We start from the raw sequence: 548,319 nt of genomic DNA, 5'->3' as shown, positions 1-548,319 counted from the left end.
CAGTGCTATCTCTGAAATAAATGAACTGTCCCTATAGGTGTAGTGGGTTTGTTTGGTTGGTTGGTTTGGTTTTTGGCTGCTCCTGCACACGTTCCTGGGCCAAGGATTGAACCCCCTGCCACAGCAGGGACCCAAGCCACTGCAGTGACAAGGCCAGATCCTGAACCCACTATGCTCCAAGAGAACTCCTCAGTGTTTTTTGTTTGTTTTCTGCTTGTTGTTGTTTTAAATTCTGCCCAACCTTTTTTAAATTGTTTAGAATTGTAGTCAATTTACAATGTCGTGCCAATTTCCGCTGTACAACAAAGTGACCCAGTCATACATATATACATTCCCTTTCTTAAATTGTCTTCCATCATGGTCTCTCTCAAAAGATTAGATATAGTCCCCTGTGCTATAGAGTAGACCCTCATTGCTTATCCATTCTAAATGGAATAGTTTGCATCTTCATGTAGTGTTTTCTTCGTCTTTTTTTCTAAATGAAAGTATATTTGCTGTGCAATATTAAACGTATAGGTGTACAATATAGTGATTCACAACTGTTAAAGGTTGAAACCCATTTATAGTTGTTTTAAAATATTGACTGTATCCTCCATGATGTACAATGCATCCATGTAACCTATCTTACATGCAGTAGTTTGTACCTCTTACTCCCAACCTCTCTACTGCTCCTCCCCCCACTCCCCACTGGTAACTACTAGTTTCTTCTCTATATGTGTGAGTCTGCTTAGTTTTTGTTATATTCACCAGTTTATTGTATTTTTTAGATCCCACATATAGGTTATATTGTACAGTATGTGTCCTTCTCTGACTTATTTCACTTAACATAATGCCCTCCAAGTCCATCCATGTTGCTGCAAATAGCAATTTTTCATTTTTTACGGCTGAGTAGTATTCCATTTATACATGATGTAGATTTGTTTCTGGACTCTCCATGCTGTTCCATGATCTATTTATCTAAGAGTGAAAGGTAAAACAAACTTCTGAAAACTAGTAAAGAGTACGTCTTCATGACCTTGGGTTCGCTGAAGCCATAAAGGAGATGCATGCAGTGAACATGTAAAGGTATGTGCAAGAATGTCTTCGGCAGCATTTTTTATAATAGCCCCAAACTGGAAACAACCCAGTTGGACAAATGTCCATCAACGCTATAATAGATAGGCATTCCCATTGTGGCTCAGCAGGTTAAGAAACTGACTACTATCCATAAGGATGTGGGGTTCAATCCCTGTCCTTGCTCAGTGAGTTAAGGATCTGGTGTTGCCACAAGCTGTGGCATAGGTCACAGATGCAGCTTGGATCTGGCATTACTGTGACCTTGGCAGAGGCTGGAAGCTGCAGCTCTGATTCCACCTCTGGCCCTGGAACTTCCATATGCCACAGGTGTGACCATAAAAAGAAGAAAAGAAAAGAAGAAAAAACAATATCATGGATAACTACATCATAGCATATTCATGTATCAATATAAATTATGTATATTCATACAGCAGTGAAAATGAACTATTATACACATCATGGATGAGTTTCACAAACATTACACCGACTGAAAGAAGCCAGTCCTTTCTTCCTGTTGGGCCCCTACCCCCAAATCTTGGATCATTCCATGTGTATGAAATTCTAGAAAAGGTAAAAATATAGAGACAGAAAACATATCAGTGGTTTATAAGAACTGGAGGTGGGGAAAGGGGCTGACTACAAGGATCACAAGGGAATTTGGGGTTGATGGAATTGTTCTGTATCTTGGCTGTGGTTGTGATAAAACAATTCTACATGTTCATCAAAACTTATAGAACTGTACATGCTAAAGAGTAAATATTACTGTATGTAGGTTATATCTCACTTTTTTTTTTTTTTTAATGTCTTAATGAGGCAGAATAATAACTCAGGTAGTCCGTGTAGGAGCATGGGCTTTGATGCATTCTTTGATATGGCTATTTGTGGCTTAAGGGCTCCAGGGAGTAACATCCCCACAGGCCTTGTTTACTATATGCCACAGGTGTTTACTATAGGGAGTGTACCTATGCCCAGATGGACATTAATCTCTAACCACCTGCTACTCAGTTTAGAGGAAGAGAAAGGCAAAGAAACCATGAGATTTTTCCATCCCTAAGTCCCCTATTGGACCAGGACTAATACAGGTAATTGGGCAAGGCCAATAGGAGAAAACCATATCTTTCTGGACCCCACGTTGGTACCACCCCCATCTTTAAGGGGTAAAAATCCCTGTAAGGGAGTTCCCATTGTGGCTCAGTGGTTAATGAACCCGACTAGTATCCATGAGGTTGCAGGTTTGATCCCTGGCCTTGTTCAGTGGGTTGAGGATCCGGCGTTGCCGTGAGCTGTGGTGTAGGTCCAAGACATAGTTCGGATCCTGCATTGCTGTGGCTGTGGTGTGGGCTGGCAGCTGTAGCTCCGATTAGACCCCTAGCCTGGGAACCTCCATATGCTGCCAGTGAGGTCCAAAAAAGACAAAAAAAAAAAAAACAACAAAAAAAAAAAACCCAAAAACAAAAAATAAAACAAACGACTAAAACAAAACAACCTTATAAGACAATAGAGAGGCAGGGCTCTTCTCCCCCTCCCAGCTGCCCTTGGGAGCTGTTTGCTTTCCTGTAATAAAGACTTTGCTTGCTTGCTGCCTCTTTGTTCTCAGGCATTCTTCAGCTGCTTAAGCAAGAACCAGAATTCTGGTAACATCTTTCCAATATCATTAAGATTTGCAACTTAAAAGGGAAGGAAACTAATCTATGAACATAAGGAGAGTGGTTACTTTGGGAAGGAAGAGGGTGCCTTTGGGGATGCTGGAACTGTTCTATTTCCTGACCTGGGCAGTAGTTGCTCAGGTATGTTCATTTTGTAAGAATTCACTGGGATGCTCCTGTGATTGGTGCATTTTCTCTGTACTCTATTTTTCTTATTTATTTAATTGCCATTAAACAAAGAAAACAATATATATTCAGGTTCTGTGATAGCTGTTTAAGTGTAATAAAAGAGGCATATTAATCATATAATTACATTAGTTAATATGGAATTACAAACGGATGAGGCAGAACACTAACTCGGGTGGTCAGTGTAGGAGCCTGGGCTTGGATGCATTCTTTGATAAGGCCATTGACGAACATTTGTGGCTTAAGGGCTCCAGGGAGTAACATCCCCACAGGCCTTGTTTACTATAGGGAGTGTTCCTATACATTAATCCCTAATCCCCTGTGACTCAGTTAATGGGAATTAAAGGACAAAGAAACTATGAGACTTTGGGGACATTTCCACCCCTAAGACCCTATTGGACAAGGACTAATATGGGTAATTGAGCAAGGCCATCTTTCTGGACCCCATGAAGGTACCCTCCCTATCTTTAAGGAATAAACCCCCCTACAGGACTATAGAGAAAGGGGGGGGGTCTTCTCCCTCCGCCCCCAGTAACCCTGGGAGCTATCTGCTTTCGTTTTTTTTTTTTTTTTTTTGGTCCCGCAGCATATGGAGGTTCCCAGGCTAGGGGTCTAATCGGAGCTGTAGCCACCAGCCTACGCCAGAGCCACAGCAACACGGGATCCGAGCCGCGTCTGCGACCTACACCACAGCTCACGGCAACGCCGGATTGTTAACCCACTGAGCAAGGGCAGGGACCGAACCCTCAACCTCATGGTTCCTAGTCAGATTCGTTAACCACTGCGCCACGACGCAAACTGCTGCTTTCCTTTAATAAAGATATTACTTGCTTGCTGCCTGTGTGTTCACGGAGTTCATTCTTGGACTGCCATGAACTAGAACCCAGAGTCCAGTATCATCTTTCCACTATCAATAAGACTGTTGGGAGAAATGCAAGAATATTCCCCGAGGGCACATACCGGGGGCTGTCCTGGTCAGGGAAGCTTCCCTGGGCACTTGACGCTTGTGTGGCGACGTGGTCGATTTCGAGGGAGGCAGCCTGGAAAATTCTTTCCAGATCAAGAAACCCTCTAAGTGTGGCGCTTCCCCCAGCTGAAAGCCCAAAGCAACCGGAGCACAGGGAGGTAGAAGAGAAGAAGGATGGGGAGCTGTGAGTTACGTTTTATTTGGGGAATTTATTTGAGGAGGATGGCCCAGGAGACAGCCTTTCAGGTAGCTCTAAGGAACTGCTCCGAAGAGGTGGGGGGAGGGGACAGGATAAGTAGGAGGTTTTGGCTGGGGGCGGGGAGGGGACCCTAGAGTTGAACATCAAAAGATTCTGCTAATCACAGAAAACAGACTTCTCAAGTTACTGATTTTAGCACTTGTATGGGGAGATGCAAGAGTCTGAGCTCTCTGGTGTTATTCCTTGGATACGCATCTGAACTATCTCGGTCCATATTCAAAGGTCAGAAATTTTCCCGGGTTGTCCTGATTCTGAATCCCCCTCAGGGTGCACTATTGGGGGAGGGGCGGCCGTGGCTGTTGGCTCCTAGGCCAACAGGCAGTATTCCCTTTCTTTTCTTTTCTTTTTGTTTTTTTGTTTTGTTTTGTTTTATTAACCCAAGGCAGATGGAAGAGTTCCCAGGCTAGGGGTTGAATCAGACCTGCGGTTGCCGGCCTACACCACAGGCACAGCAACGCCAGATTCGAGCCACATCTGTGACCTACACTGCAACTCATGGCAACACAGGATCCTTAACCCACTGAGCAAGGCCAGGGATCGAACCTGAATCCTCAGGGATACTAGTCGGGTTCTCATTACCGCTGAGGCACCACAGGAACTCCAATATTCCCTTTCCATACAGGCCTCACTTGCCTGAGTCTCCTTTTCAAAAACCAGAGCTCTCCCAGGTAGGGCCAGATGGCTTCAGGCTTTGGCCAGGAGTGAGGTGGGGGAGGGAGGCTGGGGTATTCTGGGTCTCAGAGTTCCTACCATACCCTCCATCAGGGTCTCTGCTACAATTAAAAAAGATGTGGGGAGTAGCGTGGCCAGAGGATATTTCCACACTTTTCATTATATTCCTCAGCACAGAAACTATGGACCCAGGGCAACATCCCATCAGATGATTTTTTTTTTTTTTCTGCTGAGCCCAAGGCATGTGGAAGTTCCCAAGTGAGGAATCGAATCCCCACCACAGCAGTGACAGCGCTGGATCCTTAACCCACTGAGCCATCAGGGAGCTCCCCCATCAGAACTATTTTAACTTTCTTTCTTTTTTTTTGTCTTTTCTAGGGCCACTCCCACGGCATGTGGAGGTTCCCATGCTAGGGGTCCAATCGGAGCTGTAGCCACTGGCCTATGCCAGAGCCACAGCAACGCAGGATCTGAGCCGCATCTGCAACCTACACCACAGCTCACGGCAATGCCAGATCCTTAACCCACTGAGCAAGGCCAGGGATCGAACCCGCAACCTCATGGTTCCTAGTCAGATTCATTAACCACTGCGCCACGAGGGGAACTCCTATTTTAACTTTCATTTGAGACACCCAGGAGCGGGTTTCTCAGTGCTCAATATTCTAGAAAAGAAAGTCAGTAAGATTTCTCAAGCCTAGAGGAACTTTTCACAAGGAAGTTGCCACGTTGTAAATAAATTCTCCCTTAACTCGTAAAGGGCACCAAGATCTCAGGCACTGTGCTGCAAACAATGCAGTGGTCTTACTGTCACTCCCTTCCGCTTCCCATGAGAAGCAGAAAAATCCTCTGAGGCTTTTTCTCTGGAGAAGGGGGATGGGGAGAGGGATGGGGGGAGGTGGGGGGTCTCTATGTCCAGAAGTCTGTCCCAGGGTGTCTTGTAACTAAGATGCATGCACTGGAGTTCTGACAAAGATGTGATAGTGACTTGAAGCAGTCGATTCTCACGCATGACCCCAAAATTAACATTCACGTCTGTGGAAGCCCACGTAGCATAATCGAATGTTGGAGCAGAAAGAGTGCTTGGGGAACAACTTGGTCCTTATTTTATAGGTGAGAGAACAGAGACACAGAACATTTCCAAGTCCTTCTTTGAGACACACAGCTGGTCGTCCTGGTCTGTGCACACAGAGCAGAAGAAGAATTTTGGGCATGGTGAGGTGAAGAGAAAGATGAGATTATTGAGTTAAGAGAAGCTGTAAGTGCAGCAGGATAACTTCCTGATAATCAGGGAGAACCGGACCCGGGCACAGGGCAGGATACACCTGCTGACCTGCTGAATGGCTGGGAAAAAAGGCGTATAAGGCCTCTATAGGGGTGGAGTTAGGAGTGGGCCATGTACCTTTCCTAGTCAGGGGTAGGAAGGAGTAGGCCATGTTGCTCAAGGTGGAGGAAGGGGTGTTACCATGTTACAATGAGACCAGTGGGGGGATGATAAGAATTTCATAATTCGGGAGTTCCCATTATGGCTTGGCAGTAACACACCCAACTAGTACCCATGAGGATTCAGGTTTGATCCCTGGCCTCACTCAGTGGATTAAGGATCTGGTGTTGCTGTGGCTGTGGGTGTGGCCAGAAGCTGTAGCTCCAATTCAGCCCCTAGCCTGAGAAACTGCAAAGGCTGCAGGTGTGGTGCTAGGAAGCAAAAAAAAAAAAAAAAAACCAAAAACCAAAAAACAAAGACAGAAAGGAAGGAAGAGAAAGAGAAACTCATAATTCTTGTCTTGGCCTGAGGCTTTGAGTTCAATCCCCTTGAAGGGGCCTTGAAGCCCAGCACTGGTCACTGACAGAGCTGGGATTCTCCTGCCCAGTCTCCTGATTTTCTAATCCAATGTTCAAGCCCCAGTTCTGCTCAGCCCATTTCTACACATGTCCATAGAAGGAGTTCCATGAACTCTGGTAACCTGTTTCCATGTGATAGCAGCTGGCTCTTGATGAAAAACAAATATTAACCAGTTTTGGCGTCGATAATGTTAGGTGAAGCCCAAAATAATTTAATTTGTGCATGCTCTCCTGCTGCCTAAGAAGTGTTTCACACATGGATGTCCCATTTGCCTTGGAAACCTTCCCAGCTGCCCCAGACACCTTGTCAGCAATTCTACCAGATCTTTTGGATCCAGCCCAGGAACAGTTATTCTAAAACTTTTTATTTTAGGAAGGTTTTGTTTGTTTGTTTTTTGTCCTTTTTTGTCATTTTAGGGCCGAACCCGAGGCATATGGAGGTTCCCAGGCTAGGGGTTGAATTGGGGCTGTAGCCGCCAGCCTACACCACAGCTCACAGCAACGCCGGATCCTTAACCCACTGAGCAAGGCCAGGGATCAAACCCGTAACCTCATGGTTCCTAGTCAGATTCGTTAACCACTGCGCCACGGTGGGAACTCCCCCTCTTGTATATTTTGAAGAAGATTCATAAATAACCATAAAATCATTATCTCACCTAAAAATTTTAAGGTTAAATTTAATAATTCCTTAATATTATTAAATGTCTATTTAGTGTCCAAATTTTCACATATCTTGTAAGCGTCTTAATTTTTTTTTTTTTTTTGTCTTTTTAGGGTCGCACCCACAGCATATGGAGGTTCCCAGGCTAGCGGTTCAATCAGAGCTGTAGCCGCTGGCCTGTACCACAGCCACAGCAACATGAGATCCAAGCTGCATCTGTGACCTACACCACAGCTCACAGCAACGCCAGATACCTAACCCACTGAACCAGGCCAGGGATCGAATCCAGAAACCTCATGGTTCTTAGATTCGTTTCCATTGCACCATGACAGAAACTCCATAAGCATCTTAATTTTTCAAAATTGTTTGAATCAGGAGCCAAATCTTGCCATTGGTTAATAAGGCTATTTTAAACAAACTTGTTGGAATATAGTTATTTACAATATTGTGTTAGCTTCAGGGTGTTAGATAAGACATTTAAAAGATCTCCTTTATCTATTTGGGTTCTTACTAAATTTCCTTGCAATTTATTTATTTATTTATTTATTTATTTATTTATTTATCTTTGCTTTTTTAGGGCCGCCCCCACCGCATATGGAGGTTCCCAGGCTAGGGGTTGAATCAGAGCTATAGCCGCTGGCCTACACCACAGTTCACAGCAACTCCAGATCCTTAACCCAATGAGCAAAGCCAGAGATTGATCCCACAGCCTCATGGATATTAGTTGGGTTTATTAACCACTGAGCCACGATGGGAACTCCCAAAATTTATTCTTTTAATCATGGCTAGCAAAATTCCTAAAAATTTATTCATCGGCTCTGATGAACTAGTCTGAGCTGTCACCAACATACCATATACCTCTCCTAAAATGCGAGCTGCATCCTTCTCTTACCTCACTTGATTACTGTTCAAAATGTTTATCACTACCTGCCATGGTATTATAAATTTGATTTCAACAGTGTCTGTGAACCCTGCTACAATGTAAACTGTTCTTTTTCCAACTTAGTCCCCAGCACCTAGAACAGTGCTTGGTTCATAATAGATGGTCCATAAGAACCTGCTGAGGAATGAATCATTGAGTCTCTTACACTTATGAAGAAAAAGAAAGATGAGTATAATAATAGTGTGACTTATGGATATGGCACCGATACAAAATTTTTCTCTAAAACAAACTAGCATTTCTGAATTTAACAGAGAAAAGTGAACTGCTGGTCACCTTTCTCCGGGGTCCTGATTTCAGGTCTGACAGGAAAATGAGAAGATGCTTATTAATAGACTTTTTCAGTGTACTTGTTACTGGTCACAAACCCAAAGAATACCAACAGCAAACATTTCTGCAAGACCAGCTGGAGTTTAATGGTATATCTCAGTGGAATATGCAAATATCTCTTACTTATGCCTATTTTCATCAAAAAAATCCCTGAAATTGGCTAGTTTTCTCCCAAGACTCATTGTAATAATTCTTTGCACTTGAACTCCCACTAGAGCTCTGATGGTGAAACATTTGTGTTCTCTCAGCCCGGCCTCCTCCTGCCACTTCTCTTTTCCGTGTTCATGGTGCGCCATTGTCTTGCACATCTTCCGCCACCCTCGACCCGTCACAACCAGATCTCAGGGGATGAGTCATTATGTTCATCAGATGGTTGGTGACTAATGAAACGTTACTGCGTCCTTCTGCCTCAGGTGTTTGGGTATTTAAGCAGGCAGTATTGAACTGGTGAACTTAGGAAAGCGCTGTCGTTGAAATGCTCTGCGCCTTGGTTTCTGCCTGGGTCAGAGGAAGAGACACGTGACCGCATCCTCAGCGGGGTGAGAATAAAGCCCCCTCAGAGATTCGTGTTTGGAAACTTCAGCGCCCTCTAGTGTTAGTATGCTCATTCCGCTTAGGAGCAAGCCTTATACTAAAAGCTGCATCTCTACCGAGTGTTGAACATAAGAGACTCAGTAGAAAGAGAAGGATTTTTTTTTTCTCCTGAGCATCACATAATTCCTGATGTTTCTGAAAGACCACTGTTTTGGCAGATTAATATTAAACCTTTTAAAGTCAGAACTCGGAGAATCCCTAGTTTCTGCTTGAGGAGCAACTGGGTGTTATTTGTGCTCCAAATGAAGCTTGGTAATACATTTTTTTCCTTTCCTTTCCTTTCCTTTCCTTTCCTTTCCTTTCCTTTCCTTTCCTTTCCTTTCCTTTCCTTTCCTTTCCTTTCCTTTCCTTTCCTTTCCTTTTTCCTTCCTCTCTCTTTCCCCTTCCCTCTTTCTTTTTCTTTCTTTCTTTCTTTCTTTCTTTCTTTCTTTCTTTCTTTCTTTCTTTCTTTCTCTTTCCTTCCTTCCTTTCTAATGGCCACACCTGTGGAACATGAAGTTCCTAGTCCAGGGATTGAATCTGAGCTGCAGCTGCGACCCATGGGACAGCTGTGGCAACACGGGATCTTTAGCCAGAACCCTTGCCTCTGCAGTGACTCGAGTTGCTACAGAGGGACTCTTAATCCATTGTGCCATGGCAGGAGCTCTGTATTTTTCTTTTTCATCAAGATTACTTTGATCAGGGAGTTCTTATCCTGGCGCAGTGGTTAACGAATCTGACTAGGAACCATGAAGTTGCGGGTTCGATCCCTGGCCTCACTCAGTGGGTTAAGGATCCAGCATTGCCGTGAGCTGTGGTGTAGGTCGCAGACTCAGCTTGGATCTGGCGTTGCTGTGGCTGTGGCATAGGCCGGCAGCTACAGCTCTGATTGCTCCGATAAGACCCCTAGCCTGGGAACCTCCATATGCCATGGGTGTGGCCTTAGAAAAGGCCAAAAAAAAAAAAAAAAAAAAAAAAGATCTGCCACCTTTTCACCTCAGTCATCTCTAATTCTCCCTGTGTTAATAGGGAGTTTTGTTTGTACTTCTTGAAGGGAAGAGTATTAAAAAGGAGACCAAGAAGGCAGTGCTAAAAGAAGTACTTGCCCCCAATAAAATTATATTGCAAAGATAACACACAAATCATAATTTAAGACAGATGGTCCAGCCTTAAATTCCTTAAAGTACCTTGGTGTTTAAGTCTGGACAAAATTTTTTTTAAGTTTTAAACTTTTCCGTTCTAATCATTGTTCAGCTTTTCTCTAATCTTATTTTCTTCCAATGATTTAATCCCCCATTTTATGCGCAGAGATTAGATTGTCGATTGTGATGACTCATGCATCCTCTTCCTTATAGGAGGATCATACCTCCACCCTTTACTTGCAACAAGCATGGACTTCCTGCTGGAGGAGTAACTTCACCTCCCTATCAAGGTGGGGCTTGGCCATGTGTCTTGCTTTGCTCAGTGGAATGTGAACAGGTGAGACATGGGTTGCATTTGAACAAAAATTAGAACAGGTACCACATCCTTCAGACAGCTCTCTTTTTCTCCACCACTAAGCAGATGTTTCAGATGGTGCTGCTCCTTTGGTTTGCGTCTGGGGATGAGAAGCCACAAGCAGCGAGTCAGCACCTGATCCATCACCTGCCATGTAATGTGGCCAAGAAAGAAATATTTGCTATTTGCTATGGCAAACCACTGAGAGTTGTGGGGTCCTTTCCTACTGCAACAAAGCTGACTAACCCACCCGGGAGTGGCTTTGAGAATGGTTGGGATAAAGAACATTTAGCTTTCAAAAATTAGCCCTTCTAATTTTTCCCGTACCATATGAAGATAAAAGTATTCAGAGAAAGTTCCCTAATCATAATTGACATTAGCTTGATGAGGAACAGTCAGGGCTTTTAGGCTCCTCTTAATGGTAAACAAAAACAAATTAAAACCAAACCGCAAAATCTCAGGCACTAAGTACCTTAAATAATTGAGAAGCTTTGACTATTAAATTGTTCATGTTTTGCTTTTCAAAGTGTCCCTCAGACTAGCATACAGATAAATAGGCTTCTGCAAAAAGCACAAGGGAAAACATTGCCACAGTTCTTGAATACTGGCAATTATCACATTCTGAAAAATACTATGTCATACTCTTATGATGAAATCTTATTAATATGTGGTTTGACAACTGTAATTTGCTCGAGACAGGCTCCTTTTCAAATTAAAGCCTTAGGCAATCATACAGTTGGGCATCTAAATAATTAAAGGTTTTCAGTAAATTTTATCATTTCTGTCTGTCAAATGTCCGATTGTTCAGCTTTATGACTTAATGATCATTTGCATTTGTTTGTATTAATGGGGAAAAAAATCTCATGCTCAACCATACAATTAACTTTTAAGACTTTTTCACAAGAGTATGCTAAGACATTGAAATGGTTTAATATATGTAACATTGATAAAATATATCTAATACCTAAAAGGCTAGATCTGGGGATGTTATGATGAATGAGAAAAACAGAATAGGCATTCCCATTGTGGCTCAGTGGAAGTGAATCTGACTAGCATCCATGAGGACACAGGTTCGATCCCTGGCCTCGCTCAGTGGGTTAAGGATCCGGCGTTGCCATGAGCTGTGGTGTAGGTCGAAGACGAGGCTTGGATCTGGCATTGCTGTGGCTGAGGTGTAGGCCGATGGCTGCAGCTCTGATTCGACCCCTAGCCCGGGAACCTCCATATGCCCCAGGTGCAGCCCTAAAAAAAAAGAAGAAAAAGGTCTCGAAAGGTAAACAAAAAAACCTCAAATCATAGAATGTGACTGGTAAACATTAAAATATTAGTTTTATTAATGATAAGACCTAGATTGAGGCTTTGCACCAAGAATGGCATGTTGGCCACATGCTTCACTTTCACCCCTTCTAAAACCACACCAAGGTGGAAATAAAGGGACAGCTGAGGAAGATGTAAATCTACCAGGACAAAGAGAATTGAGAGAGATGGGAGACAGCAACACAGGTTGGAGGTTGGAAAGCAGGTAGAAGAGTGTGGCGGACGTTAGCAGCCTGGAGGGAGCTGAATCCTAAACTAGTAGAGAAAGTCAGGAATAACCCAGTGCAGACACAGAACACTAAAGACCCAGGAATTGATAGACCCAGGTAATTCTACTAGTAAAAACAAAAGTGGGCCTAAAAACAGAAAGACTGGGTGTTCCCTAATGGCCTAGCAGTTAAGGATCCAGTGTTGTCACTGCTGTGGCTCGGGTTGCTGCTATGGCACAGGTTTGATCCTTGGCCTGAGAACGTCCACACGCCACAGGCATGGCCAAAAGCAAACACCTCCCCCTCCAAAAAAACCCAGAAAGATGGGTTGAAAATCTGTTTAAGAAGCAGTTAGATCTCTGCCCTTCTTGTCCTCCATGCCAATGACAATTACCCTTTTGCCACATATATCAGCAGAGGGCTGGAGATTTAGTTTCTGCTTTTTTTGTTTGTTTGTTTGTTTTTGTTTTTGTCTTTTGTCCTTTTAGGGCCATACCCGTGGCATATGGAGGTTCCCAGGCTAGGGGTCTAATCTGAGCTACAGCTGCCAGCCCACGCCACAGCCACAGCAATGCAGGATCTGAGCCACATCTTCGACCTACACCACAGTTCACGGCAACGCTGGATCCTTAACCCACTGAGCGAGGCCAGGAATCAAACCCGAGACCTCGTGGTTCCTTGTCGGATTCGTTTCCACTGCACCACGATGGAACTCCTAGTTTCTGTTTTTTAAAGTACAGGTCTATTAACTAAAGAACCCAGATGTGAGTTAGGATCAAGATATCAAAGTGGGGTTTTCCCTTCATGGCTCAGTGGTTAACAAACTCGTCTAGCATCCAAGAGGATGTGGTTCGATCCCTGGCCTTGCTCAGTGGGTTAAAAATCCCTCATTGCTGTGAGCTGTGATTTAGGTCTCAGACACAGCTTGGATTCCCAGTGGTGTAGGCCAGAAGCCACAGCTCCAATTTGAGCCCTAGCCTGGAAACTTCCAAATGCTGTGGGTGTGGCCCTAAAAAGCAAAAAAAAAAAAAAAAAAAAAAGATATCAAAGTGAAGTAGGAGGAACAGTAAAAAATAATTTACTGGACAGCTTTATGTAAATAAATGACATTAGAACACTCCCTCACACCATATGCAAAAATATACTCAGAATGGTTTAAAGACCTAAATATAAGACATGACACCATAAAACTAGAAGAGAACACAGGCAAAACATTCTCTGACACAAATTGTAGCAATATTTTCTTACGTCAGTCTCTCAAGGCAAAAGAAATAAAAGCAAAGGAGTTCCTGTTATGGCACAGTGGAAAGGAATCTGACTAGGAACCATGAGGTTGTGGGTTCCATCCCTGGGCTCGCTCAGTGGGTTAAGGATCCGGCATTGCCTTGACCTGTGGTATGGGTCGCAGAGGCGGCTCAGATCTGGCGTTGCTGTGGCTCTGGCATAGGCCAGTGGCTACAGCTCCAATTAGACCCATAGCCAGGGAAACTCCACATGCCGTGGGTGCAGTCCTAAAAAGACAAAAGACAAAAAGAAAGAAAGAAAGAAGGAAGGAAGGAAGAAAGGAAAGAAAGAAAAGCAAAAATAAAGAAGTAGGACCTAATAAAACTTAAAAGCTTTTGTGTAGCAAAGGAAACCTTCAACAAAACGAAAAGACAACCTATAGACTGGGAGAAAATATTTGCAAACTATGAACAACAAAGAGTTAATAACCAAATAAACAGTTCATGCAACTCAAAAACAAACAAACAAACAAAAAACAAAAACCAACCCAATCAATAAGTAGGCAGAAGACCTGAATAGACAAATCTCCAAAAAAGACATATAGATGTTGAAAAGGCCCATGAAAAGATGCTCAACAGGAGTTCCCGTCGTGGCTCAGTGGTTAACGAATCCAACTGGGAACCATGAGATTGCGGGTTCGATCCCTGGCCTTGCTCAGTGGGTTAAGGATCCCGCATTGCTGTGGCTCTGGAGTAGGCCAGCAGCTACAGCTCCGATTAGACCCCTAGCCTGGAAACCTCCATATGCCATGGGAAGCAGCCCTAGAAAAGACAAAAAAAAAAAAAAAAAAAAAAAAAAAAAAAAAAGTGCTCAACATTACTAATCATTAGAGAAATGAAAATCAAAACTATAATGAGAAATCACCTCACAGCAGTCAGAATGACTATCATTACAATGTCTATAAATAATAGGAATTTCCTGCTTGGCTTGGGTCACTGCTGTGGTGAGGGTTTGGTCCTTGGCCCAGGAACTTCTGCATGCCACAGGTGCCTCCAAAAAGAAAAAAATAATAATACTGGAGAGGGTGTGGAGAAAAGGGAACCCTAGTACATGGTTGGTGGGAATGTAAATTGGTGCAGCTGCTATGGAGAACAGTATGGAGGTTCCTTAAAAACCTAAAAATAGAACTACCATGTGATCTAGCAATTCCACTCCTGGGCACATATCTGGAAAAGCTGAAAACTCTAACTAAAAAGATATGTACTCCCCAATGTTCATAGCAGCGCTACTTACAATAGCAGGACATCGAAGCAACCTAAGTGTTCATCAACAAGTGAGTAGATAAGATGGGACGTAGATAGAGACAGTGGAACACTGGCCATGGGAAATGACATATGGTCATTTGCAGTAACATGGGTGGACCCAGAGAATAGCATGCTAAGTGATATAAGTTAGAGAAAGTCAAATCTCATATGATATCACTTATATATAAAATCTAAAAAATAATACAAATGAATTTATTTACAAAACAGAAATAGATTTATAGACACAGAAAATAAACCCATGGTTACCAAAGGGGAAAGGGGATGGGGAGGAATCAATTCGGATGGGATTACTGGATGCACTCTACTATATAAAAAGTAGATAAATCACAAGGACCTACTGTATAGCACAGGGAACTATATCCAATATCATGTAATAACCTACAATGGAAAAGAATTAGAAAAAAAATATAGCTGAATCTCTTTGCTGCACACCAAAGCTAACATGATATTATAAATCAACTATATTGCAATAAAAAATTATTAACTGGATGGTTTTGGGGTGGGTTGTTTTGTTTTTTTGCTTTTAAGAGCCATACCCACGGCATATGGAAGTTCCCAGGCTAGGGGTCCAATTGGAGCTACAGCTGCCGGCCTACACCACCACAGCCACAGCAATGCAGGATCCGAGCAGAGTCTGCAACCTACACCACAGCTCACGGCAACGCCAGATCCCCAATCCACTGAGCGAGGCCAGGGATCCAACCCACAACCTCATGGTTCCTAGTTGGATTCATTACTGCTGTGCCCCAACAGGAACCCATCAAATGAATGTTGATACTGACCCAGGTGTCTTGACAAGCTGTCTTCCCCAAATGAGGTAGAGCCTTACTGGAGAATACAGCCAGCCCAAGAAGAAGGACTAAGCTTTGTTGATATTGAGAGTTCCCCCAATAAAATGGTAGCTAAGTCACCATGAAGAAGCTCATGGAGCACACAGAACCTCCAATCACTCTTTTGTGCCCTACTCTTTTTTTTTCTTTTTTTTTTTTTTTTTTTTGTCTTTTTGCTATTTCTTTGGGCCGCTCCCACGGCATATGGAGGTTCCCAGGCTAGGGGTCGAATCGGAGCTGTAGCCACTGGCCTATGCCAGAGCCACAGCAACGCGGGATCCGAGCTGCGTCTGCAACCTACACCACAGCTCATGGCAACGCCGGATCGTTAACCCACTGAGCATGGGCAGGGACCGAACCCGCAACCTCATGGTTCCTAGTCGGATTCGTTAACCACTGCGCCACGACGGGAACTCCTGTGCCCTACTCTTAAATACAAGAAATCAGCCAGGAATCATTAGATTTTGAGTAATCTTCCGATATGAAAGACAGAGACCAAAATAAACAAGAAAAGGTTAAAAAACTTACACAAAACAGAGATTACTATCTTGAGAAAAATAAGGGAAAATTGCATTTTTAAGTAATAACAGGGAGTTCCCGTTGTGGCACAGTGGTTAACAAATCTAAGGTTGCAGGTTCGATCCCTGGCCTTGCTCAGTGGGTTAAGGATCTGGCGTTGCTGTGAGCTGTGGTGTAGGTTGCAGATGCGGCTCGGATCCCGTGTTGCTGTGGCTCTGGTGTAGGCTGGTGGTTACAGCTCCAATTAGACCCCTAGCCTGGGAACCTCCATATGCTGAGGGAGTGGTTCTAGAAAAGGCAAAAAGATTAAAAAAAAAAAAAAGGTAATAACAGGATGATTACAAATAAGAGATTTACTGCAAGAAAATATGGAAATTAAAAGCACAGGAGAGGGGTTCCTGCTATGGCACAACAGGATCGGCAGCATCGCTGCAGTGCCAAGACACAGGTTCAATTCCTGGCCTGACACAGTGGGTTAAAAGAGCTGGCATTACTGCAACTGTGGCTTGGACCTGATCCCAGGAACTCCATATGCCACAGGGCAGCCAAAAAAGGAAAATAATGGCATGAAGAACTATTTTAGTTTTCCACAGCTGTCACACAGTTGATGACTTAAAAGTAACAACAAAAGCCACAATAGTAGAAATAAATCCTAAAGAGTAGTTGGAAGAAAAACTTAAGGAAATCTCCCAAAAAGTAGAACAAAAAACAAAAAGAAGGGAAAAACTGAGAAATTAGGGAAATATTTTAGAGATTCCAGAAAAGGAGGGAAGAGGGACAGAAACCGTTGAAGAAATTATTCAAGAAAATTTCCCAAATGTGAGTTTCTAGATTGAAAGGGCCCTGAGTTTCTAATAAAATCCATCTAAAAAGACTCCCATTTCACTTCGTAGTGTAATTTATCATGCTTTGCCTTATTAAGCATGGATTGGTGTTTCTGGCGTGGCTCAGTGGGATGGGTGGCATGTTGGGTGCGCAGGGACATAGGTTCAATCCCCAGCCTGGCACAGTGGGTTAAGGATCCAACGTTGCCGAAGCTGCAGCCTAGGTTGCAACTGCAGCTTGGATCTGATCCCCGGCCTGGGAACCCCATATGCCAAGGGGCAGCCAAAAAAAAATAAAGCATGGAACAATGAGAGAGTGAATTTATTTAGAGGAAGACATGGGATCTAAGAAACAGGCGATCCCTAAGAGAAAGATGAAAGGTGTCTTTGAGATGACACTGAGGGAGCTATCACCATGCCACCTGTGCCGCTGGCCCAGATATTAATCCATTCAGACTGGAGCAGGTCAGAAGGCACGTGGACAGATGGCTTAAAACGCCAAAAGTGATAAAAACCTGATACATTTGAATGTATTGAAAGGAGACATTCAACTGGAGGAAAAATTAGGAATAAATTAGTGCCAAATATTCAAAAATGTAAGCACAATTAAAGAAAGGTAATTATAAGCTCTCGGGAAATAAGTTGTGCCGGAAAGAAAAGTTATTAATACATGAACTGGCTGTCAACAGATTCTACATTCTACATGGCTGTAAATGGAAACTCTGACTATTGACTGAACCAAACATACAGCATATTGGGAGGATGGGATATTGAGATGTGTGTGTGTGTGTGTGTGTGTGTGTGTGTGTGTGTGTGTGCGCGTGTGTGTGTGCAGGCCTATGTGTTTAAAAAAATGTAAAACCATCATCTCTTATGGTGGTAAATCAATAACTTATGTTTAAAAGTAAAACCAAAACACCAAAAAAAAAAAACCCAAAAAACCCCCTAAAAATCCAAACCCAGATGTACCAGTATAAGCATGTTATCTGGAACTATTGAGGGAAAGACAAAAGAACCAGTTAAAAAGTGAAATGAAGTTGCATGATTGTGAAATGGTGGTGGTTACAGTGCCTGCTGTTTTTCATAACACGTCTTGTAGGTTGATGCAATTCTTTAAACTGTAGGCATGTATAACTTTGATAAAAATACAAAATATTTTAAACAAAAAAATTGGTCTTGAAGAAAAAGGATCTGAGGTGAAGCCCAACAGCTGAGCATAAATTCGGCTGACTTGGTTTCCTTTCAAGCACCGAGCTCGGGGGGCCCCCCAGTCTTCAGAGATACCCGAGAGGGCACAGCCAGAGCTGTTGGAGAAGAACCAGGAAGTGGGGGTCCTGGAGGCCAGGTGAGGCAAGAGTTTCAAGGAGAAATGGTCAGCTTTCCCAAATGCTGCTGAGAAGAAAGCAAGAAAGCTCAGAAATGGCCATTGGAAAAAAGACCCCATGTATCCCATGCATCCCACGCATGTGCTTGAGATCTCCAGCCTGCAGAAAGACGCCATTAGCCTCCTAGGGTTTACGGTCCCCAAATTACCTGGGGACCTTAAATCAAATCTCTCTCATTCACACACGTGAACACGCACACCTGCTCAAAACTGAACTAGAGTTAGATCCTGCGGTCTTATGGGGCGGGTCTTGGAATCTGCATTTCAAGGCATGCAGTTCTGATTCGGGTGGTCAGCAAGGCTTGGGGAATACTCTCCTGGCTGGACTTTATCCAGAACAGGAGCTGATAGCCAGGCGTTGGCCACACCTTCACTTCCTGCCCCTTTTCAAACTTCACACATTTTATCCTCAACAATAATTCACATATTGAAGCTTTCATTCATATCGGCTTCATACCTAGCCTATTCTTGAGTATCCAGTTTTAAAATAATCATTTTGCCTTAAAGAAAGCAAATGGACTGGGCTTCGTATGGGATTTTTCTTCTAGAGTTTCACACGTGTATAGATAATATCTATTCTTACCCATTATCCCATTTGTCATCCAGATATTGAAGTCATTTGTTTCTTCTTAATAATGGCATTAGATGGGCATTAAGACAAAAAGGCAAAATTTCTCTTTCAATGGCTTTTGTAAAGAACAACTTAAACAGAGAACAGGAGTTCCTGCTGTGGTGCTGTAGGTTAAGAATCTGAATGTAGTGGCTCAAGTCTCTGCTGAGGTAGGTTCTATCCCCAGCCTGGCACAGTGGGTAGAAGGATCTGATATTGCTACAGCCTGTGGTGTAGGTTGCAACTGTGGCTTGGATTTGATCCCTGATCCAGGAACTTCCATATGCAGTGGGTGCGGCCACAAAAAAAAATTAAAAAAAAAAATAAACAGCAAACAATACAGTTTCTTTTCTTTTTTTTCCTTTTCTAGGGCTGCTCCTGTGGCATATGGAGGTTCCCAGGCTAGGAGTCTAATCGGAGCTGTAGCCACTGGCCTGCCAGAGCCACAGCAACGCAGGATCCGAGTCACATCTTCGACCTACACCACAGCTCACGGCAACACCGGATCCCTAAACCACTGAGCAAGGCCAGGGATCGAACCCACAACCTCATGGTCCCTAGTTGTATTCGTTAACCACTGTGCCATGACGGGAACTCCAAACAATACAGTTTCTGATTTAGTTATTAATCCTACAGTCATCTTTTAAGCCGTAAGACTTCCTGTAACAGTAAAAAGAAGTAATTTTTCTTACATTAATGGTTATTTCTGTTGGGCTCCCTGATAGTACTATTCTCTTCTAAAATAACTGTTTAAAAAGAGCTCTTTTTTATTGTGATAAAATATACACAACAGCATTTACCACTTCAATCATTTTCAAGAGCACAGTGCTGTAGCGTTAAGTACAGCCATATTGTTGTATTACCAGTACAACCATCCACCCACAGTACAACCAACCAGTATCTGCTAAAAAATTGTGTGGTTGTTGGTGGGAATGTAAATTGGTACAGCCATTCTAGAAAACAGTTATGACATTTCCTCAGAAAATTAAATATAGAACTACTATATGATCTAGCAATTCTACTCCTAGGCACATATCTGGATAAAAGTTTCACTCAAAAATATGCATGCACCCCCTATGTTCATTGCAGCACTATTCAAAATAGCCAAGACAAGGAAACAACCTAAATGTCCATCGGCAGATGAATTGATTAAGAAGATGTGGTACATACACAATGGAATATTACTCAGTCATAAAAAGGAACAAAATAATGCCATTTGCAGCAACATGGATGCAACTAGAGATTCTCATACTAAATGAAGTAAGTCAGAAAGAGAGTCAAATACCATATCACTTATTTGTGGAATCTAAAATATGGCACAGATGTGCCTATCTACAGAATAGAAACAGACTCACAGACATTGAGAACACAGTTGTGGTTGCCAAGAGGGAGGGAGTGGGATGGACTGAGAGTTTGGGGTTAGCAGATGCAAACTATTACATTTAGCGTGGATAAACAATGAGGTCCTGCTGTATAGCACAGGAAACTATATCCAGCCACTTACGATTGAACATGATAAAAGATAATATGAGAAAAAGAAGTATATATATGTATAACTTGTTACTTTGCTGTGCAGCAGATATTGACAAAACATTGTAAATTAACTATAATAAAAAATTAAAAATATAAAACATAACAAACATTGTGTTGTCCAATCTAATAAAAATTAATGTAAAGGGAGTTCCCGTTGTGGCACAGTGGAAATGAATCTGACTAGGAGCCATGAGGTTGTGGGTTCCATCCCTGGCCTCACTCAGTGGGTTAAGTATCTGGCGTTACTGTGAACTAGGGTGTAGGTCGCAGATGTGGCTCAGAACTGGCGTTGCTGCGGCTGTGGCGTAGGCCAGCAGCTGTAGCTCTGATTCGACCCCTAGCCTGGGAAGCTCCATATGCTGCAGATGCGGCCCTTAAAAAGCCAAAAAAAAAAAAAAAAAAAAGTAAATATTAAGAGACTGTTAATAAAATAACTTATGAGTACCTTGAAATATATTTTTCTCTTTTTTTCTACTATATTAGTTTTCTATTGCTGGATAACAAATTACCTGAGTTTAGCAGCTAAAAACCAATATTTTATATTCTTTTTATCATATTACATCTTTGAAATCTGATGAGCCTATTACACTGACATTTCATCGCAATTCAGACTAGCTTCAGTGCAAGTGCTCACTGCACACCTCTTAACATCCTTTCTGTGTGAAGACACACCATTTATAACAAGGACTATGGGGTCTGGCAATTTAGAGCTTCTTCTAGATCTCAGAAGCAAAAGATCGCAGGATAAATGCACCAGTGCTTGGCACTTGTGCCAACTCCATGTAATTCACTTTGTACCATCTTGGTTTTATAGGAGGCCCATGAATGATCTTAGCCAGATGACCTACCTCAAGATGGGGGAGCTGGGAACTCCAGGGTATGGTCTTAGTCTAGATATCATGGGAGGATTCTGTCTAGAAAATATCAATGTTCCAAGACCTTGTTTCCTGATAGGCTTAAACTAAAGAAATTTATACAAGGTACTGGGAGTTCCCGTCGTGGCGCAGTGGTTAACAAATCCGACTAGGAACCATGAGGTTGCGGGTTCGGTCCCTGCCCGTGCTCAGTGGGTTAACGATCCGGCGTTGCCGTGAGCTGTGGTGTAGGTTGCAGATGCGGCTCGGATCCCGCGTTGCTGTGGCTCTGGCGTAGGCTGGTGGCTACAGCTCCGATTCGACCCCTAGCCTGGGAACCTCCATATGCCGCGGGAGCGGCCCAAGAAATAGCAACAACAACAACAAAAAAAAAGATCAAAAAAAAAGACAAAAAAAAAAAAAAAGAAGTTTATACAAGGTACAGACAAGATTATTATTAATAGCTTATCGCATTTGTAGCAAAAGTGTTGCAAAATACAACCACAACTCATGAGTACACAGAAAATAGCTTCTGTAGTTCTGTAGCACGTCTGTTTTTTCCGTCTCCACCTTGAAGACTGGTGATGGGAGTGTATATTGGAAAACAAGTGAACTAGAAAATGTACACACTCTAAGCTTCAGCATTTCCTCCTTAAGCATAAAAGACGGAGCTGGAGTCTGCAGACTTTTTCTATAAAATCCAGAGAGTCAATATTTGGGGCTTTGTGAGCCAGAAGATCTTTGGCCTCGCTACTCAGATCTGCTGCTGTGCTTGGAAAGCAGCCACAGACAACATGGAACTGAGTGAGTGTGTTTATTCCAATAACACTTTATTTGTACACATTGAAATATGAATTTCACATAATTTTCTCATGTCATAGATATTCTTGTTCTTTTTTTCAACCATTTCAAACATACAAATCATTCCCAGCTGTGGGCCATACAAAACCAAGCAGCACACTGTTCTCGAAGAACTACTGCACATATATAGTAAGGGGCTCTTGCAGGAAAGTTCCAGCAGTGCAGCTCGTAATCACAACAAAATAAGTTCACCCCTGAAGCACAGACCAGAAGCAGTAGTTCGTGATATACTCATAGGGTGGAACATGCAGAGCCCTGAAAATACATGAACTACAGTTACATGTGTCAGTGTGAATGGATCTCAAACACTTAATACTGATCAAAAAAGCAAGTCACAGAAGAATTCATATAGCTGTATTAAAAAAAATTCAACAGGAGTTCCCATCGTGGCGCAGTGGTTAGCAAATCCGACTAGGAACCATGAGGTTGCGGGTTCGGTCCCTGCCCTTGCTCAGTGGGTTAACGATCCGGAGTTGCCGTGAGCTGTGGTGTAGGTTGCAGACGCGGCTCGGATCCCGCGTTGCTGTGGCTCTGGCGTAGGCTGGTGGCTACAGCTCCGATTCAACCCCTAGCCTGGGAACCTCCATATGCCGCAGGAAGTGGCCCTAGAAAAGGCAAAAAAACAAAAGAAAAAAAAATTCGACAATACAAAGGTAATAAAACTACAAAGAAAGGCAAGGAAATTATAAACAATAATCCAAGAAAATGTTTCAGTTAGGAATGAGGAGAGATGGAGATACATGGGGAAGCACAAAGGAGCTTCCGAGGTACTGGACTTTTCCTATTTCCTAAATTTTCCTGCTGGGCATGTAGGAGTTCCTTTTATTCTCATGTTTTAAAGTGTATGTATAAAGAATATATGCTTATAAATGTATATTTTACTAAAATATAATCTAATATTTAAAAAAGCACCACTACTGAAAAATTGAAACTGGTAGAGTATTTATTACACAGATTTGCTTGCACGTTAGGGGTTTAGCAAATGAATCTTAGTTTTATAGGAAAGGGCGCCCTCTTCAGGCAATATGTCCAATGTTGTTAAAAATTTTGGATAAAAAATGCGGCCTTAAAAAATACCCCCTCCCTTCGTGGCTCAGTGGTTAACGAAACCGGCTAGGAACCATGGGGTTTCGGGTTAGATCCCTGGCCTTGCTCAGTGGGTTGGGGATCTGGCATTGCCATATGCTGCAGGAGCGGCCCTAGAAAAGGCAAAAAGACAAAAAAACTCAAAAAACCTCCTCCCCAATCATCTACATCCCCTCCCTGAAACTCATAGAATCACAGGACTAAGAGGCACTTTGTGAGGTGGTTTATGTCTAATCTTAAACAGTACAAAGTATTTTATTTTTGGAAATCTCCAGGGAAGTATTTTTTTTTCTATTTTCACTTAATACTATGAAAATTTAATTAAAAAATCCTTGTTGCCTTTATTTCCTAATTTTTGTTTCTTACCAATTTCACAAGTCCCTTCAACTCCTTTCTTGGAAGATTTAAAGTACACCTTTAGAAATGCTTATCATGGGATGGCTCCCTTGACCTGTGATGACTCCCATAGTTGAGAAAGACTGAGTTTCTTATCATTTGCTTTCTTCTTCTTTTTTTAATGACTGCACCCATGGCATATGGAAGTTCTTGGACCAGGTTGCAACTGTGGCAATGCTAGTCCTTCAACCCATCCACGGATGGAAACTGCCTCTGCTGCGACCCGAGCTCCTGCAATTGAATTCTTTTTTTTCTTTTTAGGGCGGCATATGGAAGTTCCTGGGCTAGGGTTGAATTGGAGCTGCAGGTGCACAGCAATGCCAGATCCTGAGCCACATCTGTGACCTATGCTGCATCTTTCGGAAGCTGTCCTTAAACCAGAGGGAGGCCAGGGATCCAACCCATATCCCATGCATACAAATTGAGTTCTTAACCCATTAAGCTACAATGGGAACTCCAAGCAGTCAGATTCTTAACCCACTGTGACACAACACAAACTCCAAGAGCAAGAATTTCAGAATTCTATTTATACTCAGAGAAAAACTCTATCCAGATCAAAGATCTTGTGGTTTGCCTGAATATTTAACATAAGCCTTCATTTAATGTGTATATTATATTATAGTCCATGAAAATGATCTATACAAAAATTGCCATTTAGTCAACAATTGCTAAAAATACAGTGGAATCAATAAATCTATTTTTTGGGGGGGAGCTCTCATCATGCATGGCTCAGAGGTTAATGAACCTGACTAGCATCCATGAAGATGTGGGTTCAATCCCTGGCCTCTTTCACTGGGTTAAGGATCTGACGTTGCGGTGAGCTGTGTGTGTAGGTCACAGACGCAGCTCTGATCCCGGGATGCTGTGGCTGTGACTGTGGTGTAGGCCAGCGGTTACAGCTCCGATTAGACCCCTAGCCTGGGAACTTCCATATGCCACAGGTTCAGCTCTAAAAAAGGCAAAAAATAAAATTAAAAGAAAAGAAAATTGTTTTAGAGAAAAACATCTTAATTAGACAATCCCTTTCTAAAAAAATTGTACCATTTTTGTTTAATATGGAAGGAAAAGTAGACAGCAGAAATTAGAATCCTAGAATTTTAAAACTGAAAGAGATTTTATTTTTTATTTTTTTATTTTATTTTTTTTGTCTTTTTTGCTATTTCTTGGGCTGCTCCTGCGGCATATGGAGGTTCCCAGGCTAGGGGTCCAATCGGAGCTGTAGCCACCGGCCTACACCAGAGCCACAGCAACTCGGGATCTGAGCCGCGTCTGCAACCTACACCACAGCTCACGGCAACGCCGGATCCTTAACCCACTGAGCAAGGGCAGGGACGAACCCGCAACCTCATGGTTCTTAGGCGGATTCGTTAACCACTGCGCCACAACGGGAACTCCTGAAAGAGATTTTAGAGACCGTCTTGTCTGTTGCAGTCTAGTGCAGGCAGTTGCCCTCAGGTGAGTAAACTGAGTTCTATAGTGGTCAACTGATTTTCCCCAAATCATAATTTTAGTAATTGAAGCAATTCTTTTAATCAGTTGCAAATGAATTTAAGCAGAAGGTTGGTTTTTATCTTTTTTTTTTTTTTTTTTTTTTTAATTTTCCCACTGTACAGCAAGGGGATCAAGTTATCCTTACATGTATACATTACAATTACATTTTTTTCCCCCACCCTTTGTTCTGTTGCAACAGGAGTATCTAGACAAAGTTCTCAATGCTACTGAGCAGGATCTCCTTGTAAATCTATTCTAAGTTGTGTCTGATAATTGGTTTTTATCTTAATACAATTGTTTCTTCAGTGGTCACTTGGCATGCCTGGTCTTTTATCTCTGGGTAGCTGGGAGGCAGTGTTGTGCAGTGGGAAATTTCTTTCAGGTCAGAGAGAGAGAGCTGGGAGCTGGCTCTCACCACTTGGTGGCAGACTTTGGGCAAATTACTAGGTATCTGAAGGGGAATAATAATACATATTCTTTTGGGTTTTCAATAGGGCTTAAGAGATGCACACTGCTTAGAACACAGTAGACTTTCAATGAATAGTCGCTATTACTATTATTAGCTGTATATTTATTATTATCATTAGCTGTATATTTTCACATATTATTAGCTGTATGTTTTCATTAGTGCTATTATTTCTGAGGTGCATTTTCATCTAAAAGTCATCTTTTAATTTTTAGTTATACGCCTTAATTCTCTTCATCTTTTCCCACAGTCCTTAGCAGAGTGACTTGTATCACATTTAACTCATTGGTGCCTCTGTTTCCTCATTTGCATTAGGAGGAAAGGGGTGGACAAAGTAATTTTAAAATCTCTCATAGCCCTAAGTTTCCATGTGCTCATCAGATTTTTTTTTTTTTTTTTAGGGCTGCACCTAGGGCATATGGAGGTTCCCAGACTAGGGGTCAAATAGGAGCTACAGCCGCAAGCCTACACCACAGCCACGGCAACTCGGGATTCGAGCTGCATATGCGACCTACACCATAGCTCACGGCAATGCAGATCCTTAACCCATTGACCCAGATCAGGGATAGAACACTCATCCTCAAGGATCCTAGTCGGGTTCGTTAACCATTGAGCCATGACAAGAACTCCATCAGATGGTTTTTTGAAGTAAAAAATCCCTGCTTCCCAAAGTGGAGTTTTCAGGTCTGAATTATCTACATTAGCTTTTTACAATAATTTGCTCCTCTACACAGTGAAAAATATTGGATTGAAAGTCATTGACAAGAGTTTTAAAAACTGCAGATGGTGGGAGCGGGGGATAAATCATTGTTTAATAAATGTCAGGCAAGCAGAATAGTAGGGAGAAAAATTACCTTGGATCTATACTTCATATTATATATTGAAGTAATCTTCAGTTAAGCAAAAAGTTAAATATTAAAACCAATCTTTTAAAGAAACAAAAATCCCAAGAAAAATGTAATCCTGAATTTAATCCAGCTGTGGAAGAGAAAAACGTTTTTTTGGGGGGGAGGGTGCGGTTCTTTTTAGGGCCACACTTGCAGCATCTGGAGTTTCCCAGGCTAGGGGCTGAATTGGAGCTGCAGCTGCCAACCTATACCCCAGCCACAGCAACTTGGGATCTGAGCTGCATGTGTGACCTACACTACGGCTGACGGCAATGCTGGGTCTTTAACCCACTGAGCAAGGCCAGGGATCGAGCCCACATCCTCGTGGATCCTAGTTGGGTTTGTTAACTGCTGAGCAACAAAGGGAACTCCGAGAAGTACATTTTTGAGTCTTGAGAAGCATAGGCTATGACCAACTAGGCAATGAGTATGACAAAATCTGTGAGATCAAACTAAAATTTGTATATACACAATGTATCAAAAGAAAAACTGAAAGAAACTGCTGGAATAGTGGAAACAAATCTAATGATGACATCTGTTAAAAGCTTTACTATTCTAATACAGCAAGCACATCAGTGTAACATTCAACAGATAGAATTCCTTTAGTAGCAATTAAAGCTGATCCAGAACAAGAGATAGTGGGTTGTTCATCATGGAAAGAGTCTACAGATTAATAGAAATAGGAATATAAGATAAGATAGAAAACATTTTTAAAAATTATAATGTCCCATGGAGTGAGGACTACATGGTCACCTTGGGAAAACAGAATGTACTTTCTCACCACAGAAGGAACCTCCTTCTGCAGAATTAGTTTCCAATATGTAACAGGCTTTTTAAAAATTAGTCATATGCTTTAACCCACTAATTCTATTTTGGAAGTATACCCTAAGGAAATAAATTTAAAGGAAACAATATCAGTTGTAGAAGCACAAATAGAGCTGCTCCATTTATACTATAAAATAAAAAGATAGAAAGGGAAAGAAAATTTATTCCAACAAAAGAAAAATATAAGCACATATACACACATATGTACATAAATGTGTGTATGTATGTATATATTTGTATGTGTATGTGCAGTGTATATGCACTTTGGCATATTCTCTAGGCAGAAAAATTTTATGTGGTCTTTATAAATACTTGCAACTTTTTGAAAATAATCTTAAAATGGAGTTCCTGTCGTGGTGCAGTGGTTAATGAATCCGACTAGGAACGATGAGTTTGCGGGTTCGATTCCTGGCCTTGCTCAGTGGGTTAAGGATCCGGCATTGCAGTGAGCTGTGGTGTAGGTTGCAGATGCGGCTCGGATCCTGCGTTGCTGTGGCTCTGGTGAAGGCCGGTGGCTACAGCTCCAATGAGACTCCTAGCCTGGGAACCTCCATGTGCTGTGTGTGTGGCCTTAGAAAAGGAAAAAAGACAAAAAAAAAAAAAAAGAAAATAATCTCAAAGTGAGAAAGAGAGGTACGAGATAGTAGTTATGTACTGATTGCAGCTGTAACCATTCATGAAATGACGGTTTTTCAGTTGAGTTTACTTTGTCCCTTGACCTCTTTTCTCTGTGAAGCTGATGACTAATTTGTTTGTCAAAAGCAATTGGGAATGAGGAGGGCAAGAGATGATGGAGGGGGAGCCCAAAAGGAGCTATAAGAACTGAAGTAGCTGCTTTGGGGAATGAGATAAGGAGTCAAGCGTACTTAGAAAAACCATGGCTGAGGTTACAGACCAGGAATTTTTTTCAGTCTAAATAGTGATTTTTTTTTTTCCTGGCACCAATCTAAAGTTACAATGTGAGAGCGAAAAAATGGGGATTGAGTCAGCAAACAGAAGAGTTTGCAGAGAGGGGAAAAGCATGACAAAGGAACAAGTAAGTTGAAGTATGGTAAATATATCAGCCATTTGGTGGAAAGTAACAGAAATGAAACATTCACTTCAGTAAATAATGAATAGCTCATAGCTCAAAGGGAAGGTTAGAGAATCAGCTTAAAACAACAGATGGGGAGTTCCCATTATGGTCAGCAGGTTAAGAACCTTACATAATACCCATGAGGATGTAGGTTCAATCCCTGGCCTCATCATTGGGTTAATGATCCAGTGTTCCCACAAGTTGCAGCGCAGGTTGCAGATGTGGTTTGGATCCAGTGTTGCTGTGGCTGTAGGCTGGCATCTGCAGCTCCGTTTGGACCCCTAGCCTGGGAACTTCCATATGCCACAGGTGCATCTGTAAAAAGAAAAACAAACAACAATGACAACAAAACCCACAACTGGGAACTGAGGGGGATCAGACAGTCAACACAGGAATGAATGTCCAGGATACTCTACTGGAATGGCTGCCACAGTTGCCAAGGGACGAGCCACCAGCAAGGCTCCTCCCCTGCCCCTACAACTGCCATTCCTGCACTCTGCAGCCATGAAAACAAACTACCCACTTGTCCCTAGTGGTCAAGAATTGAAGCCTCAGGCAGGAGCATCCAATTGGCAAACCTTTGGTCACATGTCCAAGCTCTCGGGAAGTAGGGAGAAGTATCTGGATACCCCAACTTCCATCCTGGGAATGGGTCTTTACCTCCCAGCAGACTCTCACCTTAGGGATTCCTCCCAACTAGGAAGGAGCTTTGGACATTGGATAGGAAAACAAACAACAAACAAACCCTATTATTCACTGTAGTAGGAGAGAGCGGTTGAGTTTGGGATAGTGAGCTCCAGGATTATAGAAGTAGTGGGCAAGGATGGTAGTTGAAAAATTGGGGGGAAAAAGAGGGATAATGGTACTGGAGGTTTTGATGCATCTTTAAATGCCAAAGAATGAGAATGCTAGAAAGATAGGTGAGTATCAGAGAGTACGATGCTAGAGTTTCAAATGGAAAAGGTGGGGCTCACAAGGTTTCTAGGTATGGATACAGTTGTAGGCATCAAAGACAATCAGGAGAAAATTGAAATGACGGTAATGAGAAAGAGGTAATATTCTGTGTCTTAGACCTGCCCCAGCTCATGGTAGAGAACCTGGCACTTTTTTCTTTCTTTTTTTTTTTTTTACTAGTAATTGAAGGAATGTTGTATAGGTTCTTTCCTTCTGTAAAGTTTTCTGCATTTCTTTCTTTTCTTTTTTTCCTTTGCTTTTTTGGGGTGGCACCTGCGGCATATGGAGGTTCCCAGGCTAGGGGTCGAATCGGAGCTACAGCTGCCGGCCTACATCACAGCCACAGCAACACGGGATCCTTATCCCACTGAATGAGGCCAGGGATCAAACCTGCGTCCTCATGGAGGCTAGTCAGATTTGGTTCCGCTGAGCCAGGACGGGAACTCCCTGTATTTCTGATTTTTAAAAATCCAGGGAGTTCCTGTCGTGGCGCAGTGGTTAACGAATCTGACTAGGAACCATGAGGTTGTGGGTTCGATCCCTGCCCTTGGTCAGTGGGTTAAGGATGCGGTGTTGCCGTGAGCTGTGGTGTAGGTTGCAGACGCGGCTTGGATCTGGCGTTGCTGTGGCTCTGGCATAGGCCAGCAGCAACAGCTCCAATTCGACCCCTAGCCTGGGAACCTCCATATGCCGCGGGAGCGGCCCAAGAAATAGAAAAAAGACAATAAATAAATAAATAAATAAATAAAAAATCCAAAGCTGTACTTCATATCCTGATATAATAACTTAATCTGATGTTCTGCATGACTTGGAGGTATGACACAACAGAGCCACCAGGACTGAAAAAACAACTCAACCTTACTGGCAGTTTGCTTTATTAACTAGGCACTCGTATTGTCTTATTTGTATAGATTCAGCTAACCAATTTGAGCACAGCTCTCTGCTATTAGGTTTAAAGGGGAAATTGGAGGAGATTAGGTATTACTGCTGATCCCTGACCTGTTTGCTGTTAGATTCGGTCTCTGCCCTCTCCCTGCCCTGCTCTGTAGCGTAGGGGCCTGCGTTTCTTAGGCTGCCTTGCTGACTGGTTTCTGGACAAGTTGCTAAGAGAGGAGAAGAAAGGGAGGCGTGGAGGAGGAGACAAGCGAGGAGGCGTTTCTCTCCGTGTGTATGCGCATCCTTCCTTCTTTTACTCCCCCACCCCCTGCTTCCTTCTGTGTGTGTGTGTGTGTGTGTGTGTGTGTGTGTGTGTGTGTGTGAGAATCTCTCTCTCCCGTCAGCCCCTCTCCCCTCCGAGCATCTCCCACTGGAAAGCCCCAACTTCAAGGCTTTGATAAAAACCCCACCTCTTCCTGCTGCCCTCCCGTCCTAGGCGTGGTGTTGCCTTCCTTTATCGCTCACATCCTGAGGGTAGGCTCACTGCCCCCTCTTTGACCTCTCAAGTCCTTTTATACCCTCGCTGTATTAAAATCTCCTTGTCTGAAAGCCCTAAGGTGTTTTCTGTTCTGACAGATGCTGTATTCACAGCAAGAACTAAATATTGTGGAATTCATTTGATCTTCCGCTGAATTCTAAGGTCATCAGACAAAGACAGAGCTTCCTGTTATCTGAGAACTTTTCTCTTCAGATGGGTAGTTATGATCCGAAGCCAAGTGTGCAGAGCCATCCATCAAATCCTTTCTCTTTCCTCCCAGGCACTCAGCGAGGCTCCATTTCTCAGCCATACAATGGATTCGCCAGCAGGCAAAGGGAATGTAGAGAGAATTTATGTCTGGCACTTCCAGACCTCATCTGTAAAACTCTTCCTTCTCTCTTTGTGCTGATTGCACTTGAACCTTCAAGGCAACCCTCAAAGTCAAGGTTGGAGATGTCACAGTTTCCACCTGCCCAGGTCCATGACTGTCTCTGGAGTGGACCCTTCTCACGTAAGCCACTGCTGACTGGACTTGAAATGAGCAGGACATGAGTGAGAGATAAAATCCCATTATGGATAATCACTGAGATTTGGGAATTTGTCTGTTACAGCATCTAATGTTACCTTAACTAATATGTACCCCGAGAAGAAATTTTATTGGGGAGCATGATGCCTACGAACTGAGGTAGATGGGCTTGGAATACCCGTGCTGCCACTAACTAGCTGTCTCACTTAGAGTGAGTCACTAACTCTAAGCCTCAGTTTCCTCCGCTGGAAAGTAGGAATAATAATACCACAGTTATGTGGTAAGGGATATCTATACATAATATCTATATTGTGATTCTATGTATAATTGCTATACCACACTATGCTATATTGTATGTCATTAGTGAGAATTCAATAACTGTTAGCCATTTTTGTTATTAGTCAATCAGAAATTAGATCTTAAAAACAGCTTCCCTTGCTCTACTTGTGTCTCACATAAACTGAAGATGCATAAATATAGGTTAAACTATTGCTGTTATTTATTTTTTGTTTTTATTTTTTATTGACGTATAGTTGATTTACAATATTTTGTTAATTTCTGCTGTACAGCAAAATAGCTCAGTTACACGCATATATACATTCTTTTTTTGTGTGTGTGTCTTTTTTTTCCTAAGGCCGCACCCACGGCGTATGGAGGTTCCCAGGCTAGGGGTTGAATTGGAGCTGTAGCCACTGGCCTACAACACAGCCACAGCAACTCGGAATCGGAGCTGCTTATGTGACCTACACCACAGCTCGTGGCATCACTGGATCCTTAACCCACTGGGCAAGGCCAGGGATTGAACCTGCAACCTCATGGTTCCTAGTCGGATTCATTAACCACTGAGCCACAGCAGGAACACCACATTCTTTTTTTTACATTCTTTTCTGTTATGTTTTCTCCAATATGGTTTATTCGGTATATGGATACTGAATATAGTTCCCTGTGCTATACAGTAGGAATGTGTTGTTATCCATTCTATATATAATCATTTTCATCTACTTACCCCAAACTCCCAATCCATCCCTCCCTGCCCCCCTTGGCAACCACAGCTCTGTTCTCTATGTCTGTGAGTCTGTTTCTGTTGCGTAGATATGTTCTTGTGTTTTGTAATTTAGAGTCTACATATAAGTGAAGGTATCATTTTTAGATAAATGGAATTTGACTATAGAGTCAGTCACATGACCATTGCATTTTTTTCCTAGTGTTGTCATTAGGTTTTTCCCCTGCAGTTGCTGGAAAATAATGTGGCTGATTCTATCTTACTAGAGAAGCTTCAAAGCGCAACTGACAGGGTAAATAGGAACAGGAATTCATAGACCACAGCCACCTCTGACCTCCCCGGGTAGGACTGAGGACTCCTTCCCATGAGTCTCCACTGCACCTTTGACTTTATGACAGGTGGCCTCTGGGACACAGGAAATAAAAGAACTTTTATTTTATTTTTGTCTTTTTGCCTTTTCTAGGGCCGCTCCTGTGGCACATGGAGGTTCCCAGGCTAGGAATCTAATCAGAGCTATAGCCTACACCACAGCCACAGCAATGTGGGATCTGAGCCACTGCAACCTACACCACAGGTCATGGCAACACTGGATCCTTAACCCACTGAGCAAGGCCAGGGATCAAACCTGAAACCTCATGGTTTCTAGTCGGATTCATTAACCACTGAGCCACGAGGGGAACTCCATAAATGAACATTTAATGAGGGGTCAAGGAGAAGAGGTGAAACACTCCCAGGCTATGAACATGGGAAGCCACTGCTGGCCCTGGGCGTGAGGGAGCAATGGGAAGGAATGGCTACTGGAAACTGGCTGGAACCTTGGCTCTGGGAGAAAGCTGCTCAGTGGCTGTGGGGGATGCAGCCAATGTGGAGCTGCAGCAGGACAGGGAGCGAGCCGAGAACATGATTTACCGCTCTTTCCTCCTGTCCTTCACCTCCACTGACTAAGCCCAATGTAAAGCCAGAGGGCAAAGCAGCCTAGTCATTGTTGTCTCTAAAAGTCAGCCTCGAGGGGTACTGAGTAGGGTGGAGTGTGGATGGAGAGGGCAAGGAGAATATCCAGCATCCCATCCCCATGGAACCTCGAGCCTTTTTCGGAACAGCAGATTCTTCATCTTGTTGCCTTTGTATCCTCCCTGCTTCACGAAGCACACTTAAGGGATATTAGATGAACAAATGAATATGGAAAACAAAGATACTTGCATTTGAATTTGCATACATTTAAATATTTAAATAATGTTCCCATATCCTTAATTTTCCCTGGGATGAAGAGTCTCCCTCCTGGGAATGAGAGCTCTAACTGAACCCAGGCCATCAGTGCTTCCTGAGCCCAAGCCATCGCAGTCCTTGACATCCATCCTTCATCATGCACTGGCAATTGCTCTTCTCCCCTGAGGTCACTTTTGGCCTGTGGCCCCGGAATCCTCCAGCGTAGGTCTGTCTTCCTAGTGTGGAAAGTAACATAATGTCTTTTCGATTAGAGGAAATCTTGGTTACTCCATTTTGCTCCCTTTCAGCTGAAACGCCCCCTCCTCTTTCCTTCTTCTCCCAATAACAATTCGTTTCAAATTAGCAAAGTGAGAAGAATATGTGCCCTGACCTAACCAATGGGAAGGGGACAGGTACATCACCTGCATTAGGGATAAATAGGGAGGGTGTTTTCTTTTTTGCAGGTGCTTTTTGAACACCCTCAACCTTCTGCAGAAGTAAAGAGACTTGTCAAGGTCTCCCCGTGTTCATGTGTCTCATTTTTTGACATTGACAATCTGAGCCATGTCCCCAAAGCTAGGCTGTAGTGTGGTTTCTGAAGCCCTTCACAAAGTCAAAGGGCTTCCAATAATGCCCAGTTGCTTGTTCCTCATCCTAGATGTCCTTGACCTTTTCCTTGCTAGCTCTTGTGGTCACTAAAATCTGCGTGTTAACATGTTGGTTGATAGTCTTCCTTTTGCTACAGGTCCAGCACTGTCAATTGCTCATTTTGTCAGCCAGTGGTTGAAAACTGTTAGCTAATAGTGGCAACAGAGAGGGCACAACAAGGGAATGATAGTTATTCCAGAACCTCTCAACTCAGGGCAGGACAGTGGCCCTCACTGGTTGCAGTAGAGAAAGACTGTAGGGTCTGTTGTATCTTCCTTAATGGGGTATTGTTCCAAATGTTAATTTTTTCATTTTTGGCTCACAAAAATATTTTAGAGACAAATAGCATACAATGAATTGGCACTAGTCCAGAGCTGCAGTAAATACCATATGCATTTACTGACAAATGAGAAACTTCTTCAGAAAGTTACAAAAACTTTCTAAAATAGTAGACAGTTTTATTATGAAGCTTCACAGAAATGAGGTTTCCATGTATTTTAAATCAATTTACTTTGGGGCAAGTCTTCTGTTCAAGGATCAAGGATATGTCTAAAAGGAAAGCACACAATATGTTTATGGAAAAATCTGTCTCCTGACATTTTTTCTGGCTAACGTCATTGCTTTACATGCTCTGAAGACCAATAGAAGCAAAATATGAGAAACAGAAATGTCGTCCAAAGGGTTTCTCCTATTACTTTCATGTGTGCGCAGCCTTAGTATTCACATAAATAGAGTCTTTAAAGCCTTGTTTTTTAACAACTATCACTAATCATTAAGCTCATTCACATTTTCTACATTAAGCATGGACTTGGAGAAAAGACTTGTGGCTGCCTGATGGGAGGGGGAGGGAGTGGGAGGGATCAGGAGCTTGGGCTTATCAGACACAACTTAGAATAGATTTACAAGGAGATCCTGCTGAGTAGCATTGAGAACTTTGTCTAGATACTCATGTTGCAACAGAACAAAGGGTGGGGGAAAAATGTAATTGTAATGTATACATGTAAGGATAACCTGACCCCCTTGCTGTACAGTGGGAAAATAAAAAAATTAAAACAAACAAACAAACAAACAATCAAACAAAAAAACAACAAAAAAAATGTAATTGGGATGGCTTTTTGTTTCGGCTGTATATCTGGTCCTCCAGGACTTTGAAAAGTGAGGCCTGGCCCCTGCCTCAAAAGAGCTTCTCCAGTTGGAGATAAAATAAATGCTTAATTTAATAACTATATAGACTGAAATACATCACAAGGTGTATTTGATTAAGCACTGTTTGAGTGGAGGAAAGAACACACATTTAGAGTTCTGAAGGGAGAGAGCTGATTGAAGACAGAGAAGCTTCTAAAAAGAAAAGGAGGAGTTCCCGTCATGGTGCAGTGGTTAACGAATCCGACTAGGAACCATGAGGTTGCGGGTTCTATCCCTGCCCTTACTCAGTGGGTTAAGGATCTGGCGTTGCCGTGAGCTGTGGTGTAGGTTGCAGACGTGGCTCGGATCCCACGTTGCTGTGGCTCTGGTGTAGGCTGGTGGCTACAGCTCCGATTCAACCCCTAGCCTGGGAACCTCCATATGCCGCGGGAGCGGCCCAAGAAATAGCAAAAAAGACAAAAAAAAAAAAAAGAAAAGAAAAGGTGAGTTTGGTAGAATTTGAAATACCCAGGGTCAGGGGAGGAAGTGACGTGAGCAAAGGTAAATAAATTTGTCATTTACCCCCTTGAACTTGATTTCTCCATCAAGCATGGAATCAGTAAATATTTAAGCCCTTAGGAAACAGCTTAATTGTAGCAGCACAGTGGTAAGCTCTCTGACTGTTGTGGGATGGACAATTATGTGCACCAATGAACACGTCTGTAATCTTTCCTGGTGAAATGCTCCAATTATGATAGAAAAAAAAAACAAAAAAACTGGATGAACGATTCCAGTTTAGAAAGGATGTTAAGCGATTGTTTTGCTTCAAGACTACAAAAAAAAATGTGATATAAAAGAAAGTAGGTGACGGAGTTCCCGTCATGGCTCAGCAGAAATGAATCTGACCAGCATCCATGAGGACACAGGTTCGATCCCTGGCCTCACTCAGCGTGTTAAGGATCCGGCATTGCTATGAATTGTGGTATAGGTCGCAGATGTGGCTCAGATGCTGCTTTGCTGTGGCTGTGGTGTTGGCCAGCAGCTACAGCTCCAATTTGACCCCTATCCTGGGAACCTCCATATGCCGTGGGAGCGGCCCTAAAGAAGATGAAAAAAAAGAAAGAAAGAAAGAAAAGAAAAGAAAGTAGGTGAGAAAATCAATACTGGCTCAGCAAGTGATTCTAGGTATTTAGTTACTGTCAGTGAGTTAAAAAATACATTTATAAAACAAAAGACAACTTACAGAATGGGAGAAAATTGTTTCAAATGATGCAACTACGAGGGCTTTTTTTCTTTTTTTTAGCACTAATTAAATACTTTATTGAATAAATGCAATACCAAACAAAATGCATTCAAATTCTTTCTAGAAAAAAAAAATCAATTTTAAAGGCCTTTCTAATTCAGGCTAATGACAAATACAATAAAGGCAGGTATGCTAGTTACAAGGGCTTAACCTCTAAAATATATAAACAACTTATACAACTTAACAGCAAAAAAGCCAACGACCCAATTGAAAAATGGGCAAAAGACCTGAGTAGACATTTTTTCAAAGATGTACAGATGGCCAACAAGCACATGAAAAAATGCTCAACATCACTGATTATTAGAGAAATGCAAATCAAAACTACTATGAGGTAGCACCTCACACCAGTCAGAATAGCCATGAGAGGGTGTGGAGAAAAGGGAACCCTCCTGCACTGTTGGTGGGAATGTAAACTGGTACAACCACTATGGAGAACAGTATGGAGGTACCTAAGAAAACTATACATAGAACTACCATATGGCCCAGCAATCCCACTCCTGGGCATATATTCAGACAAAACTTTCCTTGAAAAAGACACATGCACCCGTGTGTTCATTGCAGTACTACCCCGCATTATGGTCTCGGGGAGCTGCTGTCCACAATAGCCAAGACATGGAAACAACCTAAATGTCCATCAACAGAGGAATGGATTAAGAAGATGTGGTGTGTATACACAACAGAATACTACTCAGCCATAAAAAAGAACAAAATAATGCCATTTGCAGCAACATGGATGGAACTAGAAATGCTCATACTAAGTGAAGTAAGTCAGAAAGGGAAGACAAATACCATATGACTTCACTTATATCTGGAATCTAATATATGGCACAAATGAACCTTTCTACAGAAAAGAAACTCATGGACATGGAGAACAAACTTGTAGTTGTCGAGGCGGGGGGAGTGGGATGGACTGGGAATTTGGGGTAATAGGTGCAAGCTGTTGCCTTGGGAATGGATAAGCAACGAGAGCCTGCTGTGTAGCACTGGGAACTATGTCTAGTCACTTATGATGGAGCATGATAATGTGAGAAAAAGGGGTATATATGAGTATGTGTGACTGGGTCAGCTTGCTGTACCGTAGAAAATTTACAGAGACTGTAAACCAGCTATAACAGAAAAACATAAAAATCATTCAATAAAAAAAGGAAAAAATACATTTGTTATAATAGGATCCAATAGGTGTAACCAGAGGCACTGACAGCCTATGACAAAGCAAATAAATTAAAAAAAATACATCAGTACACCTCTGAATTAAACATGACTCTGCAGAGACTCAAAGGGCACACTGTCTCCCCTTTTATTTTATTTTATTTTTTTGTCTTTTTGCCATTTCTTGGGCCACTCCCACGGCATATGGAGGTCCCCAGGCTAGGGGTCAAATTGAAGCTATAGCCGCCAGCCTACACCACAGCCACAGCAACTTGGGATCCGAGCCGCGTCTGCAACCTACACCACAGCTCATGGCAACCCCAGATCCTTAACCCATTGAGTAAGGCCAAGGATCGAACCCACAACCTCATGGTTCCTAGTCGGATTCGTTAACCACTGAGCCAAGACGGGAACTCCTGTCTCTCCTTTTATTTTTCCTGGTCCTTGAGTGTGATTGGGGTCTCCAGCACTACTGACTTTTGGGACAGGGTAATTCTTTGATGTTCAGGGCTGTCCTGTGCAGGTTGATTGGCATCCCTATCCTTGTGCTACTAGATGCCAGTAGCATTCTTCCCCACTTGCCAGCTGTGACAACCATGAATGTCAGCAGACATTGCCAAATGTCCCCTAGCAGCCAAAGATCACTCCTGTTGAGGACCATTGGTTTAGACAAATGAATTTTTTTTTATAAGAAAGTCCTGAATAGGCTTAATAAAGGGTCACACATGTGGGAGTAGGGTGGGAGGGTTAGCACAGAGAAAGGGGAGAAAAGACATTTTAAGACATTTGTGTACAGAAGTACACTTTTATTTATTCCCCTTAGTCTCAATTATCTCTGGTGGAAAACATGCAAAATAATATTTCTGAAAACGCCACCAGCTGTCATGAACACTCTCAGCCAAATCTTGGATGTTCTTGGCAGCTGACCTCTGCTGGCTGAGTGCAGAAACTTTCTTTTTTTTTTTTTTTTTTTGTCTTTTTGCCATTTTCTTGGGCCGCTCCCGCGGCATATGGAGGTTCCCAGGCTAGGGGTCCAATCGGAGCTGTAGCCACCAGCCTACGCCAGAGCCACAGCAATGCTGGATCCAAGCCGCATCTGCAACCTACACCACAGCTCACGGCAACACCGAATCGTTAACCCACTGAGCAAGGCCAGGGACCGAACCCGAAACCTCATGGTTCCTAGTCGGGTTTGTTAACCACTGCGCCACGACGGGAACTCCAGAGTGCAGAAACTTTCTGAGCCCTGTCCAGGTGCAGACTCTCAGGTGTGCAAGATGTGAGAAGCATGCTCAGTTGATTAAGCCCCACAGAAGTGACCTTCCTGTCTAGAAAGAGCATGCCGATTACCCAGCCTTTGCAGGGCAGTGCTCTCCAGGCAGATGGAGCCAATGCTGGGATCGATTCTCACCCCATGCAGAGCTGCATCAATACTGGCCATGTTCTCTTCTCAATCTCTAGGGTTCTAAGCATTGGGATCCTTTTAAGAAATGCATTATCTTTTATGCATGAAAGCAGATGATATTTTTATCTGAACATCTGGCACTAGAAATTCTGTTAGGGAGAGAGCTGACTTTATCAGAAAAAAATATGTGGTGAACACTTGGAATGAAGAAAGAGATGCCTAAGTTACATTTCTATGAGAAAGGTTATTATGGTTACAAATGCTTTATGGCAAAGACAGGGATAATTCTGCTTTGCCTATTGGAGGAGTTGATGAAATGAAGGAGGAAAAGAGGAGAAAGAGAGGATGAGGGATAAGCAGGATGGCCAAGGTTTAATCTTCACACTCTTTGCGCCCCCAGAATATACAGCAAAATCTTTTTTATCTTTTAGGAACGTATTAGGCTGCAAGGAATAGAATAGCAGACTCTAGTGGCTAAAATAAATGGGAGTTTATTTAAAATCAGAGGTATGAATTGGGATGAATTCAGCTAATTAGTGATGCCATCAAGGACCTAGTTACTTTCTTTCTTTTTTTTTTTTTTTTGTCTTTTTGCTATTTTCTTGGGCCGCTCCCATGGCATATGGAGGTTCCCAGGCTAGGGGTTGAATCTGAGTCGTAGCTGCCAGCCTACGCCAGAGGCACAGAAACGTGGGATCCGAGCTGAGACTGCAACCTACACCACAGCTTACGGCAATGCCGGATCCTTAACCCATTGAGCAAGGCCAGGGATCGAACCTGCAACCTCATGGTTCCTAGTCAGATTCATTAACCATTGAGCCACGACAGGAACTCCCCCTGATTACTTTCTATATTTCCATATTGCCATCCTTACTCTGCTGGCTTTTGTGCTCCTGCTTTTGCCCCATTATGGTCTCAGGGAGCTGCTGTGAGCTCACATATTAAGTCCATATTGAAGGCAGGAAGAAGGGAAAAAAGGGAAAGACTACTCTTTTGTAGCTTTTTTTTTTTTTTTTTTTTTTTTGTCTTTTGTCTTTTGAGGGCCGCACCCGTGGCTTATGGAGGTTCCCAGGCTAGGGGTCACCTTGGAGCTACAGCTGCCAGCCTACACCCCAGCCACAGCCACACCAGATCTCAATTGCATCTGTGACCTACACCACAGCTCATGGCAACGCTGGATCCTTAACCCACTGAGCAAGGCCAGGGATCGAACCCACAACCTCAAGGTTCCTAGCTGGATTGTTTCTGCTGTGCCACGATGGGAACTCCTGTAGGGGTCTTTTTTTAGGAAAGTCAAGTCTTTCCCAGAAACATCCCCAGAAAGATTCCACTTATATCACATGCCGTCCTGTAACTCAAGGGGTGAAAGGAAATATTTAGCTTTTATATCCTCTTTCATAGAGGCAGGCAAGGGCAAAGTCCTGGTTCTGGGTCAGTAACCTACAGCGCCTGCTACATCTACTGTCCCCATAGCTGGTGGCTGTCTGCGAGCAGTTTGGGAAATGAAACTGGTGATGTGTATTGGGACATTGATCCGGTGTGAGCAGAAGCAGTTCATGGGAAAGTCAGAGAGCATGGAGCAGAGGAGGCCAGGAGAATGCTGCCATCCAGAAGGAGCAGAAATGCTGGTGAGAGCTTTGGGCCTTCAACTGGCCGTGATCTGAAGGGCAGGGCAGTCACATCAATGAGAGCTCATGGATGATGTCTGGGTTCTAGTAACCTCTGGTTCATCCCCAATTCCCACTGACTATTCTCTGTTCTTCAAATTTGCCACTTTCCTGCAGTCCCATCTTCTTTAACTTCACTGCTGCTGACTTCCAAGCCACTCCTGAAATTTCCATCACTGCCTTGTTTCTCTGCCTTTGCTTTTTCTCCATCTATCCAGCCTCATGTAGCTTGTTGGTGTCTAGATGTGGTCCTATGTATACCAAAAAGCTGCAAAATTGCTTTCAGGGGAAAATAGCATAGTGAATTAAGGACTAGAGAACGGAATGTGTTGGCTGGTGGTTAAGAAATTAGCAACAGAAGTGCTGGCCCTGATGCTGGGGTTGTCTCAACAGAGAGGTCCTGCAGCCTCAATGCTTCAGTCCTTGCCAGAGCAGCACAGAGTCCCTTTGGATTCCCAGGTACAAAGAGGGCCCCCATTAAAAATGTGCGGTGCAAATTATTTGCAAAGTTCAACTACTTAAGTTACATCCTTCCAAAACCAGCGACGGAAATAAACTTTGAAAAATAAACATAAATAGAGTGGATGTGTTTTAGAATAGCATTTGCTTATCTTAGGAAAAATGCTTAAAATATCTCCCTAAATGGAAGAATCCAGCTCCCAAACAGCATATATGATCTGAGTTTTGTTTTTTGTTTTTTTTCACATCCAGAGAACAAGAGAAAGAGGGAGGCGGGGCATGGCACCATATGGGCATTTCAGGCACTAAATTTAGAAGATAATCTGCAGTGAGGTGGGGCTCCACTATCATGTTTCATCCATACAATAAAGCAATCTGTTAGTATGTATCAAGGTTATCCTTGCAAGCAGAAGAAGGACTTTAGAATTTTCTACCCTCCTCCCAAGGTTACTTTAAGATACTGCCTTTTCTTTTCCTTTTAGTGTAACCTGGGTAGTTCTCAAACTTTACTATGCATAGGAAGTGCTTTATAGGGTTGTGAACATAAAACCATGTATACTGTAAACTTCTGTGTGATTGGAGGACAGTCCAAAGATTGTTTCCAAGTTTTCTTCCCTTATTAGCTGACTTTGGAATTAAACCTTGAAACACTTGCTCCTTTACCTTATTTACATTAAAAAAAAAAAAAGATTCAAATGGTTGTAATGTATGTGAGAAAGCTGATAATATTTATTTTTGAAAATCGGCGAATGAAGACAACTTTACTTCATTCTCATCTGTTGTCTAATTTTTCTATAAGGGAGCCATAGTACTTTCTTAATCAGAAAAAAATTTACTTAAATAATCAAAAAAATAAAAGTTCATTGAGGAGTTCCCGTTGTGGCTCAGAGGTAACGACTATTACCCACGAGGACTCGGGTTCAATCCCTGGCCTCGCATAGTGGGTTAAAGATCCAGCATTGGTGTGAGCTGTGGTGTAGGTCATGGACAACAGCTCCGATCTGGCATTGCTGTGGTTGCATAGGCAGGCGGTTACAGCTCCAATTTGACCCCTAACCTGGGAGCTTCCACATGCTGCAGGTGTGGCCTTAAAAAAAAAAAGTTCATTGATAGGTCTCATTTGACTCCCCCTCCCCCGAAGAGCTTCTTGACAGCTTGAAGGCCGAACCTGTTACAAAAGCTGTCAGGAAGATTCTAGAAGCTAATTCCACCCTGGGGTCAGCTCCAAGCCCCATGGATCTGTGATCTTTGACTTTAAGACACATTTGCAAGGGTCTTCCCACATGGTCATTGCCAATAGGGTGACGGGGATGGAGGAATCAACCAGTCCAGCCATATTTAGGGATGAATGAATCAAATCACTAATCAAAACAGGTTACAGTACAAGGTTACTCCCAGAGTACCTTTGCTCTGTGGCCCTCTTTGGATTATCAGCTTTGTGTTGTATTTATTTGTGTACAGTCCTTGTTTTGGCTAACCACATGGTATTGCTGCACTCACAGAGCTGAGAATTCTGAATTTTCCCGTGCTTAATTGATTCTTAAGAGAGACCACTTTGTGCAGTGGGAAAATTTAGTTTAGATTTATCATGCTGAGCATTTGATAAGACAAATTAGTAATGCCACTTTTTAAAAAGTATGGAGAAACTCAACCAGTTTAGCTACTGCGTGCTGTTCAGCTGGTATGCAAATGTATTCGTGGTCCCAGAATTTTTACCCAGACCTTTAGGGTGTGGAGCCAGAATGCCCTTTCTCTGTGCTGCCAAGGTCCTTTCATCTTGGCATATATACTCAGGAACCGCAGGTCATATTTTAAAAGAATAAAGACCTATATATAAATCACCCTCCCAAAGAAAGCTGTGTTGAGCTAAGTTTTGCTTGAGGCTGAGAAGTCTCTTCATCTGAGGATCAGTGGCCCCCCTTGGGGCACCCCCACCCCAGGAAATTGCTGGGCTTTCCAGTCCAGATCCTTTCTGCCTTTACCTGTGTCTCAGCCTAGACAGCTTTGAAGGTCCAGAAGCAGTCATGAAAGAACCTACAAAGGAAGTTTCTAGAAGCTGTGGAGAAAGAGGACAGAGTGAAAAGCAGGTCATTTAATTATATTTTCCTTTGCCTTTGTTTCTCCTCCTTACTTATTCTCTTCATGAGCTGCTGTTACCGTGGAAAGGCTCTTGTCTCATCACAGAAGGAATCAGAAACTAGAAGGAAATTGAGAAGGCAAAGTGAGGATTTATTTAAGTGAGAAACAAGCCTCCAGAGGGAAGGCAGGCAGACAGGTGAGCAGTTGCCCAGCGTTTCTTTAGCAAGTGGGTTAGGAGGGGCATACAAATGAAGGGGCGGAGTATTCACTGGGGATCCTATACCCTGATTTTCTTTTTTTTAATTTAAAATGATTTTTATTTTCTCCATTATGGCTAGTTTACAGTGTTCTGTCAATTTTGTACTGTACAGCAGGGTGACCCAGTCACACATACATCTATACAGTCTCTTTCTCACATTATGCTCCTTCATGCCCCATCATAAGTGACCAGATAAAGTTCCCAGTGCTATACAGCAGGATCTCATTGCTCATCCATTCCCAGGGCAACAGTTTGCATCTATTAACCCCAAATTCCCAGTCCATCCCACTCCCTCCCCTTCCCCCTTGTCATTTATCCAGATTTTCATTCCAGCTCCACCTTCCTGAAGGGGGGAGGGATTTTTGTCCTTATTTAACTTTGATTGGAAGTGTCCTGAGCCTTGGTCCTTAATGGAATTTTTTTATCTGTAAGGCTAATTTTATTGCAATGAGGAAGTAACGAGCAACAGGTTACATTTGAATGCTGGAGATTCCTGCCTTTTCCAACCTTTCTTTTTCTGCCTCCAGGACACTTACCACCTCAAATGTGTGGTTTCCAGTCAGTTCCTGCTTTTCTTTTTCTGCCATGAGACACCCCCCAATCCCTCACCCCTCCTTCTTTTTGCTGCCCTGGGACCCCCTGCTGTTTGCAAGATGCGTGGTTTCCTGCCAGTTGGCCTTTGGCCTCTGTTTCTCTGTTCACACCTACCTCTCTGCCTGCTGTAACACTGCCACAAAACTGTGGGAGGAGCAAAATCTCATCACCTTAAAATCCATCTAGATGGGACATGGTGGAGGGATTGAAATTACTATTTTTCTCTTTTGGCAGAAAGTAAAAGCACCCAGGATAATCCAGGTGTGGAGGGGCTGATGTACATATGGAAGAGATCATAAAGCTCTAGAGTTTGTTTATATGGACATCTAAGTGCGTGGGAATCAGTGCAGAGTTTTGTTTTCTTTTTCTTTAGTTCAACCTGACGAATGGTCTTCCGAAGTGACCTCACCACATTTGCATAGTGCAAACTCTTCCTCTGATCAAGGTGCACGTCTCCATGGATGGGGCTGTGGGGAGACCACGAAGGACAGAGCAGTCCTTGTGGACCCAGTCGATGGTGTGGATAACATCCTTTAGGAGGTTATAAAAGGTCATAACAAAACAATCATGCATTATGACAGGGATAAACTGTAGGAGAAACTGTCCCAATAAGAAGGAAGAAAGGAGAGATCCCGGCCACGGTGACTAAGCAAAGTCCAGCCAACTGCCCCTAACCACCCTCCCCCACACATCTGCTTCTGTGAACTTGTTTCCGCACCTACTCCCTCGCCTGACCTCACTCCGGTCCGACCAGCCAAGCACGGACCCGGAAGAGGTAGCCCATAAAAACCTTGTGAAACCCTTCTTCGGGGCTCAGACTCCGGAGAGCCATCTCCTCTGAGCCCGCCGGCCAAATAAACCTGAGGTCTCCAACTCTCCGAGTGCTCGCTGGGTTTCTCGCCCGGTAAAAGAGCTGATCCACTGCAGCCACAGAGCTGCTGGAGCTGGGACACGACAGCCACAGGGCTGTCGCCAGAGCTGATAACGCTGCAGCACAGGGCTGCTGGGCAGCTGCTGTAACAAAACAACCATCCTCCCAGCCTTGAATCCCCTAATAAGGTTTCTAGGAGGCTCTGGTTCATCATTACCCTTTGAGAAAGGGTAGAATGGCATGTCTCCTCAGGGCAGCTTTTTCTTCTGGCAGCAATAATTGTTTAGTTCATTATTTGTATTCATTCAGACTCATTGACCTTCACATTATTTATCTATTTTTTTAATTTTTTTGGGGGGGTCTTTTTAGGGTCGCACCCGAGGCATATGGAGGTTCCCAGGCTAGGGGTCCAATCGGAGCTGTAGCCGCCGGTCTATGCCTCAGTTACAGCAACAGGGGATCTGAGCCACATCTGTGACCTACACCACAGCTCATGGCAACGCGGGATCCTTAACCCACTGAGTGAGGCCAGGGATCAAACAGGCAACGTCTTGGTTACTAGTCCAAGACAATGGTTTGTTAACCATTGAGCCAACCTTCACATATTTTTAAACAAAAGAAACATTTTCAAATGGAGATCAGTCATGATTTTCTGTGTTTTTTTTTTTTTTTTTCAGGGCCACACCTGCAGCATACAGAAGTTCCCAGGCTAGGGATCAAATCAGAGCTGCAGCTGCCAGCCTACACCACAGCCACAGCATCTCAGGATCCGAGCCATGTCTTCAAACCTACACCATAGCTCACAGCAATGGCAGATCCCCAACTCACAGAGCAAGGCCAAGGATTGAACCCATGTCCTCATGGATGCTAGTAGGGTTCATTACCACTGAGCCGCAATGGGAACTCCATGATTTTCTTTATAAGCATTACGCATCACTGTAATTCTAGCTTTTTGCCACTGAGAAGAGTGAGTTATTTTCAAATGTTATTACAAGCCTGCACTTTCCTATCATTGCGGATCACCTTTCACCCAATCTGCAGAAAGGATGGTAACCAAGATTGTTGGAACCCTGTTGTATGGGTCAGTGACTCTCCATTCTGGGTTGAGGGCATGGCTGTGTGCAACTATTATACTCTAACCAACCAGTGCACATTTACCATTGAGCCAAGCACAAGGCTCAGTATCGTGGGAGAAGATAAAGGGACATTGGCATGGTGTATATTCTCAGGAGAAAGGGGGAGGAATAGTCAATAAGTGTTCATCATATACTTGGCACTGAGCTAGCCATTGCAGAAACTCACAAAGAGGTACAGGGCATGGCTGCTGCCTCCAGGGAGCAAGTTAATTGAAGAGTAAAATGAAACAAATAACAAATGCTGGGGAGGATGTGGGGAGAAGGGAACCCTCCTGTACTATTGTCGGGAAGTAAATTGGTACAACCACTATGGAAAACAGTATGGAGGTATCTGAGAAAACTATACATAGAACTACCATATGACCCAGGAATCCTGCTCTTGGGCATATGTCTGGACAAAACTTTCCTTGAAAAAGACACATGCACCTGCATGTTCATTGCAACACTATTCACAATAGCCAACACATGGAAACAACATAAATGTCCATCAACAGATGAATGGATTAAGAAGATGTGATATATATACAAAATGGAATACTACTTAGCCATAAAAAGAACAAAATAATGCCATTTGCAGTAACATGGATGGAACTAGAGACTCTCATACTAAGTGAAATAAGTCAGAAAGAGAAAGACAGGTACCATATGATTTCACTTATATCTGGAATCTAACATATGGCACAAATGAACCTTTCCACAGAGAAGAAAATCATGAACATGGAGACTTGTGGTTGCTGAGAGGGAGGGGGAGAGAGTGGGAGGGATTGGGAATTTGGGGTTAACAGATATAAACTATTGCCTTTGGAAAGGATTAGCAATGGGATCCTGCTGCATAGCACTGGGATCTGTGTCTAGTCTCTTATGACGGAGCATGATAATGTGAGAAAAAAGAATGTATACATGTATGTGTGACTGGGTCACCTTGCTGTGCAGTAGAAAATTGACAGAACACTGAAAATCAGCTATAATGGAAAAAATAAAAATCATTATAATTAAAAAAAAACTAAAATGCATATACATACTCCACCTTATATCCTTACATCCTTTTTGGAGCAAATAAAACTCATTTAATGCTCGAAACTTAATGAGACTGGTGCTATTACTATTCCCATTAAAAAGCTATAGAAAAGAAGAGAGAGAGTTAAGCTGATAAGCAGTAGAGCTGAGATATTAACTCTTGCGGGAGTTCTCATGCCATTAATCTTATAGACTACATAACATACAGCAAGTAAGTTACAAAACTGTAGTCCAGTAACCTTTACTTTCTGATACTATCTACCCCAAACCAGGAACTGATTATTATGTGTGTATTTATATATACTAGCATGCTGCTCAGACTGCTCAGAGCCCTTGCTAACCCTCCTTTTACTCTGTGCTATTTGAAATACAGGAACAAAATAGATGTAGAAGATAGGGTGACCCATGTTCCCCAAAGTAGCTAACTAAACACTCCCCATTCAATGTTAGAAACTGAATAACTTGGAGACGAAGTGATACTTGTATAAGAGTCAAATAACTGGAGTGACTAATGAATGCAATAGGAAAGGGCAGTCGAAATAAAATCCTCAAGGATAAATAAATATTAGCCCAAAGGTAAAGGAGAAAGCCAGACCGACTGAGGCACAAAGGCAAGGAATAACTTGCGTTCAGAACTAGAAGATTGGGAAGCTCGCATACAGAGAGGGGCCAGAGATGACTCTAGACAGGGACGCGTGGGGCTAGATTGTCAGGGCATTGATTAGACTTCAGCCTATAGGAAATGGTATATCACTGTAAGCAGGCAAATGACATGATCACATTTGTAAATTAAAAGACCATTATGGCTTTGGTATTTCAAAAGGCTTACTGTTTGAGAATACTTTGTATAAGGAATGGTATTTATGCTGGCAAGCTACAAAAGCCTCTCGGTGGAATTTTTTTGCTAGGTAGCATGCTGGTGTCAGAATGGTTAGAGAACCACAGGGAACAGTGGCCACGTGGACACATGCCCAAATATACACATAACATATGGTGACCTGTGCCGCATAAAATTAGTAGCTGATCCATCCATCTGGATAAAATAGTTAAATTAGAAAGCTGACTCTGTGAAAGGTATAGACATGATCTACATTTAAAAGGGCTCTGAGTTCTTCAAAGCGACACAGCAGTTTGCTTCTTCAAGGCCAAGAGAAGAGTGTCTTCTTCGGCTTTGGCTTTGAATCTCTCTGTCTTCTGTCTCTGGCTGCTAGACTTTTTTCCCCCAGGGTTTCTTCTGATTAGATCAGGCCCTGTCTAGATAATTTCCCTTTTGAATAATTTAAAGTTAACTCACTGCAGACCTTAATGACAGCTGCAAAATCCTTTCTCCTATTCCATATAAAAAAAAAATAACTTAATCATGGAAGTGAAAAATGGGAGTGGCAATCTTCTTTTTTTTTTTTTGTCTTTTTTTGTGCTATTTCTTTGGGCCGCTCCCGCGGCATATGGAGATTCCCAGGCTAGGGGTCGAATTGGAGCTGATCGGAGCTGTAGCCATCGGCCTAGGCCAGAGCCCCACTGAGCAAGGTGAGGGACCGAACCTGCAACCTCATGGTTCCTAGTCGGATTCGTTAACCACTGCGCCACGACGGGAACTCCGGGAGTGGCAGTCTTGAAGGTCGTCTTCAAAGTCTGCCCTTCCCCCCAGGAGGAATCCTTACAAAGGAAAGCTAACCTCTCAAAGGCTACCTCGGTTTACCTCTGCTCACCCGTTCGCCAGGAGTCATGGCTGCAAATATGGGACCCCAGTTTGAAACAGCTGGCTTTAATCTGGTGCTTCTTTTAACTCCAGATGTTAAATAATAAAATGGGCCATTAGTGAACACTCCAGTGTACCCCGTCATTGTTTGCATTTCCGGGGATTCTCCCCTATGAATGTGGGAATAAATGGAAACACTTTGAAAATCAGATGCTGTTTATTTTGGCTGGAGAGGCAGTTGTTGCTATGTTAACCTGCTTCTTTCTCCCTTTCCTCCAGGATATAGAGCCAGACTGCCCTTCTCCGTCTCCCCGTTGGGTATGTGATCTGGTAACTACCCTCCCACACGATCCGGCCCTCTTTTGGTTTCTTGTCTTCTGGGAAGTTGGAAATCAGAGGCCTCTAATGCCCTGGCAGATGGTGGAGACACAAGGCTGAAGGAGCCCGAGTCTTGAATAACTGCTTGAAAGAGAGTCACATGGGAGGGCTGTCTGACCAGAAACATCCTCACTGAACTATTTCATGAGTGATCATAAACTCTTTGTGACAAGCACTGGCATGCTGGAGGGCACTGTTAGCTCAGTGAACCTCCCCTGACTGGCACAAGTGGATTTCCCACTGCCGGTGGCCACAGAGCGTGTCCACATCTGCTTCCCAACTGAGGCTTAGCTGAGTTGCTATCTATGGGTTCTGCACCCAGAGATGGAACCAACTGTGGATCAACAAATATTCGAAAAAATTTCCAGAAAATTCCAAAAAATAAAACATAAATTTGCCACTCGGGAAACTATTTGCATAACATTCATATAGTACTTATAACTATTTACACAGCATTTATACTGTATTAGCTATTATAAGCCATCTAGAGATGATATAAATCATATGAGAGGAAGTGTGTAGGTTATGTACAAATACTGCCTCTTTAACACAGGGACTTGAGCACCCACAGATTTTTGATAGGAGTCCTAGACCCAATCTCCAGCTGATACCAAGGGGCAACTGTGGCGTTAATCTGTTATTATTACTTTTGTTATTTTATTTTTTAAACAAAAACATAATGTATATCCTTTGACTATAGAACTCCAAAAATATAAGAAAATATTTGTTGCATTGGGGGAATCAGTTTTTTATTTATTTTTTTACTACATAAACTTTTTAAATACATAAACTATTGAGGTTTCAGAACAATATCTGCATGTATCTACCTGTAACAGAAAAATAAATTTATTTTAACTTATTTAGTTAAAATGTTCTCTTGAAACTAGTAAGTTTTATTTAATTAGAAATTTAGTTTCTAATTTCAATTAGCAGTCCAATTGATTCCCTTTATCTTAATCTAATCAATTTATATCAACATTACATCTGACTAAATCCCAAGAATATTGAGCCTGTGTAGTGAAAAGCAGGAGATGAAGTTGCTGCTTATCCTGTTGGCACCTACATTTTCCTGTTCACCTTTCTTACCTTTCTTTCTTGTGAACAATGACGTCATTGCTAGAATTTATCTGTTTCCAGTACCTGCTATGTGATTCGAATGACCCTATAGTGTGATATTTTGTTTTGTGTCCTGAACTAGAAAAGAGTTGATACTATAACTCTTGTTTCTTTAATAAAGTGGCTTGATATTTAATACATTAAACATATTTTGGAAAACTTAGGTATCACTTTTATTATTCCATGGACTTTACTGATGGATTTCAATCAAGGTGGAAAATATCTTTGGTCTGAGTTAGCCTATTCCCAGAGAAATGAATTGTTAGAAAAAAGATAAGGTAAGAGAAAACAATAAAAACTAATAATATAAATAGTGAATAGAACGGAAAACCAATGTTTGAATTGTGATAATTTAAAATAAGAAAGATGACCAAATGCAAGCTTAATGGACAGAAGGGACATAAAATATTGAGCTGGAATATTTGAGCTGGAAAAAAAATCAGTATAGGTGAACATTTTGTTAATTATAGCCTTGAAAAAAGTGAGTATAAGAAAAACCACTCCAAACTGAAAGAGACAAGACATAGTAACTGAAGACTATTAGCGAGGAGAGAAAGGACTGCCAAGAGCACTAAATGTTGGGGTTCCCGTTGTGGCACAGTTGTTAACGAATCCGACTAGGAACCATAGGTTGCGGGTTCAATCCCTGGCCTTGCTCAGTGGGTTAAGGATCCGGCGTTGCCGTGAGCTGTGGTGTAGGTTGCCGACAAGGCTCCGATCCTGCGTTGCTGTGGCTCTGGCGTAGGCCGGCGGCTATAGCCCCGATTCAATTCCTAATCTGGGAACCTCCATAAGCCGTGGAAGCGGCCCAAGAAATGGCAAAAAGACAAAAAAAAAAAAAAAAAAAAAAAAAAAAGAGTACTAAATGTTTAAGAAAAAGGAAGAAATCCTATAATTTGTGACAACATGGATGAACCTGGAGGGAATTATGCTAAGTGAAATAAGCCAGTTGGAGAAAGGCAAATGCTGTATGATATCACTTATATGTGGAATCTGAAAAAAAAAAAAGTTGAACTCATGGAAATAGAAATAGAGAATAGAAAGACAGCAGGCTAGGGTTTGGGGGTGGAGGAAATAGGAAGAAGTTGGTAAAAGGATACAAACTTTCATTTATAAGATGAATAAGGTCTGAGGCGCTAATGTGCAACACGGTGATTATTAAAATTTGCTAGGAGAGTAGAACTTAAATGTCCTCAGCCCTCTCCCCCAGAAGGTAAATCCGTAAAGCGATGGATGTGTTACTTACTCACGGACAGAATCTTTTCACAGTGTATATTTATATCAAACCATCACATCACACACTTTAAATATGCTAGAATTTTTTCACCCTCAGTAAACCTGGGGAAAAAAAGAAGGAAATCAAGATTTAAAATCCTGTAGTCCTGGAGTTTCTGTCGTGGCTCAGTGGTTAACGATTCTGACTAGGATCTATGAGATTGCGGGTTCGATCCCTGGCCTTGCTCAGTGGGTTAAGGATCTGGCGTTGCCGTGAGCTGTGGTAGGTTGCAGATGCGGCTCGGATCCCGCGTTGCTGTGGCTCTGGTGTAGGCCAGTGGCTACAGCTCCGATTCGACCCCTAGCCTGGGAACCTCCATATGCCGTGGGTAGCGGCTCTAGAAAAGGCAAAAAAAAAAAAAAAAAAAAAGAAAAAGAAAAAGAAAATTCTGTAGTCCTGACTTCAAATTTCAGTTCCACATTCAACGAGGCTGTGACTTAATTTATTACTTTGCCAATCTCAGTTCAAATACCCACAACAGTTACTTGAAAATAACAATAGTGCATAAGGTGCCGGCAAGACTGTCTTTCTCTTTATGGTAGGGCAGTAGAGTCAGCCCCTCTCCCAGTACATCAGTTCTCTCTCCGTCTATGGTACCTAAGTGGTAGCTGGGCATGTGACTGCTCACTCATTATTCCCAGCCTACCTGTAGGTAGACGTGGCCCCATGACTATATTCTCACCAATAGAGTGTGAGTGAACACAAGACAGGTCACTGTGCTACCAACTGAGACGCTGGGTTTGCCTCCTCCAGGCCTCTTTCCCCCTAAAACCAGTGGAGGCCCTGCCTTGGCCATGGAGATGAAGCCAAAGCCGTAAAGTCCTGAATGACTATATGGAGCAGAGCTCCCAACAGCCTCCGACACTCACCACACAGTTCTGTGGGAGAGCAACATACACTTCTATCCTCTTTAAGCTTCTGGTTATTTATTGTTCTCCTTTGTTTCAACAGCCCAGTCCTAACCTAATCAATATAGTTCTCTTTAGACAAACAAAAATCTCTCTCCTCCCCTCTCCTATATTTCTTCCGCTGTTGATTCTGGTAGAAAATCATTGCAGATTATGGATATTTTTAGCCATCAAGAAAATAGAGTCAGATTTTACTTTATTGGATGTTCTTGAACAATTGGCTAATTTTACCAAAAATAAAATGACATTTAATTTTTTCCCATACCACTTCCACCTTTAAAAAAACCCAATACTTCCTTACTGCTTTAAAATAGTATATTAATAGAAAATTTGAGGTACAGCAAGACCAAGAGATTAGGATTTGATGGCCCTTTAAAAGATGAATTATTATGGTTCCCAAAAGGAGGGGACACACCCTGCCCTGGGAGGTGTGGCCACACGTGAAAGCACCAGGGCGAGATGGGGAAGGGGTTGAGGGGAGGGTGTGTGTGTGTTGGGCGGGAGGGCTGTGGACAAGGGTCTTTATTATTGTTTCTCCAGGAATTAGTGGGTGAGGAGGCATAAGCAGTCTTAGGAGTTGGCCAGTTGGAATAATTCAGCAGACTCTGGGGCAGGGGGGCTGCTGTAGGATCCAGGACCTGGCTGCGGGTGATTGGGGCAGGTGGATAGTAGTCCAGAGGGTTAGAGAAGGAGACAGTGGGTGTGGATTCTGGATGGATGGGTTTATATTTGAGGAGCACACTAACGAGTGAGTTGCTTATTACCTTAGGAGGTACCTGACCTACGCAGGGGGCAGCCCCTCCAGGTCAGTAAAGCCCTGGAGGGCAAAGCATCAGAATCCAGAAAATAAAAGACATGCTTAATACACTTACCCACGTGCACAGCACTGAAAATCTCTTTGACTGGAAAGTTGTAAGCACCCTTTAAATGATAAGTATCATTTTTGATGGCATGCCAATTGTGCTTCAGCACACAAAAGTATGAGAGTGCTTCTATCCTCAAACATGTAATAATCAAGCTGCATAGATAATACATAAACACAAACATAGCATAAGGCAGTGTAAATACCCAAAGAGTAAAAAAACATTGAAAGTGAGGGAGGGTCTGCAGAAACAGGTGACTCCAGGGTGGGATGGTTTGAGTAGAGTCAGGAAGAGCTCAGATGGAGTTCTTGAAAGGGTAGCATTTTGATAAGAAGAGATAAAGGCAGAGGAATACTGGGAATACTGATCCAGAATGTAGGCTCCAGGAGACATTTGGCTTGCCCATCCCTGCTACCACCAGCACCACGCCTGGCACAAGATGGGCAGTCTGTAAATACTGGTTGAACAAAAATGAATTCTGAGTCTGGAAGGGGGGTAGATGCATGACTGAGGGACTTTAAGGACACCCATTTGGATAATGAGGCAGTGTGTATGGAAGGGAGGTTGGAACTTTGTGTTAATTTGGGTTCTCCCTGAAGCAGACATAAAGTTAGGGTTAAATGCACAAGGATTCTCTTAAGGGAAGCCCCTGGGGTAAAACGAGGAGGGTCCACGGAGTTCCTGTTGTGGCTCAGCAGTAACAAACTTGATTGGTATCCATGGGGACTCGGGTTCTATCCTTGGCCTCCCTCAGTGGGTTAAGGATCCAGCATTGCTGTGAGCTGTAGTGTAGGTCATAGACACGGCTCGGATCCCGACTTGCTGAGGCTGTGGGTAGGCCAGCAGCTGAAGCTTTGATTTGACCCCTAGCCTGGGAACTTCCGTTTGCTGTGGGTGCAGCCCTAAAAAGGAAAAAAAAAAGGGGGGGGAAGAGGAGGGTCCAGGCATGGTAAAGAGCGTCATCGGGCTATGAGTCAAGGCGACAGAAAAGGAAGCCTGGGTAGAAGCAGCCTAAACTGCTGTGAAGTTTATGGTTTATGGAAGTCATCATGAGTCAATGCCATTTGTCAGACATTTGGGAAATTGCCTGAGACCAAGTATCAGAGTCAGGACTAGAACCCAAGTTGCCTTCTTGGTTCTCAGGTCTTTCTTTCCTTTTGTTGGAGCAGCAAATAAATAAAGCCCTTAGGAAGTCAAATGGTTTTCCCAGAACTGCAGGAGAATTTTGGTTCAATCTCTTCTGAGTTCAGTGATAGAGCAGAAAATTTCCAGGAAAATTATGTAAAAGATAACCTGGTTGCCATATAGCTGGCTGGGACCAAGTCCAGCTTGGCGCCTAGAAAAGCACCAGAAGAATGGGTCAGTGCCAAATTCCTGCTTTGTATTTGCAGCTGCCCTTCAGCAAGGAGAAACCCTGTTAATATCATGAAAAAGTACTGGGCAAATCATTGGCCAGAGGAGCAACCTCAGTGGGCTCAGTTTCCTAGTGCCCTGGACTAGATGTATGCAGAAGGCCACCCCACCCTGGGGCTGAGGATTCTAAGAGCCCAGATTGCTGTGGACATTGTGGCTTCAGTGAATGAGGATGAAGAAAAGGATTAGTCTTGTGGGTGAGGGTGAGATAGTGCCAGGGGTGACTTTTAGGATGGTGCTGAAGATGCCATGAGAGCATCCACTTTTTGTCCATAGACTCACCATGTACCCAGCTTGGTATTAAGCTCTGAGAATAAAATGATGAGTAAGACATGGTGGCTCTAACTAAACTTGAGGAACTCGGTTTAGTTAAAACACTGGGAGAGAGGTGGTGTGTGATGAGAACAAGGAGAGGGCAGTGGGGGGAGTCCTGTGAAGCCTTGGGGAACCAATAATCGCAGACGTGGTTTCTTCCAATGAAATACCTACTCCTCAGGGCTGTTGGCAAGACTGGAAATAGCACAGATAAGCTGAACTGAAGAGCTTCTGGAACAAAAGTGGTACCCACAAGATAGTTTGCAGTCATGACTAGAGTGGCAGCCTATTAGGCTGAGTGAAAATCTCTCTGGTTTGTCCCTTGCCCACGTCCACCCCGGCTTTAGATGAAGACACTGCTTTTTTGGGTGGCTCACCATTGGGCTTCTTGAGAAGGCAAAAGAGCGGGATGCAGAATTAGAAAGAGCTGGGACTCAGTGGAGAGGCTAATAAGGGAATTCCATTAGGGGAGAAGAGGAAGTGAAAAGAAAATGCCTCTTGGGCAGGGAGAGGAGAGAACCAGGAAGCCCGTGACGCCTCAGGCTCTGGGGTAAGAGGACTGGGGAGAACGTGGAGGGGATATAAAAGCATAACCGGAGACTTTGACTGGGACTCCCCCCCCCCCTTTATTTTTGAGAGATAAGTTAAAGAATTAAAAACTTCCTTTTGAATGTTTTTGGCTGCTGGTGCCTCTTTACGTCTGAGGTCATAGGAAGATTGAATCACAAGGGTCTGGCATTCTAAAAGCTCCCATTACAGACACACGGACTTGGAATGCTTTGTGGTGACAGAGGTATTTACAAAGTCCTGTGGGCCAAGGGAGGAGCAATTCTTTCTCCTGAGTGGGTCAGAGGGAACAAGGCGTTTGATCTGCTTGAGAGCCGGCTTTGACTCTTCTGGATGACTGATCCTGGTAAAACTCACTTAAACTCTAACCCTCTACTTCCTCATCTAAAAATGAAGGATCATTAAAAAAAATAGCCTCCTTAAGACTAGGCATAAAGGTCAAATGAGGTACTGCCTTTAAAACATAAAGTGAAGAGGCTTTGGGGAGTTCTAGTTGAGAGTGTGGGTTGTGAGGTGGGACACACGTGAGTTTGAATCTTGGCTCAGGCTGCTGTGGACTAGTAGTATTTGTGGGACCCAGTGGCCAACACATGGAGAGCCTGACCCATGCCTGGCACAGGATAAATGCTCAGGCGTTAATAAAGTCTCTGCAAATCTTGATGTGCTGTGCAAGTGACTATTACTCATTTTACGGTTCTGACTGAGGTCCAAGGGTACCAAGCTGTAGAGGCGAAAATGTACTGGGGGTGGGGGTGGGGGGTCCTGTGTTGGTTTCCTGTTTCTGCTGTAACGAATGATGGTGGACAACAGAAAGTTGGGCTCTTACGGTCCTGGAGGTCGGAAGTCTGATATTAATTTCAATGGGCTAAAGTCAAGGTGTCAGCAAGGCTGATTTTTTTTGGAAATTCTAGGGGAGAATCAGTTCCTTGCCTTTTCCTGCTTCGAGAGTCTGACTCTGTTCCTTGGGCAGTAGCCCCTCCACGCATCTTCAAAGACTGCATCAGAGCATCTTCTGTCCTCTCTGGCCTCTGCTTCCATCCTTGCAAAAAACTACTCTCTCAAATCCTGACTCTACTGCCTCCTTCTTAGAAGGACACTTGTGACTACATTGGGTCCTCCTGGATAATTCAGAAAACTCTCCCTGTCTCAAGATCCTCAACATAATTATCTCTGCAAATTGTTTTGGCCAAATAAGGTAACGGTGTTTACAGTTTCCGGGGATTAGCATGTAGTCATTTGGGGCAGCTGTTACCAGGCTGTGTCCGGTACCCAGGGAAGGAAAAAGGAATCTCCAAGAAGGAAAACTTGCGACTTGGGAAAGCTAATTTCAGACAGTGAGTAAATAACTACCAAAGAGTGAGTTGGAAACATAGTGAAGCGATGAGATGACAGGACACAGGCATGACCCCGTCCCCATCACCATGCACAGAGAAAGGGACAGGTTGCCGACTGACTCTGCCTCCTGCCTCCTTCACCTTCCTGGGGTCCCTTGGTCCCCATTCTCTCTACACCTGTGTCCCTCCTTTTCCCTCTCTCTCCCCTTCCTCTCCTTCGATTCTGTGTTAAGAAACAGCATGAGACTTGTGGTCATAATGACCTGACTTTAGAATTTGGTTTAATCACTCCCAAACATCATGACCTCTTCACCTCTCTGAATCTGAAACACCTCATTTACCAGGATAGGTGTAAGGACAGCGACCTTCGGCGGGGGGGCGGGGGGGGGATGTGTTGCAAAACATAACATGAAATAAATTTTTGAGAAAATACCTGACTCAAATCGATGCTCGTTTTCCTCTCTCTTTCCTACTCTCCCGGTCCTCTTTCCCATCTTTTGGGGGAACAGCAACCATCTCTGGAGCACCGCTTCTGTGCCCTCGATTGTCTCGGCACTTTCATGTATATTTTCTCATGTTTCTCACCACAGCCTTGTGAGACAGATTTATTTATATTTTCCCTTTTTGATGGTAAAGAAACATGTGTTTCTTACTCTCTTCACAATACTTTTGACACCATATCATGGGGATTTTTCCTACACCATCCAATTCTCCAGCTCTCTGGACACCAACTGGGCGTACCAGAATTCCATGCTGACCCTGTCTACTCAGAGTGAAGGAGACCCCACCAGTTAGAGCTCAGTCCCTGAAGACTGCCTCCTCTTCAGATGCCAGCGCATGTAGGGAATCTCCAGGTTACCCACAGCTCCGCTCTCTTGACGGCAAATGGGACATCCCCGTGGTCCCCTCCTCAGGTTTGATAATGTGCTATAATGGCTCACAGAATTCAAGGAAATCCTTGCTTTTGTTTATCAGTTTATTGTAAAGGACACAGATAAACAGATGAAGAGGTGCATAGGGCAAGGTCTGCAAGGGTCCTGAGTGCAGAAGCTTCATCCCCGGGGAGGTGGGCTGTGCACATGGATGCGTTCGCCCACCCAGAATCTCTCCACATCCCAGAGCTGAGGGATTTTTATGGGAGCTTCATCACGCAGGCATGATTGATTTTTTTTCTTTTTTCTTTTTTTTTTTTTTGGCTTTTTAGGGCTGCACATGTGGCACATGAAAGTTCCCAGGCTAGGGGTCGAATCGGAGCCACAGCTGCTGGCCTACACCACAGCCACAGCATCATGGGATCTGAGCTACCCCTGTGACTTGCGCCTCAGCTCACCAAACCCTGGATCCTTAACCCACTGAGTGAGGCCAGGGATCAGTCCTGAATTCTCATGGATACTAGTCGAGTTCATTTTCATGGATACTGAGCCACAACAGGAACTCCCTGATTCATTATTAACTCAATCTCCAGCCCCTCTCCCAACTCAGAGGATAGAGGCGGAGCTGAAAATTCCAAGCTTCTAAATCATGGCTTGGTCTTTCCAGTGACCACCCCGAAGCTAACCAGGAGCCACCCAGAGTCACCTCATCACAGCAAAGACACTCCTATCACCCAGGAAGTGCCAAAGGATTCAGGAGCCCTGTGTCAGGAACCGGGGTCAAAGACCACGTGTTGGAATAAAAGATGCTCCTAATGCCCCATCACTCAGCTGTCCATGCTCTCTGGCAGGACCTTCGGGTAAAGCCCAAACAGGTATATCTTATTTTGTCACAGATGGACATGGAGGATCCAGAGAGTTGAGGCAATTGACCAAATCCATGTATCAGGAGATGGCCAAATTGTGCCCATGACCCGAGTTTCCTGACCATATACTTTTTTTTTTTTTTGCTTTTTTTAGGGGCTCACCTGTGGCAAATGGAGGTTTCCAGGCTAGGGGTTGAATCAGAGCTACAGCTGCCAGCCACAGCCACAGCCACAGCCACAGCAATGCCAGATTTGAGTTGCATCTGTGGTCTGCACCACAGCTCAGGACAACACCGGATCCTTGACTCACTGAGCGAGGCCAGGGAACAAACCCGCATTCTCATGGATACTAGTCGGGTTTGTAACCTGCTGAGCCACATGGGAACTCCGACTTCATACTTTTAATTTCTTGCTACTTATCTTTAAGAGTGGAACAGTCAGAACGTTAGATTTTTTTCCTTATAAAACATCCACAACAAATGTCTTCTATGGTTGAGTTTTAGCTTTGGTTGTGGTCCTTGATCTTGTTCCGTATGTCATCGGCCATCCCCAGAGAGCTGCCTCGTTCCTGCTACACACACGCAGCAGGGCAGGTGGCACTAACTGCTGCTCTTTCCACCAGAGGTGCTGGCGGGCGGCCAGCCCACACACTGCGCTCCTGCTCACGGCAGTTCATTTCTGCTGGGCTGGTCACGGGAAGGGAAGTGGGTGACTGGCGCACACAAAACCATAATTAGTAGGAGTGGGAGTTAAATCATCGCGGTTGAAGCTGTATCCGCACGCACACCAGCAGATGCCCGGTATGCCCGCGGGCACCTTGTCTTAGCCTGTGCTAAGGAGAGGAGGTGCTGCCAGGCTACACCTCACTCATGTGGGAATAGAAAGAAGTGTCCTCTAGAGTTCCCTTATGGCTCAGTGTTTAACGAATGTGACTAGTAATCATGAGGTTGAGGGTTCTATTCCTGGCCTCACTCAGTGGGTTAAGGATCCGGCGTTGCCGTGGCTGTGGTGTAGGCTGGTGGCTGCAGCTCCAATTTGACCCCTAGCCTGAGAACCTTCATATGCTGTGGGTGCAGCCCTAAAAAAAAAAAAAAAGAAAGAAAGAAAGAGAAGTGTCCTCTCTGGACAGATGCAACCTTTGCCAGCAAATGTTTCTATGAGCCAATTAGGAAAAGGTCCCTCTTCCTCTGTGTAGGCAGAGTCCCATGCCAAGGCAGACACTGGTGGCATTTTAATCCCCACCTGCTCCCTGGGCCTTGGCAGTAGAACACAATGGTGAGAGCCTCCTTTCTGGGATTGGATCGGGTTTCTATCACTGCTGTGTGACCTTAGGCGACTGACTTAACCTCTCTGTGAGTTGGGTTCATTATCTATAAATTCAGGAGAATAACTACACTGCTTTCAAAACTGTTCGAGAGGCTACAAGGACTTAGCATACATATAATTAGAAGGGTTCCTGATCAGAGAAATCACCATGGGACTGTGAGACAGCATAATTATCACCAGATCTGCAAACCCAGTTATGGGCAGGAAACAGAGTTCCCCCTTCTCTCTCTCCTTCCAGTCCTTGGCCTCAGGCCTCCTTTTACCCTCCTTTTCCTCTGCTATTCTAGAATTGTCCTCTCTGATTCCTCCCCCTCCTTGACCCCTGATGACACCAGTGAATTGTCCAGGAGCTGAGCTTGCACGCATATGTGCTTCAACATGTATTTGGTTGGTTAAGAATTTAATCTGTCCTGGTGAGTGTGTTTTTTAATTTAAGAGCTAGGCTGTTGAAACAAAGAATGCTAAAATTGTAGTATTTTAAAGAATGTAGAAGTTTATCGTTTAGAATTACAACCACTTGCTGTTTGGAAGAGATGAGTAGAGTCTGACCTCAGACTGTCTTTCCAGTATGGTGGCCTGTGCCTTTTCTAGTTCAGCGGGTCACCAGCCAGCCACTTTGTCATGCAGAGGAAATGGGCTCATTTACATGATCTCTGAACCTAAGATAATATTTAGACCCGATCTGGGCTCTAATAGATCTAGAACCTATAAACAGTTCTCTTTGGTTTATCATATACCCAACATATCCTACTGGCCTCCAGCTCACTTCCCCCTTCAGCTTAGCAATCAGTGTTAACAAATCAGCTTTCAAGAAATCTACCATTCAGGAGTTCCTGTCGTGGCGCAGTGGAAACAAATCCAACTAGGAATCATGAGGTTGTGGGTTCAATCCTTGGCCTCACTCAGTAGATTAAGGATCTGGTGTTGCCATGAGCTGTGGTGTAGGTCGCAGACATGGCTCAGATCTGGCATGGCTGTGGCTGTGGCTGGCAGCTATAGCTCCAATTAGACCCCTAGCCTGGGATCCTCCATATGTTGCGGGTGTGGCCCTAAAAAAAAAAAATACAAGAAATCTACCATTCTAATATTTTTCTTGCATGGTTCCTTCAAAGTGTCAACAGTTAAGACTATTTTGGAGTTCCCTGGCGGCCCAGCAGGTTAAGGATCTGGCCTTGTCACTGATATGGCATGGGTTTGATCCCTGGCTTGGGAACTTGCGCATGCTGCAGATGTGGCCAAAAAATAAATTAATTTTAGAAAGAAAAAAAAAAAGAAAAGACTATTTTTACCCTGAGACCTGATTTGGTAGCTCTCTGCAACACTATCTGTGGACTAGAATTGACAATAAACATTCACGTGGTAGAAGGTGGCAGTGAAGAGAACATCAATCATTGTGATCTCTGATTATTGGCTATAAATGGGGCCGGCGAAGTGAACTCGTTAATCCATAAGTGGCGTAAATGTTGGCTGCACACAAAAAAAATGTAATGTGCATAGAGACAAAGCATAGGCTTCACATTTGTAAAGAGTCTTTATTTTGCCATCTGTTCTTTAATTTTTCACTCAAAAATCTCTGACACAGGAGCATTTGTGCTGGGGGGCAGGGTGGGGAGAAGGGGAGCATTGGGGAAGTAGGGGGAGGAGGTGGCCATGCTATTGGATTTATTCCCCAGAGCACCCGGAGGCCAGGGTTCCTAACCTAGTTTCCCAGCAGGGGATCTGCCTCCCCCTCTGCAACTGGCACTCCTGGGTCCAGCTCAGTGTGACTCTGTGACCCTCTTCAGCTTGGATCTGTCTTTAGCAACACACCGTCCCAAAAATGAAACTGACAACACCTCTAACTTGAACCTAGCCAGAAACCAAATTGGGACTGGAACTCAGATTTTTAATTAGAATCACTCACCTGGTGTCTGGCCTTGCTGAGTTTCAGGTTCTTTGCATCTCAGCGCAGAAGGAATTCAGCGAGAGACAAAGCGATAGGCAAGTAATAGATTTACTAAGACAAGATGCTTGTGAGAGATGCAAGTGGGCAGGCAAGGAGGCTCTGCCCTGAGAATTTGGTGGGCTACAGTTTTGTAATCCAAGGAAAGTGGGGAATGGGAAAAGACCTCTTTCTTCCTCACTCTTTGAGTAGACATCAGGCTCACATCATTCGTTCCTCCTTCATATCTGGTAAGAGAGTATTTGACCCTATGCGGTCAAACTAGAGCTGTCATGGTGCTTATTCAACTCAGCAGAAGGGTGGTAACATGTGCCAAAATATGTTGCATCTTCTCAGGTTTCTGTATAATGTGGGTGTCCTACTTTGGAATGTCATCTATGTCATCTTTTCCTTCAATTCTTGACCTGGGTCCTAAGGATCATTATCTGCTGAACTTGGATGCAAGGCCTCATTTTTTCTTTCAATGAATGACCTTTTAGTTATGGTTTTATAGTTAAACAAGCCTGCTTCGTTCTGATGGCTTTCTTCTTTCTTTTTCTTTTTCTTTTTTTTTTTTTTTTTTTTTTTGGTCTTTTTGCCTTTTCTAGGGCCGCTCACACGGCATATGGAGGTTCCCAGGCTAGGGGGTCGAATCTGGCTGATCCTGTGCCACAGCCACAGCAACTCGGGATCCGAGCCGAGTCTGCAACCTACACCACAGCTCACAGCAACACCGCATCCTTAACCCACTGAGCAAGGCCAGGGATCAAACCTGCAACCTCGTGGTTCCTAGTCGGATTCATTAACCACTGAGCCATGACAGGACCTCCCTGATGGCTTTCATGAGTGATTATTATAGTGGTCTCCCAAAGTTCCCTAGATTTCCCTATTTGTGGTCCCCTACTGGGACTTCTGCCACTCCCTGTATAACTATCCTACTCTATCCCTATCAGAAACAGATAAAACAAAACAATACAGGATGCTCCTTTGTTCTAAAAATGTGAGGAACTACGCACTCAATTGTACTTCACTCATGCCTTCATTCACGTACTCAGTAAATGTTGGTTGCCTCCTTACTCTGTTTTACTCAGTGTATTTGCCAGGGTAAAGGTTAAGCAGTTATAGCAAATAAATTAAAAAAAAAAATGCAGTGGTTTCAGAAAGAAGGAAGTTTCTGCTCTTTGCAGTCACAGTGTTGGCAGTTGGGGCCAGGGGGACAGCTCGGCTACACATGGTTGCTGGGCCATCTGTTGCTCCTCTATCCTGCAGACTCTGCCCCCATGGCATGTGTGGCTTGTACCAGTGTTTAGAGGATGCCTCACTCCCCCTTTCCACACGAGGGAAACTGTTTTGACAGAGTATTTACACCCTAGTTTGACAAACTGCAAACATGTTGAACTTAAGAGATGTCATAAAAACGTTTTCATGAAATTTGTTAGTGCATATGTTGTTTTTCAGTTATGTTTAAAAAACAACGGGAAACGTGTTTGTACATGAAAAGCCAGCCGTATAAACAAGTTGTTTGCGTTGGAGAGAAAGCAGTGGAAGTGATGGCAGTACCTACGCCAATGATCTTGTAACTCCGGCTGATCCAGTGCTGCTCTCTGGAGAACTGGGTTTTGCAGAATGTGGCGCACAGTTTGGAGGAGAGTCCAACCCCCTCTACAGACATGAGAAAGACGTCTTGGTAGCAGAGGTCACTGACATACGGCCTGGGGGTCAGCAGGAAGGAGGCAGGGAAAGATTGGCCAGATTAATATGGTTGTGCATGCCCATCCCCACCCCTCCCCCCACTCCTCTCCCTGTTTGCCTATTGAAGGAAATAAATGTAAATGTTGCATTAACCACAGGGGTGTGTGTGTGATCAGCAGCTTTTTTTTTTTTTTTTGTCTTTTTGCTATTTCTTGGCCCGCTCCCACAGCATATGGAGATTCCCAGGCTAGGGGTCGAATCGGAGCTGTAGCCACCGGCCTATGCCAGAGCCACAGTAACGCGGGATCCGAGCCGCGTCTGCAACCTACACCACAGCTCACGGCAACGCCGGATCGTTAACCCACTGAGCAAGGGCAGGGACCGAACCCTTAACCTTATGGTGCCTAGTTGGATTCGTTAACCACTGCGCCACGACGGGAACTCCCAGCACCTTTTTTATATTGGCTACTGCTTTGACAACCTGAACTTCTGAGTCTTATCTTAGGGAGGGGCACGCTTTTCTCAATTAACACGCAGAGTGAAAGAGCCCTCTTCTGTATAGTCAAAGCTGAGTCTAAAAGAAGATTCAGCTTCTAGGAAGGGAAAAAGAAATAATCCAAGACTGCGATTTCCTCTAAACAAAAGAGGTAGCTGTGGCCCACTCCCCCTGCACCGATGACAATGTGGTCACGGGACCATACCAAGCTGCAAGGGGTGCTGGGAAATGTAGCCTCCAGCTGGCAGTCCTGCTACAGAACTGAAACTTTGTTACACGGCAGGAAGTAAGAAAGGATTCTGGTGGAGCAACCCCTCATTGTGGCATGGATTTAGGGCTCCACCAAAATACTTTCTCATTTTCTCCCACCTTTTGCCAGCAATGTCGTTACGTTTTAACATTTTCATTAAGCACAGTGAGACTGCTCACACAGAGCAGAATCTCCATGCCTCTCCTCCTGGCCCCCAGAGGCCATTGCTCCATCACTTATGGAGCAAGTCCAGTCCTGCCCTTACCCTCCTTCTTCCTTGATGCACTACTCATTGTTGCCAGGAATCAAACATTGTTGCTATGGGTTTCCAACTTGCTAGTTGGCCCCAAGTGCTGCACATGCTGAAAATGAGTACACATCATTGACTGATGAGACATTAGGAAACCATCAGTTCTAGCACACGTGTCACTCAGATCTCAATGGTAGGTAATAATGATAACTACCATACACCAGTGCCCACTATAATCAAGACTTTGCGTCTGGTGCTCTACATACATTTTCTTTAATCTCTTAAACTGTGTTTCTAGGCAGTTTCTGGGATTATTTCCCGAAATCCTTGTTCCTCACTCTGGAAGGAACAGGAACTATACTAGTCATCTTAGATTAATCATTATTTACCCCTGGAGCTAAAGAGAGACGCACATAACGTATGAGTGTTCAGCATTACAGAACATCAGGGCTCAGATAGCTAGGTAAAATTTTTTGGGGACCCAACTTCGACGTGTGTGGCAAGGTTCTTTTTTCTCTACACCATCAAGCAATTCTCAGACACCAGCTGGGGGTCCTAAAATTCAACTCACTTCTGAACTATTGACCCAGAGATGGTGTCTACAGGTTAAGGGTTCAGTCCTACAAGACCACCCCTTCCACCTCTACCTCAGATGCCAGTTGCAAGCTCAGGTTGTCACCTGTGCTTTTGACCTAGTAGTTACAGATTGGAGGTTCTAAGGACCCCTTCCTTGGGTTTGATTAATTTGCGTAGTAGTTAGGCTGTCTTTGGGTCTGGGTCAAGTCCTCTGCCAACCCATGCACAGACTTTGCTCAATTTGTGATAAGCTTCCCCCTCTGGTTAGCTGCAGCCTCATGGATACACTTGGCTACTAGAAGGCAGGTCTGTGTGATGTAGCCAGGGTCAGGGCCTTGGTTTATGAGCAGAACTCTAGCTGAATCTCACCCTGCAACCCCCCGCTCCTGGATGTACCTTTGTGTGGTGCTCGAGCTGTGCAGCCACACACAGCAAGCAGCCCTGCCGGGGGCCATACATCCATCTCTGGTTCCCAGTTACCTAGTACAGGGCCTGGGCATGAACTTGAGAGTCACTTAACTTTTGTCAGACTTATTTCCTCATCTGTAATATAGTGGTTTTTAATAAGATATTGTCTCATAGGACTTTTCTGATAATTGAATGGACAGAACATGCAAAGCAAGGGCTCTGTGGTCAGGTTGACTTGAGTCCAAATCCTAACTCTGTTTTAATAAGGGGTGTGGCTCTGGGAAGGTTACTAAATCTTCTGAACCTCTTTCTCATCTGGGGATAACAACAGTGCTTACCTCATGGGGTTAATAAGACGATTCAATGAGAAAATATATCGGTAATACAAAACATTGCATCTGGTACATATCAAGCATTCAATCAATTTTAGTTATTATTACTACTAATAATTTTTATGTATAGCCCCAGTGTAGTTCCTGAATATACTAAATGGTAAAAAAACCCAAAACTATCAGCTGATAAATAAATGGAGGTGGAACTAGCTGAAGCTGGTTGGTCACGTCTGAGGGAACAGATTTAGTTTTATCCCCAAGGACTACCTTTGGTAACTATCCCACCCTACTCCCTGGGGGCCTGGAGTAACCAGGGGTGACTTGGGTACGTATACTAGCCAATCTTTGTGCTCCACCTAAGCACAGCGGTTCTCACAAAGGTGGGCAAGGATCAAGTACAGCCACTTGGGGGGTTACCTTTCAATGATGACTGTACCTGCTGCTGGAGGAGAAAGGGTCTCTCTCTGGGATTGTAAGCAAGAGGGCCTGAGCTGTGGGTCGGCATCTAGCTACCAGTGAGCAGTTTGCCCACCTCATGGAGAGAGGCTGCTACAACTCATCCACAAAAAAGCAGAGCTGAGTGGTGGAGCCGAGTAACAGAGCTGTAATGGCTTTGCTTTAATCCTGGATCTAGCCATACCTGATGCTACCATGACACTTTTTTCCCAACTAGATAATCCTATTCTTTCTTTTCCCTTTTTTTTTTTTTTAAACTGAAGTTATTTCAGTTGGATTTCTCTCATTTGCAACTGAAAGGACCGTATTAAAGGTCCTATTGATAAACATAACCAGAAAGTATTATGACTGAATATTTGAAATGTAGTAGTAACAATACTTGTAATAGGCAATATTCATTGAGATTTATTAGATGCTCAGCACTATTCTTAGTGCTTCGTTCATTGGTTCACATGTATCAACTCATTTAGGCCTTAGGACGGTTTGAGGTTGGCATTTGTATTCCCATTTCGCAGATGGGAAAACTGAGGTACAGAAAGTTTTCTTGGCCAGTGATTTCAGAGTCAGGATTAAACTTACACATTCAAAGGAATGCTGAATCATTCAAAACACTTAATTTGTAATGTTTTTCAAATGATGCTGACATTACTTAAAACGTTTTTGAAATGCTTTGAAAAAGAATTCTTATCAGAGCCAGTTTATTTCAGAAAATAAACATCACTGTGTGTAATCACACTTTGTGCTTGGCCAGAAGGGCATTCCTCCACTTGCTTAATTACTTTCTTTACTACTTGTGACCCTCGATGGTATTTAGCTGTTCATGCATATCCTCCCTTAAAGGACACATGTCCTTTACTGTTGAGAGGAATGTGACGTGGGCCCTGAAGGCGATACTAAAAGGCAGACCTCCAAACCTGTTTGTGCAAGGTATGCATTTTTTTTTCACGTGAAAAATTGAAGTATAGTTAACACATAATGTGTTAGTTTCAAATATACAGTAAAGTGATTCAGATATATGTATTCTTTTTCAGATTCTCTTCCATTATAAGTTATTATAAGATACTGAGTATAGTTCACTGCACTCTACAGCAGGGCCTGGTTTATCTGTTCTCTATATAGTAGTGTGCATATGTTAATCCCAGACTCCTAATTTATCTCCTGCCCCCACCCTCCACCCCAACTGCTGCAATCCCCTTTGCTAACCATAAGTTTGTTTTTCATGTCTTTAAGTCTATTTCTGTTTGTAAATAAGTTCATTTGTATCATTTTTAATTTTATTGTTAATAATTCAATGAATTTTATTGTATTTATAGGTACAACCATCATCACAACCTAATTTTAGAACATTTCCATGCCAAACCCCTAGTTCATCCCTCCCTCCCCAACTCCTGTCCCTTTTGGTAATTTTAAGTTTTTCAAAGTCTGTGAGTGTGAGTCTGTTTTTGTTCTGCAAATAAATTCATTTGTATCATTTTAAAAAATTCCACATATAAAAGATAGCATATATTTATCTTTGCCTGACTTAGTTCATTTAATAGGATAATCTTTGTTTTATTTTTTATTTTTTATTTTTTTTTTTTGTCTTTTTGCTATTTCTTGGGCCACTCCCGCGGCATATGGAGGTTCCCAAACTAGGGGTCGAATCGGAGCTGGAGCCACCGGCCTACTCCAGAGCCACAGCAACGCGGGATCCGAGCCGCGTCTGCAATAATAGGATAATCTTTAGATCCATCCATAAAGTATAATTTTGAAAAGGACATTTGAATACATAAATTACTGTATATGCTGTTTTAAAAACAAATCAATCACATTATGTTATGCCCACATATTATTTTTTCTTTTTAAATATGTATCCAATAGAGGCTTGGCATCATGGCATTGGCTTTAGGGACCCTGGTGACTCCATCTGGTGTCTCAGTTAAGCCTGAGGAAGCCTATCTTACTCCAGAAGCAGAAAGGTAAGGTTGAGAAAGGAACAGTCCATTGATGTGGCTGGCACGTGGGTGAACACTTCCAGGAGTCCAACAGAAGGAACTCTGAGAAAAAGTTGCAGAAATGACTTCCACCTCTAACCAAATCTTCAAGAGGCATTTTCTAGTGCGGAAAGATGAGAAATGGAGATATTTCCCCAGATATTATGGAAATCATTTAAAACATTCAAAAAAGTTGAAAGATGAGTATTTACCACCTTTGTTCAATATCTGTTGACATTTTTTGGTATAGATGTGTGTTCGTGTGTGTGTAAGCACGCTTGTGTGTATAAATAAATATATGTTTGTGTATAAGATTTTAAAATTTGGAGTTCCCATCGTGGCTCAGCGGAAATGAATCTGACTAGCATCCATGAGGACACAGGTTCAATTCCTGGCCTTGCTTAGTGGGTTAAGGATCCAGCGTTGCCATGAGCTGTGGTGTAGGTCGAAGACAGACCTCGTATCTGGCGTGGCTATGGCTGTGGTGTAGGCCAGAAGCTGCAGCTCTGATTTGACCCCTAGCCTGAGAACCTCCATATGCTGCAGCAGCAGCCCTAAACAAACAAACAAACAAACAGATTTTAAAATTTGTTAAACCACTTGAAAATAATTTTCAGACATTGGGACCCTTTACCACTAACTCACTGTGCTAAAGATGAGGACATTCTCCAACACCAGACCATCATCACACTGGAGACAATATTCCCGATATCATTTAAAATCTTGTCTATACCCAGTTTTCCCCCAGATGTCCATATACCATCTTTTATAGGAGTTTTTTGGTCCACCTCCTCTAAACCAGCATCTAATTACTTTGTTGCGTGGCTGTTACCTCTCTGTATTCTCTTTCATGCTAAAAGAATTGTGCTCATTTATTTATTTATTTAACAGTGCCCCTTTAACAAAAAAAAAAAAAAAAAAAAAAAAAAGAGAGAGAGAGAGAGAAAAACAAAAAATTGTTCCTTTGAAGAAACTAGGTAATGGCCTTGCAGAAGATTCCACAGTCTGGACTCATCGGCTTGCTTTCTCCGGGCGCCACTCACCGTGTCCCTTTCACGCAGGCATTTCCTGCGGGTGGAAGGTAGGTCCAGAGACTTGAGAAGATTCAGGTCACACATCTCCGGCATGAATACTCTTAGGTGACCCTAAGAGATGCACATGCATCTCTCCAGGAATTGCATAATGTCAGGGTGTCCTGCTATGACTGACACCATTGTGACCACTAGGCTGGGGGTGGTAACTGCTAGAATTTTCCATTGAAATGCTATTTGTTTTTCCCCTTTGCATCTGGAAACCAGTGGACAATACCTTGGCATTCTACACACCCTGGGGGGCAGCAGTCTTTCACTGAATAGTTTCATTCACCCTGAACACTATGATAGCTCTGCAGCACTATTTCTAGAAGAACACTTTTCACACACTTTTTTTGTATTTCTTATGAATCCTAGGTTACAAGTGTTCATTTGGCTGTTCTTCAAAAACAGCAATACCTTGCTCAATGCTGATAGAGAAGTTCTGCAAACGCATGTAAACATTTCCTGTTGGACAGCTGGAAATGTTTACCCTTACACATCCTCACTGGGTGGCAGAGGAATCAGCTTTGCTCTGAAACCTCCTTTACTCTGCACCAGCACCCAGAATTTCCGGAGTCACAAAATAGATAGGCTTCCAGCCAGTGAGGGACTCCACTGTGTTCTCCTGATACAAGCAAGGATTTTCAATCTTGGTTATGCATTTGAATCACCTGGGGAGCTTTGGATTGTGTTCTGATCCATTTGGATCAGAATCTACAAGGATGAGGCCAAGTATAAGTATATTCTAAAAGCTTTCCAGGTGATTCTATTGGGCAGCCCAGGCAGGAACCACTGAAGAAGTTAGAGTTGACCCTTGAACAATGGGGCATTTGGGGGTACTGACTCTCTGCATACTCAAAAATCAGCATATAATTTATAGTCGGCTCTCTCTGTCCATGGTTCCTCTGTATTGGCCATTCGGCATCCAAGGATTCAACAAGCCCTGGAGAGCATTGTACTGTGTAGTATTTACTACTGAAAAAAATCTGCATATGAGTGGACCCGCACTGTTCAAAACTTGTTGTTTAAGGGCCAATAGTTCTTCAAAAAGGAAAAGTAATTTAAAAAATTTTTTAATTTATTTTTTTGTTTAAGATGTTCAAACTTATTTATTTTTTAATGATTTTAATCTTTTCCATTATAGCTGGTTTACAGTGTTCTGGCAATTTTCTACTGCACAGCAAAGTGATCCAGTCACACATACATATATACATTCTATTTCTCGCATTCTCTTCCATCGTGTTCCATCACAAGTGACTAGATATAGTTCCCAGTGCTATACAGCAGGATCTCATTGCTTATCCACTCCAAATGCAACAGTTTGCATCTATTGACCCCAAGATCTCAGTCCATCCCACTCCCTCCACCTCCCCCAGGAAAAGTAATTATAATGTCACCCTGTAACATCAATTACCATATCCTTTCTCCAGAATGGTGGTTGTCAAACTTTGGCTACATATTAGAATCACCTGGGAAGATGTTATCACTTCTGGTGGCCAGGCTGCACCCTCTACCAATTAAACTGGAATGTCTGGGTGTGGGAAGCAAGCATCAGAATATTTTAAAGATGCAATGATTCCAATATACAGATAAGTTTTGGAACCACTGCTCCAGAAACTGTCTTCCAAAGAGGCAGCTGTGGTTTGCTCAGGAAGCCAAATCTATCAGAAATGTTTTTTGGCTAAAATTGGCAACAAAAAACCAGTTAATGGCAGCTAAACTTGACACAGATTTACTTAACAGGAAGTTTGGAGGTGACTCTAAGGTTTGTTCTGAAGCCCTACGATGTCATCAAGGCCTCCTGCTCTGCCCCAAGGACATTCTCAGCAATTGGCTTCGCATCCTTGTTTTGGTTACTTCGTGGTGACAAGATGTCTGCTGCAGCTTTAGGTATTTTGGTTTCATGTCACCTTTCCAAGGTAAAATGAAGGCGGGCTGATGCATAAAGCCTTTAGTCCTCTGAGCTTCTGTCATTTTATTGGAGAGAGAGATGCTTCTAACCAACTTTCTCCTACATCTCTTTGCCCAGAGCAGGCTCACATGTTCACCTCTAATCCAACTGTCTCAAAGGATCATGGGACAACAGGATTGTTCAGACCAAACTCAATTAATTACCTACGCCTGTAATAGATGCCTCCCTCCCTGAGATGGATGGATTTCCACTGGTTGATGTTCTGTTACCAGGGACCAAATGGAGTGACTGCTTGTTAGGCAGCCAATAAACTGTCAGCAACAAGCAAACAATGAAATGACTAAAAGGAGGAAGAAGAGGAGAAATAGGACTTAGGAAACCACAGACCTCATCGTTTTGCAAGCAAGGAGCTCCAGCTATGCCTATTACAGCAGCTCTGGCTGAAGCTGCTAGCACTACATCCGAAATGCATTTTTCCTGTGTTCTGTAGGAACCTTCCAGGTTCTAGTTTAAAGGCCCTGCCTGGGATGCCTCTTCAAAAGCCATTTGAGGAGTTCCTGTCATGGTGCAGTGGTTAACAAATCTGACTAGGAACCATGAGGTTGCGGGCTTGATTCCTAGCCTTGCTCAGTGGGTTAAGGATCCAGCGTTGCAGTGAACTGTGGTGTAGATCGAAGACTCGGCTCAGATCCCAAGTTGCTGTGTCTGTGGTGTAGGCCAGCAGCTATAGCTCCAATTGGACCCCTAGCCTGGGAACCTCCATATGCCATGGGAGCAGCCCCAGAAAAGGCAAAAAGACAAAAAAAAAAAAAAAGAAAAAAGACAAAAAAAAAAGCCATTTGAGAAATTCCTGTGGATGGGAAGGGCCAGTAAACACAAATTTTAAGCACTGAACTGATTTTTGGGACCCGTCTTTCTCCCTTCCTCCTTGCCCCCAAGAATTTAAACACAAAATTTAACCCATAACTACCAAAGTTTCCCTCATGACTAGGGAATTAAATCACTTTAATGATTTTATTTATTTTTAAAAATAACAGTAGCAACTTAGAAAAGTTCTTTTGGTAACTGCAACTTTCTTGGTGCCCTGAAGTATGTGCTAAGTCTCTATCTTGTGTGAAGAAGCATTGCCCGTGGAGTCTGCTAGTCTTGTATTCATCATTGGATCCCTAGTTAATATTAAAAAAAATAGTCTATCATCTCAGTGCTTTGTAGGTTAATTCAGACCATCAAAGGGCAACTCTCCCAAGGCACAGCTCCAGTCAACCTCAGTGACGAAGTCAGCACATGTAAAGTACACAAAATACTGCTTGACGTGGAGTGAGTGCCGTATAGTCTTTGCTGTTGTTATTGTAGCTCTCAAAACTCTTTTGAAATAAAAAGAGATCACACAGTTCATGCAAAGATAGTATGTTCTTGAGGAGCAGCGGAGAGAGGGAAGGGTAAAAGAATGAATACTTTTTGATCCTCTTCTAATTCAGGTTCAGGAAAGACAGTATATACACATGTGTTGTGTGTATATACATATATTTTTTATTACTCAAATGAATTTCTCACATCTGTAGTTGTATAATGATCATAACAATCCAATTTCACAGGATTTCCACCCCATAACCAAAGCACATCCCCCTACTCCTCAAACTGTCTCCTCTGGAGACCATAAGTTTTTCAATGTCTGTGAGTCAGCATCTGTTCTGCAAAGAAGTTCAGTCTATTCTTTTTTCAGATTCCATATGTCAGTGAAAGCATTTGATGTTGGTGTCTCATTGTATGGCTGACTTCACTTAGCATGATAATTTCTAGGTCCATCCATGTTGCTAAAAATGTCGGCATTTCATTCTTTTTAATGGCTGAGTAATATTCCATTGTGTATATGTACCACATCTTCTTGATCCACTCCTCTGTCAATGGACATTAAGGTTGTTTCCATGTCTTGGCTATTGCAAATAGTGCTGCAAGTGTTGTTATATTTAATTCTTACAACCAGCCCCATGAAGTAAGTATGATTACAGCCACTTGACTAGTGAGAAAAATGATGCTCAGGAAGTTGGAGTAACTTGTGCAAGACGACAATTAGTAAGCAGCAAATCTAACTTAGGTCTGTCTTGTCTGAGCCATGCTTTTTTCTAACCATTAAAAAAAATTGAAGTATCGTTAATTTACAATGTTGTGTTAGTTTAAGGTGTACAGTAAAGTGATGTGGTTATATATATACACACACATGTATATTTCTCAAATTCTTTTTCATTATCGGGTATTATAAGATATTAAATATAGTCCCTGTGCTATAAGGACATGCTTTTCTTAAGAATACATGCTTCTTTTTTTTTTTTTGATAGATTCAGAGGACAAAATATATGGTATATGGATTAAAGCTTTAGTTGTTCATAAAAAAAGGCACAAAATTCACTAAAAAATTGGGTTGTTATTGCTGTCCCTAGAGGCAAGTCTGGTGTAGCTTTTGGATAACTGTTGTTGAAAGTTACAGCTTTGGAGCTACGAAGGTAAAACACATGATTCCTGTCCTTAGGGACCTTACAGACCAGTACAGAAACAGAAGTGCCAACGAATGATGAATATTCCACATGATAACAGCTACGACGGTCACATAGTCAGAATAAAGGTAGATTTGGGAAAATAAATTCGGAGTCAGAAGAGGATTAGAGAAAGATTTATGAAGGATGTAATTTTGACACAAGCACTGGCTTCAGGACAAGGAGGAGTTATCCAAGCAGGCAGAGAGCCTGTGGGAGGGCCTTCTAGAGAGAGAGAACAGACTGTGAAAAGGCACGCAAGTTTAAGAGAGCTCTGGGAATTACAAGCAGTTCGGTATTGATGGCTCATGAAATTTAAAGATAAGAGTGGCAGAAAATGAGTCCCCGGGGGAAAGAAAGTGCCAGATCCTGCTGAAAGTGTTTAGTGTTTTTTGGGGGAAGGGGATAAAAATAATAATTATGCAGCAATGTGATAGCATCAAATAAGAGAGGATATGAAAACAAAGAGGTCAGGTGCAAAAGCAATTAATATTTTTTTTTGTTTTTGTTTGTTTGTTTGTTTGTTTTTTTGTCTTTTGTCTTTTTGTTGTTGTTGTTGCTATTTCTTGGGCCGCTCCCGCGGCATATGGAGGTTCCCAGGCTAGGGATTGAATCGGAGCTGTAGCCACCGACCTACGCCAGAGCCACAGCAACGCGGGATCCAAGCCGCGTCTGCAACCTACACCACAGCTCACGGCAACGCCGGATTGTTAACCCACTGAGCAAGGGCAGGGACCGAACCCGCAACCTCATGGTTCCTAGCCGGATTCGTTAACCACTGCGCCACGACGGGAACTCCGCAATTAATATTTTAAATATTCATGCCTGCAAAAGATTAGTGATGACCTAAATGTCCACCGATGGAGGACCAGTTAAATATATTTTGTATATACATAAGTGGAAAACCAAACAGCTATTTTAAAAGAAAGGCAAATCTATAGTGTCCTCGATCAGTTTCTCAGGAAAGCAAAGCTAACAACTGATTTGGGAGGGACAAGCCCAGGAGGGCGAGGGTGAAGCTAATGGGAAGTGAGACAGAGAAGGTGCGATGCTCCGTGTTATCAGGTTGACCAGACCAATGGATGGTAAGGGCCACAGGCTTCACTCAGCCGAGGGCCTATAAGTAGGAACCATCGCAGAGCTGTCCACAGAGGAGAGAAGGAGCAAGACGCCTGCTGCGTGGCTCCTCCCACTTCTTGTTTCCAATTGGTGGGGGTTTACACTCCCCAGTGACGTCATCTGGCCTGGGCAGCACTCAGGAAGCTGAGACCTATGCCTTGCAGTGGTGTGTCATCCAGGTCCCTAAGTGTGTGTGTGTGTGTGTGTGTGTGTGTGTGTGTGTGTGTGTGTGTGTGTTGCCGGGGGGGGGGGGGGGGAACCAGGTACAGGAGGCATGCCAACCAAGAGAGAAAAGAGGAGTCTATTCTATTGAGGAATTTAAAAAGGCATATAAAGATTTTTACCCCAATATATATACTGCTTGGTTATAAAGTCTGAAAACAGACGTTTTATTTTATTATATATGACATATCAATATGTTATCTTTTTAATTAATTATTTTAGAGCTGGACTTGCAGCATAGGGGAGTTCCCAGGTTAGGAATCAATTCGGAGCTGCAGCTGCCGGCCTACACCACAGCCACAGCAACCCCAGATCTGAGCCACGTTTGTGACCTACACCACAGCTCATGGCAACACCAGATCCTTGACCCACTGAGCAAGGTCAGGGATTGAACCGACATCCTCATGGATACTAGTTGGGTTCATTACCTCTGAGCCACAACAGGAACTCCTCAATATGCCATCTGTTAGAAAACAGATGTTATGTTTCTAGACTTGATGGCCACTCTATATTTTAGTATGAAACAGGGTCTAAAATTGCTCTAAAATATACTCTAAATAAAAAAAGCAAGGTACAGGAGTTCCCACCATGGCTCAGTGGGTTAAGAACCTGACATAGTCTCCATGAGGATGCAGGTTCGAAATCCCTGGCCTCTGCTCAGTGGGTTTTTCTGTAAAGGGCAGGGAGGAACTACTGTAGCCTTTGCAGGCCAGACAGTCTCTGTCACAACTGCTCCTCTCTGCTGTTGGAGCACAAAGCGGCCATGGCCAATACCTAAAAAGTGAGCATGTCTGTGGGCTAGTAAAATTATTGGAAGTTTTGCAAGTCTGCTGGAGGTTACAATAAAACTTTGAATGCCATATAATTTTTATGTGTCATGCAATATTATTAATTCTTTTGATTTTTCTCCAACCCTTTAAAAACATAAAATCCCTTCTTAGCAGGCAGGAGGTACAAAAATAGGCAATGGGCTCTCTATTGTGGGCTGTGGTTTACTCACTCCTAAGTTAAAATACTGCTCCTATATTAAAATTCCAATTCTGTTCCTGTAAAAATCTCAGCCCGCCTCCACACAGTTAGTTGGCTCTAGGAGCTGACTCTGCTGGCCTCATAAAGCTTTAGGGCTCTGTTGCTGATTGCTTGATTTGCATTTCATTTTGGTTTAACTTGGCCTATGTTTTCCTAAACTCTGCTGCTCTTATTCTCACTGCATTGTGTGCTGACTTGTCATGGAGTCCTGCACTGCCATAAAGGTCACCAAGAAAGATTTAATTCCACTGTGACTCCTGGTTAATTCATTTCTGGACATTAGAACCCCTTTCACGAGCCCCACACCATATGCCACGTGGAATATCATTATGTGCTCCCTAGAGCTTCTGTTATTGCCATCTGTCTGTGACTTCCTGTGTGGCTTCTCTGGCAGCAGGGAAACCATCTATCAAAACACGTCTAGAAAGTAAGTTTTCAAAGCCCAATTCTAAGCAACATCTGCCTCTGAAATTAGGTGTCTATTTTCAAGGCATACATGTTGGAGGTACATTAATCATGATCTCTATTGTGGAGCCACATTTGAAATTTATAAGAGTGCATTGTAGTCCGTCACCAGTGTAACATCCAGATACAAGCAGTGCCAACCCTTCTTGAAGTTTTTAGTAAATCTCTAAAATCTCCCATTCTGAGGACTCTCCCATGTTAGTCAGACCTTGGCATTCTGCCTCAGCCAGGCCTCTGTTCTTAAACACACTCAGAATTTTCCATCCTTAACAGTAGGAGCTGTTGTCGTGTCCCCAGTATTTAATACCACATGTAGTACTTAGTAGGAGTTCAATGAATTAGTGTTGCCTGGAACTAAAATGCTGAATTATGCCCTATGAGTTTCTAGGTTGTATCTCCGTCAATATCAATGACAAGGCTTTCACTAAGTGTGATACTGGTGATTGGTTGCCAAGAAAATGAGTTGTTGGTTATGTTGTCTTGGTGGCTGATTATCAAAGTATATAAAATGCATATTTATATTATGAAGATGAATGAGATACTTAGAATAAGACATTTTTAGATCTTCAGATGAATGCAAAGTATAGATTGCCCCAGGATCACCAAATGTGGATGAGAGTGCCCTGACCTGTGAGTGAGAAGATCTTGGTTTAAATACTAGCTCTTTACAGCTCTAAAATAGTAAAAGCAAAACAAAACAAAACAAAGCAAAAAACTCACTTACCGTGTTGGATCTATTTTGATCTCTGTGAAACAAGGATAGTAATCCTTGCCCTCCTACCAACCGAGAAAAAGTGATAGAAGGAGTTCCCGTCGTGGCTCAGTGGAAACAAATTTGACTAACATCCACGAGGACACAGGTTTGATCCCTGGCCTCACTCCTTGGGTTAAGGATCCAGCTTTGCTGTGACTGTGGTGTAGGCCAGCAGCTGTAGCTCTGATTCGACCCCTAGCCTGGGAACCTCCATATGACAAGGGTGTGGTCCTAAAAAGCAAAAACAAAACCAAAAAAACTTCAGAGACAAATTCACATGCATATTATTCTGAAAAAACCATCAAATGTATGCTAAGGATTCACGAAAGTGGTTTGAATTATTTAAATTGGGTTCATACACCTAAAACTTTAATTTAAAATTTCCTATTAGCAGTTTGATATGAATAATTAAAATTTTTAATTTAATCTGAAGGAAATTCCTCCTATCGAATTTTTAATAGAACATTCAAACTCTAGTTCAGCTGTTGCCTCCAGTTTTTCCTGCTTAATGTAGCTCATTAGCACGAGAAATCATCTTTAAATACCAATAGTTCTTCTTGAAAATTGTCTCATTTATTCTTTGTATCAAATTCAATACTTTATCTTTTATTATTTATTTATTTATTTTTGTCTTTTTGTCTTTTCTAGGGCCGCTTCCCATGGCATATGGAGGTTCCCAGGGTAGGGGTCGAATTGAAGCTGTAGACACCGGCCTATGCCAGAGCCACAGCAACGGGATCCGAGCCACGTCTGCAACCTACACCACAGCTCACAGCAACGCCGGATTCCTAACCCATTTTATCTTTTAAAAAACTTTATTGAGGTATAATTGATACACAAATAATCTCACATAGTTAACGTATACATTTTGATGAGTTTGGACATATGCAAACACTCATGATGCTATCACCAGAATCAAGGTACTAACCATATCTATTAGCTCCAAAAAATTCCTGTTTTCTTTTGTGGGTTTGAGTATGTGCATGTGTGTTAAGAAGGCTTTTTTTTTTCTTTCTTTTAATGGCCATACCTGTGGCATATGGAAGTTCCCAGGCCAGGGGTTGGATCAGAGCTGCAGCTGCAACCTATGCTGCACCTGTGACAGCGTCAGATTCTCAACCCACTGAGCAAGGCCAGGGATGGAACCTGCACCCTCACAGAGACAAGGTCAGGTCCTTGACCCCTGAACTATAATGGGAACTCCATGTTAAGAGCTCTTAACATGAGATCTAAACTCAACATATTTTAAAGTGCACAGTAGTATATTAACTATAGGTACTATGTTGTCCAGAAGATCTCTAGAATTTATTCATCTTGCATAACTGAAATTTACAATACTGCTCAGGAGTTCCCATCATGGTTCAGTGGAAACGAATCTGACCAGGAACCATGAGGTTGTGAGTTCCATCCTTGGCCTTGCTCAGTGGTTAAGGATCTGGCGTTGCCGTTAGCTGTGGTGTAGGTCACAGACGCGGCTCGGATCTGGCGTTGCTGTGGCTGTGGCCCAGGCCAGCGGCTGTGGCTCCGATTAGACCCCTAGCCTGGGAACCTCCATATGCCACTAGTGCGGCCCTAAAAAGACAAAAAGACCAAAAAAAAAAAAAAAGATTGCTCAGAAACTAGTTGAGCAACTATCCTCTCATCACTCATTTTAACATACTTCTGGTGGATATATACATAATGATAAAACAGTTTGAGACAAATTGAACCTCAACGTTCAGAGTGCTGCTTTATTCATACAGACCCTTAGGCCCTCAGGTTAGCACGTCCCAGGGCTTGGTTCCAAATGAGGACCTGGGTGTGTAAATTAAGGTTAGGGATTCACGGCATTCTTGCCTTGCCTGTAAGACTCTCCCCTCATCCAAATTTTGCTCATCTATCAAGGCTAATACTCAGACATCTTCTCTATGCAACCAAAAGTAATTTCTTTCCCCTCTGAGCCTGGAGACTAACTTACGGCTTTCTTGTGGCACCTCCTTTACTCTGATGTGACTTACAGTGGTTTGTGTATTAGTCTCATTTCTTCTGATTGACCATAAACAGTGAGTAGGGACCATACCAGACATCTCTGAAGCTCTTGCAGCCCTGAGCACAGAGCCCAACTCCTGCTTAAGGAACAGACCCTGGACTCCTGTTGTGGTTTTCACTCACCTTTCATTCATTTAACAAGTAATCACTAAGCCGGGACTATGGACCAGGACCCGTGATATGTACAGGTGATATAGCAATGGACAAGAAAGGCCACAGCGCTTGACTGGGGACTGTAGACAGACACCAAAACATAACTAGTGAGAAATGCTTTGCAGAGACACGAGAGAGATGTGAGAGGGACAGAGCTACCTTTGGACTGTGCTTTTTTTTTTTTTTTAACAGCTGCATCTACAGCATATGGAAGTTCCCAGGCTAGGAGTAGAATTAGAGCTGCAGCTGCCAGCCTATACCACAGCCACAGCAATGCAGGATCCAAGACTTGAGTCTGCAACCTACACCATAGCTCACAGCATCACCAAATACTTAACCCACTGAGCGAGACAAGGGATCGAACCTGAGTCCTCATGGATACAAGTTGGGTTCATTACCACTGAGCCACAATGGGAACTCCTGGACTGGGCGTTAATTAACATCCTCCCAGAGGAGGATATTTGAGTGGATTCTGAGGAAGAGAAGGAAGAAACATCATCAAGAACTGATGACGAGAGAGAGAGTTCCAGAAAAAGGACACAGCAGTGCCTAAAGCCTGGAGAGCACGAGATGTAGAAGGGGACCAATGTGGCTAAAACTGAGTGAACGCGGGAAAGCAAAGGAGGAGACTTCAACAATCATATGTCAGACCTTCATTTAAACAAATAACTGCTGATGCTTGGGAAACTAATTTATACTTTAAAATAAAAAAATAAAATAAATTAACTGGAGAATACAGCATCATTTGATAAGAAAGTTTCATTATTTTATTTTATTTTATTTTTTGTCTTTTTGTCCTTTTTTAGGGCCGAACCCGTGGCATCTGGAGGTTCCCAGGCTAGGGGTCAAATCTGAGCTGTAGCTGGCAGCCTATGCCACAGCCACAGCAACAACAGATCCGAGCTGTGTCTGTGACCTATACCACAGCTCACGGCAACACTGAGTAGTTATGTCGTGAGCCACACGGAAAGTCCAAAAAGTTTCATCATTTTAAAGACAGGTTCTTGAGAGTTTCCGTTGTGGCTCAGCAGATTAATAATTTGACTAGTATCCATGAGGATGCAAGTTCAATCCCTGGTCTCACTCAGTGGGTTAAAGGATCTGTCATTGCTGAAAGCTGTGGTGTAGGTCACAGACAAGGCTTGGATCTGGCATGTCTGTGGCAGAGGTTGGCAGCTGCAGCTCCAGTTTGACCCCAAGCCTGGGGACCTCCACATGCCACAGCTTTGGTCCTTAAAAAAAAAAAAAGACAGGTTCTTTCCTGCTGCATTATATTTTAGAACATAATATTATTTTAATTATATAATAATTAGATTATCTATCTCACAAGCCAAGACCCTATCAATTGTTAGAGCCTGATGAAACATTTCAGGACCCAACATATCTTCAGTGTATTTCCATGTGTCACACTACACCAGATGCTGTTTCATATTGATACTTGAGGTTTAATTAACTGTGGGGAGTGGTGGCAATAGTTAAAAATTAGCTTATTAATACAAACTTCCTTCTACGTGCCCCAAACCTCACTGGAGCAGATCATCTGAGTGTGATTAACTGCTCCAAGGAGTGTTGTCTGCAACAGTGTTGCTGATCTGTGAACTATTAATTACCCATCTGCAGTGAGGTAAGGACAGAAAGTGAGAGTAAGCAATTAGAAACATTTAGAGCAATTTTATACCTCCATGAAATCCAAGCAGGTAATCAAGGTTTGCCAATGAGGTTTAAGGTTTAGGTTTTGTATTAATCATTTGGAGTAGTTACCCTGGTTAAGAATTTGTGCCGCTTCCTTCATTGAGAAAGTCTTGCTATGAAAAAAAAAAAAATGTTGGAAGCTTCCTGGTAGCCTAAGGAGTTAAGGATCTGGTGTTGTCACTGCAGTGGCTTGAGTTGCTGCTGTGGCTTGGGTTTGAAGCCTGGCCCAAGAACTTCCACATGAAGTGGGTGAGGCCAAAAAAAAAAAAAAAAAAGAAAGAAAGAAAGAAAGAGAGGGAGGAGTTCCCGTTGTGGTGCAGCAGAAATGAATCTGACTAGGAACCATGAGGTTTTGGGTTCAATCCCTGGCCTTGCTCAGTGGGTTGAGGATCCGTCGTTGCTGTGAGCTGTGGTGTAGTTTGCAGACGTGGCTTGGATCTGGCGTTGCTGTGGCTGTGGTGTAGGCTGGTGGCTACAGCTCCGATTAGACCCCTAGCCTGGGAACCTCTGTATACCTCGGGTATGGCCCTAAAAATGCAAAAAAAAAAAAAGGGGTGAGAAAAAAGTTAGCTGAATTAAGAGTCGTGTAAGAACAATTGTGAATTACACAAAGGCTAGTGTGTTACATTCGAGGTCCTCCTCTTTATTATTTTATGACATGGACGCTGATCACGAACTGATACTTGGTTAGGGTATACTGAGATATGATGGTTTTCGAGGGGAAAATTCTGTTGAGAATGTTTAAACTGTAAACTTCCAGTGTTTCTGCAAGATAAGAAACCAGTTTCCTAAATTTTTAAAGATAACAGAAAAAGCCCTCTATACTTGCTTATTGTCTATTTTCATATTTTTAATAATCTTATTTCTCCACACAAGGAAAGAAAGCAACATTGTTTTTAATGACAGAAGCAAATGAAAGGGTGAAATTAGAATCTTGGCTTAACAGAATTTTTATAAATCGTTACGACATTTCTCTCAGCTCAACACTAATCACCACTCAAGTAGGCGATAAGCTAGATAGTTCACACCTGTAAAAACTTTTCACTGCATAATTTATGAATTTGATAGAACTTTTGAATTTTATTGTCTATCAATAGGAAATTCCTGGATCTAGAATCTATTTCTTTCATCCAAAGATAGTATACTTTTAGTTAAAATTTTACCGACTAACTTGCTGACACTAGGTTGCTATGAAAGGACTAAGATGAATTATTTTGAATAAGACTTAAACACCCCGAGCTTGCTCAAACTGCTTTGACATCTCTATTCCATTTCTGTCAACATACTTCTGAGATGATGTTGAAACACCACTTTTTTTTTTTTTTGGTCTTTTTTGTCTTCTTAGGGCTACACCTGAGGCATATGGAGGCTCCCAGGCTAGGGGTCGAATTGGAGCTGTAGCCACCAGCCTACAGCACAGCCACAGCCACAGCAACACCAGATCTGAGCCACGTCTGCAACCTATATCACAGCTCACGGCAACGCCAGACCCTTAACCCACTGAGTGAGGCCAGGGATTGAACCTGTGTCCTCAAGGATACTACTCGGGTTTGTTACCCATTGAGCCATGATGGGAACTCCTGAAACACCTGCCTTTTTGAAAGTTATGCTCATGGATTCTGTAGACTGGGAATTCAAAAAGGGAATAGCAGAAACAACTATTCTCTTCTGCATGATGTGTGGGGTCTCAGAGCAACTCAGATTGCCGGCAGTAAACTAAATAGGTGGGGGCTAGGATAGCTGGGGCTGGAAGACCCATTTCCCAGTGGCTTCTTCACTTAAGCATCAGTGCCTGGACTGAGAGGGCCAAAGATTGGACCCAGCTAGCACTGTTCACTGCAGCACTTACACGCAGCCTATCCACATGGCTTGGCTTCCATAGGGCGTGGCAACATCAGGGTAGTCAAACTTTTAACTGGCAGCTCAGAGCTATTAGTTCATATCAAACGTTACTGCGGCAGTTTTAAAACATGGGCCCTAGCTCTTGATACCCCATCCATCAAAATAGGTCTGGCGTGGAGTTCCCGTTGTAGCTCAGTGGGTTAAGAACCGGACATAGTATCTGTGAGGATGCGGGTTGCACCCCTGGCCTCGCTCAGTCGGTTAAGGATCCAGTGTTGCTGTGAGCTGTGGTGTAGGTTTCAGATGTGATTGCTGTGGCTCTAGCATAGGCTGGCAGCTGCAGCTCTGAATTGAACCCTAGCTCAGAAACTTCCATATGCCACGGGTGCAGCCCTAAAAAAAAAAAAAAAATCTCTGATGAGTCTTTTAAGAAAGGAATGCACGAATACTACAAAACCTCCCAAAGTCTGCTATTTACTACATGGGAGCACTAGCAGGAGGAGTGATAAATAATCAGAATTTCTTGAGGTGGGCAATGTATGGATTTGGGATTTGAAGGTTTGAGGTCTAGGCCCTCAATGATTATCAATGATTCATAGTGATTCTTGGGGAGGTCTGTTTCCAGCCTCTCCCTGCCTCCTCCCGCCATATATCTTCTGCCCCCGGGGCAGCTTCTGCCCTTGTTCTTGCCATGATGGCCATCGGTGAGCTCCCCCCGCCCTGATCTGCTGATCTGCAAGCTTCTTGGCTCCTGCTCTTCCCCTTCTCTGCCTTTAGTCCAGGCTGCCTGTTTTCTTCTGAGATCACAATAATGGGAGGCCGGGAAACACAGGTAAGCTGTAGAGATTTGCGCGCAAATGCAGAGGACCATAAGGAGGGTCCAGATTGCTCAGCCTTTAGTATTAGGTCAGCAGCAAGGAAAGCTGGGTATTTCTTCCTTAAAACAAAGGTATCTTGAAGACACAGAAGACTTTAAAGATAGGGTGATAGTGCACACTCATATATATTGATATTCAATGGTTCTTTTAAAGAATGTCATTCACTCTATTTTTTTCTTCTTTCTGGCAAGCATCACTGGCTCATACACTGGCTAGTTAACCATTAAAGGGCCTTCCTGCTGTGGTTATTCAGAGTTAAGGTGTCTCCCTCTCTGCCTACTGAATTTAGTGTGGGTAGGAGATAAGGGAATGCAACCAAGGTCATGGGCATTGACACTGCTCCCACCTGGTCATACTGGGGCACTCCTGACTCTTTTTCAGGTAACTATTTGTTGTTTAACCCAGAAGATTCAGGAGACTAAGTGGGTGAGTCTGCACAAACCATCACCACATCACTCGGCCCCCGTGTAAGCAACATCTAACCTCAGGAGATAACGGCAGTGGGGAGCCTAGGATTCAAGGGGAATCTTTTCCCTGAGCTTTGCTTTTCTGCATCCTCTTGGCAGGCATCGATTTTGCCTCTCAGCTTGTTAAGGGCCTGTACTACGAGCCCCTTCTTTTACTTTGTAATTTTTATGGCGATTATAATCGAGCTTTATAGAATCTCCTCCAATCCTACAAGATTTCAGATATTGTCTCTCTGAGGTTTAAGAGCTTCTTCCACATACATTTTTGGACGTTAGGAGTTGTTTTGGATTTTGCCTGGAAACCATACACTGAGTCAGAATGAAACCATTTAAGAACATCTCCCGAAATTGCATATGGTAGGACAGCTAATTCATTCAAGGAAGATGCTTAAAGTATGATTATAGTTCTGTAAATTTGTGAATTTATTCAGCTGAGTGGATGGTGCAAGCTGAGGACAAAAAGTGAGTTGCTTGGGGGTTTCTAGGGGCTGCTTGTGTTGGATGGGAAAAGAGGATTGAGGAGCAGAAAATATAGAGAAGAGGCACCTGGTTGGGAAGAGTCTGGAGAGAGAACAGATGGAGTTGGTGGAGGAGTCTGATTAAGCTTAGCTGGATGATGTGATGTCACCTCCCCCTTAGTCTCCCCGTAGCATCTACCACATTGATTTTGTAGTTAGATTAAAAAAAAAAAGGTTAATTTTAGTCAGTTTGAGATTTACATTTAGATGAGGATCACAACAGAAATGTGAGGACAGTACGGAGAGTTTACCTATACCCTCCCCCAAACCCGGTTCCCCCATCAGCAATGTCTTACGTTATTGTGGTGCATCTGTCACAGCCAATGAGCCAGTGTTGACGCGTTCTTAACTAAAGTCCATATTTATTTAGATTTCCTTCTTTTACCTGATGCCTTTTCTGTTCTAGGATCCCATCCAAGATCCTGCATTACATTCAGTTGTCATGTCTCCTTTGGCAGCTCTGGCCATGACAATTTTCTTTCCTCAGACTTTCCTTGTTTTTTATGACCTTGATGGATTTTTAAAAATTTTTATTCATTCTTTTTATTTAGAAGTAAAAAAAAATTGTTTTTATGGTCACACCAGAGGCACATGAGAGTTCTTGGACCAGAGACTGAATCTCAGCCACCATAGCAAAGTACACTGCAGCTGCAGCAATGCCAGGTCTGGGGATCAAATCTGTGCCTCCTCAGTGACCTGAGCCACTGCAGTTGGATTCTTAACCCACCTTGCTCTGACTGTCTTTTTTTTTTTTTTTTTTTTTTTTTTTTTAGGGCTGCACCTGTGGCACATGGAGGTTCCCAGGCTAGGGGTCAAATCGGAGCTGTAGATGCTGGCCTACGCCACAGCCACAGCAACGTTGATCTGAGCAGTGTCTACAAGCTAGACCACAGCCACAGCAACACCAGATCTTTAACCCACTGAGCAAGGCCAGGGATCAAACCCACAACCTCATGGTTGCTAGTCAGATTCATTAACCACTGAGCCATGACGGAAACTCCTGTTTGTTTTTTTTAATTGAGGTGGAGTTGACTTACAATATTCTATTAGTTTCAGGTGTACAACATAGTATTTTGATATTTTTATGGATTATTCTCCATAAAAAGTTGTTATAAAATATGAACTGTCTTTCCCTGTACTGTATGTTACATTCTCGTAACTTACTTATTTTATACCTAATCGTTTGTACTTCTTAATCCTCTCCACCTATTCTGGCCCTTCCCCGCCTCCCCGACCTTGACAGTTTTCCACACCCAGCATGTACTGCTTTTGTACTCAGGAAAGTGATGTTCTGCTGAACATTCAGCCTATATCTAGGCAGTTATACATTCTGTCTGGTTTGCAATACTTTTATAAGGATTTTCAATTACATCATAATAAGTGCCTTATATCTATTGACACAGCATATTTCTTCTCAGCATCATCTATTTAGACCTCATAAGAATCCGAAGAGATGGTATTTTTGCCTAGCACTGAGAGCTGTACAGAAGAGAAGATGAAAAGGCTGGCAGATTTTCATCCTTTCTGATAGACAGAAAAATGTGACTCTGGGGATCAATGATGACTCACCCAGGGCTAAGTGGAGAGTCCCAAGAGGCTGGGATGAGTCCCAAGAAGCCCCAAGTTCTAGTTGAATAGGCAGATGTCTAGACATGGTGTCCAGAGTATCCACTTCAGTATAAAGTGATTACTGAGAGATAGCCTGTCAACAAATACTGACACGTTTACAGTATAATGTGTGATCTTTCACAGGGAAATGGTTGAAACAAAAGCAAGTAGAAAGAATTGCTCATAGAGTTCCTGTTGGTGGCTCAGTAGTTAACGAATCTGACTAGGAACCATGAGGTTGTGGGTTTGATCCCTGGCTTCGCTCAGTGTGCTAAGGATCCGGCGTTGCTGTGAGCTGTGGTGTAGGTTGGTGGCTACAGCTCTGATTCAACCCCTAGCCTGGGAAATTCCATATGCTGCGGGTGTGACCCTAGAAAAGAAAAAACAATTTTTTTTTCTGGTTGCTATTATATGCTTACATTTATTTGTTGGAAAATCCACTAATTGCTTTGTGGGTTTGTGGTTGGGACAGTGCAATCAAAGTTCCCCTGATTGTATCCAGATTGAAATACATTATTAAATCAGTATCTCTAAAAAAGATATCCTGCATTGCAATTTTTAAGGTTACTTTATGATCCTATATTTAAAAAATCAATACAAGCTTGATTCCATTTATGAAAGGAGACTAGCAAGGAAACTAAGAAAATAATTCACTTGAATCCTTGATTATAGTAATTTTTTACTTGATGGTAATTATATTTGTTATGACTTTCCAAGTCCCTTTAGAAACCTTTGTTTTACTGAGTTAACGAGCTGCTAATAGATTTTATCATGGAAAATTGAAGTGTAAATAAAAATAATTTCCATATAGTGTTAATTTGAGAAGATAATATTCAAACATAGAGCCATCTGATTCTGAGCAGATGTCCAATAATGCCAAAAATTATTTAAAGCTTTTTTTCTTATGCTGTAAACCTTAGAGTGAGTCATGCCTTTCTAGTAATTGAAATATATGGTATGATCATAGTGTATATAGATTTTGGTAGGAGGCTGATCTTATGCCTACCCTCAAAGAATGCATTTTTTTTTTTTTTTTTTTTTTTTGGCTTTCTAGGGCCACACCTGTGGCATGTGGAAGTTTGCAGACTAGGGGTCGAATTGGAGTTACAGCTGCCGGCCTACGACGCAGCCACAGCAACTTGGGATCCGAGCACATCTGCAAACTACACCACAGCTCACAGCAACACTGGATCCTTAACCCACTGAGCGAGGCCAGGGATTGAACCTGCATCTTCATGGTTCCTAGTTGTGTTCATTAACCACTGAGCCATGAAGGGAACTCCAAAGAATGCATGCTTTTGAAGCACATAAAAATATTCTTATTAATAACGCTGAAAAGTGCCCACCATTGGGCATTGTGGAGACTTGCCAAGTGCAATTTTGAATCATGTCTATTTTTCTGATTCAAGCAGAGTGCATCCAGTAGGTCAGCATTTGCCCTTTATTACTGAGTGTATTCTATCATGATCTTGTTCTCAATAATTGGTAATAAAAAGTGTGGGATTGATCTGCGGTACCTGGATGACCCCAGTCTACAAATTTTATGATAAAATTACAAATACTGGAACCTGGAACTTGTACATCACCAGAGGCACCAGAAGTCCCCGTGGTACATTTTGAACACTGAATTTTTAAAGAGCATGCATTCTTTCACTGGAGGACGATAGAAACGAGTGTTGGCAGCTGGCAGGCATTACGACATACCGAGCCCGTCTACCCTGGAGTAACTTGCACAAATCCGTAGACAGCGACACGGCTACTAACCAGACCAGCTGGAAGCATCATGGGGCTGAGTCGTGATCCTAATTCTTCTCTGTATCAAAAGTGGGAGCAAACACATCTTGCATGTCCCCTTTTTTATTCCTGTCACTGACTCAGATGTCATGTTTTGCATTTCAATGTTGGCTGTGTCATTGCATGCATCCATACCGAACAGGGAGCATCCGTTATTTGAGTCCACATTCCACACGCTCAAGGTCTCTTATGACTGCAGTTTCTCAGATTGTAACCGAAAGCTTGTGAGTCTCACATGTGGATGTGACTACAATAAATATCTCTGACCTGGACGAGCATGTTTCATATGAGGCTTTCTCCAAGACATAAAGCTTATTTCCTATTGAAGTAAAATGACTTCCAACTTTTCAGTGTTGGCAGGGAGAAGTGACAAGGATGGTTTGTCTCAGAAGCTAGAGAGACCATCACTCTCAAAAGTCACTCAAGCAACCTTATCACCAATGCATCCTGGTGGTTTCAGATGTATTTCAAACACAGACTATCTCCAGGAGTTCCCACTGTGGCACAGTGGAAACGAACCCAACTAGTATCCATGAGGATTTGGGTTCCATCTGGCCTCGCTCAGTGGGTTAAGAATCCAGCATTGCCACAAGCTGTGGTGTAGGTTGCAGGTGTGGCTTGGATCTGGCATTGCTATGGCTGTGGCTGTGACTGGGTTTAATCCTAGCCAGGGAACTTCTATGTGCCTCGGGTGTGGCCCTAAAAAGCAAAAAAAAAAAAAAAAAAAAAAAAAAAGAAAGAAAAGAAAAGAAAAACAAACAAAACAAAGCATCTCCTGTCTCAGGATTAAGCAGAAACTTGCAGCAACAGTTAACCTTTTGACAGCAGAGTACCTGATGTGCTCTAATCTTAATCCTTTCAAGTAATTTTATTTTTATTTTTATTTATTTTATTTTTTTTTGGTTGTTGTTGTTGTTGTTGTTGTTGTTGTTGTTGCTATTTCTTGGGCCGCTGGCACGGCATATGGAGGTTCCCAGGCTAGGGGTCGAATCGGATCTGTAGCCACCGGCCTACGCCAGAGCCACAGCAACGCGGGATCCGAGCCGTGTCTGCAACCTACACCACAGCTCACAGCAACTCCGGATCGTTAACCCACTGAGCAAGGGCAGGGACCGAACCCGCAACCTCATGGTTCCTAGTCGGATTCGTTAACCACTGCGCCACGATGGGAACTCCCAGTAATTTTAACAGTTATAAACAACACTTCCCTACATCCCTTGGACCTTACTATGCTAAAGCTGAGGGCAAATACTCTTCCCTTATATAGTTTGCCCAGTTTTCTTCAACTTTACATCCAGACTTTTCCCCATTCTCTTTCCAGATGACATCACCTTGGAAATGGATTCTGGGTTTCATTTTCCCTCAGTCTACTCTCCTCTAGTTCAGACACTGGGAATTGCTCACTGGGTATATATATTAAGCATCCAGATTCTGCCAATGTTACAACAGCCAGATGCCAAGCTAGGAAAATGGCAGCTGGTCATATCTCCATTCAAGATGAATCCATCTCAACCAGGATGAGGTACAGTGCAGTCGGTCATTAGAGGTTATTTTTACTCTATGACACCTTTTGCATATTATAGCCTCCTTTCTCATAGGGTTACTCTTTTACTGGATGAATGGCTTCATCATTTTCAGTCAGTGCTTGTCAGAGTAGGGCCATAGTCTCAGGTTTTGGGTCATGAGTAGGGTGTCTGCCTCAATTCCTAGAGGCAGGGCATCATAGGAGCCCAAATTCTGGTTCAAGCTCACTACTGTCTGTTCTACCTTGAAAGGTCATTCAGTAATTCATTCATTTATTCCCTCAACAAAGATTTACCGAGCACCCTCCGGTGCCAGCACCAAGCCAGGCATTGGTGATACAATGATGAGCAAAAAAGGACATCATTTCTGTCCTCAAGGAGCTTGCCATCTATTCTGTTGGGTTGGTAATTATTCAATCAAACAAATAGGTGGAAACTTTTTAGCAGTGGCAAGTGCTAGGAGGTTAGGGAAGGCTATTCTGAGAAGTAATGATTGAGATGAAGCCAGAAGAAAAGATGAAATTTGACGAGGTGAAGAGAGAGGTAAAGAACTTCCCAGATAGTGGCAACTGTGGTAGGAGAAAGCAAGGTGTCACTGAGTGTGGTTGGCGACGAGGCAGGGGATGCTCCAAGACAAATGTGGAAAGTAGGCAGGGGCCAAATCATGCAGGGCCTTGTGGTCATGTTAAGGATTTTATATTTACCCTCCCAGTAGTGGAAAGCTACTGAAGTGCTTTGAAGGGGGAAAATGGCAAAGTCATCAGATTTATTTATTTATTTTTGTCTTTTTTTTCAGGGCGGCACCCACGGCATACGGAGGTTCCCAGGCCAGGGGTCTAATTGGAGCCGTAGCCGCTGGCCCACACCACAGCCACAGCCACACTTCTGCAGAGATTGGCAGTCGGCAAACATGACAACTGTCCTCATCTTAGGTGCACTTGAGGAACGAGTAAATTTCCTCTGGTCCCTGTCGTCATAAATTCCTGTCTGTTGCTTATGTCTGCTTTGGTAATCACAGCTTCCTTCTGAACGATGACAGAATCTCTTCATCAAACCAGTCCCTCTGTGTTTAAGACTTTCTTCAGTCAATTTTATTTGCAGATCATCTATCTAGGCAGTTAATTGGCCACGTTCCCTAAAGAATATTCCATTTCATGTCCTGTTGTTTGTTTTCTGAGGAAGGGTAACCCTGGAGAAAGGCATTGGATTAACAGATACTACCCATTGTGGCTCAGCGGAAATGAGTCTGACTAGCATCCATGAGGACACAGGTTCGATCCCTGGCCTCGCTCAGTGGGTTAAGGATCTGGCGTTGCCGTGAGCTGTGGTATAGGTCGCAGATGAGGTTTGGATCCCGCATTGTTGTGGCTGTGGTGCAGGCCGGCAGCTGTAGCTCCGATTTGACTCCATATAACTCGGGTGCGGCCCTAAAAAGCAAAAAACAAACAAACAAACAAAAAACAAAAAAACAAAAAAACACCAACAAAACCCCAAAACCAACCAAACAAAAAACTTTATGGATTCCTTATAAATCTATTTATCTATTTCTTTATTTTTTCTTTTTACGACTGCACCTGGCCTATGGAAATTCCTGGGCTTAAGGGTGGAATCAGAGTTGCAGTTGCAAGCCTATGCCACAGCCACGGCAATGAGGGATCCAAGCTGCATCTATGACCTACACTGCAGCTTGCAGTAGCCTGGATCTCTAAACCGCTGAACGAGGCCCATGATCCAGCCTGCATCCTCATGGACACTATGTCGGATTCTTAACCTGCTGAGCCACAACAGGAACTCCCTGTAAACCAATTTAGTATTCAAACATTAGGCAAAACCATACTTCCGAGTCATTTCAAAATATGCCCTCCTCTCTGACTGACTTTCTGCAAGTCTGCTGTAAGAACCAGCTACCTGTAAATCTGAGCTCCCTGCAAACAAACTGAGATTCTGAGAAGCCCTCTTGCTTAAGATCCTCTTTGTTCAGGGGTATTTGTCAGTTTGCAAGAGTCTATGACACATTCCCATAAAGTCTTCACAAAGGCACTTAGTGGTACATCGCACTAATCTTTGCCTGAAGCCATTTCTTTTTTTGTCTTTTCTAGGGCTGCACTTGCGGCATATGGAGGTTCCCAGGCTAGGGGTCTAATCAGAGCTGTAGCTGCTGGCCTATGCCAGAGCCATAACAATACAGGATCCCAGCCAAGTCTGCAACCAACACCACAGCTCATGGCAACACTAGATTCCTAACCCACTGAGTGAGGCCAGGGATCAAACCCACAACCTCATGGCTCCTAGATGGATTTGTTAATCACTGAGCCATGACAGGACCTCCTGAAGCCATTTCTTAATTTTAGTTTTTTTTTCCACCTGGAGAGTCTGAGAATGAGAAACAATTTCATATTTGAACCCAATAAGTTCCAAATCCTTTATAATTATCAGCTTATTTATCTCCTTATTTAGTTGATCTTTCTCCTCATCCATTTTACTATGGGCAGTAAGAAGGAGGCAGCAGCATCTACAGCAGTCAGCCTGTAGCTATATCACCTACTTCATTAGGTAAATCTTCTATTTTCCATGTAACCACAGGTTACATTGCTGTTAAACTTGCCATCACTATATCATAGGGTTCCTTTGCCCCCCAGCTTCCCAAAACATTTTCCTGATTTATTTTAAGCCCTCACCGACAGCATACTCAAGGCCATTACATTCCATAACGGCTTCAAGGCCATCCAGTTTCTGCCCAACTCCTCCTCCCAAAGGTACTGTTCAAATATTTGTTTTGTTATGGCAGCAGCGCACTTCCATCTACCAGACTTTCCCAGTTATCTCTTGTTGCATAAGAAACTACCCTAAAACTTGGTAGTGAAAAATGACAACTCTCATTTATTTCATTTATGCATCTGCAGTTTGGTCAAGACTCGACAGGAAAGGCTTCTCTGCCCCCCACCATCCCCACCAACCCAGCATTAGGTGGGCAGCTCAACAGCAGGCAGCAACATTTGCTCACAGGTGACTCACGCATATGGCCTGCAAGTAGATGCCAACTGGTAGCTGGGTTGAAGGAAGGAGGCTTTTGTTCCCATCCAAATGGGCTTCTTCATATGGCATATATAGTGGTGGGTTCCCAGGGTGAATGTCACAAAAGAGGAAGGAGCTATATGGTTTTTTAACGATCTAGCTTTGGAAGTCTCACGGCATTGCCTCTGCCATATTGCATTGGTCAAAATAGTCACAAAGATCCATCCAGATTCAAGGGAGGCACATAAACTGTACATTTTGATGGGACTATGACCAACTTCTGAATGAGCACATGAGATAGGAGATATTGTGACAGACATTCTGGAAAATATAATCGGCCATGCTCTCCATTTCACCCTGCTAATTATGTCTTACAGTTAGTACAAGTTTTTGATTTCAGAGTTCCCATCGTGGCACAGTGGTTAACGAATCTGACTAGGAACCATGAGGTTGTGGGTTCGATTCCTAGCCTCGCTGAGTGGGTTAAGGATCTGGCATTACCGTGCGCTGTGGTATAGGTCGCAGACATGGCTCGGATCCCGCGTTGCTGTGGCTCTGGTATAGGCCAGTGGCTACAGCTCCAATTGGACCCCAGCTCCAATTGGAACCTCCATATGCCGTGGGTGCGGCCTGCTTTAAAGTTGCATTATTGTACTTAATTCTATAAGGTTTGTTTGCATATCATGGGCCTTAGTTTCTATAGAAGAGAAAAGTGAGCACAGAGAAGTTAAACATTTGCTCAAGGCCTGACTCCGAAGTTCATGCTTTTGTGTCTCCTCCTGACTGAGCTGGCACCCTAAGTTTAGAGTGAACCCTCGTTCCTGCTGGACCTATTCTAATCAGGCCTGGTGTCCCTGGGACCATCTCCGAGCTGAGTCTTCCTTTGGAAGCCTGCTTGCCTATCCGTATTCTCCTTCCACTCCTCCAGAACAAACAACCCATGCAAAGTCAACTTCCCAAGGTCCTGGACGATCTCATAAGAAGGAAGGAAGCGTCTCAGATCTATCTGACTGAAGTCAGGTACAAACTCAAAGAGTTTTTGTTCTGTGGAATATTTTTACTATTACTCTTGTTGTTATTTGATTTGGTTTGGTTTAGTCTCCCAGGCAGAAAAATAAGCAGAAGGAAATGGGAATCACCTGCCTGTAGTCCAAATGGCCTTAAAAAGAGGCCCTATTTTTAGAATTGAATATGAATAGCTATGCAGTCTTAAGCTTCGCACTGAGTGGGTCTGGAAGATCTGACTATAAAACTACCTGTTCTATGTGCTTCACCAGAGTGCTGTGAGGGCAATGTGAGCTCATGGACAGGAGTCAACCCTAGAAGCAGCGACTGCAATGCTGTTTTTTACTAAAAGCAACAAATCCCTGCCAGGCCGAGACGGAGTGGAGAAAAGAGCCATTTGCCAGCCAGGGCATATCTTAGGAAAACTTTGTGATCCTCATAATGGCATCATAACATATTTTTATCTCAGTTGTGCCACCAGGCATTCTGGAGCCTGCCAGCTTTTTGCAGTTGCTGCTCCTCGCATGAACTACTAGGTAATTCAAGCCAAGTGACTCATTGGAGGAGGGAAAGGGCAGCTCAGGACTGCGCGAGTGCACTTTGCAGGTTTCCTGTTAATATAGGTAAGAGGTGTGAGGGAGGAAGGTGCTTTCCAAGATAATCGTCCTTTGCCAATTCAGAAAGATTTCAATCCTGAATTAGTTATGGCATAGGACAAAGTAAATAAGTTATTTCCTTTAACTTCTTGCTTTGCTTCAAGTGACAACATAATAGAGTTGTATTTATTGAGTTACTAAATGGTAGACTCAAAAGAATATCCTGACATCAGGGAGTTCCCACTGTGGCTTAGCGGTAACAAACCTGACTAGTATCTGTGAGAATGGAGGTTTGATCCCTGGCCTTGCTCAGGGGATTAAGGACCCAGCATTGCCCTGAGCTGCCGTGTAGGTTGCAGACGCAGCTCAGATCCCGTGTTGCTGTGGCTCTGGTATAGACCAGCTCTGATTCTCCTCCTAGCCTGGGAACCTCCATATGCTGCAGGCGTGCCCCAAAAAAGGAAAAAAATATCCTAACATCAAAAGAAAGTGAAAGCTCTTTGTGCAATATCTAATTTTGCTTTTAACTCCATCAATGACATCTTTTAAGTATAAAATTGTTAAAATAACTACTGATCAGGGACAAATGGAAAAATAGCTAATATTGATTGAGCTCTATGTGTCAGACAGTTTTCTAAGTGCTGTACAGTGTTAACCCATTCAACTCCCATGACAGATCTGTGAGTGAAATGTTATCATTTTCTTTCTCCTACAGACAAGAAAAATGAGGCATAGGAGGATTTGGAGATGTAGAGTTTAACCAGTGAAGTTGGATAGCTCAGTCTGCCCTTGTACTTTTAAGTTATACCACTTCTCCATAAAATATAGGGTTCAATGTTAAAACTGATATTCCTAGAGACAGCTTACTCCTAGCTGATACCCTGAAACCCCTCAACAGGGCAAAAACCCTCCTGTCCTGCAGCCAGGGAAAAGGGATGGTTTTTAGCGCCTAAATAGAAGGACCTGAGAGCCAATCAATTGCAAAGAGGGAGGAGCCAGTTCCAAATCTCATCCAATCCTAAAGCTGCTCCGTTTCCCCTAAATCAGAGGAGGTATCATAACTTTGCTTGGGCTGCCACTCCAAGAGTAACTACTGTGACATCACTGTGCAGACATTTCAGAGAGGGTTATTCATGTCCTTAGGAGGACAACAATCCTCCTAAGACTTAGTCAGTGAAAATGCTGAAAAACTGCAGATGGAGAAAAATTCTACACAATGACGTTACACGGTGATACAAGGTGTCACCTCTTCAAGGCACAGGAGCTGGCACCTGAGTAGCAACAGAACCCAAAAGGGGTCAGCAAATGATGTAGCACCACGGGAGGGGAAATAAAGACGAACTTTCAACCACATCTGGTGAAAGGTTCCTTCCATTCTTTAGTATGGGAACACTTGGAAGGAACATCAGAAGGAGACAGTACATTAGTTATGATGAATGTACATACAGCTCCACTCCTATTCCCTTGGAGCACTTATTTCTTACCAGATTGCAACTGCCAGAACTTGCAAGTCTTTGTCTTAGCCCTAAGGGCTTTCTTGAGTATCCAGAAGTGCTAGAGAATTAATCACCATCACTCCCACACCATCACTCCCAGCACCACTCCCACACGCATTGCCCAGCAGGCTCCAACCAGTAGCCAATAGGAGATGGCTGAGGTTTAACACAGTTCCCTCCTCTCTCAGCAGAAGACTCAGCTATGCCCTTCACTGTTTCCCAGAGTCTCCAGTAGACGTGCGTTCCACTTACACAGAAGAAACTTACTTGGGAAATATAACATTTATTGGCTTCCTGTCTCCCTCCCCTGTTGGCCTTTCAGTGTTTCCTCGGATGCGCTCCCAGTTGAGCCAGTTGTTTCAGAATCTGTGTCTAGGGAAATGCAAACCAAGATACTATGCTGATCTATACTTAAATTAGGGCTTAGGAAGCTGCATGTAATTCTTACTGCATAGTATGTGTCTAGTCCTAACTAAGCAGCTCAGGCATTGTTCTTGCTGGTCACTATCCGAAATGGATGGTCCTGACAAATGTTCCACAACTTCTCATGTCCAGGTTTGGGCGGGTCATTTAGTGAACTAGTGTCTTCTGAATATAGACTATTCTGTCTGAATGGTCTCAGCTTATGCAGCTGACCAAGTATTTCCTAGCTCTTAGTTAATTTTTCCCAATTTGCAAAGAATGTTGCTAGAATTATTTTAATAGTTCAACTGTCAGCTCCAAGATAGCAAGGACCATGTCCATTTTCCCCATAGTTTGATAGTCTATAATGCCCAGAAAAATGTCTAGTGCATAAAAGATATTAATGAATGAATTTCTTAGAAAGAGCAAATAATTCTAAAATGCTGTACAAGACCTCATTTGATATAACTTATTGAATTGAACTTATTAAAAATGTATGATCATCAAAGACAATGTGTATCATTAGACTAGATAATAGTTATGAAGCTATTACCAAGGTAGTTGGCAATTACCATTGGTGGAATGAAGAGTTAATGAGCATGTTCTAATTACCATACACTTTGGGAACTCTTGAAAGATGGCATGGGTTTTGTTGTAACACAGACTTGGGTTCACGCCATTTGCTATGTGTATACTTTGAGTAAATTACCTGACATTTTTTGAGGCTAAGGTTTCTCCTCTATAAATTGGTAAACACTGATTCCGTTGAATCAAAAGTGTCATTAGTTATAAGATGCCACTTTTTATGCACCATTAAGAAAGGAAAAAAGGAGTTCCCGTCGTGGCGCAGTGGTTAACGAATCCGACTAGGAACCATGAGGTTGCGGGTTCGGTCCCTGCCCTTGCTCAGTGAGTTAACGATCCGGCGTTGCCGTGAGCTGTGGTGTAGGTTGCAGACGCGGCTTGGATCCCGCGTTGCTGTGGCTCTGGCATAGGCCGGTGGCTACAGCTCCGATTCAACCCCTAGCCTGGGAACCTCCATATGCCGCAGGAACGGCCCAAGAAATAGCAAGAACAACAACAACAACAACAAAAGACAAAAGACAAAAAAAAAAAAAAAAAAAAAAAGAAAGGAAAAAAGCTGACTATTAAACTATATTAATATGCTTTCTTATCATGTGGGCTTTAAAATGCATCCTGAATTCAGAGATGTTAAAATAGGAACAAAGATACATTTTAGAGTCAATACATTATGGAACAATAAGTACCTTAAGAAGTTATTCTCGGAGTTCCCACTGTGGTTGGTTAAGGATCTGGCATTGCCATAGCTGTGGCATAGGTTGCAGCTGTGGGATCAGATTTGATCCCTGGCCTGGAAACTTCCATATTCCACTAGCGTGGCCAAAAAAAGTTATTCTTCTGCGGGTTAAAATGGATATTTTATAATATATACTATTATAATATATAGTTAAAATTGTAAAGCACATGTAGAAGGTACTAAGAAATATTTTACCTCCTCTCTTTGATTAACTCCTTGGTTAACAATTTAAAAGTTTGAAAACCACTAATTTCATACCTTTATATTCAAACAGAGAGAAAAGGAAGTGTACATATCCTGAGAAATTTTCTTGTTTGAAAAAAACAAGAGCTACAGAAAAATTGAACATTGATACATTAGATAACTGATGAGAAAAAATACAGGAAAAAGAGGATTAAACTCTGAAGCGAAGAGAGAATTATATCTAATAAATTTAGAAAACAATTAATGAAGCTTATAAAATCACTACGCTTTGTTGTTGTTTTCTTTAAATGGCCACACCCACGGCATATGGAAGTTCTCAGGCCAGGGACTGAATCCAAGCCACCCTACACTGCAGCTATGGCAGCAGCAGATCCTTTAACCCACTGTGTCTGGGCTGTTGTTCAATCTCAGACTTCTGTAGCTACCTGAGCCGCTGTAGTCGGATTCTTAACCCACTGTGCCACTCTGTAAATGTGCTTTGGGAGGTCCCTAAAATTATGAAGATACTAAAAAATCAGCAAACTGATTCTATTTTTATATAGAAGGAAATAGTTTATAGTTGAGGCCGCAGCAAATTTCTCAGCGTTCTCAGACAACCCATTGGAGCAATGATGTCATGAGGAAAAGAAGAAAGATATAGGAATAAAATATTAGAAGTATTCCCTTTAAAATCAAGATCAAAATAAAAATGTTAGTATCACCACCCTTAATCTATTCAACATTGTACTGGAGGCTGTAGCTAGGATAATACAATGAAATTGAAAAGCTATAAAGATTAGAAAGGAAAAATAAAACTGCAATAGAAACCATAATTGTAATATGACTATCTGCATACAAACAAAAAGCACCAAAAAATCACAAGGAACAATATAAAAATCAATTATATTTTTATACATTAGCAACAGTTAACAAAGCCCCACCTGTTAAAAAAAAAAAAAAAAAAAAGGAATTTGCAATAGCCATAGAAAGAACATTAGGGTAACTATGAAAAAAATCTAACAAAGTTGGGCAAATCTTTTAGAAAGAAAATGATAAAAATTTGTTGAAAAACAGAAAATAAGACCTAAATAAATGTGTAGATATATCATGTTGATTGTAAGGAAAACATAATATGGTAAATATGCCACATTTCCCTGAATTTGATCTCTAGGGAACTGCAGTTTTAATCCAAATTCCAATAGACTTTTCAGGAACCTTGACAACTTATCCTAAAACTTAAATGAAAAAAACAAATTGCCAAGTAGAGCAAAGGGTGGAGACTTGCTGTAAAAAATATGAAAACTCGTTAAAAAAACTGCAATTGTAAGAGAGTATAATGCTGGCATGCAGGCTGACAAAGGGATCAGTGGAACAGAATAGAAAACCCAGGTACAGATAAAAGACAGATGGAAACTTGATAAATGATTGTTGTTGTGAGTCAGATCAGTGGGCAAAAGAGAATGCATTCCATAAATGATGCCAGGACGTGGTGTTTTTCCATATAGGAAAAAGTGAAAGTTGGATCCTTATTTATTCTATTTCAAATGCAAAAATCAATTCCTCATATAGTAAGGACCAAAACGTGAAAAGCAAAACTTTAAAACCACAAGAAGAGAATACAAGAAAGTATGCTAGGAGTTCCTATCGTGGCAAAGCGGAAACGAATCCGACTAGGAACCATGAGGTTGTGGGTTCGATCCCTGGCCTTGCTCAGTGGGTTAAGGATCTGGCGTTGCCATGAGCTGTGGTGTAGGCTGCAGATGTGGCTCAGATCTGGCGTTGCTGTGGCTATGGTGCAGGCCAGCAGTAACAGCTCTGATTAGACCCCTAGCCTGGGAACCTCCATATGCCAAGGGTGTAGCCCTAAAAAGACAAAAAAAAAAAAAAAAAAAAAAAAAAAAGAAAGTATCCTAAAGATTTGGAATATAGAAAGATGTTGTAGATAAGATATAAAGAAGCATACATGTATACCAAAAACACAAGAAAAAAATGAATTGATTGTAGTAAAGAAAAAAAGTTAAAAGAAGGTAGGATCTAGAAGATTTGAAACACACATATACCTGACAAAGGATTAACATTTATATTATTAATAATACTAATCTCTTTTAAAAGAATCAAAAAGACAAAATCTTGGTATCAAAATAAACAAAAGACATAAAAAGGTGCTTCAGAAGAGGAAATGCAAATGAGCAATAAACATATGAAAAGCTATTTAACCTCCGTAGTAATCAGGACATACAGATTAAAACCACTCCAGAGGAGTGCACTTACCAATGGCCCCAAGTTTTCATGCCTCCTTGCAGCCACACTCTTTGGCACTGCCCTCCCTCGTTGAGTCTGGACTTGACCGTTTCCAACCTGGCAATAGCAAACCTACTGTATGTAAACAGAGCTTGTCCACGCACTGTGTGTTTGTGCTCTTTCTCCTGTTCTTTTGTCTTATCTGTGAGGACAGGCCTAGCCTTTCCTACTGGAGGATGTGAGACCCATAGAACACAGCTGGATCATGAGGCCATCCTAGTCCAGCCAACACACTGATGATCTGACAGCTGTCTGAAGGCTGTGAGCAAGCCCAGGTGAGATCAACAGAGCCTAGCCCAGATCATCAGAACCATCCAGCCTACTACTGACTAGTGAGAAATAATAAATGGGTATTATTTAAGACACTAAATTTGGGGAGAGTTAGTATGTGGCAACGATTAGCTGATACTGGTACTATTTTACAGTCATCAGATTGGCAAAATTAGGAAGCCTGACAATATCAAGAATTCCTGGAAATATAAAGCAATGGGAGCGCCTAACATACTAGTGGCACAAACTAGTACTGAGACTTTGGAAAATAATTTACCATTATTTTATAAGATGGAAATACCTCACAGCCTAGCAGTTACATTCCCGCTGCGTATTTGCATGTCCATCTTAGAAAAAAATGCATCTTCCAGAGATGTGAATGAGAATGTTCATAGCAAGATTGCAACAGCAAAAAATGCAAAGACTTCAAGTGTCTGACATTGTAAAGGACAAATAATGTGTAGTAATTATATAAAATGGTGTGGTGAAGGTGAGTAAGCTAAAACAAAATGTATTAATATAGGTTGATCTTACAAACATAATATTGAGTAAAAAAAAATATTGAGTAAAGAAAAGTGGCAGAAGAATGCAAGCAATAGGGTACGCCATAAAATTTAAAGAGGTACAAAACTAAATATATGTTTAGAGATATGTACAAATGTAGTAAAATTACAACAAAATTATTGCAGAATTTAGTATGGTGGATTCATTGGGGAAGATGGAGAGATTTCGACAGGTTTGATAATATTCTGTTTTTGTTTTTGTTTTCTTTTTATGGCCTCATCCATGGCATATGGAAGTTCCAGGATGGGGTATTGAATCTGAGCCACACCTATGACCTACACAACAACTGCAGCAATGCCAGATCCTTTAACCTACTGCTTGGGGCTGGGGATTGAACCCATGCCTCTGCAGTGACCAGAACTGCTGGAGTTGGATTCTTAACCCACTGTACCACAGCGGAAACGCCAATAATATTCTGCTTCTTTACCTGGGTTGGTAAGTACACATATATTCATTGTATTATTCTTCATGTCTTATATACTATATAACCATTCAAAAGAATTTATCTATCTATCTATCCATCTATCTACCTGTCCATGTAACTAAGGAACCACTCTTGAAAAATATAAAAAGTAAAGAGAGAGAGAGTAGTAATAAAAGCATGACTCTATTGCTATGTCCAAGTGGTTGTGGTCAGGTGCATGGAGCAGAACCCAGGAGATCTCGCTAAACACTGTACTTCTTTGATGTCCTCACCAGGGAAAAATGATGCATATATGCTTTGTTTCCTGCAGCTTTTCCGTCTAATCAACAGTTTCCAAAATATTTCCTTTTGTTATTTTAAGCACGTGCACTTTCAGTGTGACCCCAGATGACATTTTCTGAGCACCTGGGTGGAGGTCGGCTTCCTGTGCTGACACTGATGTGGGAAAGCAGATGACTACTAACTACCTGGGAGGATGAATGCAAAGAGATAGTGGGAAATCAAACACAAGAGAGCTACAAGCCTCTCAAGAGTCCACATTATTCCCTGACCTAAAAGAGCCTTTGCAGAGGCTAAGGTTGCGTTTAACTTAGAATCAATCAATTGATATATACCACAAGCCTTGAGCTGGGCTGGATGTGTAGGGTAACAAAAATGTATAAATGTATACCCAAGAGAATTGACAACATTTAGTGACACAAAACATATAAAAGAATGTTCACAGCAGCATTATTCATAATAGCTCAAAAATGGGAACAACCCAAGGTCTGTCAACTGAAGGATGGATAAACAAAACGTGATATATCCATACAATAGGATATTATTGTCATAACAAGAAATGAAGTGCTGACACATGCTACAACATGAATGGATCATGAAAACATACACAACATCAAAGAAGCCAGACACAGACTGCATGATTCGAAGAATATGAAATGAATGGCCAGAAGAAGTACATCAATAGAGACAGAAAATAGATTCATGATTATTAGGGGTTGGGGTAACCAGAGGATGATGGAAAGACTGCTCATGAGTCTGGGGCTTCTCTTAGAGGTGATGAAAATATTCTGGAATTATATAGGGGTGAAGTCTGCGCAACTCTTTTTTTACAACAAATTTTAACATTTAAAAGACAAATTTTACGATATGTGATGTACGACTACAAGAAAAAGCTAATCCATTTGGTTAGGGAGGAGGAGGGTGGTGAGTGGTGAAGGCGGAGGCAAGTGATGAGGGGTGTGAAAGGAGTTTGGGGGGCTGGTCATGTTCTGTGTCTGGATCTGGGTATGGGTTACATGGTGAACCATGCACTTCAGTAAAAATATTTTGATAGATATTCTTATGGGTTGAATTGTGTTCCTCAAGAAGATATGTTCAACTCCCGCTCCCTCAGACTGTGAACTTATTTGGTAATAGAGTCTTTGCAGATGTAATTCGTTAAGATGAGGTTATGCTGGAGTACAGTGTGACCTTCATGCAACATGATTGGTGTCCCCAGAAGAAGAGATGAGATAAGACACCCAGGGAACACAGCCATGCGAAGGTGGAGGTGGAGGCGGGGAGAACAGTGATTTGGTCACAAACCAAGGGAAGTCTGGGACCACCAGAAACGGGAAGAGGCAATGAAGGATCCTCTGCCAGAGGCTTCCAGAAAGTATGGCCATGCCAGCACCTTGATTTCAGACTTTCTAGCCTCCACAACAGTGAGAGAATAAATTTCTGTTACGGGAAGCCACCAAGCGTGAGGTACTTTGTTGCAGTAGCTCTAGCAAATGAAAACATGTATTACGAATAATGTCTTTTTCTTTTCTTTTTTTTTCTTTTTTTTTTCTTTTTAGGGCCACGCCCATGACATATGAAGGTTCCCAGGCTAGGGGTCTAATCGGAGTTATAGCTGCCAGCCTGAACCACAGCCATAGCAATGCAGGGTCCGAGTCACATCTGCAAACTGCACCAGAGCTCACGGCAATGTTGGATCCTTAACCCACTGAGCCAGACCAGGGATCGAACCTGCGTCCTCACGGATGCTCATTGAGTTTGTTAACCACTTAGCCATGATGGGAAATCCTGTCAATTTTCCACTGTACAACAAAATGACCTACTCTCTCTCTCTCTCTCTCTCACACACACACACACACACACACACGTATTCTTTTCCTCACATTATCCTCCATCATGCTCTATCACAAGTAACTAGATATAGTTCCCAGTGCTATACAGCAGGATCTCATTGCTTATCCAATGAATAAGGTCTTTAGAATTAAAAGAGAGAGTGAGAGAGAGAAGATCAGGCTCATTCATTCATCAAATAGCAGTTATCCTAGATGGAGCATGGAGGGAGTGCTTGCTCTGGCTGGTGAGATCAGGAAAGGCTTCCTGGAGGGGAAGACACTTGAGTCAAATTTCAAAGGATTGGTAATAGATTGTCAGGTGTGAAAGGAAGAACTGTCACCAGACCACCATGGTCCTCGCCATGGGAAGCTAATATTTAAGTGAGGGTGACAGGTAGAAAACAAACAAATGAGCAAATAATGAATTACAGATTGTGGTGATTGCTGTGGGCTGAGAGCATTCTCATGTCTCTGGATGGTTAGGACCCGCATCATTGGTGGGCACCCCTCTGGAGCCTAGTGTCTAAAGATCTCTGGCAGAGTGGACCGGCACCAGACAGAGACACATGATAGCTTTGTTCTCGACCTAGTGCTGAGTGTCTTGGGCACATCTTCTCACTTCTCTGAATCTCGCTTCCTACATTTGAAAAAAGAGACAACAGGAAAATTGTTTATCTAAAATCCATCCTCATTCCAATTTGGCGAAATATATGTATTTACAACCATCCCTCTGAGTCCTTGGGTTCTGCAAACACAGATTCAACTAGTCATGAGTTGAAATTTTTTTTTTTTTTTTTTTTTTTTTTTTTGCTATTTCTTGGGCCACTTCCACGGCATATGGAGGTTCCCAGGCTAGGGGTCGAATCGGAGCTGTAGCCGCCAACCTACACCAGAGCCACAGCAACATGGGATCCGAGCCGCGTCTGCAACCTACACCACAGCTCAGGGCAATGCTGGATCGTTAACCAACTGAGCAAAGGCAGGGACCAAACCCACAACCTCATGGTTCCTAGTCGGATTCGTTAACCACTGCGCCATGACGGGAACTCCAGGTTGAAAATATTTGAAAAAAAGTTTCCGAAAAATTCTAAAAGCAAAACCTGAATCTACCACATGCCTGGCAAATATATACATGACACTTACATTGTATTTATAACAATTTACACAGATATACATTGTTTTAGGTATTATGAGTAATCTAGAGATGATTTAAAGTATACAGGAGGATGTGTGTAAGGTTACATGCAAATATTATGCCATTTTACATAGAAGTCTTGGGCATCCTTGACTTTGGTATCCACAAGGCATCTGGGAATCAATCCTCAATGGACAATGAGGGGTGACTATATAAAGAGCCACGTAATTTGTTTCATTAAAGCAGAATCCACGGGTTAGTGGTAGGACAATATTAATTACTAAAGTTTCACAGTACTCCACATGGATTTTTTTAGGTGGTTAATTGAGCTGTGACATCTATTACAAAGAAAGGAAGCCACAGTGTGTGGCCTTATTTTTTCAGACCGGAGAGAGCGTGATAATTCACTGTGAGTGAGAAGAGTTTAGCCCTATTCTCCCATTTCTCTCTCCCATGGCAGCAGCTATTTTCACTGCAGCCCTGTCCCTCCTGGAGTTGCATCCATGGCTTGAGTATCTCTTTGGTGGGGGAACAGCAATGGATGTTCACTGCCAGTCTAGAGAAGGAGAATCAGAGGGCAGCTCTCAGGAGATGAAAAGAACTCCAGACTTGCAGTAAGAGACTTGGGTTCAAATCCCACTTCTCCTACCTCTTAGCTATAAGACCTGGAGCAAGTGTTGTACTGTCTGAGCCTCACTTTCCTTGTCCACAAGGGAAATGAAAAACCCATTCCTCACATGGTGATTTTGAAGATTAAATTCACTCACGCTTTTGTCAAAGATTTAGGTAAGGAGTTCCCATCATGGCGCAGTGGTTAACGAATCCGACTAGGAACCATGAGGTTGCGGGTTCGGTCCCTGCCCTTGCTCAGTGGGTTAACGATCTGGCGTTGCTGTGAGCTGTGGTGTAGGTTTCAGACGCGGCTCGGATCCCGCATTGCTGTGGCTGTGGTGTAGGCCAGTGGCTACAGCTCGGATTAGACCCCTAGCCTGGGAACCTCCATATGCCACGGTAGCGGCCCAAAGAAATAGCAAAAAGACCAAAAAAAAAAAAAAAAAAAAAAAAAAAAAGGTTTAGGTAATACCAACTATACCTATCTGTATCTACATATATATATATATGATGTCTGTCTATCTATCTATCTATCTGTCTGTCTGTCTGTCTATCTAGCACTGCAGATACAGCAACGAGAAGACACCATGATCCATGGTAACAAGTTTCTAGTATAGAGGAGAAGATAATTACTGAATGACAAGTAAGGACTGAAGTGAATGACAGCAACCGCTACCTTCGTAGGGATTAGGAAAATGAGTGGATGTCATCTTGTTGAAGACAAAAGCGGTAGGAGGCATTACGAGTATTCAAATTGGGAGCATGTAAGATGATGCTGAGCTTTTTGCTGATATTGGCTGAATCAACAACCAAGGAGCTGGTGATGGGACTGAAATAAGTGTGAATTAGGTAAGATTATAGCTCAGAGGCAATTTTTCCTGAAAAACGTGTAACTTGCTAAGTTTCCTCCCAAACATGAGCCAGAATTTCATTTAACTTTTTTCAGATATGAACTAAGAACCATAAAGTGAGCTGATTTTTATGCCTCCTCTTCCAGTGCACGAACCACTTAGCAACACTCTGGGGTAATTTGTCTTTCAAATCACCCTCGTGTTCTGAATCAGGTCACATTTTTATTACATCTCAAGCTACTTCTGCAAATCTGAATAACATAGTTGGTCTCTGTCAAACATAATTTCTTAAGCATCTGTAGCTCCTTTGTAGTAACTAAAATCACACAATCTCTGAAAAGACACAACTTGTCTAGCTTGTTGGGTATCATGTGTGTACCGCCATTTATCAAAGCCTATCAATAAACTAAAAAAGGGGCAAAGGAGAGGTGCTTTGGCTTAAACATTAGGGTTTCAAATGCCAGTAATCAGAGAAACTGTGGATTTTTCGCTTAAAGCAAAATTAAAAAAAAACAACTTCTTGGTAAATTCCAGAGAAAATATTGGTATATTCTGCTTTTCCCCATCGTTCTATCTAATATGGTCACCCCTAGCCACATGTAGCTTTTTTTTTTTTTTTTTTTTTTTGCCTTTTCTAGGGCTGCTCCTGCGGCATATGGAGGTTCCCAGGCTAGGGGTCTAATCCGAGCTGTAGCCACCAGCCTATGCCAGAGCCACAGCAACGCGGGATCCGAGCCGCATCTGCAACCTACACCACAGCTCACGGCAACGCCAGATCGTTAACCCACTGAGCAAGGGCAGGGATCGAACCCGCAACCTCATGGTTCCCAGTCGGATTCGTTAACCACTGCACCACGACGGGAACTCCTGAAATATTTTTGTTATCACCAAAAGTTCTTTTGGAAAGTGCTGCTTTAGATAGTCTATTCAGCAAAAAGAACCACAAAGCATCCTCATATGAGTCTGGATAAAATATATCTTCCTTTATTCCTAGAGGAACATTAAGGATCTTTACAGAATGGAGTTTCTACTGTGGCACAGCAGAAATGAATCTGACTAGTAACCATGAGGTTGCGGGTTCAATCCTTGGCCTCACTCAGTAGGTTAAGGATCTGGCATTGCTGTGAGATGTGGTGTAGTTCGCAGGCATAGCTCAGATCCTGCGTTGCTGTGGCTGTGGCTGTGGCTGGCAGCTGCAGCTCCGATTCGACCCCTAGCCTGGGGACCTCCAGCACCAAAAGCACAAAAAAAAAAAAAAAAATCTTTATAGTCACCCCTGGAAATGCTTTTTTTTAATTTTTTTTTTTTTTTTTTTTTTTTTGTCTTTTGTCTTGTTGTTGTTGTTGTTGTTGCTATTTCTTGGGCCGCTCCCGTGGCATATGGAGGTCCCCAGGCTAGGGGTTGAATCGGAGCTGTAGCCACCGGCCTACGCCAGAGCCACAGCAACTCGGGATCCGAGCCGCATCTGCAACCTACACCACAGCTCACGGCAACGCCAGATCCTTAACCCACTGAGCAAGGGCAGGGACCGAACCCGCAACCTCATGGTTCCTAGTCGGATTCGTTAACCACTGCGCCACGACGGGAACTCCGGAAATGCATTTTTTAAAAGGTAGATATACAGTTTATGGTTAACAAACGAAACTGCTTCTCACACTATTATTACAGAAATTAATGTAAGAGAAGTTAATGGCCTATAGTCACTAAAATTATGATTTTTATTTTTATTGGCTGCACTTTCCGGCATGTGGATATTCCCCGGCCAGGGATCAAACCTGTGCCGCAACAGTGGCCCTTGGCTGCTGCAGTGACAACACTGGATATTTAACCCACTGCACCATAAGGGAACTCCAAAATCATGGTTTTTTGTGTTTGTTTGTCTGTTTTGTTTTTTAGGGCCTCACCTGCAGTACATGGAGTTTCCCAGGCTAGGGATCAAATTGGAGCTACAGCAGGCGGTCTATGCCACAGCCACAGCAATGTGGGATCCAAGCCGCATCTTCGACATACACTACAGCTCACGTCAATGTTGGATCCTTAATCCACTGAGCGAGAACAGGGATCGAGCTCACATCCTCATGGATCCTAGTCATGTTCGTTAACTGCTGAGCCACAACGGGAACTCCCCAAATCATGTTTTTAGAGACAATTTAATGACATGAGAAAATTCTAATGATAATAACTGAAAAAAGACCCTCACCACTACAATATGACACCAAAATGTACTCAACGTGATTTCTTACTAACTAGCTTATGCTCATACGGTTTTTTGATTTTTCCAATTTTTTTTTCAATGAGCATGAACTATTTAGTTGCTAGAGAAAAAAATAATTTTTTAATTTTTTTTTAAATTTTCCCACTGTACAGCAAGAAAAAATATTTTTTAATGAACAAATATTTGAAGTTTGGGGCAGATAGAAGGATAGAATCCAGACAAAAAGCAAATCCTTAGTGGATACTTTTCTGTTTCAATGGTCAAGTGGAAGTTTAGTGGCGTTAGAAACATTTTGATGGCAATCTCCAAGTCTAGGATCTGGCTTCAGACTGTGTTCAGTCTTGTTATCCACCTGGAATCTAATAAATGCAATTTAGAGAAGTGTGTGGGCTGGTGGTGCTGAGGAAGGTGACAATGGAGTGAATTACAACACACCAGGCCATCGGCAGACCACAAGGAGGAAACGGGACCAAGCATGGAGAAATGTCACGGCATAAAAAAAGCAAGGTGGCTCAAAACCTCACCTTTCTAAAGTAAAAACCACCACGTCATTTAAAAAATCATTTTTAGGAGTTCCCGTCGTGGCGCAGTGGTTAACGAATCCGACTAGGAACCATGAGGTTGTGGGTTCGATCCTGCCCTTGGTCAGTGGGTTAAGGATCTGGCGTTGCCACGAGCTGTGGTGTAGATCGCAGATGCGGCTCGGATCCCGTGTTGCTGCGTCTCTGGCGTAGGCCGGCAGGTACAGGTCCAATTAGACCCCTAGCCTGGGAACCTCCACATGCCGTGGGAGCAGCCCAAGAAATGGCAAAAAGACAAAAAAAAAAAAAAATCATTTTTACTTAACTTTGATTATTTCAAAATGTACTCTCAACTCGTTACAAGCAATTTTGATACAATCGGCTTTTTCAAGCTCTTTCTCTATGCTCAGACAATTCTTAGCTATCATTTTATAGATGAAATCAGCCTCATTGAAATTTTCGCAATTCTGTAGATGAATCCTAATCTCACACTGTACATTTAGTTATGTTTGTAATATGCATACAGGTCTATAATGATTTATATAAGTACAAATGAAATATGTATAAGTATTTTAGCGTCAGCTATTATATTAAACTTCTACATAATTTTGCCCAACCTTTTCTTTTCAATGACTATATCATATACGTGGACATTTTGCAGTTATCTAGCGAATGTGAAAAAGCAGTTGACAATATTAGCAGGGCTAATTTAATGGTTAAATTCCTAGTGAAAAATAAAAATGCTTATTGGGAGGACTGAGAGTCAATCAGTGACTTACATGCCATCTGGCTGAGACCAGTACATTGGCTTTTGAGCTGGAGAACAGGAAAAACATAATTTTGGGCTGGGGTACACCTCTTGAGGGAGGTAGAAGAATTGGAAGAGAGTGAATTAGACAATATATGAAGGCACTAAAAGCAGAGGTCATCCATTTTGCACTATTGTCCAAAACCTCAGTGTATGACATGATCCTAAGAATCACCTTGCTGTGGCCCATCTGTGTTCAGCTCCTTGGAGTGTTTTGCAAACCAAAGGACCCTTCCATCAACTGAGAGCTTGCCAAGTCATCTTTGATTCATTTGATGATTAAATAATAAAAAATTTTTATTTAAATCCTTTTGTTTGCATTTCGGAGGACAGTCAACCATCTGTATCTATGGGTTCCACATCTGTGGATTCAACTAAGCTTGGGTGGAAAATATTGGAAAAAATTTCCAGAAAGTTCCAAAAAGCAAATTTAAATTTGCTGCACTGACAACTATTTACATAGCATTTACATTATATTAGGTATTATAAGTCACCAAGAGATGATTTAAAGTATAAGAGAGGATGTGTGTAGATTATATGCAAATACTACTCCATTTTATATAAGGGACTTGAGCATCCTTGCGTTTTAGTAATATTGGCTAGGGGTAAGGGACTGGAACCAATCCCCCACAAAGTACTGGGGACTATATTTTGAATTTGCATGTAAAACAACATTCCTATATTCCCTTCCTCCCCCAATCTGGCTGCCAGCTGCTTAAGAAGGGTCGAGGAATAGATTTCTCCAAGTGATATTTCAATCTACTGGTTTGCTCCTTCATGCCTATGACCAGACTGCTTATCACTTCTGACAGTCCTCAACTCCAAGAGAGGGAATAAAAAAAACTACACTGTTTCCAAATGTTAATTTTGAACATGAATCTTTAATCAGCAAAATGCAAGTGTTAGAAATATTGGAACTGATCTTTTCATTATGCTTTCAACTCAGAAATTATGATGGGGTTCATTAGAGGAAAAAAAAGCATCATTCATCTGTTCTTTATTTCCCTGGAACTCGGCATAATGATCTTGGCTTACATTGTCACTTAAACTCACATGACTTATCACAGAATTGCTGAATTCATTCACAGCACAAAGAAAGTCTAAGATACTATGTCAACACATTTACTGAGTGTGTAATGAGTACATGGCACTCTGCTCAATATCAGAGCAGCTTCAGCATTTGTAACCTTATGTCATTTTTCTAATAAATTGAATGACACAAGTAAGGGACCATCTTACTTCTAATTCCCTGGGCAAGAGAGAACCAGGGAGATAGAGTCTGGTCAGGACCCCTATACCTTTACTTTGGTCCCTGCACCCATACTGATGATGAGTGGACTCTGAAAGTTGTAGATGCTTTTCCAGGGCTCTGTGATTTCTTGCTGGTATAGATCCTCAGCACCACATTGGTATTGTTCAAAGATATGGCTCTTAATTCATGCTTACACACTTAGACATTATTTCCAAAGTAAAAACCATGGGGCTGAATTAAGAGGCTTACAGTCTTGCCTCTCTCCACTAACACTCCAAGAGCCACCGTATGAAGGTTGAGCTACTCAGCTGTATTAGTTTCCTGTTGCTGCTGTAACAAGTCATAACAAATTTAGCAACTTACACAACACATATTTATTACCTTACAGCTTTGTAGGGTAGCAGTTGGAAATGGGTCTTACTAAGCTTTGTTTTTTTTTCTGGAGACTCTAGGAGAGCCTCTGATTCCATGCCATTTCTAGTTGGTAGAGGCATCCCACATTCTTTGGCTCCTTCTCTCTTCAAAGCCAGCAACATTGCATCTTTCTGTGTCTTTCTTCCATAGTCCCACTGACTTTATTGTTCAGCATCTCCTTTCCATGTTTAAATCCCTTCTGACTACATTGAGCTCACCCAGGTAATCCAGGGTAATCTCCATATTTTAAAGCCAGCTGATTAGCAAACAATTTCATCTGCAACTTTAATTCCTCCTTGGGAGGCCATTATTCTGCCTTTAACATTAGCCAAGAATCCCTTCTCTTGGGGTCATCATCTCTCTTAAGGCTTTCCCAGTCTTTTTTCCTGTGGTAGGGAGATAAGTTGCAATGATTTCTGTTTCCTAGTATTCATGCCCTTGTGTTATTCCTTCCCCTTGAGTATGGATGGGACCTGTGACTTACTTCTAACCAATAGGATGACAATGGCAGTGGGATGTCATGTCCATGATTATGTTCCATAATATTATAACTTTCATCTTGATACAGACCCTCTCTGTTGCCTTCTTACTTTTCATGCTTTGCTAAAGCAAGTGGCCATGTTGAGGAGGCCCACACAGCAAGGAACTGAGGGAGGCCTCTGGCCAACATGCCACAAAGAACTGAATCCAACCAACAACCAAATGAGCTTGAAAGAGAATCTTTCCCCACTTGAGCCTACAGATAAGACCCCATCATCCTTCGTCAACTCTTTGCTTGCAGTCTCATGAGAGACCCTGAAGCAGAGGATCCAATTAAGTCATACCTGGATTCCAGACCCACAGAAACTATGAGATAATAAGTGTGTGCTGTTTTAAGGCACTAGCTTTATGACAACTTTGGTACAGAGCAATAGGTAACAATAGGTATATTAGATACTTGCCGAGGGCTGTCAGTGGGGATTGTCCTAATCCAAAAAATGGATAGACCCTCCAAAGTGTAGCTTGAAGCGCAGAAGCTTGTTACTCAAAGTGTGGCTCATGGCTCATGTTAATCTTTGAGATTGTTAGAACTGCAAAAGCCCAGGCTTCATCCTGGTCCTACTAAATCAGACTCTGCCTTTTGACAAGATCCTCAGGTGTCTTATATATTCAACCTAAAGTTTGAGAAATGTAGAGATCCCTTTCTCCCAAAGAGGCTCCCCTCTGAATCTGCATATCACCTCTATAGTTATTAGCCAAGCAACCCACAGGGGTTGGAGGGCAGCTTGGTTCAGGCCACAGAAGTCTAGTCGTACCCTTACCCTGGGTCAGTGGGGCATACCCAAGTTACCCCTTCCACACTAACAGGGAATATCTATTTCAAAAAGGCTTATTCCCTTAACATCTATTTTTTATTTTTATTTTTGCTTTTTAGGGCTGCATCTGGGGCATATGGAAGTGCCCAGGCTAGGGGTGGAATCAGAGCTACAGCTGCCGGCCTAAATCACAGCCATAGCAAAGCGGAATCCGAGGCATGTCTGTGAGCTACACCACAGCTCATGGTGATGTTGTATCCTTAACCCACTGAATGAGGCCAGGGATTGAACCTGCATCCTCATGGATACTAGTCGGATTCATTTCTGCTGTGCCACAATGGGAACTCCCTGATATCCTTTTAAAAATTCCACTTCTCTATGCTCTTGTTACATAAAACATGGCTGGTATCCTCAGCAATCTTTCAGTCTAGTTGGCAGGATGGGGCATTCCACAGATCAGCGAGTAGTAAAATACAACAAGACATGCAAGTTACTCAATTTGGGATATAGGGGCCACTGATAACAGGTGTGGTCAAGAATAGAGTTTATAGAAGAATCAGGACATGAAATGATCCCTAAAAGTGAAGAGCACACGGGACACGGAAGGGTGACAGATGTTGAGGAAGGAGCAGGTAGAAATATTCATGGGGCCTTGGTAGAACTTAAGAGGAGACCCACTTGGCTGGAGCATGACTTTAAGTAAAGGAGTCATGAGAGATCAAGGAAATAGAGGTCAACACACCACGGAGTGAGATAAAGAGAGGAAAAAAAGAGAAAGAAAGGAAGGAAGGAAGATAGATTACAGCAGGGGCCGATCAGCCTAGTCATCAAGCTAGAGTAGATACCACTTCTAAAGTGAGGGGTCGGTGGCTGATTTACCAGTGAGGTCGTCGAAAACCAGTAACGGGGACTCTTAACGGAGGTATAAGAATGCTGGGAATAGTTGAAGAGAGGAGTTTTACAAAGAGTTGCTTCCGTGCTTGGGCATTAATCACCCCCCATCCCCCGACCACCACCACCAAGGAGGAGAGGGAGGGCTGTGCTTTGTCCTTTACTTCAGGGCAAGGGGATCCTTTGGCACCACCACTCAGCTTAGCATGTGTCCCCTTCCTGCTGCCCGCCCTCCACCTAAAAAGTCTAAATGGTGAGGAACGCCCTGGTCAACTGCTTTGACAATGAAGCAAAGCAGCACTGGCTTCACTGGGGAAAGGGGTGACGGTGCTCTTCACAGTTTTGGGGGAGCAGAGACTGTATTCTTGTGGCGCAGGCTTGTGGGGGGGGGTAGGGCCCTGACTACCAAGGTGGTCTGGAGGGGCAAGCAGCCCTCAGGGAACAGAAGCAAGAGGTCCCACCAGATGCCTAGAGCCCAAGGAGGAGGTGAAGAGACGGGCAGAGTAGACATCTTCGGTCTTTGATGAAAATGGAGGAAGCTAGACTCCCAGGGGTGGGAGGGGGTGTGGCGGCTGCAGAGAGAACCAGTGAAAATTCCTTTGAGAGGAAAAGTCTGCTTTTAACCCCTTCATTACCAGTCAGCTCTGATGCAAGTACTAAAGGGACATTTTCTTGCCCTTTCTCCTCCTTCTCTCATTCACAGCCCAAACCCGTGAAGGCTTAAAATTAAAAAAAAAAAAAAAAAAAAAAAAAGTGGGGACTCTGAGCAAAAGGACACCCGACAGGGAAGATGAGGAAAAGGTTGGGTTTTCTAGGATGCAGACACTGAGATGGAGACGTGCTTGCAGAAGGGCCCCCCGCCCCGGCAGGGAGCGCCCCCGCCCCCCAACATTGACTCTGCGGGGGGCCGAGATGAGTGGGATGAGGCCCGAGGAAGACAAGAAATGGAACTGGGATGCAGTTGTTTGTTATGGAGGCTGCTGCCTTTCCGTTGGGGACTTCCAGATCTGGGTGGCCCTGCTGAAGTCATCCTTCTTGGAAGCTCTCCACTCTGCTGCTCCACCAGCCTGTCTTTGGAGAAGGGCTTCCTCTGGGGAGGAGGCAGCTCTCTCTTGCTGAGGCCGGGTTCCTCTTCTCTTGGCTGAGAACCCTCAGGACCAATCCTCTGCAGCTGGGGGACAACTGGGCATGCGTGTGGATCGCTGTACCCGCAACACTGCCCTCCCAGGGCAAGCGTCCTGTCTGCAGCCGCATGGGCGGGCAGCAGAGAGGGAGGAGGTTTTTGTCATCCCAGGGGACTGGACTTTTAATTAGGGTCCAGAGTAGCTCTCATTACCTTCGAGGTAGCAGGAAAATCTTGGAGCTGGCTCTAAATTTCATCTGTGTGCGAGGAAAGAAAGAGCCTCATGAAGAAATTTACAGCAGCTCTTTTAACCCTCTGCACCTGGCCAGGGACAGAGCCTGTACCTCCAAAATCACCTGAGCTGCTGTTGGGTTCTTAACCCACTCTGCCTCAATGGGAACTCCACAAGATTTTATTTAAAACTTGCTGACCTATTCTCCTGTCCCTCTTCCTCTCATGCACACTCATCACTGTGCAGCCTGCCCCAAGTGAATTCTGTCAGTGTTGTCCATGGGCTCACAGCCTTCCTCCACTCGCTGCTAATCCCTCTACTTCCTTCAACTTAGCCCGTTGCACGTTCTCCATGAAGCCTTGCCCAGAGGCTCCAGTTATAATCTTTTTGGTTTTGAAATCCCTATAGCCTAGTGGTTCTCAACCAGGGGCGACTTTGCCCCCAGGGGACATTTGGTAATATTTGAAGATATTTTTGGTTGTCTCAACCAGGGGAGGGAAGAGGGCTACTGGCATTTCATAGGTAGAGGCCAAAGAGGCTGCTAGACATCCTTCAATGCACAAACATTCCCCCAACAAAGAATTATCCAGCCCACAAATGTCAATAATGTTGAGAAACCCTATAGTCTGCTTGACTTTGGCACCGTGCACCCTATCATTGGGTCACTCATTATAGTGTCAAATAATAGGGCTGGATGAGAACCTTTAGAAATCATCCTATCACCTGCCTGAATTGTCTGGGTAAGAAGACTGAGTGAAGAGAAGCTGTTAAAATCAGAGTGAGTCATGGCATGGCTTTATCCTGATCCCTAGACCTTTGGCCATTTCCACTTCTTAATGCAGTTGTTTCCTTTCTCCCAGGTACACTTAAAAAGCTTTTATAAGCTAAGTTAGGACCTATTATTACATGTGCAGTGACTCTCCCCTCCAACCTCCTACCCTCAGCCCACTACTAGGAACAGAGTACATAACCTGTCTGATCAAAACAGCCTTAGATTTTATAAAATATCATTTGATACCCCTGCAAAAAATATTTTTGAAAGAACTGTAGGTTTCTCTCATGGATATAACCTCTCAGAAGGCAAGATGACTACATCTAAATCACAGAAAAAAGGAATTCTACAGAGACCTTCGGCAGAAGTATTTCTAACATTAATTAGAGTAAATACCAGCCAACTGGATCTTATGCATTTAAATGACGGTGATGAAAATTACCATCTTAGCAGGAAAACAGGAAAGGTTCCTGTGAAGGGGAATGATTAACTGAATTCTTATAGAGAAACTAGAAAACAAAACTCAAGAAAAACAAGTCAGGATAGAGAATTGTATGTCTGTAAATTTGATTCCTAGAAACTCTTTGTAACACATTCCAATAAATAAATAATTTCCCTTGAAAAAAATGTATGTAAGCAATTGTTGACACAGAGTTCAAAGAGGCCAGGTTAAGGAAAAAATGACAGAAGACTTTATATTGGAAAAGGAGAGCTAACCAGATAGCATTCTGCATTTCAGAGGCAGAGCAGTATAAACAGAAGTTCAAGTGCAGGCCTGGTACAAGCTGATCCTGGATTTAAGTCATGGCAGTACCCAGAGCAGCTGTGCGACTTGGGTGAATGCCTTGAGCTCTCAAATCCTAGTCTCCTCAGCTTTGAAGTGAGGATCAGTAACAACACTTCCCAAAATATAAAATTGTGAGGATTTGATGAAGGAACTCAGGAAAAGTGCTTGCCCATGAATCAGGCTAAATCCAAGAGGTTATTGTAAAGGAGAGCTAATGTTATAACTCTTTATACCTACGATCCTGTAATTTTATTTCTGGGAAAAAAAAATGAGATCCTTTAGTCTTGTGTTGTCAAATGTTTATATCCTCAGAAGAAATATGACATTCCCTTCTTAATTTGAATGAGAATCTTGATTACATTGAAGTCTTCACATTTAAAGTAAAACAATAAGCAGTGGCTTTTAGATATGCATAGGGGGAGCTTTTTTTTTTTTTTTTTTTTTTTTTTGTCTTTTTGCCATTTCTAGGGCCGCTCCCACGGCATATGGAAGTTCCCAGGCTAGGAGTCGAATCAGAGCTGTAGCCGCCAGCCTACGCCACAGCCACAGCAACACGGGATCCGAACCGCGTCTGTGACCTACAACCACAGCTCACGGCAACACCGGATCCTTAACCTAAAGTGAATATATATGAGGTTCTATGACAGTGAAATATCTACAGAGAGCAGTCAAGCAGCTAAGTGTTATGGAAAAGCTGGAGAAGGGAATTTTTAAAGCCTTGGGTTCCAACCCTGGCTCCTACTAACAACGAGATATCAGGCAAGTGATTTAACTATCTCTCATCTGTAAAGTAAGCGGCTTGGTAGATGATCACTAAGGTTTTCTCCAACTTTAACTACTGCATTGTACCTTTATTCCTGGAGAGCTGTAAGCAGACATCCAATTCAAATATGTTGTTAAAAATGGTCCTATCTTTTTAATAGTAAGTTCGATCTGTAAGAAAAGAGTGAAACATTCATTTTAAAAATGATAGACTTTTTTGTCTTTTTAGGGCCGCACTTGAGACCTATGGAAATTCCCAGGCTAGGCCTACGCCACAGTCAGAGCAACGCTGGGTCCAAGCCACGTCTGCAACCTATGCCACAGCTCATGGCAACACCAGATCCTTAACCCACTGAGCAAGGCCAGGGATTGAACTTGTGCCCCCATGGATACTTGTCGGGTTCATTACCACTGAGCCACAATGGGAACTCCAATACTTGACTTTTTGAATAGATCTTGTGGTCCAAGCTTTTCGCTACATTCCAAGTTCCCAAACCAAAGCTGGCTTTATGGGTGTGTGACAGGTTCCGGGGGCCCTGTGCTTAGATAGGGTCCACACCAGGCTATCGGCCACCCTGAAATTCATAATTTTTTAACAAAACCCCTTGCAATTTTATTTTACACAGGCTCTGCAAATTATGTACCTGGTTCTGGCTACAACTTATAATTTATAGTTTAATTTCTAGGGCAAGGACTCTTTTCTTCCCTTTTTCCTTCCTTCCACCTGCCTTCTCTCTCTCTCTTTTTCTTTCTCTCTCTCTCTCTCTTTTTTTTTTTTTTTGTTAGAAATGCACTTGGACCTCTTTCTCCTGCAGCCATTCTGTTTTTATGCTGGTATAAAACTGCTTCACCTGCCAGACTGCAGGATGTGTGGACATCTGTGCACAGGACACACAGTGTGTGCTTTTGGCTTATAAGGGCAGAAGCTGCATTCTTCAGCCCCAGCCTTCAGCCCCAGCCATCTGCGGTAGCCTGAGCTTCTGTCACTGGGAATTCCCAAATCAGTGCAAATGTTTATGAGCCTAATAGACTGTGCAGAGAACCCAATAAGGAGATTTTCCTTGGAAAACCCGAGGCTAACAGGCCAAGGAAGAGCCTAGTTCTGTGAGAGCCCCCGGTCCCCACCCTCTCCCCTTGCGGGTATTCTTGAGTATTTCTTTAAGTTCTGACTACCTTGTTTAGAGTCTCTAAAGGGCAATAAAGAGGGAACTACTCCGAGCAAGACTCTGCGTCCAATCGCTACTTGTGATGATGATTCAACTTTAAAACCCACTTCCGACCTTATTGAGTGAGCGCTGTCATGGAGCTAGGCGGGGAGGGCGCAGCAGTGAGAAAACACAATGAAGACAAGGTAATTCTAATTTATCGCGGGGGCCTGGCCCCCGTGGGTTTACTCCCTAGCTTATGGAATAAGGCCACTACTCACCTCACAAAGCTGACGAGACGATACAAGTAAGTGACCAGGCACTTGAGTTACTTCGTGGGAGTATTTGCAAGGTGCAATGTAGGCACATGGTTTTTTAAAAAAGGCATTTCCCCTTCCGCCGGAGGTATGTAGAGTTTTTTTCCCCAATAGGAGCAGCTTAAATGGAAGAGAAGATAGGAAATTTACGTGATTTGGCTTTTCTCATTTTCAAACATTGAAACGACATATTGCACAGCGCCCCTCCCCGGACAAGTCACGGAGGAGAATGCCACCTGAATAGAGATGCCAACAGAGAAAAGAGATTGTGCTCATTCCAAAGCTGGCCTTGTTTGCCCATCCAGAGCTTCCTGACATGTTCCTGACAGAGCCCGCGTGGCTGGGAGGGGCCGGACCGAGTTTGGCGGGTCTTGGCCCGATGGGCGGGGCGAGGGGCGGGGCCACGGCCTATCCAGGCGGCGGGAGCCGAGGATAGACTGGTCGAGGAAGCCGGCGCGAAGGAGAGGCCGAGCCAGGCTGAGGTGGGCGGATCCGGGGGCGGGGCGACTAGTTGCACCTCCCACCCTTGCAGGCGGATCCCTGGGCTTGGCAGGGAGAGGCCCGACCGGGCCGAGGTGGGTGGGGCCTGAGGGGAGGGTCCATTGGGGCGGGGTGTGCAGCGCGCGGGGGCTGGGCTCTGCCAGTCTGTCCGACCGCGGACTCGAGAGCTGCACACCCTATTGGAGCCCGGGACGCGGCACCCCGGGGGAGGAGGGCGAAGAGACGCGGGGATGGCTCTGCGGGGACTCCCGGGGTCCGCCGTCCTCGCCGCTGCTGTCTTCGTGGGAGGCGCCGTGAGTTCGCCACTCGTAGCCCCGGGTGAGTGCCTTGTCGCGGCCCGGGCGCGCCGGAGGAGGCCGGGGATCGGGACGGTAGTCCCGCTGTGCTCAGAGCTGGTCTTGTCCTGGCACAGCCTCGGGATCCCGGTGCTGAACCCCTGGCTGGGGACAGTGGCCCGGGCCGGGTGCGGCGCGTGGGGATGGCTCCCATCCCTCCCTTCCCGCCTGCCGGGCTCCCGCCTTCCCTCTTATCGCCGAGTCCCCCAAGGACCTGTAACCCCCCGCCCCCACTTCCGAGCTGTCTGGCGTGTAGGGACCCGAACCGCCCTTGCCTTTTTCCAGAGCCCTGCGCCTCGGAGCCCTGAGGACCCCTTTCCTGCCCTTGTCCTCTAAGGCCCTGCGAGCGGAAGATCGTGACACAGAGGACCCGGTGCTCTGTCGCCGCCTTCCTCACCTCTTCATTTTTTTTTTTTTTTTAATTTTGAAAGTTGAGGAGTTCCAATTGTTTTCCTTTCAAAGTTTTCATTTATTTTAGTGACTGATAGATTCTTGTAACAGGTTGGGGATTTCTGAGTTCTGACCACACATCCTGAATAAATCAGGCTTGGAAAGTGGGAAGGCGTGTTTGTAAACTTACCTTTATTTTTTCCCTTTGAGTCGATTCCTGTCACCACAAAAGGAACCTTCTGTGGTCAGAGCAGGAAGCCACCAGCAGAGATGATAAAATGCTCTGCCCAGTGATGAAGTGGGAGCAGGAGTTTTTCACTAAAATCTCCGAGAAGGTGTACTTTTACCGGAGTCCTTTCTTGCATTCTTGTTTTTATACCTGTAGACACCGGGGATTCCTTACCACTGGTCCCCCTCTTAATTGCAGCCTTATAGCAGAGGTTAAAAAAAAATAGTAAACGCAGAGCTTCTTGGCCAATTGGGGTTACTACACCCTGGAATCATACGTCAGCAAGCTCTTCCAAGCTTGAGCAGCTCCTCTTCAGGTCCAAATAATAAGCTAGTAACTGGAAGCTTTCCAATAACTACCTCCATCATAAAAACACGTATACTGCTTTCGCTCTTGAGAAAATCCATTTGCTTACAGCTTTTAAACTGGCTTATCACTTTGGCCTTCACTTTTTCATAGAAACTAGAACATGTCAGGAAAGGAATGGGCTGGATCATATGTCTCCTGAGTCTTTATTAGCAGATCTGTATTTCCTTCAGCATCCACCCTGAGGAAATGGCCACTAGTGACATGTATTATTGGATAGGAGATTTTGGTTTTCACCTGACATTTCGTTACTGAGACAGGTAGTTGTGTAATCAGGTTCAAATTGGACCCAAGGTTGTAGACAGTACTTAGAGGGACAGAGTTAGTTGCTCCAGAAGCATTTAATCTGGGAGGGAAATGGTTAAATTCAGCACATCACCCATGTACTCAGTCACTGCAGGAGAATTCCCCATGTAGAGTACTTTTGTGTTTTAGTGGATCTTTGAGCAACACCCTACTTTCAGGACTGGAATGTGATGCTAAAAGGAAGCTCTTAATATACAGTATTACACTTTAGAAGAAAGAGATATCAAAAAAAAGGAAAGGGTTCAAAGTACAGATGTGCCAGTGTGACTTGAGACCTGCTTCATGAAGAAGAGATGCCCTGACAACTGGTCCCCGTGAAATCTAAGACTGTAAGGAATGTTTTAGGGACGGCGGGGAGAGTAATGTTGAGTGGCTGCTACCTGTCAAGCTTTGTTTCGGGCACTTTATATCTATTTTACACTTATCTCTTTAATTTGATGAAGTTCTTATTTCCAGTGAGGCACCTGAGGCCCAGAGAGGTTAAACAACTGGCCCCACCTCACATTGCTAGTGTATCAGTCAGCATTCAATCCGAGAAGCAGAACTACTAGGAGGGATGTGTGTGTGTGTGTGTACACATTTATCTCTATCTTTAATAACCCAGCTGCTTGATTCCAAAGTTCATTCTCTTTTCACTCTACCTCACTGCTCCCCAGAGAGAAAACAGAACGGAAATCAGCATCAGCCGTCTTGGGCTTGTTGAGAGTCTAAGACTGGGAGTTTAGGACATCATGAGGTTGTAAGGAAGCATGGGGTTATCAGAAGTTGGGAAGTAGAGAAGGACAGTCAACCTCACCGTGGGCAGTGGGAGTATCTCTACCTGCTCACTTCCTTCTGGTGGAAGAATCTCATTAAGCTTCTGTCTTAGTAGCAGCCTTCGAAACTATATACCACCAGAGGGATGATTTTCCACATCTTGGCTTACTTTTTAACTTCTCTGGTTACTTAGGGCTTAGTTACTCCACAGACAATGCATGTTTGAGTAAGAAGCGTGAAAAGGGACCAGGGGCTAGTGAAATGCGAGTTGCCTTCTCGGGCTCAGTGGGCTTCCAGCCAGCCTTATTTAGATGCTAACGATAAGCTTTATTAAATTCTGGGTTCTCCTCTGGCCCAGTAGCTGCCTAGCTCTCTTTCTGCCTTGTACATGGTCAGCAGACAGACTTATTGAGGAAGCAGCTCTTGGAGCTTGGCCTTCCATGCCCAAATCTCATTTAAAGAGGAAATGAGAAATTGGGGGATTCGAGATGTGCCTGTCATTCCCCATCTTCCCCCCACCCCCCATAAGCAAACTATTTGGGAGTTTCAGTAGTTGAATTTGAATGCGAGAGATCAAAGCCCCAGGTGATAGAAAGAAAAAACTTTTGTTGTTACTTTTTAAAGGGTTGTGTGTCTCTGATGTCGAAGTTTAATACACTGGGACAAAAAGAGGAGTTATTATTATTTTTTTTCTTTGTCTTGCACCCGCAGCATATGGAGGTTCCCAGGCTAGGTAGGGGTCTAATCAGAGCTATAGCCCCTGGCCTACACCACAGCCACAGCAATGAGGAATCTGAGCCGAGTCTGCAACCTACACCACAGCTCACGGCAACACCAGATCCTTAACCCGCTGAACAAGGCCAGGGATTGAACCCACAACCTCATGGTTCCTAGTGGGATACGTTGACCACTGTGCCATGACGGGAACTCCTAGAGGAGTTATTTAGAACCGACAAAAGGTGATTGAAATTGTCATTGGTTAAAATGACTATGTTGAGAGGTTTCTAAGAATTTGAGGCAGTTACCTGGGTAACTGTGAAGATTTGGTGACCTGCTGGGAGTGGGGAGGGTAGTGAGGCTGGTATGGCTAACAGGACAACTGGAATTTTCAGTTAATACACTGTAGCACTTAACTCTTTTTGGAGGAAGGTTTATTATGCCTGTTTTGTGGCAGGCTCTGCTCTAAGTACTCAGATCATTTAATGCTTACAACATCCTGTCAGCTGTATAATTTTATTCCTCCATGCATAGATGAGGAAATTGAGTCCTGAGAAGTCAGCTTGAAAAAGTCACATAAGTATGTAAGTTGGATTTTGACCTTCTCTCACATCTGTTAGATTCTGAGGCCTATTATTGTTATTACTTAATCATTTTATTATTCTTTAGACTGAGGAATTTCATTTCTTTTCTTTCTCTCTCTCTCTCTTTTTTTTTTTTTTTTGTCTTTTTAGGGCTGAACCCGTGGTATATGGAGGTGCCCAGGCTAGGAGTTGAATAAGAGCCACAGCCACTGCAACGAGAGATCCAAGCCGCATCTGCAGCCTACACCACAGCTCACGGCAACGCTGGATCCTTAACCCACTGAGAAAGCCAGGGATCGAACCTGCGTCCTCATGGATGCTAGTCAGATTCGTTTCCGCTGAGCCACAGTGGGAGCTCCATAATTTCTTTTTATTCTAAGATATTTATAAAGAATCATTAGTAGGGTAATGCCATGATAGAGTGGAAAGAGCACCAAGCTAGCTCGAAGTCAGCACTGTGGACTTGAAGTGTGCCTGCCACTTTTGAGAGTGTGGCTCTCTCTGCCTCTGTTTCCTGCCTGTAAATTGGGTATGTGTCAACTCCTGTCTCCTATCTGCCTTACTGGTTGCTATCCTAGTGAGGATCAAATGGCCTGCTGTTTCTGAAAGGTCTTGGCAAACAGCAATGTCGGGTATATGTGTGTGTGTGTGTGTACACACATATATATGGGATGTGTATGGCAAAGTGGTATAAGTATACACATATATATAATATATATCTTTCCTGTGTATCTTTTCCCCCTCTATTTCTTACCCAAAGTGCCCATTAGACTAGACTTATAATGTCAACCAAACTGTCTAATAAATGTAAACCACACATGTTTTCATTCTGGAGGTGGTGCTGGCTTGGCAATCATAGGTTCATTGTAAATATGTAAAATTCCAGAGCGACACCTCAGATTCATGAGTTGGCTGCCACTGACTGGGAGTTAAGTAGCGAAGCCTTTTTTTCCCATTTCCCCTCAACTGAAATACCATGCTTTTGGTATTTCTGGAAAGTTCCCCAATGGATTTAAAGTTCTGACTGGAAAGGGAGGGAATCATCCTTGATTTCATTACTCCAAGTCACTTGCCATTGTCAGCCGGTTTCATTCTGGTCTTCTTTGCATGTATTTGCTGCTTGGAAAGGATCATAAGGTAAATTCCCTTTTGTGTCCTGCATTTTGGACCTGATATTATACTTAAAGCTTTCTCCATTTTCCTACCCCCCCAAAAAAGATTGCATAATATTCCATTGTATGGATTTTATCTCTGTCTCCATTCTATGCTAATTATTTTAAAATGAATTTTAAAACTCATTGTTTCAGTACACATCTATGCATAAAATCTTGTCTAGATATAGATGGCTTCCACAGAAAATGGGTTCCTCAAGAAGCAGTTTTGGGATCAAGGGTATTCATGTTTTGAGGCCATTGATAATGACTTGAAGATTGTTCCAGTTTGCATTCTCATAACAGTTGTCAAAGGACTCACTTTTCACACCGTTGACTTTTTCTCTGAAAAACGTATTTCCTCACTTACAAGTCAGAAGTTGGTACCTTGATTTAATTTGTGTGTTTTGGGTTACGCCTAGGTTGACTATTTTCTTCCAGTATATAAGCTGTTTGCACAGGTCTGTAATCCTTTATGGACAATTCTGAAATCTGAAAACCTCCAAAAACCGAAAGTTTTTTTTTGAGGCTTTCTGCATGCTCTGTTGGTAGGTAGAACCTAACCTGAACCCGTGTGGGATTCTATGGTGTTTATTTATCTCACCCAGTTTGAATATTGCTGAGTTTTGGTTGCGGTAATAGTAATGAGCTTGATTTCTGAGTGTTACATAATGTGCGCTAGATGCGTTGTTACCTCTCTGGAATTACAAAGTCTGCATTTCGGAGGCACAGCTGACCTCCAAAGCACATCTGACCTCCAGGTTTTCGGATAAGGGATTATGGTCCTGCATTTCCTCTTTGTGACTCATCTGTTCTTGATTGTGGGTAACCAAATGTAAAACTGCTCAAAACTGTAAAAGAGCCAGCGGAGAAAAAGAACTCCTCAAAGGAGTGGCACTTTGTGAAAAGAAGCACCACTTTGGTATCAGTGTGGAATCTAATGAAATAAAGATACCTGGGCAACGCGGAGGTTTCCTGTATTTTAGGTGGCTTGACGAATGGGTGCCTATGATAAGGGAAACTCTGCTTTCCTCTGCCAGGTATTGACACAGCTTTCTTTGTAAGGGAGAGAAGAAATGGGCTCTGTCCAAGGGACTTTTAAGGGAGGAAGAGAGGGTGGAGGGTGATGGATACCCCAGGTAAACTGAGTCCCCATGCCCAGTCATCTCACCTTGAGGAACCTTGTGCCAAACCTGTTGAGCGCAGGGGTTTTTCTGTTCCCTTTTTGCAGTTCCTGAAGGTGCCTGCCTTCTTGTCAGCTCATCCCAGGATCCCAAACAGCTGCCAGCTCTCCCTGACACTCCCCTTCACCCCATTTTGTTTGCACACCCCTGTGTATGACTGCGTTCCAGCCACCAAGAAAGTGCTTCTTGTACAGAGGGTGAAAAATCTTTGCACCACTTTCATCATCTGTGTCACATGTAGAAACTGTGGCAGGTTGGGATTGTTGTGATGTGAGATAAAACATGCGTGTGCACAGTGCAGTGTTTGGCACACAGTAAATGTTAAAAAAAAAAAAAAAGTGTGTCATTATTGCTTTGTCTTTAACCAAATACTGACCTGTCACAGCAGTCAGATAGGACAGAGCTGCTCTAGAATTTTCCTTTCAGGTCCTCTGCTGCTGCCTGAGGTGTGCCCTGTCTCGTCTTGCTCCCGAGCCCAGGCTGCTGAGGCTGGGCGGGAGGTCGAGGACGGCAGGGTTGGGCAGTGCCAGGGCCCCAGCAGGGGAGGAGCAGGGGCCGCTGGGCCTGGCAGGGATTTCTCTTGGGGTGCAGGGGAGATGGGGGACTGAGCCATTCGCTACCAAAATTAGGCAAGGAAGAAGAGAAAGGAAAAAGGAAACCATTACCTTTATAAGGGGAGAATGTGACAATTTCTTTTGAAAGGATTTTGAAAGATTCACCCGTTGGTTTTTTCCTTGCCAGTGGATCTATAGGTCCAGTCGTAGTTTGGACAGTTTCCTCTAGGATTTTTGTGATTATCCTACTGATATCCTTTTTGATTATCCAGGATTGGACTGGTCATGGTTCACTGGGGAATGGTGTGTTGAAGTAGAGTATAATAAGATATGTTTATATGCTTCACCTGCTATCAAACATATATGTTTAATGCAAAATATGTTTGTTCTCAGTTACTGGCACAAAGTTCCTCAAACCCTTGGAATTTCCCCATGATAGGAGTGTCTTTTTTCTTAAAGAGCCCTCTTTGAGCAAATGCTAATGAGCCGACTGAGGGTGGTGCCCCTAGAGAGTGGGAGTGGTTGCCCGAAAGAGAGTGGGAGTGAAGTTTGGAACTGTCAGCCTGGCCCACTCACCTCTGGGAAGGGGAAGAGGCTGCAGATGAAGTGCTTTAAACAGTTGAACAAGACTTGATGAGCTTCCTGATTGGAGATGCTGGAGAGTCTCCTGCCCAGAGGTCCTGGGAGCTCCACCCCCTGTCCCCCCACGTTGCCCTGGGTATCTCAGCAATAAGTAAGTAAGATGTTACCCTGAGTTCTGTGAGCTACTCTAGCAAATTAATCGAACTCAAGGATGGGATCGTGGGAACCTCCAGTTTGTAGCCAGTTGGTCAGAAGCGCGGGTAACAACCTGGACTTGGAGTTGGCATCTGATGGCTGGGAAGGGGTTGGGGTGGGAAGAGGGGGAGTCTTGTGGGTCTGAACCCTTAACTGCTGGGATCCGGGTAATTTCAGGATTGAGTGAGTTGCTTGATGGTGTGGGGAAAACACGTGCTGGAGCAGGGATGTAGAATCCCGGATTATTAGGGCCGACATCTCCTCAAAGCTTATTGAGCAGATGAGGACACCGAGTTGGCCTGGCCAGGTCATAAGGGGGTTCTTTGCTCTGTCTGGGACTCTTTCCATTGTGTTCAAGCTGTGTCTCCATGGAAGGGCAACCCCGCTTTGCTGCTCCTGGCAAGACTCTTAGGTCCACACTTGCCCTTGGTCCCCACACTCCAGGGGCTGGTTTCTCAGCTCTGGATTTGGGCTGAGCAGGCCTGAGAAGAATGACTTTGGCTACATGACTTCGGAGAATCATTGTGGTGTTCTTGCTCGTGTGATTTTAGAGTCAGCGGGGACTCAGTGGTCATCCTATAACTAAGCCCTCCCTTTGCAGAGGGGGAAGCTTCCGTTCAGTTGCTTGTGGGAATCAGGAGCAGCCAGGGCCCTCGGGAGGAGCAGAACATTCGGTTTGGTGAGGGAGGGTAATGTGTGTGTGTCTTGGTCACTATCCAAGGCTCAGATCCAAGCACAGGAGCCGGAACAGAGCAGATGCTTACAAACATTTGAGTGAATAAAGGAAGGAAGGAAACTGGAGCTGGAATCCAGGTGTTCTGACTCAGCCTGAGGCTTTTGCTTTATAATAAGGCAAAGACTTCTGCTTTCCAGAATCATCCACAAATCTTAGCTGCACGTCTCCTCTCCCCCTCCAGTCCCGACTTGGTAAGAGGCTGCTTTGTCTGCCAGCCTCTAGGGGCATCTTGCTCCAAAAGCCTGAGGTGGGGAATCTGCATGGAGAAAAACAGAATAACAATAAAAAAAGTTAAGCCAGTTCTCCCTTATCAGGTGAGTACGGTGTGTCATTGACACATTTGAAAAGTGCTAGTGAAAATTTTCAGTGCAAAGGTTTTCAAAACCCACATCCATTCATGGAGCTCTTTCTAAAGACAAACTAAATTCAGTTGTGTTTCTACAATCAGTACTTCAAATGCATGCATTAGTAATAATAAGCATATATGTAATATTCCTAATAATATGTATCTATTATGTAATATATACACATACTATTCCTAATTTTATAATACTTTATACCTTTCCTTTATACCTTTGTTACACAGCTTAATTCTATAAATTATGTATTCATTCAGCAAATATTAGCCCCTTTAAAGGCAAATATTAGCCTTACTGTGTGCAAGGCCCTGGGGCGAAGTGATGAGCACAAACTAGACACAGTCTGCGCCTTTATGGAGCCAGCACAGGTTATCATGGAGGATGATTAAACGAGCAATAATGATGAAGTGTCATTAGTACTTTGATAAAGAAACTATGGCCCAGGGCCAGAATACCCAGCCTGGGGCTGAGGGTGAAATGAGAGCTGAGTGCAGGTTGAACAAGACTTTCTGGAGGAAATGAAGTTTGAACTCCCAGTTGTAAAAATGTCAGCGTTACCAGGTGAAGAGCACAGGTGGTCATGGAAGAGAGGGGGTGAGAGCAAGCAAAGTCGCAACAGCGGTCCCCAGCCTCGAGCACGCATCAGAATTAACTAGAGGGCTTGTCACAATGCAGCTCCGTCACTGTGCACCCATCTTCTAGTGTCTGTAGGTCTGGGAAGGGACTGGACTTTGCATTTCTTTTTTTTTTTTCTTTTCTTTCTTTTCTTTCTTTTTTTTTTTTGTCTTTTATTTTTTTAAGGCCACATCCCTGGCATATGGAAGTTGAATTGGAGCTGCATCTGCAGGCCTAGGCCACAGCCACAGCAACTTGGGATCTGAGCCACGTTTGCAACCTTCACCACAGCCACAGCAAGGCCGGATCATTTAACCCACTTAGCGAGGCCAGGGATCAAACCTGCATCCTCATGGATACTAGTTGGGTTTGTTACTGCTGAGCCATGATGGGAATTCCTGCATTTGTAACTCATTCTAGATGGTATTGCCTAAGCATCTGAACCTGGAAATCCCTCCCCTTTTCATGGGCTGTTCATCCTGTTTCCCTGCCATTCTTCAAGCTGAGATCCAGGTAACCTTTCCTAGGAATTCCCTGATTTTATCTCCTGTGAATATACACCTGAGTCCATGAAAACTTGTTGCATCTCCTCTATGTTATTTAACAGAGAATTACAGTCAGCTGTTTCCACTGTGTTTTGTCTTAACTAGACAGCAGAACACGTAAGATGTTCAAATATTTGATGGCTTGATCAGATTTATTTCTTGCAACCACTGTGAGGAACAGGTTGCTCTATTCTCTGTTTTATAGAAATCAGGAAACAGATGAACAGAGAGGGTAACCAAGACAAAATCAGGTGTCTCTCTCAAGTCCTAGATGAGAGGAAGCCAAAGCAAGATGTATGCTTGCTCATTGTTCTCAAAATCCTTTATTTTTATGTGAAATTGCATGTACTCTGTGTTCAGCACTATTGGTAAAAGGAAGTTAGTTAGTTTGTTTATTTATTAATTATTTTTGACCTTTTTCATTGTAGGTCCATAGCCTTTTTTTTTTTTTTTTTTCCTTTTTACAGCTGCTCCTGCACCACAGCCACAGCAGCACAGGATCCAAGCCGTGTCTGTGACCTACACCACAGCTCATGGCAACGCTGGATCCCTAACCCACCAAATAAGGCCAGGGATCGAACCTGCATCATCCTGGATACCCGTCAGGTTCTTAACCCCATGAGCCACTGTGGAAACTCTGATCCATCTCTTTAAAGATAAAATCAAGGCAGCTCGTTAACTGAATGTAGTTTATTTTTTTTCCCTAAGTGGAAAATGGGTAATTATCCAAGGAATTCTTTAGGAATTGCTTATTTACTTTTAGAGTAAACATTTGAAGGGACCCATTCAATGTATAGGTCATAGATTTAGAAATCAGTTTTATGGAGTTCCCGTCTTGGCTCAGTGGTTAACCAGCCTGACTGGGATCCACGAGGACGTGGGTTCTATCCCTGGCCTCGCTCAGTGGATTAAGGATCTGGCATTGCCATGAGCTGTGGTGTAGGTCGCAGTCGTGGCTCGGATCCCAAGTTGCTGTGGCCGTGGCATAGTCCGGTGGCTATAGCTCCGATTCGACCCCTAGCCTGGGAACCTTCATGTGGCACCGGTGTGACCCTAAAAAGATCAAAACAAAACAAAACAAAAAAAAAACCCGAAACAAAAAACCCAAACAAACAAAAAGAGAAAAGAGTTTATAAAATTTTGGCATGAGGGAGATATTTTCAAAAATCAATTTCATTTTCCTGAAAAGACACAATTAGGCCATTATTCTTCTTAACTGGCCGGATAAGCCTAGCTGAGCGGTCAACGATTTATAAAGAACCTGTCCATAAAATGTCATGTAATAGGTAGGGTTACAAACAGAAATTTCCTTTCAATGTCAGTAGCATATGCCAAGCCTTCCTCCCCCATGCGTTTACAAACATAATGAGGTTCTCTGAGATTCCTGGAACGGGTGGAAGTTGGAAGAATTCGCTGGGCTTTCTGTCCCACAATATAGCTTGGGAACACTGATTTCCAAATATTCTAACAGCTCTTCATAGCTGGAAGTCTCCAACACAATCATGTGAATTATTCACATTATAAAAAACGGCAGCCCGGAATTTCCTGGCATTGGCGAAGTGGCAGATGGCTAATGAACAGGCATCCTTCATTTTTCTTTGCATGTTTGTGCTATATGCTTATATGGCCTGAATGCTTCCACAGCTTCCTCATTTCTTTCCAACCTCCTCCTTTATTAAAACAAAACTCAAAACAACCAATATCTGATATTGCTAAAAGCTACATGATAGAGGCAAGAAAGCTGGGTTTTGAGGGTAAAGCTCATTTTCCATGCACGATTGCAAACTCAGTGGCTCAGTAGTCTTTGCAGGCAACATATGTAGATATTTCATACAAACAGCATGCAACTCAATGGGGGTCTTCTTTGAGATACCGTTAGGCATTGTGTAGATGTCTCAGATGAACAACAGGAGTTCCCGTTGTGGCTCAGTGGAAACGAATCCGACTAGTATCCATGAGGACACAGGCTCGATTCCTGGTCTTGCTCGTGTGTTAAGGATCTGGCGTTGCCATGAGCTGTGGTGTAGGTTGCAGGTGCCACTTGGATTCTGCATGGCTGTGGCTGTTGCTGTGGCTGTGGCTGGCAGCTGCAGCTCCGATTTGATCCCTCGCCTGGGAACGGCCGTGGGTGCAGCCCTAAAAAGCAAAAAAAAATTTTTAAATAAAAAAATAAAACGAATGACAAATTTGGTTGCCATTCTCCACCAACTTGTGATTGAGAAGGGGGAGGGAACAAACTCTGAAGATAAATCTTATAGAATAAGGGAGGATGCGTTTGGTATCAGCAGAGACCTACAGACAAAGTGCCACGTGGGATCACAGCAGAGAGACGCTTGCTTCTGATAGGAGGGATGGAAGAGACTTGAAAGCCTAAAACTTGACATTTTAAGCAGACCTTAACGGGGAGTGTGGGGATGGCAGCCCAGCGGAAGGGGCTGTGCAGACCCAGTGTGCACAGAGAAAACTGTGTGAGGTGAGACTGCAGAGGGGATGTGGAGGTATGGCTGTGGACCTCCTGAAACTAGGCACTTGATTGTGTAGGCAGTGGGGGGCTGCGGATGGGATGGGATGGAGTGATGGTATTGCAGTGTGATGGAAGGGCCCTGGGTGCTGAGCTGATTAATACCTGGGTACCAGGAGTTCCCGTCGTGGCTCAGTGGTTAATGAATCCGACTAGGAACCATGAGGTTGTGGGTTCGGTCCCTGGCCTTGCTCAGTGGGTTAAGGATCTGGCGTTGACGTGAGCTGTGGTGTAGATCGCAGATGTGCCTCGGATCCTGTATTGCTGTGGCTGTGGCATAGGCTGGAGGCTATAGCTCCAATTAGACCCCTAGCCTGGGAACCTCCATATGCTGTGAATGTGGCCCTAAAAAGACAAAAGGCAAAAAAAAAAAAACCAAAAAAAGACCTAGGCACCAGACACCACCTAAGACTTCAGCAAGGCTGTTGCTGGTTCTGTTTCCTCATCTGGAGAAAGAGGGGAGGGCTGAGTGTGGGCAGGGAAAGGGGGAGGGAGGGAGGGGAGGGAGAATGAATATACCTGCTCTTTGTAGGTCTCAAAGTAGTTTGGGGGATCAAATGAATAATATATAGTCCTTTGTAAGTAATACATATATGACCTACATGGCATATAGGTTTAATGTAATACATCTAATATATAGATAGAAACAAGTTTTCAAAGTTTGCTGGGAAAGGTGATTCATGAAGTAAGTGCAGTGTATTGTCTGGGTGGTGTGAAGTCCAGAAAGGGTTCATTAAATAGTAAAAGCTAGGTAATTGTACCTGTCTTAGTTTAGAGTAAATCCTCCGAAATTGTACAAATCATCTTGACTCCTGAATTCCTCACTGCTGAACATTTATTTTTAGAAGACTCTTGTGCATTTCCAGTTTTTGCCCTATTGGTCAAGTTCTCATTGTTTTCTCTTCACTCTGGGTGGGTCCTGGTCAGGAGGACAGCGCAGGCACTCAGTGTTTAGGGCAGTGTCTTTAAATAAATAAATCGTGCAGATCAACATTGGGTCCGTTGATCAAAGCCTGCTTGGGTAAGGTCTCTCTCTCTCCGTCACTTCTGGCAAGTCCGTTTATTTAGTCCCTGGATTTCTTAGAATGTGACTAAGGAGATTTGGAGAAGGAAAATGAACCCGTTTTAAAGTAATTTAGTGTACGTTAGGTGCCTACATATTATGGAAATTGTGGTTACAGTGGCAGTAGACTTGGTGTGTCTTAGTGTCTGAGAAGGGAGAGGGATGGGAAAGGGGGAGTCTTTAAGGAGGAGAGGAGATTCTTTTCCTTGAACCATATGATAAAATAGTTGCTCTTTACCATGCTGTCAAGTGCTGCATCTTGATATATAAATGAGAAAAACCTCTTGACTTTGAGTTTATATAAAGACTCTCTCTCTCTCTCTCTCTATATATATATATATATATGTATGTATGTATGTATGTATGTATATTTGGTCTTTGTCCAGTGTTCCTGGCACAAAACTCCTAAAACCCTTGAAATTTCCCCATGGGAGTATCTTTTGTTACTCATAATGAGCCCTTTAGCCCATACCTGAGTTCACCCTAATGAATGACTCTTGGTGGGCCCCTAGAGAGCATCTGGATGGGGACCGGTTGCCAGAGAAACCAACTGTGGTCCTAGAGGGTTGGAACTTTCAACTGCATCCCCCGAATGCAAGGAAGCGTGAGGGTCTGGCCATAGAGTGAGTCATCAGTGACCAGTGACTTAATCAATCATGCCTGTGTAATGCAATGTCTTGAAGCTTTGATAAAACCTCTGGAACACGGAGGCTAAAGGAGCTTCTGAACTGGTGAACTGATGAACGTGGGATGGACCAGCTGGGAGCATGGTGTGTCTGGAGAGTGTGTCGAAACTCTGTGCCAGCCCCCCACCCCCCACCTTGCCCTGTGCTTCTCTTCCATTTGGCTGTTCCTGAGTTGCATCCTTTATAATAAGGTTGTAATTATAAGTATAGCACTTTCCTGAATTCTCTGAGGGGTCATAGCAAATTGTTGAACCTGACGGAGATCATGGGAAGGCCTGAGCTTTGCACTGGGTTAGCCAGGTTAAGTGGTTCAATGCCATTTGCAGCAGGTGTCTGAAGTGGGGGCAGTCTGGTGGGACCGAGCCCTTAAACCTGTGGGGTTAGCACAGACTCCAGGGAGTTGGTGTCAGAATTGAATTGAATTGTAGGAAATCCAGTGGGTGGTGGAGAACTGGTTGTTGGAAAATGAAACGTTCAGGTCTTTCCTATTGGGAAACATCAGTTCGTACTGTTAACAGATTGTGGTCGCAATCATCTCTTTGAAATTATGGTGGTTTATTATTTAAAGACTGAAAAGGCTTTTCAAAAAAAAGTATAGTGGGAAAGAAAGAAAATGATCAGGCCAGTGGCTTATTGTTTATGCGTTTACACTGTGTTTTAATAGTGTAATGAAGTAGAAGTTAATGCCACTCTGGTTTCCACTGATCCATCCCTCCTAAAGTGTGGACCAAAGATTTCATAGAATTTTCTTTGTCTTCGGTCAGTGAAAATATATAGAGTGTAGATATTGTGGATTGCAATTATAGGTAGTCGCCTTACTAAGGGATTTCCAGTATTTTGGTTTACCTCTACAACATTAATATTCCTATTAGGATGAACTATATGAAATTACCACTGTTCTACCATTTTTGACCTACAGTGACATCAGTTTCATGTGGTTCAACTTAATAAGAACGAAGGTTCCTTACTAACTTTTTTTTTTTTTTTTGTCTTTTTGCTATTTCTTTGGGCTGCTCCCGCTGCATATGGAGGTTCCCAGGCTAGGGGTCGAATCGGAGCTGTAGCCACCGGCCTATGCCAGAGCCACAGCAACGCGGGATCCGAGCCGCGTCTGCAACCTACACCACAGCTCACGGCAACGCCGGATCGTTAACCCACTGAGCAGGGGCAGGGACCGAACCCGCAACCTCATGGTTCCTAGTCGGATTCGTTAACCACTGCGCCACGACGGGAACTCCTTACTAACTTTGTTTGTTTGTTTGTTTGTTTGTTTTGGTCTTTTTAGGGCCACACCCACAGGATATGGAGGTTCCCAGGCGAGGGGTCCAATCGGAGCTGTAGCCTCCGGCCTATGCCACAGCCGCAGCAATGCAGCATCTGCAACCTATACCACAGCTCATGGCAATTCTGGATCCTCAACCCACTGAGCAAGGTCAGGGATTGAACCCACATCCTCATGGATGCTAGTCTGGTTCATTAACTGCTGAGCCGCAATGGGAACTCCCCTTACTGACTTATTATCTGCAGGCTTAAAAAACAAAACAAAACGGAGTTCCCGTCGTGGCGCAGTGGTTAACGAATCCGACTAGGAACCATGAGGTTGCGGGTTCCATCCCTGCCCCTGCTCAGTGGGTTAACGATCCGGCGTTGCCGTGAGCTGTGGTGTAGGTTGCAGACGCAGCTCAGATCCCGCGTTGCTGTGGCTCTGGCGTAGGCCGGTGGCTACAGCTCCGATTTGACCCCTAGTCTGGGAACCTCCATATGCCGCGGGAGCGGCCCAAAGAAATAGCAAAAAGACAAAAAAAAAAACCCAAAAAACAACAAAACAAAATGAAAGTATAATGACTGCCATCAAGACACTTTGGAAAACACTAAAAGTTGAAAAAGAAAAACAATACTCCCAAGTTCCACCAATAAAAGACAAAATACTAAAAGAAAATAAAAATAATTTATAATCTCACTTCTCAGAGATTACTAGTATAAACATTTGGTATTTTTTTCTTTTAATGAAACTGAGATCATGTTAGCTCAAAATACTGCTTAAACTTTCTTCACATAACATTTTTCATTAACAGCTGAGATCTTCTTGGACAAAGGGATATATATGGCAACTCTGATCCCTTCGTAAAGTAGTTTCTATTGTTTTAAAGGTCAAAGGGAAGTTTAGGATTCCCAAGAAGTGATCAGCAATTTCAGCAGTGTTAAATGTAGCTCAGGAGGCTTCTCGATTTTTTTTTTCTTATAAATGGTAGATTTTTTTAGAAATTAGTATTTAATAGCAAAAAGAGATAAATTGACTTGGAGAGAATATAACTTAAAAGCACGTTCTCTTCCCAGTAATTGGTTCACTGGAGGAAACCATTCTCTTATTCTAGGTTTATTATTGAATTAAATGATTTTTCTACTTAGTACTCTGACTCAACATAGAGATGAGCTGTGGATAATCCCATTCCGTGGAACTTTACTGAAAACCAAAACTGTTACTTCTCATGGGCAATAAATAGAGCCCAGAGTCAAGAGAGCCCAGAGTATGGATTAAACCCAGGCTGCCTGGATTAAAATCTCACCTCTGCTACTTGCTAGCTGTGTGACCTGGTATAAGTTGCTTGACCTCTCTGTGCTATAGTGTTCATATCTGTAAGATGGGGGTGAAAACATAGTGCCCACTTCCTAGAGTTATTGGAAGGGTTAAAACACCTTCATACCTGTCAAGTGCTTGGAAGAGTAATTCTACAAAGTATGCATGGCCACCTGACTATTATTAAGAGTATCTTTCTATGTGATTAACCCTTGTTCCCGGTTCTCAGTGTTCTTATTTGCACGTCATGCTGTTGACCTTCACATTTGTTTCTTTTCCTTAAGATCAAGTTCTCTAGGGTTTTCATCATGACTTCTGTGTAATCTTACGTTCGCTTGCCTTTTCCGAAATGGTCCTTATTTCCTGTCCTCGCCTCTCATCCCTTTGCCCTCGCAGCCCTGGGGAGACTTCCCGGCAGAGGATTTTGGGATTTCACTGGGACAGGATCTCTCCCTCCACACACCCCATCTCGCTTGCCAGTTCCCATATTCCCAGAAGGCAGGCCACGTGCCTGTCTAGCAGGAACACTGCCTGACTGAACCTGTGACTAATTGGAAAACCCTGCGTGTAGGATTTTTGTCGTTTTTCTGTTTAATCGTTACCCGCTTCCTGTTCCTGGAAGGAAGAAAAATGGGGCCAATGTCAGTGTTGTGGGAGCTGCAGGCTGATCCCTGGGGGTCCTGCCTGGGGCAGCTGCTCCCTCACCTCCAAGGCTCAAGCTATTTCCCTGTCCCCCCCAGTTAACCCTCATGTGCTTCATGGTCTTTTCCTGTCTGTTGGCTTTGTATTCAAAGCTGGAAACTTTGTGGGGATAGCAGTGTTTATACCTATGGCCACTGATAACAGCAATACGAGCTGACCTTTGCTGAGCACTTAACTCTGTGCTAGGACCTTGGTTAAACCTGAGTCCATCTCATTTCTTGCTCAGAAACCATTCTATTATTATCTGCATTTTGGAGATGAGGAAACTGAGGCACCAGGAAGTTAATGGACTTGCCCGGGGTCTCACAGCCAGGAAGCCTGTTGAATGAATACAGTGCATCAAAGAAAAAGCTGGTTTCCGCTTTGCCTCTTTTCTTTCTAGGGAGCAACTTTGGTTGAGAGCCTGGGCCCTGCTTGCAACAGACCTCAGTTCAAATCCTGGCCATTCATTCCCCAGATGGCTGACCTTGACTTTAATGTCTCCGTTTCAAAGATGGGTTTCTTTGTAACATCCAAGAGTCTTGAAGATTAAAAAAAAAAAAAAAAAGATAATGCAAGTAGAGATACCAGGCTCATAAATAAGCACTCGGTAAAGGTTCACTGCTGTTAGTGGCTGGTGGTTGTCACTTAAAATAAATGCACAACCGAAAAGTCGAGAGTTAAGTTTTATTTGAGGCAAAATTAGGACTTAAGCCTGGAAGACAACATCTCTGGTAGCCTGAGAAAGCCGCTATGACGAGGCGATAGGGGAGCCAGGATATATAGGCGCTTTTGCAACCCAGGGCAGGTAGTAGGAACAGAAGATTTCCAGAAAACCAGACATCTCAAGTTAAGGAATCCAGCACATTTCTAAGGGAAGAAGCAAAGGTCTAGGCTTTCTGGAATCATTCCTTTGATAGGCACCTAAGAGATCAGGTCCAGTCGTCTTTGTTTCTTTCCTGAGTTCCCTCAGGGCTCACCAGCTCACCCTTGGGAGTGGCTTCGCTCACAGATGACTTCGACATCTTTTTGTTTCTAGAAAGAATATTCAGTGAAATTCAGCCCCAAAGAGGGAAGGGAGACATCAGGGTGTCTGTGATAAAGGTGAAGGGGGAGGTACATGTGGCCACACACACATTTTACAGAAGTTTGCTGCTGGTGTCGTGAAGGTTCCTACTCGTCACAGACCTCAGTCATCATGAAGCATTTTAGTGTTTTTCTAGATATGAGGAGATGCAAGAATTGAGCTCATAAAGTCTTCTCCTAAAAATATCTGACTATCTGGAGACCTGTTCTTCCAGTTTTCCCAGAGCACAGCGTCTCCCTCCTGGTCTCCACCCTGAGCTCTGCTCAGGGGCTGCTGTGGGTCGGCAGCTGCCGTGGCTCCTGATTTAATCTATGTAGGGCAGATGGCAAGTGCCAAACCCCAGTTCACATGGTGAAGTGGGTGAATATCCCAGAGGCCTTGGATGTGGGGATGGTGAACCCATCCTCCTGGAAAAATCACTCAGTACCTCCCTCTCTCCCTCTATAGGGTTGGGCACCCAGCACTTTCCCTTTTGAAGCCCTTGCTTACCAGCTTCAGCCAGCCTGACAACACCTCTTGTTTTCCCACGTGGTTAGTTTGTGGTTGTCTTCTGCACACTGGAAATTGCTTGGCTGGACTCTGACCCTTGCAGAGGTGGGTTATACCCAGAAACCAGGAACCTAGCTCTTGGAGGCCAGGTGCTCTGCACCAGCACCCTCTCTGTGATGCTCCAGGGGAGTCACTGGTTGCTAAGGGCACCCCTCCTCTGTGGGCCCCCCTCTTGCTATTTCTGCCAGAAATAGGCCTGCTGAGCCTGTCTTCTTCCCATTTGGTGGTTTTGTTCTGGCACTTGCTGGTTAGCTTCTTCCCATCATTTAAATCATTTCTGACCTACTTCCTGCTTGCCTCTTGGGGCGAGGAATGTGCAGGAGCAGATCTGGTAGGGCTCACATCCCTGTAGGAAAGGGGCTGTGCCTTTGGTGAGGGTCCGTCAGCTCCATGCCTTTGGGGACACGGCCGTTTGGAATGTGACAGGGTCCTGTGAAAGTCCAGTGGAGGGCCAGTTCCTGACGCTGGGTTTGGGAGCATGCTGCTATTTGTGGCCTTCCTTTGAATCTTTGCTGACTGGAACCTTCTTTTGATCTCCATGACAAAGGGACTTGCTGGTCTATTTACATCTTTTGGAAAAGGCTGATCCAACAAGTGGGTAAAGCTCTGGGGTAGGTCAGTTTTCTGGCTCTGAAAGAGCCTATTTTTACATGTTTTTATTCTGTCAAGATTTGGCAAATGAGCACATGGGGACACTAGACATTCTCTTACACCAAAATAGCATCTTTACAAAACTTCTTATCCAATTGCAGTCAAAGTGGATGCTCCATCACTAATGGAGGAGCCCCTTTGGAAAGATGGAATCTGCTTCCACGGTTTGCAGGTTCCATGTGGCGAAGTGTTGAAGATACTCCCATCGTGTTCCAGGAACGGTGGGAGGGCTAGGCGTGCAAAGAAAGGCCACTTTCCCCTCTCCTTGGGGAGACAGGTTTGTTTGACTTAAATTGGCCTTTTCCTGTCAGTCTGTCACGCTGTGGGTTTCCTGACGTTGGCCACGGCATGTCCGAGTGACGTGTTTGTGGTGAAGTGGGTGGGGAGGCTGTCAGTGGCTCTGAGTGTTGGATCTTCTGCTTGGCTCATTTCTCTGCCTCTTTCCAGTGATGTCCTGTTAGACCATTGATTTATTTGCAAACATGAGGATCACATCCACCCTCTTGGCTGTCTCCTTGGGATTTCAGATACAAATTTCAGAGGTTTCAGATACAATAATGAATGAATAATGAATAAAGCATCAAGTGTGTCTGAGTGGCAACTTTTATATCTTGTGTGTCTCTAGCTAATAATGCGTATGATTGAAGATCTTCTTCCTCCTTTCCCCTTCTTTCTTTCCCTTCCTTCCTTCCTACCTTCTTTCTTTCTGAAAGAGATTTAGATGCCATGTATCTGACATGGTTTGTACTAGTTACATTTGTGACAACTATTGAATTGCTTCTGAGTGCAATAGTTTGGGAGTAATAATGTGAAAACATATACCTGGGGACAAGATGTTTTTCAATAGACAGAAAAAAGTCTTCCTTTTACTTTCATAATAGTTACAGAGGAGTGACGTGTACTTTTGAGGGATCTTCCCCTTTTTGCAATTAAAATTAACATTGGGAAATTTTATGCTGCTGAGAATTTTTTTAAAGAATGAAGTCAATACAACTTTCATCTTGCTGCGGCTGACTTGACTCCTTTTTCATGAAAATGATTTTTATATTTAACAGGATGCATGCAGATTCCAGTATTGATCACCCATAATAGGGTTATTTGGAGAGAGGCAGCTTTAAGGCATTCAAGGGGGTAGGGAGGTGGCCCTGGGCTGCAGCGTAGCTTTGTGGTCGGTTGGTGATGGTTTAACCCACCTGTTTACCCTGAAGTATGTGTCACTTACTAAGTAAAACTGAAAACCAATGTCTACCCTTACAAACACTATTAAATAATGTGGCTAAGAGTACGGGGGTCCTGGGATCACGTGACCTGGCTTGACTCCTGTCCCACCACACATGAGGACTTGTTATGGAGCTTCCAGGGGCCTCAATTTCCACATCCACACATGGGGGTAATGAAACAACCTCCTTATGGATACTGTGGAAATGAAATAAGCATGAAGTGTCTAGAACAGTGCCTGGTGTACTGCAAATACTTGGTAAGTGCTGCCCTGCAGTTACCTTAACGTCGCACCTCATTCTTTATAACACACCACTTTTAGGAAAGAATTTAAACATGAAGAACAGACTTGTGGTTGCCAGGGAGGGAGGGGGAAAGGGGTACGATGGACAGGGAGTTTGGGGTTGTGGATGCAAACTATGACATCCACAACCCAGCTGTAAGTTGCAGTTCGTTTGAATAAGTACCATAGGAGTAGAGAAGGGAAGTAATTAGTGTGAATCTGGGAAGAAAATAGACTTATACTAGGTTTTAGAATGGATAAGCAATGAGGTCCTGGTGTATACAGCACAGGGAACTATATCCAGTCTCTTGGGGCAGAACATGGTGGAAGATAATAGGAGAAAAAGAATGTATATATATCTATGTATGACTGGGTCACTTTTCTGTACAGCAGAAATTGGCACAACATTGTAAATCAACTGTAAAATTAAGTGAAAACTATAAAATAATCTAAAGTGAATATTAAATTTCCGAAGTCCCATTGCTTTGCAGTCATATCAAGCAAATAGTTTTTTAAAAATTCCACTTCTTGGGAGTTCCCGTTGTGGTGCAGCAGAACTGAATCTGACGAGGAACCATGAGGTTGCAGGTTCGATCCCTGGCCTTGATCAGTGGGATAAGGATCTGGCGTTGCTGTGAGCTGTAGGTCACAGAGGCAGCTCAGATCTGGCATTGCTGTGGCTGTGATGTAGGCTATTACAGCTCCAGCTCCAGTTAGACCCTTAGCCTGGGAACCTCCATATGCCGCAGGTGCAGCCCTAAAACACCAAAATAAATAAATAAATAATAACAAAATAAAAATTCCACTTCTTTCTCAAATAGAATAGAATCTTTACAATTTGAAAGATGCGGAAGGGTCTACAGTGGAAGTCGTGCTCCACCCCTGTCCTCCAGCCACCCAGCCCATGCCCAGGAGACTGACAGTGCTATGAGTAACTAGAGGCTTTAAAAAAAAAATCCCCAAATGGCCAGGTCTGAAAATAGCAAAAGAAGGAGGAGAGGCTGAGGAAGTGGTAGGAGAACAGAGAAATGATGGGAGAGATTTAACAGGGGTCCAAACTGCTGAGCCATCTCTGGCCCTGTAGCCCCTGGGCATTGCCCTTGCTTACACCCCCTCTCAGGACCCCTTGATGTGCCCCACCCTTGGGAGTCCACCCCAGGCCCCTCAGCTGCTTCTGTCTTGGGGTGTGGTTGGTGGTGTCCTGGCCTGTGCCCCAGTGCAGACCCTGACAGGCTGACCTTGCCTCCGTGTGGGCTGAGCCCATGTCAGATGAGCCTTCTTCTGTGTCATCTGAATGCAAACCATTGTTTGAGGTGCTCTGGAAGATTTTGGAAGAGTCTAGCAGTTGAGATTGTCTTATTTGTCAGAACACTGGTATCCTAACCTTAATCCCTCCCCCAGGAGTAGCTCTGGGGCTGTAGTTTTCTATGCTCCATCTTCTGGTGGCCTTGAAGAATTGTGTTTGGTTAGGAAGTTCTGTGGCTTTGAAACATTACTTCAAATGGGAAACCCAAGACAGTTGTAGAGAATGCTAGGGACTTTCTTTCACTCTGTGAAGTTAGTTTTTCCCTTCTAGTTTGAGTGGAAACCCGCGATGGTAAATATTTACAGTTTCCATCATTATTTTTAAATATCTTTGTTTCTGTATATTGACGTCACTCCAGTTTCGGTTCTTTGTTCTGGTAGCTACCTGGGGTTCAGGAGTGATACAGTTTTGTTCCCACCTCCTGCCCATCAAGATTGTTTGTTCCCTTTTTGTCCAAATTTAGTTTTTCTGAAATCTAGTATAACGTCCATTTTCTTCCCGGATTCACACTTATTACTTCCCTTCTCCAGTCCTGTGGTACGTATTCAAAGAAACTGCCGCTTACAGCTGGGTTGTGCTCCAGACATTCCTTTTTGAGTAATTGGGTTGGAAATTGAAATGCATTTTCCCATTAAAATAATAATTAGGCTCCCACAAGGGTATTTTATTATTATTATTTTTAATATTGCATCATTTAAAAAATATCTCTAATAAAAAATGTCAAATGAATACAAATATCCACATTGATAGGATGTGTAACAATCATTTTAAGAGTATATGATTATTTAAAATAGTTAATGAACATATACTATTTGATAAGCACTCCAGAAGTAAGAGATGCCATAAAAGGATATTTTAAAAAAAATGTAAAATGGAACTTAGTGAACTTTTATTACGGTAAAGTTGAAAGAATGGTACAGTGGATCACTGTGTACTAACCACTTGGATTCAACGTTCTGCCATATTTGCTTGTTTATCCATCCATCTATCCATCCATCCATCCATCCACCTGTTGGGGAGATGGTTCGGATCGTCAGTGTCGGAAAATGAGACACATGAACACGGGAAGATCTCGACCAGGCTCTTTACTTCTGTAGAAGGGCGCGGGTACTCAAAAAGCGCACGCACAGAAAAGACATTATCCCTAACGCAGGTGATGTACCTGTCCCCTTCCCATTGGTCAGGTCAGGGCACACATTCTTCCCCACTGGCTAATTTGAAACAAATTTTTACTGGGAGAAGAGGGAAAGAGGAGGGAGGTACCAGGAAGGCGTTTCAGCTGAAACCCAAGCAAAATGGAGTCACCAAGATTTCCTTTGATAGAAAAGACGTTATGTTACTTTCCACACACCCCATCCATCCATTCATCTATCCACCTACATTTTGCGGAAGTATTTGAAATCAAGTTGTAGACACTGTTACATTTCACTCTAAATTCCTCTGCCATCGTCTTGTAAGATTAAGGACTTCCTTCTACATAACCGCAATACCGCCATCCTAACTAAGAAAATAAACAATAAGTCTCTAATACTGTCTAACCCAGTTTCCTGTTGTCTTCAAGATATCCTCTATTGCTGTTCTAAAATTTTTATTACTGTTTAAATTTGGAATCTGGAGTTCCCATTGTGGATCAGTGGGTGAAGACCCTGACATAGTGTCTGTGAGGATATAGGTTCAATCCCTGGCCTCCCTCAGTGGGTTAAGGATCCAACGTTGCTGCAAGCTGCAGTGTAGGTCCCAGATGTGGCTCTGATCTGGTGTTGCTGTGGCAGTGGAGTAGGCTGGCAGTTGCAGCTGCGATTCAACCCCTAGCCTGTGAACTTCCATATGCCACAGGTGCACCCCTTAAAAAAAATTGCAACCAGGCTCCAATCAAGTTTTACTTGTTGCCTTTTGTCATTATTAGTTCCTAACAAAAACTGTCTACAGACACATTTCTCCAAGTACAGGGGCACAGGTGTGGAAATCTCTGCTTTCCTTTCCTGCTCTGAATGCCAGTCTCCAGATCCTGCGATGCTCCTGCAGCCCTGAGTTCTCCATTTGGGCACCTTCCAGGGTGCAGCTGGTCTCTTCCAGGTATTAGCAGAAACCTCAGGACAGCTGCGTTTTTCAAGGGCCCTCTTAGCCAAATGTATCTGTCAATGGGTGTTCGCAGCTGGACAGTGCTGACTTACACACCTTTTGCTGGAAAAGCTTATCTGTTCCCATAGTGGGTTTTTCTGTCTAGAGTCAAGGGTTCTTTTTTCCAGCATCGGGGGAGCATTTTGAGCATTTTGACAAAATAAAGGTAATCTACACATTGGGAGAAATTTGTATCATGGCTGGGTGGGCTCTAGGCAGGTTGGCCCCATCTGGATGTCCCCTTTCTGCCTAGTCACTGCTGCAGAGTGGGGGAGGGTGGGGCTGCAGCAGTGGTTTATCTGGAAGTCATTAGGAAGTTGGCAGCTGCCTGAAGTTTCACTACAAAGTTTAGCACTTATTTATATACTGACTTCTATTGTTTTCCAGTTTCCATATAAGCTCATTCTTTTCATACATTTTTAGCTTTGACAGTTTGGGCAGATGCTGTGTCTCAATCACTGGCCATGGGGGAATGTCTTAAGGCTTCGGTTATTTCCATAGCCAAAAATAGAAATAATTTGGGGATGATTTTGTTTTGTAGAATTTGCTTTGCATTCTACCCTTTCATTAGTGTACACAGTTGCTTTAAACTGTGTTTAAACAATTAACTTAATAAAGGAGGTGGTTTTTTTAGGAGCTGGTAGATCTTAGCTCTGCCAGAGGAAGATTGATTGAGAAGCAGTGTGTGTGGGCTGGTCAGCAGCAAGAGTCAGAAACAGGATCTGCCTGGGTTTACATCCAGGCTCTCACCAGCTTTTAACCATGTGACCTTAGGCAAGTGACATACTGTCCCCAGCTCCAGCTTCTCCTTCTAAAATAATAATAGTGCTCACGCATAGTGTTGTGACCATTGGAAACCCTTGTGGCCTTATTTAAGTCCCCCTTGAGAGGTCTAACCCAACAGATTAATGTTTTTTGGGGGGAGGGTTTTTGTTTTGTTTTGTTTTGTTTTTTGCTTTTTAGGGCCACACCTGCAGTGTATGGAAGTTCCCAGACTAGGGATGGATTCAGAGCTACAGCTGCCGGCCTACACCAGGGCCACAGCAATGCCAGATACGAGGTGTGTCTGCAACCTGCACCACAGCTCAAAGCCGGATCCTTAGCCCACTGATCGAGGCCAGGCATCGAACCTGCGACCTCATGGTTCCTAGTCAGATTTGTTTCCGATGGGCCACGACAGGAACTCCTAACAGATTAATGTTTATGCAGCAGACTCGGTGGAATAGGGGTTGTGATAACTCACACAGATCAGAGCAGGTTTTGTCATCAGTGAGTCTGTCAGATTTGGTTTTGCTGTGAAACAAGGTATAAACGCTTTTGTTTTCAGAGCTTTCTGGATTTCTGTCTTGTGGATGAGGGACAGTAGGCTTGTGTTTTCCACTCCAGTAGCATCATCCCAGATGAACTGTGGATGGGGCTAGAGAAGTGGGGGGGGGGAGGTATGGGAGTTTGAGAACCAGGAAGGACCTTGGCTTCAGTGCATGATTTTTCAGCTGAACAAAACCAAGGCCAAGAGAGGTGAAGTGACCTGTTCAAAATCACAGTGGTAGCGGGGGGCAAAGCCAGATGAAGAACAGCCCTTTTAGAGAAATGCACATCTCGCCATCCTACTCAGTCATCTAGACCAAAAATAGTTGCTCTTGGGTGCTGTGATTTGAATGTTTGCTAAAAAAAATAAAAATAAAATAGGTTTGTGTGTGTGTGTGTTTAAAAGAAGCATTCCCGTAAATCGACTATATTACAAATAAATAAATAAAAGGAAAAGGGCAAAAAAAGCAGTGTTCCAACCAAGCTTGATGGGTTATCTAGTTACCAGCCAAGTCCTTTCCCATCACAGAGTTGTTGGGTCACTGCTGGGAAACCCTAGCTTCTGAGAATGTACACCCTGTCCTGATAAAACGGGCAGAATCACTATCGGACCCATCAACATGCTCCTGGCCTTGGTTGGAACAAAGCTGCTTGGGAGAAGTCACGAGGGCCTGCTTATCTGGAGTTTCAGGCTCTTGCCGTCTTCCCCATTATTTCAGCAGCCCTCGAGCTTTGCCCACTGGAGGTGAGGAATGCCCTTTCTTCGCCATTTCTTCTTAGCTCCTCTGACCACTGGGGTCAGTTGGAAATTTAAGAATTCCTTGGAAACCAAGCTAGAAAACTGCTTTTGACTTTTTGGAAGGTTGACTTTGAGCCATTCCTCAGACCCCTTCCTCAGTTTCTTGCCATCTTCTTTTGTGACTTTGTCAGCTTAAGATCTTGGCTAAACAATACATAGTGGGTCCTCAGAATACAGTGAACTAACCAAACCTGGCCGGGGCTGGGAAAAAAAAACCAAGGGGTTTTGATAATCGCTGGCTTTTGTTGCACATTTGTAAGAGCCTAGAACTCCCTGTTTCAGTGGTTCTTGCTGTGTGCAGAGGATACTCACCACGAAGTGAAGGGCTTGTTCTTGACGGGGCAGAGGGAGCCCAGGTTGGGGTCTGCAGAAGGTGGGCTATGACTTGGGAGTTGGGCAGGAGGTCAGTGATGGGGGACAAATAGGATTTTGCAGTTGTTCACCCTGTAAACTGCTCTGAGGTCTGGTGGTGGGCATTTTCCAAACAAATCCTACTTCTTGCTGTGCTAATTGGAGCCCAGGGTTTTGAGATATGGAGAGCCTTTACTCAAGGTTGTGAAATGAGAGCCAGCCAGCATGGAGCATTTTAACAGAAGAGTTGGAAAATGATGACCTCAGGTCAGATGAGAGGGCGAAGCGTCCGAGCAGGCAGGATCCAGACTGCCTGGTTTGCATCTGGGCACAGCCACACAGCAGCAGGGTGACCTTGGGAGGGCTGCTTGACCTTTCTGGGCCGCCTTTCCCTGTCTGTACCATAGGGAGAATACCAGTAACTAAGTTTATTGTGAAGATCCAATGCTTAGCTTAGCTCTGGCTTGCTAGTGCTCCATAGATGTGGTGCTGATTGTTGTTAGTAGAGGAATAACAGACTAGTCTGAGCCATACTTCCATCATTTCTGGAAGCATCCCACCCCAAACCATCTCCATCCTTCCTCTGGTTTAATCAACTTTCCAGTTTGACCCTGATCCCTGGTCCCTGATTCTCTTGGGTCTCTCATTTTCTTTCCTCCCTGCATGGGTTATTAGCCCAGTTGCAGACTTGGGGTGCACCTCTTAGCTATGCCCTGAATGCCTTTGCAGTCCTCTCACTGACCTCTCCCATTTCTTCAAGTCTCTCCGCTAAGCCCCCCTCTTCTGCCCTGGCCCCATTAGTTCGCAGCAGACACCATCTCTTACAGGCTGTTGGGCATCTGTTTCCTTGCCTTCCCTCCACCCACCGCAAAGGACTAACCCACGACCCCCTGCCTCCGGAGAAAGTGCCTTTTTTCCTATTCAAGTGTTTAATGTCTCTTCTTTGGAAATCATCTCTTCCAGCTTCTTCAAGGTCATCACTCCACATACTGTCTCAAACTCTGCTTTTTACTCCTTTTCTTTGTATATAAATAAACGCTTTGGTCTCAGCCACTTCAACCAAAATTCCAGACAAAAAAGCTCTTCCCCACATGCTAAAGGTGAGCTCCCCATCCTTAATGCTCACAGTGGGCTTCTAGAAAGAGCCAACTCAGCTGTCTCCACTCCTGAACTCAAGGAATCTAGCCTCACCTTCCAGTCTATGAAAGACTTGTCCCTTGGACCCAAGGCCACAGAGATCTCTTGTGGAGTGTTTTTTCCTTCCTATTTAATTAATTTATGTTTTCGTTTTATATATGTATGTATGTATTTTAGGATTTTAAAGATTATTTGTTTTAGTGCGACCACTATGGAGAATAGTATGGAGGTTCCTTAAACAACTAAATCTAGAACTACCAGATGATCCAGCAATCCCACTCCTGGGCATATATCTGGACAAACCAGAATTCTAAAAGATACACGCACCCTAATTTTTATTGCAGCACTATTTACAATAGCCAAGACATGGAAGCAATCTAAATGTCCATTGATAGAGGAATAGATAAAGAAGATGTGGTACACATATACCATGGAATACTACTCAGCCATTAAGAAGAATGACATAATGCCATTTGCAGCAACATGGATAGAACTGGATTATTATACTCAGTGAAGTCAGACAAAGACAAATATCATTTGATACCACTTATATGTGGAATCTAATTGAAATGATACAAAAGAACTTATTTATAAAACAAGCAGACTCATAGATTTCAAAATCAAATTTATGGTTATCAAAGGGGAAAGGTGGGGGAGGGATAAATTAGGAGTTTGAGATTGACATATAAACACTACTATATATAAAATAGATAACTAATGAGGACCTACTGTATAGCACAGGGAAATCTACTCAATATTTTATAATAACCTATATGGGAAAAGAACCTGAAAAATAGTAATGTGTATATGTATAATTGACTCACTTTGCTGTGCACCTGAAACTGACACAATATTGTAAGTCAACTGTACTGCAATAACATTTTTTTAGAACGGTTATTTATTTTAGGATTTTAAGTTTAACTCAAGAAACTATAGAGAAACAGATAGGGAGCAAAGTACGACAGAGGGAAAGTTAAAAAAAAAATTCCGAGTTTCTTCCTAGGTCAGAAACTGATTTTCCATGTTTTCTAGGAACTTCTATGCGGCCCAGTTTCTCAATTCTCTTTTTTTTTTTTGTCTTTGCTATTTCTTTGGGCCACTCCCTCGGCATATGGAGGTTCCCAGGCTAAGGGTCGAATTGGAGCTGTAGCCACCGGCCTACGCCAGAGCCACAGCAACGAAGCATCCGAGCCGCGTCTGCAACCTACACCACAGCTCACTGCAACACCGGATCCTTAACCCACTGAGCAAGGGCAGGGACCGAAACCGAAACCTCATGGTTCCTAGTCGGATTCGTTAACCACTGTGCCATGACGGGAACTCCTCAATTCTCTTTTTAAAGATTCTTCCTAGGGTGTTACTTTCTTGCTTTTTTAGATCGTGTTAAGAACACTTAACATGAGAATTACCCTTTTAACCAATTTTAAACACACAATACAGTATTGTGCACCATGAGCACAATGCTGTGTAGCAAATATCTGGAGCTTATTCATCTTGCATAACTGAAACTTTATACCGTTGAATAGCCGCTGCCCATTTCTCTCTCCCCGCTGGCTCCTGGCAACCACCATTCTACTCTCTTTCTATGAATTTGACTGTTTTAGATACCTCGTATAAGTGGACTCATGCAGTATTTGTCCTTCTGTGACAGGCTTATTCACTTGGTGTAATGACTTGCAGGTCCGTCTATGCTGTCCTCTATCTTTTTTTTTTTTTTTGGCTCTTAAGGGCTGCACCCATGGCACATGGAGGTTTCCAGGCTAGGGGTCAAATCAGAGCTGTAGCTGCCATCCTACACCACAGCTCATGGCAACGCCGGATCCTTAACTCACTGAGTGAGGCCAGGGAATTGAACCTGCATCTTCATGGATGCCAGTCAGATTCTTTTCCGCTGAGCCACAACCGGAACTCCCTCCTCCTTTTTTAAAGCTGAGTGGGAATCGATTATATGTGTGTATCACATTTCTTTATCCATTCAGCCGTCAGGGCACGTTGAGAGCCTTCCCGTGTCTTTCTTGGCTGTTGTAAATAATGCTGCAGAGAACCCGGGAGTGCAGATACCTCTTCGAGATCCTGGTTTCAATTCTTTTTGGACAGATACCCAGCAACGGGATTGCTGGATCATGTAGCGATCCTATTTTCATTTTTTTTTTTTTTTTGTGTGTTTTTGCTGTTTCTTGGGCCGCTCCCGCGGCACTTGGAGGTTCCCAGGCTAGGGGTCGAATCGGAGCTGTAGCCACTGGCCTACACCAGAGCCACAGTAACACGGGATCCGAGCCGCGTCTGCGACCTACACCACAGCTCACGGCAACGCCGGACCCTTAACCCACTGAGCAAGGGCAGAGACCGAACCCGCAACCTCATGGTTCCTAGTCGGATTCGTTAACCACTGCGCCACGACGGGAACTCCCTATTTTCAGTTTTTTGAGGAACCGCTATTCTCTTTTCCACAGCAGCAGTGCCATTTTGCATTTCCTTCCTATTTTAGTTGCTCTCTTGAAGCATCTGACCTAGCTGACTGCACATTTTTTCTGGAAACTTCTTCTGTGTCTAGGTTAGAGCCTCAGCTTCTCTTCCTTGGCTTCCTCATGGAGCAGATCCAGTTGCTCAATGGGTATTTCCATCCAGATTTACTTGTTTCTGTCATGACATGTTCAAAACTGAATGTGTGATGTTATCCTCTCCATGCAAGTATATTGGTTTGCCAGGACCCCTGCTGCAAAATACCACAAACTGGGTAATTTTTAAAGGAGAAATTTATTCTCTTACTGTTTTGGAGGCTAGAAGTCCAAGATCAGGGTCAGCAGGGTTGCTTCCTCCTGAGAGCTGTGGGGAAGAATCTGTTCCATGCTTCTCTTCTAGCTTGTGGTGGTTTGCTGGCAATCTTCAGCATTCCTTGGCTTGCAGAAACATCACTTGATCTCTGCCTTCATCTTCACATGGCGTTCCTACTTTGTACATGCCTGCCTCCAAATTTCCCTTTTTAAAAAGGTTAACAGCCGTGTGGGATTAGGGCCCCCCAGTGACTTCACTTTAACTTGATTAACTTTGTGAAGACCCTGTGTCCTAATAAGGACACATTCCAAGGCACTTGGAGTTAGGACTTAAACATACGAGTTGGGAAGGAGGCAGAATTCAACCCATAGCACCATGGAAACTTGCTTTTTTTTTCAGATATTTCTCATCTTGGTGAATGGCACCAGTTGTCCACCATGTTACACAAGCAGAAACTTGGGCATCAGCCTTTGCAAGTCAGTTGCCCTTATATTAACTTAGGTTTCAGAGCATGCAGAACTTGGAGGCAAAATTTGAAATAGGAATCATAGATAGCATCCAGCAGGTTTACCAGGGAATCTGTGACTCCCAAATAACTGACAACCTCTGCTCTGTACTTTTTTCAGTGTCTACTACCTTGGTACACAAGTAATACATACATAAGGATTTTAGAAAATCATCAAAAAGCATAAAAATAGGAGCTCCTCCTGTGGCCCAGTGGGTCGAGAATCAAACTGCAGTGGCTCAGGCTGCTCTGAAGGTGCAGGTTTGATCCCTGGCCCAGCACAGTGGATTAAAGGATCTGGCATCACTGCAGCTGTGGTGTAGGTCACAGCTGTGGCTTGGATTCAGTCCCTGGCTCAGGAATTTCCATATGCTGCAGGTGCAGCCATAGTAAAAAACAAAAACCATAAAAATAAAATTAATAATTTTCTTATTATTCCGTTACTTGGAGTCACTTAATGTTTTGGTCATTTCTTTGTACATTGCATGTCTTCAGGCATTTTTTTTTAACTAGTTAGATCATGCTGTATGTAAGATTCTTGAATCAAGCTTTTTAAATTCAACATTGTATCATGTGTGTTCCCATATCTTCACAAAATCTTCATAAATAGTTTTAAATTGTGCATATTATTCTATCAAATGGATAGACAATGGTTGACAGATATTTTACGGTTATCCCATTGTCAAATAGCAACTACCTCTGCTAGTAATTTGGACTTCAATAAATTTTTCAGAATTTAGTTATGATTCGGAGTTCCCCTCATGGCTCATTTGTTAACGAATCCAACTAGGATCCATGAGGTTCAATTCCTGGCCTCGCTCAGTGGGTTGAGGATCCGGTGTTGCCATGAGCTGTGGTGTAGGTCGCAGACGTGGCTCGGATCCCATGTTGCTGTGGCTCTGATGTAGGCTGGCAGCTGTAGCTCTGATTAGACCAGTAGCCTGGGAACCTCCATATGCTGCAGGTGCGGCCCTAGAAAAGACAAAAAAAAAAAAAAAGCATTCAGATATGTTTCAAATGGGGGTGAAAAAAGAAGATGAATAGTGTTTCTAAGCAAATTATTAGTGTAAATTGAAGGAATGTTCAACCTACCTAAGTTAATGAATATCTTAGGCATTAATTGTGAGTAGTTACTTTGTGATTTAAAAGTTATTCTTGGGAGAGTTCCTGTTGTGGCTCAGCGGGTTAAGAATCCAACTAGTATCCATGGGGATTTGGATTTGATCCCTGGTCGGTCTCACTCAGTGGGTTAAGGATCCATCATTGCCACAAGTTGTGTTGTAGGTCACAACTGAGGCTCAGATCTGACATTGCTGTGGCTCTGGTGTAGGCCAGCAGCTGCAGCTCCAATTCAACCCCTAGCCTGGGAACCTCCATATGCTGCAAGTGCAGCCCTAAAAAAAAATAAATAAATAAAAGTTATTCTTGGAGTTCTTTTATGGCACAACAGGTTAAGTATCCGGTGGCTTGGGCTGCTGCTGTGGCTCGGGTTTGATCCTTGGCTGGGGAACTTCCACATGCCACAGGAGTGGCTAAAAAATAAGATATTCTTAATTGAATTGTTAAAGTAGATCACAGCAGAGTCTCCAGTCAGTGTTTTGCTCTTTAATGGTTCCTTATCGTGTGTAACATGTTGGTACAGTGTAACTTTTTGGAATGATAGAATGTTCTTTATCTGACCTGTTGTCCAATATAGAAGCAATTAGCCACATGTGACCATTGAGGACTTGAAATGTGGTTAGTCTGACTGAGAAACTGAGTTTTTAATTTTATCTATTTTTAATTGATTTAAATTTAAATAACTATTTAAATAGCTATTTGTGGTTAGTGGTTACTACAGTGGGTAGTTCGGCCAAGATGTTGACTGCACACTTAAGGTGCTTGCCTTTTCCTAAATATTCTTTTAAGTGCTTTACATATTAATGTATTTAATCCTCACAATGACTCTAGGAAGTGTTGGCCAGTTCCTATTGCTATACAAAAAAAATGACTGCAAAGCCTAGTGGCTCAAAACAATAACAGTCATTTATTTTGCATCTACGACTTGGGCAGGGTTCATGAGAAATGGCTCATCTCTATTCCATGCAGCATCAGCTGGGACTATGGAATCTCCTTCTAAGGTGTCTGCTATTTAGTTGGCAAGTTGATGACCATTATCAGTTTTTCTCCTTGGGGCAGCTTGGGTTTCCTCTCAGTGTGGTGGCTACGTTCCTACAGCAAGTGCCCCAAGAAACCGGAAGTAGAAGCTGCCCATTTCTTAAAGCCAAGGATTTAGAAACTGACCAGACATCACTTCCAGCAGGTTCCATTGGTCAGGCAAAGCACAGAAAATATATTCAAAGGAAGGAGATGTAGACCTCGCCTCTCCATGGGGGCAGTACCGAAGAATTTGGGGCTATGTTTCAACCTCATCATAGAAAGGAACAGTCATTTTGATTCCATTTTACAGATGAGGAAACTGAGCACAGAGCAGTTAAAAAAACATGCCCAAGGTAATAGGTCTAGTAAGTGGCCAAGCTGTTATTTATGCCAGCCAGTCTGACCTTTTAACTACAGTGCATCTCTCTGTAATTCGTTTCACTAATTTAGATTCATATCTTCTTCACTTTTTTTCCATGGTGCAGTAATTATAAGATTAAATGACTGATGGATGCTTGCAAATCACAAACTGTAAATATGTAGTATTGCAAGGGTTTGCAAGCTGTCAAATTAACGATGAACACACATTCTCAACCACCTGCTTCAGGAGGAGCTGCTTGGCTTCAGTTCTGAGTCCCTTTGCTTTCATCCTGTTTCCACTGCTCCCCAAAGAGAATTTATTATCACTTCCAGATTGAAACAGACCACAATTCTGAGTAAAGCCCTTTCAGTCTTAGCATGTCGCCTGTTGTATCTATTCCTGTTGTATGGAATATGTGTTTTTTTTTTTTTTTTTTTTTTTTTTTTTTTTGTCATTGCTAGGGGTTGAATCGGAGCTGCAGCTGCCAGCCTATGCCATAGCCACAGCAACTCAGGATCCGAGCTGCATCTGCAACCCACACCACAGCTCATGGCAACGTGGGATCCTTAACCTGCTGGTGGAATGTGTGTTTTTTAAAACGGAATTAATAAATAAAGCACTTAGAATTGTAAAAGGAGTTAAATATTTCTATTATTATAAAAGCTCTCAAGGAGTTCCTGTGTGGCACAGCGGAAATGAATCTGACTAGGAACCATGAGGTTTCGGGTTCGATCCCTGGCCTCACTCAGTGGGTTAAGGATCTGGCATTGCCGCAGGTAGGTACTCTTAAAGATGAAGAAGCAGAGACTGGCTTGGAGAGGATTTAAAAAAAAGAAAACATCCGTCTTGTTACGAAACGATCCAATTTAAGACCCATGGCAGAGACAGGCTGGGAATTCAAGACTGTTTAGCACAAGCCTGTGTGCCTATCCTGCCAGACCTGCCAGTCTCTGCATGGCCTGTCGTTTGGGGAGCAGACTCGGATTTAATGGCAACATTTCCTGAGGTTGTCAGATATTCTTTGTCCCCAGTTGACATCTGAAGCAGCTCTGCATGTTTTGTCCTCAGACAATGGTGGCAGCCGCATATTACATTCCGGAACCAAGACGACGCCCTCACCCACAAACAACACTGGGAATGGACACCCAGAATATATCGCGTATGCGCTCGTCCCCGTGTTCTTCATCATGGGTCTCTTTGGCGTCCTCATCTGCCACCTGCTTAAGAAGAAAGGTTATCGTTGTACAACAGAAGCCGAGCAAGACGTGGAAGAGGAAAAGGTTGAAAAGATAGGTACATAACTTGCATTCTTTGTATGGGACTGTGGGTGCAGATGATTTTTAAATCAAAAAGCAGCCGAGAGTTCCCTGTGGTGCAGCAGGTTAAGGATCTGCTATTGTCACTGCATCAGCTTGGGTCACTGCTGTGGCACAGGATCAATCCCTGACCGGGGAATTTTGTTATGCCGTAGGTGTGGCCAAAATAAGAGAAAGTAGTCATGTATATTTTCCATCTCTATAAGGCTAAATGATCTGTCTTTATTTTATCAAAATATATTTGATGTATAACATTGTGTAAATTTAAGGTGTATAACACATTAATCTGATAGATTTATATATCTTAGTATGATGGCCACTGTAGTGATAATTAGCACCCTATCACACAATTGTCATTTCTCTTTAGTGGTGGAAATCATTGCGTTCTAGTCTCTTAGCAGGTTTGATGGTTGTAATAGACTATTGTCTATCGTTACTACACTGTGCATTAGCTCTCTAGAGCTTATTACTGTTGGTTATAGGTTTGTACCCTTAAGCAACATCTGCCCTATCTTCCCATCCCTCATCCTCTAGTAGCCACCAGTTTACTCTCTGCTTTTAGAAGTCTGGCTTTTTTAGATTCCACACATAAGTGATAACACACAGACCCAGTCTTTCCCTGAATCATTTCGCTAAGCATCGAAGTCCATCCCTGTTGTTGAAAATGGCAGGACATCCTTTTTTCTCCTGACTAAATAATATTCCATTAAGTGTCTGTCTATAGCTCAGTGTGTGTGTGTGTGTGTGTGTGTGTGTGTGTGTGTGCGCATACATACATACCACATCTTTTTTATCCATTCATTCCTTGTTGGGCACTTAGGTTGTTTCCATATCTTGGCTCTTGTGAATAATTCTGCAGTAAACATGGAGGGACATAGATCTCTTCCAGATCCCATTTTCATTTCCTTGGGGTTTGTACCCAGAAATGAAATGCTAGATCATATGGCAGCTCTATTTTTAAGTTTTTGAGGAACCTCCATTCTGTTTTCCATGGTGACTGCAGTTTACATTTCTACCAACAGTGCACAAGGGTTCCCTTTTTTCCATATTCTCGGCCAACCTGTTACAAAACAGTCTATCTCCTAAAGTCAGATGGTGTGGTGTGGTGTATTGTCACTGCAGATTTCACAGGAACCACGCCTAGAGGTAGAAACCTTGCTTTCATTTTTTTTCAAATACCTGTCAGGTCATTTACCCTTATTTGCCTTGAGACTTTGGGCAAGTTATGTGGGCTCTAAATCTGCCATGTACACTTTAATTGCATTAACACTAATTGGATTAAAATTTTAATTTGTGAGGACAGTAATCTCCACCTTGCAGGATTATTGTGAAATTTAGAAGATGCGTTTATCGTTTGGCGCACACGGTCACTCAGTAAATATTAACCCTTCCCATTGTTATTGAATGAGATTCTAATAACGCTGGGAAACCCGAATAGATCTCACCATTGTTGTGGTGTCACGTTTGCTGGGGGCATTCTCTCTTACATCTATGAGGCTGGAGTTTGTGTTTATCAAGTCAGTGGTTGTGTGAGCAGTGCAGTAAAAGTATGTCAAGAATTGCTGCCTTTGGAGTGATTTCAGAGTGTGTCACTTTTTCCTCCCAGCATGAGTTGCTGGATTATGTTTGAGAGATGAAACCCTGTTTTCTCCACAGATGTGCTTTCCATCCGTCCTTGAGAGCCCTGGGGAATGCTCCTTATCCCTCTCAGCCTCGAAAAGGGCAGTGTGTGCAGAAAGGTGACATTTGGACTAGGCCACCCTTCGAGTCGGCGCTGAGGGCAGAGGGAGGGGGGCTTCCTCATTTCTTGCCAGCTTGCTGGCCTGTTGGTTTTTCCCACCCCCACTGACCTTTGAGGCAGAGACACAGCACGATGAGTCATGTGTAAGCTCATGAGCAAACCAAGGCTGGGTGTTTGTCAACAGAAAGCAGAACCTCCCCCTCCTCCAGGGATGCTCTGTAGATTGGCTTAGCGGTCAGCCTGTATGCTGTCCCACCAAACATGTATATCGGAGGATCTGGAAGCAGCTTGGATGGAGAAGACACTTTTCTGGATGCTGCACACCCTGATTAGTTCTCTGTGAACTGGGTCAATCTTCCCTCTTCCTTCTTGTGTTATGGGAACAAATTATACAGATCAAGAGTGGAGGTTTGATTTTTTTTCGGAGATGATCCCATGTACAGAGTCTCCTAAAGTAAACTGGATTTGTAGGCAATTCACCACCACCAGTGTTTAGATCATTTAGAAGTGCATTTAAAAGAAAAGGAGAGTCTTATAAACACAGCTGAATAATTACTCAATTTAAGGAATAAATTAATATTCTAAATTCATATAGTATACGTGCAATTAAAATAAAATCCAAGGACAAGTTTCTTCTTTTTTCTTTTTAGGGCTGCACCCGTGGCATATGGAAGTTCCCAGGCTAGGGGGTCAAATCAGATGAGCCACATATTCAACCTGCACCACAGCTTATGGCAGCACCAGATGCTTAACCTACTGAGCAAGGCCAGAGATGGAACCTGCATCCGCGGGGCAACAGCATCAGGCCCTTAACCGACTGAATCACAATGGAAATTCCAATTGTTAGCATTTTTCTCTCTCTCTCTCTCTCTTTTTTTTTTTTTTTTTTTCCCGTGGCGTATGGAGTTCCTGGGCCAGGGATCAGATAAGAGCCACAGTTGTATGAACTATGCCAGATCATTTCATACACTTTGCCCGGCTGGGGATTGCACCTGCATCCTGACATTGCAGAGATGCTGCAGATCCCTTTGCACCACTTCGGGAACTCAAGTTTTTTTCTTTTTCTTTTTTTCTTTTTAATTGAAGAATAGTTGATTTGCATTGTTGTGCCAATTTCAGCTGTACAGCAAAATGACCCAGTTATACATATACATATATTCTTTTTCTCATAGTATCTTCCATCATAATCTATCCCAAGTGATTGGATATAGTTCCCTGTGCTGTACAACAGGACCTCATTGCTTACCTGTTCTAAATGCAATAGTTTGCATCTGCAAACCCCAAACTCCCAGTCCATCCCATTCCTCCCCATCCTCCTTGGCAACCACAGGTCTGTTCTCTATGTCTGTGAGTCTGTTTCTGTTTTGTAGATAGGTTCATTTGTGCCATATTTTAGATTCCACGTAAAAATGATATCATACGGTGTTTGTCTTTCTCTTTCTGACTTACTTTCTTAATATGAGAAAAGTTTTTCTTTTAATTAGCTTTCTTCTTTGCATTTCTCTTAAGGGTTTAACAAAATGATGAGAGGGAAATATCAGTAGCAAGGACTGATAGAGCTGCATGGAACTGTCGTTTTGGAAACTGAGTGTGTGTTTGGACTTGAGAAGAGATGGATGGATGCCTCTGTTACTGACGCTGAAGAAGGCACTCTGAGCTCTGCATCAGGCAACTTGGGGTTGAAGGAAGAAGGCAGACCTCTTAGCACTGTGGGTGACTGGCTGAGCTTTCTGGAGACTGTTTAGTGGGCTCTTGAGCACTAAGACTGCATGTCTTGTTGACCTGATGCAGGTGATCAGTTGTCACTCATCCTCCCCTTCCCTTTCTCTTTCAGAGATGAACGACAGCGTGAATGAAAATAGTGACACCGTTGGACAGATTGTCCACTACATCATGAAAAATGAAGGTATGGCTCTTTCAGTGTCTGGAACAATTCAATATTCCTATGTTTTATTAAAAACCTGCTTTCTAGAGCCAGGATTTGTATGGACTCCCCTGTAGCTGTCTCTCAAGTTATTGGCCGCACCTTTTATCTGAGCTCACCATCAGCTCAGCTTCCAGCACTGTCTGATGGGGACGGTTCCACAGAAGTGAGTTATCTAAGAGTCAGTGAGTTTTTTTTTTCCTCTTCTGAAATGTATTGTAAATTCCCATCTTCCTTTTTTTTTTTTTTTTTAAGGGCCACACCCACAGCATATGGAAGTTCCCAGGCTAGGGGTCTAATCAGAGCCGTAGCTGCCAGCCTACACCACAGCCACAGCAACGTTGGATCCTTTAATCCACTGAATGGGACCAAGGATCCACCCCACGTCCTCATGGATACTAGTTGGGTTCATTACCACTGAGCCACAACAGGAACTCCTAAACCTCCATCTTCTTAAAGGGAGGATGAGTTTAATCTTTCTTTTTCAAATTACAGTTGATTTACAGTATTGTGTCAATTTCTGCTGTACAGCAAAGTGACCCAGTCATAATATATATACATTCTTTTTGTCATATTATCTTCCATCACAGGTGATTGCATATGGTTCCCTGCACTATCCAGCAGGACCTCATTGCCCATCCATTCCAAATGTAATAGTTTGCATCTACTAACCCCAAACTCCCCATTCATCCCACTCCCTCCCCCCTCCCCTTTGTGACCGAAAGTCTCTTTTCCACATCTATGAGTTCTAAGGGCTTGCCAGGAGCTAACAGCCCTATGACTCAGATACTTCATTCCTGTTTCATGGTTGAGGACCTGAGGCCCACGGCACTTAACTTGCTTGCCAGTGTCACACTGATGCACTCTAGCATCTGATTTGAGAGTCTGCATTTAACCAACTTGCTATCAGCTGCCTTTTTCCTGGTAGCAGGAAAGCAAGATGATAAACTTCCTCCTTTCCAGGGGATAAAGTGTACCGCTGGGACACTCTATAGAACTTTTATTTTTTATTTTTCTTATTTTTTTTTTGTCTTTTTGCCATTTCTTGGACCGCTCCCGTGGCATATGGAGGTTCCCAGGCTAGGAGTTGAATCGGAGCTGTAGCTGCCAGCCTACGCCACAGCCACAGCAACGCAGGGTCCGAGCTGCATCTGCGACCTATGCCATAGTTCACGGCAACGCCGGATCCTTAACCCACTGAGCAAGGCCGCGGATTGAACCCGCAACCTCATGGTTCCCAGTCGGATTCGTTAACCACTGAGCCACGACGGGAACTCCTCTATAGAACGTTTAAACGTGAACTCATTCAATTATCCAACTCCTCTGGGAGGTAGTCCCTGTTATCACCCTATTTTGCAGATGAGGAAACAGAAGCCCAGAGGGTAAGAAAGTTGCCCAGTGTCACACCGCTGGCACATTCAGGATGGCATCAGCAGAGGAGAAGCCTCTGGATCCCTGGAGCAAACAGACTATAATTTCCTCCCTCCCACACGCCTGGGCTATAGGGCTGTTCTTTTCCTTTTGAATGATATCCCTTTCCTTTCCGAAAGTAGCCTTTTGCTTTCCGCTGCCTTGATTACCAGAGGTGGTTAGAAAATGTCACCAAGGCGCTGATTTCATTCTTCTCCTCTGCTCCCCAGTTCTTTTCCGTCCGATTCTTTGCCATCAGGGCCACCGCCTGTCCACCTGTGATTCCTCCAGTGACCTGTGAAGAGGGCTGGTGGCTGTCATCCTTTGTGTGGCCTTGGTTCTCCTTGGCCACCAGGACACTTTCTGATCTCACCAGACACCCTTTTTCTCCATGGTCCTCTCCAGCTTCTGGCCTGTGCCAAAGCCACAGCTGGGGAACCAGGACACACTTGGGTCTCTTACCACTTGACAACCTAACTTTTTTAGTTTGTCTCTGAGACTTAAATCTGCTATAGCACAAAATGCATTTTTCTCTTCTTTATCTTTCTCATTAAGAGACTCTGAATTTAATATCAATTTAGACCTTCCCATTGAGGTTAATTAGCTTTCTTTCTTTCTTTTTTTTTTATTGTCAGTACACCATAATGTAACTGTTCTTCAAACAGTTAAAAAAAAAAAAAAAAAGGGATAAAAGGAGTTCCCTGGTGATCTTGTGGTTAGGATTTTGCACTTTCACTGCTGTGGCCTGAGTTCAGTCCCTGGTCTGGGAACTGAGATCCCATATCAAGCTGCAGCACACAGCAGCCAAAAAAAAAAAAATAGAGTAAAATTGCATACAAACCATCCATTACCATCTCCCCGTATTTATTTAGGTTTTCCTTGCCTGTATTTACATATTTTATAACACTTACGGTCATGATATATCACTAGCCTTCTGCTTTGCGTTTTTAATTTGGCTAATGGGTAGTATCTCATCTGTACTCAGGGCCACATTCTTGTTTAGGGTTTAAATCTTATCGTGTCTTAAATGTTGGGAATCAAGTTTAGATAAAAATCTCTTGAAGAATGAATTTGTCAGCTGTCCTGCACCCTGACGTGACAAGGGTTCGGGTAGTCCCAGGGGTTTTCTTGCATCGTATGGGCATTTGAAAAGTACCTGTGACTCCATAGCTGAGCTTCTCCACCAAGCCCTGAAACAGTCTGAAAATAGCATGAATTGAGAGTATTCGGGTTGCTCTCCAAGCACCCCTCATTATGGTTATTCCCATGAGGCTGTGGGGAGGGATCCCCTGGGGAAATTCTTACTTGGGGCTCAGTTTGTGTGATGGCAAAAAGGATTTCTTTTTGTTTGATTTTGACTGCTCTGTGCGTATTATCAGAAATTCAGGAAAGAAGAGAGACACATTTTCTGGAAATTACTGCCTATGAGAAAATTTCTCCCGCCCTATAGCTACTCCTCTCATTCTTTGGATGCCCATGAAGGGAAATATAGCTGGACAGAATGTTGACAAGTGTAGGGGAAAACATACGAGTAATTACAAGGAAGAGATATGTATTCAACACACGTTAATTGAGTGAACCAACAAGGACCTACTGAATAGTACAGAGAATTATACTCAATATTCTGTAATAACCTATATGGGATATATATAATTCTATATAATTCTACATATATTTATGTTTAATATAAATATAATTTATATGATATTTATATATATTTACATGTATATGTACATATTATACATACATACATACATACTTACATATTTAATATAAACATAATTTATATTATATTATATTTATATATATATTTACATATAGGTTATATTATATGTTTTGCCATAGACCTGAGACTAACAACATTGTAAATCAACTATGTTTCGATTTTTAAAAATCTTAATTGTATTATTTTTAAATTGTATTATTTAAAAAAAATCTTATTTGTATTATTGCTCTTTTACAGTAATTTTATAGCCAAATTAAAGCATGTGTTTATGTCCTAATGGGGGAGTTATGTTAGTGTTTTCTCATCACAGGAAACCACAAATGTTCCTAAGGGATATTTTGTTGAAATTTACTCCCTGGTCTAGATGGGAGGGTAGACTAGAGACAAGGATGTGTGTGTATGTGTGTGTGTGTGTGTGTGTGTGTGTGTTGCTCTCACGTACCTATCCTCCATTGCTATGAATGATATTTGCATAGAAACTTGAGTCTGCTCTTAAAGATATCACTCAGCAAACAGGGGTTGTTTACAATTATTTCTAAGAGATAAAGTGATCTCATGAAGACATGAGAAACAGCAAAAGCCTGTTAAAAACAAACAAAAAAACAAGTTTTAGTAATGATTTCAATTTTTATTTTTTTTATTTTTTATTTTTTTTGCTTTTTAGGGCCCACCCTTGGCACATGGAAGTTCCCAGGCTAGGGGTCAAATGCGAGCTGTAGCTGCCAGTCTATCCCACAACCACAGCAATGCTAGATCTGAGCCATGTCTGCAGCCTACACCACAGCTCATGGCAACACTGGATCCTTAACCCACTGAGCGAGGCCAGGGATTGAACCCACATCCTCATGGATTCCAGTCAGGTTCATTACGACTGAGCCATGATGGGAACGTTGATTTCAATATATTTTAATAAGTCTCTTGGGAACATTTTATATTTTGATGTTTCTAATGGAGGTCATCATTTTGCAGGTGATTAATTTTCTCAGGTGACTGTTTAAATTTTTGTTTTTGAAAAGCTCATTCTTGTACACGAGTGCTATCTTCATTGTTATTTTCCCTCTTTTCTGTTTATAGTTTTGAAGTTTAGTAACTGATAGCAGAGTCTTAAGTGTCAACTGGCAAATTATTGTGTATGCCCCAAACCCTTTATCTGAAAGAAAAGTATTCTTCTGAATTCTTAATATTCGTTAAAAGAGAAACTGATTGAAATATACTTAAATTTGTCTTAGGGAGGTTCATTTGCCTTTCGGTCATATAAGAGAAGGTATTACTGATCCATTTCAGTACTTTTTTGGTCCCGAGAAGAGCCTTACTTATATCAAAACTTTAATTTGGAAATGCAGTTGTGCATCTTCAGAGAGTCATGAAAGGCAAAGAAAGTATTTCTTTTTGAAAAGGATGGTATGTTCCATCAATATTTGTTCAAAAACCCCAGGCATCTGCAAGGGTTGGAAAGGGGAGAAAATTGAATTGTGGAGACCAGAAAAACCCCTTACTATATATATACATATATATATATATTTTTTTTAACAGCTGTACCTGTGGCCTGTGGAGGTTCCCAAGCTAGGGTTCAAATCAGAGCTGTAGCTGCCAGCCTACACCACAGCCATAGCAACACCAGATCCAAGCTGCATCTGCGACCTACACCACAGCTTGCGGCAGTGCCAGATCCTTAACCCCATGAGGGAGGCCAGGGATCAAACCTGCAACCTCAAGGAGACTAGTCAAGTTCTTAACCCGCTAAGCCGCAACAGGAACTCCACCCCCTACTATCTTATATGTAAAACACAGACATGCATATAGTGCATAAACAGATGTATATCTGCAATATTACAGTTTCATGGGAGGCTGACTAGGGAAAAGTGTCAAAAAAAGGCTTCCAGATGCGGGAATAATGAAAAATGTTGAGAAACATTGGATAAATCATTCAGTTAACGTTAAAAAGCATCAGTGTTGAAACGAGTTAATTTTCCTTCTCTTGGGATGTCATTTGAGATGTTAAATGTTAAATGTTGGTGTTAGCTCACATGGTGAATAGTGATTTTTTTATTATTTCATCTCCAGAGAATGTGTTGTGGTTTCCCTCAGAACAGTGCTTTAAAAATCAATGGAAAGGCAGTGTTCCTGCTGTGGTGCAAGACTGGAGCTCTGGGACGCATGTTCGACTCCCCAGCTCAGCACAGTGGATTAAAGGACCCGGTGTGGCTGCACCTGTGGCATAGTTTGTAACTGCAGCTCTCATTGGGAATTCTATATGCCATGGGGTGGCCAAAAAAGAAAAAAAAAGTTTGGAATTCCTGTTGTGTCTCAGTGGGTTAGGAACTAGACATAGTGTTTGTGAGGATGCAGGTTCAACCCCTGGCCTCACTCAGTGGGTTGAGGATCTGGCATTGTTGCAAGTTGTGGCTTAGGTTGCAGATGCGGCTTGGATCCAGTGTTGCCATGGCTGTGTGTAGGCCTCAGCTGCAGCTCCAGTTCCACCCCTAGCCTGGGAACTTGCAGGGTGAGGCTTTAAAAAAGAAAAAAAAAAAAAAGATCAATGAAAAGGGGTCAGGAGATGGTGATAGCATCTGGCCTTGCCGGGAAATAGCTGAGGAGCTTGACTATTCATTCACTTCAGTCTTTTATCCTTAAGATTTGACACTTTACAAAAGACCAAAAGAATGGGTGTGTCTGTGCTTGGGGGTGGGGTAGGCACCCAGGAAACCTAGGTTCTGTTTGCTTTCAACCCAGCCCCCACCTACCAATTTGGATTTTTTTTTTTTTTTTGAAAAAAATTAACATTAGAAGTCTAATGTAACTCAGTCCATATTAGATAACTGACGTGTGTGACCAACACTTGAAATTTAAAGGTATCTGGCTAGACTTAAGGTCTTGTGTGGTCCATCAGCAGAAATAAGCCATGTGCCCCCCACGCCTGGAAAATTAACCCCTTCTCATCCCTGATCCTATGTGAGATGGACTCCGTACTTACCTGGGTATCCAGGATTTAGGGCTAATTATTTGAACACATTTAAGTTATTAGAATACAGGTCTCTTGAGACATACATTTCACCGCATATTTAGCAAAGTGAGTTGAATGCAGTTTCTGGGCGGGAGATTGATGGGGGCGGGGAGGAGGAGAAACAGCTTCTGTGTTCCTTTGCTAATGATGTGTAGGAGACAAAGCTCTGCAGTAGAACTGCTTTCCTCTGCATAGATTCTGTCAGTCAGTTCCTTCTGGTGAGAGTTATAGCCGATGGTGCCACATCTAGGCTTTCCTTGGGAAAGACCCTCCTTTCTCCAGGGCGCCAGGGCCTCGTCTGTGAACGGAAGGAACTCAGGTGTTTTTCCAACAGCTTTTCTGATGTGCCAATTCTGTGATCACTCATCTGATTCATTCCACTTTAATTCTTTCCTTCTTTCCCCCCCCTTAGCAAATGCCGATGTTTTGAAGGCAATGGTGGCAGATAACAGCCTGTATGATCCTGAAAGGTGAGCGCTCCTCCCCTGATTTTATGGGGCTTCTCTTTTCACTTACCTGTTAGAGCAGCTTTCTGTCCTTTGGCACTCTCGACATTAGGGCCAGATGATTCTTTGCTGTGGGGAGCTGTCCTGTGCAGGGCAGGACATGGAACAACATTCCTGGTTTCCACTTACAAGATACCACTGTCCCCGGCTTCTGCTGTGTGACAACCCAAAACGGCTCCACACATTGTGTTCCCTGGGGGCGAAGTGGCCCCTGGTTGAGAACTGCTATTCCAGAGCAGTGATGGGAGGAAGAAGCAGCTTTGGAGTTGGGGCCCTGGGTTGAGTCTTACTTCCACTGCTTATGGGTCACCTCTTCTTGGGCAAGTTAACTGACCCTTCTGAGTTCAAGTTCCATCATCTATAAACTGGAGATTACCACCAGACCAACTTCACTGGGTTATTCTAAGGAATTCCAAATAGCGGGGGCATCAAAAGACCTCCATGGACAATGATGATGAAACATAAAACCAGCCTAGGGTGGGGGCACTGGCTGAGTTCTGGTGTGGGATTCCCAGCTTTAGGTTATGGTTATTGAGCATCCTCATAATTACAGGTAACTGTTTTCTGTATAATTGTTCATGCTTCAAGGGGCATTTATTGAGTACCTGCTGTGTGCTGGGCATGATGCTGGAGGTGCGCCTTCACAGGGCCTGACCATGGAGGACTCCGTCTAGTGGAAGTGGAGACAGGAGGTGGGGGCTGCAGAGAAAGGCCAGAGCAAAAGACCCTGGAGCGTGAAAGTGGGGGGTGACCCAGGAACGTTCAGTCTGTGGTGGCCGGAGGACGTGCTATGGACAGACGCTAGAAGGTCCAGCAAGGCCAGTTGGGACTGAGTGACACGGCAAGGAGTTTGGACCTTTGTCTGCTTACTCTGTGGGTGGTACAGCCAGCACATCTTAGGTATTTCATACATGTTTGTGAAACTGGCCATGTTGGATTTTAGCAAGGTGACTCAGGGCTGGAAGACCAGTGTAGGGAGCTCTGCTTGTGTAGTTCATAGAGACACAGGAGCTGTGACTTCTCCTATTTTCCAGTCCTGCCCATAGACACCTTGGGGTAGGACCGTGTCACCTCGGCGTATCTTTGCCTCAGGCATCTTAGGGCATCCTGTGGTCCCTGCCACTGGGTTTTGTGCACAGCAGGTCCCAGATAAACGTTCGTTGAATGGAGGTGGTTAAACTTTTTTCTTTTTTGGCTACACCCTCAGCAAAAGGAAGTTCCCAGGCCAGGGATCAAACCCTAGCCACAGCGGTGACAATGCCATATCCTCAACCTGCTGAGGCACCAGGGAACTCTGAATGTTGTTAAATTTTCAAATTTAGACTCCTGATATGTGGTGTGGACCTTGTTTTACCCCAGAAAGCTGCAACTGTGTTTTGTTTGTTTGTTTTTTGTGGGTTTTTTGGGGGGTTTCTTTCTTTTTTTCTTTTTAGGGCCAACCTGAGCCTATGGAGGTTCCCAGGCTAGGGGTCTAATTGGAGCTGCAGCTGCTGGCCTCTGCCACAGCCACAGCAACGCTAGATCCGAGCCACATTCGCAACACCACAGCTTGCAGCAACACCTGATCCTTAATCCACTGAGTGAAGCCAGTGATTGAACCTGCATCATTTTAGACACTATGTTGGGTTCTTAATCTGCTGAGCCACAACAGGAACTCCCTGCAATTTTGCGTTTTAAACAATCTAAAGAGCATTCCTAAAGAACACCAGGAAACTCTGGGCTGTAATGTTTGAGACTATCGTTTCCATCAGGCGTGCTGCTTTTGAGGTGGCCGGTTATCAGCAGTATAAAGGCTGGTTTATGCTGTCATGAGACTTCCATGCGCCTTTGGGGCTTTTGGCCCAGTCTCAAGAGTCAGGCTGTGCTGTGACCAGCTGCCCCACCCACCCGCTCCTCCATGGTCAGAGGGCTGATTCCTGGTCAGGCCAGCCCTGTGCTGTCTTGATTCCTCCTTTCCTCGTAGACCAGAGCCTTGACACAGCTTGATGAAAGCAGTTAGCATCTGACCTATATATACTTCTGCTTTTTACATTTTGGATGGTCTGGCTGGGTTTCTTCCAGGTTATCAAAGGGGTCTCCCCTGTTTCTGAAGCACTGCAGCGTGATGATTAAGATCATGGTTTCTAGATGTAGTCTTTCCAGATTTGGATCTCAACCATGACTTATTGGCTGTGTGACCTTGGGCAAGTTACTTAACTGCTCTGAGGCTCAGTGTCTTCTTTTTTAAAATGAGGAAATTGGAGTTCCTGTCATGGCTTGGTGGAAATGAATCTGACTGGCATCCATGAGGATACAGGTTCAATCCCTGGCCTTGCTCGGTGGGTTAAAGGATCTGGCATTGCTATGAGCTGTGGTGTAGGTCGCAGACATGGCTCAGATCCCACCTTGCTGTAGCTGTGAAGGCCAGTGGCTACAGCTCCGATTCAACCCCTAGCCTGGGAACCTCTGCATGCTGCAGGTACAGCCCTAAAGAGACAGAAAAATATAAACAAATAAATAAGGAAATTAATAATATCTACCTCAGAAAGTTTTGTAAAAGTGAACCGAATTAACGTATATCAAATGCTTAGAGTGCTAAGTGTTAGCTATTTTTATTATTCCTATTATCAACCTCTTTTGAACATCTCTCTTTTGACCTAAAAGCTTTCTTCCTTTGATACAATCGTCAGATTGGATCAAAAGCCACTCGATAATTTGACTGGAATTTAAGTTTTTCTCTCCTCCAAGGCACGTATGTCCAAGGCATCTATTTGCTTAGAGATCTGGGCAGGCGCTTGGGTATGTGTGAGAAATTAGTTTACCTGAAATTAGATTGGATGAGAAGGGAGGTTGGCCATTTAGAAAGAAACCTAATACTTTAAGACAAACAGTACACCATCATTAGAAGCAGGGGTTTATTTCTGGCTCTTTAATTCCATCCTAGAAGTGATAAATCACATTATTACTGTTTAAAACGAGCTGTCATTGTACAGTCGTAAAAGCTGAATGCCTGCTGTCTGAGATCAGTTCACAACGCCCATTTGTGTAATTGGAAGAGACATTTTTTCCTTTTGCTTTGAACCTGCTTCTTACATTCCGTGGGAGAGATTTGCCTTCGCTGGTATTTCTTTTAAGTAACCAGATCCACCTTTTCCTTTTTCTTCCCCCTGTAGCCCTGTGACCCCCAGCACTCCTGGGAGCCCGCCCGTGAGCCCCGGGCCCTTGTCACCGGGAGGCACCCCAGGAAAGCACATCTGCGGCCACCATCTGCACACAGTGGGCGGTGCTGTCGAGCGGGACGTGTGTCATCGATGTAGGCATAAGCGGTGGCACTTCATCAGACCTGCCAACAAGTCCAAAGAGGGCCGCCCGAGGCGCCAAGGGGAGGTCACCGTCCTCTCTGTGGGCAGGTGAGGCCCGGGGCGCTTTGGGTTCTGTGATCTAGTTGCCGTGCTGTGTGGATTTCTCACTCATTGTGTAGCGTGGGTTCTCCTGAGCCTGGCTCAGGTCCTGTCTCTGAGCGTCCTCTGTATTTTCTGAGTCTGGCATTTTTCCAACAGCAGAAGAATTCTAAGAGGCAGTTATTGCAAGATCAGATGTGACGAAGTTCCTGTCATGGCTCAGCCAGGGGTTAATGAACCTGACTAGTATCCATGAGGATGTGGGTTCGATCTCTGGCCTTGCTCAGTGGGTTAAGGATCCAGTGTTGCCATGAGCTGTGGTGCAGGTTGCAGACAAGGCTCAGATCTGCATTGCTGTGGCTGTGGTGTAGGCCGGTGACTATAGCTCCCATTCAACCCCTAGCCTGGGAACCTCCATATGCCAAGGGTGTGGCCCTAAAAAGACAAAAAAAATTGAAAAAAAAAGATCAGATGTTCAGTGTATTAATTACTTGCTGTGTTAGGGTTCACCAGAGAGGCAGAATCACATGTATGTATGTACATGCACACACAAATATAAGAGGAGATTTGTTATGAGAATTGATTCACATGATGATAGAGGCCAAGAAGCCCACGATCTGTCTGCAGGCTGGAGTATCAGACAAGCTGGTGCTGTAATTCAGTCCAAGTCCAAAGGCCTGAGAACCAGGGGAGCCGATGGTGTGAGCCAGAGTCCCAGTCTGAAGGCCCTAGAAGAGGGATGCTCATGTCCAATGGCAAAGAAGAGGGATGTGTCAGCTTGAGCCGAAAGAGCAGCTTCGGTCTTCCCTGCCTTTTTGTTCTCTTCAGGCCCTCCAGCGACTGAATCTGCCCATTCCCCTTGGTGAGAGGGATCTTCTCTACTCAATTTACCGATACAGATGATAATCTCCTGCAGACACCCTTACTGACAAACCTAGAAATAATGTTTTACCAACCCTCTGGGCAGCTCCTGGCCCAGTCACGTTGACACAAGAAATTAACCATCACACTTGCTCTAATAGATAAAGCCCAGATCTCAACTATTTACGGATGTTTGTTTTGCTTGTGGAATTGAAAGATTGGTGGTGGCTCTTCGAGATGTCATCCAGAGGCCCAGGTCCTTTCCACCTTGTGGCTCTGCCAGGTTGGCCAGCAGGAGAAAGTGTTCAGAGGACTGTTCACAGGAGATTTTTAATGAGATGGGCCTGCAGTGGCACATTTCATTCTTGCTCACATTCCTCTGCCTGGAAGTCAATCACTCGTCCACACCTATGGCCGGGGAGGTGGGAAATGTCACCCAGCCATGTGCCAGGAAGAAAGGAAGCGATGGAGTGGATCCACTGCCCTCCAGCCTCTGCCGTAAGATCCACGTGGATTCCTGGCCCTGCTTTCTTTTAGTTCACCTCCTGTGTCTGTTTCCCCGTCCTCGAGTTCCCTTTACTTATAACCCACTGTGATGTGGAGATCTTGCGGTTCAAGTGGTGAATGAATTTGATGATATGTAGAGCCTTTTTGCTAGATGCTGAGCCTCCTGCAGAAACTGCATGGCTAATGCATGTGGAAAGGCAGTAGACAGTCATGGTCAAGAGCATGTGTGCTAGAGCCAGACGGGGAAGCCTGAGCAAAAGTCGACAGCATTGCCTACATGATCCTTCCTTCTCTATTGACAAACTCTGGGAAGAAGAGCCAGGACTTGTTGAATCTCCCTCATTTGCGTCCTGGCACCACTCCTTACAAATTGTTCCTTCTCTCTGCCCATTTCCCCTTGTATAAAATGGAGAGGACAGCAGTATTCATCTGGTTGCTGTGAAGACTAAAGCAGGTGACTCACATAAAGATTTTAGACCCTTTTGGGGCACTTATTATGCATTCAAGAAGTGTTGGCTGCTATCATTATTATTATTCTTACTGTTTGAATTCCGTTGAGTTTCATCATGTGTTGCACAAGCAGCTAGGAGAAGACTACAGGGCTCTTTACCCCTTACAGCAAAACAGTACAACTCATGACCACACTGTTTATTCAAGAGTGGAGTCACGCGAACTTATGAATATGGAGTGAAATGAGAACCTGTTAACTCGCTTGGACAAAGTATATTTTGTTTGCTTTAAAAAAAAAAAATCTGCGGAAATTTTCAATGTGGATTCAACACGCTTTCTTAAATGCCCCCAGTCCAACTCTGTGTCTTGGAGGTTGATAAATTCTGCGAATGTTGAATGATTACAGGCTGCTTGTCAGCATGGGCTACTTAAAGGGACTCAGCGCTCTTCCAAATAGATTTGTGGTGACAACTTTCCCCCATTTCTCCTCTCACTCCCTCCTTCTGGTGGGTGATCTCATTTTGGACAAAGCAGGAGGATGTATTTTAGATGGTTTTAAGGGAAGTGAAGGCTAGAAGTAGAAAGTATTATGAAACACGTCAGCGAATTGATGGTGATGCCTAGAAGAACAGTCCAAGTGAGTAAATTTCTTTAATTTCTCTCTTAATTCTTATTTATTTATTTATTTTGCTTTTTAGGGCTGCACCTGTGGCATATGGAAGTTCCCAGGCTAGGGGCTTAATTGGAGCTACAGCTGCCAGCCTACACCACAGCCACAGCAACACCAGATCTGAGCCGCATCTGGGACCTACACCACAGCTCATGGCAATGCTGGATCCTTAACCTACTGAGTGAGGCCAGGAATGGAACCCACATCCTCGTGTATCCTAGTCGGGTTCGTTACCACTGAGCCACGACAGGAACTCTGTTTTTCTCTCTTAATTCTTGAGGAAAATCTCTTCCTTCAGTTCCTTAACTTTTTCCTTAATCCTTAATGAAATTGACCCACAAGTTCCCATTGTGGCTCAACGGTAATGAACGTGACTAGTATCCATGAGGACGAAGGTTCCATCCCTGGCCTCGCTCAATGGGTTAAGGACCGGACATTGCTGTGAGCTACGGTGTAGGTCACAGACACAGCTCGTATCTGGCGTTGCTATGGCTGTGGTGTAGGCCAGCAGCTACAGCTCCGATTCAACCCCTAGACTGGGAACTTGCATATGCTGTAGGCGCAGCCCTAAAAAAACAAAAGCAAGATAGAAAATTGACCCAAATTTGCATAAAAAATAACAGACGAAACCCAAACAGATACAGAAACGCTGCCACTAACTCATGCCGATAAACGTGTGGCTGGGGCTGTGTGTGTGTGTGTGTGTGTGTGTGTGTATGTAGAGATGGGTGAAATTGGAAGAAGGCAGTTCTCCATTGAACATCTGGTTTGCAAACTAGTTGGGCTTTTATCCAGCTTTCTGTGGTTAGAACTCCTGATGTTAAGGTCTAGGTCCTTGTTAGAACAGCTCTGAAGCTGTTTAATATTTGAGTACCCGTGTTTCTTAGTGCAATTTCCCGTGCTCTGTAAACTGTGCAACAAAGTCTGTGATGTGTGGAGTGAACATCAGCTTGGAGGTTTGGCAGAGGACAGGGCTTCCTGCTGCGTGGGAATGTTCCCCCTGTTCAATATGGTGATTTTTTTCTTCTTCTTCTTCTTTTTTTTTTTTTTTTTTTTGTCTTTTTGCCTTTTCTAGGGCCGCTCCTGCAGCATATGGAGGTTCCCAGGCTAGGGGTCTAATTGGAGCTGTAGCCACCGGCCTACACCACAACCACAGCAATGCGGGATCTGAGCTGCATCTACGACCTGCACCACAGCTCACAGCAATGCCGGATCCTTAACCCACTGAGCAAAGCCAGGGATCGAACCTGCAACCTCATGCTTCCTAGTTGGATTCATTAACCACTGCGCCACGACGGGAACTCCGTGATTTTCTTTCTTTAAAAAAAAAAAAAAGTTTTTTTTTGTTTTTTGTTTTCTTTTTGCTTTTTAGGGCCACACTTGTGGCATATGGAAGTTCCCAGGCTAGGGGTTGAATCAGACCTATAGCTGCGGGCCAACATCACAGCCACAGCACCGCAGGATTGCGACCTACACCGAAGCTCATGGCAACACAGGATCCCTGACCCACTCATCGAGGGATTGAACCCCCATCCTCATGGATACCAGTCAGATTCCTTTCCGCTGCGCCACAACAGGAACTCCCTTAAAAATTTTTTTTTGATGTATAGTCATGTTAGTTTCAGTTTCAATTATACACATCCATATATCTCTCTCTATATATTTTTTTCAGATTCTTTTTTCCTCATAGATTATTACAAAATATTGAGTATAGTTCCTTGGACTGTACAGTAGATCCCTGTTGGCTCCTTGTTTTATATGTTGTGTGTGTGTGTGTGTGTGTGTGAATATGGTGACTTTCATTGCTGTCCCGACTTTTGGCTGAGTTCATTTGGGATCCTCCAGGTGGGTGATTCGGGGTTCATCCATAACTCTTGTTCACCGAAAAAGAAAACCCATCACATCTCCCCTTTCCCCACATCAGGTTTAGAGTTACGAAAGTGGAACACAAGGCAAATCAGAAGGAGCGGAGAAGTTTGATGTCAACCGCTGGGACCGAGAGTGTCAACGGGGAGGTGCCTGCCACACCTGTGAAGAGGGAGCAGAGTGGCCCAGAGGAGCAGGTGAGTAGGACGTGTGGCAGCATCAGTGGTGGAGACGGTCCTGAGAGCCTCCCCAGGGTCAGTGGTGACATGGGAGTGACCTGGCAGGAACATGAGACGTGCTTTCCTGGAGCTGGTAGGGCTGTAGGGGACTGAATGCCATCGGTTGTCCACCCTGAGCTTTTTGTAAAGAGCTGCCCAGTGTAGGGGCCTCCAGGGGCTTGGTTTGCATGATCGTGAGGAGGGAGGGGTTACTTTTTGTTTGTTTGTTTGTCTTTTCAGGGCCACACCTGTGGCATATGGAGGTTCCCAGGCTAGGGGTTGAATCGGAGCTGCAGCCGCTGGCCACGACCACAGCCACTGCAACGCCAGATCCAAGCCATGCCTGCAACCTAGACCACAGCTCACAGCAATGCCGGATCCTTTACCCACTGAGTGAGGCCAGGGATTGAACCTGTGTCCTCATGGATCCTAGTCAGATTTGTTTCTGCTGTGCCACAATGGAAACTCCAGGAGAGTTACTTCTGAGGCAGTGTGGAGTGGCGGGGATTGTGGCAAACTAGAAATCACATAACCCATCTGTGGGGTTGGCAGTACCACAAGGCAGAGTGGTTAGTGTGGCATAATGGTTAGTATGGTTAGTTTTGCATAGATCTTATGTCCAAAAAGGTGGAAATTCAGACTTTTTTAAAATCTCAAAATCATATTGAATGTATTATTTATTTAAAAAATTTTTATTGAACTATAGTTGATTTACACTGTTCTGTTAGAAATCTAGACTTTTTACATGTGAAGTCACCACAGGTTTTCAAGTGTTGGCAGCTCGTTAAATTTCCTTTAAAAAACCGTGAAGGCCAAATGGAATATAATCTTGTCATCATTTCTAGGTAAACTGTGATTTGAAAAAGCTGGAGTGAGCAAAGCAATATTTTTTCCTTTAATTGAGTTGGGAACCAGTTTTCTTCGATGAGCCACAGTTCCAAAACACCCCCAGTCTTTCCACCAAATATTTTGAAGCAATTTAAAAGCAAAAGTGAATGCCTCTTGGTTTGCCAGTTTTAACATGGAAAGGTATTACTTAAAAAAAGAAGCCCGTGATAATTTGATACTGGCTTGGCTTTCATCTTCCTCTTTTCTTTCTGCTCTGGCTCGAGCCACATTCGTCCTTTTCATGTTTCTTATTATATGTAAAAGGATGAGTGTGAGGACTCAGGAGTGACTGGTTCCAGAGTCTCCTTGGAACCATCAAAGCCTGAACATGAAGGTAGAAGAGGTTACACTTACAAGGAGTGGGGGAGGTGGGTACAGGGGAGGGGAGTGGCCAGGTCCTAGAAGGTACAGGGAGATAGCAAGGTTGAACCTGAGCCCTGGATGAGGCTGCTGGGCTCAAGTCCCAGTTTGCTGCACTGGGACCTGGGCAGGGTGCTTGGGCTGTTTTGTTTTGTTTCTTTTTTGACCGCCCCATGGCATTTGGAGCTCCCGGGTCAGGGAACCAGCTGTGGTGTGGGTTGCAGACATGGCTCAGATCTGGCATTGCTGTGGCTGTGGTATAGGCCGGCAGCTACAGCTTTGATTTGACCCATAACCTGGGAACTTCCACATGCCACAGGCGCAGCCCTAAAAAGACCAATAGACCAATAAACAAATAAATAAAGCTAATACAACACTGTAAATCAACTATAACCAATAAGAAAATTAAAAAAAAAAAAGAGCAGAAAAGTCTGTCTTCGGCTTCGCAGCCAGTTACTGGTGCCTTGGGAAGGAAACCAAGAGGAGTTTAGGAAAAGGAAGAGACTGACAAAGATAATAATAAAAAGTAACCAATGTTAATTCAGTGTCCTAGTCTTCTGGGCTTTGTACGGAGATGTGTCTCACATGTCACCACTATAAACATCTCTGGGGGGGGGATACCGTTACCTTCGTTTTATAGATGAGGAAACCAAAGTCTGTAAAGCATATGTTCTAAGCTATGGGTCACACAGCTGGAAAGAGGAGCTGATTGGAACCGAGCTCTCTGATTACAAGACCTGCTGCAGTCTTCTGCCGTCCTGGGCTGCTCATGAAGGGGCAGCCCTCCACCCACGAGTTGGAAACGTGTCCACCAGTGATCTAGAACCCAGTGGTCCAGTAGGGTAGCCACGAGTCACCTGTGGCTACATAAGTTTAACTTCATTAAAATTGGAAGTTTCCTTCTGCCGTTGCACTAGTCACATTTCACGTGTTCAGTCTGCCACAAGCACGCTGGGTCTACCGTGGCGGCCAGTGCAGAAATAGAACATTGTCAATGGCACAGAAAGTGTCGTCAGACAGAGCATGTCAGTTCATTTTATGTGAATGAAGCCTGGAATGGATATCAGGTATCATGCTTATTTAATGAGATGGTAGAATTGGAATCCTGAGTGACTTTGGTAAATCTAAGAAACATTCTATTGGGGTTGTGAGGACTTGCCTCCTGGGAATAGACGTATCTGACTCTCAAAGTCCAAGGTGAGGGAGGCCCAGGCAGCTGAGGTTGTCATGACAAGAAAGCAGGGGTTGTCATGACAGGTCTGCATCTGAGTCACCAGCCTGGCAGGATGTCGAGAGGTGGAACAGACCAGGCGTTAAGAAGGTTAAGAAGACACTGCCCGGCCTCAGGCAGGAAGTGCAATTTGATCTTCCAGCAGCCCCAGCCTTGATTTCAGCCTTGCTAATGTGCGGTGGCTGGTTTTGGCCATTACTGCTCAGAGAGAGGCTCTCAAAACCTGGGAAGGTTTAAAGAATTAGGATTGCTCGGCTGGTTTTCTTGGTCCAGATTCTGTCTCTATCTGGAGTTAATCCAGTCATCTGAAATCCTAACCACATCTAACTGGTTTACAACTTGATATTCTCTGCAAAGCGCACAATTATCTTCCAGAATTTTGTGAAAGAGCGTTGGATTGGATTAGAATGCCTGGATTCTCATCCTAGCTTCATCACTTGGAAATTGTCCTTAACTGCCCCTGACCCTTGGTTTCCTTGAATGTGAAATAAGATATTAAACCTGTTGATTGAAGGAGAGTGCCAAGAGCGCGCCTGGCTTTCATTGGTGCTATTTGGTCCAAAGTAGCAGCGAGCACATGAGTGACCTTAGAAAGGGGGTGCATTTTCTGAGCCTTCAACTTGTGTAATTAATTTTGCAATTAATGATAAGAACTTTTATAATGGACCCTTTCAACCAACTCAAAAGTAGAAGGAATAAAATCACGAATGCCTGTGGGGAAGTTTAATTATAATACATGCTGCGTATTGAGTGTCTACTGTGTGGCTGGATGCTTTGGAAGGCATAGCCCGAGTACGGACAGATTTAATTCTCCGAACAGCAAGAGGTAGGTGCCAGTTTAAGCACAGAGCATGGAAGCAACTTGTTTCGAGTTACAGAGCATGGAAGCAACTTGTTTCGAGTTACCAGTGGTAGAGTTTAGAGTCCAACCCAGGCAGTCTGGCCCCTGGCGTCCCAGACTTCATCACCCTGCTGGGTCCTGGGACAGCAGGCAGTGTGGTTGGAGCCTGCTGGGGTTGGGACCGTTGAGTGACAATGTCTGATGACCCCAACAGAGAATGGACTCTGAGATAAGATCAAAGGGAATCTTCACTGACACTTAGAAAAATGTATGTAGTCATTCAAATTTTCCCCTCTTGATTTCTTAATACTTCTTATCCCCCAAAGAGTATGTTTGAGCTATTCAATATGACTTGATTTTCAAACTAGAGAAATGCTCAGATTTCTTCCTTCTGGGCCCAGATCTCTGGTTCTAGGCTAAACAGGAAGATCTGCCCTGGAATATAGCTAATATAGAAAGACAGGAGAGTTACGTATCTTTTATACTGTCTAATACAGTTTTCAGAGTTGTATATTTTTTTCCAGAAAAGTATTCCTGTTTAAATTGGATTTTTGGCCAACCTATTTTACTGGAATGCCTTATTTTAATGTACGACTGATTCAAACATTCAAAAGCAAATGCATACCTAGGTGGTAGATTGCACAAACTAGATTTAGGATTTCTCTCCCCGCCCCCCCCTTCACTTCTTGCTCTCTCTCTCCTCCCTTGTCTTTTTAAAAAACAAAATCTGCTGTTTGGCATTTCTTCCTCCCTTTAGTCTTCGCCCCCTGTCTCCTTGGCCTGAGTTCTTTTTCGTAGCTGGATCTAACTTGCCCTCTGCCTGATTTATTTTGGCAATGTAGTTAAAATGGTTTCTTTTTTCCACAGAAAATGTGTTTTGATTTCTTCTTAGAAGAATAAGCTTTTGTTCTTCAAAGTTAAATAAATCAAATTGCTTTCAGCCTCCGAATGCCACTGCTTTGTCTTCATTATCACTGGTCTCTCGCTTTTTAAAAAAAGATGCTGTCCTAAGCATTCTCTGGCACATGTTTCTGAAGTAGCCACTCCTTTTTCCAGTTTATGGTAGTATCTTATTGAAAACATGGATTTGGTAAGTTTACAGAACAATATTTGTTACCAAAACAGAAATTCATTATGTTAGATATCTCTTAAGTAATTTTATTATTGAAGCTCTTCTATTCATTCTTATTTCAGTCATTTAGTTTAGTGATTAAAAGCTGAGTTTTACATGGACTTGGAGAACAGGCTTCTTGTTGCCAAGGGGGAGGGGGAAGGAGTGGGACGGACTGGGAATCTGGGGTTAACAGATGCAAACTATTGCACTTGGAATGGATAAGCAAGGAGATCCTGCTGTATAGCACAGGGAACTATATCTAGTTACTTATGATGGAGCATGATAATGTGAGAAAAAGAATGTATGTATGTATGTGTGACTGGATCACTTGGCTGTACAGTAGAAAATTAACAATACTGTAAACCAGCTATAATGGAAAAAATAAAAATCATTAAAAAAAGAGCAGAGTTTTAAACTGCTTAGGTTTAATTTTAACTGTGCCACTACCTACCGGTGGCTTTTGGCAGTTACTTTACCCCTCCCAGCCTTGGGTTCTTCATCTTTCAAGTGTGGGCTGGGGTAGTATTGGATGTAAATGACCTAGAGTGCAGGTGTAGTTCTCAAAGCAGGCCTTAGCTTGGGGTTCGTATTAACTAAATAGTCACTGTTATCAGCAATTTCCCTCCCATTCTCGAGTCCTATTAACGTATTAGCCTATTTCTCAAGCATCCTCTTTAGATACTGTGACTCCCTTTTTACTTCCCAAGAACATTAGAGCTTTGGACTCTAAGGAGATCTTCAAAATAGATATTTGGCAAGTCCCTTGGGAATTTGGGTCATTTTCTTTGTGTTAAGAGGGCCTTAGAAATAACGGTGTGCCTCTTACTAGAAGTGGGGTCAGGAGTAGTAAGGCAATTGAAACGTTTTGCAGCTTAAGTTCTTTGTATTGTACAGATCAGGAGGGTGTGTACGCTAAGAGGTGATGCGAGGTGATGCGGATGGAATTTTCTACACTTGCCTCTGTTCCTGCTGTGCTGGGCTCTGCTCTGGGATTAAAGTCTCCTTTTGCCAAGACTGTTTCATGCATCATGCTCCCTCCCTCGTCAGGTTCATGGCCCATCATAAGGTCAGCTTTCCTGACCTTCCAGCCTCATTGCCGCCTCTAATGGTGGGAAGAGGCAAGCTTGTCTCCCTGTTTCTTTTGGACTCTGGTGACAGTGCAGCGCCGTGGCGGTCCCCCGGGGCCTCCACTGAGGACATGTTGCTTTATTTGCTGTCCTCTGCATGGCTCTTATTTCATTAACTCTTCAGGGAAGGAGAGGATGATGAGAAACTTTAGGCGCCATGAGTTAATGGTTTTCTCCATAGTTTATATATATTTTTCAGGGCAAAAAGGTAACAGGTCCTTTTTTTTTTTTAAGTAAAAGGATCTCAGATTTGATGGAAATCCCTTAATTTGATTCACTGGCCTTTATAAACAGAAACTGCACCTCGAATAGACATGGATAGGACCACCTGGCTTGATTTAGAAATGGCTGATGACATTTCTAAAGAGCAGTACCTTCTTTGATGCTTCTGTTGCTCTTCTGTGGAAGGCCAGTCCCATTGAGTGCCTCTTAAATAAGGAATTAGGGGGAGGTTAACACCAATCCTTGACCGTTGACCAGCTGTGCAAAGTATCAGCAGTAGAAATAGGCCGAAAAGGAGAGGAGCTGAACGAGGGACAGAAATTTAAACACAGTCCGATGAGTTATGGGTGATCGTCTCTGCGCTTGATAGCAGAAGACCCAGGCTCAGAGGTATGGATTTTTTCCCAGATCCCTGACCTAAGTAGGGAGAGGGCTTGGGTGGAATGAAATCCACACTTTGTAGCCAACGTATTCAGTGGCTTTGGAGCTTAAGGGAGCTTTCCTTTTTCCAACAAAGAAGAGAATTCTCATTCATGTCAGCCTGGAAACTCACAGCGGTGATCATGTCAGTCTTATCCACCTTCCAGTGGCTTGGTCTCCTATGGGGACCACCTGATGTCTTTTGGCTGCTAGAGCTGCGCCTGGATCAGTCCAGGTTTATGAGCTATTCTGTTTTCTTACAAGTAGACTATATCATTGACTTTGAGGTCTCAGAGGAGCTGTGATGGCTAGTGCAGGGTAATTCAAGTACAAGTTACATCTTTTGAAAGTATTTATTGAGCCCCTACTTTGTGCCAGGGCTTAGGGACAGAGCATTGTGAAACAGGGACACACAAGGGCCATGCTCTCACAGAGTTTCTATTGTAGTTTTTGCAGTCATTTTCTCCCCATGCCTCCTGGTCTCCTTGTTTTAGAGTAAGGAGACTCCAGGACATTATGTACATTGTCCAGAGTTATGTGAATGGTTCATTCCAGACCTGGACTTGGGCTTCCTGATAGTTCCGCCCCTTCACTGTCTCTGAGGTCCTGGTTGTTACAAGTGTTTAAAATCGGAGGGTTTTTTGTTTTGTTTTGTTTTTTCAATTGAAAACCAAGACATGCACCCAATGTAATAATCCAATAGCATAAAAGGCTGCAGGGTGAAAAATAAATCTTTTTAAAAGTATTTTTTTTATGAAAGTATAGTTGATTTACAATGTTTCTTCAGTTTCTGCTGTACAGCAAAGTGACCCAATCACACACACACACAGTTCCCTGTGCTGTGCAGCAGGACCCCAATGCCCATCCATTCCAAATGTAATATCCAGCCACCCCAAACTCCTTGTCCATCCCACCCCACCCCTCCTTCCTGGAAACCACAAGTCTGCTCTCCTGCGTGGTCTGTTTCTGTTTTGTAGATAGGATCATTTGTTCCATATGTTAGATTCCACAAGTAAGTGATATCATATGGTATTTGTCTTTCTGACTTACTTCACTTAGTATGAGAATTTCTAGTCACATCCATGTTGCTGCAAACGGCATTTTGTCCTTTTTATGGCTGCGTAGTATTCCATTGCATATATGTACCACATTTTAATCCATTCATCTAATGGACATTTAGGTTGTTTCCATGTCTTGGCTATTGTGAATCGTGCTGTGAGGAAAAAATAAGTTTTAAAAAAAAAGTCTTCACCCTAACTACTTTGCACCCCACCTTGTCCCCTTGTCCCCCACCACACCCATATCATCTCCCAGCCCTCCTTGGGAGGGGACCATGGTTATCTGTGTCCTCTATATCCTTTCAGGATTAGTGTATGCATATACCTGCTTACACAGTGTATGCATATGTCTACAGGCCCCTCCTTTGTCCTTCCACAGATGACAGCTTAGATACTTGTCTGCACCCTGCTTTTTATTGGAGTTGATGATTGTTCTATTCCGTGGACTGTTTTTACTCTCCCACATTGAGGGAGCCAAGAGGAGTGAAAATGCTGGACCTAATTTAAAATGTCATATGTCCTGTTTGTTCTTTGTTGCTGGGCATGGTCGCTGAATATTTACGGTTTGGGTGGACCTAAAAACATACTCTGGGAGTTCTTGGCGTGGCTCAGCGGTTAATGAACCTGACTGGCGTACATGAGGATGCAAGTTTGATCCCTGGCCTCCATCAGTGGGTTAAGGATCTGGCGTTGCCATGATGTAGGTCGCAGATGACGCCCTGCATAAAAGGCTGCAGGGTGAAAAATAAACCTTTTTAAAAATATTTTTTTTATGAAAGTATAGTTGATTTACAATGTTTCTTCAGTTTCTACTGTACAGCAAAGTGACCCAATCACACACACGCTGTGTCTGTGGTGTAGGCCTGAGACTACAGCTCCGATTAGACCCCTAGCCTGGGAACTTCCATATGCTGCAGGTGTGGCCCTAAAAAGACAGAATGACAATAAAATTAAATAAATAAATAAATAAAAACATACATACTCTGCTGTCATGCTGTGATGCTCTTAGTTATTCTTCCACAGCTTTGCTCTGTGTACAGAAGAGACTGAAATCTATTGGTCAGTATTCCCAGAATTTAGACAACATGTTTGGTTCTGTTCAGAACCGCCACCCAAGCTGGCTGTCTCCTCCCCCAGTTACCTCCCTCTGCATGGTCTGCTCCACGGCGCCTCCTCCGGGTTGACCAGAAAGTGACCTGCTGACCCCTCAGAGAGCTTATCTCTGCGCCCCGTGGCTCTCTGTCTGCCCTGTGGCTCTCTGTCTGCCCTGTGACCAGGCTGAGGAAAGAGGGTTATGACCTCTGCCCTTTTCACCACAGAAGCTGCAGTGTGGGTCGCTCTCAGAGGCTGTGGATGACCTAAAGGCACCCCTGAGGGGCTCCAGGGAGGCAGAAAACAAAATGCTTTTGGAAACATTTTGGCCTAGAATGAGAAAGAAGAGGGCATTAATAGCTACAATTAAGATTTTTTTAAAATTATTTTTTCCTTCTTTTAAAAAAATATTTTGTATTTATTTACTTATTTATTTATTTATTAGCCATGCCCATGGCATGTGAAAATTCCCGGGCCAGGGTTTGAACCCATGCCACAGCAGTGACAACTCCAGATCCTTAATCCACTGAGCCACCAGGGAACGCCCAGGATTTTTATTTTTCTTAACTTGAGGCTTTGAACCTACTAACATTAAATAGCTTAGGAACAGTCCCTGTTTTCCATTAGTTGCCTGCTTTCTACACAGGACAGGTTCTAGAATCAGACTCCTTATGCCCAAGTCCTGGCCTTTCACTTTTTAGCTGTGTGATCTTGGACAAGTGCTTTAGCTGCTGATGGCCTCAGCTTCTCCATCTGTAAAGTGGGCTTAGTAGTAGCAATACCACTGGCCTCGTGGGGATATTATTCCCTGGCACTTTAGCAAGTGCTAAATAGGCAAGTGCTTGAAGTTATTACAACATGATATCAGACGAGACGGACCTGTTTAAACACTTAGCAAATAAAAGTGTGAAAAAATCAATGGGTTTTGATATTTCTTAATTTTCCTGAGGCAGGTTAGACATAATTTATATGATGTCATAGTTTTATTTATTTGATATGCAGCTAGAGGCTTACCAACAGTAGTTAGCTGGACTCTTGCTCTCAAGGCAGTAGAGGCAGTTGCCAAGACCAGCTCAGCAGGATGGGGCTGAAGAATGGGTGCTGTGAAACTTAAGGAAAAAAGTTAACATAAAACAAGACACAGAGACATTTGTCTTAAGTAAAGGTGGGAACCGGGGGACTCAAGGTCTCAGGGACCAGGAGGGCAGCCTCAGGAAACCACACTGCTTTTATTGTGCTCTTTAGGATTACATCAAGTGAGAAGGGGGTTGCAGGTGCAGGATATAGGGTTTTTTTTTAAGTTATTTTAACAGTCACATAGCCGGTTGCTGATTAAGCTTTTACTCTGACCTTTAGGCACTTAACAATCATTAGCATTTGAGGAAGCTTGGCGTCAGCTATCTATGCATAGCATCTAGAGAATCACCATTGTGCTTCTGCAGTTGGCGGGCCTATCTGCAGCAACCCAAAGTGCCTAGGTTTGCACCTTGGTTCTCCTTGCTAATGCATATCCTGCTAACGACCCCTCATAAACCCCTTGGGGCCATGGGGCTCCTCTTTTATTCTTAAGAGGACGTATCATGCTGTGCAAACGGAGTGCCAATCTGCACAGGTCCACTGAGCCTAGACTAACGTATTATGTCCTCATTCAGCTGACCCTATGAATAACTTATGCCTTTAGGTCTTTGTTCTTAAGCTTAAGTCACTTACCAGCACTGTGACTATTTTCCAAGCAGGAAGATGGGGTAAAGTAAAGCAGGACAAGATGGAGTTTTCAGCAAAGAGGCCAAGAAAATATTGTAGAAACATGTCTCGCCACAGGCAATATTTAACTTGTTGCTTTTCCTTATTAGAAACAGGTGGGCCCATTCAGGGTTGTAAGGTATTTTACCTGTAGCTTGTGGACATGTTGCAACTCAGGTGTCTTGAGACTCAAAGGGAACTGCTGGATTGCATTTAAATCACTTCCAGGAGAACCCTTGTTCTTCCAGATACAGAATAACTTTTGACATCAATTATATTTTATTTGGAATAAAGTGCTCTGATCCTCAGCATCCCAAGAGCTGGTAAATCCCAAGCGTCCAGCTGTGGTCACTTGGGAGACCCAACCCATTGTTGCTAACATAGAGGAACACGTGGCGATCGCTGTGACGCTGTAACTGAGTAAAGAGCAAACTTCAGACTTCCCATTAAGATCCAAACCTACTGTGAGAAAATTCAAAGCTACAAGCAGTGCGGACTTTCCCACTGGCGTTATTCAGTAAAAGAGCAGAGAAGTGCTGGCGACAGTCCCGTGCATGTCTCCGTGGTGACTGGAGTGGTGGAGCTGAGTGGGGGTGTCTGAGGGTCTTCCAGATGGAACTGCCTGGGGTGGAATCTGCTTTCCCATATTAACTCTGTAGTCTTGGGCAGGCTATTGAACCTGCAAGCCTCAGTTTCCTGTCTTTGACTCAGGGGGTTATTGGAAAGATGAGTTACTGCATCTGGAGCGCTTGGCACGGCAGTGCCTGGTACGTGGAAGGCACTCTGCAAATGTCAGCCACTCTCGTGATGAATCAGATGGTCTTTTTCTTCCTTAACCCCCTGTTCTTTGAGGTCTTGGTGTGAACGGTCCATCATCTGTTTAGGCTTCTAGTTTCTTAAAACATGGCTCTAATTTTTAAAGGGACCAGATGCTTTTTAACAAGGCACGCGTATGTCCTAATCAAAGCTGTATTGTGGCTTCTGTGCAACCTTAACATAATAATGGAGTTAGAGCTTTGTCTTTATCATTAGAATGGCATTGTAAGCCATAAACTCTAGAGAGGAAGAGGATCTCTTCCTTCCAGACAATTTTTTTCCGAGGTTCTTCATTTCTCTCCATCAGTCTTGTTTTATGATGAAATGGTCACACTTGGGATTTCTTTTCTTCTTCTTCTTCTTTTATGTAATTAGAGTGCTTTTGAAAAATTGAAGGAGAGTTGATTTACAGAGTTGTATTTCTGGGGCACAGCAAAGAGATTCCATTCTTTTTAAAAATATTCTTTTCTATTATGATTTATCATAGGCTATTGAATCTAGTTTCTTGCACTAAACAGTAGAACCTTGTTGTTTATTCATCCTATAAGTAATAGCTTACATCTGCTAAACCCCAGCCTCCCACCCTATCCCTCCCCCAAGCCTCCGCACTTCCCCTGGGCAACCTCAAGTCTGTGTTCTCTATGTCTGTGAGTCTGTTTCATAAATAGGTTCATTTGTGTCATATTTTAGATTCCACATAAAACACTTGGGATTTCTGAGTTGTCTTTTCAATGTAAGGAAGTTTGGCTTCACTTCCCCCAGCCTGAGCACTCACTAGTGTAAGACAATAATCACCAAATTCTCCCCCTACCCTCACCCCCTAAAAAGATAGGTCAGCCTTATTAAATGTGGGGGGCCCTATGGCAATGGGAACTGGAGAATAATTCGTTTTCTCCCCCTCTGGTCCATTGCTGCTAGATTTCTCTAGCATCTATGCCAGCTCCCTCCTGTTTTCTGACTGCTGTTTGCCCATACAGAAGGCACCATTTAGCATTAAAAGCTGTGGTAAAGAAATACTATTTTACAGCATGTGTTTGGTTGTGACTATGGTCATACTCACAGCAATAGAATGGAAGGAGAAGAAATTTAACAATGTCGAATGTACCATGACACAGTTCCGGAAACAAGGCTACCACTGGAAATTTACAGGCGTACAGAATGTGGTATCTTCTTTCCTCTTGGTTGTCACCCCAGTAAGATAGGTATTTACCTGGAAATAGATAGTTGCTGTGCTGGTCAAGTGCTCCCTGTTGTTAAGGGTGTGTTTGTGAAGAGCAAGAGCCCAGAGCTGTGAATCAGAGCTGGGGAGCTTTCAACAGAGCCCGAGAAAGGTTAACTTTCCTTTTTCTGCCTCGTGTCTGGTGTGAGCGATCCAGACTTGAAGCAGCTGTTTGTATCTGTCCCTTCCGCTTTCAAAGACACTGTGCACAGTGCAGTTTTAATTAGCCAAGGAAGGCCGTACAAAGAAAGCCAGTGTGATTGGATGATGGTCATGAAAACAATAGCTAACTCGGAGAAGGGTCTGGTATTAAGCACTGCACATACATCATCTTATGCAAAACCCCCAACAACCTTAGGAGGGAACGCTGTAGGGAGGCCAAGGCTTCACAGCTAGTCAGAGGGTGTGGATGTGGGGACAGGCCAATAGCTCCGGATCCCTCCTTCGTAACCCAGCCCTCTGTCCTTCCTGCCCACTCCTGACCATTGGTCAAACTTGTGCAAAGAACTCTGGGAATTTCTACTGCGTTGGAATGAAGAGTCTGACTGTGATGAAAGACCACAGTCTGGGCCTGACATCCTTTGCTCTTGACCTTCTTGTTTTCCTTGATACAAAAAAAGTCCAGGTCTAAGAGAGCAGGTGATAAAAAGAGAGAGAGAGAAAGACATAAAAATAGTTGAATACCTATTTTCTAGATAATGGCCTAGTTTGAAGTATTACTGGGAAAAGTCTCTCATCTTTTTAAACTTTTTTTTTTCTTTTAGGACAATTTGTCTATTTTTCCAGCTCTGGCCTTTCTACTTTTTTCCCTGATAGTGTCTTCCACATTAATCAACCCAGTATTCAAATGAACTTATTCCCACATTTGAGTTTGTTTGGTTTTTATGGTCCAAATTCATGGTTTAGCCGTGTAAGGTTGTGGCAATGCAGTACAGGGACTTAGTTATTCATTTATAATTAAGAACTTGGTTCATGCTGTTTTTTATTTTATTTTATGCGGTTTTTTTTTTTGTTTGTTTGTTTTTTTTAGGGCTGCAGGTGCAGCATATGGAAGTTCTCAGGCTAGCAGTCCAATCGGAGCTGTTGCTGCCGGCCTACACCACACCCACAGCAACACCAGATCTGAGCCACGTCTGTGACCTACACCACAGCTCAATCCCGGATCCTTAACCCACTGAGCAAGGCCAGGGATCAAACCCACATCCTCATGGATCCTTGTCCGGTTTGTTGCCACTGAGCTCTGCAGTGGAGCCATGACTGGTTCATGCTATTTTAGAGGGCAGCTCCTTTTCAGCTAAAGGGGAAAGCATCCTTTACCCACACATTTAGTTTGGGAAATCTCTCTCCCTCCTTCACACACACACACACACACACACCCATTGTGAGTATTATAACTGTCAGCAGCAGTAAAGGATAACATGGATAATGTTAGACTACATATCCTGAAGGATGAGATATTTGTAAAGGATGTACTTGTCTGTAAAATAAGTACTTATTTGAATAATAAGTACAAAGTAATACTCCAATAAAGACATCCTATTGATTTTTTGCTATTTCTTCATATTTCTGCAAGTTGGTTTCATCTCTCTTTAGTGTTCATAGGCAAACACAGTCTGGGGAAACAAGAGATGGTTTTCTTCCTTAACGGGGGTAGGTCGGCCTGCGTGGTGTGTATGCTGCAGTCTACACAGGCTGATGTAGCATTTCGCTCCTGTCCCGGGTCTTCAGAAGAGGAAAGTTAAAGGACACGTAACTGACTGTCATCTAGATGAGACCATTGTGAACCACACCACAAACCTTTGAAAAGTAGAAAACTATTTGCCGGGTTTACGAGGGGCTTCCTTTGTGATGTAAATATGGACATGGACACAGACCTGTGAGTGGTTAGAAGAGCTTAAAAATACACTGCAGAGGAGTTCCTGCTGTGGCGCAGGCAGTTTGTTGGTTAATGAATCCGACTAGGAACCATGAGGTGGCGGGTTCAATCCCTGGCCTTGCTCAGTGGGTTAAGGATCCGGCATTGCCGTGAGCTGTGCTGTAGGTCGCAGACATGGCTCGGATCCCGCATTGCTGTGGCTCTGGTGTAGGCCGGCAGCAACAGCTCCGATTGGACCCCTAGCCTGGGAACCTCCATATGCCACAGGTACGTCCCTAGAAAAGGCAAAAAAAAAAAAAAAAAAAAAAAAAAAATTCACTGCAGAGCCTTCCAAGGTACAGTGAAGACCTAAGATTGCAGAGGCATCCTTCTTGCCCCGAGAAGTCCCAATCTCGCTGCCCCGTTCGCTCAGTGGAGATGCAGAGTTAGTGCAGTTTGGTGTGGCTTGGGAAAGACACCTTACCTGGCACCTACAAGGTGCCCTGTACTAAACACATTCATCCCATTGCTCCTTGCTTGACAGGATGTAGCTGAAGAGTTCAAGATCAGGTTCCCAAGCAGAAGTGGTACAGGTCTCTCAGGGAGGATCCCCTCCTGTCACCCCAGGAACTGCTGTTAACACAGACCGAACCCCTCTGTCTGCTGTGGTTCTCAAGTTCTGTTCTCTCTTGCTTTATAAAACCCTGATAAAAAGAGGTCCTTTGGAAATTGTGGCCGTTAGATTTCCTTAGACTGAATGCTAAGAAGAAATGTGTCATGGGGGAAGGAATGCAGGGGGCTGGTTATGTGCTGTGGTGAGGACGTGTTACCGTTCTTGTGGGTTTTTAAATATTCAGGCAGGTTAATATGTGATATGATGCTTATCTTTTATAAGCTCAACCTTTTTTTGTTTTCTCTTGCAGGAATGACTATATTTGAAGAGTTCTAAGAGACTGAAAACTTACGACATATGAAGTTGCCTAGGGAATTATTTTTTTATCTTTTATACAATTTCTATGGTGGAGTCTGCAGGCATGTGGATGAAAGCTAAAAGGGACTATTGTTGCTATGCTGGATACAGAACTCAGTTTGCTTTGAAACAAGTTTTGGTTTAAAAAAAAAAAACAAAACTGATGAAAAATGTATTGCATTTCCAAGGAGAAAAAGAGCTCATTTTTATTTTTAAACCTTCCGCCCCGCCTCCCATCCCCTCTTCATGGCCTTGGTATACACACTGCAGTTTTTCCAGTATGATCTCTGTGTACAGTGGAACTATATAGTCTGAGCTAATGCTTGGGGTGTGTGTGTGTGTGTGTGTGTGTGTGTGTACACGTATGTCTGTGCGTCTGCTTCTGTTCCGCCAGCCCTTGGATCTCATTTTGCTACTGGTTGTAAGATCGTGTTACAGTTTTACTGTTACAGAAGATAAAAGGCGAGTCTTCAGTGGTGAGGGCTCTTGGAAGGTAACCTGGTCCGGCCCTGGGCAGTTGATCACCCAAGAGAGCATGGAGTCAGAGGGAACTAGATGCTAGACTTTGGATTCAGAGACCAGACTTCAGCACTGACCTGTTGCCAGCATGCCACTCTTAGGTCACTTAGAAAATAGGAAGAGTTTTTCGGGGTGTTTTTTTTTTGTTTTGTTTTTGTTTGGCTGTGCCCTTGGCATGCAAAAGTTCCCAGGCCAGAGATTGAACCCAAGCCACAGCAGCCACCCGAACCATAGCAAGTGACATTGCCAGATCTTTAGCCTGCTGAGCCACCAAGGAACTCCCAGCTGGTTTGTTTTTTTAACTCGAGCTAAGTAAATCTTATTTTGCTATTGAATAAAGAGAGAAATGGCTTAAAGTCATTTAAAAAAAAAAAAAATCTTGTTTTGACAACCCAAGGCCAAAACAAAACAAGAGAACCTCAACTTCTGGGGCAAATGGGCTGATACCTCCTCTGGTGTGTTTTCCTTGGTGTGTTTCCTGGTCTCCATCCTGTAACTAGTGCCTGTTATTTAAAGGCTTCTTGAGGGTTACTTTCCCCTGGAGGCGTGGAGCACCTGACTTTTTTTTTTTAAGCTTTACAGTTTACAAAACACCTGAAAGGACCCAGAGGCAAAAGTCGTAGTACATTTATAGTGGATGCGGCCAAGGCGTAGAAGTCCGGTTTCAGAGTAAATCTCCAAGGCCTGCCTCATGTCAAGGTGGTTGTGCTGCCTTGGGCTCTTCCTTTATTTCAAAAAGAAAACACAATTCTCATTTGATTCCCCAAAATTGATCCCCATGAGAATGTACTTTAAAGTATTTACTGTAAATATTCTCCTTCTAGGAGTTCCCATTATTTCTCAGCCGTAACGAACCCGACTAGTACTCATGAGGTTTCGGGTTCGATCCCCAGCCTTGCTCAGTGGCTTTAGGATCCAGTGTTGCCGGGAGCTGTGGTGTAGGTCACAGATGTGGCTTGGATCTGGGGTTGTTGTGGCTGTGGCCTAGGCCAGCAGCTGCAGCTCCGATTCAAACCCTAGCCTGGGAACTTCCATATGTTGCGGGTGTGGCCCTGAAAAGAAAAAAATTCTCGTTCTTTTTCTGGTACCAGACTAAAAATTTCTCACCTTTTACATGAATGGTAGATTCAGTTTCATGTGACTTTTTGTTGACAGCTAATTAAAAGGTGTACATGTGTGTATCGTGTACACACAGTAGACTAGAGGAAGCCAAAACAGGAATAAATTTCACTGAGATCCAGAAAGTAGCAATATAGGGGTTTTAGGGGTGTGTATCAGTGTATTTAATGTATGTGTAGTTTACTAACAGTTTTAGTTTTAAAAAAGAAGAATCATTTTTTGTTTTAAAAACATTATTCCTGGAATTCCCATTGTGGCTCAGTGGATTAAGAACCCGACTGGCATCCCTGAGGGTTTGGGTTCTATCCCTGACCTCGCTCAGTGGGTTAAGGATCCAGCATTGCCTCAAGCTGTGGTGGAGATCACAGATGCGGCTTGGATCCGGCATTGCTGTGGCTCTCGTGTAGGCCGGCGGCTGCAGCTCCGATTCCACCCCTAGCCTGGGAACCTCCATATGCCGCACGTGTGGCCCTTTAAAAAAAAAAAAAAAGTATAAATAAATAAATAAATAAAAACATTATGCCCTCAAATGGTGAGGGAGAGTGTAAGATATTCTTCAGCTTTAATTAATTTTTAATTTTATTCAGGTCAGAGCACTTTCTTTTTATAGCAATACAACAGGCGAGAGAATACTCAGAAATATTTAAAATTGTATTTATACCAAGAGTACGTTTTAAGTATTTTCTAATACTTGAGCAGTTGTTGTCCGGCTGGCTTTCAAACATGCCAAAAGTTAAGCATTCTGTATTTTTCAGCACATATGCTTTTTACAGGTTTATATTCTCTAATAAGAATTCTCAAGTGTTCCCAAAGCAACTGATGTTTACAGGCCTTTTGTGGATTTCCTCTTTCTTCAGAGGTCTGGGGGACCTACGACAAAGTTACTCGATAAAACACTAACGGGGGACTAACTTCTGATGTAATAAGTGAGTTGGCCACCACCTTGATGTAAAAATTTGTAAAGGAACTTTTTCACCATTTTGAGTGTCAAACGTTATTTTTAACTGTCTGGTTTGTACTTCTATGACTTTTGTACTACCAAAGCTGCGTTCAAAATAAAAATGTTAAACACAGCGAGTTGTTCAATGATCCGATTGTTGATGCCCGGGGTACTGAGAGTACAGTTGTGGTTCGTAGAGTTGAGCAAGCTTAGTATCGCAGAGTCTGATGTCTTATGTCTGAATTGTCAAGTGATCCTTTGGCTGACTTTCCTCGCTGGATTCCAGCACCCCTCCCCCCCATAGAAATGCCACCCATATCTTCCGATGATTTTTTTTTTTAAGTTTGGAGCTGATTTTGGATGGATGGAACAGTTGCAGAAGCAGGACAAAGCGTTCTTGTATGCGCTTCACCCCACATCGCTTAATGGCAGCACCTTACATAACCGCAGAACAATGAGCACAAGGAATGAACGTCGGGAGAAGGCTGCAAATTAAGTCACATTATTCCCATCTCAACAATCACCCCGAGAACGTCCTTGTTCTCTTCCAGGATCCCCCACTGCGTTTCGTTGTTGGCCACAGTCTCCTCCGCTGTGTGATGGTCCTTCAGCCTTTTCTGGGTTTTCCTGATCTTCCCACGTTAGAGTGTTCTGTTCACTTATGTTGTAAGGCGCCCCCTGCAGCTCGTGGGCCAGCTGTTCCTCCTGCTCAGGTTGGGGGTTTGTATTATGAAAAGCATGTCCTTCCCCGTTGCTCCCTGGATGGGGGGGGGATGACGTCGGTGTGTGTTACGAATGATGTCATCCTCACCATTTGGTCAAGGTGGGGGCCACCATCTCTCATTCTGGTCAAGTCACTATTTTCCCCTGTAATGAAGACATATTTGAGGGGAGATAGTTTGAGATTAGGGACCTATCCTATTTCTGCCTAAATGTTCATCCTTTAATTTTACCATCTGTATACATGTCTTAGGGCTCCCTGGAAAAAAATTAGCAGAAATTGGGTGGCCTCAAACAACAGAAATGTCTTCTTCCACAGTTTTGGATGCCAGAAGCCTGAGGTTGAGGGCTCTGCAGGGTCAGTCCTTCCACTCCCCACGGGAGAATCTGGTCTGTGCCCCCTCCTCCTGCTGGTTGCTGGCAGCCCTTGGCCTCCTTGCTCTGTCACTGCTTCTCTCCAGCCTCTGTCTCTGTCCTCAACATGAGGTCCTTCCCTGGGTGTGAGCCTCTGTCCACCTGTCTTCTCATGGGGACACCAGTCATCGGGTTTAGGGCCCACTGCAATCCAGTATGACTTCATCTTAACTTGATTACATCTACAAAGACCCTGATTCCAGCTAAGATCATCTTCCCAGGAACCTGGAGTTCGGACTTCAAGCCATCTTTTTAGGGGACACAATTCAATCCACGACTCCATCCACCGAGATCCTGCCTGCAGCTGTTTTCACTGTAAGAGAAGCTCTTTCAGATTGATGCCTGAGTCTTTTCAAGGTGGTGCCTTCTTTATATTTCTTCCTTGTCCCTTCTCTTTCTTTTGCCCTTACTTTCTGGAACCATAAGATGTTTCAGGTTCATCTCCTCTTGTATTTTCCTTGTCTTGTCCTTGGAATCTACCACTAATCAAGGAGCTTTGGTTCCTTTTATTGGAGAATGCTGTTTAGGACTAAAGATCGGGGGCACTAGGTGTGCGCATGGATACTGGGGTCTTACTGCTTCTGGGTGTGTGCGTGCACACACACACAACTAACCCATGCATACACACATCTTTATGTGTCTATCTTTAGAACACAAGCATGCATCATAACTGATGCCTCTGACCCCAGTCTAGCTCCATCAGGGTTCATGAGAACCTTCCCATTTTACTTCTCTGTAACTTTTCTCCTACAGTAAACTGGCTTTTTTTTTTTTTTTTTAATGATTTTTATTTTTTCCATTATAGTTGGTTTACAGTGTTCTGCCAATTTTCTGCTGTATAGCAAAGTGACCTAGTCACACATAGATACATACATTCTTTTTCTCACATTATCCATCATGCTCCATCATAAGTGACTAGATAGGAGTTCCTGTTGTGGTGCAGTGGTTAACGAATCCGACTAGGAACCATGAGGTTGCGGGTTAGGTCCCTGCCCTTGCTCAGTGGGTTAACAATCCGGCGTTGCCGTGAGCTGTGGTGTAGGTTGCAGATGCGGCTCGGATACCGTGTAGGCCGGAGGCTACAGCTCCTATTTGACCCCTAGCCTGGGAACCTCCACATGCCGCGGGAGCGGCCCTAGAAATGGCAAAAAGACAAAAAAAAAAAAAAAAAAAAAAAAGATCAGATAAGTGACTAGATATAGTTCCCAAATGACTAGATATAGTTCCCACTGGCTCTTATTATCTACAATATTTTTACATGTGTCAACCCTAGCATACATATAAAGTATTTTGAATGTATGCCACTGGAGAAATTGATTTCTGATTGAGCACTGGCTTGTGTACTAGTTTTCCAGTTGTGAGCCGTAGAGAAACCAGCCAGAAGCCTGTTTGCCCGAGTTACTTTAAGTCAGTGCCTTTGCTCCCACCCCTTCGGCGTGGCTATGTGATTCAGTTTTAACACAGAGTCATTTGTCATCGTCTCCATTCCATCTTTCCTTCATATCCTGGTTAAATTTCTTAAAGTTTATATACAGCAAACTTCACTCTTTGCGGCGCCTCATTGAATTTTGATTTTGAATTTGTGTGTGTGTGTTTTCCTTGAAAACAAGATGATCAATACCATCTTAGGTTAAGGAAGTAGAAAAGCTGATTTTACAATTCTCAACTCATCAGCAACATGGATGAAACTCGAGATGGTCATGCTAAGAGAAGTAAGTCAGAAAGAGAAAGACAAACACCATACGATATCACTTATATGTGGAATCTAAATATAACACAAAAGTTCCTGCAGTGGCACAGTGGGATTGGCAGCATCTTGGGAGCGCTGGGACACTGGTTCCATTCCCAGCCTGGCACAGTGGGTTAAGGATCCGGTGTTGCTTAAGTCGAAACTGCACCTTGGATCTGGTCCCTGGCCCAAGAACTCCATGTGCCTTGGGGTGGCCAAAAAAAGGGGGGAAAAATAACACAAATTTATCTACAAAACAGAAACAGATGCACGGACATAGGGAACAGACTTGTGGTTGCCAAGGGGGAGGGGGATGAATGGATTGGGAATTTGAAATTAGCAGAGGCAAACTATGACTTATTGACTGGGTAAACAACAACGTCCTGTATCACACAGGGAGCTATATTCAATATCCTGTGATGATATAGTGGAAAAGAATATGAAAAAGAATGGATATATGCATATAAATCACTTTGCTGTACAGCAGACATTAACACAACCTTGTGAATCAGCCAAACATCATTAAAATAAAATTTAAAAGAAAAAGAAAAAAAGCAATGTTCAGTTCATGAAAGCCAGGAAACCCAGAATATAGGCACTGGCGATGATGTTATGAATTCCCCCAAATCTCATTTTATAGTAGGAAAGAGTCATTTGGGGTTACGGGTTTTATTCTTAATTAGCCTTTTGATATCCTACCTAGGATGCTCCCCAGGATTCAGCTCTCTCCTGGCACCAGCAGGTCCAGGATTTGTCAGGGGGACTGTCCACCACTTGCGGCTCCTGCACTTCCTTCCCAAAGCCAGAGACCGAGGCTTCCTCCACCCTAATCTAACACGCTGGAAAGCGGAGGAATACTCCTTTGCCTCCCACTGAAGACAGCAGGATGTTGGGGCGTTGGAAGTGGGATCCTGCGATTCAGGGCGTGGCTGTGGTCAAAGAAGACTCCGTTTTGCCAGGAGACCCAAGGTCCTTGCCAGTTCTTATATACTCTGACCTTTGGTCGGGGGGCAGGTCCGACCCAGGGCTTCCTTTGCTCCTCATCTTCCAGGGACCTTTCTTCAGGACGGTTCTCAGCTCTCCCTGGAGGCTCGTCATGGTAGCTCCAAACGCCTGAAGGGACACCTGGGACTTTGTCCCTGGCCTTGTGTGACCGCCCAGCCAGTGTCTCTGCCCACCTGTCTCAGCTGCCGTCGGCCTCTCAGAGAGCTGGCACTGGCTCCCTCTGCCGGCCGAATGGGAAAACTGCAGGCAGTATAGCTTGGCCATCTGTTGCTGGCGGGGTCTGTTCTGTCAGGGCCTGGTGCGCAGAAAGTACTGAGCGTGATTTCATGATTTTTGCTGAATAAATGAAAATAGACAAAAGTTTACCTTTGCAAATGAAAGAATAAGTTCCCGTTGTGGCTCAGCGGGTCAAGGACCTGACATATTATCCAAGAGGATGCAGTTTGATCCCTGGCCTTGCTCAGTGGGTTAAGAATCTGGCATTGCCATCAGCTGTGGTGTAGGTCACAGATGCGGCTCGGATCCCATGTTGCTGTGGAGTAGAGAGGAGTCCAGTGTGAGGAGGCACAAGCACAGGGTATTAAACAGAGCTGAGGGTGAAGCGTAGGGTGTGCAGGGGCAGCTCAGCGCCTCTCCCTTCTGGGAATGACGCCCCCTCCTCTGAAGAACCTTCTCTTCCCTCTTAGAACCCAAGCAGTGCCCACTGCCCTGGCCACAGCTGGATGTAACAAAGTGGACAAGTGACCGACTGTGACCTGGCCCGGTGGTGCTCCTCCCTGGGACGTTTGACAGCCGGAGCTGGAGAAAGGGGTTTCTTTCTCTGGTGGCTGAAGCGAGGGGCAGCCATGCTTCCTGCCGAGCAGAGGGAGCCAGTCTGAAGAAAGGAAGGAACGAGCAGAGGGGAGAGAGGCAGTCCTGGTTGCTGTCAAGGCCCAGACTCAGGTGGCCCCGAGGCCCAGCTGTCCTTCTGAGTTTTATGAACATTCCAAGAACATTTCATTTTCGTCTTACCTCGTTTAGGTTGAGGTTCTATCACATGCAACAATGACAGCAAAACCCCACGGCCAGTGCAGTTATTCTCCAAGAAGTAGATACCAGATACTTGAGGAGTGACAGGGCCACGTGGGTCTTGGAGCCCAGGCATCCAGCCCTAAGGCGAAGATTGTCCAGCACTGCCTGGGAACCACAGCCGGGGGCCCTGGCTCTGGTGTGGCTTCTGCTCTGAAGTGCCCTTGCAAACCCTGTGCCCATCGGCGCCTTAGGATAACCTCCCTCCATCTCGCCTTGTTGGGCCAGAGGGCTCTGAATTGCGGCGCCCATCAAGGCACAACTTTGGCATTCAGATGACTTTGGCCAGCCTTGACCTTAAGTTTTTCAGTTCTCAATCTTCTAACTGTAGAGTGAAGATAATACGTGCCTTTTAGGGTGGCTGTGAGGATGACACGAGCTTAGGCATGAAGTGTACTGAACAGGGGGCTGGGTGTAGCCAGCATCTTGGAGTTGGCAAAGTCAATCCCCGTTCAGTGAAATAAATAATACAGTGATGAGAGTTTGGCCATTTACTTGAGAGCTGGTTCTTTTTTTTTTCTTTTTTTTAGGCCACGTCCGCTGCATGCAGAAGATCCCCAGGCCAGGGATCGAACTTGCACCACAGCAAGACGCCAGATCCTTAAGTTGTTGAGCCACCAGGGAACTCTGCAAGTTGATTCTTTTTTTTTTTTTTTTTTTGTCTTTTGTCTTTTTTGTTGTTGTTGCTATTTCTTGGGCCGCTCCCGCGGCATATGGAGGTTCCCAGGCTAGGGGTCCAATCGGAGCTGTAGCCACTGGCCTAGGCCAGAGCCACAGCAACGCGGGATCCGAGCCGCGTCTGCAACCTACACCACAGCTCACGGCAACGCCGGATCATTAACCCACTGAGCAAGGGCAGGGACCGAACCAGCAACCTCATGGTTCCTAGTCGGATTCGTTAACCACTGCGCCACAACGGGAACTCCTGCAAGTTGATTCTTGATGTTTCTACCACAATCACATTTCTTAACATTTGAGGAGGGATCTGAGGTGGTGGTGGGAGGAAATGGAAGAGTCGGAGGAACCAGATAGAAGAGGGAACTTCCGAGATTCTTTCTGGGCCAGAGACTTTTCTGGAACCAGGTCAAATGCCTTAAGTAAGTGATCTCATGGCCCTGATGTTAAATGGACCCAGATCTACAAAATAAGGGTGTGTCTTTCTATTTGTTCAGGCTGTCGTTTTATCTTACTCTCAGGATAAGACATGAATGTGGTATAGTCTTAAAAAGAACATGTTTTTTTTTTTTGTTTTTTTTTTTTTTTTTTTTTTTTTTGAGGGGGCTACACCTGCAGCATATGGAAGTTCCCAGGCCAGGGATCAAACTTTTGCCTTAGTAATGACCTGAGCTGCTGCAGAGACAATGCTGGGTTCTTAACCCACTGCACCAAAGTGGGAACTCCTTGATTTCTTTTTTATTTGCCAGTTGATCTAGCTGAGAAAATACAGAGAAAATGCTCTTAGAATTATAACATTACACCCAAATTGCAAACTTTATGGGTTGTTATTATGGATGAATATCTTTATGTTGACCAAATGTAGAAGACAACAAAACAATCCCTTTGAAATAACTAACCAACCCTACCAAATACAAAATTTCTATCTCGCATTAAAAATGCATTTTCTTTTATAAAAACAAATTTTGGCAAGGGAGGAGAAAGGAAATAAGTTGGTCTTAATGCTGTAAATATTTATTTTTAAACAGAGAATGACTTAAAATTGTGACTAGGCATAAATTACTGTGTATCCTCCAATGGTTAAATAATGAAAGTAATGAGAATAGATAATAATAATAATAATACATATTAATTTTAAGGTGCCCCCAAGATGCATGTTTGACTTGAGATGTTTGCGAATAATGTAGGTAGAAAAGGACCTATCTCGTTCAGAAATTGTTAAGTATTATTAAAAGTGGTTCAGGGGAGTTCCCATTGTGGCTCAGCTGGTTAAGAACCAGACTGGTAGCCCTGAGGATGCAGGTTCAATCCCTGGCCTCATTCAGTGGGTTAAGGATCTGGTGGTGCTGTGGCTGTGGTGTAGTCTCCAGGTGCAACTCTGGTTCGACCTCTAGCCTGGGGGCGTGTGGCCGCAGGGCCAGTGTTGTCCTGAAAAGAAAAAGAAGTGGTTCAGAGAGCTTTGGTGGAGAGAGAAATCAAAATTTAGTTATTAAAAAAAATGTTAAGGAGTTTCCTTGTGGTGAAGCAGGGTTAAGGATCTGGTGTCACTGCAGTGGCTCAGTTTGCTGCTATGGCTCAGGTTTGGGAACTTCCACATGCTGCTAACTCAGCCAAAAAAGAAAGAAAGAAGAAAAAAAGGTGTTCAGTACTATACACAAAAAAAGTGGTCCAATGTGAGACGACCTTCACTGGGTAATGAAATCATATCTAACACTTACTATTTACCTGGTTCTTGGTGTGCGTTAACTACATTCCATGTTTCCTGTAAGTCACCTTATAGCCTAAGGGAGACATAGCCACTACTTCCATTGTAGAGGTGACAAAACTGAGGAAAAGAGTCTCAGGATACGTTGCCCTGGCCGTTCATATGGTGTAGAAGGCCTCATGCTTTGTAGGGATAAGAAATTCACCGTCTCCTGATCCTTGTAAAAATACAAATATCAGAGTTCCTGTCGTGGCGCAGTGGTTAACGAATCCGACTACGAACCGTGAGGCGGCGGGTTCGATCCCTGGCCTTGCTCAGTGGGTTAAGGACCTGGCATTGCCGTGAGCTGTGGTGTAGGTCGCAGATGCAGCTTGGATCCCGCGTTGTTGTGGCTCTGGTGTAGGCCAGTGGCTGCAGCTCCGATGAGATCTATAGCCTGGGACCCTCCATATGCTGCAGGAGCGACTCAAGAAAAGGCAAAAAGACAAAAAAAAAAAAAAAAAAAAAAAAAAACAAACATCATTGATAGTAGATAATCTCAGAGATTTTACAGAGAAGGCCTTGATTCACTTTTCAATTCTTCATTAAGATCTTCCTCAGAGCAAGAAAAAACAAAACAAAACAAAACAAAACTTCCTCAATTGACAATACCTGTAAGTTGACTTTTCCGAAATTGGATAGTCATCACCACCACCTTGCTGTAAAGTTCCCCCAACTTTCACATCTCAGATTTCCCTGGATTCTTGTGATTGCTGCATTCCCTGAAATAATGGAGACCAAGAGGTTGTGTTATGTGTTCCTTAGAAGGACCAGCTTGTCGTTCAATCTGAGCGCAGCTGAGATACTGCTGCGAACTGGTTGTGTGACCGTGGGTGAGTTAGATTTTGAGCCTTTATTTCCCCATCTGTGAAATGGGGATAATCATATCTAGAACTCATAGGGTCACGGTGGACTTAAGTAAGGTAATACATAGGCAGAACTTCAACTGTACTAAATGCTTAATGAATGGTAGTGTTTTTTTTTTTTTTTTTTAAACTAATGCCTTTATTTTTATTTATTTATTTATTTTTTGGTCTTTTTGCCATCTCTTGGGCCGCTCCTGCGGCATATGGAGGTTCCCAGGCTAGGGGTTGAATTGGAGCTGTAGCTGCCAGCCTACGCCAGAGCCACGGCAACGCGGGATCCGAGCCGCGTCTGCGACCTACACCACAGCTCACGGCAACACCGGATCGTTAACCCACTGAGCAGGGGCAGGTATCGAACCTGCAACCTCATGGTTCCTAGTCGGATTCGTTAACCACTGCGCCACGACGGGAACTCCTTTTTTTTTTTTAATGAAGCTCTATTTGCACTTCTTAAAAAAAAAAAAATCCCCAAACCATAACTTGATGGCTCTCAGAAGTTACTACTTGGAAGTTCCCATCGTGGCCCAGCAGAAACAAATCTGACTAGGAAACATGAGGTTGTGTGTTTGATCCCTGGCCTCGCTCAGTTTGTGGGCTGTGGTGTGGGTGGCAGATGCGGCTCAGATCTGATGTTGCTGAGGCTGTGGTGTGGGCTGGCAGCTGTAGCTCCAATTTGACCCCTAGCCTGGGAACCTCCGTATGTTGCAGGTGAGGCCCTAAAAAGCAGAAAAAAAAAAAAAGTTATTACTCAATAAAATTTCTACATCAATCATTGTATTATTTGTCAAATTACTTTGAAAAAACTTTGCAGATTTTCCTTATTATAAAATTTCCCCCATAAACTTTTAATTTAAATACTGTAAGAGTCCTTGGTTTACCTCATGGCCAGTGGCTGATGTCATGAAAATCTTAGAGCCTGTGATCATATGGCTTCATAAATGGGTAATTTCAAACTTTTGATTCTGTCCTGAGCATCAAATTTAAGACAGGGAGAACACATTGGTTAATAAGAGACCACCACCTCTCTTTGGCCTGTAAAATTTCCCTTGTTTATATAAGAATCGAGGTTTACACACAACATTATTGATAGGTTTAGGATTATTTTAGAAAATGAAAAAGGATGAGTCGGACCTGGAAATGAAATTGTTTTTGTGGCATTTTTTTTTTTTTTTTTTTTTTTAAGATTGGTAACTGATGTTAAGGGAGAATTCTGTGGTTTTGTTATCAAAACAGCAAGATCCCCACTGAACAAATATTCTAATCAGCCTGTCCTCCAGCTGTTTGACTCGTGGGAATTTGGAATGTGTAGTTTTGATAAGGGAGATGAGTAAAATTCTTTGTCTAGTTTTGGGTCTCTAGGTCATATTTTATCTTTGTTTTGAATCAACTATTCCAAAATGCTTAAAAGCAGAAGATACCTAAGTTTCTTAGAAAATCAGCCTCAAAGGATGAGATGAAGCTGAACAGTAACAACTTGAGTGGCACTGGGGTGTATTTTCTTTCTTTCTTTCTTTTTTTTTTTTTTTTGTCTTTTTGCTATTTCTTGGGCCGCTCCCACGGCATATGGAGGTTCCCAGGCTAGGGGTTGAATCGGTGCTGTAGCCACTGGCCTACGCCAGAGCCACAGCAATGCAGGATCCGAGCCGCGTCTGCAACCTACACCGAAGCTCACGGCAACGCCGGATCGTTAACCCACTGAGCAAGGGCAGGGACCGAACCGGCAACCTCATGGTTCCTAGTCGGATTCGTTAACCACTGCGCCATGACAGGAACTCCTGGGGTGTATTTTCATGCTTGTTTGTGTTCTAAGTGTACTGCTCACATACTTAAGCAGCCTGCGTCAAAAAATCTTATTACCGTTTTGTCTAAAATTTAGGAGTGCTTTTATAGATAGTGCATTTGAACTTCTAAATAGGTGATTTTCACAAAACCCAGGGGTGTAGGAAGAAAATATAAAAATCCTGGTTTATATTTGATATCTTCATACTGCTCTATAGGAGCTCCTGCTGTGATGCAGTGGGTTAGGAATCTGACTGCAGCAGCTCAGGCTGCTGCCAAGGTATGGGTTGGACCCCAGCCTAGTACAGTGGGTTAAAAGATCTGGTGTGGTTCAGATTCAATCCCTGGCCCAGGAACGTACATATGCCATGGGTGTGGTCATGAAATTAAAAAAAAAAAAATACTGCTCTACAAAGTATATGTCATACTATAAGATGCCAGTACAATTATATATATTTGTAAACATAGTTCTCTTAGGGGCAATACCGTGCCATTTTTATTGATAACTGGTGCAAGGTCAAAAAGATGTGGCAAGTTCCCATGGTGGCTCAGCAGGTTAGCCTGACCTACTGTTGTGAGGATGCTAGTTTGATCCCCTGGCCTTGCTCAGTGGGTTAAAGGATCCAGAGTTGCTGCAGGTTGTGGCGTAGCTTGCAAACGTGGCTGGCTTTGGCATTGCTGTGGCTGTGGCTGTGGCAGTGGCAGCAGCTGCAGCTCTGATTTGACCCCTAGCCTGGAAACTTTCATATGCTGCGGGTGCAGCGCTGAAAAAAAAAGACATGGCAAAGATATGGAAAGTCTTGCTATAGTCTTAGTGTTTCTCCAAGTGTGGCTGAAGAAATACCCACAACAGTTATGCAGATGTGGGGCCCCCACCCAAGACCTGCTGAGTCAGTCTCTGAGAGTTGAGACCCAGAAACCTGCTTTTATAAAACAAGCACACTGAAATTACAGGTCTTCTTTCCACAAGGACGTAGGAATGAACCCTGTTTACAGATGTGGAAACTGAGGCTCTGAAAAGTTTAGAAACTGGAGTTCCCATTGTGGCTTAGTGGTAATGAAACTTAACTACCATCCATGAGGATGCAGGTTTGATCCCTGGCCCCACTCAATGGGTTAAGGATCTGGAGATGCCACGAGCTGTGGTGTAGGTTGAAGACACGGCTCAGATCCTGTGTAGCTGTGCCTGTGGTGTAGGCTGGCAGCTACAGCTCAGATGTGACCCCTACCGTAGGAACTTCCATATGCTGCAGGTGCGGCCCTAAAAAGCAAAAAAAAAAAGTTAAGAAACTTAAACCCAAGGTCATACAATGGGTGAGAGGCACAGGCTGATTCCACCCCAGATTGATTAGAGTTGAATAGAGTCCAGCCCGTGTCTCCAGGTCAGAACTTCCAAAGACCTGAGGTCACCACACACGGTGGCAGACATCAACCACAGAGCCATCTCCTCTGTACTTTTTCTCCGCAGGAGCCAGGAGAAAAGTGACATCTGAGTCTCATGTCACTAATACACACCTTTCATCCTACTCCATTTTTGCAAGTTCGAGATGACTGAAAAACATGGTCAGCAAAGCTTCCCACTGCTTGGCCCTAAACACTGGTTCTTTCAAGGGTTTTGTCTCAGTTTGGAAGTTAAGGTCCTCAGGGTCACTTGGCCTCTTGATGGAGATCAAACCTTCACCGGCTACTCAATGCCATGCCCTGCCCACCTGTCCACAGGCCACCGAGCAGCCTCTGTATTCAAAGAGAGCAGGGCCATCGAGAGGGAAGAGCATGAGTACTAAATGTAATTTCTCTTCTCTCCAATTCATATAGACGTGCTCCCACAGCCCTGCATTTATACCTTTGTCACAACATATCCAGGTCTCATAACCAGCATTCAAATCTCAATTTGCAGCATGATGTCTTCTCAACCAAACGTGAAGAGTTTTGTCTTTCATTCAACAAATGATGTCTCCCCTTGCTCCACACACTACCCTAGATCTAGGCAAAAGGAACTTGTTTGTTACAGTCACTTTAATTGCAAAAAAATTGCTGATCGTCAACTCCAAGCAACTGACTTGAATGTGCTGGTAAGAACCAGCATATTTAACAAATTTGCCTAAAATGTTGTTTCTGAGAGTGGCTGAAGATGCTTCAAAAGTCAGCCTGTTTAGATATGTCTACCCTAACCTGATTCATTAGAGGAACTTACAGATGTAGTACATAAATAGATCAGCAACTTTTTTTCCAGAAATTGACAAAGTGTTAACCATAGAAAACAAATGCCAGTGGTCTCTGTTTAATTATCACCAGCTCTAAAATAGATTTTAAAATGAAGGAGGTTTAATCCAGAAGTAAACAAAACCAGAAGGCAATCATTTCCACATTTTCATTATAAAGAATTGTTGTACAAATAGGAGTCCTCTAGGTGAAGTATCAAGTTCAAGCCTGGAGGCCACATCCCTGTGTCTGCTCACAAATGACAAAACCCAGGAAGTCAGATCTGTACGCATGTACTTGCATCTGGTGCCTCTTCATTCTTCCTGAGGCCTCCTGATGGGAGATGTGGGGAATTCCCGTTGTGGCGCAGTGGTTAACGAATCCGACTAGGAACCACGAGGTTGCAGGTTTGATCCCTGGCCTTGCTCAGTGGGTTAAGGATCCGGCGTTGCCATGAGCTGTGGTGTAGGTTGCAGATGTGGCTCGGATCCAGCATTGCTGTGGCTCTGGCGTAGGCTGGCAGCTACAGCTCTGATTAGACCCCTAGCCTGAGAACCTTCATATGCCGAGAGGGTGGCCCAAGAAATAGCAAAAAGACAAAAAAAAAAAAAAAAAAAAAAGAATGAGAATATGTGGGGAGGTGGCGGTGAGCAAGATAGAGGTAGGGGGTTAAGAGATACAAACCGCTATGTATAAAATAAACAGGCTACAATGAATATTGCACGACACAGAGAATATAGCCAATATTTTATGATAACTATAAGTAGACTAGAACCTTTAAAAGTTGTATTATCACTATATTGTATATTTTTAACTTCTAATATTTTACATCAGCCATACCTCAGTTAGAAGGAGGAGGAGGATTCAAGGAGGAAAAGAGGAAGAAAGAGAAGAAGAAGCAAAGGAAGAGGAGGAGGAGGAAGAAAAGAGATAATCTGGTCCTCAGGATCTGGGGCAGAGTGAGACAGAAAGAGGAAAACAATGACGATACGACAGTCACTAAACGTGGTCAAATGGGCGTGTGCTAAGAACCTCAAATTTTCTTCATTCCCTTGGAGATCTGGTTGGACCGTTGTAACAATATGCTACCATCTGGCTTGGAAACCAGGGGACAACATCCCATTTCATAATTAGATGATAGTTCACGGTCCCCCAGTAAAAAGTGAAATGAACTTCTTAGCTCAGGAAAACTACAGGTAGGAGCTCCCTTGTGACGCAGTGTGTTAAGGATCCAGCGTTGTTACTGCAGGGCTTAGGTCACTGCAGTGGTGTGAGTTCAATCCCTGGCCCAAGAACTTCCACATGCAGTGGGTGTACCTCCACCCCCCAGAAACCTACATGTAATATAGGAATCATCTTATATCAAAATCAAGATTTAACCTGGTAATATCTAGGTGATGCTATTTGCTAAGGTCATGGAGACTGTGATGTCTACTGTAATCACAGCCACTTCCTCATACTCGGTGTGCAACTGCCCAGAATGTTTGAAAAGCATCACTATTGTCAGCATCACTGTTCTGATGAGGGGTGGCAGCAGGCAAAAGAAAAAAAAGACATTACACAGAGCAGGAATCTTAGCTGCTAGACAACTTGGGGGGTGCATAAAACTAAAATCTGGAGCTTCTTTTCAACCTCAGTTTTTCCTCTGATGTCCTTTGGTGGAGACTGGATACTGGGGTAGAGAGTAAAGGGCCCAGGTTGCTTTAAAAAAAAAAAAAAGACTTGAGGGAGTTCCCCTCGTGGCGCAGTGGTTAACAAATCCGACTAGGAACCATGAGGTTGCGGGTTCGGTCCCTGCCCTTGCTCAGTGGGTTAACGATCCAGCGTTGCCATGAGCTGTGGTGTGTAGGTTGCAGATGTGGCTCAGATCCTGAGTTGCTGTGGCTCTGGCGTAGGCCGGTGGCTACAGCTCCGATTCAACCCCTAGCCTGGGAACCTCCATATGCCGCGGGAGTGGCCCAAGAAATAGCAACAACAACAACAACAAAAAAGACTTGAAATTCTTGGTCCTCTGTTAACCTTTTTGAAGCAGTCACATAAAAAAAAATTTTTAAACTTAAGAGTTAATCATGGCGAACCCTCTGCAGCAGTCCTAAAATGTGACATTAGGTTCATATGCAAATGCAAAAGTGTGTTTCTATGCCAGGAAGAGAGACTTGCCTGAATGAATACCTCACCTTACCCTTTTCTGACTTTTCTTCTTGCATCCTTGTTTTGGAGATACCTTCTGTGGGGAGTTGGGATGGCTGTAACTTCCCAGTGCTCCTTTCTCCTTGAACCAAAGGTTTAGACCCCTTCTGTGTCAAACTAAACAAGATCAACCTCTTGCAACTCGGCTCTATCTCAGACTTTTGTGTGTTGAGGACCTGGTGTGGCAGAGATTGCAAGGAGACCATCTTTGAAATAGTAAGCATTTGGTGTACTAAATACAACAGCAAACACAGCCACAATGTAATCAGCAATGCTAACTGTTTTATCCTCTAAGGGGTCTGAGAGACCTTGTATGTAGAGATGGCTCATCACCAAACACAGGGATGTATATGCTCATTAGGCTCAGAAATCATGCTTTTTGTCAAACAACTACCAAAATGGAGCAATGACATTCTGACAATTTCTACAAGTACATATTATTATTATTCCCACTTAACTTATGGGCAAATATAGAAGGGATACATTACTTGGCCAAGGTCACATGGCAAAGGTGGAAATCCAACCAGTTGTTTTGTGTTTTTTTTTTTTTTTTTTTTTTTTTTTTTTTTTTTTTTCCGCTTTTTAGAGCTGCACCTGCAGCATGTGGAAGTTCCCATGCCAGGGGTCTAATCGGAGCTGTAGCCGCTGGCCCACACCATAGCCACAGCAACACAGGATCTGAGTTGTGTCTGCGACCTACACCACAGCTTACAGCAACACCGGATCCTTAACCCACTGAGCAAGGCCAGGGATGGAACCTTCATCTTCATGGATGCTAGTCAGATTCGTTAACCGCTGAGCCACAACGGGAACTCTCAACCAGCTAGTCTTGACCACCTTCTCAATTCTCCATCGAGCCATGTCAGAATGGCTGTCCTTGGTTTTATAAATTAGAAAGCTGAAACTCATTCTTCCTTAAGGTAAGATCTGCAGGTAGTCATGGCGTCAAGAGTCTGAACTAGAGATAAGAACCAAAGCCATTCTTGGCAAACTGACCCAGTCTCCTCTTCAGTTGTAACTTAATAGTCTAGTTTTTTAAATTGGAAGAAACACCAACGGTCACTAATGCTCGGTCTGGGAAAGTCAGAACCACCCTTAAGACACAGATGCAGGTGTTGTTATATTTTAATCACAATCAGACATTACATGGTGTAAAACATTTCATCTATCTCTTTGCTGCTCCAAATCTCATGAACTTAAAACCCAAACAAGACAGCAGCCTCTTAAGGAATTATTTTGACCAGAATCCCCAGTCCCAAAGGAAATTAAAAAGTAATAATGTAAAAAAGTTAAGGTCAAGGTGTCCTGATATCACTGCTAATGACTAACCATTTGCTTAGGGGAGGCGCCTGCTCCACCTAGAAAGCTGCTGCGCTTACCTCTGTCCAACAAGTGGTGAGTTATTAGTTTCCTGGGTGATTGTCCCTGAAGGTAAGCCATGCTCCATGGTTACATTAGGCACTTTAAGTTGGGGTAGGTACCTTTCCCACGTTGGATATAAGGTTTGGCTCTCAAAAGCAAGATAAAGAATTTACAGTGGAACAGAATGTGCTGTGAATCTATGCCCCTGGGAATAAGCACTAGGATTTCAGCGCATTCTCTAGAACATGTGCACCAGATGTTCTGTGGCGGGGCGGGGGCAAAGGCTATTGAATGTCTCTGCACATGCTGTGGACACCAGCAGGAGGGCCCATTCTGAGTTTTATTCTGGGGTCCTGAGTGATTGCCTGCCTAGACTGGGGGACTCTCCGAATTTAACAAGCTGCCTGGAACAGCATCTCATAGGCATCAGACAGATGCTGGGTGTCAACCACCTTGGGTAAAGCTGCACCCAGGGAGGCTGCCCTGGTCAGCTTTGCATCTAAGGAGTAAATGCATCCATCCCCACACGCTCGGCTCGACACTAGTTTGTTTGCTTGTGCAAATCCCCTCCCCTAATCCACCTCATCCACCTCTTCCCCTGCCGTAGCTGCTTCTAAGGCAGCAAGGGCTTCGGCCACCTCCGCGTCCTCTTCCGCTGGCTCCCCGCTCCTGTCTCCAGGCGAGCCAGGGGCCTCCTGCCACCCGTTTCTAGAATCGACCGCAGGCACGTCCTGAGTAGGATCTTCTTTAAAGTAGGCACTCAGAATTTCGGTTGCCACGGCCTCGTTTAAGGAATCCCAGCTTCTCTTCACCGAAAACGGCATATCCAAGCCCTGCTCTCTTGCCCTCGGGTACGTGCCCTCCTGGGGCTCCTCCTCACTGGGGCTCTCGAAAAGACAATCCTTTTCTTCGCCGTCAACACTGTCTTCCGCTGGGCCATCGAACTGCGGGTAATCCGGGGTGGGTATCCGGAGGCCGTGGTCCTGGACTTCCCGGGGGGGATGTCCTGCCGTGGAAGGCGCTCTGGAGTCCCCATCTCCCATGACCTGGGTCTCTTCCAAGGCCAGCAGCACGCAGTCCAGTGCCCTGGTGTTGTCTCCTTCAAGGAAGGGCTGGCTCTGGGGAACCCTGTTCGCCCTACTGGCCTGGGAGCCCCCGTCTCCCTGGGGGAGCTTGGGATCCCCAGGGAGCTGCAGGGCAGTAGCAGGGCCGAGGCCATTGACTGCACTGCCAGGCTTCTCTGCACAGGGTCCCCCCGCTGGGTCCCCGTGAGGGAGAGGTCCCTGGGGTGGGCGGCAGGGCTCCGGCGGAGCATCCTGCCCGCTTGTGCTCGCGGTCCTCACTGAGTCCTTGCTCTGAAGGTCACTTTTAGGCACTAGCACTTCGCCGCTCTGCCTGCCTTTTAATTTAACAGTGTCGTCTTCATCTAACTTGCAGCTGTTTACTTCGTTGACATAACCAGGGGAGGGCACTTGAACTGGGTCGAAGAGATAGCTGGGTGTGAAGATGGAAGATCAGTCAGGCTAAGTATTCATTAACTTTATTTATTGATAACTTTATTGACACTGAACTTCATGATCAGTACTTTCTACTACAGATGCTGCTGCTTTCTACTACTCCTGTAAATTTCTGTGATTCCATACTCAGTTAAACCCATATGTATGTCTAAATCCAATATAGTTGTTATGAAAATGTTCTACCAGTTGGAAACCTATCTTAAGAAGAAATCCAGGAGTTCCTGTCATGGCGCAGTGGTTAACGAATCCAACTAGGAACCATGAGGCTGCGGGTTCGATCCCTGGCCTCGATCAGTGGGTTAAGGACCCTGCGTAGCCGTGAGCCGTGGTGTAGGTTGCAGACGCAGCTCGGATCCTGCCTTGCTGTGGCTCTGGCGTAGGCTGGTGGCTACAGCTCCGATTAGACCCCCTAGCCTGGGAACCTCCTATGCCGCAGGTGCAGCCCTAGAAGGACCAAAAAAAAAGAAGCGATCCAAAGGAGAGTGGGACAAAGGCAAAGAACAAAGTGGTTCATGAAATTTGCAAACAACCAAAAAAAGGTTTATAAATAAAGCAAATTCCAATAACAGGAAAATAATTGGTTATGAACTGATGGTACAACCCCTCACTGGAATATTATGTAGTCCTTAAAATAAGAAATAAGAAGTCTGGACTTGCATGCAAGATACAGACATTAAATGTTTTTTGAATCAAGCCTACCATCAGATTATAATTATAGTGGAATAAAACATATGTATGGGTGTGTGTGTGTGTATCTCTATCAATACACACATAGATATGGAATAAAACTAACATAATCATGACAGTTTTATTTGTTAAGGAAACAAAACCATCAGTTAATTTTCCTCCTTTATTTTATGTAGAATTATATTCATGTTACCCATATTTTTTTGAGATAGAATCTGGACAAAATTTAAAGCCTGTATGTAACTGGGGTGATTTATTTTCAGTGATGCCATTTCAGGGGATCTTCTAAAACCCAAGTTTTTCTTTGCACTGAAGCTCTCTGGAGAAACATAAATTCAACCCAAACCAAATTCAGTCTCAGAGAAAGACAGTGTTCCCAACATACTCTGAGCATTGCTCAAAAAAAGTTTAAAAATCTAGGGTCCTATTTTTTTTTTAAGCCACGCCCACTGCATGCAGAAGCCCAGGACCAGGAATTGAACTGTTGCCACAGCTGCAGCTGGAGCCACATCAGTGACAATACCCATGCTTAACCTGCTTCGCCACCAAAGAAATGCCTGGTCCCATGTTCTTTTTTTGTTTGTTTGTTTTTTGTTTTGGTCTTTTTGCTATTTCTTGGGCCGCTCCCGCGGCATGTGGAGATTCCCAGGCTAGGGGTTGAATCGGAGCCGTAGCCACCGGCCTACACCAGAGCCACAGCAACGTGGGATCCGAGCAGCGTCTGCAACCTACACCACAGCTCACGGCAACGCCGGATCCTTAACCCACTGAGCAAGGGCAGGAACCGAACCTGCAACCTCATGGTTCCTAGTTGGATTCGTTAACTACTGCGCCACGATGGGAACGCCCCATGTTCTTTTACATAATGTTAAAACAGTTTCAAACTCTTAATTTCCTGGCAATGCTGGTTATGTATGCCCCGAGCTGCATAAATGTGCTGAATCCATGCAGGGTCTTTTTTTTTTTTTTTTTCTTTTTAGGGCCATACCCATAGCATGTGGAAGTTCCCAGGCTAGGGGTCAAATCGGAGCTACAGCTGCTAGCCTACGCCACAACCAGAGCAACTAGGGATCCCAGCTGCATCTGTGACTTACACCACAGCTCATGGCAACACCAGATCCTTAACCCAGTGAGTGAGGCCAGGGTTTGAACCTGCATCCTCATGGATCCTAGTTGGGTTCGTTAACTGCTAAGCCACGAAGGGAACTCCTCCATGCAGGGTCTTTAAAAGTGCTTCCACGGTAATCACAAATTTCTCTATTCAGATGAGATTATTTTTTTCCAGCTTTACCTTTGTATCATTTTGCAGCACCTGCACCCCATCTGGATTACTTTTTGTTACCATCTGGAAAAGAAAGCATACAAAGGAGAGAAGAGAGTGAATGACATTTTAATAGGCATGAAGTTTGCTTTGCCTTTCCTAGATGCTCAAAGTTAGTCAAGTTATAGTTTTTGGCAAGAGGCTAACATGTGCATCAGGAAGGACACCCGTTACCTGGACCACTTGGATGTATTTAAAAATCACTCAATCAGAGTTCTCAAACATTGACTGATGCTTGTCTCTGTGCTAGACCTTCTTCCCAACCCTGGGGCTGATATATGTTGTCTCCATTTTTCAAATGAGGAAAAACAGGTTGAAGAATGCCAGGGAGAAAAAGTGGGACTGAAGAGGATCTGAGCTTTTGCTCTTGCACTGCCTGCTACAGGGGACCCGGACTTGACCACGGTGTGGCCCCGTGCAGAGGCAGGCGGTCTGAGAGAGTGGAGAGGTTTCCTTGCCAGGGGATTAGCTACTCAGTATTAAAGGATGTCAGGATACGGCAGCTGGTCTGCGTGCTCCATGTTACAGACCTGAGGACGTTATAGCTGGAGTCATTATCACAAACTTTACTTGGAGTAAACTGCTCCGTTTTGCCTTTTCCACCATAAAGACGGTCCAGCTTCACCATCCGTGCTCTCCACTCTCATAGTTCAAGGACACGGCCCTTTGGGCTTCCTGGTGGTAGATGGACTCACCTTTGTGCTCCTTTCATTTCTTCCCTGCCCTCTCCCCCTGCCCTTTCCCAAGCTGCATTTCCCCCAATGATCGCCCTCTGAATAACCTTCTCTTCATGTAAAACTGACCCTGCTGTTCTAGTCTTTTTTTCTGAAAACTCTAAAAATTAGTGTGGAAGAATCTTGAGGTCATCCTCCAATTTTTTTTTTTTCCCTTTTTTAGGCCTGCACCTGCAGCATATGGAAGTTCCCACGCGAGGCGGCACATTGCAGCTGCAGCTCCCGGCCTACGCTACGGCCACAGCTCACAGCAACTTTGGATCCTTAACCCACTGAGCGAGGCCAGGGATCAAACCCCCATCCTCATGGATACTAGTCAGGTTCTTAACCTGCCACAACGGGAACTCCAATCATCCTCCACTTCCAGTAACTACAAGCTTTAAGAAGAGGAGCCAGTGACAGAATCTAAAGCCCAGCCCCGTTGTCTCCATTAGCTGCATGTGCTATATATAGGGAGGGGGAGTGACGCACTGTCAGCTGTGTCACTGCCTCCTTTTCTCTCTCGCCCTTCTTCCAATCATGAATTTTCCAGGATGCACTTCGTAAGACTATCATAGAGAATATGACCGGTGCCTTTTAGCAAGTATGGACTAGTTGGCTGGTTAGAGGAAACTACATTTACAATGATAAATAAAGCCACTAATAGCCCCCTCTGTAAGGCTGAAAAATCCCCCCCTCAAGATAGCCATCGCCCACATTCTAATCCCTAGAATTTGTGACTGCCACCTCATATGACACACACACCAAAAAAAAAAAAAAAAAAAAAAAAAAAAAGTATTTGCAGATGTGATTACAGATTTGAGACGGGAAGATTGCCTGGGTGATCTGGTTCCCATCCCAGCTGTGCCTGTAACTTCGGGCCTCAGCTCTTTCATCTGTAAATGGGATTAGCGATCTAGCTACTACGTAACGGCTGTTGGGGATTATATGAATTAATACTTATAATAAGCATATACTTATTACTCAGTTCTGTCTGGATATAGCATGTTTCACAAAAAAGGATAGCAGTTTGGCACCTAAGAGAGAAGTAATCTAGTTGCCATGACATGTGCACACAAACAAGAGCACGAACAATGCCGAGTAATAGTTGTTTCCAGAATAAAGGCCAAATTGTATATTTCAAGCAACAGGGGCACCGACTAAAAGACACAAACCCCAAGTGCAACACGAGTTTTGCAGAGAGAGAAATTACCAGGGGCTTGGCTAGCACCATGAATGCAACTTTTTCCTTCTTCAAAGCACTCTCCAAGAAATTACCCCATTTCCCAAACCCAGGATTTTGTTCCCAGTCTCTGCTCCCCACTGATGCCCATTTTCTGCATGAATCATAGATCAGCTGGATAAATAAGTTCAAGAGCCCCATGTGCGCCTCCTCCCCGCCACCGGCCCCTCCCCTCCCCCTTCACAACCTGCTCTAAAATCCGGGCCCTTTCCAAACCTGCAGTACCTTTGTTTATCTTGGAATCTGTTTTTAAGTAGTCAGGAGGATGGGAGGCAAGAAAAAGTCAAAGAAAAAGGCTTTGGTGTGTTGAGAGAGGCAGACTGCAGGTCGTAATAACGTAGTTGAAGCAATCGTGAGATATGAATCATTGAGAAATATCAGGTAGGTCAACTTTAGGATAATGCATTCGAGAGCTGTAGGTGGGGAAGGTTTTCTTCTGAAAGGAAGAAAGACAGAGCCTTATCCCGAGCGACACATTAACATCTCCAAGGCTGATGAAGGTCGGTTGGACCCTGGGGCACCCTCCCCAGGGTATCCCCACCCTCTCCTGCTGTGGCTGTGGCCACACAGCAACGTGCCTGGATTTCACAGCCCAACTCCAGAGCCTCTACTTCCCCGTTTCTTAGAGAACAGATACGTCATCTGTGGCTTTCACACCCCATCCCCCACCTGCCCTGAAAAACCACAGGACCTAGATTTTTCTTCAAAGCCATGTGATTGTGAAAGATGCTTTGATGGCTCTCCCCATTCAAATCAAGTTTCCAGTCCCCTCTTCCCCCACGGCCGCCTTTCAGGCTGCCCCATGTGGGTTTCCTGCAGACCTGGTCTCCTACCTGCAGCCCGGCTCTGAGCCTCTCCCCAGCCCGGCGGAGGCAGCCTCTTCCTGGTTAGAGGTCCGGCCTTCTCTCACTCGGCCCAGTGTTCTCCTTCCCCAGCGACATTCCTTCTCTCAATGAGACAAGCTCTAGCGTCCAAGGGTGAGTGACCGCTGACGAAAAGGGTGGGGACTCACGTATTCACACCCAACCCCTGCCTGCCCCCGTCTACAATTATTCTTCCTTATATGATCACTCCTGACATCGAATTCGATTTGTTTCTTTTTTCATGTGTCATTCCTGCACCCACGCCTTGCTTTTAGCAACCAGCTCGCCCAAGTCCAGGGGCAAAGAGGAAACACTCCAGGTCCAGCGTGAAACGGGGACATTGGAGAAAAAAAATATGCGCCCTTTTGAAGTAAAGGCGCGTTCCAAACAGGCAGCCAGTCCTCTTCCTCGCCCCCCTCGCTTTGCCAACAGCGAGCTTAAAGGTGAGAACGCAGTTGTCCAGTACCCTTTACTATTGGGCAGAAGCTGATCTGCCTTCTCTTTGGAGTATGAAAGAACAACAGAGAAGCAAAGGGCAAATCCTTTGCAACCATCATCTGGTTTACACAGGAGAAAAGCAAATACCATTAGGATGGTGTGTCCATCCGCCGCTGGCGCCCGCCTGCGCCCGGCGTCCTGTGTTGGGGGTTGACGCCTGTCCTGTGTTTTGTGTTGAAATTAAACATTCCTGTGTTTGAAGATGGGCATGTTAAGGTCCCATCAGTTCTAAGTCAAGTCTCCTTGCTGGAAAATCCTGTTTCACCAGAGGGTTAGTGAGGGAGGTGGGGAGAAAAGGGGAGACGGGTGGGGGGAGCCAGGAATTTTCCAGCCAGGCAGGGAAACTGTCTGATCATCCACCACGAAGTCTGGGAATACAGAAAAAGGTTCAACCCAGTCAGAAAGGGCTGCCTTTGATGGTGATGATCTTAAAGAATGACAGGGACTGGAGTTCCCATCGTGGCACAGTGGTTAACGAATCCGACTAGGAACCATGAGGTTGAGGGTTCCATCCCTGGCCTTGCTCAGTGGGTTAAGGATCCGGGGTTGCTGTGAGCTGTGGTGTAGGTTGCAGATGCAGCTTGGATCCCGTTGCTGTGGCTGTGGCTTAGGCCGGGTGGCTACAGCTCCGATTGGACCCCTAGCCTGGGAACCTCCATATGCTGCGGCAGCGGCCCTAGAAAAGGCAAAAAGACAAAAAAAAAAAAAAAAAAAAAGACAGGGATGGGCCAAACGGACACAGGAACCAACCTGTAGCGGTTCTACTGCCCAAACCTGAACAGCTGTCGCCTCAAAATAAATACTATTAAAAGGATGATAATCCACCGAATAAAACAAGGATCTATGTATGAATCCACAGGATATACATTTTAAAAAGGGGAGGCTCTGACTTACAAATAGAAAGCCAGCTGATCAACATACAAGGCATAATGGAACTAGGGAAATCACTAGTGAACCACCACCATCATAGTAATTACTGATTCAAGCAAAATTCATCAATGGATGCTGAGGCTAATTGGTGAAAATGTGAGGAGAATGGGATTTTTAATCTCAACATAGCTCCCCACCACAGGCTTAGGGGTAAAACAGTATCTTTACAGTGGAGAAACCTGGCTGGCAGCACCTAAATCAAATAATTAAAGTAACACGGTGAGTAACGAGGCTAGTTAGGCTTGGATGTGACATACTGAGAACTTGGTGTCAGTTCTGTGATTTTTCTGCCAAAAGAGCATAATCTGGATCGACACAGATTCATTCATCAAACCCAAGTTGAGGGATAGTCTACAAAACAACTGATCTGTACTCTTTTAAAGAAAAATGTAATGTTATGAAAAACAAAGACAGATTGAGCTACTTCTCCAGATTAAAGGAACTTCCAAAGAGACACGTCAACTGAATGCAGTACATGATCCTTTTGTAAGAGGTCATGATTGACAGAACTGGTGAAATCCAAATAAAGTCTATAATAGGTGAAAGTATTAAATCAGTGTTAACATCCCAGGTTTTTTTTTTTTTTGGTCTTTTTGCCATTTCCTGGGCCACTCCCATGGCATATGGAGGTTCCCAGGCTAAGGGTCAAATCAGAGCTGTAGCCACCAGCCTACGCCAGAGCCACAGAAACGTGGGATCCGAGCCGAGTCTGCGACCTCCACCACAGCTCACGGCCACGCCAGATCGTTAACCCACTGAGCAAGGGCAGGGATCGAACCTGCAACCTCATGGTTCCTAGTCGGATTCGTTAACCACTGCGCCATGACGGGAACTCCTCAGGTTTGATCATTGTACGGGGGTTATGTAACAGCACGCCCTTGTTCTCAGGAAATTCACAGTGAAGTATTCGGGAGGAGAGGAGCACAGTATCTGAACTCATTAAAATGATTCAGGAGTTCCCGTCGTGGCACAGCAGAAACTAATCCAACTAGGAACCATGAGGTTGTGGGTTCGATCCCTGGCCTTGATCAGTGGGTTAAGGATCTGGCGTTGCTATAAGCTGTGGTGTGGGTCGCAGATGCGGCTCGGATCGCACTTTGCTGTGGCTGTGGTGTAGGCCGGCAGCTACAGCTCCGATTAGACCCCGAGCCTGGGAACCTCCATATGCCGCCAGTGAGGCCCTAAAAAAAAGCAATAATCTGATGTCAATTTTTGTTCCGCTTGTCTCTGGCTAGGACCTAACCTATAGAAAACCGCTGCTATTAAGCTATTCTCTATAAGGAAGCACATGGGAAAAGATCTTAAAAAGGAGCTCATGAAAAGCCCATGGACCCTTCTAGATTTAGCTGTCATACTGAGTATGTACTAAAGACTTTCCGGAATAGCCAGTCCCGGGCCCTAGAACCTGGAGGCAAAGAAGAGGTTTCCTGTCCTGAGGCTGCCCCATCTCAGAGCGGGGCTTATGTCCAGTGTTTGGTGTCCTCAGCGGTCTGCCTCCTGTACTGAGCACAAGCCCCTCACAGGCAACGCCTCACTCAGGGCAGCATCCAGCTTGCATGCAGGGAGCCCGTCACACCTGTTATTCAAATGAAGGAATGGCTGGGGAGTGACAGGTGTGAAGGAACAAATGGGGAGGATGAGATTTTTAGGCATTATCCCGGTAGAAGTTCTTCCCCTTTCCACGATCAAATCTCACTCCACCCAGTGGTCCAAACCCAAGAGCCAAGACCGTGATGTGAGCCAAGAGAGATGGGAGGGACGGTGGCTCCCCTTCCCGGCTTGGGAAACAGCGGAGTCTCCGTTAAGGAATTCCAGGGGTAAGGGCCGTCTGCTTTGAGAGCTGTAGTCAACGAGCTTTCAGAGCAGCTGCTGGGAGGTGGTTTGAGTTGATGGAAGTTGGGGGTGCTTAAAGAGAGACACGATAAAATTAAAACACTTAAATTTCCACTCCATTTGGAAAAACCAACTTCTCAATGTTTGGAAAACAGTCCGGGATTTCACGTGAACCTGGCCAGGAGGTGAAGTTGAAAAATACCGAGTGAGTCACTTCTGGGTCTTGACCTCTGGGACTCAAGTGGTGTGGATAAAAATAACTAGCAGGCGCTGAAGAGTCCACCAGGTGGTTTGCAAAGGAAGTAAAGACTGCCTGCCCAACTTTATAGGCAGTATTGAATCTCCAGTGGAAAAAGGACAAGAAAATATATATATTTTTTCTTTTTCCTGCCACACCTATGGCATATGGAAGTTCCCAGGCCAGGAGTGGAACTGGAACTGCAGCTGCCAGCCTACACCACAGCCACACCAGATCCGAGGCGCATCTGTATCCTACACTGTAGTGCACAGCAATGCCAGATCCTTAAGCCGCTGAGCAAGGCCAAAGATCGAATCTGCACCCTCACGGACACTGTGCTGAGTTCTTAACCTGTTGAGTCACAACGGGAGCTCCAAGGAGATAATCTTGACGACCCAATCTATTTCCTCAGCAGAACCATTTCCTCTGTTCTGGGCAGGCTTTGAAAACTCTCTGGGACAGAATTTTCTAGGATGTTCCCTTTTCTCCTGAAGAGGCTAAACTTTCGGAATTTTGGAGAACCTGACAGACTATAAGAAAAATTTTTTTTTTCTTTTCTAGGGCCACACCCGCAGCACATGGAGGTTCCCAGGCTAGGGGTCCAATCGGAGCTGTAGCCGCCGGCCTACGCCAGAGCCACAGCAATGCAGAATCCGAGCTGCATCTGCAACCTACACCACAGCTCACGGCAACGCCGGATCCTTAACCCACTGAGCAAGGCCAGGAATGGAACCCGCAACCTCATGGTTCCTAGTCGGAACCATGCACCACGACGGGAACTGCATATAAGAAGACTTTTATTAGGAGCACCATCAGTGCATTTGATGCGTTCTCAATAGTCAATGTACTGCCATATACCAGCATCACCTAGAACTGGGTTTGATGGGACATTTATGCGCACGTGTGTTCAAATGTCCACCACCCCGCCCACCTGCCAAAGGGTTCTCTGATCAAACAGGTTTGGGAACAGCAGGGGTAAGAGATGAACCCATTCGTAGTTATGAAAAAGAAGGATTTCACCTTGTTGAATGCAGTTATTTCCCCAAATTATTTGACCACAGAGCTTTTAAAACCAGAAGTTGGGTTTTGCGGAACTTTGGGAAAAACAAGTGTCAAAATGACAGTCCCAATTATCAGGAGGGGTTTTGTGCCCCAAACTAAAATCATCAGGCGGTGCCTGGTGTGTGGGTGAACTCAGCCAGGCAAAGTCCACGTCAGGTGACCGGTCCGCCTTCCAGCAATGCGCGGATGTGGTAAAGTTGTGCAATCTCTTGATCCCTCAGTTTCTTTATCTGCCCAATGAGTCCATGACATCAAAGCTTTCTTCTAAATCTATCGCAATGGTGGGTCAGCCAGGAAGGTTACTCCCCTCACGAGCCTTTATCTCACCTGGCTCACACACTGTTATCACTGAAAACGGAGAGGTGCCAATACGGCCCTTTTGCAGGCGGGGAGCCCGGCTCAGTGGTTTGTGAACCTCCCCATCCCCAAACTGATGGGCTGTGTTTGGGTCCCCAGTCCACACTCAGCCCAACCCAAGAGCCTGATGGACGCACGGCGCTTCTCCTTCTGTTTCCTTTCTTCAGGCCCCAGGGTCTCATCTTGTTCCCTCAGGTCTGCAGCTCTTTAGAAGAGGTCTCCTTGGCTGCTTTGCCAGAGGGTACAGCCGACCAGGGCCCTGAAGCCTTGAGATGGGGAGGGGGTGTGTGTCACAGCAACGTCCCTGAGAGGACGGGGGACTCAGGTCAAGGGGACTCTGAGGGTCAGGGAGGTGCGCCTGCTGGACTCTCTTCTCCACTGGACTGGGCAGGGGGAGTGTGTGTGGGAGGCAGGGCTGGAGTGGGGGGGGGGCAGGAGAGGCGGGGCTGGTGTGTGTCGGGGTGGGTGGGGCAAGGGAGTGAGTTTGGGAGGCGGGGCTGGTGTCTGTGCTTGTGGGGGGGTGGACAGAGGAGTGTGGCGGGGGTGGGGCAGGAGAGGCGAGGCTGGGGTATGTGTGTGGGCAGGAACGGAATTTTTATACACATTTGAGACGCCTGATCACAGCGCATCAGTAATTCAGCACAGCGGTTCCATGAGTAATTTAGGGTCAGAGTTGCAGGTTCCAATTTATTAGCTCAGTGACCTCCAAGCAAATCTTAGCCTGTCACCTTTAGCTGTCTAATCTGCAAAATGAGAATGATAATAGTTCCTGCTTATCAGGATTGTTTTGAAAATTAAATTAGATAAAAATATGTATGGCATTTACTATGTCTGGCGTCCTGCCAGTACTCATTAATGATTTATAAGTAGTTAGCCTTTGAGTGTTAAATATGCATTTAAATACTGTTTTAAGAAATTTCATGTATTCATTCAACTTTACAATAACCCTCTAAGACTGGTATTTTATATATAATATATACACATTTTTAAATTGAAGTATAGTTAATTTATAATATTATGTTAGTTTCAGGTGTACAGCAAAGTGATTCAATATTTTATAGATTATATTCCATTTAAAGTTATCACAAACTAATGATTATATTTCCCTGTGCTATACAATATATCCTTGTTGGTTATCTATCTTTTTTTTATGTCTTTTTGCCATTTCTTGGGCTGCTCCCTCAGCATATGGAGGTTCCCAGGCTAGGGGTCTAATCGGAGCTGTAGCCGCCAGCCTAGGCCAGAGCCACAGTAATGCAGGATCTGAGCTGCGTCTGCAACCTACACCACAGCTCATGGCAACACCGGATCCTTAACCCATTGAGCAAGGCCAGGGATCGAACCTGCAACCTCATGGTTCCTAGTTGGATTCGTTAACCACTGCACCATGACGGGAACTCCCGGTTATCTATCTTACACATAGTAGTTTTAATCCCCTACCACCCTCTGGCCCCTTCTCCCTTCCCCTCTCCATTGGTAACCACTAGGTTGTTCTTTATATCTAAGTCTGTTTCTGTTTTGTTATATTCATTTGTTCATTTTTTAGATTCCACATATAATTGATCACATAGTATTTGTCTTCATCTGACTAGTTTCACTCAGCATCATCCTCTCTAGGTCCATTCATGTTGTTGTAAATGGTAGAATTCCATTCTTCTTACGGCTGAATAATATTCTATTATCTATATCACACTTTCTTTATCCATTCATCTGCTGATGGACAGTTAGGTTTTTTCCATGTCCTGGCTATTGCAAATAGTGCTACTATGAATATCGGGGTGCATGTGTTTTTTTGAATTAGTGTTTTTGTTTTTTTGGATATATACCCAGGAGTAGAACTGCTGGATCATATGATAGCTCTATTTTTAGTTTTTTTAGGGATCTTCCATACTGTTTGCCATAGAGGCTGCACCAATTTATACTCCTACCAACAGCGTACAAAAGTTGGGAGCCAGTATCTTATAGATAAGTAAATGGACATAAAAGTTAGAAAGTGGTGCAGTCTAGCTATTATTAATACTGTTGTTATTGCTTTCAGTATTATTACTATTTCCTGCTATACGTTAATTATATTAATATTTATGTATATAATAGTTCCTTTTATGTTAATAGAATTCCTTTTAGTATGTTCTGTTGTTTTCTAAGCCCACTGGTTACATAATAAGAAGCAGCTTGTGATGTAGTAGTTTTTGCAAAAGGGAACTTGCTCCTCTGGATTTGGGCTCTGATAGAATGTCATAATAGGTGTGGTTTCATCCATTTGCCACCAGATGGCAGTATGCAGTGGTTATTTAATTTCAACGGACAGTCTTGGAACAGAAAAGGGCTCAAACACTTGAGAGTTAGGGCACAAGTTGTAGGTGCTTTGCCATGCCATCCAAAAAAATAAATAGGGAGGAGGTGACATGGTAAACATTCAGACAATTACTGTCACCTTTAAGTTCTGGTGGCCACGGCACCACATTATGACAGGGGCTCCTCCAAATCTGGCGGGGCATGGGATTTATTCTGAGGTCTGGTCAAAAGACTCGTGCAATCCCATAGATGCTTCTTTTCACACAAACAGGATCTACACGTCTGGATGAGAATTCTGTGGAAGAGGCTGAGAGAGGAAGGAGCCTGGAGAGAGTGGACATGTGCAGTTCCTCCCCTGGGTTAGATCTGATGCCTCTCGGCCAGTTCATTTCAATGTCCCTTCCCTCTGGCCAGGGCGTCCTCACAGGGCGCCGCCCCCCCCCCCCCCCCCCCGCCCCCACGGTGTGAGCTGGTCTTGGGGCGCTATCTTCCGGATAAGGGTACGTGGTCACGAACCAGGAAGTAAAGATAAGTCATCAAATAAATGTGGCCCAATCTGAAGGGTTTTGAGGACGAACCCATTGTTTTTATTTAAAATAAACTCGGGAGTTCCCGTTGTGGCTCAGTGGTTAACAAACCTGACTAGTAACCATGAGGTTGCGGGTTTGATCCCTGGCCTTGCTCGGTTAAGGATCTGGCGTTGCCTTGAGCTGTGGAGTAGGTCACAGACGAGGCTCAGATTCAGCTTTGCTGTGGCTGTGGCACAGGCTGGCGGCTACAGCTCTGATTATACCCCTAGCCTGGGAACCTCCATATGCCATGGATGCAGCCCTAAGAAAGACAAAAAAAGACAAAAATAAATAAATAAATAAATAAATAAAAGAAAATGACAGGAGCCCCGTCGTGGCGCAGTGGTTAACGAATCCGATTAGGAACCATGAGGTCGCGGGTTCGGTCCCTGCCCTTGCTCAGTGGGTGAACGATCCGGCGTTGCCGTGAGCTGTGGTGTGGGTTGCAGACACGGCTTGCTTGGATCCCGCGTTGCTGTGGCTCTGGCGTAGGCCTGTGGCTACAGCTCCGATTACACCCCTAGCCTGGGAACCTCCATATGCTGTGGGAGCGGCCCAAGAAATAGCAAAAAGACAAAAAAAAAAAAAAAAAAAAAGAAAATGACAGATTGTCATCAATGATACAGGATTAGATGTTCACCCTAAGTTCTGATACTTGGGTAGAATCTTGTGCACTGATGAAGCACTAGACCATGTTATTGAAAACCAAACCAAACCAAACCAAACCAAACCAAACGTATTGTTCAGGGATAATGACTATAGCACCAAGATTCAGACCCAGCTACCTTCCCAGTGGCTTTTAGTTGCTGAGAATATGACAAGTACACTTTGGTGAATCTTCAGAGAATACAAATGGAGTGTGAGAAAGTTTTTCACATTTTTGAAGTGAAGATGATATGCTTTCACTTAACACAGGCAGTCCTATTCCTCTTCCTGTGGGACTCAGTGGTCCCCTTCCATCATACGCTTGGCCACCGTAATAACAAAACTCATCTCAACCCAGCTTGTTGGGCTGATCTTGATTTTGGCTCAAGTTAAACAGGAAGCTCAGCATCACCAATCTTTAGGAGGGTATCTGCTTCAAGACTTCATTAGTGCATGGCCAATTTCATTTTTACGGCCACATTAACAGCAGGACTGATCAAAGAACCTGTATAAAATCATAGACAGGTCTAGAAGAAGAGGAAGAAGAACTTTAAGGCCCAGTCTGCATAGAGGACAATCTGCTTATTGTAATTAAGGGAGGGGGCTCTGGAGCCAAAATCTGTATTGGCTTATTCTAAGTTGGATATGTAATGCCTCTGAATCTCAGCTTTGCCAGCTGTTAGATGGGAGACAGAGTAGCATCTAATTGTGCAAGGTTCCTATGAGAATCACATGGTTGAAATACGGGGTGGGCCTGACAAAGCGTGTTTGGCAAGTAGTAGGTTCTTAATAAATGTGGGCTGCTCTCGTCTTCATGGCCATGGTCCATGAGAATATTTCTTAGGCGCTGGCCTTGTCCCCTTTAGACACTGTGAACAGCAACAGGTGATGATCTAACTGAATCCTCCCTGGAACCCCGTGGGGATCGGGCGTGTCTCTGACACAGCATGTCTCTAAGGTTGGTAAGTAGGCTTATCTGGGCAGTCGGAGAAGTTTGGTAAAACCTGAAGCATTCAGAAAAAGTTAAGTTCTGGAAATGACAAGGAAATTGTAGAGGAGGTGATGTGAAGAGAAGTTTATATGATACAGTCTTACGAAGCTACAAGTAATGATAGCATTAAAAGCAGGCAAACTGTACAGCACAGAGAACTCTACTCAATAATCTATGACAATCTATGTGGGAAAAGAACCTGAAAAAGAATGGATGTGTGACATGTATAACTGAATCACTTTGTTGTACAGCAGAAATTACCACAACTTTGTAAATCCACTATACTTTGATAAAACTCAAAAACAAGAACAAAAACAGCAGCACAGATCAGGTTAGATGCTTGGAATGAGCCAATGCTGGGTAATTCCATATCATAGCTGCCCAAACCTCAGCAAACCTTAGAGAACATCCCATCACCCACCCATCTTACTTTGTAAATGTGCTTCTGGACTCAAGGCTGGAGTCCAGACTGGTCAGAGACCAAGAAAACGCAGAACGCTTATAGGTGGCCTTATGTGCGTAGCATTGGGACCCCAACGTTTCTTTTGGTCTAGTGAGAAAGTTTTTGCACTGGCAAAGACTGAGCATGGTTCTGAGGCCTCAAATATCTTTGAGTACCTAACTGGGGGCAAGAGACTCTGCTAGTGAGTTATTAGGACACAGAGGTAGAGAGCTCTGCTGCTTGTTAAAGAGCCCACCATCCATTCGTGCAACACATGCTACCTGAGCACCTATTACGGGCAAACACCGAACTTGACTCCAGGGAGCTGACAGAAGTGGATAGTCCGGCAAGGAAGATAGGTGCATAAACAGATGACTACTGGAGTGCTAAAAGTATGAGATTAAAACATGTCATGCAATGTGTTACACAAGGCAAGGAGTTCCTGAGTAATCTTGGGAAGACTGGAGAAGACTGGGGTGGCTCCCACCCACTCCCACTCTCTCTGTTAGGCCCACTCTTTTCTCGCCACGTGCACAGCCCCTGCTATGTCCTGAAACACGATCACTTCTTTCTCCCCTGAAGGACTGCAAAATCCTCTTGTCACCTGCAGCCCCCTGTGTCTTCTAAGACCTTTGCCACATGGAAGTCCCGTGATCTTTTTAGGACCCGAATCTGAACCTTACCATCCCCCCCGCCTAAAGCTTTTCAAAGATGTCCAAGACCTTCAGGATATTTAATAACCGAGAATCATGAAGGTGATGAAAACACAGCAAACGTTCACAGTTTCCCACATACCAGGTGTTAATCCCTATGCCTTATACGCACACGCCGTCCTCATTATGTGTGGTTTCCGCAGTTGTGATTTATCTACTGGCTAAAATTGATTTGTAACTCAATCCAAATGAATACTTGCTGGGCTGGGGGGGGGGGTCATCTGTGGGTGTGTGCAGGGTGGTGAAAAATATAAGTGGTCTGAGGTACATGTTTCTAGCTGAGTTCAAAGACACGTAATACTCAGCCTTCTTGTTTCAGCCCCCTTTGTGAATCTTTCAGCAGGAAGACTTAGACGGGACATGCCATATGTCACGTGTTCTAGAATCGTATCCCCAAACAACACATGGAAAAAGGAAGGAGCAGAAGTCTACTCTAACCTGAATGAGTCAGAAAGAAACAGACTTTGGGGATTGTTCTGTCTACTGGCTTTTAATGTTTCAGGTAATAAGAACTGTAGTGAAAGACCCCGAATAATAGAAAATTTAATGGAAAGTGAAAAGCCCAGACTTTTCCCCCAAAGCATAAAAGAATTGCACAGTTTACCTGTTGTGGAGATTGTCCATGAGGCTTCTCTAAAACTTTAACTTCTCTTCCTGCAAAAAAAAAAAAAAAAAAAAAGAAAAAAAAGAAAATGGTGAAAATTGAGGTCAGCAAGCTGCTGCCTTTTCACAGCCAAGGTGAACCTGGAAAGTGGGCAGAAAGCATTTCCTGAGGGATGCCAGGCAGTAAATGTGGGAGAATGGAGGCCCTGGCCTGGAACAGTCAGGGCTGAGCGCAGGCAGGTGCTTACAATATGCCAGGCTCAGGCTTGAATCTGCAGCCTAGCTCCTGATACTCAAATTAACAATCGATTGACGGAGTTCCCGTCGTGGCGCAGTGGTTAACGAATCCGATTAGGAACCATGAGGTTGTGGGTTCGGTCCCTGCCCTTGCTCAGTGGGTTAACGATCCGGCGTTGCCGTGAGCTGTGGTGTAGGTTGCAGACGCGGCTCGGATCCCGTGTTGCTGTGGCTCTGGCGTAGGCCGGTGGCTACAGCTCCGATTCAACCCCTAGCCTGGGAACCTCCATATGCCGCAGGAGCGGCCCAAGAAATAGCAACAACAACAACAAAAAAACAATCGATTGATGATCAATTAACAATTCGCCCAGAGAGCATGGTTTCATCTATAAAATAAGATTCTAGTGAGATTTAAATAACACAACAGGAATGCGGTTTATCATATTCTGAGCATGTTGAAATTGCTCAATAACCAAAAGCTATTGTTAGTTATTGCTGTTAATAAACATCACATGCTAATTGCCTCTTCTGATGGTAAAATTTCAACTAAGCAGAAAACTAATTCAAGGAATTTGCTTTTTAGGGACATATCAAGCAATCAAAGTTCTCAATGAATACATGCATAATACTTCAATAAAATAATTAATTTTTTTGGTCTTTTTTTTTTTTTTTTTTAGGGCTGCACCCGCAGCATATGGAGGTTCCCAGGTTAGGTAGGGGTCTAATGGGAGCTACAGCTGCTGGTCTACACCACAGCCACAGCAATGCCAGATCTGAGCCGCATCTGTGACCTATACCACAGCTCACGGCAACGCCGGATCGTCAACCCACTGAGTGAGGCCAGGGATCGAACCCACGCCCACATGGTTCCTAGTTGGATTCATTTCCGCTGTACCATGACGGGGACTCCCATATCTCTCACTTTAAATCAAAAGCTATAAATGATTAAGCTTAGTGAAGAAGGCATGTGGAAAGCTCAGACAGGCTGAAAGCTAGGTCTCTTGTGCAGTTAGCCAAGTTTTAAATGCAAAGGAGAAGTTAAGTTCTTGTAGGAAATTAAAAGTGCTACTCCAGTGAACACACAAATGATAAGAAAGTGAAATAGCCTTATTCCTGATATGGAGAAAGTTTTAGCGGGCTGAAGAGAAAATTAAATCAGCCACAGCATTCCCTTAAGCCACTGCCTCATCCAGAGCAAGGCCCTAACTCTCTTCAATTCTGTGAAGGCTGAGAGAGGTGAGGAGGGTGCAGAAGAAAAGTCGGAAGCTAGCAGAGGTTGGTTCATGAGGTTCCAGGAAGGAAGCTGTCTCCATGACAAAAGAGCAAGGCGAAGCCAAAACTGCTGATGTAGAAGCTGCAGCATGTTATCCAGAAGATCTAGCTAAGATCATGAATGAAGGTGGCTATGCTAAACATTTTCAGTGCAGATGAAACAGCCTTATATTGGGAGAAGATGCCATCCAGCACTTTCATAGCTAGAGAGCAGAAGTCAAGGCCTGCTTTCAAAGCTTCAAAGGACAGGCTGCCTCTCTCGTCGGGGGTAATGCAGCTGGTGACTTTAAGGTGAAACCAGTGCTCATTTACAACTTTGAAATTCCTAGGGCCCTGAAATGTTATGCTTAGTTTACTCCGTAAGTGGAACAACAAAGCCTGAATGTCAGCACATCTGTTTATAACATAGTTTGCTGAATATCTTAAGCCCACTCTTGAGATCTTCTGCTCAGAAAAAGACTCCTTTCAAAACATACTGCTCACTGACAAGGCACCTGGTCACCCAAGAGCTCTGATGGAGAAGTGAAATTAATGCTGTTTTCATGTCTGCTAACACAGCATCCATTCTACAGACCATGGATCAAAAAGTAATTTTGACTTTCTAGTCTTATTTAAGAAATATGTCTCATAAGGCTATCACTACCGTAGATAGTGATTGCTCTGATGGATCTAGGCAAAGTCAACTGAAAACCTTCTGGGAAGGATTCGGCATTCTAGATGTCATTAAGAACATCTGGAGTTCCCGTCGTGGCGCAGTGGTTAACGAATCCGACTAGGAACCATGAGGTTGCGGGTTCGGTCCCTGCCCTTGCTCAGTGGGTTAACGATCCGGCGTTGCCGTGAGCTGTGGTGTAGGTTGCAGACGCGGCTCGGATCCTGTGTTGCTGTGGCTCTGGCATAGGCCGGTGGCTACAGCTCCGATTGGACCTCTAGCCTGGGAACCTCCATATACCGCGGGAGCGGCCCAAGAAATAGCAACAGCAACAACAATAACAACAACAACAAAAGACAAAAAAAAAAAAAAAAAAAAAAAAAGAACATCTGTGATTCATGGGAAGACGTCAAAATATCAACACACAAAGGAGTTTGGAAAAGTTGATTCCAACTCTCGTGGATGACTTTGAGGGGTTCAAGACCTCAGTGGAAGACAGGGAGTAGAGAAAAGGGAGCCCTCCTACACTGTTGGTGGAAATGTAAATCGGTGCAGCCATTATGGTAAACAGTATGGAAGTGCTTCAAAAAATTAAAACAGGGTGACTATATGATCCAGCAATCCCATTCCCCGGCATGTATCTGAAGAAAATTCTAACTTGAAAAGATAAATGTACCTCAGTGTTCATAGCAGCACAATTTACACTATCCAAGACATGGAAGCAACCTCAATGTCCACTGACAGAGGAATGAATAAAGAACAAGTGGTACATATATACAATGGAATATTACTCAACCATAAAAAAGAATGAAACAATGCCATTTGCAGCAATATGGATGGACCTAGAGATTATCACACTTTGTGAAGTCAGAGAAAGACAAACATCACAAGATTTCACTTACATGAAAATGAATACAAATGAACTTATTTATAAAACAGAAATAGACTCACAGACATAGAAATCAAACCTATGGTTACCAAAAGGGAAAGGGAGGAATAAATTGGAATTCGAGATTAATGGATACAGGCTATATCTACATATACATACACTACATGTATCATATATAAATGTTACATGTATTTATGTCACTACATATTAAAAAAAACAAGTTCCCACTATATAGCATAGGGAACTATATTCAATATCTTGTAGTAACCTATAATGGAAAAGAATCTGAAAAAGAATATATATCTGAATCACTTTGTTGTACACCTGAAACATTGTAAATCAACTAAACATCAATTAAAAAAATTAAAAAAAAAAAGACTTCAGTGGAGGAAGGAACTGCAGATGTAGTAGAAATAACAAGAGAAGCAGAATTAGAAATGTGGCCTGAAAATGTGGCTGGACTGCTGCAATCTCATGATAAACCTCTAATAGCTGAAGAGTTGCTTTACGGTTGAGCAAAGAAAGTGGTTTCTTGAGATGGAATCTACTCCTGGTGAAGACGCTGTGAAGATTGTTGAAATGACAGCAAAGGATTTCGTGTATTGCATAAATTTGGTTGACAAAGTAGCAGTAGGTTTTGAGAAGACTGACTCCAATTTTAAAAGAAGTTCTATTACAGGTAAAATACCATCAAACAGCACTGCGTGCTACAGAGAACCATTTGCAAAAGGAAGAGTCAATCGATGTGGCAGAAGTCACTGTCATCTTCTTTGAAGAAATGGCCACGGGCACCCCAGCCTTCAACAACCACCACCCTGATCAGTCAGCAGCCATCAACACTGAGGCAAGATCTTCTACCAGCAAAAAATTTTGATTTGCTGAAGGTTCGGTTAGCATTTTTTAACTATATATATTATATTAGCAATATATATATAAATATATATATTATATATATATTTTTTGCTTTTTAGGGCCACACTTATGGCATATGGGAGGTCCCAGGCTAGGGGTCCAATTGGAGCGACAGCTGCCAGCCTACACCATAGCCACAGCAATGCCAGATCTGAGCCAAGTCTGCGACCTACACCACAGCTCAAGGCAATGCCGGATACTTAACTCACTGAGCGAGGCCAGGGATTGAACCTGCGTCCTCATGGATACCAGTTGGATTTGTTTCCACTGCACCACAACGGGAACTACAGCAATAAACTATTTTTAAATTAAAGTATATAGATTTTTCTTTAGATTTAATGTTGTTACACACAATAGAATACAGTATGATGTAAACATTTACATGCATTGGGAAATTAAAAATTCATGTAACTAGCTTTATTGAGACATTTGCTTGATTGTTGTGGTCTGAAATTGAGCCTGCAATATCTCCAAGGTGTGTCTATAACTCATTTACATAATGTTCCCTCCATCAGACTGTAAACTTTTAGTAGAGAGGAGTCACAGCTTTATCATTGTCTATCTACATATTGTATCTCCTGACAAAGTGACTTGGTTATAGACAGATGGTACCTTGCTTATCTTTTAAAATTTTGGCTTAAAATATCACTGAAAACCTTAAGATGCTTTATGCCAATGTATATAATTATAAAACAAAAATGTACATATTTAATCAAATCTAAGATGCACATGCCCTCCCTTGCCTTTTAACACCTGTGAAATTGGAACACATCTTTTTTAAAATGATTTTTATTTTTTTCCATTATAGCTGGTTTACAGTGCTCTGTCAATTTTCTACTGTACAAGGTGACCCAGTCACACATACATGTATACATTCTTTTTTCTCACATTATCATGCTCCATCATAAGTAACTAGGTATAGTTCCCAGTGCTATACAGCAGGATCTCATTGCTTATCCATTCCAAAGGCAATAGTTTGCATCTATTAACCCCAAATTCCCAGTCCATCCCACTCCTTTCCCCTCCCTCTCAGCAACCACAAGTCATGATCTTCTTTTCTGTGGAACACATCTTATAATCACTGGCACAAGATGGGTAACCTGGCAGTGGCATGGTTTTCTATTTGGGGGGATGTATAAGATAATGATGTATGTTACAATGAATGACATCTGATATTCAATGAAATATTGTTTTTAATCCTATATTAAAGTTTGTAATCTCAGGAATATACTATGCATATTTTATTAAAACTATTCTATGTTAAATGAATGTCTACTGTGGGCACAATTATGCAAAGAAATATAAGATATGGCCCATTTATCTAAGAACCTTTGAGGATGAAAACTAACAGTATCCAGAGATGGAGTAAGAAAGAATTTTATGAGATCTAAGAGCTATATAAAGATCAGTATCAAGATAAAAACAATAACTATAAAATAAGATACTCAACAGAAATTCTATTTTTTTCTCAGGATAACTTTTTGCAGTAATAAATTCTTTCACAAGAAAATACACTGGCACACCTGGCTTTGCTGATGCCTTAGATGCATGACTGATTGGATGGGCAAGACCACCGCACTGACATTACATCGGCTTGCACATGGTGAGGACCAATGACTGGTACAGCCAATCGGTGCTAAGTAAGCATCATGGGAGTTTGGGAAGAGCATTCTCAGTGTGGTTGAGCTGCCAGAAAAGGCTTTATAGAAAAAATAAGGGCCATAAGAGAGGGGTAGAAATTAGGCAGAAAGGACAGTTTTAGAGAAAGCAAAAGGGTAGGAAAGAATATGCCTTGTGCAAAAGACCATAGAGAGACCCATGCTGTAGATTTTGGGGAAGGATGTGCATGTGTGACCAGGTTATTGAGTCCCTTAAAAGAAGACCTTCAGAAGACCAAGCATGATGTGACTGGCAAAGGGAGAAGGTTCTTGGGCAGCAAGTGACAGGATGGCAGCAATACAAAAGAAAGCCTCACTGTTCGTAACAAGCAGGGAAGACACAAAGAATTACGGACAGAGAAACTTGCTAAGAGTTGAAAAGAGCCTGGTGTGTGGTGGTATCAAAGGGAATCCAAGGGAAAGAGCAAATTTGGGAAAATGCAAATTTGGGCAGCTGCAGCTCCAATCTGACCCCTGGCCTCATGAACTTCCCTATGCTGCAGGTGCAGTTGTTAAAAAAAAAAAACAGAGCGCGGCAGCAAAAAGTGCTTGGAAATTAAAACAAAACAGCAAAAATGAATATTTCAACAGATAGTCTAGAAGAAAAACATGAGGGACTCTCCTATAAAATAGCAAAAAAGATAAAGACATAGAAAATCAAACAGAAGACATGAAAAAAATGGAGCACAAGTCTAGGAGGTCCAATATTCAACAGGAGTTCCCAAAAGAAAACAAATAAAAGGAGGGGAAAAATTCGTCAACTAAATAACTTGAGAAAATTCCACGTAACTGAAGGAATCAGTTTCTAGATAAGAGCACAAACCAAATGACCAACACAATAAATAAAAAGGGACTCAATGCCAAGACACATTTTATGATATTTCAGAACTCAGGTAAAAGTGAAGATCCTACAGACTTCTAGGAAAAAAAAAAAAAAAAAAAAAAAAAAGATCTTTTACAAAGAACTGGGAATCAGAATGGCTTTAGACTTCCTAAACCCACACCCACCCACCCACTCACACACACACTATTCTATTTTTTTTTTTTTTGCCAATGTAGATTTATTTTTTAATGATTTTTATTTTTTCCTTTATAGTTGGTACACACACTATTCTAAACTTTGCCAAACTACCAACTAAGTGAGAGGGTAAGATAAGGACATTTTCAGATATGAAAGGTCTCAAAAAGTATATTCATATACCTCCTGCTCCTGGGAAGGAAGCTATGAGAAGATGTAACAAAGAGATGAGGTAGTAAACCAAGAGGGCATGGCCAGGTGTGCAGGAAACAGGACATTAAACACAGGAGAAACCAAAGTCACCCCCAGGACGATGGTGATGGGACAGCCAGGAGGATGGCTCATTCCCATCGGAGAAGGTAAGAAGGCTCCGGATAGTTTTCTTTTAAGAGATGAAGTTGATAGAATCACTGAAGTGTCCCGAAGAGAAAGCATATAATAGAAGGTAATAGAATCTGGGGTCAAATCAGTGGCGAAGAGCCACAATATTGAACAAATGAAAAGAAACAGAGCCATTTGTTACCTTCAGACAGAAAGCTGTGCAGAAAGAAAAATATAATTCTCTACCTGGCTCAGCTCTGAACAGCACTGACTTGGTTTTAATAAATACGAGTTATCCATCTGACTAAACTGGAGCAGGGTTCTAGTGGCATGTTCCTTACATGTGTGGTGGGGCGAGGGGCGGAAGCTGAATCATCTCTTCCACAGCGGAAGATAATGTCTGCAACTGAAAAAAAAAAAAAAAAAAAAAAAAAAGAGAGAGCGAGCGAGCGAGAGAGAGAAGTGGTAATAGAAACATTCATTTAGAGAACCTGAAGCAAATAACCCAAATAATTAGCTAAAGAAGCAACTTCCTTGGAGGAAAGAAAGATGTGCACACAAATGACTGTCTGGGCTTTCTCTGAAGATTTGGGAACTAATCTGGCAAAGTCACGAGAAAGGGCAAACTAGAGGAGAGCAAGCATAACAGTGATGCTTTTGAACAAAGTTGACTCTCATCCATTCGTTTAATCCACATTAATTACTTAAGGTCTAGTTCTATGGGCCAGGCCATGTGCTAATAGATGATCTCGCCAGATGAATAGTTTACAACCTAGGGAGCTGGGCAAAACACAATCAAATAATTACGATCCAGTGACATAAAAGAGCTTATAGGCAAAGTATCGTGAAAATGTGGGGACTGGCAATCAACCTGTCAGGATATTCTAGAATCGTGCAGTCCAGTATGGTAACTACAAGCCCCATGCGGCTCTTGAAATGACTAAAAATGAAATACAGTAAAAGTTCAGTTCCTTGGCTACACCAGCCAGGTGCATTTCACATGCTTGAAAGCTACAGGTGGCTAGTGGCTACCATATTGGATAGTAGAGACGCAGACCATTTTTGTCATTATACAAAGTTCTGCTGGATGGTGCTGGTCTAGGGGTTCTTAAATGGTAATTTTTACAGAGTTTTCAAGCACATTAAACCCCGAAGGGATCACATTCCATGGGTCTATTACTTAAGTAGAGCCTTTGCTGAGTTTGATGTTTAACTAGCTAAGTTATCTGTACATAGAGTGGAATTTTTACTCCAAGTTTATTTTTCAACTGGAGCCACTGCTGGAGCTAGAAAGGGGTGCTTCTTACCTGTCCTGACACTGTTTGACCACAGATGTTGAGGGCAAATGCTGCTTGTGACTATCACCTTTGAGTCTTTGGGAAAAAGCACTTTTGTGTAGTGGAAAGAGGAGAAGATTCTGGAGCGCTCAGAAACTCCGAAGTTTGATTTTTATTTTGTTTTTTTTGTATTTTTAAGGTTGCATCTGCAGCATGGGGAAGTTTCCAGGCCAGGGGTTGAATGAGAGCTGCAGCTGCCGGCCTACACCACAGCCACAGCAATGTCAGACCCAAGCCTCATCTGCGACCTACACCACAGCTCACAGCAACGCATATCCTTAACACACTGAGTGAGGCCAGGGATTGAACCCGCATCCTCATGGATACTAGTCAGATTCTTAAACCACTGAGCCAAAAGGGGACTCCCTGGGTTTGAATTTTAACTCTACTATTTATTCGCTGTGTGCCCTTGAGCAAATCCCTCATCCTCTCTGGGCCTTTGTTTTCAGATGTGAAGCTTTAGGCAATGTATGCAACAGGATAAGCAGGTGGCAGAAGCATAAAAGTGGCAGCTGCCATTCTTCTCCTTCTTAATTTCCATCGTTCAGTCAGCTGGCAGGGGAAGGGGGGCCTCAGTGGTGAAGAGGGCTGGCTCTCCTCACCTCTCATCTCTTCTCATCACTACCCTATCTTCTGGCTTTTGGGAAAGAACCTAACATTGACCGGGAACTTCAGTACCTTTAACAGGAAGAGGAATTTAAGGTTCAAAGAATGGCGAAGGGCAGAAGGGGGAAGGGTACCCAAAGCCCAGGACAGGCCAGACCCACTCGCAGGTACTGTGTATCGTTCTATAAATCCTCCCAAGGTCAAGGAGGAGTTGATGGGTATGAGAAGGTGGCTGGAGGGGAAGAGGTCTGTGGCTGGGACAAAGGGGAGCATGGTGACACAGACACCCACAGGAGTTAGGCAGAGGGGGACTGCAAACGCCTTGCAAAGGGCTTGACTTGACGAGATTCCCAGTTCATAATAATAACTAGTGCAACACGTGGTACCCACAGTGGGTGGAGCAGACGTGGCCCAGGCAAACTGAGCCAGCCTGTGACTTCCACGTTTTTACCCCGAATTCATACCCTAGGGTGCACAGTCCATGTCTGTTGCCTTCTTTAACTTCCATGAGAAGAGAAACCAAGTTTCTGCCCAAGTGGAGTTAAATTCTAAATATGATAAGCCTGAGTTGGCACCAACACTGGTGGCCAGAATTAACTTTGCCTTGTCATTGGTAAATGCATTCAGGCCCGTTTTCGGGTTTTCGTTTATGGGTTTTCCCCACCCCCGTCCCCCCCAAGCAGGGCCAATATCTGAATAGAAAGAAAAGATCTCCAGCTGGGCTCCTTTCTGGGAACAAGCTTTGCAAGCTTTGCAACATCTTCCTTGGAAACGATTCAGCTGGGGGCCTTCCTTGTATTCCAAGAGGAATTCCTGCGCCTCACAGAGGGGCCCTTTGTTGTCTGAGGTTCTGAGAAGTTAACCGGTACTTCGCACAAGGAAGAGATATTTCCTTGTGCGAGGCAATGATCAAAGAGGAATGCCATTTCAACCAAGGAAAAGCAAAACCGTGATTTGTATCTAGAGTCTCTACACAAAGAAAGATCCTAGTTACTTCAGTTAAAGCACGATCAGCTGCAGCATAAAGTGTAAAATTCACTCATCTATTGACGGATTCTAAAATTTAGTTCTTGGTACAAAGTCTAAGTATTTTTTTTTAAGCGTAAAAACGTTTTTTTTCTTTTGTATCTGCTCTGCTCACAAATACCTCCAATCTTCTTTCAAATGCTTAAAGAACTTTTTTTCATTAAAAAATGATGTTTGTATGTGTACATATTTATATGTGATAAACATATATAAACATAGATGTAACTATACACACACATGCACATAATCATATAAGTACAAAGTTTGGGAAAAGGCTGGAAAAAAGTTCAGCCATAATCATAGCAACCTGACCAGGTGTTAGGTGTTCAATTTTCCCTCAGGATTTATTTTAGATTTTGTCCACTGGAATATGCACTTTACACAGTACATAAACAACTGCACGTCCTGCTTTTTTTCCCTTATGTTTCAACCCATCTCCATGGCAATTTATAATGTCTACAATGATTGTTTTAAATGGCTGCAAAGTATTCCCATTATTATGCCAGTTACTTAACTATTTCTCTTTATCGCTTAACATTTTTGGAACGTTCCATTTTTAGGAAAGTCACCCTCTTTGCAATTTCCAAGTTCCAACTCTATGGTGCCGACTGTAAACTTTAGGTAACTGTAACGGATGACGTGATTTTGATTTTCCTTGTCTTTCCCTTTCTTAATTTTCTTCTAACACGAAGTAAAGACGATTCACAGGACCCGGCAGTGAGAGACAGCCCGGAGGCTGTTTCTCCATCACAAACCAGGACATGCTGGATTCAACCAGGCATCCTCACCCTTCAAATTCTGAGCTCAATCATGGTAAGAGAGAAAGGAAAACCTACCCAGTAACTGCCTATGCAGGCAGAAATCCTCTTTTTCCCTGCAGAACAGACACCAGAGAATCAGAACCGAATTCTTCAATTCAGTCAATCTTTTTTTTTTTTTTTTTGTCTTTTTGCCTTTTCTAGGGCCGCTCCCCTGGCATATGGAGGTTCCCAGGCCAAGGGTCTGTTGGAGCTGTACCTGCCGGCCTATGCCAGGGCCACAGCAACGCTGGGTCCGAGCCGCGTCTGCGACCTACACTACAGCTCACGGCAATGCCAGATCCTTAACCCACTAAGCAAGGCCAGGGATCGAACCCGCAACCTCATGGTTCCTAGTCGGATTCGTTAACCACTGAGCCACGACGGGAACTCCTCAATTCAGTTAATCTTTCTCTCTCTCTCTCTGCAGCACAAGCTCTTCCCAGGCTGAGGCCACAAGGTGTGTCCCTCTTAACAGCAGGGACCCCAGGAGAAACAGCTGACAGTCATCCTGTAAATCTGTAGGTACTTCAATGCCCTCTGGATATTACCTTTATTTATTAAGTCCTATTCTGTCTTTGCCACATCTACGGCCTAAGAGATGTGTCTCAGATTTGCAAGCTGTCTGTCACATGTTCAATTATCAAGGGCAGGTGAGGCGGGAAGAAACAGGAGGCAGAACCCAGAGGCCAAGTCACTGCAGCTGTGAGGCTGTCAGATTTGTGAACAGGAGATCAGGGAAGTTATGGCCACAGGACTCTTCACTGGGCCCAAGCAGGCAGCGTATTACGCTCAACAGATGTTCAAAACCCAAACTAGAGCTCTGGATCTGATGCGTGAGAGAGAGAGAGAGAGAGAGGGAGTGTGTGTGTGTGTGTGTGTGTGTGTGTGTGTGTGTGTGTGTGTGTGTGTGGTGTAAATCATCGTATCTAACAGCTGAACATCCAGCATCTGTTTGGCACATGACGCTCGTGACTTTTCTCCCCAGCAAGTTTGTGAAATAAGCATTAGTAACTCCATCTGAGGAATATGGAGACCAGCCTAGCAAGCTTAACTAACTCACATAAGGTTAGACAACTAAGTGGTGGAAGCAGGATTCAGAGTTCATACTTTCTCGTCACACCATGGAGTCTTCAATAGGACAGGATTTATGTCACCAAGCCTATCATTGTGGGGACAGGTAAGAAACATGGGACTATGGGATACAGGAGGTCAGTGAACCCGGGCTTCCCATTTGTGAAGGGCCTTGAGGTAGACTCTTGACGGGTAATTCCAAATACACACCCAGAGCTTCCCTGACAGGTTTGAAAGAAGACAAAGTTCATCACACAGCTTTGAACTTCAGGCTCATGTTTTCATAACAAATTACCTGCAGTTCCCCATGAATGAACACTTTACCTCGGGAATACCTTCCTCCCCTTTATGCATGGGTGCAATACTGCAAATCTGCACATGTAAGCATTTAAAATACACTTCAATTTTTATAATCCTGCTTTGTCGCTATTTTACTACTTTAATATACCAAGAGTCTAGAAAATAACAACCAAAAAGGAATCCAGTCCTCTTTCAATCTCTGAGTGACCCTGATCTGACATTATGATTATTGTAGAAAAACCAGGTTGTATAATCATAAGTCTAATGCAAAAGGAAATATCAGGGATGGATTTTTGTGCAATTACTCCAAGGGAAACGTGCAGGGTGGGGGTCAACTCTCACGTCCCTCTTGCAGAGACTCTACTATTTCTTTTTCTTTCTTTTTTTTTTTTTTGTCTTTTGTCTTTTTTTTGTTTTTGTTGTTGTTGCTATTTCTTGGGCCGCTCCCACGGCATATGGAGGTTCCCAGGCTAGGGGTTGAATCGGAGCTGTAGCCGCCAGCCTACGCCAGAGCCACAGCAACGCGGGATCCGAGCCACGTCTGCAACCTACACCACAGCTCACGGCAACGCCGGATCGTTAACCCACTGAGCAAGGGCAGGGATCGAACCCGCAACCTCGTGGTTCCTAGTCGGATTCGTTAACCACTGCGCCACGACGGGAACTCCTACTATTTCTGATTCTTTAACTATCAGCATCGGAGGAAACTTAAGGGCCATCATCCTATGGATTACATACTTGGCATTGGCACAGGGAAGCATATGTATTTTTTACATTTTTATTACAGTTGATTTACAATGTTCTGTCAACTTCTGCTGCTTTTTAAAAAATTTTTATTACAGTTGATTTACAATGTGCATAACATATGAAAGGAGGGACCAGAACATGTCAATTAAGTTGTCCCATTCTACAGAGAGATTTGTAAAGTGTTCTGACGCCCTGGTTAAGCTATTCGTCTTAGTAGAGTGAGACAGTAAGAACAAATAAATGGCTATTAAACTCCTAGAAATAAAGATTAACATTAGAATCACAGCATTTTGGGGTGGGGCCCTGAGAAAATACTACTCTAGCCCATCTGTATTACGGATTGAGAACTGAAGCCCTGAGAAGCTAAGTGACCACCAGTGTTATTTCGGCTAAGCCATGCTGCTATCCTTGCAGAGACCCAGGGCAGGGGTCAGGCCACCTTTCTTTGCTAAGTGAAGTTTTACCGGAATACAGTTATACTCATTCATTTATGACTTGTCTATGGCTTCCTCTGAGCTACACAGCAGCATTGAGTAGTCACCTGTTGTATGACCCACAAAGCCTTAAATATTCACCATCTGGCCCTCTACAGAAAAAGGGCCGACTGTAGCTCTCCAGGATAAACGAAGTAAACGAGGAGGAACCAAGCCATGCCAGCAACCATCTGAGTGAACGTGGAAGTGGATCCTCGGAAGCCTGCCAATGGGCACCTGAGTGAACTTGGAAGCAGGTTGTCTGCCCCCCACCCCAGCCTGGAAAGGACCACGGCCCTGGCCAACAGCTTGACTACAACCCCATGAGAGACTATGCACCAGATGTGCCCTCTTAAGCTGTGCTTGGGTTCCTGTGAGATAACAAATGTTTGTTGTTTTAAGCCGTTAGTTTGGGGGGGGGGTGTACTTGTTACACAGCAATAGGTAACTAATACAACTGTCTTGTGAACTGGGCTCACCTTTTCGAGGCAAGTGAAATTCTACCTTCCACAGTCCCATTGTGGAGCTGCTCCGTGGAGCCTTTTGAACCCTTGGTCCCTGACTCCAAATGGAGCCATCTTTGCCAATTGCCTACTGAGAGTCCATCCCTCAGCACTGTGGTCAGTCATACAGATGTCTGTCTCTCTGGTTGGTGCTGTGCGTCAGTTTTCTAAGCACAGAATCTGACTTAGTACTTATTATTCATAATAGAATAACATTTATTGAGCCTCACTATGCATCAAGCACTTTATGCCCATTATCTCATTGAACCCTCACAACCACCTTAGGAGGTAGGTACTATTTTTAAACCCATTTAATTGGGGAGAAAGTAAAGGTGAGAGAGGTTAAGCATTCTGCCTTTTATCCTCTAGTGAGCAAGCAGAAGAACCAAGATTTGAGCTCTGACACTGAAGCTACCACATTCTATCGATTTGGAACCCAAATCCCAGCACACGTGGCTTCAATAGTGGTGCTGCCATGTGTAACTGTGGACCCAGAAAAGTCACTCACGCAGACGACACCAACATCCTCCCTTATAAAGTGGTGACGATGACCTTTTCCCATCTCAAAGTCACTGCGAGGAAAAGCACATGTCCCCAAATACTGATCTTTAGGTTGCAGTAAATATGGGATCAAAACAAAGTGATTTCCTGATCTTTTGATCTAAAAAGAAAATCAGGAAAAGCAAGCAAAGGCGGATGGAAGTGGGAGGGCACTTCAGGGAAGAGCCAGAGGGAAGGGAAAAGGGGCACTGGAATCACTTCCCACCCCCCTTTCCTACTTCCTGTTCATCCCTCTCCTGCCCTCATCCACTGTGGCCTCGCGCCACCCATCTGCAGAAATCCTCCAAACAGTGGTGGGTGGAGGTGTTGGGATAACGAGGAGAAAGCCTCCATCCTTCACACTTTGGGAGTTTTACCTGGACTACCTAAGAGCCCAGTCCTCCCTGGAAAGCCCTCCTCATATCATCTGGCTGACTGACTTCTCACTCCATCTCAGCCTCCTCCTCCGGAAAGAAAAGCATCCTGGATCCTGCAGGCTGGGCTGTGGTCCTGGTTCTGAACTTCCATGGTACCTGCTGCACCTCGCATACAAGAATCTGAATCCTTCATAGTTGCATCCTTCTTGGGTAGATGCATGTTTGACATATATTTGGTTGATTTTAGATGAATAAAGGAAAGAATTGCCCCCCCCCCCCGCCACATCTAGGCTATTCTTTGCTAGAATGTACATTTCATAAGGAAACTGCCTAGCACTTAATCCAGTGGCAGGCTTGTAGTGGGTGTTCAATAAATTTGTTAACCAGCTGGCCCTAAAAGTCTAGCCTCATACGACCAGATCTAGGGAAGTATGGTGATTGAAAGGAGCAGAGTTCAACCAATGGCTTCAAGGCTCAGATGTCACCCCGACTGTGGCCGCCCTAGAACGGACTTCCGAAACCTTCTTGGACATGGGTTCCTGTGACTTAAATTCCCGGACTTTGTGATGCAAGAGCATCAGTGTGTGCATTCATCCTCTAGGAAAATTATTATCTATTCTGTTCACAATGAAAGCCAAAGACCTTGGATTTTAAATTGAATGTTTCTTGGAGCAGTGGTTTTCAAAAGTTAAAAATAAAAAAATTGGTTCTATATAGACTACCTATTGCATTTTGCTTCTTTAAATGCCACTGACACACAAACACACAAAACAAAAACCAACATTGCTTTCCTTCCAACCAACAACAAAATCCCAAGAGACTAAAAAACTTTGTTAGGGTTTCCTTTTAGGATTATTTTTAAGTTAGGAAAAATGGACATCCCAAGGAAATGAAGAACCTGACATATTCTTTTTTTTTTTTTTGTCTTTTTGTCTTTTGTTGTTGATGCTATTTCTTGGGCCGCTCCCGCGGCATATGGAGGTTCCCAGGCTAGGGGTCCAATCGGAGCTGTAGCCACCGGCCTACGCCAGAGCCACAGCAACGCAGGATCCGAGCCGCATCTGCGATCTACACCACAGCTCACAGCAACGCCAGATCGTTAACCCACTGAGCAAGGGCAGGGACCGAACCCGCAACCTCATGGTTCCTAGTCGGATTCGTTAACCACTGCGCCACGACGGGAACTCCGAACCTGACATATTCTTAATGTCAAAACCAGAAAAAAAAAAAAATGCTGCGTAATAATTACCCAGAAAATGTGTACTATACGTATTTCCCAACATGATGTGGAAAATCTACCTAGTTTTCTAAAGGAACCAAGAACTCTGCCGATGTGGTCTGTCTACATTAAGATGACTGTTCAAACTTGAGTCAAATATATCTTGCCCAGTTACTATTTTTATCTCCTCCACTTAAATATTTCTAATCCTATGTAAGCATTTTTTCCAGAAAATACTGGAAGGGTCCCTGACCATTTTTTTTTTTCTTTCCTTCATTTTTTTTTTAATTAACAAATATTAGATGTCCATAAGAGTATGGTAGGAATGATGATAGTTCTCAAATTTTGTATATTAAAGTTTGCTCGAGGAGTTCCCATTGTGGCTCAGCAGTAACGAACTTGACTAGTATCCATGAGGATGTGGGTTCAGTCTCTGGTCTTGCTCAGTGGGTTAAGGATCTGGCCGGCACTGTGTGGCTGTGGCATAGGCCAGCAGCTGCAGCTTCGATTTGAACCCTAGACTGGGAACTTCCATATGCTGCAAATGCATCCCTAAAAAGCAAAAAAAAAAAAAAAAAAAAAGTTTGCTTGAAGAAAATAAAAAGGAAATAAAATAAAAGGAAATGTGCTTATTATAAGCTAAAATCTGCAGAGAGCCCCACCTTCCAGGGTGTGGCATGCAACACGGAAACCCAGTTTGTGGAAGGAGTCCAATACCAATTCAAGTAGATTTAAGTAACTGAGCATATAAAAACATGCATGACAATCCATAGATTTCTAGATTGTTTCTAGAGAGTGGCAAAGGGTAGAAGTAAAACAAAAGCAGAAATTGGTAAGCACTTGACTATTTTTAATTCACTCAACTAAGTAAATATGAGACTGGCTTAAATTCCCAAATTTTCAATCTTTAATGTTTTCTTAGGCTGATACCCTAGCATGTAAAGTGTATTGACTTACTGTCTTTGGGGGAAGAAAATCTTACTGCATAAGCCAGAGATAGCTGGAAAAGGATCCTGTATTCTTCATTACCAAAAAAGGGTACTTGTACCCACTGCAACAAAATGCATGAGAAGACACTTATCTGTAACTTGCTTTGGGATAGTTTGAAGATTTCTTGACAGTATTCCCTCTGGCTGGTGGACTAATGAAGAAAATTTCACACCAGAAGAAGCTGGCATGCTTTTTTGCGTTTCTTTTTTAACAACAGCATAAACAGTTGCGTACTTATTTCAACTATGTTCAAGATGGTGCCAATGCTTTGAGGGAAAGCATAAATTTTGCTCCTCGGTTCTGGCAGGTGCAAAATTTGTAGACCAATTATACCCCACAGGCAGTGGTGTGCTGGCAACGTTTAACAACTGGTTCTACAGAAAAAAATGTTTATTATAAATGAAGCATGTGTAGCACACAGTTTATAAGTAATAATAATAAAAAAACTCCAATACTTTCTTTTTATAACATAGGGACAACTGACTTTCAAAGAATGCTTTAACTGAGTTTTGCCAGACTCTTTTAGCTATAGTCAACCTATGGTAGTCACTGACAAGTAAGTATGGATCCGATGGGAATGTTTGTTGATATTTTCATTTGAGTTAACAGGTTAGATGACAGTGACACAAGGGACATATATCTTGCAATTTTACTTGGTGGTTAATGACTTGAGGAAATTCTCTGCTGAATCAGACAACAGTTTTTGAGTCCTAGAAGGAAATTTTCTCCAGGAATGTTTTGTGTTGTCCTCATGGGACAGCCACAGCCTCAGCAAACTTTCACATTTAATTTGCATTACATTGAATATACTTTGAATAATTTTCTTCACCATCTTCTTGAGGGTCGTCAAGCAACCAAACATTAAATTGAACCCAAGGTTTATAGCATTTGCCACTTTCCATGGTGCAAAGGCTCTTGTCACGGCTGAATTCAAGCTACCAATGTTAGGTCCCCGAACCCAAAGCTGGAAAGAGATGTATGGTTTCACACCATTGCACAGCGTTTCTACCACAGATACGATAGATGTAAATACCCTCAAGAACAGAGAACACAGCAACATAATTAAGGAGTTGATGAGTTTTGAATATTTATTAACCTTGCTTTTAATTATACTTTAATAGAATGTAACTTTTCGTATCACCACACAACATTTCTCAAGTTCCAAATTCCGCTGCTCGAGCCGGCGGCTCCAGCACAAGGTTCTGAGCCCAAAGGGCAAATGCATTTCTCAGATGGTTTTCCCTGAGCCATGCACCACTAACCTCCAATTAGCAGTGACCCTAAGGCCCAACTTCCCCTGCAGTCGGTTAATCAATCTCCAGGGGTGGGACCATCTGGCAGGAGGTTCCCGTACAGTATTAACATTTGGGGGAGAGGAAAGGACTTCAGCACAGTCATGTGACTCTGAGGCAGTGCTCGGTTTCCTCACCTGTGCGATGGGGATGATGCTGTTTCTAGGGCGATTATAAAGATTAGAGAGAAGGCATACAAAAGTCCTTAAAAAATGCTTCAAATACAACCAAGTGTTTATCATTAAGATGGTGGCAGAGTCACTGTAAAAGATGCCTTTTCTGGATACACATGGACCAATCAGGACAGTTGCTTCCTCTCTAAAAGAAAAGCACTTTTCTTTCTTCCTTTAAAACACTGCATCTGCAGGCTAGGGGTTGAATCGGAACTGCAGCCGAGGCCTACTCGACAGGCACCGCAACAGCAGATCTTTAACCCACTAAGGGAGGTCAGGGACAGAACCTGCATCCTCACAGAGACAACATCAGGTCCTTAACCTACGGGGCCACAACAGGAACTCCGAGAAGCATTTTTCTAATGTGACTGAAAGACGAGTGAGTTTTGAGAACAAGCCAAGTCACAATCAGGTTTCTGGAGCATGTGCAAGATTGCTACCCGGCTCCCCCAAACCTCTATTTCATCTCTTCTCAGGAAATACCAAAAAAAAAAAAAAAAAAAAGGGAAACCTGTAATTGGAGGGTTTTAACATAGACCTAGAGGGTGACTTCTAACAGTAAATATGTCAAAATCATAGGCTAGAGGTTAACTGTCTCCTTATGAAATCAGCACAGAAAACGGTCACCTGGGGCACAGCATCCTGTTCAGATGAGTGACAAAACCTTTTCAAGAGTGTTTGATATTTTCAAAAATATGCTTCCCTAGAAGATCTATCATTACTGGATTCCAAGCCTCTTTAGAGCCTTTACTTTCTTTTTTTTTTTTTTTCTTAAAGCAGATATTAAAAAAATACTTGTAATACCTAAAAAGGCTTATATTACCTTTTCAAATATATGGAATAGGAGTAATAATACCTATCTCACAGGCTTGCATTAAATGAATTAAAGGTTTTAGTCCATGGAGAGTGTCTGGCACACACACAGCACACGGCATTCTTCCTCCACTTGAAATTAACTCAGGGTTTACTCGTAGGGGGTTTACTTACTTCCCCAGGATGAAGGAGCCAGCTTCCTTCTGTCTTCCAAATGGGCAGGTAAACAGGCTCAACTGATTGCATAGTTTCCCGTCCTGGATACACTATTTTCTTCCAAGAATAAAATGAACAGCCCACCTGTGATAGTTATGGAGCAGATGAAGTCACAAGGAAGTCAGAGATTCTAACACCTCACCTGTCATTTATTTTATATGCGTTTAGAAACCCTATTCTTTTTTTTTTTTTTTTTTTGCTTTTTAGGGCCACACTTGTGGCATATGGAAGTACCTAGGCTGGTCTGCAGCTACCGGCCACAGCCACAGCCTCAGCCATGCCAGATCCAAGCTGCTTTGGCAACCTACACCGCAGCTCAGGGCAACACCGGATTCTTAACCCGCTGAGTGAGGCCAGGAATCAAACCCGTGTCCTCTTAGATACTAGTTGGGCTCGTTACCGCTGAGCCACAATGGGAACTCCCCTATTCTTCATTCTGGATTTCGTGGGCACCAGGGATTAACCTGTTAAGCCAAGGGCAATTTCAGCAAATACTAAGCATTCAAGCACAGAAGGGATTCCCAGAGCTACTGGGAGACAGCTTAACCTTAAGATATAAGATAATTAATTATAGCATCAGTAATATGTGACCATATAGTTAAGGAGAAGATACAAAGGAAGAAATACATGAGTTTCAAAGCTAGAAATTCTAAAAAAAAAAAAAAAAAAAAAAAAAGGCTATAATGTAAAGTATCCAGATCCATACCCCACATTATTGAAGACAATTTGATGTGTTTCTGCGTAAATCACAGAATTTAGCCTAGAAACTTTTTAGGTATAAGGACATTAGGTACTTGATACATATAGTGTTAAATTTAACATCACTCAAATTCAGAGATTTCAATTACAGCTGCTATATCATCAGGTTTTTTTTTTTTTTTTTCCTTTGGTTGCACCCATGGCATGCGGAAGTTCCTTGGCCAGGGACTGTCCCGAGCCACAGTGGTGAAAATGCTGAATCCTTAATGGCTAGGCCACCAGGAAACTCCAATACCATCATATTTCATAAAGACTCAAGCTAGGTTCCTGGATAGGAAACATTCTAAATTGAAAAAAAAAACCACAGAAATTATGATAAAGCAAATGTGACTAGTTGTCAGAATTAAAATATCAAACTATGAGTACTGAACTGGACTACCTAAGTTGAATTTTTTAAAGTAAGAGTGATGAGTATGTGTGCACGCAAACTTAAGCTCAATCAAAGAAGACAGTTTTTCTCCCCTGATGGAGTTTACATAACATATTTTAGGGCTAGACCTGTTCATGAGGACAGTTCCTTAAACTGTAGCGTCTTTGGAGTTGCCCTTGTGGTGCAGCAGAAACAAATCTGACTAGGAACCATGAGGTTGTGGGTTTGATCCCTGGCCTTGCTCAGTGGTTTAAGGATCCAGCGTTGCCATGAGCTGTGGTGTAGGTCCAAGACGTAGTTCGGATCCTGCATTGCTGTGGCTGTGGTGTAGGCCGGCAGCTGTAGCCCTGATTAGACCCCTAGCCTGGACACCTCCATATGCTGCAGGTTCGGTCCTAAAAGCACAAAAAACAAAACAAACAAACAAATAAAAACTGTAGTGTCTTTAAATTTGAATACTCACTGCTATCTCATTTAATGTAAATTTGGACAGAATGCAAAGGAAATTTATAGGTTCAGTCTTTCTACCAAATCCTAGAGCCCTTCCTTCGCCAGCCTGTAGTGGGCAGATTTCCTGCCAACAACACTGTGGGGAATCAGTGTGGGCTTCTTCCTCTCTGGGCAACTGCAGGAGGAACTGGGGTGTTTTATTTTGCTTGTTAGTATTTTTTTCTGAAGCTTTTTTTTTTTCCCCTCACCAGGCTTTTGACCTCATCAGACCTGGGGTGGTTCTGCTAGTTCTTTTCTTTTCCCCAGAGAAGAGCCCTGAAAGCTTACATTCCAGGGCTAAAACCCTAACAGGTTCTTGGAGCTTTATACGGTTGATGCAATGGTTAAAAGCCAAAGAGAAACCCCGGGCCTGGGCCCTCTTTGCTGGGGTGTGGCTGCAGGTTGGCTGTGAGGCTGATCAGCTATTGCTCAACAAAACCAAACACGTAGCACTAACTGTTGCCGGGGTGCGGTGATTACACAATGCAAGAGAAGGAGCTGTGTGCTCCCCTTGCTCAGGACATGAATGAAAGCATGAGGTCCCTTTTGTCAAAGTCCTTTAACTAGTACAGGGCTTTGCAGCCATTAGTATTCAAGCAGTACCTGGAATCAAAACAGACCTCATGCTCACTCTCCTGGATTTGATGCTGGATGTCATTACATTCAATAGAAATGGACAAACACAATTTAAAAAATTCTGAATGGGAGTTCCCGTCGTGGCGCAGTGGTTAACGAATCCGACTAGGAACCATGAGGTTGCGGGTTCGGTCCCTGCCCTTGCTCAGTGGGTTAACGATCCGGCGTTGCCGTGAGCTGTGGTGTAGGTTGCAGACGCGGCTTGGATCCCGCGTTGCTGTGGCTCTGGCGTAGGCCGGTGGCTACAGCTCCGATTCAACCCCTGGCCTGGGAACCTCCATATGCCGCAGGAGCGGCCCAAAAGAAATAACAACAACAACAACAAAAAGACAAAAAAAAGACCAAAAAAAAAAAAAAAAATTCTGAATGAAGACAGATATCACCATTTATATTTGTATATTATGATTCATCCTTCATGCATAAACTCCTGAAGAAGCTTAATATATGTTAACGCCAAGTCTGTGAATTGACATTTAAATAAAATACTATACAAAATGTATCCTTTTCCCATCACTCACTGCAAATTGCCCCAAATCATCTCAAGTGAGCTCAGTACTTCTTTAATGTCATTAGGATTTTAGTCCATTGAGGCCCTTCAGAACTTTGACACAAATACAGAATCCACAGGCCCCAATATTTGGTAAGCTGTTGCTGTTAAGTTTTAATAATTAAAAGGTTATCTATTACACCTCTATGTACCTATATGAATCTAGAACTATGATAGCCATGGTGGGAAAATTAAAATGTGACTCACTCTGTCCAAGGATTTTATACTCTAAGAAGCCAAATCTGGAGTTCCCATCACGGCACAGCAGAAATGAATCCAACTAGGAACCATGCGGTTGTGGTTCGACCTCTGGCCTTGCTCAGTGGTTACAGATCCGGCGTTTGAGCAGACGAGGCCTGGATCCTGCGTTGCTGTGGCTCTGGTGTAGGCCAGCAGCTACAGCTCCGGTTGGACCCCTAGCCTGGGAAACTCCATATGCCGCAGGTGCAGCTCTAAAAAGACAAAAGACAAAAAAAAAAAAAAAAAAAAAAAGAAGAAGAAGAAGCCAAATCCAATACGGGAAGCAATCTGATAACTAAACATAAGACAATACGGTCCTGAAGTCCAGTGTGATGGTAGCTGCCAGCCGTCAACTTAGCTCTGTCCACATCCACTCCCTGGGTTAGGAATTTACACGTCCCATTTACTTTAGTGTCATTATTTATTTTACATCACTTCACTGTAAACAGAACCGTATAAGTGTTTATTAAAATTTAGGGGACATTTACACTTCAGGGTGATCAACTAGCACCCAGTCAGGAAGATCACAGAGAAAATGGGTCATCAGATGCAACTCCAGCTGTCCATCGATTCAGATAGGAATTAGTGAATGGCATAAATGGGTTTTCATTGGTGAAGTTAGTGGCGTATTTACCAGGAAAAAGATACTGCTCGTGGGGTTCAAGGTATGCAGATAGGGTCCTTGGCCCGGTAGGAACAGGAATAGAATCTAGTCTACACCCTTAAGTGTGCTGCAGGAAGCTGGATTCCTGGTCCTGGGATCTGCCACTGGATGACATGGTTTCCGGTGCCTGACGCTGACAGCAGAGTAACGGAATCCTATGTAGGGACTATAGTCAGATCCGACTCAAGGATCTTTTCTGCAGAGTGGTGGTAGGAGAGCTTAGAAGGATAGAGGATTGGAATTTCAAATTTACAAAGCAGATTTGCTGTACTGTTTTGTGCCTGCTTGCTAACAAATGTGGTTTAAAAAATTTATGTGGCTATGGCTCCGATTAGACCCCTAGCCTGGGAACATCCATACGCCATGGGAAGCAGCCCTAGAAAAGGCAAAAAAGGCAAAAAGACAAAAAGATAAAAAATTCATGTGGACAATCCAGTCTGGGACTTGCTTTCATTTCATCCCAGCAGCGGTGATGCTGGGAGTAGCTAATTCTCACCCACCTCAAACTTTCCTGGGGCTACTGTTACCTAAGCTGGATGCAATTTAGTTTGCTATTTATTTTTGCCTTTTTAGGGCCACACCCATGGCACATGGAAGTTCCCAGGCTAGGGGTCATATCAGAGCTGTGCTCCAAGCCTTGTCTGCAACCTACACAGCTCATGGCAATGCTGGATCCATAACCCACTGAGCAGGGCCAGGGATTGAACCCGTGTCCTCATGGATACTAGATGGGTTTGCTACCACTGGGCCACAACGGAAACTCCTAGTTTGCTTTTTAGATGCTGGAAAGAGCCTTTTTTTTTTTTTTTTTTTTTTTTTTTTTGTACCTGTAGCATATGGAAGTTCCCAGGCTAGGGGTCTAATCAGAGCTGTAGCTGCTGGCCTACACCACAGCCACAGCAACACCAGATTCAAGCTGTGTCTGAGACCTACACTCTAGCTCCCAGCAACACCAGATCTTTAACCTACTGAGCAAGACCAGGGATCGAACCTGCGTCCTCATGGATGTTAGTCAGATTAGTTTCTGCTAAGCCATGACGGGAACTCCTGGAAAGAGCTATTTTAAAGTTAAGTGCAATTTTGGCCCTTACTGACTGGTTACATCACTGACTGTAAATCCTCTATGTTTAATTTTACTCCCATTAAATGAGGATAACAATACCAACCTCTCAGCGTTACTATGAAATTTAGAACCCTTATATACAGAGCCCCATCAGCTGCTCATTCACTGTTAGTGTCCCTCCTCTGCATGAGTCCCGTTGCTATCCTTTCCCTATCCTAGAGGAAATAAAGTCTGTAGCATTGAAATGGATAACCTCTTTCTCCCTATTGTCCTGTTTTAAGTTTCTTTGGATTGCACATATTTTGGAATTGTAAACTCGGTGCCTATAGTTGCTCCGACTTAAATCTGGATGCCTTGAATCATCAAAGAGGCCTTTCCCTTCCCTTCCCTTTCTCTTCTAGTACCTGGATCCTGCTCCCCCCGCCCCCCGGAACCATTCGCTCTTCCTGGGCTCTCCATGGGTGACTGATTCTGCTTTGGCCTCTCTCAGTATCACCTCAGTCATTTGCCTTGGATACACTTCGGAGAAGGGTATGTAGCTACTCAACCTTCATTCTGTTGAACTACTCCTTGCTTTCCAAGCAGTAAAAGATGAGAAGCTATCGCAGAGTGCTTTTAGGTGTGGTAGCCAGCCTTCCACCTGCTCCCCAGGATCCTCACCTCCTGGCATCCCATCCTTGTGTGATCTCCTTCCTACACTGAAGCAAGGCTGGCCTGGGTGTCCAATACAACATGGCGGACATGATGATGAGTGATTGCCAAGGTCTGGTTAGGAAAGGCATCCCTATGTCGATAATGGTCTCTCAAGTGGCTCACTCTGAGGGGAGCCAGCTGCCCTGCTGTGAGGACACGCACACAGTAGAGAGGCCCTGTGGGGAGGAACCTACGTGAGCCACCTTGGAAGTCTGTCTTCTAGCACCTGTCAAGCCTCAGCGACTGACGCTGCAGGCAACATCTGACTGCAACCTTATGAGACACCCCAGGCCAGAAAGGCCCAACTGGGCCACTCAAATTCACAACCCTCAGAAACTGTCAGAGATGATGTGTACTGTGGTTTTAAACCACTGAATTTTGGGGAAACTTGTTATGCAGCAATGGATAGCTAATACATTAGGAATGCACTTCCTTACATGTATGTGTAACTGGGTCACTTTGCTGTTCAGTAGAAAATTGACAGAACAGTGTAAACCAGCTATGATGGAAAAAATAAAAATCATTATTAAAAAAAAAAGAGTGCATTTCCTGTTCTTAATTAGCCTCATGATAAAGACAAGCCAATGCAAGCAAAATATTTTCAGGACGGAACCCATTTTATACTTCATTTGGTACACTTGCTCATTTTGAAATGTAAGTGCTAATTCAGCTGTGAGGGAAGTTCTATGGACTGGATGTTTGTGTCACCCTAAGCCTTAATGTGATGTCCTAGGAGGTGGACCTTTGGGAGGTGATTGGGTCGTAAGGGTAGAGAGAGCCCTTATGAATGGGACGAGCGCCCTTTATAGAAGACTAATGTCTCTTCCTGAGAGCTCCCTCAGGCTTTCCGCCAGGTGAGGACGCAGGGAAAAGACAGCCATCTATCAACCAGGAAGTGGGCCCTCACCAGACAATGAATCTCCTGGCACCTTGATCTTAGCCTTGTCAGCCTTTGGAAGTGCGAAAAATAAATTCCTGCTGTTTATAAGACACCCAGGCTATGGTACTGTGTTACACTAATCCAAATGGACTAAGACAGTCTTATCTGAAGACTGACAAACTCCAATAACTCTATGAAGAATAGACATGCTTCGTGCCATTAAACACACAGGCTAAAGGTCTATCAGTGAAGTCACTACTAGTTAGTGTGCATTTTTAAAAAAAAATTAAAGTAATAATTGATTTACAGTATTATACTAGCTTCAGGAATACAGCACCGTGACTCAGTATCTTTAGAGATTATATACTCCATTAAAAATTATTACGAGATAATGGTTACAATTCCCTGTGCTGTACAATATATTCTTGTTGCTTATCTATTTTAGACATAGTAGCTGGTATCTTGATTACTGCTTTATACCTAAATCATCCATGGTCACTGCAGAAGAATTAGAAAATACAGCTGGAGCAAAAAGAAAATGGAAACCATTCAAAGACAGCCATCATGAACGTGTAATTACCTATAGCCTTTTTTCTACTTCACTTAAAATTATATTATGAATATTTCCAGGTCAAAATATATACACTTTGGAATTTTTAATGGTTATAGTATAATCCTTAGAAATGGAAGCTCTGGGTCATTTAAAAACTATATCCTATTAAAAGTTTATGCCAATTTATCATTTTGAAGGCAGATATGTATTTACTCATTTTTACAACCAACACTGGCTAATACTGCTTCTTAAAATCTGTCACTAATTCCTAAGAAGCCAAAATTTAATGATCTACTTGCTATGTCAACAAACATTTGCTTTTTTTTTTTTTTTTTGGTTTTTTGGTTTTTTGGGCTACACTTGCGGTATATGGAGGTTCCCAGGCTAGGGGTCGAATGCATCAGAGCTACAGCTGCTGGCCTACACCACAGCAACGCCAGATCTGAGCCACATCTGCGACCTATACCACAGCTCCCGGCAACACCAGATCCTTAACCCACTGAGCAAGACCAGGGATCAAACCCGCAACCTCATGGTTCCTAGTCAGATTCATTTCTGTTGTGCCACGACAGGAATTCCAACAAACATTTGCTTCTGATGATGGGAAAGGATTTTAAATTCCTGATACTTCATTCCACCACAGTGTGCCATGTGAGTGTTCATGGGTGTCTGGCCAGTGGGGCTTAGGACTGAGCCACCTGAATGCCTGGTGTGACTTAGGCCACTGGTCCCCCAGATGGGGTGCTCGTACCTCTGTAAGTTACTAAGATCAAACACTAGGGCCTGGGAGAAAAACATTACAACTCCTACTGATATTTGTTTATCTCATCTTTTAAAAAATGTCTACTTGGTGTATAGTCCTGTTTAAAATATTAGCATAGTGATATATGTATATTATACAAACATACGTATGTATAAATATATTGCTGTTGCCAATTTTTTTACTGATAGGCTGCATAGTCCAAACACTGATTCACATCAGTACTTCTCAAACTTGAAGGTGCTCAAGAATCTCCGGGCCTCTTATTACAATGAAGATTCTAATTCCACAGGTTGGCCCCAAATTCTGTCTCAACAAACCCTTTCTCTGGCCTCCACAGTACCCTGTGTGTACTTAATCAGAGATCTTGTCACAAGAACCTTGAGTCCATACTCAGCGACTTTCTTTGGATGAGCAAGTAAAGAATGAGTAAAAACGAAAGGATTGGATTCCACACAGTACTACCAATAACTTTAAAAAGATGTGATGTGTAAAACAATTAGAGGTAACATGGTTTGTCATAATAACCAGAGGTTTTATCTTGGTCTGAGCCAACTGACGTATGTAAGGTTTTGAGTCAGTTGTGAAATGAGCTCAGCCGAGATTGTGAAGTCTCACTCTGATGAACAGTCATTAGAAAGCAAAAAAAGGGCAAACTTCATTTTGCTCAAATATTTAACAAAAATAATCTTTTAAAATATTGCAATTGGCCCTATATTTGTCTTTAAAGCACTTTACCAAAGTTTAAGAGAATATTTTTTTGACTACTGTTTCCATTTCACAATGGCACACAAAAAAAGTATTTTTCGAACGGGTGATGGTGAACCATTTGTGGACTGTTAGCACAACTCAGTGGGTGATCGTCAGCATTAAAAAAAGAGTAGAGTAGATCAGAATGTGCTGCTTGTAAGAGTAGAGCACAAGTGTAATACCATGCAGTACAGTGCAAGGATCGCACAGTGAGGCAAACTATTTTCTACAGATAGTCAAAATAAATACCTCTCATTCTACACATTCTTCTTGCAATGTAATCTTGACACGCTGCCCCTTGAGTCATTGGGTCTTTGTCTCCTCCCCACAAACCTGGGTGGAACTTTGTGACTGTTCAGCCAATAGAATATGGCAAAAGTGATATTATGTGTTTTCCAGGCTGGATCATAAAAATGCCATGCACTTGCACCTTTTCATCTCAGGATGCCTGCTCTTGAAACCAAGCAGTCCCTGGAGAGAACACTGGCTCGCAACACTCTGAGCTTTCACATGACAGCGGGTACCAAACTGTCATCAATGTGAGCCACCTTGAGAAAGGGTTCTCCATTCCCTGTTGAGCTGCCTTAGCTGATGCCATGCGAAGCCAATGTCCCCAGCTGGGTCCTGCCTGACTTGCAGATTTGTGAGCAATTTTTGTTTTTGTCTTAAAGCAACCAAGTGCTGTGGTGGTCTGTTATGCAGCAATGGAAATCAGGACATACCATTTCACATATTTTGTTTCATATGTATACATGTCTGTATAGTGTTGTCGTAAAATGTAATTTTTTTTATTATGGGCCTCAAAGCGATAGGATCCATAATGAGATTTCAAAAGTGCCACTTCCTCTAGATCCAATGAATGCCAACTTTAACTACTAGGTCTTAAAATAAATTCGTATCTCTTGAGTTAGAAACAGTCCACTTAAAAAGATATATTGACGATTCACCACTAAGTATACACTTTTTGATCACCAGGTTCTCGACTCTGAAGGTTGTTCAACAGACCCTCTCACCTCTTTTGCTGCCTTCAGAATACATGTCATCACTGTATTTGGCACTGATTCCTCAATCAGCTGCCAAATGCTGTCCGGCCCTCCTATTCTACCAAAAGACTTCTCTACAAAGATCATCATGATGGCAATCGCCCAACCTAAGGAACTCAGTCCTCAGCCCATTATGAAACAATGTCTGTGTCCCCTCAACATTCACATGTTGAAGCCCCAACCCTCAGCTGGCTGTCCTTAGAGATGAGCTTCAAAGGAAGACATCAAGGTTAAGGGAGGTCCTGGGTGGGGTCCTGCTCTGATAGAGTTGGTGCCCTTATAAGAAGAGACAGCAGGGCAGGCACTCTTTCCCTCTGTCTCTGTGTATCTGCATTGAGGAAAGGCCATGTGAGGACAGAGCAACAAAATAGCTATCAGCAAGCCGGGAACAGGGCCCTTACCAGACACTAAACCCTGCCAGGACCTTGATCTTGGACTTTCCAGCCTCTGCAACTGTGAGAAAATAAATCTGTTTTTTAAGCCACCTAGTCTCTGACACTTTTGTTACGGCAGCTTGAGCTGACTGATATAACCTCCTAGAACTCTTGCGGCAACTGGAAGCAGGTCAATAGAGCCGGGCTTGGGATTAGACTTAATTTTTTTTTTTTTTTTTTCGTCTTTTGAGGGCTGGGCCGCACCCATGGCACATGGAGGTCCCCAGGCTAGGGGCCTAATCCCAGCTGTTGCTGCCAGCCTATGTCAGAGCCACAGCAACGCCAGATCCGAGCCGTGTCTGCGTCCTATACCACAGCTCACAGCAACGCCAGATCCTTAACCCACTGAGCGAGGTCAGGGATCAAACTCCGCAACCTCATGGTTCCTAGTTGGATTCGTTTACGAAGCACCATGACGGGAACTCCTAGACTTAATTTTTTTTTTTTCTTTTTCGTCTTTTTGCTATTTCTTTGGGCCGCTCCCGCGGCATATGGAGGTTCCCAGGCTAGGGGTCTAATCGGAGCTGTAGCCGCCGGCCTACGCCAGAGCCACAGCAACGCGGGATCCGAGCCGTGTCTGCAACCTACACCACAGCTCACGGCAACGCCGGATTGTTAACCCACTGAGCAAGGGCAGGGACCGAACCCACAACCTCATGGTTCCTAGTCGGATTCGTTAACCACTGTGCCATGACGGGAACTCCTAGACTTAATTTTTTTTTTTTTTGCCATTTCTTGGGCTGCTCCCACGGCATATGGAGGTTCCCAGGCTAGGGGTCCAATCGGAGCTGTAGCTGCCAGCCTACGCCAGAGCCACAGCAACGCGGGATCCAAGCCGCGTCTGCAACCTACACCACAGCTCACGGCAATGCTGGATCGTTAACCCACTGAGCAAGGGCAGGGATCGAACCTGCAACCTCATGGTTCCTAGTCGGATTCGCTAACCACTGCTCCACGACGGGAACTCCCTAGACTTAATTTTTGAATTAAGGTGCTAACACTGAGCAGTGTAATGTGAGCACAGAAGCTTTTTAACCTCTTGGGGTCTCTGTGGTCTTTGCTATAAAATGAAAATGAGATCCCATTTCAAAGTATTATATTAGAAACCACTGGTTTTCTGGCCCATAAGGGATACTTGGAAACAGGGGGACTTGTTTTTTAATTTTAATGAGGGGAACACTCAAGGTATTTAAGGCTTATGGGCCAACCAAACTGTAATGCTTAGACTTGCCCAGCATAATCAAGAAGTCCTTTGCTCCAAATGCCAGCTGCACCTCATAAGGAAACAGAAGAAAAAATTATAGCATCTGTCTGGCAATTAAAAGATGCCACTATTCACTTTCTTGATATTACCAGTAGTTTATGAAAGATTCTCTCACCTCTAAAAATTCCAAAGGCATTTTATAAATGGAATACAGCCTTATATTTTGATCATTCCTGCTATGGTATCTCCCTCTCCTAGAGTGGCAGGGAAAAGAGAGGGGATTTTATGCCCTATAGATCCTGCTATAGCATCACAGACAAAGCAGATACTCAAAGAATGTTTGTATAACAGAAATTGATAGAACGTTGTAAACCAACTATAATAAAAAAAATGAAAAATAAAGTTTGTCAACGAAACCTAGAATGACTGTTCAGTAATATGCCAAGAAATGAGAGATTTTTAAAAAGTATGAGTGAATACAGGTGAATTTGTTTTCCTTTAATTTAAAAAAAATTTATATTGGAATCCTGTAATTAATTCAATGTAACTAATTAGAATGAATCATTACATGTTCTTGGACCTGTGTATAACATGTTGGTAAATCTTTATTTAAATAAGTACAGTAGAACATCAGCTAAAGACAGTGGATTGAATATACTTATCAATTTTGACCTCCTCTTGAATCTTGTTAAAACTAAAGTAATTATATATTTATACATATACACTAATGTATCTTTTTGATAACAGAATGGGGAGAGGTGACAATAACAGCCCTTTTGAAACTAGAAAGCAGGTGGCTGAGTGGTCACTTAGTGGACCTGAGACAGCTGACCCCAAAGCTGGAAGTGGGACAGAAAGGACCCACCCATGGGTGTGGCAGGGTCCTCAAAAGGCTCCAGGACTGGCAGCAGCAGGTGCCTTGGGCTGAGGGGAAGCTGTGGCCAGAATGGCAGGAGTGGCTGAACTGAGATTAAGAAGCAGCTGACACTCCCCGCTTCTCCCACTGAGAGCACTGCTTCCACCTCTGTGGAAGCCTGGAAGCTCATCCAGGTGAGGGTAAAAGAGTCTCTGAATTAGGGAATGTCCAGGCGATATTCAGGGTGGGTACCACAGAAAGACAGGAGGATGCACCCCGGGATTCCTCCAGGCTACTCTCATCCTCAACTTTCCAAATAAACACTGGCAGCCAGGCCCTTGCCCTGCAGGCAAGAGTTTGCGAGGGTTTCTCAGGGGTTCTGGCCAACACTGGGGGAAAGCCCTAAAGATACTGCCATTAGAAATTTCCTAACAACCGGCTCAGCCAGATCATTCCAACAGAAGTCACCATCCGTAAATACAACCTTCCTCCCACCCCCCCAAATCTTGTTCAGAACTTCAGTTTTTAGTTCCGTATTCCTATACAGGAGAACACCAACGGTTATCAACTAGCTGAGGAAAACCAAAACAATCATGTGGAGGGATCAGGAACTAAGAGGTAAAAAGAAAATTTCAAAAATTACGACTAAAAAAACTCATAGAGATAAGAAAAATACCTTGTCTTATCAGCAAGAAAATGATACTGTTGAAAAGAAAAAAGAAAAAAAGAGCATTCAGAGAACAAAAAAAGACCTCTTAGGAATTAAAAACATGACAGCATAAAAGAAAAACTTCAATTGCAGGAATCTAAGTTCAAATTGAAGAAACTAGAGCAAAAAGACGCAGTAGGTGGTAGGAGAGGTAGAAGAAGAAAAGCAGATAAATATTTCAGGTCTTCCAGGAGATCAAAATGAAACACCCACAGGAGAAGAAAACGTAAACAAAATAATTTAAGAAAATTCCCCCAAACTGGAGGGTAGATTTTCTTTCTTTTCTTTTTGTCTTTTGAGAGCCGCACCTGCAGCACATGAAGGTTCCCAGGCTAGGGGTCTAATCGGAACTGCAGCCGCCGGCCTACGCCACAGCCACAGCCACAGCCACAGCAATGCCAGATCCTTAACCCACTGAGTGAGGCCAGGGATCGAATCCGAAATCTCATGGTTCCTAGTCGGATTCATTTCCTCTGCGCCACGATGGAAACTCCGGATTTTCCAGATTTAAAGGACGCACTGAGTGTTTGGTACAATGAATTAGAACAAAACACAACTTCGCAATGAGGTTTATCACTATGAAATTTCCCAACAGAGTCAACCAACTTTCAAAGAAAATACAGTTTATATATATGTATATGTATGTATATGTGTGTGTGGGACGTATACCCATCTGAGTATATATGACTGGGAATTGGAATGGCGGTGGGAACTAGAATACTTTTCAACAGCCACACTGTGAACAAGGCAACAATGGAGAAATGTCTTCAAAATTCTGACAGAAAAAAAAAGAAAAAGAAAAATATTTGCATGAAAACCCTTTCCAGCATAGAGGAGCTCGCTCTGCGATCACAGTATCAGTCAAGTAGGCGGCAGAATACGAACACTTCTGAACAGGTAAGTTCGTACATAATTTTTAATCTCTGTATGATTTTTCTTAGAAAGCTACTCTAGGTTGTGGTCCATGGAAATGAGGTAATAAAAGAAGAAAAGAAAAGAAAAAACCAAAAGACATGAGGTCTAGGAAACAGGAGCTCCAACACAGGAGGGAAGTGAAAGGACTCTGGGTGGCAATGACAGGAGATCTCAGGGTAACCAGGCAGAAGGGATGATTGGTCCAGGTGGGCAGGTCGGCTGTCCCAGAGAGAGACGTCTTCAGTAGCAGGAAAATGACATAGTGGATTTAACACCTGACACGAAACTGATAGCATCATGGAACATCTTCAGAGAATATTTAGACAACTGGCAAATATTTCAGTATTGAATGAATGTCAAGTACATGACACACACACACACACACACACATCAAACAGACAAAAATAAACAAGAGAAAATGATTAACTCCAAGTTGCGCCGATAAGAAAAACACAGTTGTTTAGTATATGCCCCATTTCTGAATAGCACATACATAAACTTTGAAGATTTTTCTTTTCTTTTGCCTTTTTTAGGGCCACAGTCACAGCACATGGAAGTTCCCAGGCGAGAGGTCCAATAGGAGCTGCAGCTGCTGGCCTACACCACAGCCACAGCAACGCAGGATCCAAGCCACTTCTGTGACCTACACCACAGCTTATGGCAACACCGGATCCTCAACCCACTGAGTAAAGCTAAGGATTGAACTCTCATCCTCATGGATACTAGTTGGGTTCATTACTGCTGAGCCACGATGGGAACGCCAAGATTTTTCTAATCAAAACGGATGTAACTACATTGTGAGGATGGCAGTTGACTACCCATGGTGTAGATGAGGAGACTAAAGAGCTAAGCCCTCATCAGGAGTTCCCGTTGTGGCTCAGCAGAAACGAATCCCACGGGTATCCATGAGGATGTGGGTTCGATCCCTGACCTCGCTTAGTGAGGGTCAGGGATCTGGCGTTGCTGTGGCTGTGGTGTAGGCCGGCAGCTGCAGTTCTGGTTCGACCCCTAACCTGGGAAACTCCATATGCCGCAGGTACAGACCTGAAAAAAAAAAAAGGCAATAAATAAATAAACAAATAAATAAGCCCCCATGGTCTTAGGGGAGAGTCAGTGTACAATGAATGCCTCAAACTGGAAAAAGCAGAAGGTAGCAATACTTATTTGCCATGAAGGTATGTGGAAGCAAAGACCAGGCAGAGCTGAAAATGGCTTCTGTGGGGAGGAAGAAATGAAGAGCAGGAGTCTGGAAGCTGTTCTTTTTCTTAAGAAACTTTGTAGAACTAGGAGGTCTTTTAAACTGTACCTGGCCATATATAACTGTGATGAAAATTTTAAAAAATTAGTAATTAAAAGTATAATAGTATATAGAGAGCTAACATGTGACAGCTTTTTCAAGGTAACATCTATGCAATTTTGGTAAAAAATATTTTGGGTATTTATTTTCCTTTTTCATAAATGGAGGGGCTTGGACAAAATAACTTCAGGTCTCTTGACCTCTACACGTGCATGTTTTTTCTATCTCTTTGGACATGTGCCTGGACTTGTGAACACAAACAGACATCTGATACTCTCCCCAGATTTTTTGATCCCTAAAAATTAAGGTATATCATCCACACATCTACAAAGACACAACCTGATTCTACCGAGTGAAGGAGAACAAGGTGGCTCAATCATCTACCCATTTGTAGAGAAACACCTGAGGCTGCATTTCTGACCTCCGGCGTCCATGTGAGCGGAGACACAGGAAGAGACTAAAGTTCCCTGCTGTTTAGACTCTGGCCTTTGACGCACACATGGTAACGCTGACCTGAAAGTTAATATTTAGCCAGCTCAGGGAGTTAAACTTGGCTTGAGAACTTGGGGGCGAGGTGGAGGAGGGAAGGCGCTACAAACCCTGGTAGAGATTTGTGCTCAAGTCGATGTTAATCTTGGTAGTGTAGCCAAGTCATGGCATCCTCTCTAGCATGCACTGAGGAAGAACAAGGGGAGTCTTTCAACAAACCAGCACTAAAGCAGGAGGGCTGGGCATGGAGCTTTGAATGAAAGAGAAATATGAGTTACCCCGTTCAAACCTCCCATTGCATCCTAGCCTGGGGATGGGTAAATCACTTAATCTCTCTATGCCCTAGATTCTTTGTCTGAAACGCCTATTCCATGCAGCTGTTAGGAGAGTATACGTGTTAACACCTGTAGAGCACTGAAAACAGTGCCTTGATAGGTCTTCTCTGAAAACAGATGCAAAGAATATAACTGATTGGCAGGGGCCTTGGATTCCCGGCTGGTATGCACTGCATGGTCTCTCTCTCTGGTCTTTATTTATGTAACCTGGTCTTTGGAATAATATAAGATCTAAGAGAATTTCCCATGACAAATTTTGGTCAAGTCAATCTCAAAAAGTCAAGGAACGTATTGTTCCCTGACCATAGTAATCCTGTTTGGTAAAATCTCAGGTTACGTTCATCTGCACTAACATTTGGGATCTGACACTCAAGTTTTCCTCTGATTGCCAGATGCACTTGGCACCCAGGATGTGCAGGACAAACTCTGTACTACTGCCAAGTCAAGGAGTCCAACCACTGACTTAGAGACATTCCCTCACTCTTTTTTGTTATCCCAGGTCTTCAATAATATCTGGCATACAGAGAAGGCGCTAATTTGTTGAAGATGAACAAAAAAAAGCACTGGTATGCTTCTCATAGTCCAAAGTTATATAAACATACCTTACGGTCACTCACAATTCTCTCATTTAAGAATACAGTCTAATTTTCCTCATTCATTTTCCTGCTAATGTTAAACCTTTTATAGGTTAAACCACTATGTTAAATGGAGGGTTGCTATATCAGATTTCAGTTTGTGTCATTTAAAATTTTTAAAATTAATAAAGAAAACTGTCATCCTTGGGAAATAGTACTGTTCAGTTGTGAGCTATTGTTCCCAGCCTCCAGAACCATGAGAAATAAATTTCTGTTATTTACAAGCCACCCATTTTACAATTTTCTGTTATAGCAGCCTGGATGGACATATATTTATTTATTTTATTTATTTATTTTTTTTTTTACTATTTCTTGGGCCGCTCCCGCAGCATATGGGGGTTCCCAGGCTAGGGGTCGAATCGGAGCTGTAGCCACCAGCCTACGCCAGAGCCACAGCAACGAAGCATCCGAGCCGCGTCTGCAACCTACACCACAGCTCACAGCAACTCCAGATCATTACCACTGAGCAAGGGCAGGGATGGAACCCGCAACCTCATGGTTCCTAGTCGGATTCGTTAACCACTGCGCCATGACGGGAACTCCGACATCATATATTTATAAACTTACTTCTGGGCTTCTAATTCTGTTCCATTAGTCAATATGTCTTTTTTTAAAAAATGCCACTACCATACTGTTTTAGTTGTTGTAGCTTTGTAGTATATTTTGAAATAAAAATGTATGATACCTCAAACATTTTCTTTCTTAAGTTTGCTTTAGCTATTCTGGGTCTTTTGTGGTTCTGTATGAACTTGAGGGTTGCTTTTTCTTTTTCTGTAAAAAATGCCATTGAGATTTTGACAGATATTGCATTGAATCTGTAGGTCACTTTGGATAATACAGACATTTTAACAATATTGTCTTCTAATACATGAATACATAATATCTTTCTATTTATTTCTGTCTTACTATTTTTCAGCAAAGTTTTGTAATTTTCAGTATACAGGTCTTTCACCTCCTTTGCTAAACTTATTCCTCAGTATTTTATTCTTTTGGATGCTATTGTAACTGGGATTGTTTTCTTAATGTCATTTTTGGAGAGTTTGTTCTTAGCACATAGAAATGCAACTAATTTTTGTATGTTGACTCTGTATCCTGCAACTTTAATGAATTCATTTATTACTCCGTGTGCATGTGTAAAATCTTTAGCTTTTCCACATGTACAATCCTGCAGATTTTTATAATCATTTCATAAAGGGTGTTAAGACAAGTTATTAGGAAAAAGTTAGATTCTGAATTAAATGAAAATAGAAATATTTGGAGGGAAATAAAAGTGAATATTTATCTAATTTAGGGGTAAGGAAGGGCTTTTCAGTTACTAAAGGTCTGGAAGAAACACAAAGTAAAAGATTAATAGATTACATAAGAAGTAAATATTTTTCACTTTAAAAGACACTATCAACAAAACTGCAAAGACCAAATGGAACACTATTTGTGACAGAGATGATAAAGGGTTACTATCTTTAATTTTAAAAGAGTTCATAATTCAATAGGATATTTATTAAAGACACCAATAAAAAGTAACAAGGATACGATCAACCAATTAAGAAATGAATAAATACTGCAGCCAATGAACACAAAAAATTATTCAACTATAGAGAGAAATAAATGCAAATAACTGGATAACACTCATCTAATAAAGAGAACTTTTAAAAATGGTAAGAGCCAGTGTTAAAAAGTCTTTAAAACATCAATAACTTTTGCTCCAAAAATTGCTTTTCCTTAGAGTCTAACCAAAGAATGTAGTCAGAGAATCAGAGAGGCATAAGAAAAGGTCTTTTAAAAAGGGGTGTTCCACTTACAACTGTCCTTAAATAATGATATATTCATAAATCTGAAAAAAAGAAAATAACACTAAGCCAAAAAAGTAGGGTACATGACCAAAAAAGTAGGCTTTGTATATAACATGTAATTTCAACTTTATTATAAACAAATTACCACATACATAACCAAATGGAACATATCCAAATGAAAACAAAGGTCAACTTGGGGTAGACAGTAGGATGAGCTTACAATTTTTGTCCATATTGGGTCAGATTTTTTAAAACTATGAAGTACATTTATTGGTAGTCTTTCCATAGTAGACTTTACTTTAGACTTCAATGATTTACTACATAAAGAGAGCAGGTATCACGTCATGTTGGATAGGAATGTTCTTCTAAAGCCCATTTCAGACAGAATAAGCATTATGTTAAGAATTCAGGGAATAACTTGAAATATTGGGAGAAGTCGTGTTAAAGTCTTCCACCGTTTTTGCCCTTTTTTTGGTCATGTCTATGGAATGCAGAAACTACCGGGCCAGGGACTGAATTCATGCCATAGCAGTGATGTCAGCCACCAGTAACAATGTTGGATCCTTAACTCAGTGAGCCACCAGGGAACTCCAATTTTTGCCTTTTAAAATTTCTTCATCTGTAACTTTTTGCTTGTATTTACAACAGCTGAGTTATTTGACACATAAAATCATAATTTTATTTTTTGTTGGAAACTATACCCTTGATAAAAAATTGCAAGTATTTATCATTTATTTTCCTCCTCTTTGAATGTATTTTTTCTGATATTAGTACGCAGCCCCAGATTTCTCTCTATTGCATTTGTTTGCTTTATCTTGGCCTCTCTTTTTGTTTATTTTCTTTGTCACACTATTCTGAGTGAAGAGCAATTGACCTTACTTCTTTTCTGACCCAACCTACGAGTCTCTGCCTTTTGATAGGGAAGTTAAAACATTTACATTTATGTTATGTACTGGATCTCTCTTCTGTTGTCTTATTTTCCCATTTTCTTAATGCCTCCTGGTTGTTTCCTTTGTTTTCAGACTTTTGCTTTTACTTTTTGTTTTGCTTTTAAATCTCTCCAGCATATTGCAAGGTATGTTTTGTTTTAAAATTTCTCCTGGTGAGAGAAAATATTCCTTTTATCCTTCTCTTTAAAAAGCATTATTTACACGAAGTGGTACAAATATGAAGTTGTAATGCAAGCTTTCAAGTTCAACACTAATTGGATCATTTTTGGCAAAGAGGATGGACAGTCACCCTATCTCTGGGTGATGGGAATAAGGAGGTACAGGCATGGAGCTGGGCAGATTTCACTTTGATGTATTCTGTGTCTAAGGTGGTTCAAAGGAAGGTATTCTGTTGGCAGTTGTAATATACTGGCTAGAAGCTTAGAAGAAAGCTTTGGGCTCTATACAAGGATTTCAGAGTCATTAATGATAATAGCTAATAAACAGGGTCATGAGACTGAATAACAAAAGAGAGGCAATAAGTATATAGTGTAAAATAAATAATGAATCATGATGAATACTGCTTAATGCAAAAAAGGAAAAAAATTTACAAAGAAGATTCATAAATTGCAACCCAGTGGGTAGGAAAAAAATAAAGAGGGTTGACTCTATTACTTGCCATGTCTTCTCATGGGACTTGTAGGATTGAGTAATTTCTGGCCAAGAAAGAAAAACCAAATTGTTCTATTCAGATGAAAACTGGTAATAAAACCAGTTTATTACAGGCATTCTCGTTGTGGCTCAGTGGTAATGAACCCAACTAGTATCCATGAGGATTCGGGTTTGGACCCTGGCTTTGCTCAGTAGGTTAAGGATCCAGCATTGCCATGAGCTGTGGTGTAGGTTGCAGATGCAGCTTTGATCCCTCATTGCTGTGGCTGTGATGTGGACCAGCAGCTATAGCTCTGATTTGACCCCTAGAGCCTGGAGACTTCCATTTGCCACAAGTGTGGCCCTAAAAAGACAAAAACAAACAAAAAACCAAAAAACCCACCAGATACATCTCAAGAAGAGACACTGGAAAGAAGCACACTGAGTGCTTATGGAATTGAGCATAAGATGGCATCATATTTATGCTTCTCAAGGTCACTAGCATCTTTCTAAATCAAGCTGAAAACATTACCATTCTCTGGACAACTGGACAAGTCTTACTGGGATAATGATTTTCCAATATTTCTGTACCAGTGGGTTGGTTCAGTAATAAATACGTGAGACCTTTTATTTGAAAAATAAAACAAGTAAACAAATTGAATGTGCTAATGAAGCAGATAAAGTGTTTCAGAGACTAAGAATTGTCCAGCAGTATTAAATGACACTCAAGGGTCAGGTAAGAAAAGGACTGTAAATGCCTCTTAGGTTTAGCACCAAGAAGGTAACTGGTGATCTTGGCAAAGGAGGTTTTGGCATGGTGGTGCATCTGGAAGCTAGACTGCTATGGGTTAACCAGTAGGAAGTAGAAAAGAAGTAGAAATACGAAGCATAAAAACCCTTTGAAAGAAATGGGCTGTGAGCGGAAGGTGAGAGAGAATGGGAAAGAAGACAGCAGCATCAAGGGAAGGTTTGCTTAAGTTGGGAGTTTTCAAATTGCTCAGATATGATGGTAGAGGACAAGTGGAAGAGGGGAAGGCAGTGAAGACAGAGGAAAGAGACAGGATCATGGGCCTGAGGGAAGTCTGCGAACAGGCAGGAGGGAAAAATGGGAGATTTATCAGCCTCAGACATGAGATGGGGGGACACGGGGGAACCTGTGCTCAGTGTCTTTACTGTATGCCTTCCTGTTCTCAGAGGCCAAGAAGCAGAGAAGACTCCCAGCCTCTGTGTAGTCGGGTTCCCACACAGTTCGAGACTCAGACAAACACATACCAGATGAGAAAGGTAGAAGCAAGTGCAGCAGAGGTTGTCCTGTGGATACTTCTGCTTTTTCTGCTGCCAAGCCCCACGGGTTTTTCGTTAGCAATGTTCCAGCACCCTGGTGCTTTGTGGATCTCGAGAGGCAGAATGTGGGGCATTTGTCTTTTTCTTTTCTTTTTTTTTTTTTGGTCTCTTTAGGGCCGCATCTGTGGCATATGAAAGTCCTCAGGCTAGGGGGTCCAATCGGAGCTGCAGCTGTCGCTTGTGCCACAGCCACAGGAATGCAAGATCTGAGCCTCAACTGTGACCTACATCACAGCTCATAGCAACGTTGGATCTTTAACCCACTGAGCGAGACCAGGGATCGAACCTGTATCCTCATGGATACTAGCTGGATTCTTAACCTGCGGAGCCACAAAGGGAATTCTTGTTCTTTTTTTTTTTCTCTCCCTGTGTAGACCCATGAGGCATGGTGTGACTTGAGGGCCATCTTTTGTTGGAGTTCACCAGCTAATCCCAGCGAAGGCAGTGTTTTTGGGTTCAAGAGTTCCACTGCTCATTTCCAACTCCCCTCCTTTTTGGTTGTATAAGAGGAGGCAGCTCCCTGGAAAGGGTAGTTTTGTGTTGGTGGTGTTTTTGTTGTTCTTGTTGTTTTTGTTTTAGTGTTATTGAGCCTGCTACTCAAGCATTTCCAGGGATATTGTAGGAATTCGATTCCCTGTACTAAATTTTGTTTTGCTTGAAATAGGTAATGTATTTTCTGTTTTCTGCAAGTCAACTCTGATTGAAAGGCACATCAGGAGGGAAGGGAGGATGGATGGACATGTGGACAAGTTGGTTTTTTGTGTGTGATGGCAATCCTCAAATGCAGGAGTTTTTAATCTGGGGTGTGCAGAGCCTCACGTTCCGGGATAGGATTCGAGGCATCTGTGAGCTTCAATGAGAAAAAGTCACATCTTCTTCCCTAACTTCTTTTTTTTTTTTTTTTTTTTTTTTGCTATTTCTTGGGCCGCTCCTGCAGCATATGGAGGTTCCCAGGCTAGGGGTTGAATCGAAGCTGCAGCCACCGGCCTACACCAGAGTCACAGCAACGCTGGATCCGAGCCGCGTCTGCAACCTACACCACAGCTCACGGCAACACCGGATCGTTAACCCACTGAGCAAGGCCAGGGACCAAACCCGAAACCTCATGGTTCCTAGTTGGATTCATTAACCACTGCGCCACGACGGGAACTCCTTCCCTAACTTCTAATTTAAATTTAGCATTCTTCAATTCTGAATGTCGGCATCACACCACAGCACCGAGGACAGTTTCTGTGACTTTGTCTCTAATAAAAATGAGAGATTTTCATACTATATTAGAGCTGCTGTAGATCTCAAAATACCATTTATGCTCATAACTATGCTATTTACTAGACTCCTGCTAGATCTTATTCTGTAATGAATTTACAGAAGAGCACATACTGACATTTTTCCAATGAAGACATACAGATGGCTAACAGGAACATGAAAAGATGCTCAACATCTCTAATCACCAGGGAAACGAAAGTCAAAACAACAAAGAGAAAACACACCACACCAGTCCGAATGGCTGTCATCAGTCTATAAATAACAAATGTTGGAGAAGATGTGGAGAAAAGGGAAGCCTTGTATATTGTTGGGAATGTAAACTGGTACAGCCAGTATAGAAAACAGCAGGAAGTTTCCTCAAAAAACTAAAAATAGAACTACCATATGATTCAGCAAACTCACTCCTGGTCACATATCAAGAAGAAAGTAAGTCATGGCTCAGTGGTTAACAAATCCGACTAGGAACCATGAGGTTGTGGGTTTGATCCCTGGCCTCGCTCAGTGGGTTAAGGATCTGGTATTGCTGTGAGCTGTGGTATAGGTCACAGACTCGGCTTGGATCCTGCGCTGCCGTGGCTGTGGTGTAGGCTGGTGGCTACAGCTTCAATTAGACCCCTAGCCTGGGAACCTCCATATGCCACGGGTGTGGCCCTATAAAAAGACACCCCCCCCAAAAAAAAAGAAGAAGCAAGAGAGAAAGCAGGGAGGGAGGAACAGAGAAAGAAAACACTAATTTGAAAAGATACATGGCACGCCAATGTTCATAGCAGCATTATTTACAACAGCCAAGATATGGAAGCAACCCAAATGTCCATTAGCAGATGAACAGATGTGGTTTATATACACAATGGAATATTACCTAGCCATAAAAAACGAAATTCTTCCCTTTGCACCAATGTGGATGGATCTAGTGAATATTACACTTAGTGAAATAAGTCAGACCTAGCATATCCTACATGATATCACTTACATGTGGAATCTAAAAAATAATACAAATGAATATATATGCAAAACAGGAACTGACCCATATATAAGAAAATAGTGGTTAGGAAGAAGGAAGGGATGAGGGGCAAGAAGGGGCATGGGATTAAGAGATACAAACTTCTGTGTATAAATTAGATAAGCAACATGGATATACTGTATAGCGCAAGGAATTTTTGAGCCATTATCTTGTAATAACTTATTTATTTATTTATTTTTGTCTTTTTTTAGGGCCGCACCCATGGCATATGGAGTTTCCCAGGCTAGGGGTAGAATCGGAGCTGTAGCCGCTGGCCTACACCACAGCCACAGCAACTCGGGATCTGAGCCGAGTCTGAGACCCACACCACAGCTCACGGGAACACTGGATCCTTAACCCACTGAGTGAGGCCAGGGATCGAACCCACAACCTCATGGTTCCTAGTAGGATTCGTTTCTGCTGCGCCACGATGGGAGCTCCTGTAATAACGTTTTAAAATTAGAGTATCATTGATTTGCAGAGTTGTGCCAATTTCCGCTGTACAGTATAGTAACCCAGTCCAATATATATATATATAATCGCATATAATATATACATTCTTTTTCTCATACTATCTTCCATCATGTTCTACCCTAAGAGATTGGGCACAGTTCCCTGCGATGCACAGAAGAGTTTTCAGGGAGCATAATCTGTAAAAATACTGAATCACGCTATACATTTGAAACTAATATAATACTGTAAATCAACTGTTTCAACTTAAAAAATGGACTTAAAAAGAAACATATTACTACATCACAATTTTTAAGAACTGATAACTGTATTTCCTTTGTAATCGTATGTATTTTATTTTATGCATTTAAAAATACATCCTGAAAAGGGGTCCACAGGCTTCAACAGACTGATAATGTGTTCCATGGCCTAAAATAGGTTGAGAAGCTTGTTCTATTTTGCCTTATACAGGTTTCTAAACTTCGGTATTAGTGACACATTAGGATAGATGCTTCTTTCTTTGGGGTGGACTGCTTTTTGCACTGCAGGATGTTCAGTAGTCTTGACTCATCGTATGTTAGTAACACCCTTCCTGATTACATGACTATCAAAACCACTGTCACCTGGGGTGCAAAAGTGGCCCTGGTGATTGAGAACCAGGGTGACGGAGAACCACTACTGTAAAGTAGTGCTAAGCATGAAGAAGGTGACTGGGTCTGAGATCTGTGTAAGAAGAGAGGGCTCAAATAATGCATACAGGAGAGGATGGCAGAGAGAAATGACCCAAGAAACATGTAATGAGTAATGTAAGAGACCAGCTGAATTCAGCTGTAGTCATCCCTCAGTATCCTTGGGGGATCTGGGACTCCCACAGATACTCAAATCTGAGGATACTTAAGTTCCTATATAAAATGACAGAGTATTTGCATATCACCTACTCATGCCCTCCCATGTACCTTAACTCATCTCTAGATTATTTTTAATACCTAACACAATGTAAATGACATGAAAATCATTGACAATACAATGTAAATGCTAGGTAAATAGTTGCTGGTGTGTGATAAATTTAAGTTTTGCTTTTTGGACCTTTCTGGAACTTTTTTCCCCAAAACTTTTGATCTGTAGTTGGTTGAACTTACAGATGCAGAACCTGCACATGTAGAGGGCTGAATGTGGATGTATAGAGTAGTCCATGTGGGTAAGAGAAGAGGTTTTCAAGTTGTTTTCTTCTACTCATTCTCCATGATGAATATTCAAATGACGGACAGTCTACCATCAACAGCATTGGTGATGTAGGTGCTGCTTTGCAAATGAGATGGGCTGGAATTACCTACAACATCCAAAGTACTGTTTCTTCCATTGAGCCACATGTTAACATGTCTTAACATGCTGGCTGAAAAATATACTTTCTTCTAGCAGAAGGATAATGAGAACTTTTAAAACTTAAAATAACTGTTATTGCCCGTTGTTCTGCTACTCTATACTGTGGCAGCAGGGGTAGGATGGGAGTGGGTGGGTATATCCTGGCCTTGAATGAATTTGAAGGTTGCTGCTCCAAGAAAATTTGAGCCCAGCAGGCATAGCTGTGAAGGATCTGAAGCAATCCTATGATCCAGCAATTTGACTCCTAGAGTATCTACCCAAGAGCAATGAAAATATACACCTACATAAAGGCTTGTCTGAGATTGTTGATAGCAGACAACAATCTGCTATCAGATTGTTGTAACACAACAAATGTCCATCAATAGTAAAGTAACACAAATGTCCATCAATAGTATAATACACTGTGGTATGGTCATACAATTACTGAGCAATAAAAAAGAATGAACTGCTGATATATACACAACATGGACAAAACTTAAAAACATGCTGAGTAAAAGCAGCCTTACACAAAAGAGAACATATACTCTTAGGGACAGTATGATTCATTTACATAAGTTTTAAATAGGCTAAATTAATCCATGGTGATTAAAAAAATAAGCATAGTGACTGACTCCATTGGAGTGGGGACAAAAATTGACTGGGAAAATCATTAATTTTTCTATGTGAGGATGACATGTGTAAGATAATTAACACAGTGCCTGGGACAGCCCCTGAGATCCAGAGATGGTGGTGGCCCCGTAAGGGTGATTGATTGTTTCTGTTACTGGAACAGAGATGATACGTGTGACCCTTGAGGTTCCATTTATTAAAATGGAACCCATATATCTTGATGGTGAGTTGGGTTATATAATGGTATGAAGTTGCCAAAACTCACCAAATTGTACACTTGGATTTGTGCATTTCACTGCATGTAAATTACACTAAATGTGGAAGGGAGGGAAGGGGGAAAGAACTGCAAGTAGAAAGTGAACTTATAGTCAATAGAACACATGCTGAAATGCTGAAATGATATCTGCAACTCACTCTGAGATCCAGCTTGAAAAAAAGAGGGATTAATGGATAACCAAGTGGTTAGACAGGAGACAAAGACACAAAGTGTTAATTGCAGATTCTAGATGGTGATATGTGCAATTCTTTCCACTTCCCTGTAGCTTAAAAATTTTCATACTAAAGAACATGAGCGCCTGGAGGTGTATCTCTTTCTGCTTTTTTGAATAATTTCATTAACCTTTGGGCCAAGAAAGCTACTTGAAAACAAGCAAAGCATTTCATGTTTCCTGCCCTATTTTAATAAATGGAACCTCAAGGGTCACACGTATCATCCCTGTTCCAGTAACAGAAACAATCAACCACCCTTATGGGGCCACCACCATCTCTGGATCTCAGGGGCTGTCCCAGGCACTGTGTTAATTACCTTACACATGTCATCCTCACATAGAAAAATTAATGATTTTCTTTATTGTTTAACAAAGAGCTCTAGGCTGAGTCACATGTTCAGAACTTCCAGACAACCAGAAACCAGAACAGATGTTCAAGGAGAAGATTTTTGTCTGTAACGGTGGATATTAGCAGCAGAATGAATTATGTATTATTCAAATGTGTTATGAAGGTGTGGGACTGCGTATGTGTGTCTGTGGGCAGTGAGCCGAAATGGGAGAAGGAAAATACATTTTAGAAAGAAGATACACATTATAAGTCATAAAAAGGAACGGTAACTTTAATCCATTTTTCTGTAGAGAGAGAAACCCTGTTTCTTTTCTCTTTTTCCTTAAGCTCATATCCGATGCCATGTGCTACTGTCACCTGGCAAAGGGGTGTGACAGAAGCCACCTGGATTTGGCACTAAAAGGGCTCTTCTGGCTTCCTTTTTTTCCCCAATAAACCTTTGACAAAGGTCAGGTGTTCGAAAGGCTAGGTTTTTCCTTGTTTGGTCAAAGCGTTTCTTGCTCAACAGGATGATTAAATGCCTCTGAGTGTCAATAAATAAGTGGTTTCAGTGAAGCTTTTTGGAATATACTTCCCTGAAGGCTGCTTGGTGGCGTGCCTGGGATTGCTTTGGTTTTGTGTGAAACTAGTAGGTAAACAGTGTAATTACCAGGCCGCCTTATCCCTGCAGCTCCTGCAGAGCCACGCATGTGAGGAGGGCAGGGATAAAATCTCTTCACCTAAAACCAGCACTCAAGCTTTGAGCTTCAATTTGGACTGAAAAAAATGCCAAGGCGCTAAAATAGCAGAGGCGGATGTGAACTAAAGGGATCCTGGGAGCCCTGGTGCAGCAGGGCCAGCACTAGAAAGAATGTATGAATTAGGGAAGTACCTGCTAGGGAAAAAGAGACGATAGGGCAGCCTTCACCAAAGACGTGTCAGTTTCTGACTAACTTTATTCTGGATGGAGGCCATAATTCAAACCTGATTCATGAAACAGGGTCTAACGGTTCTGGCCGAGTACAGGGGGAACATACCAGAACTGCTTTAGCTAGAGTAACTCCACGTGGAGTTCAGGGAGATTCTGTTCAGTTCATTTTATTTGCACGGACACCCCCATGCTGTCCTCAGGGAGAGGAGAGCTGTTTTCTGTAAAGCCAGGCCAAACCATCTCCTCCTGGGAAGCAGCTGACTGGCATGCAAACCAAGCATCTTCTGCTGGAATAATACAGTGGACACGCTCCATACAGTGACTCAATCAGAGGGACCCAGGTTCCAAAACAGCAGCAGACAGACTCTGAAATTTAATAGGATTGAGGAGGGAAAAACAAAATCTGGGCTCCTTCCTTGACATAAATTGTATATAATCAGCCAATCAGCAGGCAGTTAGCATTGGTTTGTCTCATTTGAGACTTAGTTCCAATAAAGATGATGTGATGACGTTTAAAAGCTGGGATGAAATTAGAAATATCGGAAAACTGAAGAGAGTGACTTTGGTGAAAAATATAGAAGATAAAATAGCATGCAAAATAATAAAATATGCACTCCTGGGGAGGGTTTTATGAATTGCTGATTCAATCAACCCACACTGTTTTGATTATCTGATGACTCTGCTAGTCTGATGGTGTGGGATGAGTGACACTCTTACTTTCACATGCACAGAGTGGTTTTTTGTTTTGGTTTTTAAGATAGAATGATTGATCAACATAATCTCGGCCATTCTCCCAGGATAAGCATCAGAGAAAAGCTGAATGACTTGCTTTCTGAGCAGAGAGTGAAGAACGTGCACTTGAGTTCCCATGAGCTCACACACACTGCTCATCCCCTCCCCATATTTAAGGGACCTAGTACACAGATGCTACAGGAGCTACAGACTGGCTGGCACAATATTAGGGCTCAACCTTAAATAAAGTACTGTGGGAGACGATATGAAGTTTATGGGACCTAATTTTTAAAATGTAAAGCCATCTGAGAGAAAATGCTTTCATATAAAAGAATAATCAGCAAATGTTGATGGGGGTGGGGGAATGCGAGGCGGGGGCAGAAAGTCCTGAGCGCATGAAGAGGATGAGCTTATTTCTAGTTACAGTTTTTCACAGAAATAGATTCCCTATGGAAAGGAGCACAGCCTGTTGTCAGTTGGTTTCCTTATACTAAAAGACTAATTTGGGAAAATAATAAGGCAAATTATAAACAAGTACCTCTTTCTCTCTTGAGTACACACAGTGTTCAGAGGTCTGGTTCCTTATCTCAGTAATATTGAGTTTAGTTCTTTACTAGAAGGACAATCCAGTGTTCAGGGACGTATTTGTTCCTTTAAGGGTCAATCTTAGTTTGGTGAACTTCAGCCAAATAATGAATACATTTTTTCCTCTGACAATGAATAGGCTACTATGTTCACCTGGCATATAGTCAGCCTCACACCAGACCTGCCCTGAGGGGGGTGTGAGCCCCAGTGAACTGGCCTCTAGGCCTGGAGATCAAGGCAGTAGTTCCCTCATAATGTATGATTTCAGAGGTCCATGATACAAAAACGGTGGGGCGGGGAGACTACTAACAGCAGGGCAAATAAGCAGAGGGGTGGGCATGTGTTTTTAAACTAATGCAAATTGTTGCCCGCTTTTGGGCACTATTACACCTATACTTGGCTGGAAACCCACCTTTAGAAAGATGAGATTTTTAGGTCCAAGCGTTCATTTTAGACACGGTTCTGTCACACTGGAGTTCACGTATGTCCTTGGTCTGAGAACCTGGTTCTTGAAAACCGAAATTCTAAATCAGATTTTCCAACCTGGAAAGGAGTCAGGAAGGCACACTGTGCTCAGAGTCACAGGATTACCTGTGTTCTTTAATTTATGCCTTGAACTTGTATGTTTCTGAGTTTTTGCCAGTGTGTATATGGTTGTTTTTACAATCAGGAAAAAAAACCAAAAATTAAACTTTTAAACAAAGGTCAGAGCTAAAACTTCTCATTTTTACACCTGGGAAAACTGCTGCTGTGGGCAAGGAAGAGTCCCAAAAGCTACCAGCCAAGTCAAAGGCCATGGATTTAGGGACATGCTCTTGTCTAAAAACTTTCAAGCTTCAAAAGTTAATTAGAAATCTGTTACTTTACTTTTTTTGGGGGGGGGGGTCTTTTTACAGCTGTACCTGAGGCAGCATATTGAGGTTCCCAGGCAAAAGGTCGAATCGGAGCTTCAGTTGCCAGCCTACGCCACAGCCACAGCAACCTGGGATCTGAGCTGTGCCTGCAACCTACACCAGAGCTCATGACAACATCGGATCCTCAACCCAGCGAGTGAGGCCAGGGATTCAACTGGCATCCTCATGGGCACTAGTTGGATTCATTACTGCTGAGCCACAATGGGAATTCCTGTTACTTTACTTTTTAAAACAGTTTTATTGAGAAATAGTTCGTATATCTTACCATTTGCCCAGACAAAGTGTACAATCTAATGGTTTTTAGCATGTTCACAGGGGTGCACACAATCAGTCTCAGAATATTTTTATCACCCTCAAAAGGAATCCTGAACCTTTTGGGCAAGAACTCCTGATCCTCCTTCCTACTCAGTGGTAGGCAATTACCAATATACTTTCTGTCTATGCATTTGTCTATTCTGCACCTTTCATATAAATGGAAACACCCAACATGTGGACTTTTGTGTTTGGCTTCTTTCACTTAGCATGGTATTTTCAAGGTTTATCCATACTTGTATCAATATTTGTATCCATACTTGTATCAATACTTGGTTCCTTTCAGTGGCCATTGGTTAGTGTAGCATGTGGATGTATCACAGTTTGTCTATTCCACCTTCAGCAGAAGCTCTTTGGTTATTATGAATAATGCTGCTGTGAATGCCGTATACATATTTTTGTGTGGACATGTTTTCATTTTTCTTAGGTATATACTTGGGAGTATATTGCCAGGTAATAGCATGGTTCTGTGTTTAACCATTTAACAAACTGCCAGACTGTTTTCAAAGGGGATGTGCCATTGTACATTCCCACTGGCAGTGTAGGAGGGTTCCAGGTTCTCTACATGTTTGCCAATACCTGATATTGCCCATCTTTTTGATGATGGCCATTCTCGAGGGTGGCTCTCATGAAGTACTACACTCCATTATTTTTATTTTTATTTATTTATTTATTTATTTTTATCTTTTGTCTTTTGTTGTTGTTGCTATTTCTTGGGCCGTTCCCGCGGCATATGGAGGTTCCCAGGCTAGGGGTTGAATCGGAGCTGTAGCCACCGGCCTACGCCAGAGCCACAGCAACGCGGGATCTGAGCCGCGTCTGCAACCTACCCCACAGCTCACGGCAATGCCAGATCGTTAACCCACTGAACAAGGGCAGGGACCGAACCCGCAACCTCATGGTTCCTAGTCGGATTCGTTAACCACTGCGCCACGACGGGAACTCCACACTCCATTATTTTTAACATGTGCTTCTCAGAATTTTTCTTTTTCTTTTTCTTTTTTTTTTTGCTTTTTTATTTTTAGGGCCGCACTTGCGGCATATGGAGGTTCCTAGGCTACGGGTCTAATTGGAGCTATAGCTGCCAGCCTATGTCACAGCCACATCAGATCTGAGCCACATCTGTGACCTACACCACAGCTCATGGCAATGCCAGATCCTTAACCCACTGGGCGAGGCCAGGGATCGAACCCACAACCTCATGGTTCCTAGTAGAATTCATTTCTGCGGTACCACGATGGGAACTCCAGAATTGTTTTCTGATTACAGAAGGCATGCAAGTTAACACACAAAATTTCTTCCCATGTCTGAACTGATTTGATTCTTAGCTTCTAGGCCAAAAACAATTCCATGTGTGTATCAGCACAATTTTTATCCCTATTTTACAAAGAAATGGAGGCTCACAGAGGTTAAGAAGCTCTACAACTGGAATTTGAACCCGTCTGTCTATAAAAGCTTATGCTTTGGAATTCCTTGGTGTCTCAGCAGGTTGAGGATCCAGCATTGCCACTGTTGTGGCGAGTGTTCGATCCCTGGCCTAGGAACTTCCCCATGTCATACGTGCAGGCAACAAACAAACAAACATATATGTTTTATACACACACACACACACACACACACACACACACACACACACACATATACACCACCTTCAGCAGTGTTTATGAATTAGCTGTTTAGAAGATCAATTTCTTGAGCTTGTCTCTTTGAGTCACACATATAAATTTGAAAATTGGAAGGAGCATAAAGATGTAACAATTATATATATTGTGCCACGGAATAGATTTCTAGAAAGGGGTTGCAGTGAGCAGGGACTTTTTACCAATAATGTTTAACTAGAGCCTGAGGAATTTTAATTTTCGAAATTGCTTGTGATTGTGGCCAATCTTCAAAATAAGTTTTATTGTTGCATAGTCATCTTAATTGTTGCATAGGATCATAGTCACACCAGATCCTTAACCCACTGAACAATGAAGGGGTGTATTTTTACACAAAATTTCCTGAAAAGAAACTAGACACAAGTTCCTGCAACTTCGAGAATCTTAATCCAAAAAACCACAAAAGCATGTGAGTTTTGGGTGGGACAGAGTTAATTCAAGAATGAGAAATAGAGACTAGAATGGTCATTATTTTTTAAATGTTTATTTTGAGCAAAGGATCCTTGTTATCTCAATCTTTAATGTGTACTTGGCAGCCTGTGTTAAAATGGCTTATTCCTCATGGGCTAAGGGGTGGGACTATGGGTGGGGTGGATATGGATGAGATAGTGGTTCCAGTTTTACTGCTCTTATTAATTTTGTACTAGGGCTGAAGTGTGCAGCGAGGAAAAAAGAGCATTGTTTCTATGAACTGCATAAAGCAGCAGGAAAGAGGAAATGTGAGAAGGGTGATTTCTCAATTTTATTTTTTAAAAGGCATTTTTGTGCCTGCATTTCCTCCTAAACCCCATGCTTTGTGTCCAATTAGATTGTGACATGTCCTTCTTGGTCTGGCAGTATATATATGGAAAGATCAAGAAGGAGTTTTCCTAAACAAGCAGAAGGTAGGCAGGAAATTTTGAAGAACCTCTTTTGCTGATGTATCTTTAATAAGTGACAGTATTGATCTTTGAAACAATTTAGCATGGGTATTTTGACCTGTTTAAAAAGGTAAAGTGAGTTCGGGAGTTTCCGTCGTGGCTCAGTGGTTAACAAATCTGACTAGGAACCATGAGGACGCAGGTTCGATCCCTGGCCTCTCTCAGTAGGTTAAGGATCCGGTGTTGCCGTGAGCTATGGTGTAGGTCACAGATGTGGCTCAGATCCTGCGTTGCTGTGGCTCTGGCATAGGCTGGCAGCTACAGCTCCGACTAGACCCCTAGCCTGGGAACCTCCATATGCCGAAAGTGCGGCCCAAGAAAAGGCAAAAAGGCAAAAAAAAAAAAAAAGTAAAGTGAGTTCTTTCAAAAGGAAATGGGGGGAAAAAAGACTAAATGATTATAAAGTATCACTTGATCGTCATCGGTAATGTCATGACATAAAAATCAGTTCAAGGAAGTCTAACCTAATGTGAAAACACAACCTACTGAATGGGAGAAAATATTTCCAAATGATAATGATGGATAAGGGACTAATATCCAACATAAATAAACAGCTTATATGACTCAATATCAAAGGATCAAGGAATGCAATTTAAAAAATGGGCAGAATGGAGTTCCCGGTGTGGCACAGTGGAAACATATCTGACTAGGGACCATGAAGTTGCGGGTTCAATCTCTGGCCTCACTCAGTGCGTTGAGGATCCAGCATTGCCGTGAGCTGTGATGCAGGTCACAGACGTGGCTAATCCTGTGTTGATGGGGCTGTGGTGTAGGCCGGCAGCTACAGCTCCGATTCTACCCCTAGCCTGGGAACCTCTATATGCCATGGGTGCAGCCCTAAAAAGGACAAAAGACAACAACAACAACAAAAATGGGCAGAAGGACTGAATAGACATTTTTCCAAAGAGGAAATGCAGATGGCCAGCAGACCTGTGAAAAGATGCTCAACATCACCAATCATCAGGGAAATGCAAATCAAAACCACAATGAGACACCACCTCACACCTGTGAGAACACAGATAACACATGTTGGCGAGGATGTGGAGAAAAGTGAACGCTTTACACTGCTGGTGGGAATGTTAACTAGTGTAGCCACTGTGGAAAACAGTATGGAGGTTTCTCAAAAAACTGAAAATAGATCCACATGACCTAGCAATTCTACTGGGTATATATCTGAGAAAAACAAAAACATTCATTTGAAAAGATACATGCACTCCAATGTTCATAGCAGCATTATTTACAACAGCCAAGCTATGGAAGCAACCCAAGTTTCCATCAACAGATGAATGGATAAAGAAGATATGCTGTATACATACAACGTGATACTACCCAGCCACAAAAAAAGAATGAAAATTTTCCATTTGCAGCAACATGGATGGACTTGGAGGGCAGTATGTTAAGTGAAATTGAGTCAGACAGAGAAAGACAAATACTTCATATCAATTATACATGGAATCTAAGGGTAAGGGTTAGGGTTAGGGTTAAAAAATACAACAAACTAGTGAATATAACCAAAAAGGACAAAGATTTACCAATGCAGAGAACTAGTGGTTACCCAGGATAGGGGCATGGGGGAGGGGCAATATAAGACTAGGGAGCAGGAAGTAGAAACTACTGGGTGTAGGACAGGCTACGAGGATGTGTGTACAACATGGGGGATGTTGTCAATATGTTGTAATAACTAAATGGAGTGTAACCTTTAAAAAAGAAAAAAAAAGTTAAAAAATGCACTGAGAATAACCAAAAAATAAAAATAAATTAAAATTTAAAAAATTAAAAATAAAAAACCTAATAAATCAAAAAAATTATATAAATTTTAAACATTAAATTAGAAAATTTCAATGTGAGGAAATCTAACCTAAAGTGAAAGCACAGACTCTAAGGTGAGGTGGGTAACCCTCAGGAGGCAGTTTGCTGGCTAAAAGGGTGTGTTCTAGACTCACACAAACCCTGACCAAGTCCCAGCTCTGTCACTTACTAGCTCTGTCATTGCAAACAGCTTGCCTAACCTGAGTCCACCCCTTTAAGTTAGATGATGTACATAAACCATGTGGAGTGTCTGGCATATAGTAGGTGCTTAATAAACATTAGCTGTTCCTGCTCTCCTGACAGAGATTTTAAGGAATCCCCACATGATATGAGGCCTTCCCCAACCACTTGTCCTAAAACACATGTTCACGCCATCTCGGTATTTTATTTGGCCTTCATGTTCAGATGGAGTCTTTGAGTGCCTACTGCTGTCGGGTAGTGGGCACTGAGGAGTCAAAGTGCCTGAGCCACGGTCCTTCATCTTGAGGGGAAGGGAAACCAGAAGATGTCATTGGCTAAGACAGTCACGCAGGAGGGGGAGCCAATCAGGGCAGGTGGGTGTGGGGCAGCAATGAACTCAGGTGAGCAGATGGGTTAAGTTTAGAGGGGTCTGGGGGTGGGCCAGCAGATATGGCCCTCAGGGGCTGTGTGTAATAGACCTGTGGCCGTGTGGGGAGGGCAGGGCTGGAGGGATGCATCTGGAGTCCTGTGCACATGAGCTGTGGGGGGACATACCTTCGGACCCTGCCAGAGGCTGGGCAGGAGCCAGAGGAGTAGAAAGACTTAAGGGGTGGGGAAGGAGCCTGGGGCAGGATGACGCCTGGGAGTGGGAGATCAATAGTGGTTCCTGGGTGGCCCCTAGGACCCCAAAAGACTTTATGTGAAGCTACTTAGGTTTTCTATTGGTGTTGTTTTGTTTTGTTTTAGAACCGCATCTGAGGCACAGGGGCGTCATATTGAGGCTGCAGCTCCAGGCCTACATCACAGCCACAGCAATGCTCGATCCAAGCTGCAACTGCGACCTACACCACTACATCAGATCCTTTAACCCACGGAGCAAGGCCAGGGATCACACCCATATCCTCATGGATGCTAGTTGGGTTTATAACACGCTGAGCCACAACAGGAATTCCAACTTCAGTTTTTAAGTTAATGGCTAAGTTATTAAAGTAACAAGTCCAAAATGAAAATTTTCTCGAGGTGGGATCAACTACAAATTTAAATTTAGTTTCACTAACTTTGTCAATCCCTGTAAGAGAGATTTTTAGATCTGGTTAATTAAAAGGCATTTGAAACACAAATATAATCTATTTTCTTTTTGAAATTATTTTAGTTTTCTGACCAATAAACAGACCTTTTCCCAGCACTTTAGTCATTTTATAAAACTAATAAACTCACAAATAGGTGAATCTTTGGTTCTCTTAAAAGTTTCAATTAAACATAAGATCAAAATATCGTAAACATTTCAGCTTAAAGATCTAAAGTCTACATCACTCACTCAATGACATACTGCTGTTAATTAACAAATTATTTCAAACGCTGCGAATACTGTGTGTATTTAAAATATTAAAGACAGACTTTCCCACAAACTTTCCTAAAAATAGAAATACTTTGGGTTTAATTTAGTCCATCAAATGTACTTGATTCTAAACCTTCCCAGGGTTAAAACACTATTTTGTAAAGAAATAATTTATTTTAACATGGAATCCAAACCTGACAATGGGGACGGTCTTCTCAATCTGTCCCCAAGATTCAAAACACGAGTCACCTGATTCTCAGGACCTCTGATTCTTCCCACAGAGGCTGCCTTGCCAACTGACCCAAAGCAATGAATCTAGTCACCGTTTAATCCTAATCTGAATGCTCTGTACACCATTCCCTGATGACAGAGTTATCCTGTGTGTACAGGGCTTGCAAAGGGATTCTGCATCAACCCCACCCGACCCCCGCTTCAGACTGAATAACAGCTGTCAGATAAACAGGGACTGGTCACAGAAGGAGAAGAACCAGAGGAGAGAAATATAATAGTATGACAGAAGCCAAAGGAGAGAGAGAATTTCCAAAAGGAAGGCAGCATCAATATCAGTAGTTTGAAAGGCAGCAGGGAAGTTTATAAGGTAAGGAGATGAAATCAGACCATTAGATTTGATGGCCATACATTTAAATTCAAGATTCAGGGAGTTCCCGTCGTGGCGCAGTGGTTAGCGAATCCGACTAGGAACCATGAGGTTGCGGGTTCGGTCCCTGCCCTTGCTCAGTGGGTTAACAATCCGGCGTTGCCGTGAGCTGTGGTGTAGGTTGCAGACGCGGCTCGGATCCCGCGTTGCTGTGGCTCTGGCGTAGGCCGGTGGCTACAGCTCCGATTGGACCCCTAGCCTGGGAACCTCCATATGCCGCGGGAGCGGCCCAAAGAAATAGCAAAAAGACAAAAAAAAATAAAAAATAAAAAAAAAATAAATTCAAGATTCAGATTTCATCAGTGAAATTTTCATGTTATGACGTGGGTAGAAAACCAAGAGCAACATGAAGAGAGAAAGTGAGAATGACCTCTGAAGGCAGCACTGACTCAAGAATTCTTAAGACCTTTTAATTCAGTATTTTAATAGGGGGAAGAGAAAGAATATGTGTGTGAGAGAGAGAGAGAGAGAGAGAGAGAGAGAGAGAGAGAGAGCGAGTGAGAGAGATGGAGTAGGTAGCCAAAAGTGGAAGAATGAGGCTCAGAGGAAGAGACATTTGTTCTGTATTTTATTTACTAAGAGAAAAAGATGTGAATGTGTTTACAGAGGAGACAGCTGACTCCTTTGGGGTGGGGTGGGGTTGCTAAGGTCCTGAAGATTCAGGACGGAGATGGGATTAACTGGTGAGACAGTGTGCCAGAGGGTCTGGGCTGCAAGGACAGGAGGCTCTGTGAAAAGGTCCGACCTTGAACAAGAAAAGCAACACCTTATCCCCTGAGAATGGGCGGAATGAGGAAAGGACGGATACCGAGGGAGATAGGTGTGGGTGCGGGTGGAGCAGGAAGCTGAGGCAGCCCGGCTGGGCGGCCTGAATCCGGCCTGCACCTGCCACAGCAGACAGTCCCTGGGAACAGAAGGGATCTGGGCTGGATGGTGACAGCACCAGAAATGGCCCAAACTGGAGCTATCAGAGGGCTTCCCCACAAGGTAGCTGTACACATGGATCACAGAAGGAATCTAGAGATTTCCATTCAGCTCTGATTTCTCAGGTAAAGAAAATGAGACCAGAGACGAAAACAGGCTCAAGAGCAGTTACGGGTGGCTCTCAAAATACAAGCTGGGGTTCTTAGCCTATGCCTCTCTCCACCTTTATAAAAATACACACAACCAATTTTTCCACCTCTCTCCCTGGCTCTCTCTTCCCTCATTCTTCTGCTCTGAACACATCACTTTTCTGAAAAGCCTTTCCTGGTCTCTCCCCCTTTCCTGTCCAAAGCAGATCCCATAAAAACTGTTCTATGTCTCGCTTAATTTTCCTTTGTTGCACCTGGTTGAACAAGTTGAAAATCTGGTCGGCACACAGCTCAAGGCCTAGCATGGAGTTAGTGCTCAATAAATATGATGAATGAATTTATATTCCAAAGTATATGGTGTAGGAGTACAGGATTCTAGAATTTTATTTGCAAACTAAAGTTCTGCATTTGTGGAGTTCCTGTCGTGGCGCAGTGGTTAACAAATCCGACTAGGAGGCATGAGGTTGTGGGTTCGATCCCTGGCCTCTCTCAGTGGGTTAAGGATCCGGTGTTGCCGTGAGCTGTGGTGTAGGTTGCAGATGCGGCTCGGATCCCATGTTGCTGTGGCTGTGGTGAAGGCCAGCGTCTACAGCTCGGATTAGACCCCTAGCCTGGGAACCTCCATGTGCCGCGGGAAGCAGCCCTAGAAAAGGCAAAGAGACAAAAAAAAAAAAAAAAAAAAAAAAAAAAAGTTCTGCATTTGTAAGAAAAGACCACTCACTGTGGGCTGGCAAGAAGATGGATTTATATTTTCCGTATAGGTTGGGCCATATGAGAAATGCTCCATGCATACTTGTTGAGTGAATAAGGATTATGGCACTCCTGGAGTGCCAAAAAAAATATAATATTTTTCTTATATTTCCCTTAAGAAAAATAACAACATACCTTGCTTCCGAGCCACTGAAAATAATTTAAAGATACTACCTAAACATTAAAAAAAAAAAAACCTATTTTACATGTAAATTAAGATTTTCCAAACAATGTTGTTTAGAACAAGTATTAGAGTTCCTCAGTACTTTGTTAATAACCAATTTATAATGAAAATACTGATTACATGATTAAGGTAGCTTCTGGGATAATAAATAACTAGAAAACCCAATGTGTAATCCCTGAAGTTTCGTACTTTTGGAGTTCATTTAAGAACACCATCTCTTATACTAAATGAACTCACCAATTTTTAGGACAGAAATTCATGCATGTGCAAACATTTAAAAATAGGAGTCTTCACCAATGAATCCCTACCCACCTTTCTCAGGAAAGGAAATTCGTGAACACATGCATGGAGATTAGTACCATAGAGCAGGCAAATATTTTTCCATGTCCCACCCAAAGCAAACAAATGAAAATAGAAACTTCAAGGACAATTATAAAACATCTCCAAATTTAAAGACACAGCATCCTTTTCTCCTTTGGGTTTCCCCTATACTTTTATCAGAAATAAATATTCCTGGGAGTTCCCGATGTGGCTCAGTGGTTAACGAATCCGACTAGGAACCACGAGGTTGCGGATTCGATCCCTGGCCTTGCTCAGTGGATTAAGGATCCGGGGTTGCCGTGAGCTGTGGTGTAGATTGCAGACACGGCTCGGATCCCACATTGCTGTGGCTGTGGTGTAGGCTGGTGGCTACAGCTCCAATTAGACCCCTATCCTGGAAACCTCCATATGCCACAGGAGTGGCCCTAGAAAAGGCAAAAAAACAAAAAAACAAAAAAAAAAAGAAAGAAATATTCCTTAATCAGTCTCAACTGTGAAGTTCTAGCAGGAAAACATTTCTGCTCTTTTGATTGTGAGGTAATTAATTTTTTTCTTACACTTCTTTACTTTCAAAACTTAAGTTTTTTTTTAAAAAAAAGCACTGGCAGTGGTTTCAAATGTTTGTTGATTACAGATATTAAGAGACATTTAGTAAATCTACCTGGTCTAGCCCTTAGGATGCTTACATTCTAATGCTTTCATGGAAATTTTAATTTCCAATAGAGGTTATTATCCCTGTAAATAATTAAAATGGTTCAATGCTTAGGCATATATGGTGCCACAGTGTTGGCATAAAAATGCTTTGTCATAGTCATTTGAGAAAGTTATGGAGAACATGAGTTCCTGAGTTTTCAGGGAAGACTGATTTCAAATAGTCTATCCTGCTGTCCATCCAAATTGTCTTGCATTTTAGTAGAAGATTCGGTAACCACATCTCATACCAAAATTACCACCTGTCAGATAGATGATGGCTTGGTCTCCCCATAGTTGAACAATGAGAACTGTAACTTTTTCTAGGTATTTCTGAAGGTACGCACACAGTCCAGGGCTGGGTTCTGTATCTCTAATAACCGCTCCAGGGCTCAACTATCTTGTCATCTTGTAATTTTCTGACTCTTAAGATCTGTTGCGTTCACTCACACCCCTTCCTATTCCCTTTGCAATGAAAGTCCACTGGCAGAGCCTATGGAAGGTTCTGCATTCTCCCCCTTGCCTACACTCAGCCTCTACAGTACTTAGGAAGCTAAACTTTGGCATCTGTGAAAAGCAGAATGTGAACTTACTGAAAGGCAGACAGAGAGCTGACCAAGGGGAAATAATATTAGTACTTTAAATGTATTCGTATTTTCATTACATCAAAATTCTAGCATGCTTAATACAACTTAAAGGTGTATCACGGTGGTGACATGGAACTATTGTTTTTTTCCCAGTTTTAAGATAAAATGTACACATGAGTATGTGGATACCTTAAATACTTAAAGCATTGTGAATCCATACAAGATAAGAAATAGGAAAAAGAAAAAACTGGTTTGAAAGAGTTTAAAACGAAACTTTATATAAATGTGTGTGTGCAGAGATCTAGACAAATAAACCAGATGGTAACGTAAAAAAAAATGTTTAAGATATGGAAAATGCTGAGTTGAAGTAAATTAATAAAACAGTGGAACCCAGCTCACCAAATTTGCAAAATGGGGAGGAGAAGAATTTCGGAAAGAGAGCGGCCCATTTAGGTGATGAACACCAGATGCCAAGTACAGCCCAGGGGAGACAAAGGTTATTCTAATTAGCTGCAGGGAAAAAGGAGAAAAGAACCAGGTACCAAAGGTGGGAAAGCCAAATAGCTCTTTCCAGCCTGGGCACGTGTCTCCCTGATTGCCCTGGGCGACTACCAGTCTAAGGACAAGGGAGACCCCTATCCTAGGCTCTGTCAGTGAACTGCCATCTAGAAGGGTCTAGTTCTCCAGGCCACCACATAAGAGTGGACAACCTGAAACACTGCTCTGGGCCCACAATCAGGCCGCGTTTCTCTAAGATAAGAAACAGACCCCTGGAGGAGTTCCCGTCATGTCACAGTGGTTAACAAATCCGACTAGGAACCATGAGGTTGCAGGTTTGATCCCTGGCCTTGCTCAGTGGGTTAAGGATCTGGCGTGGCTGTGAGCTGTGGTGTAGATCGCAGATGCGGCTCGGATCCTGCGTTGCTGTGGCTCTGGCGTAGGCTGGTGGCTATAGCTCTGATTGGACCCCTAGCCTGGGAACCTCCATATGCCACAGGAGCGGCCCTAGAAAAGACGCACACACAAAAAAAGAAACAGACCCCTGAAACTGATACAACATGGTAAGTCAACTATATTCCAACAACATTTTTTTTAATAAAATGCTTTGTTTAGGATCCTAAAATTGAAAAACAAAGTGTTATAAAGAAAGAAAGAAAAAAAGAAACGGTCCCCAAAACACATTCTGAGAAAGGGGGCGCTAAAGGCATAGGAGGGGAGCGTTCTGAAAACAGCTGTGGGAAGTCACTGATGTTACCAACAAATGAAAAGTATCCTTCAAGAGCGATGCCGGCTCCTTTAGGAAGTTCAGGATATTGGTGTGTTGTTGACCCTCACATTAAATCCAAATCCATTTCCCCAGCAGAGCCAATTAGCGGTGTAGCCCAGTGCCCTGACCTTGTTCTTATGCGGGTGAGGGTAGAAGGGGGCTAGTGGTGGAGGGCCGGCTCTGAGGACAAGCTCAGGGTGGGGGTCTTCCTCCTCCCTGAATTTTAGTCCTGCCTCCTGCATCTGAAGTCTAACTAGTCTATGGACTGCTTTAAGGTGTGTTTTATAGTCTCTTGAGCATGAGGCTGGACACTGACTCTGAACACATCATTTACTTGAGGAGACAGATTTATTCACTGGACAGTCTAAAAAAAGCCAAGGTATTCACAGATAGAGTGGGCGCTGGAAGAGACTCTGCTTGCTGTAAAGGATTCCAGACTCAAAGGAGAGTTAGCACAGCCCTGGGTTCTAACCTTGGCCTTGCAATTAATTTAGGGTTATATAACTTTCGCCAAGCCATTAACCTCTCCGGGTCTCAGTTTTCTCATCTGTGAAATGGAGATGTTGAACTAAAGGACCTCTCAGGCCCTTTCTGGATCTAACACTGTGGAATGAATGTGGACTGTGCTCAAAAGGGGGTGACATTGTCAGGATGGAAGGATCAAGAGTTTTCATGAAAGAAATATGGTAGTTTGCCCATTTTCTGCAACACCTGATTTCTCCGTCACAAAAAAAATCCAAGGTACAGACTGCAAATGCCTCTGGTGATCTCTGCCTCACAGATAAACACTGCTAGGAAGTTTTTCTTCTTGCTATTAAAAATGCTAATTATAACCGTTTTGCTATTGCTAAGTACCAATTATATTAAAACGGAAAACTAAGTGTCTGTTTCTTTAACAAATTTAAAAGATTTAAGATTGTATCCTGGACATCTTTCCACCATGTCATCACATCTCATTTTTTTTTCACAGTGCAGAGTACCGCACTGTACCTATAAATTGTATTTCATTTACCCCGTGTATACTGACAACAGATACACTGTTCTTATTTTTTCTTTTTGATCACAGACAGCACTGCAACAAAATTCCTTTGACGGAAAATGTAGTCATGAAACCTCTTCCCCTCTTATTTTCAATCCATCACCAGGTCCCGGTGATTTCACCTAATGTCTCAGGAATGGTTCACTTCCCTCTATCAAATTACCTCCACTTTATTCAAGTGGAGATTCAGCATCTCATGCAGCAGCCCCTTAGTTGCTCTCCTCTCTCTCTGTCCTCCTTCTGGTTTTCTCACCTGCAGCCAGGGATGCAAATCTTAGTTCCCAGTTTATGACCTTAAGAGCTTCTCTCTGTTCCTAAGATCAAGACCAATGCCTTATAATGGTCCTATTGTTTCGAATGCACTTTGAGATACATCAGCATAGACAGTCTGGAATTTATGAGTCTGTGTTCCATCTGTACCCTAGGATGTAGATTAAATCAGTTACCCCAGTCAGGAATACACACAGGCCAGAGATGGTTATTAAGAATGGTATCGGAGGGCTATAACCCAGAGGTGGTTTCCTACGTGTTACATTAGCTTCCTTAGCTCCAATCAACACAAAGGCCTTGATTAAGGAGCAAATAAATATGAGAAGTTATTTTTCCCTGGTGAAATCAGTGTTGTGCAGGATATGTGGACTGGCTACAGAGAGAGCCGAAGCATCCCCACTCCTGCCGCAAACGGTGATCCAGTACCTGTGCCCTTCCCAGTGGTTTCCATGCACATTTGTGAAAAAAATGCCTAGTCTTGCTTAACCTCTTAGGTTAGCTGAACCCTGGCCCTTTGGAAGAGGGTCCCACTTGCCTCTAAGGAACTTCCCATGAAAGAGCTGGTTGGAGAAACTACAAGAACGGAACGGGGAACTTCAAGCTTTTGTCTCAGCACTTACAGCAGGATCATTTCGGTATGCAAATCAGTTCTGCTTTCTCAAAGAACTCCACTCTTTGTTTCCACACGTCTGGCCCTTGGCCTCCTCAAGGCTTCCCACTACCACAAACATGGAATGCATTTCCCCCCAAACTTCTTTACATGCCTGAGGTCCAGGGAGGATTTAAAACTACCCCGGACAAACATTTAAGGAGACCACTTTAGAGGAAGGAAAGTTATAATCTAGTTAGAAATTCTGGGGAAAGCCCATGTGTTTAAGTCTGAAGTTTCCTGTTATTTCGTGTGGCTCTTAGCCAAGGGAAAGCTGAGGTGAGCTGGGAGGAGAAACAGCGTTGTTTGAACACCTCCCCTACCCGGGCCGGCCTTCCATCCTCCACCCCACGGCCCCGCTCAGGTTCAAACTCCTCATTCACATTCCAGAAGGCCACACAGGCTGAGTCAGATTTATTAAGCAGGTACTCAGTGCAGAGCCATGTAGCTTTACTGATAAGGAAACTGAAACCCAGGGAGGTTCGGGGAAATGCAGAGTCAGGACACAAAGTTGATGAGAGAGAGTCCAGCTCTCATTCCATCTCCCCTGGGAGAGCCAGGCCTGACTCTAAGGGGGTCCCAGCACTTTTTTTCTTCCTGGACACTCACTTCCTAGAGAAGCACGGTTGACCTGATGGCTTAGTGACAGAAGAAAATACAACCCCACCCTGGATTTCTTTTCAAAGGGCTCCCATAAACTAAATGGTCGGTAAGCACCTGCAAACAGAGGGAGTAGAGACATCTAATGGCACCAAACATGCATATGCTGCTGTCACCTGCGATGGAGAGGATGGTTCTGACCATTTCTGCGTCTCACACAGTCACACCTGCCCATGGAGCCCCACAGGGCAGCCGGGAAGCAAATTCTGGAGTTTTTGTTTGTTTGCTTGTTTGGCCTTTTCTTTTTCTATAAATAACTCTTACAGGACAATCGCTTGTCCCCTGTTGCAATTTCAGTAATTTCCTTTCCTCCAAAGCTAGTTTAATGTTTTTGTTTGTTTGTTGGGTTTTTATTTTTTTTGGATTACATGTAGGTCACACTCCTTTTGCCCCATTAAACCTTTGATTGTAGGCAGGGTATTACAAAAACAACCCTCTGGCTCTCTCCACACCAGCGGGCTGTGACTTCTCCGCACCCTTGTTTTCAGGCTCCCTCTTCAGAGCACACAGTTTTGCCGGTGCTTCAGGACCAGGAAACACTTGCCTTTTGGCTTTGAGAAGAGAAAGTGTTGCATCAACAGCAGAGGCTGAACTCACTTTGTGGAGAGAGTGGAGGCAGGGGTCGGGTCAGGCCCCCATCAGTGGTCTTCTGGGGCTGGGCCTCTGCCTGGGCTGCCGTGTGTCTCTGAAATTTTTATCTGATCCCGTCCTCGAACACTTGGCTTCCTTCATCAAAACCAAATCCCAGCGAGGATCATAAAAACTTGTCCCATCAAGTTTAAAAGAGAATGCGGAGACACTGTACTTTGTAAACTGAATCTTGACGGTCTAGTCAATTAACTCTGTTTTATGATTCCCTTTAGAAATGACGGTAGCAGTAAATGCATCTTGTTCTATGCTAGATGGCTAGCAAACCAGGACTCCAACCCAGGTCACCTTGACTCTGGGCACTCCTAGCCTCCCCACGCTGCTCATTAGAGGCTGGCAAATACAACAATAGGGGAAGGAACGGCTTTGAAGTTGTTTAGTCAAAGACTGCACGACTGGGGGTTAGAAACAAGGGGTCCGGCCCTAGTTTGGCCTCCCAGTTGTGAGGTATCTCTGAACCAGCCCCCTTCTCTCTCCAGGCCTCTCATTTCTCATCCATAAAATGAGGTGTTTGGCTCAGGGAAGACCCCTTCCAGGCCAGGATTCTCTAATCCACAGATATTTCACAAGCCTCGGCTAAGCTGCTTAAGAAATACACTTAAACATTGATTTAGAAAAAAAATCAAAATCTTTTTATTGCTCGAAGAATCAAAGGAAAAGGCAGCAAAATAATTCCTATCATTTAAAATACAAAGCATGGTTTGTTGCTATTAGAATCAACATATGGATTCAATGAAATAAGAACATCAAGCAGGGGAGGAAATCAGTTTTTATGAGACATTTTCAAGTTTCCATGAAATAGTTACTTCAAAATCACCAATAAAAATTTTTAAAGTATCTGAGTTTGACGCAGTGTCTATGGGGGAAAAAATAAACCAAAACTTAAGACTGATCAGATTGATAATTTCCTTCAAAGACCAGGTATAACACGTGCAGAGTGCTTCAATGGATAGAAGATTGGGCTTGGAGTCAGTAGCCCTGGGTTCAAACCTGGTGACATGCTAAGTCTCCGTGTCCTACCCTGTGAAAGGGACACAATAATCCTACCTGTATAAATGTCACAGGGCAGGTGGGAAGGTCTAATGAACTAAGTTTCATTATAACCAATTACCTGCCAAAAATATTTCTCACTATGTATATGAAATTTACATGGGCATGCAGATTTACAATTTTAACTTTTTGTTTGTTTGTTTTAGGGCTACACCTACAGTATATGGGGGTTCCCAGTCTAGGGGTTGAGTCAGAGCTGCAGCTGCCAGCCTACATCACAGCCACAGCAATACAGGATCTGAGCCCCCATCTGCGACCTACACCACAGCCCTCAGCAATGCCAGATCCTTAACCCAATAAGCAAGGCCAGGGATCACACCCGCATCCTCACGGATACTAGTCAGGTTCTTAAACCCACTGAGTTACAACGGGAACGCCCTCCCTTTAAGTTTTATTGAAGTATAGTTAATTTACAAGGTTGTGATAATTTCTGCTGAACAACAAAGTGACCCAGTCATACATATACACATATCCATTCTGTCTCAGATTCTTTTCCCACATAGATTATCATCACAGAATACTGGGTAGAGTTCTCTGTGCTACACAGTGGCTCCCCAGTCCCCATTGGCCAATCATTCCATATACCTCATTGTGCACATGCCAGTCCCAAAGCCCCAGTTGATCTCTCCCACCCCACCCCACCCCACCCCAAGGAATTTTAACATCTGAATTGCCTCTTAGTAAAACTTGAAAAACCACTACAATTCAAAAGAATGGGGAAAGCTGCCTGAAAACAAAACCCCCAAACCACCACTACCAAAAAGCATCTTCTTTTTCAGTAGTAAAGAATGCAAAGATAACTCCCCAACCTAAAGTTTGGGAAGCACAATCCAGAGCTTGGCAGTCCAGAACCATTTTCACTTCCTCTTTCATCCCTTAGAATCCAATTTGGCAACAAGTCCTGTGGGTGGTGCTTTGAAATGCCTCCCAGATTGGCCCTTTCTCCTCCGCTTCCGCCATCCCTGCCGCAGCCTGCACTCTCCCCAGGGCACACCTCACAACTGGGGCTCACGGCCGGCAGGCTCTCCAGGCCAACCTCAGGGCGACCGGCTTATCCTTCCTCAAAGGCAGACATCTCCAGGGTCCACGGTGATTCCATTGGTCTCACCCTATTCCCTCTTCTCCAAAAACAGGCCCCTTCTCTAGTCCGGGAACTCCTTCACCTGCCCAGACTCCAGCCTCAGGGCCTTTGCTCTTGCCCTTCTTTCTGCCTAGCATGCCCTTCCACCAGCTTATCTTACAACAAATCAACCCCCCCATCCCTTTGGTGCAATGCTCCTCAGCCTTTACTGTGCTTATGAATCATCTGAGGATCTTGTTAAAATGCAGAGTCTGATTCGACAGATCTAAGATGGGGGCAAAACTCTGCAACTCTAACCAGAGCCCAGGTTGGTCCATGGATTCCACTTGGAGGAGCAAAATCTACTGGCTCAGAGGGGAAAAAAAAAGCAGGGAGGAGGTAGTTGTTGGTGACAGCTAGGGGTTTGAATGCAGTCTTTATCAGGCAAGCAACTTCCTCTGTATAGTGGGACTATTACCCATTTTCTCTAAATGATAGGAGGATCTTTTGAGATAGTTATAAATTGATACCATCCTTTTCAAATCTTTCCCTTGGCTCCCCCAATTCAACACTTGTCCCCTATTATGTTTCACTGATAATCCAGTTTATGTCTCTTTACTCTTTTACTCTGAATCTTATCTGACTTTATTTCTTTTAGAAGACAAATCAAGGAAAGGATTCTTTTTTTTTTTTTGTCTTTTTGCTATTTCTTCGGCCGCTCCTGCGGCATATGGAGATTCCCAGGCTAGGGGTCGAATTGGAACTGTAGCCGCCAGCCTACGCCAGAGCCACAGCAACGCGGGATCCGAGCCGCATCTGCAACCTATACCACAGCTCACGGCAATGCCGGATCGTTAACCCACTGAGCAAGGGCAGGGACCGAACCCGCGACTTCATGGTTCCTAGTTGGATTCGTTAACCACTGCACCACGACGGGAACTCCAAGGAAAGGATTCTTAAATTTTGTTCATACAAAACCTGAGCTTATGCCAATACCATCCTTCTGTGCAGCATCCTCCATAGAGGCACAGAGGCAGAGTGCAGTTACAGACATGGGCTTTGGGTCAGATCTGAGCTCCAATGCTGGTTCCATCATTCACCAGCTGCATCTCCTGCCTAAGGTGAACGAACATGTCTGGGTTTCAATTACCTCACCTGTAAAGCAAGAATTCTGCCTTAATCCCTAGTGGTGGTGTGAGAACTGGAGAAGTTCTATTTTGGGGTGGTTTGTTATTCTGCAATAGATAACTGATTCTGTACATATAAGTAATTTCTCCATGCTTAGTGGTTATTACAATATTTTAGGGACTTCCTCTGGTGGCTCAGCAGGTTAAGGATCTGGCGTTATCACTGTTGTGGCTAAGGTCACTGCTCTGGCACAGGTTTCATCCCTGGCACAGGAGCATGCCATGGGTGCAACCAACCAACAAACAGATACAATGTCAACAGACAATGAATTATCTTTCTTTTTTTTTTCTTTTCTTTTTTTTTTTTTTTTTGTCTTTTTGCCATTTCTTGGGCTGCTCTTGCGGCACTTGGAGGTTCCCAGGCTAGGGGTCGAATCGGAGCTGTAGCCACCAGCCTACGCCAGAGCCACCGCAACACGGGATCTGAGCTGCGTCTGCAACCTACACCACAGCTCATGGCAACACCAGATCTTTAACCCACTGAGCAAAGCCAGGGATCGAACCCGCAACCTCATGGTTCCTAGTCGGATTCGCTAACCACTGAGCCACGATGGGAACTCCTGAATTTTCCATCGCACTAAAATTTCTACTTTTTGGTCAGTAGTAAGAAGACGGCTGAACTGGAAATTAGGATTCATAGATACCAGTCCCAGCTTTTCCAGTTGGCAGCCATATGACTTTGGAAACATCATTTGACCTCTTTGAGCCTGTTTCCTTATCTGTAAACTAAGGTGGTTAGACCAATTAATTTTTAAGGTTATTTCTAGCTCTAAAAAGAAGTGAGGAGTTCCCGTCGTGGCGCAGTGGTTAACGAATCCGACTAGGAACCATGAGGTCACGGGTTCGGTCCCTGCCCTTGCTCAGTGGGTTAAGGATCCGGCGTTGCCGTGAGCTGTGGTGTAGGTTGCAGACGCGGCTCGGTCGGATCCTGCGTTGCTGTGGCTCTGGCGTAGGCCGGTGGCTACAGCTTCGATTCAACCCCTAGCCTGGGAACCTCCATATGCCACGGGAGTGGCCCAAGAAATAGCAACAACAAAAGACCAAAAAAAAAAAAAAAAAAAAAAAAAAAAAGAACTGAGGATCCATTTTTCCAACACGCAATACTTATTTCCTTGCTAACAGATAGTTCTAAATATAACTTTTCCTTTCTTGCAGACTTAGCATTTAATCACAGTCAACCCTCTCGGTTGTGTTCACTGTTCAGCCTTTGGTTGTGACCACGACTCATGCTTATCCTAATGCCCACGCTCTGAACCTATAAGGTGGACCTCCCTGTTGTGGAAAAAGAACCCAGAGAGCCAAGCACATTAAGAATCAAAAGATGAATAATGCCATGTTCGTTTTAGTGAAAATCAAAGTATGCGGCTCTTTAACAACTCTTTGCAGGTGCAGGTGGACTTCTTTTATTCCTTTCTAGGTTGCAATAAAGATTCTGGAGGACTGAGGTTGCACAGTCCGATTACTGAATAAGGAGCATCCTGTTTTACAGCCTTAAAGCGCAAATCAAATCTGCATTTATCACACATATATGACCCAAGATATGTAGTAAGTTATCAAATGGGGGGAGAAAGGAAAAACACCAAAATTTTAAAAGTTTCAAAATTCTTGCGTGTAGAGATTGACTCTAGAACAAATAAGTGAATTACAAAGATATCCAAATACATGTTGTATTAAAAAGCGATATATGTGATGATATATATATACACACACATATTCTTCTTTCCCAGGCATTCAGTGCTTCTCGCAGCACACTGGTTCATGCTCTAATGCTGCATCTGCCAATGGAAGATAGTCTTCCCTGAAACATACAGCAGGCCATGTTGTGGCCAACTTTAAAAAAAAAAAAAAAGGCTGTTCTTTTGCCCACTTCCGTTCCTGCTACACCATCAAAAGTCAGGGTATTATTATTCCTGGGAGGAATTAAGCTAAATCAGAGAATGTGTGTATAACATGAGGGCAATGATTTACCTGATCTTTGCCTTCAGATAGATATATATGTAAGTCGACAGAGAGAAGCACCAGGTTGTTGAAAGTATGAAGAATAACCCTGGCTCCTTCTTTATCAAAAAAAATTTTTTTTTCTGGGATGGAAACAAACTACGTGGGCTCCTAGAAAAGCTACAGTCAGTAGGGCCAGCATGGCAGTGAAATGTGCCTTATAGTTATCGACCTGGAATAGATATGTAATTATTTCAGAGCCTGGAGTCACCTAATATTTTCTGTGAGTTCATATTGTAAACACCTTTGCCTAAGCATTTTTTCAGTCAATCCACTTCTCTCTCTCCTCTCGTGGGGATGTGCCATAGCAGCTGCCTTGCCTGTATCTTCTTCACTTTATTCTTCTTACTGCACCTGGAATGAACTTTCTAGAATACAGATCTGCTCTGCTTAAAATCCTCCAGTGGTTTCTCTGAAGACTATAAGACCCTTGAAGGCAAGGACTACGTCCCTAGCACCTGGCCAGGTGTCTACAAACATGCTGTCTCTGAGGCCATTTAATTTAGGGTTCCATTTAGTTTCAGAGGCACTTGAACATGGACTAGGACAGAGGTCACTGCCTGTGGTAATCAGAGACATGGTAGTCCTTTTGCTTTAGGTTAACAGTACTCACTGCAGCTCAGGATAGCATTTTCTAAATGACATTGAGTATTTTGAGTTCTTTTAAATCTCTGCTTGAGGATACACATTCCCCTGATGGGTGTATTATAAGCACATTTTAGGATAGGGTCATTTTGATGATATATGGTCCTTTTGAACATTGCAATCGCTATGGGACCACGATATACTCAGGTGACAGGGGTGTGAGTAGACAAAAGATTTCATTTTCATTTCTTTTATTTTTTTTAGGGCCGCACCCATGGCATATGGAAGTTCCCAGGCTAGGGGTTGAATCGGAGTTGCAGCTCCCAGCCTACACCACAGCCACAGCAAGGTGGGATCCGAGCTGCACCTGGGACCTAAACCACAGCTCATGGCAAGGCCTGATCCTTAACCCACTAGGTGAGGTAGGGATCGAACCTGTGTCTTCATGGATACTAGTCAGATTCGTTTCTGCTGAGCCACAATGGGAACTCCCTCATTTTCTTATTATTCTTAGCATTATTTTTAAAAAGCATATAATGAGGTGATCGGTCTGACCAGCAGACAGATGAAGGCTCAGGTCTGCCTTCTCCTAGGATGAGCCTATCAACTCTTTTCTAAATAACCATTAGATTGATTATTGGGTGCAGTAATTCTACCTGCACCCAATAATCAATCTAATGTCCTGAAGAAGAAGAAGAAATAGAAATGCAGGAGCTAGATACTGTCTTACCAAGAGCCAAAGAGAATCAAGATTCTGAGTTATTGAAAAAACTGTGGAACTAGAGGAATTTGAAACGAACAGTTCAGGTGGAGGAAACCCAGCTACTACTGAGAGGTTGGTATTCAATTTCTTGGAAACTGGAGTTCATTCCTGGAAGCACAGTCAATGGGCTCTTTGGGCACCAAGGGCAGGGCAGTTCCTGGAGCAAACAGGGCAGTACTGCTCTGCCCTTGGGCTGACACTAGATTGTGGCCAGCACTTGGCATGGTTGTTTTCAGGCTCAGACTGGGACTAGGTAGGAAGTCAGGGGGATCGTCCCATTTCTAGGTTAATGAACGTATTTAGTTGACATGCAAGTTATTGCTCTGCTTTGAGTTCCAAACATGCAAAACCTCTTAGAACATAGCTAAGATGGGCCACCTTGATCTTCGGATGTCATTATATATCTAAATCTTGAAAACCTTTGAGGGCCAGGCCCTGGGGCCAGATGCCATGAGGTAGGTGCTTATCACATACTTGCTGAATCAAAGAACTGGTTTGGGATGGACACAGAACTAGCAAAAGAGATAAAGACTGAAACCCGACTTCTATCAGTGTCTGCTTCATTTTACCTCTGCGATCAAGGGAGCTTCCTACAACTGACTCTTCACACTTTAGAGAAACACAAACAACTCCAGAACTCAGAGCTGTGTTATTGTTTCAGTGGTAGGCTTCACAACTGAACTGTTCTATAGATATGGGTTTAACATCTGGCTCCTTAAAATAGTGTTAACTGGGGGATTAAATGTGGGAATAAGTGGCAAATCCAGAATCTATTGTCTTTAAAAGCAGCAACCCACTTTCCATTTCTTTCTCATTCAACTCTCAGATGTTTCTTAAATAGCTTGTTTACAACTACCCAGGAACATGCATAAACTAGGGTGAGAAGTGAGAAAATAACCACTCTATTCTTTAATGATTTGAACCACCTCATGGAACACCGACTTCTAAATTCACTGGGCAAACATCTATACTGCAATGGAAAATATAATGTACTAAATTGCTAATAGGAGTTTTTGTTTTGTTTTTAAGGTTAATCACAGTGCTGGAGGAAGAAAAAAAAAAAAAACCCAAACATTGATTTCTGTCTTGTATCACTAGAAAAACTGCTCAGTGGTGGCTTGTGAAAAATCTCACCTCATCCGGACTGCCAAGGTCAATGAGACCCAAGTAATCGACCTGGGAGATGCTTGCCTAATTATCAAACATTCTGCAAACAGTTTGTGAACATTTAACCGTTTGCACCTGGACCCCTCCTTCAACCCATGCGGCTTCCTAGGGCTGCACCCTCTCCTCTCCACCACCCAGGGCGCCAACACCCCAAAGGGGCAAATCCTGGGACCCAAGGACATTTCAAAGAAACAGCGGCGGTCACCTTCCATTTCAGTTTTACTTAAAAACACTCAGATGTTTAAAAATAGGGGAAGGGGAGGGCTCAGAAATAAGAGGAAAATCTTTCGCAGTTTTTCCAATTCAAGTTCTCAGGCACCGTTGAAAGTTCATTAATTAGAGATTTAAAGACAGAAGTGTTTCATATACCAATCAGATGCCAAGCTTTGCAAACTGTCTTTGTCTTTAGTTGGGGGAAGTTTGTAAAAGTCCCCCCATCCACCCCATTCTGGAGTTTGCTTCTCTTTCCGAGCCTTTGTTGAACGACCTGACTTTCCCGAAGCAACCAAACCGAGAACTGCCTCACCCGCCCTCTTTTTTTTTTTCTCCCCCGGCAAAACGAAATAAATAAAAATGCCCCGCGAGAGAAGTGGGAGAAATCATGCCACAAAGCCAAGTTCCGCGGGAGTCGAGCCCCCGTGTTGCCCGCGGCGGGGCCGGGAGCGCGGGGCGGGAGAAGGTCCCTACCTGGGGCCGGGCAGCAGCGGCGGTGTCGCGGCGCCCATGACTTCGCCGGCTTCGGGCGGCCGCGCGGGGAAACGCCAGCGGCTCAGCAGCGCCTGGACCCGCGGAGCTCGCTGCGGCCGCCCCGGCGCTGTCATTGGACCGATGAGTCACGTGGTCTGGCCGGCGGGCGAGCCCCTCCGGCCGGCGCAACCCCTCACCTGCGCGCCCCGCTTCGCGCAGAGGCCCCGGGAGCGCGACAGCAGACTTCCCGAGCCCGGACTGGGCTGCAGGACGCACCGGAGAAGAAAATCCCGGAGTTCGGCCTCTGATCCCCGATACTCAGGCTGCCAGGCAGCCGGCGCCGCGAAACTTTGGTGCCGGCTTTTCCGCCGTGCTGCTGGGAGAGGGGAGCTTCCTCAGATTCGGCGTGAGTCAGGGAGGTACGTAAATGCACTCCCTGGCGAAGAGACCTCCCCCTCGTCCCCCGTGAACTTGGGGTTTGTTTCCTTCCCGGTTCTGGCCATAGCCGCTTACACCTGGTGTGTGCAGTTCGCCTGCTTTTTATGGGATAGATGGGAAAGAGCGCAGACGCTACTGGGGCGAGAATTCCCAGGGAAGTTGCACACACTCATCTGCACCCTCAGGACCGCAGTGGGAGTTCAATGATGTGCTTTCCTGCCTCCACCTTCCCTTTCTGTGCCTGGGGTGTTGGAACTTTGGCTGTCACACTCCATCCACCGTCCTGAGCTCCACGGCCGTGCTTGCTGCAATCCGTGCACCTAAGCTTGGTTGCTTTACTTTAAAATATTATTTAAGAGTTGGAAAGTCTATTCACCTGTGCTCCAAAGTGCGTCGGTGTTGGTCTTGACAGGAGAATGTGTTAAGCAACGGCGCCACCTAGCTCGTCGTCTTCTCTCTTTCCCCTTCATTCATTCGGGGAGAGTCAGGATAAAACAGAATGCTGGAGAAGCAACAGACAGAATACTATTTAAAGATGAACACACTGCCCTCAGCTCTTAATGTGTCCACTCTAGTGATTCTAGCGCCATTTACACGACGACATTTCCCACGCTTTATGGGGGGAAACTCATGTTTTGAGATTCTTCCCACTTGTGTAGTAGCAGCATGCTTTAAAAATGATAGATTTATGAGGGACATTAAATGCTCTTTTACATCACTTTCTGATAAAAACTCTTTATCCCAGTAAAGGACCGTCCTAACTTCTAGCCCACGCTTAAGTAATGTCCACAGGATACTGATTACATTTATCGGTTAGATTATTCTAACCAAAAAGACTGGTATTTATCTTGGGTTTTAAAGTATAGTTCCCAGACTAGCAGAATCAGCATTATTTGGAGGAATTTAGCAAAAATGCAGATTCTTGGGCTCCACCCCAGACATTTGGATTCAGAGCTGGTGGAGCCAGGGAGGGTGAAGTAACTTGTATTTAAACAAATGATGTACATTCCAGTTTGAGAACCACCATCCTGAGTCTGCTCAAGCAGCTGGCTAAATTCCACTCATTTGTTAAAGGTTGGGATTCTGTAAAGTCAGAGGTGGTGGTGTTACTGGTAACCTCAAATTACCAGTGTTACATAATATGTCATGTTGACACACTGAAACCTCTGATGTGTCTATACAGAGTGTCATCTGTACTTTATGCAGATCACATGGAATGCCAAAAAACGTGGAGACCCTCATGAAAAATACAGAAGAAAAACCTATGGTTTCCTCATGCATATAGAAACGAAACACCATGATTCACTTAGTATTTTGGGTATGTTTATGTTTTCATTGGCATATAAATTATTCTCCACTGATGAGTCATGGAAGAGAGGAAAGCTAATTTGAGTGGATTTGTCCGTATAGTTCTAAATTTGTCAATATATTTCTAAAGAAGAGACAACAAACTTTTAAAAAAGGTTATGATGTTGGCTTACATTTTAAACCAAAAGGCACTATATTAGGCGTTTTAGGATTTTGAGAAAGAGGTAACTGGTTGGATTCTTCATCTTTAGCTCAGATTCCCCATTGGATGGACACTATATTTCCAATTGCCTGCGTGGATATCTTAACCTTTAAACTCTTTGGGTTCAGGTTTATTATTTCCCTCATTTTCATCCCTAAACCTATTCATTTTACTTTTGCAACTCTATACCCTCCACCCAACTTCAACTGGAACTGGAATTATTTGTTTCCCTTCTCTTTCATCTCTTTCCTCTATCAGTGAAGTCCTGAAGTCATCCTTCTTAGCCATTGCATTGCCACTGCCCTAAGATCAAGTTCTTACATTCTCTAGCTCAGATCTTTGCAATGGTCTCTTTTCTGGTCCCCCAGATTCTAGTCCCTTCCCTCTCTAATCAATCTCACATAGTACTGCCCCAGTCTTTCTGAAATGCCATTTCAACCAGGTCTTTCACCTTCTCAAACATTTTTTTCATGACTCCCTATTGGCTACTGAATAAAGTTTAAAGTCCCTACATAGCATGTGAAGTCGTCCAAATAGCCCCTGGCCCTCTCTGGTTTTGTTCACACAGTTTCCTCCATCTGAAATGCCTTTCTGACGTTCTGACAGCTAAGTCCTATTTATCCTTCAAGCCTCTGGCTCTCTGTCATCTCTTGGCCATCCTTTTTGATTCCCAGTTAGAGTTAATTGCTCTTCTGCAATGTATCCTCAGTACCTGGCTTTCACTTTAACAACAACAACAAAAAAAATCCATCTATCTTACATCTAGTTTAGTCGTGCCTGCTTTAAATTGTAGGATTCTGGAGGGCAAGGGTTATTATGCATAACAAATTTTCAAATCATCTTAGGCATAGCATAATGCCTTGGACAAAACAGGCACAGTGTTGTGTTCTTGCCCCTAGGAAAGAAGGCATTTAATTAAACAACAAACTCCATGTATGTGAAATGCTTTTATGCAGATACTAATGATCTACTCCTCTACAATTTCTCTGAGAACCAAAAGAGAAGAAAATTTAAACTTCAACCTAAGGAATTTAGATTAGAATCCAAGAATGGATTCCCCTGCGTGGGTAATGGAATTGCTTTCAATGAGCGTAAGTTTTACGCAGGAGATGAGACCCAACAGATGATTTCAACTTTCTTCAGATCTGATTTTGTTTCTCAGGGGATGATTGTTTGGTGAAACTAGATACAAAGTTTCACCCATTTATTTCCTAGTTATCATCACTTCAGCTCTCCATTGCCTCTTTTTTTTTTTTTTTTTTTTTTTTTAGTTTTTTCTTCGTATGCACGTGGAGAATTCTCAGATCCCAGCGGCAAGAAGTGGGGGTTAGGGGAGAGATGCATATGGGAAGCTTCCCTCTTGGTCCTGCCCTCTCACCTGGAGGCAGTTCCCACTGCTGCCCCAAGCCCCAGAGGGAAGCACACAGCCCTCGCACTTACACACAGAGCTTGTTTCCTCTTTTTTTCTGTTAAGACGGTGAAATCCTAGAAGGTATAAACTATTTTATTAGCCTTTGTATTCCTGGCAAAATGCATGGCCAAGTAAATATTTGCTGAGTGAATACTTCAGCTGTAGTGGTTATGGTTATACCTGAAAATCCTGGGAGTTTGCAAAGACCTCCAGTGATCTTCAGAGCTTAGCCTGGCCTCTAATTAGCAAATTAGAGAGTATCTTATAGGTCATTATCAGTGCCTCCTGAATACTCAATGCTTTATTTTTATGCACCTTGAGGAGATAACAAAAAAGGCATTGGTGGTGTATTGAAATCCTGTTCAGTGATTCCCTCTGGACCTCTGTTTTTAGGTTTACTCATCTCTACATTTGGAGTACTGACATATGGCTGTTGTGATGATTACATGGCTTAGTACATGCGAAACTCCAAAAAGTGCCTTGTGTATAGTAAGCGCTCAGTAAGCATGAATAATTACTATTATTATTGCTATTATATTATTATTATTGTTACTGAAGATCTCTAACTACATCTGCCAAAGTTGAGGGAGAAAAACAAACATCACACAAATCTAACTAGTTTATCTTTTATTCATACAAACGATACATACACAAGACTGTATATTGTTTGAAGACTGCAGTAATTTTCTAGTGTAACAACTCTGTAACAAAATTTAACTAAATGTAACATTTATGAAAATATAAATCTCTGAATAGGTAATTCTTCCCAACAATACAAAGTTTACATAAAAACATTCAATATGAGCTATCAGTTGCAAACAATTTAGGAAAAATCATTCAAGTCACTTGTTAAACTCTATTGGGTGTTACATAGAACATTCACACACTACATTTAATCCATCTAGGCATTTAATTCTTAGAAATGTGTAGCATGGAGGTCCAACTGATAATGACAAGAGTAAGAATGGGTTACTTCTGAAGAGCTAAAAAATAGCATCGACCAATACAATCAACTCCAGGTGATCTGTATGCAGAATGAGCCTTCTCTGGGCTTAGGGAGCTGGCTCCCTGGCTGGTAGCTAGACCAAGAAAAACATACTGAGAAAAAGTCTCTCACAGGGGAGTGAGTGCTTGTGTCTGAATCACATCTCTGCATGCTTACATGTCAGACTGCTTCCCAAAGTGAAGTACGGTTGGCTTGGATTCCCTATGGGTTGGGTCACTTTGTGTCTCATTAGCATCAACAGTTAAGATGCCACTCTCTTTTTCTCACATTTCTCCCCAACATCCTTCTGAGGGCAATAGCAGAAGCCATCACTACCTTTATTCTGCAGTTTACAAAAGCAGTACGTTTGGGCGGTTAAGGATCTGTCTATGGATGCTTGAGGAGTTCACAGCAGAGCTGGACTGAAAGCAAGTCAGTTCCTTGGTCATTATTCTGCCCGTTTCAAATCAGACCCAACCAAACCAAACCATCACTACTGACACCCTTTGGAAAGTCATCCAAGGACATGTCATGAGGAGGATATGGAAAGAAGAAAATCACTTTCCCCTCTTAGGATGTAATATTTTCTTTTAAATAGGGGAAGTAGTTTTTTAAAAACAGTAATACCAATTTCACAGCTTCTGCTTTGAAACGGTTAAGACTATAATATAAAAGCCTCAGAGGAGTCCTCAGGCAGAAAGAGTGACAGATAAAGAAGGATACATATAGTGTATAGAGTAAGAAAGTGATTACAAACAGGGACAATAAAGAGCCTTTGGACACTCTTAAGATTCATGAAATATTTTAGCACAAAGACAGGCATATTCAGTTTGTCCCAGAGTATTTGGTCATCTATCTGCGTTTTACACAGGAAAGAGGAGGAATGAGAGTAAGGCAAATGTCATCAGTGTTCCATAGGTGGCATGTCGAGAAAGCTTTCCTGCTATGAAGATTTACTGCAGGGATTTAGGAAATAATTTATGCTTCCATACAACCGTCTTCCGTAGCACAGACTGTTGTGAGTACAATGATAGAAACGAACAGGTGTTTTGACCAAATTTGTAATGCCCTTTCTGGAACTCTTCCTTGCACCCAGCACGAAGAGGCATTTCAAAATGACGTGAAACAATTGTGGTTTCCTATTAAATGTGTCCTCTGCAGCCCCGAAAATAGCTTGAAAATCCTCTGCTCCATTGTATGGAAACCCTTGCATGCAGTTGTCACAGCTGCGTTTTAATGAAGACCGGCTGTGTGTTCAGTAGCCCTATGATAGTGGGAAGTGGCTCTTGTCCTGTCCCAGTCTGTGGCCTCACACTCGACATCCTTTCTCCTGGGAAACTGGGAGTACATCTGGGCTTTTCTGTTACGTTATTTTGCACCTTTAGGCCTTCCATCTGCAAGACAGTTGTCAGGATCGTAAAACGTAAGGAGAGATTAAGGCTGTGTTTAGTGATCCACACAATCACTTGATGTTCAGCAGCAGATTGTGTTTACGATTTCAACCAGTGTCTGTAGAACTAACTCTGGTCCAAATGCTCTGCGTGTAGCTCTAGCCCCTCTCATCTGAACAATAGGATGCGTTAAGCGGCTTCTTTTCACACAGGTAACGTAAAAACTATCCTCTAACTTCCAGTTGATGTAGCCATGTAAATACAGTTTCTAGAAGTTCCCTGTCAAGACTTCATTCCTGGAAAAACTTTGACAAAAAAAAAAGAAAACAACTCAAAACCAACTTCACACTTCTGTACATTTCACGAGCACGCAATAATGAATACGGGAACTCCAGCATCTTTCCTGTCCTTTAAGAATGAGTGGGTTATCATCTGGGATACAGAAGATACTCTTTTTTTCCTTTTATATGTGTAGCACATATTTCTGCTGAGCAGGAAAAAACATTTTGTCAGTTGTCAGGGGCATAACTGTGGCCCCTGGATTCCAGAACAGGGCACACGCGGTCATAGCAGGCGTTGTGTTTCTTGGAGGGCGTCGCCTCGTTGGGCTCCATGGAGTCACTCACTGTGATTGGACTGTCTCTTGCAAAAACCTCGGTGGACTCTCTCCATAAGCAATCCACAGACATCTTAAAACAGTAACTGTTACACTTTGGCCTGGATGTCTGTGTCGCATTGTTGAAAATCTGTCTGCTATTTGAAGTGGCGATTTTAATCTTCAGTGCCGCATCCACGCGGTCCACCACCGTGTATATCCCTATACTGCCATCGTCAAAACCCACAATGATGTTCAGGTGCCGCTGGGAGAGGGCAAGAAAAGTCGGTGTTTTGTAAAGGGAACAGGCACCGATATTTTTGCCGTCGGCCAGTCTCATGACAATCAAACTGGATATTGCACCATTTTCATCCTCTTCCTCCCCGTTTCGGAAACAAATGTACACCAGGTAGCGACCATCTCGAGACAACCTCTGCCTCCAGATGACGCCCGAGGCGTGAACCACGCGTAATTTACCGCTGTGTAAGTCCAGCACGTTGATGTTTTCATCCCCCCTAGAAATAATGCCCAGCTTGCCATTGGGCGAAATCTCAAAATCCTCTAGATTTTTCAGGAAGTTGTTTGGAAGTTGCACACGACGACAGATGACTTCCTCTGTCAGACTCCAGATATTCACCGTCTCGGCGGACGTGATAAACACGATGATGTCCGGACAGTCGGGGATCAATTTAAAATTCACGATGGTGATGCCGTCCTCACAGCAGAATTTCTTGGTGATGCTCCCTGTCCAGAGGCTGACTGCCAGCACCTTGCTTTTGGTCATCCCCACCACGAAGGTGTTTGCCGAGGTTATAAAGGCGTTCTGCAAAGTGGTCAGGATGTTGCACACCCTGTGGCCCGTGGCCAGTCTCCACACCCTGGACGCATTTTCCTCACAGAGAGAGACCACGAACTGGTCATTGTGGGTAATGAGCAGCTGAGATATTCTCTGCCCGTTAATTCGGAAGAGGTTTTCACCGCTGCTGGTGTGCCAGACATACTGGCTGCTCTTGTCATCTGATGTCACCATGATGTCTCCCGAGGACGTCAACACACAGTGTTCGACTGTGCCTTCGTGCTTAAATACTGCTTCAAGGAAGCCACTGCTGAAGTTCCACTTGTGAACACAATCAGAACCATCGAGCGAGTAAATGATTTCCCCCCTAGCAGGTAACACCAGACTTTGGATGGGTTTTCCAGTCTTATCTATGTTGGACATGGCTGTGATGATATCGATGTCCCAGATGGAAAGCACGCCACTGGTGGATAAAGAGAGCAGCATGTTGTGGTGACTAGATTTCACCAGCTTGACTATGGTACCTGAGATTTCCTGTAAGCTCGCCATACACTGCCCCGTTTCCCGCCTCCAGAAAAACACAGCTGAGGTATTTTCCATGGTCGCGATGATGCAGTCCCCATTCTTGGACAGCACAGCCGATATAAAGCGTTCGTTGTGCTTAGCTCTAAACTTTTCAGCCACCTTCCACATGCCGGTATCCAAGAGCTCAATGCTGAGGGCTTTGCAGATCAGAACAGCACTTTGGTCCTCTGAAAGTTCAACACTGACCACCTCGCTGTCCTCCCGTCGGCAGTCAAAGTCATCCGTCAGCTGGGGGCTGGCGATGTCCTCTGTGTTCCAAACGGAGAGGCTTCCCTCACTGTCTACCATGACCATTTCTTGGGCCATGTCCAAGATGAGAAGGAACTTCACAAACCCACCTGAAAATTCAGAGGTCACCGTACACAGCTTTTCTCCACTCCCCAGATGGAAGATGGTGGTGGTGTTTAGGTGCTGTCCACAGAAAGCATACACGCCATCCAGGGAGCACTGGACACAGGTCACTTCGTACCAGCAGTGGAACTGGTAAAGGGGCCATCCATAGAGCAGATCGATGACAGTCACATCTTTGCTGGCTTCGAGCCAGGCCAGGGCATGCTTGACGGACAGTGTGAATCCGTTGATGTAGGTGGAGCTGCTTCCATGCTTGGTCCCTTTGATTTCCACTTCAGACAGGAGACAAGAATTGACATTGTCATACACCAGCAAGGTGTTATTGGTCGTAGCCACCACGAGATACTTCTCATCACTGGTGAGTTTCATGCCCAGGATGACCGACTGGGCCGTCGTGATTTGCCGGAGGAGCTGACGCGTTTCCACATCCCACGTGCTGATGGAACCGTTTTCTAAAGCTGCGAGGACTGTACTGGGGTTACAGGTAGGCAGGATCTCGGTGACATGCAGATGACTGGATGACAGGGGAAGACGCTCCGGGCTATAGGTCACGTCCATGGATGAATGTAATGGCACGATGGAGCAGTATTTGGGCCCGTCTTTGTCACATTCTAAAAGAAGGTGTCTGAGTTTGGGCAGAGAGCTCACAACAGGCAGCAGTCTTTGCTGCAGCTCTGCAGAAAGGGAGCCAGGAAATGCAATGATCTTGGTTTTGATGCCACGGAGGGTGCTGGCCAGGAACTTCAGCTCCTTCTCCTGCGAGTAGTTGTAAGCCAGCTCGATGTCCGAGAGCACTCTGTCAAACTGGCCGATTTTGATCATGGTGTAGAGCCAGCTAAAGTTCATGATGACGCCGTAGAGCAGGTCATCGGTTTTCCCACACCTCGTCAGGTGGTGCAGGAGCTCACACATTTTCCGGTGATTGACAAAGAAGATGTCAGGCTCCAGTGGGTTACACTGGAAAACCCAGGGCTGGTCTGGGGCCTGCCTGTCGAAGGAAGCCTGCTCCATGAAATGCTTTTCTTCATCAAGCAGGCTGCTGCTCTCCAAGTCAAGGCAGCCATTCAGGTAGGAGTCTTCGAGGCAGAAAGCTTTCCTCCGGCCCCCTGACCAGACCCCCAGGAAGTAGTCAGCCAGGATGGTGTGCATTTCACGTAGGTCCCGGTCGTCCTGCAGATACAGCTTCTGGGCGATGAGCTGCAGGTGTCTGTTGGCCCAGACCAGGAGGGTGACGTTTTTCACGTGTCTCTCGATTAGGTACCCACTGAGCCCCTCCTTGAGCCTCGCGATATACAGATAAGGTACCCTCAGCGGATTGTCAGGCCTGGCCCCCTCGTGGAGCTCGCTCATAACGCTGTTGTCAAGGGCCAGCACGTCCTCCAGCTCCATTTCACTCAGACCCATTTTGGCCATGGTGATGTAACCAAGAGCCCGGGAGACGAGTTTCTGCCCACACCTCTTCTCCAGGGACCAGAAGAGCTGCTCTATGCTCTCGTGAACGGTGACACAGAGGGAGGACTCGTCCACGTCCCTGTGTGATCGCCAGTGTTTCACCTCCCGGAAGGTCAGGTTCACAAACATGGGCAGCGTGCACTTGGAGAAGGCGTTGTTGACGTAAATCTGCTGGCCCGATGTGACCTTCCTCTTGACGCGCAGCAGCTGGTGTTTGAGGACCTGGCTGCACATCTTCCTGTCCCGCGGGATCAGCTCGATATAGTTGTCCTCTTCGTGGATAAGGCACCTTAGTTTCTGCAGGATCCCATGCTTGCTGGGCAGTGTGGACAGGACGATCCGGACAAAGCGGGGAAGGTGAGCTGGGAGCCACCAGAGCTTCCTGGCTTCATCACTCTCAGAGAGCTGCTCCAGGGCGTCGAGTATCACCACCAGAGGTCTCTGCAACGAAGACTCATTCAGAAGGTTTATAAATAAGTCACGGAGGTCATGGATCTTCTTAGGGTAGCTCTGAACCAGGCACCGGTAGTTCACTGCCAACTGTTCACAGATGCTTAGAAGGAGAGTCCTAAGGTCGGTACTCATGTCTGTGGTCCCTAGAAACCTCACAATGATGACCGGGTCAGACTCTGGTCCCGTGTCTTCATGGAGCCAGCCGTAAGCCTACAACATAAAGGTGGCGTTTAGAATGGTGACATGTATTCCCACAGCCACAGGCAGCAACACGTCTTTGCAGAGATCAGAATTCTGGTAAACCTGGCCAGGCAGAAAGTAGCCTAGAACCGGGAAATGGAGAAACCCAAGATGCTCAAAGAGCTGTCACAGAGCTCATGCACTAATGTCTACAGGTGGGCCCCTCAGGATCATTCTACTAAAGGTAGTAAAACCGTGATGATGGGATTAATCAATCCTAAAGCAGCATTTCATTCGTATTCAAAAGTTACAAGGCATTTCACAAACCATAAAACTGAATATCTAGTATGCTTAATTGCTCGTCACTACTTCTCAGCATGGTTGTTGGCCCTTGATAAGTCTTTAATGAATAGATTTAGTAAGGACCTACACATTATATTGAGTCAAATATTTTCCTTAACTGAGATCACATAGGGCCATATATGGCTGACCACACTGCTAGTTAATTAGAACGTGATAAAAACACCCAGCACTAAAATGATACAGAGTATCGTCTTTTATGATTCAGAGGCATTTCAGTTTATTGACGTATGCCGAGGTCATCATTATAATTATTTTCATCATTGCCTTAAAAATCTAGATAATGCTGGTTAAATGAGTTTTTCTAAATTTGTGCCTTATGAGACACATTTTTATATAAACAGTCATCTGATCACTTTTTTTTTTCTTTGAAAATATATATTTTTTTTCCCACTGTACAGCAAGGGGATCAAGTTATCCTCACATGTATACATTTTTTTTCCCCCATGATCACTTTTCTTATCTCTCTGTAGGGCACATCAGATTACAGAATCATGTAAGAAAAGAAGACACTTAGGCTCAGGCTGGACAATAGATTGCTTGGAGTTACATGATTCCCAAGAGATGAAAATGGGATAGAAGTCATGTCTGACTTCCGTTCTAGTGTTCTCCCTCTCCCTCGCTCCCTTTTGAAATTGTACCATTAAGGAGATAAAATACATGAAGGGGCTGCTAGGTTTAGCATTTTTCTGTCTGGAAAGGTAAGGTCAAAAATGAATGTGGGCAAAGTATAAAACACTCCAAAGCGTATTTTTAAGGGAGATAATGTCTTTGAGTCATTCTTGGAATTCACCAAGGATACTCCTTAGAATAGGACATGTCATCTAATGCATTAGGAAGTAAGTTTATGAAACTTGGTGCCTCAAGAGATAGTTCAGGTTAAAGGATGAATACGTTTAGAAAAGATTCAGGGATGTCAGTTTCAGATTGAGCTGGGGAGGAAAATAAACAACTCCTTGTTGGTGTTTAGCCCCACCCTTTGAAGCTGATTTGGAGGATGCTAATCCTGCCATTTTACTGCGGCTCTTCGGTGGCAAATCAGAACCAGAACACAATTTATTTGTCTCTCCATGGCGTAGAAGGATTATATGCTTCTTCCTCCCTCCTCCCAATCATGTGTTGTGGGTTATGCAGTATCTATAAAGAGTGGCCCTCCCATTGTGTGGGAGGAAATGTTGGTTGCACAGGAGACAACTTGGAGATAAACAGGAGGTGCCCGTCTGCATCCTCTCAAGGGGTACGAGGTCACAAGAGAGCACCAGTGGTTGCTGGTACAGGTGGTGAGGAGGGAGGGGGAAGGGGCAGGCGTTCCCCCGGAGAGAGGAGAGGCAAGCAGAGCTGAGGCAGGTCGGGACCTAGAAATAGGCAGAGCTCCTCAGGGGACCTGGTGGTTGGCCAACATATCCAGAACGCACACTCAGAAAGACGTTTTTCAAGTTGATTAACTGTCAGCGCACTCTGCCCACGGGGACTGCTTATGTGTACAGACCTATGAGCACATATCACGTGACTGCCTCCTGTGCTAGATGAGGGGGCGGGGTACGTAGCGGGGGTGGGAGGGGTTGCAGCACATGCACACATCCCTCCAAACACCTTTGCCCCTCTCTCCTCCACAAGGCAAAAAGCCCCAGAGTGAGTGTGAAATGGATACACCAGTGTTTCATTTGATTTCAATTCCTACAGTACCCTTCATAGCATTCCTGTCTTGCTTACTTGGAATAATTCTAACGTGTAAAGACATGCATACAGAGTAGTGTTCAAATGCAGACACACACATGCACACACGTACACTCATTTATTTTGATGCAACGGCCTCTAAATGTAAGCCTGCTATTTCGCCTGGTTTTCAATAAGAAAAAGCTGCATATCCTAAAACAAGAACATCCAGCACCTGAGCTTGGCAGGTTAAGAAATGGTAAATGGGTCTTCCCGAGGATTTCTCGAGAGTAACTTTGATATACCTGATGGTCGCCTGTGACCTTACTTTGGAACCTAATCCCTACATAGGTTGTAACACAACTGTCCCTGTGATGACCCACTTGAGATTGTGTAGCACATGATGGGTCATAAGCGTGTTCACACAAGAGTGTTCACAAAGTTAAAGAAAGCTCTGTTCTTAGGAGAGTAATCACAGGAAGAACAATACAAAGACACTGAAGTAATACCAGGACAATCGAAGCCATCAGACTTTCATATCCAGTGTAATAGGAGGTTAAAACTGGTACTAGTTTCGTCCAGTTTAGGCAATAGAGACCACATTCCAGAGTGACACTCCAGACCATCCTGGAAGACTTGAAAGGGAGTTGTGAAAATCAGTATCTCTACCTTTGGTGGACTACCCACCTCCAGCCTGAAAAAGAGATTCAAGACTTGAGACCAAGAAAAAAGTGGGTGGTGAGGAGACTGTGGGTTGTATCTGTCACCACCTCACTCCAAAGGGGGGGGCGCCGAGAGGTGCTCACCCCTCCTTTCTAGCCTAGAGAAAGGGGCTATGATGGACCACTTACAGGAACTGAAATCAAATGAGAAGACTTGGGAGACCTGGCCATCTGTGTCTGGTGAGATCTGAGGAATACAGAGCTTGGGTGACTGAGGCCAGCCGCTCTGATGGAGGAGGTACAGGGAGCCGGAGTCTGGAATGGGAATTTCTCTGGGCAGAGCAATGCCTGAGGGCTTCCCGCATATGGACCACCAGTGGGCATGAGCTGACAGAGGTTTCTGTTGGTTCTGTTTCTCTCAGGTCCTAAGGGAGTTTGCTGGGCTGTCAAGAGGCTCTTGGCAGAAAGATACTAGAAATGTGTGTTGCTGGAGGTCTAAGAACCAGGGAGATGACCAGCTCACAAAACAATGCAGTTCCCTTTGCCTAGGGAACTGTAGGTGAGAGACACTCAGTGAGGACAGGGCAGGGGAGACAGCCCTTGGGAAAAGGCCCTGAAAACTATAGGAGGAAGTTTTAAACACCTGCCAAGACGAGAGTGCAGAACCCAGGTCAGGACAGTACTAGTCCATATAAGAATGTTCTGGCCATATGCTTACCTTACCTTTCCTGTATCCCCTAAACCACAGCCCTATAGGGGGTCAGAAGTGTGGACAGGGTTCGGAATGGAGGGGAAGAAATGCCATGCGGTGAAGGGAAAAAGATGGCCTTGTCCCTTTTCCCACTGGAGGTGCCTTGCGTAGGGCAGACATCAGCTGGGAAAGGGAGACGTAGACTAAAATTTTAATTCCCACCTTTGACTGGACATAGCCCTTGCTGATCCGAGATGGTTTTGGCATCTAGATGTGATTGGAGGGCTTGTCTTTGCTGAGAGGGGTGAGAAGAATTAGGAGATCTGCCCTGGTTTCCATCCACTTGAGAACTAGCCCCCCCCGCCACAACATTAGTTTGAACAGTGAAAGACAAAATAAAGCTGTTCTAGAATTCCAGGAGTCTTACTCTTTCAGTAAAACTGTTATGCCGGCAGAAGAGAAATGCCACAGTATCCATTCCAAAAAGATGAGTGATAATTCTGAAGGTAAACGCAGAAAGCGGAAGTGACTTTGCTCAATTGATCTTTCCCCCAAAGTAAACGTTCTTACAAATATACAAGAATAGGCTTTTACCTTCTTTGCTACTTCGGCCAGCAGAAGGGTCTTCCCGGTGCAAGGTCCACCATATACAATAAGAGGGTTGATGTGACCGCTTTTGCTTGGAAGAATGTATTTGTGCACTCTGTTTAGAGCCTCACACTTGTACTCGTAGAAGGAGGCATATGTTTTACATAACGAGGAATGCTGCAGGATTTCGTCGTACAGTGTATCAGTTTCAGTGTCAAAATTCTGTTGTACTGTTGCCTGAATTATGTCAATCATGTCTTCATAAAATTGTTTACCGAGCCCTTCTATGTAGTGATTTTCTATATCTTGGGAATAGCCCAGTTTCATGTCACAATGAGTAACAGATGTGTACACTCTCAGATTGGATGACGCAACAATGGTAGGAATAAATTCATCCCTGAGTTTTATCAACTTCTCTTGGGCTTCTGGGTCCCGAATGATCCTTGGTTCTGCTCCAGTTATATCCATGTATTTTCCCATCTCTGGGATTTTCACGAAACGTTCAATGTTAGCGATTTTCCTAATGTAGCAAACACACTTCTTTAGGAATGCTGGAGTTTGCTTCCCTAGAGCAAAGTCAAATTCATCCTCTATAGCTGGAAGAAAATAGAAACAAGGAGTTTATTGCCGAGAACAATAAACACGCCCGGCACATGAGTCACACACCTGTAGCAGAGTATCCCTAGACTAATTTCTTAATTCCTTAATTTCCTATTTCTCTTTTCCTAAACAGCCTGGTCATAGGTTCTAAATTAAATTATTTAATTTCCTCCCCAACCGGAGGGAGATTGAGCATTGGCATAATAAAACATATCAAGGTGTTGGTTGATTCTTCTAAGATCCTGCCTAGCTTCCCTTTCAGATTTCAGGGGTTGTAAGCATGGAGAGCAGGAACCAACTGGGGCCAAGAGAGAATGAAGAAGAGGCTGAATGCCGTCTCTAGTTTATTCTTGCCTTGTCAGTCTCTCCTTACAATGTGGTCTCTTCATTTTGTCTGAGTTTCGTTGTACCCCAGACAGATTCGCGTAAATATAAGTATAGAAGCATGTTCCAAATATAGGCTCATTATATTTATCCATTATCCACATCATTGTTAAATTCCATTTTATCCATCAGAGCAGGTACAGAAAAATGACTTAGGATATAACTTTATTTCTTCTGAGATAAACCATGTTAGGGTGTACAATACACACGCTCACATAGAAGTAAATAAACATTCTAAATCATTTGAAGGCCCATAAGAACCCTTAAAATTGGGTCAGTAGTAATAAAAACGTCACTTAATGCCTGATCTTAGGGAAAAAAGTAAGAAAATAACAAAACCAATGGAAATGAATTTTAAGGCAACAGTTGTTTAAAACTGGCTGCCCTTTCTTCCTCCTCCCCCTCCTGCTTTCCGTCATCCAGTTGGTCTTGACTGAGCACCTACTATGTGCCAGGCACTCTGCCAGTAGCTGAGGATACAACAGTGAGAGAAAAATGGAGGATGCTGCTAGAAAAAGCTATTAGGAAGCTTACAGTCCAGTGAGGGATGGCAGACATGAATCACAGTCATACAAATAAATGTGTTATGATTATTTTTAGGCCCTCAAAGGTGAATAACATGTGCCATGAGAACAATCAACCCACTTGGAAAAGTCAAGGAAGGCTTTCTTAAGGAGGTGACTTCTGGGCTGGGATTTGGTGGAAGCATGGGGGTAGGGGGTGAGGCTGGTCATAACCAAAGACATTTCAGCGTGCTGTCCACAACCCCAGCTTCAAGCAAAATCTAGAACATGTGTGCATTCTATAAAGTAATTATTAAGGAAGGTGGGAATTTTGTTTACAAATGGAACCTTTGAGTGGAACTTACGTGATATTTTCCTCAGTAGTGATAGCAATTAATAAAAATTTGTGACTTAAGTAAAAAAAAAAAAGATATATTTATCGCCACCAGTGTTGAATGAGCTGTGCCATTCATGTTGAGATGTTTTACAAAGGGTTTTATTCAGGCAGGTTGGTTCAGGAGGCCAGTTAAAAGGAGCTTCTATAGCTATGTCTACTCTTCTCTTTAGAGATGAGTAAGAACTTGTTATCATGGAGACAAGGGAAGATGCAAGAAATCTGGACATTATGAGCTCCTGCAGAGAGCAGCTTTCGGTCTGTCTCTTTTCCAGCCGTCTGAGTACGATGGGAGGGGTGCACTGGGTTAGCCAGAGCTACATACGGGGTAATGTGAAGAGAAAGGAAGCACTCCACCTGTAGCATCTATACATAACGGAAGATAATCAGAGATAGGCACTGTCACCTCTGACTCTGGGCGGACAAGCCAGCAGTAACCTGACAGTTACCACCCCTATGGAAAGAGAGTGTTAATAAGGAGTGTTGATCATAACTGCCACATGGCAAGAGATACAGACAAACCAAGTTGATAGAGCCCATCTGAGCTCCACTCGGGGGGAGAAAGAGAGGCTGTATGTTAGAATGTCTGGCTAATGGTAGAGCCTTAATAAATATACCTGAATAAATGAGTCATGTGAGACAGAAATCAACTGGATAGAATTATTTTTATTTTTTCTTTTTAGGGCCACAGGTACAGCATGCGGAAATTCCCAGGCTACAGGTCAAATCGGAGCTGCAGTTCCTGGCCTACACCACAGCCATAGCAACCTGGATCTGAGTTGTGTCTGCCATCTACACCACAGCTCACAGCAATGCCAGATCCTTAACCTGCTGAGCGAGGCCAGGGATTGAACCTGTATCCTTGTGGATACTAGTTGGGTTCTTTACCTGCTGAGCCACAATGGAAACTCCAGTCTGTAGGATCATTTTTAGAATCAAAGGGCATCCTCATGATTTGGAGGGCTTTTATTAATAATTCCTGCCATTGGAGTTCCTGGCGTGGCTCAGCGGAAATTAATCTGACTGGTATCCATGAGGACGCAGGTCCGATCCCTGGCCTCACTCAGTGTGTTAAGGATCTGGGGTTGTGGTGTAAGTCACAGCAGTGGCTCTGGTTTGGTGTTACTGTGGCTGTCGTGTAGGCTGGCAGCTGTAGCCCGGATTCGACCCCTAGCCTGGGAACCTCTATATGCTGCGGGTGTGGCCCTAAGAAGACCAAAAAAAAAAAAAAAAAAGAAATTTGCTGCTGTTTATTTCCCGGTAAATATTATGAATTATCCGCCCCCCACCCCAAGGGATACTGTGTTTTTGTCGCTACACTTTCCTTAATATCCTAGAGTTTAACCATCACAGAACCTGACAGAGAGAACACTAGGGGGAGAGTTCCAGCCCTGGCCACTGTCATTCACGAGACATTCACCTCTGCTATTCCCAAGACCCCTTAGTTGCAGCATTCACAGTAAGGCACCATACTGGAGTGCAATTTAATTTTCCCCCTCCCCTGTTACTTAAAAAGGTAAAACTAGAAGTGTTGTGAAAAATTACACATAAGTAGTACACCTTTCCAGATTCTATCTGGAATGCTTATTTTTAATCTTTCTGAAAATGCTGCAGTAATACTGTAGTGTAAGCCCTGATGGTTTTTCTTTGTTTGTTTGTGATGCAAATGCTTGACCTAAGCTTTGATTGCTGAAGCATCCACTTCAATGATGGCTATCTGGAATAAATATCATTGCCAGCCCACACATACAAAGTCAGGCCACCTCCCCTCACCAGGGCTCCTTTGTTTTAGAAATGTTGGCTGATTTCAGTAACTAGCCTTTGGGGCCACTTTTTTTTTTTTCTTTTTTCTTTTCTTTTCTTGTGCCTTAAATTCCTGCTCTTCAGTTTTAAATTCACCAAAAAAGAGTGCGCTCACCCTTGACCTCAATAAAAGCAGGGCCCCAGGTCTGTGTGTTCTCTCTCTCCTTGCAGCCTGGCTGTGTGGCCCCAGGTGTGCTGAGTAATCTCCAGGTCCTGTATATAACAAGCCTTTATTCTTTAAAGTTCTCTGATGGTAATTGCTGAAGCACATCTTGCCATCATAATAAGAAACACAGGGGCTGGTCCAGCCACAACTTTGGTTATTGATAGGCTGGACACTGGCCCAAAACAAATACACTCGATCCATTTCAAAGAGCCAGCCTGAATCCAGCAATTTCATTGTGCAGACACAGTCTTAAAACTTTAAGTTTGAAATGTAAACAAAATTTCCATGAGCAAGCACATCTTTAAGAGATGTAGCCCCAAGGAGAAAACAGCACACACATAGTAGTTCAGACTACCTTTTATAAAATTATTATTCCTCACATGGCTCTCTTTGGGGACCAAGTTCTTTAATGTGGAAAAAATTAAGAGAAAGTGTTTGCTGATGAAATATTTGAAAACTTGAGCCTGTCTGACTCTCAATGAGAGGATGTGCCATCAAGTGGTGTCTCTTACATCAAGAATAGGAAACGTTTTGCTCAGGCTATTTTTTTTTCCTAATATGGCAAATTTAAAGAATATGGTACTTTTGCTCTTGATAATGAACCAGGGCCTCAAAAAATGGATCAAAAAGAACTTCAAAGAATACGTTTATATATCATGTACATTCTGAAGATAGTGCTCATTCCTGCCAATGTTAGTATTTTTAGGGAGAACTAAAATAAGACCTAATTTTTGGACAGCTTCTAAAGAATGAATGTGTCAAAATTATTTATAATTTCTCTGTGCTTGAAATATGCGTACATCCAGGGAGAATGGTATGCAGTGCCTCTTAGGTTTTCATAAATGTTTTGCCACGCCATCTCACAAGACCCATCTGCAAATGCAACTACTCTTGGTTTTTCTTCAATAAGTCTTTACGGCCAACTCTCAAAATGAATGCTACTTAACTGATTACTTTTACCCAGGAGTGTTTGTCCCCTGGAAACTATGACTGACATCTTCCTTCAGATATGTGGTGTCCTGCGCAATTCCTAAAAATAAAGCCTCTTTTCCATGCCTGAGAAAGGCCCACAAGTGAGTCTCTGCGCGGTAACTAGGGAGATTTTTATTTTAAGGTTAAATTAGATCCTGTAACTGCCTTATTTCCCAATGTCTGATTTCTTCCCATCTCACTCAGTGATGGAACAAATTTTCACAGACTGAGGTATGGAGAGGTCATTCTGGCTTGTCCATGATTTGGCTTGAACTTTATGTTAACTGGAACAGCCTGTCTTAAGGCCTGTCAAGGCTGCATTGTACATCTGAGTTAACCACTAAAGAAAAGAATGTATTTAAAAATCAAAATGGAATAACAACGGTTCGGGCATTTAAAATGGAGCTGGCGAGTTCCTATCCTGGCTCAGTGGTTAAGGAACCTGACTAGTGTCCACGAGGACATGGGTTTGATCCCTGGCCTCGCTCAGTTGGTTAAGGATCCAGCATTGCTGTGAGCTGTGGTTTGGGTCACAGACACAGCTCGTATCCCATGTTGCTGTGGCTCTGGCATAGGCCGACGGCTACAACTCCAATTGGGCCCCTCGCCTGGGAACCCCATATGCTGTGGGTGTGGCCCTAAAAAGACAAAATAAATAAATAAATGAAGCTGGATGGCCATTGCAGATGTAGTTTCAGACATGTTCCTGGGTCACTGAAAACTTGAATTCTCTGAACTGTATCAGACTCCAGGATTGACGCCAGCTGTTCTCAAAACAATATCTGCCATCAGCTGCCTAGATTGCAAGGGCTCCCCTTCTAACTATGCAGCCATTTTGGACCCCAACCTATCCTTATTTAACAAGCATCCTGACTTCTTGCCAGCTCCAATTACAATTCTTTTTTTCTTTTTTTCTTTTTTTTTTGTCTTTTTGCCTTTTCTAGGGCCGCTTCCTGCGGCACATGGAGGTTCCCAGGCCAGGGGTCTAATTGGAGCTGTAGCCACCAGCCTACTCCAGAGCCACAGCAACGCAGGATCCGAGCCACATCTGTGACCCACACCACAGCTCACAGCAACGCTGGATCCTTAACCCACTGAGCAAGGCCAGGGATCAAACCCGAAACCTTACAATTCTTAGTCAGATTCGTTAACCACTGTGTCACAACGGGAACTTCTCCAATTATAATTCTTGATAATCAACTCATATAACTATAACTTTGTGATTTTTGCCTATATAAATATGCCTCCCCCACTTTGTAGTCTGATGGAACAAATTTCAAATGCTTCTTGAATCTGCCTCTTGGGCTGTAGTCCTCAGCCCAAGCTCATGTAAAATTCTTTTCTATATTATAGATTGTTTATTGATATTTCCATTGACACCAGAATAAAACATAAGGCTCTTATTATGGCTTGTGCCCACCTCTGACCTCATCTCTCCTTCCCAAGCCTGGCTACCTTTACTTTCTTCCTGCTCTTGGACTTGCTAAGCACATACCTGTCTCAGGGATTTTGAATCTGGTAATCCCTCTGCCTGGAATTCTGTTTGAGATACAGCACTGCTGGCTCTGATTCCTTCTGTCATTTAGTTCAAAAGTTATTTCCTTATTACTCATCCCATCTAAATCTGGACCGCCCACATCCTTCATCAGTCCCAATTTTCCTATTACTATGTTTTATTTATAGCACTTATCCTTTCCGAAATGATATCGTTCATCTGTTTGATCACTTGCCTATCTTTTACTTCCCCCTACTAAAAAAATAAGTTCCAGGAGAGCACAGACCTTGCCTTCTTGGTCATTGTTGTATCTCCAATGTCTGATGCATAGTATTCACTCAATAAAATTTGCTGAGTGAGCAAGTGAGTGAATGAATGAACAGCTCAACTCAGAAACACTGGCGGAGCCTGGGCTATTATATCCAGACACCTCTGACTTCTTTTAAAGTCACATTTTCTGGAGAATTCCCTTAAGTAAAGGCTTATCTTTAAGACAGAAGAACACTTGCCTCTCTAGAGGATGGAAATGTTTAGAAAAATTAAACTTCACCAAGCAGTAAATGCAACTAAGTTTGTAGAACCATAAAAGGGAAGCAGTGGCTGCCCCTATTTTTTTTTTTTTTTCCCACTGTACAGCAAGGGGATCAAGTCATCCTTACATGTATACATTCCCCCCCCCCACCCTTTGTTCTGTTGCAATATGAGTATCTAGACATAGTTCTCAATGCTACTCAGCAGGATCTCCTTGTAAATCTGTTCTAAGTTGTCTGATAACCCCAAGCTCCCGACCCCTCCCACTCCCTCCCTCTCCCATCAGGCAGGCAGCCACAAGTCTAATTTCCAAGTCCATGATTTTCTTTTCTGTGGAGATGTTCATTTGTGCTGGATATTAGATTCCAGTTATAAGTGATACCATGTGGTATTTGTCTTTGTCTTTCTGACTCATTTCACTCAGTATGAGATTCTCTAGTTCCATCCATGTTACTGCAAATGGCATTATGTCATTCTTTTTTATGGCTGAGATGCCCCTATTATTTATCTTTTCCTTAGTTAAATGAGGATGTGTAAAAATTACCTGAGAACAGGTACCTCTTGGCTTGGCTGTGTTTCATTTTCCCCTTTTCATGTAACAGTTTTACAGAAGCCTTAAATATCTTCTTGATCTCATCTGATATTTCTTGCCAGGGCTTCTCATTCTCAGAATTGGCAGCGGGCTGTATCTGTGGAAATATAAAAGAAACCACTCTTAATACCATCAAAGAAAACCCAATATTTAAGAGCAAGAGACCTGTTGTTATTTGAAGGTCTGCTATGTGCCTTATTATGAGAGGCACTTAGTAGACAGTATCTCATTTACTGTCCCTAATACCCTGAGAGTGATTGAATTCACCCAGTGACACAACAGTGTGAATCCAAACAGGATTTGTGCGTTGGACTTTCTTAATATACCATATATTTCCCTCTTGAGTTTTAATGCAAATGTCATAACAAAATCATCTCTTCAATACCCTCTAAGGAAAAGAGACAGTTAAAGGGGATGTGCTCATATGCTACTATTTAATTGTCTTTGGTTGTTTCTTCCTTACTTATTTTTATGATCCTCTAGGAAATAAAATAGGAGGAGTGAGTGCCTATCAAGAAAGTAACATTTACAGAGCCTTACTTATCATCGTATTCAAAGATTCATTTACTGGAATTCCCGTCATGGCTCAACGGAAATGCATCTAACTAGGATCCATGAGGATGCAGATTCAGTCCCTGGCCTCGTTCAATGGGTTAAAGATCCGGTGGTGTTGTGAGCTGTGGTGTAGGTTGCAGACACAGCTCAGGTCCTGCTTTGCTGTGGCTGTGGTGTAGCCTGGCAGCTACAGCTCCGATTCAACCCCTAGCCTGGGAACCTCCATATGCTGTGGGTGCAGCCCTAAACAAAACAAAACAAATGAACAAAAGATTCATTTACTTAACAACAATTTAACGGAAATATCGCACGGGGGTTAGAGAATAATTTAAATTTCCCTGGAGGATCATAGAGTCAAACAAAGAAGAAATAACTAAACCCAATTAGATAGTAATATATGTGCAAGTGCCATCAAACTACTGTGTGAAAATGGTTTCTTCAGGTATCATGTTTTTTGATATCTACATTTACCAGCTACTACCTTTACTCCTGGTGTATTTAACTGGGGAATGGTTTGAGGTTTACTGCAATATTCCTCTCCAGTTTCTTGCAAATAATGACTTTGAAAAATGCATGTGAGGGTGAAGAAGAAACATCAAGGAATCTGACAAGATTTCGTTTTGCATGGAGGAAATGCTTTATGTCAAATGTCAGAATGACAAGTACACAGAGTTCTTGAATGAAGAGCCATTGCTAACCCAGGGTTCTCCTCCTCTTGGAGCTGCCTGGGTGCCGAATGTATCAAGGATGTTTTCTTTGGAAGAGGGATGGGTCTATGCTTTCCTTTCAATCTCTCTAAAAATGCCATGCAGCAAATGGGCCAACCCATCTTCTCTAGCTCCTTCGTTCAGTTTCTGGGGGACACATATTTGATCCATTTGGGAACAAAGAGATGAGAAAATGATGTTTTCGTCACACTCATGCATGACTCAACTCACTCCTAGATTCTACATGAGACATACAAATATAAATTAACAGTGTATGAAATGTTGAAGGAAAATACTGAATTTTAAAAACCGAGAGGAGTTCCCGTCATGGCGCAGTGGTTAACGAATCTGACTAGGAACTATGAGGTTGCAGGTTTGATCCCTGGCCTTGCTTAGTGGGTTAAGGATCCGGCGTTCCTGTGAGCTGTGGTGTAGGTCGCAGATGTGGCTCGAAACCCTCGTTGCTGTGGCTCTGGTGTAAGCCAGTGGCTACGGCTCTGATTGGACCCCTAGCCTGGGAACCTCCATATGCCACAGGAAGCGGCCCTAGTAAAGGTAAAAAGACAAAAAATAAAAATAAAAAATAAAAAAATAAAAACCAAGAGGCTACAGAAGTTATTGTGGCTCAGAGGTTTAAGAAGCCCATACTGTCTCTCTGAGGACATGGGTTTGATCCCTGGCTTTGCTCAGTGGGTTAAGGATCTGGCATTGCCGAAAGCTGCAGCAGACGTGGCTCAGATCCAGCATTGCTGTGGCTGTGGCATAGCCCTCAGCTGCAGCTCCAATTCGACGCCTAGCATGGGAATTTCCATATGCCATAGATAAGGCCCTAAGAAAGAAAAAAAAAAAAAGAGACTATAAAACGTAGCTAGGCATATTTTAAAAAGACCCCTCTCTCCCCACCAAAAGCATTTTACGAACTAAAAATATAAATGTTGAACTTGAAAACTCAGTGCAGGAACAGAGTTGACATAGCTGAAGAAGAAAATTAGTGGGCTGGAAAAAAAGACCGAAAGTAATTTTCTGGACAGCAGTACAGAAAGATAAGGAAATTGATCTTGTGAAAGACAATGAAGAGACATAGAGGATAGACTGAGGCAGTCTTTTGTTCATCTAATTGAAGAGCAAAAAGGAAAGGAGAAGGAGTGGATGAGAGACATGAATTGATGCGATGACGGCTGAGAACATTCCCAAACTGGTAGGACACGTGCCCAAATATAGGAAACACAACACACACCAGTCAGAATACCTACACAGACACGTTATAGCAGAATGAGAAAAATACGAATATTTTCAGATAAACAGAGAGACTTTATCACTAGTAGACCTAATGAAATTCTAATGGAACTTCCAAATAGTATACTTCGGGAAGAAGGAAATGACCCCAGAAGGAAAGTCTGAGATGCCATTTGGATTTAGTTGTTAAAAGGAAATTTAGGAGTTCCCGTCGTGGCTCAGTGGTTAGCGAATCCGACCAGGAACCATGAGGTTGTGGGTTCGATCCCTGGCCTTGCTCAGTGGGTTAAGGATCCAGCGTTGCTGTGAGCTGTGGTATAGGTCACAGACGTGGCTCAGATTCTTCATTGCTGTGGCTGTGGTGTAGGCCAGGGGCTACAGCCCCGATTAGACCCCTAGCCGGGGAACTTCTGTGTGCTGGGGGAAACGGCCCTAGAAAAGGCAAAAAAAAAAAAAAAAAAAAAGGAAATTTAGGGTCCAGAGCAGGGTACTTTTCCATCTACTGTGCCTTTTCTGTGAAGAAAACCACCCCTGGATGACATTAATAGTTTAAAGTCAGAGAGAGAGAGATGTGCTTTGGAGAGAAACGTAACTTACTGCATTTTTATTGCTTTTCAGCATTTCCGACTTGGGTCTGAGGTAATAAGCTGCTGGTACTGAGTTCTCATCTCGACAGTACCACTCCTCCAGCAACTTGGTCTCCAGCTTCGCCTCTACGGCAGCATCCAAAATCATTTCAAACTCTGAGGCTTCCACTTCTCCAGGGATTCGGATGTTCCCATATTTTTCACCTAATAGTCCCTGTGTATCAATACGAAAGTTCAGTTTAGTGTATCATCAAGAAAGTTCATTTTAGCAGTCATATCATATGGCCACTCAATAAATATTAATAAGTAGACAGCAAGATACATTGTTCCATCAGTTGTGTCTTTTAATTGCAGTGGATACATTTTCCTATGGATTGTTTCATAAGTAAGTTTAGACCATTTATATTGTAGTTATAATAAATTGACACACTGAGAATTGAGATTGCATATCATATCAGTCAAAAAATATAGAATTTTGTAGCAAAGTTATTTTCCCAAAGTTTATATAATGTAACAAAATTTGTGCTTTTTTTTTTAGGGCTGCACCTGTGGCATATGGAGGTTCCCAGGCTAGGGGTCAAATCGGAGCTGTAGCCGCCAGCCCAGCCACAGCTGCAGCAATGCAGGATCCAAGCCGTGTCTGCAACTTACACTGCAGCCTACAGCAACGCCGGATCCTTAACTCACTGAGCAAGGCCAGGGATTGAACCCACAACCTCATGGTTCCTACTTGGGCTTGTTAACCACTGAGCCACAATGGGAACTCCTAAATTTGTCTATTTTGAGGCTTTTTTTTTTTTTTTTTTGGTGACAACAAATGACACGCTGGATTCTATGAAATAGCAAACATGTAAACTTGCAAACAAAAGAATTCAAAGCCCCAGATTTACACAGCTACAAATGAAAAAAGTATGAAATTGTTGAATATGTTGCAACTATAAATCCACTGGTAACTGGAAAAAATTCAAAATATAAGCCAGATATCATTTTCTCCCTATTGAAACGGCAAAGGAAAACACATGCTCAATGTCATTTGGAGGTGTGAGAAAATACCTCTATAGAGCTGATGAATGTGTAAATTGACCCAGTGTTTCTTAGAAGGGTATTCTGGAAATATGTATTAAAAGACTTAAAAATACATGAGCTTTGACTTGGCTTGGTTTTTCTTCTGGGATCTGTCTTTAGAAAGTAATGAAGGATGAATATAAAGACAGCATATTTATGCTGAGCCTGTTTTAACAAGATAGAATTAAACCTAAGTGTCCAGCAAGTGAGAACATTCAAATATATTTTAGTACCTCTATTCCAAGGATAGTACGAAATAATGCTCTAGAGCTGTATTGATGTAGAAAGATGTTTATAATATACTGTTAAGTGAAAAGATAAGTTACAAAACAGTATGTATAAGATCGATCCGATGTATGTTGTATATATGTTATATATGTATACACACACATGAGGGAGATTGTATATATTTGTAGAAACACACATAACAAACACATAAAGATATTGTAAGAATATAAAGCAAGATTACTAATGGCTATCTTGCAGCAGATGGTTTAAATTTTACTTCAGTTGTTTCTTGAGTGGATTGCTTTTTTATTAAAAAAATGTTTGCAATACACATGTGTTACTTTGTAGTAGGAAAAACAACAGGTTTTGTTTGCTTGTTTGTTTTTAATTTTAAGCCTGGTAATGCTGTCTATACTCCTTTGTGGAGCAACACTTTCAAGTCTCCTCCAAGTGTTCACTTGAGCCCATGGTTCTCAAATCATGGTCCTCAGATGAGCCACACCCTCATCACCTGGGAACTTGTTCAGCCTGCACGTGCTTAGGGTCCATCCCAGACCTCCTGAATCAGAAACTCTGGGGATAGGGCTGAGAAATCTATGTCTTAGCAAGCCCTCCAGGTGCCAGAACCACTGGCTTAAGCCAGGAAAAATATTAGCTTAAATAGCACCTGGCATTTCAGTTAGCCTTTGGCATCTTATCTAGTGGAAACAAGGAAGGAAAGTCAAGTCTAACACGGATCTGTACTATCCAAGCCAAGTCGGTCTGCTTTACAGTATCTATGGGACAATTCCTATTTATTTGTGGGTACCTTTCTCCTGTCTTCCTGTTGACTGGCACCTTTACCACAAATGTCCTGTCTTGTCTACCCACTAGAAGGTAAACTGTGGTTTGGCTTCCTTGAGGGCACTTCTTACTTGGTGTTCATCTTGTACAGGCAGGTGAGACAATTTACATCCTGGATAGACCTGTTTCCAAAATAAATTCATGACCTAAACTCTACTATAAGATGATAAGCCCCATGAGGGCAGAAGCCAGAGCTGCCTACCACATAGAAAATACTTTTTTAGGAAAGATATTTGTTGAGTAAATGAACAAACTAAGAGAAAAAAAATCCCTAGAGTTTGTTCTATCCTTATCCAAAACTTCTTGTATTCCAAGATAATATTTCAGCTCTCTACAGGTAGAGTAATAATTTGGGAAAATACCAGTTTTGTCAGCAACTTCACTTCAGCCTGTAGTCTTTTAGCAGGTACTGTCTAAACACATCCCTGGTCGGGCCAGGCTCTGTATCTCCTTGGGACTGAATTCATCTCATCTAACTGGCTGACAGCGGGTGACTATGGCTCACTGAACTCCCTGTTCCAAGCCAAGTTCTCCTCACTACTAGCCTCAGAGACCACGCAGGAGGAGATAGACCTATTTGTTCTCTTGGGCTGCATAAGTCCCTTTGGAAGGGGCTTGAATGGAGGGACTCTATCATGGATCTCCATTATTTCAGCAGGACAAATGTATAGAGGTTTATAGATGATTCCTTTGAGAAAAGATGTTCTCACTCCAAGTGTATCAGTCTGAATGCCAATGAAGAGCACTTTTATTTTATTTTTTATTTTTATCTTTTTGCCATTTTCTAGGGCCGCTCCTGTGGCATATGGAGGTTCCCAGGCTAGGAGTCTAATTGGAGCTGTAGCCACCGGCCTACGCCAGAGCCACAGCAACATGGGATCCGAGCCGCATCTGCGACCCACACCACAGCTCACAGCAACGCTGGGTCCTTGACCCAAGGAGCAAGGCCAGGGACCGAACCCAAAACCTCATGCTTCCTAGTCAGATTTGTTAACCACTGAGCCACGACGGGAGCTCCGAAGAGCACTTTTATTTTAATCTATATTTGTTTTGGGTTCTTCTTGACAATAGGCCATATGCAACAAAAATAATATTGCTTTGAGTTGTTTTTCACTTAATTCCTTGTCTAAAATCTCTTATGTTAAACTCGGGTAAATGCAGGCATAACCTCTCGCTCGAATACAGACAGAGGGAGATGATCTTTTAAAGGGTAGCCGGCCTGGTGGGTGTCCTATTCCTCTCGGCTAATTCTGGGTAAGGATGGTCAGCATCCTCATTCAGGAATATCTGTCATGAAGAGTGAGATTTTAGTGCTGGGAAGGGTCATCCCGGAAACCCACCTGGGCAAGGAAGGCCCTAAGAGGGCTTCAAAGCAGTAGAAGTAGGACTTTCCAGAGGAATCCCATAAGGCAACCTGTGGAGGTTGGCCACTGGGTAAAGGACTCGGTGAACAGGCAGAACAGTAAATATGGGATTTAGTAATTGACAAGTCTTCATCTAGCAGCCAATGAAGCCCAGGAATATGATGTTCCCAGCAACCCAGATGCAGGGTGACAACAGCTGGGTTTCAGCCATGGAGTGGGAAAGAGGACAAAATAGTGACTATGGAAATAAGATCACATCCCAGGGAAGGACTGTCATCTCCGTATTAGCAGTTTACCATTGGTTCTTCATCCTCCCTCTGCTCTAAACCGGCTGGTCTCAGAGTCTAGGGCAGGATCATATCTGTGGATTCATTTCTGAAATGTGCTCCATGGCAGGCACATGGATCACCAAGGGTATTTGTTAAAGGAGAAGTTATAAAATCCCTTCTTAGACCTGAGGGCCGCTGTGCTTGGGGAGCTGAGGAATCTGGAATTCAAAGTGCAGTTACAAATGGTTCTAGAATATAAGGGCCACTTGCTATGGGCCATGCATATGTGGTCTCAGGAGTAATAGTCAGCGAGCATTGAAGGAGCAGGACGGGGAAACTGCAGATCATTACAAAAATCTAAGTCTATTTAAAAATAATTATTGGCATTGGACAGCTGGCACCAAGTGCTCTAATTACTTAATCAGTATAGTGAGACAAAGTGTTCCTTAGAGTAGAGATTACTAAAGAAGAAAAAGTAACCTCATTCAATTCAAATAACTGATTTTATTGAGCGCTTGCTATATATAAAGCGGTAATATAGAACTTCAGAAAAGTAATCATGAGATAGGCTTAGAGTTACTTATTGGATTGTTCTCTCCAAGACTTTCCCTTCTCTCTATCGATTCTTCCTTTGGGTGGAATGCTCATAAATCATGAAGCAGTTCCTTTTCAAGAGTCCAAAATAAGATTCTGCTTCAATCTTACCTTGCTATTTGAGAAGCAACAAAAAGAGAAACAGCAAAAGGGAAGTTTGCTACCACATTTTTCAGAAAGACTTCTGGGGGTCTGTACAGTTACATGGTAACACACATAGCATGCTGTGTATACTAAGGCTGGCAACAGTCAATTCAGAGAAAGATTTGGTCCAACTCAGTTGCAAAGTCCAGCTCTTTTGGTCAATGGCTCAGAGCAGGGGTAGAGATGCAAGACCAAGGCTAAAAGGCCAGCAGTAAAAGTGGAGGTGGCAAGGTGGAGGGCCAATCTTGGTTCCCTAATCAGACTATTCCTAGCACTGTAGCTATGGGGAGGGCACATGAATGACCCTAGGGCAGGTGCCAAAACCATCTGCAAGAGAGCCTCCTTTTCTGTTCATAGTCAGTAGGATACTCACTTTCCTAACCAAAGAAAAAAATCTGATTTTTCACATCCTTCTGAACTCACTGTTGGAGAAGTCTTTTTTTTTTTTTTTTTTTTTGCTTGGTTAAACCAACTTTGCCAGTTTGTGGAGAAATCTGGTGGAGAGTTGAGGGACTATATTTGATTTTGCATTGAGGTCCATGTTTATTAGTTATACCACTGATCTCATCAGCCTCTGTGACCCTGTCTGAAAGAAACACATTTGCCTGAAATCATTTTCAACTTTTCATTGTTTAAACACTGAGTCAGAACACACACGAATATAAACATTTGGGATTTTCCTGTCTTTAGAAATCCATAATCGCCTCTCCCACCCACCTAATCAAATGTGAGAACATATTTAATTTGGCCCACCCCAGGAAGCAACAATCCAGTTGAGTGCTCAAATATAATCTGGGAGTTAAGCCCAAATGATTGAAAAAAATCTAAGAAAATTGTCTAATTTTTTAATAGCAGTTTCTGTGTATAGAATTCTAGACTAAGAAATACTTCCAGATGCTTTGGAACTAGATAGAAGTGGTGGTTGCACAACATTATAAATGTATTATTGCCACTGAATTGTTCACTTTTTTTTTTTTTTTTGTCTTTTTGCCTTTTCTTGGGCTGCTCCTGAGGAATATGGAGGTTCGTTCCCAGGCTAGGGGTCGAATTGGAGCTGTGGCCACCGGCCTATGCCAGAGCCACAGCAACGTGGGATCCGAGCCGCATCTGCAATCTACACCACAGCTCACGGCAACGCCGGATCGTTAACCCACTGAGCAAGGCCAGGGATCGAACCCGCAACCTCATGGTTCCTAGTCGGATTCATTAACCACTGAGCCACGACAGGAACTCCTGAATTGTTCACCTTTAAGTGGTTTATTTTATACTATATAAATTTCACCTCGTTTTTTAAAAAGAAATCTTTTCAGAATTATTGATTTCTTTATAACTGAGAACCTAAATGTAGAAGGACTCTCCACTCTTTGTATCATTCTTTCCTTTTTTATATGCTGGTATAGATACATCTAAGCCATTCAAAGGCTTAGAGATAACATTTTCTTTCCCCTCCATTGATTTTTCTTTTCTGTTGCACAAGCATTGATTCTTTCCTCTGCCCTCCGTCACCCCCCACCAGCTCTTTATGTGCAGTTAGTTCTGCCTGGGCTTGCAATTGAGAATCATTGGGGTCTGAATCTGATGCAGCTTTTCTTGCAGGAAACAGATCACCACTTCATGGTGCGGGTGATCTCAGAACATCTTTGTTTTTACTGTTGCGGGATGTCAGGAAAGACAGGTGAAGATACTTCTTGGGGGGATGGATGCTATGCTTTATAGGTGGTTAGGCTGCTGTTTGTGAGCCATCAGTCATGGGGGCAGCTGGAAAGGGAGAGATTCTGTCAAGCCCCCACCCCCACCCCCACCATTGGTGCTATAACAAGCTGAAGCACTGACTGTAAATGCCCTACTCCCTCCAACCCAGTCACTGATGCAAGGCAGCTGGGACTAGTTCTTCCTTTCTATAACCTTCTCTTTTATTTATTAAAATCCACATTCATATATACACTTTTCTCTTGTCCATGATCTCATTTAAACATTCATGATTCTGTGAAGCAGGGAGAGTTGCAGAAGAGGACACCAACGCTCCCAGACCTTGCCTGGCTTGCCCAAGACCACTTTTCTAAGAAGATATGGAAACACGAGCCCTCGAATGTGGGGTTTTCAATAACCTCATTCTTTGTACTTCATCAACGTGTTGTGCTATGCCCCCTTCTGAGAGTTCTGTGGATGGTTTACTTCTAATGATGGTTTTGCCAGCCAGTGCCCTTTGCAGGGTCACCATGTATGTTTGTGCAGGTGGGCACTGCACGCTTTGGGGAGCACTGTTCACAAGGACTGCCAGATGTTCAATGTTATGCCCTTGGGTGTTGGCATTCTTTTTTATCTGACATTGCATGGAGGGGAAAAGACGGTTGTGGTGTATTCCCGGAGTTCACAGCTAACCTTTACAAACAATGATCTATTGCAGAGTGAGATCAATTGAACCACTCCAAGAATCAGCTGCACCTACTTTACACAATGTTATTTTCCCAGTGTTTTTCCAAAGAAGCACCTTTGCAACTGATGTTTACATTTTTAAAATAGAAATAGAAGGTACTTTTTGTAGAAGTGGATTTTAATTCAATTACTCAAACTTTCAAGTTTCAGGTGTCACAAGAAGCAAGAGTAAAAGGAGGAAGGGAAATATGATGGTTACTTTTATATGTCAAGTTGACTAGATCACGGGGTGCCCAGATATTTGGTGAAACATTAGTTTTTGATGTATCTGAGAGAGTGTTTTTGGACGAGATTAGCATTTGAATCAGCAGACTGAGTAAAGCAGATTGCCTTCAGCGGTGGGAGTGGATATCATTCAATTCTTTGAGGGCCCCAAGAGGACAAAAAAGTAGGAAAAGGGGCAAAGTCGCTCTGTGCCTGACTGAGCCGGGGCGTTGGTCTTTTCCTGCCATTGTACCGGGACTTATACCATGGGCACTTCTGGGTCTATGGCTTTTGGACTCAGATGGCAACTACACCATTGGCTTTCCTGGGGCTCCCTCCAGCTTACAGAGGGCAGATTGTGGGGCCTCTTGGCCTCAATGATCATATGAGCTAATTCCTTATAATAAATCATATGTGTGTGTGTATGTATCCTTTCTAATACATAATCTCCTATTGGTTCTATTTCTCTGAAGAACCGTGGCTATTACAGGGGACGAATTGGGAAATAATCATGACAAATGACTGAAATAGTATTTGTTAGGACTACATACTGTCCACGTTAAAGATGATCTAGATCAGATCTTTAGGGAAGATCGTATGTTTGGCACCAACAGACATAAAAGTGATATCTTAGCCATTAGAGATAAGGACTTCCATTCATGGTTGCCAAGATGGGATGTTATACTTAAATATACTTATATACTTGGTCCATACAGTTTAGTATTTTTTATGTCAAAGCATTCAATCATCCGGATATCCACGATGGAACTGACAGTATATAATGACTAGATATTTACTTGCGTCTGTCTATGGGCAAAAAAAAAAATGTCTTCCCACAATTTGTACATAGTGAGCCTGTATTTCACATCCTACAAACATGAATTTCTGAAATAGGATAAAGAGGTACATTAATGCACATGAATAATCTACAGATACGTAAAAAACATTTTGAGTTTGGAAAAAGGCTAAAAGTTAGGAGTGACCTTAGCAAGTTGCTTAACTAACTCCTTTGAGCCTCAGCTTTCATATCTATAAATAGAGCTAATATTTCACCCTTGTATACGTACCTGGTCACACATCCACTCTGGTTTCTTGAGGGAATCAAACAGTTACTCTAGGTGAAAGCACTCTGAAATATAAAGCACCTGGCGATGTAGAAGGCACCACTACTTAAACTCCGTTTGTAGAGAAACATACATTCTTAGCACATGCACAGGTACAGACCGGTAATAGAAATAAGCTGGATAGACGGAGAAGTATAACTGGATAGCTAGAGAAGGGGAAAAAAAATCTCTTAATTGAAGAAAGAGAAACAGAAGATCAGGAGGAAAAGAATGGGTAGATAGTTGTTTACAGGTGGAAGGAAGGTGAGAAACTGTAGGGTGAGATGAGAACAAACTCCTCCACTTTTCTGGGTGAAGAAAAAGAGCCTTAAAAGAATTAAGCGGGGTTAACTGCCTTAGTGGGCTGGAATAGCAACAGAGGTGTGGGGTTAGCATTTATGGATTAGAAGACAGGCAACACTTGAGGGGGTGCAGAGAGTCCACACATAAAATAGACATTTTAAAAAATGAAGAGGTTTGTATTATTGTGTGTTAATCACCACGTCTACAGGGATTGCCACTTTGCAGGAAAAGACCAGCATGACTATGGCCTACACATGTGCCCCAGTACCTAGGTTGATGCCCTCACCCACCACGTGAATGTAATAGGGCCTTTAAGGAGGTGATTGAGGTTAAAATGAGGTCACGGGCGTGGGGCCTTAAGCCAATCAAACTGGTGCCTTTATAAGAGGAGGAAGTGACACCAGGGCCTCTTCTGCGGGAAGACAGTGAGGAGGAGGCCGTCTTCGAGCCAAGGAGCGCCCTCTCACCGCAACCCACCACGCTGGCGCCTTGATCGTGGACTTCCAAACTCCAGAACTGTGAGAACATACATTTCTATTGTTTAAGCTACCCATTCTAGGGTATTTCCTTTTGGCAGCCTGAGCTGACTAATACAAGCGTAAAGATGAACAAAATGAAGCAGGTTTTGTTAACGAAAGATCTGGTATGTTTGGCAATTCATCCTAAAATGTTTTTCGGGGGTTGAGTCATTGATGACGTGACTCACAAGTTTCGTTTACTATACCACAAATGAGTTAATGCTTTGATCTAGTTTCTTTGAGAGTCAGCTCAAATACGACTATAATTTTACCTTTTTTCTTAAAACTGATATTCATGGTTTAACTACGGCTATTAAATTAACATACTGAAACCCACTGCAGAATTTAGCAGATATCAATAATATTTACTTATATCCATGGTAATTCTGCTATCTTTTACTTATTGCAGTGTGCTTTTCTCTGTAACGAAGTTTCAATACCTTGAAAATACTGAACAGGAGCTCCCGTCGTGGCTCAGTGGATAAAGAATCTGACTAGGAACCATGAGGTTGCGGGTTCGACCCCTTTCCTTGCTCAGTGGGTTAAGGATCCGGCGTTGCCATGAGCTGTGGTGTAGGTCACAGGACGCAGCTCAGATCTGGCAAGGCTGTGGCTCTGCTGTAGGCTGGTGGCTACAGCTCCGATTTGACCCCTAGCCTGGGAAACTCCATATTACACGAGTGTGGCCCTAGAAAAGGCAAAAAGACAAAAAAGAAAATACTGAACACAACTATTATTCTGCAAAAGAATTTCAATCTAAAATGGAACCAGAGGATATAAAATGATAAAATGGAAAGTCTCACACATGTGCCCTGATTTACGGCAACCTGCTAAGACTGGAATTTTTTTATGTGATAGGGAATTGGTCAGGAATTGTATCAGCCTTGGGAAATAAGGCTTCTGGTTTCCAGAGGCATGAACAAGAAATGGCTCAGGTTGGGTTGGTCTTGCAAGATAAGCTGACTTGAACCTCATTTATATGACTAGGCTGGTTTTGTCTGGGGAATTTTCAAAGCTGGTCTAGATTTGGTTTTGACTTGAACACATGCTCCCTGGACTTTTGCCTCCTTGAGTTCCCTGCTCATAAGGACGGCCTCCCCCAAACCCTTGAACGGTCTCACCTGCAGCTTGCTATAGTTTGTGTCTCTCTTGAATTGCAATTCTACGATTCCCCAACAGGCTCACCTTTTCCCCATTTCAAATGCCTCATTTTATCCTTTGATTTAGGCTGACAATTCTTTAGAAACATGGGAGTCAAGGAAGCAACCAAAGCATGAGAAGTTTTGGTAACAGGACTCAGGGAATGGAGCCATTCTGGAGCTTGCCCTTAATTTAATCAGTTCCAAGTACAGATTGCAATCCTAACCCCAGACAGTTACCTTATAAAACTGAGAAATGTGTAAGAATTACATTCTAAAATGCTAGAGGGAGGGAGTTCCCGTTGTGGCTCAGTGGTTAACAAATCTGACTAGGAACCATGAGGTCATGGTTCTATCCCTGGCCTTGCTCAGTGGGTTAAGGATCTGGTGCTGCCGTGAGCTGTGGTGTAGGTCACAGATGTGGCTTGGGCCTGGCATGGCTGTGGCTGTGGTGTAGGCCGGCAGCGGCAGCTCTGATTTGACCCTTACCTTGGGAACCTCCATAAGCTTCAGGTGAGGCCCTAATTTAAAAAAAAAAAAAAATGGTGAGATGCTATTATATGGTGCTGCCCATGAAGCAGTTAGAAATAAGGACTTGTAAAGTAGTCAAAAGAGGAATCTGGCTGGGAAAGCAGTCCTGGAAATCATCATGCATTCATGCAACAAATAATTGGGCACCTGACTTGCTGGGTGAACAACAATTTTGGTTTGCTCAGGACTGTCCTAGTTTGAGCACTGAATTTCCCAGAATCCCCCTCATTCCCAGGGGAGGCTGGTGACTCTAACAAGACGGTGAACACGGTCATGGGCCCTAATATTTTGAATGTTCATTCTGGGAGAGCAGTCAGAGATCCATATGGATTAGATAGTTCAAGAAGGAATTAGAGTGGCAAGAGCACAGGGCTGAGGATCACTAACCCTTCTGTGGGCACAGAATCAGGAGGAGGGAAAGCGGTGGAGTGGAGTCACAGAAGACCCGAGGTGGGAATGGCAGTATTCAAAACATTTGTATAGAGCTCTAATACAGCAATGGGAAAATGGACAAAACCCACGAACAGGTAGTTCATAGAAGCTGACACACAAATGCCAGTAAGCATAAAAGTTGATAATGATTCTCTGCTCCTTTAACACCCATAGAACACAGGTGATTAGATTTTTTCCTTATCAAGCTGATAGTAAGTGGTATGCTCACAAAAGAAAATGGGCACTTCTAGACAGAGTGCCAGGAAGATGGGAAGAAACATGCTGAGAATGCAATTTGGCAGTGGGTATAAAATTCCACTTTGAGAAATTCATCTTACTATTTATAGATTTGTGTACAAAGAAGTTCAGCCATTTTTAACTTTTTTTTTTTTTGGTCTTTTTAAATTTTTATTTTTAGGGCACCATGTGGAGGTTCCCAGCTAGAAGTCTAATCCGAGCTACAGCTGCGGGCCTACACCATAGCTCACAGGAACGCCGGATCCTTAACCCACTCAGAGATCAAGCCTGCAACCTCATGGTTCCTAGTTGGATTCACTTCCACTGTGCCATGACGGGAACTCCCCATTTTTAACTTGTATCTTGGCAGCCTTCTTCTATAAGATTTTAATTTATCAGTGTTAATATAAACAAAACAGAGTAAAACTACCCACCGTAATTACTAATTCACATAAAGTACGGACAGAATTCTACTCAAGTTTCTATTTTTCTAGTTATGAGAAATTAAAAAGAGAAACATTCAAAACATGAAATAACTATGTCCCCACTGTCCAGCTTGAAAACTCAGCGTTGGTCATATTTTCAAGTGATTTTTAAAAAATGAAGACAATCTCATAGAAGAGTTTTAGATTTACAGAAGGAGCAACCAGATAGTACCAGACATTCCCCTGTATCACGCTGTCCCCCAGTTTGCTCTATTTTTAACATCTTCCATAATATGGTGTATTTGTTACCATTATTGAACCATTACTGGTACATTTTAATGAACTAAGACACATAGTTTATTCAGACTTCCTTAGTTTTTACTCAATGTAATGTTTTCCTGTTCTGGGATGCCATATTACATTTCGTTGTCATTTCTCCTTAGGTTCATCGTTGGTGCAATATTTTCTCAGGTTTTCTTTTTTTTTTTTTTTTTTTTTTTGTCTTTTGTCTTTTGTCTTTTTGTTGTTGTTGTTATTGTTGCTATTTCTTGGGCCGCTCCCCCGGCATATGGAGGTTCCCAGGCTAGGGGTTGAATCGGAGCTGTAGCCACCAGCCTACGCCAGAGCCACAGCAACGCAGGATCCGAGCCGCGTCTGCAACCTACACCACAGCTCACGGCAACGCCGGATCTTTAACCCACTGAGCAAGGGCAGGGACCGAACCCGCAACCTCATGGTTCCTAGTCGGATTCGTTAACCACTGCGCCACGACGGGAACTCCTCTCAGGTTTTCTTTGTTTTGATGACCCTGACTATTTGGGGGAGTATTAGTCACATATTTTGTAAGATGTACCCTATTGGAATTTGCTTGATATTTTTCTCATTATTGGACTGGCGTTAGAGGTTTCGGGGGAAGAAGATCATAGAAGTGCTGTTTTCCTCATATGAACAGTCCTAACTCAACATAGTTTGCCTGATGGTATGGATCTTGATCACTTGGCTGAAGCAGTGTTTGTTGGGTTTCTCTACTGTAAACTTAGTCCCCCAAACTCCATTTTCCTACTGCACACTGTAGAAGGAAGTCACTCTGTGACCCACTCTTAAGGGGTGGGAGTTGTGCTCCCCTCCTTAAGGGTGGAGTTATCTATATTATTTACATATAATCTACATAATTTGGAATTGTGCACAGAATTGATTACCAATTACTCTTTTATATTAGGGAACTTGTGGCTATTTTGTATTTCGGGTTATAATGCAATGCTACTTTTTTTCTTTTTTCTTTTTATTACTCAATGGATTTTATTACATTTATAGCTGTACAATGATCATCACAACCAAATAATGCTACTTGATTTTGTTGCTCGAATTATTCCATCTTTTTCCCTTGGAAGCTCTTTCACTTGGCTCCTTGGTGCCTTTAACATACTCCCTTCATTATGGCAATTTTTGTTTAAGAACAACTTATTTTCTGGCATAAGATACTCCAGACTCATCTTGTATGTTTCCTGCTGCAGTCTCAGAATCACCCATCTCTCCAAGGAGCCCTTGTTCCTTTTATTGGAGAGTTGTATTAAAAATCAAGATCTGGGTGCTGGATGTGCTTCTTGCTACGCAGTATCATTTTTTTTAGGCCCTCTCAGAATTGTGTGTATACTAACCTGGGTATTTACACATGTTGATAAGTATATTCATGGGTAACCACTGGCTCCATATTAAGTTATTAATCATAAACTTATATCTACTTTAAAGTCAAATGTGAGTTCTCCATAAATTTCATAACTAATATCTCCAACTCTAACCCTTTATCACACGGATCATTCTAGCTACCTCCTTTTGCTGATCTGTACATTTCAAGTCCAATTGTGAGGAAACCTGGGTCCCACAATCTGCAATTCATTTGCTTTAGTAGTTCAATTCTGGTGTACATTATAGCGGTATCAGAATCATGAGCCTCCATCCCTATTGGAAAAGATTTTATTGACAATAGTACTTAAGCGTACTTCCTTTTGCTTTTATTCTTAGGCCATTTCCAACGGACATTTTTAAAATAGAAGAAATAAAACATAACCAAGTTGAATTCCCCTTTGTCTTGCAAATCCAGGCTGATTTTCCTCTTCCTTCCCAAGATGCAAATATTACAAGTTTGCACATATTGTATATTTTCAGTCTATTTTTATATCTTATATATACAAATATACATCTATGGGCATGCTATATTAAAATTTACCTAAATTGTGTACGGGGCATATTTTGCCCTTTTTTTTAACTTTTTTTTTTTTTTTTGATGAATCTATATTAACTTAGATCTGGTCCATTCCTTTGTATAGCCAAAATATGCCATCATAAGAATATTCCACATTTTATTCACCAATTTTCTTACTGATGAGTATTTGGATTCTTCCCAGGTTTTTTTTGTTTTATCAATAATACCATAGAGGAGTTCCCATCATGGCTCAGTGGTTGCGAATCCGACTAGGAACCATGAGGTTGCGGGTTCGATCCCTGCTCTTGCTCAGTGGGTTAAGGATCTGGCATTGCCATGAGCTGTGGTGTAGGTCGCAGATGCGGCTCAGATCCTGCGTTGCTGTGGGCATTGCCATGAGCTGTGGTGTAGGTCACAGATGCGGCTCAGATCCTGCGTTGCTGTGGCTCTGGCGTAGGCCAGCAGCTACAGCTTCGATTGGACCCCTAGCCTGGGAACTTCCATATGCAGTGGGAGCAGCCCTAGAAATAGGCAAAAAGACAAAATAATAATAATACCATGTAATATCCCATCAAGTTAGCAAATCTTGAGGACATTATGTCAGTAGAAATAGCATTAATTTATGTTAACATATAAAAAGTCCCATGCTTAGACTTGATATCTAACTCCGTACTTAAAAATATGGATTCCAGTTCTGTTTTAGTGTCTACAAAGCCTATTCTTAGAGCCACTCTCCAGCTGGCCTGGTTCTTATCCTGTCCTGGATACACCACACAATGCCTGGCCCACAGCAGGCTCTCACTACACCTCCTGCTACCTTGTAGGGATCAGCTCTGGCCAGTGTGTCTAAGCGTTCTTTCAAAATACTTATGTGTATGTGCAGATGCTGCTGAGTCCTTTCAGTGCTGCTTTGAAAACCTTTCAGAAAAAGCTGAATCAACTATGCGTATACTGCTGGTCCACACTTCCAAGAAAAGTTTCTTCTTTTGAAAGATGGTGGGTTTGAGTTAGAGACACATGGGCTCAGAGCTGGGCTCCATCTTTAACCAGCGTGGGATCTTAGGCAGGTTACATGACCTCTCCGCTCCCTGGATTTCTCAGTTTTAAAGTAGAAACAGGAGTTCCTGTCGTGGCTCAGCGGAAAGGAATCTGACTAGCAACCATCGGGACACAGGTTCAATCCCTGGCCTCGCTCAGTGGGTTAAGGATCTGGCATTGCAGTGAACTGTGGGATAGGTCACAGAAGCAGTTCAGATCTGGCATTGCTGTGGCATAGGCCAGCAGCTACAGCTCCAATTAGACCCCTAGCCTAGGAAACTCCGTATGCCATGGGGTGTAGCCCTAAAAAAATTAATAAAGTACAAACAGTAAGGCACAACACTGTCATAAAGATCAAATGACTTAGTGCCTTATAATTAGTTCATATACTTGCCGTCATGTGAAAAAAGCTAGTGGTGCTAGATAAATAAGTTGTTACTTTATAATAGGTATGACCACTGAAATTGCTACAAGATGAATCCTAGAATGATCCAAAATAAACCAATTATCAATACTTTATCAATATTTTGATAATTCTGTTTCAGCCATCTTAGGAGTCCTGCCATTTTATCAAAAAACAAAAACAAGTTTTTTAGCATGTATCTTTTATGTAAAAATTTTAATGTAATCATTGTCTATTATTCTCAAAAGAATTAAGTGTAATTTACTATCTTAATCCCACCCTCAGTCCATATTTAGCTTTTACCAGTTTCAAATTTTTTTTTATAGTTGCAACTTTTTAAAATCAAAATCCAGATAAAGACCTTATTGCATTGAGTTGGTATGCCTTTTAAAGTTATTTTTTTTTTTTCTGTAACATCCTCACTCTCATGTCACTGACTGGTTAATAGCGGGTTATTTGTCCTGAGGGCCAGCAGTTTTCAAAGTGTGGACCAGCAGCTTCAGCATCTCCTGGGAACATGTGAGAAATGCAAATTTCTTCTCAGGCTCCATCCAGTCCTACTGAAACAGACACTGGGAAGGCAGCCCAGTGATTTGTGTTCTGTGTACTAACAAGCCCTCTGGGATCTCACCTTGGTACCACTGCTGTTAACTAAGCCACATCAGAGATTTGGCTGATTGCCACCTCCTGTTGCCATTTATCTTCCAATTAGCCTGTGTATTTCCTATAAATTGGTAATAGAGGTAGAGCCTGGATTATATTCAGGTTCAGGTTTTTTGTTTTTAAAGGCAAGAATACTTCACAGATGATGCTGTGCTTTCCTACTACGTCCATGATGAGACACATAAGCTCTGTTTGATCCAGTATGAATGATGCTGAGGCCGCCAGTGCCGGCTCCCTGATGCCTGCTCTACTGTATGGTTTTACCAACCTCTGATGCTTCTTGTCCAGACTTACCATTTCCTTTGGGATTGTGAGATGAAGATTTGTAATATCGTCCATTCTGCACTTATTAATCAGTTGCATCCCTGTATTCTTGTTGCTTGAGACCATGGCAACCTCCCTGGCATATTCACAGTTTAAAAGCAGCATGACACCTCACACCAGTCAGAATGGCCATCATTAATAAGCCCACAAATAACAAATGCTGGAGGGGAGGGGTTGTGGAGAAAAGGGACCCCTCCTGCACTGTAGGTGGGAATGTAAGCTGGTACAACCACTATGGAGAACAATGTGGAGGTACCTTAGAAATCTATACATAGAACTACCATATGACCCAGCAATTCCACTCTTGGGCATATATCCAGACAAAAGTTTCCTTAAAAAAGACACATGCATTCACATGTTCATTATAGCCCTATTCACAATAGCCAAGACTTGGAAACAACCCAAATGTCCATGGACAGATGATTGGATTAGGAAGATGTGGTATATATACACATGGAAATACTACTCAGCCATAAAAAAGAATGAAATAATGCCATTTGCAGCAACATGGATGGAACAAGAACTCTCATCCTGAGTGAAGCAAATCAGAAAGAGAAAGACAAATACCATATGATTTCACTTATATCTGGAATCTAATATAGGGCACAAATGAACCTTTCCACAGAAAAGAATCATTGACTTGAAGAATAGACTTGTGGTTGCCAAGGGGGAGGGAGTGGGATGGATGGGGTGCTTGGGGTTAATAGATGCAGACTATTGCCTTTGGAATGGATTAGCAATGAGATCCAGCTGTGTAGCACTGGGAATTATGTCTAGCCACTTATGATGGAGCATGATAATGTGAGAAAAATGTATACATGTATGTGTAACTGGGTTACCATGTTGTACAGTAGAAAAAAGTAGAAAAAAATATGAATTAACATGGCTCATTTACAAATTAAAATAACTACAGAATTTTTCATAACCCTTATGAGAATCACAGACTACTAATTTGCATGATTTGCATTTGCCTAAAAAGCATTCATTTAATTAATGAAGGAATTACAGTCTGGGTTCTGATTGAGAATCAGTTATTACCTATCTGGATACCTGTGTTACGCCAAATAGGCTGCTTCATCAGGATTTGTTCCTTAGATTGGTGTTTAAATGCCTCAGCCCCCTTTATTCTATGATGGTGATAATGCCATGTATTCCTCTCTGCCAGATAAGGATTTTAAAATATTGTGAGATAATGTATGTCTGAGTACGTTGGGTGAAATTATGAAAATGTCTCTTAGACCTGACTCCTTAATCTAGAGCAATGTTTCTTAAACTTTGACAGCGACCTACAATAAGAAACACATTTTATACTGTGATCCTGTTACACATACACTTCTTAGAAATTGAAAATCTTTGTCTTTACCCCAGACCTATGGAATCAGACTTTCTGGAAATGGGCCTGGTAAGGTGTTTGACCAATAATTAACTATTGCCTACAATCTACCTTGATGCTTTCTGTTTTGTTTTCTTCCGTTCCACTAAAAATTGCTGGCACTAACTCACTAGATTAAAATGATCAGATCCACCATCAGACTGCAACCCACATTTTGGGGGAAAAAAAGAAAACCTTTTCCTTACATGATTTTAAACTCTCCACAAGATTGCCTCATTCTTATCACTTGGTTGCCTGAACACAAGTGCCCCTCATTTCAGGCACTCACAACCAACTGTGATGCAATGTTTAAAACAGGTCCGTAGAGGTGGGTGCCATTGATTTGAAGAACTAGAGGCACAAGGGAAGGTTTCACAACGAGGATAAGAATTCATTTATTTCTTCATCACTTAAGTGAAGAGGAAGGCACAATAAATGAGATTCTTGCTCTTCCAGAGGTTACAGGTGGGTTGGTAAGAAATGGGACATGGGACAGGCAAGTAGACACGAAGGGACAAAGAGTGTTATCAGGGCTCACAGATCTCGGAGAGGATGTAGCTAATCAGAAAGTTGACTATGGATGGTGAAGGAAGCAAAACTTGAATTGGCTCTTGATGGTGAAAAGGATTTAAATGGACAAATTGGGGTGAGGGTGGGAAAGGACCTTGCAGAGGGAATTAGCAGCCGCCTCCTATAATGCTTGCAGTTATAAATGAGCAGGGTGCTTTTAAGAGGCAATGAGAAGCCTAGCAATAGCAACAGAAAAGTTTTTATTTTTGTCAGTAATAATAGCACTTGCCATGAAGTTATGAGTTAAGGTACTCTTGATCCCAAGGTTGAGAATGCAAGTGTATGGCAGAATGAGGATCTCAGCTCAGGCCTACAGGACTTACAAGTTGATAGTCCTGGAGTTCCCATTGTGCCACAGTGGAAACGAATCCATTAGGAATCATTAGGTTGCAGGTTCCATCCCTGGCCTCCCTCAGTGGGTTAAGGATTCAGTGTTGCTGTGAGCTGTGGTGTAGGTCAAAGACACGGCTCGGATCCCATGTTGCTGTGTAGGCTGGCAGCTACAGCTCCAATTCGACCCCTAGCATGGGAACCTTAATATGCCATGGGTGCAGCCCTAAAAAGACAAAAGCAAAAAAAAAGTTTGTTAGTCCTAATCCATTATGCTCTGGAGCATGACTGGGACAGAGCTCCTTTTTTTTTGTCTTTTTAGGGCTGCACCTGTGGCATATGGAAGTTCCCAGGCTAGGGGTCAAATTGGAGCTGCAGCTGCCGGCCTACACCACAGCAACAGGGGATCCAAGCCACATCTGCAATTTGCACCATAGCTCACAGCAACGCTGGATCCTTAACCCACTGAGCAAGGCCAGGGATTGAACCCCTGTCCTTATGGATACTAGTCATTATTGCTGAGCCACCACGGGAACTCCAAGAGTTCCTGTTAAGAGATCCCAGGCAATGTTATATAATGACATTGAAGGATGGGTGCTCAAATGCATGCAGGCTGAGTGGGGAACATGGACTCACTTCTATGGCTACTCTGACTTGACCTGCCCTTCCATGTCAAATGTTACTGAAAAGGAAGGACTAAAGTTTGTGAATGAAATTTGTTAGGGCTAATAACAATTTTTTTTTTGTATTTTTGCCTTTTCTAGGGTCGCACCCGAGGCATATGGAGGTTCCCAGGCTAGGGGTCTAATCAGAGCTGTAGCCATCGGCCTACACCAGAGCCACAGCAATGTAGGATCTGAGCTGTGCCTGTGACCTACACTACAGCTCATGACAATGCCAGATCCTAAACCCACTGATCGAGGCCAGGGATTGAACCCACAACCTATGGTTCCTAGTCAGGTTCATTAACCACTGAGCCACGAAGGGAACTCCACATTCTCTTTTTAATTGAAATAATTTGACTTAGATTAGTTTCAGGTGTGTCAATATTTGCAGCTTCTGCACCATACAAAGTGATAATACTATTAGTTGTCTACATTCCTCTTAACCCCCTTCACCTGTATTGCCCATGCCCACTTCCTTTCTGGCAACCACTAGTTCTCCTAACAGTAACATTCTCTGTCTTTTTTTTTGCTTTTAGGGCCCCACCCACAGCATGTGGAGGTTCCCAGTTTAGGGGGTTAAATCAGAGATGTAGCTGCTGGCCTATGCCACAGCCATGCGGGATCTGAGCTGCATCTGCCACCTACACCACAGCTCATAGCAAGGCCAGGGATGCAATCTGTGTTCTCATGGATATTAGTCAGGTTCATTGCTGATGAGCCACAATGGGAATTCCAACAGCAGCATTTTACTTTCGTTCTAATACACATTTCTGAATGGGCCTAAAAAGAGCAGAGTTCTACAAGTTGCTCATGACCTGAAGCCTGTCTCTTGTGTCATGGGCCATAAAAACAGAACAAAACAAAATTTGGGTTGGCGCATAGGAGTGTTCTGCAAATGTGGTCCCCATCTTGTGTGTGTGTGTGCGTGTGTATTGGAGAAATGAGTAGAAAGTAGCTGCTACAGGATGTCAAGGTCAATCTATGCATTTTAGTTTTGCCTGATAGAGATTTTGAATTGGGTCTAAAGTTGGCTCAACTTTAATGAAGTCATACCTACTGGGGAAAATGGATAATTCCCAGAAGTTTGTTTCCCCTTGAATAGGCTCACTGAAATCCTGGCTTAATAGTTCAGTAGTTTTTCCTAGTGTTCCTAGATTTTGCGTGTAAGACTGATTCAGACATTCTCCTTTCAGACATCAGCTCAGATGTCACCTGCTTGGCTAGAACTTTGAGCTAAATTAATCATCCAAGTACCTATGAACAACCCCTTGCCACAAGCTAAAATGACTTTCAAAAATTTCATTGATTTTCCTGTTTATTATCTGTTCTCCCCTCTACTATAAGTTCTGAGAAAGCAGGGTCTTATTGGTCTTGTTTTTCCCCATCTTCTTGTGCCTAGACTAGTGCCTGGCTCATAATGAAGGTTCAGCAGACATTGTGGGATGAATAGATGGCAACTTGTGGGAGTTGTGTGCTGTGAGCTTAGTGATCTTCCCAGTGCTTTTTCCTCTAGTAAACTTTGTTCATGCTGATTCTGTGGAAAGACTAGGAAGAAGTGAACAGCCTAAACTCCTCTCTCAGGGGGTTAATTACTTGGGTGGAGACCTTTCAGTCATCAAGAAAATTCCATAACATTCAAAGTATAATTACGTATGCCAGGAAAAATGGTTCATCAAACTGAACAACTAGCAGATTTTATATAACAATAGGTGCTAAAAGATAATGGCTAAAAAAAGATAAGATTTTAGACATAATAGACACCTTAGGGAGACCATAGTACCAACTTTTCATTTTACAGATGAGAAAATTGTCTTCACCAGAGATTAAATGACATGCCTGAACACATGCAGCTAGGTTAGTGGAGAAGACCAGGGCTAGGACTCTGAATTTCTAATCCCAGCCTTATCTTTCTCATTTACATAAGAGCTTCCATTGTACTTTCTTCAAGTGAGACTATAATTGGTCAATAGGCACTTATTCTAGATATGCGTGGACATTGAATTTAAACAGTGCTAAAGAAGAAGGAAATGTCTGTTAAAAATGAGCTAACATTCTCTGCTTCCTTGTCATAAATCCGTGATTATTCACTTGGTTAATAGCACACAATTGAATTCAGTGCCTAAACATTTAATTTTGGTAAATTATCATATTTTTCATAGTGAAAGAGGAAAAAAAAAAAAAAAGAAACAGACTTGGTCTTTGGTCTCAGGCACAATTAGCCACAGTGGAAGGCAGTGTTGTCATAAAGGTATAAAACAGGTGCCCAGAGGTGGCTGCCGTCATTGGAAGCGGAAGTACCCTGAGGCCAGCATTGCAGTACGCAGAGAAGAGACACTGCGAAGAAGACACCGCGGATGGCGATGCTCCCTAAGGGAAGGTCCTTGTCTCATCACAGAAAGAATTCAGAAGCAAGATGGAAACTGAGAAAGAAAAGGGAGGATTTACTTAAGTGAGAAAAACACCTTTTGAAAAGAGGTGGGGGGAGAGGCAGGTAGCTTCCCCGAGTTTCTCTGGCACCCTGGTTATGAGGGGCATCCAATTGCAAGGGAGGACTATTCACTGGGAAGGAGGGGTGAAGGGGGGGTTGTATTCCTTAATTTTCATTCCAGCTTCTTCCGAAGGGAGGAGGGACTTTTGTCCTCATTTAGCTTTGATCGGAAAGGTCATGGTGTTGGTGCATGATGGGTACTACTTATCTGCATAGCTAATTTTATTATTTTATTGCGATGAGGGCATAACGAGCAACAGGTTATATTTGGATGCTGGAGGTTCCTGCCCTTTTCCACCTTTGTTTGCCTCCAGGGCACTTATCACCCCAAAATGTGTGGTTTCCTGTCAGTCTGGAGGTTCCTGACTTCTTTGTCCATGGACCCTGCTGTTGGCATGATGCGTGGTTTCCTGCCATCTGGCCCCATGCCCCTCTTTCTCGGCTCATACCTATCTGCCTGCTGTAACAGGGAAATGGTAAGAAGTCTGAGGTGGGCGGGGATGCTCAAAGAAGGGTAGGCAGCCTTATGAGCTGGAAAGAAAAGTGTATAGAAGACGGCTATTCTGAAAAGGAAGGCAGGGTTTTAAGGTGGCTTGTGGAAAACCTTGAGATTCATACCAACACATTTTTTCTAATTCTTTTCGGATATTACTGAGTTTTTGGGTAGAGGACCAACATAATCTCATATGTCCTTTAACGAGGATGCTGAGAAGAAAAGGGTTGCAGCTGGAGGGACTAGTTAAGAGTCCAGGTAAGAGAAAATGAGGGTCTGGACCTGCCTGGTGTCCAAACAGAGGGAAGAGACTCTGCATTTGTAAATCACGCAGAAATACTGGTAGACAGGGGTCGAAGATATGACAGATAAGTGACAGAAGATCCTGAGGCCGCTGAACCCAAGTTGGCGTCTTTGCAGAGCAGCTTTTCTTGCTGAGATACTCGGCACACTGGGCCAGAAGGAGCTGAGGAGATGCTGTGAGGTGGAGATGAGCAGGGGTGGTTGGGGGCTTATAGGGGGATGGTCTCTGTCCCTCAGTAAAGGGGGAAAAGAGATCTCTTGTCAAGGAGGAGATGTGAGTGAAAAAAACATTGCCTGCCGTACCAGTAAACAAAGGATGTTGCAGACATCAAATCATCACATCCCAGCTGCCCAGACAGAGTGAACCCAGGATGCCTGCCTTCTAGCAGTCAGCCCCTCCAGGCTCCTAGCCTCCTCATATGGACCCCAAGGAGACTCAGGATGAGAAAGAATAGGATGCTGGCACCAGATAGCTGAGGTGCCTATCAAAGGAATCAGTTCAATGAGCCCAGACTCTTGCATCTTCCCATACGTAGAAAAACACTAAATTCCTTAAGATAGTGGTTTTCTTTAACAGTAGTCTTTTGATGTTCTGACTACCTGGTCTTTGTTGCAAAAACGCCTCTCTATTCTGGCTTCTCCCTTACCTCTTCAGAGCAGAGTCTCAGAGCTATCTGAGAGGCTGCGTCCCAGCTTAAGTCTTCAGATTTGTCTACTGAATAAGACATAATTCTCAACTTCTAGGTTATGTATTTTTTTTCAATTGACAGAGAGCAGATAGGTTTTGTGATTGACTAAGTGAAAAAGAGCTATTACACAAAATATACATTATTTTGGTTCTTCCAGAAGATGTCCTAATTTAACGAGTGATTTATTGACACTTACCTATATCTATCTTTAAAAATGAGTGTCATTTTCATTTGCTCTGCTTGGAAAATATCGGTGCCTTGTGCAAAATAACTACACAACATCACGTGCTGCTAGCACAGATGACTGAATCTCTAATGTTTCTTCTTGCAAACTTAATCCTCTTTAAGTTCACCTGTAAGCGTAACTGTAGGAACCAGAGCAAAAAATATATGTAAACATTGTTCTTTAGGGAAAGGTTATCTGGCTTTTCCAAGCCTCATTTTAGGAAACGCAAATTCTCTGAGATTAAAACCTATGCAGTTTGCATTTTGTTTATAATGCACTTTAGTCACATTAAAGCAAAATAGTCCATCACGGCTTCCATAAAATGCCCATTTGTCAGCCACTTGTCAAAAGTGGCACACAAGGCAGTTAGTCACCAAGTTGAAATGAAGTCTCAATTTTTAGTCAGCTTTCTAAACCTTGGCAGGGCTCTGGACTATTTTTATTTTGAAAATGGCCCTTCTAAGTGCATTGATGATGACGAGTTCTGTCTCATGAGAGGGAAATACAAGCCATCACTCCAATTTTCTGACTAAGGCTGAGTAACTCCTTTCCACTGCAGTTTGGTTAATGGCCAGAGGCAAATGGAAAAGTATGTGCTGAACAGCAAGCCTGATGGCCCCAAACACAATTTGGGAAGGTCGTTTCTCTTTATTTTTCCACTGAAAGGATTGCCAGGGGAAACTGAGCTGTTAGCTCATTACTTCTTCATTACTCAAGGTATATAGGGCAGATCAGAACATTTGGAGACTAACACCAGGAATCTTAGAGTGGAGGGAAAACCAGGGAAAACCAAATTAATGAGAAGGGATTTTCAAAGAAGCAGTTTACCAGTATGGATCTGCTTAGATAGAATTGACTTTCAAGGTTGTCGAAGCTCCCAAGTTTTGAGATGGGGCTGCAGTCTACAATGTGGCTTAGCTCCAGTTTCCTGCTCCTTACTGATTTAGAAAACACAGGAGAACAGCGAAATCATTCACTACTCTGTAATAACCTATACGGGAAAAAAAATCTGAAAAATAGACGTGTATATGAATAACTGATTACGTTAACTGTTCACCTGAAACTTAACACAACGTGTAAGTCAACTATACACTAAGGCGATTAAAAAAGAAAACATGGGAGGCAGAAAAAAGCTTGAGAAAGGAAAGTCTGGTGCAGTGGTGCTGAATTGAAGCATGCATCCGAATCTATTTGTTCAAACAATAATGCTGAGCCTCACCCTGGAGTTTCTGCTTCTCTAGGTCTGGAATGAGGCCAATTTGTATTTCAAAGCAGCTCCCAGTTGCTGCTGGTAGGAGACCACACTTGAAGGAGAAGTAAAGTTACATTGGGAGGGGGGGAGCATGGAAACTAGACTTTACCGAAATGATAAAAGGGACTGAATTTATTCTGGAGATAGAGGATGAAGAAGCTATCTACCTTACCAACATGAAGGACTGGGTCAGAAATTCACTTCCTGTCAGCATTAGGCAGAACTGGAGAAATTCTGAAGAATTAAGAATTGATCTTAACGGGCAAGGATTTGTCTTGCCGTAAGTTGCTCTTATCAATTGTAAAGATAAATAAGGGAACTAATTAGCCACCAAAGTTAAATGATGGACTCTTCAAATGAGTGATCCAAAACAGAAATCTTTCATCATGTTAGGTCAGAAGTATTAACTTTAAGACTTAGAGCTCATAAAATAAGTACATTTGAAAGAAGAAGAAGGAAAAAAAAAAAAAGATTTAAAAGCATTTTTGTTAATGAAGACTTTTGAATTAAAAAAAAAAAAAATCAGTGAACAAGAATCTGGCATAAGGATTCATGTGGGCTGAATTCAGGTCTTTTCCTGCTGTGTTCATTCCCAGAGCCAGAGGACAGCCAGAGAGGCTAAAACAAGCAAGTTCCATTTAATGAAAGATGTGATGGGTCGTCTTGTGAAAAAAAACTCTTATCTCAACTTTTCTTGAGGGAGATGGGTGGGAAAATTACAAAGGCACAAATGTCGTATTGACCTTCCTCTGTGGCCATCTGCCTTGTCTTAAATGCAGTTGAAGACACAAGCTGTCATTAAAGAAGATAGACACGGGATGGATTCCTTTCACAATTCAGGGCTGTACAATTTTCTCCATGACTTGTCTTGATTTCCTCTTTATCACATGATGAAAGATGTGAAATTTACTATGTTCCTCTTTTGGTCATGGCAGCCAGGAACCCCAGAGCTAAGTCTTCTGTTCGAGTCAGGCAGTTCCCTTTGAAATGCTTTTCTGATGCAGTTGTCTCTCCTCAACCCCTTATTTCTTAGCCAGTAACTTTTTTTGGTTTAATTTAAAACACTCCTTCTTGTAATATAAATTCTTGTCAAAGTCTCTTTTGGTGTAGACATTGTTACATAGAATGAATTAAAAAATATAATCCTATTTAGCCACAAATAAATCCCTGTAAAACCTATAAAAGGCTCTGTTTATAAAGATAAGGTTGACCCTCAGGCAGGAAGGATATTCTTCCTTTGGGAGGCATAGCATGTAGTAAAGATGGGCTTTGAAGCCTGTTCCTGCCCTATAGGCTATGGGATCCTAGATCTATTCATCTCATGAGCCTCTGGTCTTTCCTCTGTAAAATGGCCTTAATACACTAGCAAGTTCCAAAGATTTTTAGGAGGGCTCATTAGTGCTTTGAATAAAGTGCTCTGAACAGTGCCTGGACCACAGGAAATACAGAGTAAATGTTGGCTATGTCAATTAGAAACAGTGGGAAGGGGGTGGTGAGACCCACTCAGTCGTGAAGTTAAATGGTACCATTTCTATCACAGGTTCACATTTCTGGCCAGCAATGGCTGCTCTGGTGTTAATCTGGATGGAATTTGAAAGATACACTTTCACCAAATGAGCTTTCATGATGAGAAACTTTTATGGCCAGGAAGTAGCCAATGTAGAACCCAGGGGCAGCAGACAGAGAGCAGCAGAAAGATGCAACACCGCAGAGAGAGGGAGGCTCTGTTCCCAAGGAAACAGGTTGCTAGGGGCAAGCATTTGGCAAAGGGCACCGGAGAAATACAATTACCTTGAATGCATCTAATGAAAATACTCTGTACTTAAGTGAACTTTAAGCAAGTGTGACGTGAACCTGAGAATGTTAATGAATTAGAAATAAAGGTTCTGAAATGGCTCTCACTCCAGCCTGGGCTACTTGATGGCAAAAACAATATGGTCACAGTAGACAGAGCGTGGGTGACACAGGAAATCTGGAGTTGAGCGGGATAGTTTTTTTTTTTTTTTTTTTTTTTTTTTTTTAGGGCCACATCTGCGGCAGATGAAGTTCCTAGGCTAGTGGTCAGATCAGAGCTGCAGCAGCTGGCCTACACCACAGCAATGCTGGATCCAAGCCACATCTGCCACGTACGCCACAGTTCCTGGCAACGCCAGATCCCTAATGCACTGAGCGGGGCCAGGGATCGAACCCACATCCTCATGGATACCAGTTGGGTTCATTTCTGCTGAGCCACAATGGGAACTCTGAGCAGGACAGATTATAATTCATATATTTGGGAAAACAATTTGAAAACAAATGTCTCAGTCAGATGGATAGTGTATATGACTGTATAAAACTTGTATGCCAGCCAATTATAAACTGTTCTCATTTCATCATATGTATGCATTTCTCAGTAATGATTTCTTTGTAAAGTTCTGAATCGAAGAACTGTTCTAAGCCCTGGTGAACAGATGTTTAGAGAGGCTAGACCCCATGGACAACTGGAGATGAGATCATGGTGTCCAGAGTGAGCAAAACAAGTTAAGAGTCTTCGTAGAACTAATGTAAAATGTTAAATAGGCCTGTCTTAGTTGGGGTTCTCCAAAGAAACTTCGAGAACAACAGGGTGTGTGTGTCTGCCTCTATTTTTAGGAATTGACTTACATGATTGTGGGGGCTGGCAAGTTGGAATTTGCAGGGTAGGCTAGTAGGCTGGAGACCCAGGAAAGCGTTGCCATTACAGTTTGAGTCTGAAGGCGTTTGCAGGCAGAACTCCTCCTCCCTTGGAGGGCTAGGTTTTCTTTGAAAGCCTTCAGCTGGTTGAAGCCCACCCCATGATGAGGGTAATCTGCTTGACTCAGCCTGCTGATTTAAAAGTTAATCTCATCTAAAAATACCCTCATGGTGACATTTTGATTGGTGTTTGGCCAAATGTCTGGGTACTGTAATCTAGTCAAGTTGACACATAAAATTAGCTATCACATAAAATTAGTTGTCAGGACTTTTCCTGAAATCTCAAGAATTTTCACTGGAACCCAAGCAATAGTCTATTGCAACACTGTAAAGAGGAGTTGCTAGACCTACCTGTGGGCTGACTGATCAAAAGGCGGTCACCTTGTTCCTGTGACCCTCATCCCTGTCACCCACCTCCAGTCTACGTGACAGAAGACTGAAGACTAGAAAGAGTCCCTGGAGGAAACTGGAGGAGAGTCAAGCTTCTTTTGCTTTTCCTCAACCTGAGCACTGCTGCCCCACCACTGCACCAAGAAAGGAGGGAAGGAGGAAGCTCTCTCTGTGGGAATTGGGAGACCACATTCTACTCCCTGACGGAGACCTGCCGAGCCAGAGAAGCCCATAGATTCCTCCCCAGTGAACCCTTGAGACTTCTTGGGAGAACCTAAGATGTAGCCCCAGAGGCTTTGAAAGATCTTCATACATGGAGACTAGTTCCCACTTCCTTCCTGGAGAACTGGAGAGGGAAAAACGTGGCAAGGGCTGCCTGTGAAGGCAGAGTAAGAGCAGGGCAGCCTGTGCCTCCAGAGACAGGCAAGAGGAAGCTAAGGATGTGTGAGTTTGCCAGGGACTAACTGGCATCATGCCAAACAGCAAGGCTCATCATCTTGATGAGACGTCACCCACTAGGGCTGTGTGCCAACATGGGGACCCCACCAGAGAGAGAAAATGAAGGAACTGGAGGGGGGCAGGAATCAGACACCATCGCTCATGTCGAGGAGGGTGGACGTCCCTTGAAGGCCACCTCACAGCGAGCTCTGCGAGGGCGCCAGCACGTGAACACCAGACATCGGCATGCAAAATGGCAGGCGTGGTTGGACGTGTTTCTGAGAGTTGCCCTTTTTCTTCCATCCTTCATTGCCTTGGTTGATCTGAAGGCAGAAGCAGTATTTTGAGGGGCCACAACGCTGGGCGAGGGGTGAAGGAAGAACAAGGAAACAAGATGGCGGAACCCACCAGGCTCCCATCTCTATTCCAGACCCAAGAACCTGAACCCAGGAGAAGTGACACTTTAGACTGGGTGAAAAGTGGACAAGATTTGATTAAGTTTTAATATTTGAAAGTGAGTCTTGCTGGCATCTGGCTGCGAGAGCTTCCAGGGTGGGGAAGGAATCCAGCCAAGCATGTTTGAAGGCAGTGATGTAAGAAAAATAAATGCTCTTTCCTTAGGAGTCCTTGATTGAATTGAGCTCTCGCGTGCACTGGTTACACACATTTAAAAAGACACAGCCCTGGCTGAGCTCGTATGTGTCACCACTGTCCTGACTGATCATTTACTTTGAAATGCTGTGTGGCCTTTCACACGTCTGGGCACTGAATCTCTGTTAACCGAAGGCCAGGAGGAGGATGAGCTCAAGAATTAAGTTTAATTAGATCCCACTGGTTTTTGTCTTTATTGTCAGTATTCAAGGAGGTGGATCAAACAAGATAGCTCTGAGATTTATGTCAGAGTGTTCTGCCTGTGGTTTCCTCTGGGGGTTTTATAGTATCTGGCCTTATGTTTAGGTCTTTAACCCATTTCGAGTTTATTTTTGTGTGTGGTGCTAGAGAATGAGAGAGACAAACACCATATGATATCACTTATGTGTGGAATCTAAAATATGGCACAAACGAACCTATCTAGAAAACAAACAGACTTACATCCATAGAGAACAGACTTGTGGATGCTGAGCAGGAGGGAATGGGATGGATGGGGAATTTGGGGTGAGCAGATGCAAATGATTGCATTTAGAACAGATAAGCAATGAGACCCTACTATAAATATGTAGTATCTCTTGGGATAGAACATGATGGAAGATAATATGAGAAAAAGAATGTATATATGTGTATTCTCAGGTCACTTTGCTGTGTAGCAGGAATTGTCACAACATTGTGAATCAAATATATTTAAGTAAAAAAAAAAGTATATACCTTTAAAAGGCTTTTTTTTTTTTTTTTTTTTTTTTTTAAGAAAAGCTCCCAGTAGAGGAACAGGGGCCAATTTGTGCTGTGTGCCATGGAAAGCAGACAGAAAGTTCCCATGTGTGTGGTTGTGTCTCCACTGCAAATTAATTTATAATCTTCCTGCTCCTCTAGGGTTAGACTGACTTGTGGGTAATTGAAATAGAAAAAGGAGTTAGTGGAAGCTCCTGTGTGGGGCAGCAGGTTAAGGATGTGGTGTTACTACAGCTGTGGCAGAGGTTTACCATAGCTGTGGCACGGGTTTGATCCCTGGCCTGGGAACTTCCACATACAGTGGGTGCAGCCAAAAAAAAAAAAAAATGATGGCAGGACACCAGTGCTATGGCTTCTATGTAGCCCCTATTTTCATTAAATGGAAGGAGTCTTCCCCTATTTTGGGAGTCTTATCTTGGAGTACGTAGATGCCTATTTCTGCGGATCACTCTCCCCTGCTGTGCTGCACATTACACAAGACAACAGGTTGATTTTTTTCAGTCCGTATGAACCAATAACTCCATTACGTCCAGCTTCTGTTCTGGGCTATTCTGGTGTTAACTAATTTTACTACCTCCCCTGAAAAGCCCTGGTCTCCTTCTCCCACCCCTATTGAGACTTCTTGTTTAATCACGTGAAGTGAAAATAATGCCGATGAATACATAAGGAAAAGACAGACAACGAAGGCTTTCAGAATGAAAACAGATGCTAAACAGATGACCAGTGCGGCGGCGGCGAGATGATGCGCTTACTTTAGTGCCTAGGGTGGCTGTATTAAGGGATGGAAAATATCAGGCAAATGAGTGGCAAAGCCTTCCCTAGTCACCTCAAGGTGTCTCTTCCCCCACTTCATCTTTCTTCTTTCTTAGAAGCTGTCTGAAAAGAATATTACTCATATTTGGAAGGATGTTCTTTGCAATTGGAGGATCATTCATTTCACAATGCTTTACCAAAGTGAAGAATTCTTTGTCAAAGGTTAACCTTATACTCCCAGCCTGGGGACCAGGGGAATTGGACCAATTCAACCTGAGAAAGTTTTGACAGAAGAGATGGATGTTGGCTAAGAAGAAAACCGTAGAAAGAATAGCAACTGATCCAGTCTCTGTTGCATCAGGAGCTGTGAAGAGAGCCAGCAGGAGGAAGGTTAGGAGCCAGAAACCCCAAATTCCAGCCAGCAGAGTGCTACTGCTGTGCAGAATTCAGCTTTCTAAGCATTTCGGAAAAAAACCTAAAATAGTGGGCCTTACTGAAAGTCACTAGGATCCATTAAGGGTCTGTGGCGGTATTTGTACCTGTTTCATATATATATGCAGGCTATGCCTGTGGAAATTCCTGGGCCAGAGATCGAACCCATGCCGCAGTAGTGACAATGCCAGATCCTTAAACACTAGGCTGCTAGGGAACTCCCATTTCCCATCTTTAAAAATATGCCTGGACTATTTTCTGTGGAAATTTTCAAGTTTATTGGATAATTTTGAATTTTCTCCACTCTTCAGGATGATCAGGCATTTCTTAATGACAACACAGAGCCCAGGACAATAATAAAGGACCTTAATTAAAAAATCAAAACTACTGAAGTTGTCGTAGAACCTCTTCTAAAAATTAGCTTTGAGGGCCAATCACTTCTCTTGTAAATTAGGTAGCGTAGATGGTTCTGACAGAGAAATGATAAAATGCCCAAGAGACTGGGGATTATTCATAGCATGACAGACAGTTTTCTCTGAATCCTCTTTTATTTGATTATCATCAAGGTCAGGGTTTTTTTTGCAGATGTTGCTGGCTAGCGTAAAGTGGAGCCTTTGTTTTCTAAGAAAAAGGCCCAACATTCCTGGCTTGGCCTCACTGACTGCTGCTTCCCACTTGCTGAGGCTCAGTGGGTCGGAGCCAGAGCATTCCGACAGGAGAACCAAAAGACAGCGGCTCCGGGTCTGCCGGCCACTGGACGGTGGCTGGGGATGATTTTATGTGAGGTTGAGATTGGGGTCAGGAGCATTCCGCAGTGGCCACAGCGTTCACAGACATCCCAGTGTGAATGAGAAAGTCCCTCTGTGCTTGGAAATTCTCTGAGATGGAGACTAGTTCCTAAAGTTTTTAAGGAGACTCAAAGAAGGGTCAGATAATTTGCAAATTCTCTGAGAGGGAGACTAGCTCTGCAGTTTTAGGAGACTCTAAGAAGGTCAGACAACCCGCACCAATGGAGGTGATGGTGAGGTCAATAAATGGCCAACTGCAGGGTCCGACTTCGCTCCCAGAGGCGATTACTGAGTACTCCTCCTCCGAGGGCAGAGCCCCACAGGAGCAATGAGCCGGAGCTGAGCTGAATGGAGATTACCCCTCCCACCCCCTTCAGGGAGGTCCAGGGCTGGTGCCTCCCTGCCCACTTCTCACCGAGAATCCTGGATCAACTAACTGTGTAATCCCAGACTTTCTTACATTATCTCCATCAATGGTTCTCAATGTGGAGGGGAGGAAGGGGGTGGATTCTACTCCCAGGAGACAATTTCGGTTGTCATAACCTGGAGGTGGTGGTGGAAGGCTTGCTGCTGGTACTTGATGGGTAGAGAGAGGGACTGCTGCCAAGCATCCTGCAACAGATGCTCCGCCTAAAATGTCCATAGAGCTGAGGTTCACAAATTCTGATCCCTATGTCTGGTTACAGTTGTTTAATGATCATGTTTTATTATCTGTGCTTTAGTCTTTAGTTTTAATGGAAGCTAATTAGACTCAAGCTAATTAGACTCACAAGCATGTGAAAAACAGGACTCTGGGCTCCCAATGGAGTCACGTACGCTAAGCCCCACCAAATTGAGACAACTGAATTACAGGGTCTCTCAGAAACAGGGGCTTAAACCAGTCAATGGGGAATTGCCTGATCGGTACCAGTTAGGTGACTTGCGAAAATGACCTTGCAATAACCTAGTATTTTTGCTTCGTATAACTTCCTTGTTCCTCTTCCTTTCTGTCTATGAAAGTCTTTCATTTTGTCCAGCTTCTCCTTTCTATTGGTCAGATCAGATGCTCCCCAATTTGAACTGATTTTTGCCTAAATTCTTAAAAACTTTAATATGCCTCTGTTTATCTTTTGACAGGCATATGGGCTTAAGAGGTGGTTTTTACTGCTCTGTATTCACATTTTAGTTCATCAAATGAAGATGTTTAAGCTGATGAAGATAGGTACAGAATATAATGATTCTTAAACCTCTCAAATTTGGTGAGGTGAGGCCATGTGTGACAACCCAGGACCACATTTGAACAGGAGGGAGAACTTCTGGGGCGGGGGGTGGGGGAGGCGCGGGGTGGGCAGTGCCACTGTGTTGTGTCTCTATGCTTTAGCTTCTTCCTCTGGATGATGAGGAAGATGTGCTCTCTGAGTTCGTTTGGGGCACTGATATTCTATGAATAAAAAACTCCTTAAGGGAGTTCCTGTTGTGGCTCAGCAGGTTAAGAACCCAACTAGTATCCATGAGGATGCAGCTTTGATCCTTGGCCTCACTCAGTGGATCAAGGATCTGGCATTGCTGTGAGCTGTGGTATAGGTCTTAGAAGTGGCTTGGATCCCATGTGGCTGTGGCTGTGGTGTAGGCAGGCAGCTACAGCTCTGATTCAACCCTAGCTTGGGAACTTCCATATGCTGTAGGCGCAGCCCTAAAAAAAACCCCCGCAAAACAAACTCCTCATACGGAAAACTCATATACCTAGTTCCCCTCTTGCTAGGTCTTCACCAGATATTTCTCTTTCCTCCTCTCCCACCTATCAAAACACTTTTGCTATTACAAAAGTATTTTTTACTTTAACTTAAAATGATTATTCACTTTTTAAAACATTTTTTTTCTTTTTATAGTCATACCTATGGCATATGTAAATTCCCAGGCTAGGGGTCGAATCAGAGCCACAGCTGCTGGCCTACGCCACAGCCACAGCAACGCCAGATGTGAGCCGCATCTGCAACCTACACCGCAGCTCACGGAAATGCTGGATCCTTAACCCACTGAGCAGGGCCAGGGATTGAACCCATGTCCTCATGGATACTGGTTGGATTTATTACTGCTGAGCCACAATGGGAACTCCTGTTTATTAACTCAATCATCTTAAAGCCTCCCTTGACCCCAGCACACTCATTGCTCCATCTAGTGCTTACATATTACCTGATTAGCTGGCTCTGGGCACTTTGACATATAATGAATGTGTTCATGGTATATTCTAATGCTGTTTCTTCTGTCCCTTTAATCCTAAAATCCATGCATGTATCTTCTGTCTGTAGGCCACAGAGTTCTGGAATACGAGCACCTCTGCTCACTATCCTTCATAGAGTGTGGAGGTTTTGATGGACAGTCACAAGTGCTTTCCTATCTACTAGTAGGAGATGAGGCATCACCAACACACAGTCTCTGAGAAAATAATAGCGGAAGGTGAAACCATCTTACATTCATGCCTGTCAGTGGCAAATTCTCTCAATGTTGTGAAAACCAAAAAAAAAAAAAAGTGACGGAGGTTATACTGGCACATCAAATTGAATTTGAATTAACTCTGTGAATGAAAATTTAATAGCTAAACTCACATATGCATTGAAATATAAATATCAAGTTATAAATTGGAAAACAGATTAGATAGTCATCATATATTCTCCATTCTATCTCCCCCTCCCTTCTAAGAGCATTCCAAAAAAAAAAAAAAAAAATTTCCTGAACTCTGATAGGTTCCAAAATATCTATAAAGTTCCTTCAGGAAACTTTTCTACTGGTTACCAGTATGACTTTTGGCAAATCACTTTAACACAGTTCTCTCATGTACAAAACTGATTTTTGATGGACCTCAGGTGGTAAATCTCAATCTTGGCTGCAGAGAGAATCACTGATCAGAGTTAAAACAAAACAAAACAACTCTGATGCCCGGGTGACATCTCAGACCAGATAAATAAAAATATCTGGAATTGGGACAAAGCAACAGTATTTTTTAGTTCTAATAATTCCAGTATTCAGCCCAAGTTAAGCCCAGTGTTCACCCCTAACTTAAAACGAATCAAATTGCCTAAACCAGTGACTTTCTGAATGTTTTAAAAATAGCCACTGTCAGAAAGAGCAGTTCATAATGTGTCTAAGTACACATGGATATGTTTTAATATTTCAATAAAATTTTGTGAAATGTGTTTGTTAAATTTTATAAAACAGTTCTCATTGCTGATACTTGATACTTGATTTTATTGTAAAAAAAAAAATTTAAGACCTAAAGGTTGGCCACTAGATGGAGCCCTCGTATTTAAAGAATGGAAAGCGCAGCCTGATCCCGAACTCCCAAAGGAAAAATAAACATGCTTATGATTTAATATTAATTTTACATCTGGCCAAAAAAATTATAGGAAAAGGAGCATAGCTGTTGAAAAGCTAATGGTTACATTAACAGTAACTAACAGCAAAGGAAAGGTAGACCCCATGCTCTACTCTGACTCCTTTGCCACCACCCCCACTGGAAAGGTCCGTATTCTAGCCTTTCCCAGATGAAGAAACTGAGCACCAGAAAGGTGAAATATCATGACCAGCTCTTAACAGATGGCAGCTCTGGTTGCTGTGGAGTCAGCGGAGGGTAGAGAAAGGTCTGAAACCTAGTCACAGAGGTACAAAGAGAAGCAGAATTTAAGTCCAATTGTGTTTGCCTTTTGCTTCTAACTATGACAAAACATAAGAAATCTGTAACATTAATGCATAGATTAGGGAGTTCCTGTTGGGGCACAGCAGAAATGAATCCGACTAGTATCCATGAGGATGTGGGTTCGATCCTTGCCCTCGCTCAGTGGGTTGGGGATCCGCTGTTGGTGTGAGCTGTGGTGTAGGTTGTAGATGCAGCTCAGATCTGGCGTTGCTGTGGCTGTGCAGCTAGAGCTCCGATTGGACCCCTAGCCTGGGAACCTCCATATGCTGCCGGTGCAGCCCTAAAAAAACAAAGACAAAAAACCAAGAGAGTGGGAACAAACAGCACCGCAGGAGAAGGACAAGGCCTCCTGGGCCGAGGAATAAATTCTGGTTTTCCTCAAAGTTGAGGGGGTTCCACTGAGGGTTTTCAACAGGGGCAGGACTTGGATTTTGGCACCGCCCCTCCTTCACTTCACTGCCCTCTTAGGGCAACGTCGTTCCCCCAGAAAGGCCTGTCCTGATCCTCCGTGAGAACATTCCTGTCCACCACCGTTCCCAGGTTTTCCTTTCTCACCAGCTTTTGGCCTTGGCAGACATGATGTTAAATATCTTTTAATTTATTTAACCTGTCTTTCCTCAACTAGAGGTAGAGTCCATAATGTGAGTGGAAAAGTCAACAACTCCTACTGGGGGTGGGAGTTACTGTGTACAGAGGGTCATTTGGGATGATGAAAAAGGTTTGGAAACAGCTGGTGGGGATGGTTGCACAACCTTGTGATTGAACTTAATGCCATAGAATTGTATGGTGGTTGAAATGGCAGATTTTATATATATTTTATCATAAAAAATCAGTCATTTTTATAAATATCAATAACTTGAAATTCAAAACTGAAAAATGACTTGGAAAATGTCACTGTCACTTACGAAGTGTTTTTTTAATGTACCAAGCACGCACTTACATCTATTCATTAAGTGGGTCCTCCCAGCAACCCCATAAAGTAGACACTATTATTGTTCCCATTTTATAGATGAGGAAGCTGAGACACAGACTGGTTAAGCCATTTGCTCAAGGTCACTCAGTAAGTAGAGGTAAGATTTGGACCTGGATAAACTGCCGTTAACTCACTATTGCTGTATATAACACCTAACGTAGAGCTTGGCACATAATCACTTAAATATTTGTTACAAGAATATTTCAAAATGATCACTTTGGGAGTTCTCTTGTGGTGCATCAGATTAAGTTACCAGCATTGTCACTGCAGTAGGTTCAGGTCATTGCTGTGGTGTGGATTGGATCCCTGGCCCAGGAACTTCCACATGCTGCCGGTGTGGCCAAAAAAAATGATGGGTTTGGCTGCTGGGTGGAAAGCAGACTGGAGGGGTGAGAGGAGCATTGGGGAGCAGCAGTAAGGCTGCTGTAAGAGATGAAAGATGTGAAGGTTGTGGCAGTACAGATGAGCAGATGGTCTTAAGTACATGTTACAGTAGAGACAGCAGGATCTGCTAATGGATCTAATTGGAGGAATGAAAGATGAAGCTTAGATCTAAGACTGCACCATCCAATATGGTAGCCCCTAGTCATATGCTGCTACTGAGCGTTTGAAATGAGTGAGACATGGGATGTGCTGCTGAGTGTATAATGCATTCTGGATTCCAAAGACTTAGCACACATAGTAAACTATCTTATGAATAACATTGATGCAGAAATGGCAATATTTTTGATATATTGGGTTAAGTACAATATATTATTAATAAACACAATATACAGGCATATCTTGCAAATATTGCAGGTTCAGTTCCAGACCACCGTAACAAAACAAATAGCACAGTAAAGCAAGTCACACAAATTTTTGGGTTTCTCATTTTATGTAAAATCTATATTTACATAACACTGTAATCTACTAAGTGCAATAGCATCATGTCTAAATAATGTACATACCTGAATTTAAAAAATACTTTATTGCTAAAAAATGCTATTATCTGACAGCATTGTCACAAACCTTCACTTTGTAAGAACAAACAAAATGCACTATCTGTAGAAGTGCAAAAAAGCAAAGAACAATAAGATGAGGTGTGCATGTATTAATTGCAGGGAGTTCTCTTTTGGTGCAGCAGGTTAAGGATCTGGAGTTGTTACTACAATGGCTTGGGTCACTGCTGAGGTGCAGTTTCAATCACTGGCCTGGGAGCTTCCAAATCCTGTGGGCACGTCCAAAAAAATCTTATTTATTTATTTACTCTGCACTCATGACACACAGAAATTCCAGGGCCAAGGATCGAACCTGAGCCACAGCAGGGATAACGTTGAATTCTTAACCAGTAGGCCACCAGGGAACTCCACATTAACTGTCTTTTAAAATGCGACTACTAGAAAATGTAAAATGATGTAGGTGGTTCACAGTGTATTTCTGTTGGAGGTGTTGATTGAGGATAGTGTCCTGGTTTCTCGCTTGAACAGTGCAAGCCATGGTGGTGCATTTACTGAACTGGAAAAAGGGGAGAGAGGGAGATTTAAGGATGAAAATAAAAATTATGCTCTGGACGCATAGGTTTGCAATGTATGTGAGAGATCCAGCTGGAGATGGGGAGCCTGAAGCTTGAAGCAAGGTCACAGCTGGCTCTGCACATGTGGGCACCATCAGCCTGCAGATGATGCCAAAGACCCTTTCTGGAGAGTCTGTATGTAGGAAGAACCCAGGACTGAGACCTGACATACCAACAGTTAGGGGTCGGGTAGAAATGGGCAGCCAGATGCTGCTGAAATGAGGCTACATTTCTACATTCAATTTTCTAGCCAATAAACTGCCTGTAAATTCATTATGGTTTCATGCCAATGTTCTTTTCGGAATTCCTTTTTTTTTTTTTTTTTTTTTTTTTTTTTTTTTTTTTTTTTTTTTGTGAATGGCAGTTTATTTCAATACACACTTAGGATTGCTTTTATTTTTAGATGACATGAGTACGGGTTAGCTGCAGAAATCCCAGGAAAGCTTCCTCTATATAGACATAACAAAACTCACTTTGATGAACAAGTGCTATGGATAAATCTCACCAAATCCCTGAATATCCAGCATCAAGGGAAGAAGTAATGCCCCTTGAGATCTCAAGTGACGGCTTCTTCATGGCAACCGCCTTGGTAGGGTGATGTGTTCTCTGCGAGGGACATGTTTTTAGAGATTTTTAAGAACCTCATTTCATCTCCCAATGAAGTACTTCTCTAGAGAACTCCATCTTTGCCACAGTGAATGGTCACATAGTTAAAAGCCCCAACTCTATGGTCGGGTCCATGAGTTAATTAATGTACTTAGTGGAGTTCTCCGCCTGCAGTGAGCACTTGGTAACTGTTATTACTGTTGTTCTCGTTTTATTACTAAGACCAGACACCCCCTGCATTGCCATTCAGCAGAAACTGAACTCTGAATTCTGATCTTTTCCAGGACTAGATAACACACTCTTGTGAAGCACAGCAGGGCAAAGAGTTGGGGGGGGGGTGTCATCTGGATACTTACAGCCATTCTCACCCAGGCAACCACTGCGTTTCACTCTCAGTGCAGCATTCCATACATTACAAGAGCTAGTCAACACTTCCTTATAAAATAGGTTCGTGTTAGATAATTTTGCCCACTGTAGATTAAGCATTCTGAGCATGTTAAACTAGGCTGGGCTAAGTTACGACGTCTGATGTTGGGTAAGTTAAGTGTATTAAATGTGTGTTTGACTTAGGATATTTTCAACTTACAATGGGTTTATCCTAAGTTGAGATGATATTATACAGATGGTATTATACACATTGTACATCACATCATGTATCAGACGTACGTGTTTCCTGCCCTGATTCTGAAGATACAGCACATGCGTTCCTGCTGGATGTGTTCTTCTGCTTGGGGTTAAGGTGGAACTTTGTGCTCCTGGTGTTGTCATGTGGAGGGACGCCCATTAGAGCAACACTTTCCGTTTCCACCCTCCTTCCGTCCCTCCTCTCCAGGGCTGAGGAATGGTTTTGGAGGCTTTGGGAGATGGAGCCGGGCATCCCTTTCTGGAATCCACCGATGGGCAGAGAGGATGTGCTCCGCCCTCCCCTCTGAGCCAGCAAGTTGAATACGGGCAGGTCCCCGTCGGGGAGCCTGGGACTGTGTGGCTGTGGGTAGGGAGTAATGATTGTGAAATTGGACACACAGGTACCTGGGAATTTCCAACAGCTAAATTCACAGACAAGTTTTTTAATTGTTGCCTGACTCTAGGGTGTATTTCAGTGGGTTCAGAATTTAAGTGTGGGTAAGAGAAGTGTTACTTACTTTTCTTAAATTCCAGAGGTCCAGTGCATTCAGCTGGGAACTTTGAGACCAAGAGTAGAGAGGGTTTTAGCGGGGCCGAGGCATGTGGCTTTGGGCCTCTGGGATCAGGGAGGGGTCGTGTGTTTTAATCTTTGTAGTTGACAAGTGTCTATATTGTGCCCTGCAGCTGTGGGTTTTTATTATTATTATTTTTATAACCATTGGCTTTTTAAAAAAATTTTTTTTCCTGCACCCAAGGCATGAAGAAGCTAGGGATCTAGTGCTGAGCAAAAGGCATCATGTGGAATTCCTACTCTGGCTTAGGGTGGCTTTATTTACAAGTAAATGGCTGCTTCTCAAAGGGTAAGAAAATGTTTATATGCAGGCAGGACTGCCATTGCCAGCCTTAGAAAGCAGTCATAATGGAGGCCAAGATGGAGAAAGTGTTCGTTTGGGTTCAGGCCTGTTAGATAGTCAAGAGCTGAGCGACTTTTTGCTTTTGGCCAGAGCTTGGAAGAGCACTCATAGCTGAGCTCCGTGTGTACTGTGGACACTGGAAGGTTCTAGCTTTAAATTATTAGAGCTCAGCCCAGGGAGGCAGCATTATTCTGGCTGCCTCAGAATCCACGAACTACATTCGGGCTCCAAAGAGGGAATTAATATGGTTAACCTCTTGTAATTATGTGCTTGCCCAACACTCTCAAGAGTCGCCTCTGAAAGGCAGTATGTTCAGAATAAGTAAATAGAACGTGCCATCTTCTTGGGTTGAAGTAGAGAACAACTCAATAAAATTCTCACAAACCCAAAGGCCTGTCACAAGAAATTGGGGAATGAAGAACTCAAGTGTTTTGAAAAGTGTGTTTCAGTGACAATCATATCAGGAGCAGTGGAAGACTGAAAACAAGAGAAATCAACTGATTAAAAGCTGAAGGAAAGGAAGATTTCCGTGAGGGAGAGGCTGACATCTTAGAAGACAGGCTAAATAGATATGAAATGTTTGAAGGCCAGAAAAGGCAGCTGGGAAACATACGGAGACCTGTCTAAGCCTGTCTGCTCCTATTAAGGAGAGACCTTTAAGTTGCTGCTAGATCAGAATGAGTGACTTGAGCCTAAGAAACAAAATAGGACGAAAAACCACCTGAAATTGCTCCCCGAGAAGGCTCGAGAATCCAGAAAACACTTGCAAACACCTTGAAAACTCAGAGTCCCCAGTAAGAGCCATTGAGAACCCACATCCTGATGACTAAGTGTAGAAAGAAGTTATCTATGTGGACAGATTGCATATGGAAAGATGGAAGAAAGTGGCAAAGAATCTCTGGGTGAGTTTTCAGATGATAGAGCCCCTGGAGGAGGCAAGCAGGTGTTCCCCGAGGGACTTGCTCGGGGAAGCTGATGAGATGAAAACTTGATGATGGAGAAGCTGAGGCAGACTGCATACAAACAGGGAGGCTATATAATGGAGAAAGTCCAGGTTTAGGCCCCATCCCGATCTCATGGGAGAATAGCATCCAGATGAATTCTCCAATGTAGGGAGGGGCAGAGGCATGATTTGCTTGAAAAGTAGACATCTCCAGCATTTAAAGAATTCATAATGTCATATTTGTCACCAAAGGAGACCCACAGGATGCGATCTAGAGAGATAGCTTAGAAAATCAATTGGTTCATCTATAAATCAAAGGGAAAGAAGGCCCTCGAAGTCAGTAAATGGGACTAGTCCCACATCTGTTACAAAAGGGAAGAGACCCAGTTAAAGATTAAAATGTTAGAAATTTCCTGGAGTTTCAGTTGTGGCGCAGTGGTTAATGAAGCCGACTAGGAACCATGAGGTTGCGGGTTCGATCCTTGGCCTTGCTCAGTGGGTTAAGGATCTGGCGTTGCCGTGAGCTGTGGTGTAGGTTGCAGATGTGGCTCGGATCTTGCATTGCTGTGGCTCTGGCGTAGGCTGGCGGCTTCAGCTGTGATTCAACCCCTGTCCTGGGAACCTCCATATGCCATGGGAGTGGCCCTAGGAAAGGCAAAAAGACAAAAATAAAAAAAAAGTTAGAAATTCCCGAGATTTCCTAAAAGACTAGAAGATGCCACTGCAGAGAAAGATGACAGAGAAATGCTCCTTAGGCTTCAAACAGTCAAAATTGGAGGGAAGCCAGTGCTTTAAGAACACAGCAGAGGAAAGCGTTCTCAGGAAGGCTCCCGAGACATCAAAGGCACTTGCAGTTCAGGAATCCTGTTAGGGCAGTTCTCCAGTTGAGACATTGGTGGATTCAGCGAAAATCTTCCTTAGGAACTACGTCTCATCGATGTACGTGATGCCACGGCAAGAGAGAGTGACAGACATTTGTCACAAGAGTTTCACAGGAGGCTGTGGTTACGTCACTAGAATCCATCGCCTCAGTGCAGACTGGGAGCCAGGAACACAGGCTGCAGGGAGCAGCAGGAAGAGAGATGGGCCAGCTCCATTCTTCCTATTCCCATTTCTGCTGGGAAATGCAGGCAACTCTCAAAGCAAGCTTGATGCCTGGGGATGCTACCATTCCTAATATCTCAATTTGCAAGGCAGGAAAGTCTCAATGGTATGTCCCATGAGGAGAGACAGTACCCAGAAGGAGAAATGTGCTCCTGAATTCATAAAGTGCCAACATTAATCTCTTGATGGGAATTTTCTGCCAAATGAATCTAGGTCATAGTTGCTGAAATGCACGCACAGGCCAATTGGCTTCCTGGCAAAGGTGGAATCCAGGACTTTCTCTGCTGACTTTCACCTGCTACCACTGAATTTCTGCCATGGTTTTTGGGAACACAAAGTATGGATTTGTGGAATGTAAGGGACCTGGGCTACCTTCTGTAGAGTTTGGGGTTGGCTTGTTTGCTGAATTTCATGGGTGGGAGGTCAGCACCACGATGGTTAGTGGTATTTTATGATCTTTCTGGAAACACAATAATAGTTTACTTCTGAGATGCTGAAGTAGTAACACCCATCCAGAGGACAGCCCATGATTGTCCGAGGAATCAAGACTGACTGTGGATGAGATGGAGCAAAGTAAGCTATTAAAGATCAAAAAAAAATTTTTTTTTCTTTTTAGGGCCACAGATACAGCATATGGATGTTCCCAGGCTAGGGGTCAGATCAGAGCTGCAGCCGCCAGCCTACGCCACAGCCACACAGGATCCGAGCCAAATCTGTGACCTATACCACAGCTCTTGGCAACACTGGATACTTAACCCATTGAGCAAGGCCAGGGACCAAACCTGCATCCTCATGGATACTAGTCGGGTTTGTTATTGCTGAGCCACAACGGGAACTCCAAGAAGATCAATTTTGAAGGTTAATTAAATTTTATCCCAACAAAGCAAAAGATTTTTCTTTTCCCAATTAATTTTGACATTCGACTTAACTACTTTCTACTTGAATTTTTTTGGCCATTCCTCTTTTAATTTCTCCCTGCGTAATTAGAAATGAGATAAAATTTATATTCAAGAGAGAACTGTTTAAACTATTAGCATTTTATTATTGGAATCGCCGTATGCTGTCCTTTACTGTCATTGCAGAACTCTGAAGGGCTGTGTCGGACAGTACGGCCACATATAACTTGGGATGGGACATGGAAGATAGGCTGAATTTCCAATTTAGGTACAGAGAAGCTTTGCTATTGATTGAATAATTGTTGATTTCTGACCTATTTTGGAGCTTTCTGGGGACAAAATGAACACTGCCTACCCCTGGTCCAGGGAGGAACCCACAGAAGCAGCTGTGGGTGAGGGGGGCGGCCTCATGAATTTGGGAGCTGTCCTGCCCTGACAGATGTGACTCTCACCCAAGGAGGGTGGTCACACACCCAGAGGCCACACAGGATTCAGGGTTGAGCCCACTGAAGCGGGATGGTCATCAATTGAGAATGTTAAATGAGGACTCAGGCCCCTCGCAGGGTGTGTCTATTTCTTAGCGTTAACAGTGCTGGTCTTTCTCGACCCTGACTCACTCCCTCCATCTAGAAGAGGAGGAGTCACTAATCTGACGGGTGATGGGGGAGAAAGGATGGAAACCCAGGGAGTTGGCTCTTTTCTCTTCCTGGGCTCTGTCTGCTGAGTAAGACCTTGCTCAGCTCCAATCCTCCAGGGCAGGCTTCACAGGGTGGGGGTGGGAGCTGGCCAGTGGGTGGGTCATTCTGCCCCATGGAAGACTGAATAATTTTATGTGGTATCAAATCTAAGCCATGTTCTTCAACAGCCTTACCATGAAAAAGGTAACATTTTAATCTGCATCTACCTGATAGCTGTAATCACCTCTCAACTGATTCTGAATTTAGTCAAGAAAGAGCAGCACATTCTCCTCATCTGCTAAATCCCTGACACCCGGACTCCTCAAGGGGGGGTGGGGGAGGGACAGTCTGTCTTAGCTCGTCAGAACTGATGTGGCATGGGGATGAGGGGTCAGTCCACATGCCTGGGCTACGTTCCAGATCCATCACTTACCAGCTATGAACACTAGAGATAAAAACTGTTAAAACTCTCAAAGTATCATTTGTAAAATGGGAATAATGTAGCATGCCTTCACAAAAGTTTTGGTGAAAATCAAATGTGATACTGTAGGCTACTTGTCACATCTACTTTTTTGGGTCTCCTGTCCCTGGTCCCTTGGCATATAGTTCGTAATAATAATTAGAGCGTTCGTTTAATACACACAGGTAATTGAAGTCTAGAGAGATTAAAAAATTTGCCCATAACCACACATTATACGAATAGTAAAAGCAGATATTTGAACCCTGAATTCAGAGTCTATACACTTAAATAATAAGCTATCTCCCTAAAATAACATCCGCCTTTTTGGCTGCCTACTATGTGCCTGGCACATATTAGGGAGCTTTATCTCATAATTTCCCCAATCCTAGGTAGATTAGGGGCATGGACTTTATAGTCAGACAGATGTTTTGAATTCCAACTTTACAGTTTTCTAGCCCAGGAGTCTGGGGGAGGTTAGCGCATCTCTCTGAGCCTCAGTTTTTCATCTGTGAATTGGGGATACAATCCCTACCCCTCACAGGTTTGCTGTAAGGATTAAATGCCTAGTAACGCGGCCCCTCTAGAAGCACCTGACGAAAGGAGTCAATTCTTATTCCCATTTTGCAGATGAACAATAGACTGAAAGCTCACAAGTGCCAAGTTCAGATTCTGACTTCGCCAATCACAAATGTGCTTTTTCCTCCATGCTCTTCTTCCTGTTTCTGGGAATTCTTGGCCTCTCCTTGCTAATTTCCCCTGGCACCCCTCCATCCTTCCAGGGGAGAACAGTCCATCCTGTAACTTCTGAAAGGTAACATGGGATGAGGCAGTGGACTCCCAGTCATGTTTCACGGAGCTGACTTAGGGGCCTTGGGGATGGAATGGGAATGAGTTGAGTAAGGGGTGATAAGCTCCCTGCTTTGACTTGGACGGTTCTGCTTTCATTTGGTCTGGTCTAGAGATGATTTAAGTTTTCATTTAATGAAAATGTTTCTGAGCCAAATGGAAACAAACCTCCCCAAGAGACGGAGGCATGAGAGGAAAGTAGGAGGCTTGCCTTCAGGGGCCTGGGGTTGAGACACTTGACGTTCTTCAGAGTATGAATGGCCCTGGTCTACTCTGCTTCTTGCTTCCTGTTTCTGTTTACTCAAGTAAACAATAATACAACATTCATATCTCCTGGGGATATTAAGAGGATGAAGTGATAAAAATATATTATGAATGTTGCTTTGTGACACTCAAAACCTGGCCACCAGAGTGCATGTATCTTGGATCTAGACTGACTGAGTTTGAGTTCTGGCTCCTTCTCTTACTGTGTGACCCTAGGTAATCTGTTCAACCTCTCTGTGCCTCAGTTTATTCTGTGAAGTGGAGATAACAGTACTTCTTGCTGTGGGAAGGTCTAAGTGGTTGAAAATGAGGAAACATCGCCCCATAAGTATTTTGGTAGATTTAGTCTTACTCAGTTTGATTGAAAATGTTACCTTTGTTCATCACAGTTCTTGTGAAAACCTCACAAAACAGACCAGAAAGTGTTGCCTTTTTCTGAAACCTAAATACAATAAACTATTGGGCAAATTCATGGACTGTTATGTGGTTTTCTGCTGAATTACCCTGACAACCAGAGGAAAAGAGGTTTTTAAGGGGGGTGAGGATAGGAGACACAGAGGAGTCCAAATTATCAAGCATTTGCTAAGCTCCAGCTTTCCTTTATATAATTAGTCTGAAAGATGAGTGATAAAATGTAAATTGAAATTGCAGCCAGTTTTATAACTTCAACACACATGAAATCACTATTCCATTAGTTTTATAGTTTATAATTGTAAAACTATAAAAACAAATACGGGTTCCCTCAGCAGCTTTAAAACAAGTAACTCCTTGTGAATTTCAGCAAAATGCCCAATCCTTTCAACTTCTCAGTTTTTAAAGAAATCAGTTGTTGAGCCCAGCATTACAGAAAAAGCAGGGTTTTAAAAACGATTTATAAAATTATAGTTGGAGAGGACGCATGGGGGAGTGTATTGAAAGAAACACTTTTACAACAGTCACCAAATTACAAGTCCCTGTGACTTAAAGGTCACTTAAAAAATGTGCAAGGGAAATAGGGAAAAACACAAGAGCCAGCAGAAAAGTAACTGCATACCAGGCCAAGGAACTGTCCTAAGATCCAGGCAAAACCAGGTTAGAATCTGGCTGGCAGCAGCCATGGCTGAAAGGGGAGATGGACTTTTCTTGCTAAATTTCTTGAAATTGTGGACTGTCACCCAACACATAGTGACAGCTAAGTGATGCCCTGTCACTGCCTCAACCAAGAGTCTTATCATGATGATTGTGCTTAGGATCATTATCTGGCCTGTTTCACTTTTCTCTTTGAGAAAGCTGAGATAATAACATTGAACTTAAACCTGTCCATAGAAATGACTGTTGCACAAGCCTTTCATTTTAATTCAGGCATCAGAATAGAAGAAGATAATAACAGAACATTTAAAATTCTCCAAATCAGTCACTGTGGTTAGCATTTTGTGAAATAATTATTAGCAGGGAGGAGGAGCAAACACAGGCTCATAAGTTGGGAAGAGTGGGTTGGGGGTGGAGGGGCATAAAGAGTCATAAAATTTCTTTTCTTTCCTTCCTTCCTTTCCTCCTCCTTTGCTTTTTGGGACCACACCTGTGGCACATGGAAGTTTCCCAGGCTAAGGGTCCAATTGGAGCTACAGCTTCCAGCCTACACCTCAGCCACAGCAATGCCAGATCCAAGCTGCGTCTATGACCTACACCATAGCTCATGGCAACGCCGGATCCTTAACCCACTGAGTGGGGCCAGGGACTAAACCCACATCCTCATGGTTCCTGGTCGGATTTGTTTCTGCTGAACCATGATGGGAACTCCCCAAATTAATTTTCTTATAACCAAAAGCAGGCTTTCAAATTTATATTTTTATTATAAAAAATCTTGTAAAACATAGTCTAACCTAAAATGTCTGAAAAAGTTTTTTCTCTTGAACTTGTGTAATAACTTTGAGAGTGAAAGTAATTTAAAAAACAATCGATTTTGGTAGGCCTTTATAAAACTGTATCCGTGAGTTTCATTTTTTTGTGTTTTACTACACCAAGCTTTGGGAGATACTTTTTTTTTCTTTCTTTTTTTTCTTTTTAGGGCTGTACCTGTGGCATATGGAGGTTCCCAGGCTAAGGGTCTAATTGGAGCTACAGCTGCCAGCCACAGCAACACCAGATCTGAGCCGCGTCTGCAACCTACACCACAGCTCATAGCAACGCCAGATCCTTAACCCACTGAGTGAGAGGCCCGGGATCAAACCTGCGTCCTTGTGGATGCTAGTCAGATTTGCTTCTGCTGAGCCATGACAGGAACTCCTGGGAGATGCTTTTGAGAACATTTATTTTTCAGTGGAAGAGAAGGCCAGGCGGGTGAGCACTTCTCCATTTGCTGAGTTCCGTACTGGTTGTTCTATCTTTGTTTTCAGATTAGCTAATTGGGGTGGCCACTGCTCTTGCATTTGCCCTTGAGTTTGGTCTGTATGAGACTGGCCTGTAATTCAGTCTGTCCTAAAAGAAGTGGCTAGCAAATAGTTAAAACTATAAACGCTGCCTTTGAGAACTTAACTGAGGATTTCTATTTTTTTTAAAATTCTGCAATAGGAAAATGATAAAATGTTTTAAGAGGCTAGCTAGATGGAATCAAGCCATCTAACCACAAAATGTTCTTTGGAAGTAGAGCGATTTTTAGATTCAGCCCAATATGGTAGATATGTATTCCTAATATACATATCAGGCTTTTTGCTAGAAGACAAAGATAAAAATTCCTCCTGAGAATTCATCTATTGAAATGTACATATAAAACTCTAATGCAAGTGTAAACAGAGCTTCAAGTAAGTGACAGAAAGCATGGAGCAATATTTTTTAAAAGTTACTATTTGAAGGCTACTATTCATGCATTGAACATTTTTCATATAGTGTCTTATTTGATACCAACAATAAACTGATGAAATAGTATCACCATTATCCCAACTTTTTTTTTTTTTTTTTTTTTTGGCCATGTCCGCAGCATGTGGAAGTCCTTGAGCCAGGGATCAAACCCATGTCACAGCAGTCACCTGAGCTGCTACAGTGACGATGCTGGATCCTTTACCTGCTGTACCACAAGAGAAATCTCCTCATTGCACCTCCTTTAAAGGCAAAGTTTCAGTGAGATTAAGTTATGTGGGATCAGGATTAACCTAGATTTCTAGGAATAAGTGGACCACGACTTTGTAAGAACAGTATAGCCTGACGATGTTCTGTTTCTTAAAAGTTGAGAACTCCAGAGCCTCTGACAAAAAGGACTGTTCTTAAATCATTAGCTATGTTGCTTGCTCTGAGGAAGGAAGTAAAAGGCAAATCTCAATAGCTAAAAACCATATGAAAGGTTTTCAAACATTACTAGTAGCCAAAGATGTGAAATAGAATACTCTGTTTCACCTGTCAAATTTGCAAAAATTTTAAATAGTGGTATTGTTCAGAGCTGATGAGGTTGCTATGAAACTGGCATTCTCATCTTCTGTGGGTAGGAATACAAATGGCAAAATCTTTCCAGAAAACAAGTGGAAAATCAGGACGGTTCACAAATATTCATGATTTTTGACTAGTAATTCTGCATCTTGAAGTTATCCTCAAAGAAAAAATTAGGCATCTTGAATTTATATGAAAATATTAAATGCATTAATATTTATAATAATCAGAAATGACCTACATATGCAAAAAGGCAACATTTAAATATACAATAGTTCATTTGTATGCTAAAATATTATAAATTATTAATAACTTAAGAACATTATATATTCAGAAACACTTATGATGCAATATTGGAAAATAGTTCTCTAAGGAGGCAATTTCATCATGTAAAGGTGTGAATACTAGAGTAACACTGCTTGAATTTATACCTCGCCTATGTGCCAGCTTGCTCAGCAACTTTGGGCAAGCTACTTAACCTTTCTGTCAGTCTCCTCATCCAGAAAGTGAGGATGCCCACAGTGATGCATATGGCAGAATATTCTCATCAAAGTTAAGTATAGCTGACTCTTCAAACAGATTTGAATTGCATGGGTTAACTTATATGCAAATTTTTTCGATAGTGAATACTACAGAATTCCCTGGCTCACAGTTGGTTGAATACATGGTTGCAGAACTGCTGATGGGGGGAACAGTTTGTACAGGGAAGACTATAAATTATATGTGGATTTTCAACTGAATGTAGGGTTGGCACTCTAATTCCCCTATTGTTCAAGGGTTAACTGTTAAAAAAAATGCAAAGAAGGACTAAGAATAGGGCCTGGCATGTAGTTGAAATAGTTAACTAATAATATTAGTGAAATGAGTATCTGTGGATGGTGAGATGGTAGGCTACTTTTTTTTTGGTCTTTTTAGGGCCGTACCCATGGCACATGGAGGTTTCCAGGCTAGGGGTCTAATCAGAGCTGTAGCCGCTGGCTATCAGAGCCACAGCAACACCAGATCCAAGCCACGTCTGCCACTTATACCACAGCTCTTGGCAATGCTGGATCCCTAACCTACTGAGTGAGGCCAGGGATCAAACCTGAAACCTCATGGTTCCTAGTCGGATTCATTTCTGCTGTGCCACGATGGGAACTCCTACTTTTGTTTTTTATAGTCATCTGCAAATTCTTGTCAATAGGCATTACTTTCATAATTATGACATTGGCCAATATTAATCACAAAATTGGTTATTAACATATAGTAGATATTCTTAACAAAGGAATAATCTGTTGGTAAGTTTATAGAATTGATTACTTGGTAGAAAAGGGCCTTGAATTTTATTTGAACCCCTTCTAGCACTGATTTACTTATTAATGGACTTCTTAATAATAACCTTTGCTACTTTTCTGAGGTAAACCCTAAAGATGGTGGATACTTTAAGAAGCTACTTCTAAATTTGGTTTAGTAATTATTTTATAAAGAATTTTTCAATCTATATTAAATGGAAAAGGGGTATTGTGTGCTCTGTCAGGTTTGGCTTCAGGATTATGCTAGCTTAAAAAGTGATTAGGGTAGTTCTATGCTTTTGTCTGTCTTGGCAATGGAACAATTTATTGATCCTCATAGATCCTAGTCAGGTTCGGTAACTGTTGAGCCACAAAGGGAACTCCAGGTTATTACAAACTGTTGAGTAGATTTTCCTGTGCTATAGAGTAGGTTCTTATTAATTACCTATTTTATACAATAATTGTGTATATGTTATTTCCACCCTTCCAATCCTCCCCCCTCTCATTGGTTTCATCTATGGTAACCACCATTGGTTTTGAAATCTGTGTGTGTTTCTGTTTTATAAATAAGTTCTTTTGTATCATTTTTTATTAGTCAACATAAGTGATATCATATGGTATTTATCTTTGATATATTTCATTCAGTATGATAATCTCTAGGTCCATCCATGTTGCTGCAAATGGCATTATTTCATTTTTAATGGCTGCATAATATTCCATTGCATATACGTACCACATCTTCTTTATTCCTCTGTCAGTGGACATTTAGGTTGCTTCCATGTCTTGGCTATTGTAAATAGTGCTGCAGTGAACACTGTGGTACATGCATCTTTTTGGATTATGGTTTTCTGTGGACAGATGTCCAGGAGTGGGATTGCTGGATCATATGTAGTTCTATATTTAGTTTTTTAAGAAATTCCATTAGTGTCCTCCATAGTGGTTGCACCAATTTACATTCCCACCAACAGTGTAGGAGGGTTCCCTTTCTTTCACACACTCTCCAGAATTTGATTTGTAGACTTTTTGATGATGGCCATTCTGACTTGTGTGAGGTGATACCTCATTGTAGTTTTTGACTTAGATTTCTCTAATAGTGATGTTGAGCATATATATATATATATATATATATATTTTTTTTTTTTTTTTTGGCCATCCCTCTGTCTTCTTTGGAGAAGTGTTTACTTAGATCTTCTGCAGTTTTTAATGGCCGCACCTGTGACGTATGGAAGTTCCTGGGCCAGGAATAGGATCCAGGCTGCAGCTCTGACCTATGCCACAGGGGACTGAGCTGCTGCAGTTGGATTCTTACCCACTGTACCACAGTAGGAACTGCTTTTGCCATTTTTTTTTTTGATTGGGTTTTTTTTAATTGATATAAAGCTCCATGAGATGTTTGTATATTTTTGAGATTAATCCCTGTCAGTTGCTTCATTTCCAAAGATTTTCTCCCATTCTGTGGGTTGCTTTTTCATTTTTTAAAAAAATGGTTTCCTGTGATGTACAAATATTTTAAATTTAATTAGGTTCCACTGGTTTATTTTGTTTTTAATTATTCCAGGAGGTAGATCAAACAAGATATTGCTGCGATTACGTCAAAGAGTATTCTGCCTATGTTTTTCTCTAGGGGTTTTATAGTATCTGGCCTTAGGTTTAGGTCCTTAACCTATTTTGAGTTACTTTTGTGAGTGGTGTTAGAGAATGTTCTAATATCATTATTTTACATGTAGTTGTTTAGTTTTTCCAGCACTGCTTACTGAGGGGACAGTCTTTCTTCCACTGTATGTTCTTGCTTACTTTGTCATAGTTTACTTGACCATAGGTGCTTGGGTTTATTTATTTTGGGGTTTTCTATCCTGTTCCATTGATCTATATTTCTGTTTTTGTGCCAGTACCATACCGTTTTGATCACTGTAGCGTTGTAGTATAGACTTGTCAGGGAACCTGATTCCTCCAGTTCCATTTTTCTTTTCCCTTCCTTCCTCCCTCCTTCCCCTCTCTCTTCCTTTCTGTCTCTTTTCTTTCTGTTTTTTAGGGTTGTACCCATGGCATATGGAAGTTCTCAGGCTAGGGGTCCCATTGGAGCTGCAACTGCCAGCCTACACAACAGCCATACCAGATCTGAGCCACGTCTGTGACCTACATTGCAGCTCACTGCAATGCCAGATCCTTAACCCATTGAGTGGGGCCAGGAATTGAACCAGCTTCCTTATTGATACTAGTTGTGTTTGTAAACTGCTGAGCCACAGTATTTATTTTTTTCAATACTGCTTTGGCCACTTTGGGTCTTTTGTTTTTTTCCATACAAATTTTAAAATATTTTGTTCTAGTTCTGTGAAGAATGTCATTGGTTACTGGATAGGGATTGTACTGAATCTGTAAATTGCCTTGGGTAGTATTTTGACAATATTGTTTTTTCCAGTCCAAAAGCATGGTATATCTTTACATATGTTTGTGTCATCTTTGATTTCTCTCACCAATGTCTTATAGTTTTCAGAGTAAAGGACTTTTGTCTTTTTTTTTTTTTTTTTTTTTTTTTTTGGTCTATTTGCCATTTCTTGGGCTGCTCCTGCGGCATGTGGAGGTTCCCAGGCTAGGGGTTGAATTGGACCTACGCGAGAGCCACAGCAACGCAGGATCCTTAACCCACTGAGCAAGGCCAGGGATGGAACCCACAACCTCATGGTTTCTAGTCAGATTCGTTAACCACTGCACCACGACGGGAACTCCCTCTTTTGTCTTTTTAGGTAGGTTTATTGCTAGGTATTTTATTCTTTCTGACGTGATGGTAAATGGAATTGCTTCCCCAATTTTCTGATCTTTCATTGTTAGTACATACAAATGAAACAGATTCCTGTGTATTAATTTTGAATCCTGCAACTTTACTGAATTCATTGATGAGCTCTAACAGTTCTCTGGTAGTGAGATGAATTTTCAATTTCTTTTGCAACTACCAGTTTATCCAAATCATCTTGAATCTATTTTGGTAATCAACACTTCTTGGAAAAGTATTCATATATTCAGCTTTGAAACTTTCTCAGCATCAAGTTTTTCATAGTATTTTCTTTTCAGTTTCAAAGTGTTCTTACTTGTGATGTAAATGTTTTAAATCCTATATATGTAACACTTAGACTCATGGCATTAGTCCATACTGCATATTAGTGTTGCTGCTGGTTATTATTTCTGTATTGGTGGCTAAGTTACTCTTTGTTCCTAATTTTACTTCAATGTATTTTCTTAATTCTGTTACATTTATCAAAGATCTATGTTTTTATTGCTAGTAAAAGTCATTTGTCCAGATTTTCTTTCTCCAATATCATTTCTGATTATTGCTCTGACCCTAGTGTTTTCTTTCCTGGAAATACTTGTAATTCTAGGGTTGGATTCCTCTCTCTTCTATTTTCCACTTTCTATTTTTTTCCTTTTATTTTTCATCCTTTTCTTCAGAACACCGAGAAACCATGTCATGTTTTTTCTCTTTGTCACTGGACTGACTTGACTTTCACTATGTTAATTCTAGTCTTTCTTTTCCTTGCAAGTCACCCATCTCTACCATTTAGCTGTTTTTTTTTTTTTTCACAGTAGCCTGTTCTCACCATATGATTTTTCAGTCTCAAATGCCATTAGATGACAATGTGTTTGCTAAAATCTTTTGTTTTTAGTAGAAAATTATTTTCAGATATATTACCTTCTTAGTCCATTTTTTTTCAGTCTGTAAAATGTTTTTCAAAAGCTTTTTTCCCCAAACCTGATATTGGCATATACCCAGGATGCCTGGATTGCTCTTCTGTCCTGATCTCTGTCCATTTGGGGGTTGGTCAACTCCCCTTTTCCATCTGTCTGTTGCTGAAGGATAAACTGATGCCCTTTATCCTAATTTAGAAACAACTGACTGACTAGCAGGCATTTAGTAGCTTGAGCTGGATCTTCTATCCCTAACAGTTGCTAATTGTCTATGTTGTCTTCAGTGATGGGATATACCAATATTTGGAATTCTCAGGATGCAGTGCTATTAAAGAGTTTCCAATCAGCAACTCTTTTACTGGGACCATGCATGCTAAATTACAATAAGCTACCACACCCCTATCATGTTCCTTGTTTGGGGTCACTTGTAGGCCCCAAATTTTAACTGGTTGAACTTGGATAGTCCTTTTGGAAAGCTGAATGTGCACAGCCATGGACAACTGCCCAGTGTACTGCATGTAACTGATGTGGATTTTGAGTAGGTAGTATGGTCAAAATGCAGCACCTCATATCAAGTGGCAGGAAAGATATTTAGTGGTTCAGACCATGAACTTCATTCTGGCTTCAAATAACAACTGTGTGCTTCTTTCCTTATCTGTAAAATGGGAGTAACAATAGTACCTACACCTCATTACTGCACAAATGACTGTATGTACAGAACCATGCCTGGCACATAAATAATGTCAAGGAAATACTTTCTCTTAATGTTTGTGAATATTAATTTAATTCTGTGTGTCTTATAACTAGTTGAATTTCCTCCTTATTTGGTCTTAGTTTTAGAGTTGTAAACTTTTATCTTTGCCTTGTATCTTCACAGTTCAATATAAAGCTGAGAGAGTCAGAGGGTATTTACAATATAATCTGTATTCTTTAATTCACCTTCTCCCCAAGGATTAGAGGAATGATAGATTCTATGGGAGACAAAGAAACATGAACTAATCACTCCTAAAAACAATTTCTTTTTTGATGTGCTGTAGCATATGAGTGTACCTTAAAGAGAAAGGAAAAATATCAATTGAAATTGGGAGAAGGGTGAGTCAGGAAAGCTACTCGTTGACCTTTCTGAACCTGAGATGAAGACACGCTGAAAAAGGTAAGATGCTAATAGATGCCTGTGCTCCGAGGGGAATTCAAGACCCCCTGAGAAGACTTTGTACATTGAAATGAACATATCTTAATTCATAGGCAACACTGTGGAATGGTTAACGTGTAAGTCATAGCACAGTACCACCTGGGTTTATGTCCTGCATTGTTCCCTCCTAGCAATCTGTCCTGGCCAGAGTTGGGAATCTTCTTCTCTCCTGTTACCTTGTCTGTCTAATGGTTATAACAGCAGTACCTTCTTCATAAACTACTGGGAAGAGTAAATGAATTATCCATGTAAAGCACATCGTCTGTACTATGTGTCACACTAATGTTTATTTATGTGGATCCTTAAATTTCCAATATCAGAAGCTGGACACTTGAAAAAATGAGTAATAGGAATCAAAGAAACATGTGGTTAGTTTTAATAACAGTCTTGAGATAGAGATAATAAAGGTGGTAAGTAAAATGAGATACAAATCTATTCAAATGTACAGTTACTATGCAGATAAAATGCTTATTTTAATTTCACCTGATTTGAAAGAAATTCTAGTAGCATATTTTCAAGATACTATGTAAGTATGACACTTACTTCAAAAAATAGAAATGACTTTTTTATCCCCTAAAATGTATTACATTTATTTCTCACACTTCGTGAATGTCCTTACCATGAATACAGCTCTGCTTCAATTTAGAAGGACACTGTTAAAGTTAAAAAAATGTATGCCCATGTGAGAATTAATTTATTTGCATTAGAAAAACTTTTAAGAGAGGAAAAATTATCCTACACAATAGGGCAAAATTAGATAGGAGCACATATTTTAACATTTTCTCCAGGAAATAAAAAGATAGAACACAAATTCAGCTGGCTGGTTTTTTTTTTTTTTTCTTATGTGAAAAAAGAGACTGGGTGAGACACTGGATACCCTCAAGTAAATCTGAGCCAGTTCATGTCAACCTTAATTATCGGTTGTATATGATAAAGTGAGGAAGAGAGGCCTCTTGCTGCCTTAATTTCCGGAGAAAATTCAACAGATTGAATTAGAATAAAAGCAGAAATCATTATCACATCACTGATAAAAACTCCTGAACTTTATTAACGACACTATTTAATAGTCTATTTTGGCCACCTATTAAGAGGAAATTAGGAAAACATAGTGATTATAATTAATAAGACAGTAGAGGTGAATGTGGTGGCCCACGTGAGAGTGCCAAGACCTTTGGCTGACACCTAAAGGGTCCCACAGGAAGACTAAAAAATAAGACACAACTTTAATCTGTAGGTTTGTTTGTGCCAGATTACACAGGTACAAAACTAGTAAAAATTAAGCCTAGGCTGAACATTTTATAATCAAGCTTTAGCTTCATTATTCTTCCTGTCTTGAAGAAATGAGGTACAGAGATGGATGTAATGATTAATCTAGATTCTTTTTACACTTACCTGCTACATTTTGGAAAAAGTTGAGTCCAGTACTTCACTGAGACTGCTATAGGCAATTATAAGATATGGTTGCTTCCCTATTATTGGTTAATCAGTCACCTCTATACGTATAACATATAAGTTAGACACCAATTAGTCCATTTTTTTAGGGGCAGAACTTAAAGCATTTTCCGAATGCTTACTCAGCTGCCTCGTCCAAGGCTGTGTAAAAATACACAAGTCTGCTCCTATTTATTTGGGGCAAGAAAAAATTTTACAGTTAAAGGAAAGCACCATGGTAAAACCATTTGCATGAGCAGATACATTTTAAATTATGTATAATATTGCTTGTGGTATATGAATATTTGATTCTAGTCCTGAAACACTACCCTTAATGGTGGGTTTGGAAAACTTAGAGCATTCATTAATAACAATATGTTTTTGAGTAGTAGACAAAGTATAAGTGCTGAACTAAGTAAAAATAAGCAGAGATTTCCTTTCCCTAAGTTAAAGAGTTAAAATTATTACCTCTTCCAAATATCACGTGTACATAAACAAAAATGCTAGAATATTTAAATTGCCTCATTCGTTTTAGATTTGCAGAATGGCTGGGAAGATGGTTTTGCCACTTGTAATAAATCAGGAGAGGGGTCAGAAGCAATAATAATCCCACAATTAGATCTTTACATCCTCCAGCATCTCAGATGCTAAGGAAGGAAGAGAAAGAACAGGAAGAAGAGCAGCTCCTCCTGGTACCGCTGGTGCTGCTATGGGCAACTAAGAATACAGAAGGGGCCATACAGAAGACCCACAAGGCTGCATATTTGTAAGTTGGGACACCTGCTTTGACTTCCACTCCACAGTGGAATACATTCTTTGCATTTGATCTATGACAGATGTTTACCAAATTGCTCTGTCCCTAGTACTTTAAAGAAGAAAAGTAAAAACACAAAACAAAACTTGATGGTTCACATTGATACTGTGATTCAATTTGCCCACTCACTCTTGGTTCCTGTTTTCACTCTCTTCCCATACTAAGACAGAAAAGAATTTGAAAACAGATTGTGAATAATGAAGAATATCGTACATTCTTACTGGCCAGTATAGATTTTATTTTCAGCAAATGACCACCTTTTCTTAGAAATGTGAATTATAGGTTACTCTATAATGTGATTTGTGTGTATACATAAGTGGCTATGATGGTAAAATGGATGGAAGAGCCAACACCCTGGGTGTTGACATAATTGCCTTTGACTCATCCTTCTTCAACCCCCACATTTAAATAGTTAACATCAATTTCTTTCGTAAATGTCTCTAATCTATGCCCTCCTCTCTGTTTTGCCTCTTGCCACACCAGATTATCTTTCACCTGGATCATGTCATTAGGCTCTTCTGTGTCTCACCTCCAGCCTCTTCACACCACTACTTCCTGAGTAACTCATCTGTAAGAATGTCCTCCTCACGGCTAAAAACGTATGCTGCAACTTAGTGATAGAGTCTGGCCTCAAACTGTACTTGCCTCATGTTCCTAATGCCCTGTCAGTAAGCCTATATTCTAACTGTATTCAGGAACTGCTGGTCTCTGCACAATCAAGGCACCTCAAATCCTGTGCCTTAGATCTAAAGATAGAAAGCACTTAGTCCTTCTCACATCAGTGCATCTAACATTACTTGCTTTGGAGGTCTTTTCTGACCCACAGAATCAGAACAACTTTCTCCATCAGGCTCCCATAGCACTTGTTTAATAACGTATCTGCAAACTTGTTCAAGTAGTGTCATACTTAACTGCATACACCTCTCTCTCTTTCCCTTTCTGTTTAGATGGGTAGTTAAGAGTATAGAGACAGTATGTTACATTTTACACTTTTTTTTTTTTTGGTCTTTTTTTTTTTACCTTTTCTTGGGCCGCTCCTGCGGCATATGGAGGTTCCCAGGCTAGGGGTCCAATCGGAGCTGTAGCTGCTGGCCTACGCCAGAGCCACAGCAACACGGGATCCGAGCCGCGTGTTTGCAACCTACACCACAGCTCACGGCAACACCACATCCTTAACCCACTGAGCAAGGCCAGGGATCGAACCCGCAACCTCATGGTTCCTAGTTGGATTCATTAACCACTGAGCCACGACAGGAACTCCAGCATCAAGTCTTATACATGATAGGCACTACATAGATTTGCTGGTTGTTTTATTGAACAACGTTGTGAAGTGTGCATATCCAGAATCACATGGGGGCTTTAGGTTGGTTTGGTATAGCAGACTCAGACCTTGTACGATGAGTAGATACTGGATAGATGTGAGGGGAAAAAAACTAAGAAATCTTTGTTGTCACTATTTGCATGTATGGCATTTCCAAGTACAGATTTTGGCAGCTTCAAGTTTCTCTGTTGAGGGAAATTAGATTTAAAAAGTTAAAGGTTATTACAGAATTTAATGGTTGGCTTAAGCAATCTTAATAGAGCCTTGGGCAGCAAAGCTTTATTCTTCACTGGAGAAAAGCACACTGCATACTAGATCAGTGATCGTTTTATCTGACTCAACTGTACGTGAAAGAATTCTACAAAACAGGGGTGGAATTTTTTTCTGTATATAGAAAAAAATTTTACAAAACAAAAAAATTATTTTTCCATCATTAACCACTGCGCCACGACGGGAACTCCTGGAAGTGTTTTAAGGGCTGTTGAATTCTGATGAACGTAACTTTTTCTTCAGATCTGCTTAGGTTTAATTTTTTTCCTAGCCTCTTGACAATTTTACCTCTCCACTTCCAATTTGGATACCTCTTTCTCTCTCTTTCTCTCTTTCTTTCTCTCTCTCTCTCTCTCTCTCTCCTTCTCTCTATCTCTCTCCTCTCTCTTTCTTTCATCTGATTGGTATGGCTAGGACTTCCAATACTATGTTGAGTAAAAGCAGTTAGAGTGGATATCCTTGTCTTGTTGCTGATCTCAGTGGAAATGCTTTCAGCTTTTTGCTATTGTGTATGATGTTAGCTGTGGGCTTATCATATTTGGCCTTTATTATGTTGAGGTGTGTTCTACTGGCACCCACTTTGTGCAGTTTTTATCATAAGTGGATGTTGAATTTTGTCAAAACCTTTTAAAATGCATCTATTGGTTGGATCATACAATTTTTATTCTTCGGTTTGTTAATGTGTATTACATTGATTTATGGATATTGAACCCACCCTGCATTCTTGGTATAAATCCCACTTACTCATAGTGGGTATCATCCTTTCAATGTATCCCTGAATTCGTTTTGCAGTATTTTGTTGAGTATTTTTGCATCTATGTTCATCAATGATACTGGCCTATAATTTTTGTTTTTTGGTGATATCTTTGGTTTTAGTATCGGGGCAATACTGGTCTCATATAGTGCATTTAGAAGGTTCCTTCCTCGGCAATGTTTTAGACTAGTTTGAGAAGGAAAGGTGTTAACTCTTCTCTAAATGTTGGATAGAATTCACCTGTGAAGCCACCTGATCCTGGACTTTTGTTTGTTGAGTTTTTTTCATTCCTGACTCCATTTCCTTACTAGTAATTGGTCTGTCCACATTTTCTCTTTCTTCCTGGTTCAGACTGTACATTTTTAGGAATTTGTCTATTTTATTGGAGTATAATTGTTCATAGTAACCTCCTATGGTCTTCTGTATTTCTGTGATGCTAGCTATAATTTCCCCTTTTCCATTTCTGATATTATTGACTCAGGCCCTCTCTTTTTCTTAATGAATTTGGCTAAAGGTTTATCAATTTTGTTTATCCTTTCAAAGAACTAGCTCCTAGTTTCCTTGTTCTATTTTTTTTTAGTTCCACTTATTTATACTCTATTCTTTATGGTTTGTTTCCTTCTACTAACTTTAGTTTCTGTTTATTTTTCTAGTTCTCTTAGGTGTAAGGTTAGGTCATTTACTTTAGATTTTTCTTGTTTCTTGAGGTAGGATTTAATTGCTATAAACTTCTCTCAAAGCTGCTTTTGTGGCATGTCATAGATTTTGAATTATTGTGTTTTCATTTTCATTTGTCTCGAGGTATTTTATGATTTTTTCTTCAATTTCTTCAGTAATCCATTGGTTATTTAATATATTATTTAGCCTCCACATATTTGTGTGTGTTTGAAGTTTTTCCCTTGTGGTTGATTTCTGCTTTTATGCGTTGTGATCAGGAAAGATGTTTACTATGACTTAAATTTCCTTAGATTTACTGAGACTTGTTGTGTGACCTAGCATATGACCTATCCTGGAGAATGTTACATGTGCATTTGAAAAGAATGAGTATTCTGCTGCTTTGGATAGAGTTTTCTATATATGTCAAGTCCATTTGTTGTAATGTGTCATTTAAGGTCAGTGCTGCCTTGCTGATTTTCTGTCTAAATCTCTCCACTGGTGTTCAGGTCCTCTATTATTACTGTGTTACTGTCAATTTCTCGATTTATGTCTGTTAATATCTACTTTATGTATTTAGATGTTCCTGTGTTAGGGGCTTAAATATTTACAATTGTTATATCTTCTGGGATTGATTGATCATTGCTTTTTTTTTTTTTGGTCTTTTGTCACTGTCTTTGTTTTAAAGTATTTTTTTCTGGTATAAATATTGCTATCCCAGCTTTTTTTGATTTTCATTTCTATGAAATAACTTTTTCCATGTCTTTCAGTCTGTGTGTACCTTTAGATTTGAAGTGAATCTTTTGTAGGCAGCTATATGTGAATCTTGTTTTTATATCGTTCAGCCACTCTCCACTTTGACTGGAGCATTTAGTCCATTTACATTTAAAGTAACTATTGACATGTATGTACTTACTACTATTTTGTTAATTGTTTTGGGGTTTTGCAGTTCTTTTTTTCCCTTTTGCTCTCTTCCCACATGATTTGATGATTATCTTTAGTTTTATAGTTGGATTCATTTTGTGTGTGTGTGTGGCTATTAGGGATTTCTGGTTTGTGATTATGGTGATGTCTATATATAGCAATATGTATCATATATACATAAAAATTTAAGTTGCTGATCTTGTTCCAATGCATTTTAACAACCCTGCATTTTCACTCTTTTCCTTCCATGATTACTGTTTTTTGGTTTTGTCTTTTGTCCTTTTAGGGCCACACCAGCGGCATATCGAGGGTCCCAGGCTACCAATCTAATTGGAGCTGTAGCTGCTGGCCTATGGCAGAGCCACAGCAATGCCAGATCCGAGATGTGTCTGTGACCTACACCACAGCTCATAGCAATGCCAGATCCTTAACCCACTGAGTGAGGCCAGGGATTGAACCCACAACCTCATGGTTCCTAGTCAGATTTGTTTCCACTGTGCCACAACGGGAACTCCCATGATTGCTGTTTTGGACTTGATAGTTTACATCTGTTTATGTACCCCTTAACTGTTGATTGCAGATACAGATAATTTTACTCCTTTTGTCTTTTAACCTTCCTATTAGCTTTGTTTGCAGTTGATTTACTTCCTTTACTGTAATTTTGTCTTTGCTAAAGAGCTTTTTCCTTTCATAATTTTTAGGTCTCTAATTGTGGCCTTTGCTTTTTCATTTAGAGACGTTCCTATAATATTTCTTGTCAAGATGGTTTGGTGGCACTGAACTCTTTTAGCTTTTACATGCCTGTAAAACTTTTGATCTCTCTATCAAATATGAATGAGAACCTTGTGGGGTAGTGTATTGGTTATAGGGTTTTCCCTTTCATCATTTTAAGTACATCATACCACTTCCTTCTGGCCTATAGAGTTTTGCTGAAAAGTGAGCTGATAACCTTATGGCAGTTCCTTGTACAGAAGTTGTTTTTCCCATGATAAATTTAATATTCTCTCTTTATCTTTAATTTTTGACATTTTAATTACAATTTGTCTTGGTTTGGTCCTCTTTGGGTTGATCCTGTCTGGGACTCTGTCATTCCTGGACCTGGATATCTGTTTCCTTTCCCAAGTTAAGAATATGTCTTCAAATATATTCTTTGCCCCTTTCTATCTTCTCCTGCTAGGATCCTATAATGCAAATGTTAGTACAACTGGTGTTTTCTTTTTTAAATTTTTATTTATTTATTTATTTATTTTTTGTCTTTTTGCCTTTTCTAAGGCCACTCCCGTGGCATATGGAAGTTTCCAGGCTAGGGGTTGAATCGGAGCTGTAGCTGCCAGCCTATACCAGAGCCACAGCAACGCAGGATCCAAGCCGCATCTGCAACCTACACCACAACTCACAGCAACTCTGGATCCTTAACTCACTGAGCAAGGCCAGGGATTAAACCGGCAACCTCATGGTTCCTAGTCGGATTCCTTAACCACTGCGCCACGTCGGGAACGCCTGGTGTTTTCCTAAATGTCTCTTAACCTGTCCTCATTTCTTTTTATTCTTTTTTTCTGTTCATTGATTTCTATGACTCCATCTTTGAGCTTTCTGACCTGCGGGGAGCTGAGGGGATGCTAGGACTCAAAAAAAGGACCTTGCCTGATGGCAGAAAAACCTGAAGGCAGGTTCCTAACCAAGGAAGGGAGCTCACCTGAATGGTACATGCCGAAGGTGGGCCTCTGGACAGGATAAAAGCCTGCCTGAATGGTACAAGCCGAGGGCAGGCCTCAGGTTACACAGCTCTCATTTTGATGTTTATGGGGAAGAATTGGGGCTTTCCTGGGAAAGCAATTTCCATGTTTGCGCTGGAGAACATGGATTGTTTCTTGGGTGACCTAGTCTTTCCTGTTGTTTTATTTGTTATTCAGTTTTCCTCAGTCTTTCCTGATTATTTGCTTATTATTCTTATTTCCCATTCTTATTTTCCTGTGGTGATTTGTGATTTAATAAAATTACAATAATAATATAATAAGAATTTCATTCAAAAGGACTTTCCCCTATTTAAATCCAACTTAATTAAACATAGTGTTTATCTACTAACCAGTTATACAGTAAACTTTAGAGTTAGGATTTTAATGAAGTCCATAGAAGTTAGACATATATTATTCTTGATCAAAAGAAACCCAGCTGTGAATTTTGTCCTTGATTTTAGAAACTTTTAGCGGTAGCTAGCTAAGTTGATTTGTATTTTCTCACACTGTCTCCCTGCCAAGGACACTTTGAAGATAGACACTAGTCTGAAGACAGGATTTTTTGTGTTTGTAACTTCTTCAGCTTTTGGGAATTAGCTGGCCATGAGATGGTTTATGCTGGGTCTCCTCTTTCCCACATGATATGCTATGTCTGTTTGTCCTTGAATTGTACTCACTAAATTTAGTTAGACTAAAGATTTTAAAACATGACGTATTGCTACTGTACCATGTGATCAAAAAACAAAGTCTAATAGTTAACCAATGTACTTTTAACACTGTGTAATCTGTAGTGAAAAACTGTCTATATAATTAACCACTTATGCCAATAAAATTTGAGCAGTCCAGCGCCCTGAAAGAAGGGACAAAGAGGCTGTCTCCATTCTTTCGCTGATGCTGTCCATCTCCGATCGGGATGTGTACTCCCTGGCTGCTGGAGCTGGCCTCCGGCCCTGACCTATTCTTCTGTATCATTTAATTTACTGTTGATCCCCTCTGGTGTATTTTTTATTTCAGTTATTGTGTTTTTCATCTCTGTTGGGTTCTTCTTTGTATTTTCTAAGTCTTTGCTAAAAATCTCTAATGTCTCACTGTGTTTATCCAGTCTTCTCCTTGAGTTCTTTGATCGTCTTTACAGTCATTACCTTGAACTCTTTACTGGGTTGATTGCCTATCTCTACTTCACTTAGTTCTTCTGGGGTTTTATTATCTTGTACCTTCACTTGGAACATGTTTCTCTGTCCCCCCACTTTGCCTAATTTGCTGTTTGTATTTCCATGTATCTGGTAGGCTTGTTAGTTTTCCTGACCCGGAAGAAGTGGCATTCTGTAGGAGACGTCATATGCTTCCCAGCAGCACATTCTTCTCTGGTCACCAGAGCTATATCCTTCAGGGGTATCCCTGTGTGGGTCCTTCTGTTGGTGGGCTGATGACTGTGGCAGCTCTAGCTGTGACTGACCCCTGGTCTGGTTGCCAGGCCACGTCCTGTTCAGTGGCTGCCAGCCACTGGTTGGCAGGACTGGGTCATGGCTGGCTATGGAACTCTGGGGGGAGGGTCCCTGGGCTAGTGGTGACTCACTGGTGGGCAGAGTCAGGTCCTGGGATATATGGTTATGGGGCAGGGGTTCCCAGATCTAGTGCCTGCTTGTGGGTGGGGCTGGTTCCTGACATGTCTGGCTGAAGGTTTCAGGATGTCCCAAAGCTGGTGCTAGAATTTTGGTGAGTGGAACTTGATCCTGGCATGGTTGGCTGGAGTCTATGGTAATTCAGAGCTAGTGCTGACCTGCTGGTACACAGGGCCAGGGATAAGGGTGGGGGTGTGAGTCCCAGGACTAGCCCTGGCTTAGAGATTGGTGGAGCTGGGTCCTAGGGTCTCTGGCTGCAGAGTGCTCGGGGTCCTAAAACTTTCGTCAATCCCTGGTGGGTGGCTGGATCCTGAGGCCATTTACTGAGGAGCCCAAGGTGTCCCAGTGCTGGAGTTGACTTGCTTTTGGGCAGGGCCAGAGTCCCATAGGTCCCTGGGATAAGGCCAGCTTGCTGGTTTGTTGGTTGGGTCTTGACAGGGCATGCTGTGGGGCTGTGGTGGTACTTGTGATGGTGATCACTCACTTGTGGGCAGGATCGGGGTCCAGGGAATCCCAGGGCTGTTGCCTGCCTGCTGGGGTTTAGGGGCTAGTGCCAGATCATTAGCAGGCAGAGCTGGGTGCTGGGGTCTCTGGATGCAGGGCTCGGGAGTCCCGGAGCTGGTGTTGGACTGTTGGTGAGTGGGGCTGGGTCCTGAGTCTAATAAGCTAAAGGAAGGATTACAAAATGGCATTTTCCAGCACCAGTGAACTTGGGGTAGAACATGCTCTTAAAAATGGCTGCTGCCAGTGTCTTAGGTTCCCAGGATGAGCATCTTTGCCTCTTGCCTCTCCATGAGACTCTGTGATCAGCAAGTGCGTCTGACTCAGGCTTTTTTCAAATTACTGCTGCTATCCAGGCTTGCAGAGCGTGTGAGATTTTGTGAACCTCTTTTAAGAGTGGAGTTTCTATTTCCCACTGGGTCTCCCAAAAGTAGCCCCACTCTCTTTCAAAGCCAAACATTCTGGGGGCTTATCGTCCTAGTGCAGGACCCCTAGACTGGGAAGGCCAGTGTGGGACTAAGACCTATTGCTCCTGGGGATGAACCCCTGCAATTGTTATTAACCTCCTGTTTGTGGATGGCCCACCCAGGGGTGAGGGCCTTGTGCCTACACCCCTCCTACCCATCTCATTTTGATTCTTCCTTTATATCTTTATTTGCGGAAGTCCTTTTCTGCTAGAGTCTGGTCTTTCTCACCAATAGTTCCTCTGTAAATTGTAATTTTGGTGTGTCTATAAGAGGAGGTGAACTCGGGATCTTCCTGTTCCACCATCTTCTCCATCCATTCTTTATTCTTTTCCAGCCCTTCTTAAAAGGAATTATTTTTATTTTTCTCATGTATCTTTGCCCTAGGTTTCTTATTTCTTTTTGTATTCCTCTTCAGTGGTTTTCCTATATGTAGGGATATTACAGTATTCACTTTTCTTAGAGTTCAGCTTAAATTTGTACTTTTATAACTTCTGAAATAATGTTAAGACTACCCTTTAAAGAGATGAACTGCATTTGTCCCTTTGCCCTTTATATCTTACTTCCTTATGTTATAATCTCTACAAAACATTATTACTGTCGCTTAACACCATCAATATTCTTTCATGTTACCTTTTTCAGTGCTCTTAATTGATTCTCATGGATTTGAGCTTCTATTTGTGGTCGTTTTCATTAAGGCAGAAAAAAAATCTTGACTTTTTGTCTGAAAACATCCTAATTTTGTCTTCATTTTTCCAGGATACATTCACCATGTATGGCAGTCTATTTTGGCCATTTCTTTTAGCTCTTTAAATCTGATATTCCACTGTCTTTTGATTTCTAGAACTTCTCTATTAAAAAAATCAGTGGAAAGTCTGTTCTTTTTCTGAAGGTAATGATTTTTTCCTTTTTGTCTTTTTAGGGCCACACCTGTGGCATATGGAAGTTCCCAGGCTAGGGGTCAAATCAGAGCTGTAACTGCTGGCCTACACCACAGCCACAGCAACGTGGGATCTGAACCGTGTCTGTGACCTACACCATAGCTCAGGGCAATGCCGGGTCCTTAACCCACTGAGAGAGAGGCCAGGGATTGAACCTGGCCTTTAGTCGGTTTGTAATGACAAGAACTCTTTTTTTTTTCTTTTGATGGATTTTTTTCCCCTTTATTTTCAGTTTTCAGAGGTTTATTTTAATGTATTCGGATGCAATTTTTTTGTAGTTTACTGAGCTTTTTTAATCTGTGTGGGCTGATGTCTTTAAACCATTTTGGGAGTTCCTGCTATGGCACAGTGGATTAAGAATCTGACAGCAGCTCAGGTCACTGCCGAGGTGCCTGGTACTATGGGCTAATGGATCTGGCTTTGCCACAGCTGAGGTGTGGGTCGAAGCTGTGGCTTGGATTCAGTCCCTTGCCCAGGAACTTCCATATGCTGTGGGTACAGCCATTAAAAAAAAAAAAAATTTTTTTCTTTTTTGGAAAATTCTCACTTGTTATTTCTTTGTCATTCTCTTTCTTTATCTGGGGCTCCAGTTACACTTATGTGAGACTGACTATGCCTCCCACACCTCTTCTGCTCTTTTCTGTTTTTCCTGTTTTTTTACAGTATGTGCCTCAATTGGGATATTTTCGTATTGACTTCTCTTTGAGTTTACTAATCCAACCTTAGGCAAACAAAGTATACTATTAAGTCTATCATATGAGCTTTTAATTTTAGATAATGTGCCTTTTAGTTCTAAAAATATCCATTTTTAAAATAATTTCATTTCTTTGTTGAAATTATCTTCTCATTTATATTTTCATTAACATATTTTTAACAATTATTCAACAGTTTTTGATTGCTCATTCCATCATCTTGGTCATCTGGGGAGTTGATTCCTATTGTCTACTTTTTGTCATTAATATTTTCTTGATATTTTTGCATGTCTTTTAATTTGCATTGTATTTTGGGCATTTTATTTAAAAGAGTTTTTATTTAGGGGGTTCATTTCCCTATTGTAGGCTGATAGAGTGAGAGATTGATGACAGTCCATTCAGTATTTGAACCTATGTGCAACTAGGTTATAATTTCAGGTTGATTCAGTTTTCTTTGAATTAAGATGTTCTAATGGAAAGACTTGAATACTCTCATTGGGTTCTAGTGGATTCTATCCCAGATTTCTATCATTCCATGTTGCCCAGTGCTCAGCAAATGCTTCATGATGAAGACTGCTCATGCTTTTGGGACTCACCAAGGAGGGACTCTCTCCTCTCTGAAAATTGAGTCTTTTTGTCCCCCAGCTTGACTAGCTCTTGAAAAATAGGATGTGTATAATTTATTAAGTTGTTGCAGTCCTAGTTTTAAGTGAAGATTTTTGTTACCAGTTCAGTTATAAAGAGGTTAATTGCTCTCCAGTTCACTTTCTTTTCTCCATAATTCTTTTTACCACACAAAAATATATTGTTTTACATAAGCTGTGAAATAGCAAGTTAAACTATGAAAATAAACTATGTGTTAATACAAATCTTAATGTGCAAATATTTTACATATTAGCAACAATTGACTAAATGGCTCTCCTTTGGCTTCTACTGATGAAATAAATTTTCCATCCCCGACAATATTTTTTTAAATTTTATTTCAGTTTAATTGAAATATAGGTGATTTACAGGGTTGTGATAATTTCTGCTGTATATTCCCTAGACTAATTTTTATTTATTTTTTTTGTAATTTATATACATATATTTTATATTTTATTTTATTTTCCCACTGTACAGCAAGGGGATCAAGTTATCCTTAGATGCATATATTCCCCCCCCACCCTTTGTTCTGTTGCAACATGAGTATCTAGACATAGTTCTCAATGCTACTCAGCAGGATCTCCTTGTAAATCTATTCTAAATTGTGTCTGATAAGCCCAAGCTCCCGATCCCTCCCACTCCCTCCCTCTCCCATCAGGCAGCCACAAGTCTATTTTCCAAGTCCATGATTTTCTTTTCTGTGGAGATGTTCATTTGTGCTGGATATTAGATTCCAGTTATAAGTGATATCATATGGTATTTGTCTTTCTTTCTGGCTCATTTCACTCAGTATGAGATTCTCTAGTTCCATCCATGTTGCTGCAAGTGGCATTATGTCATTCTTCTTTATGGCTGAGTAGTATTCCATTGTGTATATATACCACATCTTCTGAATTCAATCCTCTGTTGATGGACATTTGGGTTGTTTCCATATCCTGGCTATTGTGAATAGTGCTGCAATGAACATGCAGGTGCATATCCCGACAATATTTTTAAATGTTCACACAGTCTTATTTTTTTGGTGATAACCAAGTAATTTATTATTGGAACCTATATTAGAACTAATTTATTAATGGAATTTATCTTAGAACTATGATGTCTAGCTGATTTTAACTGAGCAAGGTTACTTTCATATGTAAATAATTCTTTCTCTTGATTGTGCAAACAAAATATATCTAGAAAATCTGAGGTTCTAATTTCAAATTTTCAAAAAGAACTCTAAAAAAGTCCAGATGGTTTAATTTAGACAATTTTTTCAATTCAAATCAATGACTATTTTTCCATTTTAGAACGTTTTGGTTAGTAAATCTATGCTTACAAACTTGACTAAAACAAAAAACCTATGTATTTTGTAAAAGTACGAACGGAGATTAAGCGCTTGTTTTATTTTTTCATGTGTGTATTTTATTTAGCATATCTAAAATGGTAAATCAATCATAAGTTGAAATGTGGATAAAATGAAATATTTTCCAAAGTGAAACTTAAAAAACACTGATTCTTTCTTCAAATGCAGTGATTTAAGAATTCTCACTCTATGATGTTAAGTAAAATTATTTAAAGTAAGAAACTAAACTTGAACTGTCCAGGGGTCATAATTTAATTCTGAAGGAGGTTAGTGACACAGGTGATGAGCTGATCTATGTGTTGTCGGTTGAATTTACTATTGTCACTCACTGAAGTACAAATATGGAATCGTTTAATTTTTCCAATAATAGCTGTGGGCCAATCTAGACTCGCTGAATAATAGATTTCTTAGTCCAATTTCTTAAGTTTTCATATTTCTGGTGTAAGTCTAGCCCAGACCAAAATGTTTATCTCTGAGTGTCCTCCGTCTCCCTTTGTGCATAGTGGTTTTTAGAACAGCTGCCAGGAGATTCCTGTGGTAGGTGAGCACCTGGCCTGCTCTTTCTCAGCCCGTGCCACTGATGGCAATGTGTGTGAGTTGCTGGGATGGCTGCTTTAGCATCTGCTTACACTCAGGTGAGAAAGACGGCAGAGGTCCCTCTTTTTGGTCTCCGCTGTATCTCTACACAATGCTGACCAATCACATCTGGCCATCTGGTAGCTCCAAGTAGCCCCAAGCTACTTGGGCTTTGGCTTCCTGAAACTTGTGGCAATTGACAAAGCAATTAATAATACTGCAGAAAGGGTTCTCTTTGTCCTAAGATCTGGGGAATAACCCCTCTGAACATGAAGTCCTGGAATCTCCTCATCCCTGTTTCTCATGGTAGCTCTTTTTACGGGGTGCATGGGCCTGGCCTGGCTCTCCTAGGGCAACTTGTCCATACCTTTCCCTTGGTAAATCTCTACATTACCCACACGGTGGATTGAAGGAATGTAGTGAGATACTGTCTGCACCACCTAGGGCAGCTTTCCTAAAGCCATCTACGCTTTTCAGATTCCAGTTCTTCAAGCCAGCCGAGTACTTGCTTTTATCAGTTTGTGCCAAGAAAGAGGCCTCTGCTTAAAGTCCAGGGTCAACTGCCACAAGCACTTTTCCAGGGGAATCCAAATCTGGCGGGATGACCAGAAGAAAACCACCTCTCCTCATAAACACACATTGTGAAGAGGGATGGGGATGGGATTAGGTTTGCATGAACATGGACTCGCTCTCTCCAAATGGCAATATTCCTCTCCCCTTCGTAAGGAATTTTTAGGGACTTGTTGGGTGGGACAGGTTGGGGGGGGGAAGTTCTACGGAACTTCCCACACTTTATAAGGGCTGAGGCAGTTCTCTGCACTTAAAAGGAGAAACAGATAGTGACTTTGGACTCAACTGTGAGCTATCTCCTTGTAAGCTGCAGTCCTGGTCAAAATCCCTCCTTGGGAGCAGGTAAAGGTCTTATTAAGGTCTATTTCAGCCAATTAATACATTCTCTTTACATTTTACAAAGCTTATTAAGAATGAAGTAAAAAACCCTTTAATACCTGCCTGAATCAAGTCTTAACACTTTCTCCACTGAGACTCTCATCAACATTTTCAAAGGGAAAATCTTCCAATATCACACAAGTGCCTCGAATGAATACACACATTTGATTTACATTTGAAAGTAACTGAAACCACAAATAATAACTAATGGTGGTGTATGTAGCCCTTTAGAGTTGACAAACAACTCTCACGCAACATCATCACTTCTGGTTTCCACAACAAGCCTTTGATACTTACTCAGCCTTTAGTTTACTGCTATTTTGTTCCCATTTTATGGATGTGAGAATTAAAAGCATCTTGAGGTCAGGGACCCACCTTGTCAGAACTAGGGCTCTAACTCCAGTTGTGAAAGAAAAATTCTAGGTTTTTCCCACTGGCTGGGCCTTCCTCTACACATGTCTACAAATGCTGTTCTTTCTCAGGAGAGATGATGTCTTTTTAGTGTGATATGTCTCACGTGTCCAGGCACCTTACTACATGACCCTGTCCTCCTTGTGACCAAAAGCATGTGTACGAAGATCCACCTTTGTGACCTGCACTTGGCATCAGCCTCTACATGGATGAAATCACGAGCCACTGCAGCTGCGGACCCACAGCAACTCCTGAGCAGAGCTCAGGGTGGAGACCAGGAGTGAGGCACTCTGTGCTTTTGGAAAATGGGAAGAATTGGTCTTTGGATAGTTAGATATTTTTTGGAGAAGATTTTATGAGCCCAATTCTTGCATCTCCTCATATCTAGAAAAACACTGAAGTCCTTCATAAAGACTGATGTCTGTGACGAGTAGGAACCTCCATGAGACCAGCAACAAACTTCTGTGAAATGTGTGCATGGCTGCATGCACCTGCCGCTTCATCTTTATCGCATATATCTTGATATTCCTCCTTTCCTCTTGGGGGTGGTATTTCAGCCCCCAAGCTGTAGTTAAGTAGACAAAGCAAAAGATGTCTGGGTCATCTGTGAATGCAGCCACCTCAAAGGGTGAGAGCTGGTGAGCCCTGAGGGCTGTGAAAACTCGGGATAGCAGAGGTGCATATCAAAGGAATGCTTTCAGTGAGCCCAAACCTCTTTTGTTCCTGCTACCCGCCCTTTTAGGCAAAAATTCCTATATATCCTAGCCCCCTGGCCCCCACCTCCTTGGAGCCATTTCTCAGGCTACCTGAGATGCTGTTTCCCAGGCTTAGGTCTTAATTTCACCCCAAATAAAACTTAACTCTCAACTTCCAGGTTGTGCATTTTTTTTTAAGTTGACATCTGCAATCAGCAGCCATAGCCTGCAGTCTCTAGGACCTCAGGCCATATCCCAAAGGAGAACTTTTAGGAATGAAGTTGAAAAGAGCCAACTGTGCACAATATTGAAGTCCAAGTTTCCTTTGGACTTCAACTCCCTGAGTACTCAAAATGAAAGCTTTGTTTGGTACTGAATTTATAATTAACATAAGGGCTAATATCTGTGAGGGCTCTGAAGATATAAAAATATTTTTCTGTCATTCAGCAATGGTGAATTTTCTCGCCAGACGTGAGCATTAGGGGAAGTAATATGCCATGCTTTGCAGCCCACGGGGGTCATCATGACTTCCAGAAATATCGCAAGGGAGCAGTGGGCAAAGAAACTGGAGCTCAAAAGCAACAAACACAGACCCGCTGTTTCCATAGTTACAACAGGAAAGGCCAGGAGAGACATACTTTTCCCTATAAGCAGTGAAATAAGCCTTGCGTGCTTGAGGATCACCGAGGTGAATAATCCTGGCTTTATCCACAGGGTTTTATCGTGGTTACCTTGACTTTCAACGTGGAATGGGGAGCAGGAGGAGGGAGAAATGATTGTACTCTCGGTGAAGTTGTTACTGATGTTCTCTAAGTTAACTTTTACTTTTGGAACCTGCATGAACTTGCAAGGTCTCTAAATTATTCATCCCCCTACCAGTAAACTGTAGGAATTAAGGGCCATGACTAATTTTAGTTAGCTTGGGTAATGATACTCCACAGGGTGATAAAAGGGCGAGAATGTCTTATTCCTGCATTTCTGAGGCTAGATGAGCACAAAGCTATGGCGATGACAGCAAGGGGGGTACCCTAGAGCACAGCAAGAGCTCCTTACGCCTCCCAGACCTCGCTTTCTAAGCATGACGGAATCTGGTCTAACTTGTCCTCCAACGTTGGAATCTCTCCTACGGCACCTCTGCCAGAGTGGTTTGTAGTCTCTAGTTTGGTGACAGCTGTGTATGGCACCTCTGCCAGAGTGGTTTGTAGTCTCTCTAGTTTGGTGACAGCTGTGTAACGAGTGTGTCAACAATTGAGACAGCTTTGAGAGGTAATAACGATTACAACTACCAGTAACAATCAACACTTTCTGTGGGTGACTCTATGTGGGCTCTGTAAAAGTGTCCTGTAATTTCATTTCATCTCTAGAAACACCTCGGGAGACAGGTAGCAGCATCTCCATTTTACAGATAGGGAAGCCAAGACTTAGAAGAGTAAAGAAATTTTCCTTCAGCTGGGAAATGTCAGACCGACCCCAGGGATATGGGAGCCCCAACCTGAGAGGAAGCAGCAGCCTCTAACTTCTTCAGCTGGAGCTAAGATCTGTCTTCTTGTAATTTCCGCCCCCTGGTCTAGTTCTGTCCTCTGAAGACTCCTGGAAAAAGTCTGAATTTCTCTTCTACTACTAGCTCTTTGGATATCTACGTGGCTTCCAGGACTTTGTACACTGTGTTCAGACCACAGGACAGTGTATTGAAATGTCCAGTCCTCACCTCTCCTGCCACAACCATGCATTCTTCCTTTCAGATTGCATCAGCTCTCTATATGGCTTTCTTCCTGCTCTGCCCTTCCTGCAGGCTTCCTCAGTCCTTTGGCTCAACAAACACACTCTGGCTTCTCTTGTCAAAAGTCAATTTTGTTTTTTTTTGTTTTGTTTTTTGTTTTTTTAGGGCTGTACCTGCGGCATAGGAAGTTCCCAGGCTAGGAGCTGCTGGCCTACACCACAGCAACATGGGATCTGAGCTGAGTCTGCGACCTACACCACGGCTCATGGCAATGCTGGATCCTCAACCCACTGAGCGAGGCCAGGGACTGAACCTGTTTCCTCACGGACACTAGTTGGGTTCAGTGTGCCACAATGGGAACTCCAGAAGTCAAATCTTTATATCCAACGTTAAGAAGACAAAGGCTCACACTGTGGTTTCCTCTGCCACAGCTTCAGGCATGCCAAGCCTGCTCCCAACCGGAAAGCTCTGAGCTCAGTAACCATTTGGCTCTTTGCTGCCTCCCCTCCTCAGGCACCTTATCAGTGAGACCTTCTCCACCACCTCTATTGAAAATCAGTGCCCTCCCATGACTGCTGTTTCCTCCCTTCCTTCCTCTGCGTATTCTTTTCCAGAGCACTTACCACCATCTGACTTACTGTTTATTTTACTTAATTGATTTCTGCTTGTCCTCTCCTCTTAGCCCTACGTAAGAATGACACAAGCTCCAGGAGGGTAGAAAGAAAGTCATATCTTATTAGTTCAGTTCTAAGGTTCAATCATGAGAAACTGGCCCACAAAATGACCCCTTCTTATGGGCCAATCTACCATACCCCACCACTAAGGGTAGCCCCTGGCACAGAACAACAATACATAGTGGATAGATGAATAATTTATCCACATATTAAAAACATTAAAGAGCCTTTATATACTTTGAATCCTATATGGAGTTGAATAAAGATGGACATGCAAATAAATATTAAAACCTTTTATTGATACACCCATCCTAGCTTTTAATTGTATAGTATGACATTTTCTTCCCTAGTAGTGTGAACACTAGCCATCAGCCTCAGAACATCCTGTGTTGAAAGGGGCAATGTTCTTCACAATTGGGAGGAGCTGTTCGGATTCAAGATAAGGTTCGTTCTTCATAAATGACGGCAGTGATTTTGCACATCATCTGCCATAGTGACCACCTTCTCTTAGCATTCCTGTGTGTACAGAGGGGAGTGGATGTTCTTTAGAACATAACAAACTAATAATGTTCCATTTGAGCATCTCTAGCTGAGTATCATTGCAGAAACATTTTTTTCCACAGGGTATCAATTCCAGTTAGTGGATCTGACCCCGTATATCTATTTTCACTTTAACAGTGTTTCAGCCACAGTGCATAAAATAATGTTGAGAAATAGATAACTAGGGTGGAATACGACATGATAAAATATAAGGAAAGTCAGGGTAATTGTTGTAGGACTGACTCATAATCCTTACTGCTCATCACAAGGTACTGTGGAAACTGGTTGACCCCAAGCCTTTCCTGTGATCACCACTTCACATCACTCACTATTAATATGCGGTGCTTCTTACGGAAAGTGGAGGCTTTTGTCCTCACATATTGAGGGCAAGGAACTGGTTTAAGAATTTTAAATACATATGGAAAAGTATTTTTTACCCCCCATTTTAAAAGCCCCTTAAGAATCACAGCAAGAATTCTCACAATCAGCTACAATTTAATATAAAGCATTAGTTTTTTTATACCCACAACAAAACATGGACCTGCAGAAGTTTTCAAACAGTCCTCCAGCAGCTTCATGCGGGTCTTGTGGAGCTCAGGGCTGTCCCATTCCTCTTCGGCAATTCCCCAGTACAGATCTATGACCTGGGGACCAACGAATGAGGCAGAGTTAATTCCCCCCAGGAGAAATTCAATTTATGTGCAGACTTCATTCTTAGGTACAATATTAAGCTAGTGTGACTTTTAACTTTTTATAGCATGTTTTCCCTTAGGTAGAATAATCTTTAAGATCAATCTAAAGAGGTTTTTATTGTTATTATTCCATGATGGTTTGGGGTTGGACATTATAATTTCTTCTTTTGTTCCCGATTATACTGTTGACATGGCCCCAGAGAAAATGAATTGTTAAATGTCAGAGGCTTTGCAATGCAGGCTTTCATTATATTGAAATGGTAACAGGATTTCAGAAGTTTGAAGGCAGCTGGGATATAGTTACTGCATTGTTTTAGGACAAATAACAGCATATAATTTTACTGTTGATGTCTCAATATGAGAAGGGAAAATGACAATGGGCATTCACAAATACTGACCCAAAGTTAAATATCTACATTTCTTTAAAAATAAAAGAAATCTGTTACTCCATGAGGACATTTTGTTTATATCTGTAAGCAGCTTGGCTTTCATCAATACATAGCTGCAAAAAGATGCATGGAAAACAACCAAAGGTGTGCTTTACAGAGACGTGAAGATAATAGGATCCTCCATCTCCTTACTTCAAAGACCACAAGGAAAGATGCTGAGAGTCTGTAAAAACTTTCCCAAGTACACTCTGAAAAATTTTCTATGGAGAGCAGTATGGGTTTCATTCCCTTTACTCAACGGCAGTCTGTGAGATAAATGTTTCTAATTGTAGCTTTGAAGGTTTCTTCTTTTCCTTCTTCCCACAGGCAGAAAGACACACCTCCGCTTTTTACTGGCTGCTTGTATGGCATTCAGTGAGATATGGGGGCCCAGAGTGTGGTCCCCCACTGTGCCCCAAGTACTTGCCATCTTTCAGCCTATGCCACACACAAGTGTGTTGGTCCCACATCTTTGCGTACCTGCATTTACATTTTTAGAGGGCTGATAGAAAGTGTCTTTAAAAAATATTCCCATGGCCCAGTCTACGAAATGATGAGAACTGATTTGGGGATTCTTTCATCTAATCAACATTAAGAAAGGAGGACATCTGAGATTATAACTTCACTGTTCAGTATGAGAGCTCTTAGCTGTGGTTATTTAAAACTAAATATAAATTAAATTCTGCTCAAGGAGTTCCCACTGTGGCATAGTGGGTTAAGAATCCGACTGCAGTGGCTCTGTTGGCTGTGGAAGCTGGGTTTGATCCTCAGTCTGGTACAGTGAGTTAAAGGATCCGGCATTTCTGTGGCTTGGAGTCAATCCCTGGCCTGGGAACTTTTTTTTTTTTTTTTGGCCATTTCTAGGGCCGCTCTCACAACATATGGAAGTTCCCAGGCTAGGGGTCTAATCGGAGGTGTACCGCTGACCTACGCCAGAGCCACAGCAACGCGGGATCCGAGCCGCGTCTGCAACCTACACCACAGGTCATGGCAATGCTGGATCCTTAACCCAGTGAGCAAGGCCAGGGCTTGAACCCGCAACCTCCAGGCTCCTAGTCGGATTCATTAACCACTGAGCCACGATGGGAACTCCTGGCCTGGGAACTTCCATATGACTTGGGTACAGCCATTTAAAAAAAAAAAAAAATTCAGTGTATGCGCTCAGTGGTCACATGTAGTTACTGACTCCCATGCTGGAAAGTACGGCTTCAGAATACTTCACCATCACAGAAAGTTTAATTGGACAGGACTGTAAATTACTGAACTTCATATACTGAAATTACTAGAACAAGATGTTTTTGGCTATTGGCCAATAAACTGCCAAACATACAAATATACCCCAATGTGAATGGTAACTCTAAGTTTGTACATTGCACAACTAACAACCACACAAAAAACCTGGTGCCCATCCTTAAGGCTGACACTCAGGAAAGGTAGAAATAAATGAGAAACAAATGGTAAATATGTAAATTAATGTAACAAAAGTTATATACCTGCTATTGTCACATATTGAAGTGACAAATTTTTTTACATTAAAAAATTTATTATAGTTGATTTACAATGTTCTGTCAATTTCTGCTGTACAGCAAAGGGATGCAGTTATATGTACAATATTTTTCTCACATTATGTCATTCTCTCACAAGTGATTAGAGTTCCCTGTACTATACAGCAGGATCTCATTGCTTATCCACTCCAAATGCTCTAGTTTGCATCTACTAACCCCAAACTCCCACTCCGCCCCCCTTGGCAACCAAAAGTCTATTCTCCATGTCTGTGATTTTCTTTATTTTCTGTAGATAGGTTCATTTGTGCCATATATTAGATTCTAGGTAAAAGTGATATCATATGGTATTTGTGTCTGACTTCACTTAGTATGAGAGTCTCTAGCTCCATCCATGTTGCTGCAAATGGCATTATTTTGTTCTTTTTTATGGCTGAGTAGTAGTCCATCATGTACATGTATAACACCTTAATCCATTCATCTGTCAATGGATGGTTAGGTTGTTTCTACGTGTTGGCTATTGTGAATAGTGCTGCAGTGAACATGCGGTGCATGTGTCCTCTTCAAGGAAGGTTTCATCTGGATATATGCCGAGGAATGGGATTGCTGAATTATACAGTAGTTTTGTATTTAGTTTTCCGAGGTATCTGCATGTTGTTTTCCATAGTGGTTGTGCCAATTTACAAACAGTGAAGGAGGGTACTTTTTTTATCCACACCCTTGCCTCCACACCCTCTCCAGTATTTGTAATTTGTTGACTTGTTAATGATGGCCATTCTGACCAGTGTGATGTGGTACCTCACTGTAGTTTTGATTTGCATTTCTCCAATGATCAGGGATGTTGAGCATTTTTTTCACGTGCTTGTTGGCCATCTGTACATCTTCCTTGGAGAAATGTCTATTCAAGTCTTTTGCTCATTTTTCAATTGGGTTGTTGGCTTTTTTGCTGTTGAGTTGTATAAGTTGCTTGCATATTCTAGAGATGAAGCCCTGGTCATTTGCATTGTTTGAAACTCTTTTCTCCCATGCTGTAAGGTGTCTTTTTGTTTTCTTTTTGGTTTCCTTTGCTGTGCAAATGCTTGTCAGTTTGATTAGGTCCCGTTGGTTTATTTTTGCTTTTATTTCTGTTGCCTTGGGAGACTGACCCAAGGAAACATTTGTATGGTTGATGTCAGAGACAGTTTGCCTATGTTCTCTTCCAGGAGTTTGATGGACTCTTAAGTCTTTTAGCCATTTTCAGTTTATTTTTGTGCACGGTGTGAGGGTGTGTTCCAGTTTCACTGATCTGCATGCAGCTGTCCAGGTTTCCCAGCACCACTTGCTGAAGAGACTGTCTTTTCCCATTTTATATTCTTGCCTCCTTTGTCAAAGATTATTTGACCATAGGTGTCTGGGTTTATTTCTGGGTTCTCTATTCTATTCCATTTGTCTATATGTCTGTTTTGGTACCAGTACCACACTGTTTTGATGACTGTGGCTTTGTAATACTGCCTGAAGTGTGGGAGAGTTTTGCCTCCTGCTTGGTTTTTGTTCCTCAGAATTGTTTTGGCAATTCTGGGTCTTTTGTGGTTCCATATAAATTTTTGGATTGTTTGTTCCAGTTCTGTGAAAAATATCATGGGTAATTTGATAGGGATTGCACTGAATCTGTAGATTGCTTTGGGTAGTATGGCCATTTTTACAATATTAATTTTTCCAACCCAGGAGCATGGAATAGCTTTCCATTTCTTTATATCTTCTTTAATTTCCTTGACTAATGTTTTATAGTTCTCAGCATATAAGTCCTTTACCTCCTTGGTCAGGTATATTCCCAGGTATTTGATTTTTTGAGGTGCAATTTTAAAAGGTATTGTATTTTTGTATTCCTTTTCTAATATTTCATTGTTAGTACAGAAATCCATTGTCATTCACAGAAATGCAACTGATTTCTGAATGTTAATCTTATATCCTGCTACTTTGCTGAATTTGTTGATCAGTTCAAGTAGGCTTTGGGTTGAGTCCTTAGGGTTTTCTATGTATAGTATCATGTCATCTGCATACAGTGACAGTTTTCCCTCTTCCTATTTGGATGCCTTTTAGTTTGTCTGATTGCTGTGGCTAGGACTTCCAGGACTATGCTGAATGACAGTGGTAAGAGTGGCCATCCTTGTCTTATTCCAGATTTTAGTGGGAAGGCTTTCAGCTTTTCTCCATTGAGTATTATATTTGCTATGGGTTTGTCATAAATAGCTTTCATGTGTTAAGGTATGTTCCCCCTATACCTACTTTGGCAAGAGTTTTTATCATGAATGGATGTTGGACTTTGTCAAATGCTTTTTCTGCATCTATTGAGATGATCATGTGGTTTTTGACTTTTTTTTGTTAGTGTGGTGTATGACATTGATTTGCATATGTTTTACCATCCTTGTGCACCTGGGATGAATCCCACCTGGTCATGGTGTATATGATCTTTTCTATATGTTGTTGGATTTGGATGGCTAAAATTTTGTTGAAATTTTTGTGTCTATATTCATCAAAGATATTGGTCAATAGTTTTCTTCTTTGGTGGTATCTTTGTCTGGTTTTGGAATTAGGGTGATGAATGTGTCATAGAATGTCTTTGGGAGTGTTCCTTCTTCAACCTTTTGAAAAAGTTTGAGGATGCGTATAAATTCCTCTTTGTATGTTAGGTAGAATTCACCTGTGAAGCCATTTGGTCCTGGACTTTTATTTGTAGGGAGTGTTTTTATGACATATTCAATTTCATTTCTAGTGATCATTTTTTTTTTTTTTGTCTTTTGTCTTTTGGTCTTTTGTTGTTGTTGTTGTTGCTATTTCTTGGGCCGCTCCCGCGGCATATGGAGGTTCCCAGGCTAGGGGTTGAATCGGAGCTGTAGCCACCGGCCTACGCCAGAGCCACAGCAACACGGGATCCGAGCCGCGTCTGCAACCTACACCACAGCTCACGGCAACGCCGGATTGTTAACCCACTGAGCAAGAGCAGTGATCGAACCCACAACCTTGTGGTTCCTAGTTGGATTCGTTAACCACTGCGCCACGACGGGAACTCCTCGGTTTTTTTTTTTTAATCCAGCCTGCTACTCATTGTCTTTTGATTGGAGCATTCAGTCCACTGACATTTAAGGTAATTATTGATAGATACGTATTTATTGCAATTTTAAACCTTGTTTTCCAGTTGATTCTATGTTTCTCCTTTGTTCCTTTCTTTTTTTTTTGGTTGAATGATTTCCTTTTATTTTATGCTTGTGTCCTCTTCAGTTTTTGTGAATGTATTGTTTGGTTTTGATTTGTGGTTGCCCTGTTTTTCAAGTATGTTAATTCTTTCCTATATCTGCTTGCTTCGGCCTGATAGTCATATAGGCTCAAACACATTCTTTAAAAAATGTCTAGATTTTCTTACTCTCCTTCCCTACATTTTGATGTCCATTTTTAAAAATTTTTGGTCATTTTTTGTTTTTTCTAGGGCCACACCCGCAGTATATGGAGGTTCCCAAGCTAGGGGTCTAATTTGGAGCTGTAGCTGCCAGCCTACTCCAGAGCCACAGCAATGCCAGATTCTTAACCCACTGAGCAAGGCCAGGGATTGAACCTGTAACCCCATGATTCCTAGTTGGATTTGTTAACCACTGAGCCATGACAGGAACTCCAATGTCCTTTTTTTAAAAAAAACATTCATGTTTATCCTTTTGCTCTTCCTTGTGTTTATCATCGCTTTTACAATTGGTTTTTTCTTTTTTTTCCTGTACACTGGCTTATTTAAGTGACTGCTTTCCAGTTGTGATTTTTCTCCATCCTATTTCTTCTTCTTTTTTTAATGTAGAGGAGCGCTTTCAGTGTTTCTTTTGGAATGGGTTTAGTACTGCTGTACTCTTTCAGTTTTTGTTGAAGCAATTCTTTATTTCTCCTTCTATTGAAAAGGAGAATCTTGCTGGGTACAGTATTCTAGGCTGCAATTTTTTTCCTTTTAGAACTCTGAATAGATTTTCCCACTCTCTTCTGTCCTGTAGTGTTTTTGTAGAGAAACCCCAGCCTTATGGGGATTCCCTTGTAAAACTCTTTTTCTTTTGCTGTCTTTAGAATTCTCTATTTTTTACCTTTTGCCATTTTTATTCTAATATGTCTTGGTGTAGGCCTGTTTGGGTTCAACTTGTTTGGGGACTTTCTGCTCCCTGAATCTTGATATCTGTTTCCTTTAGATTTGGAAATTTGGAAAGTTTTCAGCCATAATTTCTTGAAGTATATTTTCAATCCCCTTTTCTTTTTCTTCTACTTCTGGAATCCCTATTATTCATAGATTGGCCTGCTTTATATTATCTCATAGATCTTTCTTACATTGCTTTCATGTTTTTTCATTTGGTTTTCTGTCTGCTGCCCTGATTGGGTGATTTCCATTTTTCTATCTTCCAATTCACTACTTCATTCCTCTGCATCATTCATCCTGTTTTTCAGTGTCTTTACCCTCAGCTTGTGTCTCTGCAGACGAATTTTATAATTTTTCTTGGCTCCTCCTTATATTTTCTAGTTCCATTCTAAAGTACTCTGCATTATTTTTCATATATGCTTATAATTCCTTCAGTGTTTTCACTATTTCCTTTTTGAAGTCAGTGTCTCTTATACTGAAGAGGTCTGTTTCACTGTTTGCTCATTCAGGTGAATTCTCCTGTTCTTTTAACTGGTAATGGTTCCTGAGCTTCTTTATTTTGCTTATATTTTTTGTATTTTGTGAGTTCTTAATATTTATTTAGGTTTGGATGCTCTCTTTCCTCAACGTGTGCTGGGTGTTATACTCTTGATAGTGTCCTAGGTGTACTTCCAAGATGATGGAGGCAATTGGCAGTGTTGGCAGACAGCACCTGGTTGCTGGGCCCTTGACAGTAGCAAGGACGTGTGGGAAGGTGGCTCAGACTGCTCTTAGTTGCAGGGCCATGGGAAGTGGTAGTACCTCTCAGATAGTTTTAGGTGGTGGTGCATGGAGCATTTGGCAATGGCACCAGCAGCGTGTCTGCATTCCCAGGGGAGGGAAAACAATAACAGGTGGTACTCAGTTGCAGTGCTCTCCTCTCTGCCAAGCTCTGAGGTGCTTGGGGCTGCAGGTGGTGCCTATTCATGGACCCTTAGTGGTGTTGGGCCATGCCCACCTGAAGTCAGATATAACTGGGGCAGTTTGCCTCCACTGCCTGTAGACCATTCAAGAAATGCCCTGTCATGCCTAGCCTGTAGGAGAGGCACCTCACCACCCATAGCCCTACCCTCCAAGAGGCTTCACATGCACAGGGCACAATATTCCTTTGGCGGTCCACCCTTCCTCCTCTTGCTCTCCTCAGCAGTGGCGCCTTGCTTCTCCTGCAGGCCCAGACCTCCTCCTGGATTGCCTTGGCTATGGTGCTCTGCTCTCCAGCCCTTGGTTCACTACTTCCTAACTCCTTCAGGTTGTCTCCACACCATTAACCCTGGTCTTCTTCCTGGTACTGACTTCCAGAACCTCAGTCTCAGCGCCCAGCTGAGCATTTCAGCTTATGGTGTCAGGGGGCAGTGGTACTGATGGTTTTTGTGGCTCCCTCTATGCTTTGCCCTCCTCAGTCCAGCTGTGGCACTTTTACCTGTGGCTTTGAGGTGTCTCTGTCTCAGCTGATCTCCCTGTTAGTTAGGTGGCTTCCCAGAACGTTGGTTCCTTTCAGGAGTGCTGGTCCCATTCCTTTCTCTCTCTTTTTTTCCCCTTTTGTTATACCCAGTTATATGGAGGGTTTCTAACCCTTTTCGGAGGCTTAAGGTCTTCTGCTAGCATTCAGTATATGTTCTATGTGAATCATTCCACATGTAGAAGGTTTTTTTTTGATGTTTTTGTGGAAAAGGTGAGAGCCATCCCTTACTCACTCCCCTCCATCCTCTTGAGCCCAAATTATATAAATTAGTAATTATGTCATTGTATCTTATTCGATATTGCATACCTAAGCACAAAAAGGAAGAAAAGAGAATAGAGGTATATGGGAGTAGTCTTTCTGTTGTTCACTGGAATTAACTTAGTAGAATGTACTTATGACTTATGCTAATTTAAGATGTATTGCCCTAAAATAACTACAAAAAACCCCTCAAAAATATAGTGAACAAAATCATTAAACTAGGAAGTGCTCACTTAATATGAGCAAAGAAATTAAAAGAGGACTAGAAGAACATACAATACAGACACATAGAAAAAAAGTAAAATGACAGATGTAAATCTAACTATATCACCGAGTGTGAATGGCTTAAACAATCCAAAGTCTATCAGGCTGGATAAAAATAAGATTCAACTATATGCTTCTAGAGAAGATACATTTTAGAGTCAAACAGGTTAAAAGAATGGAGAAAGATTATGCAAAAAGCAACTGTCAGAAGACTTAAAACATACCTAGAGATGAAGAGAGGCATTTTTTAATGACAAAAGAGTCCATCCACTGGGAAGAGATAGTCAATATAAATGTAATGAACAACAGAACCTTAATATATATGAAGCACAGGCTGACAAATAGTCAAGTCTCCAACTATTATAGTTGAATTGTCTATCTCATCAATAATGGGAAGAACAGCTAGGAAGAAGATCATCACAAACCTCAGACTGTATTGATACTATAACTAGTTCTAACATGACTATAGGACAATATACTAACAACAGAATATACATTCTTCTCAATTCCTCAAAATTTTCCAGGATAGAACATAAAACAGGCCTTGATAACCTTAAGTGGATTTAAGTCATATAAAGTATGTTCTCTGAACACAATGTAATGATATTAGTAATCAATAATAGAAAACAATTTGGAAAATTCCCAAGTATATGGAAATTTAACACACTACTAAATAACCAATGCATCAAGAAATCACAAGAGAAGTTACTTTGAGATGAATGAAGATACCAAAACCTACAGAATGTACATAAAGTAAGTACTTGAAATTCAGAGCTGTAAACACCTATATTAAAGATTAAGATCTCAGTGATTTAACTTAAGACAACAGAAAAAGAGCAATCAAGGGCAAGCCAAAGCAAGCAGAAGAACAAAATAATATATTACAATGGAAATTAATGAAATAGAATAGAAAAACAATAAAATCAATAAAACCGAAAGTTATTTCTTTGAAGAGATAAAAAAAAAATGGACAAAACTTTAAGTGGGTTGACCTAAAAAAAAAGTTCTAAAACCAGGGGTGAATAAGGCCATTACTACTGACTTTCTGATATTATGAACACCTACATGCCAGTGAGTTAAATGACTTAGATGCAATGGACAAATTCCTTGAGAGACAGAAGTTACATAAATTGTATCAAAAAAGAAAATGAGAAGACATTTGTAACAAGGGACTAAGTAGTAATTTTTTAAAAAGCTGCACAAAAAAAGAAAAGCTTAGATCCAGATGGATGCACTGGTGAATTTTAATAAAAGAATACCAATTTTAAAAAGAACGTATACCAATTATTCAGTCTTCCAAAAATTACAAGAGAACATTTCCCAACTTGCTCTAGCAGACCAGTATTATCCTGGTCCCAAAACCAGACACAAACACAAAGCAATATCTCTTAAGAAAATAAACATCCTCAAGCAAAATACTAAACATCCTCAAGCAAAATACTAAAAACCCAAACTTGGCAGCATATAAAAAGGATTATATTCTGGGTGGGATTTACCTCAGGAATGCATTAGCATCAGAAAATGAATAGAGGAAAATATGTATTAATAGGAATAAAGATGGAACAACAAAAGACCCAGAATCGCCAAAGCAATCCTGAGAAACAAAAACCAAGCAGGAGGCATCACTCTCCCAGACTTCAAGAAATACTACAAAGCCACAGTCATCACAACAGTGTGGTACTGGTATCAAAACAGATAGACCAATGGAACAGAATAGAGAACCCGGAAATAAACCCTGACACCTATGGTCAATTAATCTTTGACAAGGGAGGCAAGAACATAAAATGGGAAAAAGAAAGTATTCAGCAAGCATTGCTGGGAAACCTGGACAGCTGCATGCAAAGCAATGAAACTAGAACACACCCTCACACCATGCACAAAAATATACAACAGGACACTATTAAAGTCCTAGAAGAAAACATAGGCAAAACACTCTCTGACATCAACATCATGAATGTTTTCTCAGGTCAGTCTCCCAAAGCAATAGAAATAAGAGCAAAAATAAACCCATGGGACCTCATCAAACTGAAAAGCTTTTGCACAGCAAAGGAAACCCAAAAGAAAACAAAAAGACAACTTTCAGAATGGGAGAAAATAGTTTCAAATGATGCAACTGACAAGGGCTTAATCTCTAGAATATATAAACAACTTATACAACCCAACAGCAAAAAAGCCAATCAATCAATGGAAAAATGGGCAAAAGACCTGAATAGACATTTCTCCAAAGAAGATATACAGATGGCCAGCAAACACATAAAAAAATGCTCAACATCGCTGATTATAAGAGAAATGCAAATCAAAACTACCATAAGATACCACCTCACACCAGTCAGAATGGCCATCATTAATAAATCCACAAATAACAAGTGCTGGAGAGGCTGTGGAGAAAAGGGAACCCTCCTGCACTGTAGGTGGGAATGTAAACTGGTACAGACACTATGGAGAACAGTTTGGAGATACCTTAGAAATCTATACATAGAACTTCCATATGGCCCCGCAATCCCACTCTTGGGCATCTATCCAGATAAAACTCTACTTAAAAGAGACACATGCACCCGCATGTTCATTGCAGCACTATTCACAATAGCTATGACATGGAAACAACCCAAATGTCCATCAACAGATGATTGGATTCGGAAGAGGTGGTATATATACACAATGGAATACTACTCAGCCATAAAAAAGGATGACATCATGCCATTTGCAGCAACATGGATGGAACTAGAGACTCTCATACTGAGTGAAATGAGTCAGAAAGACAAAGACAAATACCATATGATATCACTTATAACTGGAATCTAATATCCAGCACAAATGAACATCTCCTCAGAAAAGAAAATCATGGACTTGGAGAAAAGACTTGTGGCTGCCTGATGGGAGGGATCAGGAGCTTGGGCTTAGCAGACACAACCTAGAATAGATTTACAAGGAGATCCTGCTGAGTAGCATTGAGAACTATGTCTAGATACTCATGTTGCAACAGAACAAAGGGTGGGGGAAAAATGTAATTGTAATGTATACATGTAAGGATAACTTGATCTCCTTGCTGTACAGTGGGAAAATAAAATATATATATATATATATAAAATAATAAAAAATAGGAATAAAGGACAAAACCCATATGATCACCTCAACAGACACAAAAATCTGACAAAATCCAACACCCCTTCATGACAAAACTAGGAATGGAAATTAACTTCCTTAAACTGAATGAAGGGGATTTATGAAAAAATAACATCGCTGGATGTTGACAACAAAATTGAAAAGCCAAATATAAATTCTCACATGGTTAACTAATTTCAACAAGGGTACCAAAACAATTCAATGAGAAATGAATAAACAAATGAAATTGAGACAACTGGACATCTATGTGAAAAAGCATGAAGTTTAATCCCTACCTCACACCATACATAAAAATTAAAACAGATCATAGACAAATTAAGAGTTAAAACTATATAGTTTTATAGAAAACACGTTTGTGACCCTAGGTTTCACAATGGTTTCTTAGATAGGATAGTAAGTATAAGTAACCCCCTAAAAATAAAGTGGACTTCCTCAAAATTAAAAAAAAAATTATGCTTCAAAAGACACTATCAAGAAAATGGAGAGGACCCTCAGAATGGAAGAAAATATTTGCAAGTCATATTTGATCATAGATTTGTATTTAGATAAGGAACTCCTATAACTCAAAACCCAATAACCCAATTAAAAATGGACAAAAGATCTTAGTAGACATTTCTTCACAGAATACATACAGATTGTCACTAAACTCATGAAAAGATATTATCATTGGTCATCAGGGGGCTTCAAACCAAAACTACAATGATATAACACTTCACACCCATTAAGATGGCTATAATCAAAAACATTGATAACAATGAGCATTATTTTTTTTGTTTTTTGTCTTGTTAGGACTGCACCTCTGGCACATGGAAGTTTCCAGTGCCTGGGGTTGAATCAGAGCTGTAGCCTACATCACAGCCACAACAATGCCAGATCCACACCACACCTGCAACCTACACCACAGGTCATGGCAACTCTGGATCCTTAACTTACTGAGGCCAGAGATCCAACCCAAGTCCCCATGGCTACTAGTCAGTTTCATTACCACTGAGCCATGATGGGAACTCCAGAATTACACCTTAATGACACTTTGCACTTCTAGTTCATTCTGTGATTTTCTACAGGTGTTACATTTCCTACTCATAGAATTAAGAGCAAGAAGAGAATATGTTCAAATCAAGCACCTAGTATATTAACAGCTAAATAACAAGATCTAACTAAATAAGTGTGGGACCAAATGACCAGGGTCAAAGTCAAACAAGGCTTTCACTTACATTTTTAAATAAAAGCCTAAGTGTCACATGGTTTATTTACCACCTATAGGGGTCCATTATAATAGTTTTCAATCTATTATTTCCTTAGTTTGGCCACCACTGCCTTCATTCAGGCCTTTATAACTCCCTGCATCCTTACTTTATCAGCTTTGTTTATTCTCTTATGTCCAGCTTTTCTCCCTTAAATTGTTCTTTCTCAAATGTCTTTATGAGAAGAAAATGATGAAAAATAAAATCAAGCAACCATGAAGACAAGGAGGAAATAAACAGATGAAACATCTAGCTTATGCAACACAAAACATCATTATGGGCAAGCAGAAATGCCATAAAGCCACATGATCAATAACTGGCAAGAAGTGGCTGGAACCGAAAGTGCTCAACAAGACAAGATTTATTAGATACTTAAAAAAATTAGGTTTAGCTTTTGGCCTAATGTCCAGGCACTGCAGACACTGGAATCTAATGTACTATTTATTGGAATATTACCTCGCTGACAGCACATTTTATGTGCCTTTACTTATTTCATCATTAAGTATAAAAGCTTGGGAAAATAATTTGATTTTATCTTTTTTCACTTAAAAACCATCTAATTTGTTTAAAAATATTAGGGAAGCTAATTTATCATGCTCATTATAACATGCTGGCTTGGTCTGAAAACCAAAGACCAGCAAATAAAAGCCCTAAGAAATTTTACCACTTGAAGTCAGTCCTAATCATTTAAATACCAAGATTACTGAACAAACAATAAAGTAACCTGTAAGAAATAACTTTATGCTTTACCAAAACAGAAAAAAAGATCAAATTTCAGTTCATCATGGCTTCATATGATTTTTTTCAGAAAGAGCCTTTGATTTTACTTTCCAAAATATTTTCCTTCTCAATATTCCCATGTCATATGACCCTATATGAATGCAAAAAAAAAAAAAAAAAAAGACAATATGACTGATTTTGCTTTTGAACAGACATGGTACTGAAGTGAAGGCTGTTCCCCAAATTTATTTCCATGGGAGGCTATACACTCCGCCCAATGATTGTGCCACCACCCAGAGCATTTCCTCTGTAGGAGTGATCTCATTTTGTATTGCAAAAACTCTTGTCACCTTATAGTTGGGAGTTTGTTTTTATTAAAATGGTATTTCTCTAGCCCTGCTTGTCTTTACGTTGATAAGACATGGCTTTGAAAAGATGTTAGGTCTTTAAAAACAATCAAATCTATTCTTAAAAGAGGTCAGCATCTTCCACCACTAAAATTTTTCAAAAAGAACACAGAGTAGGTTCAGAAAGTTTTGAACAGGGACAACACTTTTTTTTTTTTTTTTTTTTTTTTGTCTTTTTGCTATTTCTTTGGGCCGCTCCTGCAGCATATGGAGGTTCCCAGGCTAGGGGTTGAATTGGAGCTGTAGCCACTGGCCTACGCCAGAGCCACAGCAACGCAGGATCCGAGCCGCGTCTGCAACCTACACCACAGCTCACGGCAACGCCGGATTGTTAACCCACTGAGCAAGGGCAGGGACCGAACCCAAAACCTCATGGTTCCTAGTCGGATTCGTTAACCACTGCGCCATGATGGGAACTCCAGGGACAACATTATTGTGCTACGGCTGTCACTTTCAAGGTCAATACAGAGTTGAAGACAGCACTCATTTGAATGTAGTTGAGTGGTTGTGTCCTGGTACTAGAATGTTCATGGAATGGGGGAGGTAAGCAGAGCAGTCTTAAACCTCAGACTGGGTTTGTCAGATACTGTTTTCCAGTGGTAAGTTAATGTTTGTAGATATGGTCATTCTCGCTTTGGTTCAAATGACTTTCTCTAGGTGCATGGGACACAGAAAAACAAGCAAAAAACCCTCTTGAGGTCCACGTCATCCACAACCATAGTTTTACTGGAACTACTACAAATACTGACAACTTTGGGTACTGGCAGTTATTCTCTTGGTCAGGAGATACTCATCCAGGATATATGGGAACATGACTAAGAGACATTTCTGGGAAAAGCAGGTCCTAAATCAAGCCCAGGAAGAATTGGCTGGCCCCAGTGGTCACACTCAATCACCAGAAAGAAAGAGAGGGCCCAACAGTGTGAGGTGGGATAATGCTTCATAAAAAAATCCTCATAAAGTCGACCAGCTGCTCAGACCTGATGCCTCTCTGTCTTGGGAGATTCAGCCTCTGGACAGACCTGACAGTTGTTATATAATATCTTACTGTACAGCACAGGGAATTATGTCCAATCTCTTGGGTTAGAACATATGGTAGGTAGTAGGAGAAAAAGAATGTGTATATGTACGACTGGGTCACTGCTGTACAGCAGAAATTGAAGGAACACTGTAAATCAACTATATATTTTAATAAAAAATTAAGGAAAATTATAATGTGGTAAAGAACTAAAACCTTGGAATTCCCATTGTAGGCTTATCAGGTTAAGAAACTGACATAGTGTCCATGAGGACGTGGGTTTGATCCCTGGCCTTGCTCAGTGGGTTAAGGATCTGGCATTGCTTCAAGCTATGGAACTGGCTGCAGATGCAGCTTGGATCTGGTGTGGCTGTGGTATAGGCTGCAGTTGCAGCTCTAATTCGACCTCTAGCCTGGGAACTTCCATGTGTTGCAGGTGCAGCCTTAAAAGAAAAAAACAAAACAACAAAAAACAAAACCATTAACTAAGGTAGGACCTCAGACTATTCAGGCTTACTGAACCTGCAGACAGAACATACCAGGAGTTGTTGGAGGCCGAAAAGAGGCTGCAAGTCAGGAGCCACTGTGCATCTGTGTTGAGCCAGGGCTTGAGAAACTCATGGCATAAAGGAAGCTTAGCCAGGCTGCAACTAGGTACCAACTTCCTTTAGGGGCAGGACACCTGATCGCAAATAGCATGCTGAGCGAAAAACCCAATGCTGTCTTTTTATTTTTATTTATTTATTTTTGTCTTTTTGTTTGCTTGGGCCGCTCCCGTGGCATATGGAGGTTCCCAGGCTAGGGGTTGAATCAGAGCTGTAGCCACTGGCCTATGCCAGAGCCACAGCAACGCGGGATCCGAGCCGCGTCTGCAACCTACACCACAGCTCACGGCAACGCCGGATTGTTAACCCACTGAGCAAGGGCAGGGACCGAACCCACAACCTCATGGTTCCTAGTTGGATTCGTTAACCACTGCGCCACAACGGGAACTCCCCAATGCTGTCTTTGTTCCTGTCTGTGGGATTTCAGTACCCACTGCATGGGAGTGGCTTTCTGAGTGTGCCTGTCACTCTATCACTTACTGCGGCTTCCCAAATTGCCTCCTTACTTCTGTCCTTGCTCCTTCTGATCCATTCACTACATTCCAGGCAGGGGGATTTTTTTTCTTATAAGATGCAAATTTGATTGCCATAGCTAAGATTTCTTTTCATTCTTACCAGATACTACATAGGGTAACTTATTTACTCCTTCACCTTAGGAGTAGACAGAAATTATGATCCCTATTTTATAAAGGAAAGTGCTTGAAATCAACAAAAGTAGCAGAGGTGGGATTTGAACCTGGGCTGTTAAACACTATTTTACAGTGCTTTCCATACTTCAGTTTCTATCAGCAGAAGGCGGTGTCTAGAACCTGTAACCTGATTTCTGAGCTCCTCCGTGACTGACTCCCAGCCTAACTCTACAACTTCAACTCACACCATGTTTTCTTCAGGGGTCACACGCCAACTGTATGTCTACTCCTCACATGTGTTTGTACAACATGGGTACATGAGAATATATATGTATATATTTACATATATATAAGTATACATGTATTTACATACCTACACATATCTATATATATACCTTTACATATCTATATAAATTTTGGTGAAGGTATGAAGATAAGAGGCTTTTTGGTGCAGTAACTAAGAGCACAGAAACTGGGGTAAACCTGCATGGGTCCCAATTCTGACTCTGCCCTTCATTAGCTATGGAAACCCTAGCGGTTATTTACCTCTACATTTCTGAGGTCCTCATCTAATAAAATGGAGAAGATAGAATTTACTGCCTAGGCTCATAGCAAAGATTAAACAAGTTAATGTATGCACGGCCCCTTAGAGCAGGTGCCTAGCAGGCAGTGAAGAACTACATGATGTTAAAGGTTCCTTGGAGTTCCCGTCATGGTGCAGTGGTTAACGAATCTGACTAGGAACCATGAGGTTTCGGGTTCAATCCCTGGCCTTGTTCAGTGGTTAAGGATCCGGCGTTGCCGTGAACTGTGGTGTGGGTTGCAGACGCGGTATCCCGAGTTGCTGTGGCTCTGGGTGTAGGCCAGTGGCTACAGCTCCGATTCAACCCCTAGCCTGGGAACCTCCATATGCCGTGGGAGTGGCTCAAGAAAAGGCAAAAAGACAAAAAATAAAAATGAAAAAAAAGGTTCCTTCTGAGATTTACTTATGACAATATGTTCCTTCTGCCTGAAGTATCCCTCTTTGTACCCTGGCATCTCCGTTTACCCATCCTTCAGCATTCAGCATAGACATGTTTCTCAGCAGTCCTCCTGATGCCTCGAGGTTTGATGAGGTCCCCATCACACTTGCCTACTTGCTATACTTCCTCAGTGGCAAGTGTCACCCCGGTCACTGCTGTTGATGACTGTATTCTCTGTGAGATGGGAAACTCCGAGAGGGTAGGGACTATGTTCGTTTTCAACACGAAGGCATCCACTGCACTCACAACTCGGCCTGATACAGAGCAGAGGCTCAGTAAATTGCTTGGGGATCAATGAGTAAAGCCCATGGGACCAAGCACCTTAACCTGCCCTGGGGACCTAGGTAGACATCAGTGAGGAAGACAGACAGGAGTCTGGCCCTGAAGGATTCATGCCTCGGAGACTGTTCCTCAGAGAGGGGAAGGGGCACTTCTAGGTAGAACGGCACTGCAAAGACAGACAGGTGACATGGCCTGCCCATACAGAGATGGTACAGTCACAGCAGGATAATTTGGGGAGCAGAAGGGAAACAAGATCAGGTTGAAGAAACACTCTGCTTTATGGATGAGAAAACTGGGCTGAAGTTACTTTTTCAATAGTTTATCATAACTGTTGACAAAAAGCCCTCTTAAATGAGGGCTCTTTTAACTGTGCAATGATTTGTTACAAAGTCTCCGCTGCCTCCTATGAGAAATACAAAATGAGGATGGAAAGAAATAGCTGCATTGTATTCAGAATTTACGAAGGAGTTCATGGTGACCGGATCCAACTGGGACACTTACATGTCACCTGCAAAGGGGGATCTCTCATTCTGTTTATTGAGGGACTAATTTTTTGTGTGATTTTTAAGTTCAGGGGCAGCTGACAGCCACAATTTAGCAGAGTTAAATGTTAGGCAAAGGATAGCTCTTCCAGTAAATTCTGGAGTATCCCACAGTGCCACTGCTCGATTATAAGATTGCCTATGTGTACAAAGTAAAGGAGTAATAATAATAATGTCTCAGCAAGTCAGGCCTGAGAATTCCAGAAAAGCTACTGCATGCTGCAGAAATGTTGAGCCAGTACTTACAATTCAACTGGAGCGAGGAAGGTCAATGATGACATAAGGCTTTCCCTCCCTTTTATCTTCTCTATTCATCTTCCTTCTCCTTTTTATAAACTGGCTTATGGATGGGAGAAGAATGATGTAATATGCTTATGAGACTTACACAGAATATTAACTTGGCAAGACCTTTCTGGGCTCTGATGGACAGAACTGAAATGCGACGTGAGCTAGATAAATTGAAGTGTTGGCCTGAGTGAAAGGGTGTGTGATTCAATGAGGGGAGATGCATTTCACTTGAGAAAGAGGCACATATTTGATTAACAGAAAATGGAAAAGGAGTGATGAGTTGACAATGTGGAGAGGAGACCAAGGGCATCACAACATGGCCTGTCAGTTATGAAGCCAGGGATGTATTCTGGAAACTCAGAAGGAAAAATGCATTTTGAGATTCCTGAGCAGGCAGATGGGTGGGAGGAAAACCTGTGTACAGAGGAGACCAGCCTCCACAGAACAGGAGGGCAGATGTGGTAGAGAAAGAAGAGGTAGACACAACTGATGATGGACCTTCAGCGTGAGCCTAAGTAATTGCTCAGTTCAGTACTTAGTGGTGAGGGCAAGCTAATATAAGATACACGATTTCACCTGACCTACAACCTACAACGTGGATGTGCACAGAGAATGTAGCTTCGTTATTCTGTCTTGGGGCTCCTGCCTAAGTCTCTATTCTCTCATTATCAGGTAAGATGAGCTTCTGGTTCTAGCCAGTTTAAACCTAAGCTTAAACGGATGTTTCCAAGGATCTGATTAAGTACTTATTCTCTCTTGAATCAAGATACCGACACTCTCAAAAGCCTGCAGCTTCCTCACCCCTTCCTTCTTTTCCTACAATGATGTCTGGGTGGCCTCAAAGCCAAGGGGAAAATTGGACTTCTAGGGCCCAGTCCCCAGGTGATGCCCGCTGCCTGCCTGGTTGCTGGCATCAGATCTGGGCTTGGGGCAGTGGTACCCCAGGGATCGGCCTTTCCCTCTTAGGATCCCAGAGCCTGGTGTTGCTCTGCAGGCAGCCCAGGCTATCCTTCCCCGCTGTGGATGAGAAGTCCCAGGCCTTGGGCCCACAGTCCCTCTGGTTTTTTCACCCCAGGCCTTTTGTGAGGTCCCCTCTCCCTGTCATGGACACTAACAGTGGCTCTTAACACAGATGAAACACAGTAACTGGGGACAGCTTGGGAAGCTAAGCCTCCAGGTGTCTTGCTCCCAGGGCCACAGCCCAGGTCTTTTGGCAGAGGGGTGAGGGTTGTGAGGCGATCTCCTTCCAGAGCCCTAACAGAGAGCAGAGGCAAGCTGCTCTCGGTGTTGACTATTCACTCCTGTTTCCACTTATCTCACCCACCTCAGCTCTTCTGAAGAAGAACTCAGAGAAAGCAGATGGTGAGGCAAGTCTACTGAACTCTGCCCTTCTCTGTCTGATTCCATCATTTCCCTAGAAACCACATCGGGTGGGTCCTGGCTCTGCCTCATTAACAAGCTGGGCCCTCTTCTTTACCTGTTAGACCTCCAGGGCCACCATCCTAGGTACTGATTGATAGGCTAAAGAAATGATTCAAGGAATTTAGAGAAGTCTCCTCTCAAGTTCATAGTGTGATCTCCCAAGTTTTTGTCTTGCTGCATAATCCTTTCTTGTGTGCAAGATAATATTTCTGAAATATTCTTCTATTCCTTCTGTACCAGATATGAAGGACCACTCAGACAGATGTCTTGATCAAAGGTCTTTTACCTACTCAGAAAGGCAAAAGAAAAATGCACATGAATAATTTCATTATACTCGGTTCTTGATCAGGAGTAAGACTTAAAGGCGAAAGAATGAAATGAGCACTGATTGTCTTCCACATGACAGGCATGATGTATTATCTCACTGAATTCTCACAGCAGTCCTGGAAGATAAATTCTGTCCCAGTAATTTTACAGAACGGTCAACTGTGTGTTAAAGAAGTAAAAGCAATTTGCCCAGAGTCACAGGATTGGTAATTTACAAACCCAGAATTTGAATCTTAGTGCTTGTAACAGAAAAACTTATGCTGCTTTCACTATACCCCACAAATTACATAATTTGTTGCATTTTATTGACTCTACTATATCACCAATAATAGGCTGCTCCAATATTGTATATTCCACTAAGAAAGAAACACACAACCATGACACACCATTTATTTTTTTAGGACAGATCCTGATTTCTGAGATGTAAAAATGTGAAAAAAAAAAAACCATGTGCATTTTAGCATGAATGAAATCTGGTAGGTATGGTTTAAAGATGACCTGAATGGCTGTGTACAGTCTGAACCAAAACAAAAACCCTGGGTAAGGAAAGATGAGGAAAACGTTGCCACAGTCACTCAGCTATCAAGAAACAGATGCGTGAGTAAAGAACAGAGCCTTGTGAAATTGGAAGGCAAAGCGAACTTCTAAGAAACACTGTGGCAGGTGAATCAACAGGAACAGTACATTGTAAAGGGTGAAGAATGTATTATGAGCCAAGATTTTAAAGTCTGGAAGATTGGGAAATAGTAGCAATTGAGAAAGTGGGTTCCATTTAGACATTTTAGCATTCAAAAAATAGAATTATCTTCACGTACTCCAGAGAAGAGACAGCTGGAGATGCTGATATGGGGCTCACTCACACACAGGCACCAGCTTGAGAAGATGAATAATTAGGGTCTAGGGATGGGAAAAAAAAACAAACAAAAAAAAAAACCAAAAAAAACCAAACTAGTGAAGCAGTCTGGCCCTGCCCTGCCAAAGGAAACAGGAAGAGATGAAACCTTAAGCGAAGAAGAGGGGGATAAATTCTAGACCGAAATGGCCTCAGGAGGCACTTCACCAGTCATAAGCCTCTGTTCCTCTGTTGCTTTCAGGTGGTACCAGTGTCACTGAGAGATTGAAAGCAGCTTTGATGAGATCCTCCTGCTGGCTGGAGCTGCGGGCCTTACTCCCACTTCCCTGACAGGGTGAAGACAAAGTGCTGGGCCAAGACAGAAGTTCCTGCTCTGAGACCAAGCTGTCACACTTAAAGCAAGGGCTTATCAAGGCATTTTTAAAAAGCTCTATGTTGCAAAAGGTAGCAAATTGCATCCACCAAGACAAGGACTGTTCATCTAATATTGAGAAATAAACTTTCTTTGAAATCAAGACAGGCAGGTGACAGAAAGGCTTAAGTTTTAAGACAGCAGGCAGATGAACTGTTTGACCATAACTCTTAGGCTGTTGCCTAAGACAACACCACCCCCTGAAAGGAGCTGAGGGCAGGGATGGGCAGTGAGGCACTCTGTGCTCTGGGAAATCTGGCAGAATTGGCCTTCAGATAGATATTTTCAGAAGAAAATTTTTATGAGTCTGGATTTTTGCATCTTTTCATACTTAGAAAATTGCTAAAACCATATCTGTTCTTTGTGACGAGCAGCAACCTTCTACCAAGAGGTGAGTTTGGTTGCAGGTACTCACCCCCGCCTGCCACACCTCAGCCACACATACTGACCTCCCCCTTCTTACTCCTCAGAACAATTTTTCAGAGCTCAGAGAGGCTGTCTCCCAGGCTGTAATCCTCAGTAAGACACCAAAATAAACGTGACTCACAGCTTTTACATTGTGGATTTGTTTGTTTTCAGCTGACACTGCTAAGGCAATGGCCAAAAGTGATCAAATAAAAAGTTACTAATTTGACTAGTGAAAAATTATTTTCTTAGTCATTATCTGGATTTTAACACGTAGAAATGAGTTTTCATTCTCATCACAGCTTCTCTAATTAAGTCTCTTATCACTTGCCTCAGGATGCCTGGCAGTCACACTCTCATCTCTGCTGGCATGGCCTCACCCTGATGCCACTCCCATCTAGAACTTCAGAGTCCAGCACAGGAGCCGCCAGCCACACATGGCTCTTGGGCACTGGCCAGTCAGAATCAGGATGGGCTGTGAGTGGAAAACACACACTGGACTTTGAAGACTTGGTATGAAAAAAAAATGTAAAATACCTCACTCATAATTTTTATATTGATTACATGTTTGAATATTATTTTATTTTTTGTCTTTTTTTTTTTTTTTGCCATTTCTTGGGCCGCTCCTGCAGCAAATGAGGTTCCCCAGGCTAGGGTTTCAATTGGAGCTGTAGCCACCGGCCTACACCATAGCTCACAGCAACACTGGATCCTTAACCCACTGAGCTAGGCCAGGGATTGAACCCTCAACCTCATCGTTCCCAGTAGGACTCGTTAACCACTGAGCCACAATGGGAACTCCCTGAATACTATTTTAAAAATTGAAGTAGCGTTGTGTTTAGGTGTACAACAAAACGATTCAGTTATATATATTTTTTCATATTTTCTAATATGTTATTACAAGATACTGACTATAGTTCCCTTTGCTATATAGTAGGTCATTGTTGTTTATCTATTAAAATCTGTTTCCTTCTAGTTTTTAAAATGCAGTTAGTATGGAGTTCCTGTCATGGCTCGGTGGTTAACAAACCCAACTAAGATCCATGAGGATGCAGGTTCGATCCCTGGCCTCTCTCAGTGGGTTAAGGTGGTGTGGTGTAGGTTGGCAGCTAGAGCTCCAATTCGACACCTAGCCTGGGAACTTCCATGTGCTGCAGGTGTGGCCCTAAAAAGTAAAATAAAATAAAATGTGGTTAATAGAAATTTAATTGCATTTGTGGCTTGTATCTGTGACTCACATTATACGTCTTTTGCATAGCACTGGTCTAAACTCTCAGCTTCTGGGCCTTATTCATTTACTTTAATCAGCCAACATTTATTATGTATATAATATGAGCCAGGAACTCTAAAAAAGGCTGGTAATAGTAAGATATGAATAATAAGACTTCTGACCTCTCTGCGATCCCACTTAGCAGGGGAAGGACATTTTAAAAGTAATAAACAATATATCAAATGCTATTAAAGATTAGGAATAATGTACTATGGAATCTTAAAAGAAGCAAGTTCACCATTTCTTAAAGAATAAGTAGAACATTTTCTAGTCACTGGCATGGTGGACAATTTAGGAGCTCCCCACACAGAGGGCAGGGGGGTATGAAGACTCAGGGAGAGGGAAGAACCTGTTTGGGGAGTCCGGTGTAGATTAGAGAGGCCAAGACAAGCTGCCTCTGGGGGAGGGGACAGACAGGACCTCAGTGGCAGATGGGGGTGGAAAAAGGGAACCTCGCATGCCCTGCCAAGTGCAGATGTACCTTGTAGATAAGAGATTTGTACTTCAGAGATACCACTGCAGCAGTATGATGGAGGGTGGGTAGAGGGATTGATGTTGGGGAGGAGGAGAGAGAGATGAAGGCAGACAGACCAGCAGGACATCTATTGCATTAATGAAGACGATGGTAATACAAACTTGAGAAAACAGGACAGGTTTCAGAAATACTTAAGAAGGTAGGATCTGTGGGTCATTGGGATTTACTGGGCATAAAAGGTGAAGAAAAAGGAACAAGCTTATGAACCTTGGTGACTAACGATGAGGTGAGAGAAATACTAGATGCTCACTAAAAATGTTCAAAGTCGGAAGTATCCTTAAAGAATGACAACTGAGTTGAGTGGCTGGACTTAAATGAAAATTGCAGAGTTCCCGTCGTGGCTCAGTGGTTAATGAATCCGACTAGGAACCATGACGTTGCGGGTTCGATCCCTGGCCTTGCTCAGTGGGTTAAGGATCTGGTGTTGCCGTGAGCTGTGGTGTAGGCTGCAGATGCTGCTCCGATCCTGCATTGCTGTGGCTGTGGTTTGGGCTGGCGGCTACAGCTCCCATTGGACCCCTAGCCTGGGAACCTCCATATACCGTGAGAGTGGCCCAAGAAAATGGCAAAAAGACCAAAAAACCCCCCAAAACAAAAAACCAAAAAAAAAAAAAAATAAAAAAAAGAAAATTGCTTCCCAAAGGGAGCAGATGCTAAGTGCCCATGTCAGTCAAGTACCCGCTTTAGGGGTTCCTGTTCGGGGTACGAGTGGGGTGGGACGGATAGCTAAGAGTTCAAGGAGTAGAAGGGGGATATTTGGGAATCAGAAAAGACTTCTTCGAAAGCTAGGCCTTGAGCTAAATTGTGAAGGGCAGATGGTAGAGGAGAAGGGCTATTTCTGATAAGAGGGGAGAACTGAAATAGATACAGCGCATGAGATTTTAAAGCCAAGAATAAGGAATCAGCAAGATGTGCGGCAAGGATGGCCTGACTGGTGTGGAGGGTTGATGTTGCGAAGAATGGCAGAGGACGCTGGAGAGACGGCTGGGATCATATTGCAAAGGGACCCCACAGGCAGCAGGGAGCCATGACAAGATTTTAAGCAAAGGAACAGACAACATGACATGAAGTGCGGTTACTCTAGGAAAAACCCCATTAGAAGGATGGTGTAGGCAGTTCGGCTTGACATACTTTTACTAAACCCAGTAAATGTCAAATATTCTTCCAGGCCCTGGAGACTTCAAAATAAGAGAGAACTCATCTCTTCCTCAAGACTTGCAACCTCCTGAGGGTAAGCTGAGAACAAGATAAGTTAGGATCCTCTTAGTTCATCTAACGTTTTTGAAGCAGTGGGGGTTACGTCAGGGTCTCGGCAGTGAAAATGGAGAGGAAACATCTGAAAGGAAAGTCGGACGACCTTTGTGCATGTAATACAAGCCCTTTACTTACTAGGTCCTTAGCTGCTTTTGCCCCAGTTTGTTTTTATTTTTCCCTGTTTATTCCCTTGTTCTTCCTTTCTACCCTCTTCTCTGTAGCCAAAGGCCCTTACTGAACATTGGCAAATCAAATAATATCCTATTTAAACACACTGTCTTACTCTGAGTCTTGCGTATTTTCTGCTCTGAGTAGGCTTGACATTATTTCCATTCAGTGTTTCCATCTCTGAACAATCAACTACATATATTACCACAGAATTAGTTAAAGTTCACATAGGCTGGTGCATTTTCATTAAATGAAAAAAAATAAAGGAATTACTAGAAAACAGTCTGCCAGATTGGCACAGAGTTAAAAACACATGGTCCATAACCTGCTGAGCCCCAACAGGAACTCCTTGGGTGAACCTCTTAAATGTAAATCGCATCATGTCACTCTTTTCCTTCTTACTTAGTAAGATTCTAAATCCTTAATCTTAGTCCATTAGATCCTGTATGATCTGCCTTTGAGGTCATCTACAATTATTTCCCTTTTCTCAACTCCACCTCCATGTGGCTTCTTTACTGTTCCTAGAATATTCTAAATACTTTCCCACCCCAGACCTTCCTGGTTGCCTCAGGCTGGAAATCTCCTCCCAAAACAGCTGTGTGATGTGCTCCACCACTTTCTGCAAATCTCTACTCAAAATCTGTCTTAATACTGAGTCCTTCTCTGACCACCTGGCATTCCCTACCTCCCTTTATTATGTGTCAGTTGTCTTAAAAGTATGTACTCCATAAGATACATCTATTGCCACTGGAATTTACCATTTACTGTCTGCCCCTCTGACTGATATTGGAGGCTCCTCAGGAAGAAGGTCTGATTGTTTTTTTCCTCTATTCCCAGCACTTGGAATGCTGGCTAGCATGTTGCTGATTTTTGTTGTTGTTGTTGTCGTACCCACAGCATGTGAAAGTTTCCTGGCCAGGGATGAAACCTGAGCCACTGCAGCGACAATGCTGCATCCTTCACCATTAGGCCACCAGGAAACTCCAACAAAGATTTCTTGAATGAGCTGGCTGATTGGGAGTTATAGGACTTTAGTGGAGCAGAGGACATGGCATAAATTGGGAGGAATAAGACAATCAGAGAATGATTCTTTAAGCAAGTAATGTTTGGGCTGAGATGCCAATCATTCAAATCATTCTTACAGAGTTTAACTACATGCTAGGCACTATTCTAGGATCAGGAATGTAGTCATGAAGGCAGACGAATCCCTATTCTTGTGGAACTTACAGTGTAGTGGGAGCAAGGACAAGAAGCGAGCTAAAAGTGAGTAAACAAGAAAAATATCCACCCTTGACACATGCTATACACCGGGGTGATGTAAAAGCGAGCACATGTAAGTGGTTACTTTAGATTGGGTCATTAGGAAGCTTCTCTAAGAAGTGACATTTCAGTGGAGACTTGAAGGATGGTAAGAAAGCACCCACGTGAAGAAGAAGGAGTGAGCATTCCTACAGAAAGAAGAGCCAGGGCAAAATCCTTACATGGGGATGAGTTTGCAGTTCAACAAACCAAATGGTGGTCACACAGCTGAAGAGAAGAGGGCGAGGAAAGGAGGGACATGACCTACGATTAGACAGGAAGAGTGACTGGGAAGCAGGGGAAGAACCAGACCGAAAAGCACTGTAGGAGGTGAGGGCAGTGAAGGCAAGAAGGCATGAGACAGATGCGCATGTCTGAATATTTTGAGGAAATGCATTTTTCCTGGGTCCAGTGCATGGGTAAACTGGTGTTTCCATGAAGCTTTGGGCACGTTTTGCTGAAGCTGAGAGAGAGCCATCTCACTAGTAAACAGCCTCGGACAGATCTATAATCAACCTATCAGAAAAGATTAGACTAAATAAGCATATTCTTAGATTTAGATACTATATACTTGAGCTTAGAAGATGGGAAGTAAATGCAACTTCACCTGTTTTATTCTAAACACAACCTCAGAGGGGTAAGCTGTCACCAGCCCCATTTTAGACACTGAACTGAAGGACCAGTGGGCAGGTTAAGTTACTCACAGTTAGGAGCTGGGGTTCAATTCCATGTCATACTTTACTCAGTGCTGTTTCTGCCACTGTCTAGTAGCTCACAGACTGATTCAATACTGCTTGGAATGATCTTTGCCATCAATTTATTCTACAGACCTTGCCTCTTACAGTTTCCCTTTGGCCTTATCTGTCCTGTGCCTACTTATAATTTTACAAAATATTTCTTTTTCCCCCCTCAACTAATCCTCATCAATACCATGTTTTAGTGCTGTAGCTCAACCTTCTACTGACAAAAGTGAGGCAAACCCAAACACACACAAACAGGGGATTAATATTCTTGGACACATTTCTTTACAGTAACTGAATCCCTAAGGAATGTCAACGTCTTTGGTAATCTTGACATATCACAATTTTTATAATAGCTGAGACCTTGTTATCAGCGGAAACAGATTCCTTGAAGAAGGCAGTGCTGACTTCACAACAAGGAATGTAAGTTCATAATTTTTCAAGTAAAACAGTGACTTATGAGTAACTATTCAACATGTGTCATAATGGCTTGATGCCAACCGATACTGTGCATTGAGATTGAAGTCATTTTGAGTCTGTTACTTTAGATCTCATACTAAAAGGCCTTAATGAAATATTTACAGTTGACCCTTGAATAACACAGACTTGAACTGTGTAAGTCCACCCACGTGTGCATGTTTTTCAATAGTAAATACTACAGTACGAAATGATCTATGGTTGGCTGAACCTGCAAAAATGGAGGGCCTATAGATACAGAGGGATGACTACAAGGTTATATGTGGATTTTCAACTGTGCAGAGGTTCAGCACACTAACCCACACCATAGTTCAAGGGTCAACTGCATTCAGGAGGAAACAAACGAGGGGAAATGTTCTTCCATTAACAATGGCACATTTTGCACTCTTCCACCACAAACCTCTGGTCCATTTTCCTCACTGAACAATGTAAACAGGTAGTTATGTTAACACTGGAGAGTTAAGAGGTTCATTGCAAAGGAAGGTGAGAAACTTTGACTAAATGCTGCTATCTGTTGCAGGAACCAATTCAAAATGTTTTGGATGTCTTAAGATATGCCCAGTGTCTTCGAGTACCTTTCTGTTAGGTGACCAAATCAATGAGGTCTACAAATGCCAGAATGACACACATAGTTACTGTCTCTTGAAAGGCTACTTTTTTTTTTTTTTTTGTGAATGGTAAATCCCAACATATTTGGGAAAAAGGATATTCTACAATGTGAATAAAAACTAAAAGTTAAGATAGAAGGCTAGGTCTGGCCAAGCTGCTAAAAAGAAACATTTGTGAGAAAGTTGGCCCCAATTTTAAGATGGAGAATATTTCTAGAGACACTAGCTTAAAGGCAGGTGCCCAGAAACCTTCCCCTTTCTGATATTAGTGGAGATTATTAATGACTAAATAGTTCATTTCCATTTCTGATGTCTCTTTTCACCAGAAAATGAAATGAAATGAAGGAAATGCTTAAAAAAATGAATTTGGGGTCAGGTAGGGGGCTCAGAACTTGTCTTTTCTAACATTCAAGTTGTGACAAGACACAAATACTAGCTATTTAATTGACATAATTAGATATTAGTTATTTAATTGACATAATTAAACATGAAATTTATATCAGAGTTACCTGAAATTCTAATCCATAGTTTTCTCTGCAGAATTCTCTCAGTTTAGGATACACATTTTCTCTTAGTGCCTGTCTTTCTGCTCCCGTGTCTGTGGTAGAAAAGCAAACACACAGAAAGTGAGTTATGTCCATATATGTACATATTTCTAGACAAAAAGCTTACAAATAAATATTAACATTAATATCAAGTTGGGGTGCTGCATTGTGAAGTGATGGGCTATCTGCCGGAGGGGACTTGCTCTCAACAGAGCAGGGGACCTGAGACCCTCTACCAAGAATGCAGGATGGATGGGAGCCCCTCTCTAAGTTCTGTGGGTGCTGGTAGATCTGGAAATTAGCAGTTAATTCTTCACACCCACATAGGCCCTCACTTGGAGCCTGTACATAGCCACAACCACACCGTCTTTGGAAGAAGTAGAAGGAAAAGTTGTAGGACTCTCAGCTATTTCATCCTCATTAAGTGTAAACAACACACGCACACACTGATTAGTTCTTTATTTTCCCCAAATGCCCAGACTTTCATTATTTCCTAAAGTATTCAGAAATAATACTACTTTTACAAGATTCAGTCCAGCTTCTATGCAATCGGCACAACAGGAGAGAGAAACTGTGGAAGCCAACATCCCAAATAGCAGATTCCTCACATGGTAGACTGGCCTGGCCAGTGGCTTAACATCTTCCACCCTGGGTTTAGGGACCTGTTACATCAGAGAGGGGATTGTTTTACATGTGCCACAGTGTGTAAAAGCTTTGAAATAAATATATGTGTATATACACATGAATGTATATCTATAGGTATGTAATATATATGTGTGTAAATATATGTATATGTGTGTGTGTATATATACATATATATATTTTGGCCATGTCTGTGACAATGGTGGATTCTTAACCCACTGAGCCATCAGAGAACTCTAATATATATATATATATATATATATATATATATACACACACACACACGCATATATATATATATATATATATATATATATATATATATAAAACACATCATTAAAAAATATAACAGAGAACCTAAAAACAGAAGTGGTGCAGAATATGTATGTATTTGATGCTGAATGTTTTTCACAGAAAGGGATTCCAGAGCCACCTGTGCTGAACGATGAGCTGCTTCAATGATAACGCTGCTGTAAGATGCTTACAGGCTGTTCCTCACTGAACTAACTTAAGAGGAGAAGCAGAGCTTTTTAAAAATTAGGTTAATGTGTTATCTCACATAAAGTACCTTTTGCTAAATGTACCTCAATCCCAGCCGTAACTAGGAAACATCTGCATACCACACTTATTCCTAAGGAACCAATTTGAAAGACTGTCCTTGTTATTCTCAAGCACATCTGTCCATACAAATTCAACCATATGCCATGTTGACCTACTCTCCTTTCCTACTGTTTTCAAGCCTGCTTTGAGATGTAAACAACCAACCTCCAGGGTCTGAGATGCAGAAGCAGCCTGACAGAGGGATAGGAACCCGTGTTTACATGGGAGCCAAAGATTCAACACCAGATCTTCCAGGTTACCCTGGGATTCAAACAAGAAGGGTCTTTTCCCACCACAGATCCCACAGGGACCGAATCCACGGCAAGAGGAGGAGCGTCACCTGAGCAGCGCCCGAGTGCCGTGACAGCACTTGGAGGCAGTGGACTAAGCTTTTACATGATTTATATAATTTTGGGATCAGATGGCCATCCTCCCTCACCCCATTTTACAGGCTGAAAACACAAACTTCTCAGTAAAGCTGATAACATTCAATCTCTCTAAAAGGGGCTACAGATGTTTAAAACCCAAATAACAAAGACACTTTAAAAATGAAGACATGCTACCAGATGCGGAATTTGGGAACAGATTAAACAAAGATTATTGGTAAGATATTCTAAAAAAAATAATATTCAAGTAATATGAAAAAATTATGATGAGCAGAAACTTCTTTAAAAATATTTTAACTCTGGAGTTCCCATCGTGGCGCAGTGGTTAACGAATCCGACTAGGAACCATGAGGTTGCGGGTTCGGTCCCTGCCCTTGCTCAGTGGGTTAACGATCCAGCGTTGCCGTGAGCTGTGGTGTAGGTTGCAGACCCGGCTCGGATCCCGCGTTGCTGTGGCTCTGGCGTAGGCCGGTGGCTACAGCTCCGACTCAACCCCTAGCCTGGGAACCTCCATATGCTGCGGGAGCGGCCCAAGAAATAGCAACAACAACAACAACAACAAAATAAATTAAAAAAAAAAAAAAAAAAAAGACAAAAAAAAAATAAATTGCTCTAAAAAAAAAAAAATATTTTAACTCTTATTACTGGGTACTGAAACCCGAATGTGCAATAGGAGGCTAAGACAGAAATACAGTATAACATTTACTGGGTGCTTACTGTAGACTAGTATTGTGCTAAATATTTCTGTGTGTTATTTCCTTAATCACTTCTGTCAATGACCCTATGAAAGAAGTAAAATTATTCACTTTTTTTTTTAAATAAGTGGAGACAAATATAAAGGAGTTAAGAGTCATGCCTGAGGTCGTATGACCATTAAGTTGGAGAACTTGGATTTGACTCTAGCAAGCCAAATGCTATCCTTTGTTCTAGCTGTGGAAAATAAGCAACTGTGCAAAGAATCAGTCTTTGAAAATGATGAATAATGTCCACAAACGGTTAAAGGATGTTGGGGTCCTAGTATTTATGAAACAAACAAATCTGAGTTATCCGTGACTGATTTTTCCCTTTCTGTAATACACCCCCCCCAACAGCCAACCCATTAATAAGTTATCTTGCTCCATCTGCCCAAACACATCCTAATTTACTTCTTTGCATCTCTGGTACAAGACCAAGCTCATCTCTCATCTGGACTCTATCCTTCTATTTCCACACTTGCCCCCCCTCAATTCATTCTCCACGAAGGGAGCAGTGAGACTGATCTTGTAAAAATGTAAATTGGATCACATCCCTCTCTTCAGCAGCTCTTTATGGAACTAGGAATGAAATCCACATTCCTTACTTTCAATCTTCTCTCCCTCATCTCTTCCCACTTGCCCTGTTCAGGTCACCCCAGCAGCAATGGTGTTCATTTGGTTCCTGGACTACATTCTCACTGGCGGCCTTTGCTCTAGCCGTGACTTCCTCCTGGTATGCTTAGTCCTGTGATCACCTCATGGCATCTCCTGCCATTCAAAAGTGTCAGCTTTAATGCACCTCCTCAGGGAGGCCTTCTGAACCCTCCAGCTACAGAACCACTATCACACCACCTTATTTTTATATTTTTTGTCTTTCTGCCATTTTTAGGGCCGCTCCCACGGCATTTGGAGGTTCCCAGTTTAGGGGTCTAATCAGAGCTGTAGCCGCCGGCCTACACCAGAGCCACAGCAACACGGGATCCGAACCTCGTCTGTGACCTATACCACAGCTCATGGCAATGCCGGATCCTTAAACCACTGAGTGAGGCCAGGGATTGAGCCCACAACCTTGTGGTTCCTAGTCAGATTCGTTAACCACTGAGCCATAACGGGAACTCCATACCACCTACTTTAAATCCTTTGCATACTTGAGAGTTCCCATCATGGCACAGCAGAAACGAATCCAACTAGGAACCATGAGGTTTCGGGTTTGATCCCTGGCCTCGCTCAGTGGGTTAAGGATCTGGCATTGCTGTGAGCTGTGGTGTAGGCCACAGATGTGGCTTAGATCTGGCGTTGCGGTGGCTCTGCCATTGCTGTGGCTCTGGCATAAGCTGGTGGCTACAGTTCTGATTAGACTTTTAGCCTAGGAACCTCCATAAGCTGCAGGTGTGGCCCTAAAAGGACAAAAGACAAAAAAAAATTTTTTTCTACTCTTCATCACTACTGATGACGTTTGTTTACTCTCTGTCTCTGTCACTACCATGTGAGCTCAGTGAGACTCAGAACCTTCTTCCTTCTCTTTTGTGGCTGCATTCCCAGGGATTCAAGTCACCCACACATGCACCAGCGATAAAAATGAGCTGAAAGGCAATGCTTCTCTGCAATTATCTCCAGAAAGAGAAAGGCTTCCTACATTACAATATGTCAATGGTTGGGTAGAGAATCAAGACTGTGAAATTCTGGGAAATATATGATAGGGTTAGGAAGTTGGCTTCATGAAGTAAGTGAATGAACCCAACTACTGATTTCTGGTTTCTATGTTTCTGGTAAAATAGTAATATATTTTATCAAATTATGCTGAACCTTTTTAAAAAATGTGAGGAAAGTGTATGACAGGCATTCTGTTATTATATTACAAAAATGACTCAGATTTTCCCTTATTTGTGTTAATGCAGGATGATTGGCTCTGGAAATGGAAAAGTAATTAAAATAGAATGGATTAATTATGATGGGTGACAGATAAGCTGGCTTAATTATATGAAAAACCTGATTCATACTGACAGCAAACCTGGATGGTTGGCAATTAAAAAAAAAACACTAGACTGTCCTGGATAGGAAAAGTTAAGTCACAGAATGTCACATATAAAAAGGGACTTCTTAAAAAAGAGTAGATCAAGACAAGGTATGTCATCATTTATTCTTTACAGTCATTTCATCCATTTGCATCTGCCCAGCTCTCAATGCTTTGAAAAGATGCATTAACACTCTGGTAGCACCAGTAGGTTTTTGAAGAGTTGCTTTCTAAATAATTCCTCTATGATTTCTGAGTTAATGATGGTGTCTGTGCAGTATCTGAATTATCGACACAAAGAACATTACTTAGGGGAGAATTATCAGTCAATATCATTATATCCCACTTCGAGTAGGGTTTAGAATTCCAACTTTTTATTAAAAATAAGAGTGCCAAATATGCACACTATTGTACATGGAATGGACGGTCAACAGGGATCTCTACCCAATACAGGATAACCTGTATGGGAGAAGACTCGGAAAAGAATGGATATGTGTCTGTGTATAACTGAATCACTTTGTTGTATAGCAGAAATTATTACAACATTGTAAATCAATGACATTCCAATAAAACTTGAAAAAATAAGAGTGCCCAAATGACCATGTTGGATTGGAACCTCTTACTGCCCCTGCCTCACCCAAACTGCAGAGCATGGACATCAGTCAGTTCCTTCTTGGCATCTCAGAAAACATAGTTAGGATCCACTCCCAGCTGTCATTCCAGTCTGGCTTCCCAAGTCTCTGTATGTTTGCTCTTGCCTGGATTCTTCCTTTCTATCTGGCCCCTTAGCCAGTGAATCATGTGGACATTCTACCTCATTTTTTGTTGCTGTTTGGTTTGATTTCTTGTTTGGGAGCTTCCCAGAGCTGCCTCTTCTCCATGCTCTCCAAGTCCTCTGCATGCCTGACCAGCTACACTCACCATTCCTTATTTTAATATTACCAAATCCTGTCAATTTTATCATAAACATCTTTTTAATTTGGCTGCTCCTTTTTTTTTTTTTGGCTTCCCTCTATTTTTGTACCATCTCTCAACCCTTAAGAGTCCAAGAGCCTCCTACTTGATTTATTTGTTATCTGCCTCCCCTCATAGTCTTATGCTCTACAGAGATAAATTCTAAGACAAAAGTGAAAACTAGTTTGCTCATTAAAGACCTTGGTTGGCATCTGGTGGCCCAGAGGATAAAGGCCAGAATGTTTAGCATGTGTAAATGCAACCCTGACCTAAGTTCCATCTTCTACGGCTCTTTACCATGTGCCCTCCAGGGTATTTTCAGATATTACTTGCACCTGAGCCTTGTCTTTACACATACTGCTTTCCATGCTTAGAATTCCTATCTGTTGTATCCCCTTTGCTTGGCAGACTCCAACCCTCCTGAGTCCCAGGCAAAGGCAGCATAGTTTGTAAATTCTTACTAGTCAGATAGGTATACCCTGCTCACCCCTCTGTAACAGCATGAACAACAGTATTGTACTTTATTATGATTATTTATTTTTAGTTTTGTTTCCCCATTCTATTTGTGAATTCATAGAAGACAGGGACTTCCTCATATATCTTTATAGCACAGAAATTAGAGCAGATCGCAGTACATGGCTAGTACCCAATAAATGAGCAAGTAGATGCTATTATAGTTAAAATAGTAATTAAACCCAACTAAAGAATTAATTTATCTCCATAAAGCCAAAATAAATTAAAATCCACTGTCATTTTTAAGTAACAGTTGACTCTGGACAGCATTAATAGCAATGTGTGAATCCGGGGAGATGTCACGAAATGTATGACAGAGTGTAGCACAGTGAGGAGGAGATTTAGCAAATACTCTTCCCAACAAGCAGTAATGAAACTGGACAAAACTGATTATCACAACATTTTAAATCAACTATACCTCTATAAAACTTTAAAAAAATGGAAAAAAAAGCAAAGCCAGAAAAAAACTGGACAAAATTGTCAAAATAAGCATTTATTTTTTATTTTTTTAGCTTTTTAGGGCCATACCCGCTGCATGTGGAGGTTCCCAAGCTGGAGATTGAATTGGAGCTAGAGCTGCTGGCCTACACCACAGCCACAGCAACTTGGAATCTGAGCCACTTCTGCAACCTACACCAGAGCTCACGGCAACGCTGGATCCTTAACCCACTGAGGGAGGCCAGGGATCGAACCCGCAACCTCATGGTTCCTAGTCGGATTTGTTTCTGCTGCGCCACGATGGGAACTCCTCAAAATAAACATTTTAATGTAAATCAACCAAAGACATGAAACAAAGTGGGAGGGGATTATTAATAAAAAACTACTGAACTTTGGGTAAGAACAGTGGGAGTCAATGAAATTTTTGCCTGGGGTCTCTCCCATCCCCCCTTAACTATTCCCTCTCCCAGACCCCACATCAGAGAGGGTCTTGCTGAGCACATAAGTTCCATCCTTGCCAAAGAGGACTCACTTTATTTGGAGTTGAGCATGGGAAAACTCCACGCCCATCAGCGTTGTTAGTAGCGGTAGTGGCCTCAGAAGCAGACAAATGGGGAAGCCCAGTGATTCACCTAACCTGTAGCTTCACTCAAATTTATCAAGGAGATTAAGGAAATCATTTAGCCATAGAAAGCCTTGATAATGATAAGCTCTCTGCAAATTCCTGGCTAAGAAGGGCTACCCATCAACATAAGAGAGATTGAAAGCTATCGACATGCTCCTGGCTGACTTTGAGCCATGTATATGGATGGTGGAAATATAAAAAGGTTCAGTGTAAAGCAACAGTTGGGACAGACTTAAACACTAGCTAAACTTTGCATGTGTTCTCCAACCCACACAGATCCAGTGGTAGAGAGGGGAAGACTTACTCCTGGCTTGTCAAAAGTTAAGAAATGCAACTAAAGCAGTGGTTAGAAAAACACCTGTATTTTTAAACACCTACAGCGAAATGAAATGCCTAATATTGGTAACTTAGGCTTCAACCTTAAGAAACTAGAAAAAGATGAAAGAAAGCAAACATATGTATGGCCAATAGGAGAAAAGATGCTCACCATCACTAATTACCAGGGAAATGCAAATCAAAACCAAAGTGAAATATAATCTCACACTTGTCAAAATGGTTATTATCAAAAAGACAATACATAACTGAAGGCAAGGATGAAAAAGAGGCCCTTGTGCACTGTTGGTAGGAATGTAAATTGGTGTAGCCACTATGGAAACACTATGGAGATTCCTCAAAGAATTATAAATAGAACAACCAAGTGACCCAGCAATTTCTCTCTGGGGTATTCAACCAAAAACACTAATTAGAAGGGATAATGCCCTCCTATGCTCATTGCAGCATTATCAGCAATAGCCACGATATTGGAGCCACCTAAATGTGCCCATTCATAGATGAATCGATAAAGAAGACACAGACAGACAGGAATATTATTCAGCCTTTTAAAAACTAAAATCTTGCCATTTGTAACAACATGGATGGACCTATAAGGTACTATGCTAAATGAATTAAGTCAAACAGATAAAGACAAACATTGTCTATGATTTCACTTATATATGGAATCTAGAGAACAAAACAGATGAATAAACATAACAAAACAAACAGACTTAAGGATAGATAACAAATGGGTGATTACCAGAGGTTGGGGCAGGAAGAAAGAGGTGAGTGACATTAAGAGGTGCAAACTTTTTGTGGCAAAATAAATGAGTCATGGGTATGAATGTACGGTGTGGGAAGTATAGTCAATAACTAAATATCTTTGTGGTGACATATCATAGCTAGACTTATTGTGGTTATCATTTTGAAATGTGCAGAAAAAAATCACTATGCTGTGTAAGGGGAACTAACAGTGTTGAAGGTCAATTATACTTCAAAAACAAACAAACATACAAACTCATAGAAAAAGAGATCAGATTTGTGGTTACCAGGGGTGGGGGTGGTGGCAGAGGGGAATTGGATGAAGGCAGTCAGACACTTTAAGTTGTACTCCAGAGTTTAGGTTATAAGTAATAGAGATGTGATGTCCAATATGATAAATATATTTTAACACTGCTGTATGTTATATAAAAGTTGTTAAGAGAGGAGTTCCCATCGTGGCGCAGTGGTTAACGAATCCGACTAGGAACCATGAGGTTGCGGGTTCGATCCCTGCCCTTGCTCAGTGGGTTAAGGATCTGGCGTTGCCGTGAACTGTGGTGTAGGTTGCAGACGCGACTCGGATCCCGCGTTGCTGTGGCTCTGGCGTAGGCCGGTGGCTACAGCTCCAATTGGACCCCTAGCCTGGGAACCTCCACATGCCGCGGGAGCAGCCCAAGAAATAGCAAAAAGACCAAAAAAAAAAAAAAAGTTGTTAAGAGAATAAATCTTAAGAGTTCTCATCACACACACAAATTGCTTGATATCTTTAGTTTTGTATCTATTTACTATATGATGGATATTCACTAAATTTAGCATAATAATCACTTCAAGATCATTATGCAGTACACCTTAAACTTATACTGTGCTGTATGGTCAATTATATGTCAATGAAATTGGGAAGAAAAAAAGAGACTAGAAAAAGAAGAGAGAACTTCAAAGTAAGCTGAACGAAGAAAACAGAAAAGAGGAAAAAAAAAACCCTAAAAAACCCAGAGAATCAATAAAGCCACAAGTTGGTTCTCTAAATGATCAATACAATTTACAAACTTTCAGTTAGGTTGATTAAAGAGAAAAAGAAGACAATCATCATAATTAGGAATGAAAGAGGAGCAATATGACACACTGATGCTACAGAATTTAAAAAATTATAAGGGTGTATATATACTATGTACAATAATTATTTCTAACAAATTAGAAAACCTGAGTAAAATGAACTAATTCAAAAATAGAAATGACTGAAACTGAATCAAGGAAAAGAAAATATGAAGAGATCTATAAAAAGTTAAAAATTTCAAATTATTTATTAAAAATCTTTCCAAAGAAAATCACCAGCCCAGAGTATTTAACTGATAAATTATATCAATATTTAAAGAAACAATCCCTTACACTTTTAGAAAATAGAGAAGGAACACTTCTCAACTTATTCTTTGCTATGTTATCCTAAAGCTGACAATGACATCAAAAGAAAAAAGACAAACAAAACCTTACATACCAATACATATCCCTCATGAACCCTGAGGCAAAAATCCTTAACAAAATACTAGCAAACTGAGTCCAGAAACATATATACCATCACCAAATGGGGTATATTATAAAAATGAAATTCTTAAAAAGGTACAATCTTACAAGACTAAACCAGGAAGAAAGAGAAAAGATGAATGGACCAATAAAAAATACTGAAATTGAAACTGTGATTAAAAAAATTCCAACAGGAGTTCCCAGTGTGGTGCAGTGGAAACAAATCAGACTAGTATCCATGAGGATGTGGGTTTGATCCCTGGCCTTGCTCAGTGGGTCAGGGATCTGGTGTTGCTATGAGCTGTGGTGTAAGTTGCAGATGCGGCATGGATCCCGAGTTGCTGTGGCTGTGGTATAGGCTTACAGCTGTAGCTCCATTTTGACCCCTAGCCTGGGAACTTCCAAGTGCTGCGGGTATGGCCCTAAAAAGCAAAACAAAACAAAACTTCCAACAAACAAAAGTCCAGGACCAGATGGCTTCACAGGTGAATTCTATCTAACATCTAGAGAAGAGTTAACACCTATTCTATTGAAACTCTTCCAAAAATTGCAAAGGAAGGAACACTCTCAAACTCATTCTATGAGGCCACCATCACCCCTGATACCAAAACCAGAGATACCACAAAAAAAAGAATATTACAGGCCAATATTGCTGATAAAGACAGATGCAAAAATCCTCAACAAAATACTAGCAAACTGAAACCAGCAATACATTAAAAGAATCATACACCACATCAGAGATGCAGGGATATTTCAATATCTGCAAATCAATCAGTGTGATACACCATTGTGTAATGAAGAATAAAATGATATGATCATATCAATAGATGCAGAAAAAGCTTTCGACAAAAATCCAACACCCATTTATGATAAAAATCCTCCAAAAATTGGCAAAGAGGGAACCTACCTCAACATAATAAAGGCCACATATGACAAACCCATAGCTAACATCATTCTCAACAGTGTAAAGCTGAATGAATTCCCAGTAAGATCAGGAACAAGACAAAGATGTCTGCTCTCATCACTTTTATTCAACATAGTTTTGGAAGTCCTAGCCACAGCAATCAGAGGAGAAAAATAAATAAAAGGAATCCAAATTGGAAAGGAAGGAGTAAAACTGTCACTGTTTGCAGATGACATGACATTTTCTATACATAGAAAATCCTAAAGATGCTACCAGAAAACTGTTAGAGCTCATCATTGAATTTGGTAAAGTGGCAGGATACAAAATTAATACACAGAAATCTATTGCATTTCTATATACTAACAATGAAAGATCAGAAAGAGAAATTAGGGAAACAATCCTACTTACCATCACATCAAAAAGAATAAAATACCTAGAAATAAACCTACACAAAGAGACAAAAGCCTATATTCTGAAAACTATAAGATGCTGATGAAAGAAATCAAAGATGACACAAACAGATTGAAAGATATACCATGATCTTGGAATGTAAGAATAAACTTGTCAAAAGTTTACCCAAGGCAATCCCTATCAAATTACCAAAGGCATTTTTTTCACAGAACTAGAACAACAAAAAAAATTAAAAAATTGTATGGAAACACAAAAGACCCCAAATACCCAAAGCAATCCTGAGAAAGAATGGAGCTGGAGGAATCAGTCTCCCTGACTTTAGACTACATTACAAAGCTATAGTCATCAAAACAGTGTGGTACTGAAACAAAAACAGAAACAGAGATCAATGGAACAGGATAGAAAACACAGAAATAAACCCACACATCTGTGGTCAACTAATCGATGACAAAGGAGGCAAGAATGTGTGATGGAGAGGAGATAGCCTCTCTAATAAATGGTGCTGGGAAAACTGGACAGCTACATGTAAAAGAATGAAATTAGAATACTCTCTAACGCCATTCACAAAAATAAACTCAGGATGGATTAAAGACCTAAATGTAAGACTGGATAGTATAAAACTCTTAGAGGAAAACAGGCTGAATACTCTCTGACATAAACTGCAGCCATATCTTTTCAGATCTACACCCTAGAGTAATGAAAATACAAACAAAACCAAGAAATGGGACCTAATTAAACTTAAAAGTTTTTGTACAGCCAAGAAAACCATAAACAAAGACAACCCACAGAATGAGGGAAATATTTGCAAATGAAGTAACTCACAAGGGATTAATCTCCAAAATATAAAAACATCTCCTGAAGCTCAATGTCAAAGAAACAACTCAATCAAAAGATGGGCAGATCTAAACAGACATCTCTCCAAAGAAGACATACAGATGGCCAAAAAAACATATGAAAATATGCTTAACATCACTATTGGAGATATGTAAATCAAGAATACTTTGAGGTGCCGCCTTACACCAGCCATAATGGCCACAATCAAAATAAATGCTGGAGAGAGTGAAGAGAAAAGGGAACCCTCTTACACTGTTGGAAATGCAAATTGGTGCAACCACTATGAAGAACAATATGGAGGTTCCTCAGAAAACTGAAAATAGAACTACCATATGATCAAGCAATCCCACTCCTGGACATCTATCTGGAGAAAACTATAGTTCAAAGAGATACATTCAGCCCAATGTTCACTGCAGCACTATTTATAATAAAGGCTAAATTTACAGCCAAGACGTGGAAGCAACCTGAATGTCCATCAACAGAGAAATGGATAAAGAAAATGTGGTACATATATACAATGGAATATTAATCAGCCATAAAGAAGCATGAAATAATGCCATTTATAGTAACATGGATGGACCTAGAAATTATCATACTAAGTGAAGTCAGATAGTGAAAGAAAAACATCACATGCTATCACTTATATGTGGAATCAGAAGGAAGGATACAAATGAGCTTATTTGCAGAACAGACAGACTCGTAGACTTTGAAAATCTTATGGTTACCAAAGGGAACAGGTGTGGGGGGGAGGTCTTGAGGTTTGGGAGTGGCATATGCACACTGTTATATTAAATGATTGGCCCACGGGGACCTGCTGTGTAGCACAGGGAAGTCTACCCAATATTCTGCGATAATCTATCTACATGGGAAAAGAATCTGAAAGAGAATGGATATGTGTGTATGTATAACTGAGTCCTTTTGCTGTACCGCAGAAATTATCACGACATTGTAAATCAACTATACTTCAATAAAACTTTAAAAAATGAAAAAAATCCACTCATTGATACACTAAATTATTGATGAGAAACAAGACAATAGAAATGACCCAAGATACCTTTAGAAATTAAAAATATTTAAATTAAAACTCAATGGAGGGAGTTCCTGTTGTGGCGCAGCAAAAACAAATCTGACTAGGATCCATGAGTATGTGGGTTTGATCCCTGGCCTTGCTCAGTGGTTAAGGATCTGGCATTGCCGTGAGCTGTGGTATAGGTCGCAGACATGGCTTGGATCCCTAGTTGTTGTGGCTCTGGCGTAGACCGGCAGCTGTAGCTCCGATTTGACCCCTATCCTGGGACCCTCCATAGGTGGCGGGGTGCAGCCCTAAAAAGCAGAAAGCAGAAAACAAGCAAAACAACCTCAATAGAATAAAAAGCTGAAAAAGATTAAGTGAACAGAATGACACATGTGGATAACTTATCTGGGATGTAGTAAAGAGACAAAGAAATGAAAAATATGACAGGTTAGCAGAAATAGATAATATACTAAAATTTAACATTCATCTTTCAAGTTCTAGAAGGATGGACAAGAGAGATCAGAAGCAGGCAGTACTTGAATAAATAATGGCTAGGTATTTTCTCAGATCTGTTGAAAGATTCCAGAGTTTAGATTCAGGAAGGCCAACAAACTTCAGCCATGATAAATATTAGAATCCCATATAAATATAGAAATTCCATTTCTTAGTGAAAATAAACACTAAGAGCAAGAGAAAAATCTTAAAAACAGCCAGAGGAAGAGAAAGATTATCAACAACATAAAAACAAATATATTTTTTCAACTGACATGGCACCACCAATAGAAGCCAAAAGATTGTGTAATATTATCTTCACTATGCTGAGAGAGGAATAAATGATCAGCCTAGAATAAACAACAAAGTTATCTTTCAAAAAAAGTCCAAAAGAGGATATTTTTAGAAAAGCAAGAAGTGAGTTACTGCCTTTTTTTTCATTTTATTGAGACATACTTGACACACAACACTGTACAGGTTTAGGGTGCAGAGGATAATGATTTGACTTATATACATCATGATATCACAGTAAGTTTAATGAGTACCCATCAGCTCATATAGACACAAAATTAAATAGAAAAAAATTGTGTGGGTGTGATGAGAACTCTTAGGATTCACTTTATCTTTCATATATAAAGGCATCAATTATATTTACCATGTTGCATATTATCTCTCTAGTATTTATCTTAGAAGTTTGTACATTTTGACTATCTTTATCCATCACCCTCCCCTACCTCTGATAACCACAAATGTGATCTCTTTTTCTATGAATTTGTTTTTGCAGTGTAACGGACTCATAACACTATATTAGTTTCTGTTACACAACATAGTGAATTTTTCTCTGTTTCAAAATGATCACCATGATAAGCCTAATTATGTCACCATACAAAGGTATTACATAGTTACTGACTATTCCCTACACTGTGCATTTCATAACTGTGACTCATTTATTAACTGGAAGTTTGTACCTCTTAATCTCTCTCACCCATTTCTTTCCTCCCCCTATATCCCTCCTCTTGGTGAATACCTGTTTTTTCTCTGTTTATTTATAATTCTGCTTCTGTTTTGTTATGTTCATTTGTTTCTCATATGCCACATGTAGGTGAAATCATACAGTATTTGTTTTTGTCTGACTGGTCTTAATTACAATAATACTCTCTAGGTCCATTGATGTTGTTGCAAATGGCAAGATTTCATTCTTTTTTATGGCTGAGTAATATTCCATTGTGAGGACTATACACACAGCATATACATGCGTGTGCACATGCACACACACACATCTTTATCCATTCATCTACTGATGGATACTTGGGTTGCTTCCATATCTTGGCAATGGTAAATAAATAGTGCTCCAATGAGTACAGGGGTGCATGTATCTTTCTGAATTAGTGTTTTAATTTTCTTTGGATAAATACTCAGGAGTGAAACTGCTGGATAACGTTGTCTATTTTTAATTTTTTGAGGACTCTCCATACTGTTCTGCACATGGCAGCACCAATTTACACTCCCACCTACAGCAAGAGGGTTCCCTTTTCTTCACATCCTCACTGACACTTGTTTTCATTTTGAGAATATTCATTGTGACTGGTGTGGAGTGGTATCTCATTGTGGTTTTGGCTTGCATTTCCTTGATGTTTATTGATGTTTAATCATGTTCCTGCTGGCCATATGTATGTCTGCTCTGGAAAAATGACTATTCTGATCCTCTTCCCAATTTTTCCCCAACAAGTTGTTATTTCTGATGTTGAGTGTAGAAGTTCTTTGTATATTTTGGATATTAACCCTTTATCAGATACTTTGTTTGCAAATTTCTTTTCCCATGCTATAAGGTGGCCTTTTCATTTTATTAACAGTTTCTTTTGCTGTGCGAAAGCTTTTTAGTTTGATTAGGTCCCCTTGGTTTATTTTTGCTTTTGTTTCCTTTACCTTAGGAGACATATCCCCCCAAAATATTACTGAGACTGACTGATAACAAAGTTTACTGCCTACATTTTTTTTCTTTCTATGTTTATGGCTTCAGGCCTTGCATTTAATTTTTTAATCCATTTTGAATTTATTTTTGTCCATGGTATGAGAGAGTAGTTCAGTTTGATTATTTTACATATAGCTGTCTAGTTTTCCCAGCACCATTTTTATTGAAAAGACTGTCTTTTTCCCCCACTGTATATTCTTCCCCCCTTTGTTGTAGATTAATTGCCTATATAATTGTTGGTTTATTTCTGTGCTCTCTATTCTGTGCCTTATTTCTTTAGAAGGAAATTTTATTTTTTTTTTATTTTTATTTTTAAAAATTTTTTTATTTTTTGTCTTTTTGATGTTGTTGTTGTTGTTGTTGCTATTTCTTGGGCCGCTCCCGCGGCATATGGAGGTTCCCAGGCTAGGGGTCGAATCGGAGCTGTAGCCACCGGCCTACGCCAGAGCCACAGCAATGCAGGATCCGAGCCGCGTCTGCAACCTACACTACAGCTCACGGCAACGCCGGATCGTTAACCCACTGAGCAAGGGCAGGGACCGAACCCGCGACCTCATGGTTCCTAGTCGGATTCGTTAACCACTGCGCCATGACGGGAACTCCTAGAAGGAAATTTTAAAGAATATATTTCAAGTAGAAGAAAAATTGTCCTAAATGTATAGTTTGAGTTGCAAGAAGTACCTCTGTGCAAAGAAACTGGTGAATATACAGCTAAGTCTAAAAACAAATTAGTTGCTACATCAAGCTAAAAATCTTCTGCACAGCAAAGGAAACCATCAACAAAAGAATATTTGCAAATCATATGTCCAATAAGAGGTTAATATCCAAAATATACAAATAGCCCATACAGCTCAACAATGAAAAAAATCTGATTAAAAAATAGGCAGAGGGTCTGAATAGACATTTTTCCAAAGAGGACATGCAGATGGCCAACAGGCACATGAAAAGCTGCTCAACATCACTAGCCATCAGGGAAATGAAGATCAGATCACAATGAGTTATCATCTCACACCTGTCAGAATGGCTTTTGTCAAGATGACAAGAAAATATGTGAGTGTTGGTGAGGATGTGTAGAAAAAGTAAACCCCATGCACTGCAGGTGGGAATGTAAATTGACACAGCCACTATGGAAACCAATATGAAAGTTCCTCAAAAAATTAAAAATAGAACTGACATATGACCCAGCAATTCCACTTCTGGGCATATGTCCAAAGAAAACAATAGAATATTGTACATATAAAATAATGTTGTATATCATTATAATAAAAAACTAGTTGCATAAAATACTGTTTCGGGGTTAAGATAGAATTAAAAAATCTTAGATAAAACTAGCATGATGAGAATGAAAATCTTAGTTCATTTTTTTTAGAGAATAATATTTTGAGTAGCTTTGTTCTTTGTTCAGCCTGCTTGCTAAAATTGCTAAGGTAGCCAATAAATTGGATATTAATGTTACAACCATGCTTATAGTTGAAGAAACAAATATTTCTTTGTCCTTTGTTATATCAAAGTACTTTTCTTTTCAAAAATAATTCATATTTATTTCAAAATGATTCAGTAAATGAAATTACTACAAAATTGGTAACTTCAGAGTTTTTAATTTCTTTGTAATTTTGAAAACAAATTTCTTCAAATTAGCATATCTCTAATTATTCTCTTCCTTTCATATTAAAGTCTATTTAAAGAACACTCAGTAAGAACTATATGTGGCATTTCAGATCTACTCATTCTGATATAATTTGAATTTCACACTCCACTAGAATGACTTCATTCATATATAATTCTTCACAACGGCTTGCCACATTAAAATTTATTGGATGCTATGGTGTTTCTTTCAAAATAAAAGACACATGAGACAGAGCCCTGTCCTTAGCATTCCCACTGGGGCCACATGCATACTGGGGCTAGATAGCAGTCAGCCCAAAATGGGATTTCCCAGTAGTGCAGAGTAAATTCTGGAATAGAGGGATAAGTAAAATGTCACTGAAGCTGACAGAGAGGAATGATTAATTTTGTCTATGATCCAGGAGAGGTTATCAGAGAAGATGACAATTAAGTTAGGAAGTGACATACAGACAAGATCTTCTCAGGTTGAAGGGAGGAAATATCTTCTAGAAGAGAAGCAGCATGAGCAAAATGGGGACAGCTTAAGATGCTCATGATATGTTGGAAGAACATCAAGTAATATAGTTTGTTGTACAATATACGGGGTTATATGATAATCAGGCCCACAGTCACAAGTCTTTTGAGGTTCCTCTGTGTGCTGGGAATTTAGAGGGTGTAACAGGAATTATTTCTCATAGTCAAATGGGAAAGAAGAGAGGACATAAAGAGGAACATTCAGCACAAAAGCAATTCATCATACACTTCAGACAAGTACAAGAAAAACATTTTCGCACCACGTCCAAGTGCAGCTGCCCTTCACTGACAGGGGTTTACCTGCACCTGGGCAAACTGTCCATTTACAGTAATTCATCAGTCAGCCAATCCTCCATTTGTCCAGACTCCACAAGTACCCAGCACTCACTGGGGGTGGAGAATTAAAGGAAACACTGCATGGTCCCCAACACAAAGGAGCTTGCTTTAGAAAGAGTCAAAACTAAAGTGCCTGTGGAAAACAGAAAATGATTCCATATTAAACTGAATGGAACAATTCTAGACCCCAGACTCATTTTGAGGACCAAGTTGGGGGAAGACTTGGTGGAAGCTATGATTCTGAAAATAAGCAGAATTCATAAAAAGAGCAGAATAGAAAAGAGAGCTTTCCTGATGGAGAAAACCTGGAGCTTCTTAGAGAAAGAGGCAGTGGTCTAGGAACAAAACTTCCTGATGGAATATGGAAAACCAGTTATGCTACTGGGACCACACCGCGGAGGGTCTTGAAATTGAGGAGCCTGGATCTGTTGAAGTAGGCAGGGTGGTGACATGGCAGGGGTGCTTTTATGGAAAGGCACACAGGGAAAGATTTCATATGGCGGATTTGACAAGCAAGAAACTGGAATAGGAAGGACTGCCTGGAAGAGCTGCAGTAATCCATACAGGAGGAAAAGAGAATACAGCAAGAAAAGAAAAGGTGCAAAGGAGAGACATTTAAAGGGAAATTGAGTGACAGCATACATGGGAAAGAGCTGGTATAGCATGGCTGTTCAGAACAATCCTGGGTTTGAATACTGGCTTGGTGAAACATAAAGTGCACATCCTAGGACTAGATCAGGAGGCTTTAAAACCTCAGAGAATGTCCACATCCTCTACTCCACTGAGATTAAATATCAAGTCCTTCTCACACAGTAACTTCTCAGTAAAAGTTGGTTGTGCCACCACCACCATCACACCAGAGTGATTAAACTTTTTCTACTTTATAACTCTTTTTCTTTTGTAATGGATAGGCATCTTATACAGAAATACTTTGAGACCATATAATGCCCTGCTGTTCTTCAACCTTCCACCCACAAGTTAGAGCATCTATTGAAAATCCCTGCCGCAAAAATTGTTACGGTTGGTGAGTATGATTTTCTATTTCCATCATCGTTTACATTTATTAATTTTCTATTATGAGGAAGAGCTTTCTCCCTTCCCCTCCATCTGTAATTTCATCCACCCAGCCACCTACCCACCTGTCTACCCATCTACCTACCTCAGGAGGGATGCTCACACTAATTACAAAGGAAGAAAATTGTTGGGAAAAAAAACCAGTCCCTATCATCGAATGGGAGATCTGGCTCTCACACCTAGGTGATGGTGTTCTCTTATTGATTACAAATAATTTCATGCTGCACCAACGCTAGATGCTTTATGACCATGTTGGAATGAAGCAAAAACAGAACCATTCCATAAATGACATGTGGACACAGAAAAAAAAATGATACCGTCCAAACACAAAAATTGGCCAGCATCCTCCTCTCCACACTGACATGAGTTTTGCATCTTTATCAAATACAGGTTTATTTAGCTTTGTTCCATTCCTCCTGCCTCCTATGTACAAATAATTAATACAACCAACAGTGAAATTGCCCAATTTTTACTAATACCCACTTCAGGGTAAAATTACACTTCCTTGAGACCTCCCAATAACTGAACATAAAAGTCCAAACCTGATGTAGGCACCTCTAGTTTATTATTTATTATTTTTTTAGCATTTCCCCAATACAATTTTTTTCTACTGTACAGCATGGTGACCCAGTTACACATACATGTATACATTTTTTTTCGCTCACTATCATGCTCTGTCATAAGTAACTAGACATAGTTTTCAGTGCTACACAGCAGGATCTCATTGCTAATCCATTCCCAAAGCAACAGTTTGCATCCATTAACCCCAAGCTTTCAATCCATCCCACTCCCTCCCCCTCTATGGAGAACAGTATGGAGGTACCTTAGAAAACTATGCATAGAACTAATTTATGACCCAGCAATCCCACTCTTGGGCATATATCTGGACAAAACTTTCCTTAAAAAAGACACATGTAGCTGTAGGTTCATTGCAGCTCTATTCACAATAGCCAAGACATGGAAACAACCCAAATGTCCACTGACAGACGATTGGATTAGGAAGATGTGGTATGTATACACAAGAGGCACCTCTTAATACACTCTTACTGAGCTGCCCCATGGTTCCTCATGGTATGCACCCTCCCTAGTTGGTGTGAGCCAATAAACCCAACTTTGATCAACCAGAGGTCTGTTCTTGGGGGTCTCTGGTTGGGGGACATTAACAATAATTATGTAATGGAGAAACCTGGCAGACACGACCTTAACCAAATGATCAACTAACATCATCAGAAATGGAACAAATCAACATCATATTTTTCCCAATATAATGTCCTGAGGAGAACACATCACTTTTGTAACACTCCTGCCAAAAAAGAATAATATAAATTTAATCACGAAGCAACATCAAACAGACTGAAGGCATTCTACAAAATAACTGAAGTATACTCCTCAAAAATGTTAATGATAAAGACTAAGGAACTGTACTGTGTTAAAGATGGCTATAGATGGGACAGCTGAATGCAACATATGATCCAGTATTATTTGGCAAATGGTAAATTCTAATATGATCTACAGATTAGATAATATTGACTTCATGTTTATTTCCCAATTTTGATAACTATATTGTGGACATATAAGAATATTTTTAGGAAACATACATTGAAGCATTTAAGTGCAAGGATATATGTATACATTACATTACATGTGTGTATACACACGCACGTGGAGGGAGGGGAAAAGCAAATGTGGTAAAATACTAACATTTGGAGACTCTAGGTGAAGGGTATATGGAAATTCATTTTACTCTTGCACCTTTTCTGTAAGTCTTAAAATCACAGAGCTATAGACAGACACTTAATGGAATATTATTTAGTCATGAGAAAAGAGGATGGGAGTTCCCGTCGTGGCACAGTGGTTAATGAATCCGACTAGGAACCATGAGGTTGTGGGTTTGATCCCTGGCCTCGCTCAGTGAGTTAAGGATCTGGCATTACCATGAGCTGTGGTGTAGGTCACAGACGCGGCTCGGATCCCCTGTTGCTGTGGCTGTGGTGTAGGCCGGTGGCTACAGCTCTGATTAGACCCCTAGCCTGGGAACCTCCATATGCTGAGGGTGCGGCTCTAGAAAAGACAAAAAGACCAAAATAAATAAATAAAATCGCAGCCCATTCTCATTGTTTGCAATAATGTGAAGTTGCTGTGAACACAGAATTAGGGAACACTGAAGACTTGCTCCTAAGAGAGATACAAAGTTAGGTTCTTATGAACCTCTGGTCACAGTATTTTTTTCAACCAATCCATAAAAATCTGTTTTATGTGTGTTCTACTTAAAGACACTTATTTAATATATATCACTGATTCAGTCACATTGGCCATCAGCACCACACTCAGGCCTGAACAAAGCTTATTAGTGCACAGATTTTCTCCCTAAATCGCTTTGCAGCCCTTTTGTGCTCAGACACACTGTGTGCATTCACTTTGGCACCATACTTTGGGACCACTTTACATAGCAAAATCCCTCCCCCCCAAAACCCAAAGAGAGTGTAGAAAGTGTGGCACTAAACAGACTGTGAAAAGTACACTTGTTTGGAGTACGAAGCAGAGATAAAAAAGCACAGCGTCACCCTCTTTGACCTCAGCAGGAAGCTGTGTACATCGGGCAACTCAAATGTTTCTCCCATCTGCACGTGTCCACGAAAGACCACAAAAGCATGAGTATATTGATTTGGGAGTTACGAACTTTTAGCCAGTGGATGAGTTCACAAATATGGAATCTGTAAATAATGAGGATTGACTGACTGTATATCAAAATAAAAAGTTGAGGAAATATACTTTCAACCTGGAAGACTAGGAAAATGGATAGTAACTATAAAATGAATTATGGCAGGGGAGCTGTTCTAGGAGGGAAGATGCTACTTAATTCAGGACATTATAGGTTTGGAAGGTTGTCCCAGAAATGCCTTAGATACATTTGGAAATCCAGGAGTAGATAAAAGCCAAATTAGAGTAGGAGAAGAAGTTTACAGGCATTCTTGGTAACACAGAAGAGATAATTGAAGCCACAATCAGAGCAAAGGAAGACCCAGATTTTATCCCTAACCTGAAACGCAAGTGAGGATTAAATACTTCTAATGAAGAAATGCAGAACCGAGGCTAGTGAATCAGGAAAGGGGCGCAGAGTGAAACTGCCTTTTGTTCTGGCAAAGGTATTAAAATACATGCACTGAGTAAGAAGCAGTGGATGATTTCAGTGAGATGGTTTTCAATCCAAAATGAGAAACAGATTTGATTAGACAGAGCTTTCCACATCCAACGGGCGGCTTTAAAAGATGCTGTTGGAGATACTCAAACACAGGGTACAGGTCATTTACTGGGATGGGAGCATTATGGGACACTCTGATTGGATGATCTTTTATGTACAATTCTAATATGCTATGACTCATTTTTTGCTGACATTTTTCTTTGGAGCCTTAAATGATTCCCATATATTTCATCAATCATAAAGCGGGTCTCAGATCCTTAAAAATAATCAGACCTATCAAAAGAAAATTTTTTAGTCACAGGAAAAAACTGTCATACACAAAGCCATGTCAATTTCACTGGACTATCTAGAGCATGGAGATAGATGCAGAAGCCACCTCTTCACCAACGTTGTCCACCTTAGTTTGCTGCTCCCACCTTATGAATAAGCAACAGGTGAGATGGACATCTGGGGCCTGAGACGTCCTTTTCAATTAGTTGCTTCTTATGGAAAGTCAGCATGAAACAGGTTCTACAGAACAGGGAGTGAATACCTGGGGCTTGAGGGTGGGAGGCTTAGTTTTTACAAGTAAGCAGATAGTCCTGGGAATTCCATACTAGGCAATGATCTTTGGTACCAAAAATTTCTCTGAAATTGCATAGCATCAGCTGCCAGTTAAAGGTGTGCTAAAGTTAAAACTGTTAAGAGCATAATATTCATTCCCAAACTGTTGTAAACACACTTTCAGTGATGTGTGGGAGGCCTGGGGACACTGGCCATTGTTAAGGCAACAAAATTGGAGGCTCTCACACCTGTTGTACAGTGTCAGCTCTGTGGTCCCCCTCCCATTATATGACCTCACCTGAGGGCACAGAAAGCCTCCCCTCCATGAGGGTGTCGGGGCGCGGGGGGAGGAGAGATGGCCTGTGACTTATGAATACTCTTGACTTGTCTTCTGACATCCATCTATAATGCTTTTACTGTGCGTTTGATTGGTTTAGAAGGTTCACTGGCAGGCCTCTGGGTTCCGTGAATCTTTTTTTTTTTTTTTAAATGCATGGCATCCCAGCCTTAATGTTTGTTAAGTACTAGCCAATGATACATGGTTTGCCAGAACTGGTAGTAATAACTATTGATGAAGATTTCTTCCACATTAATAAGAAAGCACATTAAACCCTTAACATCATGAGTAAAAGTAAATATTCTTATATAAATTTCCTATACTACACAACCTTGGAAATAAACATACAATCCACCATCTGGTGACAAAATAAACTGAAGATACAAATATATAAAAACAATGTATTTTAAAGGCAGGTAATGTAATGTTAGTCCATTTTGGCAACATATGAAATACAGAATGATAAACATTAGTATGTCATTAGCATGTCATAGTTGATGTTCATGAACAATTTGCAGATAGGAAGATTATATTTAAATTGACATTTCTGTTCTTAAATTCTTCTTGAAGACATCAAACAGGTATCAAAAGAGCTCCCATAAAGCTTTTAGGGACAAACAGGGATTCACTAAAGAACTAAATTATTAGCAATATGTCCTGCCCCCTTGCCATGAGCAAAGCACTGTCCAGCAGCACGTAGAGGAAAAGAAAGATGGGCCCCCAGCCCTGCTGTTAGGTGGCATAACAGCTACTGGGAAGACAGACAGTGAACCAAATACCTACAAACTAAGAGAGTATGTGTTCAAAAGTTAAAAGTGTTCTTTTGTATGATTTCAGAAAGAGAGGATGAGGAAGAAACCTTGATTTTGACGGATTCCACATGGAGACTGAGAACAGTATTGACTTGCTTGGGCAAACTGTTCTGCTGGAGCGTCTGTGCCAACTTTAGTCCCAGTGCCAACTGACTGGACACTGACCAGTAGCAACTGATCACTTGAAAAAACACTTTCCTAAAGAGATTTGAGGAGTTCCTGTTGTGGCTCTGCGGGTTAAGAACCTGATATGATGTCCGTGAGGATGCAGGTTCAATTCCTGGCCTACCTCAGTGGATTAAGGATCCGGTGTTGCCATCAGCTGTGGTGTAGGTTACACATGCGGCTCAGACCTGGCATTGCTGTGGCTGTGGGGTAAGCCAATTCGACTCCAAGCCCAGGAGCTTCCATATGCCACAGGTGCAACCCTAAAAAGAAAAAAAAAATGGATTTAAGCCGTGTTTAATAGGCATAGATACTTTCTGATTTTTATTTTTTTCCATTATAGTTGGTTTACAGTGTTCTGTCAATTTTTTTTTTTTTTTTTTTTTTGTCTTTTTGCTATTTCTTTGGGCCGCTCCCGCGGCATATGGAGGTTCCCAGGCTAGGGGTCCAATCGGAGCTGTAGCCACCAGCCTATGCCAGAGCCACAGCAACGCGGGATCCGAGCCGCGTCTGCAACCTACACCACAGCTCACGGCAACGCCGGATCGTCAACCCACCGAGCAAGCGCAGGGACCGAACCCGCAACCTCATGGTTCCCAGTCGGATTCGTTAACCACTGCGCCACGACGGGAACTCCCTGTTCTGTCACTTTTCTACTGTACGGCAAGGTGACCCAGTCACACAACACATATACATTCCTTTTTTTCACATTATCATGCTCCATCATAAGTAACTAGCCAGAGTTCCCAGTGCTACACAGCAGGATCTCATTGCTTATCCATTCCAAAAGCAATAGTTTGCATCTATTAACTCCAAATTCCCAATCCATCCCACTCCCTCCGCTTCTCCCTTGGCACCCACAAGACTGTTCTCCATGTCCATGATTTTCTTTTCTGTGGAAAGGTTCATTTGTGCCATATATTAGATTTCAGATATAAGTGATATCATACGGTATTTGTCTTTCTCTTTCCGACTTACTTCACTTAGTGGGAGAGTCTCTAGTTCCATCCATGTTGCTGCAAATGGCATTATTTTGTTCTTTTTTATGGATAAGTAGTATTCTGTTGTGTATATATACAACATCTTCTTAACCCAGTCATCTGTTTATAGACATTTAGCTTATTTCCATGTCTTGGCTATTGTGAATAGTGCTGCAATGAACATGCAGGTGCACGTGTCTTTTTAAAGTAGAGTTTTGTCTGGATACATGCCCAAGAGTGGGATTCCTGGATCATATGGTAGTTCTATATTTAGTTTTCAAAGTTACCTCCATACTGTTTTCCATAGTGGTTGTACCAGCTTACATTCCCACAAACAGTGCAGAAGGGTTCCCTTTTCCCCACACCCTCTCCAGCATTTGTTATTTGTGGACTTACTAATTTTGGCCATTCTGACTGGTGTGAGGTGGTACCTCATAGTTGTTTTTTTCCCCCTCATAGTAGTTTTGATTTGCATTTCTCTAATAATCATCGATGTTGAGCATTTTTTCAGGTGCTTGTTGGCCATCTGTATATCTTCCTTGGAGAAATGTCTATTCAGGTCTTTTGCCCATTCTTCAATTGGGTTGTTGGCTTTTTTGCTGTTGAGTTGTATAAGTTCCTTGTATATTCTAGAGATTAAGCCCTTGTAGGTTGCATCATTCAAAACTATTTTCTCCCATTCTGTAAGCTGTCTTTTTTTTTTTTTTTTTATGGTTTCCTTTGCTGTGCAAAAGCTTGTCAGTTTGATTAGGTCCCATTGGTTTATTTTTGCTTTTATTTCTGTTGCTTTGGGAGACTGACTTTAGAAAACATTTGTAGCGTTTATGTCAGAGAATGTTTTGCCTATGTTCTCTTCTAAGAGTTTGATGGTGTCTTGTCTTACCTTTAAGTCTTTAAGCCATTTTGAGTTTATTTTTGTGCATGGTGTGAGGGTGTGTTCCAGTTTCATTGATTTGCATGCAGCTGTCCAGGTTTCCCAGCAGCACTTGCTGAAAAGACTGTCTTTTCCCCATTTTATATTCTTGCCTCCTTTGTTGTAAATGAATTGACTGTACGTGTATGGGTTTGTTTCAGGGTTCTCTATTCTGTTCCTTTGGTCTGTATGTCTGTTTTGGTACCAGGACCACACTGTCTTGATTACTGTGGCTCTGTAATATTGTAATAGACATAGATATTTTAGAGAATGCAGTTTGGATCTTCATATATGTCAGGACATCTCAGTGTCTTAATACCAGTTTGGATAGGCATTTGGGGCAGGAGGTATGCCAGGTGAGACTCACTGGCCCCCATTCTCTGAAGCATCTTGGAGCACCTGAGAATTGGCACTAGAAGTGCATCTTCTAAGGGAATGCACTTCACTAGTGGGGCTATGGGGAGAAGTCACCAAATGTACTAAAGCAAGGCCCTTTGAAATATTTGAGAATAATTAAGTCTGGTCTTTAGCAATACACACACACCTTTTAAATTTAATGCTGTATGATCCTGTTAAGATGATTAACCAATATGATATTCAGTTAGAGGTGATTCACTGTCTGAGGACTCAGCACACAATTTTCCCATATTTTCAAGAATTGACAGTTCCAGCAGTTTAATGTGCTAACTACACCTGAGGTATATGTTTGGGTGGTGCCTTAATTTTATTTTGAGACATGTTTAAATATCTTGATCATTATATATTTATGGATATTTATGTCTTGTCTCATCACTAAAGGGGTGAGCTATCTTAGCCATGTCACACCATATGAAGAACATTAATAAAATTCACACAGGAAAAAAAAAAAAAACAAAGCCGAAGTGTTAGTACAGTAATCCCTACTGTAATGCATTTATCAATAATACTTTTTAATTATCTTTAGTGTGAAGTTTTAAATATTACTTATTGCTAAACACTGTAAAAGTTTTTTTAATCCTTAAAAAGATGTTTTTACATAACTTTCCCCCAAAGTATGAATACTGAATGTTGTAAGAATACTTTTAGCACTTGCTTTCAAATGAAATATTCAATGCTCAATGCTTTCATGGAACATTTTCCCTTAAAAATCCATTATACTAAAAGTAAATATCTGCATGGAGCCCACTAGACTGATGTAATTAAAATTGAATTTACAAAAAGGTAATGGAGATTTTATCAGCAGTAGCATGCAATTCAATGCAGCAGCTGAATCACTGTGGGTTTTTTTTTCCTGTATAATCTTGGAAATGAACAATATGTTGCATTTCTTTTTGGTTTTTTAAACACTCGCAGCAATCCTTAAATTGGACTATTATTTTTGTTACAGCAACTCAATTTTATTACAAGGTATTAAATAGTGCAAGAAAATCAAAATGACACAAAGGTGAAACTAGTTATCTTTAAATTGCTGAGGAAAGGCCTGCTCCCGAGTCCAGGTACCCCTGTAGCACGCCCTGAGCTATCCTGGCTCTGTAGGCGGTGAAATTCAGGCCTTTGGTCACAGGTTGGTGGTGGAATCCTGGCTGCCATCCTTTCAGGTTTGGTCTTTGGGTTCTAGACTAGACAGAGCTGCATTTTTTAATAAGCCAATTAATCCAAAACTTGGTCATGTCATTTTTTAACTCCGGGATTCTTTTCCTCTTAGAATTGCTTCTTTCTGAAACAACAATGCAGCCAATTCTAGATGACACTCAGGAATTTCAGATTTTCATCAAGATTTCAAGGGGATTCCTCCAAAGATGTGGAGAAAGGGGGTGGTGCGGTGAAGGGTTAGCAGCAGACACAGCGGTAGTTCTGTTTCTGTTTCAGACCTAAGACCATCCTTTGAAGGAAATAACACCACACGTGGACATGAAATGGACTGCAGCACTGTGAACCGGTTGGACTGACAATCCACTTACGATAAGAGCATCTTCAGCTGAGACCACTTTTAATTCATTGTGGTGGTGGTGGGGGATGAGCATGCCTTCCAAAATAGAACAAAATCAATGCCTTTGATTTTCTTAACTCATGTTACAATTCTCTGGCAGAATGTATCATTTTCAGTACATAGAACACCTAAATCTTTCAACCTTTTAAGACATTATTACACCATATACAAACTCATGCTCTGCCACCTCTAGGGAAGGGGGCAGAGAGCAGCAGGTAGGATTGTCATGAATATTTATTATTAATTTTTATTGCCACACCTGTGGCATGTGGCAGTTCCTGAGCCAGGGGTTAAATCAGAGCTGCAGCTGTGGCCTACACAACAGCCATAGCAACACTGGATTCGAGTTGCTCAGGGAAGCAGCAGCTGTCCTTAGAGCTGCCTCCGTGACCTATGCTGCAGCTTGTGGCAACGCTGGATCCCTGACCCACTGAGGCCAAGGATCAAACCTGTATCTACAGAGAAACAACATCAGGTCCTTAATCCTCTGAGCCACAACAGGAACACCATACATAAAATTTCCTAAAAAAAAAAAAATCTAAAGCTTATATGGCAAAACACTGGTTAAATCTGAATGGTGCATTTTCTGCATGTCTAGACATTTTCAAAATTAAAAATTTTATAATTAAAGGAAAATAGTTGACAAACTATAATGGGAGTACAAATGACATCAATTAACCATGGACTATATGGAGTTTTCTGGAATGCACTTAAGGGGGAAAGGAAGGAAAAAAATGAAAGACAAATGTAACTATCAAAATAAAAACACATCTCCTGAGTAGAATATTTTTCTTAATAGACCCATTTACAGAAGTATTCCTTTATATGAAACAATATACTGGAAAAAATGGATGAAATGACCCTATTTATTCAGGAAACAATACGTGCTAGTATTGCAATTTCTGACAAATTAAATCAACATATTAATTTCTTAGTAAATTGCTTATTTTTGAAAAATGGAGCTTCTCTGCAAATATGCACCGTAAGCATATTACAAATGAGAATTGCTGCTGATGATTCATGAAAAAATACTGACGTTATGTGGAAATTTCCAGTTTATAGCACTTAAGGCTAGATTACTAACTGGGGAAGTAAAACTGGAAAAATGGTACCATGTTGGAGGTATCTGTCCCCAAATCCATCAGTATTTAGGCACCAGCCTGAATTTGAGGTTAAGAGATTCAAAATGAAAAGTCATTGGAAACCTCAGGGATTAAAGAGAAAATAAGCCGAAGCTAAAATACTGATGTAAACCATATGCGGAATTAACAAAATATTAAAAAATAATTCATCACAAATTTATAGATCTTTTTTTCCCCAGAGCTCAGTTTTATGTAAATAACAAATGATTCGCTAGTATAATCATGCCGTTCCTTTATGTTCCTAAAATAGCTGGGTTCCCGTTAAGCACATGAGAACCAACCAGGAATTCAGTTCTGTTGTTAAGTTTTGTGTAACAAAAGCGAATGGGCAGCTTATAGTAATTTCTACTTTTCTACGAACCCTGCTGCTGTGCATATGGACTTTGCCAGGGGAGGCAGAAGAGATCCTGATGCCTGAATTCTCTTCTAGAAGACAACCACTAAGTCTCCATGGAAATAATGGGTTGCTGATTAAATTTCCACACATGCTAGCCTGGAAAATTAATGTAGAAATTAGGGTGACAATTAGACACACTATAAATAACATGTTTAATTTGATAGCTTGGCTATTGTAATAAATTTAACAACTGTTTCTCCCTCTTGCTATATTCATTTTCACCTTAGGGTTAAGTGATACTGGCCAAAGCAATCCTGGAACAGGAGGCATTTACAGAAGGCTAATGTGTGAAATTAATTTTCCTTGCACTGGCTTTATTCCTGTTGACATAAAGGACCCACATAAAACATTTCACACTAGAAAATCTATCTTCTTTATACTGATTTTTTTCTTTCAGTGTCATTAAGCCACGTTAAGCTTTGTGAACATACAAGGAGTAAAAGATTCATATTCAACTAGCATTTATAAAGACCCGTCAGTAACTGCTCCGATTCTGTGACATACATTGTTTCACTAAACCTCACAGTAATCACCTGAAATAGGTATGGTGATCTTTGTTTCATACACTAGAGGAAACTCAAAGTTGCTAAGGAACTTGCCCAAGTGCACACAGGTTGCACTGGACAATGCATAGTTTAATGCGGGCTACACAGTCCAACACCCACATTCTTTCCACTGCCCACAACACTGATCCTGATTATTATCCTTTCTACCCTATGTAATTGTCCATGTGCATACCAAGCTCAACACGAACTAAAATTAATCTAAGTAGGTACCTTAGGAAGCTACTTTCATGTTCCAGAATGTAAGGACTTATTCACAGTAGTGTACCATGGCAGGAAAAAGTAAATGTACTTCTCCAACTCTGACAGTAGGGAAAAACTGACCCAGTAAGTGCATGTATAATTTGGAAGATATTTCAACACTAGGCTATCTTGAGGATTTCATCATCATTGTAGTTACTGTTAACACAGGTGCTAAGCAAAAGAGACTCTAAAGCTGATGCTAGATAAAACACAACAGGACATAAAAGGATGCATTAGCAATCATACTTGAAAGTTAAGAATTTTTCTTACAGATGTCAATAAAAGTTTTATTGGAAAAATAACCATTATGACAGCTACATGTAAAAGAATGAAATTAGAAACTCCCTGACACCATACACAAAACTAAACTCAAAATGGGTTAAAGACCTAAATGTTCGATCGGATTCTATAAAACCCCTAGAGGAAAACATAGGCAGAACACTCTTCGACATAAATTGCAGCAATCTTTTTGACTCCACCACCTAGAATCATGAAAATAAAAACAAAAATAAACAAATGGGACACAATTAAACTTAAAAGCTTTTGCACAGCAAAGGAAACCACTAACAAAAAGAAAAGACAAAACAGAATGGGAGAAAATCTTGGCAAACAAAGCAACTGACAGGATTAATCTTCAAAATATACAAATACCTCATAAAGCAACCCAATTAAAAAATAGAAGATCTAAACAGCCATTTCTCCAAAGACAGATAGACGGCCAAAAAACACGAGAAGATGCTCAACATCTCTAAATATTAGAGAAATGCAAATCAAAACTATATGAGATATCATCTCACACCAGTCAGAATGGCCATCATTGAAAAGTCCATAAATACTAAGTGCCTGGAGAAAGGGAACCCACTACACTGTTGGTGGGAATTTAGCTTGTGCAACCACTTTGGAGAACAGTATGGAGGTTCCTTGAAAAACTAAATATAGAACTAGCATAGGATTCAGCAATCCCACTCCTGGGCATATATCCACAGAAGACCATAGTTTGAAAAGATACATGGACCCCAGTGTTCACTGAAGCACTATTTATAATAGCTAAGGCATAGAAGCAACCTAAATGTCCATTAACAGAGGATTGGATAAAGAAGATGTGGTACATGTATACAATAAAATATTATTCAGCCATAAAAAATATGAAATAGTGCCATTTGCAGCAACATGAATGGACATAAAAATTATCATACTAAGTGAGGTAATCAGACAGAGAAAGACCAATATTGTATGAGATCACTAATATATGGAATCTAATAGAAATTATTCAATAGAATTTACAAAACAGAAACAGACTCAAAAGATTTCAAAACCAAACTTATGTTTACCAAAGGGTAAGTGTTGTTGGGGAGGGATAAATTAGGGGGTTGGGATTGATACATACATACTACTATATATAAAATAGGTGGGTAACGAGGACCCACTGTATAGCACAGGGAAATTTACTAAGTACTGTATAACCTACAGAGTCTGAAAATGAATATATGTATATATATATGTATAACAGATTTACTTTGCTGTATGCCTGAAATTAATACAACTTTGTAAGTCAACTATATCCCAATAAAATTTACAAAATAAAAAAATAACCATTATGTGTTAAATGGTGCTCTGTGATGCTATAGCCTATTGTTTCATCAACTAATACAGAAAATTGTCCTCTGCATATTTCTATTGGATTTAATTGATTTGCCTCCATACATACGGCCTAAGACCAGTTGATGTCATGATTCTAACAAAAGGCTGCTTCAAAATCCTCACATATACCTGATAAGTCTTCAAAAAATCAGAGTGAAATTTTGTTCAGCACAGGTTTGATAAAGTAACTTTTCAGTTTTTTATTTTCTCTCTTTTTTTAATGGCTGCACCTGGGGCATATGGAAGTTCCCAGGCTAGGGGCTGAATTGGAGCTGCAGCTGCCAGCCTACTCCACAGCCACAGCAACATGAGATCTGAGCTTCATCTGCGGCCTACACTACAGCTTGCTGCAATACTGGATCCTTAACCCACTGAGCGAGGTCAGGGATCAAACCTGCATCCTCATAGATACTTGTCCAGTTCTTAACCCACTGAGCCACAATGGGAATTCCTGATAAGGTAGTTTTTTTAAACTTCTATTACTTGACTGTTGTAAATAGTGACACCGCTAAAAAGAATATCCTATTTTCTGAGCATTAAAGAGGAAAGAATTTTCCGCATTAAAATTTTTGATGGAAAAAATCAGCTTACTATAAAGTTTGCATAAAACTTTCAACAGAGTCAGAGTTCCCATCGTGGCTCAGTGGAAATGAATCTGACTAGTACCCATAAAGATATAGGTTCAATCCCTGGCCTCACTCAGTGGGTTAAGGACCTGGCCATGAGCTATGGTATAGGTCACAGACATGGCTCAGATCCCACATTGCTGTGGCTGTGCTATAGGCCAGCAGCTTCAGCTCTGATTCAACCCCTAGCCTGGGAACCTCCACATGCTGTGGCGTGGCCCTAAAAACAAACAAACAAAACCCCAAAAAACAAAACAGAAAAAAAAGAAAAAACCCACAACTTTCAACAGAGTGACATGAAGTTAAAATATATTAGAATCCTAAATTAAAAAATATGTTGTTAACTAAAGATAATTTTGAAAATACTATCTAGTCCAAATGAAACCAAAACGTACTTTCCCACAGAAAATTAAGTTAGGCGATAGCATCCATCATGTGGATAGCAAATCATTTAATACAATAAAAATGAATTTGTGAAAATGCCAAAGTATATTTTTCATTTGATTCTTGGGTACTTATGAAAATTATAAATCAGGATGGCTTTATTGATCTCTTATATATTACTATAAATATATTATTATATTGAACATTACCAGAGGTCTTAGAGATTAGCCAATTAAATCATATTTCAAAATATAGGAGAAACTCTCAGATAATTATTTACAAATTTGTTTTAGCATCCCTATTTTTTTTTCTAATGATTTCAGAGCTATGGAAAAATAACAAAAAGCTACTGAACTACATGGAACACATATCAAAGACCACTAAAAGAAACCCTACAAAATAAAAAAAAAAAAAACTCTACTTCCTTAAACGTTAAATAATGTGCTATAAAGTTAGCTGGAAAAGGAGATCCAAGAACTAAATTTGAGTTCTGTCAATGACTAGCTTAAGTAGGTGTCTGTTTCTTACTGATAAAATGAAGTATTGTGTGTGTGGGGGGGTGTTCAATTATATGGAGTCCAAGATAGTATCCAAAGTCATACACAGTTCCAAGATTGAAAAAAATTCAGTCCACCCCCTGATTAGACGTGGAAGAAAATCTCTAACTGTGGAGTCAGCAGGGAGTGGCCTTACTAGTAAAACAACTACTATGAGTGTCATCCCTGAAGGCGACAAACTTCCAGCATTTCTGTCTACAACCCTCTCTGATACCCCTAACCACAGGTCCTAGTCACTGAAGGGATACAAGGATAGTACATGGCTGCAAAGACACAAATGTGCAACCCTGGCTCTGGGAGATAACTAACCGCAAGGCTATCACATCCCCTTCAGCACCAGAGCCTCAGTGGTGCTGGTCAGAGAGGGGTAGGTGCACCTTATCCACATTCTGCCCTCCCAACAGAAGTGTCTTTCTTAAATCCTACTTTTACATGATTCATGCCCAGATGTAGTTTGCTGTAAATGATCTGTAGAGATAAGGCCATCAGATGCATGGGGTCCTTGTGGCTAAAGGATATCCTGGAGGTCTGGGGCCCTATAAACAACTTCACAGGGCACTGGCAGTGCCAAGGAATTGCATGACATCACCCAAGACAGGCTGTGAGGTCCTGAAGCTGGTGGAGCATTCTGGGCTATGGGTTAGAAGGGCCATACTGATTTAGAATATCTCAATGCTAATAACCTTCCAGAGGATGTGGGCAGAATATTTTAAAAAGGAATTTAAATAAAATATTTGCAGTGATCCTTTAATTTCATAAAATATGTAGAGTAAACTGATCAAGAGCTAACCTCTTAGTTTAAATGTGAAAACTTCCACCTCAAGAGCTTTGGGGACAGTCCCCAGCATTTCCTAACCCCACTCAAGGGCACATAGGAGGATCCTAGATTCCTTCCCAGAGATGACAGTTTTCTTGATCACTTTATACTCCTCAGACACTATCAAGGAATCAAGAAAAATCTTGGTCAAATTATCTGTCCTCTCCCCAGTAAATTTCCATGATTCCCATTGGTAACATTTAAGCTCTAATTCTTTAGGAATACTACAAAAATCTTAAGACATACATTATTGAGTCTTATCCTGTTAAGAGCCAAACCACTCTAATAAACTAGCTTTCCAAAAAGATGTAATATCCCCAAACTCAGGGAGATTAGGATTTTAGTCAGGGGTGGTAAAAATACAATCCTACATTTTTAACCAATGAAAATATTGACCATTACGATTATCATAATATAGAACTAAAATCTTGCATCATTAAGAACTCTCAAGTGACATAAAAACCACACAGAATTAAAAAAAAAGCGAATTAAAGACAACATAAGCACTATCTTTCAGAAAAATTATTTCATCTGTCCATAAAGCTAGTTGGTCCTCAGAGAATTTTCCCTAAGGCCATATGTATTGAGCCTAATATTCCTCCATGGTTGGATTTTTGGACAAGTTTTTTTGTATTCGAATATTACCAATATAAATTCATTAGCTTACACATTTTGGGTGGGAGAAGGCTTTTCACTGATTGCAGAAGGTGGATTTGAGGCAATTTCAGTAGATAATTCTATTATGACTGCAGTGCAGCAAGGGACTTGGAGCTTTGGAGTCAGACAGATGAGGATGTAAATTCTGCCTCCACCACCTACCATCTGTGTGACACTGGACAAGTTACTAAACACCTCTTTGATCTTTGGTTTCCTTATCAGTAAAACAGACACAATGGTAGGGTCTTCCTAGTAATTTGAAAATAACTTAGTTATTATTCAAGGTCCTGTGTAAGTATTAATTAAAAGGTACCTATTATAATTCATTATTGGCATTCGTCAATTTCTCTCAACAATCCTAACCGAAGGAACTATGAAATAACTTTTAGAGTTATGGAAATGGGAGCCTTGAGAGGTAACGTAATTTTGCAAAATGTTCATCATGGTGCAACTTTACCCACAGTATCAACAAGTGTCATACAAGCAGAACGAGGAAAGGAGGAGCCAATCCCTCAAAACCTAACGTGGAGAGAACATATGTCAACATGACTCATATACTAGCTGGAGCCAAGTACAAATACAATAAGGGTGTGTACGAATGAACTGCATTCAAACATTTGCACAATTCAAACTGTGCAAGGATTCAGACTAACTAGAAGTGACAATGGGTTGGACTTAAAGAAGTGTGATGCTTAACGGAGAGAGGCTTTACTACTTTTACAGCCCAAACTGCATTCACTGTGTGAGAAGCAGCATCCAAGTAGACTAAAGCCCTTAACATGCTTTCCTAAGCACCTAAACTACTCTGAGGCCAGGAAATAAAGTGGGCTCAGGGGAGAAAACCATTGTTACTCTGCAATTTTGTTCCTACTTTGGAAATAAAATATGGCTATAATGCAAGCAGTTTATAAGCAATATTTTTTTTCTTTCAATCTGAGCAGTAGGCTACATACCCTAACCTTAAATCCCAATGGGATTTTTGTTTTCATTTCTAACTGCCTCCCATTAAAAGAACTGTGACTTCTGCAAGAAATGTGCTGATGATTTTAAAACGAGGGACCAGTAGCATGTTTTTAAACACTAAAAGTCTATGCAGAACCAGTCTAAAATATTGCCTGAGATAAGCAAAAGCATACTTACTGTAGTGAGGAAAAATCCCAAAGGCAGTATATGTATGGAAAACATAGATCTATTTCTCCCTAGGGAATTAACAATGTTGTAGAGACTTTAGAAGCTATGTGTAGTCAGACTACTTTGATTTCGGCATAAGAATGTTATTGTCTTTGTGTAAAAGAGAGGGTTTAAGTTATTTATTTTTGTCTTTTTAGGGCCACACCATGGCATATGGAGGTTCCCAGGCTAGGGAGCGAATCAAAGCTGCAGCCGCCATCGCATGCCATAGCCATAGCAACTCCAGATCCAAGCCGCATCTGTGACCTACACCACAGCTCATGGCAATGCCAGGTCCTTAAACCCACTGAGTGAGGCCAGGGATTGAATCCAGGTCCTCATGGATACTAGTCAGATTCGTTCCTGCTGAGCCACGATGGGAACTCCTTGTTAATTAAGATTCTTACATCCGTAAGTTAGTTTAATATAAAAATATTTTATATGAATCATGATTAAAATATTAGATAATAGGGTAAAATACAGTATAATGAAAATGAAATATTGATGTTCCTATTTAATTACTGTAATTTCATCTATTTTTGGACAGTGATGAATCTCACTGTGTCATCATGAATGATGGATGAAAGGAACCAGGTGCAATGATGGTACCTAGACTTAAGAGAATCATTACTCCATGTTTTTAACCTGTTCATAGTACAGGTGGTTTGAAAAGAATACATAAACAGAAACTGATTATTTAGTATTGGAAGGTCCTATTTAGTTAAAAGAGTATTAAGAGGTTAACAGAATGCTGGGGCGCCATATGGTCAGACCTCGTTTTAGTGTACTTTGCTTTATTGCGCTTCACCAACACTGTATGTTTTTCTAAACTGAAGGTTTGTGGTAACCCTACACCAATCAAATATATCAGCACCATTTTTCCAACACCATGTGCAGACTTCATGTCTCTGGGTCACATTTGGTAATTCTCACAGTATTGAAAACTTTTTCATTATTATTATATTTGTTAGGTGATCTGTGATCAATGATCTTTGATGTTACTACTGTAATTGTTTTGAGGAACCATAAATTTCACTCACATGACAAACTTAATAAATGTGTGTTTTCTGAGTGCTCCACCAATCGACCATTCCCCTGTCTCTCTCCCTTTCCTTGGGCTTTCCTATTCCCTAAGACACAAAAATACTGAAATCAGGCCAACTAGTAACCCTACAATGGCTTCTAAGTGTTCAAATGAAAGGAAGAATCACACTTTAAGTCAAAAATGAGAAATGGGAGTTCCTGTTGCGGCTTAGTGGAAACGAATCTGGTTGGTATCCATGAGGACAGGTTTGATCCCTGGCCATATGCTGCGGGTGCAGGCCTAAAAAGAAAAAGAAAAAAAAAAAAAAAAAAAAAGAGAGAGAGAGAAATGATTAAGCTTAGTGAGGAAGGCATGTCGAAAGCTCAGACCGCTGAAAGCTAGGCCTCTTGCACCAGTTAACCAAGTTGTGAATGCGAAGGAAACATTCTTGAAGGAAATTTAAAGTGCTACTCCAGTGAACAGACAAAGGATAAGAAAGAGAAACAGCCTTATTCCTGAAAAGGGGAAAGTTCTAGTGGTCTGGAAGGAAGATCAAATCAGCCATAATATTCTCTTAAACCAAAGCATAATCCAGAGCAAGGCCGTAACTGTCTTCAATTTGATGAGAGCTGAGAGAGGTGGGGAAGCTGCAGAGTGTGAAGCTAAGTAGAGGTTGCTTCATGGGATTTCAGGAAAGAAGCCGTCCCCATGACATGAAAGTGCCAAGGTGAAGCTGTGGGTGCTGACGTAGAATCTACACCAAGTTATCCACAAGATCCAGCTCAGATAATTAATGAAGGTGGCTACACTAAGAAACACATTTTTGAGTTCCTGTTGTGGCTCAGGGGTAACGAGCCTGACTGGTATCCATGAGGACATCTGATCCCTGGCCCCACTCGGTGGGTTAAGGAGCCGGTGTTGCCATAAACTGTGGCATAGGCTGCAGATGCGGCTCAGATCTAGTGTTGCTGTGGCTGTGGCTGTGGCTGGCAGCTGTAGCTCCAATTCGACCCCTAGTCTGGGAACATCCATATGCCATGGGTATGACCCTAAAAAGACCAAATAAATAAATAAATAAATAAACCCACACATTTTAAATGTGGAAAAAATAGCCTTACACTGGAAGAAGATGCCATCCAGGACTTTCATAGCTAGAAAGAAGCCAATGCTTGGCTTAAAAGCTTCAAAGGACAGGCTGACTCTCCTGTTAGGGGCTGAGGCAGCTGGTGACCAAGCTCAAGCCAATGTTAATCTACCACTCTCAAAATCCTAGGGCCCTTAAGAATGAAGCTCGATCTACTCTGTCTATGATCTACAAATGGAACTACACAGCCTGGATGAGAACACATCTGTTTACAATATGGTTTACTGAATATTTTAAGCCCATTATTAAGACCTCTTGCTCAAAAAGGGTCCTTTCAAAATATTCCCACTCATTGATAAGGTACCTGGTCACCCAAGAGCTATGACAAAGATGTACAGTGAGATTAATGTTTTCACATTTCCTAAGACAACATCCATTTTGCAGCTCATGTATCATGGAGTAATTTTGATTTTTGAGTCTTATTATTTAAGAAATATGAGAGAAGGATCAATATGGCAGAGGAGTAAGACATCACGTTTACCTTCTCCCACAAACACATCAAAAAAACACATCCATATGTAGAAAGATTCACACATAACATCTACTGAATGCTGACAGAATAACTTAAACCTCCAAAAGGGCAAGAAACCCTCCACATAACTGGGTAGAAGGAAAAAAAAGAGAGAAATATACTTTGTAAGGCTATTCAAAGGTTTAGAAAAGGTTTGGTAAGTATAAAAATAATCCCCAAATTTGTATGAAACACAAAAGACCCCAAGTAGTCAAAACAATCATAAGAAAGAAGACAAAATTGGAGGTATCATGCTCCATCTTTTCAAACTATACTGAAAAGCTACAATAATCAGAACAGTATGATTCTGTAACAAAAACAGACACATAGATCAATGGAATAGAATAGAAAGCCCAGAAATGAATCCATACTTATACGGGCAATTTATGCATGACAATGGAGGAATGACTGTACTGTGGGGAAAAGATACATTTTCAATGGTGTTGGGAAAACTGGACAGCTACATGCAAAACAATCAAATTGGACTACTCATACCATGCACAAAATAAATTTAAATCTTTATTCCATTTTGAATTTAAGACCCCAAACCATAAAAAAACAGCCAGAAGAAAACTAGCCAGTAAGCTCTTTGGCATTAGTCTTAGTAATACTTTTTGCAATATGTCTCCTTAGGCAAAGAAAAGCAAAAATAAACAAATAGGACCTAATCAAACTAAAAAGATTTTGCATAGCAAAACAAACTACCAACAAAACAAAAAGGCCATCTACTGAATAGGAGAATAAATTTGCAAACAATATCTGATAAGGGGGTAAATATCCCAAATATATAAATTCACACAACACAAAATTGAAAAAAACAAATAACCTGGTTAAAAAATTGGCAGAAGATCTGAATAGACATTTTTCCAAAGAAGACATACAGATGACCAATGGGCACATGAAAAGATGCTCAACATCACTAATCATCAAAGAAATGCAAATTAAACGAAAAATGAGATATCACCTCATGCCTGTCAGCATGGCTATCATCAAAAAGACAGTAAATAACAAGTATTGGTAAGGATGTGGAGAAAAAGGGAACCATGCACTGTTGAGAATGTAAATTAGTGCAGCCACTATGGAAAATACTATGGAAATTCCTTAAAAAAAAAAAATAGAACTACTATGTGATCCAGTACTTCCACTCCTGGGTATTTATCCAAAGAAAATGAAAACACTAATTCAAAAAGATATATGCACCTCTATGTCCAATATTGTTTACAATAGCTAAGATATGGAAGAAACCTAAATGCTCATCCACAGATGAATGGCTAAAGAGGACCTGGTGTATATGTATGTGTGTGTGGAGGTGGAAAATTATTCAACCATAAAAAAGAATGAAATCTTTTGCAACAAATTGGATAGACCTAGAGGATATTATACCAAGTGAAATAAGTCAGACAGAGAATGACAAATGCTGTATGATCCCACTTGTATGTACAATCTAAAGAGCAAATGAACAAACATAACAAACAGAAACAGAGCTGTAGATACAGAGAACAAAAACAGAACAAACAGGCATTTGCCAGAGAATAGGGGTAAAGGTGGAGGAAAGAAATACGTAGTGAGGGAGATTAAGAGATAAACTCCTAGTTACAAAATAAGTGAGTCACGAGTATGAAATGTGCAGTGTGAAGAATATAGTCAATAGCTATGTTAACACCTTTGTATGGTGACATCTCTTAACTGGACTTATCAAGGTGATCAGTTTGAAATGTATAGAGGTAACAGGGACAACATAGTATGGTAGGTCACTTATGCTTCAATAATGAATTTATAGGAAAAGAGATCAGATTTGTGGTTACCAAGAGGCAGGGGTGGAGGGCAGGGAGAACTGGATGAAGTCAGTCCAAAGTTAGAAACTTCCAGTTATAAGATAAATATTAGGAATGTAACATACAACAAAATAAATATAATATTGCTGTAGTTTATATACAAAAGTTGAAATTGTTTTTCTATTTCTTTAATTTTGTACCTATATGAGATGATGGATGTTCACTAAACTTATTACGATCATCATTTCATGATGTATGGAAGTCAAATCATTATGCCGTACACCTTAAATGTACAGTAGTGTATGTCAATTACATATCAATAAAAATGGAAGGGAAAAAGAACAAATACCAAAGAAATACATCTTGTAAGGCTATAGCTGCCACAGATAGCTTATGGATCCTCTTATGAATCCAGGCAAAGTCAACTGAAAATCTTCTAGAAAATATTTACCATTCTAAATGGCATTAAGAACACATGAGATTCATGTTAATGAAGAGGTCAAAAAATATCAACAGGTGTTTGGAAGAACTTGATTCTACCCATCAAGACTTAAGTGGAAGAAGAACTGTAGATGTGGTAAAAATAATAAGAGAACTAGAATTAGAAGAGGAGCCTGAGATGACTGAATCGTCACAATCTCATGATCAAATGTTAACGGATAAGGAGCTTTTATGGAAAAGCAAAGAAAACGGTTTCTTGAGATGAAATCTATTCCTGGGGGAGATTCTGTAAAGATTGTTGAAATGATGAGAAAGGGTTTAGAATATTGTATAAACTTAGATTGATAAAGCAGCAGCAGGATTTGAGAGGACTGACTCCGGTTTTGAAAAGTTCTACTACTGTGGGTAAGATGTTATCAACACTGCATGCTGCAGAGCAATCATTCGTAAAAGGAAAGAGTCCATGTGTGTGGCAAACTTCATTGCTGTCTTATGCGAAGAAGTCAACAGCCACTCCAGCCTTCGGCAACTACCCCTTTGATCAGTCAGCAGCTATCAACATCCAGGCAAGACCCTCCATCAGCAAAAAATCATGACTTGCTGAAGTCTTAGATGACAGTGTTTTTCAGCCATAAAGTGTTTTTTTTTTTTTTTTTAAGTTAAGGTATGTACATTTTTTTTCTTTAAATAATGCTACTGTAGACATGACAGTATATGTACACATGACTTCTATATGCACTGGGAGTCAGAAAAATTCCTATGACTGGCTTTATTGCCATACCCCCTTTGCTGTGGTGGTCTGCAACCAAACCCACAGCATCTCCCAGGTCTGTCTGTAGTTCCTCCGTAAATGGCAGCTGTTATTACCTTTAAGAACAAGTCCCGCCTCCCACTCTTCCTTTTTTATGTTACCTTTCAGAGCTGGGAAGTGGCTGTAGGGGGAGGGCAGTGTAAGGCTTAGAATTGTGGGTTGGACTAGAGACATAGCACTGAGCTCAACTCCTACCCTCTATCACTTACTGTGTGATTTGAGCTTTTAACTTTCTTCCTTTCTTTTTTTTTTTTTTTAGGGCCAAACTTATTTTTGTTTTTAGGGCCAAACTTGCGGCATATGTAAGTTCCCAGGCTAGGGATTGAATCGGAGCTGCGCCTGCCCGTCTATGCCACAGCCACAGCCACGCAGGATCTGAGCTGCGTCTGTGACCTACACCACAGCTTGCAGCAACGCTGGATCCTTAACCCACTGAGTGAGGCCTGGGATCAAACCGCATCCTCATGGATACTTGTCAGCTTCATAACCTGCTGAGCCACAATGGGAACTTCCAAGCTTTTAACTTTCTGTGCTTCAGTTTTCTCATATGTAAAATAAGGATGATAAAAGAATCAATCTATAGGGTTGGTGAGGGAAAGAATATATGGAAGTGCTTAAGAGGAGCAGTAGGTCCTAGTCCTGCTCCTCCCTCTGCAGGTCTGCTCTAATCTCCCTTGATAGGTCCATCCATCTGGACATTGTTTGAAGATGCCTTTCTTCTCATCCTACCAAGCCCTTGAGGGTTGGAATTGAGTTTTTTTATTTTACTAACTTTATATTACCAATTTAAAACAACACATCTGGCACATAGTAGCTTTTCAAAAAAATGTAGAATTTTAGTAAACTCAACTGGTCCCAGAAATACCTGGTGTGGTTCAAAAGAGGGGACAACAGACCACCCCATGAACTACTTTGGTAGTTCATCTGAGATAGGAGGGAGGTCCTTCATAAAAAATTTTAGAGTCCTCCATGTATGCTTTTCTCTTTGGACTTCATATTTCATTTTGTTGTGGTTTTTTTGGGGGGAGGGCAGGGGAGGGTGTAACTGCAGCATATAGAAATTTCCAGGCTAGGGGTCGAATTGGAGCTACAGCTGCTGGCCTATACCACAGCCACAGCCACACCAGATCCGAGTTGTGTCTGTGCCCTAAACCTCAGCTTAAAGCAATGCTGGATCCTTAACCCACTGAGCAGAGCCAGGGATCCAGCTTGCATCCTCATGGATACTAGTTGGGTTCTTAAACTGATGGCTACAGTGGGAACCCCTATAATCCTCAAATCTGGCTCAAATAAAATTTTCCAGTTCTTTCTGGGATCAACTGATCAATTTTTTGTTGACAGGACTTTCCCTCTAGGATTCTAAGTATGCTTTCTTCTAGGTCCTTTGGGCCTGGGGTGGTAATAGCTTTGTTTTTTACTGGTCCCAGGGTGTGGTAATTTCCCTCCACTTCCCCATAGCTTTGCTGAATGTCCCTTTCTGAGGGCCTGGAGGAGTAATCTGGTTTGAGTGCACCATCTGTTTCCTGCTGGAACCCTGACTGATGCAGTACTGGAGAGACACAAGGGGAGAACCATAAAACAACTATGCAGCTAGGTAGCAACAACTTTTCCTCTTTTATGCCCAGTTGGGCCTAAATGCTCTGTGCCCTCACTGCTCCTAATTGTTTCCTATATAAGTCTCTCCCTCAATTCTGAAATGATAAAGGCATCTCTATTCTTTTCCTTCAGGGAATTCTTTCAAGAGAAAAGATCACTGCCATAGCTTAGGGATAATTTTCTGTTTCTTACTTTTGGTTTTGTTTTGTACTTTTTAGAGGCGTCAGTTCACCCGATTTCCTTCCACTGCCCATGTTTAACATTAGCTAGAGGTGGTAACATGATCTGAAGAGAAAGCAGTGCAGTTTTCAAAAGAGATTTTACACTTAACTGAATTTTTTCAATGAATAAGAGTATAGACTCAAAAACATAACCATTAACAAGAAATGCAGTGTACAATAATTTTTGAGATAATACAAAGACAGGAGAAATGCTCCTACTTTTTACTGTTTAGTTCCTGCAATCTAGTCAGATGTTATGGCAACTTTAAAATACATTTGGGAATAAACAACTGATACTCATTTACAATGAACTTCTGTTTTTATGTATTATTCCTGGAGATTTTACTATGGAATCATGAAAGTACACAGCAAATGACTATGTTAATTTTTTTTTCTTCTACAGGTGTTAAGTCTTACTGTTACACAACTCCTTGTTGTTCCTAAAACAATGTTTCCATTTGGCAAGGAGGATTTTTCCCACCAAAGGCTTTGTCCTATTTCTGTGTATTTTGGCTTCCAAAGGGACTGATACTTAAGAAGAATGTAAACACTAGAAATATGGAGCTAGAAACCCATAAAACAAAGTGATAATTCTTTGCCACAAACAGACCTAAAACTCAGAAAGAGTAGCAGCGAATTCTATATCTTTTCTATTTAAAAATAGTTTGATAGTAACCATGCATATTTATCTTATTTCCATCTTCCTTTGCATTCTTTTTTGTGGCCATTACCCTGGATGTTACACAAAACAGCCCCATGCAACAGGGTAAATACTTATACTAAATCAGTTTTATTATGTCTTGTCCTAATGTTTTGATAGAATTGACAATAACAGTCAGAAGATCTTTTTTAGGGGGCTGAATAAGCTGTACTTTTCAAAACTGACTCTGTACTCTCCTCTTTTCAGGGAGGGGGCTATAAAGCCAATTGCACATAAAGGGATGGGTGAAGATGATAAGAGTCAGAAAATGGACTAAATGTTTACCTCACAGATGTGCATGTTTTGGGAAATAGCCTATTTCTCTTTTGTCATGGCTGGGTCCATTTAACTACACTGAAATTGTCAAGGAAGTGGGTGCTGGTTTCCATGTATGTTCAGGGGATGGCTGAATGATCAAAATCCTCAGAAAGGCAGCAATGCATTTCAGGATTCAGGTAAGTGCTGCTTTGCTGCTTTTGCAGCTGATATAACCATGTTTTATCAACCTTTACTTGCATATTTGAGGAACTGTCATTCACAACTCACCACTGCTGTTGATCAGCAAGGTTGACACGGAGGTTCTGCCAGTGCAGGCCAGGCCAGGCCATGGGGTTGGCAGTTTATCTGCTGCAGGTAAAGGGGTTCGCCTGATTTGCCAGGGTGGGCAATGCCCATTCTCAGTGGCATGGGGTAGAAAGGATGATCTCAACAGTGGGCAAGGGGAAGGGCTAAAGCGTTCTACTGGCTTAAGGATACAGTCACGGTTAGGGAAAGCATCATTATAGCTGAGGCCACATGCATATGCAGAGAACACCACAGAAAAGCCCAGCTATTCACACTCCTAACCAAACATAAGGCTATGCAAATATACATAAAGGACCCAAAAGGCCCAGAAAAAGTAAAGGCCAGAGCAGAATTTAAAATAGGCTGAGGTTTAAATGCACTACCCACCCCATACAGAGATTCATAAATTGTGAGCAGAGGAGTTCCCATCATGGCTCAGTGGCTAACGAATCCGACTAGGAACCATGAGGTTGTGGGTTCAATCCCTGGCCTCGCTCAGCAGGTTAAGGATCTGGCATTGCCGTGAGCCGTGGTGTAGGCTGCAGACGTGGCTCAGATCCCATGTTGCTGTGGCTCTGGCGTAGGCCGGTGGCTACAGCTCTGATTAGACAGACCCCTAGCCTGGGAACCTCCATATGCCATGGAAGCAGCCCTAGAAAAGGCAAAAAGACAAAAAAAAAAAAAAAAAAAAAAAAAAAAAATTGTGAGCAGAGGACTTAATGGCAAAGTGCTTGAACACAACCTCTCATGACCAACCTACACAGGTATATGGGATGACTCCCAGAATATCAGGCCTAAAAACTAAGACAAACAAAAAATTCCTATGTATATGTCTACATACAATTGAGCAGAAATATCAGTGGAAGCACCTCTCGGGGGTCGGGGGGGGCAGTTTTCACAGAATTAGCTTAGGCAAATTACTAAAGAGTGAAACAAACAAACAAACAATACCAACAATAATCTTTAGGGGAAATATCAGAATCACAGAGTTGCTACATTATCTATTTTTCCACAAAAAAAAAAAAATGAGACATGCAAAGAAACAGAAAAGCGTGACACAAACCCATGGAAAAAAGTAATCATTAGAAACCATCTCTAATGTCCCCTGATAGTACAGCAGGCAAAGGCTTCAAAGAAGCTATTAATATGTTCACAGAAGTAAAGGAAACCATCTTTAATGAATTACAGAAAAGTAATGACAACAATGGATGAACAAATAGAGAACACCAAGAAGGAGAGAAAAAGAATTCTGGAGTTGAAAAATGTATTAACTGAAATAAAGATTCTCTAGAAAGTAACAGTAGCTTTGAAATAGCAGAAGCATCACTACAACTAAAATTTGATCAACAGAAATAATCCAATCTGAAGAGCTGAGAATGAAAATAAATGAACAGACCCTTAGAGATCTATGGGACATCAGGTATATAGACAATATGTGAGAACCCAAGAAGGAAAGGAGGGAAAAGGGAAAGGCAAAAAAAATTTTTGAAGAAATGAGTTGAAACTTCCCAAATTTGATGAAGAAAAATTTACACATCTAAGAAGATGCGAGTAAAATAACTACAAAGAGATTCACACCTGGATACATCATAGTAAAAGTGTCCAAAGCCAAAGACAGACTATTCTAAATACAAAAAGAGAAAAACAAGTAATTCCATATAGCAGAGGATCAATAAAAAACAATGGCTGGAGTTCCCGTCGTGGCGCAGTGGTTAACGAATCCGACTAGGAACCACGAGGTTTCGGGTTCGGTCCCTACCCTTGCTCAGTGGGTTAAGGATCCGGTGTTGCTGTGAGCTGTGGTGTAGGTTGCAGACAAGGCTCAGATCCTGCGTTGCTGTGGCTCTGGCGTAGGCCAGCGGTTACAGCTCTGATTAGACCCCTAGCCTGGGAACCTCCATATGCCGCGGGAGCGGCCCAAGAAATAGCAAAAAGACAAAACAAACAAACAAACAAAAAAAACAATGGCTGCCTTCTCACCAGAAACAGTGGAGGCCAGAAAGTGACAGAATGACCAAATCAAAATGATGAAAGGCATTTTTAAAATCCGGAAAATCAAGAATTCCATGTGCAGAAAAACAATCCTTCAAAAATGAAACTGAAATTCATAGATAAACAGTAAGAATTTGTTGCTAATAGTCACGACCTTAAAAAAACACTAAAGATTCCACCAGGATAAAAGGAATTGATTCTAGACAGTGACTTAAATCCACTGCGTAAAAGGAAAAGCACTAGAAATGGTAAATATGTGTGTGAATATAAAATACAGAAATGTGTTTTCTCATTTCCCATCTAAGTTTTTGAAAAGACATAAGTTATATAAAGCAATAATCACCTCACTATTTTATTGGGCTTAATACTTATATAGATATAACTCCATATGGCAATGCCAACAGAGGGGAGCAAATGGAATCATTTTTTAAAAAGTTTCTAGCTTTTACTGAATTAAATTAGTGCTAACCTGAAGGAAATTGTGAAAGGTGTTATAATCCCTAAATCAACCACTAGGAAAATAATTAAAAAAATATAGTTTAATGTGAACATTATGGGTGAAGGTGATTAAAAGGTACAAATTTCCAATTATAAAATAAGTCACAGGGATGTAACATATAGCATGGTGACTTTAGCTAATAATACTGAGTTGTGTATTTGAAAAGTTGCTGAGGGAATAAATCTTAAAAGTTCTCACTGCAAGAAAAAAATCTGTAACTATGTATAGTGACCTATATTAACTAGATTTATCATGACCTTTTCACAGTATATACAAATATTGAATCGTTGTGTTGTACATGAAATTAACATAACATTGTATGTTAATAATATTGCAATAAACACAAATATACTTTAAACAATAACAGAGGAATTTAAATGGTATACTAAAAATATTTGCTTAAGACAAAAGAAGGCCATGAAGGAGAAACAGAAGAATGAAAGAGAACAGAAAAATGGTAGAATGGAAATCTGAACTCTATTAAATCCAACTATATTACTATCACATAAAGTGAATGGTTAAAAACTCTAATCAAGAAGTTCCTGTCATGGCTCAGTGGTTAATGAACCCGACTAGTATCCAAAAGGATGTGGGTTCCATCCCTGGCCTTTCTCAGTGGGTTAAGGATCCAGTGTTGCTGGGAGCTGTATGAAGCTCACAGATGCAGCTTGGATCTGGAGTTGCTGTGGCTGCGTGTAGGTGGGCAGCTACAGCTCCGACTGGACCTCAAGCCTGGGAACCTCCATATGCCACAGGTACGGCCCTAAAAAAGACAAAAAACAAAACAAACAAAAAACCCCAAAACAAAACAGAACAAAAACCTCTGATTAGACAGCAGTTATCAGACTTGATTTAAAAAAAAAGCAAGATCCAAGTACATGCTTTCTACAAGGAACACACTCCAGGTTCAAGGATACAGGTGAGTTGAAAGTGAAAGCATGGAAAAGATCACGAATGCAAACAGTAAGCATGAAAGAGCTGGGGAGGTTACAATGCCCTCAGGCAAAATAGACTCCAGGTCAAGAACTGGAGACAGAGATGTTTTAAGTAGTAAAAGGGTCAATAAATCAGGAGAATTTGACAAGGATAAATACATACATCTACCAACAGAGCAAAATGGGACAGAATTAAAAGGAGAAATAGATGTTATTAGTTGGAGAGTACAATAAATGATAGAACTGGGGAGAACACCTATCAACCAGCTCAATGTGATATTTACAGAACACTTCCCCCAATGTATGCAGAACATAACACTCTCTTTAAGCTTACATGAAGTATTCTTCAGGATAGACCATATGCTCTGTCACAAATGCTTATATCAGAAGAGTGCTTTAAAATCAATAATTTAATTTTCATTATAAGAAAACAGGCAAGGTGTAAAGTGATCCCTGATAAGTAGAGTGTAGGAAATAAGAGCAGAAAGCAATGAAATAGAAAGCGAAGGAAATTAACATAGCTAAAAGATGGCTTTCAGAAAGAAAAGATTCATAATAAATAATCTAAGATGGCTAATATTAGCAAAATTAATTAAGCAAAAAAGGGAGAAAACTCAAATTATCAGCTTCAGGAAGAGAGGGGACAATACTAGGTACCCTACAGATATCAATAAAATAATAACTGAATATTATGCAAAATTTCATGCTAGTAAACTCAACAATGTCAATGAAATAGACATATTTCATGAAAATCTCAATCCATCAGAGCTGATGTAAGATAAAATAGAAACCCTGAATTTTCCTGTATCTATTAAAGTAACTGAATTATAAAATGTTCCCTCAAAGAAAACATTGGCCCACATGGCTTCAGTAGTATATTCTGTCACACATTTAATGAAGAAAGAATATCAATCTTACACAAATGATTTTATTTTAGTTTTGCCTTTTAGGGCTGCACCCACAGCATATGGAAATTCCAGGCTAGGGGTCAAACCGGAGCTCTGCTGGCCTACGCCACAGCAACATGGGATCCAAGACGCATCTGCGACCTTATACCACAGCTCACGGCAATGCTGGATCCTTAACCCACTCTGAGTGAGGCCAGGGATCGAACCCACATCCTCACAGATCCTAGTCGGGTTTGTTAACCACTGACCCATGAAGGAAACTCCCCACAAATGATTTTTAAAAAATAGAGGTGGTGGGAGCAATTCTCAACATCATTTTATATTCAAATCAGACATCTGCAAGAAAAATTACAGATCAATAACCTTTGTGAATACAAAATAGAGGTTCTTAAAATATTAGCAAATCAAGGGAGTTCCCATTGTGGCTCAGTGGTTAACGAATCTGACTAGGAACCATGAGGTTGCGGTTAATCCCTGGCCTCGCTCAGTGGGTTGAATATCTGGCCTTGCTGCGAGCTGTGGTGTAGGTCGCAGATGCAGCTTGGATCCCATGTTGCTGTGGCTCTGGCGCAGGCCGGCGGCTACAGCTCTGATTATACCCCTAGCCTGGGAACCTCCACATGCTGCAGATGCAGCCCTAGAAAAGGCAGAAAGACCAAAAAAAAAAAAAAAAAAAAAAAAGCAAATAGCAAATCAGATTCAGCAGCATATAAAAAGGTAATGTATCACAAGCAAGTTAGATTTATCACAGGAAGGATAATGACTGGTTTAACATTTGAAAATAAACAATATAATTCACCACAATAGCAGAATTTAGGAGGAAAAACCCCATATGATCATTTCAAATGATGCAGAAAAAGCCTCTGATAAAATTCAAACCTAATCATAATAAAAGTTCTTAGGAATAGATTGGAACATTTTGAATTTGATAAAAGGCAACTGCAAAAAACCTACAATTAACATAATACCTTACAGTGAAATGTTGAAGACTTTCTAAGACTGGGAATATTCACTTTCTTCCTAATATCAGGAACAAGAAAAACATCTGCTTTTATCACTTTGTTCAGCAATTTATTCTGGAATGCAATATGCTTGTGCAAGAAGGTAAGAAATAGAAATAAAATATAAAGACCTAAAAGGCAGAAATATAACTTTTAATTCAAAAAGACATGATCGTCTATCTAGAATGCTAAGAAATTTATAAAAGAATTATGCAAAGTCACAAGTGAACTCAGTAAAACCACAGGGCACAGAGTCAATATAAAATATCAATTATGTCTCTCTACAATAGCAGCGAACAATTACAAAATTATATAAATAATTCCATTTGAAATGGCATACAAAATTTTAAGTACTTAGGAAATAATTGAACGAAAGATGTGTAAGATTTCTTCACTGCAATCTACCATACGCTGTTGAGATACCCGTGTTCAGGAACTGGAAGACTCCAATACTGTTACGATGTCAATTGTCTCCAAATTCATTTACAGATTCCATGGAATTCCAATAAAAATCCCAGCAGGCTGTTTTATAGAAATGGACTGATTTTAATATTTACATGGAAATTAGAAAGATCTGAAATAGCCAAAAGAATCTTTCTTTACTTTTTTCTTCTTTTAGGGCCGCACCTGTGGCATATGGAGGTTCTCAGGCTAGGCGTTGAATCGAATTGGAGCTCTAGCCTCTGGCCTACACCACAACAATGCCAGATGTGAGCCATGACTGCGACCTACACCACAGCTCAGGACAACACCAGATGCTTAACCCACTGAGCAAGGCCAAGGATCGAACTTGCGTCCTCATGGATACTAGTCAGGTTCATTTCTACTGAGCCAAGACGGAAACTCCCCAAAAGAAGCTTGAAAAAGAGAAACATAGTTGGAAGACTTAATTACCCAATTTTAAGGCTTACACTAAAGCTATAGTAATCAGGGCAGTGTGATACAGGGATAAAGAATGATAAAATGACCAATGAAACAGAACATAGATGAGAAACAGTTTCACACAATGTATTACACTGATTTTCAACAAAGTTGTCAAAGAGTTCAACATGAGAAAAATATTTCAAACAAATGGCACAAGGTCAGCAGGATAATGTGTAGAAAATGAATCCCAATTCTTGCCTCATACCATTTATATAAATAAACTCAAACTGCATCACAGACCTAAGCTGAAAAGTTAAAATTACATTGTTTCAAGAAGGAAATAAGAATATTGCTTGGAATAGGAAGAGTTCTTTGGATACAAAAAAAGCACTAAATATAAAAAAATAAACCTGATAAAGTAGACTTCACCAAAATTGAAAACTTTTCTCATCAAAAAACATAGTTTAGGAAATAAAGGGGGGTATGCTACAGACTGTGAAAAAATATCTGTATCATGTATACTCAACAAAGGACTGGTATCCAGAATATATAGATCTACTGGGTTTATTAGAGAGTAACGGATAATATAAAAAGGATTGAGATATATTTATGTAAAATGAGAGTGTATTAGGTACATGGAGGAAAATGAAGCGGACATTTCTCCTCCTTCAGTAAAGGTGCCCAATTCTTCATTTGATTCAGGATTTCAAAGTAGATCTTCTTCTAAACATGAAACTGAAAATTGCCCACAATTTGTGCACTTCTTTTGCATTCTCACAATCCTTCTTTCTGCATTAACTGCAAGGCCCTAAGAAAAAAATTAATCTGATTTTAAATGTGTAAAGTGTTTTCTGATTTTAAATGTGTAAAGTGTTACCTGACTTCCCATAAACACTATACCTAATCAATAAAACTTATTTCAACTTGAAAAAAACCAACAGAATACATAGTTCTACCAATCAATAATAAAAAGATAAACAACCCAACAAAAAATCAGTTAGAGACTTGAAAAACACCTCACAGAAAAGATATATGAATATCCAATATGCACAGGAAAAATGGTCAATATCAATTTTACTTAGAAAAATGCAAATTAAAGCCTCAGCAAGATAATACTCGACATGCACCAGGAAAGTGACAATACCAAATGATGTAAAGTATCTGAATTACTCACCTATTCCTGACGGGACTGTAAAATGGTACAAATATTTTCAGAAACTAAGAGTTGATAAGATTAAACATTCAGCCAGCCTTTGAGCCAGCAATTCTACTCCTTTGTATTTAACCAACAATGGAAAAAAAAAAAAATAGACACACTCTTAAAAATGTTCTCAGTGGCTTAATTCTTAAGAGCAAAAAAGTGGACACAACCTCAGTGTCCATCAAAAGGATATGAATAAACAATCTGGGATATGTTTATAAAACAGAATACACTCAACAAAAAGAATGGACTACTGACACAAACCCAACAATGACGAATCTCTAAAACCTTATGCTGAGTGACAGAACCCAGATAAAGTACCTATTGCATGATTCTACTGGAATGGAGTTCAAAAATAAAACTCATCTCCGTGATGGAAATCAAAAGAACACTTATGTAGAGACTGACAAGTGGGAGCAGTGGGTAGTTTTGGGGGAGGGAAGTGTTCTTAGCTTTGTTATGGTATGGACAAGTGAATACACTGTCAAAAATTCAAATTGTACACTTAAGATCTCTGTTTCATCATATATAAATTTTATTTCCTAAAAAGATTATTGTTAAGACTGTGGATAAACCTTCCACATTTTACTTTATTATTCTAGATATCAGTTTTTCACAGCTCACATTCTTCCTAATTAAAAAGTACAACCAACCATTGAGAGCAGCAGGAAAAGAGAAAAGCATCTGGCGGTCTTGAATCAAACCAAATTATGACTGGCATCCCCACTGTCAATATGTTCAATTTTTATTCTAAAAAACCTTATTTGAGATTGTAATACAATTCTGTGTTTTTTGTTCTTGCCAAAGCTGTAGGCTATTTAATTCCTGTAAAACCATCAATGTACACACACATCCATGTAATATTAAAAAAAATAAATCCCATAATGGTAAAGGAATTCTTAAGACTAGGCTTAAAAGTCACCATGTGGGAAATCTGGAATTCACTCTCACTGACCTCACTTGGCTAAAAATGACTTTTTTGGATCAGCTAATGGAATAAAGCCTGATGATTTATTCCCATTTGCAAAATAAGCTTTAGCAACATTTAAATAGTTAAGGATGCCAATAGGCCATGCCAGGTGCCTAACCTAGTATGCTGGATTTACTGCATCTGTCTTATGGTGTGTCTTACTTGCCTCCGGTTTCCCTCACCTCTTCAAATCGCCACACATGTGGCTGACAGAATAATTTCCTTAAAAATTGACTTCCTCATGCCAATGGTCTGCTTATTCCCCTAGGTATTATTACATAGCCTTTGAAAAGCTCGTAATAATTACAGGGCACGTCACTAATGCCAATGAGTGATCTTACTGTATAGAGGTACCAAATTGTAATCTACACTTGCAATCATCTTATTAACATTCAAGCTGCGTGTTGTAATACTACACACACATTTACTGGGTGCCTTTCTGGCAAGATTCTGTCCAAGGTGCTCAGAACTGATGGATGACTGTTCCTTATTAGTTACTAATGAATTGGAAAACAAGGGATAGACATTAAATAACGTGAAGCAATAATATGAAAGATCTATGATTAAAAAAAATCAATACTTAATAATTCCCCTAGGAAGTCATTCAGGATGGCTTCCTACAGGAGACAGACCTTAAAACTGAAACACAAAGGCTTCATTTGAGGGAATATGTAAGGGTAGGGTTCAGAAAGAAATCAGCTCTCTGGTAGGATAATGCCCAATTATTGAAAGTCAGGCTCTGTGAGACTTTGTCCCACAGGTAGTAAGGGATAGTGCCGATGTTTCTGGGTTGATGAGGATCACACAGATAATTTGAGTACAAAACTATCTTCTTTGCGCAGAGGGCTCCTACAGGAAATAAAACAGGCCACAGAAGCAGATAAGGGTAGAAGCAGATTAAGAAGAGTAGACAACGGTTGAGGAAATGGGGTTGGAATCAGGCATGCGCTGGTCCCAGAACAATGGGGTCAATTCTCATTGCATCTGATTACTATTTTCTATTTCTGTGGTTTTCTCCCTCATCAGATATGAGGCCCTGGGGGCAGAGCCCATTTATCATTAATTGTTGTAACTGTTATCAGTTATTATTTTAGTTACCTTGTAATAGTAATATTAATTCCCGGTACATGGTCCAGGACTCAAAGCCGTGTTTTAAAAAACAAACTTGGGAGTTCTCGTCGTGGCGCAGTGGAAACAAATCCAACTAGGAACCATGTGGTTGTGGGTCTGATCCCTGGCCTTGCTCAGTGGGTCAAGGATCGGCGTTGCCATGAGCTGTGGTGTAGGTCACAGACACGGCTCGGAACTGGCGTTGCTGTGGCTCTGGTGTAGGCTGGCAGCTACAACTCTGATTAGACCCCTAGCCTGGGAACCTTCATATGTCACAAGTATGGCCCTAAAAAGACAAAAGACAAAATATATATAAATAAAACAAACTTAAAATCAGAGAGAGAAACAGCCTAAATGTCCATTGACAGATGAATGGATTAAGATGTGATATATATATACACAATGGAATACTACTCAGCCATAAAAGAACAAAATAATGCCATTTGCAGCAACATGGATAGAACTAGAGACTATCCTACTAAGTGAAGTAAGTCAGAAAGAGAAAGATAAATGCCATATGATATCACTTATATCTGGAATCTAATATACAGCACAAATGAACCTTTTCACAGAAAAGAAACTCATGGACTTGGAGAACAGACTTGTGGTTGCCATGGGGGAGGGGGAGGGAGTGGGATGGACTGGGAGTTTGGGCTTAAGAGATGCAGGCTATTGCCTTTAGAATGGATTAGCCATGAGATCCTGCTGTATAGCACTGGGAACTATGTCTAGTCACTTACGATGGAGCATGATAATGTGAGAAAAAAGAATCTATATGTGTATGTGTGACTGGGTCACCATGCTGTACAGTAGAAAATTGACAGAATGCTGTAAACCAGCTATAATGGAAAAAAATAAAAATCATTAAAAAAAAAAAAAAAAGGACCAGAGGGAGAGGAGGAAATGCAACTATGAAAGTGAGTCAGAGAAGACATGACAATTGGAGCAGAGGTCATAGAGTAGATGTGGGCAGTGCTGTACTATTGGCTTTGGAGATGCAAGAAACACAAGTGGACTCTAGAATGTCCAAGAAGAATGTAGGCCTGTCCATGCTTTGACTTCAACCCAGTGAAACTGAATTGAGACTCTGGTCTCCAGGACTATGAGACAATAAATTTGTGTTGTGTTAAGCCACTAAATTTATGGTAACTTACAGAAGCAACGGGAAACTGATATGTTTTCTTTGCTAGATGCTTCCTAAGTTTTCTTTTTTTTTTTTTTTTTTTTTTGTCTTTTTGCCGCGTCTGCAACCTACACCACAGCTCACGGCAACTCCGGATCGTTAACCCACTGAGCAAGGGCAGGGACCGAACCTGCAACCTCATGGTTCCTAGTCGGATTCGTTAACCACTGCACCACGACGGGAACTCCAAAGTTTTCAGATGTCAATGCCAGTCGCTATTTTGTAAGCTCTGAGGTGTAGACCCCCATGCCTCCCGCTTCGATGTGACTTTAGAGGTTGTGCAGAGTAGGGTCACTTCAGTCTGACTAGTTTGTATAGTTTACCATAGGCTACCCTGTTAGAAGTACAGCTGTCCCTTGAACAATACAGGAGTTTAATCCATGTATAACAGTCCGCCCTCCATGTCTGCAGGTCTCCCACATCCACAGATTTAACCAACCACAGATGGTGAAGTACTGTAGTGTTTACTATTGAAAAACATCTCTGTGTAGGTGGACCCATGCAGTTCAAACCTCCATTAAGAGTCAGTTGCATAGTTTTATATCTGGATCTTGAGGTCTTACCTTCCCCAAACGCTTAAAAAAATAATGCTTTAAAAAAATTATTCAGGAGTTCCCGTCGTGGCGCAGTGGTTAACGAATCCGACTAGGAACCATGAGGTTGCAGGTTTGCTCCCTGCCCTTGCTCAGTGGGTTAACGATCCGGCGTTGCTGTGAGCTGTGGTGTAGGTTGCAGACGCAGCTCGGATCCTGCGTTGCTGTGGCTCTGGCAAAGGCTGGTGGCTACAGCTCCGATTCAACCCCTAGCCTGGGAACCTCCATATGCCGTGGGAGCGGCCCAAGAAATAGCAACAACAACAACAAAAGACAAAAAAAAAAAAAAATTATTCAGAAGTGTCACTATTATCAGATAGCCCTTCCTTTCCTTCCATTTCCCTACTTGTTTCGGAGGCATAGAAAAATTTACAATCAGGTCATAGACTAGCCTGGATGTATACATGACATAGTATGCTTTGATCTGACTTTAATACTGCTTACATTTGTGTCAATTTAAGTATTTCATGGCTGTAGATCTATTTTAAGGTTCATTCTACCCTCTAGATTCTATAGTAAAGACCCTCTAGCATATTTTGACAGTATAGCTGTTATGGCAGAAAAGTTATCCCCCAAACAAATGTTTTTAAATTTTTATCTTACAGAAGGTTATTTTGATTAGAAAATGGTATTAAATGGCTAAATTTTTCCCCCCTGTCTTTTTAGGGCCTCACCTGCAGTATGCAAGCCGCGTCTGTGACCTACACCATAGCTCACAGCAATGCCGGATTATCGAGGCCAGGGATTGAACCCGCGTCCTCATGGATGCTAGTCAGGTTCGTTAACTGCTGAGCCAAGACGAGAACTCCCCTAAATGGCTAAAATATTTTAAAACATTACAATACATCGAAATATGATCAGTCTTTTAGAGAACTTAAATGAGAAATTAAATATTTACATATGCACATAGAATATAAGGACATCAATGAAAAAGGAGTAGAGCCTATATTTATTTCTGCTTTTGATTTTACTTCTTATAGAATAAAGCCTCATTTTTACATCTTTTGAACTTCTGAAAATGTCTTGTTACAGGATAAGGGCATTTGTTTCCATTTTATTTTGTGGAGCAGGTAATTTCATAGTGCTATAGCCTCAGCAGCTTTCAAATACAGACTGAAATATATGGACACATTCAAATATAAATATATTCAACTTCCTTGGGCAAAATCTCCAGAACACGAACTTTACTGGCTGTACGGAATGACCTATTTAGGAAAAAGGGCAGCTAGTTACCAAAAATCAAAATGATAAAATGACTCCCGGATGAGGGGGAGAGAGAAGCATCATTTTCCCTAAGGGGGAGAAACTACCAAATCACATCCACCAGAAGCAAAGCAAGATCTTTCGAAATGGTATTGACATATGAGGTTTCTACCAGCTATTTAACCTTCAGCAAGCCATTCAAACTCTCCATGTCTTCCTACTCTTATTCAGGAAGAACTCTTAAAAACTAATCACCTATCACATCTGAATTCAGCCAGGCACTGAATTAAGCTGACAGTTACCTCTTGGAATTGGGAATGGATAGATCGACTGAAGGAGTTCGGATCCCAAGTCTCCAATACTCACGGCGTGAATGGCTTGGTTAATCCAATCTAAAATGAGTATAGTGGCTATTAATTGTACTCTGGAAGCTCCATCTTATTTATTTAGTCTTTTTAGGGCCGCACCCATGGCATGGCATATGTTGGTTCCCAGACTAGGGGTCTAATCAGAGCTGTAGCCGCTGGCCTACACCACAGCCACAGCCACGCCAGATTCGAGCCATGTCTGCGACCTACACCACAGCTCACGGCAATGCTGGATTCTTGACCTGCTGAGCAAGGCTAGGGATTGAACCTGCAAGCTCGTGGTTCCTAGTCAGATTCGTTTCTCCTGGAAGCTCCATCTTAATAGCCATCAACTACAACCTGAGGGCTCTAATTGCTATTTTAGGGATAGCAATCAAAGATGCTCAGAAAGTACTACTCATCTCACTGTTTATAGAAACTCAGCAAACAGGAAAATAGGCCATCATCATTTGTTCCAATGACCATCCCAAAGCCTACTGCTAAAATCATTTCTTCAACCTCTTCCGTTTTTTTAATTAAAAAAAGAATATTCATTTTGGGCTCCTTCCATACTATCAATCTCTTGTTCTTAAATAATTTCTCTGTCTCTATTAAAATTTATAGGGAACTTGAATGTTTTGTCTTCACATAGATTTGCACACTTGTTTGATTTTTTTCTTGGCTATTTTTTCTCTGCATGTTCTCCCCTACTCCTCCCCCTGCTGCTTCTTCCTTTTTTCCCCTCCTCCCCTCCTTACCCTTCTTTCTCCTCCTCTTCCCTCCCCATTCTATAATTCTGCTTCCATTTTGAATCATCAAAACAACTAGTTTTAATGTCTGTTATGCTCTGCAGAGAACTAAGGGCTCTTCCTATTTTATCTCATTAATTCTCGTAGGAACCTTCCAAGTCAAATATTACTATAAGCCCCATTGAAAAGATGAGAAAACCAAGACTCATAGAAAGAAGATATACCATTACAAAGTGGTGAAATCCAGATTTTGGACTTGGCACTTTCAGATTCCAGACCCCAAAGCCACACAATCCTTGGTCATTGCCAACAGCTTGAGAGCTGATGTAACTCAGGCTCCCTTAGCTTCCAAACCAGACTAGGGGAAGGCAAACTGTGGATGGCTCCAACCATGCACTTAATGTCCCCTGAGTGAATGGACACATACATGAATGAAAATGTAATAGCTAGTATGAGACTCTTGATTACCTTGGGGATCGGCTATGAAACACGTGGCTTATGTGTTCTCCTTGTATGCCATTACATTTTGCTGCTGCAGTTATAGGTTCTCAAACATACAAGGTGTCCTGGGATCTTAGCAACTGTGAAAGCTGTACCATGCATCCTTGTTATCCCTGATGTGGGTCATATCACAGCTGCTGCTGGGCCGTAAGATGCCCCAGGTGAATTCACTTAACCGTCAACTACTGACCCACGCCCCACCCCCATCAAACTCACTGCTGCTGCTTCCCTCAGCTGAGATTGACATCATAGTGCTGGTGGGTCCTTGTCCCACCAGTTTTATAATGGGCTCCAGAATTGTTGCTTTAGTTTTCCTCTTAAAGAATTTGTAACAGATTTCCCAGGAGGTTTGGTTAAGGGATGTGGCAGGGAATCCACCTGTAGCCATGCCAAGAAGCAGCCGATGTCACTCTCCAGCATCCAGAAGCCAAAGCTGACCCCCATCCTCTGCCACCTCAGAGAGGATCTCCTATCCACCAGGTCACATATGTGTAACTTATGTGTGGCTTTTTCCTCTAATGATAGGTATTATTTCCAAGGTTTGGGGCAATTTGCCACATGCTTCCTCTTAAGATCCAATGACTATGTCTTTCATCCCTTTCTATTCTAGTTCTTGGGGACATGAGTAGCCATGAGGTGCAAGCTGTGCCCCACACCTCACCTTTCTACCTTAACCAGAATGCTGAACAACTGAATTTAAAATAAAACACTGATCAAAGTCATTTTAACAAAACTACATATACATTCAAGTGAATACTGAAAATTTTCAACAATATTGAAAATATTTTTGGAGTCTTAGAATCACTTTTAAAATAAGTGGAATTCCTTATAAATTAGGAGTTTAATAAATTCAGAGTTTGTGATTAACTAAACACACTACTATATATAAAACAGATATCCAGCAAGGACTTACTGTATAACACAGGGAACTACACTCAATATTTTGTAATAACCTATAAGAAAAAAGAATCTGGAAAAAAATATGTATAACTGAATCATTTTGCTGTATACAAGAAACATAATACTGTAAATCAACTATACTTCAATTAAAAAAAACCCAGACGTTTCAAGTAAAAAAAAAAAAGTATAATCAATGAATCAGATACTACCAAATAAACAGTGATAATCCTTATGGTTTGTGGGTGAAGTTGGTTTATGGAGCTAAGTCTAGAAATGATGGTGAGCTAACCTGCTGGCTACACATAATCTTGCACTCATAGGTTCCCTGATCTAATTTTCTACCAAGGCTGATGCTCAGCAAGCAAACACAGGGGCAGATTCCTGGCTGCTGACAGATGGTATCTGTTCTGGTTGGTTGGTGCCCACCATACAGAGGTGTTACCATTTTGTGAAAATGGCCCTGTCTCCATCAATTCTCCACCAAGCGGACCTTGTTGCTCCTTGGGCACCCAAGACATTCTCTGCCTCAGGACCTTTGCACTTACTGCTTCCTCTTTACATGCACTTCTTGAAAGAAATACATGTCCCTCCATCTATCTGCCTGGCTTCCTTCCTCCTCTGTTCTTTCTCTGTTCAAATAGGAGGTAGATCTTCTCAGAATACTCACTACTGAGAAAGTGTAACTCTGTCCACTATTCTCCTTACCTTGCTTCATTTTTCTTCACCATATGCATCATCCCACCAAGTTTACAAACTTTACAAAGATATTTAAAGATATCTTGATTTATTTGCTTTTTTAAGATTATGGTTCCTCCATTAGAACATGAAAGTCATGCAGTATGTGGTGATGTGTATGTTAATTAAAGTTATTTAATACAGTTAAATTCTGTATCCTCTCAGCTTAGAACAGCATCTTTCATGTAGAAAGCTCTCAGTCAATATTTGTTAAATGAGTGTTGTGAATTTCTAATACAAAATGGTGTCTGGGAGTTCCTATTGTGGCTCAGTGGGTTAAGGACCCAACAATGTCTCTGTGAGGACATGGGTTTGATCCCTGGCCTCGTTCAGTGGGTGAAGAATCTGAAGTTGGTGCAAGCTGTGGGGTAGGCCTCAGATGTGGCTTGGATCTGGTGTGGCTGTGGCGTAGGCCTCAGCTGCAGCTATGATTCAGCCCCTGGCCCAGGACCTTCCATATGCCGAAAGATGTGGCTGTAAAAAGAAAAACATAACAGAAAACTGGGTCTGACTGTAAAGTAAGAAGGCATGCTATTCTCCTGGCTCGTAAGCTTATTTCTGATAATTCTATAAAAGCACTTTAAAAAATATTTGTAATAACCATGGCCTCTTAAGATGTCAACTTTGATAGACAGTTGGGAAATAAACATTCTGTTTTAATATAAACAAACAGAATACAAATGTTTCCCAAATGTATCATGTCACATCTTTCCCTCTCCTGAGTGGGCAACAAAGATACCATTGGCAGATTAGTTTTTTTTTTTTTTTTCCTAAATGATTTCCAGCTAGTTCAGTCAAGCATAATGTCATCTCTTTAACCAGCTGAGTTATCAGCATCTCCGAGGCAAGGAGACAATGGAGCTAACAAATAGCAATAATAATGATGATAATACTAAGTCCAGTTAACAGTTAATGAGAACTTATCACGTGCCAGGCATGTGATAAGCATTTCATAAGCTTTTATCTCATTTAAATCTTACAAGAATCCTATGTCATTTTCGATTTTAGAGAGAATTTCTTTAATTGTAGATTCATTTAAGTAACTGGCTTAAGTCAGAAAATGGCACAGAGCAAGGTCTCAAACCCAAGTGATTCCAACCCCAGATTCTGAACCTTGAGCCTCTATTACTCACTGCTCTCTGTATGTACCATGTGAAAGATGCACAGACATGCTGAATTCCATCACACAATTCAGGGTAGAGATCCAATCCTTTCTACTCAGTTTTCATTCAACCACTTTGCCCAAAAACCCAGTGATTTTTGTCAACCTAAATGTCTCCTTCACAGTCCTGAAGAAGAGGTGTTTTATGCTTATTTCATCCTACTCATACCCTAGTTTTAATGCAACAGTTGGGAAGGGTTTTTGGACCCTGGAGATATTTCCCACTGACTTAGTTGTCCTTTTGTACTTTTTATAATCAAATAACCAACAGAGTACATTTCTGCAGTACACCGCAGTTTCAGAAGTGCATTTTCATTTATTATCATGACAAACTTCTGAGTCAAGGAGCACATGTAACATTATCACTATTTTTCAGGTGATAGAATAATGTTCCTAAGGGTAAGGAGAAGACCCCATACTTCCTGTCCCTAAAAAGAAATAAAACAAAATGGAGCTGCTGGGGAGTTTCAAAGAAATGGAATAACGTAATCTGAAGTTGGATGAGGTCCCAGACGTCCCCCTGTTTTTCATCAACCTCACCCTACAGATGAGGAAAGAGTCCCAGAGCTGCTGTCCAAACCCAAAGTAGAAGCCAAGATGTTTCAGCCCATTTCATGCCCCCTCGTCACCTCATGTCACCTCAAGGACATGAACATGATACTGCATGCACACACAGGAGATTAGAAAGCAAGGAGAGAGTTCGCTGGTGAAAAGGCTCAAATCTCTCTAAGTGGCTGTTACACAAGCCTGACTGCATATGATTTAAATGGAACACGAAATGTAACTTGGCATAAAGATAATGTTACAGAAAGTGGCCAGGTTCCCAACAGGTCCCCAAAGTCATAATGCAGCTGGACCATAATCCTAGCAGCATTTGATTTCTCGTTGTTTTTGAGAATTGCCTGGGAATTTTAAACTGCACTGCTGTTGTCTGGTTTCATGGCAGAAATCCCTTATCACCTCAGCTTCAAGTCCTCTTTTCCTGAGAGGAAGGCACCTTCCTCAGCCGACTTTCCCCTCCTTGGGGTGGCTAAAGCAAAAAAAAAAAAAAAAAAAAAAATCAGGAGTTGTATTCCTGGACTGTGGATAAATGGAATCTCTGGCCTGAGAGCTGGGGACTCTACAACCATCCATGTGGGGGTCTAGCTGGTGTACCCAGAGGAGTAAGGGAGTATCAACTTAAAAGAAAATGCACAACCTACAGGTTGAGAGCTAAGATTTTTTTGGATAAAATTAGGACTTAAGCCCAGGAGACAGCATCTCAGGTAGCCCTGAGATGCTAGGATACATAAGAGTTTTTTCAACAGAGGCAGGTAGTAGGAACAAAATATTACAGAAAACCAGATATCTCAAGTTAAGGACTTTAATGTGTCTCTATGGGAAGATGTAAAGGTCTGGGCTTACTGGAAGCGCTCCTTCGATTTGCATCTCAGCTGTGGGGCCAGTATTGTTTCTTTCTCGAGTTCCCTCAGGGCTTACTGGCTCACCCCTGGGAGTGGCTGCACTCACAGATGACTATGACATCTTTTTGTTTTTAAAAAGAATAGCCCAGAACTTTGTCTAGATACTCATGTTGCAACGGAAGAAAGGGTGGGGGAAAAAATGTAATTGTAATGTATACATGTAAGGATAACCTGACCCCCTTGCTGTACAGTGGGGAAAAAAAAGTTAATAATAAGAAGTATGATTTATGGCTTAGAAATAAAGAGAATGTATAGGAAATACCAAAAAAAAAAAAAAAAAAAAAAAGAATAGCCCAGGCAGCAGTATTTCAGATAGCTCTGAAACACTGCTCCAAAGAGGCAAGGGGAAATAATTCCAGTATATATGCGATGAAGGTGCAGCCATGCACACATTCTGCAAAAGTTTGCTTCTGGTCTCATGAAAGTCACTACTAGTCATGAGATGCAAGAAGTGGGCTCATAAAATCTTCTAAAAATATCTGAAGACCTGTCCTTCCAGTTTTCCCAGAGTACAGAATGCCTCACTCCTGATCTCCACCCTGAGCTCTGCAGGGGGGGATTGTGGGTCAGCGGCTGCAATGACTCTTGATTTAATCCACATAGAGGCTGATGGCAAGTGCTAAACTCCAGTTCACAGGGGCCATACAGGCATGAGGAGTTTGGGTATATGGACCCACTGAGGGTTGGTTCTGCTGGGGGTGGGATGGGAGATGACAGGACTGGAACATCTGAACTAGAGTTGGTCCCATAAGAGTGGGTCCTGCAGGATTGCTGGGAAGGAGGGGTTAGGGGCTAAACTGCCCACACCTTCTCTCACTTTCTCTTAAGGCAGCTTTGAATTCATCATCTTTCTTGAGCACCTACTCTGGTGAGTACTAAATGTTACTCTATTTTGCTGGCACATAACTAATACTGGTTCAAGTTCATTTAAGACTCACGTATTTGGAAGTTTTAGGAAAAGAGTAATGCTTTGTTTCTATGTAGGGCTCCCTGTTTGTACACAATGTTAGCATTTAATCCTCACAACTCCGTAAGGTACATGATATAGGTGTTTTCTTGTTCTGATAGAAAGGAAGACTGACATTCTAGAACCTGCCCCAAGGCACACAGCTGGTAAACACTGGGCAGTACTGAATCTGGGGTTCTAGTGTTGCGATTTTTGGATGCTGTGGTATCAAATGAAGCTTGTGTCCTAGAAACCTGCACTGTCTCCCTGGCGCAGGCAGGTGCTGGCAGGGAGGTGATTTATACCCACTTTTTGAGGTCAGTAGATTGTAAAAAGGGAACCCTCCCCTTCCAATACACAACCACTAGAGCTGCCTCCAGAGCAAGGTCTGCTTTGATCCTATTCATGATATCAGTAAAAGTGAAACCTTGTCTTCCCTTTGACACAGTTGAGATAGACTGAAAGTTTCCAAAAGGAGAAAGGTAATAAACAACAAAAAGAAAAGATTAGATAAGAAGTACTGAATCCAAAGAATGAATTTCAAGTATTTTAAAAAAATCTCAGAAGAACCAAGGCATTTGGTCAAGCCCTCAACTGCCTTTTAAGATAATTCTAGGAGGCATATCCAGGATGGCAGCCCTGCCCTGCTGATGCTCTGCATTCTGGCTCCACTGCCCCTAGAACGACCAAAACGCCTGAACAGCTAGCCCTTATCAAGGACCCCCAAACTCAAAGTTAAAGAACCAAAGCTGTTTCTCTTTCAAAATTCTTAGATGCCAGGGCCTTCTCTCTCAATTCCATTCCACTCAGATTTATGGGGCAGAATCAATGAACAGATGAATTAACCCTCCAGATTCAAATTATCATGCATCTACCTTTGGCCTGTCTGCTAATATACCAGAGACCTATCTCCTCCTTTCTCTCTGGCCTCCTCTCTGCTCTCCTCCATCCAAACCTCGACAGGAACCCTTTCGTTATTTCCTCAATATAATGGGGGCCTCCCCTAACCATGACAGACCCACGAGGAGAACTTACATAAGGGTCAGGTTGCTCCACTGTAGTAGCCACTTGGAATGAGTCACTTTTCAACCCTACAGGAGATTTGTATTGAAATCCTTCCTAGATAAAGACAGTGGCTCATTTTTATCAAGGGTGCTCCCTCCCACATAAAGGTGGGCACCGCATGCTCCTGGAACATCTGTGGCAGGCAAACTGTGCATCAAGGTTTAAAAGAGTAATAGAAGTAGAAAAAAAAAAATAACCTATGAACCTTCACGAAGATCTAAAGCAACATTAAAGGGATTCTTCATGTGTGAAAGCAATGACGATTTTTAGTATAAGATTTTAGCACATCTTACGCTAAAAGGAGAAAGTGCTAACTTTTTATTCTCTCTGAATGTCATTTTTTTGAAATCTGCTTGCTACCTATGGTTTCAAAAGAAGTCTTTTTTGCCAGATAATTTTTTTCTGAAGATGACTTAGTGTCTGCTCTATTATTTAAAGATGGAACTCATTAACTTAATTTCCCCATAATTTGGGCTGAATTCATATTTATGTTAAACCAACATTTAAAAAATACACTTTTAATGTAATCCCCTCTATCTAAAAGCTTACATGATTATGTAGGTGGCATAATTTGGGAATAATGACCCATTTCAGGCCACAATTTACAAAAAAAGAAGTTACTTAAGTAATTCTCATTCCCCTGTAACTTTATACCTCTTCTTTTTTGGTATCACCTGGGTTTTTTTAACTTTTTTATTACTCAATGAATTTATTACATTTGTAGTTGTACAATGATCATCACAATCAAATTTTATAGGATTTCCATCCCCAAACCCCAGAGCATCCCCCTACCCCCCATCACCTGGGGTTTTTAACAAATTCTGATCTAGATTTAAGTTCTCTCTTTCAGGCACTATTTTAGGTGCTTATAGTATTTCATTTATTTTTCACACTAGCCCTGTGAGGTAGTCTTTATATGCTCAATTCCCAGAAGCCTGAGGGGCAACAAAACTTGAGGAAATTTTTTTTTTTCATCTTTTGTCTTTTTAGGGCCGCACCTGCGGCATATGGAGGTTCCCAGGCTAGGGGTCGAATCAAATCTGAGCTGTTTGCTGCTGGCCTACACCACAGCCATAGTAACGCAAGATCCAAGCCATGTCTGCAACCTGCACTACAGCTCACGGCAACGCCAGATCCTTAATTCACTGAGCGAGGTCAGGGATCAAACCCGAAACCTCATGGCTCCTAGTTGGATTTGTTTCTGCTGTGCCATAATGGGAACTCCGAGGAAATTAAATTCTTTGCCAAAGATTTTTTATAATCTTGGGATACACATCCATCCCCTCCAATTCGTTTCACCTTAGCCAGTCCATGCTATAGTGCATTTGTTTTGTTTTCTTTTACTTATCTTCTGCTACATAACAAAAATCGTTGGCTTACGACGACAACAATCATTCACATTCCTCCTGGCTCTGAAATCTGGGAAGAGGTCTCTGCTCCTTCCCTCACCTGGGAGGGCTCTGCTGGGGGTGACCTCCTTCCAAGATGGCTCCTCCTCCTTGCAGCAGGGTGGGGCACTGCTCACTGCTCTGACAGGGGTCTCTGCTCTGGGTGGCTGCAGTCTAAAGAACAAGTGTTTCAAAAGGCAGAAGAGGAAGTGGCTGATTTCTAAAAGTCTGGGCCCAGAAACTGGCACTGTAATATTTCTTCTGTACTCTATTGGCCAAAACCAGTCAGAGAGCCCAGATTCAAGGACAGAAGTCATAGATTCCACCTGCCAATGTAAGGCGTGCCCAAAAATCTGGTGGCCATGTGGCAAAAAGCCTCATACTTTATAAGATTTCTAGTTCAGCCACAATTTCTTTTTTTTGGGGGGGGGTCTTTTTGCCTTTTCTAGGGCCGCTCCAGCGGCACATGGAGGTTCCGAGGCTAGGGGTCTAATCAGAGCTGTAGCCGCCAGCCTATGCCAGAGCCACAGCAATGCAGGATCCGAGTTGCATCTGCAAACTACACTGCAGCTCACTGCAACGCTGGATCCTTAACCCACTGAGCAAGGCCAGGGATCGAACCTGCAACCTCATGGTTCCTAGTCGGATTCATTAACCATTGCGCCACAACGGGAACTCCCCAGCCACAATTTCATTAAACTGTGACTGCTATTTTATGACTGCTCTCATTCTTCCACGGGTTTGCAAATAAAAACCTACCTACAGAAGATAGCTTCTCAGAGGCAGGAAGGTCTGCATCTTTTTCCGTTTTTCCTACATCCTGCTTTTATTGCTATTACCATTGATTCACTATACAGATTACGACCTTTTGAAGAGAGTGACCAAGGGCTTAGGGGGAACTTTTATTTTCCTGTCTTCTTTTCAGTGTTCTCAGCAGTAGACGAGTTCTCCTCACCTGCAGCTGGACCAGTTTCCCTGCTGGCCACTCACTAGTGTAGAGAGGTCTGTTTCTTAGATTTGATACATCTTGGTCTTCCTCTGTTAACCAAGTCTGACCAGCTCATGCCTGACTGGGATATCAGATATGACAGTTTGATTTCAATTACTTCAATTGGCCTTTACATATAAACATCCTTCTCACAGTGTTTTTTTGGTAATTGTGTTGTTCCTGCCTCTTTGATGGATGAAGTTGAAAAATTAAGGCAGCAGTATGTATCTCTTGCTTCCTTTGTAAGCCTCCACACCAACCAGTTAGGAGTAGGGTTATATCTAATGCCTACTAATAAATACTGCAGCTGATGCGAATCTGGAGGAAATACATTCAGCAGCAAGAATCTCTCTGAATGACACTCTACACAATGGATCAGATTAAGCATTATGAAGGACACTCTTTCAATTTTGCGATTTCGTTTTTAAGTTGGACCCTGTAATCACTCTTGGAATAAGACACTGACATCTGGGCTGTGCTCTCTGTTTTAAGTGTACCCATGTCAAAGTCTTTGAAATATTTTGGATTAAAAATGAGATTTCAAGGAAGTATTTCATTGGAAGTGGGTATTATTCCCTTTGTATTGCATCCAAAGTTCAGGGTTTTTTTTGTTGTTGTTGTTAATCCTTTCATTAACTTAGTATCATACACATCATTTTTCTAATTATACAACAGCCAATATACTTTAACTTGTAGAAAGACTTCTGTTTAATTACAATAAAAATAAGGATGGAAGCTAAAGCTCTGAAGAAGTGATAAAAAGGTCTCTTTAAGTTACTATTGCTGTATTTTTTTTTTTTTTGTCTTTTGTCTTTTTTGTTGTTGTTGTTGTTATTGTTGCTATTTCTTGGGCCGCTCCCATAGCATATGGAGGTTCCCAGGCTAGGGGTTGAATCGGAGCTGTAGCCACCGGCCTACGCCAGAGCCACAGCAACGCGGGATCCAAGCCGTGTCTGCAACCTACACCACAGCTCACGGCAATGCCGGATCGTTAACCCACTGAGCAAGGGCAGGGACCGAACCCGCAACCTCATGGTTCCTAGTCGGATTCGTTAACCACTGCGCCACGACGGGAACTCCCTATTGCTGTATTTTCTTTTAGATTGTACATAACTCACCACCTATGTATCCTGTGAGCCATTTATTGTGAGTTTTACTTTTAAATCATATGGCCATTAAGAATAAGACTTAAAGGATTTTCCCTGAGTTTAAAAGAGCTGTCCACTTGCTTTATCAAACCCAATTACTTTGTAGATGACTTTCTGTTATTCTGTAGGAATTTCATCATTTGCCATTTTAAAAAGGTGTTTGGTGTTTGTACTTTACTTTTTTCGTTTTAGTTGTCTATTGCTGCATATCAACGTACCCCCAAATTTAGTGGTTTAAAACAAACTATTAGATTTGAGAAACAAATTTTGCCAAGCCCATGCTAACACCGACCCTAGGAAAGTGTTCTGATATGAATATCTGCACATAGGTCCTGCTTTTGTATATAAGGTATGTAACACCATATAGTTCAGTCTTCTTCTTTGTATTAAGATATAGCACTGTGATATAACTTAGGCTCTATCAAACTAGATATCTAATTTAAATGATCCTGGGTAACTAAAGCTTCCATTGTGTATAATTGTTAAAGCTGAAATAAGTGAATATTTGTGTTAGAAGAGAAGCTCTCTTCCCTTAACTGGAAGTTTCTTCTGGAGAGAAAGGCTCCTGGAGGCTCTCTACCTCCTTACAAACATTCCCTAGAACTCCAGAAGGAAGTGAAAGGGTGATTTATTTGACCAGAAAATGTGGGGAAAATAAACCAGGGAAGCTCAATTACCTGCTCACCTCTTTCCCCTGGAAACTGACGTGTCTATCTGAGGAGAGTGTAGTTACATTCTAGGTTTTATCTTTTTTTTTTTTTTTAAACTATAATAGGGCCAGACACACAGCATATGGAAGTTCCCAGGTCTGAATAGGAGCTACATCTGCCGGCCTGCACCACAGCTATAGCAACACCAGATCTGAGCTGCATCTGTGACCTACACCACAGCTCATGGCAACGCTGGATTCTTAACCCACTGAATGAGGCCAGGGATCAAACCTGCATCCTCGTGGATACTAGTTGGGTTCATTACTGCTGAGCTACAATGGGAACTCCAAGGCTCCAGGTTTTATGGAGCAGCCCCCATGGAGGTTGTCCCTGCTGCCAGGGTAGGGGTGGAAGATTGTCTGATACTGGTGTTTAGTGTTAAGAAACACAAACGCATTCACTTTTGTTATCTTTAGCAGCAAAAGTGGTGATAATGTGATCTCCTATCTAGGAACTCTCAGTTCAGAACTTGAGAGGTTCTAGAAGGAGCAACCTACAGAGTCACTGTCACGCTCAACAGCTCATTAACATCATCACAACAATGACTATTGTTATTAATAAAGCTTGTTGAACGCTTGCTATGTGTCAGACTAGCGGTTTACTAACTTTTCATGTATTATCTCATGTTATCAAATCATGCCAAGGCAAGTCAAAGGAACCGTACAACGTAACTGGGGGTTTCAGTCACTTTCACAGTCGGCCATCCTGAAATCCTCCCCTCCCTGCGTGCACATGCCCCTCCTCACATCATGAGATGGGGTCCATCTCCTCTCCCTGTGAATCTAGGCTCATTTTCATGACTCACGCAGACAGAATGCAGGGAAAGGGGCATTCTGGGACTTCCAAGCCCACGCCCAAAGAGGCTTGGCAGCTTGCATTTCCTTTCTCTGGGGAAGCCAATACCCACAATGGATCTTGAATGATGAGAGAAAGGCTGAAGTGAGTGAGCCCTCCTGGAGGAGCACCGAGGAGCCTGAGAGGTGAGTGAGAAATGGTAAATCACTGGGTGACCTCACAGTTTTAGAATGAGCCGATTCACAGTAACAGACAACTGAAACAAAGTGCAAACTTGCAGATACCCTTTAAATGGCAAATGGCATCACTGCTATGGTGCAACAGAATTTTTTTTTTTTTTGCTTATTTATTGATTTATGTGTTTTCCTAGTTTTGTTGGCTAAAAAGGTCAAAAAACCAAAAAATACCTCAGTAGCCCTAAGCACATCTAGCACTCAGATCCTGCTCTCTAATGCCAACCCTTACTAAAAAGAACCATGGCTCTGGAGAGAAATGGCTGATTAAAGAATTGGGGCAGGTAGGTTCAAGGCAAAACTGGAACAACTTGTTACACCAGAAAGTAAGGGATCTTTGAAAAGATGTCATAAGAATTGAAGCGGCTCCCACTAGCCACATCTGGAACAATTTCTGCAGCAAAACAATTTAAGTACAGTAAAGGATTATAAATAATTGGAGGGAGTAGAAATTTATGAATTCATGCTTATAATAAACAGGGAAGAAGGGAGAGATCTTACTACGGTGGAATACGAAGGGCCACTTGGTAAATGTGAAGAGTTGGAGAATCATAATTTTGCAACCATTTTTTTTTTTTTAGGTGCAACAGAATTTTAAAACATCTGTAGATGATTTTTTTTAAACCATAAAGTCATGATCGATTTGTAGACAGAGTACCTATAAGGTCCAAGCCATGCTTTTAAATGTCATTCTAAATGAGCTGCCTTCAAGGGACAAATGGTGCTGTCACCTCAAGACATCAGCTCTACTCTTACTGAAAAGGATAAAAGCTCTTCCTTGAATAATAAAGTTTGGCCCCCTCTCTTTCCTAGAGAGATCACCACTGCTTTGCCTCACATTTCAATGATGGTGCAGAGAAGTGTCTACGCCCTGGCTCTCTCCATTCCTCTGCTCTGGGGAGTCCTCCCAACCCCTCACTCTGAGCCCCAAGCTGGCTTCCCCCTGCTCAGTGGCTCCTTAAATATGTTCTGCTCATATTTTACCATGGTGCCCATGACATATACTTTGTCATTTATGTAAACTCCAAGAGATCAGAGACCGGCCTGTTCCGTTACTTCTGTATTCTAGCCAGCAGAAAAGCATCCTTACTGATTGAGTAAGCCAGTGAGTGCATGTGCCTGCTTCCCCTGGGGACAGACGGCTTCTGGCTGTTGAGCACTGTTACTTCTTTCCCTCTATCCTTGTGGTGTCGGGCAGGAAGGAAGCCTGGAGGTTTCCAGTCTTACTGCCAGCACTCAAATGCAATCCTATTTTGCCCCAAGGGATGTCCCTGCATGCCATCTAGAGGGCAATGGGAGCCAGGGAGGTCCTTCTGCTGGTAGGAGCATGCAGGTGACATGAGGATTCAGCACATGTGTGCACCTGTAGAAGCCAGCCAGTTCCCAATGTCCAGGGGCAGCTGTGATCCTGGCAATGGTGTCCACTGTTTCCTGCCCTCTGGGTGACAGCTTCGCAATGACACCTAAATGCCTAGGGGTGCCCTTGACTATCACTCCTCTGACACTTACAATATTTTGGGGGAAACATTAGATCTCTAAAGTATCTGGAAATTTTTTTTTTTTAACTACTGAGTTCTAAGTGATGCCTCTGCAGGTGGCATTCTTTGAGGGCACAAAATGCCATGTTTCTCTCTGCATATTCACACCTGTACAGTGTCTGGATCACAGTGGAAACCAATAATAAAAATACAGATAATAGCCAACAATGTTTAATATGTGTCCAGCACCGTTGCAAGCGCTTTACATCTATTTGCTTATGTAACCTACTCAAGAAACCTCTGAGGCAGGTACTGCTCTTTTCTTTTAGAGAACATGAAACTGAGAACAAAGAAGTTAAGCAACTTGCTCAGGGGATCACTGCATTAAATGGTGAACTGAACCAGTCAGTCTGGCTCTCAAGCTTGTATTAAATATTCTCTCCTGCCTGAATCATGTTTGCTGAAGGACTTACAGATTCAACCATTAAAAATTTAGAAGTAATTTACTACAAACATCCTATGCAAATTTATCATAAAATAGCAGTTTGTGATATTCTTAAGATTCTTAATTTGAAAGATGTTCCTGGAGTATCAAGAGAACATATACGTTTGTTGTTGTGCTTACTTGTATTCTTAGAAACAGTGAGAAATAGGGAGCTTGGAAGTGAGCATTGCAGGAAAGAAGAACCATGGTGAATAATATTCATAGGTTTTTGTGTATTTCTTGATGCACATTTGCCTGCCTTTTGCCTGTGAGCACAAGCTAAAGCCAATGGCCACCGGTTGCAACAACTGTGGAAAAGCTCTCTCTTTACTGTGGCTTCTGCCAATTGGAGAATGAGTCTTCCTACCAATGCTCCACAGGAATGGAGAAGAGAGTCTGGGAAGGTGCAAAGACAAGTAGGAAATTGAAGTGGGATGGACTCAGCATCTGATCATTAACATTGTGAACAAAAGTGCACAACCCTCAAAGATGACCAGTGCATAAATCTGCATGTGCGCATGAAGTATGCCAGAAAGGGCAGTAAGGGTAGCTTTCTGTCCACTCCAGATGTCTCCTGACACACAGGAGATGCACTAGTAGCCCTGGGCAGGGCCAGCACTTACTTCTCAGGGGAAGAGAAGTGTCTAAATCTGACAGATGCATTTGGAAGGAAAATCTGAGCACCAATAGTCCAACCCCTTCGTTCTCTTTTGTAAGTAAACCTGCCATTGCTTTCTCCTCCTCCATGTCTTAAAGGGGTCGAGTCTGTCCACTTTGGGTTGGAGGGGAGGGGACGGTGCCTCGTCCATTGCTAATGGTCACTGGGCGGGTAAGTCCCCACACTTCTAGGGTTCAGCACTGGGAAACCCACTTGCCTAAAGTTAAAAGCCACATTCTCCAATAAATATCCATAGCCCCTCCTTCAACTACAAAAGCCCTAAAGTATGGAAAACAAGTTTCCCCAATTCATCCAGCAGTAAAACCTGAAGTGCCCTGCCTGAGTCACCGGTGACAAAGCCTGACCTTGACAGACACGAAGCTATTCAAAATCATTGTTATCCCATTTAGAGCTCTGTGTCCAATACAGTAGCCAATATCGATGTATGCTTGTTTAAATTTAGGTCTATGGCTATGAAATGGTATTAAAAGTTCAGATTCTTAGTCATACTAGCCACATTTCCAAAGCTCAATAGGCATATGTAACTAGTGCTCTCATATAATGCAGATACAGAGCCTGCAGCATTGCAGAAAGTTCTGTACAGCACTAACTTAAACTAGTTTTCAATGAACACATTCACATCTGATTATAGGATATTAATAACAAACATATACACCGTTTCCCTCTAACTTTAAAAAATGTCAAATTGCTAAATCGCATCTGGCCTAAAGGACCATAGATAGGTGAGTATTAGCCTGCTTCAGCTTTTATTAGTAATAAAGGCAATATTTCAGTCTTTTTTCTGCTTTAGACTTGACCTGTTATGGAACGAGGGCTGTGTTCCCCCAAACTTGCATGCTGAAGCCCTAACCACCACCACCCCCGCCCCGCAATGTGATGGTGTTTGAAGGTGAAGCCTTTGGAAGATAACTAGATTCAGCTGAGATATGAGGGTGGGGCCCCGTGATGGAATTATTGTCCTTATAAGAGACATAAGAGTGCTCTTTTTTCTACCATGTGAGGATGAGGCAGAGGTTGGAGTGATGACACTACAAGGCAAAGGACACCAAGGATGGGCATGAGACAAGGAAGAGGCAGACAGAGTCTTCCCTAGAGCCTTCAGTGGGAGCACAGCCCTGCTAACATCTTGATTTCAGGCTCTGGACTCCATGGTCATAAGATTATAGACTTCTGTTGTTTAAAACCCAATCTGTGGTCATTTGTTATGGCAACCCTAGGAAACTACAACAGACTTTGGTCCCAAGAAGTGGGGTGCTGCTGTAAGAAATGTCTAAAAATGGAGAAATAGCTTTGGAACTGAGGAAAGGGTAGAGGCTGGAAGCGTTTTGAGCTGCCTGCCAGAAAAAGCCAAGGCCATGAAGGGACTGTTACAGCAACTATGGTAAGAGATTAGAAAGAGGAGAGTTGGAGAGACAGCTTCTCAGAGAATACATGAACAACCATGACCAGAATATGGACAGCGAAGCCTTCTGGCGATATCTCAAAAAGTAGGACCATGTTATTGGACAATGGAGTTAAAGTGACTTTTATAAAGTAGCAAAGAACTTCACTGAACAGTTTTTTTTTTTAAATTTTTTTTATTTTCCCACTGTACAGCAAGGGGGTCAAGTTTGAACAGTGTTCTAGTGTTTTGCAGAAGGTAGAACTTAGAACCAATGAAACTGCATGTTGAACTGAGGCAATTTCCAAGAAAACGTTGCAGGAGTGGCTTGGTTTCTCCTGACTGTTTAGAGTAAAATGAGAAAGAGAGGTGAATTGAAAAAATAATTGTTAAGCAAAAAGAAATGACTGATGATCTCAAAAGCTCTCAGCCTGTCCATATTGCAAAAAAATGTGGAGGTTGGGTCTGAAAAGACCACTAGGGGTCAGGTAACCCTGTGGTAAGGAAGTGAGTATGGGTGTGAACCACAGACCCCATCCTCCTTCCCCCTTCCCCCTCCAGCAGACACATGCCAGGAAGGAAGGCTGTCAGGCTTCTTAGGTCCTATAGGACTGGACTGCAGGGCTACTGCCTGTGAACATGTTATCCTTCAAGACAGAGGAAGAATGACCCCAAAGGAGATTCAGACATCATCGGGGCCGCCTCTCTGGTTTCAAAGTTGGTGGAGGGCTTCGACAGGGGAGATGGCCTCTGCCTAAAGTCTTGGGGGCAGGGCCTCCTGCAGCCTTGGCGGGCGACTCCCACCCCAGTGGGTCCAGAAGGCAAAGCATCAAACCATAAAGCATTATTCTATAGCCTTAAGACCTAATGGTATTTGTCTTGTTAAGTTTCAGACTTGCCTGGAACCCTTCACCCCTTTCGTCCTTCCAATTTCTCCAGTTTCTCCCTTATCCTATGCTTGTCCCCTTGTTGTATTTTGGAGGCACATATCTTATCCAACGGGTTCACAGCTGGTGGGGAATTTTGCTTCAGGACGAATCCTACCTGGACCTTCACACTTATCTAGGTGAGACTTTGGCATTTAGAGTTGATGCTAGAACAAGGTGAGACTTTTGCAGCTGTTGGGATGAAATGAGTGCAACAGCATGCCAGAAAGATATGAATGGGGGGGGGTTGCAGGGGCAGAATGTTATGGATTCAATGTTTGCCCCTCATCCCCAGTTCACATGTTGAAGCCCTAACCTGTCATGTAATCATATTTGGAGGTGAGGTCTTTGAAGGTTTAGATGAGATCATGAAAGTGGGGTTCCTAATATGAGATTGCTGTCCTTATAAGAAAAGGACAAAAGCAGTTCCCACTGTAGCACAGTGGATTAAGAATCCAATTTCAGTGGTTTGGGTCACTTCAGAGATGTGGGTTCGATCTCCAGCCTAGGGTTAAAAGCATCTTGTGTTGTTGCAGCTGTGGTTCAGATTCAGTACCTGGCCTGGGAACTTACATGTGCTGGGGGTGTGGCCATTAAAAAAAAAAAAAAGGACAAAAATCAAGAACTCTCTTCTGCACTCTCTGAGGACACAGTGGGAAGATAACCATCTGAAAACCAGGAAGAGGGCCCTGAACTTTGGAACTGAATCTTCCAGCACCTTGATCTTGGCCTTTCCAGCCTCCAGAACTGTAAGAAATGTCTGTTGTTGAAGCCAGTCAGTCTATGGTATTTGTTACAGAAGCCTGAGCTAAGATAGTGCTTTATTCTCAATTGGCAAGAACTGAAACAGAGAAGAGGATATTATTTAAGAGGTACCTGAAATTTCAATCACTGGGAGAGAATTGGGCACACTCTTCTCAGATTCATGGACAATTCAACTCAGGCTCATCACAGGGGAGGATTTTATGCTTTTTAGAATCACTATTTCAACAAGATATAAGTGACATTCTGGCAGAGAGACAGTGGCTGCCTAGAAAACTTCCAAGGATTAATAAAGATGCCACAGATGGGACTGCTACGTTGGTGGGAGGTGGGACTAAATGGAGTCCAAGGCCTAGCCATGTAAGAGAATCTGGGACAAGCGCTTCCTCCCCCATGCTGGTTCTTCTCCAGTGTCTACCACGTGGCAGGACTGGTCAGATGTAGATAGACTTTTAGACAGAAATGTGTCTCGTCAAGTTCAGAACATCTTGAAATTTCCTTGAGTGCTCCTACAGCTTCCTTTTCATGGGGGTGAAGTGGGTAGGGCAGTCCTGGTCCTTTCCTGCTACTCAGCTTCTTGTGGATGTCAGGCTTCAAGAGCACAGCCAGCACAATCTACTATAGCCAGCTGATTTTCTTGTCCATATGGGTGTGAGACATTACAGAAATCTGGCATGAACCTAGGCTGCGCCAAAGAGTACCAAGATGGAGTTTTGAGTCTCCCACCCCCATAGGCCCCAGCTTGTTTCATTCTGCTCTATGAGTTCAGCAACTAGCTTAACCTGGTGCTGCCTCAGTTTTCTCATCTGTAAAATAGGGAGTGCACCTGCTGGCCCACCAGCCTCACAGAGCTTGAGGACAAAAATTAAAATACTGAGTGGGATAATCTATGGAAAAGTCATTTTTCCATTCTAAAGACATGTACTATCTTAATGATGGGGAAATTCCATCCAAACTCTATAAAGCAATCTAAGGGAGACCCTTGCTGGATTCTTAAAAGTACTGTTATGAATTCAACAGAGCAGCTTTTATTTCGAGCATAAATTGGATTTCTGCTTGTAAAGGAAAGCTTAAGAGACTACTCCGTCTTAATTTGACAGTGGAGAGGCTCTTGAGTATTGGCCAACAATCTACTCCTGGATCGCACCAAAACACAACCATTTGCTTCCTGAATCATTACCATAAAGAATTTGCAGTAAAGTGCTGTCTGTGACAGAGCATTTACAGAGACTGCAAAGCTTCATGTTCAGGCCCTAAAAAAACACCCATCTCCGTCTTTTCTATTTAATGTACCCTCAGCTTTCCAACGAGGATAAAATTTGAAGTCCTGCCCACCTTGCAATTTCTCAGGTAAACCTCACATTTCTTGTCTTTTAAGATCAATGTGCAAGCTGTCAGCTCAGTGACAGAAGCCATGATCTGCCCCTCCTCTGCTTTGCTTTCCTACGATTAATAGCTGCTAAGGCTTTTATTTCAAGAAACTGGAGAGTTTATAGAATCTTGTATACAGACTTAAGAAAAATAACATTAATCTTGAATGTCAATTCAATATTAAGCCAACTCGATTATCAAAATTCATTATCACTGATTTTTACCCTAGAAATTACAAATTTGAAGAAAAATTAATTACTGATGATACTAACAGAATTGTCACTGTATTTTAGAAACAACTTGTTTAAAGAAAAAAATGTAGTAATTTAGCTGATTTTACTTTAGGACATTTGAACACTTCTCATTTTTTTTTTTTTAAGCACAGGAAAATTAAAAATTTGAAAAACTGACCATTTTCCAACAGTTCTCTCCAAAACTGTTTTTAGCAATATTTTTAAAAACAACACTGAAAACTTAAGTTTCAGATTTCCTTAGATCCTTAAACAGGCTGCACAGCTCTAAGGTTTTCTTTATCCAGATTTAAGTAAAAAATTCTGTAAGCCCTTTATACAGATAAAAAGATGTTTAAAGAGTGTACTCTGGCTTCCGAAAAGCCTCCTTAATTATTAAGTTCTGTGAAAGTTAATTTGAAACTGATAAAATGGCAGTCATGCCCTTCCTTAAAAGTATATAGTCCTTGTAATACTAATCACTGTGGGTTACATTCCCCCAATCCCCTTATCATACTTGTGAACTTTACCTGAAATTTCGGCTAGTATTTCTCGAAACGATTTTTTAGAAAGTTTTTTTTTGTTGGCCCTATGAATGTTTCTGACAAGCAACCAGAGCCTTGGGTTTTCGTCCAATGACAGCGTTACCTTTCTTTTTTCCTTTTACTTCTTTGTCAGACCCAAGGCTTATCAGAGCGGCAAAAGTTAGTTTCCGATCTAACATATCTATTTCAGTCTCCCATACATTCATCTTAAGGCCAAACATTTCTTTTTCTAGAAAAGAGCAATTCCTACAGCGTTATCGAGCCCATGTCAGACGAATCCTACTTTTTCTTCACTTACTGGGAATGAAAGTTACTATTCAGGACTGCGAACTGAAAGTCAGTGATGACCAAGAAACTGATCACCCAGACATCAGCCGTTGTGATTTGTGAATGCAATAAATCAACAAGTTTTCGTTTAGCATCTACCAGGTGTCCAGCCTTTAGGAGGAACACGACTGAGACGGCCAAGTTCTAGACCGGGACGATCTAGCCAACTGCAGAAATGAGCTCATCTTGAACACTTCACGGTGAAGTCAGCGGCGGGCCGAGCGCCAGCCTGTCCGGGGAATTTACGGCGCGTTGCCCCTCAATCTCCACGGATCTTGGGTTCACAAGGGTCTCCGTGGCGTCCCCCCCAAGGAAAAGGGTACCATTCACACACTGGCAAGAGGCGAGCCTCAGGGAACCGCACGCTCACTTCGCCTCGGCCTGAACGAGTGGCAAAGGAGGGAGCCCCCATTCAGGAATCTGCCGCGGAGCCGAGAGCGTGAGGATCTACTACTTGCGTTTACGATAACCTCGAAAAGAAACCGTTGAAGGAAAGGAAAACCGGGTGGGGGTGGGGGTGTGGCAGGATGCAGCTTCCAGAAGCGTCCTTTTCTTAGCCGGATCAGGGAAAGTAACCCAGGGGACGAGAAATGAGTGTCCTAGGGGAAGTCAGTAGGCAGACGGGATAAGGAAGGACATAAAACTGATTTAAATTAAATTCCCACGCGCTCAGGGCAGCCTCGGTATTACCTAGAAAAAGGGAGCGCGGAGGACGCACGGTGCACCTGGCTGTGCCTTGGCACTCTCTCCAGCTCCCGCTGCGCAGACCGGTAGAAGGACTGACAGACAAGCCCTGGCAAGGAACTTACCTTCAGGGTTGGCGCTGATGAAGACCCGGACGCTGCGGCCCGCGGGCATAAGGTGAGAAGGCAGGGCGGTGAGGTTCCCGGAGAAAGCCGCCCGCCGGAGCGCAGAGTCCCGGGGACAGGGCAGCTTGGTGCCCGCACCGGCCGGCCACATCGCCCTCAGGGAGGAATAGCCGGCGTCTCCTGATCCTCGGGTTCCTGCCCGCGGCTCCGCCGTACGGCTAGGTCGATCTCCCCAGGCAGCGCGACTCAGAGCCGCTTCGAGCCGGAGTAGCCGCAGGCGAGCTCCGTGGCGCACACTCCTAGCGGGCGGACAGCGGCCATACGGACCCACCGGCCCCTGTCGCTGCCGCCTCCTGCCCCTCTGCACGCCCGCCTTCGCTTGCTGCCCGGGTTCAGCGCAGCAGCGGGAATGTGCGGGAGGTCAGCGTGATGGAGCTACGCGCGTGGCGCCCCTTTGCGCCGGGAAGCGCCCATGCGGGTCGCGGAATCCGCGGCCATCTCCCCGCCCGCGCCCGCCACTGGAGGAGGGGGCTGTCACCGCGGCCGGGAGGGAGCAGGCAAGTGGAGCGGACCAAACTTTATCTACGCCAGGCGACCGGAGTTTACCTCCAGCTGCCTCCCGCTGGGCGTAGAATATCCCGCGACTTAAAGGCTGCTGGGGCGCGGGGGTCTCAGGCTGATAAGGAGTCGCTCGGGCTTCTCTAAGGTCGAGCTGGGGCGCTCCTTGCTGCCTCCTCCGCGGAGGACAAAAAATTAGCCTGAGATTTCTGCTACTCCTCCTTCAACTCTACTAAAGGTCAAACAAGCTCTGAGCGTTTTCTAAAATGCACGCGTGCCGGCCTCTGTGCGTTTTTGCTTAAGTGTTGGGAATTTCGCCTCAAAGTTAGACGTACCGCGGAGCCCGGACCCCTATGGTCCGACGCACCAAAAACCTGGGACCTCCTCAGGCGTCCAGGAGGGAGTGTCACCATCACCGTTTTTCTTGGTGCAGGTGGCAGCGTCCTGCCTCTCCTCTAGCTCTCCAGGCGCAGTAGAGCGGGGGTTTTTATAACAGAGCCCCGCCGCTCACGTGCTCCTCGCCGCATGGTCTCTGAACCTTTTCGAGAGCGGATCTCCGCGGGAAGCCCTCCCGAGGTGTCTAAGCCTTCAGGGGGTCCTTCCTGCTCCCGCCCCTACTCGGTCTTGGGCCATTACGCTAGCTCTAGCTCGGAGGCTCTGGGGCCCGCGGAATGGGAGGATGCCTGGAAATCCGTGCGGCGCGGCGCACGCCTAGGCACTGCAGGCTGATGTGGGCTCCCGGGAGCATCGCCCCGCGCAACGGCCCGCAAAGTGCAGGTGACCGCGGATTGGAGCCCGGTGCGAGAGATCAGAGTTGGCCTTAAGCAGCCTTTCCAAGCCCGTGCAAAGCATGAATTGGTTCCACCCGTGCAAAGCATGAATTGGCTCCACCTGATCGAATGTGGCCAGAGCGGACGCGGATCTGCTACCTGGGTTGGGGGCATGAGATGGACAGCGCAAGGGGTCAGGTCCACTTCCGGGGTGCCCTTAGACGCAAAGGGACTGAGCCGTAAAACTGCCATCTCCAGGCCACACTCCACTGCACCTCCGAAATTCTACAAATGCCAGGGCACGAAAAAGACCTCCTAGATTGTGCTGTGTGTGGGGAGAAAGTCGTGTTTGGAGCCTTAACTGCAGTTTGGTCTGCAAACCCCTCATGTTGAGCTCTAGGGCGGGAACAACTGTCTTTTAGAGACGAAGAACCGCTTTTCCCAATCTTGAGATTGGGGAGGGGGCGGATGGGCACAGCTGCAAGTTTTATGTTCTTGCGTGGGGCTTCTGCTGTAGGCAGCTCCTGGTCTTCTCTTGGCCTGCACTTCTTCTGGGCCCTGCTGGTGGCAGTGAAGTCCTGCTTATCCTGCTACCCCACCGCATCCCCAACACGAACTTTCTGGGGTAATCTTTTTGAAGAATTGGGTCTCTAGGTTTTTAAGGCTGCCTCTCCACTACTGAGAAGCAAGAGGCAGACGGCAGTTCTTTGTAATAATTGGATGCAAACAATAAAGAAGCCTTGATTATGCCCATGTGTTTGTGTTTGTTCAACTGATTCCATTTAGTAAATTATCTCCTTCCTCTCTCCAGCCCCATTACTCCCAGGTGGGCACGTTCTCCAGCAGGAAGGACTCTGAAAGCGCTCCTGATGTCTCAGGAGGTTTGGACTAAGCTCTCTGGAAGAAGTTATGAATATACTGTGTCTGTTACAGTAACATCCTTTATGAATATACAGTATTTGTTACTGGAGAGAGGAGTGGGACCGATTTATACCTGATCTCAATGTTTATGAGACTGATGTGGAGTTGCCAGATTGTCAAAGACCTACCTGCCCTCTCTTCTTTCTCACCCTCCCCCTCTTATTTGGTGGTTTCTTTCTTAAAAATCAAATTAGTGTTTGTGTCTTCTGACCTTTGCTTGAGATCTCAGTGTTTCCCTTTCTTAGGATGACTTTGGGAATTTTGGCAGCCTCTGTAACCTAATTAGCTGTTCGAGACAGGCCAAAGTTTAGCATCTGCCAGTGTCACTGCAGACCAAGGATGCAGAGGAGAGAGAATTTCACATTATCTGTGGGGCCATGCTTCAGGAGGCTTCTGGCACAGACAGCTTTTCGTCAGGTAGAGCAGGCTGCTGTCTTTGGGTTATCAGGGAGCTTTCTACCTAAGGATATTGGATCCCCTGCCTCCCCCCTACACACCCCCCCACTTTTGTCTCCTTCCATCCTGTCTCTTGGTAACATCAGATAGCCTAAAACCAGAGATTCATTCATTAGCATGCAGATGGCATAAGGGAAGAGTCATCCACGATGCTAACACTTTGTTATGAATTAACTAGATGTCTTTCCCACCCTGAGGAACTGTTGGCTATACAAGGGAGGAGGGGGAGAGAGAGAAACTGAAGAGGGAAGAGAAGGAGCAGGATATGCTTGTGGAAGGCCAGTCCTGAATTATAGTGTGGAGACTGCTTTGTTCTTATATCTGTTTAAAACGCTTTACAGACATGTTATTATCACTCCCATTTTACACACGAGAAAACCAGCGCTTAAGAAGAGAAATGATTTGTCCAAGGTCATAGAACTAGTTAATGCTTGAGCCAGGATCGAGGTATTTGGGCCCCTGTCTCAGTAGTATTTGCAATACACTATCCCTGTTTTCTAATTTTACATTGGTTCGGCCCTGGCTGACATCTTTTTTGTTTTTTGTTTGTTTGTTTTTTGGCTGTTCCTGTGGCATGTGGAAGTTCTTGGGCCAGGGTTCAAACCCCAGCCACAGCAGTGACCTGGGTCATTGCAGTGACAATGCTGGGTCCTTAATCCACTGCGCCACAAGAGGGCTCTGTGGCTGACATCTTTGGAAACCTGAGAAATAGGTGTTTGGGCCTGTGTTCTCAGGTGTGGAAGGCTAGTTACCATAGCCTTAGCGATAGGAAAGAAGTTCTGCCACGATATCACACAAGACCAGACTCTTCCAACTGTAGGATGTTGATCTGATGACAAAAACTTCCAAATTCCTTGTTTTCTATGGGTACTGTCCTTTCCTTACAAGACCACAGGTAAACACATATCATTCCCGAGCTTGTCTGGAGCATCTCAAAAAGTGTTTAGAAATAGGAAAATAGAGGTACGTGAAAAATGGGCTTGGGACCAAGCTTGTGATTAGGAACAGGTACTTCCCTCTCTGTCTTCTCACTCACCCCAATTCTCAGGCCAGAGGACCACAAAGAGGTGTCCTATCTTTGTAAAGCAGTGATGCCGGCCCTTGATAAAAGAGGGCTGCTCAGAGGTAAAATTACTGCTAGGTTCATTGTACTCATAGGACGAGAAGGAACTTTATGGTCAAGGAATCCAACTCCTTCTGGTATGCAGGTAACGTCCCTCTCACAAAGTAATTTTATAAAACAAGAAGAAAACTAATGTCTAATCTATATACTAAGCATTTGTAAGCTAGACTCTGTTTAAGGATTTTAATAGGTATTTCATCTAATCCCACTATATCTGGGGTCTGGGCTCAGCACCTCTTATCTCCCCACTTGATGGACTTTCTTGGGTACTGCTGTCCCTTGCATACCTCTTGCGATGTATGTGCAGGTTGCCTGTACCAAAGTCCATGGTCTGTGAATATACCTCACCCGCTTCTCTTCCCTGTGAAGGCTGATGGTTTTTCACCCTGTTGCATGTCTACAGCCCGTGTCCTGATGATGGGGACGGTCATCATAAAGGACATAACCAGAGTCCCCATGACTCTGACCCAACAGAAGGGAAGGAAGTCCATCACCCAACCTGTATTTGCCTGCATGTACACTCACATTTCTGTACATTAAATATTTTGGCCTGGATGCTTTTGGACCAGTGTTCTGCATTTGTCCTGTTGTGGACATGAGTGTAAATAGAGCCCCTAGTGTTATAAAGATGACCAAATTAATATACCATATTACTATGTCTTATAAAATCTAGCCAATGCAAAACACCAACCAGGTGTTTTTGTGTTTCCCAAACTTGAAGAAGAGTATTAGACTTAGTATTACATTAATGTTCACAGTGGCTCCCAGATTTTGGTGCTAAATATTTGAATCTCTTTGCTAATGTGAGAAATGGATTATACAGGGTCACTCAAGCAAGGAGTTCACTTTTCCAAAGTTCCAGCTCAGGATATAATCCAGATCATCAGGAACCCACTTACTTGTTTACAAAATGGAAATTTTCAATTTATGTGAGAATTTGTCAGCATAACAATTTGCCAACAGAGATTGTTGATTCAGAGGTGTCTGCAGCATGATAGAATTCACAGCAGCTGGGTTTTAAATAAAGTTACACCTTTCTGAATTTGCTATCTGATGTTTTCATGACTCAGAAATTCTAACTTTATATCCACCCCCTTCCAAATCTGTTTAATGCATTTTTTGATCAGTGTGCCTCTTACATCTGTCTAAACACACATTGTTATGAGAGCACTACACACACCACACAAAGTAGAAGTTAAGTTTCTTAATAAAAATGTGTAGATTTTATATTATTTCTAAATTAAATGTTTTATTTTCATTTTATGATTCCCCCAATGACACTAATTGCAAATACAGTAACTTTAGATACTTTCTTTTCTCTTCTTCTGTTATCTGATACTTGGAGAATTGCTTTTTACGAAGCACTGTCATACCTGTCAACTCATTTAGATTCCAGCCCTGTGAAGTAGGTTCACATTTAACTACACTTCACCCCCCCCCAATTTTTCTATTATAAAAAACCAGATCAAGAGATTTTAGTGGCATATCCAAGTTCACTCGGTGGATAGAAGAACCAGTCTCAAAACTAGATCTCTGAACACCAAACTATGGATTAATGATAATATACCACATGGCTACCAACATATAACAAGATCCATTTGGCTAAATTAATGAACATCATTTGTACTTTCTATATATTTTATACTGGTTGTTAAGAAAACCAAATAAGGTATAAAATGCTCTACTTTGATAACAATGTTAGCTACATTGCCTACTGATATTGATTTTTATATTTTTATTGAGCAAAAGCTAAATTCCATACGTTTAATTCTAGTAACAGCTCAGGTGAGTCCAAGAGGAATTTGTTTGAATATACACCCAGGAGTGGGACTGCTGGATCATATAATAGTTCTATTTTTAATTTTTGGGGGATACTCATACTGTTTTCCAATAATTCTGTACCAATATACCTTCCTACCAACAGTGTACAAGGATTCTATTTTCCCCATATCCTTGCTAACATGTCTTTTGGTTTTTATTTTTATTTTTTAAAATAGTTATTTATTTATTTAATATTTATTTATTTATTGTCTTTTTTCTTTTTGAGGGCTGCACCTGCAGCATATGGAGGTTCCCAGGCTAGGGGACTAATCACAACTACAGCTGCTAGTCTATGCCACAGCCACAGCAACACCAGATCTGCGCTGCATCTGCAACCTACACCACAGCTCATGGCAATGCTGGATCCTTAACCCAGGGAGCAAGGCCAGGGATTGAACCCAAAATCTCACACTTCCTAGCACTGTAGTTTTGATTTGCATTTCCCTGATGATTAATGACTTTGAGCATCTTTTCATATATCTCTGTTGGCCATTTGTAATCTTCTTTGGAGAAATACTGATTTGGTTCTTTGCTCATGTTTTAATTGGTTTTTTTTTTTTTGCTATTTAAGGTAAGAGTTCCATAAATATTTTGGATATTAATTCCTTATAAAATATATGGTCTACAAATACTTCTTCCCAATTTTGTGGGTTTGTTGGTGTTTGCTTTGCAGAAGCTTTTTAGTTTGATGTAATCGCACTTGTTTATTTTTGCTTTTGGTGCCTATGTCATATCCAAAAAAATAATTGCCAAGATCAATAGATAAAACAATCCTAAAATTCATATATAGAAGCACAGAATACTCTGAAGAGGCAAAGCAATCTTGAGCAAGAAAAAAAAATTATTTGGTTTTCAAATGACACTTCCTGATTTCAAATCATATTACAAAGCTATAGTAATCAAAATAGCATAGTAGTGGCATAAAAATGACATATGAACCAATGGAACAAAATGGAGAGCCCATGCATACATGGTCAACTAATCTTCAACGAAGGTGCCAAGAATACAAAATGAGGAAAGGACAGATTCTTCAATAAGTCTTGTTAGGAAAATTAGATATCCATACGTAAAAGAGTGAAAATTTCCCCTTTTCTCACACCATGAACAAAAAATCAACTCAAAATATATTAAACATAAGACATGAAGTTGTAGAAGTCCTAGAAGAAAACACAGAGGAAAACAAGCGATTTGTTAAAAAGGATTTGAACACTTCTTTCTAGGTTATAAGATGTTTAGGAGAATAAAACTAAATAGGAAGTGGTAAGTCAAAATAGAACTTTGCCACCTTTTCTGAATAATTGTATTAATAAGGATATGACAATAACATTTACTGACCATAAACTAAGATGTGCTCTACTTCAATTCAGAGGATAAACTATCCTTTGAAATCAAGTTCCTGCTTTATATATGATTTAGGAAATCAAAACCGTTTATTCTACACTTTTTTTTTTTGTGGAAAACAACAGGACTGGTGCTGATTGGCTTGAGCATATACACAATTTTCTGGAAAATTACTGGATAGTAATAATATTGTTAATGAGGGATGAAGAACAAGGCTTGGGAAATGGGAGCAGACCAGATGAGGTCAGGTCTTTGGATCCATAGCCAGAGTATTTCAAGAACAGACATTTAGGAGTTCCCATTGTGGCTCAGCAGTTAATGAACCCAAGAAGCCTCCATGAGGACGTGGGATCGATCCCTGGCCTTGCCCAGTGGGTTAAGGGTCCAGCGTTGCTGTGAGCTGTGGCGTTGGTCACAGATGTGGCTTGGATCTGGCGTTGCTGTGGCTGTGGCGTAGGCTGGCGGCTACAGCTCTTATTGGACCCTTAGCCTGGGAACCTCCATACTCCATGGGTGTGGCTCTAAAAAAAAAAAAAAAAAGAACAGACATCTAGGACAGCACTGACACTGCAGTGCCCCCACTAGCACCATTCTCTAGATGTCACCACTGGTACTACTGCCACTAGATGCTGCTGTCACTATTGTCCTGTAATCTCTATTCTAGATCCTGAGATCAGGAAGCCAAGGAGAGTGGCTTTCTGTCCTGCTTCTAGACCCAATCAGAGTCCTCTGTCTCTGAACACTAGGAGGTTCATAGGTTAGATAGTTAAAACCCTCACACACCTTCCCTCAGCAAGTGTATGGGACATTTCTTTTGCTCTTATATGGCTCAGAACATGTGTGCTGTGGATGAAAAATGAGTTGAATGCTTTTTTGCACTCCTAGTAGTAAAATTAAAACAATGATGTTCCATGTCTCTTAAGACTCAGATGCCTGAAAAAGCTCACCTCTCTTGGACCACAATCAAGAATAAGAAAATAAGCTAAAAAGAATTCTCTGAGCAGCCACACTTTATGTTACAATGTTCACACACTTCCACTTGCTCCCTTGACTCGTGGGAGATCTCCAGAGGCTCTCTGTCAGGGTCTCTTCACGTTTATTGTATACACAATTGAAACAAACTGTGTTTTCCTGATTGGGAGAACCACAGCAGATTAGAGACAATGAATTAGAAGAGGAAGGGTTGCTATCTGGAAATGACCGTTCACAGCAGAGTTAGAAAAACATGACAGCAAAGGTAATGTGTATTTACACACACACACACACACACACACACGTTCTCAGTGGCCCAGGGGCCAGTTAATTTTGGAACAGCAGAACTCTATGTACAGATAAGGAATGAACAGATTCTAAAATTGAGACAAACTTCAGGATATTGCAAGTACTTGGGGATAATTTTCAGCAGCAAAACATTCAGAGTTTAGGCAGAGAGATGGTTGGCACATGGGATATCCAGTAGTAAATATCAAGAAGTTGGAGATCAACAGCAAATGAAGTGGGCAGATATTGGGTTAGAATCCCTCCTCCAAGAAGAATATTGTAGGGCACTTTTACCTAAGTGCCTGAAGTAGTGGTAGTAGTAATAATAGTAATAATATCAATAAGAGTGATCAACACTTAAATGACGTTCACTGGGCTAGATATGGTTTGATGAGCTTTATAGACATTAACTTATTTATTCTAAGCTGTCATCTCTGGGATGAAGGCACTATTAGTATTCCCATTTTCCAAATGAGGAGACTGAGGCAAGGTAACATCAAGGTGATTACCTAGATCACACAGTTAAGACGTGGCTGGGCAGGAAATTTAATACAGGCAGTCCGGCTTCAGACTGTGTCATACATTACAGTATACTTCATCTCTAGATATTAGATAGCATACCAAGGCAATTACCCAGGCAAAGGAAAACGAGTTCAAATCAAAGAAAGTAGAAGGAAACTCAGGATGCAAAATTTGTCTTAAAGGTAAGGGAAGAGAGGTAATAGTCAATGAATGTTTACTCTGTGTTGCATTCATTATCTTATATGGCCTTTTATATGCCGTGTGGTGCTAGCACTTGTTTTACAAATGAACAGTCTGAAGCTTAGAGAGATTAAGTAGTGACCCATCCTCACAGAGCTTGTAAGAAATGAAGCTGAAATTCAATCTCTGTGCTTTCTGCTACAGCATGACATTGCCTTTAAACAAACACCAGTTGCGATAACAAGCTATTAAACCTGTCCATTCATATATTCACCCATTTTATTTATTTGTTCATTTATGCATCAAACACTCATTAAGCGCTTCTTTATTCCAAGAACAAATCCTGTTCTCAGGAAATCCAGGCTAGTGTGGGACCACCAAAAGACGGTGTCTGAGTAGAGCAAAACCACAATCAGTTTAGAGGTTTCTTAAACAAAAGTAAACCCAATAAGACAAGTACACACTTAAAAAGACATTAGTTGACACTCTAAAAAAAAGGGCTGCCTAGAAGCAAGGAGTCATGATGATAAACAATACAAAAGTAAGAATCTAAAAGGGGTTTCATGAGCTCTGCTCAAAACGGTAGTGGGCTATAAAAGCAGTGAAACTGACAGCACCAGCATCCTGAACCTAACCAGAACCCAGATTGGGACTTGAACCCATGTGCCAGGACTCAAACCCAGCCTAAAGCCAGATTGAGACTTAAATCCACAGTTTTAAATTAGAATCACTTACCCTGTGTCTGGACTCACTAAGGTTCAGGTTCTTCATGTCCCCGCAGAAGGAATTCAGTGAGAGACAAAGTGATAGACAAGAAATAGATTTATTAAGATAGGTCACTTGTGAGAGATGTACTACCCAGAGGATCTGGTGGGCCACAGTTTTATCATCCAAGGGGAGTGGGGGCTGGAAAGGCCTGCCTTTTCCTTTCTGGGAGTAGTAGCTCCCCCTTGGTATCCTGGTATCAGTATCCGGTAAGGTGTGTATTCAAATCAGCTGAAGGGTGGTCCTCAAACTCTTACCCTTGGTCTGAATCTGAATGCAGGTCTCATCCCATCCTTCACCCAATGACCTGAGGCAATTCTCACACCTCCACTAGTCAAGCAAGTCTGCCTTGTTCCAATGGCTTTCTTGAATTTACAGTGGTCTCCCAACCTCCCCCAGGTTTCCCTCTTTATCTTTGATGCCCTATTGGGACTTCTACAACCACCTGTGCCTACTCCTTCCCTATTGGCAGGAGATATAAGTTTTGGAGAAAAATTGATAATATGCTTCCAATACTAGCTCCAACATTTAGAAATTATGGCTATAGCCCAATATATTTTCTTCTCTAAGGCTCAGTGTCCTTGCCGGTGAAATGAACATGAGGTGCCTACTTGGCAGTAGTGCACAGTAAACATGTTAAAGGACCTAGCATGGTGCTTGGTACTCAGTGATGGTAATTTTTGTTAGAAGCCCAGCTAGACATAGTTATTGACTCAAAAGGGGATCATGACAGCAAAACTATGTCATATTTTTCTTGTTCCTATTCATAAGGTCTAGTAAAAACAAACAAAATCAAATAAACCAATCAATTAATACAACTCCATTTGAGGAGATTTGGCTGTTTGTATCTTGTTTTGTGTGTTTGGGGATGAGCACTGCAGGCCTACCAGAAGGGGCAGAAGACATTGGGTTGTACTCCACAGGAAGTACAACCTAGTTGAGATGAGAAAATCTAGGTAAGAAATGAGCCAGAGCAAAATGAAAAATGCAACAGAAGTACCTTGCTTCCTGGTCCCACAGCGAAGTAGAAAAGGAGATCACAGAATTTCCAAAGAAGTCTTGCAATTTGAACATGGAAAACCCATGCTGTTCTGGATATTGGGGATCAAGATCATCATAAAGCCTGGAATAAGGCTCACACTAGATTCATACTCAGTAGTTAGGAAATATCCTTTAGCTTGGAGTTGGGGGACAGTCTAGGAGCCTGGGTAGATGGAGTGTGGGTACTATTGAAGCTCTAAATGTGAGCACAGGAGAGATCTGGGAAGAAGCAGCATTAATTACTTCTTAGCACTGGCACTTGATATTTCCTCTCAAGGTTTTTTGCAGTAGCCTCCTAATTGATCTTTCTATCTTCATTCTCAATTCTCCAGGACAGCTTTTCACAAATATTCTGTTCCTAATTTGTATTTCCTGTCTTTTCTCTACTTTTCATTTATGGATTAATGCTGACTAAGGTATGGAGCTCAATATTTTTCTTATTGAATGGCTTCACTTCCATTCTTCAAGATTTATCCTTTCCAAGTCACTCTTACAAAAGCCTTCCCTAATTTTGCCAACGAAATAAAACCCATCTCTATTTTGTTCCTTCTGATGTTTGCATTATTGATATAAAGGCAAGATTATGTTGCAGCAACAACTAATCAAAATCTCAAGGATTCTTTTCTTCAGAATGGCACGAGAGGTTCTAGATAGGACAATTAGGAAAGTAAAATAAATAAAAGGCATTAAATGGGAAAGGAAGAAGTAAAACTGTTTATGTTTGCAGACAATATGATTTTCTGTATAGAAAATCCCAAGAAGTCCACTAAAAATACTAGAACTAACAAATGAATTCAGCAAACAAATTCCTTAGCAAAAGGAATTAAAGACTAAAAACAAGACATTTTGGGAAAAAATTAAGGAAAATCTAAATAAATGAAGATAATCTATGTTTACGGATCAGAGGATTCAATAGTAAGACGGCAATACACCCCAAATTTATCTACAGATTTAATGCAATCCCTGTGAAATTCCAGCTGGTCTAATTCATTCATTTTTCCTTCTGTCCTTCGTCCCTCCCCCACCACCCTTTTCTTTCTTTCTTTCTTTCTTTCTTTCTTTCTTTCTTTCTTTCTTTCTTTCTTTCTTTCTTTCTTTCTTTCTTTCTTTCTTCCTTCCTTCCTTCCTTCCTTTCTTCCTTCCTTTCTTTCTTTCCCTTTCTCTCCCCTTCCCTCCTTCTTTCCTTTTTTCCTTCCTCCCTCCCTCCCTTCCTTCTTTCCTCCCTCCCTTCTTGCTTTCTTTTTGCAGAAACTGACAAGCTGACTATAAAATTAATGGAAATGCAAAGCCTACACTAGTCAAATCAATCTTTAAAAGGAATGACAGTGTTGAAGGGCTTACCACTACCAGATTTTAAAATCTATGACAAAGCTATAGTAACTAATATAGTGTGGTACTGGCATAGAATAGTCACATGTAGAATAGAATTGAAAGAATAGAATTAAGAAACTAAAAATAGGGAGTTCCCGTCGTGGCACAGTGGTTAACGAATCCAACTAGGAACCATGAGGTTGCAGGTTCGATCCCTGCCCTTGCTCAGTGGGTTAAGGATCTGGCATTGCTGTGAGCTGTGGTGTAGGTCACAGACGAGGCTCGGATCCTGCGTTGCTGTGGCTCTAGTGTAGGCCGGCTGCTACAGCTCTGATTGGACCCCTAGCCTGGGAACCTCCATATGCCGCGGGAGCGGCCCAAGAAATGGCAAAAAGACCAAAAAAAAAAAAAAAAAAAAAAAAAAAAAGAAACTAAAAATAAATCCTTATGTTTCTGGTAAACTGCTTTTTTACAAAGGTGACAAGACAATTCAATAGGAGAAATAATCTTTTGATTCTTGAACAAATGGTTCTGGGAAAACTGGATATCAACATGCAAAAGAATGAATTTAGAACCCTACCTCACACCACACATAAAAATGCACTTGAAATGGATCATAGATCTAAATATAAGAGATAGCACTATAAAGCTTATACAAAAAGTCATAGGAGTAAATCTTTGTGACCTTGGCTTAGGCAATGTTTTCTCAGATATAACACCCAAAGCAGAAGTGAAAAAAGAAAAAAAAATCAAAACATTGGATTTCATCAAATTTAAAAACCTCTGTCTTGCAACAAGTCATCAAGAAAATGAAAAGACAAACCATAGTATGGGGAGCAATATTTATAAATTAAATATTTGACAAGGGACTTGTATATAGATTATATAATGAACTCTTTTAACTCAATAATTAGATACATACCAATTATAAAAGGATCAAGGAATTTAATATACATTTTTCCAAAAAAGATTTACAAATGATGAATAAGTACATGAAAGAATGCACGACATCATTGCTCATTAGGGAAATGCATATCAAAATTACAGCAGGATGCCATCGCATACCCACTTGCCTGACTATAGTAAAAAAGCCAGACAACAGCAATTGCTGGTAAAGATGTGAAGGAATTGGAACCTTTAAGCATTGCTTATGTGAATATAAAATGATGCAGCCACTCTGGAAAATGGTTTGGCAGTTTTTGAAATTGTTAAATGTAATTACCATATGATCCAGCAATTTTATTCCTAGAGAAATTCTAAGAGAAGCAAAAAATATGCATCAACACAAACTTGTACACAAATGTAACAGCATTATTCATAAATGGCAAAAGGAAACAACCCAAATGTTCATCACATGATGAATGGATAAACAAAATGTGGTACCTCATACATACAATGTATTCAGCAATACATTACTGGAGGAATACGTTACTGAGAAATGCTACAACATGGATGAATCTCCAAAGCAGTATGCTTAGTGAAAGAAAACAGTCACAACAGACCACGTATTATACAAGTCAATCTATGTGAAATGCCCAGAATAGGTAAATTTATAGAGACAGAAGTGGATTAGTGATTGCCTAGGGCTGGGAAGATGAAGGAGAAATGGAGAGTGACTGCTGATGGGTATGAGATTTCTTGTTGATGAAATCTTCCATGATGCTGTCCTGATGAAAATCTTCTAGAATTAGATTCTGGCGATGGTTATACAACTCTCTAAAATACTAAAAACTATTGAACTGTAGAGTTTAAATGAGAGAATTTTGTGATATATAACTTATATCTCAATGAAATTGTGTAAAAATCACAATGGTTTAATATAGCTCGAGTGGGATTTTTGGTGTTTTGTTTTGTTTTTATTTTCATTCAGGCTACATATTAGCGAGGGTTGTGAGAAAGGTTTTGCTCCTAGTGAACACTCCAAGACCTTGGCTGATTGAAGCTCCCTTTCTCATACACTCCTATGATCATGGAAGTAGGACAAAAGGCATGTGGTAAATTGCCCACTGGCCCTTAAAACTTCCACGTGGAAGTTATACACACCACTTTGATTCATGTTTTCATTAGCCAAAAGAATTCACATGGTCACCCCAACTTCAGAGAGGGTAAGTAATTTCAACTCAATTGTATCCTAGGAAAAAAGAACTAGGATGTTGGTGGAACATCTTAATGAATGCCACATTAGTCCTATCTTCTATTCTAAATTTTAATTCCTAAGAACAGTGACACCATATTTCCTCACTGCAATAGAAAACCAAAGTTTCCTTAAATTCTTTTTTTTTCTTTTTAAATAAGATGGACATATTTATGTGAATAAGATTAAAACATACACACACACTTCAATCTAGAATAGTGCTTTCTTCACAGTAAATATTTTATAATTAAGCAGCAGGTGAATAAATGAACATGAAATGATTAAGGAACAGTGCAGAGCTGTAAGAACCCAACGTGTGAATTAAGGATGAGTATAGCAGGAGTTTAGAAAAGAGGAGATCAAGGGGAGTGGAGGAGGCCGAGGCACAGTAATGGGTGTTCCCAACCCGTATCCCTGGTATCAGTGAGAACTGCTGCAGTGACCCAGATGGAAGGTGTTATCTGTGTCACAGTTTGTTTTCTTCTCAGACATGGTTTGTGCAGATCCCTGTGAGCTTAATGAGGGCAGAAAAGAATAGGGTCCAGAATCACTTAACCTTTCTGAATCTCCGTTTGCAAATCAAAATTGTCAAATGTAGCTGTGTAACACCTTAAAGCCCTGTGATAAAAGATGCTATTAGTATCGTGCACAAAATCTATTAGAGAGCAAAACGGTACTTCATGGATATGGAGCTGCCGAAGAGGTCAAAGCTTTATAGCCAGTCTAAATGGAGCTAAGCCTGTGATCCACTGAATTCAGGGTTTTCACAGACATACTCTAATGAAGACCCCCTTCTTTCCAGAAATTCTCTAGGAAGTGCAGTTATACATACACTGGAGTCATTTTTACATCATGAAGAGATTATTAAATTAAAAGGAGCTCTGAGAGTGCTTTCAAGGTATTGCTCATTCTTTCAATATATATAGACTTTCAAGCAAAACTTTACTTCTATCTTAGTTGGAGGAAATCAAAATCTCTACTTCCCTCACATTCTATTAGACATATATCTTAATTAATTCCACTTCCTAAGGAAAGGACCTTTTCCCTCAAGAAAGCTTTTTACATGCCCATCGTTGGTTTCGCTTTGTTATAGTGACCAAACTAACCTGATGGTAACCACATTCCACCACCTGGCTTGCAGACAACTCTAAACATCGAGAGTACAGTTAACTTTGTCCTAGAAAAGAGTCTCTATTTTTAAAATATTTGTTTAAAATTTTTTTCTGTTAAAAATATTTTTTTCCTTCTACCACCAGAAGGGAAGAGTAAGAATTTGAGTTAAAAAGTCAGAAAAGGAGTTCCCGTCGTGGCGCAGTGGTTAACGAAACCGACTAGGAACCATGAGGTTGCGGGTTCGGTCCCTGCCCTTGCTCAGTGGGTTAAGGATCTGGCGTTGCCATGAACTGTGGTGTAGGTTGCAGACATGGCTGGGATCCCGAGTTGCTGTGGCTCTGGCGTAGGCCAGTGGCTACAGCTCTGATTAGACCCCTAGCTTGGGAACCTCCATATACTGCAGGAGCAGCCCAAGAAATGGCAAAAAGACAATAAATAAATAAATAAACAAACCAACAATCCAATTGAAAAATGGGCAAAAGTCATGAATAGACATTTCTCCAAAGAAGACATACAGACAGCCAACAGGCGCATAAAAAAAAAAAAAAAAGTCAGAAAAAAACCCCATAACAACAAAATCACTCACCACTAGCCTACGTAAGTCTTAGTTTGATCCATTTTAAAATGAGGAAAACTAAGAGGTGGGGAGCAAATTTCAGTTTTTGAAAACTCTTATGCTTACAGAAAGAATAGGGGAGTAGGAATCATTTATAAATAGGAACAATGGAGAAGGTATAAATTAAAATTATACAAACTATCTTACTAGAGTTTAACAAATTTATTTTTTATTTTTATTTTTTCATGGCTGTACCTGTGGCATATGGAAGTTCTGGGCTTGGAGTAGAATTGGAGGTGCATCTGCAGGCCTCTGCCACAGCCACAGCAACTCTGGATCTGAGCCTCATGCACCACAAAGCCAGATCCTTAACCCACTGAATGAACCCTGTGATTGAACCTGCATTCTCAGGGACATTATGTCGGGTTCTTCACCCACTGAACCACAATAGGAACTCCAACAGTCAGGTTTTTAGAAAGATTTAGAATGTCTACTGGAAGTGAAAAGCAAAGCCATTTTCTTACCATAACCATTCAGTTGAGTTTTTTTTTGTTTTTGTTTTTTTTTTTTTTTCATTTGGAATTACACAGCACTTAGCACAGTGGAAGTTCTTAACAAATGCTTCTAGAAGGAATTGCCCATACCTGGCGAATGATCTTGGAATATATTCAAAATAGCAGATGAACAGTTGTATCTAGCAAAGACACACATACCTGCAGTAACACCAAGAAAGCCATATGTGGAACAGAATATTTTTAGTATCTCCCTAAGGGAACTGCACTATTGTCAATTCTGAAAAAAGAAAATATCTTCACAGCCTAGAGTTGCAAAGACAATCATGAATAATACCACGGAAATAACCATAAAGGATTTCTGATGTAAACGGATAAAATACTTCAACATTTATCTCTTCTCTATTTGTTTGTTCCACCAGAAGTGGCAAAATCAGTCATGTGACACCCTGCACCTATCAGATAAACGCAGTTTATTCCAGCAAGAATTTATTGAGACCTCCTACCTTCTTTGTACTGTGAAGTGCATACACGTTACCAAGGATATAGATTATTAAGGGAAGACCTTGACAAAAGATGGAGGAAAAATGACATTAAAATTTTTTGTTCCCCCCAAAAAGAAGGAGCAGCAATTAATATTTACTTTATACATTGTTATTTTCTAATTCCTTTACTCAAGACATGAGAATTATAATGTGAAGAAAGCCCTCCATCTGCTAAAAATGTAGAATAAAGTACTTAATCTTGTAAGCAGCCATATAGAGCACCAAGAAATTTCTCACAATTGAAATGATAAAGAAGGATTCCATCTTCAGTTAAGTGCAGTTGATATAGATTTTGAAGCAATCTCTACTGTATAAACAGATAGGTTTGCAAATGTTTCCAAGGGCCTACTATTCCTATTTGTTCTCAAGTGGGATGAAATATGCTCTACAGCTGGTATGACACTCACAAATTAGGAAGACAATTTTGTATGCCTTATAGGTAAATTATACAGTGGATATTTCCTGTATGTGCCACTCCCCTTTGGTCCCTTCCTCTCCCACTCTGTGACCTCCTTTCATGTGGATACAGTGCTAGCTTTGACTGCCATGTTCATATAACATTACCTCCCCTTTTGATCAGTTGAAGGGTAGACCTGTCAAAATCCTTTCCTTGGGAATTTGGGTGGCTGGACGTGAAACAGGTAAATCCAGGAGGCATCAGTGGTCATGTTTCTTTCACATGCACCAGAGAAGCAGGAGAAGCTGGTGAACACAATCAGAGAGTGTCAAGGACTACAGTTAAGAAGTGGAAGGAGGAAAAGAACTGGAAAGCAAGAGAGAAGAGTGAGAGTGAGAGAGAGGGAAAGACACACAACAGACATGTAGTCAGGAGGCGAGAGATAGAAAATGGGTGCAGACAGAGCTTGAATTTTTAAGACAACTATTCCTTTTTTTTTGTCTTTTTAGGGCCACACCCACAGCAGATGGAGGTTCCCAGGCTAGGGGTCTAATTGGAGCTGTAGCTGCAGGCCTACACCACAGCTACAGCAACACTAGCAACACCAGATCTGAGCTGTATCTGCAACCTACACCATAGCTCATGGCAAAGCCAGATCCTTAACCCACTGAACAAGGCCAGGGATTGAACCTGTGTCCTTATGGATACTAGTCAGTTTTGTTGCTGCTGAGCCACGATGGGAATTCCACTAAGTCAATTTTTCTTGAAGTCTGCCTGCATCCCAGACTTTCCCTGTCATGGGAAAGAAATGCTTTCCTTATAATAATAAGTCCCTCTTGTTTGTCTAAATACCTCAGGTGGTTGCTCTTGTTTGCAATCTTGTCAATGTTATATCTCCAAGCAATAATGTGGTTATTTCTGGGCATTTATTGTCCCTTCTCTCTCACGTAATCCAGGAGGAACTTTCTCCCTCTACTGCCTCAAGTCAAAATAGAAACAGTGGTTCAAACAAGTCTCTACCCAAGTAAAGAAGCAGCTTGCCTGAAGTTGCTTTTTTTTTTTTTTCAAGTGGGGAGTGATTAGATATTACTGTCCCTGGGGAGAGGGAGAGAGAAGGGGGAACTTACCTAATAATAAATGGGAGAGGAAGGATGGTTTGAAGAGACAAAGGTGAAAATCTTCAGTTAGGAGGTCCAAGAGTCAAGTTGAAAAACTAAGAGGTTGAACACTTCTCTGCCTGCTTACTCATCACCTGCCATTCAACAGTCCTGGGCCCTGGAAAATTCTTTGATTAGCGAGTTGGAAATTTGGGCTTCTTTATGGGGTTGGGTTGGGTTGAATTAACACAACTGCAATCTACAAACCACAGTTTATGACGTCATGGCTATTTCTCCATTAGCAGATTGAAATGTAAGGGATTATCTAGACATTTCAGATAATTAAAAGGAAAGTCATTAAGATTGAAAACTATTACCCAACTCATCACAACATTCAGGTCAAGGTCTAAGATGTAGGGATCTCAGTGGATGCCTGTCTAAGGACACACTTTTGTTTCAGGATGTGCTCTTTTATAGGTATACTTAAAGTGGAGTCAGTTTAGCTAAAAGTCAAAAGAAGACAATTAAAACAGGGTTTTACTTGAAGGGGCAGAGATGCTATCCTTCTTTTGAAGCTATGGCTAAGAAAGCTCCGAAAGTCAGACATCTTTGGGATATTTCAAGCCCTAATGGGCCCCTGTGGCATTTGGATTGCTCTAGCTCTTGGGACTCGTATCAACACGAAGCATTACCAAGCATATGGATGTTTTTGCTAATCCTGCTGTCTTTCTGTCTCTAAGAAACAGATCTTAGAGACAAATAAGGTGAAACACCTTATTTGTATGACTGGCCCTGTTTGCTTCTCTCTGCTGTGCTCATTCAGGAAGAAACGACAGTTGAGGTCAGGCCCTGCCTAGACAGCAAGTCAACCGACCCTTGACTCTTGTTATCAAATGAGACTGGGCACGTTCAGGGTGGTATGGCTGTAGATTTGACTCTTGTTATCAACCCCATATCCATGACCACCTTTGTCACATCTTTGCCCACCTGACTCCTGGCCTGCTTGACATTCCAATCTTTCTTTCCCACCCTCCCACTCAATTTCTTCCAAACTTCACAGCCCTGTTCACTCTGATCATGTGCTCAACTCCCAGGCTACTGATACCCTGCCTACACTAGCCTTGAAGGACGCCATCTGCTTCAGGGGAAGTGGGAGGTCCCATCTGCTCAAACACATGACAGGGGACTCAGTTAGGATGCAAGGAAGTGGGGCAAAGGGAAGTCTGGAATGAGAGGAGTGTGGAAGGAGTTGAGCCAGAACCTCAGGAATTTGGCATAGTTCTAAACACTGGGGACACCAAGAGGAACATGAATCTCATTTTTCAGAAGTGCAGACAGACAGTAGACAGTTTGATGAAGATAAATAAGATAATAGAGGGACTGATAAGAACCATGATTTTAAAAATAGGGGACAATATAAAGAGTTTGGGAGGGGTATTCAGTTTAGGGCGGTCAAGAAAGTCTCTCTGAGGAAGTGGCACTTGAGCTGAGACCTGAATGATGAGAAGGATCCACCTAGGCAGTGATTTAGAGTTAGAACATTACAGGTAGGGGAAAACCACAGGGCAAAACAAGCCTGCCTGTGTTAGAGAATCAGTGGGGGTGAGGAACAGTAACAAGGGGAAACATGGTCCTATTGCCTTGAGGGGAATCTAGTCAGAGCCCAGCTTCTATAGGTTATTGCAGGCTGCTGTAAGACATTTAGGCAGCTTTCAGAGTGTCATAGGCATAGAAAGAACATCATCAGATTTATTTTATTTTTATTTATTTATTTTTTTGCATTTTTAAGGCCACAACTGAGGGATACAGAGGTTCCCAGGCTGGGGGTCTAATCGCAGCTACAGCTGCTGGCCTATGCCACAGCCACAGCAACGTGGGATCCGAGTCATGTCTGTGACCTACACCATAGCTCAGGGCAATGCCGGATCCTCAACCCACCAAGTGAGGCCAGGGATCGAATCTGCAACCTCATGGTTCCTAGTCGGATTCATTAACCACTGAGCTACAAAGGGAACTCCTAGATTTATGTTGTTAAAGCTCAGCTGGGCATGGAAATGAGCTGTAGAAAGGCGTGAGCGCAATCAGAGAGACTTCAGTTGGATGGATGGCTAGAAATGTTGAGATGCCCAACTAATAAGTCAAGAACAGTGGCAAGGATTCAGTGGGAGGAGAGGAGTTGAACAGAAATATACCATTGCCTCCTTACCCTCTTGGTCTCCCTGACCTAGAATTTTGGCTGATAGTTCAGCTTTGCTGAGAAACCAAGGGAGTGGACATCAGCTGTTTTTTGGAAGCCCAACACCTTTGGGCACACCTGCTTTGGGGAGTTCTCTACTTTAAGAATCCCATGGAAAATATCAGAAACTTATTTTTCCAGCTTTTTTTTGGGGGGGGGGCGGTTATGGCATAATCATGGGATCTAGGTGCTGCCAACCAGAGATTTACATGTAAATCATAGATTTGGAAGGCAGTGATGAGGAGAAGCAGGCAATGATAAGAATCCACTGTGGGAGTTCCCGTCGTGGCGCAGTGGTTAACGAATCCGACTAGGAACCATAAGGTTGCGGGTTCGGTCCCTGCCCTTGCTCAGTGGGTTAATGATCCGGCATTGCCGTGAGCTGTGGTGTAGATTGCAGACGCGGCTCGGATCCTGCGTTGCTGTGGCTCTGGTGTAGGCCGGTGGCTACAGCTCCGATTCGACCCCTATCCTGGGAACCTCCATGTGCCGCAGGAGCGGCCCAAGAAATAGCAAAAAGACAAAAAAAAAAAAAAAAAAAAGAATCCACTGTGATGAAGGCATCTCCAGAGATGTGTGGCTTCCAGAGCCCGCAGAGGTGGAGGGTCTAAGGGTGCATCCAGGCTCATACCAGTGTTTCCAATGCCAGATGTACTGGGTCTCAGTTGGGACCACGCTCCTGAGTAAAGTGGACATTACATTTGGTCACAAAGCCTCCAAGCCTGGTCCTCCATCCTCCAAGCGATTAAAAACTACTTAGTGTCTTTAAGCACTCCTCCCCTGCTTAAATCATTTGGCTTTTTGTTTGACTACTTAAGAATCATGACTGATACCTCCATTTTCTGATGGGATCCAATTGCAGGGCTCAAGTCAGAGGAGAGAGGCTCTTCCTCAGGATTAAAGACTATGGTCTCAAAAGATTCTCTTCCATCCCAGCTTGTCTGCAGCGTCTGCAAACTTTCCCACTTCCTTTTATAGAATAGAACTGAGAGCTGCTTAGCATGCTAATATATTAATTGTAAGAAAAGGCAAAGTGAAGTTTGTCAGTAGGTTACAAGCTGGGCAGACAACCTGCCTGTTACTAAAAGTGATTTCTCACCAATTAGGGCAAAGTGAACAGCAGTAACCATAGTTTTGGGCTCTTTCACAGAAATCATTTTGCAAATTGTAGTGTTCACTCAGTACTTGGCCTCTCCCCAGTGTTACCAGAGAATGTGCAGTTTCTCACTCATCAGTGGTATTTGTAGTTGCTTTTCCCACTACAATTGGAAGTCACACACACACACACACAAAATGAGTGAAGAAAACACTGCCAGCGACCTCTTGTGAGAAATTCTAGTGAACTTTCGCTATGTCATGGGCTCCCAATTCTCAGAGCCCAGAATATTGCTCATTATAAATTACGAGGAAATAAACAAGAAAAAATTGAGAAAGACTTTCAACATGATTTTAAAATATGCTTTTTAATATTAATTTTAATTATTTCTTATTTCTAAATACATTTTTCTCAAGAGAAAATTGAAAGTGTAATAAATATGAATCTCAAATGCAGGTCCTGTCTTTTTAATGGGTTGCATTCTCCTTGGGGTCCAACTTCACTCTGATGATTAGCTAAGGCTTTAGGACATGATTTCCCCTAGGCCATAAAAAGAAAAAGGAAACACATTTGCTTCACTGATCACCACTGACCGAAGTCTTCCTCTTGGTGCCATTTTTAAGAAGTAATGAGCCTGTTTCTGTTCCGTTGATGGGTTTATCTGTGGTTGTCGAGGAGGACTGGGAGGGAGTAGGATGGACAGGGGTTAACAGATGCAAACTATTAGATTTAAAATGGATAAGCAATGAGATCCTGCTGTATAGCACAGGGAACTATATCTAGTCACTTGAGTTAGAAAATGATAAAAGACTATGAGAAAAAGAATGTATACATATGTATGACTGGTCCCTTTGCTGTACAGAAATTGAACATTGTAAATTGACTATATTTTAATTAAAATTTTTTTAAAAAAAGAGGTAGTGAGAGGGGCTGTGGTAAAATTGCCGTTTGTAAAGTCTTTCAGAAATTGATGTCCATTTATCAGTGAAAACTATTTCTTTTATAAATCTAGCTTCACAACTGGATTGTGAACAAACTGAAGTCTCATCGTTTTGTCTTAACTTACTTCACTTGTCAGCAGTGCTTTTGGCGCTGGCTTTATTGACTCGGCTGCCACTAGAGGCAAACTTGTGATAATATCTCCTTAGGAGAATCAGAGCAGAAGAGGAGAGAGAAGGTCCTTATGTGTGTGACCAGTTTAATGTTGGATCCGCTAATGAACATGTCTTCAGGGTGTACTTTCCTTTCATTTATGGCGTACTTCTCAATGAATAAATTTGTGTATTAATTGATTATTAATTAGTTGATCATGGAGTTGCTACAGACTGAATGTTTGTATTCCTCCCAAGTTCAGATGTGAAACCTAACCTCCAATGTGATGGCATTAGCAGTGGGACCTTTGGGATGTGATTAGGTTATGAGGGTGAAGCTCTCATGAATGAGATTAGTGCCCTCATAGAAAAGGTCACAGAGAGCTCTGATGTCCCTTCCGCCGCCTAAGGACACTGCAAGAATACGGCCATCTATGGACCAAGAAGACACTCTGATCTTAAACTTCTCAGCCTCCAGAACTGTGAGAAATAAGTTTATATTGATTATAAGCCACCAAGTCTTTTGTTGTTGTTGTTGTAGCAACTACTACAAAGGTATAATTAAGTTCTTTGGAAGCTGGCCCATGGATTGGCCAAAGTTTATAAAGGCAGCGCCTTTGAATTAAGTCTTGAAAGATGAGAAGACTTTCAAAAGAAGGAAAAGGTCATTCTTTGAAAAGCAAAGGCAAAGAAGCAGAACTATTAGTGGACTGTTGGGGAGCTTTGTAGATGTATGGAGTTTACATAGAGCAAGGTGTGAGCAAGGTATAGAAAAACAACACTGGGGCCTCTGTGTTTGTTATGGTTTCCTCGTTACCTGGCCCAGAGTAATATTTCACAACCTCTTGTCTAGTTAGGGGTTTGAACTTTACTGGGAGGGCAAAGAGGAGTTGTTGTAAGTTATAAAAAACAATTTGGGAACTTTATTTGACATGAACAATATTCTAAGTGTTGTTGTTTTTCTTCTTCACAAACTTTATCTTCACCTTCACCACCTCGCTTAACCTACCTTTTAAAATACTGCTATTACTTCTGAATTTTGTAATCTGCATTTCGGTGATGTTTGACTTTGCACCTGTCATGCCCTTAGAAACATGCCTGCCATTTACTTTGGTGGATACGCTGCTCTTCCAAAATATTCTTTATGAGAAGTTTGTAAACTCTTGAAGAGGAATTCTGGAGAAATTCTTGAGGCTAACTCTACACAGTAAAGGCACTCTAATGTTTTTGACAAATGTCTGGGCTCACTTATGGTGACAACCTGGGGCCAGACACTTTTAGCTCAGAAAGATAGGACAGCAGGAAGTAGAACATAATTTCTCTTTCTGCTCCAGTCAATCAGATAAGACACACAAAGATAAGAATATCCAATGTGGCTTGGAGCGCTGATGAGATGGTATAACCAAGAGTGCTATAAATTTTAGTTGAAGTTTAGATGGTAGATAAACTTTATAAATGCAATTTACACTTGGGTCCATTTTCCCCCTTAATCTTCACTTCAATTTTGCGAGCAGATCTTCTTTCCAGACTAACAGCAGCAGAGATGTGAATTGAGTTACCTGCTACAGTGATTTATTTCATTAACTTTTAGTTTAGGTATCAGGTGCTAAAATAATTTCTCAAGTTACTGTGGCCAGAATTTCCTATCTCAAGTTATGTTGTTGCAAAAAATTTGAACATATAAATCTGATAGTGCAATCCATAGCCATAGTCATTGCTTTTACTTTGTCCTATGAAACAAGATTGGAAATTAATTAAAATCTGATAGTGCTAAAAATAACATTTATATGGAATGTAATTTACTAAGCACTGTCATGCACAGTCTCTTCTTTATTCTTGCAATCACAACTGATGACATCAATTTTAAGGGTGAAGAAATAGGCTCAAAGAGATTAAATGACTAACCCAAGGTAACCCACCTTTTCTTATTTGGTGCAGAATTAGGACTCAAACTCAGATCCATGTGTCCTGTATTCCCATGCTTGTCAATCTATAGTATATTTCATCAATGGGAAATTATTCATTAAGGCAACATAACATGATAATTTACAGAACAAATAGATTTTTGTTTCCCTGCCTTGTGAAAGATAATGCCATGGACGGGAAAAGAAAAATTGTAAAAGATGAAATATGAAGGGAAGAGTGGATGAAATAAAGACAAGAAGGAGAAACCAACCTGCAAAACAGATGGTGACTTTTAATAACGGGTGATTGTCTATCCTTTCCCACTTGACTCTGCTGTATGACAGTGGGCAGGGCCTGACTGCATCTAAATTGATTATCTGATATTTTTCATCCACAGGCCAGTAGGTTGAACACCTCAAGTGTTGTTTGCTTTCACTGTGTCATTTTGTAAAGGTGAGAGATGATAATGGATGAAACTAAAATTTAATTGGAGTGATTCTAGAACCACCTTTCTACTAAGCATACAGGCCCAGAAGGACTTCCAGGGACCTCCAGGGAGACTGCTGGCAGGATGTCTGGGAGAATAATCCGAGTGGTGTGTTCACACTGATGCCTATATAATGAATGCCTTTTCAGTCTTTATTTTATACACACACTGCTGTTTTCACAGATACACCAAAAAAGAAACACATACTTTTTTTTTTCCCAAATAAAAGGAGCGAAATGGAGCTAAATATCAGGTACTTGGTAACAGTAATACTGCTCACTTTTGATTGTTAAGTGCCAGGCAGCCTGGATACCCATCCCTACCTTCTGTGACTACGACTGGCTAGTCTGTCTCTAACTAATCAGCTCAGCTTAACTTTTCTAACTTTTTCTAACCCTGAAAAATGGGCTGGCAATCTGTCATTAAACTTAAACTCTAGTAGAGCAGGGTTTGCTGGGATGATCAGAGGGCACTGAGCATCTCCCCTCCCTTCTCTGTGAGACTTCACACAAAACCCGAATAGGAGCACGGCTGAACTGATACACAGGGTTAGGGAAAAATCCATGCTGGAAGTGTGGGTCAGCAAGGGCCTCCAGCCTCTCGAATAATAATTTTCTGTGCTTTAACCTCCTCATTTATAAAATGAAGACATGGGAGTAGGTGGATCCTAACAATGATTCCAGCTCTTAAAAATGTTAGATTTGATGATGTTATCACTATGTTGGATTTGTGTGCAGTGACAGTCTTCTAGAAATTTAGAAACCTTTGAAAGTTGTGATCCAGCATGATAGGTTTTGCAAACAAATGTAGAGAGATAAAAATGTTTCCATATGCACACACACACACATACACACACACACACACACACAAATGGGTCTTTTTCATGTATGTAAATCATAACTCAAATGTCAGCCTTTATGCATTGAACATTTATTGCTTAGAAAATTCAGTGTTCCATGACAGAAATTATTAGCATAGCTAAGAGTTTATGTTTGCATAGCTATTTTTCAAAGCACTTATTTTAATTCGGTATCTATTTACATCTTCAGTATTGTATATCTAAGATATATACAGACACCAATATTATATGCTTCTTCTCAAGACAACTGAAGATGGAATTGCCCATGACAAGACAACATGTTCATTAGAGAGTTTTCTCCTATTTATCAGAGAGAGGAGGCATTCTATTTTTGGTGGTGAGCATCACTCCCCCCCCGACCCCAGCCCTACCCCCCACCAGAATACAATGACAAGAAAATGATTAATGAGTGTGCTCTACGTTACTGTCAGCAGGAATCCAGTCCAGGCATGGAGGAAGCCTGAATAATTGAAGGGAAGAGGTAACGGTGGTAATATTAGTAATAACAGGTCAGAGAAGCTTTCTTCCTGGGCTTTCTGCCCAGTTTAAAGGATGGTTTACACATTTTAGAATGTGGTTTGTTTTGCTAACTGGTAAGCAACCCTTATGGCTCAGAATCATAGCACAAGGCTCTCAGTAAGTCTCTCAGTAAGTTTAAAAAGCGAGGCTGTTCAGAACTGCACGTTCTCCTCATTACTGAAAGCTCTCATGATAACAGTTGCAGTAGAGATTTTACCTAATGGGTGATAAATCACCACAGTCCAGACGGGCACCCTATCTCATTTGTCACTGGCTTGGATGTGGCATGCCACTGGAATCGGAATCAAAACTATGGAACAGGTCTATCCTTCGCATTTTCTTGGGATTTCTTCATATCATTTCATTTATTTATTTGTAACAGATAAGAAGATATTGTGTGGCTAATGAACAGGGGCGGCGGTGAAGGGATATGTGAGAAAAATACTTCACTATAACTGACTCAAGCACTTTAACAGAACCTATCTACGCAATTGAAGGAAACCAGAACCAAAGTGAATGGCAAACTCCGAGGACTGGGGGCAAATCAATCTGTGCAAAGGCAGCCTGAGAGGAAGACATGGAGTTGTAATGACTGACAATGGGAAGTGGGCTTGGACAGCCTGAGATGGAGGATCCGCTTCACAACAGCCTGTATGCATCCAGGCTTGCACACTTTGGGCCTTGTTAGCTACTTGGACCTGTGGATAATGACCTTGTCTTCAACAATAACTTGAATATGAAAGAGATGGCTTATACCCATTCATGAACACACACACACACACACACACACACACACACACACACACGAACACTAATTATATAAAGAGCTGTTGTTGTGGGGATATAAAAGTTGTTAATGCTGGGTTAACATGAGATGAAACCAAATGATGTCATTTAAAACAAAACAAACGCAACCCTGGACCAAACAGTATGTTACTGGCTGAATATTAAGGCAATATGATGCCATAAAGTTCAGCAAAATTATAGTAAAATTATATTTCTTTTGAAACCCATGTTTAAATAATAGACTTCAGTCTGATATTATCTTTTAAGAAGGAATTATTAAGCAAATTTTATTATTTTTGTAATCTAAAAATTTATAACCAGTGCTTAAAAATTTTAGGGAAAATATTCATCCTATTTATAAGAAATAAAAATAGAAGCTATATAAGAGGTAAAAATTTTAGTATATTTCATAAAAATCAAATCTAACATAAAACTGCATTGCATCAAAGATAAAAAAGTGAAAAATTCAGTGAGATAACAGATTTTAAAAAATTGTTTTAGGGTTGAGATTAAGAAAGTGTTTTGAAATTTCATTTCAAAAACTAGGGCTCATTTTATTTTATTTTCTATTTTTTTTCTTTATAATGATTTTTATTTTTTCCATTATAGCTGATTTACAGTGTTACATCATTTTTTTTTTTTTTTATTTTCCCACTGTACAGCAAGGGGGTCAGGTTATCCTTACATGTATACATGGCAATTACAGTTTTTCCCCCACCCTTTCTTCTGTTGCAACATGAGTATCTAGACATAGTTCTCAATGCTATTCAGCAGGATCTCTTTGTAAATCTATTCTAAGTTGTGTCTGATAAGCCCAAGCTCCCGATCCCTCCCACTCCCTCCCCCTCCCATCAGGCAGCCACAAGTCTCTTCTCCAAGTCCATGATTTTCTTTTCTGAGGAGATGTTCATTTGTGCTGGATATTAGATTCCAGTTATAAGTGATCTCATATGGTATTTGTCTTTGTCTTTCTGGCTCATTTCACTCAGTATGAGAGTCTCTAGTTCCATCCATGTTGCTGCAAATGGCATTATGTCATCCTTTTTTATGGCTGAGTAGTATTCCATTGTGTATATATACCACTTCTTCCGAATCCAATCATCTGTTGATGGACATTTGGGTTGTTTCCGTGTCCTGGCTATTGTGAACAGTGCTGCAATGAACATGCGGGTACATGTGTCTCTTTTAAGTAGAGTTTTTTCCGGATAGATGCCCAAGAGTGGGATTGTGGGGTCATATGGAAGTTCTATGTATAGATTTCTAAGGTATCTCCAAACTGTTCTCCATAGTGGCTGTACCAGTTTACATTCCCACCAGCAGTGCAGGAGGGTTCCCTTTTCTCCACAGCCCCTCCAGCACTTGTTATTTGTGGATTTATTAATGATGGCCATTCTGACTGGTGTGAGGTGGTATCTCATGGTAGTTTTGATTTGCATTTCTCTTATAACCAGCGACGTTGAGCATTTTTTCATGTGTTTGTTGGCCATCTGTATATCTTCTTTGGAGAAATGTCTATTCAGGTCTTTTGCCCATTTTTCCATTGATTGATTGGTTTTTTTGCTGTTGAGTTGTATAAGTTGCTTATATATTCTAGAGATTAAGCCCTTGTCATTTGCATTGTTTGAAACTATTTTCCCCCATTCTATAAGTTGTCTTTTTGTTTTGTTTTTTTATAGTTTCCTTTGCTGTGCAAAAGCTTGTCAGTTTGATTAGGTCCCACTGGTCAAAACCTAGTACTCATTTTAAAATGTAAGAATCAATTGATATATTTGAGAAGTGAATATATTTAGTTCTATTTCTAATCCTTTATGTTTTATATCCTATGTTACAGTATTAAAAAAATCTAACCAACACAAAAGGAGCAGCTTATAAAATGTTGCACACTCTGTGTGGCTTAGAAAAAGTTTGCTTTTATTTTTCTTCCAATGTCAAGAGATTTTAAAGTCTTGATTCAGCTTAAATACATAGAGGTTGATATTTATAACTATAAGGTATAAATGATAAGCAATTAACTTAACCTATCAACCTCCCATTTTTGTCATTCATTAATGTATTTCAGGTTAAAACATTTTTAGGAGTTCCCATCATGGCTCAGCACTTAATGAATCTGACTAGCATCCATGAGGACGAAGGTTCGATTCCTGACCTTGCTCAGTGGATTAAGGATCTGGCATTGCCATGAGCTGTGGTATAGGTTGCAGAGGAAGCTAGGATCCTGTATTGCTGTGGCTGTGGTGTATGCTGGCAGCTACAGCTCCGATTCGACTCCTACCCTGGGAACCTCCATATGCCATGGGTGCGACCCTAAAAAGCAAAAAAAAAATTTTTTTTTTAGATGTTCTCACCTCACTTGCCTACTGCAGATATACCTGAAAACTATTTCCAATACATCTTAAAAGATGTTGCTCATCAGCACAACAAAAGCAACCTGTTTATCCCAGTTGGAGGGCAACTCTCTCTCCAGTCCCTGGATCAGAATAGTCTTCCAAGAATAAGACTTTGGAAACATACTTTGTTTTTCCCTTCTGAGGACTATTTAACTTCAACCTACCCAGAAAACACTGAAGCATGCAAAGTTCCTTTTATTCAAGGCAAATACTCTTTAAGGTGGAAATTGGCGGTTAATTTGCAAAGTGTAGAATTTACTCTGTAAAGCTGGACTCATTCAACTCTAACTAGATGCCAAGCTCAGTATCTCTCAAATCCAGAATTCTCATTCTTTCTATGGTAAGCTCCAGACAGAAACCTCAATTTTGGTCAATATTGTTCTGTCTATTGCCATGAAAATTTTACTTGGAGTTCTTCCATATACTGAATTCTACCCCAAACCTCTTTAGCAAGTGTCGCTTCCTTGGGTCTTGTGAGCTAATCACATATCCCTTGGCAGTGAATGCAGCTCTGGAAGAGTATCTGGAAGAGACAATATGCCTGTATCCATTTATGTCTCCATCATGTATAGCTTATGGGACTTTGGAAATATTTCCCATGTTGGAAAGTCCTCATTGATAGTGGAAGTATGAACTAGTAATAGCCGCTTTGCAAAGCAATTAAGGATGAACTAGTAATAGCCGCTTTGCAAAAGGTGTTATCTCGTGAAATTGAGTATTTACCTTCTCTACAGCCTAGTGATACATACTAAGAGACATGCACAAAATGTTCACACATTTCATTCTTGTTCCACAAACATGCCTTGAGATTTAATTTTTTTAATGTCTATGTATAGCTTATTTTGTCTTTAGCCTCATAGTAGCCAGTCAAAACACTGTTTTCTCTTAAAAGTTACTCAGATTGGTTCTCTTTCACATTACACATTCACAGTTAGGTTTGTTTGGTACAATGTGCATTCTATCCTGAGATCCCTTAACTTCCTGGATGATTTTTTTCAATGGCATACAATTAATTTCACTCTTGGTGTGGCATACATTTCAAAGGATTTTGATAAATGCAGAGTCATGTATCCATCACAACAGGACATGCCTTGAGATTTAAGATGGACAAATATTTAGTATGTTTTCTACCACCCCTCCTCCAACGCTAATATCCATGGTAGACGTCACTAATCAGTCCGATCCTGGCAGTCATCCATGATGAGTCCTGATTTAGCCTCATAATTCTTTTCAACCCAGCTCTACAGGTAACCATTACCAGTGAATCAGAATCTTTTTTTTTTTTTTGTCTTTTTAGGGCCACGCCAGCAGCACATGGAGGTTCCCAGGCTAGGGGGTCAAATTGGAGTTGTACCTCAGCCACAGCAACATGGGATCTGAGCCACATCTGCAGCCTATACCACAGCTCAGAGCAATGCTGGATCCTTAACCCACTGAGCGAGGCCAGGGATCAAACCTGCGTCCTCGTGGATGCTATTCAGATTCGTTTACACTGAGCCATGACAATGCCCAATCAAAATCTTGAAAAGACACTCTCTACCTTCTTGGTCTTAGGATTGGTTGGGGCACTGGGACTGAGTATACTTGGCAGTTTATTTAAAATATTTTGAATGTAGGTAGTGATAAACATATTTCCAAAGGCTAATTTCCTGCCTCTTTGTATATCATTGCATCCTGAAAGAAAGCCTATTTCACTAACACTTACTAGTTGTATTTTCCTTTACATTTGAAGAAGTGGGTTTTATAATGGTTTCAGGGTGAAAAATTATGCTTCCTTCTCCTACATGTTGTTAACTTCTTGTCCAAATGCTCAGATGTATTTTGCTTTTATAATTCATATTGATCCATTACACTATGCAGCTCATATCAGCTGCCATTCAATTGTTCTATGACATTTTCTAGATTATTGACACCATCGTTCTGCAAATTGCTTTGACCTCCTTTGTAAACAAGAATCAATGAAAAACAAAAGTTTAATAGGATACAGAGATAGGCTGTAGTAACATTCCTTAGGTCTACAGGTGGATTCCCAAAATGGGAAGAGAATTTGCCACATCTATAATTTCCTTATTAAATGTTGATATATTATTCTGAGCCACAGCACATACTGAAGTTCTTTCCAGCAAACGTGTTTAGAAGGAGAAGTACTGAGTCATTGAGTAATACTTTTAAATTATTAGGGCAAGGAAATAAGAAAAAGTACAGCTTCAAATATAATATGAAAATTTTCAATGTTTCCTATGACTGATGGTCCAGGCTTCTTATTTTTTGGATTTAGGAAACCCTAGTTAATAAGGGTTTACTATACAAACAGTGTAGGTGGCTGCCTGTCAATTTAGTTGAAAGATACCTTCCTGAAGAAGGAAAGAAAATCTGCACACTGTTTGATCCACTTTGTCACTGACAAAAAGTTTCTCAACAAAATTTTCTTTCAATTAAGTGAAGCAAGATTAATGCTTGGCAGACAAATTGGATTAAATGGATGCCCTCGGAGGCAGAAGTCATCTATATTTCATGCTCAGAATAATTCATAGGCAGAATTTTTGTTTTCAGTAAGATCCAGACCCAGGCCGTAAACTGGATGAATTAAGGTGGCAGGCAAAGATGCTAATTAGAAAGATTATTTTTTGGGAGTTCCCATCATGGTGCAGAGGAAACGAATCCGACTGGAAACCGTGAGGTTACGGGTTTGATCCCTGGCTTCGCTCAGTGGGTTAAGGATCCGGCATTGCTGTGAGCTGTGGTGTAGGCCGCAGTTGAGGCTCTGATCTGGTTGCTGTGGCTCTGGCGTAGACAGGCAGCAACAGCTCTGATTAGACACCTAGCCTGGGAACCTCCATATGCCGTGGTGGGGCCCTCAAAAGACAAAAGACAAAAAAAAAAAAAAAAGATTATTTTTTGGAGATGCCTGTTCTTGCTTTTAGAAACCTGTGCTAAGCTTCCCAAGCCTACTTCTTTTTAAAAAGATGGCTAGAGTATTTGCCAATGAGGTTCACAAGCTTTGAGAAGTTCTCTAGTAGGTCTAAAAGCTGGGGGAAGGAGAGAAGTAGATTCCAGACCTGAAAGGCATTGCATAAGATTCTAAGAATTGCAGAGCTCAAGGGCTCTGGGAACTAAGCTTCCTCCACCCATTCAGAAAAAGAATAATATTTGAAGTGTGCGTAACAATAAATTTCTCTCATCCCTTGGTGCTCATGTTATTAGATCTGATAACATTTTAGTAATGCTCTAAAGGTATAAAATGATTTTTGACTAGTGAGAAACTAGAAGAAGAACTGCTAAAAACTCAGTTTTACAAATGCTGAAATTGGGACACAAATATTAATCACTATTCCAAAGTTAACACAGTAGTGCAGGGTTATAGTCCAGGATTCCTAACTGTGGGACTCACGGCCTACCTAACCAGGTATCTAATGTCCTAATGTCACATCTTTGTCAATCTTCAAACTGCTTTCTTTCTTTTCTTTCTTTCTTTCTTTCTTTTTTTTTTTTTTTGTGTCTTTTTGCCATTTCTTGGGCTGCTCCCACAGCATATGGAGGTTCCCAGGCTAGGGGTTGAATCGGAGCTGTAGCCACCGGCCAGAGCCAGAGCCACAGCAATGTGGAATCTGAGCCGCGTCCGCAACCTACACCACAGCTCTCGGCAATGCCGGATCCTTAACCCACTTCGCAAGGGCAGGGATCGAACCCGCAACCTCGTGGTTCCTAGTCGGATTCATTAACCACTGAGCCATGATGGGAACTCCTCAACCTGCTTTCTTTCTCTCCCCACCCCACAGCCCCTCTACTCCCAAAGAGGCAGATTGCAAAATGGCTAAGAGCATGGACCTAAGGAATAGAGAGCTTGGCTCTTCCATTCTCTAGCAGTGTGACTGAAGGCATAGTCTTTGCTATCTTGTTGCTGGGGTTCCTCATCTATAAGATGGAATCAAACGTCTTCAAATATTTGTTGTGAAGACTAAGTAGGTAATTGCAGGTGAAATGCTTGGCAGAGTCAGGCCCTCAGTACACATTAGATACTAAAATCTATAACCAGAGCGTCTTCTGTGAAGAATTCCTTGCTTTCCCTCCTTCTGACTTTTTATTCAGTTACCATCAACTCTCTTGCCTGTCTGACACCCTCTTCTCAGTCTTGATTATATATCCCTCTCTCTGGACCTCTCTGTATGACTTCATGATAACTCTGGCTCTCTCATTGCTTATTGGGCTGCTGATAAACAGATGACTTTGGACAGGGAAGTTACAGGATGTTGATAATGAGCTGCTGGAGGGGATGAGAACGGAGACAAGAAGGCTGGTAAGGAGGCAATTGCAGCTGTCCAGATGAAGGCCAGTGTCAGGAGAATGGCAGTGGGGATGGAGAGGAGGGCAGAGAGAGAGAGAGAGAGAGAGAGAGAGAGGGAGGAACTCCATTAGGAGGCAGAAGCCCTTGAATCCGACTGTCAGGATTTGAAGGAGGAAGGACACCACGATGCACCTGGGTGTCTGACACAGACATTTGGGTCTGGAAGTATGGATGTGGAGGTCAAAGCCATGCTGGGAGTAACTGATGCAATGGGAAAAGATAAGACAGCCCAGGGAGCGGTAATATGCACAGGAAAAAGAGAAGAGGGCCAGGGCAGATCTAGGAGAAGTATCAACATTTAGGGGACGGGTGTAACGAAACTTGGGAGAAAAGCCTAAGGCAGAGAAAGTGATGAGACCCGAGAGATACAGGCAGCACTGAACCACGAGTTTTAACTGAGGAGTTAGATTTTAAAATTACACTTTACAAGGTCTTGAAGAAAACAAGAAATGAATATTTATTAAGCCTCTACAGAGGCCGAAATTCCTAAGTTTAGAAAGGGTTCCCCTCTTCTTTCCTCCCAAAAGAAGTAAAAAAATCACACTGGAATAAAGGGGTTTACATAGACATAGAACCATACCCTTTAAAAGTTGAAAGCAATCAAAACAAAAAGGCATGCATGAAAAGGAGGAATGTTTCCGGTGAAGAAAATACTGTCTTCAAATACCGTATGATTTCACTTATATCTGGAATCTAATATACGGCACAAATGAACCTTTCCACAGAAAAGAAAATCATGGACATGGAGAACAGACTTGTGGTTGCCTAGAGGGAGGAGGAGGGAGTGGGAGGGACTGGGAATTTGGGGTTAATCGATGCAAACTATTGCATTTGGAATGGGTAAACAATGGGATTCTGCTGTATAGCACTGGGAATAATGTCTGGTCACTTGTGATGGAGCATGATAATGTGAGAAAAAAGAATCTATACGTGTATGTGTAACTGGGTCACCATGCTGAACAGGAGAAATTGACAGAACACTGTAAATCAGCTATAACAGAAAAAAATAAAAATCATTATATTAAAAAAAAAAAGAAAATACTGTCTTCAGAAAAGGAGCTTGTATGAATTGTTAAGGAAATGTCACCAAGAATGGGGTATATCAATGGGTAAAGGACATGATGGGAACATTCACAAGATATTCTCACTGCAAGGAAGAAATGATAATTGTTAAACATGATTTGAAGGGTTTGGGCTCATGTGGTAGTCATATTGCAATACGTATGTGTATCAAATTAACCCTTGTACACTTTAAACTTACACAATATTAATGTCAATTATATCTCAATTTTTAAAAAGGAGCAAACACAATGAATAAGCATAAAGAAAAAATGTTTCCTTTCACTAATAGAAAAGAAATGTATTTTAGAATAAAGAGGCACTATTTTCCTCTTATTAATTAGCAAAAAGCATTTAAATAGTAATATAACAATTCTAATAAGTATTTGGTGAAACTAGCATTACTAATGGTTTCACCAAACTGTTAGGTGAAAATATCTAATGGTAGATATTTTAGATATTTACCAAAAAGTCTATAGACTTTTGGGGAGAATATCTGTTGGAATGAATCTAGAAACACAAATTTTTCTTATACAATGTTTGCTAATTCTCCTAAAAATATCCAAAAGATAGACTATATACACAAAGCATTTTTGTTAAATCACAAAATCATAAGTAATTATAAAAAGTTAGAATTTACCATTAAGGCTTGTAAAGTAATATACAGTGTGGCTTATTACAAAGGTGTTATAGATAAAGATTATAAAGATCACGTAACAACCCTTTAAAATGTTTAGGATATAATGTTTTTGAATTAAAAATAGGATCTATATTTATATGTACACTGAGTATAGTCATATAGAATATAGATATTAAAAAACCAGGAAGAGTTTACATTAAAATGTGATAATGGTTGTCTTAGTGTGGTTGGGTTAAGAAGCATGATGTTTCTTCCTGTTTCTCATCATTCTTGGTTTCTTGTTAGATTATGTAACTAAAGTGAATATAACTACTGAATAATTATTTGGTCTTTATTTTTCTCTTTTTCAGGCTAAATGAAATCATATTGTTCAGTCTTTGATGAGATATTCTTTTTATACTAAAAGCTGTCTTAATGAAAATTATCTGAAAGTCAGGTAAAATAATTTTGATGACGATATTTGTTATCAACTGATAGATTTAGCCAATGGTTCTTTAAAAAAGTGACTTGTTGATAACAACTGATGGTGACGCTGATGACACTGATTACAGTGATGATGATACGGTAAACTTAGGTGAAAGTTTTAAAATTTTCAAAGTTCTTTTGTTCTGTTATCTCATTTGACATTTAATATAATTCTCTGAGATCAGCAAAACTGCAGTCATTATTTGAAGAGGTTTTATTATTTATTAACTGTGTGTGGCTTTGGACTCTGAAGACAGCACTTCCTTCATCTAAAAAGAAGATAACGGGAGTTCCCGTCGTGGCTCAGTGGTTGGTGAATCTGACTAGGAACCATGAGGTTGTGGGTTTGATCCCTGGCCTTACTCAGTGGGTTAAGGATCTGGCGTTGCCGTGAGCAGCTACAGCTCGGATTAGACCCCTAGCCTGGGAACCTCCATATGCCGTGGGAGCGGCCCTAGAAAAGGCAAAAAGACAATAAATAAATAAATAGAAAGAAAGAAGATAACAGTACATTCTTCAGTATTTTTGTATATGTAAGGTAACTTATAGGTAATTGTCATTCAATATATATTGACTCCACTTCTCTAAAGAAAGTATGACCCTATCAAAGTTGAATATAAACTGTGTCGTTATAGCCTCACAAATGAGCGTAATCATCATTCATCTGGAGGTTATGGGTTAGAATTGCTAGACCACCACCATGTATGTCCTCACGGCTCTTCTTGGGAGTTCCATGAAGTAAATCAAGATAATCCATTATTGAGAAAGAAGCTTTTACACAGTTTGCAGAAATGGCAACCAAAAGCACTGGAAGATCCGTTCTCACTGTTAAGTCTCTCTTCTACTCCCCTTTCCCAACATTCTCCTTAAACCTTCCTTCCTGGCTTTCACTCATTTATACTAGCATAATGTGATAGCCAATGCAGCACAGCATGTTATTTTCAGCATTTTGGATCTATGGAACTGCTTCATAGTCCTCCTCAAAGAGGTCTGTGGCTCCTGGGTGCTTTGCCTCCAGAACTTATATGGGAACTAATGGTCTAGGTCAGTGATTTCAGAATGAACAGTATATTTTAGTAAAGATTAAAGCTTTACAAATGTGAGGATTAATTCCAATTTCTTTCAAATACCAAATCCTAAACAAAGACATGGGAATACTTCTTGCTTGAAATATATGTGTCAGGAGCTTTTTGATGATCAAGATAAGCAACATAAATGGATATATCTTGAAAACTATATGAAGTCTACATATGCGCAAGGCATTTATATAATACACACACACACACACACACACACACACACACACACACATTTGCTGTTGTGTTATTTTGTTCTCTAGCTTCTGTATCCATGTGTTTCATCTCCTTAACAGAACAATAAATCCACCAAAGGTAGGGATTATAGTAGCCACCTACTGGGAATACTCATGGTGCTGAGAAGTTTTACGCGGAAGTGTAAGCACCTGGTGAGCTGAGACTTGGTTTCATATCTTGGTTTCATTACTTCTTTGGATGTGTGACCAAGGGCAAGTTATTCAACTTACCTCACCTCTCTAAGTCTCAGTTTCTTTATCTACAAAATGGATATAACACTATCAATCTCAGGATTTCCACACAGATTAAATGTAATAAGGCACCTGTCAGATGACAGTCATTTAGTCAACGTTAAACTTCTCCTCCTTCCTTTTTTTTGGGAAACTGGTTGGGAAAAAACCACCTAACAACTTCTACTTAGTTGGGTTTACTGCACCTGAACACTCTGCGTTGCATATACACTCTATTCAAATGATAATTAACTTCTCAGCCAATGTTGAACTACTGAATTACTGCTGTTTTTGAGCCTGCCTTTAGTGAATTACAGAATATTTTACCCTATGGTTTCACAGTAATTGAAGAGTTTTTTATCTTCCAGTTCTAAAATTAGGGAAATGTGTCCCTTGTGATTAATAATGTGGTCATTAGCAAACCTGTACCCCAACCTGAGGTCTTGTTGGTAGGTGTTACAGGTGAGCACTCCTGGGCTCATTACAAATTCCAGGAGTCATTCGGTTTAATTCCTGCATTGATAATGCTAAATTACCCTGCATAATTAGGCATCTGTTCAGAATAAGAATAAGATTCTGACAGGATCTGGACAATTGACCAGCTCTCCATGTCTAGACAGAAGCTGTCAGGGAGCATTAACAGACAGAGAGCCAAAATTTCCCTGAAATCTAATTTATCAAATGTTATTTTTACATGATGTAATTTAGCAATCAGTTTTCCTTCAGTGGATGACATTTTTCCACTGGGGTCTCTGACTCTTCATCTCTTTCTCCTCTAAAATACTTCAAGTCTGACTTGCTGACTTTGGGCTATTTTAACCTAATTCTTGAGTTGGTGTAGTGTTGACTGAAAAGCCTACTCTTCCCCAATTTTTCCTTCACCTAAGTTGAAATTCCTGATATTCAAAGCACATCTTTACATCAGCATTTATGATGCACTGTTTCTATTCTCTTAGAATACTGTTCTGGTACTTGTGGTGGTAAGTGTGTGGGTGGGGAGAGTCCTGTTCATGACATTTTAAGACTGAGGACTCATGGTTGACAATTGAGTTTGGCTTTACAAAAGACTTAAATAAAGCATTTCAATTGTTTTCTGTGTTCCAGTCAGTTTTCTTTGAATATTACCATAACATAGAGTCCACTAGAACATAGGTTTCACAGGGGCAGAAATCTGTGTGTGTATTTCATTCACTGGGCAGAACATGGCTTGTCACACGTTAGGCATGTGATGGATAACTGTTGAAGGAACAGTCTAAAAATAGAAGAGAACAGTGAGGTTTCTTTAACAGGCTGTTTATCTTGTTTTCATTTAATCTTGTCCTGCTGCATTTTTCTTTATCTGGAAATACAATTTTAAAAGGTATATAAAGAAGAGGAAACTGAATTTGTACCTCTTAGTCAGCTAATATGCCCACCCTTCCACCAGCCCCTTCTGATAACACCCATTTGTTCTCTGTATCTATGAGTCTGTTTTCGTTTTGTCTTGTTTTTTATTTTATTTTGTTTCTATTTACTATTTTCAGCCAAGCTTGAGGCATATGGAAGTTCCTGGAACAGGGATCAAACCCATGTGAAACCAGGGACCCTAGCTGCTGCAGTGACAATGCAAGATCCTTAACCTGCTGTACCACAAGGGAACTCCTATTTTGTTTTTTATATTCCACTTATAAATGATCTCATATGGTATTCATCTTTTTCTGCCCAACTTATTTCACTTAGTATAATACCCTCTAGACCCATCATGTTGTCATAAATGATGAGATTTCAAAATTTTTATGGCTGAGTAATATGTCATACATACCACATCTTTATTCACCCATTGATGGGTGCTTGGGTTGCTTCCATGTCTTGGTTACTGTAAATAATGCTGCAATGAACATTAGGATACATATATCCTTTAGAATTAGTATTTTTTGTTTTCTTTGGGTTAAAAACCCAGAAGTAGAATTGGTGGGTCACATAGTAGTTCTATTTTAAAATTTTTAAGGGACCTCTATACTATTTTCCCTAGTGGCTGCACCAATTTACAATCCTACCAGCAGTGCACGAGGGTTTCCTTTTCTCCACATCCTTGCCAACACTTGTTATTTGTTGTCTTTCACATAAGCTACAGGGAAGTAACATACAGCATAAGGAATGTGTTAAATAATATTGCAATAACTTTGTTTGGGGCAGATGGTTACTAGACTTGCCATGGTGATCATTTCCTGATGTCTGTAAAAGTTAAATCACTATACAGAACACCTGAAACTAACATTGTACATCAACTACATTTTAACGAAAAAAAAAAAAAAAAAAAAAAGAATTAAGTTCCTGCCCTGGCCCACTGCGTTAAGAATCTGACTGTTCTGGCTTTGGAGGTGGGGTTCTATCCCTGCCAGTCCCAGTGGGTCAAAGTATCTGGCCTTGCTGTAGCTGCTGCATAGGTTGCAGCTGTGGTTCAGATTTCATGCCTGGCCAGGTAACTTCTATATGCTATGGATATGGCCATTAAAAAAAATAAAAAATAAAAAGAAGAAAGGAGAGACAGGGTATAGGGCCACTTTTTTTTTTTTTTTTTTTTTTTTTGGCTTTTTAGGGCCACACCCACAATACATGGCGGTTCCTAGGCTAGGGGTAGAATCATAGCTACAGCTGCCAGCTTACACCACAGCCACAGCAATACCAGATCCCAGCTGCATCTGTGACCTACACCATAGCTCACAGCAACACCACATCCTTAACCCACTGAGTGAGGCCAGAGATCAAACCCGCAACCTCATGGTTCCTAGTCAGAGTTGTTTCTGCTGCGCCACGATGGGAACTCCCCTGGGCCACTTCTTTGTGCTCATGGCTCCATGCTTGGACTCTCCTCTGCAGGAGGTATGGTTAGTTGAAAGAGCACATAGGGATGATTCACAGGAAAGGCTGCTTTTTCATGGAATGTGAAGAGCAAGTCTGTAAAACTGGTTCATTCTGGGCATAGCTTTGGGAGGTTCTTACACCCCAAGATGAGTGTAGCCTAATGTATGCACTGATTATGAATTCCCAGTTGCAGTGGTCTTTCCCTAATCATATTTTTCACAAATATCAAGCTCATATTTGTAAACATTATGCCCCACACATCCTGAGCTGAAAGTGGATCACTTCAGAGGATGGCATGGGCAAAAGATGAGGAATTCAGCAAATTGAAGAATTCCTTCTAAAAGCCTCTTAGTAACCTTAGCATGAAATGTCTTTGACAAGCTTCTGCAGTCATGTAAAGGAAGAAATAATCATTCTACTCAGTAAACATTAGTTGAATGAATGAACTATTGTATGAATGAGAAGGCACATGAATGCATTAGTGACTCATCATATATGTTTTGTTCTGGGAGGTGGATTGCAGGGCATTGTGAGGGGCTCATTAGTCTGAGACAGCATGTGGGCTCAGTCTTGGCGATGTTACTCACTCCGCCAGCATGGAAGGAAATTTTTGGTTTCCACCCAATTGTTTATTACTCAGAGCCCTAATTTCCCTTTGGGGAATGCAAAGTTCCCTTGTTCTCAGACATGTGATTTGAGTTTATTAACCCCGATCAGCAATCAAGGATATTCTCACGGGGTGTTGGGAAGACTAAATGAGTTAGTATATGCAAAGCCCTTAGAAAGATGCCTCCCAGAACTATAAATGCTGTTGCTGTTATATAGGCCTGTATTTCCTTTGTTTGTGAATAATTTCTATAAGATATTTCAACAATGCAAATCACCGGAATAAAACGATGTTCTGCTATTTTATCTTAAACTCCGCAGCTTCTCTTCTCCTTTATGAACTCATTCAACCAACCAGCCAATAAGTTTTGGCTGCTGGTACATGCACTACATTAGTTAGCAGAAGAGTACAAAGGCAACAGAACGTGGTTAATGTTTTCATGGAGCTTACTAGACACTGTCTCATTCAGAATGTTCCCTCACCTAAAGAGCCGGAAGCCAAGACTATCATACTTGGCGCAAATGAACAAAATGCATATGGTTGCAGTGGGGAAAAGGCCTGTTTTTACTGATTCATGATTTAATTGGGTGTAACTAAAAGATTTGGTAAGTCATATTCTGTAGGTTTTTTTCCCCCTTATATTCCAGTGTCTAGTATACAGGGTGGTAAGAGAGAATAGAAGGGAGGTCTGATATATGAATTCGGTTGCTTGAGGGATCCTTATGAATTGAGGCACATAAGGACCATCAAATCTCACTGTTTTCAGTAATACCACATGCTCTCACAAAAGCCCTCCTCAGTCCTGGTGGAAAAATCTTTAATTTTCAGTAATATTTTATGGGGTCACAAATAAAAGAAACAGACATTTGGCTTTCCTAATTACAGCTGCAGGTTTGAGAAGGCATACGTTTTTTTTTTTTTTTTTTTTTTTTTGAAGAAAGCCTTCTTCTTAAAAAAAAATTTTTTTTTATATAGGAGTTCCCATCATGGCACAGTGGAAACGAATCCGATTAGGAACCATGAGGTTGCGGGTTCGATCCCTGGCCTTGCTCAGTGGATTGGGGACCCGGCGTTGCCGTGAGCTGTGGTGTAGGTTGCAGACATGGCTTGGATCCAGCGTTGCTGTGGCTCTGGCATAGGCTGGCAGCTACAGCTCTGATTAGACCCCTAGCCTGGGAACCTCCATATGCCGCGGGAGCAACCCAAGAAATGGCAAAAAGACAAAAAAAAAAAAAAACAAAAACAAAAACAAAAAAAAAACCCTATATATATATACACAATGATGTTTGATGAAATATATAAAGCTTGGAGAATCTTTAAGTTCTGCGATTCTGGGAGTAAATACCATGGATGTTTCTTTCCTCTCCCTGTAGAAGCATCTCTCTCCTCCAACCCTTTTTCCTGGAAAATTCCTATTGAAACCTTCAATACCCAGTTCAAATACCATGTCCTCCAATCTTATCCTACTCCTTACTCTGAATATTTCCTCCTCAGACATATCACTATATAAGTATACTATCATTGTTCTTGTCCCATTGCATTGTGGATACTTATTGATCAGTCTAGATTTTTTCCTGGGAAGTGGAAAGCCTCACTTATGATAAATGTAGATACTATGCATAGTATGTTGCTTATTTCAGAGCAAGTTCTCAGTAAATGTCCATGGAATAAATGAATGGAATGAATGAATAAATATTCCCTATTTCATGACCTGAGGGATTTGGGCTTACAAGGAAATTAGGTGATGTGTGTCTGAGGCTCAGGGATATTAAAGAGTCCACTTATAAAGACTGAATTAGTGGACTGGTGGATAGGTTCAATCCTTCCAGTAATCTTTTTGGAGAAATCTGATTCTGTGATACTGTTCCTGATACAGGAATATAGTGAGCCATACAAAAGTAAAAGCTATGCATATATTTTGCAATAATATAAAATGTACTGCTATATAAATGTTCTTAATTATGGATTTTAAATTTTGGCTTTGTGAGCTATCAGCTCTTTAAAAACAATTTGCATGTTTGTCCTCTCAGTGCACTGCATCATTACTTGCAATAGCCAAGACAGGGAAACAACTTAAGTGCCCATCAATGGATGTATGAAGAAGATGTGGTATACACACACACATGCACACAATGGAAGATTATTCAGTCACAAGAAAGAAGAAAACCTGCCATTTGGAAAAACATGGATGGACACTGAGGGCATTATGCTAAGTGAGAGACGTCAGACAGCGAAAGACAAATATTGTATGATTTCACTTTTATGTAGAATCTAAAAAAGCCAAACTCATAGAAACAATAGGATGGTGATTTCCAGGGGATAGAGGTGGTGGAACTGGGAAGATACTGCTTAAGGGTAAAAATTTCCAACTAATGGATAAACAGGTTCTGGAGATCCAATGCACCACGTGGTGAATATAGTCAATAATACTGTATTATAAACTTTGTTTTTATTATAGTTGATTTACAATGTTGTGCCAACTGTATTGTAAACTTTAAAGTTGCTAAGAGAAGAGATTATGTTTTCAATGCACAAAAATGAATAAAAGTTATGTGATTTAATAGAGATGTTTAAATGTACCCAATGTCGTATGTCAATTATGTTTCAATAGAAAAAGGGAAAAGAAGAGAATAGACGTGATAGTCATTCTGCAATGCATAAAAAACAAAATAAACAAAATGAAACTAACAAAAAATCTGAATTTAGGCAGTACTTGAGAAAGTCCAATTGGAGTTTCTGCTGTGGTACAGTAGGTTAAGGATCAGGCATTGCCATAGCGACCAAAAAAAAAAAAAAAAAGAAGAAGAAAAAAAAAAAAAGGTCTGATCTTCTTTGATCACATAGTAACAGAAACTGTGGACTGGCCACTTCCCAAACCTCCTTTCTCTTTTCTTCCTCTACTTTAGGGAGTACAAAGCTGAAACCTTTTCCTGTACCTCCCCGAAGAAAGTGTTGGCCATAGCAAGCATTTCTAGCCAATGAGATAAAGGCAAAAATCACAAAGGAGGACTTCCTTTCCCAAATAATAGACGAAGCTCTGCCTCTTCTTGCTCACAACATGGACATGATGCCTATAGGAGCAGAAACAATATGGTACCATGGGGACAAATGCCACAATCAGAGATGGAAGAGTAGGAAGATGGAAGGCTACTGGGTCATGGAAGCTACCACTGAGACATCCCACAAGTCCTGCATTGCCTTTTTGGGTCTTCTTATGATGAGAGCTCAATAGACTTATTTGTTTAAGCCATTGCAGTGGAGTTTTCTGCTCCTCTTAGCCAAAGACAAACATGGTGGCTACATGTTGCAATAGCTTAGGATGGTTTATGCTTCGATAAATAAGCAACCTAGAAATCTCAGTGGCTATGCACAAAAGAGTTTATTTCTTGCTCCTGTCCTGCCTGCTGTGGTTTAGGGCAGTTTTCCATGTGTCAGCTCAGCATTCCAGCTCTTATGGAATTTTATATCAACACATGTCCCCGGATCATTGCAGAAAGGAAAAGAAACAGAGTTGGAGATTCAGTTAAAAACTCTGCTTGGAAGTGACACACCTTGTATCTGCACACATTTCATTGGCCTAGCCAAATCACCTGACCAGG

At 42.1% G+C, this 548,319-nt stretch overlaps 4 protein-coding genes and 6 long non-coding RNA genes across 16 annotated transcripts; 5 read left to right on the top strand and 5 right to left on the bottom strand.

Annotated features, from left to right (window-relative positions):
• Positions 1-110,868: 110,868 nt before the first annotated feature.
• On the bottom strand, positions 110,869-119,223 carry LOC106504618 (uncharacterized). Its single transcript, XR_014813555.1, has 5 exons — positions 119,106-119,223; positions 118,834-118,989; positions 117,495-117,578; positions 115,068-115,111; positions 110,869-114,902 (listed from the first exon to the last, which is right to left on the bottom strand). It is a non-coding gene; the product is annotated as an uncharacterized LOC106504618 (long non-coding RNA).
• A 288-nt stretch (positions 119,224-119,511) lies between these two features.
• RELL1 (RELT like 1) lies at positions 119,512-190,339 on the top strand. Of its 4 annotated transcripts, none has more exons than XM_013978589.3 (7): positions 119,512-119,688; positions 154,162-154,386; positions 157,985-158,056; positions 164,627-164,684; positions 167,873-168,109; positions 172,513-172,651; positions 187,582-190,339. In XM_013978589.3, exons 1-7 carry the CDS (start codon positions 119,601-119,603, stop codon positions 187,585-187,587), a joined length of 825 nt encoding a protein of 274 aa, XP_013834043.3. In that variant the 5' UTR covers positions 119,512-119,600; the 3' UTR covers positions 187,588-190,339. The 4 variants fall into 4 exon arrangements, with proteins under 4 accessions (XP_013834043.3, XP_084827852.1, XP_084827853.1 ...); XM_084971726.1 differs by having other exon boundaries at positions 153,555-154,386; XM_084971727.1 differs by lacking the exon at positions 154,162-154,386.
• Positions 122,616-131,160, top strand: LOC146400385 (uncharacterized). The gene is made up of 2 exons (XR_014812303.1): positions 122,616-129,488; positions 129,907-131,160. It is a non-coding gene; the product is annotated as an uncharacterized LOC146400385 (long non-coding RNA).
• LOC146400384 (uncharacterized) lies at positions 182,175-186,993 on the bottom strand. The gene is made up of 2 exons (XR_014812306.1): positions 186,903-186,993; positions 182,175-185,859 (listed from the first exon to the last, which is right to left on the bottom strand). It is a non-coding gene; the product is annotated as an uncharacterized LOC146400384 (long non-coding RNA).
• Positions 189,812-198,283, bottom strand: LOC146400383 (uncharacterized). The gene is made up of 2 exons (XR_014812302.1): positions 198,174-198,283; positions 189,812-194,410 (listed from the first exon to the last, which is right to left on the bottom strand). It is a non-coding gene; the product is annotated as an uncharacterized LOC146400383 (long non-coding RNA).
• A 7,422-nt stretch (positions 198,284-205,705) lies between these two features.
• Positions 205,706-296,230, bottom strand: C8H4orf19 (chromosome 8 C4orf19 homolog). Of its 3 annotated transcripts, XM_021101098.2 has the most exons (5): positions 296,155-296,230; positions 242,881-243,006; positions 223,482-223,531; positions 209,456-209,509; positions 205,706-207,454 (listed from the first exon to the last, which is right to left on the bottom strand). In XM_021101098.2, exons 4-5 carry the CDS (start codon positions 209,485-209,487, stop codon positions 206,533-206,535), a joined length of 954 nt encoding a protein of 317 aa, XP_020956757.2. In that variant the 5' UTR covers positions 209,488-209,509; positions 223,482-223,531; positions 242,881-243,006; positions 296,155-296,230; the 3' UTR covers positions 205,706-206,532. The 3 variants fall into 3 exon arrangements, with proteins under 3 accessions (XP_020956757.2, XP_020956756.2, XP_020956755.2); XM_021101097.2 differs by lacking the exon at positions 242,881-243,006; XM_021101096.2 differs by lacking the exons at positions 223,482-223,531; positions 242,881-243,006; positions 296,155-296,230 and adding an exon at positions 212,275-212,395.
• LOC146400381 (uncharacterized) lies at positions 291,230-455,800 on the top strand. Its single transcript, XM_084971729.1, has 8 exons — positions 291,230-291,733; positions 292,027-296,573; positions 416,796-416,998; positions 417,708-417,884; positions 420,345-420,407; positions 422,994-423,060; positions 442,780-442,892; positions 451,743-455,800. The coding sequence occupies exons 2-3, from the start codon at positions 296,041-296,043 to the stop codon at positions 416,812-416,814; spliced, it is 552 nt and encodes a 183-aa protein (XP_084827855.1). The 5' UTR covers positions 291,230-291,733; positions 292,027-296,040; the 3' UTR covers positions 416,815-416,998; positions 417,708-417,884; positions 420,345-420,407; positions 422,994-423,060; positions 442,780-442,892; positions 451,743-455,800.
• On the bottom strand, positions 300,126-504,450 carry NWD2 (NACHT and WD repeat domain containing 2). Of its 2 annotated transcripts, none has more exons than XM_003128911.7 (7): positions 503,429-504,450; positions 424,232-424,320; positions 395,814-395,930; positions 320,794-320,997; positions 317,651-317,795; positions 310,265-310,854; positions 300,126-306,331 (listed from the first exon to the last, which is right to left on the bottom strand). In XM_003128911.7, exons 1-7 carry the CDS (start codon positions 503,577-503,579, stop codon positions 302,399-302,401), a joined length of 5,229 nt encoding a protein of 1,742 aa, XP_003128959.4. In that variant the 5' UTR covers positions 503,580-504,450; the 3' UTR covers positions 300,126-302,398. The 2 variants fall into 2 exon arrangements, with proteins under 2 accessions (XP_003128959.4, XP_084827850.1); XM_084971724.1 differs by having other exon boundaries at positions 395,828-395,930.
• Positions 334,875-337,801, top strand: LOC146400382 (uncharacterized). Its single transcript, XR_014812305.1, has 2 exons — positions 334,875-335,173; positions 335,233-337,801. It is a non-coding gene; the product is annotated as an uncharacterized LOC146400382 (long non-coding RNA).
• Positions 502,370-509,706, top strand: LOC146400380 (uncharacterized). The gene is made up of 2 exons (XR_014812304.1): positions 502,370-508,444; positions 509,385-509,706. It is a non-coding gene; the product is annotated as an uncharacterized LOC146400380 (long non-coding RNA).
• The last annotated feature ends 38,613 nt before the right edge of the window (positions 509,707-548,319 follow it).

Source organism: Sus scrofa, chromosome 8 (assembly GCF_054392235.1).
Source record: "Sus scrofa isolate SSC_HxYL_T2T_F1_AM1 chromosome 8, Sscrofa_HxYL_maternal_Yorkshire_Landrace_v2.0, whole genome shotgun sequence".
Lineage (NCBI taxonomy): Eukaryota > Metazoa > Chordata > Mammalia > Artiodactyla > Suidae > Sus > Sus scrofa.
The sequence above is the reverse complement of the archived record's forward strand: the minus strand, read 5'-3'. Positions and strand labels throughout refer to the sequence as shown.

Bases quoted from the DNA above. Each gene is read 5' to 3' on its own strand.
- RELL1 (XM_013978589.3), top strand. From the start codon at position 119,601: ATGGCTCTGCGGGGACTCCCGGGGTCCGCCGTCCTCGCCGCTGCTGTC. The intron at 119,689-154,161 runs GTGAGTGCCTTG...TTTTGTCCTCAG, and splicing joins TTCGCCACTCGTAGCCCCGG to ACAATGGTGGCAGCCGCATA. The intron at 168,110-172,512 runs GTGAGGCCCGGG...TCCCCACATCAG, and splicing joins ACCGTCCTCTCTGTGGGCAG to GTTTAGAGTTACGAAAGTGG.
- C8H4orf19 (XM_021101098.2), bottom strand. From the start codon at position 209,487: ATGGGGTGCAGGTGCTGCAAAATGATACAAAG. The intron at 207,455-209,455 runs GTAAAGCTGGAA...CTTCACACCCAG, and splicing joins TGCTGCAAAATGATACAAAG to CTATCTCTTCGACCCAGTTC.
- LOC146400381 (XM_084971729.1), top strand. From the start codon at position 296,041: ATGCCCCGCGAGAGAAGTGGGAGAAATCATGCCACAAAGCCAAGTTCC.
- NWD2 (XM_003128911.7), bottom strand. From the start codon at position 503,579: ATGTGGCCGGCCGGTGCGGGCACCAAGCTGCCCTGTCCCCGGGACTCT. The intron at 424,321-503,428 runs GTAAGTTCCTTG...TTTCTACCACAG, and splicing joins CATCAGCGCCAACCCTGAAG to ACACGGGAGCAGAAAGACAG. The intron at 310,855-317,650 runs GTAATTTTTACA...ATTTTCTTCCAG, and splicing joins CAAGAGGTACCTGTTCTCAG to CTATAGAGGATGAATTTGAC.